The 465,766-nt window shown below is 43.1% G+C and overlaps 20 protein-coding genes, 7 long non-coding RNA genes and 1 other non-coding gene across 43 annotated transcripts; 15 read left to right on the top strand and 13 right to left on the bottom strand.

The window, feature by feature from the left end:
* Positions 1-3,670: 3,670 nt before the first annotated feature.
* LOC125978875 (uncharacterized) lies at positions 3,671-7,649 on the bottom strand. Its single transcript, XR_007485149.2, has 2 exons — positions 7,479-7,649; positions 3,671-7,322 (listed from the first exon to the last, which is right to left on the bottom strand). It is a non-coding gene; the product is annotated as an uncharacterized lncRNA (long non-coding RNA).
* Positions 7,650-7,923: 274 nt separating this feature from the next.
* lrmda (leucine rich melanocyte differentiation associated) lies at positions 7,924-167,643 on the bottom strand. Its single transcript, XM_068652640.1, has 7 exons — positions 167,138-167,643; positions 166,374-166,474; positions 66,378-66,504; positions 64,215-64,354; positions 61,315-61,441; positions 26,002-26,086; positions 7,924-8,930 (listed from the first exon to the last, which is right to left on the bottom strand). Exons 1-7 carry the CDS (start codon positions 167,177-167,179, stop codon positions 8,851-8,853), a joined length of 702 nt encoding a protein of 233 aa, XP_068508741.1. The 5' UTR covers positions 167,180-167,643; the 3' UTR covers positions 7,924-8,850.
* On the top strand, positions 30,718-37,826 carry LOC125978874 (uncharacterized). 2 transcript variants are annotated; one of them, XR_007485148.1, is made up of 4 exons: positions 30,718-30,947; positions 32,137-32,301; positions 32,391-32,556; positions 33,287-37,826. It is a non-coding gene; the product is annotated as an uncharacterized lncRNA (long non-coding RNA). The 2 variants fall into 2 exon arrangements; XR_007485147.1 differs by having other exon boundaries at positions 32,391-37,826.
* Positions 54,112-55,982, top strand: LOC125978876 (uncharacterized). The gene is made up of 2 exons (XR_007485150.2): positions 54,112-54,234; positions 55,785-55,982. It is a non-coding gene; the product is annotated as an uncharacterized lncRNA (long non-coding RNA).
* A 4,250-nt stretch (positions 167,644-171,893) lies between the features above and the next one.
* On the top strand, positions 171,894-174,650 carry LOC125978866 (zinc finger protein 503). Of its 6 annotated transcripts, none has more exons than XM_049736713.2 (3): positions 171,899-172,266; positions 172,365-172,553; positions 172,665-174,650. In XM_049736713.2, the coding sequence occupies exons 2-3, from the start codon at positions 172,473-172,475 to the stop codon at positions 174,117-174,119; spliced, it is 1,536 nt and encodes a 511-aa protein (XP_049592670.1). In that variant the 5' UTR covers positions 171,899-172,266; positions 172,365-172,472; the 3' UTR covers positions 174,120-174,650. The 6 variants fall into 6 exon arrangements, with proteins under 6 accessions (XP_049592664.1, XP_049592670.1, XP_049592669.1 ...); XM_049736712.2 differs by having other exon boundaries at positions 172,362-172,553; XM_049736708.2 differs by having other exon boundaries at positions 172,359-172,553.
* A 1,612-nt stretch (positions 174,651-176,262) lies between these two features.
* LOC125978872 (uncharacterized) lies at positions 176,263-225,451 on the bottom strand. The gene is made up of 7 exons (XR_007485145.2): positions 224,934-225,451; positions 223,703-223,854; positions 206,433-206,548; positions 205,719-205,843; positions 184,988-185,044; positions 178,684-178,730; positions 176,263-177,844 (listed from the first exon to the last, which is right to left on the bottom strand). It is a non-coding gene; the product is annotated as an uncharacterized lncRNA (long non-coding RNA).
* A 10-nt stretch (positions 225,452-225,461) lies between these two features.
* Positions 225,462-227,427, top strand: LOC125978868 (catechol O-methyltransferase domain-containing protein 1-like). 2 transcript variants are annotated; one of them, XM_049736716.2, is made up of 7 exons: positions 225,462-225,590; positions 225,661-225,779; positions 225,958-226,063; positions 226,159-226,277; positions 226,425-226,479; positions 226,546-226,679; positions 226,747-227,427. In XM_049736716.2, the coding sequence occupies exons 1-7, from the start codon at positions 225,536-225,538 to the stop codon at positions 226,897-226,899; spliced, it is 741 nt and encodes a 246-aa protein (XP_049592673.1). In that variant the 5' UTR covers positions 225,462-225,535; the 3' UTR covers positions 226,900-227,427. The 2 variants fall into 2 exon arrangements, with proteins under 2 accessions (XP_049592673.1, XP_049592674.1); XM_049736717.2 differs by having other exon boundaries at positions 225,468-225,590; positions 225,667-225,779.
* Positions 227,081-230,877, bottom strand: LOC125978867 (voltage-dependent anion-selective channel protein 2). Of its 2 annotated transcripts, none has more exons than XM_049736714.2 (9): positions 230,757-230,877; positions 229,461-229,532; positions 229,343-229,392; positions 229,035-229,187; positions 228,886-228,938; positions 228,466-228,693; positions 228,233-228,383; positions 228,092-228,149; positions 227,081-227,860 (listed from the first exon to the last, which is right to left on the bottom strand). In XM_049736714.2, the coding sequence occupies exons 1-9, from the start codon at positions 230,854-230,856 to the stop codon at positions 227,769-227,771; spliced, it is 957 nt and encodes a 318-aa protein (XP_049592671.1). In that variant the 5' UTR covers positions 230,857-230,877; the 3' UTR covers positions 227,081-227,768. The 2 variants fall into 2 exon arrangements, with proteins under 2 accessions (XP_049592671.1, XP_049592672.1); XM_049736715.1 differs by lacking the exon at positions 230,757-230,877 and adding an exon at positions 230,349-230,514.
* Positions 230,878-231,097: 220 nt separating this feature from the next.
* Positions 231,098-234,858, top strand: polh (polymerase (DNA directed), eta). Its single transcript, XM_049736704.2, has 10 exons — positions 231,098-231,415; positions 231,600-231,734; positions 231,802-232,037; positions 232,135-232,298; positions 232,432-232,535; positions 232,610-232,729; positions 232,801-232,924; positions 233,011-233,076; positions 233,139-233,311; positions 233,484-234,858. The coding sequence occupies exons 1-10, from the start codon at positions 231,279-231,281 to the stop codon at positions 234,109-234,111; spliced, it is 1,887 nt and encodes a 628-aa protein (XP_049592661.1). The 5' UTR covers positions 231,098-231,278; the 3' UTR covers positions 234,112-234,858.
* gtpbp2a (GTP binding protein 2a) lies at positions 234,835-241,358 on the bottom strand. Its single transcript, XM_049736706.2, has 12 exons — positions 240,915-241,358; positions 239,918-239,944; positions 239,114-239,298; positions 238,927-239,035; positions 238,641-238,838; positions 238,381-238,555; positions 237,303-237,522; positions 236,864-236,999; positions 236,698-236,756; positions 236,453-236,624; positions 236,216-236,380; positions 234,835-236,105 (listed from the first exon to the last, which is right to left on the bottom strand). Exons 1-12 carry the CDS (start codon positions 241,104-241,106, stop codon positions 235,914-235,916), a joined length of 1,830 nt encoding a protein of 609 aa, XP_049592663.1. The 5' UTR covers positions 241,107-241,358; the 3' UTR covers positions 234,835-235,913.
* trnal-cag (transfer RNA leucine (anticodon CAG)) lies at positions 237,622-237,704 on the top strand. Its single transcript has one exon. It is a non-coding gene; the product is annotated as a tRNA-Leu (tRNA).
* Positions 241,359-242,420: 1,062 nt separating the features above from the next.
* Positions 242,421-243,272, top strand: LOC125978870 (otoraplin). Its single transcript, XM_049736719.2, has 4 exons — positions 242,421-242,644; positions 242,741-242,880; positions 242,973-243,083; positions 243,171-243,272. The coding sequence occupies exons 1-4, from the start codon at positions 242,533-242,535 to the stop codon at positions 243,192-243,194; spliced, it is 387 nt and encodes a 128-aa protein (XP_049592676.1). The 5' UTR covers positions 242,421-242,532; the 3' UTR covers positions 243,195-243,272.
* A 6,912-nt stretch (positions 243,273-250,184) lies between these two features.
* pcsk2 (proprotein convertase subtilisin/kexin type 2) lies at positions 250,185-265,572 on the top strand. Of its 2 annotated transcripts, XM_049735991.2 has the most exons (12): positions 250,185-250,618; positions 252,229-252,333; positions 254,936-255,049; positions 255,378-255,486; positions 255,896-255,933; positions 258,592-258,668; positions 259,360-259,448; positions 259,568-259,743; positions 260,479-260,694; positions 261,317-261,417; positions 262,822-263,049; positions 264,635-265,572. In XM_049735991.2, exons 1-12 carry the CDS (start codon positions 250,406-250,408, stop codon positions 265,122-265,124), a joined length of 1,956 nt encoding a protein of 651 aa, XP_049591948.1. In that variant the 5' UTR covers positions 250,185-250,405; the 3' UTR covers positions 265,125-265,572. The 2 variants fall into 2 exon arrangements, with proteins under 2 accessions (XP_049591948.1, XP_049591949.1); XM_049735992.2 differs by lacking the exons at positions 250,185-250,618; positions 252,229-252,333 and adding an exon at positions 253,080-253,279.
* Positions 265,573-265,919: 347 nt separating this feature from the next.
* Positions 265,920-272,100, bottom strand: LOC125978556 (filensin). The gene is made up of 8 exons (XM_049735990.2): positions 271,581-272,100; positions 270,100-270,160; positions 269,735-269,830; positions 269,115-269,207; positions 268,488-268,601; positions 267,522-267,742; positions 267,290-267,381; positions 265,920-267,218 (listed from the first exon to the last, which is right to left on the bottom strand). Exons 1-8 carry the CDS (start codon positions 271,946-271,948, stop codon positions 266,251-266,253), a joined length of 2,013 nt encoding a protein of 670 aa, XP_049591947.1. The 5' UTR covers positions 271,949-272,100; the 3' UTR covers positions 265,920-266,250.
* Positions 272,101-275,098: 2,998 nt separating this feature from the next.
* Positions 275,099-278,831, top strand: prokr1b (prokineticin receptor 1b). The gene is made up of 3 exons (XM_049735747.1): positions 275,099-275,251; positions 276,330-276,904; positions 277,706-278,831. Exons 2-3 carry the CDS (start codon positions 276,468-276,470, stop codon positions 278,409-278,411), a joined length of 1,143 nt encoding a protein of 380 aa, XP_049591704.1. The 5' UTR covers positions 275,099-275,251; positions 276,330-276,467; the 3' UTR covers positions 278,412-278,831.
* Positions 278,832-282,496: 3,665 nt separating this feature from the next.
* On the top strand, positions 282,497-284,815 carry LOC125978379 (uncharacterized). Its single transcript, XR_007484994.1, has 2 exons — positions 282,497-282,676; positions 283,247-284,815. It is a non-coding gene; the product is annotated as an uncharacterized lncRNA (long non-coding RNA).
* A 3,301-nt stretch (positions 284,816-288,116) lies between these two features.
* LOC137840785 (uncharacterized) lies at positions 288,117-288,951 on the bottom strand. The gene is made up of 3 exons (XR_011087820.1): positions 288,634-288,951; positions 288,450-288,543; positions 288,117-288,335 (listed from the first exon to the last, which is right to left on the bottom strand). It is a non-coding gene; the product is annotated as an uncharacterized lncRNA (long non-coding RNA).
* Positions 288,952-290,671: 1,720 nt separating this feature from the next.
* Positions 290,672-300,323, bottom strand: socs5b (suppressor of cytokine signaling 5b). The gene is made up of 2 exons (XM_049735453.2): positions 299,998-300,323; positions 290,672-297,185 (listed from the first exon to the last, which is right to left on the bottom strand). Exon 2 carries the CDS (start codon positions 297,146-297,148, stop codon positions 295,481-295,483), a length of 1,668 nt encoding a protein of 555 aa, XP_049591410.1. The 5' UTR covers positions 297,149-297,185; positions 299,998-300,323; the 3' UTR covers positions 290,672-295,480.
* Positions 300,324-300,394: 71 nt separating this feature from the next.
* On the top strand, positions 300,395-305,086 carry LOC137840786 (uncharacterized). The gene is made up of 2 exons (XR_011087821.1): positions 300,395-300,535; positions 303,076-305,086. It is a non-coding gene; the product is annotated as an uncharacterized lncRNA (long non-coding RNA).
* On the bottom strand, positions 301,100-312,599 carry rhoq (ras homolog family member Q). 3 transcript variants are annotated; one of them, XR_007484976.2, is made up of 6 exons: positions 312,024-312,599; positions 311,685-311,743; positions 307,104-307,268; positions 306,891-306,986; positions 306,198-306,417; positions 301,123-301,358 (listed from the first exon to the last, which is right to left on the bottom strand). XR_007484976.2 is itself a non-coding variant. In XM_049735454.2 (5 exons), the coding sequence occupies exons 1-5, from the start codon at positions 312,163-312,165 to the stop codon at positions 306,256-306,258; spliced, it is 624 nt and encodes a 207-aa protein (XP_049591411.1). In that variant the 5' UTR covers positions 312,166-312,599; the 3' UTR covers positions 304,128-306,255. The 3 variants fall into 3 exon arrangements, 1 of the variants encoding a protein (XP_049591411.1); XM_049735454.2 differs by lacking the exon at positions 301,123-301,358 and having other exon boundaries at positions 304,128-306,417; XR_007484975.2 differs by lacking the exons at positions 306,198-306,417; positions 306,891-306,986; positions 307,104-307,268; positions 311,685-311,743; positions 312,024-312,599 and adding exons at positions 301,460-302,750; positions 303,321-303,516 and having other exon boundaries at positions 301,100-301,358.
* Positions 312,600-315,313: 2,714 nt separating this feature from the next.
* mxtx1 (mix-type homeobox gene 1) lies at positions 315,314-319,283 on the bottom strand. The gene is made up of 3 exons (XM_049736868.2): positions 319,017-319,283; positions 316,783-317,033; positions 315,314-316,242 (listed from the first exon to the last, which is right to left on the bottom strand). Exons 1-3 carry the CDS (start codon positions 319,108-319,110, stop codon positions 315,538-315,540), a joined length of 1,050 nt encoding a protein of 349 aa, XP_049592825.1. The 5' UTR covers positions 319,111-319,283; the 3' UTR covers positions 315,314-315,537.
* Positions 319,284-319,953: 670 nt separating this feature from the next.
* On the top strand, positions 319,954-322,526 carry tmem254 (transmembrane protein 254). The gene is made up of 4 exons (XM_049736870.1): positions 319,954-320,111; positions 321,482-321,585; positions 321,956-322,015; positions 322,092-322,526. Exons 1-4 carry the CDS (start codon positions 320,025-320,027, stop codon positions 322,207-322,209), a joined length of 369 nt encoding a protein of 122 aa, XP_049592827.1. The 5' UTR covers positions 319,954-320,024; the 3' UTR covers positions 322,210-322,526.
* Positions 322,527-322,973: 447 nt separating this feature from the next.
* On the bottom strand, positions 322,974-330,648 carry LOC125978938 (L-threonine ammonia-lyase). Its single transcript, XM_049736860.2, has 11 exons — positions 330,383-330,648; positions 327,863-328,202; positions 327,671-327,787; positions 327,322-327,563; positions 327,067-327,232; positions 326,385-326,484; positions 326,220-326,295; positions 325,429-325,554; positions 324,504-324,671; positions 324,301-324,358; positions 322,974-323,610 (listed from the first exon to the last, which is right to left on the bottom strand). The coding sequence occupies exons 1-11, from the start codon at positions 330,496-330,498 to the stop codon at positions 323,512-323,514; spliced, it is 1,608 nt and encodes a 535-aa protein (XP_049592817.1). The 5' UTR covers positions 330,499-330,648; the 3' UTR covers positions 322,974-323,511.
* A 1,413-nt stretch (positions 330,649-332,061) lies between these two features.
* LOC137840819 (placenta-specific protein 9-like) lies at positions 332,062-335,084 on the top strand. Its single transcript, XM_068652656.1, has 3 exons — positions 332,062-332,251; positions 333,882-333,973; positions 334,182-335,084. The coding sequence occupies exons 1-3, from the start codon at positions 332,188-332,190 to the stop codon at positions 334,323-334,325; spliced, it is 300 nt and encodes a 99-aa protein (XP_068508757.1). The 5' UTR covers positions 332,062-332,187; the 3' UTR covers positions 334,326-335,084.
* On the bottom strand, positions 334,434-383,317 carry LOC125978939 (serine/threonine-protein kinase 32C). Of its 4 annotated transcripts, none has more exons than XM_049736863.1 (13): positions 383,174-383,317; positions 363,227-363,340; positions 352,831-352,886; positions 348,427-348,578; positions 344,147-344,320; positions 342,149-342,186; positions 341,898-341,987; positions 341,296-341,399; positions 340,985-341,101; positions 339,585-339,710; positions 339,328-339,456; positions 338,713-338,780; positions 334,434-337,856 (listed from the first exon to the last, which is right to left on the bottom strand). In XM_049736863.1, exons 4-13 carry the CDS (start codon positions 348,543-348,545, stop codon positions 337,676-337,678), a joined length of 1,146 nt encoding a protein of 381 aa, XP_049592820.1. In that variant the 5' UTR covers positions 348,546-348,578; positions 352,831-352,886; positions 363,227-363,340; positions 383,174-383,317; the 3' UTR covers positions 334,434-337,675. The 4 variants fall into 4 exon arrangements, with proteins under 4 accessions (XP_049592820.1, XP_049592821.1, XP_049592818.1 ...); XM_049736864.2 differs by lacking the exon at positions 383,174-383,317 and adding an exon at positions 364,619-364,994; XM_049736861.1 differs by lacking the exons at positions 363,227-363,340; positions 383,174-383,317 and adding an exon at positions 359,943-361,117.
* Positions 363,839-372,854, top strand: pwwp2b (PWWP domain containing 2B). The gene is made up of 4 exons (XM_049736859.1): positions 363,839-364,378; positions 366,345-368,088; positions 368,876-372,086; positions 372,678-372,854. The coding sequence occupies exons 1-2, from the start codon at positions 364,239-364,241 to the stop codon at positions 368,086-368,088; spliced, it is 1,884 nt and encodes a 627-aa protein (XP_049592816.1). The 5' UTR covers positions 363,839-364,238; the 3' UTR covers positions 368,876-372,086; positions 372,678-372,854.
* On the top strand, positions 383,159-459,725 carry LOC125978941 (inositol polyphosphate-5-phosphatase A). 2 transcript variants are annotated; one of them, XM_049736865.1, is made up of 16 exons: positions 383,159-383,301; positions 391,707-391,748; positions 396,212-396,312; positions 396,512-396,599; positions 415,125-415,188; positions 416,642-416,745; positions 421,146-421,198; positions 422,209-422,328; positions 428,144-428,228; positions 439,818-439,913; positions 440,260-440,334; positions 445,430-445,503; positions 453,761-453,872; positions 455,773-455,841; positions 456,919-456,955; positions 458,035-459,725. In XM_049736865.1, the coding sequence occupies exons 1-16, from the start codon at positions 383,221-383,223 to the stop codon at positions 458,082-458,084; spliced, it is 1,251 nt and encodes a 416-aa protein (XP_049592822.1). In that variant the 5' UTR covers positions 383,159-383,220; the 3' UTR covers positions 458,085-459,725. The 2 variants fall into 2 exon arrangements, with proteins under 2 accessions (XP_049592822.1, XP_049592823.1); XM_049736866.1 differs by having other exon boundaries at positions 456,919-457,006.
* Positions 459,726-460,359: 634 nt separating this feature from the next.
* On the bottom strand, positions 460,360-463,675 carry nkx6.2 (NK6 homeobox 2). Its single transcript, XM_049736869.2, has 3 exons — positions 462,980-463,675; positions 461,649-461,821; positions 460,360-461,558 (listed from the first exon to the last, which is right to left on the bottom strand). The coding sequence occupies exons 1-3, from the start codon at positions 463,455-463,457 to the stop codon at positions 461,295-461,297; spliced, it is 915 nt and encodes a 304-aa protein (XP_049592826.1). The 5' UTR covers positions 463,458-463,675; the 3' UTR covers positions 460,360-461,294.
* Between the last annotated feature and the right edge of the window lie 2,091 nt (positions 463,676-465,766).

Genomic DNA, 465,766 nt, shown 5'->3' with positions numbered 1-465,766 from the left:
CCTAACCCTAACCCCAGTCTAAACTACCAACCAAAAATAACCCTAACCCTAGCTGTAGCTCTAACCCTATCCCTATCCGTAGCTCTAACCCTCACCCTAGCTCTATTCCTAACCTCAGTCTAACCCTAACTCTCACCCTAACCCCAAGCTTTGTATGGAGGTGTATGGTCATATGGGGCAGGACACGAGCAACTGCGTTGCAAATTTTCTATGATAAGATTTTGAGGCCCCACTGAGATTCGAACCCGGGTCGCTGGGGTGAGAGTCCAGAGCACTAACCACTACACTATGGAACACTCGCTTACCTTAGGTGGAATCTATATGGTTATATGGGACAGCACACGGGCAACTGTGTTGCAAATTTTCAATGATAAAAGTTTGAGGCCCCACTGAGATTCGAACCCGGGTTGCTGGGGTGAGAGTCCAGAGCACTAGCCACTACACCATGGAACACTCGCTTACCTTAAGTGGAATCTATATGGTTATATGGGACAGCACACGGGCAACTGTGTTGCAAATTTTCAATGATAAAAGTTTGAGGCCCCACTGAGATTCGAACCCAGGTCGCTGGGGTGAGAGTCCAGAGCACTAACCACTACACTATGGAACACTCGCTTACCTTAGGTGGAATCTATATGGTTATATGGGACAGCGCACGGGCAACTGTGTTGTAAATTTTCAATGATAAAAGTTTGAGGCCCCACTGAGATTCGAACCCGGGTCGCTGGGATGAGAGTCCAGAGCACTAGCCACTACACTACGGAACACTCACTTACCTTAGGTGGAATCTATATGGTTATATGGGACAGCACACGGGCAACTGTGTTGCAAATTTTCAATGATAAAAGTTTAAGGCCCCACTGAGATTCGAACCCGGGTCGCAGGGGTGAGAGTCCAGAGCACTAGCCACTACACTATGGAACACTCGCTTACCTTAGGTGGAATCTATATAGTTATATGGGACAGCACACGGGAAACTGTGTTGCAAATTTTCAATGATAAAAGTTTGAGGCCCCACTGAGATTTGAACCCGGGTCGCTGGGGTGAGAGTCCAGAGCACTAACCAATACACTACGGAACACTCGCTTACCTTAGGTGGAATCTATATGGTTATATAGGGCAGCACACGGGCAACTGTTGCAAATTTTCAATGATAAAAGTTTGAGACCCCACTGAGATTCGAACCCGGGTCGCTGGGGTGAGAGTCCAGAGGACTAACCACTACACTATGGAACACTCGCTTACCTTAGGTTGAATCTATATGGTTATATGGGGCAGCACACGGGCAACTGTTACAAATTTTCTTTGATAAAAATTTGAGGCCCCACTGAGAGTCGAACCTGGGTCACTGGGGTGAGAGTCCAGAGCACTAGCCACTACACTATGGAACACTCGCTTAGCTTCAGTGGAATCTATATGGTTATATGGGACAGCACACGGAAAACTGTGTTGCAAATTTTCAATGATAAAAGTTTGAGACCCCACTGAGATTCGAACCCGGGTCGCTGGGGTGAGAGTCCAGAGGACTAACCACTACACTATGGAACACTCGCTTACCTTAGGTTGAATCTATATGGTTATATAGGGCAGCACACGGGCAACTGTTGCAAATTTTCTTTGATAAAAATTTGAGGCCCCACTGAGAGTCGAACCTGGGTCACTGGGGTGAGAGTCCAGAGCACTAACCACTACACTATGGAACACTCACTTACCTTAGGTAGAATCTATATGGTTATATGGGACAGCACACGGGCAACTGTGTTGCAAATTTTCAATGATAAAAGTTTAAGGCCCCACTGAGATTCGAACCCGGGTCGCAGGGGTGAGAGTCCAGAGCACTAGCCACTACACTATGGAACACTCGCTTACCTTAGGTGGAATCTATATAGTTATATGGGACAGCACACGGGAAACTGTGTTGCAAATTTTCAATGATAAAAGTTTGAGACCCCACTGAGATTCGAACCCGGGTCGCTGGGGTGAGAGTCCAGAGGACTAACCACTACACTATGGAACACTCGCTTAGCTTGGGTGGAATCCATATGGTTATATGGGGCAGCACACGGGCAACTGCTGCAAATTTTCAATGATAAAACTTTGCGGCACCACTGAGATTCAAACCCGGGTCGCTGAGGTGACAGGCCAGAGCACTAACCACTACACTATGGAACACTCGCTTATCTTAGGTGGGATCTATATGGTTATATGGGGCAGCACACGGGCAACTGTTGCAAATTTTCTTTGATAAAAATTTGAGGCCCCACTGAGCGTCGAACCTGGGTCACTGGGGTGAGAGTCCAGAGCACTAACCACTACACTATGGAACACTCACTTACCTTAGGTAGAATCTATATGGTTATATGGGGCAGCACACGGGCAACTGTTGCAAATTTTCAATGATAAAAGTTTGAGACCCGACTGAGATTCGAACCCAGGTCGCTGGGGTGAGAGTCCAGAGCACTAACCACTACACTACTGAACACTCACTTACCTTAGGTGGAATCTATATGGTTTTATGGATCAGCTCACAAGCAAATCGGTATGGTTATATGGGGCAGCACACGGGCAACTGTGTTGCAATTTTTCTATGTCAAAACTTTGAGGCCCCACTGATTTTATACGTTAAAGTCCCAATGATTGTGAGCAGCAGGGGGGCCCCATTTCAACCCCTTACACTGAGTGCCAAGCAGGGAAGAAATGGGTACCATTGTTAGAGTCACTGGTATGACTCGGCTGGGGGTTGAACCCCCAACCTCCCAAACTCAGGGCGGACACTCTCCTCTTAGGCCACTGAGCTGGTAAACACTGGTGTATAGTAGTGTAACACTTATAGTAGTTTTTAAATAACGTGTATGCATACATACGCCTAAATATATTTATCCAATATATCTACTGCAATTTCACATTAAATTGCTGGTTTGAAATTCACTTTTAATATTATTATTTTTAATAAACATTTATGTTAAAACTTGTCTTGTGTTTGACGTCACAGATCAAACAGCCAATCAGGAGGTGGGGGTGAGGGCGGGTGTGGCACTTTTTACTTTCACTTAAGCTTTTTCCCTAATGAAGTGGCCTGTGATTAGGTACACCTCACGGACACTTCAATTGGTACACTACACGAGGTAAAAGAATAAAGGAATGAAAATTTAATAATTGAAATGTTTGCATGTGCGTCCACTTGTACAAAGCGAGGTTCCAATTCTAAAAGCACATTATGGTATGTGCTCGCACCTGTGATCGAACCAAGCTCTTACCGAGCGATAGCCCGTGTCACCGATCGACTATTGCGACACGTCAGACCTTGGCCGTTTGTACTCTTTTGTACTAGTCATGTGCATTCTTTAGAATCGGTTCACTCAAAAGATTTGTTCAAATCGTTCGCTACAACTGGTAGGTACAACTGAAAATGGCGGTGTACCTAATGGAGTGTCCGAGTGACGTCAGATCAAAGAGCCAATCAGAAAGTGGGGGTGAGAGACGTCAGTGCCTCTCCAGTCATGACCCTCACCGCATTTCACTGAATTCAAGTAATTAATTGGGTCATTGAACGGATGAATTTGAAACAATTTTGTGTGAATCAGGTCATAATTTGCAAGAATAAAATTTGAGAATTAACCAATTTGGGAAACGTTGTATTCATTTTCACAAGGTCACGACAGGAAAACAATTGTTTTTCAAATTTATTTCATTTTTTGTAAGGGTCATTAGTTACAAGTAATTTTTTTTTTAATCATAAAGATATACAATGTCTTTGTAGTTTGTAACGCACATGCATATGGATGCGGACACATCCATGTGCTGTGCAGGAAGAAGCTGTAAATGTCAATGTATCCCGGGATGTGCGTTCAAATGTTTGATTGATGAAGTCGAGCGTGTAAAATCAATGGCTGATGCTTTGTGTCGTGTTAAATAAAGCCTCCGAAGCCTCAGGGCGTAAACATTAACATGCATGCATTACATGCGTGCCTCGTCGTGCTCCTGCAATTCTCTATCATTAGCGCATTTCTCCTGCCAAACTGCATGTCATTGTTGTTTTAATGATGCCTGTGACACTGCAAAAGCGACAATGTCTCATTTCATATTCATATAACATGCAACCATTCTAGAATTTTACTTTTTGTGGCTTTGTCTCAATTGAAAACAAAACCTGATGGACTATAGGTGCCCTAACATTAGGAGAATAAAGTTTACTTTGAGGACAAAGTCTAAAGAGAAAAAAAAGTTGGAATTTGATGATGATAAAAAAAGAGTAAATACAGTTTTCCATGAAAATAAATAAATAAAAAATCATGATCTAGGTAAAGGTCAGTATTTTATGAGAATAAAAAAAAGCAGCCATGCAACTGACAGTGCCAATGATTAATATTCATCAGCCCCTCGGGATGCTCACATTAATTATGCTAACAGGTTCATTTAAGTGCTTGATTCAAAACAAGCAATGCATGTCCAATAAATGACACAACAATTAAGTACAAAAACGAGAAATGGCTTTTCTAAGAGACAATGAATGTAATATGAGTAGTATGGATCTTTATTTCGAACATGATTTAAAGAATAAAAAAAAAAACAAATATATATCACTGCTCAAAAAGGAGTAGGAAGAAGCCTAGGCTTATCATAAAACAAAAAAAAGTGAAAACGTTGAACATTTTATAAGCATTGAATCACATTCAAGTAATAAAAAAGGCATTTTAGTAAAATAGCTTTTACAAATAATAACTTTTTGAGAGAAAATATATATATATATTTTATGTGAACCAATTATTTAAAAAAATCATGGCTCTCCTCTCATCTTGAGTTTGGTCATGTGATTCACAATCTGAGCTGTGACTAGTAACTGTGATGTCATTTTCATTTTTCCCTCTAATAACATCCTTATGTAAATAATGTGGAAAATGCCGTGACGAGCACGTAACATGCACTTCTAATCAACTACAAAACCACAGGTAAACAACAACAACAATAACAAAGACAAGGTTCTCTGTTGCCTCCGTGCAGTCATTGTGATTGGTTAGAGCATGTCATTATTTCTCCTTGTTCACGGCGGTGTAATAGAAATGCCAAGCAGGCGGCTGATTTACTCACTTAGTCAAATAGTCTTCTCAAGGCCTTTGGCAGCGTAGTTGCGCACGTGAACACAACCTTGAAGCTGGCAGGCTGTATATTATTCGCATCAGGGCCACCTTCGCAGCCCCGAGATAGGCGAGACGTGACGCGTTCAACGTTGTTTTACAGTGCATTAGGAGGCCTTAACATGTGCTGAGCCTACTTTATCTGCTCATACATTTGGCAAGTGGCAAGTGGGGGGGTTCGTGTCAGCCTGATGGTGAGTGGTTGTCGTTCGCCTCTGCCACTTGGCGTGACAAACAAGCCACCGGGAAGTCACTGTAAAGCATTTATTGAGGGAATGCTGAGAATGCAACCGTTTTTTTTTTTTTCAGGATTGGCCATGGATTTATGTTTCTATTTAGAAAAATTTGCAAGAAAAAGCGTTGAGAACAACACATTCACATCTGAGAAGCATTTCAGCACAGACCTGCCACAATTGATCAGCCTCTCATTCCCAGGAACGGTTATCATTTTTTCCCAGCGAGTGATGCAGTGTCACGATCAATACTCCCGCTAATGGTTAAGCATTCGCAACCTTTTACGGATATCAGTGAGGATCGATCACTAGTTCCTAATTGTCTTTGTATTCTCCAATGAGGTTATCTTTTGTAGAGCAAACAAGCCAATGACATTTTAAGAGCCTGGAGGTTGTGTCACATGACTCCATTGAGGTAAAGGTCAGAGAAAGCAGATTCATTCTTATTCACAATGTTTTCCTTGCGGCACCATGTGAAGGGGCTATGTTCTATTTCCATATAAAAAGCCATTTAATTATAGAGGACTTGTTCTTCTTATCAGAGGAAATGATAAGGGAGTAGCAGCGTGAAAGTCCATTTTGACATAATTGGCAGTGGAATTATTTATGACATTAATTGCCACATTATCGACTGGCTGTCAGCTCGCGTGTCAGTGTGTCCATCTTTCTTAGCACAAGCAGCCCGCTCAGCCTGAGGCCCCCTGACAAGCTAATTAGAACAGCACAGACCCCCCCCCCCCCACACACACACACACAAACCTCCGTCCCTCAACCAATGACAAATGTTTCTTGTCGAAGAGCAAGCACGATGAAAATAAGTGCCACACTCGTCTAAATATCATTTTTTCCCCGTGAAATAAATTTATTGGTTTTCTTTTTATCGTCCTTAATATGTTACATTGCTGAATTCTAATTCACCCCCTACTCAGCTCTGCTTCAAATTGTTTCTCCACAATAAAAATATTTGTATCCAAAAAACAAAATGATTTTAGTATATCAAACAAAAACAAAATCAGATTTTTTAAAAATGAAACACTAAGACATGGCTTATTTATTTTTGGAAGTATTTCAAAAAATGTTTTTTTCTTTTTTAACGACCCTCATTTTTCTGTTGTCACTCAAAGACGAGTCCCCTTTCTTCCTGCGGCTCCTTGTATATTTGCATTAGCCGATGTCAATCAGCCATCACAGCTCTGGGCTTTGAACGCTGTGATGGGATGATTGGCCTTTAGTGATTTTGACAGGGGAGGGAGTCACACAGAACAAGAGCGTGCCTTTTGGGGAGGTCAATCACGCACAGCCACCATTTGTGTTAGGAGAAATGGAATAAAAAATGAGATTTAGGAGCTTTACAAATAAAAATGGTCAAATTCAACAGTTGGGGGTTCAACTCGTTTGTGTCAACCTATGCTGTGTTACTTACTCTTATGCTCAGATAGTCAATGGAAATGTCAGAGATCATGCACTATTGTGATCGCCTTCCGTCAATTTGAAATGCGAGTGTAGTCGGCGCCCACTTCCCACAGGACTGTGTGACCATATTCCAGCTGACATGTCATTCAGGAGCGTGGTCACTAGTGGCGGCGTTTCAAAATGACAAGATTTATTTGTCTGCGTTGTGATATGCTCACAGGAAACTGGGACTGACAGCCCGAGGAGGCAGGAAGAAGAGGGCCGCGCAACAACACGTGCAAAGGCAAGAACACAAACACACACACACACACACACGCTACAAATGTCATCCTTCCCCTGGCTGCAGCGAGCGCCCAGCCATCCTGCTGAAAAGAGCAGACATTTAAAAGTTTGTGACATGTGTCACAGGCGCTGCCATTGAGCCACTGCCGGTGACGGAGCTAGAATTGACAGGCGCTGAGCCACCGGAGCTGGCTGGAGGACATCCCGAGTTTGGTGAGTGTCACTTCCCATCCTCGTCAAGCGTGCGTTCCTTCTCGAGCTGCCACACCGGAGCGCAAAGCGCATCTTGAGAACGGACGCCGGTGCCACGGTGCCACGGTGCCACGGCGCCTTGACATTTGCTCGTCTCTGAGCTCGTGAGGTATGCCTTTTTAAGGCTGCTAGGTTAATTAAGGTATAAGAGATGCACATTCACCTGCAGGCTGCGGCCTTCTTGACCCTGAACTCGGCGGCATCACAGCTGCTGGCTGCTTGGGAACTTCCTGCTAAAGCAAAAATGACACGCTACTTCATCAGAACAGATCAGTGACATTCTGCATTAGAAGCCCCGCAGGCTCCTTTGCTAGCCTTTGTACTGGATGTGTGAGCGCTCCAGAAGTATTTGGACAATGCCGTTTTAGACTTTGTCATGCACTACTATTAAGGAATTGCAGCCAAGCTACTGTATGTCTGCTGTAGCCAAACTTTTGCCCAGAGTCAGCCGGGACAAATCATGTTTCAGGATACAGACGGTGATTTGGGCTTTCAATTTAAATGGACTGTTTTGCATCATATCAGTAATTAGCGACAAACACTAACATTGGCACCACGCCTGATGTTAACTGCCCTATGCCCAATGAGTATTAGATTCAAGGCAAGTGTCTGGTGCAATTTGTTTATACTTCAGTTGAAATTAATCATAGGAGCAGGTACACAATCATGTAATGTTAACTGATTGACAGTCACAAAAAAAGTACAAATGTTAAATGGCTAAACAATAGGTTTAAAACAATTAAAAAGTTTTGTGTTAGCATAAATGAGGAATTCGTCATAATGCCTGATTTGTAACATTAATCTTGGTCACTGGTCCCCAAATGAACAACAGCTCAACATGCTTATAAGTATTACGGGTGAAAAATTTTACAAAATATGGTCCAAAATTATATTGTAGATTACATTTCATTGACTAAAAACAGTGGAATTCATTGTACATTGTGGAATTCAAACATTCATTGTATTTTGCATATTCATTGCAATGTATTCATACAATCAAATTGAGATTTGAAGATTTTCTTTCGCCATCTAAAATAAGACTAGTAACCAGATCATTTTTTTGTTTTAAATCGAAAGAGTCCAATCGCCAACATTTTGCAACATTTTAGAGCTTTCTATTTTGTGCGAGTGTGTGTGCTTGTGTATGTATGTGTGTGTGTGGGGGGGATCGGATGTGTCCATGTCAGGTCTCAGGTGTGTGACCGTCACCCCTTTCACCCTTGATTAGTGGCAGCAGTAGATGGGTGATCCATCATGGCTGCCAGGCTGAGACACGCAATAGCTTGGAACTGTTTGTCACTGTGTGTGTATGTGTGTGTGTGTGTGTGTGTGTGCGCACACGCAAGCAGAAGGCAGCTCCACAAGTCAACAATACTGTCTTAAAAGATATTTTTGTTACCGATTCAAAGCAGTTGATTGATTTAAGTGCATTATCATCAGCGGAATGTAAATAAATAAATTGCATTCTTTTTCTTCCTGTGCGTCATCAGCCATGTTCTCCGATGTCCCTCTTGTTCCTGGACCAGACGGTGCCATCAAAGCTGGTCGTTTTGGATGAATCTGTTTCCTTCGGAATGCTTGCCGTAGTAGACGTAACGGCACTTGGCAAAGTGGCCTAAAAATTGTCAAAAGAAACCAAATCATACACTTCAGAAGCAATTTGCCCAATCATAACAAGATTTAAATGAAGCAAGCCCCATGGTTAGAATATGAAGTTTGTTTTGAGGAGAGAGTATATCTTTTCACCTTCAAGACGACACCTACGAGGACAAGCATAATCCCCTATCAAGGCAGGTGTGTGACATGTCAAGAGTGCATTTGTTCATTCATTTAACAGGCGTATAAAACACATGACATCATAATAATCAATGGTGGATTTGCTAATGAACGAGCTGCACTCATGTTTGATTTCAATTGCTCCCTCGTACCCTTGAGAAACAATGTCTTAAAACCTAGAACGTGTTTGTGAATGCTGAATGCAAAAATGTAAATAAAAGACACCCTGCATCATCAGACAACCAAAATGGCCGCTTTTTTGGAGGGCTATCGCGTCTCGAGTCACACGCCGCCACTTGATGAGGCGGGCGGTTGGGCGGGCGGGCCACAGCTTGGTATCACCTCTCGCCAATCGAGGCAAGGACAAGTGGCATTAGTGCTGTCAATGATCCTCTGACAGGAGAACAACTACGTCTTTCGCCAGGCTTTTTAACATCAAGTGCGAAGTGAGAGCAGAAGGCGGCGAGAGAGGAGGGGCCCTACTGGGGAAGGTAGTGTCGCTCGCGGGCGGGATGAGGGCTGCTCCCACTACAATCACCTAATCCAAAGAGACACTGTCAAGGGCGGGGAGAAGATGGCGACTAAGTGACAGAAAGCAGAAACGGGGACAGAGATACTGGTGCCGTATTAGTGCCAAGCATATTCTGATGCCACCCTCAATTTTAAAGCAACCTGACACGTCGCTCTTCTCAAAGTGGTCGCACGCATGCACACACATATATATATATGTGAAGTGTGCGGGCAGATGTGCACACAGCAGTCCCTTGCGGCAGCAGTGGGTGTTCTTGTCAGACTGCAGCAGTCGAAGCAGCCTACGGGCCCGAGGACAAGCTCAGTCAATCTAAATCTGGACTTTGTAGTGGAGCGGTGCTCATTTTCCCCCCTCGCAGCCCAGCTACTTGAGGTGATCCAAACACTCAAGTGTGAGAAGCTGTCACCTCCGATAACATCCGGGACCAGCTCCATGCCTGCCTGCTCCCCCGGTGCGTGAGTGGGATTTACTACATGCTCATCAGTCTGCGTGTGTGTGTGGATGACAGTAAGGAGGTTCCAAACTCCAGCTGCCACATTTTGCCTGAGGACAAAGGTAACATGGCTGGAGACTGGGTTGGAGACTGGGTTTGACACCGCAGGACTTGGGGGTGTCTGATCAGACAGGCACCGGACGGGGTGGGGGTGTGGGTGGCCATGTAACAGTCTGTTCCACCGATGTGATTTGCTGAGTTTCAGCAACAATCGTTCCCATGGGAACTGATGGAGGTACCAGTAAAAGCCATTCCTCGAATTCAAAAAGCCTTGACAGGTGATATTTTCGTTTGCATTTTTGCAAAGGAACTGTGAGCAACCTCATTTGAAAAAAGTCATTTTAATTCGAAATTGATTAAATGTAAATGAAGAACACAATGCAATAGGCCTCTAATAGCAGAAACCTCAAGGTCTGCCTCCAACTCTTATTATGGAGAAGCATGTTCATGTTGCTAAAAAGACATCAAGCCCCTGTTGAGAGGACAACCCATGATGGAAGCACACTGTTGCATTCACCAAGAGGACAATACAGAATATCCACTTAATCAAGAGGACAGAAGCTGAAAGAACAACCGCAGGTGCCAAGCAGTAGAAAGGCCAAACTCTTAGTCTGCAAATATTTTTGTAACAATCCGTCACTTGAACGGCTGTTCCCGCTGTGTCTTATGCTTGCGTGAAAGTGGACTGCCATCGTGGAGTGACTGGGAAGTTATCCACTGAGGAGTGCTTTGGCAATTTGGTATCAAGCAGAAGTTCATCAGGTGCGCTCCCAAAGGCGTCACAAGCACTTAAAGGGACGTGTAGCGTAGTTACTCTCGTTTTGTCTGCCATCTTTGTCCATCTTCTCCGGTAATAAGCACAGGCTCTCGCTGTGAAGGGAACTTGTCGGACTCTTTTTATGCACCTTTTAATGAAAACGGAGCTGGGATGTAACTAGAGTTAGAAAAGTCCAAGAGTCCCTATTGCTCTTCTTCCATTTAGTCTTTCTCTCTCCCAAAACTGGTGTTGCATCATCAGTGCTCACAAAGTTTCTCCTGATAAGTGCCCAAGAACTGGAGCCCCTCGGTCCTTCTCAGTCCCTCGCGGACAAGCGGTGAACTCAGCAGAGCGCGAAGGCTACAGGGCCCTTCAGCTTGACTTCATCTGTGAAGGTTAGCCATGAAAGTCTACAAATATGTACCCTCAAGCTTGTGTCTGCTGGAATCTTTGGTTTTTCAGTAGCTAGTCTCTTTTTAAGGGCTCCCATACCTCGTTGACGTACAACTTGGAATTTGATTTTCAGGGAAAAATGTGTCAAAAAATTTGAATGCAAATCCAGTGCACCTGCGCCACAACTTTGACCTGATTTTGACTAGTCTAATTAAATTGTCAGGCACGCCGGGGTGTGTAAAAAAAAAAAAGAAAATCACAAAGCAAAATTCTGAGTAAATTCCCAAACATAAAGTACTATGGTACAAAAAAATAAGATGTTCCAGTTTTTGTGCAGGTTCTTCTACAAGAGACAACAATTTGAATCCTTTTTCAAAGATTAGTATTCCTAACTGAAAAATGACCACAAGAACCCAATAAAAATGCTGCAATTCATGCACATTTAAAAAAAATATCTTTTTAGGCTTACATCTCACGTAATTCTCCGTAATACTTGATGCCTCCTAAGTGCCGACTAATTGAGTAATCCTGTTTGTAACACATTGAAAAAAAAAAGCCATTCATTAGAGGGCACGCACACAAACGCACACACATGCATACACACAGCCCAAATTATGCAGCGATAAGAGAAAGTCAAAGAAGAGGGAGCTGTAGAAGCTTTAATGATTGTTCCCTGCATACAATCAGCTTGACTCTTTTCAAGGGCCATCAATATGTCACAGACGAGACATATCCGACAGATGTAGCTTTTAACATCAAGGTTATCTATTCTTGGCATGAATCCATTGGCTGTCTCCTTTTCGCGTCCTATAACTTATTCCCCTCGGCCTGCCTCTTATATCCTCCTTTACTCTTCCCCCCTTTTCACCAATTCCTATGACTTTATTTGCCCTCACCCTTGCTTTTTGGCCACTTAGCCAACAATTCCATCAGTACCGCCATCCATCAAGGAGGCTAAAAATGCAACGAGGAAAGGAGGTGGGGGTGCAATTAACAAGGCAATTACACTTTTGGTATTATCTCTAAGGAGTGACAAAATGCTAGCATGCATGTGGGGGAGCTTAGAGAGGGGGGTCAGAGTTTTTCTGCAAGAGTGACTTATGAGCGTGAGGGGTGTACGCTGCTGTGAGCCCCAGCTATTATTGTGCTCACCATCCATCTCCAGTCACCCTTTTATCAGCTCAGCCCAACGTCACGAGATGCAGTCAGCATCTACCCGCTACTCTGGGCGGGTGGGGGCAGGTAGACAGATAACCCCTCCGTGTCCCATAATCCAACAGCCATTGGACTGTGATGTAGCTTGTTATGGCACGCAAAGCATGTTCCCCTCTAGAATATTAAATGCGTGTTTCATTTCATGGATGGAAGACAATGAGGTAAATCATATGACCAATGAAACCCATTATTCACTTAAAAAAAAAAAAAAAAAGCAACAGGAAAGCAAAGCAGGACAAATATATTCCAGATGTGTCCTTCTCTTATGCCGCACAGCTGCTTTTCAGTTGTTAAATATGCCACAAACATGAAAATAAAGGGAAAATAATGTTCTATTTGTCATTTAGTATGTTAAAAAGCCGCTAGTACGTCATGGAAGCAACTTGTTGCTAAGCAAAAGTTGGGCCAGAAGTCTGGAAAAAAAATCGTCAGGCATATAAGGTGGCACTTTTCAAAAACACAAGTACAAATATGGCTGCTTCACTCTATTGAGTAAAATTATTACGAGGTGCATGTTGTCATTTTAATGATGTGCATGCACACTCCGTCATTTTAACAGCTGAGGTGACATCCGTCTCCCTCGCGGCGGGCTGAAACAAAACTCCTGAGCGCAACTTTGTGAAGTAAACTGACATTTACCCTCCTGCAATAAAAAATATTTAGTCCATTAAACACAAATAGCCGGCGTCATGATGCACGTCCCGCGCTCGGGCTGGCTCCCTTCTCCGACTGTTTACTGCGGCCAAACAACTGCAGCCGCTGCATGTTCTCAACTTCAGCGTATTGATTAAACTTTTAAATAGCTGCCATATAACCCTGGGACATCAGGGAGATTCATTTGCGTCAATGTTCATCTGTAATTCATTAGCCATTTATACTCTCCACATCCACATGGGCTATCAGGGAAATGTGGGCCATTTTTCACCCAGCAGAAGCCAAGGAGGCGGCGGAGAGAAGAGGGAGGGGAGGGGAGAGAGGGGAGAGGAAGAAAGGGAAGGCTCGCTGACAGTAGAAGAACACATGCGTAGCAACACTGACGCTCACCTCATTCAAATATTTGGAAGTGATCATTATATGCACATTTATTTGAGTCCAGAGCAAGCTGCTGCAGGTCATCATGATTATATTTAGACTTGCTGAATCAGAAAGGCTATTTTGGAACACCCTGTTCCAAGTCACTGGAAGCAATTGTGAATTTCAGATGCTTCCATCCTGAGCATATATTTCAAGTTTGATGACATTTCATGTCAGGCAATTCAACTAAATATTTAGAATTATTTTGCTGTGGGGAAAATGGCCTTTCCCGCAGTTCATAACAAAGAACTGTTGGAAGAACTGGAACACTCTTCCTCATTTTGCATGCTGAATATATAGTATTATGATATTCATTCTCTTCCCAAAAAATATTAGATTAAAATAATATTGCTAAACAGCATTTTTTTTTTTTTATTGCCAAATTGTGCTTTAATGCAGATTTGGCTTTGGACCGGAAGACTATAAAAGAATGAAGGAACGACATACTGCACACAACTATCAAACTCCAGCTGTACAGATGCCACGTCTGCTGTGAAGTTTTTATTAAGACATGATATATGTCATGGGAAAGGTTGTTAAGGCGTCTATTTAAATGCATTTATTAACACGTACACTGCACAGTTATTTGGATTTGAGGCCCCGGTTTGAGAAAACATGATGGAGTTTTTGATACCATTGGTGTAGGAGTACCTAAAGATTAAAAATAAAGATGTTAATTCTAAATGACATCCATGCCATGTAACACGGAAACAGGTATATGTTTAACAATGTAACACCACACTCCATCATCGCCATTTGACTAAATGGCCATAATCAAACGCTTTAAATAGAGGACTGCATTATTCACTGATGGCTGAATTACAGTTATAGGCGGATAAACGCCTATCAGTCGCTGTACTTCCAACCCGCGAGGACGAGAGAGGAAATTGAATTCCGGGGCACATAAATTTTGACTGAAGTATGATATCACTGTTGTGTGTCTGCGGCTGTGTGAGTGAAGGTGGAAGGAGGTTCTAATGGGGGGGGGGGGGGGAAAGGATGAAATTAATTTTAGTGACATTTATTCCACACGGAGCCAGGAGAGAACAGTGGTTACAGTCGCTCTGGAGTGCGGAGATAAGACGAGGTAGCTTTCACCAGATTATGAAGTTTCCTCCGAGCGTCTTTCACGAGGCATCCGCCGTCATCGAGCAACTCTCACGGAAAACAATTACAAAAATCTCCCGTCAGCGCTACAATGACAAGACGATTACTTACCGCGCCAGTCACTTAACGACATTGTCAAGCCTTAAGGGCGCGCCGAGCCACTAATGATGCCACTAATCACCGGTGCTCATTTTCTCCGTCAACATATGAATCGCACGCCACCGCACGGACGCCATGACACTGATCGATTACGGTCTTCATTAGGCCCTGGATTTCTAATTAAAAGAAATGCTACAGATAAGTGTTCCAAAGCTCTGGCCAGGACGGTTGGAGCGGGGGGAGGGGGGGCTTGAAAACAGCAATTAGAGCATCGGTGGTGCTCGGTAATGTCGACGTTAATAGGAGCCGCTGGTGAGTCACTCCATGAAGGTTTAATCACTGGGACAGGATTCAATAACAAAAGAGCGCAATATTAATCACCAGAGAGTGATAACTTCACTGTTCATCTCTTTGACATTGGAGGAAGGGATGAATTAATGATGCTCTCCATCTGAACACATTAAATAATAATTATCAGGCAAAACAGCATGAAAGGGACTGCGTAATGAACCCCATTGTCAGGTCAATTACAACCGCATAAAAGTCTTCAAAGGAAGGTAGCTTGTAGGTCCGCGGCCACGGCGCAAGGACACAAGTGGCCTCCGAGAAGACCATTTGGCACACAAGTAACGCGTCGAGCGCATGGAAAACGCATCTCGGCAAACACGCCCACCGTCGGTCGGTAAGACGCCGGCAGCGGGGCGCTGGCTGTGCGACGCATGTCAAATCGGATGGCCCAAAAAGACAAATGACATGACAATGACAGTGTTTTGCTGGCTCCGGAACAATGTCAGTCGCTAAGTGCCACGTTAACTAAACCGCACAGACAATGATGGACTTCACGCATCGTTGCGCAAAACAGCACCTCGCCACCTGTCACCACCCATTTCCATCAAGTCACAAATAGTGGGCCAAATTTTGTGCACTTTTATATGCATCCACTCTTGCTCCCAATGCACTTTCTTCAACTGTTGCATAGCCCAAAAAAACCCCAAACATGAATCGTAACGGTCCTCGGTTTGAACGTAGCTTTGGAGCACAGACAAACAAACGAATCAATGTCTCGTTCAACATTAGCCAACCTGGCAGGCTACACCCGATCACCTCCAGTGCCCGGGCATCCTGGTCTTTGTAAGTGACTCGACCGTCTGCGGCCACACCGGCACCCCGTTATTAGAATCATTTCAAAGTCCATCCTGAAGCCTGTGAGGCAGCTCCTACCAAGGGCTCCCGCTCCCCGCCTGCTCGACCGAGTGCCAGGCCAGCCGGACAGTGATTGGACGTGACACAGTTGGGAGAAGGGCAACAGAAATCGGAGATGGCAGAGCGAGAGGAGGGCGGGTACGTTGGCCGGGGCCCTCGTGGCGTACGGCACGTGCCCATCAACACGGGTGAGCGTTAGCCGAGAGCCACTTGTCACAATGATGGAAGGATCACTCACGTCAAGGCTTCATCTAACTGGAAGATATCAATCTCCGAGGCCTAATCTGAGAGGACACGCTAAAATATCCTTTAACATTTGCTGTCCCACCTCGCCTATGCGTGTCTCCGGCTTCCATCTCGCCCTCACAGTTGAAAATGTGTCAGAGCGCCATTGTTTGCTCGCACTTGTTTTCACATGCCATTACCTCTGTCTCTGGCGCTGACAGTCAAATTATGATGGACCAAAAGATATTTATGGGGATTCTTGGAGACAGTCTGAAGCATGGAGCATAGGACAAGAAGTACCTATGACAAGGTTACAGGGTCTGTTTGATATTAACGGCTTTGTAAATACCTGTACGGCACCAGGTGAGAGTGAATACATGTTTTTTTTCGTCCCATTTTATGTTGCCGCCGTGTTCAAAAATTGACAAAATTATTAATAATTATTATTCCATATATATATGTCTATATATCAGAACGTGAAAATGAACAAAATCTTTTCACGCAGGTGTGTTTAACGAGGGTCACATATTCGGGAAAACATATTGGAACGCGGCCCCTCGAGGACTGGAGGTCGACACCCCTGGTTTAAGTGAAAAGTGCCTGAATATATTACATTAAAAAAATCTAAATAATTGAATTCTAAATAATAATTCTAAATAAATCGAAATCATTAATTATTCCCAACGCATAAATACATTTTGAAAAAATTCTACTAGCAGTATATATCCTTGCAGCAGTTATGCAAAGATCGTTAGTAGCATCGAACCAAGAATTGTCTCTTCGACTATTAATTGATAAGGCATATCCACTGTTCGCATGAAGAGATGAAGCTATGAGGCCATGATTAACTGCTGATCCGTCTCACTTCATGAGAAATGATTTTCCGCCCGCCCCACCCGTGACACTCTTCGGACTGTCCTCGGCCTCCCTTGCGCATCCCCCTGACAGGCGGAATAATAACGCTCGTACATCACTGCCCCTGAAAAGTCCAATAACCTAAATCTTCACTCGCCGCACACCCCGGGACTCAATTACTTTATTGACATGTAATCTTCATAAGGGGAGAAATATTGAGCATGTAAGGTCAGCTGGTTATGAAGACATATTATCATATTATCTGCATGAGGGTTGTAGGGGCTCAGACCTGACAAAGCTAATTATAATGGTACATGTTTCAGAGCTCAGGGCGTATTATCCGCTTGGCTGCTCGGTTGAGTCACAGCTGAGGTATGGCCAAGACGGGGATGAGATTTCAGGACTAATAGGGCCGGGATGTCTTCTCAGGGCACGCGAATTAATGAAGCCAAATATTATCGACTGCACATCACAGCATTAAGACCGGCGATTTGTCAGGGCTACCCTGTCAGAGGCTAGCGGCTTCATCGCCGCGGAGGCTTTGTCTTAAGAAGCTGATGATACTACCCTGAAGTCATATTTCAAACAATTTGGTGGGTTTCCAGAAAATGTATCCAGCAATTAGCATGGTAAATCTTTAGCCTTTATAATTTCACACAGCAAATGTAGCTGAAAGGTCAAAAGCTAAAGGCTATGGTTGAGTTGGTCACATTGTTTCTACCACTTCCTAACCTCTTTTTAGAATTGTATGATGTTGGGAATGTTAACTTTGTAACTTGAAGCATGACCCCAATAGTTAACCTTTATGATGCGTAGTGCAGTTGGACTCCTCGGATTATGATGGTGCCTGATTTTTGGAGGTCATGCTTAAAAATAGATTGTGGCCTTTAGCGTGTGCAAGCCAACCACGGGAGTAAAGGTAAGGAATTTTTCTCTCAGTTCATTATTTCATACTATTTATGACTTACTAATATTTCACCTTGACGAGGATTCACTAGCCACAGAGACTGAAATCAGGTTACGTGAAAATTTGTCATCATCGCAATCCACTTTACATTATTTCTTATGAGAAAAAAAAATACATCAACATTTTTGTGAATTACCTTCCACCCTGAAGGTTCGAGTGTAAAACGTTAAGGCTTGAAGGACAGATGGTTGTTATCACTTAGCTCCCAAGGTTATCTTAATATCATCCTTCCAAGCTGCGCTTTTTACAATCTACTGCCTGCTACATAAAGCAAAGCATGGGAGATAATGCAACATATATTTCCTCACTGAGACTAGAAGGCTCAGGACAAAAGGATATATATAGTTTAGCCAGAATCATACTGGGTCAGAGGGCGTGAAACAAACAGTCGGCTCGCCCAGAGACATTACATCTCAGGGTCACAGTGTGCAAATAAAGAAGAACACTGCCAGACATGTGAGCAGAACACTTTGTCCAATAGTATGCCCCGCTTTCCCTGTCTTTGTTTTCTAACCGCTTCAATCCTTAACTCGCGAAAAAACGCCCCAGACGGTGTTGCGTGGTCGTCGGGCGCTGCCAAAGGTTGTGTGTTAACACTTGCTAATGGTGTCAAACTGACATATTTTAGCTTTCTTGTGAGGAGCTACAGGCACACATGCCTCGGTACAATCGACAAAACAGTTTTTTTTTGTACTATAATTTGCTTGTTTGTGCAAAATACTTGGCCCATATGCACAACAAATACTACAAATGCCACGTTTCCATCAGCCATGATAGAATTTGATGGCCACCGAACGGAAGGGATGATGTCTACATGCATAAATGTCCTGCGGGAGGACAGGGAAGTTTTTTATATCACAACAATCTGGGATAGATTTGTATTTCTGACCAAAAATGACTCAGTCAATCCGTTCGCCTCGCATTGCAGTGACACAGCGTGCCAGAAAGCATTCACAAATCAAATGACGACGATGAAATAACTTGTCGGCCCGTATTATCGTGACAGCGAAACCTGCGCCGTCTGTTTCAAGTGGCTTAATCAGTGAAATCGAAGTGACAGACTAAAAGGTTGTTTTAGGCTCACTGGCATTTTTGGTGACCTCACTCTTCTCAGTCCCAAAGCCGCTCGAAACCTTAAAAGACCTACGAGATCCTCAAACTGAGGCTGCCTTTTCCATTTATTTATTTTTTTTGTACCGCAATGCTTGTTAGTTCGACATAAGCGGCCTTTAAGTCCGACCGGTACGGGTTGACCCGCAAAATAAGTCCCCCTGTTTATGTTTGATTCAGCTGAATTTGTCACGTGCTTGAATGGCAAGTAAATCCCGACATGTGCAATAATGTCCGTCTTCTCCACAAAGGGGCGAATCCAAACAAGGCTTTCACGCAGCTCGCTGCAATGAATAATCCAAATGGCACATAATGTGGGCTATGCTGATAGTCTGACAACAGTTTGTGCTCACACGTCACAGCTTAGTGTCTCCCAATTGCATATTGATGTCAAGGCAGCTGACAATAAATCAGTGGAGTCAGCAAGCGAGTGCGAAAACAGTTTAGACAATGGCCCGATGGAGCTTAGCGTAATTGACAGATGAGTCCGGCTCTTTCCGCCACAGTAGCTTTGGAGCACAGAGGACACCTGGGAATGATTGTTTACCCTTTGGAGTCTTTTTGGAGGACATTTGACGTACATTGCAGTGTAAACAATCACCGCCGCTTGCTACTTTGACCGCTTATCGGTGATTCCTCGGCATGGATTGCGCGACTCTGATCACGCGTGACTGAAAAGTTCAATGATGAAGTACTTCTGTTAAGCCATGCAGAATGTTCTGTCGGGCCACACTGGTAATTTGTTGGAGCCATTAAGGCATGAGTGTGTGTGTTTTGACTGATTACAGTGTGTGATTGGTTACTATGGCAGTATAATGAACAAACTTGAAAATATTACATCACACACAGATTAGGATGTATGATGCTATAACCGCTGAGAGACGTTTCCCAAGTATTACTGTTTATTATCATTATCCAATCTGAAACATGAGCCATTTGGAATGTGAGTAAACATCCTTAGTAATAGACAATAATTATTAGCGCGACTCACAGCAGTCGCTTCTTTTTAGCATGACGAGTAGTCCAGCGTCTGGCTGCATATTAGCGGCTATTCATCAGATTGAAGGGTCGAGAGCCACCGCACGCAGACAGGCTCCGCCTGCTCGCCGAGCCATTTGTTTTGGGCTAACGACACAGAAGAAACCTGCTGGACCCGACATCCATCCTGCTGGAAGCAAAAATATCCAAAAGCATCTGGCGGCTAAGCCCTGTTGTAAATTACCATGATGGACTCCCACCATTGGAAACCACGAAGCTCGGCTGGAAAGCGTAGAGCGTGTCTCAGTTTTCCCTGACAACAAATCATTGTGGAAAATGAAAAATAGCGTGGCCGCTTTGGAAATACTGGAATTTCAAAGCTGCTTCTAGAAATAAGACCTTCCCACTTGAGCTGATTTATGTTCTGCTTCTCTTCTGAGAATGACCAATGCAACTGGGAAGTAGACCAAAGTCCAAAGCTTTTTCCCAAGCGCTCATGAGAGCTCATGTCCTTGTCTATCACGCTGACACATTCGGAGCGGAGGCCAGCACGTTACTTCAAACGCACATCTGTTTGCGCTTGAGCGCCGGGTGAGTCAGCTCGACTTTGTATCGTCGTAAATAGCGAAGGTTTGTCTGCAACGGTCACGGACGATAAAGATTTACGAGGCGTATTTGCCTGCTGCTGAGAAAACGCTTCAAAGTTGGTCATCATCATATTTCACAGCTGGTGGAAGAGGGAGGAAAACATATGACTGTTGAGCTTCAAGCTCATTGTTCACCATGCTTTATACGGAGACGGCGGACGTCGCGAGTCCGCCAAGTCGGTTGTGTCAGACACTCCGGCAGCACAGACAGCCACTTTGCCACTTCTGACATCCTACAACGGCCTGCCGCTCGCTTCATCCTCTTTATGCTGGTTCGCGGGATGGCAGCGTGGAGTCGTCGCAAGTCAGCCACGTTGACTGCGTGTTGGTCGCTCAATCGCAAATAGCAATTCATGAGACAATTCCTCAAGATTGCAAGTCAGCCCTTTTCAGGTTGTGGCCTGTATCTAACATCCTATGACAGAGTGAATCAGGTCACACACTGCAAATGGGAGTCAGCTTGGTTGTGTTGGTCACTTTAAGACAAGCAGTCACTAAATTGTTGTCTCTGACTTTCATCAGCTGTGGGACGCCATTGAGCACAAACCACGTCATGGCCTGACATCCCACTCTTAGTGCTTGCCACACACTTATGTGGGATGGCTTTCCAGTCCTAGACCAATCACAAGTCTCTAATCTTTTTTTTTTTTATTGTTTGTTCTACGGTTGAGTATCATTATTCCGCTGTGACCCTGCAAGCTTCTCTCTGTGACATCAAACAGCAAGGTAGAAAGAAAAGAAAAAAAAAAGAGACAGGCATGTCCTAGAAGCGCACACAAACGGAATTATTCAAAAACTGCCACCCGGTAATGGAGCGCTAACGACAATTGATGGAAGGCGGCTTCTCTCCGAGAGCTGCCACATCAAGAGTTCAGCAGTTAAAGCTGTCACGGAAGTCGAGGCGGTTACACTTGCATTTTAATACATGCAAAGGCAGGAGATGCAGGAGCGTCTTCCATCCAGGGTGACAAAAAAGGACGAAGACAGCCTCCAGAAGTCAGAGCTCATTACTCTGCAAGCGGACAGTGCAATAACGGATTGCTGGCCCAGCTCGCCTTGCCCCTATCCCTTCCCCATCCCACCTCATCCAACTTTCCAGTCATCCATCTCCATAGGCTCGGCTTTAATGGCCAGTCATGTTGGCGGGCCAACGCGCTCATGGGAGAAAGAATATCATCTTACCGAGATAAAGGAAACAGAGCCTGCTTTCATCATCATTGTGATGAGCTGTGATTTGCAGCAGGAGATGCACTGCATCATCATTGAATGGATGCATTTGAGTGACGGAGCTGCAATGATGAACATATTGCCGTACATCTGCATATATGCTGTGTATTCAATCTGTTGAAATACAAACGCATATTGTGTGTCTGACAATATGTGACTTCACGGTCTTAACTGGTTTCAACCAGTTATGTGTGCAATAGATGCAGAAGATGCAAAGAACCAAGAAAAAGCTCACATCGGCACAATGGCCTAGCTTAAGTCACCAACTCGAACAAAATCACATCTATCCAACGCTGTATATTGTGAATGGATAATTGTTCCAAATGTTTTACTGATACGAAGATTTAAGATTGAGAGGAAAATAAGGAATTTAGCCAAACCACTGACTGAGTAATTAAGAGGCCTGTCTTTTTGTCCATGTTAAAAAAAAATGAAGATTAGCCAGGACACTAAAATAAAAGTGATTTGTAGTCAAGAGAATACTGTATCATAAAATAAAATCCAAGCTATGATGCAACCCATACTGATTATTCACACTCACAATAAATCACTGCTGGCGACCTACGTATCGGTTTCAATAAATTAACTTCAAGGCCGTCCGTCAAAGTTGCTCGGCGTTTGGCTGAGTGCATTTGCGCAGAGAATCATGAAGTCATCAGTCAAAGCAACAACCTTTGCCTTCATAACGACAAGTTTCAACACTGGCTGTTTAGTCATCCATTAGTCATGCATCCCATCCAGATGTCTGGCGACGGCGAAAGCAGCAGGTGTAGATCAGTGTGAGCCCAGCTGAGCTTTAAAAGGCAGCGCTTAGCACCCACAGCTCCGTCATCTGGCCTCTCCCCGGCCTCCACCAGCCTCTCGACAGCCCATTCCTCATCATTTACCCCTTTTTGGCAAGGCCCTGAGCCTTTCTAATGGGCTGCTCTGAATGCTTCCAGATGTTTGTTTATTTGTTGTGCTGCAACTATAAAACAGTTTACTTTCCAGTTTGGATCCGTTCCCATTGCTCCCATTTTTCAGGGTTGGTGTGGGAGTTGCGGCACACATCACCCCCTAACATGAAATGAATGCGGAAAACAAATGTGATGTGCCCCATGGGTGTCATGACAAAGTTGTTGTTTTTTTGGGTCTTTTTATTTTTTTTTATTATTAATTTTTTTTAAAGCTTTGAAGGCTGCTTTCCTCCTGGGATTTTAATAACAGTTGTGCACCATTTAAGATACATCCATACAAAGTAGCTGGAAGCTGGCCCAGAACAACAAGATTAAAGGGGCCCAGGGCTCATACTGTATAAGGCGCATTTGAGGCATTCTTCCTTGTCTGTTTACTCGCCTTGTACAAAGATATCCCTTTCATTTACTGTTGTCACCGTTGAGAAATGGCCTACTCAAATTTAATCTGATACCTGTATGAAAGCAGCTACTCCTACCGCCAGCCACATTTATTTACATATATACAGAGGAAATGAAAGGCGTTTTATTAAAATATCCCCGGCGCACATGGATATATCAATCAAGTCTGAAAGGTCTGTTTCACTTGTTCGACTATAATTAGATCTGTGAAATAAACTTGTGAGTCATCCATAGAAGGTGACAGGCTGACTAACAATAAGGGAGCTGCCATATTGTTTTGCACACAACACGTGGAAAAGCTACGGTTGAATTTACTCTACAGGAGGAGTGTCAAAGTCGTTTCTATCACGGGCCACTTTGCAGTTATGGTTTCCCTCAGAGGGCTGTTGTGACGGTGACACCGAATAAATGTTGAATTGTCGCCAATTGTTGCAACAAAGTGATGGATTGCAAATTTTCATTGCTCAAAATACTGTATTCTTGCAAAATCTCAATGTTATTATTCATTTCACATGCTAATTTCAAATTTTGGTAGCGATTTTAGTCATGAACATGGAACTTGATATGATTTGCTTTTGAGGGCCACATAAAATAGAATGCTGACCCCCAAGCCTTTAGTTTGACACCAGTGCAAAATTTTCAATGTGTTGCTCCTGTGAAGTCCCAAGATGGAATTTTTGGGAGACGATCAGGCAAAGATAAGCATAAATAGTACTCAAATGTGGATGGCAAACCTAAATCTTAATTGGTTATTGGATAACTTGACTGCAATAAACAGATTGACATATCAGTAGAAGCTAACACGTGAAACTTTGGCTACCCTGCTCGCTGCCTACCAATGCTACTGTGGGAATCACACTGATCTACTGTAATCGCTGTCATAGGCACGCACCTATCCCCTAAAAAAAAAACTGAATTGCGCAACGTAAATCCAAGTCGACGACATGTAGCATCAGGCAAAGTAGTTTATACGTATATGGAGACACGCAGGCTGGGACTCACTTATGGAGTGTTAGATTTAGAGCGGACTTGACAATGGCGAGCAGTCCTAGGAGTCAGAGTCAAGGTGACAGTTGTGGAGGATCCTCGGGCCCCTCTGCCAGAGCACATAGTCCACTTTGCTCTGCGTCACGCCTTCAAGCAGACACTACGGATCCCCCCCACCAACCTCCTCGGCGGCGTCTTTTGTCTACTTCCATCCGATTTTTAAGTCCTATCCCGACTGCTTCCCTCGTCTTTTCATCTCCCCTTAATCTTTTCCTCTTGTTCGGTGTCAGACTCACTCTGCCAAACACTTCCATATCTCCTTTTTAATCCTGCCTGTACGTCTCCTCGCTGCCTTGTCTCCTCCAGTTTGACTCCTCAAGCCAGCAAAGATAGGAGCTTATTCTGGACTTGTGTCCTTGCTTTTTTCCATCCCTTTTTGTCCCAGGGGCGGTGTGTCCTGCCAGTACTGCCATCCTCTGGGAGCTACAAGCAGCTGAAATTACCTCTGGCATACAGGTGACAGTGTGGAGTGGAGCGTGGGAAGGGGGGGGTGCATACATAGTGAAGCGCTACCAAGACAATGCAACCTCACTCCATACTAAAAAGCAAGTGGATCTGCTTCTTAGGTGTAAAAATGGACCGTATTTAAAACCCGCAGATGGCCCACATTGTTTATTTTACAACTGCACAAAGTGTGTCGCAGTGAAAATGACACAATCATCAGCATATGGTCTCATCCAAATTGTTTATATCCTAAATTGAACTCATGTAAACATCCCACTTGTTTGGGTTTGGCATCAGATAAAGGTTGAAGTCAAACAAATAACTTCGAAAGAAGAGCAATGGGCTCGGAAGCAGCCAGACAAAGCTGACTTGGGAGGGCGAAGATGAGGGCTGTGTTATCTAAGGCTGCAGTACCGCAAGAAAATATCTAAGGCTGCAGCGCCGCAAGGGAAAAAAAAGAAAAAAAAAAAAGACTAAACAAATGGAGACTGTCACCAGTGTTCACATCTGAGACAGAATGGAAAATATTGCATCTGTCAGATGTCTTCACCTTTAAATGGACTCCTTAGCCAGGTCGGACTTGGACAAAGCACAGGACTTACGTCTGATGAGAGCTGCTCTCTCTACCAGTCAGGATCGGATGACACTCATCTGTCCTTGGCACTATAAATGGTTTGTGTGCAGGGACACTGGGCTTCTTTGTGTAGCCCACCGCTTGTCCTTCCTTTAATGTTGTTCTAGTCAAGTGCTTGTAAAGGAAAAAAGATCTTTGAAAATAGTCTGAAGAAAAGTTATGCACAAATTGTTTCCAAACACAAGGATGGTCGAGTACTTTGGGTCAATATGAGAAGTAATCAATGTCTTGTACTAACAAATCAAGGATGCTCACACGCTCCCACACGAACGCTCGGACAGGATTTAATGAGGATTAATCCGATTTATTCCCACATCAGACTGATGAGATGAGACCCAAGATAGAATTCGTTGATTTCACTGAAGTTCAATAGATTCCCACTCTCTGCTTTTGTTGCGGTCACGACTTCCTTCTATTTACATAATCCACAGGCCTGGATTTTCACCAATGCATATTTCATTCTGTTGCTATTAATTACATACCTGTGTGTAAAACAGGCTGCCTTGAAAAGGTTATGACGTCCAAAAGGTCTTTTGTTTTGCCCTTACCTTTGTGGTTTGTAGCATCCCTGACTCCTCGGGGTAGAGGTGTGTAGGGCACAGAGCGGTTCTCAAACCCGGCTTCGTTTAACGGCTGCGAGAGAGGAAAAAAGCAATGCACTATTTTAATGAGAATGACTTTGACAGCTTTTGACATAATGTCAAATAGTTGGAGAGGCCAGTCCTAGTTCAACATCATAACAAAACTTCAAGTAGAATTTATTCTGTTCAGATGCTCAAAGGATTTTTATATCCTAATGTTGGACAGATACAAATTGTAACCATGCCTCAAAAATACAGTAGGTCGCAAAAGTCAAACAAAACATGGAGCTAATGCAGTCATCGTGTGGGAGTTCACGTTAGCCGTAAGCAAATCTCATTCTATAGGAGCAACTCCAAGTATGTTAAGCTTCTTTGTCATCTTTTTTTAATTACGGTTATACTAATAATAATAATGATAAGAGTAAATGATCACAATATCTGACAATCTAGGGAATATTTTCACTTTGCTTTTTTTTTTAAATGATGGAATTGTTCCTGAAAGCACTGAATCATTATAACTCTCAAAATGTTATTGTGAGGAAAAACAACATAAAACAGCATTTAGAATCCTTCGAGTACGTAATGTCCCCAAAGCGGGTCAAGAGTTTGTTGTGTTTTTGTTCTTTGGTGCACTTTCAAGGTCCAAAACATCCTCCTTCCTTCCCGTAGCCTTTTAACTAGCGGAGGAGGTACTTCATCATGACATGGCCATATCTGATGCCTTTGCAGAAATAGTTTCCTTTCCTGCAGAAAGGAATTCACCGGGCCTTTAATCATAGCAAGAGACTCAACTGACAAATACATATTAGCGATGGTTTTGGTGCTGCTTTTTTTAATTTATTTTTTATTGTTGTTCCTCTACATGGCCATGCATAACCTTGAGAAATGCAACGGCCCCGCTCTGCTAAATGGAACCATATTTATCATGGGCAAGAAGAACACGTTGAATTGAAACAGATCAAAAAATGTGCTTTCAGATAGGATCTCTGAAAGGCATTAAGGTCGGGCCAGCATGTGTATCATATTGCATCAACGTGGAGAAAAAGTGACTTTGCTCCACACACGACGGTGGATTGATTTGGAAAGAAAGCGCCTGAAAATGGAAGCTCTGTTTTGACAGAGAACCTGCAACTTGGCACCTCCGCAGTGGCTCAAAATCTTAAAAGCATCAGTGTGGAACTATGGAATGACTAATAAATTAAAAAAATAAATAAATACGCAAAGTCAGAACATACTGTACCCACTGAGAACTAATACTTTAAGATTTTTGGATCGAAAGTAAAAAGGAACTTCCAACAATGAACAAGGTTTGTGACACTGATCGTGTTAATCTTTTTTCATAATAATTGAGAAACCAAAAAAATAACTAATATTATTTCTAGAATTTCTTTTTACATTTTCAAATGATCACATCTACCACATTCCCAGAAAATCACAATGTCCCATCGCTGGCATGCTATTTTTAGAACAGTGGTCTACTCTTGAGGGCACGTTGGGGACCGCCTGCTTTAAACGCTGATTAAATCTTAACAAGATATGCTGGCTTGAAGCTCAAATGTTTTATTTGATTTCCGAGGCCTATTATTTTTCTTGACAACTTTGTCCCATCTCCACATTATACCACTATTGGGGCTCCACTTTGGGCTTTCCACTGGCATCATGATTATATTCTCAGCCCTTCTTTGCCTCATTTCCTGTCCCGCTTGAAAGATCACAAAGCTGCCTTTAATCCAGCTGCTTGTCATCTTCCTCGTTGCCACATTATTAGCAGTACCACACACACAAAACCTCCTGCAGGAGGTAAATTGAGCCTCATCTTCACCCCCCTCGACACTTTCACTCCCAAGGGACTCGAGTCACCTTGCTTTCAGGATGGCCAGCCGGTGCTCCTTGCACGACACCGCCCGTTCCACTCGCGCTCGCTGATCAAAAGACCCAACCCCATTCAACAGCTTTCCTCGTCACATCCCGTCCTATCTGCGATGATTCCACCCCACCCACAGTACATCAATCAGCACCCCCCCCATTCCCCTTGGACTGATCCTCCCCTCTCTGCTGGTTGCCTGCACTTAATATACTTCAGTCAATAACCCAGGACAGCAGCAATGCTCGGGCATGACAATGAGTTGCTTTCAAGTTGTTCAAGTAAAACTCTGATCCAATAAACACAATGTGTGTGTGTGGGTGTGTGCGCCTTTCTATACATTGAGCAGGAGTACCTAATTTTGAGAAGTCGTGCACCGCCGTGGTCTCATCACTTTCTTCTCCAGTCGTACCTACACTGAACAGAGGGAGGTGCTGCTGTGTTGTGTATTTGACACACTCCTTTGCTCCCTCTCCCTCAGCCACTCTCTTTCCCTCCCTCCCTCTCTCCGCTGTCCAGATTAGTCTGCTCATCAAGCTGAGCATTGTTTTAATTTGCCAGGCCCGGGGCATATGCTGAATGGTCGCGTCATTATTGTCTCCACGCGGTGTGAGTTATCACCACAGCACGTGACAAGGCGCTGCAAATTTACAGGCGAGGAGGACTGTGTGTGTGTGTTCATAAAAGGCTGGATGGACAGAGAGGAGGAGGAGAGAAAGAAGAAGGAATGGAAGCGCTGTTAGATGTCACCATGAAAGATGATGGCCCGCGCTGGATAATACATCATCACATCAGGGCTTGTCTTGTCGGCGCCTTTTCTGTGTTGTGATGGGAATAAATGCTGATAAAGCCCGAGGCAATAGTGATTATTACTTCCAATGTGTCACCATGAGGCAGGGCAGGGGAGGTTTTGGAGGCAAAGCAGATACATGGCAAACATACACAAACACCTTCGCTGATGGTGCAGTTGGTCGCTTAGTTAGACTCTTTTCTAAAGTTTCCCTTTTTTTTTGTTTTAAAGTTTTGCTTGGGTCATGATTAAAAGGCTAGGAAATGTTTAAATGCGTGATCAAGAATCAGGAACTCTGCAGAGGCCAAATAATCGCAATTGGATTTGCATCATATCGTACGTATAATGATGTATAATAATATTTCAGATGACTGCTCACAAAGTTTTGTGAATGTGATTATCACATGGTAAACTGCAGGTTATAATATGACAAGTTCAGTATCACATTAAACCATGATAAATTCAGGTTTTCATGGCATTTATTTTTTTAAACAACTGATTGGAGTGCTCTACTTGATTGAATGTTTGCTGTCCAAAGAAGTCAACACGATGTCAACTCTGGCATGATGAGCTACTAATAGCGACATCATAACTAGCCCAGGAAGCACGATTGTGCCTAATCCCATAGTGATGTGTAAACAGGAGCTTAGAAGATTCAGAGAGAGGTTATCCATTTGCTTTCAACTTATTTGAAGTTAAGGCAGCGGATGCGCACCTCGGCTCATCCCGACAAATCCCACGTCGACCCGGGCTCACCTCGCCGCTGAAGACAGAGCGGCCATACAATCTAATTACAGCGGCGCTACAGAGGGAGAGAGAGGGGTGTAAACAGCAGGCTGTTTTATCTCCTTATACATCTGGACAAGTAGACAAAGTGCTAAAAGGAAATAAATGTGGCCTGACAGCCACATGAAAGGGTTCAGCCAGAGGCTTACTGCTACTTGGGGCACAGGAATGTTGTTGCTAAGCATCAGCCTGCAACCTATCAGAGTGCACGGAGGGCCTTGTCCTGCCTGGCAGAGCCCAGAGAGGGGGTGCAGGGGGCTGACATTGAGAGGAGGCTTGGGACTGGAGGAGATTTTTGTAGCTTAAAGCAATTGTTGCAAAAAAAAAAAAAAAAAACAAGCCTTCTGCTTTGTTTTCTCCTGACACCACTTGGGCTTTTTGTACTTGCAAAAGACATGCAGAAAAATGTCTTTTGATATGTTTTCTCTTTGGGTCTATATCAAACTACTTGTTTGGTGTCTTTTGCGCGAAACTCTTGTTTGTCGTCTCGTCTCTGTAAAGTGCTGCCGCCTTGTGATCGCGCCATGGATCAGAGGGGATGCCACTCGTGAACTCATTGGAGTCAGCGTTTAATGTCGCCGCTTGGCTTTGATTTTTTTCTATCATTTAAAGTTTGAGAGATCAGAAATAATAGAAGAACTTTTTTTAAAAAGAATAAACAATGGAAAAAGAAAATACTATCTCACTCTGTAGTCACAGTAATTCAATGAAAAATACAAACCAGACCACAAGATACCTGCCGATTGAGCATACGGCTTTTCAAAGAGAAAATCTCGAGTATTAATGATATCAAGATTAAATGCGTGGTTAGATACTTAATATTAACTTAATTAGTGTTGCATTTGTAGGTTGTTGGATGCATGACGGTCGATGGGTATAGACAATAAATAGACAAAGAGACAAATAGTGGTGACGCTCCTATGAGAAAACAGCTAGCTAGCAGTTACGCGGAAACAAGCTACGTCCAATTTCATAGGCTACACATATGGACACAGCTTCTGCTCTAGCGAGCTTAATTGCTACATACGTAGCTGGATAGACAGACAGACATAAAATAGAATTAAATCATTGTAGTACAAGTAAAATAAAATTACGGCAACAATAAACGTGATGCTAGCTCTAGCAGGATAAACGCCTCTGCCTGTGTATTTATTAATGATTAAATGTTCTACTCCAATGATGCTTTAGTGGTTAACAGTATCATATGATCAGTGATCATAGGAGCAACTGTTTTGATGTTTCACCCGAGGCACAAGCTACCGTCAGTGACACCGGCCGGGAACAGCACGCATCCCCACAAGTCAAAGGTTGAGTGCTGCTGGGCGTTAATCATCCATGGCCATGACTCACTGATGCTAACAAGGCACTGTTTTTCATCAAAGCAGAATTTTAAAAGTCATTCGACCTTTCTTTGTGGAGTCTTGTGGAATAAGCTCAGGTGATTTAAAGCGGAAATGTAGGGCCGCGTTACAGGTAAATAGCACAATTAGCTTGGGGCTATTTCTTGTTTTGGTCCGATTTGACCTTTTCTGTCAGTTCCGAAGCGGCAGATTAAGTTAACCTTCATTCTGAACTTGCTTATTTTAAAATCAACTACAATTAAAGCGCAGGAAAAAAAAAAAGTTTCAGACATGCTGTTTTTTGCATCATCACAATGTACAATTGTACTTCAATCGGGTCGGAATCAAAACGCTTCTGATAATATTGTGCAATCAGAATTCTTATCTAAAGTAACACTAAGACCTAATCCATGTGACTCCATGATCATTTGCGTCTTTATCTGAACTGAAAACAAAACATGTTGACAAAACAGAGGTTGAAAAATACCATCATCACTATCAGATCGTCACATGATGACAAACAGACCCAAAGTCATCTGACACAAAATTGGACTAACTATAGATTTAAGTCACAACATTTTTAAACTTTTATTTACATCATTGTTTTATTATATCATAGATTCACCTAAAATATTGTATGCATTGTGTCTTGGGCTAAAACCAGAGATTTTTTTTTTTTCAATTGTGTATTTGCAGTACCGCTAACCAAAAGCAGGTCTGTCAGACCCAACTTTAAATAGTCATTTAGAAAAATATTTGTGTGTATCTTCACTCCACAAATGCAGCAACTCAGGCGTGTGACACATGATGAGGCTTTCTCTTCCGTTTAAGTTCTGCAGCTAACATCGGGCCTGTTTTCTGAAGTGTAGGCTGTTTAATAATTGAAGATTCCGGGAGCGGGCCTGTCACACAGGCTTGTCTCAGATATTTCCTTTGCAATTAGAACCTGGGGAGACATTTGAAGAAGGCCCGAAAAAAGTCTTGTAAAAAAAAAAGTGACACGTGAACTTAAAGGATATTAGCTCTTCACACGAGTCAAACGTGAAGGTTACTTAGCAATGCTTAACTCAAAACTCAAGACGCCTGTGTGAAGTGCATGTCTGATGCAACCCTGCTACGAAAAGACGCCGTTTTTCTTTACTTGAGAAGGCTTCGACAAGATGCGATCACAAAAGGAATACAAATATTTTGGCTCAAGGACAAATATACATATAAATATACATATACACACATTATATATATATAAAATGTGTGTATATGTATATGGATTATTATCTTGTGCAATTTCAGCAAGGATGAGCTTGCTATCTATTTATCTACAGCTGGCTCCCAATCCCTGACAACCTTTGGCGGGGAGATTCCGCCCCTTTGCCATGTCTGAGTCTCCGTGCGGCGGCGATAACGCTGTCATCTCGCACACCGATCATAAGTCACTGGCAAACGAGCACACAGATCCTCCGTGGCGAGACAGAACCCTCAGCGGGCCTGTAAGCTGTATCATTACACCATGTCATCTTTATGGCACGGAGCAAAGCCCGGCTCTCTAATTACATCCTGCCCTACTCCATTTACGCAGACAGGGAAGCGAGCAGCAGGCAAACAATGCGTTGGAAAATGGAGTGCCTCTGCCTGCTCGTCCATGCACGCCCTCCTCGCCTGCTCGTACGTCCAGACGCCGCCACAAGAGGCGAGATAACAGCAGGTCCTCCTCGCCTACTCCACTTCAACAAGGACTCGGCAAGGTGAGCGGCCGCAGACGGAGGAGACAAACCAGGTAAAATAAAATAAAAAGAAGTAGCTGCCTTTAAACGGTAATTGCGCCCCTTTTCCCCCCCGAGCGTGCTCGCAGGTATATAAAGGAGATTTACAGGCGGCGGCGGTGCAACAAATCAGACGGCCCTCTGAGAAACACTCGTGCTATGAAATTGTTTAATCTCATCAAGTTCTGCCTTCTTCACTGCAGCCCATAAATCACAAAGTCTTTGTTGTCATAGAGCACCCGAGGAAGGCAATGGCTGCTCTGTATATTCAGATATGCACATACACGAACGACTGTGCACAATTCACCAAGAAGTTTTCAAGTGCTTTTATGCATCAGTCGAAGGGATGCCTATGTGACTACAGGACAATTCCAAAGTAGTCCTTTTGAGCACAATTCCAGTACGTGATGCAGTCTGGGGCTGACATTATATTCTTATTCTTCAAAGGTCGTGCACTCTATTTTGCCTCAGTTGCTTCAAGACATCACTATCTCGACAAATCCACATAGGACACAATAGAACATTTGCGTTGTTCATCATTCATTCTCCACGAACCAGGAAGTAGCTTGCTAAATGCTAACAAACCAACAGCATGAACTTATGTAATGACACGAAATTGATCATGTGCTGACCTCGTGAAAATTGAGGAGTATTGCGAGTGCAACCGTAAAACGTCAGATGACTACAAACGCAATGTATGTCTTTTTTGCAGTACGTATGGAGCAGCCGCTACATCCCCAAACCCTCCATATTAGCCGCCGTGCAGCTGGCGGAACACGAGCGTCCTGATGGATATCTCATTTCCTGCGCTCGGCATCCGACGCCAGCAAATTATTACTGCATAAATTTCATGTCAACAGAAACGGTCAATTAATTAAGTTAAAAATGCACTCATGATGGCGTCTACACGCCGACAAGGAGAGCCGGGGGGCAATTTTCCACTCGGTGAATTTACTGCAGGGGTCAACGTAATGGAGGATTTTAAACTTTGTCATAAAGTGGCAGACAGGCCAATGTCTACACAGAAGCCGCCTAACCCGTGACATATTTGCATAAAGCATATTTATGTGAAAACGCTAGAGGACGGCGGCAAGGGGGCGAGGGGATAAAGTTTACAGCCGGGAACAAAACCTCTGGCTCTCGAGTATTTCACGCGTCCGGGTAGCGATGACGGTAGCACCTTTTGCCATTTAAGACGTGCGAAAATGTACACGTTTAACCGCGCTTGCGACGGCGATGAATTATTCATCGTGCACGAGAGGCTCGGTTGTTTGTGGGGGTGCTTGTTTATTCAGCTTAGGCCGTTTATCAGGCGGCCCGAGATCCCACGGCGGGGATGAGCCTCAAGATTTATCTGCGTTCCGACTCCAAAACAGATAAATCAAAGGGTGTAATCACGCCGCCGCTGGCCTACATGTGACCCCGCTGAACTAATGACATGGGGATATCTAAACCCCCTTTCCTGTTCCTGGGTACGGCCCTAAACTCGGTCGGGCCCACCCCCGCAACCTCTCGGCTGTCAGAGCTAAAGACAGACACTGAGAGAGGGAAGGGAAAAAAAAACAAAAACATGTCCCTTTGTCCTGTTTACACGCCGCACTAAAAATAACCACGTCAGAACAAAGCGGCAGAGGCTACTGTATAACAATGTTGGCTCAAACAATAGCGGCCGGTATTGATTCCAAGTACACACGGTTCATGAGCTACGGCTATTCCCAGTGTGAGAGTCCCTCCCGCCTCCATCCCCTATCGGAGCACCGGCTTCTGATTTATCATGTCTTCTGCTAGCGGGCTGTCCGCTGATTAAGCCAGCGGAACTTTGTTTCACTCTCCCCTCTCTTTAATCTGTCTCTTAGCCAGATAAATTAGCCAGCGCCATGCCAGCTCCCGCTCTCTTTACCTCCCTCCATCCCTTCTCCCTCTTTATCTCCTCTGTCTGTCACAGCGTGCCGAGAGAGCAGACACATCTGCAGGAGATACACTAACACACATTTAGCCCAACCTCTGTGTGTGTGTGTGTGTGTGTGTGTGTGTGTGTGTGTGTGCGTGTGTGTGTGCGTGTTTTTCCTCCCTTTTTCTCCCCTTGACAACGTCCTGTCAAACAATCTCCCTCTCCCCTTCCTGGACGGCCTCACACGCTTTGTTGCGAGCTTGTAAATCAGCGACTATTTACGAGCCGCAATCCCTATTCTTAGTCGTTTAATGGCGACACGTTTGCGGGTGAATTAAAGCGGGTTTTATTCACCAGGCCGTGGGCCAAGGGGAGGCCTGACTGCTACACACACACATACATACATACATACACACATACGCACACTCTTCTCCACTCTCGCCCCCGGTGGTAAATCACACTCATTGTCGCAGTGCTAAGCTAGTGTGCGTCACTGAGGGGGTGAGCAGGAAGCACTGGGCATAATTCTGCCCATCAGTTAAATTTATAGTTTCGGTAGCTTTGTAATCTCAGAGCCATAAATTCGAGCGGTTGACAGGCAGGAATTTGGAGTCATCCGGGTTCTCGGTGGCTGCGGACCTTATTTCCATCTCTACTTGGGCTCTCTCTGCCGTTAGGTAAAAAGGTAAAATGTTTTACAATCTTTTGGTTCATGTTCAAATTGTTTCGAATAAGGTTGACAACATGGCAAAAGTGTCAAATAAATAAACGTCCAGTTTATGAGGTCTTATTTTAAGTATAATTACAAAGCTTTCAACATCTGCTTTTGAGTTAGTGCACTTGGCTGTGGCAAACAGCTTAAACACAAGTTTAAGCCCTAACAAGATGTAAACATCATAAATATATTTACTTGCAGTGCTGTTTTGGTTAGCAACAGAGTTCAAGGATAACTCTAATGTCTGAAAGTGAACATTATCAATAATTACAGTTACTACAGCCAGATTGCAAGTCTTGTAGCTTCCAGTAAAATAAACGTGGATGCACACAACAGTTAGGCAATATCGCTTTTTTTTCCCCCAATGGGAAAAGGCACACGTCTATTTGAGGGAGGCATTCATTTATTCATTCATGCAAAATAAATGATGCACCTGAAGACTTAATTAGGGCATGACACCAATTAGAAGGACAGCCACCACTTCATGTTTTCCAACAAGCTAGCTTACAGTTGTCTTTTACTCGACATTAACATTTAAATGTCGTAATGTAAGCGGTGTGAGCAAAGCAAACCAAAGCACATCAATGGCTTCATAAAACATGCATGGTGGGAGACGCACGGGGCCTCCTTTGAGGCTTTAACCTAGCAGAGGTTTACAAGACGCTAGCTCGCCGGATCCAATTGTGTTTAGGTTAAACGGTGAAGAGGAGCCCACAATGAACCACATCTCCCTTCAACGCGTCACATTTACATATCACTAGCTGGCAAGCTTGATATGTAAACGCATTCCATCAGAGGAGCGACTATGAGAGTCCGCCCCGTGTATAGCTCACACACGTTAAACAAAGAGACGGGAAGCCGAAAGAGACATCGTATGTCATCACCCAAGAGAGATAATGGTATTGTTATACATGCTTGATCACAGACACTCTCACGGTATCTCGCACTCTGTTTCAATCACTCTTTGTCTCTCTATCGCCCTCTCTCTCTTTCTGAGTGAAGATACTAGCACACTTCAGTACGATAGCTCCTCTTCTCGTTCAAGGCCTAGCATCTCAATAGTTTTTTTTTTTTTTTTAATTGGAGCACTTCAATTTGCAAGCCTAGCTGGAAGGCAGCTCCTCCTGATATGTTAATTGCAGGGTACTTAAGCGCTAAAAGATTAACATAAAACCTTTTGGAAACAAGCTAATAGTTTATGATAATTTGCGCGTGGCCTTTTGTCTGTCCGTCATTACGTTGCCTCAGGCGGCAATTTTATCAAGCGGCTGTAAAATATCATTTAAACAAGTTCACGTAACGGCGGATAATCGCTATCATTCAATTGGGCAACAATGGCGCTATTAGCAATATGGAACCATAATTAAAGTATTTGATTTTTTTTTTTTAGGAAGCTATTCATAATGTTGTGCAAATGATGACACAGCGGCAACGTGCCCTAGTGAAAGCACCATCACCGGGGCAATTAAGAAGAAGTCGGGGTTATCTCCTCGGTTATCAAAGCTGATTGAAGCTTTTCGATGTACGCTCAGGTATTAGATTTCGACACAGCTGAAGAATTGGAATTTTGTCTGTTTAGCAGAGGACAAGGGCTTTTCATTTGGGCTGATTGTCAGGAAGATAGATGGGAAGATGGGAAGCTAGCCAGTGGCATCTACTCCTACACTATCTACTCCGAGACATGCTTTTCATTTTTTAGATACCTAAACCTGGACTCATATGAAAAATCATCTTGCTCTTGTGCAATAAATAGCAAAACAAAAGCGACTAAATCCATCATACACAATGACATTCAAGTCTTTAGGATTGTTCCTATGAAAGTAGCTTATGGTTCGTTTCACATTAAAGTTGACTATTATTCCAATATAACAAAGCCATTTCCATCTCATGTCAATAGAAATGTTAAAGTAAGAGTGTACATGAAGTTTGACAAGTGACACACATCACCCCCTTTACCCCCTTCTCATGAATAATAGAAAAAGTCCTTTCAGCAAACAGTCAAATAGCTGCTCATTCATCTGCATACCTGCAGCCTTGCAAAAATGATTGGCCTGCCATTACGGCGAGTAGCAGGATAAAAAAGAAATGTTCCCCAAACAATTTGCCTCAAAATGAGACAGGAATGATTCTGTTCTTTTCAACGGCGCAGACAGGCCAGTGTGCATAATGATGTTAGCGTAATGGGGTGACAGATAGACTGGGAGAGCATGACATTAGCATGAGAAACGCTCCAGTGAGCAGCCGCTCAACTGTGGTCTCAGAGGGCCCCCTGAGACGCGCTCGCTCGTTTGTCTCGCGCCCGCTACCAGCCTGACAAATGAAGACACGCCGCCGCGTCTTATGCAGAGCGATATAGCATTCCACTTTAGCCAGCCCGTGACTTTAATGACGGGGAGGAAAAACCTGCTTGTGCAATATAAAAGCTCGCTATCTCTTGTCTTATTAGGGATGAATCACCTCAAGAAAGCACACACTGTCTATGCCTTTGGGAGATGCCATGGGAGCATAAATCGAAAAATGCTCCTTAATCAATGAGACAATTTAAATTAAGGAGTTGATGGTATTTTTTGCTGCTCTAGGGCTCCCCATACAGGTATGGAGAGTAATTTCTCATTAAGCCAAATATAAATGAATCGTGTTAAAGAGCCCTGAACAGAAAGACTGACTGAACAGTGGAACTCTAGATAGAAAATTAGATTTAAAATAATATTCAGTGCATTTCTTAAAAATATTTGAATATTTTATTATTCTGTGGTTATAGAGTCAGCTACGAATATGATGTTTTTAGTTATACTCAATGTAATAATAGCCATAGTCCCACTTCAGGATATTTAAAAATAATCAAATTTGGAAATATTTACATTTATTAGTTCAATTTTGTATTTTCTGGCATTTATAATGAAAAGTGGTTTAAAAAAACACCGTAAATAATTTAATATTTAAAGTATATGGATAGCAATACAGCCATATTAAAATGCAAATATATTGAACATCAACATTTATTTTGAAAAGAATGAGACAGAGACGTGAAATTATTAGCAATCCTTTTCGCCGCTGAAGCTATTCTTATGAGGTCAAATGATTACGTTTTGTTGCCTGAAGCAAATGTCCGGACAATAAACCCTTGCTTTGTTCTGCAGTCTTCTTCTCAAAGGCCGTATAAAGCCTAATAAACCTCAGGTGGATGTAACGCCACATGACTTAATGTCTTTATCAGCAAATTCCAAATTTTGCCTGAAAGAATTGAAATTACGAGCATGCATTAGTTTTAGAGGTGGCGATTCACTTAAAGAACCGTCAGCCAATCAAGTTGTGTGCTTTTCTCAGAAACAGAGACAATGTATTCTAATATAACCCTGAAAGTCTTTTTCATAGCATGTCATTTGCACTGAGTGGCATAAAAAAACAAAAATTAAAACCATATCTCACCGTTACGCTGAATACCCTGGGTATGTTATCCTTTCGAGTGAGAAGACTTTTTTTGTGCCATAGCATAGTGTTGCAAGATGGGTAATAGTCATCAAAAATATGTTCTATTTGTATTGTATTGAGGATCAAGTTGAATATTTTGCAAGGGACCATGCTGTTGGCTTTACTTGGGCTCAAATGGCGTATGCCGTGCTGTGTAAAGATGTCATAAAGCGATAAACGTGTCATAATGTTGCCATGTGTTGTATCTCTATGATGAAGTTACAGAAATAAGCATTTTTCCCCCCCATGGTATGAATGGTTTTAAAAGCTATAGCTAGGCTAACCTCGAGACTCATCAAAAACCCTGTTTTTTTTCATTCTCTCTACTCTGTCCACTTGCTGGCTGCATGTTTTGCTGTTCCACAGGGCATTAGCGAGAGCAGCGAAAGACCGATTCCAAAGACCTCTATAAATTGTCCAATGAGATTACAAAAACACATAACTATCGACCTCCAGCTTTGAACGTCGACGCGGAATCGATAAGTCAACGAATGCATTAAATCAGAATTGCGGCACTTTCAGCCACAGAAGGCGGCCTCCAACCAGTGGACCCCTGACAGTCAAAGCATGTCACCGTGAGGGTCGAATGCCTCGTGTAATCATTTATCTTCTCCGTGAGAGTGCGTCTGCGTGTGGTATAGGGCCTGGCGACAGCAGCTTCTCTGAGGCTTTATCTCGCGCCACGACAAGACAACCTGGAATATACGAGCATCTGGAGCTCCTCTTCAAACACAGCCTTATCTCACGCCAAACTCCCCCCCCCCCCTCCCCGGCGAGGACAGAGCGAAGCGTAAGAGTGGCCCGGACGGGACGGGACCTCACACCATCATCGCAGCTGATGCTGGGAAGGGTCCCTGGGAGCGCATGTGCGTGTTTACGGGAACCTGACGGATTAGAGCAACAAGCTGACAGGGCTGTGCCGGAATCCATCTGCTTCTCTTCCGTCTTATGGGTCAAGCTCAAGACAAACAAACAGCATCCCTCTTCATCTATCATCCGCGACCTTAAACACGAGACTCAAAACGTAACGCAGACCCTGCCAGTTCGCTGGAGCTCAAACAGTGAGGAACTTGAACGGGGTGTTTGAGATCAGAAAATAATCAAAGTCAAAAGTATGTGTTTCATGGCCGTCAGCACTGGCGCTCGCTCGGAACAAACTCGCAATTGTGTGGGTGAAGAAGATAAAGGCCCATTCACGGTGCCCTCAGCCAGCCTATCGGGGTTGTGTGTGTGTGTGTGTGTATGTGTAACAACGTGCCCCTCTCTAGGGTCTCTACATACGGCTGTGCCTCACTTCAAAGAGAGGGCAGAAGGGCAGCATGCGCCCCCTCCTAGCGCTGATCCCTTCAGCTCACAGCTGATTCCTCAGTGTGTGTGTGTGTGTGTGTGTGTGTTAGCCCCTCTAGCTTTCATTGCAGACAAGCTTCCACACTCGTGTTGTCGTTCTTCTGGAGGATGCTTGAACCAGAACTTGTGATGTCCAAAGGCCAATGTCATAAGTTCAATTCAATGTAATCTTTTAAAAACGTCTTTAAATGTCAATTTAGACTTGACTGCCATACACAGTCGATGTCGGTATTTCAGGTTTTGCGCAAATCAAGAGGATGAAATGAATTTGGATGTCAACAGTGCTAACAACGACATTATCTTCACTTTGCCGATTGCACTATAACCCACTTGCTTTAAAGCTCGAATTTGAAATTCAAACCTTTCAGAATAAACCAGATTTAATTCTTATTAGAGGCCTCATCATGATACACATTTTAGCAACACATCACACACTAATATGTATTAGTTCCAAAACACACATGGGCTGTTTGGGTTCAAAATAAACCAACAATCGGAATGGCGAGGAAGAATGAGGGAGAGGAAGTGCAGCGAAGAGAGGAGAGGAGCTGATCCGCGGCACAGGGAGGTCTGGCCCGAACAAATCCCTTCTTTTTTGATCTCTTCATCCAGATGAAAGAACAGCGGCAGGCGGGATTATGTGGGACAATTGCGCTTTCTTCCCTCAAACCCCGACTGGATCGGCTTTTGCAAGGGCCCTAATCATTTTCAATTAAGCCTGTTTTCTGACATCCTGTAAAAGCTTACAGTGCTGGCTTGAACTCTCCCTGCATCACTTCTTTTGCTAAGCCGCTCATTGCCAGTAAGTGTGTGTGTGTGTGTGTGTGTGTGTGTGTGTGTGCGTGTGTGTAGCGTTTCCCCTGACACTTTGAATGGGCCTGGACAGTTACTGAGGTGCCAAATTGCACAGTGATGTGACAAATGTGTTTTGACAATAACAAAGGAGAAAATGGTACGAGGGATTTACTACTGTGATGTTGGAACGGGTCTATTTTATAGCAACAAGCCAAATACTGCCACTGGACACTAATCCTTACCTGAAACCCAACTTTGAAACACCACTTAGTGCTCTGTCTCGTCAAACAACACAAACAGGTCAAATAAATGCACAACAAAATCTCCAAATTTATGGCCACAGCAGCTAATCAAATCACCAAATTAGAAACCTGTCAAACTAAAAGCAGCAATTAAATCTGTTTTTCCATCATTCTCAATTATTTTGCATACAAATCTTTGAGAACTTTACCAAGCCCCTGCTTTTCAACTGGCTACTTAATTTTGGTTCAAGTTGAATGTTTCAAAGATGGAGGCAGAGACAGACAGCACCATTAGCAGGCTCTGGACCAGACCCAACCCTGACAAGCACTCACTGTTGCGCAATGGGCAGTCAGGAGGAATGGTTCTCTATTTGCCCCTTGGTTTATCCTGAGAGAAGAGAAACGAAACAAATGTCCATCAATCTCTCAGGCCCAGTAGGACGGCCAAGACAGCCAGTTTGAGGACAAACGAGTAAAAGCTTGGCTGGATCCGACAGCCGGAAAATTAAAAGAGCCCATTCGATTTGCTGAAACTCGAGAGATGGTTTACATACTGTAGATTTGGATGAAAGATGAAAATGTCTCAAAATGATATACTAGAGCGGCTAGAAGAAGACAAGGTGACAGAATTAGTATCCCGGCAAATTGTGTGCAGTTGGTGGCAAAACAAATATAATAATTGCGTTGCAGCCTGACAAAAACCTTCACACTTTATGATGATTTGAACTTTTATCACATTCTCTGTTAAAGGTATTTCGCCAAACAGCATGTTTAACAATGTTAGGTTTACGACAATTATATCTCCATATGTTCTTTACCCATTGTCTGTTATGTTACGGCCTTAAACTTAAACCACCAGATTGTAATCACTTCACTTGACTTTAAGTGGATGCTTGGGCCACATCATGTAAAGAAAAAAATTTAAAAAAATTACGCCCCCAGAGATTTTTACAAAGATATCACATTTACAAGAATGGGACAAACATGTGGGCTAGCGGAACACAAAATGCCTTTGGTTATGGCTGTCACGACACAGAGAGCAAGAAAAATCAACAAAGAATACAAAAATGGACAAAGGGGATATCGTATGAAGTTTGCACCAATAAATGTCAGTCATCCTCGGACCCCGAAGGCCTAAGCGTTTTTTTTTTTTCCAAAACGATTTTATTTCAGCCTAATCATTGTATTGTTTAACCCAATAACCATTTACATTGTAATTGCCTACAGCTGTTTGCTACTTTTTCAATATTTAATGAAAGGCTAACTTGCACCGTGTCAGAAGAGTCTTACAACAATACCTCAAAGTTGGTTAACTTTCAAAACAACCATTTTTCGTTGAGATCAATGATGTCAGTGTGTCAATTACGTTATGTGTCAAGATAGCAAACAAGGCAACAGCAAGTGGAAACCTACTAAAACAAAAATGGCGATCGTGCCAAACATAGCTTAACAAAAAACACACTTTCCGACAGCACTGCTGGAAAAGTTTCCCTTACGATCTCCACCGAATCCTGCACTTCTAATCACCTTTCATCACAGACCTGTGATCTCAAGCTTCCTTTTGTGCTCCACACTTCATCATCTTTATTTTCTCCCCTAATTGCCAGTGAAAGACAACCCTCTTTCATTCTGCCTACATGCCAAAGCTTTTTTATCACGGAGGCAAAAAGTGTCATGCATGTCTGTCCGCATGGAGGAAGACGAGGCCATGGCTGAGGACAAACCCCAAATTCTCTGGATCTGTCGCCAGCTCGGAGGATATCAGTGCCGTCTGCTGACACAAAGGTGAAGGGTACAAGGCTACCAGGGCTTGGGAGGAGAAATAGGAAACCCCGAAACACAGATGGACCAATCAGAGCACAGAACAGAGAGGTCTGTTGAAATCAGTCGTTTATTTGCAGCTTATTAAGTTTGGACTTTATCTTTGCTCTTTTAGAAGGTCATTAGAGTTAAACAAAGTGAAGGAAATGTTTGTTTTTGTTCCATTTCCAAAAGACTGCAGTAGTTGTGTCAAAAAGTCATATGTCTCATAACATAATGGTAGCCATGGTGTTCGCAAGCTGATACGAGCAAAGCTGCAACTGGTTGGAATGTTTGTTTAGGCTTATTTGCATTTTTGCTTTGTTGACTGATCTAGATGAAGTTTTGTTCCTCCAAAAAATGGATAAAATTCCACAAATGGTAAAATTGTAACAAATCTAATTTAGCTTGTTAGCAGACTCCCTTTGGCTCTTTTGCATAAAATTACAATAGGAAAAATGAGTCCTTTCTGACTACCTTATTCTTTTCCCCCGCAAATGCCATCGTTTGTTGCTGCTCACTAGAGGTTGTGTACCCAGCATGTTTGCCTTGTTCCATGTCAGTGTTTAACCTTTTCAATATGATGTTTCAAAGACCCCCGGTGACCACTGTACCCACAGCACAACGGCTTATTGTCTTGCGGGGTTTACGTCCGGGCTCTTCGGCGGAAACTCACTTGAATGCGTGACCTACTCAAAGAAAGAAATGGGAGATGAGCTATGCATGAACGGCAATTAGACAATTCGGGGGATCACGTTATATCTCGCTGACAAAAGGTGCAATGTTAGGGTGGTAAAGTTTGAAAACTTTCAGGAAGATATGGCGGAAGAAAACAACATACACCTTGAAGACCGTTTCACAAGGCACTTGAGAGAGAACTAGATTTGTCTATTTCCATGATCTTCTGTGAACTCTATTTTGAAATCTATCGTTGATTCAGTTCTTGGCATTGGAGTGTGCAGGCATCCCTAATGAAGTGGCAGTGTGTTCACGGTTAAACCGTCGTTCCAAGAACGGGGTAGACGGAAAGCGGGAGAGACACGAGGAGACGTCAGCCTGACAGGATCTAATCAAGAGTTGCTCCAACATATTACAAGTGACTTAAGCTCTATCTTTCCTCTCACTTAAGTCTCACTCAGTCTCAACGAGAAGAAGCGGAGCGACGGAGACCAAACGAGACAGAGAAGAGGATTAAAGTCTGAAACGAGAGCCGACTTCCGGTGCCAATTTCGGCATATGGCGGGGCCGAGCCGCGGAGAGATAAATGAGCTCTTCAGCGACGAGAGGAAGCCCATTGGTTATCTGCCGTGGCACTATTTACCGACAATGACGATGATAATATCAATCAGCGGCCTGTCGGCAAGCCAAGTGGGCTTGCGAGGAGAACAAAGGCGACGCTGTCTCTCGTTTGATACGTTTACAAGGAGATGTTGATGTCGCTGCCATTCAGGTGCAAATAATGTCATCGCCGCGCAACCGGATCAGTGACGACTAAAACTGCCCGGGGCCCTTTTCCCAAAACCTGGAAAAATAAAGCTGACGGGTTAATGAGCTAGCAATCAACACGAGGGGAGCGACGTCAGGAGCAGCAGCAGCAGAGCAGTGACATTTCTGCAGTCCTGGGTGAAATATAGCTGTGGGTAACACCCCCCCCCCCGGCCCCCCCTCCCTTTCTTTTCCTTTGCCTTTAGTGGTGACGAGTGGGAGAAAGCACATGGCGGCAGCGTCAGGGAAGCGCCTGTGTAATTACTTTTGGCCATCTTTCAAGCCTCGCTCTCACCGGAGAGAGATGTGTGACAACATATGACAAGAGAGCCAACAGGCTTTCCATACAGAATAATGGAATCCATCATCAGTGAGGCAGACACACCTGTCTGGCTTTGAGAACAATGCCACACTGCCTATTTATTAGGTGCCAGAAAAGTTTATGTTTGCTCGCTGACAGTGACAGCAACTCGATCCTTTTCTTTTTTTATTGGGGGGGCTCAAGCTTTTGGGGGAAAACAGGGGAAGGGAGGGTTGACTCAAATATTTTCTTCTCTCGGCGGTGCAAGCTGACTTCTCTTTCTTCTTGATAGCTGTCTGCTAGAGTCAGAAGACAAATAACAAAGGCTGTCACTCTCCCCGGAGGCTTCAACTAATTCTTTTCTTCCCCCTGTACCATTGAAAAATATACAGCACACATTGGACGCTTCAAGCCCATCACCATCTCAATCTTTATCGGAATCCTGTAGCAAAGCAGGAAGTGATTCAATTATTCATGCTGGTATGATATCTGTTTCCAGTATGATTGATAATGAGCCAGTGGATTACATGAGTGGGTTTTTTTTTTTTTTTTTTTGAGGGGAAAATATTAGAAAGCACTGTCAACAATTGTATGAGAAAATGTTTCAAAAATCCAATCACAGCATAATAGCATGCATACACAAGTCTGTGTGTTTACTGCCATAATTTGCCAGACAAATAGTTACTTTAAACACACTAGTTTATGCAAATTCAATGGTGTGCTTGTGGTGGCCCCTGAGGGGGAAAAAAAAACACAACATTTTGGGAGCGTTTCATAAAACACTTTTCACGCAAAATGACTATGTTTTAGGGGAAAAAAAAGAATGTCGCAATTGCCAACATTTCAGAGAATGTTTTGAAGAAAACATTGCACAGTACTCAACACGATTCCCAAAACGGCATGTTTACAAAAGCACAAGAATGAAGGAATAACATAACCATGTGACAAAATTGATGAAGTCATTTTTTCATTTTACTTGTAATACTGAAATGATGATAATGTAAGAGTCATTATATTAATTATATAATCAATTAATATAATATAATAGAATTAATAATGACCAATCCAGCCCTACCTAAAGACAAGTCTGAGTATTCAATAAACAAAAGAAACATGTTCTTTGCATCTTTTATGATTGCTGCGATTTTACCATCATTTGTCAGCTTTCTGACAATAAGTAAGAATGACTTTATTTTTAAAATAAAAAAATGCTTTTATTAAAGAAACGTTTCAAAAGAAACGTTTAATGTGAATAGATGAAAAAGTGCATTGTTTTGTGCAAGGGTGTCTGCAGGCCACCGATTGTCAGGCAGCCATGTTGTCGCAACAGCCCCGGCTGTCATCGTAACAGTTAATAATTAGGCGTCCTCTCACCACAAAGCGCGGTGCCACGGCGACAAAAGCCAACGGCAAGACGAGGTGCTGGCTTTGGCGGCTGCAGTCTAAATAGTCTGACTGATGATTAATGAGCAAGGGCCACCGAGCGAAAGCGGCAATCTTGCCTTTGAAACAAAGGCTGCCTGCACACGGAAAAAGTCAACAAAATGCAACAAGACAAGCCCCCGTACGGCCGTGAAGCTGGGTGGGAACATGCCAACTAAATGAATTATGGAATTTTGACCGACAGCTTGTGAAGACTTTATTTAACCTTGGAGTGATGTGTTGCAAGTCCTCATTAACATTTTGACACTCTCACTTGAATGGCAGGGTCAGCAGGGTCATCACACTGTTGTGTGGATACTTGGGGGATAGGTCTTACAAAAAGTAATAGACGACCACAATTTATACCACAATGCATGTTCCAGTCGTTTGAAAAAAGGATGGACGTACAATCAATCAATCAATGAAAAATAGTCAATCATAGTCAATATTTAGGCTTTGATGAATTAAAAAGTAGAAATTCGGTGGAAGCTGAAAGCTTTACTTTCAAGTTCTTTTACTTATTAAGGCAAAGCAAACCAATTATTTTTGATTCACCTATCATTGATTAATCAACAAGCACGCCATTAACCGAGTGAACCCAATCAATAAATCGATCGTCCCTCCCTTAATCAATCAATCAGTCAATTATTTGCCCATAAGTCACAATATGAAATGATCTCAGTAAATCAAAGTCAGACAGCACGCTCACGGGAAACATGTCATCTTTTTATGAGCATGCTTATTGCAGTCTGACTTTTGACAGAAACATATTCAGCCCCCTTTTTCATCACGTTAATGTTAGCTTTACTATTTTGAAATTATACGCTTGGAAGCAGACATTAAATAGCAAAAGCAAAAGCAGTGGAAAACAGCAGTGACAATAGTCGAGACATCTTTTTTTTTTTTTTTTCTCTCTCCACTCAAAGCAAACTTTGACAAACAAACAGGGCCACTCTATTCCGCCACCGGTCAACAATTACCTTGAATATTTGGACTCACGTTTTTTCCGGGCGTGTTTTTTTCCCTTTCTGTTTGATGGGTCTTATTCTTCGCCCCTGCACTTTGCCGTCCTCAGCAGGCAAGGCTCTTAGTTGTCACAACATCTCCTTTTAATGTCCCTGACAGGGGGTTATTTACTCCCATATATGTTTTCTCTCCAATTACACCATGGCAGGATGGAAGCTGCCAAGCCAAGCCACCCAACTGGGATGCTGATGGTCACATCTTTGAGGAGTTCTTCCTGCCTCCCGCACTATATTTTTCACATGTTGAGGTTCTATTAGAGAGAAGGAGTCTCTCATTTGTCTGTCCTTGGCCCAAAGTGTTGGTTAACACTTGACAAGCATCAATGCCAAACACTTTTCCGAGAGAAAGATAATATTCCATGTTATGTACATGTATGTGCTCATCTGAAAAACAACGACAACGTTTGTATATATATATATATATATATATATATATATATATATATATATATATATATTTTTTTTTTTGTTAACACAAAGCACAAATCCTTGTCTCCACCGTAACACACAAACAGCCTCATTCTTTGAGGCTGTTTACAGCAATCAGACTGATCAAAGGTTGTAAAATGATACCAAGGGACTGACATCTCCAGTATACAAGCAAGCAAACCCTCAAGAATCAATAGAGCAAAGCAGACAGCATGTGTGAGTATAGCTTTAAGCCAAGTGGGATGCCAAATGTAAAGGCGGCCATTGATAGCGCTATGAAAAATGCATGATTTCAAGAGGGAGCACTCTTTTATCTAGCAGGCAAGATCAATAGTGGGTAAGGGTTACCAAATCAAAGTTGTTTTGTTGCTACTGCCGCTAACTTGGCACGTTAGAACATTTGAGCACAATTTGAGAGAACAAAGCTTGCTAAAAGACAATTACATGGGAGTAAGGTGGAGTTCTGAGGGTTGCGAAACTTTATTTTTAAATTCAGAGAGGCAATATTAAATCTTGGAAGTCTACTTTATTTACTACATACAAGCACAATGGGGGATTGCTGGCATTGTTCTTTGTTCACTAACGTGAACTGAAACTGAACTTACAAACAAGATATTGATGTTTGGTAAGTTACACTGTTAATGAACTCTAAACTTTACTGTGGGTTGGAATAAAAACTTTCAGCATAAGGAAGTTTTTTAATAACCTTGGACGTAAATAACATTAGTATTGCAAATGGAATCAAAATGTGGCAAATGAAGTTCTTCTATCTAAGCCACCTAACAATCATAATTGCAATTGAGAAAAAATGTGCTTTTCCACACTCCTTGGAGTTAACTATTCTGAAATTCAAGGTCGACCTCCACCCTGACATCGCTCTGCACTTGCATCAAGTACGTGCTAGCAGATAAGGTGACATGAGAGGAAGAGGACATAAAGGGAATCACTACAATGGTGAAATGGAGACACAAAAAGGGAAACATGAGAGAGAGCATCTGACTGACAGACTGGACTTGCTTGCTTTGGACAGGGAAGGACCAGGTGAGGGAGCTGACGCATAGTGTCGCAGCTAGCATCTAGCAACTTCCTAAACAACCCTGGCGTTTTCATCTACCGCGGCACGCCGTCTTTTCTTGTGATTGAGATAAGATGTATAAATTATGAGCGGCTGACAAAGTCTACTCCAGCGCCGCCGGCATCTCATCAATCACGAGCCTGTGTGTCAGCAGGTAACTGACGTGGCCCCCGAAGGCACGGCCCTCTCTTTAGGAGAGTGAGGCTTTTCTGGGCAAAAAAAATAAAATGTGTTTGCCGCTATGCAAGGCGGCTCTCGTACACGTCGGAGTCGAGTGTGTCATTATTTGACTGTGTAAACAGCTGATTCAGTCGCAGCTCCCAGGCTGCTAAAAACAGAAGAAAGTCGCATACATTAGGAAAAAAGATAATGGGGGTGTGTACTGAACATTTTAGTCAGGCTACTTTAGTATGCAGATGCACACACACACAAAAAAAGGCTACATTTTAGATTTTGGGAATAGACTGACAGGCAGTCAGAAAAGGCCCACCCACTATGGAAATTGGTATTGACAATCCTCCATGAAGGATTCGTTCTGGAATCAAAACATGTTTGGCTTAAGGCTCGCATCATTTTTAAAAAATAATTTCAATGAATTAAGAACTAATTCCAAGCCCTTAGGTCAAAATACGTCTTTGGAAAAAAATAATCATCTTTCAATGTCTGTTTTATTTTTTGCCTAAAATTTCAACGTCTGAGCAAAACTGCACAATATCACAGAAAAATAGTAACCAGAAGATGGTTGTAAAAGAAATACTAGTTCATTCATTTGGAACCTGGTAACCCATGGAACTCCTAAAGATGTACGTTCATACAAACAATGGCAAAAATACATGAAACCCCCCCAAAAAAATTCCTTTTAGAACTGACGAGCCAATATTAACTGACTTCAAACAACAACACTCAAGCGCAAGGTAGTGTCCGCTCACGAACACAATATTGATCTTCTGTCTCCACCTGAAGTTCAAGAAGACGAGACAGAAGACGAAAACGTTGACTCCCCGTGGGCGCGTGAGAAAGATCTCCCGCACCAAAGAGAAGGAAGCCTGTCATGTTCTGTGTGATGAGCTGAAAGACAAGAGGTGGCCGGGGTATTCCTCCCTCCCCGCCAAAACAAACACTTCCACCCCACTGCGAAGAAGACGGGACGGTGAGCCACAAGAAATAGGCAGACGGGTGCCAGGAGAGAACAGCATGCATCACAGAGGACACTTGAAGAGAAGATGGTTGAGAGGAAGATGATGACAAGGCTAGATCTCACGAAAGGATTGTCACTCGAGTTGTCTTCTGCTTTCTGACCTGCTGGACCGCAAGCACGTCCTAGCTTGATCACTGATTATTTATCGGTCAGTGATGGTGTTGATTCACTTGATGGTCTTGAAAACCTCTCCAGAGATATTTGACCAAAACATGCTACCACAGGAAGGGGTTTACCTCCCAAGAACTGAGTGAGTTATTGTCACCACCAATCGGCCTTACGCATCAGGCGATCCCTTGGGATGCTTATTATTATAGCATCTTAAATGTCTAGGCCACGGGTGGTGGAATTAACCGAGATGAATCATTTGTACAGAATGAGACAATGGGTTGGTGTTGCAAGGTGCACGTTTTCCGTACCTTTGGGATTTGTTTGTTAAAAGCGCGCAAAAAGAGAATAGAAAAGCAATATTAAAGAAAATAAGAGATCAATTGTCTGTCAGGATGTCTTTGCTGTGCCACCCACCGCCACACAAGATGATTTTGTCGTCTTGAGTTTCCAATGAAATGACAAACCTTTGTTCCGCGTGGCCCGGAGAAGTTTTCCTTGAAACGGAATATGTCTTGCTAATCGTGACTCACATTGCAGGATGTCTTATTACAGACCTGCGCACCTCGTTGGCTCTCCGTCATTTTTACAAGCGTGCAAAGAAGTCAGACTTATTCTGGGAAGACAAATCTGTCAGCATGTTAAGTTAAAGCCAACTGCAAATAGCATCAAAATGAAATTGGCCGGGGTTAGAGTAACTCCTTTGATAGCCACTTTAAGTTGCAAACAATTTGACAGTAAAAGCGCTTTTTTTTTCTTTTCTTTTCTATAATAGACTGATCACTGCGACCGCTCACACGAAGGAATTCATTTGAATGTCTCTGCCCACTTCACTGCCCGCATGTGCCCTACAGGCCTCTGCCAACCTTTCACAGTCCTTTCCAACGGCCCAGTGAATGAAAGAAGAATGCTGTTTGAGTGTCACTTGAACCTTCTGCCCCGCCAATGACCTCGACTACACCCTTGGCAGCCCTGGCTCTTCTGAACGCGTCCGCCGCTCAACAAGAATGTCCCTCTGTCCTCCTCTGTTTCAGCTTAATTTCCTCTTTAGCCCAAGCGCCATTCTCCCATCGACCCCCGCTCATCCCGCGGCTTCCCTCATTCTCTGCTGTCTCTATTCAGAAGTTGAGAGGGAAAGAAAAATGCCTCTTTACCAGGAGAAAACAAGGATGAGTGGCTATTCAGCCAGGGATGGCTGGGAAAAGGGGCTCAAATTGTTTGTGAAACACCAACCGGGGGACAGTCCGCATATTATGTGAAGATACTATACAAGCGTGGGCTGGAGAGGGAGGAAAAGATGAATTGAAAAGAACAGCACAACACAGGAAGTGACCACACATTCAAGACGGCATACTGGACTTAATTCAACCTAATATTGAGAAAACATATTGCATTGCATCAATATGTGTTTGATTTATTTTGACAGAACTCTGAACAAGAAAATACCAGGAAGAAAGTTTGAAATTGGCTATTTACATAGAAGCCCTTATAGGCTACAGGAAGTTTATTTTGAAATTAGTGATCCAGGTTAGATCAAATAAAATCAGTTTAAAATGTGATGTTTTTATTGAAACCCCTCATGGCTGTTTTGAACGTATGGCAACAAAAATCAATGTTGTTGTATAGGAAAAAAGATATGAAATAAAAAATGAATAATAAGAGAAGTCATTTTGTTCAATACACAGGAGAACAAGATCTTCATTGGCCCTCACTTGCTACCAGAAATCCTGCCTTGATCCTTATCTCACTGTAACTATGCCTCTTTGTGTTCGACATCTCGGGAATCACATGTATTGCATTTTTGCAAGGTAAAGGTTCAACTAATAGCACAAAGTCAATTCCCGGGGCCTGTCATGCGGCCATCATTGAAGCTTTATCCTTCTGTCACTCACATGTGACACTTGTGACAGGTTAAACCCATAATGGAGTACATTTGACTGGTTAATCCAGCACGGTAACATCCTTCTTGTCTCTGCACTGGAAAGGTCGCTGACTTCCTTCAACTCAAAGTATTCTTCTCATCTTTGCCTCCAACCTCAGCATGCTCATCATTGTTTTCTCCTTAGCTATCACCCGCATGAGGAGGTGTCACGTCTACCTGTGTCAACACCACATACCCCCTTCGCCTGACCCACCGATCGCCCTCGGGGACATTAATTATAGAGAAGTCGGACTTGTTGAGAGGAAAGAGACAGTCAGACAGAAGCAAGGAGAAAGAATGACACATAGAGAGCGGGAAGAGATAAATGGAGAGATGTTGTTACAGCAGCTGTCACATCCCAATCACCTAATCCTGCCGCACTGGAGGTCACGCTGTGGCTTCAAGTGATCAGGTTTCACCGTCATCACATTTACGGTTGCTTGCAGGTGCTGTTTCAGGAGGACCATTTTCTTCTTGCCATCAGAAGCATCTTACTCTGGGAGGGTCTACAGTATCTTAAAGCTAATGGGGTTGATTTAGCTGGATCCTATCCCAGGTAACTTTGGGTGAGAAGAAGGGTGCACCCTGGACCAGTCGCCAGCAAGGCACATGTAGGCAACAATTGGCTCCTTTAAAATGCCAGTAGTATTGAGAAAAATGTAAACTTCACAGAGGAAGGTCAATGCTGAGTTAGGAACCAGACCAGGTCAGAAATTTCAGGCAGATGAGCTAACCACAATTTTGGTTGCTAAGATGGTCTTGAACCTCCAACTCCAACAACCTGTGTATGATATTTTGGTACCAGTTTGGGTTCCCAGTGAGTAATGCATCTTGTCAAGAGCACTTTTGTTTTGTAAGGCTGGAGCCAATTGCAATTTTCGGGTCAATATTCTGGAGATATTCTTAGATCAGACTTAGGCCTCTTTCAAATAGAATTCCAACATGAATCTGCAGCGCCATGTTTTCTCTCTCTATTGATTCATCCACACACACCCACCTTTCCATTTTCTATACTGCTTATCCTGTCAGGGTCATCACAGGGGCAATATTGCAGTTGACTACCCATCAGTCAATCAAGAAAACGACTAAATTACCAATGCCTGTCTGCCCTAGATGTCTTCTGACTACAGCTTGTGGATATGTAAGAAGCATCTCAAATCTTTCAACCTGATTCTCTTAGAGTTTGCTTGTTAGTACAGAATGAAGACAGAATGAAACAAACTCTAAGGACAAAGGCATAGATCTATGGTAATTTGACATTTCTCTCCAGCGCAGAGCAGTCAAAGCAATCTGTCCAAACAAATGGCTCCTCTTGCACATTACCGTGCCAGATTAGACGACTCTTGTCCATTTGATTCCCCGCTGTCTTGACAGCTTCTCTTGTTAATGGACCGTGGGGGGGAGTTCTCACAAAACGCAAAACAGGGAGAGGTCAACGCCTATGAAGGTTACCCCTGTCGGCGAATCTAAATAAATAACATTCAGGTGCGCTATTCTCTGTCAGCCGAGCGTCTTAATGATGCCAAGTTAACACGTACTAAATAACAGTGTCTTCCCACGCGCTGACAGCTTCAGAAATAATTGACCAGCGTGCTCCAAACCGAGACGCAGTAGGCAGAGAATTCAATCCTGCACCTGACAGAACCTATTGAGCGTGTCACCACATTTTGCATTATACACGCCGCAATGTCAGGTCGGGGATGCGGCCTCCCGCGAGCTATCTGCGACAGCGTCTTCGAGGCGGGCTAAATTACCCAGCTCTCCGTAATAGGCTCTCGTTCACTAATTTCTCGGCCTTATAACCGTAGTTTCGGATAGACTTGCTGTCAAAACACGACAAAGCGTTTTTGTTTTGGTTCATGTCCCGCATGCTCGGCAGCCTCTCATTCAAGCTCTCGCCTCCAAGATCATCTCTAATTCCAGACGAAGACATACATGCGTCTAAAAATGAACAAAGGGGAACGACAACCTTTTCACGCAGTGTGACATTTCATCCACGAGTTCCCATGCAAAGGGACGCGCAGCCGGAGGTGGGCCGTTGTTGTCGAGCCATGATGTATATCGACATGCCGCACATACAGTATATTGTGTTCTGTCATTTACTTGTTCTACATGTGTAAATCTTTCGCACTCTGTCACAAAAGTGGTCCGTGGAACAAAACGTCACCTCAGCGACAAGGTCACAGGGGAAACATGACGCCGTGACACACAAAGCCAAGTTTTACCTGCCAGTGATCGCTGGGAAAGATGACAATAGCGCGGTGTTGACGTGACAACCGGCTTCACCGCACACGAAACACAATGCAGACCAGCGGTGTCCTAACACCACCCCCCTGCTTTTGCCACTCTTGTCTCTTACAAAGCTTTTCTTTCTCTTTTTGTACTTGCCCCCATTCAGCCGGACGCCGCGGCCTATCATCGACTCCAAAATGACAGTAGGTGGAAACGCTAGCTTTCATTACACAAAGTATAAATAGTGTAATCTATCAGCTCTGTCAATCAGGATGATTGATTATGGTATGTCAGGGAGGAGAGTGACACATTAGAAAAGTTTGGTTAACAATGCTGTAGCCGGAGCCGGGCGCCTGCCACCCAGCCCAGTGATTAATGTGTTGTCAGCCTGTAATCCCACACCCACGCCTAATGAGGCAAGAATTTATCATTTCGGCGGAGTGGCAGATGTCAGGGAGAAAAGAATCCAAGTGGCTGGAAACAATATCCCTTTTTCTCACTTTCTAGCCAGTGTTTGACATGTGTGACAAGCTCCCAAAACCACAAAGACGGCCTGTGGAAGCACAAACTTTTAGCCCGGAGACTTTGTGATGGACGTCGTAAAAGTTGCTGAAAGACTCTGACATCATTAATGAGCAGCAGACAAAAACTGGCGTCAATTGAAGTGGAAAATCTTTGCTATTGTGGGGGCAACACAAATGAATCAACTTACCATTGACCAGTCTTTAGGATTTGTTTAATTTCATGCTGAATGGCAGTTTATCGGGATCATGAATCACTAAATACGGGAGACTAAGTGCTAACTAGTAAATAGCACAGCGGCATCTGGATTCTATAAACAACAACAAGAGCTTTACTTGAATTATCTGATAAGAATCTAAAGCAAAGCTGCCATGGGAGGGTGTTCATGACAGTCGAGTTCAAAGTAGAGCGAGCGCTGAGCTGATTAACGTCAACATCATCAGAGAAGATGGCAACTGATGGAAAGTTTTGGTTTAATGCTTAGCAACGTGGCGAAGGAGAGACACAAACATTAAAGCCAGCTGTCTCTCATTAGATGAGCAGCATCTTTCTGTCACCGAGGAGACCATCGGGGTGGATTAGCTCTGATCAGGCTGATAGGTGAACACGTTGGGACGCTGTGGAATTTAATAGCTGATAGAGAATAGAGGCGTCATGGAAGAGATGTCAAACTGCAGCCCAAAAGGTGGTGGAGTTGTGCTCCAGTGGAAATGAACCGCTGCAAAAACTACTTGAAAAATACTGCTCTCTTGTTGTTTGGTACATTATTTGAATTTCCACCCGGGCAGCAAACTAATGTTACCTGTTGCCTAATGTTCCAAGTAGTCAAACTAATTTTACCTCCGCTGCCTCAAAATGATATCTTACATAACATTCCACTGATCAAATTACATGCACAGTAAAATTCTCAATGATCATCAATCTTTGAATTTATTATTATTATTTTTTTAATCACAAGGTCTCTCAGCTTTTTTTTACTCGTGCGTTCATTTCCACGCAAATATTTTCTTGCACTTTTCTTTGACGTCAGCAGAGTTTCTCCCTGCAGAGAGAAAACAAAGCAAAGGCTTTGCCAATCCCAACTTTAAACAGATACAACACTTAACTAACCTTCCATTTTTCATATTAGAAAAATAAATCATGTCATCAGACGACTTTGGGATGGCTATTAAATTGTTGAAAACGAGGGGGAATGTTTCATAATTAGCGGACAACCTTGGCCTGTTTTCAGACAAGCTTCGGAGTGGACCACAACACATGAGAGACATCACAACAGCAGATACTTCACCACAGAGGCGTTTCCTCTTCAAAGTGGATGTCAGCAGAAGGAGAGGAAAATCACTTAATGCAATGCAGCCACTTCAACGTCTCCTCAAAGTCCTTCGGAAGGCTTGTTTGTTTTCCTGCTCTGAGCCGAGCCAAAAAGAAATAGTTCATCTATCATTTTCGCTGGCGGGGAGTTGCTCGTGACACGCCGGGTCATGCAACCCCGCGTCTGCAGCCTTTGAAGAGGAACCATAAATCAATCTGGCCGCTATTACTTCAAATTAATTGTGCTTTAAAAAGTTTTACTGAGTGTTTATTATACATGTGCGTCGATGATTTATGTGGACTGTGTGAGTCACTCCCTCTAATTGCTGTTGTTTTCCTTGCCTGTGACCCCGCTGTGACCTCCTGCCGAGCCGGTCCAAACATTGACTTTATGGGAGAAGTTATGAAACAATTCAAAAACACGCGCAGGCGCACACCCCAGAGAACGAACACTGCAACCATTGCTTGGATTTATCAAGTTCAACCACACAACAAACTAAATCTGTCCAAGTGATTGCCGGTGAACATTTCCATCAGGGAATTCAATCGATCGCAACTGGACTGTCCCGTTTGTCTTAGAAGAGGTTTCACCTCTGATCCCAGAAAGCTTCATCGGTTCATACCGACAGACAAGTTTGGACAGCGCAAGTTCGAGCGAGGGGAGAGTCAAAGCAATTATACGCAGATGTGCTGCTATGAAATTTGACGTCATTAAAAGACATTATGAAACACTGTAAAATGGGAAAAGATGAGCAAGTGGGGGGGGGCAATAAATGGGGGGGAAACAATTTATTTGAATTACTATGGGTTTTTTTTTCCATGTCAGTGAAATAAACTGAAAATAAAAGTTAGTCTTGCTACAATAGAATATTTTACATAATCTATAGGGACCTACTGCAATGCTAATTTTGTTAGTCTGGGGAACTTCCATGTTAGCATATAATGTGTGTAAATAGCTTCCAATAATTCCACAAAATAAAGATTCAAATCATTCTGACCAGTTAACTTCTTCATAATATTAAAATAAATCACCGTAAAGCAAAATAAAAGCAGTTAACCAAAAGATTAGGAGGAAAATTCCAACAAACTAATCTCACTCCATCCATCTCTGTAGCTGTGCAAAAATGTGTACGGTCAAGTCTAATATTACTTATCAGTTCCTTATCCAACTGTTTACTTTTGTAACTTCGAGCATAGCCTGTTTCTTTTACAACATTTTTTGCTGTCTTAGTGTTTGTTTTAAGTTCTTATTTCTACTGCAGCTCATTTCGACAGCAACCACATGTGTCCAGATTTAACATTGCTCTTTGATTATACTTTCCAAGAAGTAAGATTAATTTTGCCTTCATTTCCTGACCATGTTGAGACTATACAAGCTAACATTGTTGACAGAAACATTACGGACATAGCTGAGACTACAGCTCTGTCTTTTCTCAATCTACCGTGCACATCCTGGTTGGGAATATCATTAAATAAGGATGGTAACAAATCAGGCGTCTGTAAAGACTCGCCACGGTGCACCACTAAAATCGGAGAGCAAATAAGCTGGCCTCTACGAGCATCCTTTGGGTTACACTGTATTTCCTGAGAAGCACATTCTCTCCCTGAGGACACATTTGTTCAGTACAATGATTTAGTAAAGGCACCAGAGGCACATTCACAAAGCACCATATTACAGGCTGTTTGTTATGTTTGAGAACTTTGGAGAAGTCATAACTCTTGAGTAGCAGCGCTCGATGTGACAACTACGTTTTACAGCCATTTGAAAAAAGAAGCCACACTGCCAACTCAGACCAAAATGCGCCCCCGAGCTGCATTGCGAAATAACCCACAATCATGTATCCCATAATGCACAATTATGAGTCTGCAACCGAGCAGTCAATTGTAAATTTGGACGGACTTCCTTTCATTCAAACTTAATATGAGCTGCTGTCTGCTGTAAAACAAGTTAGTGTCTATAGTAAGGGGGAATGAAAAGATCTACTTTGAGGACTTTCCTGGCTCTGTCAATGTCGATTCCCGTGAAGAAGCGTTACCCTGTGCGCGCCATGCCTCGTGGGACCCGGGCGCTGGCTCAAACCACCCGCAAAGTCTGTTTTACATTAGACGCAGAAGACGGATGTCAGGAGGAAAAATGTGTGTTCATACTAGGAAATCAAGTCGGGGAAATTTGAAGGGACGTCCGAGGAGAGTTTGAAACGCGCTGACGTTATCCCCGAGTTGTCTCTGACCTTATTTTACTCAGCGAAACATTAAGTCAGGAGTCAATGTTCTGGTTTAGTATGCCGTACATTATCTTTTAACTGATGTTTTTTTTTTTGTGGGTTCTGAAAGGAGAATGCAAAGTCCGTGTTTGAGCAGACACTGCTGGTCGCAAGCAAGCGCGCCCCGGGCGAAGTGAGGTTGGAGGAATGGAGCCAAAAAGCAACACACGTATTTTCCGAAAGCAGAGTCCAAAGAGCTCCATGTGGTTTATCGCCATGACCTCTAAGCCCTCATCTGGAATTATCACATTATGGCATTCCAACACGCCCAATTTCCCAAAATATAGCTCAAGGCTTTTCCAGCCTGAGTCAGCTTAATGTTGTGGTTTTTGGAAAACACTTTTTTGTTTACATGAGCATTGTTTTGTTTTGCTTTTATAGAAACCTTACTTCTCATTTTCTTTCAGAAGGGCAATACAACACACCCCAACATCATTTAAAGCAATTATAATTAAAAAGGGTATTGTTCAGACTTTTTCTAAAAGATCAATATATACTGTTCTTGCTGATCTGAGAAATCAAATACTTACTGAGTATGCAAAAAAATTTAATTTACTGTGCGAACATTGCAATGAATAACACGCTAACCTGCTCATTGGCTTGTGAGCGGAAAAACTGAATTAAATTGAGAAGAATTACAATGTTTGCTTTACTCATCAGTTCCACTGCAAGCACAGTACACTGTGAAATTACACCGTGACAAGCAAACTTTTTCATTAGCATGCGGTTCCACTCAACGCCAAATGCCACAGTGTTACTTGTAAAAAGAAGAGGAGTTCAAATTCTGGCCACAATCCAAGCCAATATGATTTACTGGATCTCGAAAAAGTTCTGTGACTGGAAACCACTGAAAAGAAAAAGGCATCTGCATTGAGTCTTGAACCAGATGGGTTGTGCGTGTTGATGTTTTAATTTATACTGTACAAAACATTAGGTAGGCCTGCAAAATTAAATACATATAAAAATATTATAATTGTAGTTTGTAAGGATGCATTAGTGTGACGGATGCCTTTTTTATGTTACAAAACTAGTAGCTATCATATCATCCACAAAAAAACAGACTGACTGGCTGGTTGAATAACAACCGACCGACCGACCGACCAACCAACCAACCAACCAACCAACCAACCAACCAACCAACCAACAACAACATACCACCTAACCAGTACGCCTGTATGCAATCGTAGCTGCGTACAAGATCTTAGCGAAATACATTCACAGCAGTTTCCGTCACATCCCGTAAATCCGCCTTCATCTAAGTTGTGAAAAGTACGCACAGTCACATACAGACAAGTTTGTAGCTAAAAGAGGTCATTAGAAGGCCCTCAGACGAGGAGGAGAGGGCACTTGTTTACAAGTAAACAACCAAGTGCCATCAGCTCCTCCCTGCACGGACAAACCTTTTAAGTCACATCAGTGCTGCTGGTTGGTGTACAGTATTTCTCTCAACACTTAATGCAATCCAGACAGCTAATTACCATCCTCTGTAATGAGGCAAATTGCACACACGGTGCACGGCTATGAGAAGCATCCGGCTTGGAGAGGCGCAAAAGCAAACAAGTATCTAATTATGCCCTCGTCGCAGGCCGCTTCCCGGCTCGCTCCTTGTTAATTGGTCGTCAGCACCGTCGGCGAGCTGGCAAATCACGCCGATGATGTGGACAAAGAGAGCCGGGAGGTGCTCACGGAGTCTGCAAAAATTTGACACATCACATCTCATCTAGCTCAAGACGAACGGTGAGGCTGCGCCCACGTCCCTCGGCCCAGACGGGGAGCGCGTCCGCACGCTCGGCGTACGCTCGACTAATGAGGAACAGCGAGAACACAGTTTGGAAAATATATAAATATATTCCGGCCCGAAAAGGAAAAAGTGGGAGTGCGGTGGGAAGGCGATGCGTCTTCATCAAAGCCGTAACCTTTTACTTTGCATAAAGAATAAATAATCATATACAGCTTGTTCAAAGGCGCCAAGACACAAAGACACACACGTCATGTCATCTAGAATCAGTAATTATCTCTGCTTTCGTCTCCCAGCCAAACATTTCTCCCGCGCTGACAAGCTATGTAAATAAAATCTCATAAAGTGACTCCAGGCTGCCAAAATCACTGTCGAGGTCCCTGGTTTCTCTTTATATAAAGTGGATGAACACTGTTTTCATTCCACTTTCTTCCATCTCGCAAACGCGCCACACGGAGGTTAAATTATTTCTGTGTTTCATGAGATATCAAGAGGCAAGCGTAGTGACGGCAACAGACGACACCGTCCCCGCTGACTGCCTGAAAGAAAAATATTTCCCTTACCCCGGTGCACTTTTAAACCTCCTTGCTTCTGATTCGCCTTTTTTTTTATTTTTTTACTTCCCGGGCTCACCGGCAGAGAGCCCCTGAGACCTTAAGACGACAAAGCGCAGCTAAATATTTCATGACCTCACAATTACATGCGATCAAATCAAGGCGAGGCATGATCATTCGCAGTGCATTATCAAAGAGGCAGAAGAGGGCGAGGAAGAGTGAAAGAGGGGGTTTGAAGTCACTTTTATCCACGGCTCTAATTAGTCTGTGTGGCCCAAAACAAGAATGTGTGTGTGTGTGTGTGGAGGGAGGGAGGGGAGGGGGGATAATTAAGCCATGGTGAGCGGCGTGTACGTGAGCTGTCACTCCAATCGCCAGCCATGTCACGCTCGCCGACACAAGCACGACCGGACAGCCGCCCGTCGTCTTTGATCTGGGCTCATGCATACGGAATCAGGTCAGCCTCTGGTCACACGCAGTTACACACACACGCATACACACATTGCACACACAGATACACACTCTCTAAGTGAGGGCACGGTCAAGAAGACCTCTCTAATCGGACACTGACAGTCAAGTGTTTAGGGAAGGGGAAAGAAGATTGCAAAACAATGGCATGTAAAATGGACGTACTGTATTTGTTGGACTATGAGGCACGGTCTTGATGAACAGGTCTGCTTTGGGATTTATTTTTTATATATAGGGCGTACTGGGTGATAAGGCACATTACTTAGGAAAAACAAACCAGTTCAGCAAACGAGTCAAACTTCATTCAACTTCAATTTGACATCGTGATTATAAGGTACACTGATTATGTGTGAGAAAATTCAAGCATCTGAAGTGGGGCTTATTGTCTAAAAAACATATGGTATACAGGAAATAGTCCAAACTCACAGTGTCCGACTTGGGCTTGAGCACCTTCATGAATGCTCCTCTCGCTTGGGCCTCAGTCACTTCTTTAATGGTAACTTTCCTGGTGTCCAGAAACTTCAGCTGTGGGAGCTTGTGCAGAACAAAATACCTGTGTTGGTGGAATAAAAGGACATCCAGTTAGTCCTAAACTGTGTTGCCTCATGAGAAACTAGGAAGAATTAAGACCAAATTTAATTCATAAGTCGTTCATACAGTTCCAAAATATACACATTCTAAACATAGTGTATATTTCTATTGTATCGGCACCAACATTTCATTTTACAATAAAAATGAGATTAAAAATATTTTTGTCTTACAATAATTTAGTCATGCAATTATTTTTTACCATAACAAAAAAATAGTCAGGGCATATTGTATTTAATATTAATAATAATAATACTAAAAGAGCGCATTTTTATTTGACTACATGACTTCATATTAGAGGAATAGTAGAAAGAGTGGTACAAAACTGAAAACAAGTACTACTAAAATACACACATTCACAAACAACATGTTTACTCCGCTATAACGTCGCCGCCAAATTAACGCTAATGATGTTTCCTTGAAGGTAATAACCTTCAAAGGTGATGAGAAGAAGTCGGACGTATAAATAGCATGAAAGGAGACGCTTGCCCGTCTGCCAGAGCTGTCATTCCGGCAGCATCACAGCATCTCTCCCGGCTTTCAGACACACTTCGTCTTTCATTGGGGCGGGGGATGGGGGAGAAACGTCAAAAGATAATGGTGGGAATACATAGATGACAACATATCCTTTCACAGCCTGGCAGAGAGAGAGCGAGAGAGAGAGAGAGAGAGAGAGAAGGAAGTGGCGTATCGGGGCCAAAAAAGGACACAGCAACTAAGTGGAAGGTGGGGAAGGACGCAGAGGACGGCCACCGAGTGACATGATGGCGATCGGGATGAGGTGGGACAAAAAAGTTCATGTTTCAATCGTAAGGAAGCAATGCCGGCGGTGATTTAAGGGTTTCCTCTACTGAGACGGGAGCGTCAGTAATTTGGATGTTTCACTGATTCCAAATCAGCAATGATCATACTGAATCCCAAAGGTGACACCAGCAACTAGCAAACGTGCAACTGCAGTACCACAAATGGCTACTTGGAACGTGCATGGTCAGTCATAAAGGGGAGAAGGTTTAACCACCCCGCTGACCACCGCGGCTGCAGTGGCGATGAATTGTACTTTTCTATGTCATCGCACTAATTGGCGGACGAAAGCACCACACCAGGAACCTCCACTTGAGAGACCACGAGCTCCCGAGGCACAGGCCTGGCTATTTATTGCCCAAGGCCCGATGCTGTCATGACCTGCACACAGCCTAACCTTGTCAGACATGGAATCTGCATCACGCTCAAATTGATGTTTGACTATGTGACACATTATGAATATTACATTACACCAGCGTAGAAGCTGTCACTCAGACGCGAGCGGCTTTCCTCACCAGTAAGATAAGCATGCGGGGCGGAAAAGTGAGCAGGGTAGGGAAAGTGAAAGGGAGACAAAAAGGGAGGTGAAATATTATTCAAGAAAGGCACGAGTGCTAAATGATTAATAGGCAACAGAGAGTCAGAAACAAGCACTTAGGGCTAAAACAGACAAAAGAGAGTATGCTTTTCGCCTTTTATCACATTTCACGTAAAGGACCCTGACAAATGGTGGTCATATTGCATGGCTCGGGGCCCGGCTTGATGTTTAATGCATCGACTGCCGCGCTAAGGCAGGCTAGTAAACACTCATTTGTGGTGGGGAGTAGTCACACATGAAATCCATTTTGCAAAAGTGTAGAGAGGGGCCGCGTGACAAAGCTTTTAGAACGATGTGGTCGGATCTACAGTTTGCTTGTGGAATGTTTGGAGGGAACAGGACATCATCAAATACTCGACTTGAAAAAAAGCTGCATAACATGGCTGCAAGATAGTCTTGTGGCTTTATAAAAATAAAATAAAAAAACTTCATGACCAAGTTCTTCTGAGGTTATTTGGGGGTATTCAGGACGCAAGTTCAAAATGTTCCCCGCAATGTTTAAACATACTCTATGAAGAGGGCACAGTCTTTTATATAGCGAATCTACCTCATCACAAAGTGTATAGTATGTCGGAATACTTTTTTTTTGGGGGGGGGGGCTTGTACCAGCACCACACACAAATCTGAACAGTCACGCTAGCATAGGCGCTAAGTTGTCTGGGTTGAAATATTATTATCATTAAAACACACCCATATGTCCCACCTATGTTTGTTGATTTTCCAGTAACTTCAAACGGATATATCAAAACATGGTACAAGATGTGATTGTAGATTATGAGTTATTATACCCATGTATTTGAATTATGATTATTTTTGAGGCGGAAAAACCACCACACATAAATCTGAATGGTAAAATTACTAAAGAGTGAAGAAGTGTTTGGGCGGGTCAAGGGAGGGTACAATCCTTTTGATTGTGTGTACGAAACACAGCCGGATGCCAAAGTAGCAAATGAGTGTACAGTACATGCTAAAGGCAAGTACATTGCATGTCATAAAACATTCTTTATTGTCATTATGTCTGAATTGATTATACCTGCACCCAGGGGGGGTTACGCCTGTATTTAAACATCCACATTTTTCATGATGAAAGGCTTCAACACCGACACCTTGTATCAAATTTCATTTTTGTAGAACGCTGTTCCATATCGACATTTATATTTAATGAAACTTCAATTATATGAAAAACATTCAGACACATTATGCGCCCAATTATTTTAATGACTACACCATCATTTTCAGTTTAGCATTTTATCTGCATTCGCCAGTAAATGTACCGAATGGAGACATACAGTAACGCTGCAATATAAGAAAGGTGTTAAGGTGGATTTGCGGAACTGACCTGTATCTCTGATAGTCATCCTCATCTTTATCCAGGCTGACCAGCTGGTTGGGGCAGGCCTCATTGCCCAGCAAGCTGAGGTACTCCAGCGACGGGGTCACGTCAGCCAAGTGCTCCAGCAGGGCCTCAATATCAGTCAGGTGTCAAAGGGCGGATGTCAAGGACCTAGCGCTGTTAATTACATTAGCATTTACTACCCACAGCGCTGTTCCCAGCCCCGTCGGCCCATGAACACATCACTGTCACACGTACGAAGGCGCTCAAAGGAGCTAGTCACCAGCTTTGTGCGACGCAGGGCCAATTTAAGGTGCAGGCTTTGGCGTATAGCAGTGACACAATTTGGCTGCTTTTCTCGTCATCTCTTTCATTTCCTAGGTGGCCGGCTGCAGAATAGTGACAACATGATGGATGCCCTGCGGTTCAAACGCTCCGTGCTTCCCAGAGCTGCACCGTGGAGAACTTTTTGCCAATTGTGGAGAAAAAAAAAACAAACAGCCCCTAAAGCAGGCACATTCATCACTAATACATTCACTTGGAAAATTGAGCCCCGAAAGTGTCAAAATACAACGCCGCTAATGCCGCGCTCGAGCTATAAAATGGCAGCGTGCCACGACAGGATGTACATAATTGGCCTATTAGCATGTGCCCGCCACTTCACAAGCCAAGTCGGTGCACAGTCCCAGACGCCACATATTTTTATGTTGACTCTAGAAGTGTGTGCACGTGTGTTAATGTATGTGAGAGGGCGAGCCTCCGGTGGGGTCTGAGGAAAGCCAGTGAAAAGAGGACACGTTGGCCAACCCGTTCGTTAACATGTTCAAGTAAAAAAAAGAAAATTCTTTTTTTTTTTTCCCCCAAATGCAAGCAGTATATAAAATGGATGAATGGGTTCACATCCCAAAGAGCATAAACACTACACCGCTGTCGAGAGACTAAAAATATAAACGACTCGTGTCACAAAACTGACAAAATGAATCGTTATGTGTTACGTAGAATGTCAAAACTAAATAAGTTAGATGAATTATAAACAGCAACAACCAAAATGAATTTGCATACATGTAAGACCACACAGAATGGATTCAAGATGACTAAGAAGGCAGTAATGCATTTAAGTAGCAGCACCGGCGTACAATTTGGGGTGGCTTTTGACGTGTTGCCCCCACCCTCCCTCCCTCCCTCCCCCATCGCATTCCCTGCAGACATTACAGTATAATTATCTTGAAATACCGTGTTGTTTGCCACCCGATGTTTGAGCTGTGTACGTGTACAAGTGGATAAATGTAAACGCTGCGATAGCTAAAATACTTCACAAATGTATTAGTGATGTTTATGTTACAGTGGCTCTATATGAAAAGCATAAATCAGCTTTTATGTGTTGGTATTGGTTAAGAGGGATATTTTAATTCTAAATATAACACTTTCCAGATTTAAACTTTAAATGATACTAAAAACATAGAAAAGCATATTATTTCTGGATGAAATTATAGTTATTTACTTGCATTTGACAGAAGAAAACTAGTTTTATTGTTTGGATGTTAGACTTCATTCATTTTTTTCCCCTCCAAGTTAGTCAGCTAAAATTTGGGGATGAAGGGTAAAATTCATTTTGAAATTCCTGTTCAAACTGGTTACATGTCTAGCGCTCACTGAAAGAAAAAAAGAAAAAAGAGTCTGCTTTAGAGCACCTCATGGTGCCAATAGTTTCTGAGACACAGTGATCATCAACTAAATGTGTTAAACATTCTACATATTAAATGATTCACCCCAAAAAAATAAAAAAATAACAAAATAAATCACGGAAATTTGAAGCAGCAGGGCTAAAGTGTACTAAAACTAAAATCACAAATCATTCATTTGCAGTAGAATAAATTTCAAAGTGTTTCCGCTATTAAAAAAACAACAACATGCGTATCATGAACAAATGATCATTTCATGACTCGATTTGACCCTATTCTCTTGGATAGTTGTTGTTGACTTGAAATCTGACTCCACTAGAGGTCCCTGTGGCTCAGAAACACCACCTCCGTGGAGCTCCTCCACACTCAGGCGCCCCGCAAAGCCATTAAGCGTTTCCTCAAGACAACAAAACCGAGAGCCGATGATGACGCCTGTATTTTTTTTTACAGCGCTATTAAGGTAGCGAGTAATTACTCCAAAGGATATTTTGTTCTTATTAAGCGTCAAGGTGTGCAGGTTAGGTAACCTGGGCAAGCGGAGGTCATTCCCGAGCAGATTGTTGTCCACGACCAGCTCTTCCAGCTCAGTGAACGTTTTGAGGCCTGCCAGGGACCTGCAACGATAAGGCCAGAGGAAAAGACGGGTTATGGTCGGAGATAAATATTTCACATGCTGAAAGAGTTTATGTCCAGGCCTGTCAGTGCAGAGGGGGGTGAATGACAAGAATTAGTGGCGCTGAGCTCCCCCTGGCATGGCGAGGCATCCTTCAGAGGCTGGCAGGATGAGGGATGGGGGTCACTTGTGAGTAGCCAGGATTCAAAACAAAAGGCTTCAGAAATGCGGCGGGCAGGATGAATTTGTCAATGTCTTGTGCCTTGAGGCGCCCAGTTTCGCCTGACCCCAACCCTCCATTCCCAAGACAAATCACTCTGTCACAGTTCACCTTCACTCCCCAGACACAAATTTAACTTGTCATCCATCATTTTCACACAGGAAGCAGAACACGCTCTCCATCGCACGCCGAACGGAAGGCAAACTTTTCTCTTCAGAGGCTTAAAAACCTTAAAGAGACAGCGCAGCTTTTCCTCTGACCGGGGCAACCCCCCGCCCTCACCCGCTAACACATTCACACAAGCCTTATCATAAAAATGATGAAGGGTGGTGTCAGGAGTAATATTAGGACCGTGCAAAGTTCAAGCTGTAAAAAGAGCACAATGGCGGTGTGCGCTGTCCAATCCTTCAACGCTATGTGGATGTGTCCTAGGTGACTTTATTGGCATTTAAATCAAACGCAGGCATGCAACCTCTCAATAGATTTTGCCATCTAAAGAGCATTCCTAATGGCACTTTTATTCATCAAGTACATCAATAACTGCAGTCAACCAAGCTCCCGCTCGAGAAAAGCCTTCTCTGACAGCGTGGCGTAGCTTACCCAAAGGCACAGTGACGTCTAAACAGATGCAGCGCCAACAAAATCTGACTTGATTCAATAGGGGAACTTTATCGAGACAATCTGCAAATGGAAGGCAGGAAGCCGCGCGCCATGTGTTACATTCATCAGGGGAAAGAAAGCAACGCATTAGCAAAGTGACGATTCAAAAATATATGCTGCGGTGTTCATCTGGGATGGTGAAAAGGTTGACTTATTAAAATGATTTCACTCGTGTCAAATGTCAAAGATGATTGAAGAGATACCATCATTTGTCCATTTTCAGATTTCAAGTCGTAAAACACAAAATGAACGCTCACATTGTCGCTTTGAATGTTTTTATTCCGATAGAAATCCACTGGCCTCCTTTCTATTTTGGACAGACTTCACCTCACACACCCAGCACACAAATTGGCTGCAACGCTGAACTACAAAGCAAAAGAAAAATTCCAAACATCTCACACGGAAATGAACAAATCAGCAAGTCGCTGCTGACTGCGAGCGAGGCGGACTGATGCCTCGTTTCAAACGGCGTCTATACACAAACAGATACACACTTAAAAACACACAGCGGCGACTGACAGACAGCACCTATAGCTGCGATTGCTGTTGGCTGACAAGCTCTTATCGCTTCTGACTAACACACGAGTAAGATGGATGTGCTTTTTTTTTCATGCTAAATGGTGCTGCTCAGCAATACTGTGAACCAAAGACTGGTTACAATCTCAATCATGCAGCACCTTGCGATTAGTATGTGAAGAAAAAACTCATCACATATAAAAAGGCTAAATTGAGTTTTATGAGGGGGAAAAAAACACTATGATGTACTTTATAAAAAAAAAAATGCAGTAATGATATACATGATGATATTCACATCAATCATTTATGATTCAATTTGTGTACGCATTAGCATTAATGAAGCGGACTAAAGTCTAAGTGCTTGTTTTAAATACATGTCATTTTCTTATATTTATTTTAATAGTAACCTTCAACTGGCAGGGGCAATAAAAAGGTTGACCTTTTGGAAGAGTTGATCACTCTAATGTTGCAAGTCAAGGCAAAAAAAAAATCATTGGTCAAATCACTCTTATCTCAAGGTAAACAATAATTTCGGGAAATAAAGCAGTCGATATTGCACACTCACCCAAACTATATATATATATATATATATATATATATATATATATATATATATATATATATATATATATATATATATATATATATATATATATATTGTTTTAAACCACAGTAATTAAGCTAAAGAAATACCTTGCCAAAGTGCAAGCTAAAATGGAATCTTTCCAAATATAATTTAACACACTCAAATTGTATTACACATTTTTCTACCTTCCTTTAGTCAGTTGAGTGCAGTTTTTCACAGCAGAAGTGGAATATCACGGTTGAATTTCACAGCACAGTGCCGGTACTGTATACGACTTGACATACAGTTCTCAAAAACATGCAATTAATCTGCAAGTGTAATTGGTGTTAATGTGTAGTTTGGCACGGCATTGGATAAACATGATTTTGCTTGGCGCTCCCTAACTTTTGCCACCTGTAAATGAGTATGTGTGTATGTTTGTGTGAGGCTGCTGCAGTCCTGTGGGTTATGTTATTAGCTGCTTGGTTAAAGGGAGCCGCAGGACACAGGAGGGAGCCTTATTAATTGTTGTTTTCATGTCACCGCCGCTGCGTGCACTGGCTGATTTAATCAGTTAAATTCACAGCCAGGGGAGCGAGCAGCCACTGGGTCCCATCCAGCGTTAACTACAGCGCAGAGATTGAAGCAGGAGAACGCTTGCCAGCTTTCTCTGTGCATTTCCCATTGGTGCTTTCATTATATTTTGCCACCTTACTAGCTGTAATGCGCAGCTTGGTAACGGTGCAAAGTTCAAGCGATGCAGTCAAGAGTAGTTGAATTCGCTTTTCTTGCTGTTAACAAAATGAATGAGTGGAATTGTCTTGAGGCCCCCCACCCAAATCTTACAAGACTTAAATGCTCCAAGAAAATATGTCCAGGCTACTCAATACTACATATATGGGTGTAAATTTATGGTTCTTGTGGGTCGCAAGTGACACCAAAAAACTAACTAACTAATTAACTAGCTTATATTTTGATACAGCTTTTGTATTGGATCTCATTAGATTGGTGGCTAATTAATGAAGAGCCCGAGTAATAATAATGATAGCATTTATTAAATATGCTACGTAATTGGATTTATGATACATATAGTTCAGGGTGCTGTTCTTGCTTTTTGCCTTTACTGAGACGAGGTCATGAATCATTCTCTTGTTAAGGTAATTATCATCCGCCTGACTATCACAGCTAATCCGTTACGCTAACGACCACCACTTTGCACGTGTAACTCGGCCTCATACATCACATGTGCACCGTGTGCATAATCCTCCAGTGAAGTCGCGCCGACAACAACAATAGAAATATTCATCCGGAACCAAGTGTCAGCGCAGCGTCAGGAAGAAGATGATGATGATAAAGTAGACAAGGACAGTGCAGCCATCGAGCGGCCGATCGATCGGACGGATACTAACGCAGACATAGTGATTGATAAACCGTTGTTGACAAGCGAGCCAAGAAAACCCTCTACTGTTATTGGCTGAAATGTCAGTCACGGCTGCCAATGTTGCACTCCGTGAGGCGTCATGTCATATATCCTCAGGCGCGGCGGCGGCGGCGGAAAAAATGGCGGGAGGCAGCTTTGGCTCGTTTACATGCTTGAACCTGACTTTTTTCTCATGCCTGCTGCCAAAAGGAATCATATGTGACCTTTTTGGGGAGGGCTACAAAAAGCTGTAGAACATGTTTGCTTTCACAGTGGCCATTCAAGCTGTCATTTACCAAAATCTATGTGAAAAGTACCAAAAGAGACAGTGCCTTGACTCTGGGCCCCGACGGTTTTATACTCCAAAGTTTCTATTTTGCTGTATGCTAATGTTAGTTTAACCTGTATTAACTGTACCATATGAATGATGTAAACCTTCTTTGCAGCTTTTCAAAACCAAGCCATTCAAATCCAAGGGGAGATTTCACAATAGGTTTCCCACACAGCGCTAAAAATCAGAGCTGGTACAGAAATGCGTCGAAACTTTAGCTCCAACGGAAAGGCGGCCGCTGAAGACCGACAGTAAAAACCGAGGTCCCGTTCAGAGGGCAACAGATAAACATTTGATGAATTGACCAATAGCGGCACCACCATGGCCTTCATATGTGCATAATGGACTATTCAGAGCGTACTTCAGATTGCCTGCCAGGATGAGGGAGCGAAATGAATGTCAGACGGGAGTGGACTTGGGCAAGGCGGAATGCGGCGGCCTTCAATAAACTTAATAAAGAGTTGAATGTGGGAAGGCAGAGAGGAGAGCAATTCAGCCTCAACTCGTCAAGAAATATTTAGATGGGTTGGCACATTTGCTCTATTGCTCTATTTTTATTTTACTCTGCGCTTTATTTAATTACTTGGAGCCTCTCCAAAGTACATCATTTAAAAAGCTGAAATCCTACAGGCCCTACTTTTTCCTATTTACATTACATGTATGCCTCTAGATTTCATGTAAATACATTAATTTTCGGATTGAAATAATCAACATCGTTTTTCCATATTTATTTGATTGACTTAAATAAATCAATTCATTGGGCCCCAGTCATGAAATAAAGCAGATTTTTTTTGCATGGATAAACCAAGACTGATGGCGACATCCCCATTCTAAACGCCACAACAGAGATACAAATAGAAATCCGAATACAGCATCAAAAAGACTTTTTTCCCAGATTAACAAACCCAAATGACATCTGCAAAGCTAATGAATTCAAACCTTCCCAAAAAACATCCCTGCTCCCACCTCCACACGGAGGTCTCTCCCCGCCGGCCTTTTCCGCCTCTCCGTGCACGCACGCACGCACGCATCCCCGACAGCGAATTAGACACGGCATTATCAGACACCCATCTCCCTCCCGCCACACAGCTCGCACTTTCTCACCCGGAGACTTCTCAGTGTGGCACTCCTCCTCCATTGCAGTGCCAGGCCTCAGGTGGCAGTCATTTAAAGATCACACATCCAGGACATCACCCCTCCTCGTGAATGCGTGTCAATTTACACATGGCAAAGGGATTACACGTCTCTTTCTTACTGTAGGCAGCTGCAAATGACTATTAATGGCAATGCAAATCATTAAGAGTACATAAGTCGCCGGCAGCCATTCTCTTTATGTGGCTTCACTCTTAATCGGCTCTGACTATTGCACGCCGCTCCTGATGGCCAAAAATGCATAAAGACACAGCTGTCAATTGGAAGCGGCATGTCGGATTGAACTTTGCACAAGCTTGCATCATTTACAAAAACAAAATATGTCTCCTGCCGAGTGGATTCAAACGGGGAGAAATCTGTAAAACATAACTTGAAAAGTCCTTTGTTGACAAAGATGTTGGGGAATTTGGCCCTTCCTTGCCTCACGCCATCACATGATGGCTGAGTCATATAAACAAATGTATATTGTAAATGTAAAATGAATTTTTCAGATTTTTTTTCAACAGAATTTCAAATTCATCAAAAATAAAATGCAAAAAAAATGTTTGGTTACATCAAACATTCCCACTGGCTAACAAAGCTGGCCTCAAATGAAATACACTACGGCTCCCTCAGTCACTTTGGAGCAGAAATGAGTAACCGCACACATCCCATTTTGAAAATGTGTTTTCACTCGTGTAATCCAGTTTGAACACTGTATGAAGACAGCGTTGAATTGCTAACAACCAACGTGTGTGTTTGACTGATATGAACCCTGCACCGTTTGAATGATAGGCTACCCCGTGGACCTCCCTGCTGAGTGTGCGAGGTTAATATTCTCTCTCGATGTCATTAGCGTTGATGGAGGAGCCCTGAGTGCAGTGAATCAGATGGGATGCTGTCAATCCTCACACACACCGAGTGAGAGCCAGGGCCAGAACAAATCAGAGCCGCTGCACTGAGGTCAACATCACCTGGCCTCGGGTTTCTCCAATCCCCGTCTTAATAACGACCCCGGCCGGGATCAAGCCTGGCCCTGGGATAAGAACTTGACAGACATTCTTGTCAGGTTCAACCTCATAAGCCTTGCTTGACCCCGCGTCGACCCTGGAAGCTCCGACGATGACGCAGCGGAGAAGGAGGTGGGACCGACAGGACTAAACAGAAGCTTTGCTTGGCTTTTCCCGCCAACGGTGGAGAGCTCCATTTGCTACTTGCCGTGCACAATAGGCGGTGTGATACACGGCAGATACGGCGGGCCCTCCCTAACCTCCAGCATGCCCGTGTGCCTCGTCAACGATTGTATCAAAAGACGAGTTGTCTGTTCACATGACAAACGCCTTCCTCTCTCCGCGTTGCCTTTTCTCCCTCAGTGCGAGTCAGTTCACCGAAGGCTTCGATGCACAAATAAGCCAGCTCTCAGCCTTCCAACACCGACCGGCTAAATCAGCCAAGGCATACTGTATTACGTTCACTCAAAACGAGATGGGTGGAATTAAAGGGCAACACAACAGGAAATCAGCTCACGCTCTGGTCTAATAAGCTAGCAAAAGAAGCCAATAATAGAAAATGCTATCTGTGCGGAAGGATCGCTCAATGCGTCATTACAGTGTTCAGCCCCAGCGCCTGTCAACAATTTCCCTCAGACAGAGAGGGAGAGCAAGAGAGAAGGGGGGCGTCCTGCATTACATCTGAGCGAGTTCAACTGTCAACTGCCAGCCATTTGTATGCCTCAGCATCCACCTAATAGCAAATAATCACTAGCCGCGCGCTCCATTCACGGCAAATGATCGATGCTGTCTTGAAGTCTGATGGATGACCCTGCCACAGTGATGTCCAGGCACGCATTAAAAACCACCGCCATGAAATGCCTGTCAGTGTGATGTGAGGCGGAAGAAACGCACACATACACATGGAAAAAAAAAAAAAAAAAAAAAAGGAGGGATGTGTAGGAAGGAGAAGATGGACAAAAAAATGAGGGGGAAAAAATTGAACGAAGATTGAACTAATGCTTTAAAAGAGAAAATATTGCTTTCTGCTATTTTCTTTTTACAAGAGGAGAATTTTGGTCATACTGGAAACAATACTCAAAAACAATAAAGAAGGGATCAAAGGCCTACTGTAAAAACAATTTACAAATTCCCCAAAAAGTAATATTAGAAGAAAAAAAGGTTTGAATGAAGAGATCAAAGCAAACATGGTGAAGCAGCATTTAGCTGTTATGCTGCACGCAAATGTCATATTATAACAAGAATGATGTGATCTTACCGGTACGAAAGAAAAATACAATTTTTGTGTCAGTATGGCTTATAAGAAGATGACTTAGACATAAAAAGTGATGATGTGACAATGATGCCATGGCATTGCCAGTCACTTAATAAGCAATTAGATCACTCTAATATTACAGCTATACCTCTCCCGGGCACAATTTGCGTAGCGTCTATGATATGCTGTGATTCATTAACCAGCATTATACGTCATACGAGTTGATGTTGTCATAACCAAACAGGACACGGCGCGTGATTGGTCGAGGATGGCGACCACCCGGCATGCCTCCCTCCCTCCCAAACACAAACAGCTCCCTATTACCCCCCCCGGTGTTCCCATTAAAATGCGCAGCATCGCAATCTTTGATCTCCCACTCACTGACACAAATCCTTTCAAGCCTCGACGTTTTCCTGCAAAGGTAATTAGTGCTAATTAAAAAGTTTCTGCCGCACCCCCCACCCACCCTGTCAGAACAGCCGTCTACATGCCCGTCGAGTCTCGCGGAATGTTCGACCCCGCCCATTCCGATGATGCTGCGGCTCATCGTGTCGGCCCAGTGAGGGGGTCCAACCGGTAGTTCCTCCCTTGACAAACTCGCGCTCTGCTCTGCTGGATAACAAGGCGCTGACACTTGTGACAAATACAAATCCCGCAAACGGAACAGGTGGGGACGTAATTGGGACCTCCGAGCACGGGAGGGGGGCTTTTAAACACCAGGTAATTAACATGATAAGGCATTTAGCTTGCTGGAGACATCATTTTGGAGACACGCATCTTGTTTTGTGATTTGCATAATGATAAAAAATGCGTCAAACTCTTGCGGCGTGATGACTTCACACTATTTGTAATAAAAAAAATTAAAAAAAAAGGACAGTCAGGCTCGTTTTTGCTTTTCATCCTTACAGCAGCCACCTCTTCGAGAATATTAACTAGAGGCTTGCCGAGCGAGCATCAGGTGCAGGGAGAGAGAGAGACAGAGGTGCTATAATGACACTAAAAAAGCAATCTTGTTTCACAATGTTTCAAAAGGATAATTTCATAATCTCAACACGGAGGGCAAGCAGTGACACGATAATAAGACACGCATCGGCGCTAATTAATGCAACAAGCCTCAAAGCAGGGAGTGTTGTTCGAATCTTAACAATCCAGTCATTTTCAAATACTTCTCTCTAAAGGGCAAGTCAATTAAAAAAATTGCTCAATGCAAACCCCAATAGTCAAAATGGTTTTCTGATTAATACTGAGGCGGCTCGGTGGCGCACTGGGTAGCACGTCCGCCTCACAGTTAGGAGGGTGCGGGTTCGATTCCACCTCCGGCCCTCCCTGTGCGGAGTTTGCATGTTCTCCCCGAGCCCGCGTGGGTTTTCTCCGGGCACTCCGGTTTCCTCCCACATCCCCAAAACATGCTTGGTAGGCCGATTGATCACTCCAAATTGTCCCTAGGTGTGAGTGCAAGTGCGAATGGTTGTTTGTCTCTGTGTGCCCTGCGATTGGCTGGCAACCGGTTCAGGGTGTCCCCCGCCTACTGCCCGATGACGGCTGGGATAGGCTCCAGCACGCCCGCGACCCCCGTGGGGACTAAGCGGTTCAGAAAATGGATGGATGGATGATTAATACTGTATCGTGTTAGTGGACTATCAGCAGACGGCCATTTTGACACTGTGGACTGAGAAATGACATCACAGTCGCACATGAACAACCATCACAACAACATTCACATCTAAATTTAGAATTTTGTTTGGGACGTTTGGACCTTCAACTGTAATCGTAAACATCTTCACAAAATGAAATCTGATATTTGACCTACTGTAAGGGCATGTAAAAGCTTCAAAGGGACTAATAATAGACTCCATGATTGACATGTAGGTGCGGCAATGAGGAAAAGAAAGCCTCAAAGTTATTGATTTGACCTTTAAGATAGTTCCTTTTGTTTTTGTATCGTCTTACTTCCCTGGCAGTCGGCGAGAAAATAGAACATGTCAGCTCGCCAGGCGAGTTTGAAACGCAGCGCCATCGTTTTAATTTAAACGTTACATTTCCCGCGACATCTCTGTCGATGCATAATTGGCACGTGATACATGGGTTAAGAGCGTGCGTGTTTATCATTCAGCATGAGACGCAGATAGATATGTCGCTTTGATGGCCTGACAGTCAAATAAATGTGAAGGGAGGAGGGCGAGGCGGAGGGGGGGAAAAAAAAACACAGCCGCAAATCAACCGTCATGCTGTCATTTAAGCTTTTTGTCAAATAGTTGCACATAAACATGCATGATTAGAAATAGCAAATGAGCTGTAGGATGGAATCAATGTCCTCTTGTGTATACTATGTATAAGCTGCTTTGATCAAAGCAGACAACGTTCAAATACAGATGACAGAGATGGAAAGTTGTTTTTTATCGTGCAAACATCTTTTAAGCTGTTTGCATTTAGTGTATTAAACTAAAGTACAAACGGCAGACATTTGAAAAGAACACGAAGGGCAGTGTTAGGATAGGCAATATCGTCACTGTCCGATGGGGGGGGGGGGGGGGGGGGGGGATCTTGCATGCATTTTCTAGAAGTAGGGTACACCCTAGACTGGTCGCCAAATCACAAGGCCAAAAAAAGCATTCACACTCATCTACAAACTATTTAGAGTCTTCCATTAGCCTAGCATGGGTGTTTTTGAAATGTGAGAAGGAAGCTGGACTACCCGGAGAAAAAAATAACAAGATCCTGTTTTTGAACCAAGGGATACAATTGAAAACATCTTAGTGAAATCCGATTGATAGATGAATCGACAAAATAATGGACAGATGAATCGATCATTAGAATACAAATTAATCTCAGCCCTACTCTGTATTGTTAGCTTTGCAAAGACATCAATTCTGATACAGCACTTGCCCTGGACCTTATTAGATTGTACAAGTTATTAAGAATGACCTTTCTACTTCAATATTCCCCTGACATGACAGTTTAAAGGCAGGTATGTGCCAACCTGCAGAGTGAAACCACGGGAGCAATGCAGTCCCTTGAGGGAGGGGGGGGGTTCAAAAAGCCGCCTGCTCCACCCGCCTTTCTCCGTCTTACCGCTGGCCCATTACCTTTGCGGAGTGAGGCTCATTAAATAAGGCAAGTTGAGTCAAATCTCGCTGTAATTCAGCAGAGGTGATTTGCTGTCAACATCATTAACCGTCATTTCTCCAACTCACTTCGGTACTTATGAAGTGTTCTTTCTTGTGTAATGATCCAAATCTCTTCTCTAAATCGGCCCTCTTCAAAGAGCCCCGGAGGACATGCCACCCAGGCAGCCGGCTGGCTGACATGCCAGAGGGTTCCCGATTAAACATGGCTGCGCACTTGCATTTTCCGCCTTCTGCGCTTAAACAGGTCGAGAGTTTCATCCTGCGCTTGGGCTGGCGGAAAAGAAGCGGCGGGAGGATATCTGTTTTCCACGTCGAGCTGTCACGTTTGCCCGGAGCCGCGTATCTTCCACGGCATCGCCGCATCACTTTCAATTTGCCGGCTTTGCCAATTACGTTCTTTCCATTTCTTTCTTGCTTCCAACTGTTTACTGATAGTCGGCTGATCTCATGAGGCAATTGGTCAGGCTGGCTCCGTGGCTAATTACACTGAGAGCTGCCCTGCTTATCATGCTAGATGTCCTCCGAGTCCCGTCTTGAGAGGGGCCTCCTTTGTGCCTCGGCCATTGTGTGTCCCCCAGAGCTCAGTGTCACGCTATGAGATGTCCTCCAGGCCTTGTGTTGCAGGGAAGCCTTCTTTGTGCATGTGTCCCCAGCATGGAGCCCCCCGCTAGGTAGGAACACAGGCAAGGTGCAGCGGGGGGATGCTTCTCAGGGCCCTAACACCGCCGCTGAAGCTTCAAACAATTTAGATGGACAAAAAAAAAAAAAGATGCTGCGCCGCAGTGACCGTGGACAAGTAAAAAAAACAGATGAATAACCAACATCAATTACCGGGGGCTTTGACCTGCCCCCCCCAATGCCACGGCACACATTTCACAGCAAATCGCCGCAGATTGAAGTTGACACTGCTGGAGTGGGAACACTGACCCCTCACAAGGCTAGCGCCTCAAACTTGCGAGCAGAGAAAGGCAGTGACAAACTACGCAGAGCAAGGCCAACGTGGAAGCGGGACAAGAAGTGCGTGTGTGGAAGAAAACACACACATGTACACTTAATAGGTCCGAGTTTGTTTGAGAGTGAGACAAAATGGCTCAATTTGGGCACTTAGGCCTTCCAATTGGCCGAGCTGAAATACAGGAGGAACATGTGAGGGGACAAGCGCATCAGGATACCGATAAGTGGGGACAAAGCCTAATGTCCAGCAGGCTTCCTCGTGAGCGGGACCGGACCGTCTAAAATAGCTCGTTTGAACCAAAAGTGTCATTCCCCCCCCCAAGACGCCTCCGGGTGCTTTGTAAACTCGGACAAAAGCAAAATAAACACGCAGATAGGTCACCATTGTCCCAATCATAGTTCACCCGAATAAAAAAGAAGGCGGAAAGACCTCTTCCAATACGTCAATAAAAGTTTGAATTACGACTGACAAAGCACTCCAAAGTTATAAAATCGACTGAGCAAATTGAAGACATCGGAAGATGGCGGGAGAGCAAAAAACCAAACAGCAGCCAAATAGATACAGACTACATCTCCTGAAACATGCTGCTCTGAGCAGTTTTGACATCTCATTTTCAGATCAATACACTCTTTTCAAGTCTTCTCTGTCTTGCGTGACTCCAACCGAAGGGTCACTCAACAATATGTAGGATAAGGCAAAATTGTCACTGTTAACATTGCAGAATGGATGGCATATTATAACTTTGAGCCATCACATCCACTTGAAGAATGCAACCATGCAGTGTGAAGGTCAATTGCACATGTAATGAAAGACTAAAAGCAATTTTGTCAGCATGAAACTTTGACACATCGACAATGCGAGCAGGCAGTCTATGAGAGAATGAATAAAAAATGGATCGAATTCCAACAATCCCCCCCCCACCCCCGCTATTTAACCCGTCTAAAAGCTCTACATTCATACTCAGAACGGAGCACCTGTTTCAAACAATGGAAGCATTCATAGCCCCCACCCCTCCAGTCTGATCACCCACATTCAAACAGAATGATAATGATGCCTCTGCCAGTCAGCCAGACAGTCCGTCAGTCAGCCGTCTTTGCAAATGGAAATGCGGAGATGAGAAGCGATGAGGATCATTTTTTATCTCCTTGACACACGTTACAACAGAGAATTTCACCAGAGTGAGATGGAAGCTCTCAGGTCAATTATGATGCAGGGCCTGTCAGCCGCCAATGAAATATATACCTTTTGAAGAACGCTTTAACCGTCCGTGGCTTGGGCGAAAAAGAAGGGCGAGATGCACAGTTTAACCCGGCGTACACCATGGAAGGATATCACAGGAAATGGAATCAAACTCAGGAAGACTGGATACAAACAGCAAGAGTAGAAATAGGCTAGCGGGGGCACATAACCATGATATGGCCTTCTGTAGCTTTTGTTAACCAATTAAACAGTCAAATTGAAATTCCAGAGAAGCCACATTGGACCGTTTACAAACATGATCATAAACAAACACATTGGCCTTCTTCTTCTTTGGATTCTGAAACAGATTTGAACAGGATATCACAAGACAAGCTAAAGTCCCACCCTTGAATGAATGGCACGCTAAACCGCAAGAAATGAGCCGTTGACAAAAAACAAAGGCAGGCAGTTAATACTTGTTGATAGACGCTATGGTGAAAGAACTCTGACACGTTAGTGAAGGACGATTTCAGTTACGGCTCCAGGACGAGATCTTAAAACAATCATGATGGGGGGGGGGGTAAAAAACAAATAGCCATTTCAATAATATTGAAGGTTTTGTGACTGCTCTTTCCAACTGTTTCTGATTCTCAAATTCAAGGCCGCAATGATGAAAGAAAAGAAAGAGCGAGCCCCAAGTGGAAAGAAAGCGAAAGAGGGTGAACACTTGTTTCTTTTCTGCCGGCTCCATTCTGCGCCCCCCCCTATCCGCCCCTCCGCCTCGGTTCTGCAGTCGTGTGTCCTGACCTTGCAGCGCGGATGGCCCATCCATCTTGGGCTGCTTAGCCATTTCGCCGGCTTCATACTGCGCAGATTAACACAATTCATCACCACAATCATCCTCCATTCATCACCCTTTCCAATGAATGTTTTGACATCCAGTTAATTTTCTGCTGATGATTTATCAAATTATAATTACCATGCTCTGAAGGGCTCATTTATTATGTTGATACATGATAATGACGCCAAAGTGGATTGAATTTTAAGTAAGTTCTCCCTGTGATCATAACATTATTGTGAATAATGCAGATTCTTGGCGGGCCGAGACGCTCTGGAGACGCTTCTTGCTTGTTATGAAAATCAATGAGGTTGACTCCATTTTTTTTTTTTTTTGACAGAGCACATTATTAGCATCTTTGTATGCTTGGTAATTAAAGAGCACACTAATTCAATCAAGAGGGGCAGGTAGGCTTTTTCTCAACGGGTCAGAGGTTATTCCTTGGAGGAACTTCATTAGCCTCCTGCTTTACAATTCACTTAGCCTCATTATTATCTGACTTTATTAAAATCCAATGGCTGCCTTTCCGCTTCCATTACTGACCAAGTGAATGCAGAGGGTCACGACTAAGGGCAAATGGAAAAACGACCAATGGTATAATCCAAATGCTCTCGCACGGTAACCTTCTGCCATATGATAAGATAATTACATGAGTTTAGATCATTTGATGACTTTTCTAAGCGGTTTTAGGCAGGCGTTGTCATTTGATCCCGTGACACGTGCGGGCGAATGGAGTTCCTTCACTGGTCGGCCAAGCTGCAGTGCATTGTGGGCCAGCGCTCAGGGAGATGAGGGCTTAGGAGGTGTTAAAGGTTATTGAATGCTGGAGAATTCTCCTGGCGGCGCAAGCATTGTTTACAGCTATCTATTTTTTTCTGACTCTTTGCCCTTGGGCTGCGGCCCATAAACAGAACCCCCCCCCCCCCGCCCCCCCGCAACCACCACCTCCACACACAAACCCAGGCTAGTAGAGAGAGCATAATTGTAAGCCCCCTCGAACCCTCTCTCTCTCTCTCTCTCTCTCTCGCTCTCTTCCTTCCATCCCGAATGTCCCAAAAGTGAAAGATGTGTCTGGTAAGTGAGAGAGGTCAAACACGAGCATGGATATTTATTACATGCACTGCAACCAGATGGAGGCGGCCCATCCATCAAGCGGAGCTGTCACGCCGGTCACAAACGTTTCCCATAAAGGCTGCCCCCACCTCTTTCTCTCACCGCTATAGCCTCACGCTTGCTCGCTCTCTCTCTCTCCGGAAGCCAGAGTTGCACGACGGATGAGATTTGTTTCGCACGTGAACTTTAAGCAACTGAACATTCTCAGTTTGATTCAACACGTTACCTTCATTAGCGCCTTCCGAGCTCGAGCTGGACTGTCCCAAAGAAGGTGCAGCGTGGTAAGGCGTGGGGAAATATTAAAGGAGTCCAAGTGGAAGCAGTGCAAGGGCGTTTCTGACACTTGCTCCCTCATTCATCAGCCTCTCATAGGCCCGTCGGTGACAATGAAAAGATTTCACAATACAGCCGCGGCAGAAACTCATTCTGGCCCTCATCCATCATGCTCAGCCCGCTAGCCGTTCCACTGACCTAATCTGTGATGCTTCGCTGCTCGCACCCCCGCTCCTTAAAGGCAGGCTTCATTACTGTGAGGGAGAGCAGGAGATAGAGGCCAAGGGGGGCCAAGGGCCCGCAGGAAAAAAAAAAAAAGGGGGCCACGCTAGTCAAATACACACAGAGATTTAAGGTACATAAAACAGAGCAAGGGACAGTCCGCTGTCACAATCCTCCGCGACATTCGCATAGCGACATGCATCCATCGTGCATGTCGCCTTTGGGGGGAAACCAAAATAGGACTGTGGAGGTTCGACACCTCAAAAGGATATATATAATATGAAGTTCAACTACAGGCAATTTGTGGGGGGTGGAAAAAAATACAAAAAACTCAAACCTGAGACCTGTTAAACATCTTGGAGAATGCAGTCTAACTGTGCGTATAGCTGGATTTTTTTTTCTTTGGTAAATTCTACTTATCAATTAAAAATCATTGCAAATAAAATTGTCAAGCAGCATCCTGGAAATAATTGCGTTCAACCTGTGTAGATTCCACCACAGCAGAGAGAAAAATGCTCAAACGTTGCCAAGATGTCATTCCAACTGTCTTCCTCTTGTCCATCAATCATTCAAGTAGTTAGCTAGCTTATTAATGTCATAAACAATATCTAACATGACTGACTTGAGTTTGTAACAGATACAAAGTCACGCTGTGTTTATTGACGAGCTAATACGAGGATGGGGAAATGACAAGACGCTCCCTGCTAGTACGTAGGTGCGACAGAATGTAACTTAACCCAAAGGGGTTGGACGGAAAGAAACAGAGGGCTGTCTATCCGACCCCAGACCAGCTATCACGGAGCTTTATTCCCTAAACGCCGGGTCTGAGGGGGCCAGACGACACTGCCGACTCCCCTCCCGCCCCACCTCTTATCTCTGTAACCGGCCTAATGGAGCTTGTCTGTGCACCCAGGGACAAATTCAATCAAGCTCCATCGCTAAACATCTTCAAATAACATTGCTTCAGCTCAGCGGGGAAGGTGAACGTCGTTATTGAAATCAAGTCGACCATCTACAGGACGGTGCAGGAAGTGGAAAGGAAGCAAGAGCTAGCAGGCTTTGTTTTTGTTTTTTTTCTAAGCCAAAAACTGACTTGATGTTTTTGACTCTGCTACACTGTGGAAGGCAGCAATAACTGAGGCAACGTTCACGCTTCCCTTTCTGGTAAATTGCAAAAATATAAAGAGCAACAATTATAACTTTAACGATTTGTCACTTTTCAGATTTTTCCTAATGTTTTATTTTCTATCACAGATCATGAATGAGCGACGCAGCAAACAAGAAATGTGTCAGATGTTTCCACTTTTCCCCATCTGGGACATCACATGAAACCGTTCAATAGAATCAGAATAATGATGTTGAAAGTTTCGCTCTGAATATTTGGTCATTCCTTCAAATAACAATGCAAAATAATTTCCCTTGTATCTTTCATGTTTATCATATTTTGCCAGCTTTTATTTTTTTCTGCCACGGTAAAACAAATCTGTAGTCACTTCTCATTTCGTGTCCAATTTCTGGACATCAAGTCAATGAAAACACAGTAATTCAGCGAGGATGGGAGCACTTCCCATCTGAGGATGAGATGCTTTTATAGGAAGCCGTTAAGGAAAAGTCAAGTCCTCCACCGATTTTTTTCCCTTCCCAGACAATTTAACTGGTTCTCCTGACACGTTCAATGACGACGCTGACAAGTTAACTGCGCTGCCAATCAATATTTCCTATTACGCTCATTGACAAAGAGAAAATAAAAATATGGCGGCGAGGAGGAGGAGGAGGGTCGGCCCAGGAGTGACAGGGCATTAAGGCTCTATCAGCGCTACTCATTAATTCACACGATCCATCAAAAAGAGAAAGATGACGATGCGTGAAAAATACAAATTCATCAACTAAAAATAAACGTGTATATAGATTAGTTTGCTTCTTGAAGGCACCCTGTTAAACGCAACAATGCCAATACTGCCCAAACTGTTTAGCCCCGCCCCCAGCATTACGAGGCGGTAGACTGCGAGTCAATGCGAGAAGGTGAAAACAATTAAGCAGGGTTTTAACCTGTCAATCAAGCCCTGTCCAACTATCACACTTTGCACTCTGTGATCCGCCTCCTACTTAACTCCCCCCGTGATACGCCGCTGGCAGCTCGGATGGCTTGACTGACGGCGGTACCGAACCGGGCGCTGGGAGGCCCCCCTGCGGACGCCTTGGACATGAGAGAGGCAGATTGGGGCGGACGTGAGAGATAGGATGGAGGGAGCCGGGTGGGGTGGGGCGGGGCGGGGCGAGAGAGAGTCAGAGAGCGATGTGTTTAGGCGTCGTTAGATGTGCAAAGCAGGAGAGGGCAGCAAGCAAGAGAAAGGTCATCAAATAAGATACATTATTTATATGAGTTCTCTCGAGAGGCATTATACATTCATGGGATTGTGCGCACGAAATTGAAAGCTGTTTTTCACAGATTTTTTTAATAAATTGATCAAATATTGGAATTTGCTCTGTAGACATTTACGGACACGGAGCAAGGCCAACGTGGAACAAAGATTCATTAAAATCTGGGACCAATATTATTAAGAATGTCAAGTTGGACAAAACCCTCAACACTGTGGTATTGTTATTTGAAAATATCCCTACTATTTTTGTTACTTTTCCTTTCCACTTGAAACAATCAACTAAATCCATTGCTAACCAAAACAGCAGCACCTATCGAGCCACGAGGAAGTCAACCATTAAATCTTAGTGAATGTTTCAAACAAGTTCTCTCTTAAGTGTAAATGATTGTTTGTCTCAATATGGCCTGTCATTGACTGGTGACCAGTCCACGGTGTACCCCACCTCTTCTTCTAAACTAGCTAGAACAGGATCCAGTTAACCGGCACTCTAATAAGGGCAAGTGATAAAGAAAATGAACACCATCCCCCATCCAAGGTTGTGTTGAACAACATTTCGGGCGCTATGTAAGAAATTGCATAATCCTGGTTTTTATAACGAAGGTCACTTGAAGGCTGTAAAGATATGATTTTATGTATTACGAGTTATCAAAGCATTTGGAAGAGGTGTGGAGATGATCTTTCAGTGTAATTCAGCATGGAAGCGCAGATGAACCGTGCTAAGATTTGGTGCATGTACTAAGACAGAATTATGACCCAAACACATTGGCCATTACTTTGCACTCTCCTTCCTTAGCCTTTAGATTCCATACTGTTCTGTTAACCATCAGCAATTATCTCCCTGTCAGAGCTAAAGGTAACAAATTTCCCCCCATCCAGCCAGCCGCTATCATCCTCCGGACACCAGCATCAACTGACAGCCGCTAAATCACGGCAGCCAGCCGAGGCTCCTGACAGACAAATGCACTACCTTGGAAAAGCTGGGCCCATCACTCAAGGAGGAGGGGAGGAGGGCTGGAGGGAAGGTGGAAGAGGGAGTATCTCTCTGCTGACCTTACACTTCTTCTTCTTCTTCCTCCATCTTTGCTCTCCTAGAGATGAACTGCCCTGTATTCTCAGCACAGGGCTCCATTTTCCAAATCCCAGAATTATTAATGGCACGCGCCTCAGTGCTGCTTTGTCTTAGAATGTCACAACAGGTCCACGTTTGTATAGATGGGGACAGTCGACTTAGTCAACAACACAAACATTACTTTAGTGAGGAGGGAAACTTTCAAACCGCGACTTCCTGGAGGCGGGTGAAGAAAAAAAAATCCCCCGTCTCATGAGGATTACTGTATGCTAAATCACCTGAGACTAACAAGCAACAAATACATTCTGCACACTTACAAAAAAAAAAAACAACAACAACAGTTGGGTTTGTGAAATACTGCCGTTTCAGAACTACAAAAACTTGGAATTATACGTGCACCAAATTTCTCCTGTAAAATTGCAAAATAAAGCACTATTTTCCTGTATTTTCCTCCACCATTACTTATTTGAGTCTTTACGAGCTATAACTAACACTTTTCTTAAACCCGTCTAAAACACCTAACCCCAAAACATTCCACCAAAACCTTATCCCAAAACCTGTCGATTACAATAAATAGATTGCTACAGAATACCACGATGATGTCACAGCAACATTATTTTGCAGCCTGTTCGCATTGCACCTATTTAAGTGAACTTCAATTTCCACTATACATCAACATCGGAGCAGCATTGGTGTTAATTCAAGTTCACTTTTACATCCATTCAAGCATCAGCCCTTCAGAAAACATCAACCTCGTCCGGTCGATGTGTGTGCATGACATGCTGTATCAGTGCGGGCCAGAGAGGAGGCGAGCGCTACCTGACAGTGGCCTGTCAAGCCGGATAGGACGCGCTTTAACGATCGACTGTCGACCGGGATCACGCGTGCACATGCGGAATAGTCCGGCATCCGGCTGACAGCGGCCTGAGTGACATTTCCAAGCCTCAAAGGTTATTATAGATGTGAGAGGTGCGTGGAGCACATCTGTAATGTCCAATGGCCTTCCTACATATCACACGCAATCACTGCAGGTGAATTTTTTTTTTTTTATTACATTACTGTGTCTTCTTTTTTTTTTTTTTTTTATAAAGTGTGTGACACTGTAAAGTTAGGACTGCGTTAAAGCAACGTGACATGTTGCTGCTCTAATTTCATACAAAACAAAGTAGGTGAGCGTGGTTGCCATAGTAACGTTTGAGCCATTGTCGTCCTCGCTATCAGGCAATACACCATTGCAATTACCTTAAAGCTGTTATTGTAACCTAAATGTATTATAGCACTCGTTCAATCACAGTTCACTCAGTTACCCGCTGTCGCTAACTACCGACAATCGACTCACAGCTTGCGATGCAATCTCGCTACAAAACGGTCCATGCAGTTAAACAACAGGGGCCGCAACAACGCCAATTGTACTGTAGAACAAGCCTGCCAGGGTGCACTGGTTTGACTACCGTCATCGACATGCTCCTGCACATACATACACACACACACTTGAGGGAGGGGGATCAATATTTGTCAAGCTAGCACCTTGTTCCAACAATAGGAGATTTAGCGCCGGGGTGCGCCTGATTTACGCTTTGCGGCGAGTCATCAGCGGAAGCCAATTACTAAGTGCAGCATTAACATGGGCCCGCCCGGCCGCTTGCTTTATGGCCCCCTCAGCTCGTCTCAGGTGCTGCCACCATAACGGATACTACACTTAAAAACGTGCTCACAGGAGTGAATTGTCAGTCCTGTCTTGATTTACCTCATATCATTTCCTAGCTATAGACAAAGATAACACGTTGTAAATTGACCCTGTTGGGAGGGGAGGTTGAGCGAAAACAGAGGGGGGCTGCAGGGGGGGTGCTCAGAGATGTAGTTAAATCACAGAGAATTGTTTTAACCTTGTCTGCCTCTGAATGGAGTGTGTTATTTGGTGTGTACGCTGTACAGTATGGATTCGTGCATTTAGTTGACAGAACTCTTCAGGACGCCTCTGATGTTTTTATGTGAGTAATGGGGGAGATCATGCGAAGACCCTTAAAAGCGCAATAGCTGAGGATTTATTGCCCAATTTTTACGACTACTCAACTCAGTATTGATGTTTTTCCATTGACAAGCACTAACCAATCAGGATGATAGTACTTAGTCAGGGTTCCAAGCAGTCATACCATAATTAACATTTCAGAAAACGCAGCTTTGGAAAAAAATAGAAAGGACAAAAACTACATTCTAACTTTAGCATGCACCACCTCTAGACAAAGTTTTGCGGAAATTGGTTTTGTTGTTTTTGTGTTATGCTAGATGCATTGGCCGTACTTAACTGGTTTAGTTGTCAAAGTGCGAGTTTGCAGTTTCAAAATGGCTAGTAAGCTTCATAGTAGCATTTTATTATATTTGACAATATATATACTCGATTAAAAAAACTCAAGTATTCATTTGCCAATTCAACTAAATCGCAAGTTAGTATAAAACTAATATTCATTAACAAAAAATGATTTGGGGGTAAACAGGGAACTCTCTCAATGTCTTTTGCACAATACTCGTGTTCATCTGCATCAGTATCGTTTGTGTGTGCTAAGACTGAGAATTTGCTCCCCCCCATCCGCCTCTCTTGCAGTGCTTGATAAGTAAGAACATTAGTTTTATGCCACTTGCCAAGCTCAAATGAAAAGAGAGCTGACTTTAATGGCACCGCAATTAATCGGCCCAATAGACAGACAGCTAAAAGTCGAGATATTGACTTCATTAAGGATAATGTATGATGTCATTAAGTCAGCCGGGTCACCTTGTGTATCACACGCGGCGCTTAATATATTGGCATTTTCTATGAAGAAGATAAATTCCGATGTAGCGGGATGGAGCTGATTAGAAAATAATTTATCTGCCGAGGCAAAGGGCTGGGAGACCTCGAGAGGCAACCAAAACAGATAATGTGGTAGCAATCATACTTAATTAGAGCCCAGATGGATCTGCTGCAGCAATTTAATCATTATTGTTTGGCTCTAATCTACAAAGACGAACACTCGCGGCACCGACATCTTCCCGCCGATGAGTCGGCAGCCTCATTTATTTCCCGGCGTTTAAAAGATTCACAGGAGTATAAACTCATTGAGAGTGTAATGCATTTACAATTAAATTCACATATTAATCTAGCCATAACACAGATCAACTTCATAATATTTCAAACATCACTTTGGGTGATGGATGGGATACAATGATTGATTAATTGATCATTTGTAGAATTGATTCATCATATCTTGAGGTTAGCGAGACAAAATGACATTCAACTAAAAAGAGCGACCCTTTAAGCAACGGATATTAGAACGCAAATGGTGGATGAACACACGTAGATATAATCTTTATCCTCTGCAACAAACGACTCAAATCAATGCCGTATTGAGGAGTTAATAGCTGCATGTGTATTATACTGCCCCCAGGTGGTAATGGCGTGCAAAGCAAAAGGAGCGACACAAAGTCCATTGAATTGAAGCAAAAACGTAACAAAAAATGGTTGCCTTTGCATTTGATTTAATTGCTGCATGTTTTTATAAAGAACAATAACAAAGTGCAATTTTCATTCTTGTAAATATTTCTGTTGTTTATATATATATTTCTGTAGCGTTCTTATTCATTTAAATAAGGAAAGATAATTTGATTTGATGATTCCCCAAATTGAAAGAGCATTAAATGCCCATCCCTAATTTGGCTTCATGTGCGATAAAATGACATTTAAGCCCACCTCCTCCTTTGTGTCTTTGACTCAAGACTATTAAGAGGTACAGAACATCCACTACTTCGACAGCGACCTTGCCACCTTTCTTTTTTTTTCTTTTTGTGGCGTGTGTGAGTGTGTGTATGTGTGTGTGATTATCGGCAGTTTCTCATCTGGCCGCGGCGCCGCTCATTTGTCATGATTATTGCTTAGTTCTGGCCTGTCATTGGCTGCGAGAGATCAATGGCTTTGGACTCTCCCTCTTTTGTATGGGCAGCCCAAACAGCCTTTTCTCTGCTAAATGAGGCTTTCCCTCCATCCATCCATCCATGCAGCCTTTCCTCGCTCGCTGGCGCTCCCTCTCTCTTTCTCTCCACAGTCATTTCATCAATTTGCTAGTCTATACATCTTTCTTTTTCCAATCAGCGCTGACATAGTGTCTTCTCTCACAGGCATTGCAAATAGCAAACTGTGGAGTCGTGGCGAGCCATTTGTTATTCCTAAAGGATTTCCGTTTGTTTCCAAAGCAGAATTCAAGTGAAGACAGCTGCTATTCAAACTCTTCCGCTTTGACTTTAAGTTGAGTCGACGTCATTCTGTTGCGGGCAACTTTTAGGTGTGTGTAATTGTTCAAATGACTTACAATGTTGCTCCGTTGCATTCAGAATTCATCTTCCCATGCTGTCTGATTGCTACGATTCGACAATTCACAGAATTTTGCAGTGTGCTGAACAAATGTTCCTTCTGATACGATACCAGGTGATGGCATTGCCGATACCTGTTCGCAGATCTCATAAACACTTAAAAGTAAAACTATCTTGAGTGTTGGTGCAAGCTTATCGATTGCAGATTCCAAGCAAAAAGACTAGAATTGCAATTGGAGCTAGCGCTTCAACAAAAATATTTTGCATTACAATAACAGACCTGCAGAAGCATACCTGGAAAGCCACTCCTCATTTGCTTGAGTTTTTTTTATTTTAAATCTAATCCTTGCTCTCTTCACTTCACCCCAAGACTTCAAATGCAACTCGTACGCCCGGGGTAATAACTTCAAACCTGTTGGTAGCTAGTCAAACCAGTAAAAACAAGACGAAGCTAAAAGGTCCTCATTAAACCCTAGCACACTCCCTAAATCAATTTCTCCAGCTGAAAATCACACAAGTGAACAAATCATCCCACGATAATCTATAATGATAAGTTCTCGGAATAACTCGTGTGTGATTCCGTGGTCAGTGGTCTTTCAAATTTCACGATTTATATTTCTAGAAAATGAGCGTGTAATTTAATGTTCAAAGACGCGGCGAGAACTTTAATTACGGGGCTTTGAGTGAGGAATAAATTACATCAAGACTAATTGCTTATGAATGTGAAGACACAGTTGACGGTGCCGTCCGTCTACTGTAGCGGCGAGACTGCAACGGCTGCAAAACCAACAGATGCGTTTTAGCGCTTGCTAGCTTGCCGGCGAGGTGCATACTGTACTCCTTTACTATCTCGCCACGCAGAGTCGTAAAGCACTGCACTCGGCGGACGCAAGTGTAAAAAGCACATCATGAAAACGTCACGGAGATTTGTGTTCCGCCAAGACAATGTTGGAAAGCTGACATTGTCATTACTGAGTCTTGACACGCCGCATCACTCACGTGCTGTATCGGCGTGACACAAATGAAGCGACATCACACGGCGACAGCAAATTGCTTCGGTGTGAACGAGGCGACGCACTAAAAGCAGAGAATCAAAGGCGGCTTTGACTTCGACGTGCTTAGAGGTCGAGACATCGAAGATGAATTGAAGATGAGACTCGTTCAATACGTACGTGTACTTCTTTTTGAAATGCAAGAGGGTGATGGTGACCTGTAATTATCATCTTGTCTTTGTCTGAGATCTCTGAAGGAAAACCACAATATATAAGTCAAGTGGATTTCGGGGACAGCAAATTAGGATGAGTGTGTGAAGTGCAATAAAAATCATGGATTCCATCCATTTAATTCTTTCCTCTGCCTCCCAAGCCAACAAGAGAGAGGCGAGAATAAAAAGGCACGGAGGCAACGGGAGCACTATGTAGCTCCGCTCGTCCTGCTAACTATGCAAGGAGGAGTGAATCCGGTGAGTAGGAGCGCTGATGAGTTTTACCACTTTGCCATAGCCTTCCTCAGCAGCCTCTAATTGACAGCTCGGACTGTTCCTCTGTCTCACACGATTTCTCATCATGTCTCTGGTAGTGAGGCCCAGATCTCAGCACTCCAGCTTGGTTCGACACTTCCCTTTTCCTGAGCCCACCTTTGTATCAGCTCGCGATCCCGCTCTCCTCCGCCGTAGCCGGCCGGGCTTGGTTGAGCGGGCCTGACAGGTGGATTCCTTTGCTTTTTGGCTGGATTAAAAGCACTTTGGAGCTCATGACAGCCTGCTCTCTCCTGCCACCTCACAGCGCCGGCTTCACACTTCTCTGGGCAGCCACTGCCTCTTGACAGACCACTGTCACTTCCCATCATGCTCTTCGCTGATGGCGCCTCCCTCCACCGCCGCTCTGACACCCCAAATACGCAGCCAACCCCTCCTCGACGAGCCGGCGCGAACCCACTTCCATACCAGTGCAATTATTTTTTTGACAAGCCATCCATCAGCCTTAACTTTAAAAGCACTCTGCGCTGATATCCATTGTTAAGTCTCCATCGCAGCTCCCTGCACATAGAGCTTGCATGAGAGAGTATGATATCAGACATCGCCCGAGCTAGCAAACCATGTAAATTTACTTTGTTCTCTACGATGTTTGCAATTTCACATCCAATTTTTCGCTACATTATGCGTCGTTGTTGCGCCTAATGCAATGTTGTCAAAAGCCGTTAGAGTTCGGAGCCTCCGAAAACAGGTTAGGATTGCTATGCTCTATGTGTAAAGCAGGCGCATGGTTGGATCTTATTAAAATTATATGCTCCGTTCTCACGTTGTTCGGTCAGAGCAATTTGCAGGCATTAGCAAAGACACATATGAAAATGTCAGCGTGTCAGCAAATGCAAAGGGGGGGGGGGGGCGCGTGGCTGTGAGTCAATAATGCTGCCTTGCTGGTGACACAAATTTGATGGTAATCTAAGAAAATGAATAAGGAGGAAGAAGCGCAACGCTCCTTTGAATGGGAATCTTGTCCTCTGTTAAATCATTTGGCGCTCTTCCACTTGGCCTACATCTCAGCCCCGCCACGGTGGGAGAAGAGAAGAAAAAAAAAAAAGGGGGGACATGACAACAAAGTGCTCTGCCATCGCTGCTTGTCTGGTGCGCTCAAACAAAACACATTACATGTGCATGATGAACGGGCTGATTATGCAGCGACTAACTGACTGCTGAGAACAACGCAACCATTCCAACAAAGGGCTCCAATTTCTTTCTTCCTTTCTTTTCTTTTTCCAGTGACATGGTGCAAATTGCAATAACCTACTGCTTTAACCAGCACATAAGGACCTTTGCCTCATACTGTGTCATGTAAGAATTGCTCTAAAGGTTTCGCTAACATTTGAAGCGATATCATGACTCGATGGCCTTCATTTAGAGAAAAATATTTAAGTCTGCATTTCATTGTAAACTGAGAGTAGCAACGGGGCAGTGCGACCAATTGATGTCTTTTCAATATCCACCTTCCGTTTACTGGAGTACTTGTTCTCATTAGTTCTCTGTTTACTACTACAATCATTCAGAAGCAAAACAAAAGCAATAGGCCAAGCCTTGCAAAATTTGGACCGCAAATCATGACCAGCTTGACGTTAGCATTTTGTTTATCAAACTAAGAACAGCATGCCTTTATCCATACCAGTTGTGTTTGGGTAAATATACTCACAAACCAATCACAAAGCGCATGAAGACAGAATTATTCACACTCACAATTATTACAATACAATTTCAAGTTAGCATGATATGATTTTATACATAAGTGCAAAGCTCACACTGAAGCAGACAAATGACTATGGCGGGAAGAGCATCCATTTATCCATAGCCTGCATTTATCTGAGTTAGCTTTGACTTTTCGAAACCTAATAAAAAAAATGTCCTTGAATCTCTAGCAACAGTCGCCTGTAGTGTAATTGAGTGAAGTTAAGCGAGTTTGTAAACTTTACACCAATTGCATTCAAAAGCCACCCCTCAACACAGGCGCAACACAATTAACAAGCCGATCCCAGCGTGTGTCTGGCCGACTTAATGAATATCAAACGATACGCAAACACTTATAAATCATCATTATCCTCCAATTTTAATTGATCTCACAATTAAACGTGACAGATGCAACATACGGAAAGTCTTGACTTTATTCTCTCCGTATAAGAGACTATTTATCTTATTCCGGGTACGTCATTGCTAATTTCATATTGTGTGTGCTGCTAATTAACAGGGACGGAGAGACAATTTTAGTGCTGGGTAATTTCCTTTATTTACAGCGGGGAGCCTTCTGTTTCTAATCATTTCCGAGGTGCTTAAGAACCTTAGTTTGCTCCTGTTGGCATTTACTGCTATCCGTTTTCTGACTGACGTTGCCCTCTCTACCACACATACCAATCAAGTCAAATCATTTTTAAAAATATTGATGCTCACCGATGATTTTGAGCAACATCTCACAAAAGTGTCAATATCCGAGCCGACGCACTGCGATTCCCCTGAGGGGCTGATTACAAGCGACCATAGCCGCTTCTGTTTTGGTTAGCAACATTAGTTATATACAATAGCATTTATGAACTGAAGTCATTATAATATATTTAACGGTTACAGCAGATTTTAATCAATCAGGGGAATATTAAGTCATTCTTTATACGTACATGCCAAATTAATTAATTTGAGATATTAAACAACCAAATAATTTTGACTAACAATAAAACTAATAATAACCAACTTTAGCTCAACATGTAAAAAAAAAAAAGTACTATATTCTTAGTTTGTAAAAATCTGACAAGAAAATGAAAACTTGAAGGCAACAATGGTGTCTTCACCTTTTGCTCTGTTGGTTTCAAAGTGAATTTAGAGGTTGAAAACAAAGACTTTGTTTCAATCTGTATTCTATTAGACCTGTGTGACGCTTACACCCGGTGCAGTGTTGTGTAACGTCGCAGACACCTGCAAAAGCAAAGCAAAGCTAGGCTCCATCCAACATATGGTTATATCAAGCATCCAGATGGTTCCCGTTTGTCTCCAGGCTGACAACTTTGCTCCTCCATTATCAAACACCAGCAATTAACTACAGTCAAGTAGGTGTTAATTAGACATAATGAAGCAATTTCTGTTTGGTCAGAGCCTACTATTTGCCAATTACTTGCAATTATATGCACTCAGCTCTATGGCTGAATGGTGTAGCATCCAGTAGGCCGTCATGCAACGCAGCAGCACGTTAGCCTTTTTGATGAGTATAAGATTGGCTATGCGACTCACAAAAACTAACTGGCCTATCGAGTGAACTTTCAGGGTGACCTTAAAATGCACTCTAGCCATAAGAGCTGAACATAAGTTGACCTTCTGATAAGGTTTTAATTGTATTGAATATAAAGTCTGAACAATCCGGAGACAAACTGAGTGCAATCCATTTTGTAAATAACTTAAGGTGGAACTGTAAATTCAATTAGAAAGAGTATAACGAAACGAAAACAAAACATAAATACATTGAGTGCTCATGATCTGCAACCAAACTGAGAATTAACGATTGGAACTAACGTAATATAGCATTCATTCACAAATGCAAATGTGATATGGCGTTACTCCTATTTCTAATAGAGCTATGCTGCATACGTGACATCTAAAATTCCTCAGTGAAATGAGAAATAGAAGGTTTTTAGATTAAAACAGTCTAATTGCGATTTGGATATCACATAATGCCAAATCGCCTTATACGTTGTCAGTAATTACCTCACATTTACCTTAGAGCAGGGAGAGATGCTAATTGGACACTGAAAATATGTTCGTGTGCAGCGTGCAAAATGAAAATTTTAACTCATGACATTGTGGTTGAGTTTGAAGTTAGTGCAGAATTTTCACACTCTGGTGGATAACGACCACATACCGCAATCGGTGGTGAGGATGTCAAGCATATAGAAAAGCCTCCCTCAGATCTGTTGAAGGGTGTTCCACAGGGCTCAATATTAGGACCCCTGCTGTTTTCATTGTATGTGCTACCCTTGAATGTTTCCACTCTCTATATATTTATAAAGGAGCCTTATTTTTGTGGAAAAACGTGTAGATCTTTGACCTCAGGAAAAAGGGACCAAAATCAAAAAAGATTTTAGCTCAATATACGTGTACTGTTTATAAAATTAAGCAGTTTTCGCCATAGTTATTTTACTCCCCTTAGAAATCAACAGACACTGCTTGATCTACTTTGTCATGACTCACAACGCTAACACTTTGCTGCTGCTGTGATGCCGAGTAGCCCTGTGGCGCTTCGCCAGCTACGTAACCTCTCAGGTTTTAGAAAAGGTCACTCTGGTTCTTGTCGAAAGGAGCCAAAGATATGACAGTTGATGCACTGCACAGATGTCTCTCAACGACCATACTGCTTGCTTCCAAGGCAGTTTGTCATGCGTTCAGTCTGCCGATCCAAATTTGACTCGATCCCAGTGCTAATTTGAGAGTCACCAAATTGCACTGATTAAAGAGGACAGTCGCTGTGACACAGACGGTCAAAGTTGCACAGCAAAGTTGTTTCATGTTTTTTGTTTTGCCTCTCCAAAGACCCTTCAACAACACTGTAAATAAGTTATTCACACTCAGCCGCTAACCACAACCCAAGAACCATCCAGCATCATCATCAAATGTTGTGAATTCAACACTTGAATGTTTCCCTTGACTCTGAGCAGTTTTGAGATACATAGCTGATTGAAAATCCTTAGTGTAGTAATTAAAACAATAGAATATTTTTTTTGAAATGCGTCTTGAATCAAATTGTACGTAAAAAAAACCCAAAAAGGCACACCGCTCATCATTCAGAGCTGGCGAAATGAAGTCAGGCTGAATTCCCGCCCCGGTCTTCCCTGTGCTCCTGCCGTGTAATGACATCACATCACGAGGAGGCGAGGACGCGAGGTGCTGCTTGTCAGCGGCATGACTGATCACCGAGGCCGCGTCTAAAAGGATTGCTGGTGGAAATAAAGACACCGGCATGTCAGCTCAGACGCACCCATCAGACAAGAGGATGCGTATTGACAGGCCGGCGACAGCCACAGAGAGATGAAGGGCACGGCGGCGAGAGACGAAGCGTCCCGAAGTCGCTCACCTTGGCACGGGCTGCAATGTCAGCCAGCCCGGTGGCCATCACTCTCGGGGTCCTGTCCAGGGTATTATTTAAAGCCAAACAAATATCAGGCACTGAATGTCACCGCAAGGACACCCGCGCCTCATCTCCACCAATCAGTGTCCGGGGTTTCAAATCACCCTTTCCCCTTCCCCGGCCGACAAATCCATCTTCCTCATTCCTACGGCGCAGCTTCCTTCACACCCCCATTCGACCCCTGACGGCCATTCTGAGGGGCGGGCCCCGGCGCGGCAGATTTAACATCCCTCCCATCTCGGCCCGAGCACGATTTATTGACATGACTTGTCAGCTTTCTTTAGGAGGAATTGCACGTAGAATTAATTTTAACTGTGCCTTAATGTTAAATATCCTGGAAACACTAAATTTCACGCTGGGTGACGCTCGGCGCTGCATAAGCGTATATCAAGCGCTTCATATTTTTTTCCCCTTCTTTTTAAGGCTCTAATTTAATAAGAAGCAGCTCGTAAGCACTTCATCTCCGCTGTTAATTACTCGTTCTCCAGCTGAGGAACGATCTCGGGGCACGACTCAGCGCATCAAAAGTGGTTTGATTTCATTGTTTGAAATAAACGTGATAGACAGCGCGGCGTAGATTATGTTTTTCGAAACAAGTGGTGACGTTAAAAATGAACTTCAAACAAACCAAAATATGACTGGACACAGAAATCACTCTCTTATAATTCAAGATCAAATTCCTTTCTAAATAAGCATTTGGAAGATTATAATTCAAGCCTGCTTCAGCCTGCAGATGATTTATGTCGTCCAGAAAAGTCACAAGGAGATTGTCTCCTTTTCTTTGAAATGCTGCCTTGATGTGTGAACCTAAGCACTTCTCCTGCTTCCATTATTGCATAGACTGCACGAAAAGTGCTGAAGCCGAATGCAGAGAGCTCCATAAAACAATTCCTACCTGAGACGCAGCAAGCATAGCCCCCAAAACAAGAAAACACCATCTAATAAATCACATTGCTGGAAATAAACATGTAAATCATGATCGATAGCTGCTTGCCTTCCCCCCCCCCCCCTACTCCTTTTTTCCAATAACAGCTGCTGTAAAGGCCTGCTGAGCACAAGCAGCCATAAAAGTATGTAAAATAAATTAGGAGAGCATAATGAGAGGCTCCGGCAATTCCCCCATAAATATAACATAACGACCACAACTAAAATGTCAGGGAATCCAATAAATCAATTTCTCCGGGACAGGCCGGCCTTTATGTGCTCAACACACAGTCATATTTATATTTTTCACTCTATTTTTTTCACTTGATCTCTTTTTTTGTGAAGGGATACTCAACACAGGTCTCTCTCTCTCTCTCTCTCCCTCTCTTACACGAGGGAGGTTTTAATATGTGTTCTATGTGATTCATCAGTGTGACAAGGACACCTGAGGCCCGGCCGCGCTCCATTTCTAACGCCTAAATGGTTTCTCGGGGACTTGAGCGCACACATGCGCACAGTAGAGGGCATACAGGGAGGACAAGGAATATCAGCGTCATTCATGGAGGATGTTTTAATAGTTGCGTTGATTTAATATTGTATAGCAGATGTTTTGAGAACAAAATTGGAAGAAGACATTCAGTTTTGGTGCAGGTCTGGATAAAAGTGCACACTGTTTTGTTTGGTTTTCTTGGTGGAAGAGGTGGCCTTCAGTCAGATTAGAAATTTGGTGTAGTCGGTGTCAGCCTTCTGGCTCTCGATGATGTAAGTAGTTTTGGTTCTCTGATTAATTGGTCAGTTACAAGATTATTATTATTTTTATTACAGGTCTTACGGGAACTTTAATCAGAGGTGGCTTTACGTGGTCCTTTTTGTACTATTTTTATTTATTTAATTTTTTTTTTAAGTTTGACCTATAAAAGCTTTCACAATTAGATTTTTATCATGCATTGTAATTTATAACTATTAACATTTCTGAAAAAAATCCATCAATTTAAACCGTAATTCCTGTTACTTAATATAATGCTTATTGTATTATTGCAGTATTCTGAAAACGTAATCTAAAGATCATCTAGAAAATTTTAATTGCATCTCTGGTCAAAAAAAAATGGAGAGTACATTTCTACAATACCTACAATTTCGTGGAGACTGTGGCATATAATCTACAAAAACTAACACAGCTAAGGTAGAGCAACACGGTAAGCTAACTTTCGAAAGTGCCTTTAATGCTTTCATTTCTCGCCATTAATCCTCCAGTAACGCCACAATGATACATCTGCTTGACCAAAGAGCAATCAGCAATGTCACTCATAGGTCACGGGAATTAGTACCTCGAATGTCCACAAAAGTTATAAATACGGTTGACTGTACGCCTCACCTTGAGAAGGTGGAGGTGCTTTAAGAAATAATTAGCGTGACACACAAAGCTATTTGCAGGCAATGAGACTTGCTGGGCAGTCTCGTCAGATGGCAGCCCTCTCACAATTGATTTATAACACCGCGGTGCTGGCAAAGCAACATAATTAATAGGAGCATGGACTTCTAATTCAACTCACTTCCGCCAGCAAGTGTTTTTTTCTAGCTTGATTTATGATGGTCGGCAACTTTGCGTTTTATCAGTTCATTGGGTCATTATTTTGCCTGATGACCAATTTCACCGGGTCGCTATCATCAAACTTGTCGCTAATCGGATGGAATCTGCAGCTTTTAGAAGCGTGCGCCTCTACTCCATGGACTGAACCTCAGTCGCCTCAGTCCATTTTTTTTTCTTTGACGCAGCAATGGAGTCTCGAGTGAAGTGCATCATTTGAGAAATGTGGTTCTCACTTAATCTTCAAAAATGTTCAATGATTAACAAGGGCACCTTGATGAAATCAGCAACGTTGGTAAAACAGCAAGGTGGTCCGGGGAACGTTAATTAGGGTTGATTTGTTCGCGTGCAGGAAAATTAGATGCGAGCGGAGAAAAGACCTCCCTCGCATGCGCTCTAATTGCACCTCAAAAGGTGACATATTGCCGGTTATGATGAGTGATGAATGTGAAAGCAGCACACATTTTGGCCAAGAATGGCCTCAGCCCGGAGGCAAAGACGGACATATCAAAGCAAGACGTCAATAACTGGGCTCATCCTACCAACGCAAAGCCAATCTCGTTTAAGGTCTCTTGCTCTACGTGAGCTATATTACTCGACTCTCCTCCACATCAAAGTCAGTTTGGAGGATTTTTAGCAATAAAAAATGAAGCCGCTCAGGGTCAGACTGTAAAAAAGTAGTGATTTTGCATTTATGTCCTGACAACATTGAAAACATCACACGTCAACAGAATGCCAAAACGTGGACACTGATGTATTTGAAAAAGAACACTATTAGTTCAATATAAGTAAGTCCTATGCTGGACTGTATTTGTCCTCAGTGTTTTTCACACAATGTCACAGCGCCACCAAAAAAAATGACAGAAGCCACATTAGTTTAAAAAAAAAAGTATTTTGCCCGAACGTGTCTCATGTGTTGACAAATGTTCATAACAACAAGCATAGATTTTCACATCAAACGTAATGTGTCACGCCTCGACCTGTCTCCCGCTAACAAACTCACTGCCAATTTACTTGACACGGGAAGAAAAATGCACTCGTCAGATGTTCCAAAAAAGAGGTCTAACGCAAGTGTTCCGACTCCATTTGTTAGCCCGTTTCCGCCGCGCAATCTTCCGAATGATGAATTGCATATCGCACAAGGCTAAGCATTGTTGACATGTTTTTGATTCATTTGCACAAGCTTTACGCATGTAATCCTGTTTGCAAATTTAAGTCACTGGGATTTCATCACAGAATGCTGGAAACTCTGCATGGAGGGGAGGTTGGATGGATGGAGCAGGGGAGAAAACTGCAACAGCGCATTGGAATCCGGGAAGTTCTATTAAGATTTATTTGTGTTGGGGTTCTACAGACCTGAGGCATTATTCATGTTTGAGCCTCTCTCGCTGGGCCTGTTTAGAAGATGACACAAGGCTGACAAAGATGGAGGTCCAATGCGACAGGGCCAAGCTGCTCGAATGTTGGTCACCATGACAAGAACTCCCGACCACAACAAAAGTCGATCAAGCTAAGATACAAAGCAGACAAAAGACTTGTGCTCTTTGATTTCCTGAGATATTCTTTTTGCACGCCCTCCACACGGATCACCTTCAACTTGAAGGATTCTGCCGGAGATGTGAAACATCTGTTATCTGCATTCACGTTCCATGAGGTTCCTCCTATCCCTCATGCCTAATGATGCTGATCCACTCAGCAGGTTTTGGGGGACAAATGTGTGTTTGGCTACAATTTATCATCCTGAATGAGAGCAGCTGATGAGCAATCGCTCACAATTCTGATGATAGGTTAACAAATGATGTCTTTCGCCACATGTTTTCCATTAAGGAGACCAAATCATGAGGAAGAAGTCTTGACTTAAGCTTTGGGTTGGAAATAAAAGCAACTGCTTTAGTTATGCTAACTTCCAAAGTGGAATTACTTTGGGGGGAAGAATAAGCCTTGGATGCACAATTGTTTTTTATTTTGTTTTGTTCCTACTTCTTGTTTTGTGTTCATTTTCATTGGCTTGTAAGAGATAAATAAGCCAACCAAAAGTTTGGTCAAACTGAATTAGTGCTTTTGTTTTGAAGGCCTGTTGTTGTTGTTTTTTTAAATCAGCATTTTATCAACTGTTGCCAAGCCTTGATTTGTTAATAAATGCTCGCACTACATCTTGCCACAAGCAGATGGCTCATGACATCAACTAGCAATTTATTTATTTATTTAAAAAATAACACACTTTGGTTGTGTTTATGACACATACCTGTGTAATAGTTTATATTCATTTACAACTTTCTTTTACAAGTCGAACCATGTAGCACCAGTGCAGAACTACATGAAAGAAGGCAAAAGAAGCGTGCAAATAAATAAAAATGAAGCTTAGGGCCAAGAATGTTAACTTGAATAAACAAGTCATTGGTGCAGTCCTGATAAATCATATTCCTTTTGATGTGCAGCTGCTTACAAGTTCGGAAAGAAGCGGATGGCCGGAACAGACGTTGAGTCAGGCAACGGGACCCCGAGCCTACGCTTCACAAAGCCTGGGAATGGGAGTTCACTGACACTCTGGGGGCGCATGAGCGCAGTCAGTTTGTTATTTATAAGGTCGTGAGTGAAAACAGACAAGACAGATGTCCTTGGATCCAGACGATAAAAAACATTAAGAAGTGGGATTGAAAACATGACAACGTGGATTTACCAATTGCCAATAAGTTGGACTGTGGAACTTGCCACAAAGGTCCACCCTACTCCCAAAAAATTGGTTTTAAAAATACTTGGAACACATTTGTTGATGTAACGCTACTGTACATAATATACAATGTAAAAATAATAATAATAATAACTTTAGTCATTTGTTTGTTTAAATGGTAATAATTGATATTTATGGCAACAATGTTAATTAGGACAACAAAACAGGCTACAAAACAATAGTCTTTACTTTGACATGGGAACTAGCAGTTCAACGTCTAATATAAATTCCACTATTGAAATAAACTTGTAATTTGTCCAAAACTTTCTCAATTGCATTTTTGTGCTAATTCCTACTAAATGAGCACAGGCAGTGTTTTGTTTTCCTTTAAGTCGAGAGTTTTGCTAATGTTAAAAGTTATGTTTACCAGGTCTACATTTGCCTCCAATGACAAATTTGTCGGTTTACAAAATTAGAGGCAGCAAAGTGTGAGCCAACTGCGTCTTAAATATGCAGAAGCCATTCCTGGTTTTGAATGTCCTTGTTGAATATTTGACCCGACTTAAAGGACATTAAAAATGTGGTAACAAATGGCAGTGTGGCGTAAAACAAGAAGGTAGAGATGTTTATTGCTCGGCGTTATGAGCGCCGAATGATCAATCGGGGGGAGAGCAAATTACTCCAATTTTCCGCGGTCCTTGTAACAACAAAGTTCATAGACACCAAATCAGTTGCAAGGGAACCCGCAGGCTAGATTGCTATGTGAGACATTCATAATTCATGTGCATTTGATGTAGTGATATGTAACAAACTTCAGAGGAATTTTAATGGGCTTGAGACTGGGGAAGCGGAGAAGAAATCTTCGAGATGCTTATTTTGGCTTTTGGAATGAAAAAGAGAAAAAAAAGAGTTGGTTTTTCATTTTAATCAAACAACTTGAGTCATTGAGAGTGTAATCACTGAGAAAAGCAGAATTTCATCTTTTTTTTCTTCCAATGCTTTATTGATCTGGTGCTTCGGATCATTACTTGGCCAGCAACACTGTCCGGTCTATTCAACAAAGGAAAGCCATTTCCATTCATCAATGTCCTTGCGCACAGAATGGATAATACACTTCAGCAAAATCCTACACTCAATTAGGGCCTGATGAAAAAAAACAAGGACATGTGGCGTTAATAAGCGGCGGCAGAATAAATCAGCAAAACTGGAGAATGCGTCCGTACTCTTTGGATGAAACCATCATTTATTAATCTTTGCCGCAGATGGATTGTGTTTGCGTCGGCCATTGATCAACAGTAACCTTTTATTATGGTCTCCTTCATTAGATGCACAGATTAGAACAGATGAGAGTTGTTCAACTCGCTAATGCTGCGCATTAGGCTGCACCCGAATTGCTATTGCGAGTCCAAATGTTTTTACTGAAGAAATCATTACATTACAAAGACAGACTGTTGCACGTTCACTTGGCAGCCTACGAGGACAAACATAGATTATACCGCGTGCTAAGATCACATCTATGAATAAATATGTTGTTGTTTAAAATTGTTTGTCACGCTAAATAATAATACATTTTCAGTCATTCGCCTTGATTGTAACAAATTGCGGCGATGCATTGCTAAAAAAGTGGCTAAGCGCCTTCCCGATTTCTTATTTCGAGTATGCATTTATCTGATGTACAATATATTTTGCTAATGCTAAATGAAAGTGGTGGAAGGACACGGATAGGACGTTTGAGATTTGTTGATTTCAGCTCAAGACCACAACATTGCCCTAACTGTACGGTACATCCAAGTATATATTTCGGTGCGGGCTCACTCCGAAATTATGTCTGAAGGCGCGATGAATCATGAGCCGCAAATCAGAAAATGTTTTATGATGTTACACAGAGCCCTGACGCCACATTATAATGCTGCAGTGTTCACACACAGACAAACACACTAGTGTTTGTGTTGGGAGACGTGACCGTGACGAGCGTGACAGCTGTCATACGGGCGTCAACTGTCTCGGCTGTCGACAGTCGATGGAGTGACGGGATTTGAAAAGAAGTTCATCTGTCTCCCTAATAAATCCATTGTCTTGTCGTCCTTGAACGACACTCGCGCTGATGGACACATCCAACAATGCCAAAAAAGGCCCAGTGAAATATCGGTGGATGGGGAGAGGGGATGAGAGGAGGGGGGGTGCCGAAGCTCATTCAGCTTAAGTGAGAGTGAAAAGTGAGTTGATGTGCTTGAGTAAACAACTCCACATCACTCAAGCACAAAAAGTTGACAGACGGGACAGAGTGTACAGACGATTTAGAGGATATAAATTACCTCCAAACATCATAAACAAGCCTGGGAAGAAGAAGAAAAAGTTATTTTTGCTTGTGACAAGTCGGGTGACCACTTTCAGCTCCTCTGCGCCAAAAATGCTCCTGCGGCCTGGTGTCTTTCACGTAATCTGTCAAGGGACCGTGAGCTCAAGTTAGAAAGGCCTTCTTATGTAAACTCCATGCTCTGACCCAGCCAACAATGCCTCTTTATGGGCCTCCTAAAAAAAAAAAGCCTTCTCATCTTGTGTAGTGAGAAGTTGAGGGTCATGTAAACCCGCAGTGGACCGAGAGGCTCCGGGAAGAGAATAAAGACAAAGAATTTCCTTTTTGGTCCGCACCGTTATTTGTTTAGAGGGATCGTTGCCATCGCAAACACACGAGCCCCTACATCCTTGCAAAACCAGAGAACAAAAGGGGGAGGGGGGGGAGGCTCAAAAATCACAAAACCCTTCTAATGATGTAGAATGTCTTTATTCCAGCGGTAAGGCTTAGCAAACACGGACTTTGCTCAACTGTTTTGGAAGTCTGAGCTTTCAGAAATGGATCGTTTAAACAGTGCGGTAACCTAAGCAAGAGGTCATAAACAAAATGAGCGCAAAGATTATTCCACCCACATCTTGCAGCCATTTGATGGAGAAATGCTGGTGTCCGCAGAGAGTCGGGCATCTTGTTTGTGTGATCGCTAACTAGTTAGCTAACTGAAAGCCCCTCCGGCCATGAAGCAATTATCTGCTCTCCGTAGCATACATAGGTGGTGAATGCACCAGTGGTCCCTGCAGCCCTCTCTCTGAACGCAAAATGCCAAACACAGTCTTACACTTGTATGTAAAACAGAAGCCAAATAGGATTTGTTTTCCACTGAATCAGCAGAGATCACGTTACATGCCAAGTGCACCGCCAGAAATCGTTCAGTCTTGCAGGCATGGATTCTTGTCATTACATCAATTTATTTCAATGTCATTTTTGTGTTGTGTGGGAGAGGTTGTCTAATTGAATGAAAGACAACATTGCTCACATTGGACTTGACTTTACTACCCTTGAGAAGTCAGAACTGTGTTGGGTGGAAAAAGACTCAAATCTCAAACTGAATTGGCTCAAAGTTGGAGAAACTACTTGGACTTGTATACACAAGAAATGGGAGAACTTAATGGTTGTTTCGGTGAAAGTGTCACAAACTGACAACGGCGTTAAAAACACAGTCATTCAAAAAGGGAAGATGTGCGTTAAGTGCGCTACGCAACTGTGTCACGAGCAAACCGAAGAAAATCCCCAGCTTTTGAAGTCGTAGAGGATCTGTACTGCAACACCAAGCGCCTCATTTTCAATGTACAAAACAACAGCAGGTTCAAACCAGCCACAAGATTTGTTTTCTGCCGCTGTAAGGACAGAGGTGTTGTTGCAGCCTCGGTAACATCAAGTCCAGGGGCCCCTTGTCTGATCGCGGGGTCTGTGTGAAATCCAAACTGACTGATCCAGGACAGAGCCAGGATTACACCACTACACCCCCCTTTCTTGAATTCTGCGCCTCCCTACAATGAGCTTTCTGTACCCACAGTCAAGTAAGCCGTTAGCTATCCAGCAGAGCCGCTGAGTGCCGGTTGAGGGTTACGGTAGGCACGAGGCAGAAGACCCCAGCATCATTTTACGAGTAAGTCCATGAGCCCCCTCCCTGCCGTCACCCTCGGCAGCCATCGCATTGCTCCCGGTGCCTTCAGTAGGTGTCAGGTTCTGGCACCTGCCGCAGGCGCTTGGCAGGTTCAGATGTACAATTGCAGCAGAGAACCTGTCAAGTATCTTGGAAGTCCACAGGGGTGAACTGTAGGAGATGATTGCTAGCACAAGAGGCGCTATAGCAGTACAATACCAATAAGCTTCTATCTTCCACAAAGCAACAATTGGGTCAGAGAGTAGTAGAAGAAGAAATATTTCCTTGCAATCCATGAGAACAATGGACTATTGACTGGAAGAGAAAAATCCTACATTCCATCAATGTCGTGATCTTCTCTTCTCCGGCATCTTTAGCAGTCTCGGTGCAGCCCATAAAGCAGCATTAATTATGCTGCGCAAAAAAGAAACATTCTCCGTTATGTCTTAAATCACGGCGCAGTGACAAGCGGCTCAATAAGTCCTTCGACAACAATGCGCCCCGCATTCATCGACATCCTCTCAGAATACAAAGGTGTATCGTTTGGCCTGGGCATGTTAATTAGATGAGGAATTTACTGAAAGGCGGGTGCCGTCGATAGGAGGGCCTCTCTTAGCATCTGTCATCCGGCGAATCAATAACAATTTTCAGCTATAAAGTTGAGAAAATGATAGCTTTCAAATAAACTATTAATACTGCGACTTCTGCAGCCAAGCATGCTTTTTGTCTTTGGAAACTTACAGTCCGTATAAGTTTAGGCTTTGTCAATTAGATTCAACTCGGAGCAAAGTTACTTCTGCTACGTCAACAGCTTGATAGGAATAATTGTTTCGAGGACCTCAAATGACACCACCATGGTACCATGAGTAAACTGGTTTCTCGAGATTTAGGTCACACGCAAGAACTGATTGATCTACATCTGACATATTTTTCAAGGTGAACATTTCGTTTGATCAGTCGCCTCCCTTCTCAGCTAATACAGTTTTCCGAGACCTCGGACAGATGTCGACGGTTATTCCTCAAGCGCACACACTGCCGCAACCTGTCATTTGAGAAATAATGGTGGGAGAGTGACAGACGCTCCTCTGTTTTTGTTGGTGCTGACATTCAGGTTTTCATCTTGGAACAGATGTCACACTTGGCGACTCGTCTAGACATGAACAGCAGGTAGGGCCAATATGCAAAAGGGGTTATGTGTTACATTACTCTGCGGCTTACGGTGACCCCATGTACAACATGTTGTTCCTTCAACTGTGTCATCTCACCAAATCAAATCTCACACAGCCTTCTGATAGTTAGACCATTGCGCACATTCAGAAAGCGGCAATTTCATGTCTTGACAATCAAACTCGATTACTTTTTGAGCAGTTGAATCAGCTCAAGGTTGGGTGAGGGTTAAGGCGTGGTAGACCTGATGTTAGACAATATAGTCAAATGTAGTCAAAAGCGGAATACAGAATAGTCAGGATGCTGAAATGTGAATGTATAAATGTATCATCCACACTAATAATTTTGTTCTTCAGCTTTGATTGCATTTCAAAATCGCATCGCAGCAATTGGACGGACAAAGCTTCAAGAAGTGTCTGAGAGCAAAGTCCGTCACGTGGAATAGACTAAGAGATAAAAGGTACTTATAACCTTACATACTGTATATTTATTGAGGCCATTAAAAACAAAAGTGCTATAAAGAAAAAGAGCAAAAAAAGCCCGAAGGACCCAATTTCCTCTTGAAGCACCTGATCGACACACTGACAAGCAGATTGCTTTCCACTAGCAATTTTTGGAGCAGCTGAAAAATGAGCGGGCAGCCGGCATGTGGTCTGAGATGAGTCATAAATCTTCTTTTATCTCCTCCGTGGTGGTAGCAGAAAAGGATGAGTTGCTTTTTTTCCAACCCCCCCCTCCCCATCTCATTCACATGTCTATCTGTCTGTTATCTGTGCCCTTGAGCAAAGATTACTGATGCCCTGTCTTTGATATATGACACATCACAGCGAGCAGCTTTTCATCCTGTGAATTAACCCAGAGAGAGAGAGAGAAGAAGCCTGACTGCCATCAGTGGGAGCTCCCCGCCTACCTGCCCCTTAAAGCATCCCCTCCCTTGTGATATAGAGAGCAGAGTGCATCATGGGTAGCCAAGTTCGGTGGCAAATTGTTTATCCGACCTCTGCACGTCTCCGCATTTTATAATCTAGTGCATGTCGCCCCTGTCTCCCCCTCATAACAAATAGTCCCTGTCACTTCCTGCCTCCTTTATCTGAAGGTAAGGAGAGGGCCACTGTAAGTAAGCGAGCCAGCGGGGCAGGGCGGGGGAGATCACCTACGGAAAAACAAAAATGGGATTTTGGGTGACTGATGAGAGTAGGGATTCCCATAATGACGCTTCAAGAGCACGGAAAAAGGGATAAATGGCGGAGATTTAAAAAACAAATGGTGGCATATTATGTGTTAACAGCTTATGTATGTCACGGAGGAAGACTGTGCACCGCAACTGTCCCTGGTGAGGAATATTTTACTATTCAGCAAGCAAAAGGAAGGCGAGCCTAATGCATCATCGGCGAGCACATCTGAATAATGGGCTTTTAAATGAGTAAGACAAATAGCAGTGACCACTTTAAGCAATCTAAAAGTGAATGTAAAATAACACATTAGGAGCAGACTGCCACGGTGGAAATTAAAAGACTCTACATTACAGAGTAATAACCATTTCTCTCTCCACTCCAGACTTCATTAACCCAAAGCTAATCTCCTGCTCAAACTCCATGATCTTCACATGCCACGGGGACAAATGTGCAGAATAAATACTGATGGTTTCGTCTTTCGGCAACAGAACCAACCCAAATAATTTTTTTTCCCCACCTCTTTTGAAAACGCTCATAAATAATAGATTACACCTGGAGGAAAGTACTGTCGTGCATTATCATAATGGCGACGTTCATGATCTATTTCATTAACAAGCGGTCTTTAACCCAAACAAATGCGCTACTCGTAGCGCCACTGCAAAGCCATTTAGAAGAGATACAAAGGTGCACATCTGTCTTGTGCAAACGGACGCAATGGAGTGTTGGGCTGCTCAATACTGAAATATCAATACAGGGGCTTCTCGGTTTACTGCAGAATTCTGTTCCTACGGCGACAAGGTAACCAGACTCTGTTTGCATGCCAAGACCTGGAGTCTTCAACAGACACGAGTTTTCCAGAACATATTTTATATGAGACAAAATAGGTTCTTATTCTCACAGATGAGCTGGAGCCTTTGCCAAGCAGGTGATGGCCCCACACTGAATGACAGCCAAGGCACAAGGCAAATGTAGACAAACAACTGTCGTACTTTTCTGACCGTAAGGCACACCAAAAATTCTTTCAAATCCGCATGTACCAACATAACCTTTTTTGGTGGCGTAATCCTAATGTTACAATGTGGCACGTTTAACGACAGCTTCCAACAGCTGCCGAGTAAAAAGGCTGTTGACTTGTTTATTATAGCTGTTGAACTGTCAACCAAGATATCATTTAGCATTAACCAAAGTATTAACATGACCACCAGCAGAAAACGTGGCGCTAACTGCTGTTTGCAACTGGTCAGAACCTAGCATAATAGCGCTCAATCTATCAAATACACACGTTATAATTTAAATCAACTAACATACAATGCTCCAGAAACATAATGTACCTTTAAACCAGATACGACTTACTACGTATGATTGTTTTTAATGTTAAAACGTATCATGTGAATAACACTAACTCCAAATCAGGTCAAATCAACTTCCAAATGGCGGTGAATGCAAAGGTTTATTGCTTCCAATGACATTGGTGCATATGTGCCACATAAAGGCAGCAGGCAGAGTAGGCTCCAGTCGACGTGCTCTAAGTGTTACTATAACCTTTTCATCTGCTCACCCAATGGCCCTCCTGAATCAATTCCCCCTCAGTGTCCCTCAGCGTCTGTACAACTGGCACCTCCACAACTTGTTCCATTTGTTATATCGAGCTCCATCTGGCCGTGGTCATTGGGAGCTTTAATTTAGTTGTCTCCCGCTCTCTAATTTGTCTCGCATTTACAAATGGCAGCGGCCGCCCCCGCTCCTCGTCGGCGATGGGGAATACATTGGCGACAGCCGCTGGGCCGGCTGTAAATCTGCAGCGGCGGATTATTAATGGATTGTAACAGATGTTTACTGATTGTTGATTACCAGTCCTGTTGACCAGTGAAATCTGTTCATAAATGGGAAGGAATTTACAGCGGTGCGGACGGTGCCGTGGAAACACAGCCAACCTTTTACTAACGACATTTCTTTCTTTCGCATTCAAATTGAGAACTGAGGCCAATTACGCTCAAATAAAAAGAGATTACTTTCAGTGATACATGTTTCAACTGTATTACAGACACTGAAGGTGTTTACTGCTAAGCAAAATGGCCACTCAACCAAACGCCTGACAACAAACTCTTCCGCGTCATGACACATTTCAACTGTCAATCATCCACAGTGGCAGGTGACAGGCTGGCGATCAATCCCAAAGTCAGCAGGAGTGATTGCCTGAACCTCAACAATTTGTTCATCAGAAAAGTTTTAATGGATTTCGATGAAACTATGTTGATAATGTCACGGTAGGACAGATCGACACAGGAGGAAATATTTGTGACTCTTTCTCTGTGGGAGGTTTTGCACCAGGATTGCACAAAAACTGCTAAAGCAATAAAGTCATTCTGAGATTATTTTACTTTAGGACAGACCAATGTAGAATCAATGAATTAGAAAACAACAGTGGTATAATTATTATATAATAAATATTGCGTCGCCACAAAAGGGACGAGACAGGAACTCTGTTCTTGAGCTGGCAGTCTTTCTCGTTTTATACTTATCCCCTCTCACTGCCATTAAAAGATTCATCATTTGAACCTGTTTCCCCATTCGCGGCAGTGATGCCGGGACATCGGCAAGGCACAGACAACAACCTGTGCAAAGTGTGACAAGTTATAAAACTTTAAAGCAGGCAGTAAATAGCTCTGTCACTCTATCCCCAGTGTTATATTACCTGGACACATTTATCTGACGGGTGGTAAATCTCAATTCCAGCACCCCTCCCTCCCTCCCTCCCTCCCTTTCCTCTCACTACTCCACGCAAACACCAAAAAGGCAAAAGAGGAGACAAGTAAATAAATAGAGCAACATGACTAGTTCATCAAACAAGCGGCAATGTCGCTAACAATGTCAGCAGCTAGTGACAGCATTTTTTTTTTTTGTTTGCGGGTGAAGGGGAGTACAAAAGAATTGATCCTGTAATTCATTCTTCCTGCTATTAGTTTATTTAGCTGGCAACAGTTTGTGTAGCCTAATATTTTTTCCCCAGCTTGCTACACCTGCCTGATATCCTTCAGCCTTTTCCTTCAGCAGCTGTCAAAGCCGCCAAGTATAATATACGACCTCTCCAATGAGAACAGCTGTAGCCACTCTCTGTGCCGCCGCCGCCGCCGCCCTGCCCGGCGTGAAATAATACATCAAGATTAATTGATTTCCCGTCACACTCACGGAGAAAGGAAAATTAATTTTCGTGTATCAACCGCACCCTCCCTCGCTGTGCCAGCATATGAATTTTGTACATGGCAAGTAATTCTGTTTTTTTTTAATTATTCATGAGGACTAAAAACATGATAAAGTGTTTCATGGCAAGAGCCCCAAGGCCTGAACCAAAAGCTTGGCGTGTTGTCAGACAACAATAGCAGTCCTTCATGCAGATACGATATCCAGAAAATAAATATTTACATACCGTGCATTTTAACGAGTTTCAGCTTTTTAAGACGCCGGAGACATCTATCAGCATCAATGTCTACTCATGTTATCAATCACAGACGAATGGTAGCTTGGGACACAAGTCACCTAAGGGCGAGCTACCTTCAATTGGATCTGTACCAAATTGCACGCCTCCAAAGATACCAGGCACGGGCATGATAATTAATTATGTCAATTGGAACTGAGTGTGGATCAATCGTGTTTTGAAACAGTTGACGTAAAATATGAGTGTGCTATTTGAGTGCAATCAGCAGAGGCTGATCGAACCTGTTTGATGAGACTAAATGACATTAGCTGGGAAGTTGAGCTTGGAAAATTGAATTTAAAAAAAAAACAAAAGACAATACATAGGCTTGACCACAAAATTAAGTAAAAAAATAAAGACCCAAAAATATATTTCCTATGATTATTTCAATGATAAACAGCAATAACAGAAATCTTTTCCTGGAATTATACAGGAACCTCAAGTTAGCAACACAAATTAAAAAGGAGGAACCGACACCCCCCAAAAACAAGGGTGAACATATGCATACTCTGAAGTCATTGCCACAGCAGCAGACATGGCATCTGCAAAGCTGACACTTACAATGTAGTTTGGACTCAACGAGATGCCCGGTACTCTATTAAACATATCTATATCTTTTCTGGCGCTGTTTTAACGACCCAAAGCCTTATTCCTTCTCACAACAGTTGGTGGTTTGAGGCCGCAATCATAATAATCATGGCTGTCAATACGAGTGTAAATCAACCCCTAAGAAGAGTGTCATCATTGGCAAGAGTCGAGGTACTAAGAAGCCGCAGGGGCCTCGACTGCTTTGCTCTGTGTTTTAACATGACCCGGTGACGCGCCGGCCTGATGATTGAAAAGTGAGCGGTGCCCAAAGCCGCAAAGGTTTTATGTTACGGCCCAGGGAGGATGCCATGACAGTGACGCACACTGCTGATGTGCACAACCGTCAGTGGTGAGAAGTAACAAGGTACAGATATGTCACTGCAGTACATAAGCAGATTTTTCGATTGTCTATACTTCATTTTTGTTGACAACTGTTAATCCCTATGCTTTAAAGAAAAGACAGAATATGCCTCTGCTCCTTACTTGAGTCAATTCATGCCTAGTTGGATCTTCTTGACCTCATATACCTTCTCTAGATTGTAGATTAGCATATTAGACGCAGAGCCAATACTAAACCCTTAAGATGATAGTTTGCAAAAGTGCAATTATCAGGTGTGATGGTTGCGAAAGTGGGTGTGATATTGTGCACGTGCACTAATGCTAGCCATACGAGCAAAATGGCTCTGTCTCGAGGTTACGCTTGCGGAGCCTAATTAGCATTCATTAAAATACCGCAAGTGCGGTGGATTCACGCTAATTTCGATGTTTGCACTGGCGAGTTTTGCTCGCAATTATTACGGGCAGGCATGTTGTGGTGGGCTTTGTTGTTTAGGGTGTTAAATCATTTTTCACTCATTGCTGATTGTTCCAATCAACAGTTATTTCCAGGTGCCTACAAGTTTGTGTATTTGTGAATACCATTATACTCCAAAAATGTGTTGAAGGTCAGTAGGTGGATAGCTCCCTTGATTGGTAGATAGATAGCTTGATTGGCTAACAGCTTACGCTGGATAGCTAACTCAGACACTAAGTCAGACCGATATTTTTCCCCTTATTAGTTTAACATTGCTCAAGGACATTTCATAATCTATGCGGTACTTTAATCAATAACTATTTGATAATAATTATGCTAGGGTACAATACACCTAATGAGGGAATGCTTGATACTTTGCTAGAAATATGGATGGAACAAGATTACCCAGCGTGGTTCGCCTAAAGTTGTGAGCACTCATGTGAATAAAGAGACAGCAAGCCTCCTTTTTAAGTAACAATAAATGGCAGCCGGGTCTCAATAAGTGATTGTGTACGTTGTAGGGCAATACGTTAACACATTGACGCACAGGGGCCCATCTGTTCCCAAACGGTAAGACGCAGCGGAAAACTGATCAAATTTGACACGGCCGGTTGGTTAGCAGACGCAGACGTGTAGGAAGAGCGTAGATATTGATAGATGACGGTTCAAAAGAAATCTCCATTTTACTCATTGAAGCGGACTGATACATTATTTACTCGGCTTGACATCTGGAGTTAATGTTCCTTATCTGAGTAACAAAAACAATTTAGAAAGGCAACTTCCACAAGTCAAACTCTGCCATTTCCCAGACTCCTCTCTGCTATATCTGTCTCTGTTGAATTATTCTCTATTTATTTTGGAAAACTTAAACAACTGCTGCCGCGTCCGCCTCGAGCCAGCCCACGCCCGAGCAGCAGATTCATCATGATAATACTTAGCAGCCAGGGAGAAAAAATGCAGAGCTGTGCTTTATTGCCAGCGTGATTTAGGCCACAGGAATTCGAGCTGTCAAGAGGCTGAAGTCAATTCGGTGCCTGTGAATAATTGGAGTGTCCACTGCCTGCACATGCTATTTGGTTCTGGAAACCGAAGGGAGGATCGCAGACTGCACTTGAATGTTTGAAGATGAAAACAAACAGAGTAAGCAAATATCTATCGCTTGTTGTTTGGACTGTTTACCAGATCAGAACATAACACAGCGGTACCTTAAAGTTTATATGCCCCGAAAGTTCAACAATTTTCACTTGGGGGAAAAAAGATCTCTCTCAAAATGATGACTATTGCTGTTCTGTGCTTAAGGCTGCTTTAAACCACAAATCTCAGTTGATGTCATTTCAGCCAGCGCCGAAGAATGTTAAAAATGAACACATATTAATGTTAGCTTAGCTTGCTGCTGTGCAGTAGCTCTGAGAGGGAAAACATGTAAGGCGATTGTAACCTAAAACAAAAAGACAGGTAGCAGGTATCCAATTATTCCTTATCCTGGAACCGCAATGATTTACTCGCAAGCGCTCCCTTTATTAAAACACTTTGTCTTATTGTTTTATTGATTTACAATCTGTCGCACTTTTTTGGCATGCGAAAACAATCAAGGCGCAGGGCAGCAGAATGTTTGGACATTAATCGTTAAAAGACAGTGTTTTATTCCTGGCCCGCGGTTTGCTGCACCAGCTGCTATGCATTCTGCTAAGAGGCAGTGATTTATGACCTGGCGGCAATAACGATGAGGCGTGCTCATTAACATATCGACAGGCTCCAAGATGGATCATCAGCATTGATTATTTCATGGCCCGTTGATGCCCATTTGCTGAAAAAGGCGAGAGCAGAAGAGAAAAGCGGGTGGGGGGTGTGGGGGGAGTGGTAAAAGAAGGATTTTTTTTTGCAGCAGCAGCATAAGAGACAAAGACAAAAGCCAGACTCCTTCAATCACGGCAGCTATCACTCTGCTGTCAGAGTGCAAAATCAATGATTGACAGCATTTAACCAGTCCTCAGCGCTTGGCAGATCCATAAAGAAGAAAGGTGCTCGGCGGGGAGGGCCATCTACCACTGTCTTTAGGCATGCTGTAAAACATTACTTCGCTGCCAGAATTACAATATCAATCAGTCAATGCCATTCTCTATTATACAGGCAGAGCAGGCAGGTGTCATTTGTACTTGTCTCAACCTTACAGCATGTACAAAAGGGCGCTTGCGTCACAGCAATCGCTTGCTTTCTTTACGCTGTTCTCATCAGTAATGAAGATGAAAAAAAATACAAATATCTATATATATACAGTATATAAAGCAAAAATAAAGATGCTGATCTAAATGATTAAAACAATACACTCAACACTGTCAACATTGCTATACATTGATTTCTTCCAGACTGACAGGGGAAAGTGCAGCGTTATCATCAACGAGATAGCGTTGCCATGGGAACAGGTGCTAATTGATGGCTTCATCATTCATTATCGAGTGACAGCCACCCTACAGCTGACCCTGACTGGCATTCCTCTGGACAAGTGTCACCGAGAGACACACTGAGCAGCTGGAAAGTCCTCAAATCATCAAGCAGGTATTAGACACTTTCAAATTTCCCTCTTAGCAAAATAACAAAAAAAAGAAAGACATGATGAAGATAGACACAAGGCTGTCACTGATAGCAACTCTGCATTGGCAAACACACTTACGTGCACTCAAAGGGTCGCATGCGTAAACGTAGTTCGTGCTGTGGATCGATCCCAATGACAATTGATCGGCACATATTGAATGGTTTGAAATCTGGGGTCGTGACACATGCACTCTTCCAAGATTTCTACCAATGGAGGGATTTTTACACGATGCAAACGGCAGCAGTCTGCCTTAGTCTTTTGCTTAAATAAATTAAAAGCCATGAGGACGAGCCAGCCAGTCAATTAAGTCTCACAAGGCCCTGGCCTTCAAGTGTCCTTGCTGGACAAGTGCAGTTGTAGTGTGTGTGTGTGTGTGTGTGTGTGTGTGTGTGTGTGTGTGTATGTGGATGTGTGGTGTCTTCCCTCCTCTGACAGCGGGGGCTTGCCCTGCCTCATGTACTGTAAAGATGGGGACTTTAAATTGCTTCCGTCACCAGGCCCTGAGTAATGAGTGTGATTCTAATCGTAGTTCCCGGGGCCATCGGCATTAGTCTTAATCTGAGCAGGCCGCCCCGACACTGCTGACAAGTAATGCAGTACAGGTAGGGCCTATAATGAGAGAGCATGCGCCCAACCAGGATTTACTTGGATTTTGTACAAAAACAATGCACTGAATTTAAAACTCCCTTTTAAACCAATCACTGTGTTGTTTGAATCTTTTTTTTACTGCTAAACAGGAGCCACCTCGTGATCATAACTTCTAATTATATAGGCTACATTTATATTATGATGAAGGTGAAACAAGATGGTGGGACTGGGATGGGCGAATGCGACAAGTCAAGATTGCCGGGTTGGATTTAAATTGCAAAAAACTAAGCCAAGGTAGACCACGAGAAAATCTGAATCCGAAGCGGCCCCATTATACTTGCTTCTCATTCCGCACCCTCGACATGCGCCGTTTGAGTCTTGTACACGGTTACTTTATTCTCACAGGTAGCAGGGCCGCAGCTAGCTGGCTGAGCGGAGGGCTAAATTGCCGCACGGCCGACGCGGGTCGTTCCTCTCTGTCTCTTTTTGTTTGCCGTGTTAAACTCCCTCCTGCGCCCTCATCCATCCTCTCATCCACTCTGTGGCTCTGTCCATCCATCAATCCCTGCACTTTGTCACAGCCCGTGATCCATCCTGACTGCTGCGGTAACAAAGGTGGAAAGGTAGAGGAGCGTACGCGGCGGTAAAGGCGTCGCCGCCTCAGAGCCTCGCCACCGTGGAGCTTTTCACCTCCCATCTGCATCGCCGCTGACAGAAGCGCCGATGCATGTCGGCCTCTATTGCACCGGCAAGCAGAAAACACTAATGCTTCAACCCACCTCGCATGGACCGCTCACCGCATCTCGGCTCGACAGAAGGTGCACACCGAGCAAGGAGCGGCTCAAGTGGAAGGAATAAACGGACGGTTGAGAGTAGAATTGGACAGCGGAGAGCTTAAACACACGAGTTGTTGACTCCCAGGAGTCCGGCGCGATAGAGACTCACTTTGTTTTTTTCCTCCGCCGAGCATCGATAGAAATCACGGGGAGAAAATGTCTACTCAATTAAGGCTTGATCAGCTGCGTGTCAGTGGTGGTTTGCAGCCTCGCAAGCAGCAGCAGCAGCAGCGATGTGGACCTTATTGACCTGAACATCCAATCTAGCTGAGGAGAGGCTGACAAAAGACAAAAAACACTCAATAGATAAGAGCAGAAAAACAAGCATGGGGGGAAAAAAAGTATACGCTGCTGTGCTGTGCTGCTGGTTCACTGTCAGGCAGCTGATATAGAAGTGGCCTATGTATACAATGCTTGAACCCCCAGTTAACGACTTAGTATGAATGGTAACAGTAGAGAAAATACAAAACAGTGAATATGTAAGACTGGCCAGCAGAGGTTTTCATTCCTTCGACGAGATCACCAGTCCACAGTAGAAAAAGTGAGCTGTGGACTGAATGTAATGATTCGAGACAAAGCTAGCAAGCTAGCCTCATTCCAATCCGTTGACACTAATTAGACAGCAGTGAGCTGTCCGGCTGACATCCAATGATCTGGGAATAAATGGTGACCGTCTGCGCCTTATTCAGGGCCCAAATGAGCATTCTCAGCTCATTGCTTGTGTGAGGCATCACCAACTGTAGGACGTCCTCTAACTAAAAGTCACCATTCACCATGCTGATAACACACGCACACACGTGCAGTTTGTGTGTGTGGGTGAGTGGGGAGTGTCCACAGTCCTTCAGAGGACACTGGAAGCAGGTCAGTTTATTTACCAGCCCACCAAAATTAATAGCTCTTAATCATCCCGTGTCCTCTGACTAGCTGCAGTGGTTTTTCAGCGCTGGTTCAAAGATAAAGGTGCCTAATAAACGAGGACCCTGTTTACAAAGCAAGCGCGGCGTTAGCCAATGGGTGCCCGCGGAGAGCGCTTAAGGAACGAGGAAATGAAAATGCGTATCGACAGGGAACGACGAGGGCAAGCAAAGACAATCTATTAAGGTCGTGTTTTCTCTACGTCTTCACTTCCGCCCGTTTATCAGGTTTATAAATAACCTCGCGGGAGAGACGTTTAAAATGGGATGCCATTAGATTAAACAAACCACGTTTGTCTGAAAAGAATATTTGAATTGAATTGAATTGAATTGCTGTGATGTATTATGTGTGACGTGCAAACATGAGCTTAGGTATTCATGAATAGAATATTACAAATAGACCCAAAAAGGAATGAATCCATGTCAGAAAAGAAAATATTTTGGTTTAAAGGACCATTCATTTGGGCTAATTTTGGCAGACCTTCCCCAACAAACTTTGCTACCAAACTTGAATCACGTGTACAACACTACACAGATGGGCGACCCTGAATTGCAAGAAATTTCCGTTTTCATCACTGGGTGCAAGCTGAGCAAAGCAGTGAAGTTTGACGACACGCCATAAAACACAAAATTCGAGTAAGTCAGCTCCACAAGGTCAGAGTGTGACCAACGGTCTTGTGATGAGAGCTCCGATTGCACAGATTTGCGGGTGGCCTCCGCTTACTTAAATGTACCGGCGCGATAACTCAACTAACAAAGCTTTCCAAACTCAAATTTGCACCCTCCAAATTTTGCTACGCCTCAAAGGACATTGATGCTGCTTTGAGCTTGAATTTACATGGATAAATTAGCTAGCTTAAATAAAAAATATCTCTTCCAGCCAGCGTGGATTGTGTTATGCGGGCACATTTAAAACTTCATCAAAAAATGAAGGTGATTCAGGTTGAGAGCCCAAGTATTGTTTCAAACACCGCGACTATCTGCATGCTAAAAATCATTTTTCCATTACATGCGAGGCATAAAAAAAAAATAGTAAAACCTACCAGTAACCGCATGGTATTTTCTATCTGACTAAATCCACGGAAAAGTCTGAAGAACAAACAAAAGGAAACACAAGTGGAACACAGGGAGAGGGTGGATACAAAAAAGAAATCTATGAATAAATTCAAACTTTGTGTCCTGTGAAGAGCAAATATGAGAAAAAGCCTTCCGAGTAATGAAAGATTGTTTATGTATTCTGGCATGAAATGGGGCGGCGTTGCGAGGGCGGCGGGCGCGCGGAGACGGATGGACGGGAGTGACAGGTCGGTATTCATCCTGCACGCCCCAGCGGCCGGACTGCTACTGGCGCTCGACAGAGCAATAAATCACCGGCTCTCCAGTCTGTACCTACAGCTTATTACATCCAAGATGACAAATAAATAATAATCCCTGTCACACCGAGCCTTTGCTCAAGGATTGAGCCAGAAACCTTTTGCTCATCACTCCTGATCTTAAGTGAAAACAGTAGAACAAGGGAATTGAAGGCCATGCTTTAGTGAGCTTATGAAACTTGGAGTGAATGAGAGAGTGAGGAGGAGGAGAGGAAAGATGAAGGGAGGGTTAAAGTGAGGAGGAGAATGATGCTGCCACTACAAAGGCTGTCTGGGTGTGAAGGGAAATGATCCAGCTAAAAGGAAGTGGTAGTGGGAGAGGGAGGGGGCGAGGCCTGCCCTTGTGCTCTGTAGGATGAGTGTCGCTCATTCATTTCAATAGGGCTCTGGAGGACACCGTGGATATGGAGCCTTTATTACAAAAAAAAAAGACAGGGCTGGTAAAGTGAACACAAACACAATGGACCATTTGAGTCACACAATAGCAGTACAACCCTCACCACTTGTTGGAAACACACACACACACATCCAAAATGATGAATTTGTTCATGTGAATACGCAATCATTTGGAAACATCACCCATATATGTCTATATTACATATATATACGTATATATATGCATGATAAGATATTTAAATTATTTTACACCATGTTATACAAGCCATTTCAAGACAGTACCGTTAATATATTTTTAAAAATCCCCAGCGAGTCGCATTCAAATTTCTCAAGCTGAAAAGCACAGCTTGACACTTTCCATTTTCTTTCAAAAACGCTGAGCAAATCACCACATTATGGCATTATTGAACTGTAATCAAGTACGGTACCACTAAAAATGCGCTCGCGGCCATCGTCCTAACGTTTGATCAATAAGAACGGTTTTATTTGCTTCATTGCCATGTGCTATGTTCTTCGCTTCCACCAATAACACGCAACAAATAGCCACACCAACATAGTATATTCTGTTCTAACGATTTGATAATTGTCTGAATCCTCAACACCTCCCTAGCACCCTCTTGTAAAAAGCCCCGTCGTCGTCTTAAACAAGGCGCAATTTACTTAGTGCTGTCCCGCCGTAAAAATTAAAAGCCTTCAACAACAACAAATGAAGCCACGGCGGGGATTGTAAATCAGATAAGCCACTTTTTCCTCCAACTGGCCCAGGCCGGGTATTTCATGGGCCTCCACCCTCCACTTGATGTGTGTTACTGTGAGTGTCTAGCACTAGCAAGGAAATATGGGTCTCTGATTAAAGAGTGCACTGTCATAAAGGTTACTGAATTGCAAATAGTCCTCTCCATCTTCCCAGTAATGGCAAACGGTTAAGAGGGAAGAAAAGAATAAGTGTGTGAGCGGGTAGAGTGCAGCTTGGAGGAAGGGCTTGAGCGGCGCGGCCATGATGGGAATATAAACAGGCGGACTGAGCCAGTCCACTAGTCTCGCACTCGGTCCCCTCATGAGCGCCACAAGAAGCATTAATCACTGGATCAGCAAGCCATGCTTAATTGCGAGTTGTATATCACCGTGCACGCGGCGGCTAAAGGGGGACGGAAACTCATTATTTCGCTTTGCTGGATGCAGGGGTGGGTGCGCTTCATCTGGACTGCGCCACCTTCTCGCTCGCTGTCACCTGGGACCGCGCTCAATGTGACAAGGAAAAATGGAGTATGCAGTCACCTCCTAATTAATGTAGCCCTGCTACCGTTGTCGTAGCGCCTTGGCTATTCAGGACGGATCATAAACGCGATCGACCAATCGCGCCACGGATTGGCATCGGCCAGGCTTGAATAGTTCTACTGCGGTGCGGGGACCGGTGCACACTCCAGCGGGTGCGCCAGATTAAAAGAGTAATGGTGCTATGCTACGATAATTACTGGCAGGACTTTAACTCATTAATCTCACTTAATTAATTAATGGGGGGAAAAAATGGTCAAACAAAATAACACACTTGATGCCAATTTTGCTGCAAAGAACTTCAAGTCCATGCTATTATTGGAGTGAAAAGCATGCTGGTATGAGCAAGAATGAATTCATTAAACAATTAAATTGACATCAGTATAAACATCTCTTAGCATGTGGGAGCTAATGGCATGTAACTATGCAAACAGGGGGGGGGGGGGGGGGATTGCATTTTTTGAGAGGGTGTGCATATTTTGCATATCGTCTAAAAGTGGTGGAATAGACGCCAGGCCGCACTCGGCTCAAGGTCGCAAAGGCTGCCAAGCGACGTTTTGTTCAAATAAGACCCAAACGGCCACTTTTTTTTCTCTTCACATTTCTGCCTGTGCTTGCGTAGGCGCCATGCTAATGAGCGCCACTTGATAAATGACTGGTGATATTTCCCAGACATTTGGCTTTCCCTCAGAAGTTTGCCAATCTGATGGAGCTTGAAGATAACAAGGCGCACTCAGTCATTATATCAATTTGTTGCTACGAGAATATTTCATCCTCTGTTTGTGTGTGTGTGTGTGTGGGTCCGGGGGGAGAAGCAAACGCAGCATGGGCAGAGAGCCTGGCACTGTTGATCATATACTGCCAAAACTCTTTTTAAGCACTGGATACACAAACGTGAGCATGCTAATATATGCATGACTGCACCCGCCATGCACATACTACACACAGTTAAACACAACGGCGCAGAAACTAAATGTAATGGGGTGTGATTATTGGATATCATCTTCACAGGCAACATTGGCTTGAGTGTAGACATTTCAATATTTCCCAGATATAGATCACATCTTTATGGGCTTTCTTAGCAAGCAAAATTTACAGTATTTCATTGGAATGACTCCCAGAGACGTTAAGTGTGTTCGGATTTATTCCATTCCCAAGAATGACATTTCTATTTAAACTTCCACAGCTTTGGACTACTTAGTCTGCATATGGTCGCTGTCCAATAAAAAGACTCAAATAGCAGCTAAATCTCCCAAATCTTTGCTTGACATACACTTACAATACGATTCCCTATGCTTGGTCGTGTTTTGATGTTGTGATGGCTCACAGGTTAGCCTTGACTTGTGCGATATGATGCTACAGAAAAAGAAGGCGGTGAATATACCACGCTTTATGAGAACGCTACTATAACTATATTCATTATCCCAATTATAGCATTTCAAATGAATATTAGTCCGAAGGCGCGCAAGGCAACTGTCCTCCATTCCATTCTGGAGAGCCACAAGGCCACCGGGTGTCTGGTCGTTCCGCCAACACTTGGGCTCACATAAACTTAATATGCTTCACATGTCCTTAACATAGTACACCTAGCTTTAATAAGTCACGCACAGCCTTGACATAGCATGCATAGTGATGGAAAACTATAAATTGTCCACTGGGTACTAAATTTTAGCAGCTCTATTCTTACTTACTGCATTTGACTAATTCAAGCTTAAACAAAAAAAAAAAAATGCTGCGACATTATTTAGCGACTTGTTTCGTATTTTGGGAGTTTCTTATTATTTCCATTAAAGTTGAAAAGCAATGGGAAGAGGTAACATGACCATGGTACTTTAGACCCTCAAGCTATGGGTGGGACCGGCACTTTGACACATGCGCTTGAGGACTTTAACTCTGAGTCGTAAAAGTTGACAACCTTGGGGGAGGAAGACGACAGGTTGTGGGAGGCCGGATGAAAAGGTCACGCAAGTGTTTCATGCTTACGCAAGAGGTGAGGGATGGCGGCTCCTTGTAGATGCAAAAAAAAATGCAACAAAGAGAAAGACCATACTGCCTGAGAAGCCAGCCCCAAAGGGTCAAAGTGCACATGGAGTTCACCGTGCTGACAAAGGATGCGGCGGGGAGGAGCAAAACAAGCACAAAGAGACACAACAAAGCATGCAAAACATACAAGGAAGGATTCCCTCACCTCACTTCTCCTCGTATTAAGGATGTTGGGATGGGCGGAGCGAAGTCTTTAAGGAATGACGTGGAAGTTTTGAAGCTCCCCCTGACACACACGCGCACTTTGATGTGATAGCGTTTGTTGTGGAGAACCTGACCGGGCCGCTTGAAAACAAAAGTCGCAATAATCATAACTTATAGAGTAAAATAACATTAAAATGTCCATCTATTCTTTTTTGGTTTGTTTATTTTAAAATAGATTTTCTATTTTTGTCTTTTGAGTCACAAAAGCAACCTATGATTCTCCAATTTGAACCTTTGACCTCGGTTGCTGTAAAACCGATTCGCTAACCACTCCCCCGCCATGCTGCCTGAACCTAATATACGTGCACGCATTGCCGAAAAAATCATCTAGCGGGTGATGACATAAGAGGACAAGCGCTTTCGTGTGTTTTTTTTTTTTTTTTTTAATGAACGCTGTTCTTTTAATAAAAGAGGCCACCGGCATTGCCTAGAAGACAACAAAACGTATATCTTTACAACGCACATAAAAACTAATGCGGCAACATTAAGTAGGAGTACAACGGGCAATTAACAAAGCTCCGAGACGCCGTAAATCCTTAATGAACAAACACGGCTGTCGCGCAATGCGGCAGATGCAAGCAAGGCCCGAATTCCTCAGCGGGCTGCTAGGTCGCCTTCAGCCAACAGGAGTGTATATACGCTAGTGACACGGGACCAAATGCAAACACCCTTCGATGGCCTCCATGTTGGCACTGTCACTCATAAGAGATGACCACTACAGATTAGAAGCTGAGCCAATATTTGCGCGCCACAAGATAAATATGGTAGTGGAGTGGTGGAGCGGTACGTGCTGCTACCTTTCATGGACGTGGCTCGGGTTCCGTTCTTGGTCAGGGCCGCAATTTGTTACCAGAAAACAGGGTCGAGAAGGGAATCCAGTTCCCCAAAAACTATCAGGTCAATCCAAAAGTTATATATCGGTGAAAATGGTTTTCCAAGTGCAATTAAAGCTAGTTACTTTTTGAGAAGATGGGAAACAAAAGCCCCCTGATAGCACTGATGTGTTGATATGACAATATACAATCGGCAATTTTGTCAGGTCGTGAATTAGTCGACAGTAAATGCCATCTTTTATCAGATCGTAAAATCTGCTTGTGGGCATTTAACAAGGCAGCCTAAAGAAAGTGTGTCTTTTATAGAGGTTACAGATGGCGCAAAAGTGCACGTAAACAGAGCGAAGCTGAAACGCTTCATATGGATTCGTTTTTGCCTGCGAGCGACAACAGTACGGGGAAAGCGCCCGTCTCGTTAAAGCAGGTACGGGTGTTCTCCTGATTCCGCTTGACAGATGAATGAGGAGCGATTGCAAACGAATGTTTGTTTGCAGTCGGCGACGGCTGCCAACGCTCGCGGGCGATATCTATATTGCCATCGCGGCGTCTTTGCCGGGAAGAGTCAGACGGGGAATGAGGCCTGAAGCGTTCTCACGGGAAGATTAAATGCTGTCATTAAGATGCAACAAGATGCCAAAACACTTTTGTGATTGACCTTGTCTTGCTGATTATTTGATCTATGTTAGTGGTGAGACACTGTGAAGATTTATACGTATCCAATTTTGATTTGGTGCAAGTAGCGAAAGGCGCTTTCATGATTTCTCGGTCCTATGTGGGTAAGGCAGAAAATCTTTGAAAGGAATTATGAACATTTCCGGATGTCAGTATTAGCAAAAAGCTATTTGATCTGATTTCATAGTTTGATCTGCATTTACACAGGTCTAGTTCCAACCAAAGGACATCTGATTCCAAACATTTTTTTCCGCTACTTGAACCCAAACTTAGGCTCATCCAGTCTCTGCGGCATACATTTGGAAGAAGTTAAGCTCAGTCCCTGCCTTTGACTACACCCTCCGACTGGCCTCTCCTAAAAACACATTCATCCTTCTCCTTTTTTACACTAGTGGAGGTCAGAAGTTCATCCGTCAGGTTTTGAACAGTTCAAGCCAAGAGGTGAACTTGTGACCTTCTGTGAGTTGGGGGTGAGTAGGAGAAGGCGGGAGTAGGGTTGGAGTTGTCGCTCCTCAATGCAGAACGGTTAAATTTACAACTGCATGCGGACTGCATTGCAAGCACAGCAGAAAACACCTGATAGCATCTCCTCGGGGGGAGGAAAGCTCCCCCTCCGACCCCTTTGTTGTCTCACTAACAGTCACCCTAGTGCCATAAATCATGTTAATTACTTGACTGATGGAATAAATCTTTAAAAAGTCAGTCGGTGGCAGCGAGGCTCACAAGCGGGGAGCTTCTCGTGCCGCGCTTCTGCTGGCTCGGCGTTATCTGTCATCCTATGGTAGTAATGCGTCCATTTGTCGGGGTCGGGTATCGTTAGGTAATCCGTCTTCCTATGGGTGGTCTTTAAGGTAACGGAGATCAAATTAAATTTGGGGTTTAGCGGGGTATTGTGCTGCAATTCATACATCTGAATGGGTCCATCATCATCATTGACTATAACCACAAAGTCACTACAATCAAAACTATGATGAATTATCTTTGTTCCACATTACAAACTGTCATCATGATACAACTAGTCAAACATTTACAATCCATTTTCTAAAGGGCTTATCCACACGAAGGGGGTGGCTGGGCTGGAGCCAATACAATATCCCACATGACTTTGGCTGAGAGGGTCAGGGTACACCCTGGACTTGTCGCCGGCCAACTACAGTAACAATAAAAACTCTTCAAACAGTCTCTTCACTTTAACGAGGGCTTTTAATACACCACCTGTAACACATACGGTACGTATAATAACTTACGGGTATCATGTTATGTTAAGAAGCTAGGAGACTCTCGCCCAGCGGTCACGTGCAGTCGACCAAATTCCCAAACACGCTAAAGGAGGCTTGCACCTGCCCGAATATTAACACGCGCCAATTTCTATGCACGAGCTCTACGAAAAATGTGTCAGAGTTGATCCTGGAATGACAATGACCTCATATATGGAGTCACCAACTGAACGTTTCAGTCCATTTTGAAGCACTCCGACGTCAAGGTACATTCGGTTCCCCGAGCTTCCCGCTAGGAGATTCCAAGGAACTGCAAACGTGTGCTTCCCTCAGAGTTGTGGCCTAGCGACGTGGTAAAGACATGAAAGGTCATTCGCAGGCACACACGATAACAATCCCTCCAACTCGAGTACACTCACAGGCTTTGAAGGTAATTACAGTTCTCTCGGCGGAGTGTTTTGTGTTTCGCTTTGCTTGCTCCGTCTCAAAAGTTAACAACCGCTCATTATTCACAGTTTGGTTTGGGATTTTTTTCCCCATGTTTTCCCCGGGGTTTTTTTTTTTTTTTTTTTGCCCGCCCTCTCTTGTTCTTCTTTCAGCAGGACAAATTACACATAAGAGTGACAGCTCTCAGAGAAAAGAGAAGGAGCCTTTGGTAAGTGCAGTCTTAAATCATCGGGGCAGGGACTCCGACTTCAGGCCAGCAGACTGTTGACTTTGTGGCAAGGGCAGCTCGGCTTTGCAGACATGGATATACTGTAGTCCGACAGCGCCCGCAACAATAAAGCGTCTAGCATCGCAGCCATAAAGTCTCCATGATGAACTATTCTGAGATACGTGTCCACCAAGTCTGCATCCTCGCAAAAATAGTACAATCTCCCGACTGCAGGAGGCTCTGCTCCATAAAAAGATAGTTTATTGTAGTGTGTGAACTTGGATGCACACACCTGTATGGCAACTTTGAGTGAATGTGTCTCTGTTGGATGGATTTATGGCAGCCAGAAAGAGGTAATGAAGCCCTGAGAGATATTTACCGTCAAGTGTCAGGTCTTATTATCCACTGGGGGGGGGGGAATTGGGTCAACTGGAAATACTTTATGAAAACATGGTGTTGTCTTGAGACTGACATCGGGAGGGGAAGGATGTGGTGTCACAAAACAGACAGTAATGTCAGGAGTGGGAGCGTCAAACGCCGACGAAGCAAGCGGGGTAAAAAAAAAAAAAAAGGAGGAATCAATAGTTCCGATGACTTGACTGCAACATGTTTAATAAGCTTGCGATGAGACATAACTTTAAAGCTTATGTAGCGTCACATAGTAGCTTAAGAATATCAGCAAGTGAACATTACGGGTTTGTTTCCCGGAAGATTTTTCCCATTTTATGCTATTCCAATGGCCCGTGAAACCATGTGTTCTCACTGCTTGCTCCAAACCAATACTGTGACGTTAGTCTTGTTGCAATAAAGCCTTTCCTTACAACGGAAAATTCAAGATATCAATAGTTATGTACACAGGACATTCAGAAAAAGCCTGCATAAATAATTTGATTGACTATGACCAAGGCAGTTTCGACAAAAGACAATTTATATTTTACAGGAAATTGTGATCAATTCAAGGCCTCTGACGACATTTTCACTCTGACCAACTGCATGTTGTAAAAATGTATTTATTGAGAGGCCATACTAGAAAACACAGTCAACTTTTTTTGCCCCTGCGGTACCGTATTTGACATCCAAACCACATTTGCAGCGTCACAATAACTGGGTAGTAGCACTACATATTGGTCAGAACCAGAACCAGAGTGACGTGGATATTCATGTCTGGTTCATTGTTGTTTTTTTTCTACATGTTCCTCAAGCTGTCTTGAACACAGAAGCAGAAAGCATTGCCAACGGTGCTTTGCGTTTGTGACCATATGTGTTCCATTGCATAACATATGGCAGGAAAGTGCTTACTCGAACACACAGAGAGCTTCCCTTTAATTATATAATGACATATAATTAAGACCCAAATGATTCCTACCCTGGTCACATTTTGAATTTTTATTTGCTGGGTCTTTTTATAGCTGGAAATCACCCGGGGATGTAGAAAAACACAGTACTGATTTAATTAGCAAAATTGCTCTCATTATTTTAAGAAAATCAATTAGGAAAACATTTAAATCCTTTTGCAATATTCTCATTTAAGGATGATTCAAAGTCCTATATGACTTATTTATTATGGTGCAAAAGTGGCAACAGTGATTTTGTTTGTAAAAATCTCTAACATATTTTATTTTGCCACATGATTGTGTTGGGTTCTTATATTTTGAGGCAAAAATGTGGCTGTGATTGTACACAACTGATCTTCAGTATTTTGTAAATAAAATATATATACGCAAAGTACGGCGAAGATTGGATTATTTTTCCACCTGTGCCTTGGTATTGATCATGCTATTTAACTTAATTGTTGAGGAAAAACACATCAATACAGTCAAGGGGAAAAAAATTACGAGCTGTCTGAACACATTCAACAGATAACTCAAATGGGAATTCCTAAATTAAAAGACCATGACAAAGAACTATTTTGACCTTAAAATACTATTTTCGTTTTACAAAATGGGTTCTTAAGACTTGTATGCACGTCTATTCATGATGGACCTCTCTCGACTAATCAGACAACACTGTTGGCCTGGCAGCTAAATGTTACAATAGAAAAAGACAAAAACAAAGAGTGACCTAAGTCAGGAACTTTCTATGTACAGTACTTCAAACAGTCCCTTTAGAAACGTCTGGGGAGCAAACTAAAATAGATCACATTGTTTGAGATGGGCAATCCATCACAGCCTCCCCATTCATCTCCGATGCATAATTTCAATGGGTGATGCATCCACTTTATTTATGGCTTGACATTATAAAAGTAAGTGCATAATTTATAGCCCCAAATTAATGCTCTACCTTCAGTGTGCTGTCTGTTTTTCAGAGATCCAAAAGGCAGATTGCCGCATGCCAAAAGTATGGAGTAATCCCATTTACAGCGCAGAGCACATTTGATTTATGGCCGTAAATTAAAAAGGATAAAAAATTTATGACGGCAATTTGTGGCCAGTCATAAAACTATTATAGAACTTTGAAGTGGTGTTTTGTCCATTTTTGTGTGAAAGTGATGCAAGATGATCCAAAGTTACGGAAACGCATCTGCACACATTGACACTTTTCAAGAAAACTTTGACGACGAGTAGCATTGCTGTAATGAAGAAGTCTAAAAGAAAAAATCCAGTGTGAGCCTGCTAAATATTCCCCTCTGCATGAAATCAATGCCCTGAGTGGCATCTGAGTGGAAGGCATGCCATGGCTGAATGAAAGCCCATCCTTGACTGACAAATGATATATTAAGCTTTCAGTCAGCACATGGAGGAGCGGGGTGTGCATGCCAGTTACCTGCTACGACACAAACTCCACTTGTCAATCTGTATTGGCAGGCCCCAACAAGATGTGAAATGTTAAAAGCCCCGCAAAGCCATAGCGGCTCGCCTCCCCCGCATGTGCCGGCCACTTAGACATATCAGTCAAGTGACGACTATGAATCAGTGTCAGCCATCAATGTCACACCGTCTATAAGTGTATATGCTAGGCCTTGCGGGTCTCCGGTTTCATGCCGGATGTGAGGCAGCGACAATATGACATCGGTGGAAAAGTCACCTTCAAGCTTTTCTCATCTATCTACAAGGCTAGATAATACCAAAGAATATACTAAAACCCTTGGCTTGCACGCTTGCTGTAAAGTAATGGAAAAAAAACACAAGCACCTCCTGAGATTGAGGTAAATAGCAATTAAAAATAACAGTCCACTTTAGAGTCCCCCGTGAAGTGAAAAAATAAATCCTGTAAATTTGACACTATCGAGTAGAACGTTAACAACAAGAGTGCTTTTGCTTCTCCAACACTGTGAGCGTGTCCATTGAATGAAACCACGGCCCTTTGTAAATAGATGCTACTTCATCAAGCCACTTTCTTATGTCACCATAATGGCCCAAGTCATACAAACTTAGTAAAAAATATGCTCATGTTCGTATATGACGGGGCAGGGTGGACACATGACAATTGCTGAAGTATCTTACACTTGAAAAATCATTAGCACAGAATCGTTGAAATACATCTCTGAATACCGTTTTGACAAAAAATCGCAAAGATGAGCTGAATATCCTCTCCTGATCTTGCCTCGTGTGAGTTTAGAAGGAAATGTAATGCCAAATTCTGGATTTTAGTGGCGCGGTATTTTTTGGTGTTCATGTATGTGGGCTATTAATAAAGAGCCGTTTGTGGCAGCGGCCGTGGGCAGTGTTCGGAAGCACCGCGTGGCCCTTCTTCCCTCCACTTTGACGTCGTTGATTAGGGATGATTAATGGCGTCAAAGAGCAGGGAAGGAAAGGTCATCTGCCGGGTTCTGGAGGGAGCAGCTACATTGGGAGTAATTAAGACACTTGTGCAAGCATGATTAATACGCACTCTCTGATGGTGAGCACAGTAAACACGGCAAGCAGATGGCTGAGCTATGGAACTCTATGAGGCTATTTCGGTAGTGCTATAATAGTGACTGGATGACTGGGTGATATTCTTAAAGGTTACATTTCCACCAAGCACAGTTAAGTTTGCTTCAACGTGGTATATGGTTCAGGTGAGGTGGTACCGTTTGGATATTTTGTGGATAAATCCGCAAAGCTGAAATGCAGTTCAATCAGTTCACTTCATTTGCAAATATTCAATGACACCCACTGAAGACTTTAGAAGTTGTTGTAATTGCTATTTTATCAGAACAAAGCTAGAAAGTAGCTTACAATATTATTACTGCCAATAATCCCGTTTTGGGGGAGGAGGAAAAAGGAAAATACTCACAATCCAAAGCACTGCTTTCTTGTTCTTATAAAAGATGAACTACATGCAGGGCAACTTAATATAAAATATACCTTATAAGTAGTTGGTGTCGGCGAGAAAGAGCCCAGAAAAACATTAAATGAGTTGTCTGCTCAAACAAACTTAGAAATGTCGCAAATGAAAACTAGCCGTAACCTCATAACTAAATACGGACCAGGAACAGATGACTGGAGCCATAATTGCATTTTTATCAGAATATGACTTTTCTTTGAATTAAAATAAGTTCAAAGTCAGGGTGGCATCTTTTTTTTTTCTCTCTAAAGGAACCATGTTAGCTTTGGCCTTGAGGCAAAAAAACACTTTCTCTCATCTCGTTCCCACATCTGGTTTCGCAGGTTGTGAAATATGGCGAAGCGGTTCGCAGCGTTGTTTGAAGACGAGCAAGAGCTGACCCGGGTTGACCCGTCATCTTGGGGAAAAAATCAATCACCATCAACATGTTCCCACCGCAAGATAGACGGCCCTTGCGAATTCCCTAAGCGCCCATTAGTCATATTACACCGGCTTTCATGTATGATATCACTCATCGACGAGTAACTTGTCAGGCAACACGTAACATGGTCGTACGCGTTCAACTATTTTGGACTGAGATTATTTATTCATTTGTTACATAGATCCCTGCGTAGTTTTAACAAATAGTTTGTTTGACATTCATGAAAATATTCCTGGCTGCACTCCGTCCTCCCATTGGGGCCTCTCTCCCCCGGTGGCCTTTGCTGTCATGTGACGGGATTAAGTTGATGGCGTGCAGGAGTCAGCATACAGGTGTCACTCCGCTACACTGAGCAAAGTTAACTCTTTTGCCATCTGCGATGGCTCAATTAGCACTTTTGTTGATGCAAAAAGGTTTTGCTGACAGTGACGCTACATCAAATTCATGACGACTGATTTAGGTGACGGTCACCGAGGATTCATAGCGTTGTTAAAACAAAAGCTAGCAAAGGTCTTTTTAGGTTGTTTTAGCTCTCAGCTAATACCGACTTTGACTAGAGTTATTTTGAAAGCAAAAGGACTTTGGGAATTTTGAGAAGTTTGGAGGAAAGGGGGTAGTGTTGATGCACAGCCAACAAGGTAGCTCGCATTCGCCGCGGTATTCCAACATAGCCTCTTCTTGTCCTTCACCCCCTCAAAACGTCAAGTGCATGCATTCTTTCGCCGTTGGATCAACAAGCACGTAAAAACTGCTTTAAATAGCAAAGGAACGCAGCTGCCCCCCCTCCCCGATAACCTCCCCTGACCGTGTCAATGTCGTCTCAACTTAATTGTAAGTGAGCTCCAACATCGGGCCTACAGTACGCCGCCTGGCTTCACATGTCAACAAACAGGAAGCTAGCACGGGTTGACAGTCGCAGAGCAGACTCCGCACGCCAGAGCCGGGCCCCGGCGAGGGACGCCGTGACGCGATAGCTCGAGAAGAAGAAGAAAAAGAAGACAAAGGGATGGGCTCCATATGGCCTGGAATCGCAGCCTTCAAAAGGAAAAACGAATAGAAGCGTGAAGGGATGCGGTGTGACAGCGCCAAGATGCAAGCAGCTTGGAAATGGGGAGGCGGGCCAACGTAACACAACACACACTGGACACTGTTTGTGTTCAAACTAACTTGTCATTTCAAATCTGGGGATGTAAAATTAGCAGAGATGCCAAAACACTGTATTTAAGTCGAAGCAAAGATGCTTGTGGAGAAAAGAAGAAAAGTGGCAAGACAGATTCAACTCCTTTGTTTAAAGGAGGACTTAGCTAAACACTGCAAACTAACTCCCCCCAACTTCTGTTGACAATCTGAAGTTAATAGAAAACCAAAGCAAATACCCAAAACTACTTACAGTAACCTTTTATCTTTTTTTAATAATCATTCTCGGTCAAAGTTGGCTTTCCAGCATCACTCAGGAACGTTTGAAGGTATGTAGAAACAGTTGAAGCAGTTCATTCATCAAGTGCGCTGTCCCGTTTTGTGCATATTTGGACAATCTGGAAAAGTCGTACTCCCGGCGAGCAAGACAGAAAGCAGGACTTCTCGCTTCCTAACACCCAGAGCACACAAATGTTGGCGGCACATTTCCTGTCGGAGAGCCGCCTTCTCCTTTGTCTCTTCCAAATTTGCTAAACCGCTGTCGTTTCAATTGTCGGGCAAGAGAAAAATGATAATCCAGCTGTCAACGATGACAGCGTGTTGGAAAACTTGGATAATGGATGACGTGGGAGCCCCAAATTCCAATCAGGCTACTTAGCGCCAAATAAAACCATTAGCGAATGACAAGTCTTTTTCCCGTTATTCGACACCGCACCGCCGTGCCCGCGGCGTCGCTGGCCATCCACGCATAATCCATTTCCACAGCATGACTGACATGTTGACTAGTTTGGTCAAACAATTTTAGCTAGTGGACAGGCTCCCTCTAATCACAACACTGACTCATCATAGGATTGGAGCTGGCGGACATTTTGGGCCTTAATTATTTGATTCATGACTGCAGCGATGTGCTATTTCCATCTGTAATTAACCTTAAAAAGGAAGTGAGGTTGTCCAGCACTGAAATTAAAACTCTTTTTCAGCTATGTCATTGAGAGGATAAGGGACGATATACTACAGTGGCTTACGGTTGTAAATTGGCTACATTTGGACAAATAAAGTCTTCTGACGCCATCTTATTGGACAGATTCTAGAAAACCACAGAAAACCTTGTGGAGTACACAAAAAAAAAAAAAAAAAACAACACTGTGCAGTGGTGAGGCCAAAGCATTGCATTTTTTGTACATATCCAGATAAAGATGCAGCCAAACAAATTTGTTTTTGTCATCTTTAGAGTCACAATGGAAAAGTTACCCCGCCCTTTAATGGTTAGGGCCCCTCCGTGTATTCCCAATGCTTTTCGTGATTGGTTCTTAAATAGATACAAAAACATTTTAGCAATCCGGTAGCCTTGGTGATTTTCACTTTAAGACAACTAAACATTTTTACGATTTTGCTTTTGCATGTGGCAACGTCTTAACCGTAAATCTGATTCCTTGGCTGACCTCGGAACATGCTGGGAGTTGGCCGGTGATTGGTTTTGTTCACACTGGCGTTGCGTTTGTCGACAGCCCTCCCGGCAAAAAGCTGAGTGGGACGGCTTTGATCTCCATGCCTCACTAAATCAACACCAGACAAGAGTTCACACCAAGGTCGACAAAGTCATCTAATCGTCACATTCCCCGTAGCAGGTCTTTTCCTGACAAGCCGTGCGCACAGACAGGTTAAATGTCACCTAAAGTTCAAGCCGGGAATGGACGGACAAAAGGAACATACCCAAAGTTGGACAGAATTACATGATAAATGGCTCAAAGGTGTTTTGATTTTGTGAGCGCTTAAAGAAAGCCACAAGGAGTTTTTAGAAAGTTTTCAAACTGCAACTTTGAATTATTTTAAAAGCATGATCAGTTTTGTATAGCCGCCATTTTGTTTTCTTTTCATTTTTGCAAACTTGAGAGAGTCTTAGTGCACTTTTTGAGATCAGGAGAAGATACGTTGGAAAAGTACCAAATGTTTTGGATTAAAATGCACACTGGATTATAAGTAATAAAATCAAAGACTGGCATGACTCAAGTTTCACAAGGATACAATTAAACAAAAGCACAGTTTTGGTTCAGGCCTGTCCCTTGAACGACAGTAATAGATGACCCAATTAGGTCTGATAATGACCATTTAACGAGCTATTAATATCCAAAGGGGTTGTTACGCTCTATGGAAATAAAAGCTTGGCTGATGTTCGTCTTCACATCGTTTAAACAAGCCGTGTGGACTTTTGACACTGAGCAGTGACAAGTTCATCGTCCATGTTTGGACGACAAAAAAACAAGAGGAACATTTACAGGGTCACCCGTCTTCACAGGAGACCAAAGCTATCATAACACAGCTGCGGGTGCACGGACGCTCTCACACACACACACACGCACACACACACACTACCTTTGTGTTCTCAGAAAGCAGTAAAAGGATGATCCAATTGAAGTTGTACATCATATTCCGGTGGCTCCTCCCCCGACAGGCCGCCGTCGCTGCGTAATTACACCTCTTCTTCTGACAACCTGCATGATTGTTTTCCTAACATCGCATTACTTCTCTGCTACTTTCCAGTGAGCCTTATTTTTAAACTGTCAGTCTGGTCCCACTCATCCGGGCGACCCCCTCCTTCAGCGCTCGTCTGTTTATCATAACAATCATTAATAACTGTCACTTGCCGACATCCGCAGAACAAACTCATTGCCTCATTACCATGTTGCGGGCGTTTGTTCCGGCGCAGCGCCTTGTGTATCGCTCGCAACAGGGCCAAGCCAATTACTTTGCTGAAATGGAATCGCATTAATCAAAGCTTAACAAGGTGGCAAATTTGAAGATATCACATTGCAAAAGACAGCATGAATAATATGTCACTGTCAGCACACGGCCGGCCGGCCGGCGAGGTATGCGTCCAAGCACTCAGCGGATATACGGATGAATTTTCATGTCCCAAATTATCAGAGGTAAGTGTAAACAGTAAAATGAAGAAAACAAATAGTAGCATTAGGTGGAGAATATAGAGTGAGGAGTACCACTTGAAATATTACTACGCTTCCTGCGCTTTACCTAACATATTTTGTGTTGGAACGACCAAATATCCCATAGCCTTTAAAATCAGATTAAGATTCAGATTCAAATGAATTTCTACTATTACACTGCCAGAATTTTTAATACCAAAACGAACAAAGGGTATTTGGGCAAGTCGTATGTTGTGGTGGACAAAGCAACATCGTTGACATTTTTTATTTCATGACCTAAATACTCTTAACTAGACCTACCCTATATTTCGTTTGTGTTTCTTTTATATTGTGCACATATACGTAGGTGAATTTTTTCTTGGGACTGTTTCTCTCATGTTTTGTAGGTTCTCTCAAATCCTCTCATGGGCCTTACACGGCCCGCGGGCTGTATGTTGCGCACCACCGTAGTAGATGGACATAATAAGATACAGGCGAAGAGTAAACAGCAAGGGAGAATAAAGCAAAGAAGAATGGACGGGCGGGGGGGGGGGGGGGGGGTCACTGAAGTAGAAACAAGGGGAGGGAAGAAGCACCGAGCGTGTCTCGGCGAGCGCCAGCAGGCGGCACTTCATCATGTCTGCCTTCACAGAGACGTTTTCTTTTACACTTTAAATGATGATAGTCATCAATCACGGGGTGACAGCTGCATCAAGCCAGCTGCAAACATGCAAAGGCCAGCAGTGTGAAACCTGCTGACGCCACCCAACGTTGCGTATACGCTCTCAACACCAGCCGCCATTTATCTGCTCTCCTCACAGGCAAAGTCTCCGTAAACACAATTCATTTGGAAGCACCGGCTCTTTTAAGTGACCTGACACCTCACTTTAGACGTATGTATGTTGTTCATCAGTGGCTTCTCCGGAGAATTCCGTTGGTTTTTGTACAATTCTAAAAAGTCTGACTTTGCCAGTCCCAGTGGAGGGTATTTGAATCCCACTTGCTTCTGCTAACCCTCAGCCACTTGTTTATACTATATTAGTCTTCCGTCCAATGCAAGCTTTAGTCCACTGTTAGTGTAGGTTGCTCCGGACTAACCTTCCAAAAGCAAAGGAGATATGGTACCCATAATACTTTACGGCAGCAACATTTAAAGCAATAGGCCACTGACAACGTTTATTTCACATTCTTGTAAGAGATGTAGAGCATGTCTGCGTTTCTCCCCACCACGCAATATAGTCAACTATGAAAAGTGAAATTTATTTAAACACATATGTCTATATTTAAAGGACAACACATTTTCATCTTGCCTTGATCAGTGCATATATTTGTGTTTAATTTTTGCAGCTTTATGTAATGGAATGGGGTAAATAGCATGCAATGGTACTATGATGATGATGATTATTTTTATTATTATTATTATGTAGATATACAAAGGGGAATTTAATTTTAGGATTTGATTTGAGGAAATACTGTTGTAATTCATTTACTGGCCAGGCGGAACAGTCCCAAAGTCCCAGACATTGGAAACGGACTAAACGGAACGGTAAAAAACAAAAGCAAAATGTATAAAAGGCGTTTTTGTGAAATAGTGTTCCATTGAGAACATAAAGAATGAGATTGGGCCCGCTTGTAATGTAATTCAAAAGCTCATTAATGCATCATTGAGACAAAATGTCCTCAGTGGCAGAGGTTATCCATATTGGACACACTACTGGTCTTAGATTGCTCCCAGCAGCCATCCTTCACTTTCTCCTCCTCCCTTTTTTATTCAGCCTTCTTAGTGACTGCTCATTTCGAGAAGTCAGTCAGGGGGAGGGAGGCGGGCTGGGGGGGGGGGGGAGATGAGAGGGCTGAACATCGGCAAGCAGATGGATGCGAATTCAAAGTTTCCTGATCTTTAGCAGAAGTTATGGAGGGTTATCTTTGGCTGTATATCTGCGCCCTGGCAGCTCTCCCCTGGCGATGAAGGATTAAGCAGCACAGCTGTCTCTTCCCCGAATGATGCAGTGCAGTGCTCGCCGACACGACAGCATCACTTAATCTTAATGTCCGCTCCTCCAGCGCAGCCGCACAGGACAAAGCCAATCAGCATCACATGCCACGGGGATGGACCCCGCTGCCTGGCCCGGGAGTCTCTCACCCTCGCAGGCCGATTAATCAACTTCAGACAGCGACGTTCAATCCCCCCCGCCCGGCTTCCCCTCACGCCCTCCCCTTCCTGCTCTGATGGGCTCACTGGCTTTCTCATGCACGCACGCACGCACGCACACGCACACAAACATCACATGCAAGTGTTGTGATGGCGAGGCCTAATTTATCAGATTGCAGTGCACATTATGCACGGGAGGTGGGGAGGACTGAAGTCCGGGGTGGGATATTGAGCGCTTACACCTTATTTGTGTCACACACCTTCCATTTGCTGTGAGCTTCAATAAGGGCTTAAAGAATAACGACTAGTGCTCATTTGGACAAATGACTCTTTAGGAAGGTGGGAATCCAATAGAAAGCTTTTACAAGGCGACCTCACACTTCCCGCACAACCTTTAGTTTTAGGACCCTGTTGAAATTGCCTCATTTGTTTCTTGTTATTACACTTAGGCCACATAAAAAAAAAAAAAAACATTTTGCAGGCTCTCCCCATGTTTTGTTGGGGTCGCAATATTTAAATTTGGCCTCCAAAGACATTTTCACAAAGCAACATAAAATTTGGTAGTCATGTTTATCACAGGTGACACAAAAAAAAAAAAACACCATGACAGACACTCAGAATCCAATATTGAGGGACAACACCACCAGAGCTCATTTTTAGCCATTTCGCAAGGTCCTCCAAAAATTAACTTCTCCTTGAGATAGAGTCAGACTGCGACCAAATTGGAATTAGATAAACAAGACAAATGGATGACTCTAAATTATAAATAATTAAGAGTTTTTGTCATTGTGTGTGGGTGGAGCTTGTTCGCGAAGTTTAATGACTTGCCATAAACTACAAAACTAATTAAAGCCGCAAGCAGAGATGAATGTGCCCCATGCCCATTGGTGGCACATCTGAGGTGAGAGAACAGAGCTGAGTTAGCAGTCGTATAATATATTCTTGGAGGAATTTGCACCAGAATGAAGGAGCCTGCAAAATGTTGTAGATTCTCGAGTATGGGGAAGCCCTCAAAAAGATGTTGGGTTTTTTTTGACAGTTTCCTCCCCAACATGGGTTTAGCTTCCTATTCATAGCAAACCAAATATGGCAAAGTGAAAGCAAAGTGAGTCTTCCTGTACTTGTCACACACAGCGAGGTAAAGACGTTTGTGAAAACAAGTATGTTTATGACATCTGGCCGGGTGCAGATATAGAATATTAGCTCCATAAGTTATCCTCAATTGCAGTGAGTCTCATTACCCGCGGGCATTCCCCCTCCTGTTTCCGGAATGATGAAGAGCATTCCGACGTCAAGTGGAATTGTGGGCTGTACGCAACATTAATACATGCAGGACTCTCGGGCGTGTTATCGGGAAGGGCGCCATGATTTAGGAGAGCTAATTTAGAGCAATAAGCATTGAGCAGCAGCGCTACTCGTATACAGTACGACCTTGAATAAGCAGTAAATGAACATAATGGGCTTCTTTATCTGAAAAACAATCGTTCTCCCGCGCAGGATTCTGCTATCTAATATATGTGTGCTTATATAAAGCTTTAATAAAAGACATAAAAAGGGAGACGGTTACATTATTGAATGCGTTCCTTGGCCCTATTGCAATTTATAAGGGGGAAAGCCCTGCCGAGGTTTCGCGTTATTAGAGAGTTTGGAGTCGTAAACAAAAGGAAATGGTCACATTCGTCAGGGGCGGGCGGGCGGGCGGAGGAGGCAGCTCTGGACAGACGGATGGCGAATTTGGGGATCGGGGTGGGATTGCAGACCTTTTAACAAGAGAGAGAATAAGTCTGTCATTGGTTAGAACACTTAGAACTTATCCAGACACTATTTTAGTGTATTTTAGAACTAAATAGAAAGTACTAAAAATACAATAAATAAATACATAAATAAATACATAAATGTGTATTTGTTTCACTTTTTAAGAAATACAAATAACCAAACTTGAAAGTTATTTGCGTTTCATATTGTATTTTTTTAGAAAATGAAAAAAAATGCACCAGCTTCAACAGTTGACCTAAGCCACAACATATTCCTTGTACTAAAATTTCAGAAAAGAACGTTTCATTGTGGACTAAGCGAAAAGGAGAGACAAACAATATGAAGCAATTGCAGGTGAACACAATGGCAGTGACTAACACGGTGTGGAATTCCATTCTGATGAAACCGTGCAACAACCATGATGGATTATTGATGGATTTATTTGGCCACAAGAGCAAAAACACAGCGTGTTGTATTTAAACTCTACGCCAGACTGGGAGCGCAACCTGCAAGCCTTGATTGAGTGCAGATAATAGAAGCGGTTATAGATTTCCACCTGTAATGTGAAGCCATCAGCGGTGGTCTAATGATATGATGATTGAGCCGGGACATCGTCCCATTAATTCATCATTCTATATTCTCCTCCACAGCTCGGAGATACCCGACTAATTCAGACATCATCTCCTGTTCCGCACTCGTAATAAAGGCCTGTCACAAGCACAGTGTTATTAATTAGCACTTCTCTGAGGTGAAATTCAATCAATGGCGCGGCCCTCCGATTGCGTCTTCCGAAGGTTGTGCAAATGGAATGTGACCGAGCCCCGGTCGCTCATCCTGACGCCTTTCGCCCTACGCTGCTGTCATCGTGTCAACACGTTGGGTATTTCGACGTTGGAGAATCTCGGATGGCATCAAGAAGAAAGCAAAGGGGAAGGGGGCGGGGCTCTTAATGTTGCTTTAATTACAATTGGACATATGGCGCACAGAGCGGAGCGGGTGACGTGCCCCTGCCATGATTCACCTGAAGGGAATGGAGAGGCGGCACTATGACATCATAGCAGTGTAAAATGGATGGATGGAGGTATTTTATCAGAGTGGCTTGACAACACAGACGTAAACCAGAAAGCCATTGATGGGATTTCTGCTTTCATTTAATTCCGCACTGCCGTCATTATCATACACACGCAAGCAAGCTAGGATGGTGAATGCCAAAGAGAGGCCCTTAAAAAGTAGCACAAAGAAAACATATTGGGACCATTTGCCAGCCAAAGAGTTAGCTTCAAAAAGTAACTATAAAAGCTACATTACTGATTAAATGACTTTGAAATAAGCTGTTATGTTATAATTGGAAGTCCAGTGACGTTCAAGAATGTTTCTTTTTTTAAATTAAACATAAAATAGAGCCATTGTTTTTATTTGACTTAAGTACTATGTTTATTTAAAGAAAAATGGATTTCACTTAACCAGCGACTATATCTTTTTAATATAAACATTTCTAGATGAACTTATAGCTTTTAATGATTTAATTATACACAGATTAACTTGTGTATTTTGACTCAACATCATTTGTATATCAATACCGTTTTACACTATGCCAGGTAATAATGTTACAATTTTATTTAAAATGTTGTGCAGTCCATAACGATTTTATGATGACGACAGATACAGTTCGAACGAATTCCCATTTTTTTTCAAGGTCCGCCAGTCATAGCAAGACCGCATGATAGATTACATTATAAAACCAGCCAATAGCTCCAACATCTCTTTTAAACACATGCATTTTTCATGTCGGTGTCAGTGGTCGAGCTAACCGTGCTGGACGCTAATTGATCTGCACCTTTGAACACGAGGGAGAAACAATGGCGTGTGGAGCAGTGCGGCTACAAAAAAAAAATTGTCATCTCAGCCTTTTCTCTCGAAAGAGGCCATAAATCCTGCAGCGCGGCGGCTCGCTCACTCGCAGATGTTTTCATTACGACCACATCAGTCGCATTGAAATTACTGACATCTGCATGTTGCAATAATTGTCGCTCCCGTGAAAGCTGTTGTAGCTATTTTAAAGACGAGTGGGGGTGGAGGTGCTGGATGGATCCATCTCTGCATTCACGATCAATGTTGCGCTCTCGAGGGATGAGGGAGGCGACGTGGTATTGGCCCTTGGAGAGAGAGAGAGCGAGCGAGAGAGCCAGCGAGAGATGGTGTGGCGACTGCAACAAACAGCTTAAACTGGTGTAAATCGTTCAGATTGTTTTATACCGAGACGTAAATTGCATTGTCGAAATCAGTCACCTTGGAGGTATATGGGGGGAGCTTAACAGGAGCCAAATGTTTATCTCATGGGGAGGGCACCTGCAGCTAGCTGGGACAAACACTGTCAAATGGGAGCCAGCGCTGCTGAGTAAGCTGTTTCGAGCTTCATCAAAGCCTGGAACTGTGCGGCCGGCCGGCCGGCCGCATCTTAACATTTTCGCCGTAATGGGATCCCAGTGCAAACGGCTAACAATAGCACCATCTAATGTAATAGACGGCGTGAGAGGTTATGTCGGTAATGCATGTGTTCCTCACGTTTGAATTATCTATGGTCTTTCTATGCATAATGCATACTCGGTACCGGCTCCCCGTTATTACGACCACACAGTCGGCCGAATGAAATATCCCCAGAGTTTTCCGCGCGACGCACTCTCCTAAATCAATGCGGCGCTTTGATAAAGCTGCGTGTCCACGTAATAAGTCAGCAATAACTACTTGCAATCGTTTCATTAGGTACACTATGGATGGTACAGTTAGGGAAATGAGGTAAAACAGGGTCTCGAAAGTGGAAAGGACTGCCTTTGTGGGTGGGTATGTGTGGGCGACTGGGTTGGGGAGGATGCTTATAAAATCCATATCTGAAATTGCACAAATGGTCCTCCAGAGGCCATACTGAAAAAAATACAAGGTGCTCAGAATGAGAGGCCAATCACTGTTCATACAGAACAATGATGCAGCTTCTGGTCCTAATTGTAGATGCTAAATATTGATGGCTTGACTTCGTTAGGTGAAAGGGGCCACTGATGTGGGCGAGTGGTATCTTTGGTCAACGTAAAACAAGGCTGTGCAATGTTCAAAAGGAAATGACTTGCTCCGCACTTGATCTGACTCTGTTAGCGCTAGCAACAATCAGCTTTTGGTCGACGTCGGACTCGTTTGCTAGCTTCCGCTAGCCGTGAATGACTTCTACGTGAGCCTCCGGCAGAGAGAATGCCACATCTGCGGGGTGTTGCCAAACGATTACAGTTCCCTACAAATTATTTTTACTCCCTATCAAGCCAGCTTCCAATGATGTTGGTAACAAAATACAAACGAGAAGCAACTCATGTTATATTCCAGTATTAGGTGGCTTTTTTCCGGTGCTAGATATGAGCGAGAAAGAGAAAATGGGTGTAGCTTTTTGGAGGGCTACTAGAGCCCAGACAAGGCTGCAGAGAGAAAAGCTAATGGCTATGATTAATGACAAAGGGCCAGAGGAGAGCCGGGACACAGACGCTACATATATCATCCTCTCCCATCAGTCTGTGCACCTCCCAGGACCCTCTCAGCATGGAGAGAAAGAGAGGAAGGAGGAGAGAGAGTTATCTCCTCCCAGCTCCTTTACACACAGGAATTGCTTCCCTCTTTCTTCTGGGCTCGAAGGGGAGAAGAAAAAAAGAAACAGTGACAAAGAGGTGATAAGGTGAACAAGAAAATGGCGTGTAAAATAACTGTGGGAGACGAACGGGAAGGAAGAGGAAGCTGCAGAGGTGGCGTTCCCGCCCATTCCAGGGAAACTCGCGCGTGGCTTTTTCCGAGGTGTTATCAGCCATATGCTCAAGCCTGTTGGGATGATTTATTAGGTGAGGAAAAGCGCGCTGATAAATGTTTTATACTAGGTGGGCGCCCTGCCGTGTCAATAACACAACTCAGACGCCTTTAATGAAAACTTTTAGTACCTAAGAGGACCTATCACGCTTACAAGATGGCTGCTTCTCACGCACGCCATGAAAAGAAAGGATCGGATTTGGCTTCGAGGGGGAGGTTACCCCCCCCCCCCCCCCCCCCACACACACACCCCTCCAAAAGCCTGCACTGAACACGTATTTGTGCTTAATTGAAGCATTCAGCTGTTTACAGCGCTCACAAAAACAGCAAGGCTTTATTTATGAGCAATTATAGAGTGCAGTGTTTTGACTGAAGGAGGCCCGTTATGCATTGATTCTAATTAGTCACCGTGCTCAGGTTTGCTTTTTTGGCATGCCTGATTTACTGAGGGGCAGCCGGTAGGGGGTGGAGGGATTAATTTGCTATTAAACGACATATGCCTTCGACGACATCAAACAAAAAAGCTTGAGGGGAAACAATAACAGTGGAGCTGAGCACAAAAGCTCTCCTTTATGTCAACTAGTAAATTTTTATATATTTAAAAACAGGCAAAATCTCTACACCGGGACCTGATTTCATTTGAATGATTGTCTCAAGACATGGTTTTATAACATGTTCTCTTAAAGCTGTTAAATAAGGATTGAGTCACTAAGTGTTACTGTTACTGTTAAATTCAAACAAGTATTTATAGAGAGCATCCACAACATCAGAGGGGTCTCATAATTCAAAAGTATCAGTCAGGAGGGTACACAAGAATTTCCAGGGCATCAAATGTGCCATAAAACAGAGAAAGGAATGTCAACATTGAGTAGAAAGAAAATTGCCAAGAACTGGATGTCCGTCCAAAATGAATGACTTGTGCATCTTATCTGTCAGGTTAAAAGGTGACAAAAAAAGTCCTGTCTCATTTTTTACATCGCATGAACCAGCAATTGGAATTTAAATTTTATAACCGCTCTAAGTGGTTTGAGTTCAGTATTCTTAGGTAAAGCAGTTAACCCCCCTCATGAACTTTTTCTCGATACAAAGGACCTTTTGGAGCGTATAACTTAGCTCATGTGAATCCTCCACGTTGCCTTTCGGCACGCACGCCTTGTAAAGCCGATGACATCTGCGAGCTATTCATTACACAAACGCCAGTTTGCTTAACATGTGTCAACAACTTTACAACAATGAACGGTTAATTTGCAACCAAATCGGGCCACCGCCGGGCACTTTCAGGTTTCATTTGTAAACCAAAGCTGTTGCTTTGAAGTGCAAATCTATTACATTTCACCGAGTGGAATCACAAAAGGTCAAAGAAGACAGCCTCAAAAAGGGGGCTGATTCACAGAATGATTGTCAAATAATATGGAGGCTGTTCTCGTGAGAATTTCCTCAGCCTATGAAAAGCAATACAGGGTTAATGAGTAGAAACCAGATTGTTTTTAAGATACGGCAGAGCCTTTGAAGTCAAAGCCCCCAGAAATCGAACATATTGAAATTCATAGTAAAACTAGATAAACTACAATACCACTTTGTACAAAATAATCATTCAATATTAGCAGCAATAAATAATGGTGACCACTCTACTTTGTTCCCCTCAATGCCTTTTTTTAACTTATTTATGATTTGTGACAGCAATTAATATTGCAAGGGCCACATTTCCATTTTTCAAGCCGTTTCCTGGGGCAATGTCGTACACACGGTAATGGGCCCGCAAACGCTGTAGCTGTCATGTCGTGGACAGCTGCATTTTCACAAGACAAACTCCGACATGTCACACTCATCTCTCTGTGGACTCACTTGCTGCTGCTTGGCACACAACACACACACACACACAAACACACAGAGGAGAGGACAAGGCCGGCAGCTGTTAATAGCTGCGTGGAGAACTTTGATTAATATTTCACCCCCTTGTTGCAAGGCTGTTGAGCAAGTGTCACCTTCCAAACAGCGTCCCATGAAAGCCATTCTTTCCGGGACCCCACTTTGTCAGGTGGCACTGTGATAAATCGATTAGGAAGCCACCCCCCCCCCCCCCCCACACACACACACACACAGCCTACCCAACCCAAACACACAAAAAAAACCCTCATCAGGCTAATTACTGTGTAGCCATGCAGCTCTGATGAATGTCTACTGCGGCTGTGTTGGAGCAGGTCTTGGACTGTGGCCAGGTTAGCGAAGTTAGCGTGGCATAGCTTGGATAAATTGAGTCCTCAGCTTTCAAATTAGCAAGCAGAGTTTTTCCTGCCCTCCTTCTCATGACGCTTGTCAGTTTCCTATTGCTTCCCAAAAGTCATTTTAGCAAATAAGTGTGCCAGAGGCGGGAGTGATACATCACTTCATTTGGACCATTTTCTCCATCCATAAAAGTGGAACGGAGTCATGTTGAGAGCATGGATTCTCAACTGGCGGGCCCAAAAGTAGGTCGTGGACAGGTGCAGACATATAACTTAATGCTTTTCATTTAATTGTTTTTTCTTTTTTTTCAAATGGTCTATTTACTGTAGTTAGTTGAAGTTATTTTTACTTCAGTTACATTAGTATCAGTATTTAGCAAACATTAGCACCACCCTGGATGTTAACAATGTTCTGTTATTGTCATTAAATTGTCTGCAAGGCGATAACAACGGAATGTCAACATTGTCACCCGACTGTCAAAAAAAGCAAAATGTGACAACATCATTACACTCGTGCACAACAATAGTGCCTGTGTCAAGTAAATCGTTTATTCCTCAAATGTTGAATAATAAGCAACCCACGGAACATTATTCACTCATGTAATATGGGTCAAATGTGCAAATGATACGGCATTGCGTTTTTTGATAATAAGCACCCGCTTCTTGTCACCAAGAGCAGAGACAATGTGCTAATTAGCCAGCAACCTGTTTGCCCACTGAAGGTGACAACATCACCAATAATAGCGCAAAAAGAGAGAAATGCCAGCGTGTTTTTGTCATCCGGCGTGGAGGCGTGTGTTGTGCTGCCGTCGCATCTCTGTCAGCCGCTGTCGTTTGTTTCCGCACCTGTCTCCCCGCGTTTCCTGTGAAGCCGGCGCAGACGGATTGGAGGACAGAGACCAAGGTGTGCACGCGTCACCTTGCCCCCCACCCCACCCGCGTGGCTGTCATGGCCGTCGCCGCCCCCAGCAGGCCACCGTCAATCAAAAACAAAAAAAAACAAGCAAACGAGACAAGCTCTTGTGACAATGGCTGCCGTTCTCCAAGGAGAGAGGCTAGCTGCATTAGCGACAACAATACGCCTCCTTGGAGAGATTACACGTTTGCAGCCATTTAGCGGCGAGCGGCGTCAGGCATCGCCGCGTCTTTGCTCGACATCAAGAGCAAGTCGATGGCGTCTCCGCAGGGGCAGGGGAGGCCCGCCCGATAGAGGAGCTGTTCGGGGCCCCTTTGAAGCCATTTCCCTTTTCCTGGGCTGTTGCCCCCTCGCACAGCCCCCCTTAGGCGTCTCCTCGCAGCGGGCCCTGACAGCTTGACACATTGACAGCTGCCTGCTGAATGACAACTGATTTGTACAAATTTCAAGCCTTATAAATCTACCTGTCACAACAAGAGCATGAAAGAGCTCGGACCCAGCAGGTAATTCGGAGGTGGTGGGGGGGAGGAAGAAGAAGAAGAAGAAGCGCAAGAAGAAGAAGAACGCCTGAGTCCTCCCTGTCTTCCTCCCTCTGACAGCTTAGTCCTGAGTGCGACAACAAAAACGCCATCATAATCGTAATGAGACCCGCTGAAGCCATTTTCCTGCCACCAGGCAATCAATCGTCTCATTTTGAGATTATAAACCTGAAATAGAAAAGCTCCATTTACTTTGACGTCAATTTTTAAAGCACTGCCACCTGCTACTCTCATCAGTCCTCTGTTGCGAAGATCTCTTTGGGTGATTTTCATCCATCCCTTCATTCATTCATTCATTCATTTTCTATAGGGTGAGCCGGAGCCGATTGGAGCTAGCTCGGCAGTCTGGGCTGGTTGTACCAACCGCACTCACATTCAGCCCTACGGACAATTTCCGCAAGCAAATGATTTATCTGCAACCGAGACTCGAACCGCAAACCTCAGAATTGGGAGCCAGATGTGCTGACCACTCTGGTCACCATGCTTCCTGGTTGTTTTCCATTTTATTTTCATTTATTTTTGACTGTATTTAAACAATAACCGGGGCTGCATTGCTGTAGTGTCCCACCGCACACTTCCACCAGCAGGCCCACAGTGACACTAAATCCTGCTCAGGAACTCTATTTGATGGCTAGATATAAACTATGAGAGACTGAAGCGGTGCAAAATCAATAGAGGTGACAGACTGAGAAAAGGGTTTATAATTCAAAAAGAGTTGTCTGTACTTATTTTCAACAGAGATGATGTGTTGTCTGTCCATAATCCATCCATCCACTACTAAATCCTCAAGAATATAAAAAAAGAAAACCTACCGCAATGAATTGTGATCTGTCCGTTGACACAACAATGGTCTCGTATTTTACAAAAGTTGCTTGTATAGACAATAGTCTTATCAAAACACTAACACGAAAGAAAATACGTAAAGCGCTGCAATACACATACCGGGCCACTAGTTGGCGATGCCAGTATTGTTGCTAATAAATGTCTCAAAGACTCGACCGCTTTGCTATGCTGAGAAATATCAACATCGATTAATCGAATGACTCACAGCGACTACAAAACAAACTTTCAACAATCATCCGAGGACCTCTTTTGAGCAAATGTTGGTAGGTTTATAAGAAAACACCATCAGATTTAGCACAACTGCCAAGACGACTTCCATTGTGGTGCATGCCGATCTCAGGATCGCAAGTTCCCGATTCCTGTTCAGATCGCTCGGTTAAGCGCACTGACAAACTCTTTAGGACTCTTTAAGGACGACCTGCTGAAGCTCTCCTATTTGCAAGTCGGCAAAACACTCTAATCCTCCGATTGTGCCTATTCATCCCCATCCCAAATGTGCCCTTCCATGCGCTAACCCTCAAAGAGCCTTGCCTTGCCTTGCCTTGCCTTGCCTTCACTCGGCCACCGGCCCCGCTGTTTGATTAAGTCTTAGCCCCGCCGCTTTATCCCGAGACACGACCCCAGCTGGGCCAAAAAAGCACGAGTTAAGCTAAGGGATTATCAGTGCCACTCCCATCGAGGCAGTCAAACTGTCACGCTGATCAAAGCGGCTCCCAGCTGACCCTCAGTCATTTAGAGAAGGCAGGTGTGCTCGCATATTCCGATGCCGTGACAAGTGCACAGAGTTGGAAAGTGGAATGAAAGCATGCGAGATCCCCTTGTAGGAAGGTGTCAACTGCCTTTGTTCGGGAAGGGCCTTCTGCTACGGCACTGATGTGGCATTATGCAAAATGGGATGACAATTGCTGTGTTGGGTAAATGACATAAACGACGTAGCTGAGATACTGAAAGTGTCAAAGGTCAAACGAAATACTTTCGTAAATAAGAGCAGTTCCAAATAGTTTGCCTCAGAGCTCTAAAGCAACAGTAAAAAGAAGGGCTCCAAAGCAAAGAGAGGCACAGAACATGAATGTTTCATAATGGCCCAAGTGAGAGATAAACAGTGAGAGCTCGCCAACGTTGGCATCTGAACCCCAGCTGGCCTCGTGTCCAGAAGGTCAGCTGTAGTTCATCTGAGGGGTCTTGTGATTCCTGGTAGAAGGAAAATGCTGGGGGAGGGGGGCCTTGGGAGGGCAAGGGGATGACGGATGGGCTTGGCGGGGTGAATGGCAAAAGTATAAATCCAACCTCGCTGTGACCCCTAGTTCCTATAAAGTTTATTTACATTTTCACTTTGCATCCGCCACTAAGAAGAGTCTATGTTTGGACATCTCAAAGCAGCGTGACGTGCCCATCCATCTATCTTGTCCCTCCTTGACCTGCGTGAGTGTCTGCCCTCCTTCTTTTGCCGCCCCCCTACGGGTCCAAAGACTTTTCATTAAAAACGCTGCTTTTTGAAAGGGGTTTCTATTTATACTGTTTGGCAGCTCGCCCGCTGGGCCGCACGTTTGCTTTGAGGCATTTAGGGACTTTTTGACTTTCTTCATATTGTGTTTGATATCTTTTCCACATGTTCCTGTCAGACTCATTTATGCATGTTTATTTGCAGTGATTTAAGCTTTTATTTAAAAAAAATGAAATTAGACTGACAGGGCTGGCGGACTTTTGGAAGCGAATAGGACGAGCTGTGGTATCGCATTTCCTACGGTGGGGAGTCGGAGGGAGGGGGCGACTCGGCGTCTTTGCACACTTCAATGCATTTAATGATTTTCACTTGGAATTCAATGTTGGCTACCATTATGATCCTCAATCTTGGGCGTGTTTGTAAGCAGAAGTTGCATGCAATAAAAGCCAAACAAGTTTCCTTCTGTTTGTAAAAAAGAGGCGTTCAATCAATACCTAAAAGCAGCATCCTGCCGCTTCACTTTCCTATGATGCTCTTTTTGATGTGGAGGCCTGTTGAGAAACCTTGTTTGGACAGCCATGGGGCGGAGCTGCCAGGCTTATGAGTGCGCCGGAGAACACAGGCGCTCGCAGGGCAGCCCGCGGGGGTCCTCTCATCAGCAGAGGGAGGGGGATTCTACCACCTTAGCGGGTGTGAAAGACACGGTATTATTACACCCCATCAAGGAAACTCCAGCTGACAATAAATCCCCGAGTGCTTTACAGTGCAGACAGTGAGCATGCAGGAGTGCCACTGAGCCCACAAGGGGAGGATTCGGGCGAGGAGGTGAAGGAAGGGAAGGGAAGGGAAGGGAAGGGAAGGGAAGGGAAGGGAAGGGAAGGGAAGGGAAGGGAAGGGAAGGGAAGGGAAGGGAAGGGAAGGGAAGGGAAGGGAAGGGAAGGGAAGGGAAGGGAAGGGAAGGGAAGGGAAGGGAAGGGAAGGGAAGGGAAGGGAAGGGAAGGGAAGGGAAGGAAAGGGGAGGGGCAGGCGGGCGGGCGAGCGAGCAAGTGAGCGGACCATCCCTCAAAAGGCCATAAAGCCTTCAGGGCTGTCATTCAGGGCGAGAGCCATGGCAACGGAAAGTGTTTGGAAAATCCTCTTTTTTTTTTTTTTTCTGAGCCCCCTCTCTGCTCTCTAATCTTAAATATTTTCAGAGCACAGCTGGTCGGTCACACGTAGACCAAATCCTTTTAAGGCCAATACATCTCACAGGGCAATTAGAAACAAAAGTCTTCTTTTGCAAACACATTTGTCACTTTCGGGCTTGAAATGAACACCGCCTCCCACCCATGAAAAAAAATGATGTACGCTTAAGAGGCAAAGCCATTAGTGGAAGAGGGTCCTGTCAGAAAAATCGGAGCCGAAAGAAAAATACACATGGAGAATAATCTGTGATGATTTGGGGCCGGTTGTGCGGTGGAGGCAGCATTTGTACGGCCTTGTGTGAGAAAAGGGGAGAACATGCCTTAGTTATTACTGCAGGAAAGCAATCTGTCAAAGCCAGCCTCTTCTGGCATAGCCAATACCACTGGTGAGATCAGAGAGTCAGATTCTGCTTGCAATTACTGCTAAAGGACCTTGGATGCAGGCAGCCTGCTATCAATTATTTGGCTGGCCCTAGACACTTGGAGCTGTCAAAGCCCTACTGTCTTCGCTTTTGTAGCACACGGCCCTCAGAGGCTCGCAGGAATCCGACGGCGAGAGGAAGATAGCTGGTGTCATTAAAGCGGCGTTGTTATGGATTCAACTTCGTCTTCTTCCCGCTTTAGCACATCTCCCGCAACTCGGACAATTAAGTTGAGAAGGAGACGAAAACATAAGCGCTTGGTCACGCTCGGAACGACGGCAGTCTGATCAAGGGAAATTTGTTCGGAAAAAAAATGCGTCTGGAGATTCGCAAAAATCCAAATATGATGACAAGCGTAGAACTGGAAAGTTGAGCGCAGTCCGAACAAGAGTGCAGTGCAACCCCAAGAGTTGAACAATCATACCTAGTCATAATAAAAACTTACTTCCGACCTGGCACCTCAGCAAATCTCACGCAACTTCACCAGATCCCGTGAGACTTGGGCTTAAAGGGCATCTGATGTCACCAATGATGACAAATGCATAAAACAGGAAATGGACTTCTTGCTGTAGCTTCTCAGTTTTAGAGAAGACCACACGGCCCAGCCAAGGATGACTTGGCCTTGTGAGCACAACATTCATTCATTTATTTCCGTTGTTGCAAGGCATTAACAGCTCATTACGTACACTTATCTCCAAACATCCTGTTGTGCAACTTTTTTCTCTTGTGGCGCAGGCGGTGATAGATTAATCTTATTTTTCTCTCAGAACGACATTTTTTTGGCAGGCCGGAGCTGTCCCAAAGGGCAAGCCCTTGGATCGTCCAGAGCTGAAGTTTTGGCACAAAACAACAGATCCCCCCCCTCCCGCCCCCAGCACCACGACTACCCCCCGCCCCCCCACCTCTCTTCAGAGCCCTCGCCAAGCTCCAGGACCTCATCATTGACAATTACGTTCTCATGTGAAGAAAATGTGCTCCGAGGAAATACCGAACACGACACCTGCAGGAGACATCTTGGGAAGGCCGGACAGTCATTTATAGGCTACAAGCACTAACTGAGATACGGGGATGATTGTCATCTGAGCTCTTCAAGGTCAGCTGTCAGCATCAGAACATGTATTATGGCCTTCCCCACCCGCATCTGTGTCCTTGCTACCCAAGACATGATCAAGTCAAGTTTTATGAGGTCTGCTGACTTTAACACATGTAAGATAAAACCGATGGTTTTAAACGTCAGCAAACAAGCCTTAGATACTTGGAAAGTATATCTCCATCACTGAGACCCATATGAGACATATCAGGATGCAATTTCAAACGTATGACGTATGCACGCTGAGTACAATGTTACTCTATGATTAACGCTTTTACGATCAGATCTGGAGTGAGACGCTTCAGTCCAATTATGGTACGATTCATTCCAATTGTGATTCAAACCGAGAATGATACGACAATTCACTCCAATTGTAATATGATAACGATAATAAATTCATAATTTTACTCATTCCAATATGTATAATCATTATATAATACAATAACATAATATAATATGATAACATAATAATAAATGATATAATGATTATCGTGTGTTTAGTTTCTTCTACAAACAATGTACGACATCCCAAATTTTTGTGGTGTTTTGTATGAAACCAAAAATAACCATTTTCGAAAGTGGAATCAAATTGACCCAATCGGCCTCTTTTAAACCCAAATTGGCTTATTTCTGGGAAAAGGAAAAAAAAAAGGATATAGGGTACCATTCAAAAGTTTAGACGATTTATTCAAATTGGAAAAGTTTGTGTGTTTACAGCAGCGTGTCACATTTTGAAAAGACGACAACTCTCAAGGATTTCCCACTTATTGCCGCATACAATGCATCTGAAATTACGGGCCCACCTTTGATGCATCAATGGATATGTTTCTGTTCCACATCTCCATCAGAAACCGCATTGCAAGATTCTAAAAAGCTCCATAGCAGCGCTGATTGAAAACGAAAACGCGTGGCAAGCAAAATGCCACGGCCCACTTCACAACTTTTCCAGCTCGCCTTCTCTGAGATCAGCTTACTGTAGTAATTGAAGGCTTTGTTCGTTCTGTTTCTTTATCCAGTAATGCAATAAGACGGCACAAGTTGTGCAACAATCTGAGTCATAAACTAGAAGAAAGACCTGTCAGTCACATTTCGGAGCATATTTACATCTGCGAGGGAACATTTTGGCAAACGCGGCGGCGCAGGTAAGAGGATTCCATGCAACCTGAGGGAATCTGTTTTGGAGAGGAAATTAACTTTAACTCTTTGCTTATCTCTCTATTCTTCTTGAGTCGGTTAAGTCATGCACGGAGGAGGAGGCGCTCCCCAACTTTGCCAATACACTCAGAGACACGGGGAGGAAATGACAATGTCAGAAGCTTTTGTCAAGGGTTTACAGCTTAAACTCATTGGCCCTATACACCCGTGACCCCTCTTCCCCCTCTGGCTCTAAGGTTGCTCCCAACATCAAACTTGGGATTATCTTTTGATTTCCTTTCCTTAAAGGAGTTCTTAAGTCCACAGCTGTGGGCTTCCACAGACAAAAGGGAGGGGAGGAGGCCAGGCTGTGAAGTCACCATATTTATCACGACTGGGTTACCTCCTCTGTCGCAACCTTTCTTCTTCTTCCACATGCTAATTAGCGATATCTTCCACGCTCCTCCAAACCACCTCAATCACCAAGCTTTCTCACCCCAGTCTCTGCTTTCCCCTTTCTCAAATCACAGCCCGCCCTTCGTTTTTTTTTTTCTCCCCCTGTTTACTCCCTTAGACAAGCCCTGCGTTTGGCTCGAGGCTGTCGCTCTCCGGGGGGAAAGCGAGGTCTGTCAAATCAAAGCCTATTAGCATGCTAATCTACAATAAAAGCTCAATATCTCCTGGGCTATAATTGTCACCTCCCCAAGGTCCAATCAGACATGCAAGGAGGTGCTGATGAATTGCAGCCAAATTTAACTGCTTTGCTTTCATGTGAGATTCCGCTTGAGAACGCACCGAGGTCGCAAACAAGCAAATTTAAATTGAGAGGCTTTCCCCAATGTAAGCTAGCATTCCGGGAAAGCACGTGTACAGTATGTTCAAAAGTTGTGGCCCGTAATTAATTCGAATTATGGGTGGAACAGTACATGTATTTATATTCCGATTTATTCAGTCCAGAACATTTGATTCAACAGCTGAGAAGCATAGCAAATTTCTACACAGAACGTGTTAGCTAAGAAACGGGAAATGTAGCTTGCGCGTGCTCTAGCCACATGTCTACTCTGCAAATATTGAAGTGCAACTCGGGCTTTGGCTTGCCGACGTCATGGCTCGTCACATGATCTTGGCAGCATGTCAGTCTCATTTGAAACGGCGTCACGCAAACGTGAATACCGGCGCAGCACGGAAATCCATAACGACACATGCCGAAACATGATTTTTGGCGGACAGCTATACTTTTGGTTTTAATCGTAAAACCAAACAATAAAATGAGGAATGACAAACAATGGTGTCATGGAGGGTAACTGCTGCTGTTTTGGAGCCTCCCCCCCAAAAAAAGGCATTAGTCAAAAAAGCAATTTCACCAGAATAGGATTAAATACTCTCAAGCAACATCCCTGAAAACAAATATAGTTTAACTTTGAATACCTCCATAAACTTAGGTATAAACTGTCCAAAAGAGTGAGACAGATATGAGGGGAAATATATCACAATGTGCCTCGCAGTGGTGTTGAAAACGTTGAGGGGAAAAAAAAAACCATCTCCTGTTTCTCTGGGCGCGCCAGGCATGGCTAGCGCGTCGGGGGAGATCAGAAGAACATGGCCGCCGTGGTTCGCCTGCTACCATCAATCAGACGCCAAATGGCTTTTCTGACACGAGCGCCGCTCTTCTCTTTCCTGCCTTCCATACGCGGGCCGCCATCTTGGAAAATGACGAAGGTTGCTCTTTTTGGGAAGCGTTTGGGGGAAACTGGCAGCGGGTCATGTTGCGAAAGAGTGTGCGTCTCGACGTGTCAACATTAGCTGTCGAATTCTAGCCCTCAGTCGTTAATTCTGTCCTCCCTCTCCTCATATCTTCACTCCACGCACGCACGCACTCAGGCCTCGCCTCGCCTCGCCTCCCCTCCTCTCCCTTCCATGAGCGCAGGCCAGAGTCAAATTTACAACAACTGTCAAAGTCAGGGATGACAGATAAATTAATCTTCCCTTCATGAGTTTACATCGCAGGCATCTGGGCTGCTGATCTGGCCCCTAACAAGCGCAGGGGTCTGAGCGAGCTGTCTTTTAAAGCTGATGTTTTCATGGCCGCAGATGAATTACCCTGTCAAGACAATCTATTTATACAGCAGTTAGAGGGCGGGGCTCGGCGTGCAGGACAGCGGGATTTCATGAGTTAAGGTCCCCTTGAAGCATCTGTTAAATCTGCTTTTGTCAGACTCACGTCAGCGCCGCCTCTATTTCGGCTCAAGTGTTTGCCGCTTATTTTATTTTATGCTATCGTCGCTCACATGCAGATTTTCTAGATGACAAGTCTGCATATGGCCGGATCAGATCCAAAAGTACGTTTCGGTGGTTTATTTTTCCTACAATGGGCTCCACTGGTGAAGTGCTAGTGAGTGTCAAACTGCATAAAGCAACAGAAAACACCATTCCCAAAATTCTAGTGTTCAGGCCACATGTGCACAAATATTAAGAGCCTCACTTCGAAGTGAAGCTCCAAATACGTAACAGGTTCATGACTTTTTCTAGCTTCAGCTTCTCTCTCGCTGGCTTTCACTCTCCTTTTCTGTGAAAATGGATTGCGGTGTCACCTGCACTAACACTTTACTGAGCGCAGCCATCAATAGTTTTTGTCAAAAACTGCCGGCTGAGCCAGACGCGTCATCAATCACCATTTACATAAAACAAAGAGCTTTCTATGGCTGCCAGGAAGAGGCAGGGGAGGCTCCTGGGGATAAAAGGAGCCCTTTCATTGGCCCGCCGAGACACCCACGGCACTCAAGGGCGACACGTGTTGTCAATCTCACGACGAACGCTATCGATTTGCAAACGGAAAGCAATAACTCTGTGGAAAAATAGCCACGGAAAAAGAGAGAGAGAGAGAGCGAGCAAGTCAAAGGATAGTCTGAGGAGACAGCAAAACAAAGCTGTTGTGGTCGCTCTTTTTAATGTTATTTATGCTTATTAGGTATTTCCCGTATAATAGTCATTTGGGCATAAGGTGTCACTTAGCATAGACATTCAATGGCTAAACTGTAGTAATGGAGTAAAATGGAGTCCAACCTTCCACCACCTACCTTTTTAATAGACATATGCTAAATCAGTGATTTGTTTTTTTTTTTTTGCAGAATTTTGCAGAAATGAAGTAAATTGCCCCAAAACTTCAAAGTAGCCATTTCACCTTTACTCGGCAGAAAAAAGTTTTTGAATTACATTATGGGATTTTTGTAAGTAGTATTGCTATACACCAATAAAAAAACATCAAAACATACAACCACAAACAAAAATGGAAACTTGCGGTCATAATATTAGCAATCCTAAAGGAATGTCAAGATCATTGCCATCAACTCGCGAGATACCTCCATTGTCTGTGGGATGTCAATGTCCACCCATGTTTGGAAAGGTTTACATTATCCTCTCCCACACTTACACCTCCCATCCAGCTCTGTGACAGACACACACACACACACACACTGACACAAGCCAGCTTTGACACGAAGCAGCGTACACTCCTAGCTTGGGACGCTCGGCGCAAAGTAAGACTTTGTCTCATTGTATGTAGTGCAAGAAATATGGTAATCGCCCTCATAAGTGTTGCCAGCGCCCTCCATATTTCCACACGAGTACCAAGCAAGCCCAAAACATTGTTGTTATTTTGGCTAGAACATATTGCATAAACTCGCTTTTTCCTTTTCACCTACAGTTTTGGCACAAGGTGCGCACACGCATGCCTCGAGAGCGCGCACACACGCATAAAGAATTCAATTTGGAAGCCATCATTGGAGCGCAGAGGAGAACTGGAAAGTCATATTGCTATAATGCTCCGATTATCAATCATCCTGACACTTTATTGGCTTTATCACTGTACATACCATTAAAATGATGTCTGGCCCAGATTGTCGAGGGCGGGCGGGCGGGCGGGCGGGGTGTAGCGAGGGGGGCGGCGGGGTAAACATTAAACAGGCCAGGATTAAAATGCACATCCCAAACATCGTCGGCTGCTGCCTCTCCTCTACCGCGCAGCTGACTGCAGCTGTGCTGTCAGAGGACGACGTGGCATCAACGCTGATGAGCAGATAGTGTCACACTCAGGAAAGGCGCGGGGCCTTCCTCCTTCCCTTCTGTTTATCACGCGACGTAGTCAGTCAAAAAGCGGCCAGAGAGATAACAAACGAAGGGAAGAAACATCTATTAATCTCCCCTCGTGCTCCGTCTCGGGATGACACGTGGCTAGACCGACCGCTCGGCGACTAACGTGATAATAAGAACACTTGGAAGTTAGGATGACCGGAAACAAGACTGAGGTTTCATTAATGGTATCAGATTCCATGTTAGCAAGATTGGAAACCGGAATATTTATAGTATCTCTTGCCACAGAAGATTTATTCTATATTATTTTGATTTATTTTTTTTGCTGCTGTTGGTTTGTTTATTGGTTCGCCCAGCTGTAGCAGCATCGCTAAAAAATTCATGAATAGTTTTTGATTCAAACCTTGGACGAGGTTGAGCCCATATGGCCCAAGGAACATTCTGTTATATTCGGGCTGCGATGTGAGATTTTGGTCGTTTCAACCTTGATGAATAATGCCAACCGTTGACTTGCTGACATCTCCATAAGCTCAACTTCACATCAAACCTCGGACCGCACCGAAGATTTATGCTACGTTGACGTAAACAAGTGAATCTTGTGATAGCAAATTCCAGGAGGTGTCGTTTTATGGTCAATCAATTACAACATGGTTGTAAAACCTATCTGGCGCTATTACTTTTAGAATTTAAATGCATTATGCAGAAACTGACTTTGAGTGTGGTTCGCACTATGAATCAAATTTTCAGCTGTTTGCGTCAACAGCCAGATTTCTTCTCAATAAAGATAAAAGTAGAGTCTGTGGCAGAAAATCAATGTAATTTTGTTTAGCGAGGCAGTCTTGTGATTTGTATTTATTTATTGTGTAATGGTTGAGATTTACGGTCATGAGGTAGCTATTATTGCTGTGTGAAAGATTGCATTGGTATCAGTGAGTCATTCGCATGGACTTGTTTTCTGAATTTTGTTGCAATTCTAATACTCATGTCGTTTGGATCAATTTGTCCATCTTCACACTGTCAAAAATAGAGCCGCACAACGATATCCATTGTGATGAAATAATGTGATTATATAGAGAATATAAGTGGGTGTATTAGCAGGGATCAGAAGATTCAGCTTTCCTCATTGAAAGATAAAAGGATAGATTTCCTGATAAGAAGGGTCAAACACTTCCAGGTCTTATGACCAGATACAAGATTGCTATCAGCGTCACTTCCTCACTAGAAGAATGTACAAAAAGACAGACAGTGAAGTATTAGTTATTACGAAGCTAAGGCACAACAACAGCGTAAGATAACAACATTAGCACGGCGGAATATTTCGGTTGCTTCTTGTCTTCTATCCTTGCCTTGCCAAAAAAAAAGTGTCAAAGGTGAGTACTGTTGCTAGCTATAAACTAAAGGCCGGAAAAGCTCAATTAAAGCGTGTCAGAGCACAAGAAGATTATTTCAGTGTTGACAATGTACAAAAAAGTGACAAGACATTAAAGTGACTCAGACTGCGTCTATCAAGACGCAGACATACTATCGCGACGCTCCAATCTTTGGACATGAAAAGATGCATTTGCAAAAGCCACAGATTGACACTTTGGAAATGACAGAAGCAATCCTCGCCGTCGAGATGAATCTCGCAAAAACTGCAAGGAACATAATTAAACTAGCCAGTCTGACTGATGAGTTGATCTACAGCCAAAGAGAAGCAACAAAATCCCTTACAAACGCTTGACATAATTACAATAAAACTCATCAATCATCCAGTTTTTCTCTGCTAGCCTTGCTCATGAATTGTAGTTATCATTTAATGAGAATGAAATGTGAACAACAGATATTTGGGCAAACGTATAACGTGAAAGCAACAAAATAAAGAATCAAATATATTGTTTGTGAGGAGGGATGACATTCAGTATTTAATGTTCAAATTGTGCAATCAGTGCACGTATCTGCCAATCACTTGTGAGTTAGGGTGCATTCATTTTTTTAAATAATTCACTGTGAGCATAGCGAATGATAAAAATGCCATTTCTCAGAGCAGCTGTTAGCTCCCAAAATACACACTCATACAAACAGGCAGACATATATAATAATAAATAAATATTGGGGTCAGAGGGGCTATTCTTGCTTCTGGATATTCTTTTCAATTCTGTGTACCTGGAGCATCCTCCAGCGGCTCCAGCACATCAAACAGCAGCCTCATAAAAAAATCAGCAGGCCTGTCTGACATGTGTCCCCATGCCCTGATGGCATGCCAACACCAAAGAGGTGCATTGATTTTCTGTAACGTGGGGTCGGATTAGCCCTCTGCTGGGATTAGCTGCCTGTGCAAGGCCTCGGGCTTTGCTATAAAACTTATAATTAATTTAAACAGCCGGGCCCGTGGAAGGATACGCTCCCTGCACCCCTCGCGGTGTGAGAGGGCGAGTGTGACTGACGTTTGTGTGCATTTACAGTATCTGGGGCCTCCGCCGGCCGGGTTCAAGCTAAGGATTAGCGTCAGAGTCGGTCGGTCGGTCGGCCGGAGCTGAGAATGTATGCTAAGGTGATATGGGACTGGAATTGCTCAAAATAAACAGGTGCTAACATTAACTTTAGGCTGTTGCTGGGCCTTAGCTTGCAACGCTGGAGGAAATGAGACTCTCCACTTCAACGTGATGGTTACTTTTTTAGATTGCTTTGGTCTCTGGAGACTCTGTCTCGTTTTCCACTTCTGTTTGTTTTCTTTGTTGTGATATTGTATTTTGGGCTTGATGGAGGTCTACAATTTTGTTATTTAAAGAGTTTTATTTTTTATTTTTTGCATGAACTATTCCAGTCTACAACAATCACAAATGAATAAACGGCCAATAAAGATTAAAATAAAGGAAGCTCTTTTTTTTTTTTTTTTTGCAATTTCTTTTCTGCAGGTGGGCAACCTACCGTAAACAATAACTAACGTTGATGTAAGCAGAAAGAAAAAGACTACTTCTGCTTTTTTTTCCAGGAAGAAAGCAGTTGACTTCCCTTTTACGTAAATAACGTAATATCCCTTTTGGTAATAGTGCAACACGGCATTTTTTGTGCAATCTCGCATAGAGGGCAGAGCTTTGGATATTCACATTTTTAAATGAAGATGTGTGTCGACGTGAATATCAATGTATGTGTAAGATTCTAAGAGGTGGTACGCAACGGTTTATCTCAGCCCAGCTTCCGCCAACATCCCCCCTCCAAAAAAAAGGCTTGCTGTAGTAGGTGAAAGGGATTCCTCCTCCTTTGCACAGAGACTTTGATCCTTCTGACACACAAACGGCCTTTAGATCACAAGTCTTCACACCCTCTTGGGCCTCTTCGCCGCCCGCTCTGCTCAAACACAAACACTCTGCCCCAATGCGGATTGCGCACCTTCCTCCCGTTTCACGTCTTCTACTTCTTCCTCCACTGTTTGGTGTTTTTCCAAACATCTGAGTGCAGACGCATTTGGTGCTTTGGAGGACCTAAGGGCCTAAGATCCAGACAGAGGGAGAAAATAAAGGAAGTCTTCAGCGCCCTGCGGTACGAAAGCTTCGGGGAGAAAGTCTAGAACATCAGCGAGCGTCTGGGGCAGGCTCACAAGAACGGAGAGATGAGGTTTTATGAGGTAAACCAGAGAAAAGAAGACGATTGCAAATGAAAGCCTTGTTCCAGAAGACGTGTCATCGGCGTGGACATGAAACATGCAGTCACTGCTTCTTATCTCAATGTGTCCCAGGGTGGGAAAGTGAGGCAACCGCTTATGATGTGTTGCAGCCTCGCCTGACCATTAAAACATATTTCCATGCTGATGGATGTCAGATGGAGCCTCGAAAAAAGACACCACTTGCCCTTGATTTTTGAAGCTCATCCCGCCTTACATGCGCATTCTTTGCACGGACATTAAACAAGTTGAAGTCCTCGTCGTTATCACCTGCCAATCATGTCGTCTGGACGTACGCTTTGCTCTCTTTCGCTGGGAAAGTCAAAACTGTGCAAGATCGTAGTACGTGTAAGTGAAATGGCAACGGGAAATGAGTTACAGGTGTGAGGCGAATGCGCCACAGCTGTCCAACGTCACGGATGCTTTCGACAAGTGTGTCGGGAAAGCAACAAAAAAATGGACAGAACCTGCCCACCAACGCCGTTTGTGAATCTCGGACTGAATATTCCATGCCAGCCCAAGATGAGGCCCAGAGGAGTTTCCGTAGCTCCGCTTCCCGTCGCTAACGTCCGCCAGGTCTTCTTTAGACAGCAAACGTCTGCGAATGGTCTGTGCAGGTTGGAGCCAACTCCGGCACTCCATTTCGTTTCAGTCAATTCCACACGATCCAAGTTATAATGACCGCTGATGTGAGGGTAAAAATGTTGTTTTCAATAATCACCTCCAAATATCTACATGCTCTCCACTCTTAAAAAATATGACATTCAAACTATGGCAGAAAAACATTGTAATCGTCCCTTGACAATTTCACAGTTTTCCACCACATGAACTCACAGAGGTCATTGTGAGGGTGGTCCACATCACACGTGCGCATGTTCTGTCTGCAGGATCTGCCCGTGCTGGTGCACTTACAAGGCTGTTGAAGAGGGAAACATCGAAAACAGCCGGGGATAGGGCCTCTCGAGGACCAGACTTGGGCACCCCCCTTTGCTCTCCAGCATCTATCACATCTATCACACAGTTCATGTTTCAGTCGGGGGAACAAAAGGAAGTTTGATACCTACCTGCTACATCAAGATAACAGCGGCATGTATTCCTACACCCCACGACATTTTGAGAACTTTGGAAGACTATTTTATGTCTTTGTTGTGAGGAGTATATTGAAGTCCAACCGATTGCCATCACCATCTGCAGTGACTTGTCAAGATGCATGACAGACGGTTTTAGCAATATTTCCTAAATGCTCCTCTGCTATGACTGATGTGCAATTTTAGCAAGGTGGATTCGCATCAAGATTGGATTCATGTTTTATTGTTTTCTTGCTGATCTCAGGATTCACGTTGTTCCTCACACACTATGAGGTTAAAGGTGTCTGGCTTTGGGTTAGCGTTGGGGGGGGGGGCTTCTTGTGAACATCCCCACCACCTGGCGCACATCCCCCAAGTTGAGTTGAAATGCGCCCCAAGTATCTGTCTTCACTTTTCACCTCCAGGAAGATGTAGCGGAGACAGATTGAAGGCCGTGAAGTGACTCCAAGAGACTAGACTGTAACCAAAGGAAGCGCTTTTGTTCCTCTTCCAAACCTTTTGGGGGATTTCTCCCCCCCGCCCTCCTTGCTTGAGGCTCAGCCAAGAGATGTAGAATCATGGCTGTGTTGTAATATGTTCCATGCCTCGCAGTTGCTTACATCTTTTATCTGAGGGTAATGGCCTGAACATAAACTAAGCCCTATAGGAGACTGGATAGAAAGCGCGAGTGATTTTTATAGCAAAAGGCTCATTACTGTATGGCATGTATCCTAAATGACTTGACATGTGTTACGGGCTTTAAAGGCAAAGTCAGGGAAGGAAAGAAAGGAAGCAGATTTACGACACGCGGCGAATCCCCCCCCCCCCACACACACACATCATCAACTTTCAAGCAGCAGGCCTGTTATTGACAGCCCAGTAACCCGGTCCAATCATCTCCGCTTTTAACGTGCCCTTTAAAAATGCACAAAGCGCCTGTCAAAACCTGAGTACACATTAGCGCTCCCCAAAATCGTCGACTTACTAAACATGTCACTAATGAATTATACATCTGACTCATATTTACAACGCGCCTCGCTTGCGGAATGCGTGTAGAACTTGTAAAGTATTTAATAAGGCTTTAAATATGTAGGCGAGTCATGATCTTTACCCGGGCCCAGCAGATGTTTACGCAATATCGCAAATAAGGAATATGGCAACGATCAAGACACGTGGATACTTTCTTTTCCACCGGCCGAGTAAGAAACAGGCGAGAGTGTCCACTCGGGCCCCGTCGGGTCAACTCGTAAAAGATCCATCACTCTGGAAGGGGGGAAAAAAAACAAACCCGGCGAGGAAACATTGCCGATTTTAAGAGCCATTTTATTCAGCCAGAGTGTACTAAAACTAATTGGAATTCTGTCAATGGAAAAATATATCCCCGAGACGACTTTGAAGCCAACAAGCCAGCCGGGGCGGTCAACATAAAATATTAAAATAGCATGGCAGGGCATACTTGACAAATGGCTCATTGTGGCAATGAACTATATTTAGTGGGTGATAATTGAAATCATAGTTGTCCTTATTACCGCTGACAAGTTCGGAAATAATACCCAATCAATCTTATTTTTCTGGCAAAAAAATAAATAAAATGCAGCGGAATGTCTTTTATTTTCCTTCCCCCTCCTCTACGACGACTCCTCTCTCTCTCTCTCTCTCTCTATTTTAGAGCCAATAAAATGTCAGCTTTTATTCTCCTCCTCCAAAGTGCTGGCTGGATGTCAGCGGGCTCTTCTAAAGCTCCGCCACTGCAAGCTGGAGGCCTGTAAATCTTCGTGTCAGTGGCACGCCATCCGTCTCAGGGTGTACAATAAAGGAAAAAAAAAAAGAAAAACCCAAAGGGGAGGGGAGGGAAAAAATGTGACGCAGTCATAAAAGGAATGGCATCACCGGCCAGTATATATTATGTGAACAAAAGGAACATAAATATGTTCCTTTCCATTCCAAATGGGCAAGATGAAGCAAAGAGGAGCTTGTGGAAAGCTCCAGCGGGCTGATGGCCGCTGACAGTGATTAATAGACGCTTCCACCGCTGTCAGCAGCCTTCTCCTCTGTTTGCACTCAGACAGTCAAGCGCTCTGCAGGCTTAAATGAGAAGCAACTATATTGTCTTTCGACTCCTTCTTTTTTTCCGACAATGGCTGACAAACCAAATGCGCTCGTTTGGACCTACAATTCTAAACATGGGCTTACGTAAGCACCATTTAGCCTTCCGAGTATGCTACACGCTGCCTACCATTGTGATCATCCACTTCCAATTAATTCCGAATTGCTGACAATTTTGGCTACGGGAACTAATGGATGCTGTTTTAGCCATTTCCAAGTATGTACCGGCAATGTTTAAAGTAACATTTGACTTTTTTATCTCTTATGCAAGTACAGCCATTCATCCATTTTTTTTTATTTTGCTTATCCTTACGAGTGGGTCATTTGGAGCCTATCCAAGATGAGACCTGGAATGCTAACCAGCTAATCACAAAGGACATAGACAAACATTGACACTCAAATTTGCACCTATGAACAATTGCTAATGCATATTTTGGGATGTGGATGGTGCAAAAATAAATTAAAGCTGATAAAAAGTACAAATCTTTAGAGTGCAACGAGCAGTAGTTAGCAGCAAACGCTAGCTAATGTTGTCACTCCACAAACCTCTTTACCACTCAGCTCTAAGACAAGTAATTCTTTACGACTCAAACTCTCTTCTGACAACCATCATTTCAAGCGATCTGAGCAGCGAGAAAGAAATTGAGAAACAAGCTCAAATTGGAGAGACGGCGGAACACGACAAGCCATCCATTAGTTCAAACATCGTCAACACATCTTCCCGCTTTCCCCGGAGGAGTCCGTAATTTGGAAAAGCCGGCGTGGTGAAATTAAAATGGTTGTTTTTGACACTAAACATCAATGTCCCTGACGTAAATGCGTTATTTGCTCGCTTAATTTATGAGCTCAGGTTATTCCAAACGGGCCTGCCCTAGATCAGATATGGAATATTTTTGCTATACATCACCACTCAACGCAAACGCACGTTGTTCCCGCTGGTGGTTAAGTGATGGGCCGACTTTGTAGCGCCAATGTTTCATATCCTCTCCGCCTAACTGACACTTTATCTGCATGGCGCCGTGCCTGCAGATTGAACACTTAGGCGAGACAATGACAGGCTCTCTTCCCGTTGTCACTTCTCATTCGAGGACCGGGAGCGACCCCCCCCCCTCTCCTCTTTCCACCCACCTATAACATGCAAGCCCACCTTGGCTGGGATGGGATGGGATGTCTGTGTTTGTCAATTAGCAGGCCGCCTGCCCGCGTTGAAAGACAGCGCAGCGCGCCCCCGTGACGAATTAGGCGAGACAGATGAGTGAGGCGCGAGCGTGGCGCTAATACTCCCGCCTTCTTTGGATATGAATCTAAAACGACACAGCTGACAGGCCATACACGGTTTTATTTCATTTCTCAGTGTAGCAGGCCTCCCTACTTTGTCTTCTTTGTTCTCTTTTCATCACACTGCTTACATCTCACTTTGACAGCCGGCCGACACCGAGAGCACTTTTGCTTTTCAAATGCGAGTTAGCATACTTGATTTGTCATTAAAATGCAAAACGCCTGCCATCGCCAACATGGCCCTGGGTGAGCGCGTGCAGCCGACTGTACGTACGACGCCGGGGCTCATCTGAAATGCAAAAGTCAAACTCTTGTTTTGTGCAGACAGATGGAATTTTCACACACCAGGAGGTCGTCTTCGATACAAACGCTGCCTTTTTCTAAAGACCGACATCAAGGCTCGTGTTTGCGTTGACTGGAAGGATCCTATTATTGGCTTATTGGAAATAAAAGCCGCTTACATTTGTTGAAGTCTACTTGAATGACCATTTACAGTGAACCTTCAATACTCGCGGGAGCTACATCACGTGACGGTGCCTTGAGATGAGAGTTGAATTGGCTCTGTGACCACAGTTGTATCTCAATGTCACCGTCGAAATGAATAAATATGCTAAACTTCCCCCAAACAACAACAATGTAAGTAGAAATGCTGACACTGCACAATTCTGTTTATCAAATCTGTGAGGAATTTTGCTCGCATCTCGTGAATGTCCAGTGTGACAGCATGCATGTAGGCCATTGTGACCGCCACAGCAAACAAACAACAAGAGGGAATCACGTCAACACAACACACTGTGTAAACACCTGACCTGGAACAAAGGCGGTGACACAACAGTACACAGTGACGAGACGGCCTGACGGCAACGGCGGCGGCGGCGGCGGAGGAGCGTGGGTGTGACGGATCGCTACCGAGCGTTCATCCCCGCCAATACCTGCCCGGGATCTTGCCGCGTTGATACATACACAAACAACACACACAAATGGTGTGGGGGCGCACACAGCGCTCACTTAAAAGTGATGCAAGTGACGGTGGGCTTCTCAGTGTCAGATTGGTGGTGGAGCGTTGTCCACGGCGTTGACAGAAGTCAGCGTATTAGCCGCAACAAACTCTGGCAACGTCTCCCGTTGGATTTGACTTGAGCGCGGTGATGCGGCGCGCGCGCTCAATGGTTCGGGTTGGCGTTCACACCTGGTGACGCTTGACGCCAAGGCAGGGCCCTGTTGTCAAATCTGAAATCCGTGTAACTATCTCACAAGTCGTATTTGTTAAGCCTCTTCAGATAGATCAAACCGAGTTTACTCCTTAACACAATACAAACACAATATTAAATTAAGATGCTGTGTTCAGACTCCGGACGAAATGAATCCGGCAGCTTCTCTGTTCAAAGTTAGTATGATAGCCAATGTGGCCGTTTGATAGACTTGATAGTGTTCATTTTCTGCATTCAGAGATAAGCACCTCATTCTGGGTTCTTTGTAAAATGCAAAGGCAGGCAATATAGTACATCTGTGTAAAAGACATTTCCTAACTTCTAAGACTGCCTCAAGTAGCAAGTTGACTTCCCCTTGTTGTGTACCAACCTCACACATGTATTTCTAACACGCTGCAATTAAGTGGTGGATTAGTTACATTCTAATAGGGATCACGCCTATTAAAAGAGAGGGCGTCGTGTTGCATTAGGAAGCTAAAAACATCATCACATGCTGCTTATTACCTCCACCCACCCATGAACTCCCAGTGTGGTCATGTGAGCGGAGAGGGAAAACCCAAAGGGGGGAGGAGTCAGACTATGTAAAGAAAATACCTCAAAGTACAATTGTCTGATTTTTTGGGGTTCAAATAATGAAAGAGGCACAACCAAGTGCTTAAATACCCCAAAATCAACAAACATGCTGGTGGTTATTATTATTATTATGTTCTGAGCAAGACCTGCTGTGTTCTGAGTTCTGAGTCATCTGACCCACAGTTACCTCTGATGCTGCGTGCATTATCATTGCCTGCTTTTCTTGAATGGAATCAAGCGAAGAGCAAATCATGCAGCAAATTCAAATAGGAATGAAGCGTGTATGTGGTCTGCAATAGGAGGATGGATCAAGAGCATGTTCAAACTCACACTTACCTTACAGAGACAAGTACAAGGCAGTTATCAAGACACTGTGTGCAGTCCAAGTAAGTGAAAACACATGACAAACATGTCTGACCTTAGCTGATTGAAGCTCAAGTCAAGCCTTCGGGCAAAATCTCCAAACGAGTCACCGAGGAAGTCTGGGATGTCCTTACAATCATGTCCAATGTAGGAAATCTGAAAATAAACAAAAAGTGGAACGTTCAAGAGAGTTATAATATGAATAGCTTAGATTTTAAATATATCCATTTGAGACATTTTTTACATTATTATTATTATTATACATATTATTTTGTATATTGTTATTATAGCTCCATTATCTGATGACATTTATTTGCATGGCTCCCCTCCTGGTTGAGTTGAGTAAGTGTTTGAAAGAGCATTTTGGGGGTGTCACTTTTCAGCACCTCTAAGTAGATTTTCTATTGATTGACTCTTTGAATACTTTGGGCAGTTGTCAGTGAATTTATTGTATTTAACACATTTTTACTCCACAACACTTTAAATAACAATAATGTCAAATACTAGAGATTTTTTTTTTCTTGGTAAAAAGTTACATTTGCTTTTTTTTAACTATGTTTAGTTATGCTCGCCCACCCCCCAATCAGTTAAAAAAAAAGTTCAATTGTTTGAAAAGAAATTTGGGGGGGGATCCCTGAAATCACTCAGCGCCACCTCAACGTGGAGCCCCCGTGTGCCCTGTCACGCTGGGTGGGAGGAACCTCCACACGTGGTCACATGACAGCTTGCAGCAGAACAGACGCTGCACGCTTGCTTGCTTGCTTGCTTGCCACCACATTTGCAAAAACTAACTATTATAAAAGAACAATACACACTTACATGAGTTCCATTCAAAGCCACCGGTGACTCCCTGTGCGCCATCACTACCAGTCGGAATGACAGTCCAGCAGACGAATGTTTTGCTGGCTTTCTCTCGCTCTCTCTCGCTCTCTCTCTCTCTTCCTCTCTCTCAACGTGTCATGCGAAATGCGGAGTTCACGCAGGACTAGGCGTGTAAACGTGTGTCGTGGATCCGTGGTGCGGCTAAAAGTTACTAACAGTGTAGTCAGCGTGCGGGGGACTTTTTTTTTTGTGTGTGGAGTTCTGTTAGTAAGTGCTTTCCGCGTGTCGAGATCAGCTGACCGCGTGTGCGGAAATGTCCCGCGCTGGCAGGCAGGCAGGCAGGCAGGCAGTGGGCGGCTTGCTCACGAATTTACAGAGTGCATCGCGCCGCACACTGAGCCGCCTTGTTATATCACACGGCGCTCCACGGAGCCATTGGGATCACAAAGAGGCCGTTGTCTCGCCTTCATGTCCATGCAAGTCAATGTGCATGGAGGGCAAAGACTTAAACGCGCATCCGCTTGGTGCTAGAAAAGCAACGTGCCACATGTCATGCAGCCAATCCACAGTTCACGTGAGCTCATGGCGAACTGGTTAGCAAGAGGATCACTGCACACAATGGATAGTATAGCTCACAGGTGTCAAACTCAAGGCCCGGGGGCCAGGTACGGCCCGCCACATCATTTGATGTGGCCCGCGAAGACAAATCGTGCATCAATATCTTTTTTTTTCTTTTTTTTAAATATTTGACCAGTCTGATTTGAAAACGAGTTATTTGTCCGTTTGCTTTGTAGCTTTTACTGTATATAATATGAGGTGCTCATACATTTATTTGGGTTGACAGTCATAATGGCCCTCCGAAAGAAGCTATAACTACAATGCGGCCGGTAAAAAAAAATGAGTTTGACACCCCTGTCAAAGCTATACTATAGCTGAAAGCAATAATGCTTGGCTTGAATACGACAAGTACAGATTGGCAGCAACAAGCAAGCCACTTTGCTTGCACTGAAAACATGCCTGTCATTCAGAGTACGTCATTTTGCTTGATTATAGTTGCATACAGCGATCAACACTTTTGCATTATAGTTTTCCATGGGGTCATGTTTGAAATCGAACTTGGAAATCCATAGAATTGTATTCAAACTGGGTTATAGTAACTTATTTGTTTTTCTTTTAAAATTCTCAATAACCAATAGATGTCAGTTCTATACCATTAGACATTTAAATGTCTAATGGTATAGAACTGACAAACGTGTACCAAACCAATTCAATAAACATGATTGACAAGAGTGGAGAAGCCCCCTGCTCCTTCCTTACCCCCCCCCCCCCCCTCCCTCCCAGTGTTTACGTCAGGTGTGACGTCACGCGGTGCACGCCCACTCAGGAACAACTGCTCGCTGGATCCATTCCGCAGCGAGAGGAAGGGTGCATACGCGCACAGTACACACGTTACTTTTTGTCTAAAAAGAGTACATTTTTAAATCCATATGTATATTTTTATTCATCGTTGTGCTGTATTTTATTCATCTTTTTTACTTTTTTGACACTTTTTACAGCGGAGTTTAGTAAACGCGAGACAGGTAATGTCGAGGGACGTCTGCGTGCGTGCGTGCGTGCGTGCGTGCATGCATGCATTTAAATTCAATAACCTTTGTGCTTTATTTGCCTTCGAGACTACGATGCTTGTCGATGGGAGCTTGTCTCAATACAATTTAAAGTGTGCCATTTTATTTCCGATTTTTAAATGATTTAAATAGAAGTGTCGACGTTTCCAGCCTTTGCACAGTTCAAATACAAACAGTTGAATTTGCATGTAAGTCTGACGTGCATTAGAAGCAAATATGTCGAAGAACTTTTGTTCAATAAATGATACTTCCATATGCTTTATGAAAGGAATACAAAATAATTTTCTGTGAGTGTGTGTGTGGCTGTGTGCGTGCGCGCCCGCGCGCACATGCAAGGCCATTCGTCTTGCAGGACAATAAAAGGAGTTTTTTTGGGAGCCTGACACTGAATTTATGGCTGCCCTTCCTCGCCCTAATAACTCACATATTGTGTCACGGACTGTCAACCCCACGCAGAACACAGCCACGCGGTTATCAATCACACATTTTTGCATATTGTGTCACACACGCACGCACACTGCAGAACACCCCACCCTCACACAAAAAAAAACAAAAAACGCTGGGAACATAGTTAAAGTGTGTGCACTTAACATTTCAAATGACAATGTCACGTTTGCCTCTTTGAAGCCTTTTCCTATTAGTACAGTTCCGTTTTAAGTTAGTCACATTACATCCATGGGGAAAATATGAAGTCACAGTTGAACAAATATTTACTATTATTTGTTATGAGCATCTGTGGCTTTTATGTTCAGGAGTTTTGTAGAAAAATGATAATTGCTCGTGAGTTGTTTTTTTTTTTAATTAACATGCAAGTACATAGTTTACCCGCCCTTAATTTACGAACTAACAACTGAAAAAAATGATACTGTAAAAAACTATGGAGTAAAATATTATACTATAATATCCCTATATTGTGACTGCTGCTGATTTGTACTACACCATTAAAATAAAATGATATATGAGAACATGTTTTCAACCGTCTTTGCCTACTTCATCTTGGAGGACTTATGTCAAATTTTGGGATAACACACGCAAACACACACAAGCACATACACTCGCAGACATATACACACACACACACACAGACGGAAAAAGTGCAAATTAATTAATACAAATTCCAAATTTACAAAAAATAAATAATAAAAAACGTACTGGGAAAAGTCAGTTGTTTTTACTCTACTATTGAAATTAGAAGAACGTTGGTTGGTGTGTATATAGTATATATATTTTTTTTTATATATATATTATACATACATATTAATAGGTAAATATGGTTAAATTGTAAACTATTTTTATTAGACCTACAAAAGTATACTTTTTTTTTCCCCCATTTTACAAATCCAAACTTGTTTTTTCTTTTGCACTGAGTGAGCGTCCAGGCCAGGTTTTCTGGTGGTTGTGCCTTTCCAAAAAGTTGACCTGTCAAGGCGATTACCGCAGAGGGAGATTAATAGCAGAGGCGGGTTGCAATAATCATCGTTTTGTTTGATGTGACAAGCCTGATAGGCGTTGATTTACTTACAAACTGATAGGCTTTTAATTGAGCGCCGATGGAGATGAAAGCATTGAAAAGACCCCCCCTTCTCGGTACCCCCACCCTTTACTCCCCTTAAGTCTCAATACTGATTAGCCCTCTCAGCAGTGAATAGTTGGAAGCCATTTTGTACTTTTTCTTTTCTTCGCACCACCTGACAGTCCATCGCTCTTCCTCTTTTTACACACACAAAAAGAAGGCCCAGCATTTTTTTTCTGCATTGTGTGCAAATAAAGGCTAGCCGCCATCAGTGTGTAAAATGTCTGCCTTTGTTATCTCTTTGTTGGGGTTGGCAGGTGGAAGCCATCTGCAAGCCTAGACACATCCAATAGCTGCGTCCAATATGCATGGCTATGAATTATTTTTCATACATTTGGATTATGCTGCAACTCCTCCATGTGTCAAAATACATCCCCTAAAAAGTTGCGCAACTTTTTTTCCCCCTCAACAAGCATTCATTGACATAAATTGAATGGAGCATTGAGTGACAGCTCTCTTGACAAATAACTGATTGATTGCATCGACCGGGGGTGAAGATAGAGATAGAAACAGGGGGCGGGTTGTATATTATAGTGAAAACATGTGACATTTGCGTCCCCTCCATCACTTACTTTTTGGTCTATTCCTGTCAACGCTTGTCTGTTTAAGCGGAGAGCGGGCTGCTTGCTTGGTTGGTTGGTTGGTTTGATGGTTGCTAGGTGGGAAAGCAAAGTAGCTCGGTGGTGCCTGAAAACAGCCATTTGGGGCCTTTTGCATAAACGTGTTGAAGACATTATTACACAATACTGTACAGTAATTGCAGCATATATATATTCTGTATTTATCAAGCAAATCTCCTGGAATTATTTTTTTGGGGGGCGGCTGTTTCTAGTTTTACACTATTCTGTAGGTAATGTTCTTGCATGTATGTAAGGAGACAGAGCGGGTACGCTTTTCAGTCGTTTATTGAACACTGGCAAAACAGTAAAACACACAATGTGCACACTCACTCAAACTTGCCACGCACTAGGGCCATACATAGAGTATTTTCTATACAGTTCGTGTCACAATTCATCTTTCCCCATTGAAATAAGTAAGAACGCCATTAATCCGTTCCGCCTACCCAAACAACAACAAATTGTGATACAACGATACCATAACAGTTTGTGCGTTATGATTTCATTCTTATTTTCAATTCAACGTGCTGCTTCTGCTGGTTCTTGCAACTCTTCCACCAGGAGGCAGTAATGCAAACATATGAACTGTAGAATAGATTGTGTGAACTAAGCAGTCTGCTGCAATAATAAGAATCATTATTTTGCAGAACATTAAGACTATATGCCTGGGAGTATTCTTCAATTGTCTGTCTGCCTGTGTTGCTGCACCTGTGCATTCTGACAATGGGAGGGAATGAATAGCAGTCCCCATTTCTGTGTCTGCAATGTGGTTCAAACCGTCAACAACACTAAAAAGGGGATCTGTGGGGGAACCCAAAAAAACGAGCGAGCGTTACCAGCAAGCAAACATTTAAAAGTCTGCCGCGGGGCTACTCCCCTCTCGTGGAGCTGTCAAGGAGGATGACGTCACATCCCTTGACCCTCCAATCACCTCGGGCTGCCATTTGATTGGAAGGCGGCAAAGGCTTTCATCTCGGGACTAATTCAGCTTCTTTTTTTTCCTCCTCTCTCCTTCCCCGAGTGAAAACGTCTCCCAGTCAGTCTCCAGTGCGGGACTACACGCAGGGAGGACGCGGACACGGACGCACACGGCGGAAGCATCTTTCCACACTCGCAGCTTCTACTTCTTCCGCATCACCCAAAAAAATAATAAAAAAAGATCAGGATTATTATTCTCACTCGCCTTGTTTTGGTCGGTTTCGCCCCTTTTTGGTATTTTCCTTAATGCATCTGAGCGAAGCATCGCCGTCCACTTGGCTGACCATTGGGACATGAGCACGTCGCCCTCGGCGTATGTCCTGACGAATCTCGGTGAGTTGAGCGCAGCCTGGGAGCGAGCCAGTCGTCGGGGAAGCAGCGATAGCGACGAGCCGGCCTCTTCTCTCTTCCTCCACAAGCAGCAGCAGCAGCAGCAGCCGCAGCCGAGGCAGAAGCAGCAGCAGCAGCAGCAGCAGCACTCGGCGCCGCCGTCAGACCCGCTACGGCAAGCCAAGCGACTTCCAGTGAAGGTTTTGAAAATGCTCACCGCACGCTCGGGACACATCTTGCACCCGGAGTATCTGCAACCTTTGCCATCCACCCCCGTAAGCCCAATCGAGGTAAGGAAAATACGATCGCTTAAAGTGTACATAGGGGAAAATTGTGTTTTGCATACACTTGATGTGCAGAAACCTCCTAAAGTAGTATTGAAATGACTATTTCGTGTGCAGCTGGATGCCAAGAAGAGTCCCCTGGCTCTCCTAGCGCAGACGTGCTCCCAGATCGGCAAGCCGGACCCGCCGCCCTCCTCTAAGCTCTCCTCCGTCGCCTCCAATGGATCTAGCGACAAGGATTCTAAATGCGGCCCGCTGAAGATGAGCGACATCGGCGCGGACGACAAGTCCAGTTTCAAGCCCTACTCCAAGCCGTCCGACAAGAAAGATTCGTCGGGCGGCGGAGGCGGCAGCGGCGGCGGATCGGACAAATCTGGTTTCCGAGTGCCGAGCGCCACCTGTCAGCCGTTCACGCCGCGCACAGGCAGTCCCAACTCGAGCTCCTCCGCCTCCCCCATGCCGGCGGAGGGCAAGTGCGGGGAGCGGGACGACAAGAAGGACTCGGACTGCGGAAAAAGCGGCGCGGACGGCGGCTCGGCCACGTCCAGCCACAGCCGGATAAGCGTGAGTTGCGGTGGGATTAACGTGGAGGTAAACCAGCACCAGGAAACCACGCACGGCCCCAAGACCTCCACTTCTTCCTCCGCGTCGGAGTCCTCCCCGGTTACGTCAGTGTCCTCGGCGTCGGTGCTCGGCTCCGGGCTGGTTGCGCCCGTGTCCCCTTACAAGCCGGGTCAAACCGTGTTCCCGCTGCCCCCAGCGGGCATGACGTACCCGGGCGGCTTGGCCGGGGCCTACGCGGGCTATCCTCAACACTTCATGCCGCACGGAGGCAGCCTGGTGAACGCGCAGCTGGCCAGCTCTTTGGGCTGCAGCAAGGCCGGCTCCAGCCCTCTGGCCGGAGCCTCCCCACCCTCCATCATGTCGGCAAGCCTGTGCAGAGACCCTTACTGCCTCAGCTATCACTGCGCCAGCCACTTAGCGGGCGCGGCTGGGGCGTCGTGTACGCACGAGTCGGCGGCGGCCGCGGCTGCCGCAGCCAACGCGCTCAAGTCCAGCTACCCCCTCATGTACCCCACGCATCCCATCCACGGAGTGCACTCGTCAGCGCCCTCGTTCAGCGGACACCCTTTGTACCCGTACGGCTTTATGCTGCCCAACGATCCCCTGCCTCACGTGTGCAACTGGGTGTCGGCCAACGGACCGTGCGACAAGCGTTTCTCCTCCTCGGAGGAGCTCCTGAACCACCTGAGGACACACACCGCGTTCACCGGGGCCGAGAAGCTCATCTCCGGCTACCCGGGCTCCTCCTCGTTGGCCAGCGCGGCTGCTGCGGCCATGGCCTGTCACATGCACATGCCGCCGTCGGCCCCCGGCAGCCCCGGGACGTTGGCTCTGAGAAGCCCTCACCACGCACTGGGACTCAGCAGTCGCTACCATCCGTACTCTAAAAGCCCGCTGCCAACCCCCGGCGCTCCAGTCCCGGTCCCCGCGGCCACCGGCCCCTACTACTCCCCTTACGCACTGTACGGTCAGAGACTCACGACAGCATCTGCGCTTGGATATCAGTGAAGTGGAGGGGAAGGGAAGGGAAGGGAAGGGAAGGGAAGGGGGAGAAAGGAAAAAAAAAAAAAAAAAACTTTGCAAAGTTTATAATACAAAGAATGCAAATATAAAGACTTTTATATGGACATATGGGCGGGATCCGTGGACTTCTAACTGTATTTATTTATGTCTGCTTAAAAAAAAAATAAGCAGGCTGCAAAATGGAACAAGTCAAAAAGTGCATTATGTGGAAACATGAGTCGAGAGCTAAAGTGGATGAGGGGAGCACACGCAGTTAGAGAACTAATTCAAAATAGGCTTCGTCATTTTGATGTTCATTTTAAAATTGCTATGATTGTATTTGTTCTTATTTAAAAGGAGAAAAACAATGTCTCACTGAGAAAAGAAAAATAATTTACATGCATGTTTTTTTTTTTTTTTAAAATTCAGAAATTGTCCACATTTGAAATTATTTTTCAGGTGTATACCATGGGAAGAGAATTGGTATTTTTTTGTATGTATCTTGGGGGGAAAAAAATAAGACAATTCTGTTCCATATCTTCTTGTGCCTCATTGATTTGATTCACCACCGGCCACAAATGTGTTTTATTCTCCTACCATTAATTCCGCTGTTATTTCCGTTGAATTAAAAACAACCAAAAGTGACATTTTTCAGCAAGATGTTAATTTTTAAAGCTGGAAGCTGTCAGCATTTGAAAAAAATAATAATTTAATAGAAAGTAGGATTTATTTGGAATATAAAAATGGTCGTTGAGTGTGTGTGCGTGTGTGTGTGTGTGTGTGTGTGTGTGTGTGTGTGTGTGTGTGCGTGTGTGTGCGTGTGTGTGCGTATAAGCGTAAAATTGTGAGTTTAATTTAATTGATACATTTTGTGGTTAAAAAAGGAGGGGATAATATTTTAGAAGTCATTATCAGAAAAGGGTTGGATAATATCGACTAATTCTTGCATTTCTTAGGTGTGTAAAAATACATAGTATGTCTAATTTTTAAGTAGATGAAATATTAAATTAAACGTGGAAGAATTTAAGACACAAAAAAAAAAAATAAAGGAACTCCCTGTTTCCGAAAAGCAATTTTTTTTAGTATGATACTTTTGTGTTTTTGCAGATATGGCGAAATAGTGGTGTTTTAATCCACATATGGCCACTCAATAGCAAATGTGATAATAAATATCTAAATATACAGATTTAATTTGCTTTTTGCAAAGAATATTGGATTTGAGGTCATTTTAATGCTCTGTTTGGGAAAAGCGCACCAAATTCAAGCAAGGCGTGAAAGTTGCATGCATGTTTTAGATTTAACTGTAATTAAACATCTAGCCGTTGTATTTTTTGAAATGATTCCCCGTAGACTATTTCACCGAGGGTCCTGTATATACACCGTGATGTCATGACGACCAAAGCGAACCATTTCCATGTTTTTAGCCACATGACGGTCGGTGCCTATGCTCGGAGGTCCCCGGTGGAAGGCCATTCATCACGCACCGCCGCTGTCACCTGAGGGGGGCTAAGAAAGGGGCGGGGGGGGTGCACGAAATGCAGGCATATGTGCGCATGAATTAGCGAGACTCCCACCTTGACTTGCCTGCCTGCATGGCCTCCAACCCACACCGTATTTATACACACACATATCATGGGGATGGAAGACGCGGATTAAAGTGGATATTCACTTTTGTCCAGCAGGGCCTTAAAAAGGCTTAGAAGCGATGAGGACTTTTATACTGGGGGGGGGGTTGGTAGGGATTTTGAGTGAGAGTAACATGCAAGCTTAACAGTACTGGACTCAATGGACACCTTATTAGGGACAGCTACACTTCCTAAAAAGACTCATTAGAATGGCTGCGTTAAAATCTATTAATGCAGTGGTAGTTTACAATAGTGTAGAAGGACAAAAGGAAAATAATGGAACCACCAAAAAAAAAGAATGATGCAATGCAATTTTGCACCAGTTTAAATATAAACTGCAGAACAACGCGGTACTTACTTTAGGATTTTAAAATTGTGTGTTTAATGATCGCTAATAGATTGTTTACGTTGTTGGACTCCTTGACAGACACTCAGCAGTTTGGGAATCCCTTGTGTACCTAATGATGTGGCCTTTGAGTAAGTCCTGCACCATTTAAAAATAATTCATCCCCTTAACGACACGCAAAGTTTAAGATATTTTAATGATGACTATTAAAAAAAGTCACACTGATTGTTTATTGTTATGCCTAAGAATGAAAATAATAATTTGAAATACTCAATGAGAAGTTGAAAAAAAAGCAACACTGTCATGTGCACACCGTATACACTCCTGTAAAAAAAGGAGGGGGGGGGGGCATCCCTTTGCAATAATCTACATTCAAGAATATTACAAGGGTGCACACACGCACGCACACACACATGGACTGGGTGAAGAAGTATTTTTTTTCCCAGCCAGATAGAAAATTCAATACTAGCTCGGTGTGCTTGCCACTACGACAGCAAGCGAACGTTTGCACAACTTGGACAAGCAGGGAAAGCTGTCCTCGTTCGGGGACCACCACAGCAGTGGGTTCTGCATAAAGGGAATTTGCAGTGTTTGCAAATAATCAAGGACTTCTTCATGTGTGGTGGAATAAATCCCCACTCTCTTTCCACTCTGATTAAAAAAATAAATAAATAAAAAAAGTTGAAAGTTTTGCTGGAGCCCGTTTCCACTTGCCTGGTTTTCCCTTGCTTACCAAAGTTGCACATTCAGAAATAAGTCAATTAAAATTAATTTTAATAGACTTTTTTAGGAGACTTTCATTGTTCATGCTTGAAGAACTTCCTGATCAGCACCAATTCTGAAGCAGGTCTATGACCTTGTTTCTAGGAATGCATGGGGGGGCATAGGGGGAATCATCACTATCTATCGCTCCGAGTGCATACTACAAAAACCTCAGTCACCACGTTTTCAACAATTATCTTCAAACGTGCATAATGTATTTTGAAACAAAACCCTGAATTCACTTAACAGTGTCTGAAGTCGGTCCAGCATAACACTTGAGTGGATGAAGTTGAACATGAATGGGAGCTGCTTCCAAGAAATTCAAAATAAAGTCATCTGCAGGAAAGCTGCAAAGACATCTGGCGAGAGGTGAGTGGGTGGGATGCATGGGTCATGACACGATTCACACACACACGCACACGCGCATGCACGCACACACACACACACACACCCACACACATACACACACCTAACCTCATATTCAACTCTAGCACCGCTAAATCTGTCATTAGAGGGTGCATGACACATCTTTTGGTCTGCTCGAACAATTTTGAGGAATGTCAAGAAGGCATGACATGCAAAAGGCGAAGCAAACACACCAGCGCAGGAGCAATTATTATCTTTTACGACGTTGTTTTAACAGACAATAAAAGGTCAAAGCGACGGAGGAAGCGGACTCTTTGTGATCACTTGACATTTTCCCAGCCGCAATTATGTCTTACAATTACATCTTTCCTCTCTTTAATAACATTTGCGCCTCTCAGGAGGTGATCTGGGTGTAGCGCCACTATTCTTTTGCATGCGCGGCCCCAGTAAATATGTCACTCAAGGTAAGATGAGTCATGATCTGCTCAGGTGATTTATGCCAGCGTCGCGTCGTCCTCTTTGTTGTTGATTGTGATAATGGAGTCATAAAGTGCAGCTTGTAATAAACACATGACTGTGCTTGTAAATGCTCCCACATCTTTGGGGGATTCCTCCCGCCCTTCAAAAGCTGCCTGTTATTAGTAAGACATTAAAAAAAAAAATACAATCATCAATCTGTGCATTTGCGCAATTTGGAAAACTTCACAACTGAAACCACGTCATGTTACATGTCAGTATATTTTAGGAAACCTCAGTGCAAAGGATAAAAGAACAAGCTAGTTTGCTTTTTCGCAACAATATTTCAAAACATGTCAGCATTATCGTCCAAGACATCAGCATACCACATTTACACTCACTGGATTGATTTCAAACTTCGAGTCAGGGCCAGGGCCTCAAATGAATGTTCCAAGACAGGGGCAGGTTTTAATTAAGGACTACGGTGGCAAATTAGGGACAGGCACTGAAAACACTATTAGGGTTTCAAACAAGCTGTTGTACTGTAAACTGGCTTTCCAAGATACTATGTACGGTAGTTGTTTGACGCCATTAGGGTTTCAAATCGGGGTTTTAAAACGGGGATTGAGTTTCAAAATGCAATTTAGGTCTAGCGGAATGACTTCAGAGTGCTAGCAGCAACAAAACAACAGCTTGCTAGCTATCTGCTAGATTATCATCCTGAACGTCAACAAAAATAAGTGCAGTGCAAAAAGGCCTTAAGACACCAACTCATCAAGTCAACCACTAGCAGATTGACCAAACTTTACATTTTCACCTGGACGAGATCATAAGGTGTGCTCCATATTCGTCAACGTGTGCGTCATAACGCGAGACGGCCATTTTGTTCTCATATGCTCATGTGCCAAACTGATTATGAACTAACAGCAAGCCAGCATTGGAAGATAATTATGTGGTAGCCGATGAATTCAACTATGATGTACCCATACAAGACGTGTATTATGAATGCACTGACCTGCAAAGAACGTCAATCATCTTGTGATTTGGAGTCCTGGGATCCTCCTGAACACAAAAGCAAAACAGCACGTACAGTAGTTATTCGGCTGCTTTTTACATATAGAGTACTCGTGACAAGCAACAAGCTCATCGGCCACTCCAGCACACTCCATTAAGGTGCCAGGAATAAGGGTGCATTTTCATAAAATATCCTTTGTCAGAATGTGGAAAATGGGCAAATTATCTGCGCGCTAAAACACCCCGGTGCGAAGCGGATCCCCAAAGCCGCCAGAAATGACCTCAATTAGGCTGTCGAGGCACAAGAAAGTGTCCCGTCGGCCCTCGCGACTGAGTGGCGGCGACAGATCAACATTGCCACTTCTCGCCACATCACCTGGATGAGCGCTTCACATTTGTAAATCAATGAGAAGGGGAGGGATTTTCCTGTCTGGCTTGGCACTGATGTTTGAGAACCAAATTACCCCCATTACACACCCTCGCTTGACGACTATATTTGAGGAGCAGAAAAGGTGTACAGTCACGGGGGTTTTGGAATAACCCCAGGTAAAAATGACAATACCCCCAAAAAAAGTATACAGTTGCCTAGATACTTTACATATAGTAGACCATTTTGAATACAATTTAACAAAAATTAAAAATGAATAAAGTCATTGATGCTTGCCCAAACAGGTTAGAGGCCACAAGATGGTGCCAAAGCATTGTCGTTTTATTAAACACGGCTATGGCCTGACTAACGTTTCTCAGTTCGACATTGTTGCTTGCCAAGCTGCCACCAGAGAGAACCTAAAGCAATATTTGGGTTCTCGAAATAGCTTTGGCCTGAGCCCAAAAAAACATACAATAAGAGTTTAGCAACAAAAAAAGAAGATTGGGTACCCAAAAAATAGTCATGATCATGAATGTGCATATCTATGAACGTCGAACCGTTGTGTGTTAACAATAGTAAATAAATAAATTAATACATTATCTCATCGTGCAGTGCTTTGAGTTTTGCTCGTTGGGAACGTGTTTCACTTTTTTTTTTTTTTTTTGAGGTGCGGTGTGGAATTATTGCCCCCCTTAAAATATTCTTCTGGGAATGAATGCAAGCCAAGACTAATGAATGCCAAATAATTATTTATTTTTTGAATTAACAACGGTACCAATTACTCACTCGAGTTCAGACAAGTGGAATATTTTCAGTGTGCCGCACCCCGAGAATACTGTTTAATTTCTGAACAATTTAAACGATAGTAAACAATGTCACAGATTTGTTTTTGGTTTTTTTTGCACATACAGTACTATCATAGGCGACTATAACATGCCATTATGACGTTAAAAACTAGAATCACACTAAGGAGAGCACAGGGCTCCACTAAAAAAAACGTAATAAAAAAAAAATCAGGGAGCTTTACATTTGGGCTTGGTTTATTATTTAGCAGGCTACTTCCTGGTTACCTAATATAAACACTGACTCACACGGTATCAAAAGATAAAGCACCCTTAGCCAATCACTTGAGGGGTGCAATGAAATAATTGGTTGTTGAAACATAAATAGATTGGTCCTTCATGTTTTGTGAACTCATTTGTGTCGTATTTATTCATATTGACCGCCGTGAGAAATAAAAAAAAAAAGGCTCATAAAAACAAATTTAGTGGTGATTTTTGCACACTAGTACATCTTTGTATTTGTTATTGCACAAGTAAAAAAATAAGACCTCTGAAGAAATATGGGGACATTAATAGTGCTATGTACAATGACGGAGTAAAGGAAGCAATGAACCATTACTACACAGACAAGTCGAAAGTGTGACACACTCCAGAGATTCCTGGTCGGAGCCCCACGCTAAAAACAGCAATATATAACACTTATGTGATTTATGAGAGCTATATTTATCATGCTGATATAAACTATTCACCTATTACCAGCCCGCGCATTACTCCGGCAATTCATTCATGTCAGCAGAGCAAACAATTACCTCTGCTAGGACACTGCCGAAGCAAACTGCCCCCCTTGAGCCCCGCGACTTCCAATAGAGACCTCTCGGAGGAAATAAGAGGAGAGCGGGACATTTCTCAACTCATCCAAATGTGGTAAGTTATGATGCGGTGATGTATCAAACATTGATCTGAGACGTTTGGGCCAGCCGAGCGTATTAAGAAAGGAACTCGGCAGACTAATGGGCCTGACTGCCAGACAAATTGGGCCAGGCGTCCCGGCAACACAGCCCCGGGAAATATGGGGCTCCGTCATCATTTTTATTGCTCTAATGCATTTCGTTGTTAACTGAAGAATCGAGTCTGGAATTACCTACATTTTGCTTGTTTTCTTTTGCCGTGAAGAATGTCGCTTGGCATTATTACAAAACACACGCATTCTCAATGCTCTCTATCCCGATTGGTTCTGCTCAAGTTGCTGAGAAAAAATAAATAAATATTTTCAGCATCTCGCTCTGCCTGTAAACCAGGTGTTTTCCACCAACAAATGGTAATGGCCATGGTCATTTTGCTGCTAACTTTCTCCCATGTGAAAAATGGCAGCAGGCATTATCAGGCCTTTAAGCGTTGGAAAAACTCAAGGCGCGACGCAACCTCGACGACGCGCTCGCAGAGCAGCGCAGTCAAAGAGTCAATCAAAGCCGAATGAATCAAAAGAAAAAAAAGAAAGGGATGAAATCAAGGCAAAGTTTGAAGCCAGAAGAGCTGTCACGGGGACCATTCCCTCAACGACGAGGCAGGTGGGAGACAAGTGAAAGGATGTTTTTAAACCGTAGGTAAATAAGAAAAATCAGGCATTGAACACGCAGGTAATAACTGATGTTATGACTTGGCATTTGCTCTGACATGCATTTGAGACAGGAACATTAAAAGATATCCACTGCTTGACAGGTATCACAGCTCCCCGAGGCGAGAAGGATTCTCATTTTGATGAGCGTGTCAGTCACGCTGAAGCCTGTCGACGAGCCCCATCTCGACGCTCAGGAATATCTCCAAATTTACAAATGGAATATTTCAACAGCTGCGTAAAGACGACTGGTTACGCCCCAACTGCAAAATATTTGGAGTGTCGAGGCTTTACTGTGTCGGGAAACGCATTTTATTTGAGCGAGGCCTCGCATGAAACGCGATACCGCAAAACGTTCCGTGTCACCGTTGTATTCATCATAATTGCTCAGCCTTGTTTTGTGTTTGCACTGGAACCAACACCTTGAGGATCTTTGAGGCAACGATTGGGAAAATACCTATTGCCACAGCCTCGGGAGGTGTGTGTGGCTCTCTCGCGGAAGTGAGCGGCTTATTTTGACACAGAATCACCATTGATTTGGACTCAAAGGTGAACAATTGTAGTGCAAAGTCCAACTGTGTGAACTTTTCTATACAAAAATATATCAACAGTGTGAAGTTCTTACAAAGGTTAAACGTCAAGGGCTCAGTCAAATTGAAAAAGTAGGCAGTAAACCATTTTACAGCATGAATTGCTTTTAGTGGTGGTTGAATTATTTTTGTACAGTTGCATTGAAAAATTCTCCAACTCGAGAGTGAATCAAAAATGCTCAATAGCGAGTCACAAAAAGAAAAAGCCCACTTCAAGTGTCACTGTGTTGGCTTTGAAATGACTTTACACAATACTGGATATATTCTGGAAAGTCAAATATAACACTTGTGTAAATCTGCGGTCCTGACGTTTAGCCGAAGTTTAGCTGAAAACTGTCCAAAATTGCAAGCGCTGCAGCAAAGGATTTTGTTTCGGACCTTCAACGTGGCCCGACCTGCTTTTGACAGGCTTGAAGACTTGCTTGTGTGCGTTTGCGCGGCTGTAGAACATTCCTTGCTTCTTGTTTAGAGAAAACAAAGTGACAGCTGTGAACAAATACGACGGCGGCGGTGGCAGGGGAGTGTGGCAAGGCAAGCGAGACACAAAATGTCTTTACTTTTAAACTTCAAAGCCATAATCACTAATTTGACTATTAACAGAGTCGTCTGATGGTATAGTCTTACCATTTTGTTTGCTGCTAGCACCAGCTTCTTAGGGAAGCCCAAAATAGCTTTTCATTTACAACAATTGCCATTACACCAGTCAGTAAATAATTACAAATTCTTCAGTTGCGTTAGAAAGAAAAAAATAAATAAACTGTCACTCGAGTCACATTGAGCGACAAGACACAATAAAGGGCATGCCAACAACATCTCGTAATTGAACCTTCAAAGCAAAAAAATGATAGCTACGTTTTTTTTTTTTGCTAACAACAGATGGAGCAATGACATTTAGCCTCAGGAGTAGATCAGAAGAAAAAAATATTATCATTCCTGGGTTCGAGTCACCCTAAAAACTGGTTTTTGTCTGTATCCACTGTACACAGGTCAAAGTTCTCATATTTCAGCGCCAGTTCCAAAACTATTACAGCCACAAAGTGTATTATATAACCAACACTTGATAAATAGACTATGAAACAAACGCAGGTTTGTGGAGGCTTTAAATGAACTTGGCAACATTCTATTTCCCAATTGTCAAAGTCTGCTTCGTTTCTCCGCAAACATTTGCCGGGAATGGTCTCAAATGCACGCGAGGAAACCTCCCCAACAAAGCTGCAGTCTTTCGACACGTTTTCTCCAACATCCAGCTTTCTTTTTATTGGTTCATTCATCTCATCTGCTAAATGTACCTGTTGAAAAGCATTTGGAGCAAGCTTGGGATTTAATTTCCACAGAGTGTTACGAGCTTGTAGGTGCTTCTGTTAGCTGGAGCGCAAAGTGGCTCGGGAAAGTCTATCTGTTGAGTATCACATGGCTAGCGGTGCTTCCTCGGGGCTATATTTATGTACTCCGACTGCCTTCCACTGAAAGTCCAACTGGTGGGTGATTTGTCTCCATAAGAGAGTGCCATTTACAAGCAGCCATGCTGGGGTGGGACCCCGACTAGAGGACTCGTTAATAGCACACATCCACTTCACACCAGATGCTGTCCAGAGCAAACCAACATAATACTGAGACACACGTCAAAAGCAATTTTCTTTGAATGCTTGGCCACACGCTTACATTTTATTGGCTTTTTTTTTTTTTTTATTGCACATTTTTGCGCCTTGCATCTGTCTCACTCTAGCAAATGGTGTATTTCGACTAATTAAACGCTTTTGAAAAGGCCGTGGAAATGACAGATCAGGAAAATACAGATGCCATTATAAGAATGTAGAAGAAAATGGCATGGAAATTGTAGTCTAAGATATTTTGATCTCATCGTTTTTGCTGTCTTGAGCCACAGTGGAATCAATTAAAACAATTAATTGAAAAAATATGCGAAGTCATGGAAAATGTTTTCATGTTATATGCTCACACTGCTACTATCAAAAACAAGATTCCCAACTGTCAAAAAATAAATAAAAATAAAGTAAACCTGCTTAAGCGGACACAATGGAAAGGTCTGCTGAGTAGCAACTTATGGATGTCATTTTACAATTATACAAAATCTTGCTATTAGTATTATTCCATTTTTTCCTTGTCAATTAAAAAGCCAAAGTCTCAAAAAAACTGCTCACATCACACATGATGATGGTTAGAAGTTTTCTCATAAGGCATATTTTTCCATACTATTCTACAAACTGACTCACGAACCTTCAAAGTATCAAATAACTCAACACAATGCCTTGACCCAATTATTTACTCATTATTTTGATTCTGTGTCAGTTACACAAGTATCAACAGAGAGCTTTCTAGATTCATCAAAAGCTTTGGGAGGAAATCTCATTCATGACATTTCTTGCGACGAGGATCCATTTAGGAAATCTCGATTGACATTATTGCTCCCGCATTTCATCAAAAGATTTATTGAAAAATATGAGCTGTCGAGATAAATTCAAGGGACTGTAAAGGGAAAATATGGAATTTACGGTTTGCTTTTATGGCCGGATTTCTGGGATAGTTGTTACGGGACATGACGTTAGGCTAGCAGTTATAAACCTGTCCGCCATATAAATGACCTCATTAGACCATCCCAGTGGTTATACAAATCGAGTCACTTGATCTTCAACGAGCTACATGTGCATATAAAACGATGGCCATCATATTGTTACCGTCCAATGACGAGCTCGAATCGCCACCTTATGAGTTTCCTTTTGTAATAATATGATGTGTTTTCTCTTGCGCATGCTGGAACGATATGCGGCATTTAAACCATTACAATAAGTTTATAACGGCAGAACTGTCAACACCAAAACATTTTAGCTCGTTACATATTGTTATAGGACACTCATCGTCGTAGGGATCCATTATTCAGTTGAAGTTGTGACAATGTCGGCTATTAAAAAAAGAAATCAATGAAATTTCACCTGGTCATGCTTTTTGCGATCTTTCTGTAATGCCCTACGATACCACAGGACGGCGCCCTGGAAAACAGAAAAGTAGTAATGGTTCGTTGTAAATTGCAGTCATTTGTGCGGTGTTTTAAATAAAGCTAAAAAGTTATCATCAGACACGGTAACAATACACTTCAGTCAAGAGAAGCTCGCCGCTGTTGCTGTTGACAGGGTTAGCGTGGAATGAATGCATGCTCAATCAGCCGTGAAACGTCCATTTAATCATCCGGAGAAAGCCTCCGTAGTTTATTTACGCTGCTCCAGTTTACATTTCCAAACATCCACCGTATTAATCATTACTTCATCAAGCCGTCCGACTGACAAGAAGTATAAGGCCCCTCACAGTCGCTCGGCTAATGTGTGTATGTTTCTGTCTGGCCGTGTGTTTGTATGCCAAGTGCTATTTGAGAAGCTTTGCCCCTTTGATTCACTCAACACTCACTGTGTCCAGTAGAAATATTCGACTTTTAATGCCAGTGTCCTCACGGGCTAGTCAAATGCAACTTTTGCAGGCCAAATGGGAATCACTCGCATTTTTGGTTTGTTTGTTTTTTTTCTTCTTCCAGAAGGGAAAAGAATGATTGATGTTATTTTGCAGGAAACAGCATCAAATGAAAACACATGAAGTAAAAAAAAAAAAAAAAAAAGGCGGAACTGGCTTTGAGTGCAACTTTTTGGACAAAACACAGGCAGCTTTGACCAAACGGCACGGGGAAAACGTTGGGGTCAGACGTGTGCTTGACAGCTTGAGTGATGTGCGCCTTGGCACAGCCTCTCTACCTGCCAGCGTAATGGAATTCAGGAGGACTCCATCGCCATCGACAATGAATCCTTCATAAAAGAGTGAGGTACGAGTTTATCACCCGGGATGAGAAGCATGTTACATTTGCCACTTTAAAGAAGATGAATGGGTCACTCGTCCATTTACATTCTCATACATTTTCATGAATCTTCCTCCGAGTGAATTTGATCTATCGGTAACAAGATAAATGATGAGCATAAAGCTTTGGCAGCTCTGACATAAAACAATCTTTCATTTGACGCCAAGTCTTTTACTTTTACAAGACGCGCCGCGCCGTCTGTCTCAGCAACCTTGTGCTCAACAGTCAGGGGAGAAATTGCGGCTTCTTTACATCCAAGACTTCCACCTAAAACCCACAGACTGTATTTTATCGTACGGGTCTTTGTGACCGCCAAGGTGAACAAAGACTCGTTTTGTTGGACTTGCTCAATGGAGACACTCAGCCGACCGTGAGTGTTTGAGATGCATGAAAATAGTTTGAAAGGCTCACTTGACAGTTGCCAGCACCGGGAAGCGACGACACAAGAGTTAAGATATATATATATATATATATATATATATATATATATATATATATTTTTTTTTGCGCTGAATTGCGAGCACAAACTTGAGATGTGATCTCTGTACGGTAGGAGTGACTCAACTCACTTCGCAACAATTGGCAGCTAAAATTTGCAAACATACTTCAAGCTATTTATTGCCACTCCTAAGTGAGATTTACTGTCAAACAAAGCAAGGAAAACTACACGTTGTGTATTTCAAACTACCACATAGTTTGCATTTATGCTAATGCTAAGACTATGGGAAACACCATTTACGGGTTAACGAATAGAATTAAGCGGCGGTGTTGCAACATTTTAGGCAAGAGATATTTGAACACACAAGGTGGAGCAACACAGATAATATAACAATAAAACATGTTTGTTTGTTTTTTTTAAATGAATGCTGATGGCAAATGGGCATAGTCCGAGGGTTGAGTCCACGCCCTTCAGTCACCGCCACTCAAGAACTGTTATTAAACAACTGGTTGGATGGAACCATGACAAACATTTCACCAGGATCATCCATCTCTGACCATCACACACATGAACCTTTTCAAGCGGCAGACGGGCAAAATAATCCCACTGATGTATCCTTTGTGGAGACCGATCTGTTGTCATTTGAAAAGCCACACGTCGTCACCGCCGGACGAAAGCGGCGTGCCGTCGACAGAATGATGTATCACCCGGTGGCTCCAAATGATCATTTTATTCCTCACCCCTAATTTCACTTTACGTTACTAACGGAAAGTCTCGAGCGAGCCCAACATCCGACAAGCTAACTGGTGATTAAGTTAACCGGTGGCGCATACCCGCTGACATCATCCCGTGCCGCCTGGGCCTGGGGGGACGGCTTTGACTGACCAAACATGCTAACGAGCCGTCGAGCGAGTTTTGTTTTAAAGTGCGCTTTTGTGTGACACAACACATGGCCTCCTTCGGCGGGGGCATCACCCCCGGATGGGCTCCGTGCAACGGCAGCGTGGAGAAGGGAGCTCCTGTCTGCCGCGCTGCTCCGTGACAACGCTGAGAGCTCCCAGACGCCCTGTATGATTAATGACTTACGGCCACGCGGTGTGGAAGCCTGGTAATTAGCTACAGGCTGATTAAAGACAAGTAAACTTCTGCTGATAACCCGATTCTGTTTCTCCCCAGCGCCGAGGCTGGCATGTGGAAGCTCTTACTGCCAGGCTTGCAAGAAACAGACCAATGTTGAGGATGATGAATGTAGTCTCCAACAGGCGTATACAGCCTCTAATTTAAAACTATTTAGCGTGTGACATATTGGCGTTGCGCGCTCTCTGTCTCCCTTCAGTCATGTTTGTGGTCCGTGACGTCGTCCGAGTTCCAGAGGGCCGACCGGCCGGCCGGCCAGCCGGCTGTTGTTTTCGCTCCGGCGCGCTCATGAATAACGTTTTGTGCTGGCTCCGTTCCTCCTGCGCACCTCTGTTTCTTTTGCCGCCCTGTCCAAACATTTGCCTTTGCTTTATTAGCGAACAAGGAGAGTGGCGGGCGGCCTGCCACGCAAAATCGTCAACCAGCAGATTTGAAAGTTCTGGCTGTCGGGAGAACACAAGATGGGCCAGAAATTGGACAGCCAGCGGTGTGCGAGATTGTGATAGAATGAAAAAGTCATTCCAAGTTCTTAGGGGCTTGCCAAAATGAGTCACTCCAGGTCTTTCCTTTAGGTAGATCCACAGATGGAGCAAATGAACAATGGATGGAGCCGAAAGAGATGTGCCAGTTGCTTGGGATTTCAACTAAAACATTCATAGATCTGACTTTCACAAACTTGCCAAAATATGCCCTGGGTCAAATTTTATCAGGTCAAGTCAAATGCTGTGACTGATTTATTGTCAAGCAGACCCACATTTTACTTGGTAAAAGGCTTTTTGATTCATGTTTATCATCCTAGAAGGTTTTGTTGTTAAACATTTCAGTGGACTTAAAATTATTTATGGTTTTATTTTTTCATTTTAACTATCACTGCTTGAACAATCTCTTTGTTTTGTTTTGGTTTGGTTTGTCTGAGAGAATTTGTCTTCTGCCGCTGTCACGAGATCCCTTCGACCATTCAACATAACCAGAAGAGATGTCTGACTGTCACATTTAATCTGTTTATCGTTATGTGCTGTCATCCGTGCTTTGCTGAAATTGTCAACATTCGGCCGACAACAAACTTGTATTGTTTCAGAAGTACAAATGCAGACAAATATTTTGAAGCAATTTCCTGTGGAAGAAATTGCCTAACATGGTATATAATTGATTATTGGGTTAATTAAAATGCTACGGTTGGGCAAAATTAGAAAGTGCTCACTCCTATATTTTTGTAATTTTTGTTTGGCACTCATGCATTGATTTAAAAAGTAATACATTAGAAGTTATTCATTACTCACTACTTGAGTTTTTTTCACTTTAGACTTTTTCACTTTGGTGTTAATTTATTTGAATCATATAACAGTACTAACAGTTTACCAAAATGTATCCCAAAAGTCATAATAAAACGCTTTCAGTCAATCAACGTCAGGGAATAAATTGTATTCCACAATTACCAAGTAGATGGTAATAAAATGACAATCATTGATATCCCGCAAAACTTTTGGAATGTGCCACAGATGTTGCGAAAACAAAGCATAACTGCAAATAATAAACATGGCTGACACTCGACTACTCAAACAAGACGTGCGCCAGATGTAAAAATCGCTCTTCTGAAATTGCCACGTTGGAGACAAACGCCAGCGCATTTGTTATCTGGCTGTGGCAAGTGTGAAAAACGAGCCCTTCTCCAAATAAAACAGATGACTGTACGAGCGAGCGAGCGAGCGTCTCCACAATGGAAAGGACGGTGCCAAAGGGCAGTCGGCCACCCACTCTCCTTTTATCACCCCGCTCATAATTAGGTTGGTTAACATACTGCTGTGTATGCAGCCATATTGACCGGGCGCCTAATCACATTACTATTGAGTTCCCGTCCCTCCTTGCCCCAGGTGACACTCGCCAGTCCAGAGTTATGGCCCTAACCTATGGAAGGAAATTAGCTGTGGACACAAGTTTGTTCTTGTTCGCCACGCTCCGTGTGGAAAAGGAAAGGAAGGAGAAAAAAAAAAAGGAGGGTGTCGGCACAGAGTGAGAAGTGGAAGAGGAAGCGCCGTGTTCTGCATAGAGCGGAAGGCATGAAAAATGCAGAAAGTGTCGACAGAGATGCAGCAGGGTGTCTTGCTCGGTCGGTCGGTCGGTCGGTCGGGCTGGCAGGCACTCCATTAGACCTGATAGACATTTCACTCAGCAAAGTCAAAGCTAACAGTCAAGCGTTCATTCATGTGAGGAAGGGTCCGCCGAATCAAACCCACCATCTGGCTAAGACGGCAGTATAATCTACAAGTCGTGATTAGTTCGAAGGGGAGGAATTTCACTTTAATCTTTTTCGGGGCTCGAAATTTCCATCTGCGTGGCTCGGCGGGCGCGCCATTTTTCTACAAGACAAATGTGCTGTTTTTCATGTTCCAAAATTAGATCAGAAGAAAACGATTACTCATGTCATGGCCTGGGAAAGGAAACAAAGACCTGATCTCCCCCCACCCAAGCCACTGCACACTGGCTCCATCCCTTCCCTTCCCTCACCTTTTCCTTCTCTCTCACCTCCTTAGCCCGGCTTCCTCGCTCTATCTCATCCTTGTCTTGGCTCGGGCATTCCTCAGCCCTATCATCCTTTCCTGTCCTCGTGCGAGCTATTTTTCCTCTCGGCCGCTCGGCTCTGACAACTGAAGAAAGGACACGCGGGCGAGACGATTAATGCGAAATGACGAGGCGCCTTCAATTAGCATAGCTTTCCTCTGTCTCCTCTCTCTGCGTGCCCGCCCTGCAGCGGCAAACAACAGATGGCGTCCCGTTTGTGTGCGACACCACCGCAGCCGAATCCGCCCCCCCCACCAAAAAAAAAGTGCAAGTCGCCGGCCGGGACTGCAAATTAGCGAGGCCGCGCGACTGTCAGGTGCTGGCCTCCGCTGACAGTTGTAGCCCATTATGGGAACATTGATGTTTTCATAGTGTGACAAAAAGGATTCCTTTTTCCTTCGCCTTACAGAGGGCCTGTCTGTCAGCCAGCTCTCAAGTCATAACAAATCACTGGCACTCAGCTGAGGCTGAGCATTGGGAACGTCGGTCGGTCGGTCGGTCGGGGGGGGGGGGAAGATAAATGACCTGCAGGCCTTTGAAGTGCTTTGGCAGTTCAGATGGCTCGGTGGCGCTGACAGAGAAATATACACAACAGCGTAACCAATAATGAGAACATTAAACATTCCTGCCTCCTGACAGGCTGACAGGAAAGCCCGGCCTGACATCAATCATCTTCTGAGGCATAACCTTGACAATTAGTCTCCTCTTTGCCTCCAGCTCTCAACCCTGCGCGCTCTCGCCTGACTCCAAAAGCCACACCGCGACCGGCTGCCAGTCTGAAGGCGGAGAGGGAGGACGGCGGCTACGAGAAGACAGCAAGGAGGCAGAAAGGAATGAGGGCCGCCCGCCATCAGCGGACCAAGACGGATGTCCTATCTGGGTATGGAGGTGACAGGCGGATGCGGGCCAAAACATCCCGACGTGTCAGGGCATCAGTGTGGACTGCCGTCATCGCTAGAATGGCATCTGACTCCACTCCCTTTCCTTTCACCTTTTATTTTAAAGCTAAATCTGTCATTTGTTTCGACAAGAATAGCTTTGCCGCTAAGGGGGGAAAAAAGACACGTCACGATTATAACGTAAATATACTAGTTTCGGCAATACAAACCCAAATACACTTATGTTAGTGCTAGCATGACTGCTAGCATTGGTTAAGTAAATGTTAGTCCACTGGAATTACTATAATTGGATGCTGGTCGTTCAATGATTTATTCTAATACAATAAAAATACAAAACAAAATTCAAAGAGAATTTTAAGAGGATGATAGAAATGAATCCATTTCATGGTCAAACTGCTGCTTTTATAATACGGTAGAGGAATGTTTTCAGTAATATTAACATTTTGTAAAATTATGCTAACTGCTGCGAATAACAAAAGACTATAAACGCAGATTACGCAAAATTACTGCTTGTGCCTGGGAGGTGAGTCGCTCCACATTAAGAGCTTTATTTTCATGACCGGCATCAAATCCTTCCTGTACAGCGCACGATGGCTTTACAGAGCCCAGGCTGACGGATCTGCGAGAAGGAGATTTGCGCCGCAGTGGGAGTGGTCACAGCTGACTTCAATCATGGCCAACCAATGATGTTCCTCTCATTCCCCTGACTATCTCGACTTGGCAGAGTGCAAACAACCTTGCGTGGTTTTCCAAAATATACGTGGCTCGGAAACAGCCGTCAACGCCCAATCATTTGTGTGCACACCCCACCCAGATGCTCTTCCACTAGATGGCAGAAGATACAACTACAATAATTTCTACCGAGGAAGTAAAAATGCTAGGGATTGAATTTATTGAAGCTACGTTTGTGCACAGCGTATATGTAAATATGTGCATAGTGCTGCATAGCTCACACATGCATGCCTCTGACTCGTTTCTATAAGTACTGAAAACAGCAGGGCCGCCCACGAGCCATTTTCGACTACAGTATCTCTCTTGTGCTTCCTCCATTAGCCAAAAGCACGTAAATCATCACAGACAAGCTGACCCCCAAAATGTTTGTGCTCTCTAGTTTCCAACACTTGTGCACCATAGCTCTGGCGGAACATTTTGTTACCGCAATGAGAAAAGGTGATTTATGCGGATTGCGGATGTTTCCCCTTTGCGTAGCACATTTGCAAAAAAAAAAAAAAAAAAAAAACAAGGTATGTCAAGGATGTGAGGCAGTTGGTACAGGCAACCTTTCCAGTTTCTTTTACCGTCTTGTTGCAATAAATATGTGGGTGACAGGACCTTCCTGCAACCGAGCTGGGATAATTAGCAGAGCTTGAAGATGATGTATGACTTTGATTACCCTTTGAGATGGGGCAAACTAAATGAGGACACAGCTAATTGCCATGTAAAGCAGTTTGGCATGAAGAGAAGGGAAAGGTTCTCATTCTCTTTCTTTTTTGGCTTGAGGTTGCGCGGCTATAATCTCCCTCTCAGCCCCCACCTTGTTGGCCGCAGGAGTTCACTGGCCGTCCATAAATCAACAGCTGCTTACGGCTGAAACTACCCTGAGTCATCTACATGTAATAAGCACACTGACGGTTTCCATCCCGACTGCATGCAGCCGCGGTTCAAACGGTGGACGTCTGCTTTCCTACAGCGGGCACCTTAAGTCTGTCGTCACTCGCTCTCAAACACATCTTGAACTTCTTAGCGCCGAGCAATCCCGTCGGAGCTCTTATTGTACAAAAGCTGATGGAATCACGTGAGTGTCTTCTCTGGCTCCAAGCGGGCCGGGTAAGGAAAAGTGTTTCCAGCACGACGCAGCCCTCTCAGGGGCTTGGAGCGGTGGAGGCTAATGTCTCACATGATGCCTTTAAATATGTTGGCATCCATTACAATGACAGAACCACGCTCTCCCACTGACATGCCGATTCAATTCAAGCAAGCTTCTCATCCATCATGGGGCGGGGGTGGTGACGGCTGGGTGGTACAATGGTGACACGCAACTCTTGTCAAGTTGGGGCAGGTTGTGAGAGCTAGGTAAAAGGTTTCGTGTTTCTCTTACTATTTTTTGTTTTTTTCTCGCGGGGGGGTCAAATGATTTTGACTTTGAGTCAAAGTGTATCAGGCAGTTGACACCCGCAGAGGCTTTGCGGCGTGGCTCATTTACCCATTTGACAAAGTGTGTCGCAACCTTTCGATAAGATTTATTTCATATTAGACGAGCCTCCACGGCACCAAACAAAAATATCACAAAAGGTACCTGAGCTCTTCTCGAACACAAAGATATTCTCTGTTGGATGAATAACAACAGGTGATCCAAAGGCTAGTTGTAGCTTCTACCATCTAGTGGAAGAGCATTGAAATGTTCGGCTTTTCACTCTATGATTTGTTGCTAGCATAGATAGCATAGATTAACGCCCACGTAGTACATCCAATTTACACCAATTTAAACATACTCCACACATTGACACAGCTTGAGGCATTATTTTTTTCAATCCACTTAGTTTTTGCAGAACTTAACGTTTCACACAAAAAAAGAATTCCCATTAAATTTCAATGGGACAGTGCATATATATATATTATTTTTTACAATAACGCTCTGCATATGTCACTCATGGATAATGCAAAACGACATCACGATAGCCTTTGTGTTTACAACCATTTGCCTGACGTGGATCATGTCTAAAATATCGATCATGAACTATCTATAGAGCCAAAACGATTGATCAGCGCAGTCTTAAATGTCAGTCCGGGCTGACGGAGCGTGGCTTTTGATGACCGGCGGCGACGACAAATGTGTTTCCGTCATTGATCGCATGACATGTGAATTGATCAGCAGGAATCAGAAAGCTGCATAAGCCGCACGGGGTGGGGAGGGGAGGGGAGGGAACTGTGTTTACAGTGCACTCAAACATGATACGAGCTGACAGCATTCATCACATTAGCGTGTTAAAAATGACGAGCGAGGGGACCTCGACGATGCGGTGTGACATGATGAAGCTAAACGGAGGGAACTGATTTTCTGCTCGACATGATGTACGCGAGTGCATCAGTGTCTGTCGGCCTTGTACGGCGTCTCCTTGAAAGGTGACCGTGGTTGTCACACGTGGTGCTATAATGACTAGTGTCACGAGTAGTCCAATCATCAAAGTATCCAGAAAGTCTATTAGGACAGACTTCTGTGAGGCTTTGTAATTTATCTGACCTGATTCCACTTGATTTGTCTTTTGAACCTATGTGCTCTGCTCTGTACAGTTTTATCGACTTTATATAGTAATGAGTGCGTTTCGCAAGCAAAGGATGACCTCGTCAATGTCACTTTTCCGCGAATAACCGAGTGTTACACTTCATATCTACTCAAACGTATCTCAAAGAATCCACAGGCAGCCACATTTCGTAACATCAAATCACTCCAATGAATCAAGAAAATCTGGAAAAAGTGTAACTATGAAAGGGATCCCATCAATTTAAGAAAATGTGTAGTTAGGTATAGAGATATCAAATTTATTTGCAAGATATTTAGCTTTGCTCTTTTTTTTTTTTAAAGACTGGCATCACTGAGCACAACTGTAAATCCAGTTACAACGAGGAAAACAGTAAAGACGTGATTTTGTCATCTGTGATCTGAATTTGCAAACTGGAGCATATTAATTTCCCTCTCAGCACAACAAAATAGTCTCTTTGAAACGAGTTCACCTTTCACTAATGAAGCAATCGTTTCTTCCACCACATGTCAAGCTCGCCGAATGTCGAAGCTCACACGCAGACACCCAAAGACTTTTGTGCTGTCAAGGAGGGGTTTTGTTTGTTTTCCGTCAGTTGTGCTGATCCGACACTTGAAAGGTACCACTTGGGTTTAGATCATGATGAAACGACACACACGCACACGCACACACACACAGTCCAGTGATGCTTGACTGCTCCACATATAATCACACAAGTCAAACCACCAGGTTAGACGCGGGTTGATGTAAATTGATTTTGTTGTTATCAAAGTGAAATGCTAATTGTTCCCTCGCCTTACTCTCCGGTCACATTAAGCTTTAATATTTTTTAAATGTAGAGGATTTAAGGGTTATAATGGCGCATTAGTTCTTCTATTCATTGTTGTGTTGTGTTGTGTTGTGTTGTGTCGTGTTGTGATAGAAGACATCCTACGCTAAGTGTCACTGGATGGAGTTTGTTCCATTTGATTGGAAAAACGGCAAAGCGCGGCAGGAAGGCGGCAAGGCTTACACTGTTTACTTCAAGGTGAGAATTGGTTTTGTTCCCACTATTCCCACAACACCCACCCTTCCGGGCTTGTGTGTCTAATACGAGCATCCTTATTTGTAACACATATTATTGGGTTAGGTTGGAGCACTACTTGATGAAATATTTTGTATTTGTGAAAAATGAAAACATTGACCCTTTGAGGACATTAACAGATTTCAGCTATTGTCATGTACAGCGTTGACCAAAGCCACTGTATAGAATTCATTTAAGACACACGGAATGTAAAACAATAGAATTGAACAATAAAACAAAGTGAAACCAACAGTGAAAACAAATGGTGAGAAGGAAGTCAAACAAAAAGCCGGCAAGTCATTATACACGGTCAGCTCGTTTCAAATTCCGTGAGCTGCCGCAACAAAGGCTTTGTCTCTGTCTGAGATTTATCTCCAAAGCTCAGTGATAAGGATGGAACACGTTTACAAAAATACAAATGTTTATCTACACTAGTAAAAGTTAGTGACGTTCGGAATGAAACTTCAGGACAAACAGGTACAACTTTTAAATCTCGACCTATTGTATAATGATTCAATTTTACCTTTTTGAGTTTATCATGGAAGGCATTTGTTTAAGAGCCTCCCCCAAAAAGATTTATGAGCCCTGCCACCGACGTTTGCTTTATCTGTGAGCAAAGCGAGCCATTTGTTGGGAATTAAAGGTTAACTTCACAACTGCGCGTCGACATGGCGAACATCTTGTGCTTAGCCTCTTATATTGGGAGAGCGGCTGTTAATCTTGAGATACTTCTTGCAAATGCTAACCATATGTTGGGTTAATATCCACACTAACCTTTATGCTTCTAAACACCCAAAGCCAGCTGAATTTAACGGCGCTTACTCGAAGGAACCAAACAAGCTTCCTAAAGCGACCTCGCCCCGCCCCGCTCCGCCCCGCCTAACGAAATAACTGCGCTCCATCGGTTACTATGTTCTCAAAGTGTCTCATCTCGGAGAGATTTTCCTCTCAACTCATTCAATACGCTGACACACCTAATGACCAGGATCATATTCGGCGAGCTTATATTGTTCTTGGCACTGCGGAAATAACAGGAACAAATGAATTACAGTGAGGTGCCACTAAAAGTGGCGCAATTAGGCTCAAATGACGCCGTACCTGTACGCCATCCAACTTGGTTTATATTTCGAAGAAATCTCGTTGAAGTTCCGAATAAAAGCTGACAGGCGGCGATAAATCATAGTAAATTGTGAATCGATAAACAAATGCATTCTAAATTATGACTAATGGCCCGGCGGCCATAAACTAACACAAGCACAACTCAGCAGGCCGTTGGGTTTCATGGCCGTGCAAAATAAACAGACACGTTTCTTTCACGGCGCTAATAAATTTCCCTGAAAAAAAACTCAAAGAGCGGCCCATCTGCTTCAAATAATTTTTAATTTCCTTTTCTGTCCTGTCCCCATTAGGTATTCCGCAGGGATATTCTCGCAATTCTTTCATTTACCTCTTCCCATATGCAACCAATTACGTCTCCCCTGCATCGGGTCGGTGCCTGGTCTCTCTCTCTCTCGAGTACAGTGCAAAATACCCCCACCTGCACCTTAAGCAAACTTTATGCTTGTTTTATTATCTGCAAGAGGCTGTGAGTCATTTGTGCTCGGGCGGGTTTGGGGCCGGACCTTCGGTTTGATGTGTTCTGGCAAAGGCTGCACCTGCACCCCCTCTTTGCTTTCCCTCCTTATTGGCCGATCTGCCGGCTGAATGGTACAGCAGATGTTCTCGAATCAGTGGCGGAATCCATGAAGGGAACCGCCAAACGTGCAAAAAGAAGGCGAAGGCAAACACTGCACAGCACAGGGTGGTCTTTAAAACAAACCCAGCCTCGTGTTAATGTATGAGAAGTAGCCATCAATAAAAAGCTTCTGGCTCTTGTAATATGTTCTGCATGAATGGCAGTGAAATGGAAAGAAAAGGAAAATAATACTAAGCATTTTTTTTCCAATAAAAAGTAATAAACCTGATTTAAAAGCTAATTTCAACTGAATTTAAAATTCGAAAAGAAATAAAAATGAATGAACCATGAAATAAACTATCCCAAATTAACATTATGGTGGTCCAAACTAAAGGTACAGTCTAAAAAAAAAAAAAACAAAAGCATCTTACCAGAAAGAAAAAAAACCTCTCCTTAATGCAAGATTGGTCAATATTACACAGCAACATAAAAAAACAGTAATCATAGCAAAATAAACCACACCGACAATGACCTTCCCTAATTTTACAGTACAATCATTTTCAGTAAAGCCCTTGCATGTGGTAGAGGGAGAGTCGCTGATGCAATTTTCAGCTATTTAGTGAACACATGGAGAACAGTAAAACCAAAACAATGATCAGATATGCAATTGCAGCTGTTGGCCACCGCTCACGCCCACGCACACATATCCAGCCGTCAAACACTACCCCACCAAGCCCCGCCTCTTAAACGCACACAGACTGTACAATATATTGTATACATTGAATTTTTCATATGTTGAAAAACATCAACACTAGGTTTAAAAAGTGCGCTGTAGTATTTGAGCCATAACAAAGACGGAACTTGCATGTGAGGGAAATCCCGCCGGGTTGTCAGCGGCTTTTGAGCAAACCGGCCCGGAGGAACGAGGTACTGAACAGACGGCCGGAGCTGCAGCATGTCCACACATGGGCAGCGTGCACGCCGCAATATAATCGTCAGCACCTAGCTTTACGAGCTGGGGAATTCTAGTGGAGCTTGCAATTTAATTAAGCGTGAGGAACAAATGTCAATAAGTTTTGAAGAGAAACCGGGCTCGGGAGATGAACTCGCACTGAAGGATTGCGGTAGTCGAATTAAAAAGGGATGCGGTTTGAACGCAACGACCCCGAAGACAACTCTTCACCTATAAATACAAAGTTTAAAGATAATTAATTGCTCTCTTAAAGATTTATACAAGCATATATTCGGCGACATGTTGAAAGGAAAAAAAAGATGGCCGTGAATAAGTGCTATGGAGATCATTTACTAGCACAGCAGAGGATGAGAAGACACTAAAAGGGTCGGCGTGCGTTCCCGCACCTGACACTTTGACGACCGTGTGAAACTCAAGAAAGGCCAACCCGGTTTGTTTTCAAAAAACTAAGCCCGTGTGCGACATTTCGGCTAAATTTCCAAGAAGACCACAAAGTTAAATGTCAAATAAGGTTAATCCGGGTGTAACGGGAACTGTAGTTTTGGCAAAAGCGCTTGGTTCTGGGAACACCGTGGCTAATTGTGGTGACGGTGACAACAAAACACTAAATGCTTCCTGTGGATCGCACGGCGGGGACAGTTGTAGATGCTCAACCTCGCGGCCAACAAGACATTTCATCCGGGGCCACAGTGCTAATCTGGGGACTTGAACAATCCTCTCTATTTCATAAGACACTTTACAGCTTGTCCCCAGGCAACGGATGCTTCACCGTCTTCTCGTCGGCCTTCGCAACGATGGATGGAAGACTAGCAAACTGAGAGCTCCTTACGGTGCAAAATGCTTGATGTTTCACATCCTTGATGGTTTAGTAGAAGCAATACTGACAAAAATGAGGAATTTAGCTACCTAAATGTTGTACAGAGAATGAGATGTACCCGAGTCAAATTCCTTGTTTGGCATGCTCAAACTTGGCAAATCAAATTTGATTTGATTAGATTTGATTGTGCCTTTAACGGGAAGTGTATTCTTGACAATATTACTCTTACGGACGGGAATTGAAACTCGGGAGAACAAGTTCCCAGTAATCCGAATCCGAGGAATAGTTTGTTTCCATGCCCAATGATTCCGCTTATTTATTACTTGTGTCGTAAAAGAGTGATGCGACATACAAGAAGTGTATTTTGGTTCTTAACTTTTACCACATGGCATCAAGGCAGAAGCACTAAACTTTGCTTTTGTCCCATTGAACTTCGTTCGATATAATTTTCAAAAGAGTTTGCGTGCAAGCGCTCATTTCCTCAATTGTGACTAGACGTTAACGGTGTCCCCCTCCTTCGGAAAATCTAGAATTTCCTTTTTAATGTCACTTGTCGTGACCACGGAGGTAAAATATCCACTTCCAAGGGATTGCAAATAAATCCATCTAATCTCCTTGTCGTAAAACATGTCTTCGTTTCAATGAGTCTGTTTATTGGTATTTTACCACCGCGCTCGCTCGCTCGCTCGGGCAAGTTCGTCACTCGTGAATGCCATCTGAGGTATCAGTCAAAATAGCGCCGGGTAAGCACCAGTTGACAGACACGCCAGGATGAGAGGCATCAGGAGCACGGTTGTCCCCGAAGGGGGGGGTGGAGGTCCGGTTTCAGGGTTGCACCATTGAGGCTGCCAACCAGACGGGCCCACCTGCCCAGTGGCTGCGGCCAGCTGGCCAACAATGTGATTAACGGCCTGCATAAACGCACTCAGCGGGGCCTCGCACACATTTGTGCATTCACTCACACGGCCGAGTGTTACTTGACGCTCGAGCCTGTTACGGAGTAGAGGCTCACACCCAGGCAGGAATGACATCCATAACTATTTAGTGCGACAACCCTCCGCTGCGCTGGCTGTTATCACTTTTCAAGACCGAGAGACTGGCTCTTGTCAATAGACACGTTATTCTGGAAGATCAATGGAGCAGATTTATGCACTGTGGTGTGAGTGGGCTTGGCTGGGCTGGGAGATTACACCCAAACCTGGATTCCATATCTGCCTTGAGCTCTTCACCGTCTGATTCTTCCATAAAAAAGAAAATGACATCATAAAGAGTAAACTGGGCTTGATATCAGACTCCCCGGCTCTAATCCCTTGGAGCTTTTTCACTACCTTTGATTTTCATTTTTCAAGGGCGGCGTTTATTCATCTCACGGCGGAGCGTAAAAACATGCACTGTGAAAACCCTCCATCATTCCTTCCCAGAAGAGCAAGGTCGCTGGATGAATGAAACAAACCTGATGCCTCAACTTGCTCTCTGCGGACCTCTAAGTAGTCTCGTTTCAAAACCCTAAATTATTTTTATACACTCATATTACTTTATATTTGTTTGCAGGAAACAAGTTCAATGCAACAATGACCAAATCAGGCCTCTAATGTTGATAATAAATACGTGAAGCTACTGCTTACAGCATGACCCAACGATATGCGGAAATTATGATGATTACATTTTTTTTTTTTCTTACAAATTGCAAGAAAGTGAATATCCACAATTCCTTGCTCCTAGCTACAACACCATTATAGTTCTATAAATATTCATATTCACATGCTTCATTTAAGTTTGCAGTCAAGAACATGCTGGCCGATGTCAGATTCATTGACGGACTTCAGCAAGCACGCCTGTAAAAAAGAAGTTGCTAAAATAAAACTCGGGAAAATATTCCAAAGCGCTTTCAGAATGACATTCAAAATGCGGTAATTGTGTCAGTAGCAAGAAGGAAATTGAGTAGATTAGTATTCTGTGGAGGGTATTGGGTGGAGAGAAAAAAAAAAAAGGTACTTGTTTTTTATCCCTCCCGTGAAACACCGCAGGCCGTACCATTGCTCCAAGTCCAGTTAATAACTACACCTCATACATATTACACTACAACACTTTCTAATTGCATTCATCACCAAAACCCTCACTTAAGTTCCCAGAGTATATTTATTATCATGCTAACTGGGTCTAAATTATTAAACCTTAATGATGTGGGCTCTGAAAATATGTTGTCCTTTATTTTCCCCGCAGAGGATCAATGCTATACATTAGCCGTATAAATTAAGTCATACTTTACCTAGGCATGTTGCCGCTTTCAATATTGGCCTCTCGGTAAAATGTATTCTCACAGTTCGCTAGCTTGCAGGCGCCTCTGGGGAGGAGATGATATAGTTTATCCTAATGAAAAAGCTAGCCGCTGCTAATGGTTTAAATGATACATTTGTGCAAGAACAGCAAAAGGGGGGCGGGGGGCACATGGGGGGAAATACACGCGCGATATCGGGGAGAAAACAAGATCATTCACACTCCCACGAGGCTATGATGTCATCTGACACCGAGTAGGCCGGAGCTCCTGGGAGGCCTCGGAAGCAAGGAACACTCGGTCGGCGATGATCGATGTGGGTCAGTAATAGGAATGGGCGATATACAATAAAGTCCATCACACTTAAAGGTTAATTACAACAGCCACAGTAGTCTTGGCTATTTATGACCAAAGTGCTTGTTATTAATCAACTTTAGAGTGCCTTGTAACATTATAAGGTGTAAAAGGCATAATGGTGTGACACTATGTAATCTCCGTCTTATTTAGGATACTTAAATAAGGCCTTTATTGGAATATTATCGCTGGAAAAGTGCCAATTAGCACGGTTAATCCAAATTCCCAATGAGCTTCGATGAATGACGCGCTTTGTCCGAACGGGCCATACGTTAAGACCGCACCGCCGGCGTAATTTCAAGTAACGGATGTCTTTAATTCGGAGTCGCGCGCGTTATTATCTTTCCGACAGATCTAAATGGAACACAATGGGAGCGAGCCCTCCCTTTTTCTAGGGTAGCCTGGAGATAAACGGAGATTAGGCCACATTGTCTCATCTCAAGCGCTCATCCATAACGCCTCTCCTCGGAGTGACTTCAATTACATTAACAAGCTAAATGCTGGTGCGAGGGGGGGGGGGGGGGGGGGCTTTAGAGGTAAAAACACAGAGGGAGGCTACAAAGGTAAAGCCCGTGACTGATGACACGCCGGTCGAGGAAACGCACAAGACCGAGTGCGTACGGACTGGGTAGCCTTGATATTTGCCAGAAAAAGCTTTGTATCTCCCGTTACGAGGATAAATTCTCGACGATCGCTAATTGTGCGATTCTTCTTGTCTACATCAACTTCAGCCCGACAGGTTATTTCAGCTTGTTATCGGGAAAACATTTATCCACTTGGAATTATTACTGTGCTCGAGCCTCTGGTGAAAGGCAAACACTAGTGAATCTTGTAGAGTTATGTTCGGGCCTCTCCTCATTAGATGGCCAATCGACTGGCGGAGCGGAGGGGCCCAATCGCCGTCCTTTATTGAGTGTTAAGGCAACAGCGACTGACATTAACATCTCTTTGCTTCGTCGTGAGCGGCTCTAGAGAAAATGGCCGCCATAGATCGTGGCGCTGAGGAGCGGCACGCAAGGTCAGATGCCTAGGAAAATACTTCACCGGAGGGACTTTTTCAAGAAATGGACAAAAAAAAAAAAAAAAAGGATGAAGGCAGAAAATAGAATGCAACGTGTCAATTTGATGAGTGCTCGCCACACCGTTCTCCCCCGGGCCGCAGAATTCACCGGAAACCGACCGGAACAAGACAAGCCACCTAATCGCATTTTGTGCGGATGAACCTATCGAACACCGTCGAGAATAAAACCTTGCCGCAACAAAACCGCCGTGGCTTCCGAGGGGCGCTTTTCATTCGGTGGCAATTACAGTCCGCGCACCTGGCAGCACGCGAGACATCCCAATCCCTAACAACGTCGCAGAGGAACTCTTAGAAGTACCGCCCTAAATTGGCTCTGTAGCGCCAACCCAATTAGGGCTGAAATATGGTAACTGCAGCGACCATTACGGAGGCGGCGAGATTGCGCCGCGAGAAGTGCACAAAGAGTAGGAGGGGGGTCCGCTTTGGAAGTGATGGGTTGCGCCAACTTCTGCTGACACAGCAGAAAAGGGCACCGTGATGAGGGGATAGCAGATAGGCAAAAGAGGAATGACAAACACTCCTAGATAAATATCCCGTGGCCATATATTAAAAGGAGGACAAGAATTATTACGTTTCCAGGCGAGGGCTACAATTTCATATCCTTGACGTCAACTCTGGATCTTGCAAAGTTGTTTCATGCTAAACCACTGCTGGTGCGGAATTTAAACTATGCATTGTTCACATTTCATTACTTTGCAAAGCAGTTGTAGCCACTGCTAAAGTACAAGTGCTCCGTAAATCACGACAATATCGCAAGATTTTCCCAACGATAGCCGTGATACAGTCTTTACTATGATAAATGATACACCAGAGAAAAAGAAAAAAATAGTGTTATTGGATACATCTTGTCTTCTTGCAAATTAATCATACTAAATATAATGATTAGAACAAAAATCTTTAATTAACCCACAAAGAGGAATGTCATATTTGCTTGAAGCCACAAAGTACATGCCAGCAGCACACGAGAAGAATAACAAAAATGCGACTATCTAATTACATTCGGCAGCATTAGCGGTTAGCCTGGCATTGTTTGCTTCGGCTTTCGCCGCCAATCTTAAAAACATGCACACTGGTGGGATGGTGGATGTCATCGACTAACAGAAGTGACAAATCCAGGTTTTGGCCTTATTTCTGTTTTCGTGCAGGTTAGCCATAGACCAGGTTGCATTCTGACTTATGTAGAAATTTAGGTTCTCACATTTGTCATAAAATCCAAGACACCCTATATGTAAACTTAAAAGAGAGAAAGCCTCTTGAAGATGCTTGAACTGATGGTTCAGATATGCAGTGCTGACAGTACACCGACCGATACTATCCATATATTTAAGAGCTAGCAAAGGGTATTTGAGCAAACGCGCAAAACAAATTGCCACTCCTACCTTGCTCTCTTTCTGTCTGGCTCTCTCTTCCTGGAGAGCCAGCGGTGGCTTACATGTGTTTCTGACAGCAGGGTAACTAATGTCCCCCGTGCCAGCAAAGGATTCTGATTTGATATAAGCATTCAAAGCTGTCTGCCTTGAGATATGGCATCTGTCAGCCTCCGCTACGATTGATTCCCCCTCGGCCTTAAATGCAGTGCTTGCAATGCAAGCCAAGGACGTTCGCCTGCCTGGTCAAGTAATGACAATCGTCTTTAAGAAATAATGGCTCCAACGTCGCGTTTGAAAAGTTGCCGGGCCGCATCCAATAATGAATTCCTGCTGGATGACACATTGATGTATTCCTATTCTTCGGATGGGACACTGTAGCTGCAGTTTAATTGACAAGAAATGAATTCAGGAGGTTGGGGGGGGGGGGGATGAGATGGCAGCAGGCGGGAGGGAGGAGGTAGGAAAGGGGACTAAATTCTGTGTGATCAGCAAGGTTTCAAACAATCATTGGCCAAGTGAAGTCTCCGCCGCCATATCTATAAGTCACCGTGTTTTATAGGCCATTAGGATCTCCAGAGAAGGGCCGCGTGGAGACTGCGGCTTTTTGTCGAAATTAAAATGTCAGAGTGGAAGAAATAGAACAAAACAGGGAATCTGCAATTAATTACCCGGCCATAAAAATTCAATAATCAGTAGGCGATGCTGTTTTGCTGCGCAGCGGTAGTCCAAATCACCGCCAACCGGAATAGAATACATTCATCTCGCCAAATTACATTTCTAATGTAAAAGAGGACCGAGCCGAGAGAGAAGGACCTCAGGTTGCGCAAGCGGTAATTTACTACGCAGCGTTAAAACACAAAAGCAATGCAAACATCCAAACGCAAGAAACAACGCATGGATCATTCGGGGCACAACTGACACGCTTAATGTGCTTTCCCTTGAATTTGAGTCAACTATCAAATGTGCCGGTAGGCTTAAGGTAATTGCCCTTAATGATTTTCAGATTCAACGCCGATGGGTATTCAAAAGTTTAAGTGTTGCTAATGTTCGGGAAGAGACTGTGCTACGTTCACTAAAGCCTTTGACAAATGAAGCCGAGGGGAAACCGCAAAGGGGGAGGAAGGCGCTCGGACTGGACGCAAATATATGGAGAGAAATTGCTCCCTAGATAATGAGGATGTCCAAATGGTAAATGTAGTCCATTAAAATATGATCTCATTGTTATATTTCAAATTGATAGAGAACATCGACTTCCGCTTACCACGATGTACTGCATGATAGCCGACCGTACACAAAGCCTTGATCCCTGTCCCGACTGTCTTCTAATTTATTGCGAGTAGTGGGAATGACTTTGTTGTTAAACAAGGACCCCCATTTGGATTAGCCATGCATTAAATAACTTTGTGGCCGGATTTACAAGGTATCTTTCATGAATAACTTTGACAGATTGGAATTTCACAACCCAGGGCAAGAATGTGAGCTTCAGCACTTGGCACCAAATGTTGCCAGGCATGGAATCATCAGGCATTGACGGATATACTCTAGATGATCTCTTATGATTTGGGCATCTTGTAAAAAAAGTCAACGACTGGATAACTCAAATGAAACAAATTGAGAAGTCGAGAATAGATTGCAACTTAGTCAAGTTAATGAGAATAGGACCCGGAGTCTAAGATTTTGCCAATCCAAACAATCCTAATTAGGAGAGACAGCAAGCCCCTTCATATAGTGCAGATTTGAATATTCCAGCACGGTTTGCCGAGTGACAGAAATGTTATGTGTCGGAAAAATGATTCAATGAAATGTACGCTTTCTCCACGGCCCACCCTTCCGTATGGAAATCACTTCACGGTTTGTTTGTGTCCTGCGCAAGCTAAGAGGTATAAAACAAACTGCTTGGCAGAAATAATTAAATACAAACCTGATCTTTGCTTCTTTGTTCAGGCATCTTTACGACGTTCATATGCGTCAAGGTGACAGAAGGGCATGGACGGTGCTGTTTAGGACGCCGCGTGGATGCCGGCCTCCCCCGGCACGCAGGGTGATCTGAAGGGGAAGGGGGAGTGGTTTTTAATTTAAGCAATGCGGCGGCGCCATATTTCACTCTCTCTTGTTGTCTCACATTATCTTGGTAAACATCCCGGGAACTAATATGATATATTTCCAAGGCGGCAGTGTTTCATCCTGCTCCCGGTGTGATTGATGAACGACGGCGGGATGAAACCGGGACAGAGATTTATAGCGCTCGGGTGCGCCGAATATGTATGATTATCAGCTGTGTGGCGAAGGCGGCTCACTTTGAGTGATAGGCGCACGGACAGAATTCTACTAAATGACTCCATTCCCCCTGAGAAGTCACAGGAGAAGTTTTATTTCATGCCGTCCCTCATTCGGGTCCTCTCCAAGAGCGTGTGCCGTGAGACGAGCCTGTGACTGAAACCCTAAAATCTAAATCACGTCACCTGAATGGGTTATGCGTGTCATGCACATCCTGCCTTGGCGCAATCTTTCTTCTGACACACGGCGGCCATTTTGGAGAAAAAAAATGAAATGATGCAACTCGCTATCGCCGGTGAGTTTCGATTCAATAAAATATCAGACGTCAAATTTCGCATCTGATGACAAGACGACTCACCTGACTGTCAGACCTGTGCTGGAATCTTGTGTCGGTTAGCTATCAGCTCGTGGTCAATGCTAGCTACACCTCTGTTAGCATTTGTCCTCAGAAGGAGCAAGGCATCTTTGGGCACTCTAGACAAAGAAGGAAAAACACAAATGGGTGTAAATAACAGGCTTCTTTTTCCAGGTGATGGTTTTAGTCAGATTCCAGATAATCGAGTTTTGCTCGTGATGTTAAGCACAAAATCAAACGACACCGAATTGACGCAAAATGCTTTTCATCTCCTGCAATCTTCTGGGAGTAAATTCATGGGAGCGTTGTTCGAGCTATCGCATTATTTTATTATTTGTTCACTTTCTAGGGTGTGTTGGAGGTGAAAAAATTGGGAACGGCTGATGTCGTTCCCAGTGTGAAATGTGACGTACGGTAATTCCGTCTAACCTCTGATTTACTTATAATACCTATTGGCATCTTTGAGTGCCTCGAACATCCATCCATCCATTAGCCGTGCCGCCTTGAACAGTCAGCTCCTAATTGATCGATAGGATGTCACCATAAATCCAAACTCCCATGCGCTTTATTGATTCTCCCAGGGTGCCGGCTGCTTCTCTGCATACAAGATTGTCTTGTTCCATCAGGCGTGTTTTTAGCCACGCAACGGCATTATCATGCAAACTGTACACTTTTCGCCATCAATGAATTACTGACTGGCATGACACGAAAGACACCCCAGAGAGGACTTTGTTTCCTATTCACTTTAATTTACGTTTACACAAGGATCATAAATATCGCTAATGCACAGGGGTAGCGTTGTCAGAGTAATTGTTTCCTACGGTGTGCTCCTTTGCTAATACTGCTGACCAATACTCAATTGTCAAAATTGGAACGGCGTAAGATGTCACAAATGCAAAGTGAAATTATTTAAATGATCAATTATTATATATTATTATTAATTCCTTTCAAAAGAAGAGCAAATTATTTGGAACATGAAGCAATAGCTTCGTGTTGTGATCATTTTCATGTTGGACATTAGGGACAGGAATAATTTGTTTGTTTCAAATGAGGAGGAAATGGGTTTGAATAGTAAGGAAATTTGGATTTGATAAATGACTACTCCACAAATACTGTATAAGTATTTATCGTATTTTTTATTTGTAAACTGTGCTATCGTGTGCCTCCTTTGCGCAACTTTGCATGGCTGTATTTAGTTAAGTCACACTGATTCTACTGGATGTCTTACATTTAATAGATTGCACAACAAGTCAGGCCCAATTTCTGAAGAGCTGAAATGTTGGCTTTTTGGCAGGAAAAACACAGATGTAACAAATGTGATTTATACCAGATTAGTTCACTTATGAGTTACAGTCGGCCATTGTAGCCAGCAAGCGTGTGCAATTACCTCACCTAAATAGAATGCGGCCATCACTGAAGGCATGAATTTGAGTATTACATAGAAAAATAAATCATGTTCCAGACAGTGGCCAAAAGTTAGCTGGAAAAAAAAAACAGTGCGGTTTTGTTCAAGGGAATTCATCTCTGACAAAGCGCAACAAAGCACACATTCACTTCCATACCGTAGGCCTCCAAGCACACGAGAAATGACCCCACCCGTGTCCATGTGACTGTGAAGCGTGGCCGAGCAACAAGGTCCACAAGGCGGAACTATGAGAGGGCCTGTTGTCACATCATTCGGATTCAATAAAGAGCTCACATGGTAACAACAAGGCCTTGTGGCACTTGTTTCAACCAATTGTTTGGCTGGAGATGATGAAGCTGCAGCAAATCATGTTGAAACTTGGGTGACCAGGTTATGAGGAGCTTATGATCAGGGGATGCTTTGAGAATAATTGTCAATTTTGGCTATGTGAAGCCCTTTGAGACTGTTTGTGATTCAGGGCTATACAAATAAACTTGACTTGACTTGACATGAGAGCTCACACACGCTAAAAGCTAAAAGGCTTTATTTAGGAGAAGATTTATTTCTTAAGGACCTGTTTATTGTCCAAGGCCAGGAATCGGAATTTGAATGGACGCAGATGAGCGCACAGTGGAAGGTCGATGAACGCAATCTGTTTCGTGACACCACCGGTTTATTTCAAAATTGCTCATGTTGAGACTAATCAATGCTTACACTACCATCATACTCTTCAATTGAATTCTATTACTCATTTTAAACTGAACATTAAAATTCTCATATCTTACAGTATGTGTAATTCTCTAAAAAGCTCATATAAATAATAAGCTCTATGGTTATCATCACACTTTTCCTCTTCTTCAGTGGCATCCCAAAAAAGCCAAAGAAAAACTCAGATGTTCATTGAGCTGACGTCTTACGGGGTGTCCGACTGCGGGTGAGCCACTGAAGTCAATTATCAAATCCCATCCATTGTTGCTCCCTGCAAAGTGTTGACAGTTTGAGGTTAACCCTTTCCAAAACGGAGGCCCCTAAGAAAGAAGCAATGCCCTCTGCGGACACCGACGCCACTCCCCTGGCTGCTCTCGTTTCATCTCGCTCTTCCGATGATGTATGTGTGACAGGGGGGAGCGCCAGTAAAACCCTGCATATATGCCAAAATACATTTTACAAGCACTGCTCTAATCAGCCTGCAGCCAGAGGCTCATAAATTGCTTCAGTGTGTCTGGAAGTGGTGAACAAATGCAGCTTATGGTCTCCGCTGAGGCTCCGATATACAGTACAGCAGGCCACGCTCCCTGCGAATGATGCTTGTGAGTAACAGAGGGAGGAACAATGCGGTGCCTTTATATCAAAAACCTGACAAGGACAATAATATATGGGCCCGTTTAATCAGCTGAGTGCACGGAGGCAAATGTTTGCATACCGTCGCGAGCCGTGGCCGCACGACAGAATCGGGATGCCTCGCAAATGTCCAAAGATGTCGTCACGTCGCCATTTAGCTATCACTGCAGAAATCGTCAAAAGGTTGTGTGGGGTTGTGATAAATGCCTGCTCATTATGAATTATCCCAATGATTTGTGTCGCTTCAGCAGGTAGAAGAGTCACCAGTAGTTGTTGTGCACTTTTTCATAGGCGGCAATAACCTTCAGTGTCCTCCGCTGACGGGAAATGCAGTTTATCAAGTGTGGGACGACACCGGCGGGCGGTGATATATATGCAGGACTCTACTTCCCGAGATAACTCTTAATAGCACCGAGCCCTGTTCCTTCTCTGGATTTTTTTTTTCTTTTCTCAACCAAGAGGGAAATTCTTGAGGTTGAAGAAGCTGATCAAATAAAATAATGCTTTTAAGTTTGCGCCGGGGTCCCAAAATGACTTCAGCTAGTCCTCAAGTGGCTTCTAAGAATGAAATAAAGGCACCTTGTCATCTCATTAAAGCAGGGTAAGTGTAATCTCGGTCTTTGTGATTTGATTTTCAGCCAAGCTGCGGACCAGACAAATGCATCGCCCGTTCCTAGGCCTACGTTGTGGAGTGGAATAATGAAACCGTACTGAACTCTACAAGAAATATTCCAAATGGGGAAAAAAAACAGGGTGATAAAAGTGAACTGGAACAGAAGATATAAACGTATACTTCATGGACCATCTTGCAGCTTGTTTTCAATGTATGCTTTAGGACACTAATGTGATAATATCAGTCACTATCTTTGACTGTTTTTGAATTTGAGTGTAGCTGATTAACCAAGCCAGAAAGGCCTGCAAGCACACCCCGAGTGGTCTTTGCGCAAACACGCATATATGGGTTTTCCTGGTTTTTATATGCTACCAAATGAACTTCTGCATAGGAAAGCTCGTAACCACAAGACTGGTGTCTATGAAACCCAAGAATTGCTGCTTGTGATTCAAAATGTACACTAGGGTTGGGGTTTATACACACAGAGCCTCCCCCCCCCCCGCACACACACACCTTCTGCGTGGCCAGTCAATAAGCAGACTGCGGCTTTGGCAGTGCTCTGTCTTATTTACAGGACGTTTGTAGCACTTGACATTTATCGTGGCTGCAGGGCCGTGAACTTCATGCAAACGCCACCGAAGCATTCAACGCCAAGGGCCCCGCCGCGCCGCCCCGCCCCGCCTCCCCCCGCTCGGCGTCATCACAAGTCTTTTCACGCTAAGATAAATCACTTCCACTGGGCCCCCGAGGAGAGGGCTAGGGGCGTGGGGGATGAGAGGACGGGGCGAGAGTTCAACCGGGAAAGACGGAAGAAGGGCGGGGAGACGGCCAGTCAGGGTTCAGAGAAAGGGGGCAGTAGCGTTGAAGGAATACCCGCAGGTTAAAGCCAGCCTGTTTCTCCCTCATTAATTGTTGGACGCAGTCACACAAATATCACTAACCATTAAGACAACAACATATGGTGGGGCTAAATGATCTTTAGATGGAGCACGGGCCTTTCTTGGGTGGACCGCGAGACATAAAAGCCCTCCTGAACCAATTGTGGATGTAATACACCTTGCAGCTATTTTGGCTCACTTGGGAGTGGACACTACATTAACGCAATCTAAAACAGCATCTTGTGTGGTGTTTACCAATTAAGTGACACATATAGCATCTATCCATCATGTTGGCCAGCACTCTGCAGGCTCACAGGAGGGCTTGGCTTGTGAGCTTGCTTTCTGGCATTTGGCTGAGCCGTGAGGCTTCTATCAATGACATATGAGTGAAAAAACCATTTCATACTCTTTCCCATTGCAGTGAGAACATCACACATCATGTGTGATGTCATACAAAATGTCATACAAAAGGGGGGGGGGGGGAACTTGAGATTTTTTTTATTTTATATAGGTTTTACTGTATGATAATAAAACAACAAAATAAAGGAATGAGTAGACAAGATTTCCAACAAATTATTTGTCTTTTCGCCAAGAATTTCCTAAGGATTCAAGAAGGAATTATAAATGGTTGCCATAAATTAAACACTTTGGGGAAAAAAAAGCACAATACAAGGAAAAGTCCAGAAGAGAAAAGGGTAACCTTCCATGATCAAGTCAGATGGGTTGGGCCGCTCATGGGCAGAAAAGTACAAGCGCTAATGGTGGCAAGGCATTCAAAATGGCTCGACTATAGAATGACGAATGTGGTTATGGCACCCACCGAATCCTCTCAGCATATTCCGTCAGGCCATATATCCTGCCGCGCTTCGACAAATAATAAATCCGACTTCATGCAGGTCTCGTTGATTCATTACAATGCATTGGTCATAAATTAACAAAGTGGTTTTCAGATGCTTTCAACTTTGTCATGGCAGTAACTTACAAATCATGGGAAAACAGAACACGAGACCATTAACCCAAGTTAAGCAATGTGGCGAGGAGGGAGGGGGGGTATTAGAACGTTAATGCTTACCAATCCAAATGCTTAAGGGTTTTTTTTTTTTTTTTACATCATGGTTTCCTGTAGAACAGCTATGCTGAGAATGTCATCATTTCCCCAGATGTATTTTATTTTATTTTTTTTAATTTGCTGTATTTCTCGACTAAAAATGTGTTCACCAATGTAAATGCATTTCAATGCAACTCCACCGAATGGCAACGTTGAGGAAGAACAGAAAAACCTGGATGATGAGTTGCTTTGGCTTTCTGTCAGATCAACAGTCCATGCTGAGGATGCAGTTTTCATAGATAGCATGGAGATAAATAGATATTATTATTATCCATGCGTGTGTTTTTTTTTTTTTTTTTTTTTTTGGATCGCTGTTTTTCCACAACAGAAGTCTGCTTATAGCGCTGGTAAACGAGGCATAATTGAGTGTTTTGTCTTTCCTTTTAACTATTCAATCAAACCGAGAGCACCTCGCCTAGTCTGTAAACCAGCATCAAAAAGCTCAGCTCAATAATTATAATGTCCGGGATCCTTTTGAGGGATGAAAAGAAAAAAGAAAAAAAAAAAAAAAAATCAATAGACTAAGGACAAAGAACCTATAGCCCATCACTTAATTCTCTTATCACTGTGATTTAGGGGAAGAGGAAGATGTTAAATAAGTGTAAATCTTTTAGCTATGACTTTGAAGGTGCTTTATGGCATTTCTTACAGCATCTCCCAGACAGAATGTCCATACCTTCCACCGAGCACACAATTTATGGCTTTATTACCCTTTGTCTTAAAGAGCAGGGAGACATAGCAGGGAGGGAGGAGATAACAGCCAAGCGAGGTAGCGCATCACAGGGGTGCTTGGTTTAAAAAAAAAAAAAAAAAAACTTGATGCCATCATCAATAGAGAGCCATCTCTATGACAGCTTTACGGCTTGGGAGCACAGCTTCTCTTCAGGGCTGGCAGATGAAAATGGCGTACCCCCCACCTGTGCCAAACTACTCTTCCACAAAAAGCAGGTCGGCACAAAAGCTGCTCAAATTTGGAATGAAATGATCACGATTTTTTGGGGGGGGTTTGAAAAAAAAAAAATCATACAAGTTTGGGAACTGTCAAAGCATTTTTACCCAAGCCACACTAGGCTTTGTTGTGTATTTTATTTATTTTTATGACACTTTTAGAAAGACAGAAAGTACCAGTACACAGAGTCCTTCAGTGTTATGCCTCTTGAAGATGATCGCCAGTAGTCATCTAGAGAACTGATAAAAACACTCTGTGATACTCTACGTCTATTTTTTAGACGATCCCAATGCGCACGAACATTCACATCATGTTAACGATGTTAAAATGTTTACAAATTGGAAAATTTATTTTTATACAAATTAGCAGTATAATTCAATCAAACTGGGGCACGTGGGGGGAAAAAATACAGCAGCAAAAAAACGCGCACCCACCGAGAAAGCAAAATTCAATATCTAAATAAATGTATTCCCAGGTGATCTGATTTACTTTGCCTTCACAGCAAGGCCGCCACCACTGTGCTAGAGGTCACAGGGAGGACTAACATAAAGGGGTCCGGTGGGGGGGAGGACATCGCACGGGACCATCTTCACCATAGTCATGGGTTCCTCTGAATGAGGCAGATGCTTCCTCATATTTTCTTACTGTGCCGACAAGTGGCTTATTGTTTCCCTTGATAAGGATACAGTGTTCCCAGTAATGGGAATTAGAGGGAGGCGTAAGTCACCGAGACACAGCGTGAGACTGAATCAATAGATAATAGCACATTTCTCATGGATTTAAAAAAAAAAGAAAAAGAAAGGACCCAGTTAGTGTCAGTGCTGTTTAGATGGAGCGTGTGGCCTCTTATTTGTCTGGGAGCCATGCTCAAGGAGTGTGTACGTGTGTGTATGAAGAGTCGGAATAAAAGCTCCACTCTGCTTGAACTCTGTGGACGTGGCTTCACACATTTTCCAGACATATTCCGCATAACATGCATTTAATTGTGCAAACTCATGACAGCTGTACAACAAGGAATGACCAGATGGCAAGATACAGTAAAGTCAAGTCAAGCCTTTGAAGACACGGCGACCGAGTCATGAAGAAAAACAAGACAGAACGACTCATTTATGATTTGAAACGTATTACTGCTATCTGAAAGATTGTGACCAAAAGAGGTCGATGCGACGTGACAAGAAATTATATGCGCATCTGTCACCAATGGATTTGACTCCAAATAGGATCTGTGCGACAGAAAATGGATTTTGATGTTCATTGGCTTTCATGCATTTTTTTTAGAAAAAAACAAAAAATGGGAATAAGGGCCAAGTTTCATTTGGGGATCATTCATAATTAGTCTAGAGCAGACTAATGTATTTAAGATCCTCAGACATCCTGCCTGCCGATTAATCGGTCATCTAATTGTGTCAGTAGCGGAAATTTACTGAAATGCTCATCACTAAAGGAGAACCTACTGTTTTTTTGTGTGGGAAAAACACATCTAGCGTTATAAACTCAAAGTGACTGTGCAATATGCGTGTTAAATCTTTGCATGATTTTGGATCTCCAGGAAGCCACGAGCATTGTCTCCAAGCATCTAACATGGTCAGCGAGGGTGTCCTCCTCCTTGACAGGCGGCCCTACGGCCATGGAATTCATTAAGCCCGGAGAATAATTACTCTCCGCCGCCATGTGACACCCTCAATAAATTAAACGCGGCGCTTAAGTTTTAAAGGCAATCGCATATTGTGGCCATCACTTTGAGGCTGGCCTTTCCGTGCTTTCGCATTATTTGTTGGAACAATGTGTGACCACAACTTAGTAACTCAGCCCAGCAGCTGACTACAGATGAATGGGCAATGCGCCGACGAGGTCGGTCGGTCGGTCGGTCGGAGAAGAGAGAGAGGGGAGGGGAGGGGAGGGGAGGGGGACTGTATTAAGAACCATGTGTATGTATCTTCATAATTAATGAATTCTAGTCCATCAGGCTAATCTAATTATGAAGAATGCTTTCATCTGCCATGAATCATCTCCACACTTTGTAAGACTCACTGGGGGAAATAACCCAGACATTTACATTTTTCTTTGTGAAAAGCACAGAGGAAACTTATTGGCTTGACGCAAAATGATTCTTAAAACCCTGCGGCTAATGGCTTTAAAGAAAATGTAATTATGTTTTAATAATTGACAAATTAAGCCCGAGGAGCTTAGATTTTTTTTTTTTTCGCCAACAGTCTTGATCCGTAAAAGTCACTTTTCTAAGCAGCTGCATGTCTAAAAGAGGTAATTAGATTCTAAGTAAACAGCCGTAAAACCTCGGCAAACACACTCGGCGGACAGCTCGGGATTTGCGGTGAGATGGAGATGTCATCAACTCCTCAAAATGGCGTGATGGAAGATAACGCTACTGCTAACGGGGCCCCTCCAATTTTTAAGTAAAATACCTTTGCGGTTCTCCTCCACTCTATACAACGTGTAACCATCCAAACAAAGCAATCTTGAATTTGACGTCTGATTCATTTTTAGATTTCACTATTCACAACATGTTTTTGTGTGAACGTTAGCCAAAAAGAGAGCTAGCATTTGTGCCATGAAAAGACTGCACTTCCATTATTTCCTATTGGAATGTTTCAAAATGCTAAATCATGTGTCCAGAACAGATTGCTCTGTCAGTTTTCTGCTTAATAACTCCAATGAGTCACTTGTCATGCGCCAGCCACACACATACATATGCCGTGCAGATCCTTGCTATATTTCCAAAAGAGGAAGACATATGTCATCTTTCTTCCTTCAACTCCCTCTAGCCAAAAAAAGAAGTTGACAAAAGCCTTCTAGTTAGGCTGTTTGGAGCTGATGTTCTGTCATTACATGAGGACCACTGGCTGAAAACCAAGAGAAACTTTATATCTCCTCCGTCTCTGCTCTTTTCAACATGTACTAGTGATCTCAATGAGCCACGTAATGCAGATTGGACCTGAATGTGACATATAAGTTGAGTAACGTGACACGACCTTGGTGCCATTTGAAAGATCATAAGCCGCATAGAGAGACGTTCTGTCGGGATGCGGAGGAACCAACGAGTTCTCAGCTGCCGCCATTCATCTCTGTAATGACAGCGAAAGCAGTCGAAAGCCGACGGGCTCTCGACAAGGCACCGAGCTCGCCTCTTTCAACTTTGATTAGGTGACTTGCCAGGAGATGAAGAGAAATCATTTAGTGGAGGATAAGTGTGTCAGAAGATAATGGCAACGCAGTTAGAACGTGGAGAAGGAACCACCGCCATCTCCTTGGAATGATAAAAACCCGTAAGAAAAGCGCAGATGTTCAAGTTTCTTGATGTGTTCGAAATAGTTCTGTTTTCTCATACTCAAATAAACCTGAAATGGGTGCATTCGAATTCAGCAAAAATAAAAATCTTGGAATTTGGCGTTCAAAAAAATGTTGATTGGTGTCATGATGAAAACATGATTCATAAATCATCACATACAAGTACTAGAACAGTGCAATATTAATTACGAAACGGAGAGAATATATTTGAGAGCCTATAATTTGGGGGTTGTTCGGCAAAAATGATTATCTTTAATTTTGTTTCGAGGCATGCGAGTAACCTACCTCACGGCTGTCATGACACGGCACCGATACCGGTTGGGGTGGGGGGGACAATTAATTTAGCCCCAACTAGGGTTGTCAAGTGATTCACATAGCTGACTGACTAAGGTCCAGCTGGCGCGGCATCAATTCTCATTCAACGAGCTCTCTGACAGCCACCATGGGTTTGAGTGACAACCGGTCCAGGGTGTCGTCCAAATTCCCAGGAAGGATGGATGAGGCTAAAGTCAAGATAGACCTGCGTAGAACGCCTTAGCATAGAATGTTGACACTACACAAGGGTTTCAAGTCGACAGACTGGTGGAAAGCCATTAAAAAGTTGTAGTGCTGCTTTTATTTATTCTAACAAGGCAATTAATGGTTTGTTGTTAAGGGGACTGTTGAAATAGAACCTACTACTTTCTGCCATCGCGCAACAGTACAAGGAAAAAACCCCAAAAGAATTTATGATGCATTTTCCTGCTGATCGATTGAGGCCATTTCATCAAATGCCCGTCCGTCCCTATACTAAACCCTTCTGAATGTCTTTCAAAACTTTACAAAGGTGCCCTGACCAAAACAAAACACAATGACAGCAACTGCTTTATGACATCCTTCTCTTTATCTCACAGTCTTCTCGAATGACAGAGCCAAAGAGAGAGGGAGAACGAGAGCAAGCGCAGGGACCCGCGGTGTGTTTAGAAGGAAGATGGCTGTCAGTTGCCGTCAATCATCGGCGTTTTGATGCCATCGTCTTGGCACATGCCTGTCTGTCTACCAGCGAAACATCTATCAAAGAGTCGTTCCAAACAGAGACAGGCGCTGCCGCGGAAACGCCGGGAAATCCACACGCTCGCTCATTTCCTTTGCAGCTGCCGCGTGAACTTTGCGAAATCCAGATCCGTGGATTGTGACGGATGCCGTCGTTCTTGATGGTCCTCCGAGCCAAACATTTGTGAAAATAAGAAAGTGGATGCTGACATGCTGCTTGCGTTCTAGCTAAGGCTGTGGGGGTGAGGTTTGGAAAGAAGCTTGTGGAATTTACTAAAATCACTCTACAGGGGTCAATAACACTTTAAATGGAAAAAAAAATGACCAGGAGTTTACGCTGTTTAAGAATGAGAAGCACAAATCAATTGCTCAATATGCACTTCTTCAAATGTGTTTAGACCATGCGGATAACGATTCAACGATTAAAAAAATCATGCAAATTGTCGACACTAAAGAGGAGCTAATGCTTCAACTTTAAATTCAAAGTAATTATCATAACAACAGCAATAGTGATTTGGCAACGATGAAAAAAGAAAGGCCTGCGATGATGAGTGTAATAAATGAATATTGCTGGTCAAACTATCCACTGGGCGAGTTCTCGAGTGATTTATCCAGCGCTAAAACGATGAAGCGTGTTATAATTCCGTTTTACGGCCACATCGGCCAAAAGGGGATTTTGCAAACGTTATTTTAATACTGAAGCACAATACAGTAGGAGGAATTACCGCTGAAGCCGGAGCGGAGGTCAAACATGCATTGGCAGTACATAAAGCGTTCTCATGGCCTACTTTGATTGCTTCCCTTTGGATCTGCGAGAGATCATTTTGGACATTGTGTCACTTCACTGCTTGATTCCATCAATCTTTTTCACCGTCCTTGGCGGAGCCCCTACTTTTCATCTTGTCCGAGAAAGATCACTCGACACCTTTTTATACGTGTCCGAGACGGCATTACCGAGGATCCGTCTTACTCGTTCGTCCGCTCTATGAAGTCCTTTTAGGGCTGTTAAGAGCTTAACTGTGTCTGAATTAGAAATCCTCTTCTCTGTCCGCCGCTCAAGTCAAAATCACCGCGTGGGCTTGAACCTGCACTAAACGGCCGAGTTCATCGCGCATAAAGCATTAAAGATGCGAATCTACAAGATGGTCGCCGGCTGTTTATTGGCACTCACGGCTCCATAAACCATTCTCATCCGTCGGAAGGATGAGACAGACATGCCGTATAGTCCGACTGATGGCGTTTAACACCGAATATAAACTATAAAACACAATAATAAACATGAGTGGAGCAAATAAATCTGATTCATATTAGCCCCGAGGTGGGATTTATATAAGCTAAGATGGAGTCTTTGGGCAAATTGATGGTACAAGCTCTACAAAGCACTAGTGAGACACTAATATGGTCTTTATGAACACGTGGGCAATACTTTGAAGTAGTCTCATCTCCCCTCTTTGGCTGGCCTAAGTGCTTAAGTAATGTATGGCTTTCATAAGCATGCAACGTGCTAACACTCTCTCTGCTAGCTAGAAATATGTCCGCGTCCTCTGGGCGGTGTGATTAAGAGGAAAATACACAGCGCACTGCTATGGAATAAATTCAAAGGGAGACGTAGGGCGCATGCACATTTGAGTAACATCGGCGCCGTGTGACATCAGCGGGGCGCTCCGGCGGAATCCATCACGGGCGCACATTGTCCCCTCGGCACCGGCGCTAATGTATCACCTCTGGATCGCGGTAATATCTGCCTGATGGATGCTTTCTGAGCAGGACGGGCCCCCCCGACAGGAGCCTCGATCGCCGGGCGTAGCTCCGAGGAAATGAGAGCTACGCTTCTGGAAGTCCATTACACTTGGAGTCACCTATTCTCCTGAGCTCCTCTCCGTCCATTTATTCGTGCATCTTTTTCCCCATTCTTCTGTTATTTGCGTGCGTGTTTGCGGCTGTTGGCATGCGTTAGTCACAGGTCTCGGCTGAGAGGCCGGCTGCCATCCCGGGGCGACGCCTGGGTTCCTCCAGTCGACTTTACTGCCTTCATGTGGTCTGATGAATGGCCCGTTGGCTTATCAGTCCCTGTGCCTGCAATCTCAAGTGGTTCCCTGGAGCCTTGCACTGCCCGCAGCCTCGCTTGCTCAATTCCGCACATGTGTTTTTGCCTCCTTCACAATCGTAGTCTGCTGCTTGGGTCTGGGCCAAAGTACAGATTGGATCAAAAGTTGGATGGTAAGAACAGCATCAAGTCGACCACGTATAATAATAATAAATTCTGTGCGCCCACATTGGTCTAAACTAGTCTAATGGTGATTAATATTGTATTTGCAGAATCTAAAAATCAAACTGTTTTTTTCAGGCTAAGGGGGGCGGCCATTTTGCCTTGTACAGCGTTTGTTGTCAAGGCATCACGTGCCAGTGTCAGCTAATGCTAATGTTCTGCACTCGGCAAATGGAGTAGGCGCGAGTGCAAGAAGTTCTACCGAGTCCTGGCAAGCGCACAGCAGCGCAGGTGTCACCAAGCAAATCCATCATCTTTATTTCTTCCCCAATGAGCTCATATTTTTCATGCGGCTACACCACGCTCACAAAAAATATTCGCTCCCATTCTTCAAGGGACATAAAAGAAATCACAAGGCTCTTTCTCCCTGAAAATAATCAATGCTTTCCAGAGGGGGGACTTGTGGCACGACAAGCGTGGAAAGATGGCAGCGGGGTGCAGACGTAGCTCAGGGGGAAGGCGGCTTCCGCTTGGAGATAGTCCGGGAGAAGCACGTGCTTGGCTATGTTATACAGGCATCAAGCCTCATCATATTTGACATGCATTTTGGTGTTTACACAGGCTCCAGCGGAAAATCCTCTCCAGCTACAGAAGGGAGCGGGCGGGATGTACACAAAGCAGCGGCGGGATGCACACAAAGCAGCGCAAGAAGTCGTCGGAAAAGTGGAGACGGCGTTTGCGTTCTCCCTCTCTCTCTCTCTCTCTCTCGCTACGTTCTCCACGCCCCATCTCTTACCCACGCCACAATTGGCGCCGTTAGCACCTGTCAGCTGACTGACTTCTTGTTCCCTGTGGTTTATGAAAAAGATAAATAAAAACATGGCTGCCAGGCTTGCGAGGCCGCATTTCCCATCAATATGAATTCACCACGGTCTTCATCCAAGATTAGAGCAGGCCCAGTTTTCCTACGCTCCTCCCGTCTCTTGTACACAAGGGGAAATGAAGAGAGTAAATAGTCCTTTTTAGAATGTTGCTTTCAATCACCACGGCCTTATGAAAAGCCAACGGTGTCCTCGGCTCTCAAAAGCACATTTGCTTTCAATCCCTAGACGTTAGCCAACTGCGCTCCGAGTTCTTTATTAGCGTGTCGTCCTCTTTTACTGTAAATGAAACTGAAACACTCCCAAGAAGCTTTGCCACGGTTGTTCCTCCCCTCCATGTTGGAATACAAATAAGCAGTGAAGCCCTGTGGTTTGCCTACTTTAGGTTTTTGGACAGCAGTACATGCCCGGAGTACCGTTTGTAAATATGCGCTTGCAAAATATGGTTTTAAGAAATGATTGTTCTGTCAGAGGTATTCATTTTATTTATTTATGATTTTCCAACAGGTTTTAGGACTACACAAACACATCCCAGACACCAAAAAACACAAAAAGGCTATGTTACTACTTCTCTGCCTGCCATTGCCTGATTTTCAAAATTCGGTTGAAATGGCCATTGTTTATACCGCTTGTCCCTATGGGGGCTGCGGGCGTGCTGGAGCCTATCCCAGCAGCCGTCGCCATTCTACCTAAAATTCATTTGAATCGTGAATGATCTGATATTAGCATCATACATTGTGTTGTAGTAAGCTGGCCTCCATTTAGTGCAAATGAATGCTAATACTGTGCAAGCCTCGTGTCAATGTCAGCCTGCTGCTGAGTCACTTAGTCTTCATTTGTCATCTGGCAGAGTGGACCTGCTGCTTTCCTTCATATCTCCATCTTTGTGCGTGTGCGTGTGTGTGTGCGCCTTTTAAGCGTGCTGAAAGTCAATTATCCACACCACTTGTCCCTGACATCATTGCGCTAATACAAGCTGCTCTTGACCTTATGTTTGTGTGTCTTGCGCGGATGGGAGTGTCGCGCTTTCCCCGCTGATTGGATTAACTTCAGATGTTGTGTGTGTCCGGGTCAATTACACAGGCCGGGTTGTGATTCCGAACCTCAAGCCTGAGACGGACACACGCCCCCCCCCCCTTCCGCACTCACACACAGAGCACCCCCACCCCGTTTCTCTTGCCACCGTTCCACCCCTCGACTCTTTTACACGTCCCTGAAGGGCTGCTCTCTTCCCTTACACGCCATCTTCCAACACACACACACACCACACACCCCGACAGTCACATCCCATGTGTCTGTGGCGCAATGACACACAACGCCCGAAGAAACACTCCATTGCCGCGTCCACGCCCTCCGTCTCTTTGTGTTCCCTTTCTCTTGAGTCCAGAGGGGTCATCACAGAGGGAGAGCTCATAATCAACTCAATTAAGTGAGTCTGATTGCCATGGTAATTGGTCTGGGTTATAACATTATCATTAGCGCCTCAAGTGCGGTCACAGTGGGACACAGTAGCCAGATGAGCGGGAGACTAAATGGGTGGGGGGGGGCTTTTGTGACCCTGGACAGGAAGTGAGGCAAATATTGAGTTTGACTTTATCAAAATGCCGGCTTGTCAGTGAGACCACATGAAATGTATTTCATCATATTGTGGCAGGCAGGGGTGTTCATTGCATAGCATGGTGGGCTTTTATTTCAAAAGAGGCCCATTTGCATTAATTGGTCAGTTGCGACTTCCAATGGGAGGCAGTACTAATTGTTTCCACACCGCCACATGTGATACTACACACAGAACTGACAGTGATTTACGTCATTCTTAATTTTTTATATTATGTATTGTTTGAGTAGAGTACGAATTAATCAGCTAAACATTTATTCAATATTATTAAAAGCTAACCTAGCTATTGCAATCGTTAGAAACACGATAGACTGACAATAAAACGTTTCCCCATGACACAAAATAAAGAGCAGAGGTTCTCCGGGTAATTGTTTCCAAGGATGTGATGTTTTTTTTTTTTTTTTCTTGGCTTTCACACACGCAAGCGTTTTTTTTCTGAGCTTCACACGGCCTATTTGATCTCTTGAGGACTGTCAACTTACCGCGCGTATCTATGGAAATTCAATTCTGCGTTTATTTACACTCTAGGTTAATAGAATAGATGCTCTGGGTGATTTGTAAGTCAAACAACCACACCTGCCATTCATTTCTGTTTGTTTGCGAACATTTTTTTTTGAATGCGAGGAAAGATCTCTGGTTTTGTTCTGTGGGGCCCAAACACACAAAAGAAAGGATCGTCAGGGGTTGAATGGCTTATCCTCAACATTCATATCTAATGCAGCTTCAACAAAGCTCGGTTTACATGAGTGAAAAGCAGCAGGTGTTGGGAATATTTCCTTACAAGCTCATTGTGATGCGGGTCTCCACGTGGCCTACATATACCGCCGCGCTTTGTGTACGCACGTTCGCCCAGGAAAGCTGCAGGGCAGCACCGTGGCGCACTTTGAGTGAAGCCGGCGTCAATACAATCGTTATCGCGCGGACGAGCCACTTCCGGAAGCGTCGAAGCAGACTTGTCACGCTGTCAAAACAGAAGACGCGTATGCCCGACGTGTCGATTGAGCGCCGCCAGACGTCTGTCAGTCTCTCTCTTGTGCTTAGCATCACTAAATATTCATGCCTGCTTATCTGTCTGCTCACAGCCAAAGTGACTACCGCTATTAGGAACGCATCATAGGACCTTTTTTTTTTTTGCTAAACACGCTGAAGATGCAACAACAGCTTGGTGTGACCAGCTAGTCAATAAGGGCCTCGCTGTGTGCTCTGTGATGGTGTCACAGGTCAATTCAACAAGAGGAAAGTGAAATTGCCTCCCACAGAGGGAGGCTCCAGCCTTTCTCCAAATGTGTCGATTAGCTAAACAACAGCGTCGCTTGCTGGCCAAATGAAAGCACTACAAAAACAAAGTCAAACTAGGGTTTGAAAGTTACCTGGGACATGTAGAACACTCGAGTCTTGCGCTTAAGGCTTGCACAACAACAACAAAAACTTTGCAATATGCAGGTTGTGATCTACATTAGGGGTTTGAATTTTAAAAGAACTCACAATTATTGGATCATGTGAATAACAGGATAGTATAGTACAGTACAGTATGGTTGAGTTGCTGCGTAGCATTAAATGCTTTTTCTACCATTTCAATACCCAGATTATTTGGGTATGGCTAAAACTCAGCCCAAGTATCTGGGCTAGCTCACTAGTCTGCTTACCGTCAAACCGTCCGTCCACATGATACGTAGACCCACACAAAAAATAAAATAAAAAAATGAGAGCGGCAGTGACATTTTAGACAGCAAATGAAATCTGTTCACTGTCATAGGGATGGGGGAATTATTCTCAGAATACATTAAAGAGCGACATTCTTCTTTGCTAGGTCGGCTTTTTAAAATATAAAGTGTGCTCCCACTCTGCTTCGTCAAAACAGAGACCTCTTGAATTATTTTGTTTCATATTAGCAGCAGAAGTTGTCACTTTTGTTTTCTGGTGTTGATTTTGTTGCCTCTGAGAGCAGGCGAGGATGTGTGCCGCCGTGGCGTTCTTGACAGTCACGGCCGCGAGGAGGAACGCTGGCGTGCAGATGGCGGCGGCGCATTCCTTCGCTTTTTCATGGCTTAAACCGACACAAAAAGCAGCCCAGGGACCGGGGGTTGTCTGCAAGAACGTGGCAAGGATGAGTTGGTACTTGGCACAAGTAGCAGAAACAATTAGCGTCATGGAAACTGAGGCCCGAAGCAGTAGGGGGGTTACAGACAAAGATGGCGGCAAAACACAGCATCCCATTTTCACCGAGAGGACTTTTAGCAAAGCAATGAGAAATTCCCTTCCTTTCCTACTCGTCAAAGTCCAATATATATATATATATATTTTTTTTTAGCTCAGACAATTCATGCCATGGCTCATTTCACTGATGTGTTCTTGTTTGTGCATTCCTAATGAAAGTGCAGATAGAGGAAGCGTCGTGTCCTTGGAGAAACCTCACATTCCACCCACATCCCAGAATTCACCACTTTCCCCTGAGCCTGTCTGCAGGTTTGAAGCTGCAGCACAAACACAGCTCATCCAAACAATCTTCACGTTCAAGAACCGCTCATTATATTTTACCGACTTTGAAGATCTGTTCAAAGAAAACCAAATAAATTTGGTACAGATAATGCAAGGGAACTGCTCAGGGGGGACAATTTTAAGAAACAAAACAAAAAAAAAAAGACATGCAAGTGTGGTACTTTCATTATTGCAGCATTACGAGACTGTACATTTCAAGAAGGAATACTGGAAATGACCTTAAATGGGCTAAACAGACCCTGGGCCTGCAAGTGTATCAGTATTGTTCTGCCCTCTGTATGTTTTGTATTCAAACGCCATCAATTTCGATTTACGAGTTAAGAGCGCCCTCTTGTGGACGCTTAGTACAAGTGTTTTGCTCACTCAGCTGGAGACCCAGTAACAACCGGCCGGCCGGCATAAGTTATACTGTGAATGTACGAAGCTGATGTTATTCTTGAAAACAGAACTTTTGTTAACGATTGTATGTTAAGTTTATTTACATATCGAAGTTAGGTTAGTCAACATGCTACAAGCCAAGCGGCTTAATGAATACACGGGCTAGTTTGTTTGAAAAGAAATGTAGAAATTATTAAAACCCGAAGGCGGAAGACGTCGTGTTACTCGTCAAGTTATCTCCGCATTTTCAACGTCAAACATTAATTATGACAGAGCAAAACTTTGCCTACCTGAAAGCTGTTCGATGTATTGTTTTTTTCTTCCCCTATTTAGAATGAGAAATCCTTTGAATCCTCTTGTTTGTGGGGCTCTCCAACATTTGTCAAGACACACGGTGTTGGGAAGACGCCGGCCAGTCACTTGCAGAGAGCACCAGATGTAACTGATGATCCCGATTGGCTTACTCCCTCAAATCATTCAATCAAATCATCAAGTTTTTATTTTAAATTATTAAAGTTATTACTAGTTTATTCCTTGATTATATTTTGTTTTGTTAATTTTGGATTTATCCAATGATGCGTATTTATTTAGTATAACGCTGGCTTCGGGCAACATCTGATCTCCTACAACCTTTTTTCAGGAAGAAAAATAAAATGGACGTCTCAAAGGTCCCGAATCAAAATGTATATTTTATTTTCTCAAATAAATGAGAATATGATCACTTATGGTTCCGCAATTTAAAGTTTGGCGCGCTATAAAAGACTGAATATGTCTGATAGATATAGCTTGAAATATTAACATTAACTGCAAACAGTAAAACTGAATGTCAAAACAAACATGAACATTGGGGTCAAACAAAAAAACGGATCAATGCTTTATTTGGCGAGAGAACATGGCTGCAGGCAGGCACTTTCTAGTCTGTCTCGGACTCTCTGTGCTCCTCACAGGTAAATGTTTTTTATTATTATTCTGTGCATAAATTGGATGGTGACTCAAAGTGACAGTGACGTCTTGAAGGCTTAGGAAAGTCCGCGTTTGTTGGGAAGAGTCACAGCGGAGGAAAGGACGACCCGGTGCTGCAGTATGTGGTCAACAACTCGCTAAGGGAACACCCAGTCCTCACAAAACTCAAATTGGTAAGCAATAGAATTAAAGGACACACCTAAAATATCCCCTTCGTGGTTTTAAGCAGTTAACCTATTAGCCACTAGGTAGCAGTATGTTTCAATTTTTACATTGTTGTCATATTAGCCTTTCAATTAATTTCTTGACATTTGTAACTTTTGAGGTCTATGATTTGTACTTTGATATCAGAGAACTCTGGATGACCAATGGTACGTCATGATGGTTTCCATCGAACAAGCCCAGTTGATGGCCAATCTCATGAAATTGATCAACGCGACCAAAGCTATTGAAATTGGTGAGATTACACCCAGCGCAGCAATCCTCAAGGAATTTGACTACAGAATCCCTCTTAATGGTTGTATTTTATGATCTTTTTTTCTACTCAATCAGGAATGTACACAGGGTACAACGCACTCAGTATGGCTTTGGCCATGCCAGAGAATGGACATGTTGTAGCATGTGAAATAAACAACACCTATGTGGAGATAGCCAAGCCCTTTTTTAAAGAGGTAACATCATCTACCAAGTTTCAGAATCATTTGAAGCGGAGACTTCTGGGCGATGATTAAAGTGAAAGGCCGCCAGTTTGATCATCACTACTGAAATAATGCATTTCTGAACAGTACTTTATGGTAGTCAATATTTTCTTGCTGCAGGCCGGAGTGGAGAATAAAATTGACATCAGACTACAGAGGGCAATGCAAACACTTGGTAAGAGATGTGTGATCAAAGTTGACTTTCACTTGAATTGTTGACATTTGTATGTTTTTCCTGCAGATGAACTGATAGCAGCTGGTGAAACAGGAACCTTTGACTTTGTGTTCATCGACGCTGACAAAACCGGCTACGACGGATACTATGAAAAGTCCCTGGAGCTCATTCGGAAAGGGGGCATCATTGCCATCGACAATGTAGGTCTGCAGTTTGTACGCGATGTACTGGACGTGAAGCAGTTGTTCAATGTATGTGTGTGTGAAGGTGCTGTGGAGCGGAAAGGTTGTGGATCCTGCCCCCGATGACGTCACTTCCAGGACTTTGGATGCTCTCAACAAGAAACTCCACAAAGACCAGAGGATCGATCTGAGCATGCTCACTATAGGGGACGGGCTGAGCATTGCCATTAAACGCTAAATAGCTTTCAATGTCTTTACATCTTCATAAATAGCATTTTTTGTGAAATATGTAGGCAATGTTAATTGATACATAACTCATGCAATCCTTGTGTAAATGAAATAAACAGTAAAACTGTCCTCACAGATAACAAATGGAAATCAGTTGTGTTTTGCAGCAGCAACACCCCATGAGACAGTAGTAGGTTGGAGACTTTATTGAAAAGGTAACAGACAAAAGGAGCTCCAAGTTCTCCCTGTATGTGAGAGGAGACTTACAGTTAACTCCTCTAGAACATTTCATTTGCTAAGTTTGGCATCGCTTTCTAGCAGTCTCGAGCCTCCCAAAGTGTTTTTTTTTTGTGGTGGTCGGCCGAGTGGACTGGTTTGTGATGACCGACGTGACGCCGTTGTGTGCGCGTGAAGGAGGCTTGCAACTGTATTTAAATAGTAACGGGAAAAAGCCTAGTGTACTTGAAAACTGAGGAATATCAGACGGTGGTGTTTGAAACAGAAATCACAGCGGGGAGGACAGCACTCACCACACAAAGACGGAGTGGAGTGTCTGCTAAGATGACAAAGTCACACAGGCACAGTGATGCACAACTGGGACTGTATTGGATTGATGGCAGTGCTGGACAAGAACCATGACATTCCGATTATATAAATAATATGCCACCAGACTCTCAAAAGTAGAAAGCAACAGAAAAGCACCGGCATGACGGCGGCGCTCACTCAAGAGTTTGTCGTTGCAGCCTTTGTGAACCCGATCTCTCTCTCTCTTTCTCTCTTGCTCTCCCTCCCAAGATGTCCCTACTTTTGCTGGTTAGGTAATGTGTAAGGCCAAATTCCTTCTGATATTCCGGAGTTCCTGAGTGTAGGAGGAGAAGCTTAAGCCTCGAGTTCCAAGCCCAAACCCAGCTTGTGGCCTCCGGCGTTGAAGTTCTTGCCGTCCACCAGGCCGGCCAGGGTGAGCTTCACACCTGGGCAGAAATGGCAAACAGTATTAGTGCTACTGAGTACACGGTCGTATTGTATACACAGATGTCAATCTGCTTGTTACAGCTCGGTTGCAGTAACAAAAAAAATCCCTGTTGATTTCTTCCCCACCTTTCATTTTAGAATATGCTAACTAAAAATTTCTTCCCACCGAGTCTATGGGAGGTTTATAAACGTTTTGCTCAAAGTTATAGCGGCGAATGGAGGCAGCTCACCAGGTCTAAGGGTCTGGGTGTAACCAACGCCAACAAGGCTGTTGTTGTTTACTTTAGCCTGCAAAAAAAACAGAAAGGGACATATTTAAGTATTTGTACAACTTTGGTTTTGTTTCAGCACCCTCTCGCTGGTGTACTTACACTGACGAAGGCATCCTTGTCCAGTTGGTATTTGGCGGCGATGCCAAAGCGCGTGCTATTGCTGCCTGCGGTCCAGGCCAGGTTGACGGCAGTCTCGAGCTTGTCGCTCACCTTCTGGTAGATGGAGCCTCCAAACTCTGCTCCGTCGTTGCTTTAAACAAACACATGAATGGATTAGACTTGTCAATTGAAATGGAATTAAGAACGTTATCGTAACGGCACGAGTTACTTACACATTTGTGTGCAACTGGAAGTCTCCCGTCTTGTAGCCGATGGCAAAGTTGTTTTGAGTCATCTTGGACTTGGCGGTGTCGAAGGTCATCTGGTAGCCGGCGAGCCAGCCCTCGTAGCCGACGACCGCCGCCCCGTGGATGGTGGGGCCGGCAAAGTCGAAGTCCACGTCGCAGCCCAAGTTCACGTACTCGCGCTTGTAGGCGGTCTTGACTTTGCCGCTCTTCTTGCTGTCGAGGGATAAGCAATGACATTCACAAATACATACAAGTATCGTTAACCGTGGCAGACACATTTGGACCGCAGGGGGTCAGCTAAGTGACATCAAGTCATGACAGAGCTGACAAGTAGATTATATAGTGAGGCAGCAGGCAAATACAGCTTGACGCTTTCAATGAACGTCTCAAGTCAAATAATCATACCCAGTGTTTGGCGAGAAGGTGGTGTCAAAAGTCAGCTTCAGTCCCTTGGCGATCTGTGACAAAATAATTTATTGGATACATTGATATTCATTGTGCTTTGCTGTCATTATAAATTGTGTTTTTGATTTCACTTGATTCGTTGCCCTTACCTGATCTTCAATAGTGATTTCTGTTCCCAGGGTGTTGTCGGTGTTCCACTTCTCCGTGAAGGTCAAGCCATACTCTGCCCTCTTGTATTTGGTTTCAAGGCTGCCTACGACTTTGCTGGTGTCGGTATTGGAGGATCCCGATGTTTTGAATTCCTTTGTTTAAGAAATATATATAAAATAACTTGCAGCATGGTTATTAAATACATAAAATGAGATAAGAATGCCAACCAGATTTAAAATGTATTTTGTACAGATTAAACATGCCTTCAATGAGTTTCAAAGCACGAGTACATAAATACTATAATTACCACGCCACTGGCTGACTTTGTCTTGACGTCAAGCTTCACCAGGCCAAATCCTGAAGAGAGTCGTTTTGATTAAATTCTGGGGTGAAATAATTTAAGATTTCAACACGTGAATTCCTACCATAGCCCTTGTTGAAGATGTCCTTGGCAGACTTGCCCAGATCAGCATACGAGGGAGGAACAGCCATTGTTTCTACCGAAAAGGGAAAAAGTATAGATTTTGTTAGCACGCATCATTGTGTATTTTTTTAATATAAGGGGAGTGAATGACGCATGCTAGGTCAATTGTTCCTGAAAATTGTGCAATGCCACACTATATGTTGAACGTTCTCCAAAGTGTCATCGCTGACCTTCCGAGTTGCAAAGGAGCTACTATTCTCAAATGTAAAGCATAAGTATACGTTCGCCAACCGAACACGCATGTTTTACAAAACCATATTGCAAATATTCACTCAGCGCGCTATTAGATTTAATTGGTGGTGGCTACTTAGCACGCAACTGCGACGTACCAATCTACTCCTTGTGGCCTAACAGCCCATGAGCAAGGTTACTGTGGCTCGGATTGCCATTTTAACGCCCTGCTCCAGCCCGGCGCCTGTTTCTTATCGTGTTAAGTTTAAAAGTAAGGCGGGGTGAGTGCACATGTTGGCGCTAATTAGCAGCACGTCAAAGGGATGTGCGTTGACGAGGGCTGTCACTCGGCAAAGGCCAAAATAGGGGAAATGCATATTTAGCCGAACCCAGAGATATTAGTAAAGTACAAATCACCCGGGCTGCGACTGCAACAGTGTAAGATACACACAAAAAAAATAAATTAACTCATTAAAAGAGTTGAATAGGTTTAATCTTACACAAGTCAGACACGACGTGCCCCAGCTAGCGAAGCTAATTGCTAAAGCTAGCAGAGTTGCCGGCGAGTGGCAAAAACAAGTTAGACAGCTCCTTTTTGGAAACTAAAAAAAAAAGATGGAGACATTTCTAGAGACCTCAATTCAAATGTAATCCTTACCGTTCGGAGGGGTGTCTAAAGGTGGCCTTAAGTGACTTTTAGAAAGATGTTACCCGAACCGCACGGGCGAGTCAGACTTGACCAGTTGGAGGACGAGCTGAAGGAGACTGCGCTCATATGAAACCTGACCTATCACATCCTCCCGTAGGACCCGGGCTGGCTCGCAACTGCCTGAGTAAAAATAAAATACCCCAAAGACTCATCTAGAGATTTTGGGGTACCAAACCCTGACGAGCCTAGATATAAGTAAAAGTTTTTCCATTTAATGCACGGAATTTATGTTCTCTATGCATGAAAGACGCATGTTTTTTTTAATATAAAATCTGATAAAGGTTATATCAATCTTGCACCTCAAAGGAAAAGAGCAATGTATTGAATTTATATTGTAACCCTACAAAGACTACTCACTGTGGCAGGCCGAAACTACATCCTTTGCTCGTTTATCTTCCTCTTCTTTCATTTTCTTTCGAAATTTCGCACCAGGTGGTTTTGACCGTTTTGTCTCCATTTGAACAAGAAATAACTACACATTTCCCTTCATTCCAAGTGTGACCCCCTCATCGCACACACATCAAACGTACGACATAGAAACGTGATTTGTATGTCATAATGCATTGAAATAGAAAATCTTAACACAAAACATTGCGCGCGTGCATTTTTTTTATTTTATGCATTTTCAATACATTTTTAAAATGTTATAAAATTCTCTTGTACAGTGTACCAAATATCTGCGTTTAATATTTTTGTGGGGTACTCGTGCTGATTGGTCGATAAAATTACGTCAGCCAAAGACAAAAACAGTTGTCTGTCCACTTTTGATGACGCAGTTATGTAAGGCACATAATTGCGGGAAACCAAAAGTTATCGACCGTGTTGTTCACGGACATACTGTTAAAACGTTCAAAACACGTCAAGTTGATAGAAACTGTCATGGAGTACGGAAAGGAAAGAGTGGTGGCATTAGTGGACATGGACTGTTTCTACGTGCAAGTGGAGCAGAGGCTGAATCCTGCCCTGAAGAAAACGCCCTGTGTGGTAGCCCAGTACAAGACCTGGAAAGGAGGCGGGTGAGGTTCAAGCCAGCTGACAAATGTCATCTGGACCATTTCACTGTCCCGTGGTGCCCAGTGTTGCTTGAAATCCTTAACCGTACTGTAGTTTGCTTAGAGTTACAACTACTTCCCTAAATAGCTATATTTAACTGATCCATTGCATTTTTAAATGTCACCTTTACTCACCCTGTCCTGTTAGGATCATTGCAGTGAGCTACGAGGCCAGGCATCACGGCGTGACGAAGAACATGTGGGTGGACGATGCCAAGAAGCTGTGCCCGGATCTCCAGCTGGCACGCGTGCGGGAGTCTCACGGCAAGGCGGACCTGAGTCCGTGAGTGAGCTCGCGTCGTCATAGTAACGATGTCACTGAAGCACAATTTAAACCTGCCGTTATGTAGTTACAGGGAGGCCAGCGTGGAAGTGATCGAAGTCATGTCTCGCTTTGCGGTGGTCGAGCGGGCCAGCATTGACGAGGCATACATGGACTTGACTGCGGCCGTCCAGCAGCGGCTGAAGGACATGGCAGACAAACAAATACAGCCTCACCTGCTCAGGACTACCTGCATCCAAGGTTACCCTCACAATTCATCTGACGGAGAGGAAGAAGCTGCTGAGGATGCCATTTTGGATAAAGGTAGGCAGAGCTGTAATATTGAAAGCATACGCACATCCACGACATGCACTTTTAAATATATTGTTACATTAATATCTCTGTGCTGTATGTCCAACAGAGAAGCAGAGGTCGGCGGGTGTCCAGCAATGGCTGGCGTCCATGCCGACGCACAACTGTGCTGAACTTCAGCTCACGGTGGGCGCCCTCATTGTCGAGGAAATGAGGGCAGCTGTCGAGCAACACACGAGCTTCCAATGTTCAGCCGGCATCTCGCACAACAAAGTAAGTTGAATTCCAACTATTTTGTAAAATTACGTTTTCTTAAATCCAACATCAAGGACACATTGTCTTTGTTGCTTGACGGGCCATTATTTGATTTGTATATGTGCTATTCAATTCTTGTGTGTTCTTGCAGGTGCTGGCCAAACTGGCATGCGGTCTGAACAAACCAAACCGGCAAACTGTTCTGCCGCTGGACTCGGTGACGGAACTTTTCAGCACGCTGCCCATTAGCAAGATGTGAGCGTTTCAGTGAAGACGTCGCCAAGTGAGACCCTCCCACTTATGAATGCACCACCTTTCTATTTGTGCAGACGCAACCTGGGAGGTAAACTGGGGGTCTCGATCACAGAGGTTCTGCAAGTGGAGCACATGGGGGACCTGACTCGCTTCTCTCAGGCACAACTGGGGAAGCACTTTGGAGAGAAGACTGGGTAAGTCTGATGAAGAGCATCTTCTGATCCCGTCTTGATTGCATCGGATTAAATACGTATGCATTTTGCAGCCAGTGGCTGTACGATTTGTGTCGGGGCATCGATTTTGAAGCGGTGAAACCCAGACAGCTGCCAAAATCTATTGGCTGCAGTAAGAACTTCCCTGGGAAAACATCTCTAGCTACAAAAGAGCAGGTATTCTGCACTGAGGTGTCTTTTTCTAACACAAACGGATCTTATTTTAAAGGCCACTTGCTTATTTCTGTTTATGTTCGGTGAAGGTACAGCACTGGCTTCATCAGCTGGCTTTGGAGCTGGAGGAGAGGCTGACCAAAGACAGAGAAGATGTAAGAAGATGGCTTACAGTACCAGTGTAGAGTCACTTTCTCACCCCTGTTTTTTCTTGCAGAACGGCCGCGTGGCAAAACAGTTAACGGTCGGCGTCCGTCAGCTGGGCGACAAGCGTCCGAGCAGTTTCTCCCGCTGTTGCGCTTTAGTGCGCTACGACGCCACCAAATTGTCCAGCGACAGCTTTGCCATCATCAAAAGCCTCAACACGGCAGGAAACCAGCAGGCGGCGTGGTAGGTTCAGTGTAACCACAAATGCGCATGTAAATTAATATTACTCATTTGAGACTTAAGAAATGATTTTGAACAAAATGCTAGTGTACCTGTGATGAACCTTGAATCAAGTTCAGATGTTCTCGTAGGCTTGGCTGTAAATCTTGACCACGGGCTTTTGCTTGCCACACAGGACTCCGCCTCTCACGCTACTGCACCTCTCCGCCAGCAAATTCTCAGATGCCCCGTCAGCATCGGCGGGGGGCATCGCAGGCTTCCTGAGTGCAGACGCGCCTTCCACTCAACTCCTGCTCTCCTCCAGCCCTGCCGAGCGCAAAACGCCCACCACCATTCGGTCTTTCTTTGACAAGCAGCAAACCAAGTCCCCCCCGTCTTGTTCGGCTTTTTCTCTGACTCCTTGTAAAGCTGCTCCGGTAGACCCTCGCGCCGGCATTTTCTCCTTCCTCCATAAGAGAAACACAGAAACCGTTTTAAAGCCAACACATGACGATGAAAAACAAGAGAACGGGGTGGACAACGCGGAAGACGTGCTCAAGTGTAAACGCTGCGGCCAGAACGTGCCGGCGTGGGAGATGCCCGAACACAATGACTATCACTTTGCCTTGGAACTGCAGAAATCGTTCTCCTCTTCTGCTTCTTCCTCCTTCGTCAGGAGAGGGCCTCCTGCAGGGCCAGCGCTGTCCTCCCTGGGCAAAACCAAAAGCAGAGCGTCAGGAGGACCTCATCCCAAAAGACCTCGCTCGCAAGATGGAGGGGGAGGAGGGGCGGGCACTTTGGATTCTTTTTTCCAAAGATACTGATGGGGAATCAGTCACAATCAAAAATACTGTGGTATCTGTCCTCATATGTGCACAAAGTTTCAAGCCGTCTGTTGGTTTATTTCTGTACTTTTGCTTGTGTCAAGAAACAATTACTAAAAAACTCTGGGGTTTTTTTGTGGGTGTTGGAGCCGATTAATGCAATTTTAACTCATTTCAATGGGGTAGTGATACAAGTAATTTTAGTTACAAGTATGGTAACAAAATTATATTAACTCTTAAAGTTAAGAAGTTTTGATTGAGCTCTGAAAGTGTTAATGAGTGTAAGTGGTGGTTTGCCTTAGTGGCCTCTGATTAGCTGGTGAATGTCCAGAAACTGGGCTGTTTACAAAAACTTAAATCAGCAATATGGCACCCAAAATGATTTGGTTGCACGTTATTTTACACGATTTGCTCAAGACTTTCAATTACCAGACGTGCTCATATAATATGAATTACATTGCGTAATTGCTATCATCATTCAGTCAGGCCAGTTATACCACAACACGCCAGCAGGGTGTACTAATGAGCTACATATGGAGCAAAAGAGGCCTTTACCTTACCTTCTGTATTGTGACTCCAAAGGTGTGGCTCCTGTTGTTTTTTGCTGCAGTCTTGCATCATGCGGCCTGTGTAAAAATACAAGGAGGGAAAAATGTTAATTTGATCGATTTTTAATCACATCATTCCTTGGCAAAGGGTATGAAATGAATCCAAAGTTATAAATAAAAGTCAGAAGTCAACATTTAATTGGATAAACGGCTTTCTTATCAACACCACACATAATATTGGATCTGTACATAAATGGATCAGACGTGATTATACACGGTTCCATTAATAAAAGGCAATTAAAAATATATAACTGTAAAATGTACAAACTACAAGAAATATACCTGAGGTGTACAAAAACAAAATGTAAAAGCAGATCTATAATACAATGGTTGAAATATGCACAACACAAGTGGAGTGAATATGGAAAGCTGATGTGACAGTGCGGCAGTAGTAAGACTGTTAATATAAGGCCCACAGTCTTGCTTTGGAGCAGTACTTAACAGTCAAAAGTTTTGGTACAAATATTTGTGTGTTTTGAACTAGTAGCACCAGTTGTTTTTTTTTAGTTCTCGTGTCGGAAGGCACTTCCATTAGGCACTGTTCACGCTTGTGTCTGAGTGCGAGTGAGACATCAGTAACAAGAGTTGGCAGCAAATATCTTTGAAACATACTGGCTTTTGAATCCAACAATTCTGTTGTCCACATGAGCCCCTTCTGGTCATTATGCCGTTCGGACAAGGATCAGTCACAAAATATTTTACCAAAACGAACTAGAATTTTAGAATCGTGTGCTATTTTGGTAGCTGAGTATTTTGTACCAGAGGAGTTGCCGTATTTTTTCTGCTGTCATCAGTCTCCATGTGGCACTCTGATGATTTTTTTTTCCTGCTCAAGCCCACATTCTTAGAAACAAAACCAATTGCTGACTTTCCTTTCGTAACAGTGTGTGAGGCTACATTCCTGGCTTTGGAAGTATCGTGAAGGTATAAAAGGCAAGGTGCTCTTAAAAATGCCAACTTGTTTACCAATTGCTAACTTTCCTTTCGTGGCAGACAGTGTGTGAGGCTACATTCCTGGCTTTGGAAGTATCTTGAAGGTATAAAAGGCAAGGTGCTCTTAAAAATGCCAACTTGTTTACCTTCTACGGACGAGAGCGGCAAAGTGTGCGGACATTTGTTGGAAGCTTGTCCGTTATAAAAAGCAAACCAAACAGCACTTGTGTGTTTTTCTCAGGATGGACGCGCGTTCACGCTCTAGTCGTCATCTTCATCTTCGTCGCTCTCCGGGACGTGGCGATACTGCGCAATGGGATGCAGCTTGGTGATGTGGCCGATGCCTTTGGTGACGCCCTCCCTGAAGAGCACCTTGGCCCCCATCTTCAGGTACTCGGGATGCTTGAGGAATTTAAACTGGACGCCCGCCTTCTCCCCCGTCCTCAGCTCCTCCTGACAGATGCAGAAAAGTGGTTGATTTAAACATGGTTCCAAAAAAAAATTATTATGACAACTGTGAAAAGTACTTTTGAAAGTCACACATTTTCTCCCATCACTCTCACCTTGCCATAGACGGCCTCCACGGTGGCGGTCTGCCTCACGTTGCCAATGTGCACGGTCACCTGGAAGCCCTTGTGGAAGGTCTTGGAGTGGAAGAGCAGTACAATCTCAGCCTCAAATATCCAGCAGATGGTTGGGTCCATCTCTGGACTCACCATCACCATTCCCTGTGGGAGGAAAACATCAGATGCCTAACGCCTGAATGGAAACACTCGTGTAGAAATGTTGCAGGGGCTGACCTTTCGCAGCAAGGTGCGGTTGAAGTTTCCGAGCGCCAGCGTGGCAGCCTGTCCGGCGCGAAGCACCCGGCAAGCCGAGCGGTTCCTCTGGATGCTCCCGACGGTCAATTTGTGGAACCGCCCCGAGTCTGCGGGCCCGACCACCAGATCATCTCCCTCGCGGCAAATACCACTACAATCAAAACTCAGTTGAAACACATATTGAGTTTGAATCGCTTTTGAGTGCTTGTTGCAGACAAACTAACCTGCACAAAGTCCCGCCCACCACAGTGCCCACTTCTGGCACCGTGTAGATTTCATCCACCTAAAGAACAACAGTCGTCAGTCAGTCACGTCTTCTTACTCTGTGCTATTGCAAACTAGTTGAATCTGGTGGGTAACGGATAGAAGCTAGTTCCAGAGGAGCTTTACCTGAAACTCAGTGAGCTGCTGCATCAGCTCCTCCTGCTCCTTGCTGTTGCTCAGCGGAGGGATGATGTTGAAAAAGACCTTGAGCAGGTCCAGATTCTCTCCGGACACGCTGGACACGGTGAAGACAGGTGTAATGCTGGCAAGGGGGAGAAGTCACAAGATCAAAAATACCGGAGTACTTTGAAGCAAGTGTTTCAGTGTCATGCTAGTGCTCAGTTGTCATGTGGTTGAAATAAGTGTGGCTTCTGTTTAGCCATGTTTAGCGCACCTCCTGGTTTATTTTGGCCGGTTGCCACTTTCCGCCTTTTTTCATATCTTTTATATTCATATCTTTTTGCATTTCATATGCAGTTTTAAACAAAATCCCAATCCTCCTTAATGATTGTGAATATTACATTTCATTTTATACTTGTGTTCAACTTCAGAGCTCGGTACACACTTGGGCGACTGGGCAAACTGCTGAGCGGCGGCGACGGCATCGTCCGTGCTGGCCACAACCATGGGCACCTTGTTGCAGCCCGGCTGCTTGAGTACTCGCTCCAGCTGCCGTACTGTCCGCTCCACGGCGGCCCGCGTGCACAGGTCCACTTTGCTGATGACGATGAAGATGGGCACCTTCAGGGCCATGGCCAAGCCCAGGTGTTCCCGTGTCGTGCCAGCTAAAAAAGGAGAGGTTGAATAAAATGTGATTTACTGCTTTCAATTCCAGTTTAACGACTCGGGGGAAAGTGCCACAAATACAGGATGGCACAAAACGTGTCAGGATGGCCGAGCGGTCTAAGGCGCTGCGTTCAGGTCGCAGTCTCCCCTGGAGGCGTGGGTTCGAATCCCACTTCTGACATGACTTTTTTTGTGGTATTTCTTTCCCTGACTGTATTGCTAGCTAACAGATAAAGCCAGGCTGAAAATGTAATTAAATACTGGTTGCTTCATAAAAGTAGGCTGACATGAAAGTAATACAATATATCCAAAATTCCATTGAGGTATGGATTGCGTGTGCATTTGTGACCCCTTTTTTGACACCAACAACAAAAAATCCCCTGCAACGAAAGCCAACAACAATCAGTTTTATGTTCTGATCAATTGTTAGGTAAGTTTGGCAGTGCAAGGCTGACTGCTAAGTGGCCCCCATATTATCAGCTGACCCATCTGCGGATGCCAATAATACCAACATGAAATGCCGCTCACCCAAAGATGATATTTTTAGAGCGGGCAATAGTGTCTGGTTTGTTACATAAGGTCAGATTTCATGTTTGTAGCGCTCTTTGGCCGCAGCTGGTTGACTGAGCAAGTTGGGGCAAGGACAAAAAAAGGTATTTGGCTGTACGCCAAGAGCTGCTGATCAAGAATGGTGCAGTTCTATTTAGTTGGGACCACTGCTTGCTGTTAATAGTCATTCATGTAAAAATATATGACCTATTTTCTGCACGGAAATCCCCCCAAAAAGGACATACTGTATATATAAGTCGACAAGATGGATGAAAGTGCCTGCATTACGCCAACAAACGGTCACTCACCAATGCCGGTATTTGCACTGACAACAAGCATGGCGAAATCGGGGTAGTAGCTGGTGAGGCCAAAGATGGTTGTCTTCAAGTATTTATGGTGACCCGCCAGATCGATGAACGTGATCATTTTAGAGGCACTCTCACAAATCTCCTCTGCCGTTCGAGACTCGCTGTAGTTCACAACCTAGAAGACATAAAAAAAAAGGTGCATGGCTTAAACGGAGCCAGTGCTTTCGTTTTTGTCTAATGTAGTAGATTGTTTTGCTCACTTCTCCTTTACTGTTAAAACCCAGGATCTCAAAGCTGATGCTAGATGTTCGCCCAGACTGGATTTCATGGAGGTGCCTGAAGAGGTTGAGTCTGGCTCTTCCCCGTCCGTTATCCAGCTCGCCTTGCGTTAAAACCCCCAGCAGAGTCGATTTGCCCGAGTCCACGTTACCGATTACGGCAACTCGCAGGTCCAGGAACTGCAAGAAAAAAACGCAAAGAAATGCAACATTTTTTAAAAAAGACAATAGACGTGAGTTCTTGTGTCTTAACGGTTGCCGTGCTAACCTGCTGGTCATCTGGCACCTTTCGTATTAGCGCTTCGGCGATGGTGAGAGGCCGATCGGTGTCGTAGTCAACCTCTGCGTGTCGAAGGATGGTGATGTCAGCCCCAACTCTGTCAGCCAAAAATCATTTTGGGTAACAAGTGCCGCATATGCTTTGTACGTGTGGCTGGGTTGACTGTGAAGCTCACTTCTCAGCCATCTTATGAAGGGTGGTGAGGGACGCCTTCATTTCGTCCTCCGACAGGCCCACCAACATGCCGTTATCCTCCACCCCGATCTGGTAGACAGCTTCTCCGCGACCCTCCTGGAGCCGCCATTTCATTTGCGTCACCAGGTGCTCAAATCTACTTGGCGTAGGGTCCACGAGCTTTAGCTAAGCAGCGGGTGAAAAGATCACAGAAATCAACAAATGATATCCTGATGCTAACATTGCCAGTGATAATCCATGTCGGTGTCAGATTTCTACATACGAGACGGATGGAAAAGACTTGTCAAATGGTTGACCTACAAATGTTCTTTTGGCTGATGTTCTCTTTTATGGTTGAACTAAAATGGGATTCCAACAAATATTCAAACGCACATGTCTTGACTGTGAGCCACATATGGTAATCGTTAGCCTAGCCATTAAATCTAATTTAGGAACAAATAGTGGAGTCTCAAACTGCAGTCATCTTTAGGGGCAGGGTGAAAAATGAACACATTTCAATACATATTCATTTCATTTAATGTGGCTGTAAAGCTCAACAAACCTTAGGCAATAAAATAAGACCACACCTAACACACCATGCAATGCTATAAAAGCTAATTACCTAAGAATATTGATTAAATAAACCACTCTGACAGTGTCACTGTGTGCTTTTTGAGGAACGGCGTGTCAATGTGTGTCTAGCCAAGTGTCTGCTTAGTTGATGTGTCTCATATAACCCAGTCAACCCACTCTGACGGCATCTACTGTATCCTATTACGGTATTGCTTTGTGTGAAAGTTCTTACCTTGTACTCGATATTCCCTTCTTCTACCTAGGAGATAAGGTACAAAGTGTTAGACGCGGACAATCACAACTTTATATTTCAGGGCATTGAATCATTAGCAATTGGGCTGCTCTTTCTTAGCTGCTCTGTTTGACCTCTCATAAGAGAAGGCATCATCAGGTTTTTCCACACCAACTTGGGCTGGTGTGTCCTAACCAAGCCTTGTTGCATGAACTCAACTCACTGACAAAGCCTTTTCGGACGAGATGCAAAGAGAAACAAGAAAAGCAGAGCAGTCCAATTATGAACGAATCAATGCCATGAGAAAGAAAATACCTGAATAAATGAAAAATAATCACAAGCATGTAATTGATTTGTAAAATAATAAAAAGCCAAATTCCTGATGTAGCATTGAGGGTGACCTATTTAAAACTGTGCTCAATACTGAACAGCTCAATGTAAGCAAATGTGTGTCAAATTCCATTCAAGTTTACCTTGGAAATCACTTACTACGATGACTTTTCCACATTTGCATACTACTGATAAGGAATAAGCTTAACTTCTGCTGAATGCGAGGATGATGTAACTTTACTACACACAACCAAAAGCCAATGGACAGAATGCCGGCCAACAAGGACATACTATTATCTTTTGGAAGTAATATTAGCACGACTGAGAACACGTCGACGACCCCCCCCCCCCCCCAACCTCAACCCCCCCCCCCCCCCCCCCCCCACCCACAAACACAGACCCCCCACGGTTAACTATTTACAAACACAGCTTATGCTACAATAGCATGCTAACTACACTTTCGCTCATTTAAATTTGGTGATTTTAAACACATTACATGGTTATAAACTATCAGCTAAGTAGCGAATAATGGGACGTAAAAGATGGGCTAACACGGAATGTAGCTTTAAGCGTAAAGTGAAAGTAAACTGCGTTGTTGTTGTTTTTTCGTAATTAACACAATAGAGACGCTGTTAGCCAGCGTTACTTATCTATGAAACAAGCGTACCTCTGGTGGTAGATAAGGGGTGTTGTTGCTCGGTTTGAAGCTGCGAAAGTGTCGCGCATTCGCTCTCTTCTTCTTGGCAGAAGCCCTTTTGGTGGCGGAGCTACGTCCGCAACCATTGCCCAGGTTCACTTCAGTCCGAGAGCCGTCGTGTCCATTTTCGGAGGCAAACAACTCGGAAACCCGCTCATCCATAAGCTGCTTGGCAAAGACGGCGGACCGGGAGGGCTCTCTCAAAACACCGAGGGGAGCACAATAGAAGTTGTCTTGCTCGAATGGGACGCTTCCTACCAGAAAGGGGGGTTTGTTTTCGGTCAAGTGGTAGCTTTGGCCCCCCCACCCCAAATAAGAGGACCGTTCGAAGTCCTTCTAAACATTAATAACAACCGAGAAGAGGTGGTGGTTTTGAGTTTTCCGAGGGGACACGTCATACCTTGAAACGTCAAGCAAAGCGAATGGTGTTGTCTACAGGCTCAGCGCGAGCAGGCGGAAAGCTCCCAAATCATACGTAGAACATGTTAAGCACCGCTCGTGTGAGCTACCCAGATGAAAAAGCATGCGTACACGTTACAGTGCACGGTGCTTTGCAGAGCTTTGCGTCAGACGACGAGGAAGTCCTGTTTGACACCAAGACTGACGAAAGTTTGCATTTAAGTATGAAATCACAATCAGAATTTTAAAAGTTATAGAAAACACTTGTGCACTTGGATTTTAAACTTTATTGAAATGGAAATATTGTGTTCATTTCGGAAGGGAGGGGGGGAAATTGGCTGATAATGCACGAAAATGGTGACAACTCTTTTAAAAACCATATAATACATATGTATATTATTTTTTTAATCTTATTCAGTATGACACTCACCATAAATGTCATATTATTATTCCTATTTAAAAATGAGAACCTTGAGAACCAGGTGAATGGATTATCCAAACAATAGGTTGGTATGGTTCTTAACTTTAACGTTATAATTCTAAAATGCTGTACTAGTAGCAATATTACTTTGTGGATTCATTTGCGTGTCTTAAAAACATCAACAATGGCGCCATCTTGTGTTTCGGAAAAGAACTAGTCTTAGGACAATATTTGTATTTAAGTAATTAAGTAGGATTTTTAATACTTATAAACTCGAACTTTCTGAGCTAATATTTATTTATTTATTTATTTATTTATTTATTTATTTATTTATTTATTTATTTATTTATTTATTTATTTATTTGTTTGTTTATTTAAATAAATCCCAGCTGAATTTAGGCAAGAAGCATGATATACCCTGGACTTGTCACAAGCCAATCACAGGGCAAAAATTGCCAACTTGTGATTTGTGATTTGATTTGTGATTTCCTTGCAATACTGTAGAATCTGAAAAGGTTGCAAAAAACAGAAGTGTGCATCAAAGTGTCATTTTCCCACTATTATGAACAGTGAGTGTAAATAGTCAACTCCCACTCGATATGTAACTGGTTCCACAGTGTGACATTTCCAAGAGTCCACCCTGATTGGTCGGGCAGCGTGTGATGTCGGGCCACAGCCCATTTTCCCCCCTGACTTTCCAGACGTTTCCTCTCGGTTTCCTTCAAATATCCATCTGTACATTCATACAGCCAAGATTATTGTTTTAAAATGCGACATCTGCTTCTTGTTCTTTGTGTGGGAGTGCTGCACCAAACCTCAGATGCCGTACTCATGGACAAGCTAGCCGACAACAAGATTTGTGGTGATGCAGAGTGTTCATGTAAGTAAAGGTGTTTCATGGAACTCCCTATCCCACTTTGAACTCACTCCTATTTCTCTTTGTCATTTTTTCTTCTTGTGATTTTTCTTTTTCTAGATGTTCTCTCCATGGCCTCGGCCTTGGATGACTTCATAGCTCCGGACTGCAGATTCATCAACCTCAAGAAGGGTCAGAAGGTTTACGTGTATTCTAAACTGGTGCCAGAGGAGGGCAGTGGAGTCTTCTGGTCTGGAAGTGTATGTACAAACCAAACACCACTGTGGATGAAAAAGCACAGATCCAAAGGTGGAAGTTATTGGTGAGGCTCTGCTGATGTGTTAACCGTCAGGTGTACAGTGACCGCTACGTGGACCAGATGGGCATCATCGGATACTTTCCGGCCCCTGCGGTGAAGGAGACGCACACATTTAGAGAGGACACGGTCCAGATGCCTACAACAGTGTGTAGAATTAACATAGACATACTGTATGTATTTTTGTATGTTATTCAAGTTAGTCTACATTCACTTTGTCTTTTCTCATTGCAGAACACGGATTTCATCTGCACATAAACGTAGTGTGTGTACCCGATGTTGCTTCTCATTTATCACTTTGCTCAATAAACCATTTCCCCATGTCAATCTCAAAAACCACTCGGCTTCTTTCAACAGACTCTCGAGACTGATAATTGTAGCCTGTCATTTCCAACTGTCCATGATCTTCAACTGTCATGGTAGTATCAAAAATCTTATCATTGACTTGAATTGATCTGCATGCAACACATAGAATTATGTTTGCTTCCAGAGTAGTAGCACATATGCACACCACCATTTGATGAGATTGTTGAATATTCCATATCTCCCTCACACACAGTGTCTGGTACTGTGTAATGATCGTTGAGACATATTGGAGCTATTAAGGCTGGATGGATGATCTGCTTTGATCGCTGTCATTAAGATCATTGCACATACTTTCCACGTGGGAACTAAACAGATGTCTGCCAGTGCATAATGGAAAGCTATAGAAAGACTCATTGATTTAACTTCAGATCCGCTATTTGACAGATTGATTTGAAGCGACAACATAAACTTTTAATTCGGTTATTTCATTTATCACTTGTGGGAATTAGCACGCATTAGTTCCAGTCAATACAAATTTGCTAAACATGCTGACATTTACCACACAAACACACACAAAAAAAAGGGCCTTCAGAAAAGCAGCCAAGTGATTAAAAACAAACAGCAGTGCGCACAGTCATACGATTGTTACTTTAAAGAGTTTCCATGGTGACGGGATAAAATGTGTCTTTTTTGGTGGGGGGGGGGTGATGCTTCAAGGAGCAGCTGCCAAAAGCAGACATACGCACAGAGCGGAGTACACAAGCTATTTTTTTCTCATCTACTTTTTCCATTGCCTTGTCACACCCACACTTTTGCAGACAGGAAGCCCCTTGGCACCCTGCAGTGTTGGAAATCAGCAAACACCTCGGAGCATCCGAGGTTGACAATTTAGAAGAGGGGAATTATCCTTCAGCGACTGATTTATTGGTTGGTTGCAAGCACAATCAAATGAATTTAAAGAACTATTTCATATGTTTGTGTTTTTGTTCACTACCATTCAAAGTCATAAAAAGACATTCAGAGACTTTTTGTAATTGTCTGGATAATTGAACAGCTATAAAGGCTGCCTACAGCATAATCATTGGTACTTATTTTTTAGCAGCATTAAACAGGTAGGAAATTGAATCACTTCCTTTATTATTTTTTTAATTTTTTAATTATTTAATCATTCTATGAGTCATATAATGACAACAATCTTGTAAGGAACCAGAATTAAAATTCTAATGCTGCACCTGGTTACTCAAGATGTGACACGTTGTTTGACGATGACCTCTTCAAAATCCAATCAAAGTTCTGCTGATTACAATAAGTTGCGCATTAAAAAGGATTAAAAAAACATATTTCAGTAACCGTAGTAACAAGCAAACAAAGTAAAAGGTACACCCTTCAAAACAACCCAATTTAGGTTTAAAATTGGACTGACCTAATCGACCCAACTTTCTGGGTCAGTCCAATTTTTAAGCCAGCAGATTTAAGGGTGGAGAGATAAAAAGTGAGTCTCCGATTCAATTTTTTTTCCCTATCCCAGAACATAACGTGAAGATTTCAATACAGATATTAGTGGAGGAAGTTGAGCAGAAATAAATCAATGCTTCTTTGTGTCACACAAAAAATAGATGGACTGGAAATACACTAGCCTGCACAATTACATGACTCACGCACGCACACATGCACACGTACACACAAATACGCTTCAGAGAAGAAAAGAGCGCCAGATAGGTCAAATTAAAGCCGCAGCTGCACTTTATACAAAATAATGAAAGCTTTTGTGACTTTGAAGCCGCCGAAAGGTGAAATTGACAAATGCAATGTGCAAGGTAACAATAAAGCTGCATTCAGTATGAATGCTAACATGCTAATAGTTAAGACATGTAAGAATTGATTCAATTCTGACATGCTGATAGTTGGCAACAAGTTATCGCTTCCTTTCTTTAAGACAAGCGTCCATCACGAGCCCTCCTACATCTTGTCTTGTTTTATTTTTAAGGAGAGGGGTTTAGTGACAGCCTCTGAATAGACCCGCAATTGTTTGTCATGACAACCAAGTAGTCATTGCAAAAGCAGTCAAGCTAAGTACAGCCATTAAGTGCTGAAACAAACTGCCGTTACCGTCACTGTATTTTTCTCTTTGCATCCAAGCGTGTTGCAAAGTGTTCTTGAAAAGATGGTTATTTCTTTTAATATGACATCTATATAGCTCTTTCATATATTTACATAGGGGCTGTTTACTGGATTAGATAAGAAATTAAAGAAATAATATAGACCTGAGATTTATTCAAAGGAATAATTCTGCAACTTTTGACCAGGTTACAAATGCTTAATACTACAAAGCCTACAATGTGTATGAATTTCAAACCAGTTCATTTGTTTCTCTTTTTATTTTCATAGTTTACAAGCCAGTGCTATTTCATTTGAATGCCCTTTTTGTTGGGGTTGGTGAAGCAGCATGCAGCTTGCCCTTCTCCCTGTTTTGCGTAGATGAAATTTAAAAGACAACTTTTGGTGGATATTGCCAGTGTTTCTGTCGGTGAAAGAACGTCATCCACATTCATATATCAGAGGCTTTGTTGTTGATATCATTTTGTGTGAGCGTGACCACACGTACGTACGTATATCTGTAGCAGGTTGCGTGAAAGCAGCTCAGATGTCCCTGAGTGCTTCATTTCATCGTTGGCCTGTTTTATAGACAAAGCAGCTTTGTTAAGCTTAATGGTGCTTGTATTGATTGGCCGGGATATCCACACAAACCGCCAGGGCCAAATGAGGAATGAGATCCTCCAATGAGGACCTCTAAATGCTTTCCAGCTCCTTTTTATTGACCCTTCTGGAATAGATCGTGCAGGGTTTTATTTACTCGCTTTGCCCGCAGCTTGTTTTTACAATGCAGGGATCGCTTTGTAATGGTGCCATGCATGCGACTATTGTCTGTTTTTTCAATTCTTGCTTGAATGGTTCTAAGAAGCTTGTGTGCAAATGAACTTTCCTACGTTATAGTCATGAGCTTTAAATGAATAGAATGGCAGGCTTAGCACTCATCTGCTGTCCAGTCAAGGTACTGTAGCTCTTGAGCCCTGAAGAGACTGTGACCTTTCCCGAATACCACCAGGTTGGATCAGGTGACGTTCTCACAACTATGCTAAGACTCTGATGGAAATGCATCACACTACATAAAGGCAGACTTCCTTTTAAATAAATGAATAAATAGATTAAAAAATAATAATAATTCAGAATTTCATAAATAAATAAATAAACACATTCTCTGAATTTCAAGATCACTGAAGAGTAAAGTCTTACAAAAATGAAGTTTGAATTTTAAAGCATCTTCTGATCTAAACGCACAGAGCGTCTGACTAAAAACCCGTCGCCCCCTCTTGTTACCTTGTGTATTTCAACCCTGCCTGTGTGTTCCTTCTGTTCGGTGTCTACTGTTGTTTTGGGTTCCTGTCCGCGCCCGGTGTTCCTGTCGTCTGGACGTCACCCTGTGTGGCCCATCAAAAATGGCTATTGTTGGCCTTCTTAATGGACAACGCTCTTCAGTACGGGGGAGCACTGGAGAGCAGCTTGGTAACATCCGAGGTTACATTACCATTAGCGGTAATGTCCTCATGGAAAGAACATGGGAGGAGACGCGGAAGGCTGCCGCTTGTGCTCTTTTGTGCCCTCAGCGGACCGAGCGTCATCACATCTTGTCAAGATCTTCCGCGCCAGCCGGACCGCAGATGCCCATTTTCATGCTGATGACTGGCCGTCGTGCGTCAAAGGTCGCGTTGTCGTCAGACTCCTCGGAGGAAAGGCATTCTCCAAGGTGACGTCAAACTTTCAGCCGGGTAATTACCCCCACCTCCAGTTGAGGTGAAGGATGAGTGTGGCGCGTAGGAGGCTTGATTCGGAAAACTAACACACCCCTTGAACTAAACAAACCTAATTATAAGCGTGTTTTGGATGTGTTGGTTTTATGGCCTACTCTGAGAATCAAGTTTTTTTCATTTTATCGTGTGAATGAAGTCATATTCTTATAAGGTTTGGTAACACTGAGTACAATTTCATGGACTCTTGAACGCAAACTGGGGTAGATTAGCTCTGCTGGACCACTTTAACAGATTTTGCAGGTGTGCGAACGTGGCCTGCGACAATTAGACCACCGCAGTCATCACGTCAAGACGTCAACTTGTGCCTGCTGGTGCGGCTGATTACCGTTCTGACAAAGCCAGCGGCTCCCACTCGCTGTGATATGTTCATTCGTTACAAACAAGGTCAAAACAAATTTAGCAAAGTAGCAATTTGCAGGTAATACACAGAGAGAAATCAAATGATGACAGCATGGTGCTTGAACGTAGCTTATTTCTCCTGCTGCAAACAGTATTTTCAGCGGTGTCAAATTTGCATGTCTTTTAATCGCCCTCTATGTAACGCATCCATTAGGCAGCACTGAATGCTCACCTTGAAAATAAGCAACACGCAAAGGGAATTAATCATCTTGATTATGCATAATCGGAATCGTGCGCGCTTGTTTTTCTCTTCCAATTAAAGTGGATTTGCTTGTGGAGTAGGCTTTGAATAACAAAGCAGGTGGCAGCAGCCCGTCACGCTTGGGCGGGCGGCTCTCAGCGCAGGTGAGTGGCTTGCTCTGACACACATGCTTCAAAGGAATCGTGTTTTTGTTTCACCTGCTCAGCTTCAGCATAGACGATTAGTTGGATTAGTCATACTAGCCCTGTTCGGTTTTGTTGATACAAATACATTAGTGGCAGTTACGATGTTGGAACATGTTTGAAACTGTATCACAGATTTCATAACAATTTCAAAATAACAAAATTATTTTGCGTGTTTCTGTGTGTGTGTGCTATAAACACCAGCAGTGGACTTATGAAAATGAAAGCCATGGGCTGTGCAAACCGGAATGACCAGTTTTGTTGATCACAGGAGAGTTTCTGGCCCGTGCGGGCTCACAGAATGTAAACAGCACCTACACTGCCATACATAGTAATTCACTTCAATAGAATGGGTTTATTGATGTTCGCCACCATTTTAGATCCCCATGTGATGTAATCTAAAGGAAGAAGCTTCCCTTCAATACTGAACCATTTGAAATGACCACGCTCTATAAATTTGAAAGATTGAATGCTCGATACGCGGTGACAGGGAAATGACACCACCCCCGAAATGAAGTCTGTTCTGTGCTTATTATTATTTTTTCATATCTGCCATCTTATCTCACAGTGGCAGACACCTGAAGAAGCTCAGTACACACGCAGAGAGAGAATCAAGCTCCCTGATCCATCGTGTCAAGTCAGTGTGCAAAGTACCCATAATGCCTCTCTCGCTCCGAGCTTGCGACTTAATGGAAGTGTATCGAATTGAGCGTCCTCTAAATGGACGTGCAGCGTTAAGCCCTTTTTCCCCTCATCACTTATCATAGTTATCAGGTGTCTCATTTTGGGACACCATGCGGTCAAAATACCCCAAAATCACAGTCTCTAAGCATCCGGTCCTGTCGAACGATGGGGTGCACCCTGAAGCGATGGCCGAGATTGATTCTTAATCGAATATCAGTGTCTATGTAGCTGCTGTGTCATCTTTTTTTCTGTGTTCTCACTGAAGCCGATAGCTGAAGCAATTAAAAGCACTCTCTTGCAGCATGTATGAAAAATGAAAGAATTATTTTCTTTCCAGTGGCCGGTACTGCTGTTTATTCGGATTGCTGTTTGGTTTATCTTTGGGTTATGCTTGTTGCTGGGCATCTCATCAGAGTAGCTTGGGGAAAAAATTGAGAAGGATTTATGTTCTCATTTTATATAAATGAGATGGTGTTGTTATAGCTCACCTTTCCTGTGAAATCACTTTTTTTTCCCCCATCAGTGATAATCATTATTCCTTCCCACTGTGTCATGCTGACTTCACAACCTTCATCGCATGGAGCGGACACATAACCATCTTTGGTGCGATGAGACGATCCCATGCAGACTGGCTACTCTCACAACATGAATTATTTGTGATGCATCTCTTCCATACGAGCCTGTGCAGCATCTCCTTATAGAATGCGTGAAGCATAACGGAGACGCTAGCTCGTTTGTCCGAGCTAAGCAAATAATCTCTCGGCTGCAGAGTGGCAGTCGTGTGGGAGGAAACCTCCGGGGAGGCGGCAAACGCTGATTAGTAGACAGCCTACACTTATAAAGTGAGCTGTTTCAAACAACTTTGGGGATGTTATTTAACATGACATCAGTCATTAAAGTGTTCTCTTAACTGCATGTGAATGAATATATGTACCTCACCGAAACGGGCTATTCCTCCATTTCTAAAAGAATGTACTACCATGTCGAGTTCTTATGTGTGTCTAGTAGCAGCAGCAGCAGGAGGATTTTAATGAGAAGGCTTCTTTCTTTTCTTCTTGTTTCTTTTCAACAACCTGCTGCTCACATCCAATTATAAGCCATTCCAGCTGTTTTCTCCATTCCAACCGAGAAGGTCAAACTGCTTAGAATGGATGTCTGCGACCTGTGAAACCTTAAAAGACGAGTCGTGAGCTCATAGCGAAGACGTGATCCCCATACGTTACAAAAGCGGTGGTATTTTAATTGGGCTAAAGCTAAGGTATAGAACTGGTTTGGTTTTTTTTGTTTTTTTTTTGTCCCCATGGGTACAGTGGCACCTTGATTTATGAACGTCTTATCAAAATAATCCATTACAGGACCAGCACACTACATTTTGCACGTGTACCTAATACTGCCCATGTGGGATCAAGATATGGATAATGAGAAAGCGAATCGAGCAGAATCCGATTTATTAAGGCTCAAAATCCTCTTGGTTTTTAATGAGAGCGTAGGATCTCTCCAGGGTGCTGAAAAGTGAAAGCCCAACAGTACGCCACCAGGCTGAGGGAGGAGGCGGAGGGACACAAAGCTGAGGATGCACGTTTGCCCCACGCAGCACACACGAGCGCCCCACTCCCCCCGCAGCAAGAGAGGAAACACCAATTTGCGGAGGAGATGCGCGCGCAAAACCTCTGATTCCACCTCCTCCTACTCCTCTCCCCTCCCCTCTCCTCACCAGGAGCATCCTTCCCCCTTAACATCCAAACACAAGCCGACGGGCAGCCCAGGCAAGAAGGCGCGTGCACACAACCACGCACGCACAGACGGTATTGACACAGGCCGGTCACGATGCACGGATCTCCCCACCGTGCAGGGACACGCGTGGGATTTATGGTGCTGCTGAACGCGCTGCTGTTGCTGCTGCTGCTGCTGCTGGCGACGGCGACGCAGGCTGCGGAGAGACACTCCACGGACCATGTTGTGGTCCAGTTGCACGAGGAGGCGCCGGAGGAAGAGGCGCACCAACTTGCAGCACAACACGGGTACCAGAGTGCTCGCAAGGTAGGATACTCGTACAAAGAAAGCCTCACATATAAGAATTGATTTTTGAAAATATGATTTTCTTCTAAGCATTTGTTTTGTTTTCCAATGCACTTCTGTGAAATGTGGTGACGTCACATCCCACTATAAGGCAGACTGGGTTATAGGCAGCATGCCTACTGGATGCACATAAATGTGACTCAAAGCAATTCTATTGCATTTTTCAACAAAGAAACAACGAACAAATCATAAATGGTTATGAAATAAAAAAATAAAAACCCAATTGATTTGATCAAGGAAAATAAATCCACTGAAGAGCTAATCATTGTGCTTAATATAGAATACATAAAAATCTGATTTTGTGCGAAAATAAATCTAGATAAAAAGATCATGAAACAGAGCCTATATTTAAAAAAAGTTAGAGTAATACAAACATGAAAATAAAGGTAAATGGATGTCAAATGATTTTAAATAACTTATAAAACGAAATATTTTGTTATGGAAACAGTTTAGTGATTTGACTATTTTCTCTCCATAAAAAAATGCAAAACATAATCAAATATAATATAAAAGTACCTGTCTCATGTTAATAATAACAATAATAATAATAATATAAAATCTGTATTTTACCAACACAGATACAGCCTTATACATACCCCACCTCCGCTTTCCACACATTTTGAAGCGTCATGAGACACACTTACACACATAGACACACGTCAATCCCTATATGTGACATTTTACTCACCCTGAAGACATGACATGGAATGTCTGGATAACATGCCCCGTATATGAACAAAACACTAACAAGGCCTCCATGATGGAGCAGAAGAAATGACACTTCTGCCTTGAACAGTGTGTGGGCCTGTCAAAATGGATGTGTGTGAAATTGCTCATGGGGGGATGTTGCAGCCAGCGATGCGTACAGCACAAAATTTCCTCCTCTGACTCTGAATAAGAATCTTGCTTATTAAAAATGTGTCAATGTGTACATCATCATTGTAACATTTGCTGAGCGGTATTTGTGTGATTGCTAGCTCATTTTCTTGGACAATGGAGCAACCCCCTCCCCATCTTTCCTCCCTCCTCCCTTCACAGGTTATGTAATCGGCAGCTATATTTGTCTTGATGGGATATGCGCCATTAAACAATAACTGCTTTGTTTGAACTATCTTTAAGCGTTACTTAATTAACAAGATAAGGGCAAATGGACTTGTGTGCGGGCCTTTCATTTTTATTTCGGAGAGCATATGTGCAAAATCTTCAACGTCATAGTCACAGGCAATGCAGCAGGCTCATCCGAGAGCGTTTAAATCAAAGGTTGACCTGCCCCAACTTAGACGACGACGGTCTTCAAGCATAAGGGGGTCTTTAATCTGGGCACTGTGCTTGAGGGGGGGGGGAAAAGAGTCATGCATCTCATTCCCTTGCTCTCACCATGCATTAGGTTTGATTCTAACAGCCGTGCCTCAAAATAGACTCCCGTCCCTCTTTCATGAAAGCCTGGAAATCAGTGGCCTTTCTTCAACCTTTCTCCATTCTGCCCTATTGTCGTGTGGTAATTACGTGTCGATTGGGCCATGCTTTCAACCCGTTCTCATTCATCGCCTTTGTGCACCATTTTTACTCAGGTGGCCTTTGGAAAGGGGCTCTACCACTTCTACCCTCAGGATTCTTCCAAGAGGCGGAGCAAACGCAGCCTTCGAGGCAGACAGCGGCTCCAGGAAGACAGCAGGGTAACGACGTGACATTCAATAATTGCACAAAAATGAATGAAGAGAAACAATGAATTGGAAACGCTGATAATCCAAACACATTGCTTTCCTTCCATTGCCTCTTTCTCCCCAATACGAGAAACAATGAAAATATTAAAAATGAGGGGCGGGTGGAACTTCTCAGAAAAATACTTAATAGTCAATTCGCACCTGGGGCGTCCAAGCATATCGCAGCGGAAGCCAGCGCCACCGCTCTAGCTCCGCCGGAACGACCTCATTTTGCCAAATGAAAGCCACCTAATAGCAAATTCAACAAATAAGAAACAACAAAAACCACAATGATGCAAGAAGTGGCTTTCATTACTAACGTATTCTAAGACTAATTGAAATCAATGACATTGGCCTGGATTAATCACTGTCCTTACTATAGGAATAAAAATAGGAATCAAATATTCATGAATTTAATTCGTTTCCATGAATTCAGATACAATTTCTGTTTGCCGCTCGTTATCCATGAGATTGATTTATTGAAGTTATGATCATTTTAGCGTCCAAGCCTGTGAGCTGCTGCTGCGTGACTCATCTAAAACTGTTTTTCCTCGGTTGAATGCCACTTAGTCACTCACTCACAAACTATCATCCACTATCTTTTTATGAGGTAGGTGCCTTTTAAGAAGAGATTTGTGCAGAGGTTGTGTTTATGTGTTTTGTTCCCTTTGAGATTCTTGCTTTCAAACGCCTTCCCGTGAAGCTTTATGTGATAAGTGCTACTTAGTTAACCGTAGGTGCAGCGATGACGCTGCGTATGCCAAGTCAATGACAGTTACTTGTCTAATATGCGTTTGTTGTAAAAAAGAAATAATAATTCCCAGTATGTTTGGATGATACGCAGAAAATAAAATGTGTACTGTGAAGCTTCAAGGAAGATATTTTCCTCCAACCTTTTCTCCAGTTAAAATGATTCAAGGTATTTGATTAATTGCTTCAGCTCTAATTGACATTATTTGGGGGGAGATCTTTCAAAGTATAAACAGTCACCATATTGTTATTTTTAGGCACGAGGTATACCTGCCATTTTGTTGGGGTTGTACGGCCACAGTTACTGGCTCTCATGCACGACTGATTTTATGTGGCCTGTATATCACAGTGTCGAGTGTTTCCCTGCCGTCCTCCTCGACTCAATAAAATATGCATTCTACAAGAACACTGTAATACTCAAGTCCTGTAGCGCAACGCAACGCTAATGTTTAACCGCCTTCTAAGTGCATTAAAAAAAACAGTAACCAAACCATTAGCCGAGGAGATTTTAATTATCTTTAAAATGTCACAATGGCTTATGCGGTTGTGTTTTGTGCCTTCCTAGAAGCACCGAATGTACTGCAGGGGACGGTTATATTGATTTTTCTACTTTCCCCGTGAGGTTTGGTAGGAATGAAATAGTAGGGAACAATGACCCACTTCTTTCATGACCTTTACCTTCAATCTGTTTGAGTCCTAAAATGCCCAAAGCTCGCATTCCTGGAACAGTTACGCAAGCAGTCAGCAGGCTATTTTAGCTCAGGTTTATAATTATAGTCATTGTGTGAAAATTGAAGACCAAATTCTTTTGTATTTATTTGTATCCTCCCTATTTTTGTCCATAGTTCTGAATTCAAACAATTAGCCTCTACATGTTTAACTCCACTTTTTTACTGACTAATATTAACATTTGACCTATGACCCATTTGGCGAATTCTAATTAGAAAAAAAGCATTATCAGCATACCAACTATTAGCCTTTCATCATTTTTTATTATTGAGAAAGAAATGCAGTGTTTGCTTTTATGTTTTTTAGTCTTATTTCAAGGGCCTATTGAGTTTAGTCAACATGTAAGCTGGTTGGTAAACAATGTGGAATAAGTGACTAAAATTGCCTTCACGATGTGTACTTTCAAATACGTATATGGTATTTGGCGCTGTCATTGGAAGGATCGTCTGATTGCGCTGATTGACGGCGTGTGCTGTGCGCTTCCCGATTGCTCAGCGTACGCTGTAAAAAGATGAATAGGATTTAAAAGGCCATGTAGAGTGCTGCTCTATACTGCCTTATCTATCAGTGGCAGTAAAAAAACACCCACAATGCCTGTTTTTATTCCCCGTTCACACCAGAGGGGATTTAGTCAGCCCAATGTATGTGCCGGAGGACATTTTAAAGCCCTGACAAGAATGATATGTCTTTGTGTTTTGTGGACTTGAGGAACAGGCGGCAACAAAAACAGCATCTTTTGTCTTTTCCAAATGTAAACAATCCCTGTCTGGATCAAGTCATGGTCAACAATCCCATGTTTTCACGTCACACTTTTTTTTATGCTCGGGTGAGCAAAGCGTGGTCTAATTGTGAGTGGCGTTGCTCACTTGGAGTTACTGCAGCAAGAAAAGGGCTTATGCGCCGTTGTGGGCATGAACACAGCTTAGGCTAGCTTTTTGGCCAACGGAAGCGGCAAATCTCATTCCTTTTAAAACCACTGCACAAGAGAACATTTGTAAGGAACTGCAAGTGGATTTCCATGGCTGAATAATGTCAAATTGGCCAGTGGCTGGACGCTGTTTCGAAACAAATCTCTGGTCATGTCAATTTTTCCCAGGTTAAGAACATTCTGGACCAAGATGGCTTTGACCGTCAGAAGCGCGGCTACCGAAGTATAGATGACATGGACGTGAACATAAGTGACCCGCTGTTCACCAAACAATGGTACCTGGTGAGTCAGCATCCGGACCCAACCATTCTGAGCATCCATTTTGCCCACAACTTCCACAATCAGTCAGACTTGAATTAGCCATGCCAATACACGGCTGCATGTGCAGCGCCCCTCTCGTTTAAGCCTGAGTGGCACGTGTGACATTTACGGCTGCTCGCTGCTCTTCATCTGTGGAACGCAGCCCAGGCCATCTTTTGCGAGATGCGCTGTTATCTCTGACGTTACCTTCACCAAAGCATCCCACCCACATTTGTCCTCCTTGATATTGTTTTTTCTCTCTCTCCACCTTGAATGCTATGAGTCATGGCTTCTTATTTTGCGTGATTAGATTAACACTGGCCAAGCAGACGGGACCCCCGGGCTGGATCTTAATGTGGCGGAGGCCTGGCAACTGGGCTACACGGGCCAAGGAGTCACCATCGCAATCATGGATGATGGCAAGTTACTTTTCACACTATACATTAGATACAGCTTAACATGTCTTGACATAGCGAATAAAATAGCTTGTTTGAATACAATTTTACACCATTGGCAATATGATAAACACAGACAGAAATTGGTAGCATATTATAATAAGGATACGATTGTCAGGGTTCCCTTGGTAGATTAATATGTCAGTGATTGCCAGTAATGTCAATCAAAACAAAGCATTATTAGCTTTGTCATGGCAGGATTTTCATTGCCTTTGTTTTGATTCTTATGACACTGTGTGGGGAAAATGAGGATTGTTTTATTTCTTATGCTTTATGATGAATTATGATGCAAAACACAGCGGACGTTACTCTCTTAAATCACTGTGTCACATGATTAGCAGGCCCTAATATCCATGTCAATATTATATTTCAGGCATTGACTATCTCCATCCAGACCTGGCATCTAATTATGTGAGTACCTCGTTATTAAATTTGCAAAAGTTCCCAAGCTCCTGTTAGTGAGCAGAGCGAGGGGGGAGCGGGGGGCGATCCAGTTGGCCGACGGCAGGTGCTTTCCGAGGCGCCGTCATGCCTGCCGGGTCTCCTTGTCATGCTTGGTGGAGGACGCAGGAGTGAGCTCGGAGGACGGCCGAGCTGTATAATGTTAATGTCCGCCATGGCAGGCACGTTGGAAGGCCGATCTGTCACCAGCGCAGATAACGCCGGGGTAGTGCATAATGTGATGTTCTACCTCCTGCATACTGATAAAAGCTTAAAGGACAAGTGGGACGATGACATAACAAGGAAATGAGATATTATTTGGCCATAACGTTTGCAGCCAAAACTGCACTTTTGTGTTTGGGGCATGCGCCTAGCTGAACCAACAGATGGCGCTGTGGCGACAGAAGCTCGATACTATTTTTAGAATAAGTAACACCCACACTAATATAACCATACATACATAAAAACAACCATAATAATGCTGTGAGAAGAATCTTAAATTTCATGAAAAGTTGCCATGTTTCCAAAATAAAGTTAAAATGGGATGAGAAAAAAAAGAGCGGAACTCGTAATTGAACACCACAGCAGAGGGTAAGAAGTAACATTGAAGTACTCCGACTGGCTTTCCACCATTTTGCATGGAAAAATGCGACAGCGTAAATGTGCCATCTGTTACCTGAAATCCTGCAAACGCACCGATGCCAGCCTGCTCGCAGTAATAAAAAGCCAAGCAACGAGTCCCTCTTGGCCCATAAAAGTCAAGCCGCTTCATCCAGCCCCTATTACATCCTCCCGTGAGCCTTACTCCAGTGTTTGCCTCCTCAATTCTTGCCTGTGAACAGCGACCGGCCTTGACCCAAAAATAACAGTGGGCCTTAGCGGGGGTGATCGGAGAGCATGCGGCGCTCACTACCTTGATGCTACACAACACAACAACACACTTGTATTAGCCGAGGACTAAATGACACTGTGCCTTTCGGAACAATGGAGTCATTTTGATCATTTATGATGACTCAGTGTATTTCCACACTTATCTATTCACCATTTGGAAAATAGGTCGACACCACACACTGATGATAAATAGATCCCCCCCCCCCCCCCTTTTGTTTTCAGAGATAGTGCAAAGGACACAGAGGTGTGATATTTCAAAGTCTTCTAATAGGGTTACATTGTTGTCGGGGGGATGCTGATGTTGCCATGACGACAAGTTATCACGCCTGTGATGTTCCTGATTGTTGTGCTGTTTGAAAAGATTGAAGAAGCGTGAAAGAAGCGAGTTCATTTTTATTCACGGTGTCTTGACTCACAAACTGTACACCAAGGACAGTCAAGCTCAATATCAACTTTATGACTTCATGACAAAATGCGTCTTTTTACATAACGATACATTTCTTGTACCATTCTAACTTTATTCCACGCCAACATTGCAACTTCCTTCTATCCATTTTCTGTAAGTCAGAATTTAAACGCAAACAGTTATTAACCAGTTTAATAAGCATTTGCTTCTTATCTCATTATGTAAATAAAATAATATGATTAAATGTTATCAGTTGCGATAACGGTACCTTTTTGTATGTCCTCTCTGTTTGTCCCGTATTAGACGGTGATTTATGAGCAATGTCGCCCGCATTCAATCAATTTGAGTTTACTTTAATGCAGTAGAAGGATGTGAGTACTACAACTACAGTCGAGATGTCTCCTGTTGCTTGTCATTTCCCTCTCAAATGAAAACATTTTTATTTCATTTGTCATCTTCTTTGGAAGCAATAATGTCCTACTGGGGCTAAATGTTACGACTTGCTGAAAAATAGGTCATGACAAAATTGTTTGTAACAACAACAATTTATGTTTGCATATACATTGTTGGAAATAAAACAAACAAACAAACAGTATAAAAATAACTGTAGAGTTTAAAATCAGTGACATGTTCCCAAGTTAACCCTCCCTCAGCATGTGATATGTTCCAGACCCCCGTTCACCTTTGTCAGTTATCAGGTGTGTTTCTCGAAAATGGCAGATCTGAAACGAACATTTCATAGACCGTAACTCGTTCTGAGAAAACAAAGGTTGCATGGGCAAAGATAATAACAGCCTGTGCTGAGATAATGATAGAGGTACAATCCAGTCAACATGGCCGCTAATTGATCTGATGCCTTTCCCCACGATGGGGATAATGAACATTTGGCTGTACTCATATATGAGGAATAAAACGGGAGTTCATAGCAGGCAGCACAGCCCTTAATCACACTATGTTCCAAGAAAGACATTTGTCCTCTTTTTTTATTCTCATCACATTTTGGTCTCATGCAATTCGGCCCCGCCCGGGATTGATCAGAATTTGTGCAACCCCCGTACTTCCTGTTGATTTGTAATGATTAGAGGATTGGCATCACTGTTATATCTGCATGATAAATGTTGTGCCACAGTCAAGAGCTTATTATCTTCCCTTGAAGACTTATCGATTCGACACATGGAGGTTAATCATAAAGTGCCCCCCCCCCCCCCCGCCATAAAAACACAGAATACCAAAACTTAAACACACATTTGGCCAAATAGATGAAGAGCTGAATAAAATGCGTTCTGCTTTGGTATTCTCTTTGTGAACACACATCAATTTGGTCTTTTCAGAATGCAGATGCCAGTTATGACTTCAGCAGCAATGACCCCTACCCATTTCCACGCTACACAGATGACTGGTTCAACAGGTAGCTCACTCAGCCGCCCTCTGTTTATCCAAGCATACACACGCACACACGCACACACACTATGTTTTTGTGTGCTTTCCCTCGAGTTCAGCAGCTCTCGAGTGATTATGTTCCATTAGGACATAACGGTGTCGTATAAACAGAGCCATTGTTGTCTGAACACGAGAACACTAGAAAGCACAATGCTTGTTTTTGCTGCCAAGATACGGTGGATAAAGAAGGCACGTTCACGCTGAGGCGACCTTGTCCCTGATAGCGCTTTATCCCGCTTGCCTTGTCCCTCTGCGACTTGTGAAGACGGAAGAAATAGATTCAGGGGTGCAGAAATGCGCGTGCGGGGTTTGCCAGCGCGGCAGCTCTGAGTCTGGCGAGCGCGCAACTTGGCTAATCAGCCGGCTGTTATAAATAGCTTCCTGTCAGTGGCAAAGGATGCTGGGAGAAATGGGGTCGACTCTCTGCAAGGTCCCTGTGGGAAGCTGAGGGATGGAGGCGAGAGAGACGCAACACAAGCACACACTGATTTGGACCCAGACAAAAGTAGAAATATTTCTTTAATCCTAACAACCTGTCTTCCAGGGCTTCGTCAAAATACCACAAGTTTGAAGAATTCAGTACACCGTCCCTTTTTTGTAGCCTTGCTGGAATTTAGAAATTCTTCCTAATCCCTTGTGTTGCTCCTTCCTGTCACCAGTCATGGTACTCGATGTGCCGGGGAAGTATCAGCGGCAGCCAACAACAACATCTGCGGCGTGGGAGTTGCCTACAACTCCAAGGTGGCGGGTATGTGTCACGATGCCGAGGTTGAGTGCCATAATGAGTGCAAGCGGCACTCGTGATAACGCTCTGATGGCTCCACACATCTCCCGCAGCTTTCATTTCCTTTCTTGTTCACACGCCAGGTATTAGGATGTTGGACCAGCCATTCATGACGGACATCATCGAGGCCTCGTCCATCAGCCATATGCCTCAAGTCATTGACATCTACAGCGCCAGCTGGGGGCCCACTGATGATGGCAAGACCGTGGATGGACCCAGAGAGTTAACCCTTCAGGCGATGGCTGACGGCGTCAACAAAGTAAGGCGTCAACTTGGATTTTGCGCTCATTGCTTTCCAAGACCTTTTTTAGTTTTTCCCCAACATCCAATTGTCCGATTGACGTATTTCTGTGTCGACCGTGTGAAAGCATACCTTCATTGTCCTTACCAACATTTTTTTCTGGTGAATGAGAAGCAGATCCCATCCACGTGACAGTAGCCAGGCAAAGATTCCCCCCCCCCCTTCTGCGGAAGACGTACACACACGCGCACAGACTGTTGCCATGCTAACAGTGCCACTGCCTATTACTAGACTGATTAATCATCTTGGTGGACTGCGCTCAGGCAGGTGTAGGCCTCTCTAAAATGACGGAGCTGAGGAGCAACAAAGCTGGATGGATGCGTACTCTGTTTGTGTATAAGCAACTAAGCGAGCGGTCAAGAATCGCTTTGCCAACACATAACAATAATAATAATAATAATGATTTTACAATTTTGTGAGGAAGGTGGAAATAGTGCAAAATGTGGCCCCAAAAAATAAGGATATCCTGAAATGCGCTTTGCCTAATTATTTTATTTTTATTTGACATGAAGAGTTTTACGTAGTTGTTGCCCATGAGACAAACCGACTCATAGATTTTTATCATATACATAAATCAGCCTGAGCTTCACGCATCCTCCAATTAGTAGCACTATATAATTCCAATTCTACATTCCATCCACGACATCCCCCTAATCAAAATCAGAACTCTTCTATTCACCCGTCTCCATCCAGGGTCGAGGAGGCAAAGGCAGCATCTACGTGTGGGCATCGGGAGACGGCGGTAGCTATGACGACTGCAATTGCGATGGTTACGCCTCGAGTATGTGGACCATCTCCATCAACTCGGCCATCAACGACGGACGCACGGCGCTGTACGACGAGAGCTGCTCATCCACGCTGGCGTCCACCTTCAGCAACGGACGCAAGAGGAACCCCGAGGCTGGCGTCGTGAGTCTATATGTTGAAGTAGTGCAAAAATGAGCTCATATGCACCCAGGAGTACAAATAATGACATCCATTTTCATCGAGATTGTAATATTTAAAAAAAAATCGAAGAATTTGACACTATAATTGAAAAGGTTACGCTTATTCAAAGCGGCTTGCAGTCAGTGTTTTTATGCAAATTTGCTAATGTTAACATGCAAACTGGCTGAATTCAGATCAATATAGGAAGAACTACTGGAAATGAATAAAAACGGACAATTTTACGAAAACATTCTATTAGAAATACACGTGTGAGAATTGGTTAGTAATAGACAAAACGAGGCTTTTCCCCGTGTACAAAGGCAGCCCTGTTTGTATTTGCGATTATGCAAATGACCACGGGCTGTTGACAGAGTCAGGGTCCTCCCCGGGGTTCTCTTTCTAATTGCAGTCAGGCTGTTATTCCAACTAATTAAGCACCGAATGCCACAAATGAAGGTTGAGTCAATAAATATTAACATAACTTGTGTACTGGCAGGTTAATGGAACAGAGAAGGACTTCCACATCCATCTTTTCTTTTAATCTCTTAAGAGTCAATTCTTCAGCTCTTCTCCACAGACAGTAACACTTTTGCTTTACATGTAGGCCACCACCGACCTGTATGGAAACTGCACTCTGCGCCATTCCGGAACATCAGCAGCAGCTCCAGAAGCAGCTGGAGTTTTTGCTCTGGCTCTTGAGGCAAAGTATGTGCTGTCTCTGTTCTTTTGTCATTTCACCTTCTTGTTAGTAGAAGGGCATACGGATGTTGTGGATTATTTCGTCTTGTTGCTCTTAGTTGTTTTCTTTATTTCCATCATCCATTTTGACTATCAAGATTTTTATTTTCATTGTTCAAGCACTGGCGGAGCGAGGAGTTTTATATGTTCCTTTTGGGGAACAGGTGGAAATGTTGAAAACAATTCTCGGGAAAATTAGAAAATGCTCAAAAAGAAATGATTGGCTCTGTCGCAGGCAGATACAGCGAACCCAAGTATCCTCCTGTCCGCGTCTCTTCAAGTCAAGTCAAGTCAAGTCAAGTCAAGTCAAGTCAAGTCAAGTTTATTTGTATAGCCCTAAATCACAAACAGTCTCAAAGGGCTTCACATAGCCAAAATTGACAATTATTCTCAAAGCATCCCCTGATCATAAGCTCCCAAAAGGGCAAGGAAAAACTCAAAAAACCCCTACCAGGGGAAAATGAGAAACCTTGAGAAGGGACCACAGATGGAAGGATCCCCCTTTCAACGGTTTCATCTAATATTAGGTAGTCTTGTCCTTGTCCTTGGGTTCAGATGAGAAGTATTTAGTGTTTTTCATGTCCGTGAATAAAAGGTAGGTCGGGGGTCAATGTGTCACAGCCAGACAGTGTTTGTGTATGTGCCTGCGACAATGTCAGGAAACAATGTTTTGGACTCATAGTTATAGAAAATACACAGAAATACTGTTCAAAGTGCCTTTGCTTGTGTATTTTACGGCAAGTATTTGACAGATGACAGTACATGACACGTATGCGGTAACATGGTGCAATTAAGTGAAATGTGAAAACGGAAAAAGGGATTCTGCGAGAAAACCCCAGCGAAGAGCCTTTCCTTCCTTGATCGCGTGAAAGCGCTGACAAGAATCTGCCCACCATTAACAGACACCCGCTTAGCGTAGTTGTGCAAAGAAACCATTGTTTGCTCTGCACACATGATGATGATGTCGCTGTCGGCAGTGAGTGGATGCGCTGGCCCCGTCAAAGCGTTTTTACTCTTCAATCATGTGACGGCAGGAAAGCAAAGCAATTACGGTAGTTGCTGGACCCATGTACTTAAACTAAACAAAAGCAAAACAGATGACAACTCATGATCTCAGTTCATTATGGCGACTGTTTATATGAAACTGCTGAGCTCATTTGAACGACATGAACGCTAACCAAAACAGCAGCACCTATAACGTCTGCACAATATTGAAAAGGAACAACAAAAATCGATGTTTAAAATTCATTTTCAGTTCTGAATGTAAATGTCATAACCTCAAAAATCTTCCATGATTTTTTTTTCTGAAAGCGACGATCTCCATACAAGTTTCGCTGTAATGATTAATTTCTTCTCCCTTTCTGCCCCCAGCCCCGACTTGACATGGAGAGACATGCAGCACCTCTCAGTGCTGACCTCTAAGAGGAACCAGCTCCACGACGAGGTCCACCAGTGGAGGAGGAACGGCGTGGGCCTGGAGTTCAACCACCTGTTTGGCTACGGCGTGCTAGACGCCGGCGGCATGGTGAAAATGGCCAAAGAGTGGAAGACGGTGCCCGAGCGCTTCCACTGCGTCGCTGGATCCATCCAGGAGAACCAGTAAGTCCCCTTTCTTCAAAAAAAGAAATCTACAGACTGAGGCCTCCTCGTTTCAAATGAATGCTACCGAATAAATTAAGAAATAGGAATATGTCCCTTTTATTATATAATATTGATATCCACTCTTTAAACATACTGTGATTGGCAACATTTTGACAGCAACGCACCCCTGAAGTAAATCATGCGTCTGTTTCTTTCTTTCTACCTGTTGCTAGCGCAGCTTTGTTCTATCTCATTTACCTGCTGCCCTCCCTCTATTCCTCTGTTTTGTTCTGTTTTGCGTTAACCTTTTGCCCCCCCTCTGCTCTCATGGGCTCCCCTCTTCACAGCTTTATTAGACAGTGTGACTCAGAGGACCCTCATGTGGGCTGGCGAATGCTTTCCTCTGGCCTATTGCCTCTTAATTGGCTTCATTAGAGACCCTTAAATGGTTTGGGCTGGAAGAACTGTCAATCATGCAGACCTTGATGAAGGTTGCTTTGTCACAGCATTGTGGGCTTCTGCCAACACTCTGCTCATTAAGGAACCCTCCACTAATGAAATTGTTCCAAAACCAAAATAGAAGACAAGTGGCTGTAGAGATGAAAACAAAAAAAGGAAATAAAGTAAGCCATAAAAGCCATGAAACGGTCTTTATAAGGAACAGACGTTAATGGTAATGTCCCGTCTTTTGCATCGTAATTTTAGGCCGCGCAAATGGAGGCTATGTCATGCATCAGGTTTTTCCTCATCTCGCTGTTGTACACAGCAGCACCACCACGGGGGCCGCTCGGCCGCCCCCATTGTGCTGGAGAAATAATTACAACAAGGCCACCTCCGATGAGAGCGTCTCGCTGGGGGAAAGCTATAAACATCAACAAAGCTTACTACGCCGCCGCTCTGAACGAACGCTGATCAGATAGCGGCGCTGGCTGACTTACTTGGCTGGAAAAGAACTTCTTATTATCAGAGGAGCGGACATGCTGTGACTACTTTGTTTTTAATCAGCAGTGCCAAAGTGGTCTTCTTTAAAGAGGAGAACTTGCGACACAAACAAGTAGAGGATAGAAAGGTCATTTGTACTATTGAGCCGTCTCGCAATCATAAGCCCGCTTTGGGAAATTTGGACTACAATTGAGAACGCATCTATGCGCAATGGTACCTAATGAAGCGTCCAAGAAGCGTATATTCGGTCGGTCGGTCGCTTGGGTGAGCTCAGACGTCTTTGGACCGCTCCTGTTTGAAGCTGCCTGCATTGTGGGCCTAAGCTTCTAATGTTAATAAGTCTCCACTGCAAGCTGCTTCCCCGCTGTGTCCTTGATAGGAACAGTGGCTTCTTCTTGTTCTTGGAAAAAAACAACAACCTGTTCTCCACAAATTTCAAAACAAGCCCATTCTAGGAATTGGAGGGGGCGGGGACTAATCTCCTTGTGCACCGCCAAGGCAGGATTCACCTTAACCTGTTCGGCTTGCATCACGTTACCTGACAAATGATTATTTGCATTTCATTTTTAATTTTACCGACAGACAAAGTCAGCAAAATATATGATTCACGATATTATCCGCTTAAGATAGATGAAACCACCCATTTGTCATTTTTCTCCAGTAAAATCCAGTCTGGCAACAAGCTGGTGCTGGCCATCTCCACCGAAGCCTGCCAGGGCAAGGACAACTTTGTCCGCTATCTGGAGCACGTCCAGGCGGTGATCACGGTCAACGCCAGTCGCCGCGGTGACCTCAACATCAACATGACCTCGCCCATGGGCACCAAGTCCATCCTGCTAAGCCGACGGCCCCGCGACAACGACTCCAAGGTGGGCTTTGATAAGTGGCCCTTCATGACCACGCACACCTGGGGCGAGGACCCGCGCGGGACCTGGGTCCTGGAGGTGGGCTTCCAGGGCGACGAGCTCCAGCGCGGCGTCCTCAAGGAATGGACGCTTATGCTGCACGGAACACAAAGTGCCCCTTACATAGACCAGAAAGTGCGCGACTACCAGTCCAAGCTGGCCATGTCCAAGAAGGAGGAGCTGGAGGAGGAGCTTGACGAGGCCGTGGAGAGAAGTTTGAAGAGCTTGCTGAGGAAAAGCAACTGAAACCCCCCCACCCCCTTCCACCGCCTGCATGTGTTTCTCTCATGGCATCCCGTCCGTCTTGTGTATTTTGTTCTTGCTCCCTTTTCACTCTGCTTTTCGTACTTTCAGTTCCGACCTTCAATGAATGTTTAACAATAAAAGTACCGTGCATCCTTCAGTAATGTACTCCAAGAAACGACATCATTATTTTTACACGTTGTAGATAAACCAAAAGGCTCCACTCTTCCGCTTTAATTCTCTCGTCTCTCCTGCCAACTGTTGTACAGGTTGTGACTGTAAACTGATTCCGTGTCATCCTCCTTCCAGTTTCCGTTGACATTTTTGTGACATGCTCCGTTTGTACAAACGAGGAGAGGAATGTGTGATTTATTTGCAGCCTGTGCTCCTCCGTTTGTCTTTCATAACCTTTGATGTACACTATAATAAATCTATCCAGCTGTTTATTAAAGCCCTCGAGTGATTTGAAACAGAGCAAAACAAAACAAAAACTTGAGCTGCCGCCAAATTCTTGAAGTCCTTTCTTTTTTTATTCTTCCTGCAGCATCAGATGCTCCTGCTTAGATGCATCTCAAAAAGCACAAGAGGAGACAAACGTTGCTCTCAGCAAGAATGAGCCAGGCGAGCTGAAGCACTCTCTGCTCAGAGGAGGCGTCATTACATTAACGGTTTATTTTTAGCATCATGTCACTCGCGCTCTTGGTTATCTGACACTGGAACAACTCATTCCATTGCTTATGTCATTAAGTCTGTCATCCATCCATCCATCCTATCCCCAAGAAAACATAATTGTCATAATTGATGGTTGAGTGGTCTTTATTGAAGGTATCAACGCAAATTCTGACACCGCAAAATGGTGCTGAGGGCAGGCAGTGGCGTCCAATTGTACAAATGAGCTCAAGAAGGCAAAATTGGAGATGGAAGACTGATGGGTAGCACAACTTTTGGAATACTTCTTCTCATTTATTTGTTTATTTTCTTGAAGGTGGCACGGAGCTTTTTTTTGTCCTAAGTTTTCAGACAGTAAAGAACTAAAGCATGAGCAAGGCTCTCTGAACGCGGAACCTGAGACTGCAAGTTGAAGGAGGAGCCTGGAAGATGAGAGCAGGACTGTTTGGTGAGCTTTCTTCTAATGTTTCTTCTTGCTGGATTTCTCAATGGTGGTTTCCACCACCATGGAAGTCTCCTCGTAACCTTTAAGCTTGCGGCCGTTGGAGAACTTCTCAACAGACTCCAGCACCACCTTCTCGTAGCTCATGGCTTCTGGAGTGAAGCTACTGGAGCTGGAGCTGGTACTGGTGCTGCTGCTAGAACTGGAACTGGTGCTGGCGGCGCGGGGCATGGATTTGGGAGATTTGGGAGTCGTCCCGCTTGGTCCGTCCTCATCCTTGTTCTTCTTTGGCTGGGCAGGATCCACGGCCGGAGTTGGGTCTTTGGGGCCAGAGAAAGGCTGGACTGGGACCGGATCTTTGGGTCGCGGTTCAGGCTCTTCTTTCTTAACCTTGTCTTTACTGCCGTCGTCCTTCCCTTTTCCACCCTTCTCTTCCTTTCCTCCTGTGATATTGGAAGGAGATGTGGGATTTCCAGGTCTGGAACCAGGTATGGGCTGAGTTGGTTGAGGAGGTGGTCCAAGAGGCTTATCTTTGATCATGACTACAACTTGCCCGGCCGTCGGTGTGGTGGTGCGGAAGCAAGGATCCGGGTAACTTCCTTCGCCGGTGACGAGGACGTAACGACCCTTCGTGTAGAAGTCGGCGATGGGCTCCGGTCTCTTGTACTTCCTCATCCGATCTCGGACAATGTTGCAAAGTGTGTCGAAGGCCTTGCTGATCTGAGCTCCGTCAGGAACGTCTTGCGGAGACGCTGCGGAGAACACGGGCCTCTCCTCCGTCTTCCTCACATTGTCATCGGGAACTTCTACCGCCACCTCAGCTTCGCCGTCTGGAGCCACTCCTCCGGCAGCGCCTGCGTTTCGATCCTCCTGACCATTGTCAAATACATCTTTAGGTGTGAGCTCCTTCTTCTTCTGAACTTTCTTGGCCATGATCTTCTGGCGAGGTTTTATGTTGGTGATATCTTGGATGGCAAGAGTGATATCTGCGACAGGCATTTTTTTGTCATAGAGTTGTCTCGGGAGCATCCAGGTTGCTAGGTTACAATTGACTTACCTCTGCCTCGATTTGAGGCAGGTGGTGTGTGGGTGTGCTGGTAACTGGTCGTAAACAGGGTGACCGGTGTGCCGATTATTGCCGAGTTTAACCTGTGATTGGATGCAGCGGGCGGTACGAATTGATGAGTCAGCCAGCATTCAGACAGACATCAAGCAGACTTGCGGACTCGAGCCTTGTTGGACCCCCCTAGCTACGCCCCCAGTCGTTACGGTAACAGCGCGGGTCTCACCTGTTGTCCTCATTCTCGATGATCCTCTTGTACCTCTCCAGCTCGTTCTCCAGAGAAATTTGGTACATGGCCAGGTGACGACACTCGCCGGTGAGCCTCTCCAGGGCCCGTTCGGCCTCCTCGATGTCCTTGCGCAGCGATTCGATTTTCTCGTTGTACAGCTGGATCTCGTCGTCGAAACCCTCCTGGGTGCTCCTGATGGCTTGCTCCAACATTGCCGCCTGTGAGACACAGACGCCTTTTTAATCAAGACGCTCTGATGAAATGATTCGCCAGATTTACAAATGCCCTTGAGGAGATGTAACAGTGCTTTGTGTACGTCTTTGATATTGTGTTGCTCATGAATGACTATTAGGAATTTGAGCACATCATGAAGTTGAAATATGACCGTGGTGGAAGCTGGAAACTAAGTATAGCTACATAATGACAGATGATCAAATATTTAGACATATTCTGTAGCATCTATTTTTTTTTCTTGCTGGCTTCTACAGTAGCCTATTCTAACAAATGCTATGTGTTAAAAAAAATAAAACTTAGTTTGGAGTTGCTTAATATTAGGGCTCCACAATTTCGATTTAAACCCCTGGAGAGGTTCATACGCCAATATTTTTATTTCAATGCACTACCGCTGGCATCTAGTGGTGTCTTAGTGTCAATGACAAACCACAGCACTTGTACTTATTTATTCTGTAATTTTGTTTTACCATTCAACTTTGAATGATGGAATTTAAAAAATACATTGAACACATTTTCTGTGTCATACATATATTGTGATTATTCACTTGAATAATGTTATTAATAAAAATGTCAATATCTTGAGAAAATATTCCAAGTAAACACTTTGCATGAATCATTCAGTCTCTTTTCAGCTGAAATATTTATGGGCTCGTAAATAACCTCAAACGATTTTTTTTTTCTTTAAGAATATTTCAAAGGCAGTTGCCACGGTGACCATGTGTCACTCACCTCGGCCTGAAGACGTTGTTTTTGGGCGTGCAGCTGGCAGAGGGCGCTCTTGTACTCCTCCAGCTGATTCTGCAGGGCTGGCAACCTGCTCTGCACCAGCATCTTCTCTTGCTCCTTCACCACGACAGAAACAATCACTTTATGTATGTTTTGCATTGTTTTCATGAGGCATTAAATTGACAAATACTACTGTTGAAGTTGTTGAGACCTTTGACTTGTGCTGTCAATTTACCTGCAAATGTGAATGCCCTGAATGTTGTGCAATTTGAAATTGGAGTCAAACTGCCAAAAGCAATCGTTTTTCAAAGTTACACAAATTACAAGCTAACGTTAACTTCAGGCTAGCCAACCTTCTGGTCAATTGCTATATTATTGTATTCGTCTTAACTTACAGTGGCTTATCTGGCAGCTTATGGTTTGAGATGAGTTGGACTCGATAGATATGAATTTTAAATATTTTCAGGTAGACAAGTACTGAACTCTTTGTGCTTTACACCTCCCCTTGCTCACATGTAAGATTATGGACACATGGGCAACACAAGGACTGAAAGGCCACTAACCTCATCAGCATTTGGTGTAAAGTCCCCTGTGGGGGCCACACACACACACACACACACAGGACCTCACCTCGGAGATGCCCACTGACACAGTGGAAGCAAGCGGAAGCGTCTGGTTGATTTGCTGCAAAATGTTTAGAAAGGTCTGGATCTCCGCAAGGTTCTGTTGAGAGCAAACCACACAAAGACAAATGGGTTGAACAAAACACGGTTTCATTTGTTTCTATAAATGCATGACTCTTGCCAATTGCCCATTTCTGCTTAAAAGGATACACAAATGCATTCCAAGTCTACAATAATAAAACTGCAAATATGTTCCAATCATTCAAAGCCAAATAGTGATTTAAGTTGACTTTCGATGCTTTACTCAAGTGCGCTTCGGAAATGGTAATATTTAATCTTACACCCGCATCAAACATTCCATCAGGCGAATGAAAATGGGCCGTTCAAATGTGTCCAACAATTTGATGTATGAAAATGCTATTTGGATGCACGTATATTCTGTTTTTATAACTTATCACCACTTCTACCCTTTAACATTGTATTTTATGACACGATAACGCGGATGTGTTATGGCTTGTGATTACCATAAAGGACGCTTTATCAGCCAATTTGGAGCCTATCTGAATAACTTTGGGCTTTACTGTATATTTATATTCTTTCATCCTATTATTTGCTTGCATCACCGACCTTCCTATGTCTCTCTCTGGTAGAGTTGATGTCATCCTGCAGAAACTGCGACTGGATCTGATACTCCAAATTTTTCAGCAGAGCACTGTCGGCCTCCTGCAGGGGAGTAACGGGCGAGCACAGTTGAGATAAAAACTCAAGGGTAAGTAGCATCATTCGAACAGTAAGTTCTTTTCAAGGGGAAATTGACTGAAAATCATTTTCTTGACGAGCATGGTATTCTGATTAATAGTGAGTTTGAGCAAAATGTGCCTGTATATTATTATTATAGACACTAATATTTAAATCATTCTAAATTGCACAGGCCATTTGTCACATGTGTATATCAGCATTTGTATAGTATTTGTTGACAATTAGCACAATACCTTGTTTAGCTGTTCCAGTGTGCACCGTAGTTGCTCTTGATAATCACATTCATTTCTGTATCTGTGAAAAAAAAGAAAAGGGAAATATAACTAAGTACATTTGTCAGGATCGGAATGGAGCTGGCTGACCAAATGCAGCTTGGACCAGGGAAAAGGGAATTGGAATGGAACATGAAGAGAAACAGACAAATTAACAACATGACCAACAGGTATTGCAAACAGAATACAACCGAGGGAAAAACAGACAGGCATTAACAACGACATACAAGAAACAACCCGACAGAAGGGACATGCAGACAGGACTTAAATACACCACAGCTAACGAGAGGTAGGTGAGGGTGATCACACTGATTGGGAGGTGACACAGGAGGGGAAGGGAGGGGAGGGGAGGGGAGGGGAGGGGAGGGGAGGGGAGGGGAGGGGAGGGGAGGGGAGGGGAGGGGAGGGGAGGGGCAAGCACACAGACACAAATGATGACAATATGGACACGAGTCATGACAATATTGAGTGATGATTCACCAACTTTTGGAGCTGATTTTGTTTTTCTGGACACAAGGGTTGATATATCATTTCCATGCTTGCATTTTGTTGTTTGACATGCCTCCCTATCGAATTTTCAGCAAATCGCCTTGTGTTATATATATATTTTGCTGTCAAAGTACAAAATGAATTCCTGGTGAATGAAAAGAATCTCAAAATGTTAATTTGGGGTTCCATCAATGATTTGTGGCTTGAAGCAAAAAGGAATACTCCTTCTTTACAACTGTGTGTTAAGAACAACATTGATGAGGAGGTGTGCATGCAATGAAATCCATCCGTCTTTACCAACGTATTTTTCTCGACTCATCGATAATGTTCCGAGTGGAACGTCGCATTGTTGCTCGATGAATTGCGGCCGTATTGGAACACGGCAAATGTCACCGTTGTCTAAATTCCTGTAAGTTCCACGTTTGTTGATCTCATCACGTGACATCATGTTTGCTGTTTTTACCTCCACAAAAGAAACGGCCTTACTTGTTTTGTTTGTTTTACAAAAGATGATACTGTATGGCAAATTTTGAAAATGACCTTTTTTTTCTTTTTTATCTTTCTTTCATTTAGTCAACAGCCCATTTTCTGCACTCTTTTTGCACTGCCAGTGATTTTGATGCTACACATAAAAAGATAATTTGTCAGTCAATAATGCCGATGCCAATGATGATACCGTTGAAGGATATGCTGGCGTCAGGTAGCTGTTTATTTAGTGCAGATCCAAATGTGGATTGGATGGCCTTGGGAAAAGTCCGTGTTCTTTCAATTGCCCTGATATCACTGGTGGAAATGGAAACTCAATTGGCTGCTGTTAGATTATTGGATACAAACACCTTTCCCTTGAGGCTTAGCATTTTTTATCACTTCTTTTCAATTCTAAGCACATTTCAGTCGACTTTATCTGTAAAGGGGATATTAGCAGAGACCCCAGCCGCGGGCCGTTCTCTTACTTGCTGGTGAACTCATCCAACATGCGGCAGGCATCCCGCAGCTCTCGCTCCAGCTTGCCGCGGTCAGAAGTGAGCTCTCGGATTCGCTGTTGGTTGATTTGGATCTGCTCCTTGAAGGTCTCCTCCAGGCCGGTGGCCTCCTCCATGCGCTGAAGAGTCTCCAGCTGCTTGCGGAACACGGCGTTGCGCTGCTCCAGGACCCGAGCTCGGTTGATGTAGCGGGCAAAGCGGCCGTTGAGCTCCTGGAGGTTCTCCCAGCCCTGGATGGCCGAGATGCCCGCCGAGTCATCGAGTTCCTCCTGGGAGACATCCGATTGCTCGTACTTTTCCTTGCGCACCTCCTTGCGCAGGTAGCTGGTCTTGAACATGCTGGAAACGTTCTCTCACTCGCTCAGGTGGGATCCCTCAGAGTACTTGTGCTCTTCAGCTCTTTACTGTGTGAAAACTGGGGTGCTCACCCTTGGCTGTCTCATGCTAGACTAAAAAGCGTGCATCACCGCTTGGAGACGAAATAGCTCCGGGCACCTCCCCTCTGATGGCGACCACAACTTGTTGTGAGCCTGGGGCCTTCCAGAGTTGATTGTTGTCTTTGTTGCGGGGATTGGAAAAGCCACGCTGGTGATGACAAAGCAGAAGCAAAAAAAAGAACACACACGTGCGAAAGCACTGGGTTGTTGCACACAATTATCGGGCTTCTTAGTCAGCTGCTTTGATGCAGGAGTTTGGATTGCAGCCCAAATGCAGGACAGAAGGGACGTTTCGGGCATGACAGCTTGTTTGGATGCTATTTTGTGCGCCACGATCACATTTACAGTCAACGACACTCATTTTTTACGATTGAATGTTTCTTTTCATAATATTTCCATCAAGAGTGGAATAAATGACCTTGAATTCCTTCAAAGGTTTAGTTAACGCTATGGTGTTAGCTTTTTGAGTTGACATTCCCAAAGTGTTCCAGGTGTTTGCCATTCACCTGGAGGCAACACCTCAAACATTGGCCAGCCATCATGTTCCATGCAGTCAGTGAACAATTTCGGATCAAATCTTTACGTCAATCCACTGTGAAATGACATTGGCGCAACTGCAGTGTGCAGTGACATTATAGGCTAATGCCAATATCCATTCAAAGGTCAAAGACTTTATCCTGGAATTGAGAATGGCAGACAATCTGACTCAGTTTTCTACCAATCAAATCAGTAGCCATTTATTTTTTTGTCAAGAGAGTGAACGTTACAAAAAAAAAAAAAAAAACGATCAATCAAATTGCAATGAATGATAGAAGACATCTCGCAACTTCCAGTCTGTTTTGGATTACTACTTTTTATATATGTATTACTTTTCACTTGTCCTTAACCCCACACCCAAAAAATAAGAACAACAAAAACGGAATTTCCCCGTGCGGGCCAAATAAAAGAGTATCTGATCTCTCGATAGCAAACAACTTTGCTTCTCTTTAAACCCAGATATATATTTCCCAAATCCCCTTTTGATGCTGTTTATTTCACTGATCCCCTTTTGGTGCGGTTTCCTCGCCTGTAATGCGACTCCCACCCTCCCATTCAATATTCACTCAGTACATATTTTCCATAATATCCGACTGCGCCTTTGAGTCGATCTATATTGTTCATTTACGAGGCGCTGTATATCTGGAGTAAAAGTTGGATTAGTGAAGTGCTCCTGTGGAGGAAAACGAGAGCCTGTTGTTTAGGCCATTGCTCAGGCCCTCCGGGCGGTCGTGGCAGAGGCTCGAGAGCCAGACTGAGCAAGTAGCCCCTGATGTTTAGCGCTTAATAAAATCTAATTGCAACATGTGGAGGCTGTTGTCGCATCTCGGTTGTTTTGATACTCGAATGTGTTGTACTCTTTCTCTTCTAGTTCCATACTTATTTTTTCGGTACTTTCACTCTATTTTGCCTTCAGAACAAATTATGAGTTTGACAATGTTTATTTGTCGTGAGAATGCAACTGTAGCGTTTCGCAATTGAATTTTCGTCAATAATATAAAAGATTAAAAAAAGATCAATATTGAAGAAAGAAATGATGTGATAGCAATGTACATAAGTACAATTTGTTTTTTAGTGTCGTCGCTCTCCCTCCGCTCCTGAAGTATCTGGTTTGAAGTTTGAAAAGTGAGCGGTGCGAATGGGCGCTATACTCGTGTCACTTACATTCGTTGTCTCGATAACGTCTACCACAGCCTGACAGGTGCTGTAAATAGGGATCTCAAGGCAATTGAGACAAGATCGTCAAACGGCAAAAAAGAATGGTTCTGGCTTTCCATCAAAAAATAATCAATTGGGTGAAGTCATCAGAGCTGTTGTCTGTCCCTGTTTGTCTGCTGTTGGGGATGGATGACCACAAAGATCTCTGCTGTCCAATCTCAACACTCTCCCTTTCACAGTCAGCTTGATGAGATTTTTTGAGCATTCTGAACGAAACAGCCACTCTCACAGGAGTGACACGTAATTTAATAGTGATTAAGTGTAAATAGCTGGATACTCCACAATCTGATTATGCCTCTAGCGCTAGCGGTGTCGGCATCGGCCCATGCCAATATGTATAAGCGACGGCGTTTGAGTGATTACTAGCTGTGTGGAGAACTCTTAAGATGCATCCCGAGAGACACCGATTGGCTGTTGACTTGGGCCTCGCATATAATGGTGCACTTTTGAATATTTGAATATGATTCAGCTGCTCACCTCTTTAAGTTGCCGATGCTCGAACGTGACAACAGTTAGCAGGTAAAACCAGCTTAGCACAGATAGCTGCTAAAAACGGTGGAATATTTTGCTATTGTAAAGAATCCTTCATGGGTCAGTGGAGTGGAAAACGCAATATGTGGAGTGACTTTCTATGATTCACTCCAAATATATGTCGAGTCTCTCCGGACTCACTATGAACATCATTTGTAGAATGACATTAATTGCAATAATGAACATTATTATGAAAATTAGCATTTATTATCATAAAAGAATTCTGACATAGCTTCTTGTATTCGATCTTACCTCATCAATATTCAGCATACACATCCCTCCGATTTGTAATTTTATGACAAAACCATAACAAAGATGCTGTCCGGAGAAGATTATGCACAACTCAGTGCCAAAACAACACCACCAACAATCTTGGAAGACAGCTGGAACTTTTTTTATGGGTTTGTAATTATGCACAAAGAGGCTTGTAAAGCAATCATGAGGCTTCCCTGGCATTTGCACTGTTGTACAATAATAACGACAAGTAAATTAAAACAACTAATGCATATTGATTAAATGTACTATCCTGTGAAGGTGATTTGAAGGCGTTGCTAGCTTTTAATGTGCATACATCACCACCCTGGCTGACACTGAGGGCTTTGCTGCTCCAGCCTTTTGGCACGCTCACACCCACGCATCCTCCATACGCCCCCAGCCCCCTCCCTCCCTCCCTCCCTCCCTCCCTTCCTCCTCCACCCTCCCACCTACTTCTCCACACAGCGTCATCATCGGGGTGCTCATTTAAGGCGGCGGAGGAACAACTTTTTGTTGTCTCCTACAAGGAGGCGAATGAGGAGGAGCGTAACGTGATGATGGATGCTCGTGGACTTTTCTTCAGTGCTGGCCAATCAGAGAGGGCGCTTTAATTGCTTTATGAATTAAATTGAACATTCACTTGAACTTCGACGTCATTTTTAGGTAAGATGTTTTACATTTCTAAATAATACAGTGCTATTATTATTGTTATTATATTTTTTTCATTCCTGATTTGTGCTGCTGTCAGGAATAATTGTGAGCTCATGAAGTTGTTCAGCAGGTTGCGTCCTAATTGGCTATTGTTTCGTTTTCTCTCACAATCAAGGCTCGACCTTGGTGTTAACCACACATGAGAATTTGCCACTATGAATATTTAAAAGGTTTACATGCCCCTCTCATTAATCCAAGTCATTTCCATAAAGGGCATTGAAGTGATTGCAACTGGACAGTTGTGGTTCTCGACAAAACAAGGCATTGCATCATAGTCTCCCCAACTGAGCCGCACCATATTGAATCGATTCATAACCCCGCTGGGTCCAACCGAATTGAACCGTTCAAATTTCAAATCAAATCGTCCATGGATTGTTTCACACCTGACGTATCAATAAACGTATCTCATCATCTTCTGTGGTGAGTTGCAGACCCTGAATCACAATACTCCATATATTAATATAAAATGATTAAAAACTAACACAGACTGCTCTAAAAAAGAATCAAATCTGGGGGGAAAAATCAAAAACAAAATAGGAAGTAGCCATAATGACGAGTCCAAAACTATGACCACCCTGACAGAAAAAAGAGAAAATCAAATGCTTAAATTCTGACCAATTGTGTACCCCTCTTAAGTGAACTAAACCAAACTGTATCAGTGATGTCCCAAATTTGATGAGCTTTATTTTTCTCCTCCCTCGCTCAGACACTTCTATTCCATGGCTCCTGGTGTTCTCTCTTGCTGTGCCGTAGCATCACTTAAAATGCCTCGTGAGCACGCTACGCATAGTTTAGTGACACAGCCTCACCATAAAGTCCACAAGGTTACAATAAATTGCACAAAGGCCATTTCTCGCTGGAGTGGCCTCAGCTAAAGTTTCCAGATATATTCAAAGGGCCGGACGGACGGACGGACGGCATCACCTGCCATCCTTGATAACCTGCTGAAGGACTCTGGCGGTGTAATTTGTTTTTCCGATGATACGAATCGTGACCGGCTGATGAATTATGCATGGACTTTCTCTTTCAGGTCAAGGGGGTTCTTCAAAGATGGTTCACCCTCTTCAAAATAGTGTTTATATTCAAAAAGTGTTCAAGTGAGGCCTTTGTAAGAAGTCGCTGCTATGCTTCACCCCTAATTTCTCAGTTCTAGTTGGTTCTAAACAAAATGGCAGCGTTAAACATCAGCCACCTGTTGACGGCTGGCAATTTGGATCACTACGTGGACAACTACGAGGTGGACTACGGCATTCCGCCTGACGAAATCCCCGACATCACACAGAGTCTGGCCTTCTACGTAGCCACCATCATCATTGGCGTGGTCCTGGCCTGCATCATGCTGGTCTGCGGCTTGGGGAACTTCATTTTCATCGCTTCGTTGACGCGTTACAAGAAGCTACGCAACCTCACCAACTTGCTCATCGCCAATTTGGCCATTTCAGACTTTTTGGTGGCGGTGGTGTGTTGTCCCTTTCTGGTCGACTACTATGTGGTCAAACAACTGTCGTGGGATCACGGCTTGGTGTTGTGCGCTTCGGTCAATTATCTGCGCACGGTCTCGCTCTACGTCTCCACAAACGCCTTGCTCGCCATTGCGGTGGACAGGTAAGGATTTTGGCTCATTTCCACACGTCTCAGCTTTTCATGATAATGGATCCGTCGTCTATTTTGTTTGCATACAAAACACAGATTGTAAATGTATAAGTATCGGTATTTTTGTGACCCCCTTCCTGCATAATTGTCCAACACTTCAAGGATTTATGTCTTGAATTGTAGTTAAAACGCTGTATTGCCATTTGGCACGCAGCCACAATTGTCTTTTAATGACGAACACGCTACGCCGTGCCGACATTAAAACATAATTGGGACATACAGCGTCGCGCTCTTGGCGCTTTGTAAGGGAAGATGATGGATGATTGGTTTTAAAAGTCATTTACACTTGACATGCCATTTTGTGGTTTCAGTAAAGGTAATGTTGCTGCGGAATAATCAATAGTGTTGGCCTTCCCTGAACTGTAACTTTTATTTATTCACTTACGAGGCTCTTTGGAACTCTGTCGTCAAGAAGAGTGTTTTTCTTTCCGACCGAGGCAATGATGATCGTATAGGATTTGGGGCTACTGATTTATCTCAAATGAGCAGAGGCACATTTTCTGTGCTCCGTCGCACAGGAGATTATGTTGATGTCAATTTTGAACAGACGCTCGTAAATAATACATACTTTGAGGATGAAGCTGTGTTGAGTCAATGGCCCGTGCGAGACTGTGAAGCAAATGTTTGTGCCTTTTTCAACGGATGCATTATGTGAATTGTTTGTCATTTTAGTCATAGTCATGCAAACATACAGCCCAGCCCGACTGACTGATGTCTACACTCTCATCAATTGGATATTGTCTCTGTTCTCAGGTACATGGCCATCGTTCATCCTCTGAAGCCTCGAATGAAGTACGAAACGGCCTACTGCCTGATCACCGGAGTCTGGATTATTCCAATCGTCATCTCATTTCCGTCAGCTTATTTTGCTTCCGCAACTAAGTACCCTCAGGGCGGTGCCGCGTTGACCGCTCCCAAAGTCTTCTGCGCTCAGATCTGGCCCGTGGACCAACAGGCCTACTACCGCTCCTACTTTTTGTTGGTATTTGCCGTGGAGTTTGTCGGACCCGTGATAATCATGGCCATGTGTTATACCCAAATTTCCCGCGAGCTCTGGTTCAAGAATGTGCCCGGTTTCCAGACGGAGCAGATCCGAAAGCGACTGCGCTGCCGCCGCAAAACCGTGATGGTCCTCATCGCTATCTTGATGGCCTACATCCTGTGCTGGGCTCCGTACTACGGCTTCGCCATTCTGCGGGACTTCCACCCGACGCTAATCTCCCGCCAGAAGAATTCGCTGGTGGTCTTCTATATCATCGAATGCCTCGCAATGAGCAACAGCATGATCAATACTTTCTGCTTTGTCAGTGTCAAAAACAACACGGTCACCTATCTGAAGAAGATTGTGCTGGTGAGATGGAGGTCAACGTACGCCCCGGCTAGGACTGTGGATGAACTGGACTTGAGGACCTCCTCCTTGCCTGTCACAGAAGAAATTGAATGCATTCATCTGAGGTAAAGATGAACATTTGCGCCCATCGGACTGTAAACCAAAAGCACAAGAGAGGAAATCATTCAATCATTTGGTCAGGTGAAAGATAAACAAGTGGCATGTTTCAGTGTTTTGATTTTAGAAGTAATTGAAGGCTGAAAATATAGTCGTGATGTCATTGTGTCATCTACGGTCGGTCTTAAGTGTACACTGCATTGTGAAATGAAGCCGTATTACACGGATGACTCGGATGTACCAACTGCTGATCCGTCCTGTATTGCTTTATGGTCCAGCCACCCCATGTATGCGATATTGTTCTCTGTGCTCTTACTGTATGATCATTTTGTGGTGCCATTTAGTAGAGTGTTTGCTGTTAAATAGCTTTCCCATCAATTGTGAGCCAATAAAGACATTCTGTCTTTTTCTTATTGCTTACCCTTTAGTTGACATTAAACGCAACAGTGTTCGAATGACTCAAATAAACAATAGGAAAGAGCAGCGTGTCCCTACTTGGACTATAATTCTATTTTGATTCCAAACGTACTGATGTTCCCTGCTTGGATCCGGAACAAAGATGTGTCTGTCTCTCTCCTCTGGCAAACACATGACACCCAGTAAGCCATTTTGATTGCACCTTAACCCAAGTTTGCGTGGTTTTTTTTTATTTTTGTGATTGTATTTGACCTTAATGAACATTTTGAAACTCCGCAACTTTCCTTCTTCGATTGGATGTAAAGCTACTGTTATGAGAGACAACTCTCCAAAATGGTAAGTCCTGCCACAACACACAGTGCGATGTCACAACGTCGGTGCAGATATTTTGGTATACTTCACTGCACTTGATTTGTGAACTTATTTCACACAGAGTACAAACAGGATTCCGTAACTCAGTAGACTGTGAAATTGCCCATTTGTCTGCTCCTTTCTTCCACAAATCCAAATGTTTGCATCAAATCATATTTGTGTCTGTTTGTGGACAAATGCTGCAATCCTTCATCAGCATATTAATGAATTTCAAAATGTTATGTTGTGATTACTACTCGAAAGGCACCAGCTATAACTTGAAATTATGCAAATGAATATCTCAGTGAAGGCTGTGTGTGTGCGCTGTCAAAGCTAAAAAATGATCCCATTTAAAGCAAAGCTCTTTTGACTCCAAATTATTTCAACTTTGCATTTCTTCATTCTACTTGTAGACTTGATGTGCATAAACCGCAGAGTGATTTTACCCAGGGAAAGTGCTTTTGACATTAACAAGGAATCATGTTCACCCCCCCCCCCCCCCTCCTGCTAGTATTTCCCGTCTTACCATACTTTTCCCTAAAATGGTGAAAACATTTGTCAGCAAAAGTTTGAAATGATGACAATGGCTAATGCTAGCCAAAGTTGCATTCTCATTTCCCTTTACATTTATTCCAAGTGCTTCTGCTGCTCACATAATCAGATGCGCTCTTGTAAAGTCCAACCAGCAAGTGATTCGACGATTGGAGGGCTGCCCTCTGCTTGAATGAGTGTTTGTATCCTCACACTCGCATTGCCCATCACCTGCTTGACAGCAAATCATTGGGCGTTCATGAATAATGATGCCCACTGCAGCCTGGCCTTGTGCTCATTTTAGACTAAATGAATCAATGTGCCTTTTAACAGGTTGAATGAGCAACTGAGCATTTGTCAACTGTCCCTGTGTGCATGACCTCATGTATGAGGGGCATCATTTCTTCTCCAATGAGATATTTTTATTTTGTGGATATAACATCCAATGTGTATATTTGGATAAGTACACATAACCATAAAAATATAGGGAGGAGTCTTTCAGTTTTAAATCGATACAAATCTGCAGTTAGAAGGGGTGTGCACACTTGTGCAACCACAAAATGTATATTTGTGTTACTATCACACCCGAAAATATAAAAGAAAGAAAAGTTAATAGTGAAAAAAGTATTTACTTTTTTTTAAATTCGCAAAAACCTGATATTTAAATAGGGGTGTGTACACTTTTTATATCGACTGTAGATTTTAAATCCTACTATTTTGTTGTTGTTGGTGTCTGTTTTTCGTTCATTTCCTGTCACACCACTAAACAAGAAACCTATTGAAGCTTATCTGTTCCGAGATGATTGAAGTCGCCATTTGTGAGGTTCTAGTCTAATGTAATTCAAGATGGCACTGCATTGTGGGTAATGCACTCCTTTTGCCAGTGACTTGCCACTTTATTTGATTAGTTAAGACAACGTGGGTAGGAAAAGGAACATTTGACAAAAAAATCTATGATAGGAGTTAGGAGGGGACTGAGGTAAGATGAAGTTCATTTCTTCTAAATCTCATATTAGAGGTTCTTGCTTGGTTTTTTTCTCCCTCTGGGGAAATGTTAGTCTTCATTCATCTTTCCTTCTGTTTGCATTGACCGGCTTCTCGTGGAGGACATTCCGTGGAGTTAAATCAATTTTCATCCTGTGGCAAGCCGCAGGCCAACGTTTGTATGAATACATCCAGACGGACGGACTTCCCTATTGCTCCCAGTGTGCCCTTTTTTCAAATGACAGTAGGGGAATTATTTTAACATGCCTCCAAATTGAAAGACACGAATGGATTAATTTAGTTTCCTTTGATGCCAGCAACCTTCCAGACTCCCGAACAATGGTCACTCAAATTGAATTTTTTTTTAAGAGCATGAGTGTATGAATTTTCCTACTTGCTCTTATTTTCAAAGAGCATAATGGGACACTGAGTGCATATTTGTCATGTGAATCTCAAAGATAATAGAGCTCCTTCTCTATTAAATGATACCTTTATTGCCTGACATTTTGTATTACCGTGCTATCTTTCATTCAATCCAATACTCAGGGCTGGATCGATACAAAGGTCCCCCTCAGTGGCCTTTAGCAATGACTGGATGAAAAATGACCCTCGCTAAAAGCAACACGTATGTATTTTTGTGTGGCCCTCGACTCCGCTCCTCAATTATTCACCAGCACGCCGTCCGCAAGACAAACACCCCTTTTAATTGACCCAGATTGTAAATGTATGCATTTTGAGCGGTCTAACATCAAATAATATTTCAGTCTATTTGGACGCCATGCTGGGTTGAAGAAAAATATTGCTCTCATCGCCATGGCAACCCCTGGACTGCCTGCTTTTGTGGTGTGTATTATTGATGGCTCCTGACAGCTTTGTGTTGTACTTAGGGATCTAATGGGGGTTCGCAAGGCTTGGAGTAGACTTGAAGAACTATAGAACCGAGGCTGGAATCTATACTCATGATGCCATTTGTGAGCTCTTATCAGAATCAATCAATTTGCCAAGTTGCTGTGCAGTACTTTGTAGTCTTTGTACAACACGGGCCCAGATGTATCACTAAGTAGGTGCATTTTTATATATATATATATATATATATACGTATTTGTTAATGTACGTGTTTGTCTGTTTTAAATATGTTCCGTGGGAGCACATAAGATAAGTTTGATGTGGAACAGTATAATTCCACTGCCTGATTTGACAATATTGTTTGGTGAACCAGTGGCGCCCACCTGTGTTGAGAAGAGGAAACGCACAAGGCTTGAAGGGCAAAAATAAGTGCATGATCTTTCTGCACATTTCTAAAAGTGAGCACGGTTGTCCCTTGTCTGCAAAATTCTCAATTATGTAGGGGAAAAAAAAGCAATTATTTATGCTTTTAATTCAACACAAAGTGAACATAAGTTGACCACACTAAATTATATCATGTTGAAAAAACAATATTAGGGTCAGGGCTTCCAGGTGGACAACTGCTACTACCACCTGGCCAATAGTTTGAGTCCTTATCATCAGAAATTTGTATTAAAATTGGTATTATACTTACATGTACATACATGCTGACATGCATTTCAGAGTTATAGCCCAACATCAAAAGCCTGTGTAGTTAAACACAAATTAAAAACATATTTTCTGTATCAGGCTACACAAAAAAAAAAAAGAAAAGTCAGAATCTCTCCTCTTTGTTGCTGTCTGATGTCAACATCTTGAATACAGCAGGGAAGCCTGCACGAGAGGAAAACCACTGGCGCCACAAAGTACACCATAGGAACAGCAATTTGTCTTAGTTTAATCAGTGTCCTCAAGTGCATTTGAGCTTACTGTCATAAAGTGATTGGGGCTGGGCGACCAAATGCAGCTTGGACCAGCTTGGAGAACTCAAAAGACAGACTATAAGAAGCTCGACTAGGGACGAGAAGAACTGAACAAAAAGACAAGAACGACGACGAGAACAATCTTACAGGGGTGTGACACGCAGACAGGACTTCTATACGCGACAGGTAAGGAGAAGCAGGTGACTGTGATTAGTACATAGATTGAGAGTAGACACAGGAAGGGAAGGGAAGGGTAGGGTAGGGTAGGGAGGGGAGGGGAGGGGCGAGCACACAGACACTGACAGAACGAATGACAACCTACACATAATGGACTGACTGGGGGCGAGTCGTGACAGTTTGGACCAAGTCAGTGGAGTAATGATGCAGAAAATGTCTTCCCCCCCCCCCCCCCCCATAGCAAAGGGGAATCATTTGGAATGTGCCCTTACATTTATTTAACATTGTGCAATATTTTATCCACTAAATCTGCACGTGTTGTTCTCCAAGCAATTTCTTTCTTTCTTTCTTTCTTTCTTTCTTTCTTTCTTTCTTTCTTTCTTTCTTTCTTTCTTTCTTTCTTTCTTTCTTTCTTTTCTCCAAAGTTGCACTTGTGATCAAATAACCTGCAGGATATACAATACCTGGTGCTGGGTTCCACTCATCATCCCCCCGCCCCCCCACACACACACATCTCAAAAACTGCATGCTGTGTAAAATGTCCATTATAGACACATTTAGGACATTTTTTCTTTACAGTTTCCTGGGACTGAACTGAGAGTGACCTGGTTGGCAGAAGCACAGATCCGATGGAAGGAATGTACCCCCCTCCCACACCCCCCCGCCCCTTCAGCCTCCATCCCTCCTCATCCATCCGGCAGTCTTGTCGCCCAGCTGTGCGAGGACAGAAATGGTGGCGTGCAAAGGATGCCTTTTATCTCTCGGCGGCCGTGAAAGCAATTTCGACTTTCAGCTAGAACTCACGACAACAAATAGCAAGAAAAAGAGCAGCAAGAGCGTAAAATGATTCTGTCTGGCGCAAATCACGTTGAAAGCTCACATATCCATAATTCATCGTTGTCTCGCCGCCATCCATTTGAAAGAAAGTGAGTGGCCTGCTATTTGAGTGTAATCCTGCTAATTGCAGCAGTGATTGCATAACTTCCTGGGCAAAGGTTCAAATAACTGAGTGCAGTCCCAAAGTGGGAGGTCTCAAGCTGGATTTACTCGACAGGTCCAATGGCAATAGCCTTTGACTGTCTATTTCCACGTAGATTTCCAAGGACATCCATCCGATATGTCTGTATTCAATTCACATTTGGAATCATCACAACCGTTTTCGACCAATGGATTCTCTTCCAATGAGCTTTTCGTTGATACTGTGCAATTTGGGGACTTATCACCACGACTCTACTCTGAGACTCTCATTTTTCAAGGATAAAAGAGAAACAACTTTGGACTGTTTTGACACACATGAAGCAACTCCGCTTTAATTTGACAGACAGTTTAACCGGAAATAGTTGAAGTAGCACAATGACTGGCAATATCATTAAAGAAACGTAAGCACGATGGTCTCGATTCCACTTCCACGAAAATGTCAGCTTGATTGCAGAATGACATACTGTAGCTCATGCTAGCATGTGGCAACATGCCCTGCAAGAGGTTTTCGAGGTTCAGCTGTTTGGCAGAGAAGGCCCGTGGATTTGCAGAGCTGTCGTCTGGATGCCTCCTGCCCCAGACTCCCTCGGCGGTGTCCCCTTTCTTTCCCGGCAGCCTTTTATTGGCTTCCTGTGATCATCCTCAAAGGCGCTCCATGAGCTCATCCCTGCCACCCTGACTTAGAACGTACGTACGTATGTGCTACCATAGGAAAGAAAAAGCCTGAAGCTGCCAAAGTATAGGCATCGTTCATCTCATTTCTTCTTTCGGCTTCCATGTTTGCCTGACCGATTACAATTGCCCCTTACGTTCAATTATCAAATGAAATCATTCTCGACATTCGTTATAATTAGACACGTTCCGTCTTTGCTTGAAGCTTGGCGTGCAAAGTGTCTCAAGACTCCAGAGTGTGCCAAAATCCACCACGTTGCTCTCGGGGAAAAACCCGACATGCTTTATGTACTCCGACGTGTTTTTAACAAGATGCGGCATGTTCATTTGAGAGTCTCTTGTGTGTTGATAGGCAGATGAGTAGCAGCATTTCCATGTGACTGCATCGCACATAAAGTCGTTATACAAATACTGAATATGGCTTTTCAGAGTCATATTGAAACCAAAAATGACAATTTCCTTCCAATGCTTTGTTAGCAAATAAATGTTCAAAATGGCCGTCATTCTACTAGTTTACATTTTTTAGCCTTGTGTATTTCCATTGTGCATTGTTGTTGGTGCGTATGAGCGTGTCAGTATGTTGATGGGCGCCCCATGTCTACTGTATGTTACATCATCGCTCAGTGGTGCTAAACCCTGCTCTGATCCCCAGCATGCCAACCCTGACCTTACACCCAGCAGATGCCTGGACATCATCAGGCACTCGTCTGACATGCGTCCGCAACTTAACACATATGTTGCACGGCTGTACTTGAAGCTTCAAATTGATTTGCTTTCTATAAAATTAGCACACTATGGCTTTGGAGTTGTAAAAAGTATCACGGTATCGCCATATCCCGTTTTTGCACACAACTCCTCCCCAGTGGAGCCAAAGCTCAAGTTCCTGATGGTGCCAGCAGCAGCCACACCCAGAACAGCTGGAACGGGGACAGAAGCGCACAGATGGGAGGGAGGGAGGGAGGGAGGGAGGGAGGGGGGGGAAGAGCATCAACACAGCTTGCACAGAAAGAGAGAGAGAGAGAGCTTTGAGAACATGCAGAGCATACATTGTTAATGTTGTGCGGTTGTGGGCTCGAAAAGAAATTGGAGGCCGCATTCCAAATGATTCATATTTGTTGTGTAAAAAAAAGTTACAATGTGATGTGAATTGGAACAATGCAGCCATTTATGGAGCAGATAGGGAAGCCTTTAATGAGGGCATACTGCGTGGGACTGACTCACTTCAAATCAGCCAATGCACTGTGACAACTCAACTAAGCTTTCCTGTGATCCGCCCTTAGTAAATAAAATTCTCCTTTGTACCAATCAAAACACGCATGTTTCATTAACTTTCTGCGGCAATATTTGGCTTACTCACATCCGCGATTTGTGAGCAATCCCGGCTGACAACAAGGCGTTCTTTATAGGTCACGCCAAAATCACATAATGGCTATTAAGGTTGGACTTATGATTTATTTTTATAACATTTGTCCAGCTTCCTCGCGCTTTCATCGTTCTGTCTGACGTACGTATGTGCACTCGTTGCCAGCAATGAGGCACTCGAAATTAGTACTGTCAGAGGACGTTTAGCTGAGTGCGGGAGCGCTGCCTCGCTTAGCCCTGTTTTAGCCGAGCCCCAAAATGCAGAGAACTGAAAGGGCAAAGTTCAGAAATGTCTTAATAAAAGAAAATAATAAATTTGTAAATAATAAAATAAACAATTATTTAAAAATAAATAATCAGAAATAATTAACTGGATGCCATTCACTGCCACATGGTCTAAATATCCCTTTCAAACGTTTTTAACAACACTATCTTCAAGTGAATGTTCCACACACAGGTCTTTCATGTAGTATGTGTGAAAATTGGGAGCAGTCGTGACCTCTGACCTATTGCAAACGTTCTGTATCAGGCTGCCCAATTGAGGCTGTGATGTCACTCTAAGTACACAACGGGCAGTGCTGGAAGAAAAAAGGCTGAAAAAAGAACTGCCTAGAAGAATAATTATATGAGGGAGGGAGGGAGGGAATCAGGAAATAGCTTTTGGGTTGGGAAAGTCAAGAGTTCGAAGGAGCACTGAAAACAGAATTTGGAGAAAGGGAATGCAAATACCAACCCCCCACACACACACCTTTAAAAAAAAGGCTGGCATTTCAGCCAGTGGTCAGCAAAGAAAGCATGCTTGTGCTTTTCTTTCTTTAACTTTCCTCCACTAAACTCATTTCCATCCACTCCCCCGCCTTCTTTCCTTTTCTTTTCTTTATTATTCCGCATGTGTGTGTGTGCAGTTGGTTGGCAAGCGCTGGTGTCTTTCCTCTTCCCTCACACATTTTAATGGGTATCTTCCCAATAACCTTTTCAGAGCAGGAAATTTCAGCACACCACATTGCGTGAGCAGAGCTGGAGGAGTGCTCCATTCTTAGCTCGCCGCTGCTGAGTGCCAGGGTGTGTGTGCGTGTGTGTGTGCGCGACTTCGAAAAGGGGGAGGTGAAGTGGAGTGGCAGCGGTGTCAGTTTGTGTTCCACAGTTACAGCCCTCAGCAAGCCCTTCTTTCGGCTTTTGTTCAGGGTGGTAACGCCCAAGCGCTGCGCCATAACTTGAGGAATCTTCCCCCCACCCCGCATTTCACTCCATTGGCAAGAATTGAAAGTCCACTTTTCCCTTCCTTCTGGTCTTTGAAATAACAAACCTCGGTTTTAGGCCTGCGGTTTAATTGCAATAATATTTGCTGTTCTCCACTGGCACTATTCTCTCTTAACAAGGCCCATTATTTTTAGCCACTGTGCCGAGTTGTGTCATTTCCTGTTGTACTGGTAGTGCTGGCCGCAAGTCGAGACTCAAACACTCGGTGCCTCCATGCTTTGCTTCTTAAAATGTTCTCGTTTCGCAAAGTCAAGTTAAATAAGAGGTTTTTAACAGGCGCTATCATTTGACCTGGCAACTCGATCCAATTCCTCCTCTTTGGCTGGATTGGAGCCATTTAAAGAAAGACCCCACACGCACGCTGGCAGGCAGGCAGGCAGACAATGTTTGTAGAGTAGACTATACAGCTCCTTCTCCAAATATACGTTGAACAGGGAGCAGAACACGTGTATGCATTCGAGCAGCGTGGCGGACATCATGGCAGCAGCTGCGTGTGAGATCTTCAATGAAATACAAATGGTGGGCTGTGATCAATCACATGCTCCAAAGTTGGACCCATGGGGAATTTGGTTTATATTTCTCTTTTTGGATCTTCTTACGTCGTAATGATTTCTAACTTAGCGCCGAAACACAAAGCCTATTTCGCAACTTCTATCTGTTGTTATTGTTGCCAAAACACATCCAAACACCCAACGTTAGTTTTGTTGATTTAATCATTTCTTCCACATTTTAAAAGTGCTACAAACATAACAGAATTCGACGCATTACAATTTTCCACTGAATGAATTAGGAAAATGCATGAAATGATTCATGACTCGTGGAGTCAACGGAAGGGTCGGTTGACCAGATTGAAAACTTCATTTGCGTCACGAGCCAAGGTTTGCCTGGTCTGAACCAGTGACCCAGGCAAAGTCAGAAGAAAGCTCAATCATCGGTCCACCGCATGACAAACGTGAATAGCGCAGCCTGGTTGCATCCGCCACAGAAGGCACAGGTCCAGCTCCGAGACCCGTAGCGGCTCCACCGCACGCACGGTCTCGACGTGCACTGGGAACCAGGGATTAAATATAATGCTCGCATGTCAAGTCTGCAACTCAAGAAAGGGAGCGAGGAGGAAGGAATTTGTCAGAGCTCCATAAACACATGCATGGATTCAGATGGTGGTGCCAGCCAGCCAGCCAGCCAGCCAGCCAGCTCTGCTCTGAGTGAAGTGAGGAGAACTTTCCAGGGGGTGAGAGTAGAAGCAGGGCTGCTGGGCAGACTGAGGGTTTATCCAAAGGCCAGCCAAGCGCCAATGATACACTCGGCTGAAGGAGAAGGACACAAGGCTGTGTATTTGTGTCAAAGTGAGAGATGAAACGTTGCTGGAGAGGGAGGACGCAGCTTGCAATCCAACCTGAAGATTTTCACAAAAAAAAAAAAAGAAGAGATTTGGATTAGTTTAGGTTATAGGGGAGGCAAAATATGAGTGTATGACATTTCATTTGAAACAGAGCCTAAACTATTTTGCCTGGAAGATGTTGAACAGCTGGGAGCTCCAAGAATTTGGAGGAGGTAAAGCTGGAACTCAACCACTGCTAAGCAAATAAGAGCCCCTTTCGTTTCTACGGTTCTAAATCAGATGATTATACTGTTAGTCACTATCTCAAGCAGAATATAAAATGAGTTCCAAGAACAGCAGGAGAACAGCATACAATAGCATCATTTCATTGAAGTGGCAAAGAATTGCATGACGTCATACGTGTATCTCAAGGGGTCGGCAAAGCCCAAAAAGTGCTGCTTTAGCCGCGCCCTGCAAAAAAACAAGAAAAGGCAAATGTGAAAAACACTTGACAGTGACAGTCATGTTGATCAACTCATTTTTACATGATTAGGAAAGTGAATCAACCATTTCAAGTATCAAAGAAGGGATTAGCTTCAACCATAAATGTATCAAGCAAATCTAATTCTGCGATGCACTTTGCGAGCGGGCTGATCCTGTGCATTCATAAGCAGGTCAAGCAAAGGTCAAACGCTCGCTCGCTCGCTCACATGGCTGTGAGCCACAGACTTGGAGGCTCTCCAACACTAGGATAAGTAATGGCACTGTCTCACTGCTCTTCCTCCCTCTTGTCTCCTTTTCAACAGAGGACTGCAGTTTGCAGATAAAATGCAAGCAAGGAGCCACGTGCTAGCGTGGATGTCAACTCAGAGCCCACTTTACTGCTGTGAAAAGAGGAATACAAAAAAATGGTTGATTAGCAAAGAGGATGCATATTGGAAATAGCATTTGAATACTTGAAGCAAAGGTATATGTCAAGGTTAAAAGGCAAATTGACACGACTTAACAACAGTACGACAACAAACAACAGGGGCCAAAAAGACATCAAGACAACAATGACCCGACTGGAGGGAGGGGCACACAGGACTTATATACTCGACAGGTAACAAGAGGCAGGTTCCAATAATCAAACTAATCATGGGCACACAGGAGGGGAGGGGCGAGCACACAGACAGAAACCATGACAACGGACACGGTGGAACGGCTGGGGACGAGACGTGACAACTAGCTTGGAATGGAACTTCTCAAAGATGATTTTGTTTGTTTAATAAAGTGAACTGATGAAATAAATGAACTTGACGATTTTATCTTTGTTGTAAAAACTTCTTGGATCTCGTTCAACAGGTCTTGTCAGACTCTTGAGTTTACCAAATGACTGAACTTCAACTTGACAAAAAAAAATGTCTCTCAACATCTCACTTTTTAGGCCTCCCAGACTTTGCACCCCTCACAATAAAAAAAACAAACAGTGTTGACACTGAGCTGAGGACAAATCTACGCGTGCATCCTCATGACACAAAGACCTTCTCTATTTGTTGCAGTTGCTGAGAAACAAGACATCTGACATCTTTTTCGAAGAAAACGACCAAGAAAGAAAATGGAAGCTGTTTGGTGGCATTGTGTGTGGGCTGTACAACACAAAGCACCAAAGGCAACGTCAATCTCGAACCCAAATCCTCAGAAAAAGAAAACTTGCATGATAGATATCACAAAAATGAGTTACAGCAGATATGCATCAATATTCGCTTGCTTTTCTGAAGATCGGACCAACATCATGTTCATTCATTTGAGTCAGCGCAGGTGAGTGAACACTTCTGGTCAAGCTACAAAAAAAAAGAAAGCTAATCTGAATAACAGCATCACAGTTCTCACTCTTGACCTGCTTTTTGATGCTGCTGCCAAAAAGAACTCGCCACAGGCCAATGTGGCGAGCAGAGATAGAGCAACGTGTTTACTGTTTGGAGCCGCAAGAAAACCAGACAAGGCCGATTGGGCTGCGTGGAGATGAAATCGGACGGGCTTGGTCTGCTGATCCAACGCAAGCCTCATCTTCTTCTCGCATCCAACTCAATGTTCGACATCTTATTACGTCTGACACGGACGGTGGTGAAGGTTATGACTTTGCGACTCTTGTTTTCTTTTGACCTCACAGAAGTCTCCCACCCTCCTGTGCGCGCATCAATTATTCATAATCCTCGGGTAGCTCACTTGAAACCGATAACCCGACTTCTATTTATACTTTCAAGCGTTGGCGGTGACTGCACAGCTGCTTCTGGGCGCAGTCTGGGGCAACTTTTTGACGATGCTCAGAAGGCTGGCTTATCTTATTTAGCTATGAGAAGGTCTGTTAAGGCAGAAAGGGGACTTTGTGCAGGTGGTGGGGGGGGAAAAAGACAAAATCACTCATTGCATCACAGGTCAGTGTGGTTTACACTTAACAGTTTTATTGGAATATTAAGACAATGAAGCAGAAGCCAAGCACCAAGAGTGACAGCTACATGTACTGTATGTAGAGCATTATGACTCTTCCAAATGAACAGGTTACATTGGAAAACTTTCTCACCCGCACACACACACACACACACACTCTCAGACTGGTGACGCAAACACAGAACAAACTGTGAAACATGATTATGCCATTTACACACACCAAATCCTACCTTAGTGAAAAAGAAAACAGGTGGGGCTGTGGGATTGAGGTAAATGAAACGGCCATATTCGTTTGACACCAGTGTGTGGGTGGCAGCGGCTGCTGCTGTCCCGCCCGCCCCGCATAAATTCATTCACTGCTAGCCCAGGTAAAATGGATCTTTGACGTGTAAAGTGGTCAATGGCAGTGAATGACTTATAAGGGCAGCACTGGTCAGAACGAACAAGGCAGTCTGGGGGAATGCACGGCCGAATGAATATCATTAGTTGGCATCGTTGCCAAGTCCCGTTGCCTCAGCGCTCGCATCCATCCATCCATCCATCCATCCATCCATCCATCCATCCATCCATGCGCCCATCCATCCATCCGTCCGTCCGTCCGTCCACACCCAAACTAATGTGCACATACAGCATTAAAGTGACAGGATTGCAACCATTGTTACATTAGACTCTGTTGCATATCACCCACCGAGATGTCAAAGGAACAATTCTCAATCAATCAATCAATCATTCATACATAGATTTCTGTTTGTATACAGCATTTAAATCAACGTTCTAAAATATATCATTTGGTGGTAACTTGTTTTAAATATTCTTTTCTTCTCACGTTTATCCAGACCTGGTGGTGTCTCGCCACAAACAAGGCTCCTTATAGTGCATCTTCATAACAAAAGCATTTTTCTTTTGTAAATCATATAAATGTAGACACCCATCTTGTTGTCAAGTTTCTTTTTTTTTTTTTTTGAAATCACACAAACATGGTGCTGGCTAAATGCGGTCCATGTTTTTTTGTACATGTGTGCTCTTGAGCCAACAAAATGTCTTATGAGGTGTCATCACCTTCATATTGACAATGGTTTATCTCTCGTCACGTCACTTGAGTTATGTGATAATATTGGACTTCCTTCCCATGGGGAAAACACTACGTTCAGAAGGTCCTGGGACCATCCTTGAAATGGACCGGCTTCAATTTTAATGGAGTGGAATAAGGACAGAGGTGTTGTTCACAGGAGTCATCACCCCTCACAGGCATCTCTGCATCTTTTCCATAGGGGCTCCACACACTCACACTCACACACACACACACACACACACACACACACACACACACACACACACACACAAACACACACACACACACACACACAAACGGGCTTGGCTGCATGGTGGTACTCCTGCAGCTCATGTTGCCTGAAGGTAAATGAATAAGTTCTGGAATTTCAGGCAATGTTTTGTATGAACACATACATTAGTTGAGTGCAGTTGGTGGATATTATGACAATGCTTCTCAATTTTTTTTTGTTTTGTTCAATAGACATTTAAAAAAAAGAAACTGCCATTGGCTTTAAAGTTAGTGTAGGTTGAAATCACTGTAGCGTGAACAAGGATGGAGCTCTTGCTGAGTTCATATTGAAATATGCAATACCTACGTACATTAAATAGTCATTATTTGCCAACCTCAATGTTAACCATCTATCGGGCGGGCACGACCTGAAATAGGAACGTTGTACACACCCAATACTAATATAATCAATGTCCTATTTTCTTTTTTCAATCATATTTGAACGTTCACCACCTATCTGCGACGATTGTCCCGGAACTTGGTTTCTTGTATGGATGGGCATTTAAAAACGGATTTGATCGTGAACAATTGAGATGATTTGACAGAATTCATTATCGTGTATTACTGTGGCAACATACAGTGCGCTACCTGCTGCAACCAGCAGGAGCACTGTTTATTTAGTCTCAACGACAGGTAGTTTGCAGTACAAAAGAAATTGAGCTACATTCAGAGGTTCCTACTTCATTCATTTTCTTGAGGAAATGTTAGTCCAATTCAAATTTCTAGTTACTTGCCATATAATTGGTAAAGTTTGAATAATCCAGAAACTGATTTAGATGTCTTTGCCTAGTACTTAAAAAAAAAAAAGACAGTTGCACTGTATAACACAAAATCCACAATTAAGGTGCTATTAATTAAAAAAAAACAAAAAAACATTGTAGTCTGAATGGGCAAGGGCACTCGAGGGACAGTAGCCATCTTTGACTAGTGACAGGCCTTCAGCTGATTTGTTACCCTGAGAGACTAGATCGAGAGTGAAGAATGACAGGAAAGGGAAGGGGGGTACTAATCCAAACGGCATCCATCTTTTAAAATTTGCCCGTGCTACTCAGTAAAAAGGACAATATTATTTCCAAGCAGTAGCATACAAGATAGTAATGATAGCAAGGATTGTACATATGATTTCATTTCTGACACCGCGGTAGCCATTTTCAAGCCAACTTTGCCCCGTTTCAAAATTTTATTTTCATAGAAATATTCTGATCAATTCACAGTGTGATGGAGACAATGTCAGGCAGACTGCCATTGCTAAACAAATCCAAATGAAATGTGAGAATTTAGAGTGCAAGTTTGAACAAAAGGAGTTCAGTTGTTTTCCTTATTGACAAAAGGGTTAAATTTGGTCTACCAAAAAAAAAAAAATGTCAATGTGAATTAGCACATAGAACAGTAACAATGATTACATGGCCACAGGCTTTTTTTTTTCCTCAATGGCAACAGAAGAGTGTTTCAAAATAATAAATAAGCACTGTTTGTTCAGACTTTCTGTTCATTGATAATGACAAGAAGTAAAAAGATGTGTTACGACTTAAGATAATTATCACGACTAGTTATTGGGTTTAAGTTTGAATTGAACGCAAGTTCAATTTAAAAGATAACGTTTCTCTTATCAGGGCAGACTTTTTAAAAAATTGTAGAATAAAATCAGTTGCTTCGGGCTTGACTGGTACACTGACTACTATAAACTACAGAAGAGATTGCATTGGACCCATATTTTTTTTTAATCTACCCAACAAATGTATATGGAGCAAGAAATACATGAGACATTTTTTTTCTTTCACTACTCTCCTGGAAGTTCAGCAAGAAATGTCCAATTAGCTCGAGCACATGCAGAAGAAATCCTAATCCAGGCATAATTACAATGATGTAATTGATTTTCCAATTTAGCACCAGAAAACTTGACAAAGATTTTATGTGCGCCGCGTGGAGCACATGCACCCATTTGTTACTTTTTCTTTTCACTGTGATTCCATGACATCAATGGACTGAAGAAGCACAACTTGCTGCCAATTTGGAGGAAAGAAATTCAATAGAAAAGGCACATAGGTTACACTAACGCTGTGGATGGATTGGGGGGGGGGGCCTTCAGACTTGAATTATCATCAGCACCGCCATGTTCTGAAGGCCGCCGCCGTATGGGTCGCTTTGCAACAAAATGTTAGCTCGGTGGCAACATCTCAACACACGACATTCATTTTAGAGTAGTCTTTAAAAATGATGGGAAAATAACCTTTCATTCGGTTTTCCATTGTTTTGTTTTGCAACTATTCTTTTTGATAACTGGCACCCCATTTCCTACACAATCCTGTGACCCACACAGCCAAATGAATAACTGTGCACCAAATTTGACTGATTGTCTTTTCATAAACCTTTTGAAATAAAATTTTTAAAAAATGCAAGCATGTTACAACTGGCCGGTAAAGAAAAGCTAAGCATAATTAACTCCCGAGTCAAGATTACTGCAAGGCAAGCATTGTCATGAAGATGTTAAAAGCCTCTGTTCATGAAATAACAGCACAATCTGACTGAATTGCAAACTCCAAGTCTGTATCTGAATTTGGAAGCGTGCCTTTCCGCAGTAGCCGGAGCCCAAAGCCCATCCATATAGCGAGAGAATCAAGTTGACAAGTTTATCTTATACCAAGTAAGAAACAATAGGCTGGTTTATTATCAATCACAATCAGTGTTTAGGGAGAGACACGTGTCGTTAATAATCTACCATTCTTTCAAAAGCACTTAAATTCCCTGAACTACTTTCCTGAAACGTCACGGGCCCTGTCAGAATTCCCCTCCGGTCTCTTCTTAAGCTAACGCTAGCTCATGTGCAAAGAAATGTGGCTTATGTCGCTTGATCAATGAGACAAGCCCAGAATGCAAGATGCGAGCACACACCTCTCGGAAAGGTGTCCGTCCGACCGTCCGACCGACCGTCCGACCGACCGACCGAGCGCGTGCGTGTTATGACAAGAAAGACAATTGAGTGCGTAAAAAGTGACCTGTACAAATGCAGCTACAGAATGTGGCTTTATAGCTATTTGAATTTTGGGGGATGGACAAGGATGCATGCGTGAAGGTCTACAGGCAGGGTGATGTTTTGGGATCAGGCAGATGCAGGAGGTTTTTGCACCATCTGTGCTACTCCTCCCTGCCCTCATCCAAAATATATCTATCTATATATATATATATGCATCTATATACCGGTACTGTGTATACTGTATTTATACATATCATTGAACTCAATTCTTTGTGCTCTCCAGACAGCACTACAGAGATATAATCATATGCTTTTCCATAAGTAATTACTAAAATAAAGATTAGAATGAATCTTGTATAGGTCGTTACATTTGAACGGCAACCTCCGTTGGAAAGAGGTGAAGCAGCCAGTCAGTCAGTCAGTAATGAGGCATTTCTCAACTTCTGTAATCTTCCTCCACGCTTTGACGGAGCGCTATTTGACTTTTAGCGGCGGCTCCCTTTCCAACCAGCGAACTCGCACTTTCTGTTTATAGTGATACTCCTTGAGGAAGTCCTGCAAGGCAGGGGGCAGCGGCAGAGAGCCTATCCCGTCGTAAGTGGTCCAGCGGCAGATGGCGGCGCGCGCAAGGTGCTGCAGGCTAAAGGGAAATGTCCGATGGAGGGGCGCCGTGAGCAGCGGTTCGAAAAACATACAGGCGCTCGGGTCCTTGTAGTGCTCCAGTAGCCCCGTGACGGTGGAAGAGTGGAAAACGCAAGGATCGTGCGCGTCAAAACTGAAGTTGTGGTTCCACTGTTCGATGCGGGCGTGCAGCGAGCGGTTGTAACGCCGGAAGCTGACCGAGAAAAGATAGTCCTCCTGGGCCGAATCGCGCAGCAGGAAGGTGCCCTCCGGACGGCCGTCCAGCAGCGACTCCGCCTCGTAGCGGTCCATTACGCCCCAGTAGCAGGGCAAAGAGGTGATCTGCAATAAATCGGGCACAAGGCAGTGGATGTAGTCGATTTGGGTGTGAACCTTCCAGGGCCCGGCTTGCTGTCTGCTCAGGTGACCTTCCCCGGAGGCGTGCCTTTGTTTTGGTCTCCTGGCCTGTAGACACAGGGTCATCGAGTCCTCCTCGGAGTCGGTGTCCTGGGCTGAAGCCGCGGGCGCTAGCGCCTGTCCGCAAGCCCCCGACGTCGACGCTCCAAAGGAACTAGCCGTTCCCGAGGCTCGGCCGTCGCCGGGGGCGTCCCCCATGCCGGGAGCCATCTTTGGTCCCAGTTTGTAGACAGATGAGCCCGGCACGGCCGCCTCCAGGGTGTGGATCTGGGCGTTCGGAGGTGGGTCCACGCCTTCCTCGATGCTCAGCCTGCGGCGTTCGCGCAGACGTTCCTCCTCGTCCTCGGGAGAAGGGTGCGCCGGGTCAAAGGCGTCCAACAGGGCAGTGGAGGAATGTGGGCTCACTGGTGCCGTGTGTTGTTTGATCAGATGCCACTTGTGGGCAAGGTCTGAGCCCGGTGGAAAGGGGCAGGTCTCCAGCATGAGCTCTGTCAGGTGAATCTTCCGTTTGGAAAGAACAGGGTTCTTTGCGGAGCGTCTGCTGGCCGCTAGCGGTAAGCAAAGGCCCACGGTGTCGCTCAGCCGCTGACGCAGAGAGCGACCGTTCAAACTGCGACCTCCGGACAAAGTGTCGCTCATCTCCTGGATGGAGCAGACTCCGTAGCGTCGGTCTCGACGGTTTCCGCTCCCTCGCAGGCGGCCGGACCGTCGCTCTACCTCTAAGGAACTTTGAGTTTTTGTGGAGCATGAGTGTTTTTTCTTACCCCCCCACGGAGCGTGGCGGGAATAAGAGTCTCTGCGCGCCAGAGGGACCGATCCCCCGCCCGCATCCTCGGCGTCCTTGTCGATAGTGATCTCGACGATCTGAGGGGCGGCGTCGGAGACGCAGTTGTGATGACGACGCCCTACGGTTACCGTTGGCACTGGAAGGAGGCTACTGGACGAGGTGGAGACTTCAGATGCCTGAAGCGAACCCGAGGAGGCACCTCCGTGGCTGAGATCCACCACGCAGTGGACGGCATCTGCCTCATTCCTGCCTTCGTTGGGTCCTGAACTGTTGCTATGAAACAGAGTTTGGCATTTGCTTTTCAGGTTACTCCACATATTGCTGGATTCCTTGTCAACAAGAGCCCCCGGGGACCTGCAAAACCAAAGAAGAAGAAGAGAAACCTTGTATTAGAATGTCGATAGCTCTGATTTGAGCGGTTGGAACAGTGGAGTTAAGGGTTGCCAGGCAGACATGCAGTGACACAAGGCCAAAGCTATAAATGACCCAGGATCTGCTCACAACTGATCTGGTGCTATGCGTTGTATTGCAGAGCTCGTCTAGACCTGAACAAAATGTTCCTTGAAACCATGCAGACGGGGAACATACAGAGTTTTTGCACTCGGCCATTTGAAAATTCTACCAGGGTACAATTTGCAGGTAGCGGAAGACTGTTACATGCGCCATACATACCGCTATTGATTCATTGTCCGGCCCTATGCGCAAACTATGATGATAAAAAGCAGATAAGCCACTCTGGCTTGAAGGTGGGCAACATTTTGACCTTCATAGAAAAAGGGAGCTGACCTCACAATGCCCATAAGTGGAATTGACCGGCCAACTATCACGCTAAACAAAAGTTAGTTGTTTGGAAGCCGATATAACCGATCATGTTTTGCCAATCACGTGAATCATTTCCGATGTGTGCAGTCACACTCTTATATTTAAAAATGGCTTGAAATTGTTAGGGCAGTTGAATTGGTAATTACATTTGAAGAAAAATAGAGGAAATCCAAAACTGTAGGGTAAATTTGTTTGGAATTAGTCTCCAAATTGTCATAAAATGATACTTATTTTTTGGAGACACATCTAGAAACTGTTTTTGGTGTTATTCAAAGCTTTTAAGGCAGATGTCAGGAGATGTTCACCCCTTCCGTGTCCAGACTGCGAGTGAATGAATCATGCTGGCTGGTGTGACTGCCGTCTCGTCCTAAGTGAAACTATGGGGAAAACCACAAGCAGAATCTACGACTGCTCGTTCCTGCCATCTCGGGAAAACTGCAAATGATCCCTTAAGTCCTGGTGTCAGTGTTTAGAGCCCTTAAGTGACAGACTAAGTTGGCCTGGACTAGGGGTGCACACTTTAAACACTACATTTAATATGAAGGTATGAATTTGCACAATTTGGACCTTAGCAACGCGTGAAATCAACTTGCTAAATGTTATGGATGCTTTGTCATTTGTTAGGGAAATGACTGAACATTACATCAATATGTCAGCATCACCTGGCTCTTTTCCACTGTGTGTATTAGGGAATGCTTAGTGCACACTCTTTTGCCTGCTCTGTCATGATGGCAAGTGGAGACGGTGAAAGTTGGCTGTGCATCTAGTGTGCTAGTATATAGCATAAGCCAGGAATCAAGGCCTCTAATGCAACTTTATTCACACAACGCATTTCACAATTCAAATTCAGCATTGCCACTCAATAGCCAAATGCTGCCAAAAGCAAAGCGTCCATTTTCTGCAATATCACATCTTCATGTTTATTCAGCAAGTATAAATCCAACAACTGCTACTTGAGTTTTGTGGCAGGCCAACACACCCATTCTCCTGGGATCAAAAGTGATCTCTGCGATGCCTCTTGGCAAGGCATGATGAAGGATGAAGCAGAGTGGAGAAGCTATTTGGGCATTTGTTCTCATCCCAGCAATTCAATTAGAGGGCGGGGCGACAATCTTTCAACGCAGGTTTGCAAATGTAATTTGGAGGCAATATGCACTGCGCAAAAAAATCATGACTCATTACCATGGCTGCGTTTTTGACAGGGCAGTGTTTTGTGTGAAGATGAATTATAGGTACGTGTTTGATTGTGCATCTTGAGTGACATCGGAACCGCTCTTTCCATATAAACCGCTCGACAATGATGCAAAACGGAAATTTGACAACCCGCCCTCAGAAACATTTATAGGGACGTTCTTCAAATTCAAATGCCAATACTTATTACAGTATATATGCAACTGCCAAATTTAAAGTAATAGTAGTAAATTGGCGGATTTACAGACTTGTTTTGGGGCTTACACTTTGCCAGGTCCTAATGGTGAAATTACTTTGACCCGCCATGATGGCTCATTTTCTGCATACTTTCAAACACTCATTTCATGAACTACAATTACAAAAACTAATTGTGATATGCGATCCTTATGCTATAGATTCACAGATTGTAGCGCATTTGTTCAATCTAAACTTTTTTGTATGCCTGGCACCAATTTTATAAATGATGTGTGGCAATAATAGTCATTAGAATTGTGCACAGTGGAAACCAGCAGCTGGGACACAATTAAAACAGGTTTCATAAAAAAATGTTGAGCAAGTCAAGTCATTACAAAACCTGATTGTAGTTTTTAATACTTTTGGCGTATTTTACAGTGTGTGCCAGTGTTACTGTCTAGATGACATTAAGGTTCCACATCATACAAGTAGCCTCGATCGTGACAATAACATTAACGATCACGCGATTGATACATTGTTATATCAATCTAATAACAGTTGCTAGATCCTTTAATATCTGCAGGACGTCTTCCTTTTTTCCCTAATCCCAGCCAAGGTAGCTTCCTTGCTAACATTCACCCATTTACAACGTAAAACGCACCTACAAAAATGGTAACAATCACATGGATCTGACAACCAGACACGAAGATGTCGCTCACACAAAGTCTATGCTCAACATATAGTAAATATTTGCAATTAGAGGGGGGAAAGAAATGCTAACCGTTAGCATTCTATTGACAGGGACGCTACAGCTAGCGTTCTAGCTAGCCACGCAGCTAATGAGGCTAGCATGGTTTGCGATCCCCCCCAAAAAATAATCCAGACTAAATGGGGCAAATTAAAGCGTGTAGCTGTAACCGTACGGACAGATGGAATATGTTACGTGTGTAACGGGGTGTGTTGTCAAAATAGATCTTACCCTTGTGCCTTTTTGAGAGCCCTATTCAACAGCCCCCTTTGTCTGCAAAAAATGGCTATTGAGCGAGAGCAGGCATAGATCCGCGGTGTCGGACGTAGGCGCAAAAGGTCCGACGATCCTTGATGGTGTCATCCCTAGCTTTCAAAACATTTGGCAGCTACCGTGCAGAACATTTCAAAAGCGAAATCAAATTACGGCCATGGACTCCCGTTCTCCGTGGGAGTCTTGTTGAACGAGCTAGTAGCTGCAGCCTCCAGCAGCCAATATGACGGCGCTTTCGGAGAACCGACGGCCGGGGCACGCTCGTTCGACTCGCAGCTCGACTGACGTCGTGGGGGCCCAATGGAGAGCCGGAGAATCAATTGCACTTCCGACTGGGAACGCGGATAGGGAAAGCCCTGGAGCTGCATCCCAGTGACGGGCGTACCGTGCCACCAATGAGCGCACAGCCCTGGATGGAGCGAGTCGCTGGCACCGACTTGGAAACGTGGAACGTCGCGAGACCGAAGCAGGCCGCACTCACGATGACGTCACCCAGGTAAGAACAAAAAAAAAGGCCATTTCTGAAGTGCGTGAGGAAAGTAAAATGTTAGAATGATAGGAATGATTTCAATCTGCTGAGAAAAGTGGACTGATGAGGTCATTAAAGAATGTCTAATTTGGGAATTGCATTGTGCTTAATTGAACAAGGTGATTGACTTGTTTTCAGGAAGAGTGGTTTCAATTGGTCAAGAAATATGGACAGAGAGGTAAATGTAAATGTAAATACTCCTAAATTTGAGAATTTGAGTGTGATTTTGTAATAGCTGCCAATTAATTTGTGCAAGCTACAAGTTCCACTTCCCAGGTTTTGGGGTCTTGGATTTATGAAGCTCTAGTTACTAAGTATATATGATCAACTTGTTTGCTTTGTGGGGCTATTCACCCACGCTCACTCATTTGAAGTCTAAGCGCTCTTTTGCCCTCTTGTGGCAGCAAAACAGAAAGAAACCTCCTGCATCACCAGTCTAACTTTGGTAATGCAAAAGTATTTTATTGATTGTAACACCATGGCAAACTAGTGCTGCGATTGGTGCAACCAAAAAGAAGCTTTCAGTGGTTGCTGCTCGAGCACAAAAACAATTTTTATTTACAGGTATGACTCAGGGCAGGAAAATGATGTTCACATTGCACTGCCAATAGTCTGATTCAAATACAAGACAATAGTCTGAGTCCAATAAACAAAATATTGGTTCCAGGGCGTGTTGAGAGTTTTGGTATTTTATGGTGGAGAGAAGATGGAACAGTAACATCCTTCTCATGGCATCAGGTGGTTTCCGCTCACTCCGAGTCCGACCCTCTCAATTACACCCTTGGAGTTCCTGTGGACACAAGAACATCTGTGATAATCTGTAACGCAGACACACACGGAGCTGTTAGGAAACCAAATCCTGCTGCCAGTGTTACCCCAGTGGGATCTCACATGGCTAGGCAGAGATGTTCATCCATGGGCTGAGGTGGGAACTTGCCAGGAAGTCACTAAGACACCATTCCAACTCAAAAGCATGCAAAAAGACAACAAACGGCTCAAAATATATATACACTATGAAGTCAAAGACAATAGTATCAAAACAAGATGGTAGAAGGAATATTCCAATGTTTTCTGTTATGCACAGGCTTTACTCTTTCCCTGTCCATCCAAAGAACCCGTGATGGTCCTTCCCTTGTCGGAGGATCACTGAGAGTATCTTTCCACGGCTGTTTGGGTTTTATTTTGGTTTCCGCTCCAGCCGTCTTGGGCCTTTCTGCTCCGTACAAGCGGTGAAGACTCAACCTTGTTCTCCTCACCTCAGGTAAAGATGACATTGGTCCTAATTTTGAGCGCTTCGGTCCACATAGCCGAGAGGCTACCCGAGAGACCGCACCGGCGTTCTCGAGAATGGTGAGACTGCTTTGCGATCTATCCGATTTCCTCGGTCCAGATGCCTGACTGAAACCCAGCCTGGGTAATTTGGACTCTTTGGATGATCTGGTCGGCGGTTCCGATTTGGTGGATCTTGGTCGTTGAGGTGACGTGAAAGACGGCGCCCTGGTTTTCTTGGGCTCGTTTTGTTTGGGCTTGGTATCTGGCCCTGACTTTCTGGGTCCAAAGGACTCTCCCTTGGACTTATCAGAAGTTGCCCTGCTCACACTCCTAGTTTTCTCAGGTTCTGGTGTTTTATTCTTTGAGATCCTTCTGTGGGCCCCATCCGGTGTTTTTCTCCGACCTTCGTCGATGGAGACTTTCCTTGATGGACTAGGTGTGAGAACACGTTCTTTCCTTGATGGACTAGGTGTGAGAACACATTCTTTCCTTGGTGGACTAGGTGTGAGAACAGGTTCTTTCCTTGGTGGACTAGGTGTGAGAACAGGTTCTTTCCTTGGTGGACTAGGTGTGAGAACAGGTGCTTTCCTTGGTGAAGTGGGTGAAAGAAGACTATTTTGTCTAGGTGAGCTAGGCACACATGGTTCTGCACTAGGCAGCATTTCCTCATCTTGTTTGGACACTAGATCCATTTGGAAATTCACTACACATTTATTATCTTCCGACTCCCTTCTGGTCTTCTGGTTTTGTTCATCTCTATGTACGACCTCATCTGGTAATACATTTGCCATTGCCAAATCCATGTAGAGCTTCTGCAAAAGGTCTTCAATTTCTGTCTCAGATATATTTTGTAAGGATGGGACAGAGTCCAAGCGTTTTATTGCGTCTTTACTAGCGAGAAACTTCATCTCTGTTGAGAGCCGTTTACAAAACCACACATATGAGTTTATACTTCAAATATAGGTGCAACATTTTCAAATCCCTTCACTTTATGCTACCACCAAATACAGTGCTTGTGTGTCATTATTTTTTAGGGGATACTAAAGAATTTGGCAAAAATGAAAGCTGTGAAGGAATGTTATGGGCTATGATGAATAAGCTCCAAAACAATGGGGTGTTGTGTTTTCTATTGCGAGCTTCTACACTATCTGCGTGCAATGGCGTTACGTTCTTTTTCGTGCTAGCCAACCAAATGTTACTAAAGTAACCTGATTTTATGGATTTCTTTTTTTCAGGACCTGGCCCTGAATCATACCTATACCAGCTGTGTGAAACATTCATCCGGACACATGACCATTTTGCGGCGATGGTACAGGTCAAACTTGAGGAAATTCACCTTCTACGTACGTGTACTATTTGCATAACACAAATGCTGTGCTCTAAGTAAAACAAATAATGACCTACTGTCGTTGCAGCCTGAATCAAGTACATTCGGATATACAAATTGACATTATTCGATGATGACAGACGTGTATCTTACCCCATTGTTCTTGGAAGACCACAAAAAGAAGCTTGAGACTCTTTTCTTGGTGCAATCCTATGTAGTTCATCAGATCCGTTATGTACTGGTGGATGAAATCACCCATGTCATTCGGTTGGGAAAAATAGATTGCTCGGAAAATACACTCCACTAAACTCTTCAGTCCAAATGGATCAGATGAGGGATCCATTTCCATCTTTGCGTTTCTGTCTGGACTCGGGCCGTGAATTCTCACTTAAGTGACTTCTTGAACGTCACAAATCAGGAATCGGTCGTCATTTTTTTAACGTCAGCTCATGTGCGGTATATGAGCTGACCGACCACCAGGAGAGCACACGATATTTTTCTGCAGGTACGTGCCCAAAGCCGGAGAAAAATGTGGCCGAATTAAAGCTCTCAGGTCCCGTATGAAATTGTTGAGCCAACAGCACGCCATATAGAGTAAAGCTTACGCTGCTCAAAACCATAGAGGCCAAGTTCCAATCATGAGAGAGGTCACCCTATATTAAAGCTTTGAGATGATGTCACATGGCCTTATCAACCTAACATTTGGGGGGGGGGGGGGGGCCTACGAAATCTATGTGGCGCAAAGTTAGAGCTATAAAATATAATACAGTTTGTTTATAGAAATTTTATAGAGCAAATGTGTGAGAGAGTGAAAACAGTTACTAGGTATCTGTGACTACTCAAGAAGTAACCGTACTGGTATCGGTCTAGAAAAAAAAGTGGTATCGGGCATCTCTTTTTAGCGACGTCCTCGATTCGAGGCTATTCACCTATCAACTCCAAAGTTAACAGGTAAAAAGACAATGGTAAGCACTTTTATTAAGTTGCAGGCGCATCAATGCACGAGTGGTTGCAATTCTTCAGAGTCAGAGTTCAGGGTGGACTGAACAGTAAACTGTTTGACCGCCGATACACCCTGCGACTCAAAGCGACAATACAGTCAGTCGTGCAAGCAGGAGCACCATTTACGTACATCAAAGCAATCAGTCAGGCATCGTATTGGAGTCCAAACAGAACAACAGTACTTAAGCAACATTTTTCAAAACATACATAAAGCCAACAACAAATAAACAAAACATAATAGAGGGCATTTGGCTTGCAGAAAAATAAGACACGAGTGCAGGGCCCAGTGGCCTTGGAAACCTGACATTATACAATAGCTAATTTTAAATATGCTTTATATGACTTGATGAAAATGACTACAAATACAAATTCATAAACCGTATCAAATCTTGGATTTCTTTGACAAATACCTTTGTCATATTTGATTTAAGGCCGAGATTTTTACCACTTGCAGTCTAAAACTAGCAAGGTCAACTGTCCAAATATATTCCAGCACTTATTGGGCATTTAAAAAAGGAGAAAGAAAACGGCGTACATATTCACTTCACTCACATAGCATGTTTTATTTGGTGTTGTCTTAGTAAAAAGAGGTTTTATTGTCAATAATTGTACACCATACTCAGTTATTTTGACGTCATTTTCCTGCATTTACTGAAGAAAGGGGCGAGTCCATCAGAAATGGGGTCAATAAGTCATTTTGCTGTATAAAAATGAATTCATAGCCTCCAAACTTTATCCAAATGAGGTGAGTCACTGAATAACTAAGTAGCAAAGGCTTATGTAAGTTCATCATCTACTGTTTCCTCGTGTCATTTTGATGTCTTAACCTCCTCACCCAGCAGCAATAGAGAAAATGGCACAGTAAATAAGCCTTTATAAGTTCATATTGTAGCAGAATAAAGAAGCGACATTTCGACTGCAGTGGTGTCATTCTTTCATGGAGTATTTCCCTGGCTTTTTTAATCAGACACCCAAATATAGAAATGTGCTACCTTTCTGAGTCTTAGTATAAAATATGAAGGTACTGTTTGGTTTAAAATCCATCTAAAAATGTACTTCATCTGTTGCCATTGAGTCATTGGAAGGATATTAAAACGCTGACTTTGCCTTCATAAGCCTTAATGATTGAATGATTTCATATTGTCACAATTATACTGAACAAAAATGGTGCTTTTTTTTTCTGCTCATTTTTTCCCGAGCTGAACTCAAAATGCTAAACACAAAGTTTGACCATACTGAATATACGACGATTATAAATATACCATACTTTGCTCTCTCTAGTACACTCTAATTTTTAATCTGATGCTTAATATAGGTATGGATGTCACTCATCTAATTACACATATTGTAATTCCATCTCCTTTTCCTCATCTATTTCATTGATTGACCCTGTATAGTCTGAAAACATCATTTACATCTAAAACATAATGACGGCATTCCGGACTTTGATTTCGTATTACAAATTTGCATGAAGATAAACTGTTGAAGCTTGTGCCTGCAAGTTTGTGCATCCTCAGTGCTGGAAGATGGGCGGGCAATGCTTTAAAGCAAAGAGGAATGTGCTTCATTTCTTGCGCCTTTAATATAAAGTGTAAGTTTGTGTCATTTGTGCCACCCACTTTTGATGACAGGCCATGTGCATTTGTTTGACTTGTACTCCCACTTCTAAAAGATCAACTGTCGAGCATGACAAAGAATATGAAAAAATACGTATCTCTAGGATGAAAATATTTTTGATTTAGTAATCCCCTATACACACATTGTCAAATAATGAGGAGACAAATTTGGTGGCAGGACAAAAAGAAAAGAAAAAAAGCAATATGTCCAAAAAACGGCACGTTGCGCTGTTTGCTTTGAGAGACTCACAATATCATCAAAAGTCAATATATAGTCTTAAAACATTTTACAAATCAAGCTCCCTTTTGTAAAGCAAGCATTTCTTTGATTCATGTAAAACACCTGAATATTGACAAGAGCTTTCTTGGTGTTTGTGCTCCTTTGGAGTTCGTTGCAGCATTAAAAACTCACTCAGTTGTTGTCTTTGTATCTGCATCAATCTTTGTGGAAGTTCTGAGCATGTCGCCCATCATGTGATCAGACAGCAGTTCATGCAACGGGGTCCCATTCTTCTTTTTAAAGCTCCCTTCTTTCGCTTGGGAGTCAAAATGGCTATGATGGCCTCATCGAACACCGTCTTCAGACCTTTCTGGGTTAGTGCTGAGCACTCCACGTAGCAACATGCTCCAATCTGACCAGGAGAAAAGAGGAGGAGAATTTACCTGCCGTTAGTGATCGTCACAAAACAATGTAAAAGAAATATTAAGTTGGGGTAGCTTGTTAAGGCTGTTCACTCGTGGAAAAAAAATCACAATTATTCAAATGATCAAGAAAATGTGTCCACGTAAAAGAATATGAAGTCAACTTAAATAGTTATTTCATTTTATAATAATATTGTTTTTTTTCCCCCAATGCTGCCAATTTTGTAATTGTGGAGTGCAACGATCGTAATCAAATTGGAATTTAGGAATGGAATCTGAGCTTTAGTGTTTGAATCTGACTATCAACGTTTGGAAGATGAAATAGTTTTTCTTTTATTTCTGGATCCAAGGACTGAACAATCTTCAGGCGTATAATTTCAGCTATAAAAAGTAAATTTAGCTTGGCAGGTTCTCTGCAGGGAACGTAAAAGCTTTCGGGTTGGCTTCAAAACTCACAACTGACCTCCTTTGCCAGTTTCAAGCCTTGCTCAGTCACGATAGGTTTCTCCTTCATATCATTCAGTTTGGCAATGGTCTTTGGGTCATCGCGTAGATCAATCTGAGGATGAACATGGCAGCTATTATTACTCTTCTAAATCCAGAGTTTGACATTTCGGGGCCATCGTATTGGATCTTATTCAATACCGAAATCATGAAGGCTGATCAACATCCTCACCTGAGTACCAATGAGCAAGTAGGGAACATTAGGTGCGTACTCCCGCAACTCGGGCACCCATTCTTCACGCACATTCTGGAAACTGGCAGGGTTCACCACCGAGAAGCAGATGAGGAAAACGTCCGTCATCGGGTAGGACAATGGCCTGAGTCGGTCATAATCCTCCTGGGGAAAGATTCGAGACTCATGGGCATATTTTATGCATGTTTTTTTTTTTTTTATTCTTTACTGAAATTAATCATGAAATATTTAGGTGCATACGATTTGAACTTTTTCTCTTCACTGAAGCCAGGTTGTGGAAGAAGAACTTATTCTTAGCCTATCAAGTGGTTTGTTCCATACACAGTGCCAAGCTCCTTCTGCTTTTCACATATGATGTGTCATTTTATGACAGGCTCGGTGCTCGTAAAACTGTCAAGTGGATTTGAGTTACGAAGAGGAAGGAATGTGAAGACCTTCACGTGGGATTGACTTTCTCCTTCGTCTTCTCAATGACTGAGGCAATTAGGATTTTTTTTTTCCTACCTGCTGTCCTTCAATGCAACCTGAGGCATTAAATGCCATGCCATGCCCTCAAGCAAACGTAATCACCAATCTATCAATTACCGACTCAACCGAACCAAGTGACAAAATGTTTTGACAGCAATGCAAACCAGGTGAACACTTTTTATAGTATATTCCATTTAGAAAAAAATACTTTGGTGGTGTGCTAAAGTATTTCCCTGCCTGTGACTTTTACTAGCAAAATCCAATCTTCCACAGAACTATCGAAACATTCAGCAATTTTCTTCTTCTCACATTTCCTTGGACACTATAAGCAATATGTCCTCTGGCCCCAAGTGAGGCGCTTTAGACGTTAGCTCGGCTCTTAAACTCAATCGCGGTTCAGCGCTCGTTGGCCCGGTTACGTCCGCTGTCCTGCTGCTCCGAGGCCACTTTGTTAGCTTCAGTGTTTCGATGCCACCGTTTTATGAGGTCACTTCAACAATTTGTGACATTGCAGCATCGATGGCAAGCTTTCTGCCACCAAATAATATCAGCAGTAGTTGATCATTCGATGAAGTATTCCAATTTATCCGACATCAAAGTGTTCCTTCCCTCTAACATGATCAAAACATGCTTGTCTCTGCAAAGCATGCTGATCTTCACCGTGTGACTCAGTGACATATGAGCACAATTCCAGTGAGTCATCACCATATCGCCATTTTCATTGTCTTTTGTTTGAGATTCTATAACCGCCTCCGGGCTTCTATAAAGTGGATGGCTTCACAGAATGGAAGCTATTTGTACTAACAGCCGTCGGGGAAGAATGCAACACAAAGTCGACACTGTCTGTAAATCCCAGAGTTCTGCTAACCTCGATTTAACCTAAAAAATAAAATCACCTTTACTTGCCCTGCCCTGTCATGGCGATTAATAAGTAATGTCCATTTACTATGAATATTTTTACATCAACATCATGCCATCCACTTAAAGCTAATGTGTTTATTTATAGGCAGCGGAAATGAAGAAACTGCTACCGCTTCAAAAACACTCAAATATACGTATCAGTGCAGATGATCAATGTTGTGTCAATAAATTGTTGCAGTAATATCCTTCTGATAACTGCTCCGCAAAGCAACTAAGCACACTTCACTGGTTGACACTTCTCAATCCCATGAACGCAAGCGTGTCTATTTTTACTCATCCTAATTTGTTTGAACCGATTTGCTGACGTCAAGTCATTTATCACACGACTCAGCCGCCCACTGAAGATTCGAGTACAAAAAGAAATTCTTGCTGCACACCTTCAGTCAAATAAGATCTGACAAAGGTGCTGCAAACTGCAACAATGCTTTTGTCAGTGCCAACCACAACTATAATCATATCTGCACAATATTTCAAAACAGAATTAATTGGCTAGCATAACGAGATTCCTGCCATCAAAGCCTTCAGATATTTTCTTCAAAGATTTCTTCAAGTACCTTCACTTCCCGTTTTCTCCAGCTCCTTGAGTGGACTGGCTGTCTTGAATGCAGGCGCAGCGGGGTGCGAGCAAATGAATAAATAAACGCTTTGCCCTGTGCTTCCCTGACACATTTCGCAATAAAGGTCCCTATGGAATCATTAAATTGGTAGCGGTCGGGATGGGCGAGAAGTGATGATTTATTTTTTAGACAATAGGAGGCAGCAAGATACTGTAATGAGCTGTGATTACGTGGCCCAGACACGTTGTGTGCCGACTTGGTGACTCATTCATGACACCGGTGCACATTTCATAAAGAGGCATCCGAGAATAGCTGTCTGGATCTTCTCAAGTCCTTTTTACCATGATGCCATCTTGCGCACTAGTTGAGGACTTGTTTCGCAACAGTCCCTCTAAAGCCCTTTCTTTCACTTTGACTTTCATTTTGATGGATTATTTTGCTTGATTTCAACATACTACCGGTTTCACAGTGGAAATTCTTAACCACCGTTTAATCTTTTCTTTTTTTCATACTTTCATTTCCATCCCAGCTTAAAACAAATGGGCATTATGAAAGCTTGCTAAGAACTACATCCATTTATCCTCATTTAAGGGCCAATCCCCCTATATAGAAGAAAATATTTTACTATTGACTTTTTTGGATTATTATTTTCAAAAACAAGGTTATAATCATTTCAACATACTATGAAAGCGAGGGACTACTTGTTCCTCATGAGCAGTTTCCCTGTCTAAAAATCCATCCTGTCTCATTGTTTGTCTTTGCCACATCTGTCTATCTTCCTCTTTCCAGCTCCGCAGTGGTTGTGCACCTCTATTTGGGCCAACACGCTTTGATCGCACTTTGAAGCTATAAACATTACCAGCTGGCCTCTCGCTCCCTAAAAGAGGTCAACGGAGTCAGGGGCGGCGGGCTGGGGGTGGATTTTCAATTGTGGAAACTCGACTCTCCCTGGCTGACATCTGGGGGAACTTTGCCATGTCACAATCTGATCAAAACAAACACAAGTGTAACACTTTTGCTAAATGTATTCTGCAGAGCCTCGGATGGACTGTTGGGTTCAAAGATTGATTTAATATTCCAAAATGAAGAGACCAGAGACTTGGCTAAATCTCTTGACCTTTACGTGCCTCGTTTATCTGTTTCCCGGTTAACGGATTTGGTTTCAGATCGTGACTCATTCACACTGTTAAATCCAGCCTGAGCAATGTTGACTAACATGTGGCGTGCACATTTTTAGGTTGCAGGAGAGACAACAGGTGATGGATGAATGGATCAAGCAATGACCACTTACAGGAAACCACAATGGAATCACTATTGTTACTTTTACAAGTAGCAGTGATAGTACAGGTAAATTTGGTCATATTTTATATTTAGCAGATTGCCAACAGACATTTAGTCTTTTTTTTTTTCCTCAAAAGGAGTTTTTCCCTTCTGCACTGTTGCCACAGTCCTAGTGTGAACTGCCCAGGCAGGACCTGTTGAGTGTCACTAGGAGTGTGGTCACAATTATGCACCGAGTCCCCGAAAAGCTCATAAATACTGTACATCCATGTTTGCCCTACTATAAGTCACACATTTTTCATAGTTTGGCTGGTCCTGTGACTTGTACTCAAGTGCGAATTATAGAAATCAGGGTTCGTCATCTTCACTACCATTATAAAAACATTAAGTTGAAAAACAAACAAATTAGAATTGTGTGTCAAAAAATGACATCTGAATGGTGAACAATGGCTGCCACATCGAAGACTGTATTCGTTAGCTTCAAGTGGGATGTTTCCAGTTTTACCAAACGCAGCATATGGGCCTCATCACATACGTACGCCGAAGGATATATAGAATAAATTTTGCAGCGGGTTTTATTGTGTACGTTGCCAATACAAATCAAGCAGGAGCTAAACTGTGGAAACATTCCTTTGTAGGCCCCACTGTGTGCCTCAAAGTCGGAGGCGCCTTTCCTTAATCTTGACAATCGCTCACAGTGACTCATAGCGGCTATTTAATTGCTTTACAATATGGCAAATCAAAAGGACAAGAAATGGAAAATATTTACACTTTAAAGCAAGTCATTTTAGAAATAAATACTGTCTATAAGATACAGTTTTGATAGTCGTTAATTTGTCAGATCAGGAAGTTTAGATGCCCGCAACCAGACATTTCTCATCATTTAGTCATTTTCTGTTTGTATGGTTGCTTCATCCAGCGTATGCATGTGCGTGTGCGTGTGCCTACACACACAGGCCCTTATGTTGAGCGAAAATATTGTGCGTGTCTGCATGTGTAGGCTGCTCAGTTTTAATGATTGTGCACTGAATGGCACATTGAGGAGAAAAATCTCAGTCCTATGAACAAATCTGTGACATCATTACTGGACATAGGAAGCCTGTTGTTGACAGAATGGAACTATTGAACGCCCATCACTACCACTACTGTGTATGCTACACGGGACTAGCAATAAATAAGTGTGAAAACCATCACCTGTTGCAGCTTACTCTGGTTTGAATATGAGGCCTGCAACCATGTCAGCCTGCGTGAGGATGATTTTTGTACACTGGTGTGTTTGTTAATCTTTCACATGCTTGGCACCACACCAAAGTAACATCAAGAAAAAGCGTACCTGGCCGGCAGTGTCGTAGAGTCCCAGCAAGTACTGCTTTCCTCCGACATTGACGCTCACTGTGAGGAAATAACAAAAAGCGGTTAGAAAGAGGAAGGCTTGTGGCTGATGAGAAGGGCTGCATGAAGTGGAGGGGGGTGGGGCTGTGGGTCCCCAACCTCTGTCTGCAATGAAGGCGGGCAGGCAAACAAGTGGTTTGGATTAGAGCAACAGATGCAGGCCAATGCAGTTGGAGTGCAGCGGGAAAACTGAGTGCACTCTTGCCAATTCAACTATGTTGGACGTCAACTCAAGCAAAACATGACATTGTTGGAAACAATATGACATTGGTGCACCTACCTGCATAATGATCAAAGACTGTTGGGACATATTCCTCAGGAAAGGCGTCATTGGCATAGCTCATAAGAAGACACGTTTTGCCCACTGCACCATCTCCGACCACGACACATTTTAACATAATAGTACCGGTTCCGTTTGCCATGATCTTAAACTCATCATCATCACCAGCATCCTCATCATCATCCTCGCCCGCCGCGCTTCTGCTCTTCCTCTTTCCGCTCAAGCGTCCGCTGGTGATCACCGCACAGCGGCGGGCATCACCAGCCTTGGTGCCTGGCTGCAGGGCGCACCGAGAGGCGACGCAACTGCATCTTTTTCCTTGAACTCACCACCAGCACCAGCACCACCGCCAGCACCAGCACCACCCGGCACACTGCTCCCAAGTGTGACGAAAAGCACTTTTCTGTCACAATCTTCGGTGTCGCCACTCGCGCAAAGGTTTCAATTAAGGCTTTCTAATCCAAACGGGAGCTTTTGCAGCTTTTGTGCACATATCGGGCCGAGCAGGAGTGCGCTTTCCCTGGTGTGGCTCACGCTGCTGGACGCTCTGTGGAGCAGCTGGCTCCAGAACAAGGTGTGTGCACTTGGTGGAGAGGCGGAGTTTACATTTGGAACCAAGGCACCGTCAATAAAATCCAGTTCATACCCACTTGTGGTGGCGGAGAAGGGGGGAGAGATACTGTGCAATTGCCCATTTTATTAACTTAAATGCAGTTTTGTATTGCACATTATTTTAATTTTATATATAGGCCTACATTGAAATACTGCTCCATAGAATCTCTCCACATTCAAAACCAAAACAATAATGCAGTAGACTCACCAATTTGCATTTAAAACATTTTGTTTCCTTTGAGTGTGGGGTGCCAACCATAGTTTTTTTCTGTGGAAAACGCACATTGGAGGTTTATCAGATTTATGCGTGTTTTTGTTATTATTTTTATTTTGGGGGATCGTTCCAACTCTAAACTTGTCTGTGTGCGCGTATGGAATGAAATCCTGGTTGACAGTCCCTAGACTGCTGCGAGGTGTCCTATCAGCTGAAGGAGGCGCGGCCGAGGATTGTCTCGCTAACATTACATTTGACAGCTGCTGCAGCAGGTCATGTGACCAAACATGAACAATGACCTCATACATGTAGTACTCCAGCTGAAGGTGTTTCAATGGAGACACTGCGCTCTCCTCTCCGTGTTAGGGTGTGACGCATCAAGCCAGCCTCTGGGATTTCTGTGAGGAGGATGTATCACAAACATCACTTGCTGCTTCATTTATGCAATCCCTTAGGTTGATGTCAATAAAACACATTTGAATTATTAGCAAGGATTGGAGTAAGTAGGTTGTGCAACTAACACAAATACAGTTTACATGATAGAAAAGCAACAGATTACAACCATGGATGCTGCAAGGCATATTGTGCCTGTTTTGTGAAACAAATATAAACAAATGAATACTGACCATACAAATGAATTTAGTTTTAACTAGTGCTTGTTTCTCATCAACAAACTGGGCCCATCTTGGGGTATGATATGTCCAGTCTGCTGCATAATTCTTAAATATCTATTTTTGTACATGTCCGTGGGTTTATTGGAATTATTATATTTTAAACATGAACTCATTACATGATGCAAAACACGCACATAGGCATAAGCATCATTTTATAGTTACATTGACATGATTTGAGTGTCTATTCTATCCACAGCTGTTTGACTGTGATGAATGACATCAGTTTATATGAGCTCTCTGCTCTGCAAGGGATTTAGCGCTCTATTTTAAGAAAGGTAAACGAGCGTATTTCCGCCTACCCACTTTCAGGTGTCGTCGTACGGTCTATGCTATAGCCTATAAATAACATATATGGGCACATGCACGTTGACACAAGCTTCCTTCCGGTCTGTGAGCAACATTAATCACAGTCTGGCACAGGCAGGAGATAAGCGAGAGTGGAGCAGTGCAATCACAAAGAGCCCAGATGAGCTCCTAAATTAGCGTGTGCGGCCAGTGTCAACTCCCTGGGAGGGTTTGCTTGAATTACAGGCTTTATTTTTAGTGATCTTAACCTTCATTGCCTGGAACTGCAAACAGCTGAGGACCATCACTCACATATCCATCAGTCCAACCCAAGTTTGTCTTTTATAAAATGTGTACACATGCAAGATGTGATGATGACATAATTTGACAATTTTTCATGGCTTGAAACTAGAAAAGTACGCTAGTTAACTATCATGTTTCATTTTCATACAAATGTACTGTTCACAAACAATTACAAATAGTCAACTTAAACTACTCTGCTAGTTGTTGACCACTGGAGAAGGAGAACACCTGTCCAGTATACATCAAACAGTCTGCACTAGTTCCTGTGCTGAGCTATCTTTAGTGAGAAGCACACTGAGGAGTCACGTTCCTATTGTGCGTGATTTTTCTTACTGAAGGAACCAACACCGGAGGCAAACAAAAGGACAACTTCCTTCCACTCATCTTGTGGATGAAGGCAGGAGGCCAACATTGAGGGGACGCTTTGAAAGAAATATTTACTGTGTCAACAAAACAAGCCTGCAAAGACTGACCTGCAGGCAGAGGAAAATTGAGTTTTTTCATCGCTTTCCGTTCAATTTCAAAGTGACCTCCACCTTGAAAGCTAAGCTTTGCAGCTGAAACACACTCCCAAAAAGCTCATTTACGCTAATCAAATTAGCTTATGCCAGGAATATATTTTCATCTACTAACATGATGCTATTTTCAGATGGAAGCTCATAAATAGCCAGGTCGTTATGCAAAAGGCATAACATTTTCCCCTATAGAAAAAAGCAACCATACAAATTTGGGTCCTACTAACAGGCAGGCACCATCTAGTGGTTCTTTGTCAACTTTTATTTTATACATTCATTCATACACAGATTTCATCTAGTTTTTTTTTCTCCAATGCTCAAACACTTTATTTCTTTTGTCTATTTTGATTTTAATATTCACTAGTTTGACAATTCAAGTTTCATTCCTTACATTAGTCACTGGCAATGCCAAGGGCATTTGAATTAGATCCAGAAATAGATATGAAAATGTAAATGGTAAAAGAATGTACGTAAGTTGTAATATAAACATGAGAGACATTTTGCACTTGACTTGTCATATTGAAGGTGAATTAATTTTCACAAATTTTTGGCGCCCCCTAGATTCAAACGCTCCTCTGAGCGTTTGGCCTTAGCGTCTCGCCTAATGGCCAAGCTGGCCTTGCTATCAGCATGTTGCATGTATTATACTGTATTTCCATAAATACATCAATTGAAAAAAACGTGCTGTTACTTTAAATGATTTATTCATATAAAAGTGCAGAAAAACATAAATATAGATAATAAATAGAGGCGGAATCAATAAATAAAATAGTGTTAACATGCAGCGTGACCATGTGTAACACTAAGTATCTGATTTTCTTCTATATACATGCCTCGGAAGCAACACACAACAAAAAAAAGGAAAGATTCCATATGATTTGAGACTCTTGTGAAATATTCACTTAGTGTGATCAACACAGAGTCATTTTCTCATGAGTACCGTGGCTGTCCAATCGTTCTCCCCCCAGCCAGTCCTCATCCAGCTCCCCGAGGATCTCCTGCAGGGACAACTCCGGCAAGGGAGCATGCTGGTTCCCTGTCGGAACTCCAGACCCTATGCAACCCTCTCCAACACTCCACGAGTTTTCCAGCTGTGAGTAGTGGCTCTCCGCCGAGGGGCTTTTGTCAAGGTTGGCATCCCAGTAACCCGAGTCAGGGGTATCGGGGCTGACAGATTGAGAGCCGGCACGGGCCGAGTAATTGTTTTGCTCTGGGCACATAAAGGCGACGGCGCTTAAATTGTAGCTGCGCCCCTCCGCTGGAGACCATACTGGGGTCATGGGGTCCATTAGGGTGCTGGCCTGGGACCAGTAGCTTCTCAGGTGCGGGCTGGAGCTGTTGCCTAGCGGTGTGCTCTGATGAAGACCATGCATAGAGTCATGGTGATATTCCTCAACAACGGGGTACATTGGAGGACACTGTCCATAAAAGCACGATTGGTCCATCTCTTCCTTCACCCGAGTAGGGTAGGATGGCGGGGGGGCCTGTCGCCCCATAGAGACTTGGCCACTCTGAGATGGAGCTGGACTATTTTGGCTTGGACTATCAGACTGCCACAGTGCTTTCTTGGCCCCTTTGCACTTTAGCGTTCGGGCTCTCCTGTTCTGAAACCACACCTGGGACAGAAAAACAGGAGGTTACATCGGAAAAAAACAACCCCCCAACAGATAATCAAAGGTTAATCATTTTCTAGAAGCGGGGAGTGTTCCGATCAAGGGGCTGTCAGCTGTTCGGGGCGCTGCGCCGTCTCGAACCTCAAACAAAATCCTGATAAGAAGTGCCTGAGTCATATTTTCTTGAAGGAAATGAAGTGATAGCAATTTGAAAACAGGCCTTCCGGTGATAAGAATATACATATATGACAATGTGTGTAGGTGCTTCATGCCATCTGTACACATTTTCATTCAGCATTCACAAACTTTGGGTCGTGAAACTTTTACGGTTTTTATTGGATTTTTGATTGTCACAGTAAAAAAACAGAATCTACTTCATTTATTATGAGGCAGTGTGTAATGGCAGCAGTTTCAAGGGAAGAATCACATTTCTAACTCAAAATCCTTATTTCAAGCTAACTTCAGTGCTTCAGACATTTTTGAAAAACAGAATTGATCAGTAAGTTCTTAATCCAAATCTTTGTTGCAGAATGAAAGCCTTACTTGGATGCGGGACTCCGGAAGGCCTGTGGTCTGAGACAAGCTCTCTCTGAGGCTGATGCCGGGATATGGGTCAGTCTCAAAAGTGACCCGCAGGAGCTCCACGTGCTCTTTGGAGAAGCTGGTCCTCTTCCTGCGGCTGGCGCTGCGAGACGAGGAGCCGCCGCCGGTGGAGGCCCCGGTGGAGGCGCCGGTGGAGGCGCCGCTGGAGGCACCGATGGAGGCGCCGCCGGAGGCCGTGGCTCCGGCGTCATCTGAGGTGAAAACGAAAAAACGGACAAGATTCAAAACACACCTGATATTTACACATCGTTGTTCTAAACTGTGGCAATCCTAAAAAAATTGTAAAAGGTGTATTTAGCAGAAAGAAGTGAATGATGTGAACGACGGCAGCAAACAATTCAACATATTGTCTACCTGTCCCTCATCCTTATTGATCAGCTGTTGTAATTCAAAACTCTTTAATTTGACGCCTATAAAGTCATCTCTGCTTTCGGAATCATTTCAAAACAAATGGCCCAAAACGAACCCAATGTACTGTCTTTGCGCTTACCGTTATTTGAGTCCTTCCACATGGCAGGGCTTGAATGGATTTCTAACGGCCGTCTGATGTGACAGAGGTCAGTGTGGTTGTGTGTTCCTTGGCTGTGTGTCCACAGCTTATGTCAGGATACCTTATATATTGATCAGCTGAGGACTTGGTAAAGCAGCGACACACTGTTGGGGTGGGGTTTATTCTTTGTGGTCAGCAGAAGAAGTGTGAGCGCCACCCCCCCAACCATCGTTATCGCTCCATCTTTATCCAAGTGTTTTCAAGGCCAATAGCAAATGTGACATAAAAGAAGTTTGAAAGATAGCCTCGTCGATACCACTTAACAAGTGTAGTACTCCTTGCAGCTGTTGCCTTTCTTTTTTGCTGTGACTCTTTTGGATGCTCTGAACAGATCGGAAAATAGAAGCGGCAACGCGCTTTTGTGTTTTGATGAAAATGTCACCTCGTTTTGAAAATTCATTCTTTTCATTTGTTTTATGTCAATTTGTTTGCTTTCTTTTGTAATATTTAGCAAAGCATTTAGGCACAGGTTAAAGTAAAGAGAAGGTAAATTGCAGGTTGTCACTTCAAATTGTGCAAATGATACCAAAGTTGATATTGTTTTCATAATTCATTTGCTAATTTCATTATTTTTCATGAACATTTTGCCAATTACTGTGACACCACGTGTGTCGAGGGCTCAACCAATTTACGGAATATCGTATGACCAAACCCAGAACACAATGACATTATCAGAATAATTATGGACATTTTTTTTTTTCCTGCTGATGATGGCTACATAAAATTTAAAAAAGCAGAATTCATGTCTAAAAACAATCTGTGAAATTTTATTAGTAGTCATCAAAGCTAGTATTTTTAATATTAGCATGATTAGGATTATTTTCAGTCGTAAGAGTAGCAGTGGTAAACATTTGAACACTCATTATTTGAGTTTATCCTGTCATTTGGGAACAGGCTTCAAGCCTTGTCATCTACTATGCTCAGCATATCACTTGACATGGGGTTACATCATTGCACATTTGCATACATTTGCACGTGTACATCAAAGCAGTCCCCTAATTCCCGACCGATATAGCTCCTGACAGTCATGTGCTAATTGTTATTGCTGCATGTCAATCACCAATAATTATTTTTTTTTATAAATATAGCAAAAAGCACAATGTGATCTAAAGCCCATCAGTGGTTACTACTGTTTTCCTTTCATATGCAAAAGAGCTTGCTGCTATCACAAGAGGAAAGACAAAGGTGGCTCATTATTCAATGATTAACTGGTTGCTTCGCTGGCCCTTGGTCCGTGCAGCCTTTTTAAACTCAAGAAGCGCATCCAATTGAGTGGCAAGCTTGTCAAGAGGCTAAACGTGTCCAGGCCTTGGCCAGGTTGTGTGCAAATGCTTTGACCTTTAGCCCCCATTTCACAAACCTACCTACCTGAATGTGCTGAGCTAGCAGAAAATGATTCTTGTCATTCTTCAAACTTGATGCATGTTGTCAACATATTGTTGAGTAGGAAGCATGAAGAGAGCATTAGAACATAAAAGACATGCATTCAAACATGCAGAAAAGCCACACAGTGCTAAAGGTCAAAGTTGTATTTGCACAAGTATTAGAAAACAGTGCAGTGTGAAGGTGACCCACAGTGCCTAAACAAACCAAGGCAATCTTTAATCTTTATCTGAGTAACTACCAGAATCAATGGCTCCAAGTGGAGATGGCTCCTCAAAGTCCCACCAACTCGCTGCAGAGTCCATCCAAATCCTATCAGAGATCAGAAGACACATTTTGCCCAGTTTAGTGGCCCCACAAAATACTTCAAAAATCACTGCTAGATATGATGTATTCCCTTCACCTTCCTGAAATAAAGGCCTGAGTCTTTTTTTTTTTTTTAAATATATGTTTTTAATGCCAACATGTACCTGTAGTGACACATTAAGCCATCTCTGATTAAAATTAGCTGTTGACTATGTTACTAATAGATAGAAAATATTAAGTGGGACTATTTGGTTCTGTTATTTTTCTCCCCAAAATAAACAAATATATTATTGATGATGAAAAAAATGCCATTGCCATGATTTTCTGATTGTCTTTAAATAAGCATGGGAAAGAGCCTTATGCTTAAGTACTTGCTAAGTTTACACACAGTGATCAAGTGATTCAATATGGTAATGTGACACTGGTTACACCCTGAGCATTTAACAAATGCTAAATCCTTCAAACATTTATTGGGTGTCATACAAAACATTTCAACAGTCCCACACTATTTGCAAACTTCTATTTTCCATTCAATTTGATTTATCATATTTGCACCAATCTAACAAGAAATTAGATAAATAATTTTAAAAAAAAAGCTATTTGAATTGAATGTTTGTTAACTACTTATTGTAATGGGTTGTAAAATTTGTAATGATGTATTTTGACGTCAACCTGAATCACTGCAGGGGATATTTTTGCAACCACAAGGTGACGCTATTATATTGGATGCCTAATATGATGCAATCAGAAAACAAAATAACTCTAAATTAACATTTGAATGAATCAATGTTCCAGTTCTAATCGTATACTGTGTTCCTCCGAAATATGTGTACGTGCAGTAAATTGCGTGTCCATATTTAAATGCAATGCATAAAAGCCGACGGTGTTACACGGACGTATTTGACAGTTGCACCACAAATCAACAACAACAGCAGCGGTAGCAATGGCTAAAAGTGATGGAAATAACTATTTTAAAAGAACCAGTCTTTATTGGATCGTCTCCATCACATTCGGGTTGGCGTATTTTAGTGTAAGTAAAACTACCTGAGCATGCAAAATCAGTATTAAAACGTTATTTGCCGTTTTTGCGAACTCCAGGTCGACTGGCTTGTGTTGCGTTAAAGGTCCCTAGGATACCATACAACGACATGCCAAGCGATCACATATATATATTATAAATATATATATATATATATATATATATATTTTGGAAGGTCTATTTTCTTTTTTTTTTTCTTTTATTTATGACAGTTTTTGGTGCAAAATGCTTCCGAGGCCTTTGTCATTGTTCATTTGTTAACATGTTTTATCTTATCAAATTCACTATGCGTCCAAAAGAAAACAGATGTTAAATTTTGCATAAAGTCCAAACTTCGACGTCAGACGGGAGCCTTTCATTTAAGTCTGGCCAAATCTCGTTCTAAACATGACTTATTTCAAGTATTGACCGGTCGGCTATTGTGCGTACTCGTTTAAAATTCATGACACGAGTGTTTATTTGGAATGCTGTGCTGTTCTTTAGTACCGCGGGCGCAGTGCACATTTTGCCCCCTTCTTGTTGCCACGTTGCACGTTGTCGTGTTGAAAAAAAAATGTGGTTGCACTGGATCAATCAACTATTCGGAAAAGTAGTAGTAGTTATCAACACACTCTTTAACAACTTACCCAATCCAAAATTAGACATGTTTAACTTGATTATGTTTAGCCAGAGGTAGCAAAAGTACTCACACCCTTGACTTGAGTACAAGTGCAAATCCATTAAAAGATTGGCGGGCTAAATGTCCAAGTATAATACATTTGCAAATATCTACTTTTACTTTGAAAAGCACTGATCCACATTTTTTGCTTATTTTGTGAGAGATATCTTATTTTTTGAGGGATATTGCAGACCCTGTTTTATAATAAAGGGATTGAAAATAAAACGGCCAGAACTATGCTGGAGATCATTTATTTAATATAATAAATAATATGTTTTCTATGTATAAAATGGTAACGCATTTTTACCATATATCCATGACTAATAATTCAGACTTTTCACAAGCTGATTTCCCTCCTGAGGTGCATCAAATGCAATTTTCAGTGGCCTGTCTTAAACAGGGTTTGAACTTTGTTCTCCATTCAGTCGATGCAGTCATGCTCAACACCCACACGGGAAGCTGTTTATCGCGCGGTAAAATGGGACAAACCGGACGAGTGTCGCTTTGACGGGTCAGAACAGAAAGCCTAAGAGAGCGAAGAACATCACATGTTCTGAGGCTTTTCCACTTTGTTGGAAAATAACACGGGTTCTCAAGCTTCTCCGCATATTTGACAGTTCGGGAGTCACATAGTTGATAATTTGCTGAGTTTTTTTTAAATGACTACCACGTGAGCCTCAACGTGCACTTCTTTCTGTTGCAGTGCATTGTGTTTGCGCCTGAAGTAATACCATACCATCTCCTGGGCCCGTTTGGTACCTTCTGCAGATATCTTGTGGACAACCATGCGGGCGTCTTGTACAAAGGGTACGGCTTGATCTCATTTTGCACTATTTCTATATGAGCAGCTCTTTCTCATCTGATAATGCCATTAGCTGCTATTGTCAATGTATTAAGCTTCGGTTTTAAAAGATAATCTGGCATATTGTGTTTGATCATTGATGGCTCAAGGGTCATTATGACCACGCCCACTGGCACAATACCTTGTCACGTGATGGCTTAATGTGGCAATACACGCAACAATAGATTTGCCCAGGATTCTGCTTTCATGTTGGCTGACGGCCAAGACGGCAGGCTGGGCAGGCACTTTTTGTAGGGGGCAAATTGGCCTCATGTGATGGGCAGCTTTTCACGCCACACTTCTGATCATCATTTTTTTCCTTATATGATTTTGAAGGTGGTGGGCGACCTTGGCCATTCATGTTGTTGAGGCCCTGGTCTCCTTGAAAGTCTGCCGGTAAGAGGAGATAATGCTGCTGCCGTGGCAAGCGTCATGAAATTCTAAATGTTGCATGCGTGATCTCACGTTTCAGCAACAAAGGCATCACCTCGCCCACAAGGTTCTTGTGGTTCCTCCAGACCTTCGTGTTCGGCTTCGCCTCTCTCGGCCTGCTCATCAAATACAACCCGCAGCGGCGCAAACAGCACTGACGTGGCCTCAAAAAGCCAGACGAGAACAACCAAGGAACATGACATTTTTAAATTGTCAAATATTGAAGTATTCTGTGAAGTAGATCGCTATTTTTTTTTTAAACTTGAATCCTGCATTGCTGTGATTACTCTTACTGTATTTTTTTCTGAATAGTCTTTTATATAGAAAAGGTATTTTGGGAGGGAAATACAATTTTATCAGGTGTTTTCATACATTCATGGTGCTTACATTCCAAGAATAACAATAAATCTTCCAGTTGCTGTGTTCTTGATGTTCTCAATGCTAACAATTGAAATTAAAACTTCTTACAAATAGATTTGGTGTGTGTTTCTGCCTCAATATTCTTGCTTTTATCAGCTAATATCCAAGTAGGTCAGAAAATGGACATAGGAACTTCAGTGTCCATTTTGTGGCTTTACTGTATTGTAGTAGGGCTGCATTTCTGAATTACCCTAAACGGCCACAAGAGAGCGCAAAAACCATGAAAATAGAAAAATACTGCTTAAGCGCTATCTTAGTGCCTCATGCATGTACAAGGCACAAGTTTTAAGTTTGAAATGTTATCACCACCATAACCAGAAGACACTATGTATATTATTATATCTGTACAATGGTAAAAGCTAAGTATATCCTTGTCTTTTTTTCTGCATGACTTTCTATGATAGATGAATAAACATTTCGATTGTATTCTCTGAAGTTTAATATCAGTCCATCTAGAGTTTTCTATACAGTGCAACCCTGAAAATGGGACGTCTACCACCAGCAGGTTAAGCATACCTTTATTCTGTATTTTTGAATTTCTGCTTGGAGTGACTATACTACCTAACACCACAGTATAAATGATACTGAAACATATTTACAGCAGTTCAAAATTAACAATTGCAAATAGAGGCATTTTAATATTTGTATACATTCAACTCATGTTAATATATTGTACTTTATAGTATGTACATACGCAGATAAACACAATGGAATCCAAGCGCTGCTCATATTGAGTGGAATTCCAGTGGATTGTGTGAGTGTCACTAAAATGGAATCTATTGGGGAGCATCTTTTGTGGCCCTCATTAGAGAGGAAACTACGTGAGCTTTCCAGAACCTACTACTAACTACTCCCATGTATCAACAAAGAGTAGACGTGATATGAATAATATTTGATCTATAATTGTGTTGCTTTTCAGCGCTCGCACACATATTATGAGCATCCATTGTTTGAATGTCATTTGAGTCCACGTTATAGATGTTATTTTATCGTCAGATTTCTCATTAGTATGAATCTTTTTTTTTTTTTTTAATCTTTTCTCATCGTTCCAGCCAGCATATAGACGGATAGCGCTCACCCAGCGTCTTCCGCAGCTGAGCGCTTTGGGTCTTGTCCCTGGTTTCCACCACACACTCCACCTGGCAACGCAAAAGCATACAACTGTAATGTCACACAGCATACACTTATTGATCCCACTGCCGTCACCTTGTGGCACCACTACGCTCTGAGGAAATGATATATTGACAAGACATCACAAAGCAATAGTGTATTGCGTGGCGTTTTGCGTCTTCTTCCCATGCGACAGCCCCCAACATATTCCAAAATCACACATGTTGGATTCATTCAAAACTACAAATCAATACTATAATAATAGATAACATGACAAAATCATCAAATATTTAAATACAATATATCATAGTCAGCAGAGAGGCTGATAGTAATTCAATGGATGAATGTGTGCCGATTGCTACGTACATTTTTTTGCAAGTTGAGGCTGATGGACAGGTTTTACTAATGGGAGGATCTAACAATGCTGCTGGCTTGTGAGGGCTTATTTCAAATCTAGTTGGATAAAGGAACAAAGCCCATGCTAATATGCGTACAGTTGAAATGACATGGGCTATTACGACTGTTTCTCAAGACCCCGGGGAGAATAGCTCGACACAGAGAAGCTGAAATCTAATTGGACGGCAAAGTCGAACAAACACAAACTGAGAGCAATGCAACAAGAAAACTGCTGCGATTTTTTTTTTTTAACAAACGCTGTTTTCTTCCACGACGATGGAGAAAACTAAGGTGACCAAGACAAAGAATATTTGACAGCTGACCTTTGCCCTGAAGAGGTTGGACCTGTCACTATGCCTCCGATGGCTGACGTCCAACAACCTGAAGAAGTCATCGGCACAATATTAAAATTGGATGATGATTATTTCAAGGATTCAGCATAAAAAAATAGTGTGGGGTCAGTTCAATGACTTTTTTTTTGGGTGGGGCGACTCTCCAATAATGAAGAAAGTGCGAGTCGACTCACCTGACGTCTTCTCTGGACAGGACATCCAACAGCTTGGCCATGTCTCCCGGCCATTCCCCTAGCTGTACTGAGAACTTGCTGACACGATCTTCCAGCACCAGAGCTCGGTCCACACACTGCCTCACCAGATCCAGCTCCATGTTAGCGCTGCTCACCACCACTGCCACCCTACATAGACACATTGCCTCATCAAGCACGTTGGTTGTGTGGTAAGGAGAAAAGGCACAACTCTGCAGAACCTTTGAGGAGTGTACAAAGAGATCATGAAAAAACTCTAGAGAAGTCAAGGGTAGAGTTTTTTCCACACTCAGGTTCACACAAAGGTCGGCCGATTAAAACTCCCTAATCACCATGCATCATTTGGGAATATCATGAATCATTATTATTGTTTGGGTCATCAAAATACATTATTAGACACTGCTTGTAACTTGAAGAGAAAAGTTTGTGGGATGCTCTTGTCATAAAGCAGTGTCCATAAATACATGCTTGCAACAACACATTTCTTTCTCATTTCTGTTGATATCTTGTCATGCACTACAATATTGCCAGAGTCATCAAATCAATCGGAAGATTCAGCACTATAAAAATTAGCATCAAGAAGGACCGTTTTCACAAACTAAATAACCAAATAACTCACATTATGTTCACAAAGCAATGACAGGTCAGCACAATTCAATCCGTGTGAGCTGTGAGTCACAAGAGTTTGTTTACAATTCATCACAGAAATGTCTCATCATTTGAAGCCATCCCATCGTTTCAGAGGCCGCTCGGGGGGAATGTTCGGCTGCTCTGCACAAAATCGCTCAAATATGATCATCTTTGCATGCAAATAAGCTCGATACCTCTTCTAGCGCCTGACAGAAGCGCTCCAGCGGTTCCATCTGATTGATTTGAAAGTCTTAATATATCAATCAATCAAACGCACCTTTTGCCTCTCAATTCGCTGAGTTGTCCAGCCAAGATGGCCGCCAATCCCATGGCTCCCTCTGTGTCCACAGTGGAACGCTCAAACTCTTGAAACCTCAACATTGCCACCAAAGAATCCTCCTCACTGCCAAGGATAAACACAACTCATTCATGGCACTTCAGGTTCAAGATCACAGAAATTCAGCAGATAATAAGTTTTAGCATCTTAGACATGCAAACATTTCTTGACAACACCATCATTTTTGATTTTCTTTCTTTTACAAATCACCAGATATACGAATTATTTGTCTCGGAAAGAGAATGCAATCAGAAAATTGACCAAATCAATCCGAAATGGAATAGAAACCTATCTGTTGGTTGAATATGAATCATTTATTTTTTTGTGGTCTACACAAGATTTCGTTTTTGGTCGCACTCAGAGACACTGGAAATTAAATTCAGATGATTTATTCCATGTCATTGAAGGTGGGATGACAAAAATCAACCCCTAAAGTTCATCATGACATTTTACAGACTGCCATCTGAATCTGAAAAAAATAAATAAATAAAAATCCTTAGCAGTTAATGAGTGCCTGAAGTTTGGAGCCTACAGGCATGCTGAAATCCCCAATTTCCTGCCAAGCTTCCTCCCTGGAGATATTTTGTCAGGGCTTCACTGCAGCCGCATTACATCAGTATTTCATTTCACTCCATTGTGGAAAGGCAAAAATCATTCAACAAACAAAACTTTTAATGTCATGACTCTATTGTAGTCATTAAGCATCAACTTGAAGGTTTGCTGTGGACTACCTGACAGAGATGACTTTATCTACCAGTTTCTTTGCCAGATGGAAGGTGTTGATACCGAGCGAGCACCCCGCGAGATCTGACAACAGACAGGAGATGAACATTTGCAAACAGGAACCACAAAGGATTAGTCAAGCTAGCTGGGATCGGCATTTCATTCATGACTACCTCCATACAGCTTGCTATTCGGGTTGCAATGAACGTCGTTGACGGGGCCATCTGTCTTCAGAGATTGCAGCAGCAAAGGGAACGCTTCGGGTTCTATTCCCTGTTGAAGATAGTCCACACGCAGAATTATTATGTGCACTGCAGCATTTTTTTTCCACGCTCAACCACACAAACGCATCAAATAAATATTCCAAAGTATAAAAAGGTTTTTTCAGGCCGCCCTCGCATGCACAGCACACACAGACACTGAGCAGGGTTCTCTGGAAGGTGCGACACAAAGATTTATTCGCACATCTTTAATTCTTTGATCACGGGAAATTAGTGAAAGCATTCATGCGTGTTCAACTCAAGCAGCCCCCGCCGTCTGTGCGTTAGAACGGAAAGCACTCGCTAAAGCCACAACACTGTATTATACGTATATTTAAGAGGAAAATTAAGAGGCTCATCCTCTCCCTCCAGTGTAAACAGACCTAAAGCTGTCAGACCTTTAGCAGGAGGCTGATAAGGGAAGCAGGAAGAAACATCAAATACATGTATCTTGTCAAGGAAAGCCCAAAACATCCTTGGATGCACACCAGAGAAATGGAGGAGGCGAGTGGCAACATGTGACCTCATGCACGGTGGAAAATGGAAATGAACCAATTGATTAGAAAAGTTGATACATTTTCTCTCGTCAACTCACTATGACACGGATGTGCGAGTTGAGATGCTTGATGGCTGCCGCCGTGCCCGCCAGTAGACCGTACTGTCCAGCTGCGGGCACCAGCACCGCATCAAGCTTGGGCACTTGCTCGTAGATCTCCAGGCCTACTGTGCCCAGTCCCGCCAGGTAGCTCGAGTTTTCGTCTCTGAACAGCACAAAGATCTTGCCTCAATTAAGCTTTTCAGCTTTCTTTTTCTTCATGTGTCTGTTCCAAGAATAAATCAAATGACTCACTCTTCCACGTAGAGATAACCGTTGTCTTCGGCCAAGTGGCGGGCGTGGTTCTGAGAGTCGTGACCGGTGCTGCCGTAGGAGATGACCATGGCGCCATAATCTCTGTAGATCCTGAGACGAGGCGACGAACAACATGCTGGCATGATAGCGAAGACGGGGATCTTCAGCTCCACCGCGTGGTGGGCCACAGCCATGGAGAAGTTACAGTCGGTGGCAACGATCACTCCCTTCTTCTGCTGCTCCTGAAAATATCGACATGGAGGGATCCAGTGGTCAATATGGACCGACTGACTGACTGACTGACGAGGCAGATTCTTATGACCTCCCAGACAGGAAGGGATGGTCTTACCTGTGTGAGGGAGGAGAGCAGGTACAACACTCCTCTCTCCTTCACTGAGCCCGTGTAGTTCAGGTGCTCCTTTTTCAGATAAATCTCCATCCCGTACTGTTTGGACAGCCGGGAGTACTGAGAAACACAGGACAGTGAGAGGATTTGATGAAGCCAAAGGAAAAGACAATGTTCCAAATTGTGTTTGTTTACCGTGCAGGGCGTCTTCTGTATTCCTGTCTGGATCGTGAAGGCAGCGGCACTGATGTCCTCAAAGCGCAGGTAGTGAATGGGCGGTCTGGGGACGATCCTGAACTCGCTGACTCGTCTGGTTTTCGGCGGCTCCTTTAGCGCGATTGCAGGTGCTTCCGCCACCGCCAGCACTCTTGTGTCACGGACCTTCACGTCACCATTGAGGAGTTCCTCCTCACCAAAGTCCTTCAGCCTCTCTGGTTCAATGAGGGTGGGTCTGCGGCCGACGGCGGTGCCATTGCTGAGGAGCGCTCCTTTGTAAAGGTCTTCTGGCTCTGCGGGGCCCAGACGCAGCTCCTCTCTAGAAGGTACAAGTCCTTACATCTTTAGCGAGCGTTTTTGCATCTGGACTATGATATGAAGATAAATGACGACAGAATAAAAGATTTGCCAAAACCCAAGACGGGAACAATCAAATGACGATATATGTATCTAATTTTTTTGGCGATGCATAGCATACATGAGTCTGGGATTCCATTTCAAGTCCTTTGCAAATTGCGCCAAACCTCCCCCACAAAACATTGGGGCCTCGGTAAGTCCACTGTCAACAATTTGGTCCATCAGATGGCTACAACGTGACTAAGCGGGATGCATTACGGATTGGATATTGAAAACATGATGCAATCTGGACACCATATACTGTATATAATAAAAATACTTCCAGAAGATATAAGTTTCAAAGAGATGTACTGTTTGAGGTCTTTTTTGCTCAATATCCTGTGATAATACTAAAGTACATTTTCACAAGCCTGATAATAAAACTCTGACATTGAGACATAAAACCGCAGCCAATTAAATGTTTGAAAGTGAACGTCAGAACATTCCCAAAGTGGCAGTTTGAAACAATTATCACCTAATGCCTGAAAACTACGTATATGAACGAGAACACCCACTTCTGTCCAAGATAAATGGATTCACCTTTCATGCCAACATTTTCGACTCACTATGACAGATTGCATCTAGGAACTAATTTATGATTCATTAGTTGTCCACTTTTACTTTTCATGGTTCACACTAAGGATTAAAGTGGCAATTAGGTGGCGAAAGACAGGCCACTTTGATTCATAGCAGCTTGGGGAAATTGCTTTCCAATATAACGGAACAGTCATTTCAACAGTTTCATTTGATATTATCTGACGACAGTGCAAAATAAAAAAACTTTCCTAAAAAAATAAAGTGGTGGAGCTGCTTTTGCCACCGCCTGCCTGGTTAGTTAGGAGGCCTTTCACACAGTACAAACAAAATAATAGGCTTATCGCCATTGGAGATTAACCCCGTCACCTAGACGCAAGAGAAGATCACATTTGGTTAATGGCAAGGTTTGTGTTTTTGGAGAGCCTGTCCACTGACAATTACTTTAACACATCCACAGAGGTTGTGCTTGTCAGAAAGGGTGCTATGATTTCATTTCCACTTGATCTTTGGGCTGCTTTGGTTGTATTTCATGACTGCTTACCATGTGGTAGATGGAGTCATCTTGAGTGCATTTCCTTCAGAGCTGCTTCTATTTAAACCACAACTCTTTGACCTTTTAGCGTCATCAACTCTATGATTGCCCTCTGGCCCACTTATCAGAGTCCATTATTCAGCCACACGCTCTACTTGTAAACAAAACAGTGAATGGAAAAGCCCAAGGCTGGATGGAGCTCTGTTTACACAGGGTGCACAGCTAACATTAGCATGTGTGGTTATTTTTTTTATTGTTTTATTTCTACCTTGACAGACCAGACTTAGGCAAAACTTGTCTGTCATAATGAACAGCAAATGAAATGATTGTTCAGTGATATAGTGTTACCTTGTTTAGCTGTTCAGAGAAGGCAGTTCACATAACATTGGGTTCATGTCAGAACCAAAACCAAATATATGTATCAGGCATGAAGGCTTTCTTACAAAATGTTGGCAAGACCTGGCAACAAAGAGGAGAAGAACACAAAGGGCTAACCGAAGGAGAATGTCTACTGGGGCATCCAGGGAAGGAAGCAATTTCTCTTGATATGAAACAGGGACTGAAGGCTTAGAAGGTAGGCAGACACAAGAGGTTGGTGCTCTTCGGGGCAAGATTCGGGGAGATCCTGTGGAACTTTGGAGACAGAAGCAGTCAAATCGTTGGAAGACAAGCTGATTGTTTTGTCTCTAGGAGGGAGATCTTTTAGCGAGAGGTTTAAAAGTGAAGAACAAACAGGACCAGTGACTGAGGCTGGAACTGAGCTTACACTTGAAGTCTAGTCTTTGTTTTGGACTGGAGGTGGACTTTTGGCAATACTACAGGTTTAATGAAGGTCGAGGGGAGCTTGGAAGGGTATGAGGGGGTTTTGCTAGAGGAACAAACAGGAAGAGGGACTGAGGTAGGAACTGGACTAACGCCTGAAGTCTTTGTTTTGAGGTCGAGGTTGTTTTTTGTCACAAAGACAGCGCATCACTACTGGATTGATGCGGCTAGAGGAGAGCTGTGTTGGGTCTGGCTCACTACATGTTTCCCACCTTTGCCAAAAAGGGTCCTTTTCTTCCATGCCTTTAAGTGCAGGCTTTGGGGAAAACAATCGTTCCAGTCGCTCACTCAAGTAGCTTGAATAGAATAACTGGGCAGCAAAGTTCATCCTGGTTGAAGAAGAGAATCCAAAGAGTTCTGTATGTGTATGTGTACGTGAATCCTCCTCAGCTGTCGGACACCGCCCAGTACAGCTCCCACGGTCTAAGCCTGAGTTCCCAAACTCGTACCCAGCTGAGAAGCTGTTTAAGAAGGGATTATCAAGGGACACATGTACAGTGACTTGAGAGCGTCTCTGCGGTGAGTTGGCCCCTCCCAACTTTCTATTCTCGGCCCAGACCGGGATTACGTCCCCTTTCTGTGACGTAGACCAAATCAGACGGTCTAAGGGGATAGATGCAGACTTAGGGTTTATCTAAGGAGCAGTGATCCAGAGGCTAAACCAGACAGGGGTGACCAGTATGAATGGGGCTGGATCAGAAATTAATAACTTACACCAACAATGAATGTACGTATCTGCCTGTGCAAATTCGTTTTAACATTTGTGGAGCCAACTTCAGAATGTTGGCGCTTGGTTAAAATATCATCGAGTGCAGTTTCGAACAAAAACTGCACACAGTGAATCCTACCCTGCTTCAGCCTGGATGGATTTCAGTTTTGAATGATCGAGCCAAACCAAATGTGGAAATGATTCGAAACAGATCTCGGACATACATACTTCAATCTATCCGAGCCTACAGTTGAAACCCTTGTTGTCACCAGAGCATGCAAGCTACCCATTGCATTGCATTGGGCTCCGTGTACGGAAACCAGACGGACACTTTCACCGTCCTCACAGATTACGTTCTCCTCCCGTTAAACCCCAAGTTAACTTGAAGCAACCTCTAGTATGACCCACACTTCCAGGTAATCCTTTTCTTAATCTTCCCCCCAAACACAAGACCGAGCATTGAACTGTAACACTATGTCCTTCCCAGTGGGTGCGATGTTTTGTCATGATGACACAAGTGGAAAAATGCACAGAAATAGACGGAGAAGGTGACCCCGCCTCCAGCAATGTGTCACATGACACATGAGCGCAACCAAGTGCCGTCACCTTCTTTCTTTTCGTGCATATTTCCTTGAACTTTCATTGCACGGCTATATCACAGCTTGACTGGTGTCACACTCCTCTCACTTTTCCTCCACTTTCAGTTTCTGCTACTTAACCTGTAGATCTGCTTAAGGGGGCAGACAAGTGAGCAGAACATGAGGATGAAGACAGTCTGGCTTAAAGAAGATAACCGTGCTGACTGCAAGCAGGTTGTGTGCGCTTGCACATGTGCATGTGTGGGAGGCACAACCAAGAAAGCTGGCGAAAAGGAAGCAATCAATACGGAGGACATTTTTGGCTGCCGAATTGATTTGATTTCACTGCGCTCCAGCTGGAAACAGAGAATTTCGGAGAAAAAGACGAGCGGCCTAAAGATTTGATTCTCTTGATTTGATCGATTCTAAGAAGGAAACAAACCGGTAAAGTCCAATCAAAAAGCACCACTCAACCAACAGCGTGGGTTGATCAACTATGAATTCATTGTAAGTGTATTGGTGTTTAGTTTGACTGAGATGTCCGTCCCCCCCCCCCCTCCCTCCCCAGTCCAAACATCCCACCCCTTCCCAGAAACGGAGCTTTCGGCTCTGCATTCCATGTTTTCATTAAGAATCTGGGCGCAACCACTCCAGAGGAAACAGCAAAGTGGGATCGAGGAAGCATTGCACTCCAAACTAATTGCTCACCTTGCTCTTTTGAAAAGACACCATGGTCCACCCCTTCACCTTCACAATTGGACTCATCATCCTCTTGATTGGCTACACCGTGGGAGGTAAGAAAAAGGAGCAGAGGTTGAGATTTATTTTTATGGAGCGATACGTTGGTGTGACATTTGTGACTTTTACAGAGATATACATATGTGAAGTATGAAGCTGAACTGCACTATGTAGTAGGTCGAGGAACATATGGTTGTAATTCATTGCAGCTGTAGTTTCCTCCAATCAAATTGAGTGTGAGCACAAAGACAACTCTTTTGTTCATTCTGATCAGATGTCGTTGCTTTGTTTGAGTAAGGCACAATTAAACGGGGAAAGTACTTGATGCCTTCCGATGACTTTATACGGCAAGAATGGTCGGTCGGCCGGCCGGCCGTACAGAACGTGAGATAAAGACAACCTGGTCCCTTCTTTTGCACCAAAGTCTCAATTTCGCAGTTAAGCGAATTCCTCTGCGCTTGCAGGCAGGAACGTGACATACACACTCAAGCTTATTGACCTTTATCTTCTGGCGGAGTCACTGCGTTACACCACCACATCCGTTTGCTTTTCTTGTAGCTCGTCTCCTCTGACAGTATTTGTGTGCATCTTATGTGATTTTTCTGGCAGTAAAAAAAAAAAACAGCAGCTCTTCATCTAGCATCGGCCAAGGCAAACAGGAATGAATGCATCTTTGGAAACAGCTAGCTATGGCTACATAACTAGTCAGCTACTTTGCAGCAAAGTGCAAATTTTCACTCAGTGGGTGAGGAGTTCATCTTGAATATCAGCATGTTGCTCTCAGTGGCTTTTTTCCCCTCACTTCCAAATTGCATGTGTGCATGCTGATCCCACAAACACGCTGATGTAAAAACACAGCTGTGGTTTAGGAAAGGGGAGCTGTTGTTTTTCAGTTGGAGGCCCAGCAGCATGTTTTGTTACAAAAAGCCTCTACTTTGCCAAGCTCACATCTAATTGTACCGCCGGACCCGAACGAGAAGATCTCATTTGCGCCACTGCAACTTATGTTATAGAAATGATTAGACGAATTTGCCACAGAAGATGCGATTAAAAGGTGAAAATAATGACAATGAGCATAAGAAACGTTCCGCCTCTATTTCAGGAAAAGCATGTTTTGGACTTGTTTTTTGGAAAGCAATCTCAATATGTTGGCCTCCTCCATCTCGGTCCACTGCCAGTTGGACGTGAATAGGAAATCAGTTTTCCACAAGTGAGCAATAAGTGAGTGTCTCCGTTTTTCAGCCTCTCTTGTCTGGTGGGCCACAGCAGGCAAGCTGCCGAGTACGAATGTAATGATGAGGACGAGAGTAATTCTCAGTGCCTCGACGTTCAATATCAGAAAAGGCAGTTTGGCGTCAGCGGGGCGCTGAGGTTTCATCCAACCCGCAATGAAGCATCCACCCAGACAAAAAGAAACTACCATTGTCATCTCTAAGAGAGCATATTTGTATTTTGTTGACTCTATCGAGAAGCAGCAAATTGAAAATTGCCTGATTTGCAAGACTTTTTGGAGAATATTCTGTGGACGGACGGATAAGACAAAACTTCAATCGATGTGATGGCCTGGGGCTGCTTTGCTGATTCAGGACTTGACGGATTTCTTCGACTTCTCCGAAAATGTTGAACGTTTTGTTATCAGCTTGTGTCTGCTTTACAGTGTGACTTTACTCACGTATGCACTTTCAGAGGTGGATGGCGAGCGGTCGCCTCGAGCCGCGTCTTCGAGCGCGTGTCAAGAACACGCAAGTCGTCATAATCGCTTGGATGAAGTGGAGAAGGTGATTTATTACTGCCAGTCTCAAAAACTCATCAAGAAGTTGTATACTTCCTCTGACCTTCCCTTAGTAACTGCTTTGGGCAAGTGTATTATTCATACAAATCAAAGTATTGTATAATTCATGACTGATGATTCCATTATTCATACTACAGCTTATTAATGTATTATTTAGTCTCTAAGGACACAAACATACCGTCTGTATTTTGCAGAAAGTGGAGGACACTGTTGGCAAGTTGGAGGTTGAGCTGGCAGCTCTCTTGGAGGTCATAGAAGATCCAAAGTGGCGCCCCCGACTGGACAATACAGGAACACCTGTGGACATTCTGGAAGACCCGGTGAACGTTAACTCCTAAATGAGAGGGATTTTGCAGTCATGCATAGGATATCATGAGTTGACTGACTCACCAGCGCTCAACCTGTCAACAAATTCCTTCACGAGACAAAAACAACCCAATGACACCTTCTGGGAAGGAGTTTTATTTCTTTATGAAAGCAGTTGAAGTGGCATGTTTTGAACACAAAAGCAGTTTACAGAACAAGGCTTTTTCATCAAATCCCCTCATAAAAACCCCACTGCGCAAAATGATGCATTGTAGGATCATATGGAAGAAAGGAGAAACATAAATTGCATCGTCGGAATTGAATGGTAACAGGGCAGCAGCTTTCAAAGTGTAACGGACGGTTGAAACATCGACACTTTTGCATTCCTTGAGGGCATCCACTGGACCATTGCTGATTAGGAGACATGCTTTGCTGCTCAAAAACAAGCACAGAGCGCTTTAAAAACACCAAAGAGCATCCAAACTACCACTTGAGGAACACGCCAGTAAAGTGAGCAAGCAATGTCCATCTGGGAATGATCACTGCTATCCCCCCAAAAAAATAAAAAACCCGACTGGCATTAAAAGCTACAATCATCAAAACAGTTCTTCATTGACCAATAATTGGCATACAGCATAATGCATACAGACTGTATTTGAAATGATGTGTACACTGTTTCAATCAATTTCCCCAAATATGGAATATTTTCTTTCTTTTTTTTGGAACCCCTTCTTCCACTCACCCAGCGAGTGTATGAGCCTTGAACATTAGAACATGGAATATGGAGTCATTGAACGCTAGAATAACAACTTGAAACCATTCCAATGGCACAGTTTGATAAGTGTAGTGTCAGGTTTTAAAGTTTTTTTTCTAAATATAAATACTGTACTGTGTTGAAAAGAAATACATTGCAATTCAAGAAATTTGTACTGCGTATCAAGCAATAGCACTGGATTTTCGGCTCTGATTGGCTGCTGGTAACGTCGCTCGAAGTTCGGATTTGACACTCAACGTACCTGGCTATGGAACTACAAACATGACTGCCCTATCGAGGTATTGACAGCATGCAGCACTTTTCAATACTGTACAGTATTTTCCCCCCAAAAATTCAAATTGTATTCAAATGCATTCACAATGTGTTTGAATTTGTTAAAAGCACATGGTAGACATAAAATTATACAAAATCATTTTTTTTTAGATGATCTCACAAGAATGGCAGATTTCAGATAATTGGGGTTCACTGTAATACAAGTGGATTTGCGTTTAGCGCTTTGGTTTCTTTCATTTCGTACAACTTGGAAACAAATGTTTACTGTCCAATTGTATTCACCGTAATGACAAGTCATCAGCTGCAGGGGAAAAAAAAAAAACACCAGAACATTCTCACGGCCATACGAACATTACAACTATCAAGACAACTAACAGGATCCCAGATGACATTAATATCATGCCGTCCATGTAACACCCAATTCAATACAGTTTAAAAGAGGCAGGCCAGTTGCACTCCGAGTCAACAACGGTGTGAAAATTGAGGTATGCTATTATCAAGAGCTTGTGCATGCACAAATCAGCCGTGAAAGCTCAAGCTCCAGGCTATACTGTACTCCACGTGCAAAATAAAAAAGAATAAAGAGGAAAAAAAAAAATAGACAGTATATGACAGACTTGGGTGATGCTACATTTTATGTCTCATTCATTAATTTTGATAACCCAATCACGCTAATTAAACAGCATGGGGACTACAGTCAGTATTTCAAAGAGACAATATTTGAGTCCAACCTCAAAATTCAAAGATCCCAAAGACAGACTTTTTTTTTTTTTTTGAAATTACAAGACATGGGTGCACGAGCTCAGTTTAGAACGCATCAAAGGATGACATAACTTGAATGTTTTGCTTTTTTGGTGGCAAGGTAAGACAGAAGTGGGCTGGAAAAGTCTTTTGTTCCTCAGATAGTGTAACGTATTACAGTAAACATTTGTTTGAATACATTCAGTAATGCACAAATCAAAAACCAAAGCACAAATGACTTCATTGTGCGCATTAATGACTGTTGTGAAATATCATAACTCTAATTTGGTGCGATGGATTGTGTTGGACTGAAAGAGATCGAAAAGTACTGTTTTATGTCATTTAGCCAGATAACGCCACGCAGGCCAGAAGATTCTTTCAGCTCTTTTGCATGTCATGAAGTTCCCTTCTGACCCGAATACTGACCGTGTCTTCACATTGGCAATATGATTGGACACCCACCGGACTGTTTTGTTTTACACAAAGAAGAAAAACACATTCATTCACATACTTGCTTAGAAATGGTTATGCAAATGGTAGAAAAGCTTTGGCCTATGTTGCCTACAAGATGTGCCTGCACACTTGGAGCCAAGAGCAGAACGAAGCAATGCGAAGGATTGACTCCACAAGCTTCCTTCTTTAGTTGACTTGAAATATGTTGACTTTGCAGCGCCACATAAAACTGTGGTGATTTTTCATTTTTTTTTATTTTGCCTACAATTTACGCTATTTACATGCTTTTCAGTTTGGAACGGGCTTTAAAGTGGATCATTGCTACGTTTTCCCGCGCGTTTCAACTGAACAACTATCATTATGGCAATACTGGAGTTGATTTGGAGTGAAAATCATTTGAAGAACTGACAGCTAGTTCCTTTTCCAAATCTTAAATATACCTTACGTCTTAAATTTACAAGGTCTGAATTACGGCATCTTTTGGAGCCGCGCTTTCCATGTCAACAATGTAAATTGGATTTCGTTTGACGCTGTTGCATAAACGCCAATGATTTTAGGAAGGTGTGGCAATACAAGTACACCAGGCAGGACATAAAAAATACAATTGCTCTGAATTAGGGCATTCATGACATAAGAGAGAGAGGCTGAGGGGAGGAGTGAAGCAGAGACAAGCTAAAACTGTAAAACCGCCTGTGTGTGTTGAATAATTCAGACATCCTAGGCTCATTTTGAATAGGAGGCAGGAAAATGCATCTGGACTCAAACCAGCAAAGCCACCAAAATATCACCATGAGCAATTGCTCAGGCAGGATGTCATCATCCCTAGCGCGTCGTGATACTCTTTGCAATGCTGTGGATGAAGTGCAACGTTGCATAGAAGTTGGAGTATAGTGAAGGGCGGACAAAGAGGTGGACAATCTGCTTCGTTCTCGCCTTACCGGCCGGGGAGGGAAGGGAAGGGAAGGTTTGGGAGCTACCAAATGAAACTAATTGGGTCCAACAGTGAGTCAGTCCCGCTGTGTGCTTCCTCCTCCCCTCCTGGCAACTGCAAAGGAGAGAGGAGAGAATATATCTATGGGCATGGCACTGAGAGAGAGAGAGACCTTCATCCCGGATCGTGCGTAGAGAGCTGATGTGGCACTAGCAGCTGCCAGGGGACGAGCACACCGAGCCACACATGCTCAGTTTGGAAGAGGGTTCGGGCTCGGGTTCCGGGTCGGGATTGGCCGCGTCGTCGTCGGTGCCGCCGGCCTCGCCGTCTCCGCCGGCCTCGGCGTCTCCCCCGGCCTCGCTATGCGCCTCTTCTTGACGCTTTTTCAATCTACAAAACGTAGTCCGCACAGTTCAAAGTTGGATTCATATTTGACACGACTATTTTTAGTTCCCAGAAACGAATATAGATTTTCGAGAATGTAAGAGACAACGTTGAAAGTTTAATGAGAGCGCTTGGGTGATATGATGTGCCACGTTAGAAATAGAATTCATCAATAATCACCCAATTAGGTCAAAATGTGTCATTTCTCATAAAGAAGGATTTTGGTCATGCTGCAGTGTCACAAGTGGACCAAAAAAATCCTACAATTTGCATGACATCAAATATTACGGAGGCAACCAACAGCCTAAACTGTTTTCCTATCCATCTAAATATGTAAGCAGACTGTCACTTGGTAGAACAAAGACCTTGTCGGCACGGAAAAAAACGCCAAACACTGGTTGATGAACAGACAGGTGGTGCCATTATGATTCTGGAGCGGATGCTTCTCCTTGCTTCAGTGAGTCAACCGTGAAAATAAATTGCTTTTTTTGTCCCTTCACGCGCCTTTATCGAGCTACTCATCCATTTAATGGCTTCTTACTTACCCTTAACATGCATGTGGAGCGATGCAATACCTTCAACTGCTGCTAAGCAGAACAGCTAATTGACTTTGTCAAAAAGTGTCAAGATGGTCAAGTAACAACAATATTCATTAACCGTTACATGCACTTAAATGCAAGGAACCTGGACATTATTACAATGGCTGTAGTTGGCAATCATCGTATTTTTGTGTCTCTGCTTCTTGCTGTAGTTTTATTTGACATTTTTATCTCCATTTTGAAGAGGCCTAATTGCAATCTGATTGGATTGTGCCACTTGCATCATGTAAAGTCAAGGCAGTCTCAATTGGTTGTGCGCTTACTTCTCTCGGTTGAAAATCATGAACTCCTGCTGCACTGCTTCAAGGCACTCCTGTAGGTAGTCATTCTCCTGCACACACACACACACACACACACACACAATAATAATAAGAGTCCAACACGTGGAGCGCGAGAGCATTAGTGGCATAAATAAACGTCAATGTCAATTTGCATTACGTGATGATGTAACCTGTGAGATCAGGTTAATGATCAGTTCTCCCTCCACAATAAGTCATCAATTGTCTCCTTCAAAATTGGGATGTTTTGCGCAAGACAAAAATAGAAGCTGAAAGCTCTTGAGGCCATGACAACAGCTCTGAAGACTACATTATTTACGCAATTTCCTTACAAATAAGGTTTGACAATTGGGGGAATGTGATACATAATTCTACAGACTTGCTAAATGACTTCATTATTTTGAAGTTGGAATTGTTTTAATCAGGCAGGAAATGACAAAGGAGGAGATAAATGTTGCTCTTAAACTTACTTGAGGATTTAATCATCAAAATTGGTGTCATTTATTGAAGTTTGCAAAGTTGAACGAAGAATACTGGTGGAATAATAATCTTTTTTTTTTTTTTTTACAATGAGGAATAAATTGACATAATTGGACTTACAGATTGTGAATCTTTGCTGTTGTCCCGAGACCGGTTCTTTGCCAGTCTTTTCTTCTTCTTATGAAGGGGACGAGATTCCAAAATCATCTCCTCCAGCTCAAAAGTGGGATCGCAGTGGAGACGACCTTTCTGTATGACCATAGGAGGTATCCAAAGAAGAGATTGAATCAGTTTTGATTTTTTTCATTCAAGTATAGTGTGTGAGTGTGTGAGCGTGTGTGTGTGTGCATGCGCGTGTCGTGTTGCTTGAGACTAACATTTGGAACAAATCCAGCGTCTGTTTTCTTTTCGTAAATGGCGTCCCAGTTGATGTCAGCGAGGTAGGGAGAGGTCTGCATGTCAGACAGGCTGGAGAAACGATGCTCAGGGTTCACTGTAAGTAGCTGGTGGACACACAAATCATTTTTGCTACAGACAGCAGTTTCGGAGGGCAAGAAAAAAATTCAACATTATTATTTATCACACATGCAAATTTAAAATTTTGGTACAGAGTTTCGAAAGCTCATGGGAGTTGTCATTATTTGCGGGCCACATAAAATGAAATGGCCAGCTGGATCTGGCCCCCGGACCTTACGTTTGACACAAATAGGGGGTGGTGTTATTCCAAGCAGTTTTCATTAGCTGATACTGTTCACGTTGTTTCACTTCACGGAAAATATCGGGGGGTAGTTAATGGTGTGTGTGCCATTCATTGGCTTGGACAATAACACGCATGTGATTTTTTGGCCCCTTGTATAGTTCAATATTGTGCAGTTTCCTCCTGCAGGGCAAGATAGATATATGTATCTCACTGGAGACCAGACAGAGTCATCGATTAGCAGCCGAGTGGAAAAGTCCAACACTTCATCCAGAATGTGCACACCAGGAGTGCCAAATCATATCAATCCCTAATCTTAAAATGGCAGAAACAGCTCAAGTAAAAGAATTAAAAATAACAAGTACTCCTGATTCAGTAAGTATTGAACAGATTGAAGCTGACTTGGAAGCATTTTTTTATGCCTCTGATTAGAAAACAAATAAAATAGTGCACAATCAGTCCCTGTGCCTCCACGTGAGATTTCTAGCCTCGTGTCTCTTCTCCCGAGTCGTGAGGGTCTCCGCTCATCCTCCCTCCCTCCCTTGCTCCCTTCCTCCAGCGTTAGCCAAGCCATTTCCCATCGACCTCCCACCCGACCACGACGTGACCTCTGATGTAACCCTTTTATCTGTCTGTTTTGCTCTGCTCTTCCTTTCAGCTTGCCCTTGAATTGATTTTGATTTCATTATGTTTCGATTTAGCAAAGCTTAATGTCTTCCATTTACCCTGTTTATGATAGGGAGGCCTGTACAAAATTAAAATCATAAAAAATATACTCAATCAAAAGGAAACCAAGTTAGATGGTTATAAATAAGAAATATTGTTTGTAGCTGTAATACGATTGTGTTAGCAGAGGATTTTCAACAAGGTGACATAATCCATGACATCTTAACAAAAATAGAGCCTTATGTTTAGAATGTTTCTATTTCGTTGAAGTCAGGCAAGTGCACCACAATACTGTCACTGACAAATCAAATACATGAGCTACCTCCTCCTATAAACTTTAATGAGGTAAAATGACATCATGTAAGGCAAATCCATCTGTAACATAACTAATAGCATCTGATGTCCCCCACTCACCTTCCTCAAGAGAGAAACCAGGTTTTTGGGCCAGGCCGGGCTGTACTGGACACTGACTGTGCTGAAGAGCTGGATTAAAGACTCCAGTGAGTTACTGGCATGAATGTCATAGGGCCTCTGGAAAGAAAGAAAGAAATATGAAAGAAGCATTCAGGAGAAAAAGACTTTCTATCGAAATGCCTAATGATCAAGTGTGAAATTAAACAAGTAGGGATATGAAGCATGGCATAGTAATGTGATTAAAACAGATTTCGGTTGTGGAAAAAAAAAAAAAAAAAATACAAGTTGAGAGTTTGAGTGTAACGCCTTACCCATCCCCGTAGAACTTCGAAAATGGTCACACCTAATGACCACCAGTCTACTTCAAATGCATAGCCCATCCCTCCATTCATGAAAGACTGAAAGATCTCGGGAGCTGAGAGGGGAACACAGTGTACAGATAGTTCACATTTCAAATCGACACACAAGTGCGATGATGAAATCAGCAGACATCTGACTGAGGCACCTTTTACCGCAGCTTCTCGTCGCACAGAGCGACTACATAATCTTTGTGACACATTATTATGATTTGAGTGTTTTATGTCGTCAATCCAACAGTTTGTATCTGCCAATTGTCAGATCTCTATATTTGTAAGGTCCAAGATCGGGGCTCTGAAGTGCTTCCAAAACAAAATCAAGCCATGTATTTAAGGACCTTTTTGTGCAATCATGCTAGAAAAGAAAAGGAAAGGAGCCACCTCTTAACTGGCACATGAAGTTGAAAGCACAAAAGTGTCCAACATGTTTTTGAAAACTGAAGAATAAAGAGGTAGCAAATTCAAAGGCACGAATTCTGATCGAGGTTAATGTTCGCTAGACAGTATGCAAAAAAAAAAGTATGCAAATTGTAAAATAAAGGTGAAGAGTTACTTACCCATATACGGCTTGGTTCCAGCTAAGGCCGTTGCTCGCTCTCCATCCTTTATTATTGTCGCTATGTTGAAGTCTGTCAGATGAGCATGGCCTGAAAGGAAATAATCAGACAATAGTCACTCATTTAGAATCATTCATGAATTATCTAGATGAGCAAAATGACAAAAGGAGAACATCATTAGACATCCTCCCATGGCGCGCTATCCACTCAACATGAAACATCTATACGTATCAGATATTAAAAATCCTTACCTTGCTCATCCAAAAGAATGTTGTCTGGTTTGACGTCTCTAAAGGAACACAAACACAACATCCGTAATAATGACTTCATTCAGAACATAAAGGGGAGGGATGCCATGTCAGTCACGTCATTTTTCATAGCGCAAGTTAAATAGGGAGCACTGGAATGAAATGTGACTGTGAATTAATATGTTGTGTATATGAAAACCTGTGGGAGTTGATTCAAGATCTATGGACAATAAGTGTGAAATACATTTTGCAAGTATGAGCATGACCGTCAGATGACGTTTTCATCCTTCATTAAAAAGAATGCACCAGAAGACCCCACGGACGCTGGTGCTGATTTGTTAGCACATGGCTCAATATTAGTCAAGCATGCATCATATTTTAGCAGTTCTCAGGCAAACCGAATGATGAATGTGGTGTGGGATGCCAAACTAATTATACTATACACACTACTTTGCATAACACAAACATTTGTGGAGCCATTACTCCCAATGTTCTAAGACCCAAATGTTAAAATTGCCCCCCCCCCCAAAAAAAAAAAAAAAAAAATGGAATGGATGCTGTTATGATCTTGCAGACTGGAGGGCCATACATGCATATTCATAGGAGAACTTCTCAAGTTCAGCTACACTAATAACCCTTGTAGCACGATAAAAAAAAAAAAAAAACTCAGGATTTCTTCATCGTTAACCAGAAATTCCTTTAGTGAGAAGAAATCAAGTGAGATAAGATGTTTCTGCATTAAAATCCTGATGGAGACTACACAAGAGGGACTCATCCCTTTGCCTTCTTCACCAAAAGAAGAAATTTTGCCTCCTTGGGCATAGCAGCAGAGGCAGCAGCAGCAGCAGCAGCTGACTGTTGCTAGGAGACCAGAGACCTTCTTCCTTCAGCTAGTGCAGTAAAATAATTGTACGGTATTCTCCTGTCAAAAACTTGCAGGGTGGAACAAAACGGAGAAGCTCGGGGTGGCTATGGTTTGGATTAGGGCTGCGAGAGCAGACTGTGACAAAAAATGCAAAAGGACTTTTCAGGTACTGTCACTATTGGCTCAGTGTGCCACCTATCAACAGTAAATATATATGTATATCCCGATTTTTCTTCAAATGTATATATCGGGCTTAAAAGCTTCTCTTGCAGATGGATCCACACAAGTGTACTGTTGTGTAGCTGCACACTCAGATGGTACACCGCAGCTCCAATGAGTGTTCTGAACAAGGTTCAAACTCTTTTTCTACCTCCCGTGGTTCTAAATCTGGGTCTGCAGGGAACTAGCTCTTTCACCAGCTAACAATTAACGGTGTGCTCAGCATATTTGAAAACAAAGGCTGCAGACTGAATGCCCACCGTGGCTGCATGCGACGAAATGATCTGGTTATCTAACATATAGGGGACCTTTCAATCAAAATGATAAAGGATGGGAATGACATACTGCCTATGAATTATGAGCGAACAATATGACTTTCAGGTTATCTGTTCAGACAGATTCACGAAAACACAGACGTCATTCACACCAACTGTCGATATCATCTCCAACCAAAATAGACATAACAGGAGAAAATAGATTCTGGATTGATACAGTCAGTTGAGGAAAAACAGTTTTGTCCCTGAGCCAAAGTTTCCCTGAAACTGCCTCATCCAGACAACATCATATGATATGAAACATAGCCACAAAATAATAATGGTGCGGCCGTCATTGCATTCTAACTTGACAGTGAAAAATCCCAGGCAGGCTACCGAGATAGCGAGAGCACGTGTTCTCCACCTCTATTGGTCGCTTAAAGCTGGGATTAGTTTCACTCTATGCCTGCCCAACTCAGTTTGCCAGCAGTTGTTTTGAACGTTATCGCCCTTTTCATTCCACTGACGTTCCTGTCAACACATTCTTCCTGGCTGCCATCTGCGACGCTGCACAACGCGAGCGTCGAAAGCTGCTTCTTGCCGATGGAATTCACAAGAACGTATGGAAAATGCAGGGATGAAAACAAGAGGCCAACTTTGTACCTGTGGATGATGTGCTGGCTTTGCAGGTAGTCGAGCGCAAGTGTCATCTCGCAGAGGTAAAGTTTAACGGCATCTTCACTGAACGGGACGCTCTGCTGCAAATGGTAACGAAGGTCTCCTCCGAGCAGGAGATCCACTACCATAAACATGTCCTCCTCATCCTGGAATGAGTACCTGGGGTCGGGTTTACAGATGGAAAGGGAGAAGGACACAGGATGAAGTCACCGCTGTTTTTTTGTTTTTAAGCTGTGCACAAAAAGCAAAGACGCACTCCATGCAATTACAGAAAACATGCATCATTCGCTTAAATTGATTTGTTATATTTTTTTAAAACCCAAAATGAGTTTGTTGGGATGTGTGGATAAAATGCACCTTACATCAATTGACAATACGGCCCCATCTTTGCTTAATGTGACTTCATTGGAAACTGCTTTTGCTCCAAAGTTGACACTTTGGTTTATCAGGCTTACTTAACCATGCACATCAAATTAAAACACAGGCTTTCAGAGAGAGGCTGGGGATTTGAAATGCTTCACGTCATGATTTCTGCTCCATAAACTGACCAATCCATTAAGCACATGGGCGAACAACCTGGATACGACCGAATTCAAGATATCATTTTTCAAACCCTGCAACGGTGAGAAATGGATGCTATTTTATTTGAAATTTAGAGTGAAAATTAATCCAGAGACAAACTGCACATGCCCTTGCTCCAAAGAGAGAGGGGAAAAAACCCCAAACATTTCAAGCAGTGTTTGGTGCCACTTCTGAAAGCCTTTGACTCGTTCTTGACTTTCATGTGATAGGACCGATAATGGCTTGTTCTGCTTTGTGTTGCTACTAAATAATTCAAAATGACATTTCCTACTGCATATAAATGGCTGACCAGTGATACAGAAGCAAAGATGCAAAGATCATCTTCAGTGTTGTCACAGATGGCTGGCCCCAGGATGCACAATGGCTCACTGTCACCTATTTATCACTTCATGGGCACCATCTAACTCACAGGAGCCACTTGACAAGATAACTTCCTCATTATTTAAACACCCCACATTCAACTAGCACATAACATTTGTTTGGAAAATTGCATTGAAAGCAAGTTATTAAAAGTTCCTCAGTCAAGAGCCAATGCATTGAGGGGGAAAAAAAATCCTGTCACCTAATCGCAACTGTAATGATGTTTTTTTTGTGTTTCCTACACAATCAAAGGCTGTTGTGCATGATTGTCAGCAATCCGAGGTGGGAGATGTGTTCAAAAGCAGTAAGAGGGCACTCGGAAACAAGACTGGCCTGCTTTCGTCACACTGACGAAAAGTGGAAGGTTCTGGCAAGAAGGCGACCGGGGAAAGGGCTGAAATAATCAGGCCACAGTGACAAATGAGCACGGGGAGGCAGGGAATGAGGAAGAGAAGAGTTTGGCGCCAAAGAAAAATGACAATTTGCTATCCCGTTGCCTGTGTTTGGTCTGCAAAGTTAAGGCGGCCTACATAACATTGCCGATAGTCTAATTGGAAGTGACTGAATCGTCTTGCAGGTAACTCAGAGGATTTCCCCCACAGTGTGGCTGAGCGCTCTTCCTGCTTTCAAAGCCTGAAAACAAAACAACTAGTGTACACCTGCAGGTGCCCTACTTTTTCCCATTTGTATCACATACGTCCGACAAATACAGCAGTTGTGGAAAAGTAGCAGCGACGTGTCGCCTAAAAGCAGCCATGTAAGTTTCAACCAATTTTCAGGCAGGCAGGCAGGCATTCATGTGGAAATGTCAGCTTGTTATGAAATCTGACTGAGGCTATAAAGGGTTACTTTGTTCCCCAATTGCAAAAAGGACTTGTTTCACCCAAGCCTGAAATCAATATTCCTAATGGAGTCTGAGCAGGACGCAGCACATTTATCCACTACACTCCTCTTGTGCAATTGGATCGTGATGAAGGGGTGAATAAACAAGGGGAAAAACACCATCCTTCTGCACATCACTCACACACACACACACATTCTAAACGCTCTATCAATGGTTCAACGAAGCAAAGGCAACATACTTTGGACGATGATTCTGTCGGGAAAAAAGAACAATGCTGTTTGAGCTACTTGCTGTCGTGCTCAAGGCAACATGCCGTTTTCCAGTAACAAACAATTCTTCAAGGGCCACAGAAGGGCCAAAGGTGACTCTAAACTCTAGGTTTGAAACACGTGAGAGAAAAAAAAAAAAAGAGTCAGTTATGTTCTAATTCTTGGAAAGATCCGACACATGTAGTACATACTATTCAATAGTCACTCCTCCAAGGTAATCCAGTTAACTCGGTCGGTCGGCTGTGTGAGGGACTGACAGAGCAATTATTACAGTGTGTTGTAAAGTCAACATCAGCTCTGCTTAAGGCGGCTGATGGGATTCACAAGGTATCCTTTCAATGATTTGGCTCTGCGGCTACAGATGCCGGTACAAAACACAACTGGATGTCTCCAAGCCAGAATTAACTGCGTGTGGGTCAACGATGGAGGAAAGAGACCCTTGGAGATCCTATGGAGTCGCTATATCCTAAAAATACTAGCCCAGCACTCGTTTCAACAACTCTTCTGTTTGCTCTCTCCATTACTGGAGGAATCATTATTTCCTGTGACAGCTGGCTGGTGTGTTCCTGCAGATGTGTATTTGGCTCTCTCCTGGCACGGTCTCAAGAAAAGCACATCTAAAACCATATCAAGGCTGGAGCTTCTTACATGTTTGCTTTTGAGACGAGCGAGATCCCCAATTCCCCGGCGGCGCTATAGCACATGCATTGAAAATCGCTAAGCAACAGAAATTGCAACACCAAAGGGGTAAGCCTGTGAACATGGGATGTGGCGGATCATTACAAAAAAAAAAAAGGAGCAGATTCAATGCAATGCAAGCAATTGAGCATCTTAATAAATGATCTCTCATCAAACTAGGGCAGAAGTAAGATAACCTTGGAATAAAACACCTCGTTGTTACCTGCCAACATTCAGCGCTTGTGAATGTCAACAAAATACAGCGCACTTCGCAACAGCTGTGCTTGGACTCCATCACGCAGCAGAGGTGCGCTGGCCTCCTGCATCGGAACATTTGACAAGTCCCATTTCATTTTGGTGAGAGCCAGCCAAATACCGCTGAGCTCCAAGCAACAGGAGTCAAGACAGCACTTCAGCTCCATGGCGCTACCTTGAAGGGTGACACCATTTTGCCACTCTCCAAACATCATTTCAATCCTCTCGTTTCGGCAGTAGTCCAATTTTCACGAGTGGGCTGGATTTGCCCAATCGCTCGGCGGCCAGATTTTTGCTTTTACATGCCGAAACTGGGCGCAGAGTGTGAAAAACAAGCAAGAGTCCAAGAAAATGAAAAGCAATTTTTAGCGCATTGACACCCTCAGCAATCACGTAAACATTGTTCACAAGGAGATAACGCCATTGTCGACTTTAGGAGTAATGGGGGGGCTTTGTACATGCTTGTCACCATTATGGATTCAAAACGAGAAAGAAAGTGTCAGATTGTCAGCCGCTCCAAATTCTGTAGGTATGATTGAGTACGAGTAGCAGCAGTAAGCAAAATACCACGGCCGGCACATGGCAAACTAGAACACGGAGGGCTTTGGCAGCCCAACTCTCGTGGTGGGAATTGAAGTATAAAAAAAGCTCATACTGTACACTGATTAAAATGGCTTCATCTCCTCAAGGTGGCTACAAGCATTCACAATTAAACTAAAATGCTCTGTCACTAACTGCATATTATGAGGCCGTCGTGCATGATGTGTGAGAGACAAAATATCCTTGCTGAGTGTCTGCAAAAGATGGATGCACGCAATATCATGCTAGCAATTACAAGAGAGTTAAGTGCTTTGTGCAATATGCCATGAATGCCGTGCCAGGTCCCCAATTACATTTAGAAACGTGTCCCGCTCGGAGATGAGCGTTGAATAATGAAAGCGGCCGCCATTCATTGACTTAGCCAACTCCATCGAGGGAGAAGTCAGGTCATTTCAAAGCACACTTATTACCGAATGTATTTGCATGAGTCCAAAATATCTTTTGTAAATGATCAAAGTTAACCATTGTGATCTTTGTAAATCATTTGCACAAGTTTTTTTTCCCCCCTCCTGGTGCCAAATAAAGTTTTTGCAGGTGCATTCTATCCACAAAGAATGTATTTCAGGTTTTAAGCAAACATGCATCCCACGAGTATCTTTTGGCTAGACAAGCATGCAGACAAGAGACAAAGCATTGCATTGCATTCCACATGAAAAGGGTAAAAACAAGATAGTCACCAGAGATTCACTAAAAAAATATGTTCAATTTCCTGTAGAATCTCAAGCTCTCTAAAGACGTTTCGGACCTCGTCTCTTTCGATACATTGTTGTTTGTTCATGTACTTCATGGCGTACATCTTCTCTGTGTCCCTCTTTTGCACGATGCATACCTGGAATTGAAGTGACACAATGGAGAGAAAAATGGAAAGGTAAGTCATCAATTTCAAGCACAATCACGTAACACAGTATTTGACCAATATAGGGTTGACTTCCTCTTTAAAGACTACGTAGCGAGTGACATCATGGCTTCTTCAGCGCGTACGGGTCACTTTGGGGATGCATATGTTTGTGGACACGCCAGATGGATTGAGGCTGCATTACACATGTCATGTGAACAATCACACACAGAAAAATCCCAAATGTGCATTAAGACCTGCATTCTGAACATCGCCGATCAGTTTATTAGCTTTTTCTTTTGGACAACGATCACCATTACAATACATAGCTCCAGGTCAGCCCTGATCATCTCGCTCATCACGGACCCAGTTTCTCTTTGCCCAAAGCAAGGCCATCTGCACTTCATCGTGCTACGGGGGAGTCTAAATACACCCTTTAAACTCTTGCAAACCAAATGTTGAAGAGCCTTCCTCTTTGACGGTAACTAAAACAAATCTTGAGACATAAGCAATCAACTATTTCTGTTTAAACCATATTCCATGTTAGCGTCATGTACTTTGGATGGAAAGATGTTTCACTGGCTCAAAACAAAACGGTATGCCATTTGGGAGGAAAATCAAGGATTTGGAAATTCAATTTGATCGGCTGTCCATATTCTTATTAACGGGATTAAGGTCAAGGATCGTTATTAGGTCTGAACCTATCGAGCGTGTACCGATATAGCTCTTTCCTGCCCGGAATCATTAAGATTTGGTCAGCGCGGTCAAATGATAAAAGTTCAAAAGGATTTATTCATATATTCATGGAGACTATAAGAAATCCTGTGCATTAAACTGGCTTATTGTGGAGAAGGCAAAATCAATAGTCCAAAAATATACCTACCACTCCAATGTCTTCAAAGCTATTTGCATATAAATGGAGACATTTTCACCTGAACTGGAAACTGTACGAAAAACACATTGAAGCAATTCTCTGTCAAGTCTCGCTTTGGGGACAAAAGAGACCACCGCAGTCATTCAGCAAGAGTTGACTCAAAAGTTCCAATTTGAAACTAACAGCGGTTAAGTTGCTGTTTACTAGTTTTCCCACCTTCATTAACGCAAGGGACATGGGAGAGGGGGAATACTGAAAATCTGTTTTGAGCAGCTGTGTTTACAAACAGGAAGTTGCAGTCCAGGTGGTTGAGCGCTGCTGCTGCTGCTGCCGCTGCTGCTGCTGAAAGGAAAATTGCTTGATTGTTTTTATTCAATCAATAGTGAGCGTAATGTATGGCGCCGAGTGAGATGCTGTCACATTGTTGCCTGTAATCTTTGACCAGCAGCTGCACACAGCACCTGTTTAACTTTCCCAAATAGCTTTTTGGAGGTGGCCAGATAGACAGCCATGTGCACGCACGCACACAAAAACAAATTGATTTCACTCGGGACTGTCTCATCGCTATCCTCAAAGACAGGCGGCCCAAATAGATTCAATTTGACATCATAAAAGCTTCATTAGTCACATTTAATAGTTTTGATCGCTGGAGCATGACAGTAACTTTTCCTTTGTCTTAGGGCATTTATTCCTAATTAGCATGAAGAAAGGAGAATCACACTCATCACAGCAGGTTCCTTCCTAAAATCACAAGTCAGCCATGATGAGCAATTAAACAAATGCTGTGCATTTAAAAATTCATAAAGAAAAAAAAATGGCTATAAAGGAGACAGGAAATAGCTTTAACTTTAAAAAATATATATATTATTTCAAAATAAATCATTTTATTCCATATTTGTTTCCAAATACAACTTTCCTAAGCTGGAAATACCCGTAAACTCCTCAGTTCGGGTTGGTAGCAAATTTACATAATATTCATCGCAATCATTTCTGGCAGATTTATCTGCAATAACAATCAATTGAATAGTGAGAAGCAATATAGGAAGGATTGTGACATAGCAAAGCCATTTTAAATTACCCGTCATCAGATCTGTATATCTACCGAGTATCAGAAAATTACTTTTTTTACACACAAGTCGTATATCGACGCTTTGAAAGCTTCGTGTGGGAGCAGAACATTCATTCAGTAAAGAAGCCCAGCATTATTACAATAGGTTGGAGTTACAAAGTACTACTTTTGTGTCTTGTCTATATCATAATAATGGAGAAATTATTTAATGAGTTCCCTCAAAGGCATTGCCGGCTGGCCGGCCGGCCGGCATTACCATTTGATCTGCTTAGCCAATTCTCGGCGCTGCGCTATAACACAGTGTGAAATATACTGCACGGCGAGAGATGACATCCATCATTCTCCAATTACGTTTGTGGATTGATGTTGGGACAAATATTGCCAGTGAGCAGTACAGTGATCCCTCGCTTCAAAATTTGAAAGATTTGATTGCTTTTTTCCCCACATTTCTGATTCTAATTATAAAATGTTCATCGTGTCCTTTTTTTAAAGGCATCAAGTGACCTGCCTGAAGGCTTGGAAAGCAAATAGAAGAAAAAAAAAAAAAATCTAACAATGGCTTAATCATCTTCTGACCTTTCCAAAGGAACTGGTGTCTTCCGACATGACGAGGTGTTGCTGCTTCTCCCTGTCTCACTTTGTCTCTCCACTCCCACTTATTAAACCTCGACTTCACACCAGGTCCTAATGAGCACTTACTACTACTGGTGAGTGAGTGAGTGGATAGGCGGGATTTGGAAGTATCCACCAGCTGAGCTTTTGCACCACTACTGACCGTCCTTGTCTTAATGCATCAACCTCCCTCTGCTGCCCTTTCTGTGTTTGTTTTCTTTTTCCGTCTGACTCTTGGTATCAAGGAGCTGTCACTAAACTCCTGTCAGTGTCAATGACTGTCACGTCTCCATGTTTTTACTCCCCCTGAGTGCTTCATCTGAAGGCCTTAATGAGCCCTGCGGATGTGAAAGCTGTCTCCAAGTACTGAGGGGGCTGACACACATGGGGGGAAAGGTAGAAGATGGTCGGGCAGGCAATTATCTTTTCAGTGGCGCTGCAAGGCCACTATAGAAGGCGGGCAGGCAGGCGGGCGGGCAAGCGTGTCTTCCAAATGCGCTGGCGTCCAACTTCAACTCCTGTGGCTAGAATCGCCGCAACCTACCAATCATATCTTGTCCAAATGGAGATAAAAAAGGATGAGAGAGGAGGATAGGAAGCCGGAGATTGGAAACAATGAATGTGGACGGACATTTTTTTTTCACCATTTGAAATTGTGAGAGTTACAAAAAAGGAAAAATAACATGAATGTAGGAATGACTGGACTTGGAAAGGAAATACAAGCCCATACTGGACATGCTGTTTTATGGGTTAGGGTTATTTCTTGTCATATTTTATGGAGTCTTTACTCAATAAAACGTATTGATTTTTCGACTGTAGGAGGAACATGTCCTCCTCTGCTGTGATGCTGCTTTTAACTCAACCACCGGACTACACAAATCATATCTTATGATTTATACATGTTTGGAAGACCCCACTTGGGTCTCTCCCTTCGGTGTCAGAAGGAAAGTGACAGCAGCTTGGTGGAACAAAGGAATACATCACATTAACATAATTTTGCATGGTAATGTATTCAGCATTGGGAATGACTTTCCACAAAAGAGAGAGACATATTTTGTTTAGAGACGAGCAAAACGGAATGAATTTGCAAAAACATGCAGAGACCGAGAAGCTTAACAAATATTTGCCACCATATTTACGATTCAAAATGAAGATAAACTACGATAATCTCTCGAGCCCAATTGTGTTGTCGCACACGCAGCATCACGTCTCACCCGGCCGGGTTCTACTTCTTAACACTCGCGCGTTTTTTTTTTTTTTTTTTTTCAACAAAGGTTTATCCTAACATTGTGACGCGCGACCACCAAAATGGACAAAAAGAACTGTTCCAATTTGTTTTTACAACGCAGCTCACACACACACGGGAGTCAAGATGCTTTATTGAGCACAAGCAGACAGTATCGTACTGCTCTGTAATTAAACGTACGTAGATATGGGTCAAAACTCCCAGCAGGTTTGCTGGCATGGGCTGAAAAGCAAATGGACTCTCCTCTAAGTGACTTTTATTAATTAGTCTTTCAAAGTCAGAAAATAATACATCTTGTAAGCTTAATGTAATGGGAAGTCCAATGCAATCAGAAGTTGTCTCGCTTCTTGGCAGAGAAAAGGACTGCGCTGGCCAGCGGGTACACAACCCACGACTATTGGAAATCAACCGTGCACAAAATACCCGGAGTACTTAAAAAGCTTACCTTCCCAAAGCTGCCCTTCCCGATTGCCCGCAATATCTGAAAGTGGTCAAAATTCACTGCAAAAAACAAAGAAAAGGCAATTAATCACGATTAAATTTGGCACAATACAGAGCAATAAACACATTAGCAAGAATGTCAAAGTCCCTGTTATAGCTGGACGGATAAAACGTTAATAATAATAATGTTGGATAATATATAGAGAGACATTTGTGCAATGGAGCTAACAGTAAGACATCATTTAATATTGAAAGTTCAACAGACTGCCTTGAGGATAGCTGAGAGTGATGAAAGAACAAACAGAGAGCATCCATTCATAAAAGACAATCAACAAAGAACACGCTGGCACACATGAGCGTCAGTCACCTTCACTGATATATCCTTCAAGTGTTTATGGAAATTACTTCCAATCATGCATATACTACAAATTGCCTTTATAATTGATGTCTCTCACCAGAGAATGCTAATCAACTCAAGTAAACAGACTAACAAAAAAAAAACAATTGATAGTGTGTACTCTCCTTAAAGGCTAAAATTAGGATAGTACTTGGTTGGGAAAAAACTTACAGATAATAAAAAATAAAATATAAAGTATAATAAAAAAAATACATTATATATATGAAATATATACTATATCATCCGCAAGAAAAATAATATTTTCCTTGGAGGAGCGCTAATAAAACCATGGGAAAGATGATTGGTTTTCCCAGGTTTGGCTTTACACGCTTTACAAAAGACTGACCAGTCCCTGCAGCATGCAGCGTAACAGGATTTCATCTATCAAAGAGAATGTGAAAGAACAACATCTTCCCCTGTTGCCTTAGGAAGCTGCTGACACACCAGGGTGATGTGCTGAGTGGGCACCCGTTGGCGTCTGCAATGGGAGATTGGCTCCTGCTACTGGCAACAAGCCATGTCATGGTGGACATTGGAGAAAAATGAAATCGGAATTAACAAATGTGCATGTAAAATTCCACAAGCTTTGCGTTAAGGAAATATCTTTCAGAAAGCAAAAGTGCTAGTGTGTAATCTATCAATTAAATTTCTACCCACAACATCACATTGTCCATTATGCGGCCTCCAGTTTCACCCTAAGGAAGCTACTTAGTGCAAAAAAAAAAAAAAAAAGAGAATCCTTACATGATCAATAAAGTGGACGAGGTATACAGTTCCTCTGTCAGCTGCTACCCAAGTATTGAGCCGAGCTCGGACGCAACCGAGGACCGCGAAAGGGGCAAAGCGTCGTCTAATGGGGGCAACCTGATATCTTTGATGTGTCGGCGATCCCATTAGGATTAAGAGTAGCGCTGTCATACCGCTTCTGTATATCCGAGGTCCATTTTAACTACAGTACAATGAGTCTTTCTGCATTTTACATTTTCAATGAGGCAATTGTAAAAATAAAAATGGTACATTTTCAATCAGGCAATTACAAAAAGTTTGAACTGAGCATTTCTTCTAAACCCTTAGACATGGATGAAAGAAAAAATAGATACGTTTAACATACATATTTGATAGTGGCCGAGGCATCCCTTGGTGCGGCGCTCTGACGCATTTAATTATCTAAATTGTGTCTCGGCTGCGTCCAAGCATGCACCTTCTTGCCAATAAGCCGCTTGCGAGGGTTCTGTCTGAAAGAAACGGGCGGGCGCATGAATCTTAGCTTGCCTGTTACGTCTCTGATGTGCCAATCTTTGAGGAATGCCGCATAAAGACGCTTACGGAAGGAAGCTCATGTGAAGCCTTTGACTGAAATGCAAACTAACTGTATAGATACTAAGTCGAGTGGAATGTGATCTGACCTCCCCCTGGAATCGATACCTTCCTGTTCTGCCTTTTGAAAATCCACATTTGACTCAAGGGCTACCTTAGCCTCAGCCCACTTAGTATGAGACGTGCATACAATGCAATAAAAGTGAAGCGGAAACACACCGCCTTGTAAGAATGAGGCCGCATTACAGAGGGAAGTTTCTGAGGGATTTCAAGATTCAGCAGACACCCACATTGAGTGTCACGAGTACCAACGAGGATCAACGCAAACACAAAACTAACTGCCTCTGTGTGATAACTTCAGATTTTCTGTGCAGCAGCTAGCCATGTTTAGCAGAGCTGAGATGCGTATCACAAACATGTCAACTTTGAAATTTCATTCGCTGCAGGGATGTTACTGCCCCTTTAAAGATGCTGAAAAAATTCGTACTGCGACCTTCCGCTGATGTTTGATCTTGAATGCATCTTGAATCCTTGGAATACTCGGCTGAATGGTGATGAAGGATATTGTGGCTTCATTGATAGGCAAGCTCCGTTTCTGAGATGCTTCTTATGCAAGACTAAATTTGAATGGAAAAAAAGTGAGAATATTCAAAAATAAAAAATTCAGTGCAACTGTGGCTTAAAAATGACGGTGTTGTGTTTCGTGATGAACCAAAGACATCTCAAATATACTCTAGTGGCCGAAAGCCACTTGTGATGAGTCAGTTTACTTAAATCACTATTACCACGGAGCTGCCAACATCATTTTTTTTTTCTTTGATCACCACTGTAGCATAGTCACTGGGCTCTCTAAACGGCGCTCATAAATATTCATCAGCGTAGCTCGTATCAATGAGGTGCAACAGTTTCAGTAATGGCTCTCAAATGATAATTGGACAAAAATGAGGAGATTCACACGAGGGCTGCGTCAGGGGAAAAACTAACAAAATTTTCAGCACCACGTGAAGAGAAGCAGGCCAGCGCGAAAAGGACTGGAACTTTTCATAGGCAACATGATCAAATAAAAGATTATTAGTTGTGCTTCTGCATTACTGCGTCTCCAATAATCGAATTGGAGGCCCGAGGTTAGCAAGATATGCTTTGGGTAGGAGGCAAATGTGATTACCGACTTACAGCATGTAAACATTGCTCTTACAGCCACCCTGTTATTGCATTTTGGGTAGGAGTACACGCTGATTTACATGATATAATGAAATCATCTCCCACAAATGTAAAGTCCAAAACAAAGCCCTAGGCAAGTGCAACACAAGTGAACTCAAACAAAAGGCCAAGGATGGAGGGAGGGAGGGAGGGAGGGAGGGAGGGAGGGAGGGAGGGAGGGAGGGAGGGAGGGAGGGAGGGAGGGAGGCGGAGCCTGAGACTGGCCGCTCTGCCTTGTCCCTCCGGCAGTGATGTGAAGAGCACAGTCACCTTCTTGCAACCTCGTTTTATATGGAGAGCCACTTTCCAAGAGAAATGCTCCTATTTTGCTGCCAGTGATTCATTAAAATATAGTGGTCCTTTCCAAAAATAATAAAACGAAATTGAAGTCTTGTAATGTTTCAAACAACTTGCCCCAATGTACTGGGAGCAGATTATGTTGGCATTCCTCGTCTATTGCGCCGGAAAAAAAATGTTGAGTGAAAGCATTCTTATTCAGTTCTTGACTCTGGAGTGGGTGGCAGAAGCAGATGTATGCGTTTATCCTCCATCATTGTCAGACGAAAAAAAAAAAAAAACTTAGGCCCATTGGGGACAAATCAGACTGGCTTATTATGTCATCTTCTAAATTCTGCAACAAAGCCTGAACAAGTCAAATGAAGACACAGTGTGGCCAACAAAGCACATAGTCTTGCAAATGTGTAAAAGAAAAAAAAGAAAATACTGTTGACCTAACTGTATATGGCAGTATTTTGAGTTGAGACATACAAATACGCAAGAAAATGATTATTCTAAGCAAGCTGCATTAACCGTGACATGAAAATGATGCAGAAGGAGAAAAAAAAAAAAAGTATAATTGGTCTCTGAGGGCGATCCTGTTTTATGTTGGACTAGCTCCAAACATAAAAGAGTGTACCTAACGAATAGGACGACAATCTCCAGCATTTAGATGTGTCACTCCTGCTGATTTAGTCATTGTTCTCTATTTGCAGCCCAAAATATCCCAACGGTTCAATTCAGGTTCCTCGACAGGAATTCTCATCATTGCTACATTGCTTTTTTTTTTTATCATGAATTTACAGTAGTATTGAAATTGCAGCAGTGGGAATAGATTGGGGATAGCCCAAAAGAAACAATATATTTCCCTGGGAAATAAAAGTGAGCCCAGCAGATGGTTCACCGATGGTTTCCCAAGAGAATTGTAAAATGGCCATTTCGGCAAGAAAAGGCTCGCTTTGGAATATGATTTCTGCCATTTGGTCATTTTGGGTCGTACATACTGTATATCGAACAATTAGTTTGAAAGTGTGCTCAAACACTTTTAATCCCTGGAGTAATTTGACCCCCCCCCAAAAAAGTGACAGACATGTTAAGACCCTTGGGAAGTGTTAGAATTAGTGGGAAAAAATGACCAAATATTTCTAATTGAAATGGTGCGTCAAGCAGGGCGGCTTTTCATTTATTGGATTGTGATTCAACCTTTAAATTGTAAGTTTACATTAAGAACACAGAGTGGAAATTAATTATGAAAAAGCCCTCACTCCCCTGCTTTCTTGTTCACATGCCATTGTTGCTCCAACTAATGCACTTAATGCATTTTCTCAGGAGTGCTATTTCCCATGACAATAAAAGCTTTCTCGTCATATGCTCAAAGGACTTTTCTGATTTTCAGTCATGTTTAGGTTTTTACAAGTTAACCTTTTCCACAGAGAAAAGGTTATGGCCTTTCAACAATGGACTTCTACTTTGCAGTCTCTGAGTAACATTTCAGCATAAAGTGTCAAATTCTTCAACCCAAATTGTCCAACTACATTTTTCCAACTTCAAGTCTTCAATTTTCTTTGACATTGTTCACTTTTGCAAGCACTCTACAACAGTTTGTCTGTTTGTTGTTGCTGTTTACAAAATCATAATTCTGATTGTATTCCTTACATATTGCGCTCCGTCCAATGCTGCTGTTTTTTTGTTCGAGGCCAGTAGCTGGAGGCAGTCCAATAAAAGCAGTGAAAACTGGGAGTTTGTAACACAGATGAAAGCAAGTGGGTGTCTGGGCATTCAGTGCAAGTAATCAGCTATCTCTCTGCAGCTATCTTTATCCTCAACAAAATCTGCTTTCATTGCCTCATACACTTATCCTTGACGGGAAGAGCAGTCACGCACACTTAGACATTCAGGCAGACGCACACGCGCACAAGTGCACAAAACAAGAATGGAGGGAGGCTTATTGTCCACATAAGTGGAAATTTGCCTTTGAGCGAGGAGTCTCAAAAGCACACAACTCAATACTGATACGCACAAGAACAATCACGTGTACATTTCAACAATGGTATCGTCGAAGGTATCAATCCAAAAGCTGCGAGTTGTCATCGTAAAATATTATCTGCACAGGCGATGTTTTAAGTGACATTTTCATGTGCTCTGCTAAGTGACATGATTCATGGCATCAGTATTGGTGGAGCCCTGTCGGTTTGACATTGTCTTGCAAAAAGAAAATCCAAAGAAAAAGAAAGACATCTCCTGTTACAGCTTTGACAGATGTAATTCTTAGAACAGAATAAAAAATATAGAAAATAATGTAAAATAAACTTTAATTTCACTCTAGAATTCTCGGAATGACTTGACCTTGTCTACTTAATTATGTTTGCTCTTTGTGTAACTATTTATGATAATAATGATAAAACCCTTAAGGGGAAATGAAATTGCACAACACATTGTACCAGAGCGCACACAAAGCTCAGAAGAAATACTGCCAGCCCAGTTTTCATTTTTGTAGACCACATGCTCTTCATGAGCTTCATTTCCAAGAAACAGAGCTAAAACGCTGGCAGCCACAGAAGACACCATCAACAACCCTTGACAATGTTCCTTATCAGTGCACTGGATGAAAGACAATCTGCTGCTTCACAAACTGCAAAATCTTCTTCCCTTGTAAAGTTTTCAAGGAGAGCAGACTGGCATTAAGGGTAAATAACTTTCAATGCTTTGTAATTAAAGCAAATGAATTAGAAAGAGCACTCAAGAGACACGACTCTGCCAAAGACTGATTGTTGGCCACGAACCTGCACACACACACACACACGCACAGATAACCTGAGGCTACGGAAAATAATCTGTTCAAAAACAGCGATTTGCGGTGTCATCTCAGGGTGATGATAAATAACAAACATCAGCCTCATGGACAAAATCTCTTCAATCTGATCTGATTTATACAACAGTTGATGCTATGACCCATACTATGTGAATTGGAAAGTAATGGAAGAAGAAGAAAAATAGTGAGTTCTATTATGATTAACTTTGAATGTACACAAGTTAACTTCTTTTTACACTTGAATGGCTGAAATTCAACAATGATCTCTTGGAATTTTTTCAATATGTCGCAGTACTGTCCCACTTTATCACAAGCTTCTTAGAAAATGAGATGATACCAAATTTACAAAGACATTATTGTAGGGATTGCAGTTGTTTGCCAATGACTCAACTTCAGAAAAAGATAATTAGATGCATGGGGCTGTCTGCAGTTTTTTTTTTTTTTTTTTCACATTTCAGGACACTTTTTTTTTAAACTTTCACAACTGTCAGGGGTGTAAAAATATTTCTTCTGAATATTGCCTTACATGATGTGCAAAAAAAAAAAAGATGCTTAAATTGGTTATTCCTTGCAGCCATGGAAGCTGTAGACTACTGGAGGCAACATAACCATATCCCTGCGGTGAAATGACCTCATTTACTCAAGTTGTCCCTTGAACTGCCTTGACCACCGAAGCTCTGTACTTTATCATCAAGATTCAGCAGGGGACTTCAGAGAGAGATTTTCCACACTGACAAGCCATCATGAATTAATATGAATTCCATGCATGACATTAATCTTGCCTTATTAATGCAATTAACTAGTTTCCGTCTCAATGGGTTCATGCCAAGCATGGACATTTTTCAGGTACTGACTTAGTGGGTGCTATGCAATACTTGTCATTGCAGGTACTGAAAGGAAAATGGAAAAAAATATATATTAAGACAAAACAATGGGTGCGCAGTTTGTCTTCCTTCGAAAGAAACTTGGTCAACTCTGCAGGCTGCAGCAACCTCTCAAGCTAATGCTAATTACCTGAAAATCAATGACAGACGATGTAAACCAAATATTGACAAGCATGCACAATGAGTAAAAACTCCAAAAGGAGTGTTATTTGCACTTTGTCATCACTTACCATCTTCCTTTTCGTCAAAAACGGGTCTCTTTGAAGAACTATTGGCTCCCATCCTCTTCTTCCACTTTCCCCAGTGAAACATTGATGCTCAGATAGCATTCCTCGCCTCTTGAAGAGAAACTACACCTCAGTGAGAGACTAAACGCTAAACAGGAAGAAATGGACACATTTCACGCAAACCGAACCCGTTGTTTATTTGATTTTTTTTTTTTTGCATACCGCCCCGGTTACTAATATTATTTGGTCAGAGTGATGCATGTGCAGAGCGAGTTAAAGTCTGTTTGTTTGTTTTCTTAAGAGAAGCAAGCAACGGCGTTGTCGTGAAAATGTGTTCCACGGGCACGATAGGCTTGTCAATCGGTCTCGATGGTGTCCGGTTGTCTTCCGTAGTCCGTGAGAGGAAACCACACGGACTTTAACTCGAGCCTCTCGGGCTCCGAGTGAGAGGTGAGTGAAGCTACTTGTAGTTACCAAATCGGAAGTTGTTCAATTCAGTTTTAAGAATAATATCGTATTTCACGTATTTAAAAACAGATGTTGGATTAGTGTACCCAACATGGGGATTTGTCATCACATTAACATGGTCATGTGAGTTAATATTGATTACATTTGATTAAAAGTTAAAAAGCAAATCTCCTGATACCACAAAAAACTAATACGGGTGTAATTTTGGATTAATATATAATGAAAATGCATGTTTCTAGTCTGAACGTTGCGGTTTTACAGGACTGATAATTGGTCGTAATTACTGCAGAACGTTCCTAAAGATATTTTATGTTGAAACTTCAAACCGGAAGTTGTAGTTGTTCAAGTCTCTTGATGGCTGGACATTGAATGAAAACGACGTAGAACGACTGTCACGTATGACAACCACATGGAAGAGCCCAGTGCTTCTCTTTTTTCTAATAGCACCTCTAAAATGACATTGCTTTCTCCAAGTACTGTGTCACACCTAACTGCTTCCCGGCAAGGTATTCTGTATTTAGCTTTCAGTGATCTTTTCATCCCTTGAAGGAAATCAGATCCATATACTCTCCCAAATGTCATAATTGAATTTGCTGCGAGCGTACATCAGAAATAATAGTTGCATCTGAAATTGGCTTGCACAAGGACGGTAGCTCTGCTTTTACTCTTCTGTGCTGACTGACTACTGACATTTGCCTTTTCTATTAATATCCTACCTTTTAAGTATATACCAAAATAACTATAGCAAGAGAGTAAATACCTATAATTTGATATCTTCATCAAGAAATCATAATGTGCTTTGCCAATTATCCCATTTTCTATTTTAAAAGTTTATGAACAACACATTTTAGCATCAAAAAATGTAATTTGGTTGAAGGGCTTTTAAAAAGGGGTCACATCTGCCTCACAGCTCTGAAGTAGGGGATTTGAATTGCGTCAGGACTTCCTGTGCTTAAATGTTTAATGTTTAAGATAAAATACAATTGCTGAAGATCAAAAACGACATTCATTGCAAACAAAGTGTGGTAAGCCTCAAAACACTGAACGAGAGAAAGTGCCCCGCCATTTTCCCTTCAATTGACATTGTGCATGAGGGTCTCCAGTTCCAGCTCCATTAGCCGAGGAGCCCTATAATAAAGCGACAAGGGACTGACCGACCCTTCCAGGTGAAACAAAGGCACCTTAACTTTCAGCAAACATTGTTTCACCATGCACATGCATCTTTGCCATCTGCTCCCTCTTCAACGAGACACTGTCTGTCCACTAAAATAGCTCCCCGGCCTGCTTCTCCAGTGTCACCTCTGTTCCCTTGGAGACATCATTTGCCACACAGTTGAAGCCTTCCAGTTCCAACTCTGTAATATTTTTAGCCAGATGGGAAAAAAAAAAAAAAAAAAATCGATGACCTGCGGGTTCCAAACGGAAGCACTCTGGCCGGCCAAGCGCTGTCTGTGGCTAATCACTGCGAGAAGACCAAGACAGCCCTCCACAGGAGCGCTTGCTCCTGCACAATGAGCACAGTCACCCCTGCTCATCTCACTTCCGCCAAGGTTATTAGAAAAGACAAGCCTGCAGTCTCCTGGGAAAAATCTGCTGTCTTGTGATAATTGTCTTGGGCACAGTACCGTTTTCACTCATAAATACTCATTCTGTAACATATCTTTTCATTTAAACCTGAATAAAAAATGGATCGTTTAAGATAGCAATTTAAACCATTCAATTTTCCATGTATCCATCAGACAAAAAATGACTGACAAGGCCATCTTAAATAGTGAGCTCTCGTTCTGTTGTCTGAGAGTCAGCAATGGAAAGAAACATCCTGCATTGAGATGACTGGACAACAAGCAAGCTTTTCTAAAGACGAGAAGCATTGATGTATCCTTAAAGATCTTTTAATCCTGTCGCGACAATATTATGGTATGGTGACGCACTATTATTGTGTCCTACCAGAACGCTAAGCACTCACGAGGTCACATTCACATTCATGAAGGTCAAAACATTTTTTCTTTCATCACAATACACTACAATGTACTTTGTTTGGCTCACCCACAGAAGCCAAGAATCTTTTAAAGTCAAAGTCAAAGTCAGCTTAAAGAGTTTTCAAAACGAAAAAGTTTTGAAGAAAGGGTAGTTTGAGTAATTTTACTGAAAGAAAAAAACTATGTACCAGCCATTCTCTGAATAGCTTATCCTCTTTATATATATATATATTTTTTTAATAAAAACAAAACTGTATTTTAACTACTAGACACCACAAGAGGGCAGACAAGCCCTACATCTGCCAGATTACAGTCACTAAAGTGAAACTAGAGACACCTAGTGGATTTTTTAAGGCCCGCAAAAGAAAATCCTCACTTCTTTTGTTCCACTTTGCATGACGTTAAGGAGGAAACAAATTATGTGTGCAAATGTGAAACCATCCGAGTTCCACTGACAGACAATATTTTACATGTGGCCTAATCTTCCCAATCCACAATAGAATAGACTATGATACTCGAAAGCAGCAAAGCAATGTTTAGACTGCCATGGCATTCGTTTTACATAAGAAAATAATCACTGCAAACAAAACTCGCCAAATGAATATGAGCTTGTGTTTGTTAACTCACAAATTGATGTTCATGTGGTTTAATACAAAGCTGATACTCCAAGCAAGCCATGACGTTTTCTATTGCATGAATGGCAACAGGTGGATACAAAGGTTAGTTTTACCTTTGGCCTTTAACCTTTTTCGGCCCTCCATATCTGCTAAGTAAGATCTCAAATGGCAGCTCATTTTAGGGGGCATGCAAAGGAACAAAAAAAATGCAAATAAGACAGACCTGAGAGGCACAGCTGCTGTACACATTGCAGCAGTTGCACATGAAGATGTGGAGGCAGTCTGACCTACTTCATTACCACAAGCAGCCATGTTGATGTCATTTCGTTGACTTTTTCTGAATGGAAGATGAGAGAATTCAGATTGGATGTGATCAAACAATATTTTGCAATGATTACAGGAGACAATTATACTGATCATTTATCATGATGCATTGCATCTATTTTTAAAATAAATGCAACACAAATCCCTTTGGGTATACTGTAATTTTCATGTCCTTACTTTGTCATCTTTTCAACAACCTACTAGTTTGTATATTAAATATATACAGTAAATTGCTAAGTACAAAAAAATATGACATTAAGTGATCATCTGTGACCAAATTCATATAACCAAGTGTTTTTTGTAATACAAACCAACTCTAAAATGAACTGAGTCAGTCTGAGATGACTTCACCCGACATTTTTTTAATTAAATCAAATTAAAAAAACAGAATCGATGGTTAATTATAGAGCCCATCTCCGACGGGGATTGCAAAAGACATCTTATATCGTTGTTGTTTTTCTTGTACGGTGTATTTTATGTTAGCTGTAACACATGATGTAACACATGCTATTCAAATGAATGCGAATACATTTTGCGTGTCAAAAATCTCGTGGTGTTCGTCAAGCTGCGGACAAAACGGAAGACATTTCCGAGGCAAAGCGTTGCCAATAATGACTGCGAAGTCAAAGTGAGGCAGGGAAAGGGAAGGCAAGGCAAGGCAAGGAAGGGAAAGCAGGGAAGGGAAGGCCTGGCCTTGAGAGCTTTTCGCTTCTCTTGCTTGCACAGGCAGCGTGATGTCAGCGGTGGCAGTATTGGTGTAATTGACTTGGTAGGGGTGATGGCGTCATTTTATGCCCTGCCGTAGCCTCCTGCTTCAATAGCGAAGGGGAGACGGAGCTTTAGCCGACGCGACCGTGGCTCCCTTGGCCCGGATCGAGCACCGCCGAGCCGGATACCTCACCACGGGAAACATGGAGGCTGCGGCCGAGGAGCTGCTGGCCGGCTCGCGGCTACCTGTCACTATCGATCAAATAGTTAACGATACGCTATTGGTGACGCTGACCTATCGTGAGAGAAGCTATACGGGGATATTACTCGACTGCAACAAAAAGTGAGTCTAATTTGTCTCATGTTCACTTTGATCTTTTAGAGCTCAAATTAATCGGATCTAGCTTGCGGCTAGTGGACCGTGGATGCTAACTGCTAGCACAGGCTAGTTAGCCACCTGGGCCTCAATAAGAAAAGCATATGGGTTATTGTAGCTGACAGTGTAGCTATCGTGCTAGCTTTCAAGCTAATATCCTTATTTTCATAATAGCTGACGATAATACAATCAAGAGCGTCATTTCACCTCCGCTGTGTTCCGAATGTCAAGAAAGATGCCACATTTACTGAGATTAGAAATGGCTTGATGTGAACAACAGCAAATGTCAGTAGATTCATCTATAGCTTATTGTTAGCACTAATCATACAAATCAGCTCCTACGTATTGAGTATAAACAGGGAATGTTTTTTTAAGGCATTCACTGTGTATGTAATGTCTCAAAACATCGTTGCATGTGACAACTTTTCCTTAGTGATGCCCCTTTTCAAATAAATCAGGTATTGTAGCAAGGCTGATTAAAAAGACATCTTTTTGTTCTATCACAGATTGAATAGTATTATGATTAAATGTGATCACGCAGTGCTGACAATGAATCAAACTTGAGCTTTCAAGTAACATTGAGTTCTGTTTGATAAATTGGATCTTTTGACAGTTGTAAGTCAGCTCTTTTGAAAAGTGAGGGCCATGAAGGCATACATTGTTGGCAAGTGCCAAGGTGTAATGTCTTCTCTGCTCCTCTCTGTGTGCGTGTCAAATGTAAGCGTTGTTGCACCTTTTAAAAGCTATTAATAGACGAGCAGAATCAGATTGGGACAGAGTTGCCCACAAACTGTGTGTAGGTTGCTCTTCATATTACCCTTCCTTCATTTCAAGTAGGCCGTGATTGAGGGTCACAAAATGTTGATTTTGTCCTCGTAACATTGTACATTTCACAATTGATATGGCAGATCTTACTTAACACTGAACACAATATCAAGTGTCAGCATATTGAGCTATATGCCGTGTCCTTGTGGTATGCTTGACCTGCCTTGCCCGTTCCCTGTCACAGCCAACAGCACTGTGTACGTGTGTACGTGTATACGTGCGTGTGCGTGCGCTGTAAAGGTGAGTATTGTGCTTCCCGAGTGCAACATCAATAGAGGGGAAACATGTCAAGAGACTTTCATTCAGTGCTGACTGCTTCTTCTCCAGGGGATGACCAGCACACTAATTGTACACTCATTAAAAATCTCACCGCACATAACCCCAAATTAGCCAGGAATGTATAAATAGATTTATATATAATAAAAACGAGGAGAAAGGCAGTCACTTAGTGGCTTTGTCTTCTAATGAAAACAACACGATTGTAGCACAACCATCATAATGTGTCTGTCTGAATGTTTTGAGAGTGACATTAAATCTTGTATTCAGTGCAAAACCCTTTGTCCCCAGCCCCCACAAATGAAGAATTTTCAACATACAGGTGAAAAGAATTGTTTCACGGTTTGTGAGTGTGGCTTCCTGACAACTTATTATCACAACGCTGTGCAAAATAGTTCATTGTCTGCTGTCTATAACTTTGAAATGCCATCATGGTAAATATTTCAATGAAAAGCACAAGTGTGGCAGGTATTGCCTTGTTGTACTCTCACAGTTTTGCAAAAAAGTAGTTCATTTTGGGCACCTTTCGCAACCTTGAAATTGTTCAACTTTAACCTCGTAAATGTATTTATAACACTGTAGATGTACCGGAAACAGTGACTATTTTTTTTTTTGTTTTTGTGAAACTGTCAGACAGATATTACTTTATGACAGTAATTTTGCAACTTCCTTATTGTAAAATCACAAGTTCCTTCAGCTTTTACTTTCTTTTCAGTTTTCTACCGTTTCTATTTTAGATGTAATTGTTGTGTAAAACTGAAAAGTAACAATGTGATTGGAATGTTTGAATGAACTTTACTCATGTCTTTTTTTTTCGTCATCATCATTTCAGGACCGGGCTCTTCTGTTTGCCAGATTTAGCGGCGAAACCGGTCGACTTCCCGGCGGTATCGCAAACAACTTGTGAAATAGCAGAAGTTCTGGGTGAGGAGCAAGCTTCCAAATCTCCCAGCCAGGCGGCACAAAGACCAAAGGATGAAAATAGTCTCCCTGAAAGCAGTCTAGCTCCTGCTCCTCCACCACCACCACCACCACCACCACTTTGCCCAGTTCCCACACCAGTGCCAGCTGGGCAGACGCCATACCCTCCTTATTTTGAAGGAGCCCCCTTCCCCCAGCCTTTATGGGTACGCCACAGCTACAACCAATGGGTACCGCAGCCCCCTCCCCGACCCATAAAGAGGAAGAAGAGGCGGACGCGAGAGCCCGGCCGCATGACCATGAGTACCATCCGGCTGCGGCCGCGCCAGGTACTTTGCGAGAAATGCAAAAACACCTTGAACAGCGACGAGGACAGCAAAGACGGCGTGAACAACACCAAGAATTCCCGAAAGGAAAACACACTACACAGCGACGATGACGCCGATGACAAAGATACACCGAATAAGCTCTCCAAGAAAAACGATGCCGCCAAGGACAATAAGAGACGGGAAAACGGCACCGGCGTGGACACCAAACGTCTCAGGAAGGACAAAAAGAGTGACGCTGAAGGGGACAAGTTCCCCACAGGCGACATCATTCCCCACAGTCCTGTCATCAAGATTTCATACAGCACTCCACAGGGCAAAGGAGAGGTCATGAAGATCCCTTCCAGAGTCCACGGTTCAGTCAAACCCTTCTGTCCCAAGCAGCTAGCGCATAATGGCTTGGGAGAGAACGGCAAGATTCCTTCCAATGCCACCAAGGAGCAAAGACACATTTTAGACGCTCGGCGCTCCGGTCTCACTGTATCCATTCCCAAACTCAAACTGACCAGGCCCTTCACTACCGTGTGTCAGGATTTACCACCCTCGCCCAGTATCCGCCTGAGACAGAGGGAACACGACGAGAGCGTGGTCGAGTACGAGGCGCAACTCGTCGGCGACGCCAGAAGACGAAGTCCGAGGGCACCGGGACCTTGCCTGGCCCATTCCGAGGACTCGCGAGAAGGCAAAAACTCTCTGGAGTTGTGGTCGGGGAGTTCAGGAGAGGAAGCCGAGCGCGGCCACAACGACCTAACGCTCCTCATCAATTTCCGTAAACGCAAAGCCGATTCGTCCAGCCTGTCGGTTTGCAGCAGCGATAGCCTGGACGAATCCAAGTCCTGCAGCTCGGACGGCACGTCGCCGGAGCTCTGCGATTTGGCGCCTGGCGAAGACCTTTCCGTAACCTCATCTTCATTACCTTCACGGGACGATTGCAAGACGGTGCCCCCCCTCACTGTGCGCCTACACACTCGCAGCATGACAAAATGCGTGACGGAAGAAGGTCACGCCGTGGCCGTGGGAGACATTGTATGGGGCAAAATTCACGGCTTCCCCTGGTGGCCCGCACGGGTCCTCAGCATCAGCGGCACCCGCAAAGAGGAAACGGCCACGTGCGAAGCCCAGTGGCCCCAGGCCAAGGTGGCGTGGTTCGGTTCCCCCACCACATCCCAGCTCTCCGTTGCCAAACTCTCACCCTTCAGAGAGCTCTTCAGGTCTCGTTTCAACCGCAAAAAGAAAGGAATGTACCGGAGAGCCATCTTGGAGGCGGCCAAGGCCGTCGGACACATGAGCCCGGAGATTACGTCGCTGCTTTCTCACTGCGACCCATAGGTTAGTTGACTCGCTGACAACAGGTTGATGTAAAGTCGTTGGACGATTTCATTTCACTCGACTGGTTGTAGTACTGTAGATGATACGGGTCGTTGGAAATGTACTTTTTCCAGAATCTGTTATTGGCATGTGATGTGTTGTGACTCCATTTTATTTGAGTAATCGGCAGTAAAATAGGACTTGCTTATAGTACAGACATGCATATTTCATCCAATACAGTGACTGTCGTTTATAATTATTGCTTCAACGAGTCTTCAAGCGTCCTTGAGTATTTGACTACCTCAGTTTAAAAAAAAAAAAAAGCTTGAGGGGTTTATTCCTGCCTCGGGTACCTGTTTAAACGTATTCAGTCTAGTGAAAAAGTTTAGTGTCAAGAATAAGTGTTTAAGTTCCATGTGACAGTAACACATCTCTAGTCAACCTTACCAGGAATCACAAATGCCTTGGGACACTTTTTTTTTAATGGCAGCGTGTTGCAGCTAGACTGCTGACGCCGTCTTGACGTGTATTCCCGACTGTAATTAGGGAAACTCTTTTGCTGTTTCAAACAGTTGGCACCGACGACACGACGATGTCGTTCTGAAATCAAGTTCAATCGCAAGTAAAGGACACGTCATCATGCTGATACGGTATTATATTGCCAGCGATTAACGGTCGCTCCAGCGTTAGCAGATAAAAGCACTTTCAGATTGAGGTTCACATCTGTGATGAAACTTACTCCTAAAAGAAAGAATAATTTAAAAAAAAACTTTGTTTGCTGATTGTCTTTGTGCTTTCTCTTGTACAGGAAGCTGGGTGCTGAAGGGAGGTCTCCCAGGGTTTTTTTGTGACCCTGTCATCAAGACCCAGGAGGGGAGTATGTGCGGTTGCCTCGGCGACTATTTATATGCTGCCCTCCGCCCCACTACCACCTCCCTTCTTCTTTCCTTTCTTTTTCACAAGGCTGTTGTAAAATGGCTGCCAAGGTGGAGGATTGTTTAGGGCATGGGAGCAAAACAAAACAACAACAAAAAAAGGACCATGCAGCACATGGTCTGCTGGGACGATTCCTGTTTTTTTTCCCCCCGCCGCAATCGTGTTTCGATAGAACCGAACAACGAGCAACATAACAAGAACCAGAATGTATTTATTGCTATATTTTCAGAATCCACCTTTCTATCTGGAAAAAGTGTGCTGCTGTCATGAATCCCTGCGCGCGCCACCGTTTGTACAAGGACATTTAACGGAAGGGTTCAAAAAGTCTTACCCCCCCCCCTTTTTTTTGTTTTTTCCTCCCCCCAAACAACCTAACATCTCCAAAATGTGAACAGCTCCATCCAGTGATAATAGTAACTGTTCCTAATCGAGTGACCAGTGTTCCATCCAACATGACTTGGATTAGTGCATGTTTACACTGATGGTCATCCTTTGTACGTCACCCTTACATTTCATTTTGAACTTTAGATATGTCAACCCCTCTTTCTTTCTTTCTTTTTTCTTCCATCATTTGTAATTATTTAAAGCATTACGAAAAAAAGCACTTTATCGGTACCTTGGTGGCCTGCTGTAAGCTCACTGTCTGAAACACTATTGTGAGTGAGATGCAGCCCAGATAGGCAGCAGGGGCGTTAGAAAATCCTTGTGGTTGACTATCCATGGCCTTGGAGAAACTTTTTCCTTTTAGTCTTGTCCGCGGTTTTTTTTTTTTTTTTTGGATGTTTGTGTACACTGTATTGTCCATTCACTACACACTACAAAAAGCCCACGTGAACATTTCCACTGGACAGACATGGGTCAAATTGGTGTCAACACTCCCTATGCAGTATCAGTTAAAGCTTTATGATTGACTTTGGGAAGAATGAAATAACATGCTGTAAGAGTACTGTGAATTCAACTGCTCGTCGTGTTGAAAGCAGCTCTGTTTGAATAAGGAAGGGAGGGAAGGGGGGAGGCAGAGTCAAGCAAAAACGGCTGCGTTAAGCACAGTCCAAAAAAAAAAAAACTGCACACGATCCTTCTGATTTCCGCCTGCCTCCAAAAGCTTAGCTGTGATCAAGGCAGATAAACGGCTCATTGATTGCCAACGAAGGAAGTATTTTTATTTTTTTTCCCTCCCTTCTCGGGGAGCAGACAACCACCATTGTGATGCTCTATGCGTTGACTGCCATCAAGCCCGGCTACTTTTCCAGGCAGCCTTACACAAGATTCTAAATGTACAGTATGTATGCCTGAGAGAGGGGAAACGTGTCCTACTATGTATGTGCAACATGGCTATCAACTGTTGCCCATATTGGTCAATGTTCTTGGCTATTTTTTTTTTTTTTTACATGTACAGTGCATAAAATAAAATATACAAGCAATATAAGTGCTGGTGTGGATTGGCGTGGTCATTATTTGTAGGGCTGCCAAAGTTAAGATGTATATATTGTGTGAAAAAAATAGATATAATAATGGATGATATGCACATATAATACGTGAAGACACTGCTCATGATTTCTCACCCTAACTATTTGCATTTCACATTCAAATTAAATACATGTAGTGAAAAGAACCATGATGAAAGTTCCCATCTGGTTGCGCTTGTGTGTTTATTAGTGCTGCACTGTTTATTTAGTTTCAACGTTGGCGCCGAGCCTCCTTCAGGCAGCGCCTCGCCATCTGAGTGGGCCGTTTGGCTCCAAAAGCGCTGCACAGGTGAAATGGAGCACCAGAGAGGCAAAGCTGCATTTCCAAGACTCGTTGAACTTTCCTGGGAGACATTTTGTTCATGCAACAAGCAACATTTTTAGTCACTTAACTTGGCATGTGCCTAAGAACAAAATGGCTGCTGTTGTTTGTTCCCCAAGGGACTTGTGGCACACATTCCAGCTTTATCTGACACACTTAGATGGCTAGATTAGATTTTATTCATAGGTGCGAATTAACCACCCGCAAAGGAATTGCCGCAGTAGGCAAGGCTTTTCTATTCTTCACGAGTGGATTTAAAAAAAAAAAAAAAAAAACATAAACCGAGGTTCGTATCCTGATTTCTTTTTAAATCAAAGCAAGAAACACACCAGGAATGTTTTTAACTTTTCAGTTTTTGCTCTACGGCTCTTTTTTTTCCCTACAAATTTAAACAACTGAAGGGAAAACATCGTCTGAAACTGTTGATTCCATTATTTTGCCGGGGGATGCGCAAGATAAGCTTGAAAGTAAACAAGCAACTGTCTTCTAACAGCTGATAGCTGAATTTGGTGCAAAGCATTCCTATTTGCTTAAGCAGAGTGCACCTAATATTGTGACCAATGAATGGACTTCAGGTCAGTTCTTGGCACAGCCCCATTCATTCCCATACGGGTGTCGTATGTTCATATACTTCCACAGTGTTTATGGTTTGCAATCTCCACATCGTGATTGTGCATGTATGAACCGGTTTTTAGGGACCAGCTGCTCTAATGTTTGTCTAAAAACATACGTTTGCTTCTACATATACTTACACAACAAGCACACAGTAATCCCTTTGTTTCCACAAACAGCATGGAGAAAATACATCCCACTCGTAGACAACCACCCCGATCCCCCCCCCCCTCAGACATGCGGGCACATGCTTGTACATGGCAACCTCGACTTTGGCTGATTTCTCCCCATCCCCTCCCTCCCTCCTCCATGGATGAGTGCAGCGTAACTCGGGGAAAAAAAAAAGGAGAGGCAAATGGCGGAGGGATGCTGTGTGCAATTACTGCTAATGATATGCCTCCATGCAAGCTGTGGCCATAATTAACTTGAGTGGAAGCGCGGCTGGCCTGCTTGAGAAGAATGTCGCTCACAGAAAAGGTCTACAGCCAGGAAAGCAAACCTTAGATGACATTCAAAAGACATAGCTGCCTTCCTAAATTAGGCGCCATGGGTGGCCCAGTGTGTAGCTGTACTTTCGACTTCTTACTTTGTCAAAAGGGGCTTTTTTTTTTTGGGGATAATGAGATGAAGAGCCCTTCTGTTGTTCAAAGATACTCTGTCTGATGTGAAAAACCATGCAGGTAAGGTGGACCGTTGGTTCCGGCTGCTATCATTAGTTAATCAAGCACAAAGATATGGGAACATATTTTCAAGCTAGCGATTTAGTACGAGCACGATAAAAGAAGCAAAGTATGTCGTGTGTATTTTTCCACAATGCCAAGTTATCAAAATTAGACATGTATTTTGTGGACAGAAGTCGTTTTGCCACATCTGCATCCGTAAGTCCTTGTTCCACTGTTTAGCAATCTTATTGATCTATTTTGTAAATATGGGTGAGAGGTCAGACCAGAAACTAAAGGGCAATCATTTGATCTCATGCTTTAGCAATAAACTGCATTTATTAGGCCCTGAGCGGTCCCATTTGAAAACTGTCTATTGCATGTCATACTTTCATCGAAATGGCCGAAGGATCAAGAAAGATGACTTAGCACCTTTGATTAGACCTCGGCCTGTCTTGAGGTCATCCTGTCTCATGCTAATGAGTCACTGGGGTGTGCTCAATTCAATTTCTATTGACATGATGGTGAAAGATGATTACATCTGGTGCACCCCCGTTCAATCTTGCAATTATATTCAAGTTTGTTTTCTATTTGGGTTTGAATGATGTACAGGGGATCTACAGCAAAACCAAACAAGCAGACGTCCATGTTCGTGACAAAGTGAGCTTATCAAGATCAGTGGCGAGAAAACAAAATAGAGCTTACATTGTAAAATGGCTTCCAGACACACAACAAACTGAAACTCAACTCAGTTTACTTTGCCAATAAATCAATGGTTGTCTTTCCTCATCTCTGGGGCTTCTTCCATTCGGTTCAAATCTACATCAAGTAGGATAAAAAAAGTCTGCATTTTATTAGGATTTTGACTGGGCATGATGCAGATCAAGCTTGGAGGGGGAAGCTGGTTAAAAAAGAATGTTAATTCATTTTAGAGTCTTTTTTTTTTTTTTTAAGCGACAATTGTGCGCCTGAAGTAAATCCGAAGGAGACTTGATACATTTTTCAAGGATTTGGGTGCGGTGCACTATTTACATGACAAACCATAGGTCAAGCCATGTGGCCTATGAGTGGGGCGGGGGGGCTTCAAGATCCAGCCGCCGCTCACGATGCTCCAAAAACCTCGAATCGGTGTGTCATGTTGATCTTCTCCTCCCTTTAGCGACTCCTCAAATATTTCCATAAGCGGACAGATTGAGTCAACATGGCTGATGCCTTCATTTCAACTGCGTGGCCGTGAGCATGCATGAGTCCTCCCCCAGGATGCGGTTTTGCCTCTGCCCAGCAAGCAACAGCCTCGGGCCTCCTTGAGCAGCTGTCGCTGGCTCGCTCGGGCTCTGGAGACCCAAAGAAAAGCCATTGGCCGCCCTGCCCCCCAACTTTACCAGCCTGCTTGCGTTCAATGCGAGGCCCGAAGGGGGATGGGCATTCACACGGAGGGATATAACATAATAACATCATCTCCTCGTGAAATTTGTTTAAGCGATTGCGCAAGCAGTAAGCCGATTCATTTGTTTATGTTTTCCCAAAGGACGAGGCGAGTGGCTTTGTTTCGGTGTTCTCTTGGGTGTGTTTGTCTTTCCTCAACTTCCTTTTGCTTATCTCATAGCTCCTGCGTTGTCATCATGCTGTAGTCATGTTCTTTTCTGAAGCCGCAGTCGTTCCAAACGACAACCACCATGAGTCTGACACAGTGAAACCGCAGAAAGAAAGCATACTCAAAGAATAGTGTTCCTTTGACTCACTTGGCACAAAAAAAGGGGGATAGTTCAAAGGTCAAGTGGGCAGAGCAAAAGCAGCAGTATTATGAATTGAATTGAAATGAAAAAAAAGTGTCTGAGACTATAAAATGATGCTTGAATCCTACATTAAAATAACAGCGCTGCAGTAAAATTATTTTTTGGGTGTTTTTAGTTCTGTGATGCCAACACGAGTGATTTTCACTTTTGCACCACAGTGCAGAGTTCTGGGTTAGAACCTCGGCTGTGTGGAGTTTGCATAGGTTATCCCCATCTGTGAACCTTGCCTCCTCCAAAAGCGTTGCCATTGTCTCACTAATCCAAGACTATTAACATTGCCGCAGCACACATCGGCGCTCAGAACGGCTTCCAAAAGTCTCACAGCCCAACAGACTGCAATCTAAATGGGGGGGGGGCGCATGTGTGTGAGGTTAACAGGATCGAGTGGATTAGCGCCTGCTGAAACAGCAGCGGGATCTGAGCTGACACTGGGGCTAGAAGAAAAACGCCTTCATTCAAGTCATACTTCAATTTCTATAGACCGTACATCCACATAAATGCTTAACAACCTCATGTGAATTTTTCATTCTGACAAAAGGAAATAGCAATCTGGATGCAGTTGACTAATTTAGTAGCTCATTGAAAAAGTCAAGACACTAAAATAGTCTATCTGCCTCGTCAGAGTCGATCCAAGGACATCATTTCGTGTAGAAATGACGTTTGAGATCTCTCATTTTCTTAAAGATAATTTCCAATTTATGAGTCAGAGCAGGTGTAAAGGAATGAAAATGTCTAAATGTGCTTCAAATATGTTTTTACCAAGTCTTTTAACCTATTGCAGGTGAGTCTGGATTTTTTTTTTTTTACTGCTGCTGTTGGATTTGAAATCAAAACCAAAAACAAAGCCTTCTCCTCATCTCTCTGGGAGGAAAGAAAACAGCTCTGCGATGGGGTTGTTGTTGTTGTTTCACTTGCTTGCGGTAAGTCAGTAGCAGCTGAGCTAGCACAGCTTCCATTTCCCGAGGCCTGGGAATTGTTGCTTTGTCAATATTTCACAACGTGTGTCCTTTTGTGTGTAGGCACATGTGGCTTTCTCTTTTCATCCGCGAATCCTCACAGCTATGCACGGGGAATGTGTTCATCCAGTGAAAGGGAAAGAAGGAGAAGCTCACTTCATGCATTCCCTGCCCTCCTTCATATTTGACATTCTTTAGCCTTGTATGGTAGATGGCCATCAGATGTTGCACCGCAGGAGAATAATAACGAGACTGCTGGGGTGGGGCCAGGGACGACGGTACACTTGATCTACGCTATATCATACTATATAGCTTTATTGTTTAACAAAACAACAAAAAATGGCTCCTGCCTGGTCACTTGTGCAACCTGTCAGGAAATGAAGTCAGAATGACACGCAGGAAAAACGGAGGACAAATGTCCGAATGACTCATTGTTAGAAGCCTGGATTGCGGACTGTCTGTCATCCCAGAGGAAATGCCAAAGTGCCGATTCATATCCATAGTCGGTGCCTCCATTATCTGCACTTTAAACAATCATTGTGAAACATCAATGCACTCGAGATGAGAAGCACCATTTGGTGACAAGAAATGATATCTTTTGTCAGGCTTTCAAAGAATATTTGCTGTTGACTAATTGATACTTCTTTCAAATTTTCCATCCAAGCAATATCAGGCCTAGACGACTCCAAATGGCTCCCACAATTCCCAGCAGCGATGGCTAACTGCCGCCTCGTTTTTTTTTTTTATTCCCCACACAGCTCATTGCCTGCTCAAATATGAGTGACTCACATGTGCATGTATGCGTAAGCACACATTGAATCATCTGGATAGAAATAATTGAATAGATGGAATCATGACTCTGGCTCTTTGTCACAGCCATAGGGGTTTTAATTAGTATACTTTAGCTTTAATGGATATGTGCTAATCATCTTATTATAAAGCAACAAATAATGACTCTCTCATTGGATGTGGCATGTTGTGTAAATGAATTGGGATCAGGTCTAAAATGATTGCTGTGTCAAATTGATTATCATAATGATCACAATGGTGTAGCCCAACCAACAGAATCACATTTCGTCCAAATCGCGCGAGTCACGTGGACTGGAATTTATGACACTGAGGCATGAGGAACAAAGGTGAAATAAGTGAATCAACAAGATACAGTCAAGCCAGGAAAAATATAGCTATGTTGATCTCATTTTTAATATTTAACGAAGAAGACTTGACAATTCTTATTACCAGTTGGATTTCATAAATGAAAGATAGAGAAATATGAAAATAAGGTGTCTCTGTTTGCTTTCTCACCTTTGATATTTTGGTGTTTTCTAGTTTTACTTTTTTTTTTTAAATTGGAAAATATATGTAATTCTCATTGAATTGTGTTGTGGGTTCTGATGGATTTGCTTTACAGGTTCAAGATGGTATACGACCATGAATGAACTCAACGGGATTGTGGGATGTACCTTGAGAAACCTCAGCTCAGTAAGTCATCCAAAGTTTTCCATTCACTTTAATACTTTGTTCCCCGTGACAGGAGTTGTGAAAGGTTCATTCTGTGCATACATATGCAGGGCATACGTATTCTATGTTTGCAATTAGACAGAAAGCCTGTCCATTTATGGCAAAGACTCCCACAGAGCAGTCACAACGTCTGGTGGGAAGCGTCGTAAAACAGCCTCATTGCTGACTCTCATAAACTAGAAACAAAAAAGATAGTGGCTGCTAAAATAAGCTGTAAATATGCAAGCTGAATGCCAACGTAAGAATACAAGAGCCAAGACGGCACTGATTTGCAATATAATTTTGCTAGGAATATACGTAATTCTGCGAGGTTTGGCTCCAGCTGTTGGAGTGAAGTTTACCCAGAATGACAATATTAGGGCATAGCGGTGCAATCGGCGTGCAACAGAGATAATGACTCACTGGCGTTGGCCAAGTATGACTCATTCATGACTCAAGAGCAGCACCTGCTTAAGTTATATTTCAGAAATCGCAACCCGTGTGCATAGTCACACTGAAGACATTACCAATGATCTCGTTCTGAAGAGTAGCTCGTATAAGAAAAGGAAAAAGTCTAGAGGAGCAGCGCAGTGACCTAATAAAAAGTCAGAAAACATTTACAAACTCATCTCATGTTGTGAAATCAGATGAATTTCATTTTGGTATATTTTTGATTGTCAACCCGAAAAGATTTGGGAGCAAAAAGGAATCCTTATAGTAAATCATTTACAGTACCTATTGGCAACACTCTCCATTCATAATCATTTATTAAATGACATCTACAGTATAACCTGTAAATCAAACCACTTGCCAACATCATGGTGGATTTCTGGCCAAAAGGTTTAGAGCTTCACATTGCTTCATTGAGGGTGTGCAGCGTTTTCATGTCTTTTAAGTTGAAAGCGAGAGAGAGCAGGTTCTGTTTTGACCAAGTGATGTAGAAAGCTGTGAAGGAGGAAGCGCTGAAGACAAGAGGGGCCCAGACAGCTGTCGCCTCCCTCTGTGAAGAGACATTGATGGACCGGGGATGGATTGTTCAGGAAGGGAGCACACAGCTGCCATGGAGTTGTCACTCATGTCTTATCATGCCCTCTCATCTGGACTGCCTAATGGACCACAGGACACTGTGGTCATTTGCCAAAACCAGTACTGGTCCAAACCTTTAAGGGGCCCTCAGCAGAATTCCATTTGGGGCCCTCTACTGTGGTGTCGCCCGTGCTTGACTACCACTGAAACACGTCAGTATTGATGACAGAATTATGATGCTTCATGTCTCTTTCACTCTTTTCATATGAACATTTTTGGGTGGGGGGCAAGCAGGCAATTAGGTCGCTTAAGTCTACACATTGGGCACAATTTATGCAGTTGACAATTTTTACAGTGCAACCTAAGCTCCACATTTAATTTTAAAACCTTTATTTAGAAGTCGCAGGGATCAGAAGCCAATAACACTGACCCTTGGGCAATAATAGTCAGCTTGTGCACGGCTCGGAGCCATCAATAAGCGTGTACAAATTTCAAGCAAATGCCTTTCAACAACAGTAAAGTCTATCCAACACTGACATCTAGCGGTCAAATTGAGTTATACAACACATACACCAACAACAGTCAAAATTAATGAGAAACTTTTCAAATATATATAAATGCTTTACATACATAGCATAAAAAAAATCCTGTGGCATTTACTTTGGCAGTTTGCCAGACTTGATGTAGGAAGAGTATTTGACACTTCCTAGTTCCAAAGGAGGGCATGTATGCAGCTGAATAAACAGTGCGAATCAAACAATACTACAATGGAGATACCATTCTCCAGGAAAAGTAAAATAAATAGAAAACAGGTTTTGAATCCTCATTCATAGTGTTTTCCTTTCAATGGCCTTCAATTCATTATAACATCAAAGAATCATGTGAACAATGCTCTATTATTAAAACAACAGACTAGATTGTGTCTAGCACCGCATTCATATTTTGAGCGCATTTACAGTGGAAATGCAATAAATAAACTGACTTAGATAACATAATACAGCTTAGCTAAGACGTATTTATTCTTAATAGTACATAACCCGACACACTCACTACAAGTACAAGTCTTTACTATGCGCCTAATTTAGTGTCTGTGCAAACTTTCATTGTAATCTTACCCTAAAATCCTGCTTTAGTATAACTTGTACAGTACTTGTGTAACGATTTGGCCCCTGGATATAAAGTAAGACATTAAATTGAGCCTTGAGGAAAGAAATGTTATCTTCCTGTGCACATGTATTTCTAACAACATACTATAAATTCTGCATTTCCAAAGGTTATTCATACAATATATTTGGTAATAGTAAACAGAGATCATGTTTGGCAATTTAAATGTATGTTAATAGGTGAGTTTTTAGCATGACTAGTTTCCCCCCTCATATTTTGCCCCCTTGATTTATATGCTCAAGTCAAAAAGGTATTAAAAGCTAAGAAGGAATCAAATAAATGTACTGCAAAATAAATTGGCCCCAGAAAGAATTTCTCTACTGCCCTCTATTGGAATAAAAGCAACACTGCAAGTGAGCTGGCCTCTTCCTGGGACCCACAGAATTCAATCATCATCAAGTTGACCCATTTCAAGAGAAATCAACTCACACTCTCACTTTTTCATGGCTACTTGCAGGACCAGAGCAGGAACCAAGTGAGGTACGGGTGCTTAGGAACATTCCTCCAGACTTTCCACATTTGGTGACTTGGTGATGGCACGCTGCCTTCGTATGAGCCAAATTAAAAATGATGCTCTTACTTTCTTTGCGGTAATTCCTACTCGCACGCTCTATCCATTACAAAATAAAAAAGGCTTTTCCGATATAGTGAAGTGATGGCATGGAAAGCACTTCTGAGTCCAGCAGAGAATCACTGGTGTGATCTACTCAATGGCATCGAGTGGAATCGTTTTCTTCCATATTACTTGAAGTGTTTTCAACTCACAAGCTTCCCACTTGACATTTTTCGTTCACTGTTTACAAGTATAATTACAAGAGCCTTGTTTGTCTTGACTTCAGTCAAGCTTGTATTATACTTTGAGTGTTTGCTGTGCTAAATCGTTGGTTACTAGGAGACAGTTTCCACACTGGCGCTAACCCCAAAATATATAAACACATTGGAAGGGAAGATTCCGTTATGATTCTTTAAGTAAACATGTGCTGAGCCCAAGGTGGAACAATTTTGTCATTTTTCAGGCGGGCTGCGGCACCACTTAATGCCAATTAAAGCCCTTTTCTGTTGGGACATTTATATAAGACCTGTGGAGAGAAGCACAGAGCACGGCTTGTTTTCCATTCTGGCACCAGACGTTTCCTAGATACACTCAGGCCTGTTTTCAGCACCTTTGGGAGATTTCAGATTGACATGGAGCAAAAAAAATCCTCTCGGTTTATATTTAGGACAGACCTCTCATTACAGCTTGACTCAGAGGGTCGCTCTCTTGACTTTTTGCCACTTACAATTCAAACGGATTGAGGGCTATAGGATATAATATGCCTTCTGGTGGGGCCAGGGTCACGCACGCAATTTTACATAGATATGTTTTTATGTTAACTCATTCAGTGCCATTGAAGGTTATAAGATATGAACTGGGTTGGCAGTGAATGAGTTACTTACTCTATACTTGACACCCACCTGCCAGTTTTTCAAGTACCACTGGTTAACCTGAAATAAAGTTGAGGTGTTTTAGCAGGTATTTCCTGACTGCTATTTGAAAGCGTTCCTAATTCCCTTGCTCCAGTTGCAGGTGAAGAAAAACGTGCCTAAAACAAGATGATGAACTGAGAGTTGAAGCGAGCAAATCCTCGCAGTCAGACTCCCCTGAAGTAAAATGGGTCATCACCACCAAGCTCGTTCGGAAAATAACTGACCTTTGTACCGCAGGAACAATATGCTCCAATTTAATTGGTAAGGAGGATAAATGAGTTGGGGCGACATTATAAAGCACGCAGTGGGAGCTCCAAAATAGGCCTCATCGCAGTGGGATTCACTCTGGTAGGCAGCAAGAGTGCTAGAGAAATATGTCAGCAATTTAAGGGTACCATCAAAACAGAAAGAGACTATCTCGGTGTCGTGACCCAACAGAAAGAGCAGCATGGGCGCAAAATGATTTATTCAAATAGTATGGTCTGTATGAATGGTCCAGCAGACAAAAAAAAAAATCTCTTCCACATCTGAAACAGTACTGCTTTGCAGAATGCCAGATTATTTCCAGGTTTTCCTATTTTTAGACATGTCATTTTGAGTAGTTGTGACACCGGGGTCAAAGTGCACAGTTGCTTGCTGTCTGGAATTCCAACCATTTGTTTTCCATTTCCCAGAGTGCAAAGGGTGGGGTTTTACGTGAGCGTGTGTGCGTAGGCATGTGTGTGGAACCTCTTTATCAGCACACATGACGCACGCACACACACATAGGCACACACACATAGGCACAGCAAGCCATCCACATCCACGGTGGTTGCATTTCCCTCTGGGATATCCTGCCTGCAACTAATGCTCTTGTATTTACCGACTGTTAAGCAACATGCACATTGGCGCTACTGTTATCTGTGTGCACAGACTTCCATACATATTTGCCTTGGTATTTTTAGGACTATTTCCACTTGGTCTGCCTTCAAGCTGTTTAATTAGGAAGCATGCCTCCGTTGTCAACCAGTTGGCTGAGATCATTGGTGGAGTCAAGCTACCTGATATGATGATGATGCTTAAATGTATACTTGAAGTTGTGTAGTTGTGTCATTATGCGGATCAAAGTGAAAATATCTTATGGTCCATACTAAAGCGACTGAAAAGAACAACTGAGACTATAAAGGCTAAAAATGCTTTCAGGTTTGTTATGAAATGGAAAAAAAACCCATATAATCAATAAACATCAAATACTACATTTGATTTTGATTGAATTTCTATTTGTAGGTCCAGCAAATAAAGTTGGCGAGCTCTGCTCTAGGAAGTTAAGTGCTTGTTTCCTCGCTCTCTGTTCATTTGAAGCCACATTTTATTTCAATTTGAAACAATTATCTAACATAAAAGATTTGTTCAAACAAGCTTTTCCTCACTTTTGCCCTTCAAAGACAAATGAAATCCATTCCATGAACAGGCTTAAGGTATATTTTAAAGATACTTTGAGCCATCGTGAGTAAAATTGTCACAGTTGTCAAAGTACCTTGTAATAATTCTGCTTTTCTAATTCCTGACACAGCGGTGAGCACATACTCTGGCAGTAATTGCTCAGCTCCTCCACTTCCTAGGTACACACAATAAGAAATTCATGAGCCATGGTCCAATTCACACACGTCATCAAAGTAGAAATATAGTACCCCAAATGTTTGTCCATCCATCACATTCCACTGCACGAATGGGCCCAAAATACATATGTTGACTTTTGGTGACTTCATCAATCCAGAAAGTTGAATGTTTGCCTCATCTGTCCTCATCAGGAGCTCATTGTGCGCTTATCCGGTGTGTCATATCCCTGCCCCGAGCTGCTGACCCCCAGCTACCTTAAACTGAAGGCGGCTATTTTTACTCTCAGGCTTCCTTAGAATCGCCAGGGGAGCTCCCATAATTCCGGCATGATGATCTTTAAATGACGCCACATGTTGGCTTTCACACGCAAAACCTGATGGGAACAATCATGTATTTCATGCTGCAAAATCTCAATGACTCAACTGTTGGATTTTGGAATATGATGAGCATGAATACCACACACAATTTAGAGGTCACATTTTAAAATCCGATTGTGTACTGTTCGTTTTATGGACGTGGACCTGCGTCTCCTTCTTAAGGTTTCTCAGTTTTCCCCCAATGTTTTTTTTTCCCCCCCTTGCCCTCCTGGGGCTTAAGATCAGGGGATGTCGTTAATATTTGTCAACTGTGGGTAAGCGAAGACCTTTAAGCCATTTCTGTGATTTACAGCTATATAAATACATTTGGCTTGACTTGACTCTGAGCCACGGTTTGTTTTTGTGTAAGAAAAATCGCATGGTAAACCACCAAAACAAAAATAACAACAAGTATGCATAGTGAAATAATAGTAGAATAATAGTGCTGTGAATATAGGTATTCACTTTTAAGTGCAAGACAATAGATTTTCCTAAGAGTATATCAAAGTAAAAACTGCAAGCGCAAGTGAAGCAAACTCAACCAAACTGTGTATTTTGCAAAGCATTATGCATTGCATTATGGGTGGCCATAATGCCCCCAATCTTCAGATACTAGACTCGCCCCTGCAATCAAGCATGCGGCGGCGGCGGCGGCGGCGGCGCCGGATCATGTCAGCAGCAAGGGAGGGAGGCGCACTCGAAGAGCACCAGCTGTTGGTTCTAGTAGGCGCACTGGCCCTTTAAACGAGCAAGCCCCGTGTTTCCGATAGGCACAGTGACGTCACAGCAGTGCGGGACTCCAGCCTATCGTTGGTTTGTCAAGCCTGAACGCAATGGTCCTGCTCGCCTGTCTGCCTGCCTGCCAGCCTGCCTGCCTGCTTTACGAGGGACACTTTTGCACTCTTCCGAGCGAGGAAAAGGCTCTCCCCTGAAATGCACCACAAGCCACAGGCGCTCGCTGTGGATTAAAAGGGAAACTTTTACGATGGACGGGGGAAAGTAGCGAGAGAAGCAGCAGCAGCAGCTCCAGCAGCTCCAGCAGCAGCAGCAGCTCCAGCAGCAGCAGCACGGTAACGACCAGCGAGCGGACCTTGCACTGCAAAGCGTAGATGCACTGCTGAAAAATATGCTCCAGCCGAGCCACCTCACCCCCGGCTTCAGTCGCGAATTGCCCGTGTTTTAAGCAGCTGTCAAAGACGATCGCCTCTGCTCCGCTCCGCTCCGCTCGCTGGTATATTTCTTACCTGTGAAGTTCGCCATCCAGTCCTCGACCCACCTGCGAGAGAGAACCATGGCTGGAAAGCTGTCAACAGCGCAAGGCGGCACAGGAATACTGCTGGTGACAGCCAACGTTGGATCCCTGTTCGAGGATGTGAGTTCCTCCGTTCGTTCGTGCCTTGCTTCCCCCTTAGCACTCCCAGCTTTGTGCGCGGCACTTGTCTTTTGCTTGACGTTTTCAAAGACGCGGAACATATCGGCGGCTTGTCACGACTCGCGCATTTCAAGTCGCCCGCCCGCGGTAGCCTAAACAGCAACGCTCTCGCGCATAAACACGCGAGGCTGTCATAGTTTTCAAACACGCTCGCTCGCTCGCTCGCTCGCCCACCGGGTCTTTAGGCTGTACGTTTCCTGTTGTATGCCGTGGCCCACTTTCACTCATCTGCATGTGTGCGCATATCTAAATGATTAAGATGCCAGACTGTCAGGAGATCCACGTTGTTTGGGTTTGACCGAATAGTGAGGCAACGCTCAAAAAAATCTCATCCATTTTTTGTCTATGACACCAAATCTCATATACGCCTTTGATTTTTATGCTAATCTTGCGGTCATTCAAGATCTAAAAGCATTTCATTTGTTTTTGGAGCAAACAGCAATGTGGGTTGTCAAATTCAACCAAAATGTCCCATTGAAGTCGTGCAAAACATCAAGCTTGATGCAAAGGGTTTACTTCAGACCATGACTTTTGCTTTTTTTGCCTTTCGGACATAAACAACTTGGAAAACGGAATTTGCACACGTTTTGCATGCACTGATTTGTTCACAAATGGGATGTTTCGCTTCCGCTGTCTTACGTTGTTATTATTTTGAGACTTGACAGCTTTTTTTATGCCTTTGTCACATTGACATTGTTGTATTTGAGTTTCCCAAACCTTAGTGTCACTTTCAGTTGTGTTAGCAGTGTGTCTCCCATTTTGTTATACTACAGATGGAAGAGTTCCCCCTCCTTGTGGCCTATAAATATCCCTCCTCTCAACTCAGCTTTGAATGTCTGGTGGATTTTTCTCCCCCAGACGTTGAAAAGACTCAAGCCAAAATAGTCATGAGAGTTTGTTTGTTTGTGTTGGTTGGTTGAGTGAGTGTGCTCTTTTGTGTTCTATTTATAGCTCCTGGTGTGTTGGTACCCCCTTAAGTCACAGTTGAATGAAGTCTTTGTAGAGTTGGATTCCAAATTTAGGTCTGCTCACGAGAAGTGTCATGTGAGACCGACCCTAAGACACAAAGAGGCCATCTGAATTTGGTCAGAACTTCCTCGGATTTTATTCAATGAGACGTTGTCGACACGGATGCAATCATTTGTGGACAAAAAGTTATTTTTGTGCCGGATGTACAGAACTCCAACAATTCACTACTGACTTATTCCAGATTCATAGTCAACCCTTGTGAAAATGTCACCAATGTGAGATGTTTAGAAATGCATGTTGAAAGGAGAGCTACTCAAACTTTCAACTGAACCTCATTCCATGACTTCATAGTTATTTTTTTGCGTCGTTTGTTGAACTAAATTAGAAAGTTTTATGATTTAAAGCACGTTAAAGCCCGGGTCTAACTTTGTGTTCTCTGAAATGAATTTAATTTACTGCCTATGTTTGTTTATTTTTTTTAATTGTTATTTGCCTAGTTATGACTTATGACTTTTGATGACTAATATTCAAAATACTACATCACTCAGTGCTTCCATTTGTTTATATACTTTTTCCTACTTTTCTTTTCTCTGTATGAAAGTCACAGGAACATTATGGGGGGGGTGACCAAGGTGACCCTGGAGTTTTGTGCCTTCAGAGGTAGTAGCAGCGCTGATGCCCATGCGAGCGGGATGCCAACTCTGTGTAGGAGCACGGCAATGTGTAAACTTTTAACACTCCGAGTTGCTTCTCCCACCCTGAAAACAATTGTAGCTTTCCTCTGTTTGACCAGATGCTGGCATTGTCAAACATCTCCCGTAATTATGCCATTGCGTCGTTGTGGGAAAGCTCACAAGGTTGTGGCAAAAATACCGCTTTGCTGAAAGCACGAGTCGGTGATACGATGCAGACATTTGGCAGGATCTTGGTGTTAAGAGTCCTTTTCCTTGATTATGCCTTCTAAGATTATTTTGTGCTTTTCATCTTGCGTGTTATAAGGGACAAACGTCACAGATGATGGGTAGAATGCTTTGTTTAAAAAAATAAAACAAACAGCAGGCCACACGAATGCATCTGAAATGATATTTATAATGATGATGTTGTAGTACGACAGTTAAGACTGTGACTAAATGACTGCTAGGATTCCGTTTTGATTCTGAAGCGTATTACCAAATGGAAAGATTTGTGAAACACAGGTGAGATGTGCTATTTTGGTCTTCTCTGTGGCGCACCAGCTTTCAGCCAGGCGTTGCAGGCATTTACCACAGTTGTGTCCAAGTTGAAAGGGTTAGATGAAAAATTCCTTCCATAATATTTGAATAAATATGGAACTGTATATTTGAATGTTCTGCTTGTAATTTTGCAGCTCAGTGACAAAATAGTCCATTTGCAGAGTTTGTGTAGATGTGCTGTGATGAGCCTGTTTTCACATTTCATATTTGTTGAGTGAGCAAGGTATAGAGAAAATAATCTACACATTTCATTTATTTGTGATATATGTACAGAAGTGCCTTGAGATAGGAGTGACGCGACATGTGGTTTTCGAGCAGCCGTTTGGGGGATTTCCTTTTTTGCTTTGACGTGACTATGAGTGCTGTGTGATGACTCAATTGAACTCGCAATGAGAAGCTTTTTGGCAATTAGGGAGCAATTCATAAAAAAGACTTGTCATGCTTTAATGCCGCACCCAGTTGAAGTCTCCTGTCAAACTAAACATAAAACAGACAATTACATCTCGTATGTTTGAGTCAACCACAGCTTTGACTTAGGAAAGTTTACTTTGCTTCATTCTAAAAAAACAACAACAATGCAATTGTCACTTGTAGTAGTACTAGTCTTATTAGTTTGTGTCTGCACGACGGTATTAGACTGCCCCCTGGTGGCCAAAACAGGCGCACCAGTAGGAGCAGCACAATGTACTGAATTTCAGCAATAAATCATCTTTATTTCTTTATAATCTATTTTATTGTGAATACTTTATGTTTCCAAAGTATATTATTTAAGAACACTATTTTTTTTGTCATTAAAAACCAAAACACATTTTATTTTCCTTCGTGGCTAGTGTAAATGTTTCATTTCTCAGAAGAAAATGCAAACAAAAGCAAGATTTAACATGCAGTACAATTGACGTCAATTCTGCCTTTATCCAATAACACTGTGAAAACATTCACGTACGCATGATTGAGATGAATCAACATTTCAATGCATCTATCCTCACCTTTCAACAGACTTCTCCAGTTCTTCAACAGGCCTGTAGTGTGTGCGCACCAAAGTGCACGTGTGTGTTTCCTTTCACTTGTCTTATCACACTGCTCTTTGCACTTGGTTTTCCCCCAGCAACAATTAAGTCTCCACTGTGAATAGCTCCAAACAATGCAAAGTCTCTCAATCTCTGTTTTTATGTTTCACCTCTGAGTCTACAATAGCTTTGTCTTAGGCGTTCTGCTAAAAAAAAAAAAAGCTAAAAATAGTTTTGTTCTGAAAATGCTTTTATAGTCGCCGGTAGTGTGTGTAACTCACAGTTTGAATCAAAGCCTCCATGGAGAGGCATTATGGAGCGACGCGCTATGTGAAAATGATGATTGTTATGTTTTGCATGTGTCAATGTGTTGAGAGGCTTTTGAAATGATTCACACTTGGCCCAGCTACACACATAAGCGTGGCCATTTGCCAGATTTGCCATTTGGCTGTCAGTTCATCTTGTGGCCTCCCTGGCCAGGCCACACATCAGCCAAAAAAGAAAATTGGACAAAGAAAAGACAACAATTGTCCTCTCAGAAAGGAACTAATTTGCCAATTAGGGTCTGACATTAATTTGCCTTTTTTTTTCTGCCAAATATCCGAATCGTCCTTTAAAAAACAATCTATATCGGTCTGTTTGGCCCGTATTATACGTTTGTTATTTGTGAAGTACGGTTGCAAACCTAGTCAAACTGCTTTTGTAAACGTCCTGCCCAAGCTCGTTTTAATGAGGTTGTACCATAGAAGCACTCGTCTTTCCCGTACCACGGAATCAGTGTGGCAGCCCAAGATGTCATTTGAAGCTGTCCAATTCACATAAAACAGGACAAGTTTTTTTGGTATTTTTTTTTTTATAAGCTCTGGCATCTCTTTGTGCATCTGGCTTGTAAAGTAAGTGGAAAATTATGGGTTTGTTGTGTCACAGCGTCATTACAAAACACCTCAGAAATGAACCGCTTCAAGTTTAGGCCAATTAGATAGCAAGGTTTCTTTGTGTGTGGTGCTTTTCTTGAGTCACATTTGAGTAGATTTCAATTTCCCAACTTTTTGTCATAATTGCTATACGGATTGGTCGGCGACCAGTTCAGGGTGTACGCTGAAATAAGTTAGTACAGGTTCCAGCGCATCTGAGACCTGGATAAAGGTTAGGTGATGTAGAAAAGGAATTGATACATCATTGAGTATATAATCAGAATGGGGTAGTTCTCTGTTTTTTTATTTTGTGCCATTTCATGGAACAAGAAACTCCCCATTCTCATTTTGTATGTTCTTATTCCTCTTTGTAATTGTAACGCATGCAGAAAATGTGATGTCTGTGAAAGAGGGTCACACAGAGGCAAAGTTCCTGTCCCAGAGCAAACAGGATGCTGTGTGCATGAGAGTGATGTGAGATAAGAATAGTTGACAGCAAAAAGAACAAAAATTGCATTAAACTGAGTGTGATAGAATAGCCAAGATGGAAAGTCACAGTAACGTTCACTTCAAATTTCCTCTGCTCTGCTGTGCACATATGAAGAAAACCAATTGGTTACACAAACACTACTTGTCTGTTTGTATTTTGTTTTCGGGCCCTGAGAAATCAGCGAAACTTTGGTCCGGGATGGGGTCACTTCAACCGCTGACCCCAATAACGTTTTTCTCAGTTGATGAATTATCTTAGTATCCTACCACGAGTACAAACTCAAGCTTAAAAGAAACGGAATATCTAACGCTGAATTGGAATTCAGACTCTCATTATTATTAATAATGATGTATACATTTGGAGAATACCAAGGTTCCTTATGAACCCAAATGAAAGTCAAGAACCACACAAACAATTTGTATGTGAAATCAACTGTTTGTACAGTTTGAAACTTGCTGCACGGTTGTGTCATTGTTGTCATAAAGTATATTAGTATTTGCTACTCGAATATCCCTCAAGCAAAGTTTGCTTCTTCAGTGTGTTGTCAATGCTTTTTGGAAGACAGCCAGAAGATAAGAACTCATGGAATAACGTCCATTCCTCCTCAGCCATACCTTTTGAATTTTGATGTTCTGGATTGAATTCTGACTGCAGAGGCATTGCTGAAGACGGCAATGGAATAGCTAAAAAAAAAAAAAAACAAATGTATGTTGTTGAGTAACACATGGCAGAGGTGTGAGTGGGAGAGCTCAAACGAGTCAGATACTACAAATCACTCGCATAGCTCTTTCCAATCCTGCTGCAGATTGCACAACACCGACCGACTGATTTATACGCAAGAGATGCGATCGCATCGTAAACATTTTGGACGTACACATTTCAAATCCTGCACTTTGAAGTGCATCCTTTGAATTGTAGTACAGTCTCGCACCTCAGAGTAGAACAAGACATTGAAGCCACGCAGCTTTGTTGTGGCTGTTGTAATTTCCTGTATTCTGATGACACATCATTTACACAAATTGCAAGTGACTGCACATGAAAATGGGTGTGTGAAGCTGATTTGCTGACACACACATCACTCCACTGCCATTCTCATTTTGCACAATGTTTCCTTTACACAATGGTCGGAACTGCCATAAGATTGTTGTTTTTGATGGAGCAACAGTCCAATTTCCCCAAATCTCAAATATATATTTTTTAAATCAGACCCAACACCACTGTTGGCTGCCTGCACACTCTGATTTAAATCATCACAATCATTACTGAAGTGATTTCCAATTAGTTTCAATATGTTCTGTATAGTATGTATGGATTAGATAATCTGACCATAATTTGAATTTATTGGACTTCCTCTCTTTATGAAGATGATAAAACGGTGACTTGATATAAGATCACGTTACACTTGATTCACCCTTGACAAAGTGACTTGCTCATGGAGACTTGAAGGTTAAGACTTGATACATTCGCATATTTGACATGATCCCACCTTTGGTGCTATGAGGGTGCTAATTGGCATCTTGCGGGAATATGAGACATTTCTCAAAGCAGCAGTAAGGAATGAACATTTTTTTACATTTTGAATCCAGTTCATGACAGGATAGCAGGCGTGGGACAATTCTTGTTTCAAGCACTTTCAAGGTCCTCCTCCTCAAGGAGGACATTTCCCAGGAGTTTATCTCATCTCTGGTGATCCCTGCAGATTTGTTCGAATGAATTTTAATGAGCCTCTTTGGATTCCCGAACACTGTGACGCTTCTGAATCCGACATCGCACAAAAATTGCCTACAAGTATAGCCACCTCTCATTTTGCCAATTGCCTCTGAGTGAAACGTTCAAAAAGTTGTCACAGCATCCAATCAGTTTATTCCTGTAATATTTCTTCTGCTGTCCTCCTTCTTCTAATTTGTTCCAGTGTCCTCCAATCTAGGCAAGGTATTTTTAGGCAGCTGCCTATGCCTCTGAGAGCCAATGACCTTGTTTCAAAAATGTCATTTACATTCTCCACATGTTTGCCTCATTCCTAATTCCTTTTGTAAATCAAATCCATCACTTCTGTTTGATGAAGAAAGAGACATCTGAGCATTAGGAAATATTTTTTTGTTGGAGCTAATCAACTCTGTTTGACAAAGATGATTAAGATCTTCCACCCTGAATCCACAAAAATACATACAGCATCTGTGTCCAGACTTTGATTTAATTAGGCCATTAAGTTAGAAACATGAGCGGAGAGATGGAGGAGGTCGAGAAAAACTAGGTGGCTGAGGGTGCCAGAGGAGGAAGTGGAGGTGTACAGTCTTGGGATGCGATGGGTTTATTTTTACCTCTTGGAGTGTAGCCTCGCTCTCTAATTAACTGCAAATTACATCCTGATAAGCGGCGGGTGGTGCAAAGCACCATGGGTAGGCATCCGAGTCTCCAAAGACAAGTGGCACTCAATGGCTTTTCTATTAGACGGACTTGCTCTCCAGGGCCGGCCGGCCGGGGCCTCAAGCTGCCTACTGGGCTTCATCTGAGCCTCCGCGGCAAGGTCAACATCTGTTCCACCGAAGCTGGGTCAGCCTACATCTATCTGAGCATGCTGCAAAGTACTGGGAATCATGCTGCAATAGGTTTTTTGAAGCCCACTTTTCCCTCCTGACTTCATGCTATATAGATGCTCTGGGACAATTTTAGGCTCGTCATTTTATAGTCTGGCACCCTCTGAGTTTGATACTTGCTAGGTTCATTATGAATTTGCAGAAATATTTATTTCAATGCGGAAGTAAACATGTCATCATTTGACTTGAAATACGATGCTCCTAACCACAAGTTCTCCGCATGCACCGTACCGTTCATGAGCACCGACTTGATATACTCTGGCACGTCACAATTTAGTGAAAGCAAAAACTGGTCGGTCAACCAGGTGATCACTTTCTTGTTTAACATTTGTATTACTCGGTGTTTCTGTTCTAGCTTTTCCCCTCTATTTCTTTTCCTCTGTTCATGTGACTAATGACAAGGTCCAGCGCTCATGTCCTTATATAGAGCTACAATATGTGCTGTCGGATCTGGCTGAAGCTCGGATGATGGTGCGTGCGCTCGCTCACAAATACACATTTTCAACCTCATCACAAAATGCCGAGATGAGACTGATTCTTTCGGAATGGATCTTTTGCGAGGTTTCGTGGGGTCTCCTGACATTTTGCATCTCTAGCAAAGGTCCTGCTTTCTTGAATTGAGGTCTTGCTTCACGCTCCTACTTGTGTCACTTTTATATTTGTGCAACTTACAAGCATCATTTGATCATTCAAAGACATCTGGAGCATTTGACATAAGAGCTCACACTCGCACACACACTCACACACAGCAACTCATGCATTCATGTATACACAACTGCGGCTCGTCAGAGCGAGTTATCGACAGAGGAAGACGTCTCCTTAAATGGTACAGTAGACAGCCCAGGGCCTTGACTCTTTCCCCGTAGCACAGTGGAAATCTAGTCCGGTTCTCAGAATAGCCTTTTAAAGTGGAAAGAGAGAGGCCGCTATGATGATACAGGCATAGCAAAATAAGGTAAAATAAGTGGCAGGGGGGAAGCTTGATGGCTTAACTTGACTAGTCTGCAGGAACATATCTCATGTTGCTTTTTTTTCCACTTTGCACCTTGCCTGTCAAAAGAAATCCTACACAATTACAATTGGAAAAATCATCATGAATTATTATTTTATTGACCGTTTGTTTCTTCTCCTTGCAGCCTGACAATCTACAGAAAACGTGGCTGAAGGAGTTTTACCAGGTACGTATGACTCACCTTGACACACATTAAAACACCTGAAAACTGTTAAAAAGACGTAGTTCTATATTAGGAGACAAATTCCCTCCTTGATAATTCCCTGATGAAAACGATTTCCAATGTTGTATTTTTGTGCTCCCATGCATGGTCCAAATGCTGATGTGTTCACTTTTCACATTTCTGTTATCTCAAATGAATTCAATAAGTTTGGACTGCAAACCAAATGTAAACTAAGGCCCTGGTCCCAATTGATTGTGGTCTGACTCACCTTGTACACACAATGCTTGATTGACGTCACTCTATTTTGCCTTAAGTGTATACACGAATACCATTTCTCAACTATCCAAATATTGCCACAGGAAAATAATATGGAGACTGCTCAGACTTTATTTTTACTTCTTTTTTAAAATTTTTTATTAGTTCTGTTTTAGTCCCAGTCTTTCACATATTGCTGCAGGGTAGAAACATTTGCCTCACATGCATTAGAATAATTGTATATTGCTAACTGTACACAAGATAATTATGTCATTAGTTACCTGTCAAGCTAGCGTTGTTGTTTACTTTTCCGTGGCGGTACATGCCTATTACTTATGTCACGTTTTCACCACGCAAACTGCATCGTCGAATGAATCCGAACTGGAACGCCGAATGTAAAATAATTCACAAACATCAAGGATAGTTTTTGAAACACAATTGAGCATGCCCGGTCGGGGTCCAGCCTTTCTCCATGTGTCCGTTGGGCAAATACGACCATATATAATATGAACATTGCAATATGTTATATAAATAATTCTCGTCAGGTATGGTAACTGTGTCAAGCGGGGGCGTTCTGCTTACCAAGTTGGTGTTTTGCAACGTGCACTGGTGTTGCATTATGGGAGAGCAAGCTTACACATCTTAGAGAAAAGCCTAATATCACTTCATGTTTGCATAGTGGGGGGAGAAGGAGCAGGAGGGAGAGAGGGAGGGAGATAATGCACGAGAAGAGCACGAAGAGGGAGCGTGAGGTGTGGCCTGGGTGATTCAGGCCGGCCTGCATGCCAGCCAGCCAGCCAGCCAGCCAGCCAGCCAGCCGGCTCTGCGCTGCTCCCGGCTGACGTCATGGAAAAACGCATGACTCTCTACTTGTGCGTGGTGGCCGGGGAAAAAAACCCCTCAACGGCAACTCAACTAAAATCAGCCACGTGAAATAAATCATCGTGGTCCATGCATGCACAATACGCTTATTGTATCCTCTGGCTTAACGTGAATCTCTCACAGCTGTATCTGTTCTATTTTGGAAAAGAAATTGAGTGTACTGTGAGAGAGAACATTTCCCATGCAAGTAATTCAAGCAAAAAAAAATAGGCTTGATTATAATGTGCGCTGCCGTCTAAAATGAGCATGTTGATATAATTTGGGTCGTTACCTTGCTGTATAAACCAAGATTGTTTAGCCAGTATCAGGCTGGTGAGTGAGTTTTGGGCCTGGGCTTCCAGTGACTGTCGTTTCTCAAGAATAGCACCAATTGAATATTATAGGTAATAATGTCAAAATTTCTTATTGTTTTTCCAAAATGTATACTTTTGCCCACTCCAAAGAAAAAGAAAAAAATTGGAAAGGGTGCAAATAAACAAGTATTTTACAAACAATACAATTCTACAAATTGATGATCAAAATTGTCGGCAATTCATTTGAATAGTTGACGCGGCGCACGTGCGCTTCTTTATGTGGCGCCGTATTTTCTCTCGAAATTGACCCCGCTTCTCCCGCCAAATAAAGGTAAAACAATGAGTTAGGGCTCACTTTGAAACACAAGTGCTTAAAAGCTGCTAGATGCAGTTGACATTCAATCCACGGTGACTGACCAGGAGGCCAATAAGGAAAGGCTTGCTTATTTTCGATGTGCCCTCCGAGGTTCCTATGCAACGTCCTGGAAAATAAACAAGACGAGCTGTTAAAGTCGCTTTTATCGACTTGCAACTGTAGCAAAGGTCACAGTGTGCCGCACCCTGTTTAAACCTCAGCGCCTCCTCCCCATATTGATATACTTGGAGTCTGGCTGTATATGCCAACTCCGATAAACGGAGGGAATTCCTCAGAAGAATGGAAGTCCTTCACTTTATGACACAGATTGCTGACGCATCTGCGTGGGCTGCTTTATTGCCTTTAACAATGCAGTAGTATCTATGTATCCCTTTTATGATGGAACGTTTTTTTATTTTGCATTTTTATTGTTATTTATTATCATTTATATTTATAGTTTATTATTTTTATGTGCTTTTATTTTTAATTTATATCTTTTTTTTGTTTTTATTGCAGAACTTCAGCCCTAAGTAAAGTTAGGGGTGATGCCAATTGTAGCCTGTTTGTGGTCGTTTTCCTTTTTTGCCTCTCCTCCTTGATTTTGATGAATTCATTCATTCATTAATCAATCTTCCGAAGCGCTTATCCTCCTCATCCGCTTAGCGTGCTGGAGCCAACCCAGCAGTCTTTGGAGGATGCTAGGCGGGGTACGCTCTGGAACTGGCCACCAGCCAATGGCAAATTTTGATTAATTGTCAGACCTATTTTTAAAACTGGAGGGGTGCCGGCCGGGTGTTGTGTATATAAACAGGATAGGATACTATCTCATGCGACCTCAAAATGGTGTCTATTTGGAATCGTGCTTTGAACATTTTACAAATGCAACATAAGCCAAGTCACACTAAACATTCCTATTGTAAATGTTAAAAAAATAAAAATAATGGCTTGGTCCTTGTGTGCAAAGGCCTTGGGTAAATGGAGATCCGGCACTGGTCCGGTAGGGTAAATATTGATTTGCATTGTGCCGCACTCTTGAATAGTCACACGGCCCAAATTTGCATTGTCTGCATCATCACAGGCCAGTGATTGTGCCGGGTCTCCACATTCACTTCTGAAATGTCTGTCCCAATTGCTGGGATGTGTGTTGAAGGTCACCATGTCGTGCTTTGTGGTGTTTTGAATATTCATTGAATATGTTTAGATTTGACAGCACATTTGCATTTCGCACTTTTCAAATTCACCGATTCACATTTGTTTCCTGTGGAAACAGTCCCTAGCTATTTACAAAAAAAAAAAAAAAACTAACGGCAATTTTTGGCAGACATCCAATGTCTTCTCTGTTTGTAAATGAAATGATCTGTATTCCCTTTATTTCTAAGGGTAATTTAAGATTGGTTTAATATATTTGCTGGTGTCAACCACTCTCATTTTTGTTTTACTGTGTTCTCTTCAGCATAGAAAATCAATGTGAGCTGCACCGTCTGTCAAGGATGTACATGTTTAATGGACACTTAAAAGTCAACATTGTAATGAAATGGCTTTCAAGCGTTGTCGTACGGGAGGAAAATAGCATTAATTAACCGTGTAGGCTTTAGAATAATAAAATACATTAGTGTTGACTTTAGACAAGGCCTGTTTGCCAAAGCTCGGCTAAATTTACATCCAGGAAAGACAAATGGAGTGCGGCCGAATGACCCAAGAAGTCCCCGTCAAGTCACATTCTCCCCTGCTAATAGTTGCAAGCTTCTTGAGAATGTGCCCTTTCCCATTCAGAGCCCATAGGTCCACTAATCTTTCCAACTTTGAGCTGCTTTCGGCCTTCTCGCTCTTGCCTCATTGAGATAAGTGACAAGGCAAGAGGTTGATGGAAAATCCATAGTGTTATTGCCATACATTATTTTTATTTGATTGGGGCTGCAGTGAGCATAATGCATTGCTGAGGTGAGCTGCCTGTGAAGTATCAAGAACGGCTTAGGGTCCACACACCATTTATAGCTTCCTTGGCTCCCCTTAGCCAGCCAGCCAGCCAGCCAGCCACAACACAACACTGGAGTGACATTGATGTAAAGCCTTGCCTGCCATCCATCGGCCGACCTTGTGAGTGCCCGAGTGCTGTAAATCACTCTGCGCTATTGATTTTCCATTAGAGCTCGGCCTCTCTGCACACCTCAGACGGCATATTCACAAACACCTCCAAACACTCAAGTGTGTCATAGCGAGCAGACCCTAGACGGACTCATTTTTTTTTTTCTGAAATGCATTGGTAGGTGTTCCCACAGGTTTCGATTTTCGGTCAGCATTCCCGCCGTGTTGTTGCAGCAGGAGCTAACCCGGTTTTGGTTCAGAGCGGAATACGTTTGGACAAATATTGACATAGGAGCATGGGTCGCACCCTCATGTACATACATACGTTCAGCACCAGAGGCGAGGCGAGGCGAGGCACATCCCTAAGTAATGATAAGTGAAAGCTCCGCGTTGTGCTTGTCACTACGGGATTTCTGCTGTCGTTATCGAGACACGCGTGTACATTGCTGTGCTTGGATAACAAATAGGCAACCATTCAAGCCGCCTAACATATAATACATATATAATAAAATCCAATATAATGGCGGAGGTTTGTTTTTTTTGCTGAGTGAGATCCAGCTTTGACTCCTTCTTTGTTTCTCTCTCCTTCCTTACAGACAGTTCAGTCTCATAAGCCTCATTTCTTAGCTGTGCACTGTCAAGAAGTGGGTGGGAAGAATTATGAGGCTTCCATGTCACACGTGGACACTTTTGTCAAGTAAGTAGAGTCGGTCACAGTGATTTCCAGTATTTTCTCTTGATGGAGAATATGGCCATTTGGATGACACTTTTATTTCAAAATCAAATCCAAGTTTTCACAATGTTGTTTTCCGCTTTTACCGTTTACATAAAGTCAGTGCTTGATTGCAGTAATAAATGGAAGTGGTTGAATGACACTTTTGTCATCTTTTGACCAGAGAGCTGTTGTCCAGTGATGCCATGAAGGAGTACAGCCGAGCTCGTGTCTACCTCGATGAAAACTACAAGTCCCGGGAACATTTCACAGTAAGTCTACAAGTACAACTCACAAATTTGGCATTCATTATTATTGGTTGTAGTGCTACTTACAGATCCTTAACATGTTCTGATACACAGATTGTAACAATATTCTATAACCACAAGGTGGCAGTAGTGCTTTGAGAATATATTTTTGCCTGGCCTAGTTCACCAAGATGTTTTTCTCATGACACAAATCAAGGTGTATTTTCGAATTTATTAATTTTCCAAACAGTAAGATATTTGCCTGCTCTACTTTGTTTCATTTTCTTCAGGAATATGCAATTTGTCTTCATAACTTTTACCGAGTCAATTGCACAATAATGGCTTATTGAAACTATCTGTGAGTGAATATATAGTATATTTAGATGTCCGAGAAGTTAATCCAACTGATGGGAACTTTACAGTTAATAGTTATCATATACTAACAGTATGTTTGTTCCAATTCTGGATATCGCGCGGCCAGAAAACACAATTTCAATACTGTTCAAATCAGGTCGCCCCACTAGCACACAAAAATAACAAAACTGTAGGACTATATCTATAAAACTTAAAAATAAAATATAGAAAAGTGTCTTTCAAACTACAAATGTACTGTACATTTGTGCTTTTCAGAGGCACTCTTTGTCCTCTTGATGGAGCCAAAGACTCAAACTAGCTGAACTGAGTGAGGATTTTCCCTGTGTTTTTTTTTTTTTTTTTTTCTTTCTACTATCCAACAGCCACTATTGTTAAGACATCATGGCATCAAATATGGTTTATGTTACATTGAAGGCAGCCTCGACTCGACACAAGTAGATTATGTCCAAAAAATAGCCAGATGTAGTCAGTTTGGTGGAAAACGTGGTGCAATCACATTGTGTGCATGCGTGCGTGCGTGTTTGTTGAGCTGTGTGTGCCGTGGCGTGGCGGCCGATGTTCTCCAACACGTTTTCAGCATTTCCAGCGCGCTTGGCTGCATCTCCACAAACGCTCATAAATCACAGCACCCGCTGAGTCACATATGCTCTTTAAAAGAATATTACAAACGCTGGCCTTTTGGAAATGTAATTATGTGCCATTTCATATATCCTGGCATTATGAGCTGTTTATTTAATAGTGTTTGTGTATAGATTAACCTTTTTTGTTGTCTTTTTATTCTCATCAAATAGAGATCACGCTTTGCTCTCGTCTCAGAGAAGCGCTCTACGGAAAGCGAAACACGGCATGTCCTTTCCGTGATGTTTGGATTGAAATTCAGGCAACAGTAAATATGAATAGACTCCTCAGTCTTCCTCACACAGGGCTTGCCATTTAGCCTCAAACACATCAGTCATATTTGTTTTCTCAATCTTCGATTTCTCTCCTTGGTGCTGCGGGGATAATTGTTTGTTGTCTGTGCCACCTGTCAATTTTCAGATCATGGAAGTGGCAAGTTTTCCTGCCTTGTTGTATTCCATATGCACTTGCCTGGTGTTTTAGGAAGTGAATTGTTTGATTGAGTGCGACTATGGAAATGTAGCGAGCGGGCGAGCGAGTGTGTGTTAAGATAAAGGTCAGCTTGTTTATTTGCTCTGTGTCGTGTGTGTGTGTGTGTGTGTGTGTGTGTATGTGCAAGGGAACGCCTTTTTGACTTGGATTGACACATTTTCAAACGTGAGCTCCATTATAGCCAGAACACCTGATTTCCTTTTAATGAGAAAAATGAATCTATTTTTTTCCAGTTTGAGAAAATATATATTTTTATTTTTATATGTTATCAAATTAGTAGTGCAGAGAACAAACATTAATTTTGATTCAGTTAATGATCTGGTCCGTATCATGTTGGAAAATGTGTCAAAAGAATATTTACGGTTGACAAATGAAATTATGAGACGATTTCAAATTAAAAAGATATCGAAACAAATAATCCCTTATCAAAATCATCATCCACCGATATTAATCAATTAGTTGTCAATTAATGCACCTCTAATCACATTGTAAATGTATTTCCTCCCGATCCTAGACAACTCAAAACTAACGTCATGTAAATGCAATATTAATTCCTAAGAGAGAAAGCACACACCATTGTGGCCAAGATCTTTTGAGTGACATGACTCCCTACGGCTGGGAGTTTTACAACCGGCGTTAAGGTATACAGCAGGTAAAATGTCAATTAGAAAGGCCTGCCCTGATAACTCAACTCCCAATCCACTTGTTCTCGGCCATTAATATTTATGGTGGGCTCGGCCCTGGACTTACATTTCATGTCATCTCAAATGATGTGCTCTGATGTCTCCCAATGTTTTGGACATCTTAATAGTTGCACGGCCATGCCAGCACAGCACAGCACAGCACAGGACAGGACACTCATTGGTGTCTTCAACCTCAGTTGTTCCAAAGCATTATAATGGGAAATTAAAAGCAAGTGTGGTCTACAGGACAGGAACGAGAGCAATGACAGAGAATAAATCAGCCTATGTGGCTTGACAGGATACAGACGATATATATCCTCCCGTGCTCCGTGTGCGTGTGTGTGTGTGTTTGTTTTTGTGTGTCTGTGATTGTGTGTGCCATTATCAGAGTAATAAACAGAGACTAAACTGACTAACGGACACCTCTTAATCAACTATTTAATCAATCAGTGGTTGGGCAAGACTTCTTCCATTCAGTCTGCGTAGATGGACGCATTACAAGAATGATGTTTAAAAAAAATAAATAATGAAATGTGCAAAATCAGAACTTCAAATCTAAAATTGAATGCACTATAGATGTGTTAATATTGGAATCTATCATATTATTTGTATTCTTGGTGGCTGTTAAAAAGTCACAGAGGTTTATATTCGCAACCTCATGCGCATTGTTTCCTTTTAGCATTATTTAAGCTGACGTGAATCTTTATTTTTGGAATACTGTAATCAAATATGAAAATGAATGTGTAATCCCTGTAATCAAAATCCTAATTTCAGAGCTAGGCATTTGAGCAAATGTTATTTTTCTACATGGGCTCCTTGCTGTAAAAAAAATAAAATAAAATACCAAACACATTGTATTGACATCATCTTATTGTGTATAGGAGACTTTAAAGAAATAATTAAAAGTAGTCGATATTTTATTTGATCGCTACATCGTCCTCAGCACATAATAATCCGCGCTTCAACAACAGATCTGTCAGCAGATGCCCGTAGCTCAGATTCACTCGACTCTCGAGGTGAGTCCTTAATTTTGTTCCAGGCAGCATGCTGTAATGCAATCATCGGTACCGCCTTGCTCAGCTAAGAATTTATGAACACTTAGTGTCCCTCCCTCCCTCCCTCCGTGCCGACAAGGCCTCCTCCGTACAGTATGCCTCAGAAATGTGTGTCGCTTGCATTTATCACCTTTTTAAACAGCATCCTATATCACCCCGCTGTTCTATTTTTATGGTAAAACAAAACTAGGCTGCGTGTAGAGATTATATACAGCCCCGCCGCGTAAGAGAAAGTGGGGTCAAAGGGGGGAGTCCCTGTGTACACTCTGTTGGTTTTACACACGGAGGTTAACTAGCAGAAGCTGCTCTTACCCCCTCCCAGGCTTATGAGCAGGTTCAAATATTGCAAACTAAATGTAAGTGAGCTCTTATTTCAATATGGTTAGAAGTACGCCACCGGCTGAGGCCACTTGAATGGAGTAGCTCTGTAATATCGCGAAGCAATAACTCTCTTGGACCATCACTCATAGGCTCAGAGCAGACGTAAGTGCATATGCCCGATGTCAAAGTGGAATAAACACTCATGCAAAGAGGCGCACTATCACGCAGCCACTCATGACACCTTTTGAGCAACAATCAATGAATCTGCCATCAGCTGAGTTATGCCCTTAGGGGAGAAGGCATTGACTCTAAAAATATTTCCAGAAATGGATATATAATGAATGGCTACGGAATAGGAGTGGGCCAGCGGCGGCACGGTGGAGTAGCACGGATTTGAATCTCTGCTCCAGCCTTCCTTTGTAGAGGTCTTCCGAATGAAGAACTCTAAATGAAGCTTCAAATTTGCTTCATGAACCAATTGTTGTATTTTTCGACCCCCTCAAGGTGGCACCGTTGGTTTCATCTCGTTGTTAAATAGAGCGTGCCATCTAGAGGAGTCAAAAAATACCACTGGTTCATAAACCCAATTTGAAGCTTCATTTTCCCATCACTAGCTGTCCCTTACTGGATTACCTTACACAAAATGCGTGCCGCAAACTCCACCGATAATGTCGTTATTGCAGAAAGAGGCGGAGCAGCTTGCTCCTAGCACGCGTCCCATTATGATGTGTTGCCCCCCCCCCCCCCCCTCCCATCCCATCCACGGAGGGTGCAGAGTGAAGGTGAGCCTGTCATATCGATCTTTTTAGTGCTAAAATATGAGCCACTTTACGCCGCACCCGGATGCAGTGATGTGAAAAATAATAACTCGGACCCAAATTAAAAATATTGATTGGTTTGGAGCTGTTGAGAGCAAATAAACACTATGTGAAGGATTTTTATTCCTTCCCCCTTTTACGTCGTTTCTCGTCCGCTGCTTTTTCCCACCGGCCCAGTGAAAGGGCCGGGTCGCTGATGTCGACCTCGGCATTAAATTACGTCCAACCGTCTTGTTTTTGCCTTGGATTATAATCCTAACCTATAAAGCGCTCGATTCTCTTTACCGATCCCGGGCACAAATCAAAAGGCAACCATCTCCTCCTTGATGGGACTCAATAATCGAGCATTAGTCTGGCTTCATTCAGTTGTCGCTCTCCTTCACAAGTCATAATTCTTTGTACATCCAAGTATGACTTTTTTTATGCTTCTCAGTTTTAACAGATGAGCTGACACGGAGCCATCAAACGGTTGGGAAAACAATTGCCACAAGGTTAATTTTATTGCTTGCTCCATGCATTCGTGAGCAGGCGGCAAGTGTCCTCTGCCCCGGCCCTGATGAATGACTGTGCCGAGCGGGCGGGAATGAAAATGAAAGGCGGGGGGGGGGAGAGGCCAAGCCCGCCATGCTGGTCCCCGCCACCACCCCGCACCTGGAATTGAAATTTTTCTGACATGCTCAAAATTGCCATTCTGATATATAAGAGAGGTGATATTCCAATTATTCCGATGATAAAAGCTTTCACGTCTGTTGCATTTTATGATATGGCTTTACCTCATCCATCCGGAGAAGGTTAATACCTACCTGCGCACTCTCAATGAAGAATGTCACATTGTCCGCACTCTATAGGAAAATAAACTCTTTAGTGTATCTAAATTCTGTCGTAATACTTGGCAGTCGGGAGCGCGCTGCTATTGATTGTCCGCAAGGACGTTTGTTGTGTTTGGAGGCCAAGTGGGGATGAAAAGATGCTCGCTGGAGTGTGGAGAATGAGGCTGAAGCCGTATCTGCATCTCGGTGCCGATGAGAGCACGTGCTGACAACGGCCAGACGGAACTGGCGAGATCTTGAAAGCTCACGTCTGTCTTTTGGCATCAGGCCTGTACACTCCATACCGTGTGTGTGTGTGTGTGTGTGTGTGTGTGTGGCAGCCGTGTCCATTTGTCGCACATCTGATATAGGGCTATCATTAGCCACCGTCCATATCGATCGTGCCTTCGCCAGTGGCTATCGCTGCTTCATTTGCATGGCCCGCCTGACCCGGGCAGTAGCTGGCCATTATATTCCCATTAGCTAATCTCTTTGATTTCCATAATCCCCCATCTATTGAGAGCCCTCCGTTTTCACAGTCCTCTCTTCCTCCAAGGAGAAAAAAAACATCACCCTCCCAACTCCCCCCGTCAACCCCCACCCACCCACCCACTTCACTCTAAAATAATCAATCAGTATGCATTATATTTTCAAGCAAGCACGCCTGCATAGGCAAACACTAGAGGGATGTTGTCATACGATTTATTATTGACATTTATTGGTGGACATATCACTGTCCAAGGGTGAGCACATTAGCATATCCATAACAAATATTATTGTTATTTTAATGAAACAATATATATACAGATTCATTTTTGTCACGTGTGGAGACGGATATGGACCCAGAAGCACAAGTTGTTGAGTCACCGACAGGTCGCAACCATTTTTGTAGATTTGATCAACGCTGTCATAGCGACTGACAAGATTATATATGTCTTACAATATACTTTTCTCATATTTCAGAAATTCTGTATTTTGTCAGACAAAATGACATTGGAGCGTAATAAAATCTCCCAAGTAGCCAAGGTTGAATTTCTCGGCCATATTTACAAAAGTTACACAAGACTGTTGAGCGCCGACAGACTACCGTGACGGTGGCAACGTACGAAAATGGAATCCTGATTCGATATTTTGTTGATTGAATATTGGAATGGGTTAACGTGCGAATGTGGGAATGCGAACGTGCTGTCCCTGATGTTTGCCTTAGCTCACTGAGCAGCCCACAACCTTTGAGCAACCTTACCTCTCCTGGAACAAACAACCAATCTGACCTCAATCACCCTCAGTAGAGTTCTGGTGGAGGGAGCAATGGCTTCAATTGATCACTCGCTCCTGTCAGCCATTTCTAACACTCCACTCTTGTCACCCCCTCCTCCAAATGAGCTGATAATTAATATGGGTTGGCTCTTCAAACTGGAGCCAACACGCAAGCGTGATGGATCGGACAGCTTGGACGTAAACCAATATAACGGCACGTTTCTTCGGCCCTCTGGGTATCTTTTAGGCCGCTTGATGGGGCATGCATCACCACTGCTAATTTCATACCCGCACGTTGGCGATTGTTACCGTGTCGATAATCTTAGTTGTTTAAAGGTAATCTGAACATTTGTAATGGAACTGACATGAAACATCCGTTTCCCAAAAAATCCAATAGTGACAACAGCTTTGTCTCTTCTGTGGTGTGTGTATTTTGCTTAAGGAGTGGAGCATCGACAAAATGTACACATCCATGATTGATCTTTGCGTCTTTGCTATTGGCTTTTCTTCATCCCCCTTGCCTCGGCGGCCCTGTTGGGAGATATGGATATGATTTTCTTTGCCCTGCTATATATATTTTTTGGAGCAATTTGCAAAGCACATGTATAACTATTTCACGGATAATGGATGGATATTTGCTAATCGTGATGTTTTTTCATAAAGACACCCGTGCCAGTGGCCCAGTATGGCCCCTCACTGGTGTGACTGGACATAATTGGTGAATGTGGTCTATGAGGAGTAGCGGGTCGCCGGCTATTGGCTGTGAGCCTGTCATAATAACAAGCAACAATGTGATCATTTAATTTCCTTTTCACTTACACATCACCTCAGCTCACATGAGGGAGGACACACACAGACACAAGGTTAACGTTGGGCCCCATTTGTTTCACTCGAACCATCACAATGACTCTAAATAGCATTTCAAAAACAAAGTGAGGGGGTAGACACAAATAATCCAATCACGCAATTACTGCTGAGCTTCATTCTATACTTAAGTGCATTTTTATTGTGTAACATTCCCTTTTTCCCCCCCCGCCCCTATTATTTTTTTCCCTGATTCCCTCCGCAAGCATTCTCTCCCTGCCACTTCTCATCTAATATGGCCATAATTGGGTTTGCTCGTACAAATGAGATTCCAGCAATTGGGTTACCCTCCTCTGAAATTGGAGAGGTCTCCGGGCCGGCATGGGTGGAGAGTTAATCTGCTTTTGTTAAACCCTTCTTTTTGTGACTACAGCGGCAAAAATGTGCTGTTCTAGTTAAAGCGTTTTACCTGTCACTGTGGACACGGCCCCCCCCCCCCCCACTGCAAATCCCCCGGACAGTTCGTACGCACGTACACACACACACACACACACACACACACACACACACACACACACACACACACACACACACACACACACACGCGGACTAACTCTCACACAGCAAGATTTCTCCTCTGCTTCTCCTTGTGCAAATAATGACATTTGAATCGAGCATTAACAGGCTTAATTACTTTAAAATTGTCATTTTAATTTACACTGATATAGTATTGATCACACAAGCAGAGATTAAGGCCCTCGCTGGAGCGCTTGATGTGGAATTAAACAGAGCTGGGTCCTCTCGGGGCCTGCCTGGCCTGGCCTGTCCCGTCCTGCAGCAGCCAGAAGAGGAATGACATCTTCCCCCTAATGAACTGGCAGCATGCGCAGACATGAATTTCAGGCCCTGTTGGAGAAGGAGGGAAATAATGGGGTTTGGGGAGCCATGGCGGGTTATTCATTCACTGCCATGCACCAATTCTCCTGTGATTCATCCGCGGGCTACCAGACCCCCCGCTGCCTGTTTGCCAGCCACATTCAGCCGGCCTGACCTTTTTCCTGCTTTAGACGTGTATTCCTATGGACGGACGGACGGACGGAGGGAGGGACGATGGAGGGAGGGACGGGTCGACAGTCGCTCAGCGGCTCCGAGGGGAGCGCCTTTCCCACTGCTCGCTATCATCTAGCGGACAAGAAGGTTACGAGAGGGTGGCGCTGAATGTGCCGTGCGTCCGTGATTGTTGCGCTCATCCTGGCTCATTGGCCTGTCGGAAGAAGACAAGCCTTCCTGGGGAATTGATCTCCTCACTCTAGCCGAGTGTCACGCACAAGCTGTTATAATCAGTAGAGGGCTGCTGGGAAAATCATTACATTAAATCCAAGCAATTTCTTCTCGTTTGGTGAAGAGCTGTCTGTGGCTTGTCTGCTGCTAAGCGTGCTGTTGTGGGCTAATTATTATCGTTGAAACAACCTCTTGACACCTGTCTCAGATGAACACACTCAGCAATCACACATTAAACAAGTGCCTTTTTTCTTGTTTTTTTTTAAATTCCATGTGCCTGTAATTGGCTAAGGAATAAAGTTGATGCTTTGCACACAAAAGGTTCTGTTAAAGAAAGGAAAGCGCAAAGTGGTCACTGATGACGACAAGGCTAAACAAAATGTACTAAGAAGGAAGTACGGAGAATCTGACATTTCTTTATTTGTTATTTGTCTTTTCATGTCTGCACGTGTGTGATCTGGTTGTCTGTGACGTGCGTAACACAAGTATATGGGAGCGTGTGTGTTGAATTTCCTCTGGAGGGATTATCATGACTATAATAAATTAAAATGAAATTGAATTTAACAATTGAATTAAATTAATGAGGGCTGTAGCTAATATTTTGGGAAACTCAATTTTTCTACGTAAGTGTAGTGCTGAGCCATGTGGGAAAACAATTTCACACGATAGAGATGATGAAAGGGATTGTAGTTAAGATAAGCCATTTTAAAGTCAAATTAAACATTTTTCTGTTATTCAAAGTTTCGTCCAACTGGAATTCATTTTGTTGGAGTGAAGCAGTGTGCGCAAAGCCTACTTCCCATTATTCAAGACAAAATATGAAAGATAGCGATTAAAAAATAAAGCTAAAAAACAACTATCAGACTTCTCGACCTAGAGAAAAGTAAAACATCATGAAACCTTAACTCCACTGCAAGTCTATATGCACGCCCTTGAGCGAGTTGACTAAAAGGGTTTTCTAAACAAACCGAATGTCCCGGTGCAGATTGGAAAGCGGGACGGCTCGTTCACGAGGTCTTCATTTGATTGCATTATCCGTACCTTGATATCGCCAAAGGTGGGAGCCATCTCCGCAACGAAGGCTAAAGAAAATAGCAACAGCCCCTTTTTTTCTCTGGGCTGGCAGCTCACCATGACGGATGTCAAGTTGTCTCCAATACACATAATGGACTTGGCAAGGTCCAAGCAGGCTAGGCATGGGCCGTCTACTCTACTCTGCTCTGCTCTGCCATCCAATCACCTTATTCTAATGCTATTGCATTGTTTAGTCAACCAGCCTTCCATTTACATCAACCCAAAACCACACTGCTAGACCACAGAGGCACTTAATAGAATTAGTAGGTATTGTGCAGCACATTTCAAGCACATAGGCCATTTGAAACACTCACTCACTCACTTTTCTCTCACCTGATGGTACCTCGCTTGCCGCCCGTCAAAGTAATGGCACCGCATCGTGCAGCCATTTTCTATCGTATACAATTAACTGGTAAAACTCTGCATACCATTGACACATTGTTTATAAAGTCACCTCCAAAAGTATTCTGTTTTCATTGTAGTTGTTTTTGTTTGATTGTTTGGTTTAAGTTTTAATTTTTAAAATTCGTTACTTTTAATAAGTTTTCAGTGTTTTATTAGTTTGAGTTTTTCAAAATTTCTTTATTAATTTTAGTGTTACTTTATTATTAAAATTTTTAAATATTTTTTGTGTTTAAGAAAAACAGTGTAAAAATGTAGTTATTGGGTATATATTTTGAAATAGGTTTCCAGTATTAAATTTGCTCTGCGCATATTTATAGCTCCCAAAGCACATTTCAACTCAATTACATGCCACTTTTCTTTGCACCAAACATTTGTTCTTAATGGGAACCGGTTGTCATTTATAAGATCATAATTTCCTAATGTAATTTTCGGTAATGTTGCAAAGCAGCAGCTAAACAGAGCAATAACAATTTGAAGGGCACATGGCCTGCAAATTGCCCCAATTTGCTCCTTGACTTGCTGCATTCTTCAAATCCCAACAATGTCATATTGAACAAATAAGTATCATATGCTTGAAATAACAATTTCAGTAGCCTGAAATTTGTCTTAATGGCCAGCTGTTAGAATAATGATAAACACAGCGTGTGGCTTTATTTGGAATGTCTTTCATCCGTCGGGTCATAGGAAATGAGCAATTCCTTTGTCCCCTAGCTGCCTGCGGCTGTTAAACTATTACCGATAAAAAACAACCATAAACTCTCAGGCTGAGGGTGCGCCCCGCTTGGTGTATTAACAACGAGCTTCTTCTTTGTCCTATTTCTTGGCCAATTGATTTTTGTTTGTAAAATTAATGTAGTCGCCGTGAGGTTCCCGAGGTCACGTTAGACGGCTTTGAGCAGATGAGGGGCGGTGCTGGGCAAACAAGCAAGTAGGGGACCTCCAGAGTCTGCCTGATGAAACTTACTCTGGACGTGTTTAAGGGCGGAGCATGCAATAGCTCATGGTGAATTGTCACAATGTTGTTTAATACACAAAATACATCTCCATAGGTTTGACCACGGGAGTGCATTGGCCCATTTATTGAATGTATTCAATCACACCCATGTTGCTTGATATTTTTGCCCTTGTTTTATGCTGTATATTTATCTCATTTTTTTTGGCACCTCGTTGAGCCGCACACATATTTACAGCCAAAGTAAACAAATAAGAAACAAACAGTAATATTTATTCAATTAGCTCCTCATTTTGAAGCGCTAATTATAGAATACAGTTCAGCCACACAAATATTTACAGTCTAAATAAAAAGAGAATAATATTTATTCAGTTAGCTCCTCATTTTGATGAATTAATTATAAAATATATTAGCTCATTTGCTGTCGGATTTCTCTAACTTGCCAGCAATTGACTCAAGAGCCACATAATGTTATGTTTTGCGACAATATAGCACCAAACCTATCGAAAGAAACAAAACTCTCTTCTTTCTTTAATTACATATATCCATTTTTAGTGATCAGCAATAGAACCTGGGAAACAAACATTGATTGATTGATTGATATCTTTATTTCGAACATCCAAAACAAAAAACATTTTACAGTTACAGAAACTAAACCAACCACCCCAATAATTTGGGGCCAACCAGGAATGTAAAAATGAAAAAGCGCTGTCCATAAGTGCGTACTGTAACATTCCGAAGCCATCCCTAATATGAAGTCATCCATTTGAAAAGTTTAGGCTGAAAAGGTGATGCTTTCTTTTAACGATGTCAAGTATCAAACTACTGTGGTCCTCTTAAGTTAGTAGTAATCCTTCCCAAATGGCAAGTCATCTAACACAAAGAGTGCCTCAGTCTACAGGATCTCTGCTAAAGTTCATATCGCAGTTGCACCCTGAATGCGCCATTCTGCAGCTAATTACCAATTCATTAAAAAGCCCTCTAATTAGATTGGGTGTTGTCCTCTTTCAAATTAATTCAAGTATCTTAGTTTTAACTGCCTGATTACATTTGTGGTCTTTGCAACAAAAATCCAATTCTTTAGCCAACACAGAAAATGCGGCTTATCTATGGATTTGTCATGATTTTTATGATACCGTAAAATGATTTGGTAATACAGGTATGCCAGAGACATTTGACTCTGAATGATATATTTTCTTTCGGATGCATTCCCTCAAAGTCTTAAACATTTGGCCTTCTTTTCTCATATCCGAGTAAACATGCGTGACCGAACGATATTCTGTAGTGTACAGTAAGTAGCACCTGCTCAGCTGAGACTTGCATGTTTTCCTTTCAAATCCTCTTTTCTCTAACATTTGGAGGATGGAGACGGACGGGTTTGTTGCCACTCTTGGCCGTGGTACAGGTCTCCAGCTCCCAGGCATATCAAAGCCCTTCAGTCTTAAGAGGGATCACGTAAAAGGCTGGTTACTGCCATTGTACGGCTGAAAAGAAACATCTGCGTCTTCTGTTGTTGCCTTTTTGAAATTGATTATTATAATGACACAATAAGAGGAAAAGACCTATGACATAATTTCTCGATATCCAAGAAGCATTTCCATTTGCTTTTCACGCAGCGTCCATGCGCTCTTAGTGGCAATGCACTCGAGTATAACTAAGCTAGCATGGAGGATATCCAAGCGTTTAGATCAAGCCTCTGGGAATTTTACATAACACATCATTGTCGCACATTGCTTTTTACATAAAGACAAAGAAGGTCACAAAGAACCACTGGACGGGCGTCTTAGCCTCAGACGAGCTGCTGCCTCCCGCCTGTGTTTTGCAGAGTCCTCTAAAGCTTCACGCTCCTGTGCTCACTGTTGTGCTCCGAGAACGCCTCTGCTCATACCCAGACAGAAAGCTGCTTATTTTTTTTCCATGCAGGAATAATAATATTTTGCTGCCTTTTTTTTTTTCTTTTCGGTAGCTTAAATCTTCAGCGCAAACCAATGTCTCGACCCGAGGAGATCAACTTGCATCGATTGTCCGTGTGTTGATGAAGCTGTCGTATTTTATAGACGCTTCAAGCTCACGAGCCAAACAAAATGACATGGAAGGGAGGTCGAAATGCTGACAAGTAAAAATCTTTTTGATCAAATAAATTGATAGGTGGCAATGTATCCCGATTAAAATACCACAAACTAAGGCTCACTTTGTATTTGGATGTAGGTGTGTAAGAGGCCACTTTGTCATGGGAGAGGCCGATGACAGAGCCATCTCCAGACACTAGCTGACTGATTACTTTTTCCAGCTGACACCACATGACATTCGCCCCGGTTGACTTTGCTCAATACAAATTATTTGACATTTAATGCTCTGTTGTCGCCTTTCGTCTGTGTGCACCCATCGCAGCCACACGAGGCAAGCGAGCAAGTTTTAACGCTAAACGTCCCTGCTCTGTTGTCGCCTTTCGTCTGTGTGCACCCATCGCAGCCACACGAGGCAAGCGAGCAAGTTTTAACGCTAAACGTCCCCACGTCCAACTTTTAGGCTTCTTTATTTCAACCACAGCAACCTCTTTTGCTTCCATTGATCCTAATTCAATCAATGATTTCACAAACCCGGCCACGTGAATAGGCGCAATATCAAATCAGTTAAAAATATAGATTGATGAACAGTCCGTGACAGCATTAGCAGCCTCTTTAGATTGCAGACAGAAAAAAAGAAATCAATGAATTTGAGGACCTGTCATTTGCACAGGCCTATTTCCCTAATGGGAACGTGTTTCAGATGGGGATTACAAGTTGAAATATTCTTTTTGATTATTGGACATCCATAGCCAAATATGATTTACATTAATGAGGATAAGTGTATTAAGGGCATTTTTATCTTCCAGCAAACGAAACAATTGAATAATGGCCTGGCAAGCCAGCAGTGGTCTATAGAGGATGTAATGTCACTTTAATTATCTCAATTGTTAGGACTTTGATCTGATAGGGAGTGCTAATGTTTTATATAAGAATTGAACTGCTATAGCATTTGATCGATATGAGATGAATCATAATGCTTTTGCTGTGCTTTCTCTGAAGGCAAAATCCAGTCTGAAAGTCTGAAAATAGAAACAAGGTGCTATAGTGCATTTCAAACATTTTAACAAAGTTATCAAACTCTTCTTTCTTGATTAGGCTGGACCATCATGTGGTCTTGGGGGAGAAAAGTCCATTTTAAAGTCCAATGTATTTGTATTGTGTGCGTGCGTGCGTGCGTGCGTGCGTGTGTTTGATTTAGTCGGACGTCAGTGCCGTGATGGTTTTATTGCTTTAGACCTCTGCTGGCCGGCCGGCCGGGCAGGTTAGAGGAGGGAGCCCACGACTGATGAGCATGGCAGGAAATTGGCAGATGGAAGCATCCATTTCACCGCTAATTAGGGTGTCCAGAAGCCGGCCGACTGACAGGGTTCAACTGGGCAATGTAGTGCCTGCCAGCTCCCATCCAGTGCGCTTTATAAAATGCTCTTTAATTCCCCGCCACAATATCATTAACTTTGTAAGTGGATGAACACAATGGACAAGCAATTTAATTAACTTCTACCATTGAATGTTGGAGGGGAGACTAAATGAAATTAATGCACAATATTTCCCAGCGAGGCAGCCAACCTTGGGAGTGGGCCTGGATTGTTGGCAGGTCAGGCGCTCGCTGCCATGGCTTTGGCCTATTATGCCTTGTTTAGCCCCATCCATAATCTTTTCTTCAAACCAAAATACAATCAGTGCTTTTGAGATCAATGGTGAGCGTGTGTCGCTCGGCATTCTGGGAGATTTCAGAAGGATGAAACGCGCTGCAGGCTTTCACGGTTTACGAATGTGAAATGGGACCTTTATGGCAATGCTTGAAATTTAATCCATTTTGGTCAATTTCGCCAACGCAACAATCGAACCTTTTCTCGCCAGGTACGCGGTATTACACCGTTGCAAAAAATCCCGATTTGCAGTTAAATTTATGTGGAAAATGTTGTGCGCGTTCGGATGTTTAAAATTAGATCCGGTATATACTATATATAGTTGTTATTTTAATTTAAAGTGATTTGGTGTGCTGCGTAATCATCTGTATCTAAGTACAGAAAGTATCATCAGATTCGAATCCTCTTTTTATTGGAACAATTTTTGCTTTTTATTTGATATGCAACAGTGTTTTGGAAGCTAAAAATATGTTTTAATTGCATGTGACATGATTGCATCGTTCCCATTTGAACACTGATAACATTTTTGTTTGTTCCCCAATCAACTGAGACACATACTACCTTCCATACTATACCTAAATTTTAACTCTCCCCCCCAAAAAAATAAATAAATGAAGTGAATATTCAAATTTCTTTCTGACCTGTTTAACACATTTGACTCCACGTCCCATATGCGTGCCGTGTCGTAAAGAGTCCCAGTTGAGGAAAGGGCTTATTCAGGCCATGACAGATGGTTCCAATACTTGGGCCTCCTTCAAATCACAGGAAGTGATAGAAGTAGTTTTAATGAGAGTTTTTTTTGTGTATCCAGTCAGCCTTTCCAGGCAGCCAATGAATAATAGAGATTGTGGCTCAATACTGTGAATACTCAATCAATGGCTCAGCCAGAGGGCCTTGGCAAACACATATGGCAGGTTGGGGGTGGCCAGTGTACTCAGCAGCAGCAGCAGCAGCAGCAGCAGTAGGAAATACTAAGACCTCTCCATCTCTATCAGTGGGCTGAATCCGCACAGCATTTCTATTGACGCAGCCTACTTTTGCGGCATTGATGGCAAACAAGCTGTTTGCGCAGTATCGGACAAAAGTGCTCATTGAGCCCAACACTTGCATATGAATTGGCCTTTTGCTTGGGGGATTTTCCATAATTCCTCCAAATGATTGCTTTGACTATAGATATCAAAATGCGATTTTCCCGGCACGTACGTCTTTGCCGATAGATTTGCTATGCCGCTCTTGGATTGGGTCGGGGTGGCTGTACATAACAAGCCCAAAAAGAGATTCATCAAATTTGCACAAAAGTCAACAAACAAGCCCTACTTCTTGGTTTATGTGCTGGACGGAGCCTTGAGCTCACTGGACAGCCAGCACAGCAAGCCATTCTGCTCCATGTTGTTCACGGCTGTGGGACGGCAGAATATTACTCGGAGAAGCTTTACAGCGACACTGGGATGACACCGGAGTGTGTACGTGGCGGCTCTCTCGGGACCGCCGGCTTTCCCTTAGCACATATTGGAGGTGAGACCTTGAAGAAAAATGATTACTTTTATGTTTGCTTTATGGGCCATTTTTCACATTAAATGCAGAAAATCTATTCAGAGGTCAGAGGAACGGCGCTTCTCTCCATTGGCCAGAACTAATTCCCGCAGTCCGGGCTATCGATAAAGCATTCATGGGAGCAAAGTATGCAGGCTATGTACTGCGGCACTCAAGTCTCTATTTTCTACTAGCCTAGTCTATTGGGACTTGTTCAGCTCTTATCTGCAGCAGTATTAGAAATGTCAACTGCACACTTGCATGAACACACACACATGGACGGACGGACGGCGGCCACAAAGGGAGGGAGAGGGGAGCCAATGTTCTCTTATCTTTGAGAGGCATTGGCAATACAAGTCGCGATAAGAGATAGCATTGGCAGAAGCGGCCATAAAATCCCAGCTTTTATGGTGCACTTATTGTCTTTCTGTCTACAATTACGGTGATTACTCATTTCCCCCTTAGCCCCCCGCCCGCCCGCCCGCCCGCCCGCATCATGCACCTAATAGAGTGCATTTTACTAATGGGGAATTAAGTAGCCGCCGTGGCAGCGGGGGTTTATAAATATGTAAAATATACTTTTAATTATTTCATGGAAATCTGGCAGCTAATCAATAAAGTGAGCCGTGACAAACGTACGTTTGACACAGGCCATTGTCAAGCTCCTGGTAAATGATAAGCATGGCCTGTCAGCGCAGCCCAGCCCTAATGAATATTTGCTGCCTGTCATGTTAGGAGACAAATGGATTAATTGTAGCCTGCTAATATAATAGCTTCTTCATGAAGAGCCGGCCGGCCGGCCGGCCGGGCAGATGAGAGCCAGCGCTAGCAGCCACCTTCGTGTAAATGGAATATTTGCCAGGGTTAAGTAGTGTACAGAAAGCATTCATCTCTTTCCGTCCATTTATCATCTAGTAGAAGGAGAGACGTGAATATTTTGATCATTTCATCTTATTTTTATTCCCACTTTATCTTGATTTTTAGGGCTGTGTTCATAGAGTATTTTTTTACTTTAAAATTTGTTAAGATTGAGCATTGACTTTTGAAAGATACTCAACTCATCTGTCTTTTTTAAACTACCGTGTGCATAGAGTAAAAATACATCATACAACAACAAACACAGTTAAATACACACACCAAAAATAAATAACAGCATGTAAAAATGTACAAATCACAAAACATAAAAACAAACCAGGTCTAGTCCCAGTCCCAAAAATAAAAATGTGTTTGTTATATACAACACAAATTTTCAGTATTTCACTTTTGTTGCCACTTGTTCAACATTTTATCAATGTAAATGAGATTTACTGCTTGTCAAAAGATGAAAGCGAAGCCAAAGACAAGTCTGCACCGAATTTCTTGGAAGCCGGGGAAAAACGGGAAGCTGTGACCTTGAGTATTGCCTTTGCTCTTATTCTCTCGCCACCCCCCCTCCTCTATGTGTCCCCCTTTTTTCTCTGTCCTCCATCAGAGCGAGGAAGTAGGGGAGCGCACAGGAGGCACAGGTCACCAGCCGCTCCCCTCATCAATTAAATGTGCGACAGTGGTTTTTTTTTTTTCTTCCTATGGCTGAACTTATATGTCAAGGAGATGAGCAGGACCTCATGTTTGTGCTTTTGACAAATCAGCAAATGTTTAATCTCAAGATGTGCCAGCACTCATAAATAATGCAGGCTGGGCCCAGACTGTCGAAGAGAGGCGTTTTCTCCAGACCTCCACGGAAAAAATAGCAAGACTAAAGCCACGTCCTTTATCTGATCCGCTCCTCAAATCGTCACTTCATCACTTCTCATTCTTTTCCTCCTCCTATCTTGACTTGACTTCCTGCCTGTCCTTTCTGCTTGTAGCCATTAACTTCTCGCAATAGCGCAAGTATTTCAATTTGGACTCTTCTTTATGGAAAAAGTTAGCGGCCTTTTCCGAAGAATTGAAAAGAGACTCGGAACGAGGTCTGCCATGTGAAAGACGTTGCGGATTGAGCCTGAGCTTTTCCTTCACTTGCCCTAAATGTAAATAGGGCCGAGAGAAAGCAGTGTAGTGGACTGTGAACCGCATCAAATCCCCATCTGGGAGACTCACTTTTTCCTGGGAAAGTTTTCCGATTGTTCACAGAGAAAATTTCGATTTTAAGCCTATTGAAGTGGATCTTTACCCATTGAAGTGTTCAGCTCAATGCGTCCTTTAGTTGATGAGACTGTACTGTGCGTAAACCTGATGTCATCAAATACATTTTGAACAAATTCAGTTGTGAGTTTTAGTGTTTGAATGACTATTTAAAAAAAGAATACACAAAGATGTGCGTGTTCATTGACGATTATTCCAAATATATCATCTTCTCTCTTTTGTTCTTCCAGGCTCTGGGAAGTTTCTACTTCATTCATGAGTCTTTGAAAAACATCCAGCAGTTTGATTTCAAAGGTGAGTCGCACAGCAACACAGTTGAAATGAAATCCCCCTACGGTGGCCCCTCATCCCTCCCCACAACCATTTGTAGGCTATTCCCATTTCCATCAAAAGCAACGAGCGAAGATTGTCGCTGTGGATAATGTAAAAGGAGCGATCATGCTTATTAATATTAGAATTTAATTCCAAAGATTTCGGGCCTGCGCTAATGGCCTTCGGCGGGTTATTGGACAGTTACGGCAGTCTCATCATCCCGTGGTGTCAGAGGGCCCTGGAGTCCCGTGGCCGCGCTAATTAAAGACAAGATATAGATGTGGAGGCGAGGCGCCGCCCCGTGCTTCTCATTAGACCCGAGTCAGCATTAGCACCAGTTACCCCAGTGAAGGACAGGACAGGACAGGACAGGACAGGACAGGACAGGACAGGACAGGACAAGGCGATGGCGCAGGCTCTATGCATTTTCCGAATTTTGATTTACTAATATATTTCCTATTCAATGATGTATACCTATGAGGGCCCGACATCCACAAGTGTTTGCAGCCCCGTCCCGTGCGGCATTTGAAGCGACATGACCATTCCCCAGACCTAAATCCAGTCGAGCATTTCTGGGACATCATGTTTCATTCCATATACATCAATGCCATGTTGCGCCAAAGACTGTCCACCAGCTGACTGATGCGTAATCCAGTTCTGGGAGGGGGATCCCTCAGGAGGCAATTGGCTGTCTCATCAGGAGCATGCCCACACATTGTTGGGAGGTCATGCTGACATGAGGAGGCCACACACGCACGCACGCACACACACACACACGCACACACTACTAAGCCTCATTTTTCAGAGGAAATTCCGCTCAAATTGGATCAGCCTGTATTTTCAATCCCCACTTTTATGTACGTATTTTGTGTTGGATTCCGTTAATCAGTTATTTTTACTTTGAACCTTATTGTTATTTTGTTCTCAATAGTTCCACCGTATAGTTAATACATCTTTTCAAGTGATATCCTGCATGTATTACTTTTTTTACGTTGTTGTTGTTTGCGTCAAACATAAAATATTTAAAGTATGAATTTAATAGATGTGAGGATTTCAATGAGGATAGTAAACTTTAAAAACTCAAATTGAAATTAAATTCATAAAATAACTTAGTCCTCTGCTTTCTAACTTGCAGCTGTTTATACCTGACGGCATAAATTCTCCCTCACACAGTTTATCAAGTGCAAATATGGTTTTCTTCTTCTACACAATATGCATTGCAACGATACAAAGCTGCTCGAGAAGAATCACCGATGTTCATAGTGTCCGACTTTGTAATATTGGGCTGGACTGGCTGTTTGTGTCTGTTTGCTTCATTATGTTCTGTTTTCAAGCCAGCAGATGGTGCAGTTGTCTGTACAAGGTTGTTGCTCATAGTGCCCACTAATGCTTTTTAAAGAATATTTTTCCTTTTTTTCCCCATTTCAATCTTCAGCAAAGAAATACAGGAAGCTGGTCGGGAAGGAAACCTGCTCCGAAACCCTGGAAAGCACACCCTCGCTGGAGAAGGAGAAGTTTCCACAGGACTACTTTCCCGAGGTGGGTGATGGTTTGTCTTCCTGCGTGTCAGGACATTTGAATTTCTCTCAAAGAAAGAAATGACTTTTTTTTTCTCACTCTGAAACAACAATAGTCTCTAAATGAAAACTGCTGGTCGGTTCCCGTGGAACAATTCCACGCTGGCTCTGATGCGTTCAGTTTTCATGTATGCTACATGATGGTGCTGAGCGTTGAACAGAGCTGTGCTGATGTAGTCATGAAGAGCACCAGCGCCCGCGTGTCATCCTGGCGCTCCCCACTCATCTGTCAAGCACGCTCCAACGCCCGCCTCTGCACATATATGCAAAACAGATGGAATCAGCCGGCCCCTATTTCCATGTCTTTGGCAAACTCTCGCTTCCATCCCACTTCTGCAGACCAACACCAATCCGCACATCGAGATCTCCAATCTGGATATGATATCAAATTAATTGTTAGACGCAAATCCAAACCATTTTTTCAAAGCATAAAAGAGGACGGAACGGTCCATTTCGAGTGGGAGAAGGAAGGGGAAGGATGTCGGAAGAACAGAGGTAGAAGGAGGTAGTGGTAGCTAAGAAAAGTTTTTTCCCTGTGATTTATGGCCCTTTCCTGACTGGGATATGAATCTGGGATGATGCTCCGGAGAGCGGCACTCCAGATAATGTTAGCCCATTTAAAAAGAGCAGATTTGTGTAGTCTATCAGGGTCGCTGAGTATTTTTTTTTTTTTTTTTCCCGTCTCCCTCCTCCTCCTCCAGCCCTCCATAGTGAGAAATTGGTTGTTATCATAGATCACAGATACTGCTCAAACCTCTTATGAAAGATGAATTAATTTCACTAATGCTTTAATGCAAAGCTCTCATGAGGGAGCCAGACTGGTGATAACCCCTGCCTCATCCCTGCTTCCTCCCCATGTGATTTATGCCCTCTTTTAGTAGATGAAACTGCCTACATTTGCCATCCATCTGAGGCTTTGAGGAATCCTATTACATGCGGATCTCGGACTGAGCAGCGGTCCCAAACCAGTTGCTCCAGTCTCAGCTTGTTCACGTTACACAGTCTTAGCAAGCCTTATCGTGGTATTGGAGTGACACATTTGGAAAGAGACATTTATCAGATAAACCGGCAACCGTATGTTAACCCATTCACTGCTGTTGACGCATACAGACGTCAAAGATAACATACAACTTTGACATCAACGGCAGTGAACGAGTTAACATGCTCATAACTGAAGTTGGCTTCAAATGAAATATTTTATTAGGTTAGATTAGATATTTGATCATTTATAAACTACTTTTTTATTTGTCACAAGAACTCGACTGTCGGAGGTTATAGAGTGAGAGCAGACGGATGAGTTGGCCGCTGGAAGACGGATGTTTGCTTCACGGCATCTGTCTTACCTTTTATAGGTTCTCATCAATAAAATGTCATTGGGCTGGATGATGATGATGATGATGATGACATCATGCTGTGACGGTATTCACTGTGTGTGTACGTGTACGTCTGAAAAAACGGAAACAACCACAACTCCTGACCTGAAAAATGTACAAACCCCAGTTCCAATGAATTTTGGACCAAGGTTATTATAGTTAACAAAAAGCAAAATAGCTCAAATTAAAATGATAGCCAACATTTCCTTTATTTCTATCTTTAGCAATTATTATCATACACGCCAGCCAGGCATTCAACAACTTCACTAGGTGTGAACTGAACCCAAACTGCCCAAAGTAAGGCGAGTGTAAACCCCACAATTTGATGTCAATGGTCATTTGATCATTTGAGCATATTCTCCGTCTAATAAGTACACGTGATGAACATGATGGGGGGAGAAAAAAAAATCACAAGCTAAATTTGGTCCGTTGCCTTCTGTCGACATGTAATTGTAATTTAAAAGTCGGCAGATGAATTACATTTGCAATTCATACTCATGATCATTTATTATCATTTGTCGATGTGTAATGTGAGATTAATTAACATACTCATTAAGAAGGAAGTTTGCAAATATCTTTTGAAAGGTTGCCATAATGAATTTGCTGTCTTGTTGTCTTGCGTTGTTTCTATAATATTTTCACCCCCCGCTGAGCATGAATCTATTTACACGCTCGCTGCAGTGATACACGCCTCCGCAAAGCATTGCATCATACGCATTTGTCATTGCCCAATATAAATAAAGAATACGAGCAAAACCTTAACGTGCCCTTGCTATTGATTGTTTTACACGGGAGTAGGAAAAAAAAAAAAAAAAAAAGAAGCGGGAAGAAAATAGCAGCCAGGCAGTAGATCACCTCCCATAGGAGTTTGGATTTGTTGTTCACGCCGTAAGCATGTCCATAAAAGCATTGAATTCATTCCAGGCCCCTAAATAATATTAGTCTTTCTTTTTTCTTGTTGTTCTCATTCTGAATTTGTGTTGCACGCGTGTGTCTGGATGTGTGCACATGTTGCAGTCAGCCCGAGCGTCCACACGTACGTATACATGTATTGCTTGACAGCCCTGGACGTGACCTGCCGTGTAGCCGCCGTTCATCACTGTCACGGGCAGAGACGCTATCACTGACCTGCGCTGGGTCAGCCAATGTCACCTGGAGCCTTGCGACCTTCTACCATTGCCCTCTGACACTCACCCTCATCCCCGCCCAGTGACTCTTCACTGCCACTAAATCTGATTTATGATATGATTACATGTCACTTATCCTTTTAATCCAAATATGTCTCCTGTTTTGAAGAAGTGACACTATATTGCCAGCATGAATCTTGTTGTAAGATGCGTGTGTGTGTGTGTGTGTGCGGAGTTTCGTTGAAGCCGGACATTATCCGTGTCACCGTCTCTGCTTCAATGTCAGCCACCAAATGATGATGTCATTTTGTCAGGCAGTATAGCGAGACACGTTACTTCCTCTGCCTTTGATTGATTTCACGAGATTATCGTATGAACTGAATTTTTGCTAAAACAGGAATTGCCTCTGTTGTTTAGAAAAACGAAATGTGGCTGTTGCTGTATGTGAGTGTTGCATGTGTGTGTGTGTGTGCGCGCCCGTGTGTGTGTGTGTGTGTGCGCCCGTGTGTGTCGTGTTTATAAGCAAGCGATGAAGCAGAGGGCCGATCAGTCATACGTAGAGCAAATGGGGCAATCTGGGGCCAGGTGTCAGGGAAGTGATTGATTTTAATGTTGTGATTGCAGTTAATGGCTCTTTAAATTAAATCGAGATTAAACGTCTCTGGCTGCAGTCAGTGCTTGTATGGACGCTGAGCACCAGCACCCCCAGCATCACTTTTCATCTTGTCCCTCATCATCCTAGGCACTCACTTTCTTTCCTCAACTTCACCTGAACAGGTCGCAGGGGGAAAGCACATTTTACTGCGTGCTGCAAATGGATATTTATAGTCATTTTTAATATATTGTTAATAATAATCCCCCCCCCCACCCCCAAAAAATAATTGATTCATGTATTTCTTTATTTCCAAGTTCAATAGTTGACACGCATCCAATTCCATTTGCTGCTTTTAACGTCACAATATTTGGGCAGCAAGTCATAATTGAGTCCATACATCCTTTTAAGGCCGTATGGATTAATTCAAGTATGCTAATGTAATTCAATTTGATACAGTTAATCTTATTCTAATGCAGATTGAAGGATGTGAGGCGCAATCAAATAGCTCTTAGCCCTTTAATGTGAAGCTGAGGTTTTTTTTGTTTTTTGTTTTTAAATGAAATGAGTCAATTTGTAATTATGTGACCTGGCCCATAATTAGTTTATTCATCACTACAATTAACTCCCCATTAGGAGTATCAGAGAGACTTGCACAGCAAACGAGACGCTGCGGGAAAGAGACTTATTTATCCATTTAAGAAGTAGAACACTCACAGCATCAATTTGTCCCTCATTTAATAACCAGCTTCATGTTGAATCATGTGGTGTTTGAGAAAGATCTTTAGACTTGTGATTGGATAATTAACTTAAGACGGGTGGGACCTGATCAAACAGCTGTTGTATACCAGATGTCCACACTCCGCATCAAACTTTTTTTTATTTGTGCTTATTATTTTCCAGGAGGAATTACAAGCACATTCCGTTTTATGAGTAAATTCGGAATATACGTTTCTCTAAAAAAAAGAACATGGATCAGAACAGGTGGCACTGAACAGACAACATAAAGTTGACCTGAAGCTGGCAGAAATTAAGATATTGAGATGTAGAAGATAGGCTCGGGTGGAAAAGAGAGTGATTGTTTTATTATTATTTATTATTACTTGCTGATTGTTTATTATTTTATTTTTTAGATCGTACTTGGTGCTCAAATTCGAGTACGCCTATGCAATGATGACACAGTGACAATAAAGTTTCTATTTTATTATATTTTATTCTATTCTACTTTATTTTTGTTTTATTTTATTCTAAAATATGTTGTTCTTTGCAGTGCAAGTGGTCCAGAAAGGGATTCATCAGAACTCGATGGGCTCTACCTGAGTGGTGAGTTTTTTTTTTTTATTCCCATCACATCATTGTTTAAGACGGCCGTAGGGATTGTGAATCAAGATGACCATTCAAATGTGAGCGTTATGTCTTCCACTTAACAAAGAAAAGCTGTGTTTGACACTTACTCACATAGCTGCATCCTCTCCGGGCAAGCCAGCCAGCCAGCCAGCCAGCGGGGATTTGATTAGACTTAATCGTGTTAGTCAAGGAGTTGCATATGACAGATGACACAAAACATTACATGCAATTGAAGCTGTGTGGGAGGAATGCAAATGGCAGCTTCAAGTTTGCAAGAGCAGAAGATGCTTGGTGGGTGGAAGGGTAGGGAAGGGAAGGAAAGGGCGGGTCGGGGTGACTGCTAATCTAATGGAGGTATGACATGAGAACTAAAGAGTTGAAACGCGAGGCATTTAATAGAGGCATGATGTTTGACAAGCGCAGCAGGGAGAAAGAGAGACTGACTGCTTAAGTGATAGCAGCGATAAAGGAGGACACGCATGCATCATTTTATTCCTTCGCAGAGGAAAGCCCGGGAGATCTTTCATGCAAACAAACACAGTAGATTGATATGATCAGCAAGGGATATCAATGTATTGAGCTATCGCCTCCATCTTGACATGACAAAGTGAATATAAGCTGATTAGCCCCGTTGACTGCTGAGGATTCTTACCAGGAAGCGTGTTAGTCCAGTCCACAGGAAAGGTTATATTTATTTATTTTATTATGATTATTATATTAATACTTTTATGATTATTAGCACAATGGCTATCTAATTTCCAATGAAATATGAGTTGACCTAGTTCACTAAACGCTGCCATGTTGGTCAGTAGAACGTCTCAAAACTACAAATAATAAAAAAAAAAAAATCATTCAATGCCCCAAACAGCACTGCCACAAAAGGCCAAAGGAAAAGCATACACACGTCTACCATAAATTGTCAGGCTTTGCGATAAATGCTGATTTGTCATGTTTGTTATATGCACTTTCTGTTTTTTGAACCCCAGTTGTTTGGACCTGGTCAACATCCACCTTTTCCACGATGCTTCCAATCTGGTGGCTTGGGAGAAAAGCCCTTCCATCTACTCTGGGACCAGGCAGAAGGCGCTGGGCTACGTTTTAGACAGGTACTACCTTATCCGCATTTGTTTTCTCGTGACATCCCGACACATTGATCATTTGATATATTGACAGAATTGAGAATAAAGTCGTCAGCAAGGGCTGTCCTCTACCTGCTGGGTCACTTCCCGGATAAATGTCATCAAAATGCACAACGTGTCCGCCTGTCGTCTCCACTTTGAATAACTATACGTATAAGGGTGACACGCTTGAATTACGGGACACATTTTATTTACACCATTCTCTGTTTGATGAAAGAATGGCCCACCTTTTAATGGACAAGGATGTTTTCCTGCATTTTTATGATGCCCTTACTTAACTGGATTTACTGGCATGATGAAGATTCTATTTTGATTGAATCCTCCACTTTTATTATGGGTTTTACAGCTGTTTTCCCCCCTTCTACTGTCAGCTTGTAAATAGATGTAAATAGTTGAGTGTCAGACTTGCACTTGGGTGGCAGAAAGGGCTGAATGAAAATTCACTCGTCTGAGTGGCGTTTTCCACGCTCCCTGCTTTTAAAATCCTCACGTTTAACCTTGCCGTTACTTCTGGGTCATATCGTTTCGTTTAAAACTTCTTTTTATCGGCTCGGGCGTCGGGGCTAAGCGGCGCGAAGGAAAAGATGGGGCGCGTTCCGGACAGGCTAGGATGTCCAGGGGACGAGCGCGCCTCACTCGTTCACTTTGGGGGAACCTGCCGTGCGCAGATCCGGAGCACCCGAGTGGGAGAGAGGGAAAAAAAAAAAAAAAAAAGCTGGCAGTGCAGAAGGAAAGGAGGTGGAGCACAAAAAGGGTCCTCGGGCTCTGTAAAGGGCAATAAATAATGGGTCGGTCCTTTCACAGAGGCTGCTAACCTTTTGGCAGCCACCAGCAAACTCCATTATCCTCTGCTGATCTGGGAGGACAATGTGCCCGAGCTGGGCTTTGAATGAAGTCCTACCACCAACAGTGTTCCCATTCACTGGCTGGTTGGGAACCATCTTTTGGACTATTGTCCTGAATGTGACTCCCCTACCCCCAGAAAGCAGAGCAGGAAAAGGGACAGGGGGAATATCTAAAGCCAATCCCCCCCCTTCCCTTCCCTTCCTCTCCTCTTGCTTGCCTCTCTGAGCTCACATTGCTGGATAAGGGGAGAAGCAAAAAGGGCAGCACACCACCAGCTGAGCTCCACAAGGAGTCATTACACAAGTCGAACAGAGAGCGAGAGAGAGAGAGAGAGAGAGAGGACAGATCTGGGCTAGTGGGCATCAAACCTCAGCTAACACCTTATCTGGGGCCCAGGCTGTATAATGCAGCAGCTTACAGCCCATTGAGAAGTGATCTGATCTGATAAGCCTTTTCCTCAGTGCCTCTTTTAACTGCTAAACGGTGTTTATCTCCAAAGTGCTTCAAGGCCTCAGGGGAACAATGCTGAGAAGGAACAGCCAGCCAGACCTCAGTATTAAAAAACGGACAGCTCTGTCACTCGGGCTCGTTTTACTTTGCCGAGTGTTTTTATGCACTGATGCAAAAGCAAAAACATTTTGCACCATTATGAAGTTTGTTGTACTCGCCAGCAGCAGCAGCAGCAGCCGTCGTCATGTTTGTGCACTTGAAGCAAGTCTCTCGACGCTATTTCAAGTGAGACAGTGTGAGATAAGAAGATGCCTATTGTGTTTTGGAGTTTGTTTCTTTTTTCCCCACTTCTATTCAGAGTGCTCAGCCTCATTCACCGAGAACAGTTTTACATTACAACTGTGAAATCCTGCCATAAAGGCTCCTTTGGTGGCACGCCATTATTTTCACACCAATATAGTCCATTGTCACAGTGCTGAAGTTAATTTGATCAACATTGAGGACATTTAGCGTTTTTGTTGGCTGAAAAGGCTCGTTTCATGCTCATTTCGGGACCATTGAAAGGCGGTGATTGGCAGAAAAATAATGTTGCCCTTAACAATTCAAAGCAATTAGTTTCCCATGGGGAGGCAGTGGGCCACACTGGCTACCACACAGCCCTGCTTTGTCATTTTATGGACGCTCATCAGTCAAGTGTCAGAGCGGCTCAAAGAGCCCTACAACCTAAATGTTTCCCTTTCGGCTTTTCCCAGAACAACGGGCTGAAAGAGCCAGCGCGCATAGGCCGGCTAGTCTTCGGCCAATAGACATTTGAAGCGCAACCAGGATGAATTGATTCGAATGACACCGGTCATAGTGTGTGGGTGTGTTCACGTACTACATATTAGACGCAATGTTTTGGCACGAGTTACGCTCCAAATATCTGGCATTCAAAAAGCAGCACTATTGGCACTATTCTTTGAGTGTCCAAGTATATACATAAATCGCTTGCATTATTATTACCAGATTTGCAAACTTTTGAAATTCTCAACTTGCGATAGTAATGTGCATGTTTAAAATCTCATTTTTATATTTATTTATAAAATTGTTTGTCCAATGAGTCATTTGAATACTTGTACGTATATATAATTCAGTTAAAATGACATTTTCAAAGCCATAGATTAAATATAGATTTTGGTCGGCCTTCAAGAATGAAGATCAGTTGGTGCATTTTTTCATCCATCTATCCATCTTCAGTCTTGGGGTCCCAAGTCGTTCAAGAGAGACACCTGAGCGGGTCCACTGTCGATTTCATGTCTACATTCGCAATAATAATGACGCTTTGTTTTTCGATGCAGACTTTCCATTCCATTCAACACGATAGCTGTCAATCTGCCGTAGCGGCCACTCGTTCTCAAGGATTTCTCACAGTTGTTCTTCCTTTAATTGACTTATTTCCTCACCTCTGTGTGACCGTCCAAACATCCCACACAGCACGCTCTCTCCTGTGTGCTGTTATTGGCGGAGTGGGCGTTGCAGAAGAGCTGCGCGGTGCAAACACGGGACGTGGGGATGGCCCGCTCGGCAGTGTCAAAGGCCCTGTCAGGGCCACCCCTGACCCATTCAGGAAGATGTCACCAAGCACATTCTTCACAATGTTTAACATTGGACCAAATTCTCCACATTCACTGACAATGGACGGCCCAGCCATTGTGTGCAAAGTTGAATTTGCCGCTCCAAATTATGCAAAGTCATCTTGTCAATATCATCATGACATGAGCCCCACTTTCACCCTCTTAATCCCATATCGGCTGTCTATTACGTCCCGGTTTAGCTGCCAATCACGGTAAATAATCCCGCTCCAAGTCAGCCAGGAATACTGACTGACTGACTGACTGACTGACTGGAGAAAGAGCGAGGGAATGTACGCTTGCTTTAAATCTTCTATCTGCTGGTTACATACGTATCTGCCATTTGCCGATGTCCTTGGTGTCTTCATCCCATGCTACTTTCAAGTGTTGCTTTGAGAGCAATTTAGATGCAGAGTAAGAGAATAGTGGTGCTTTAAGGAGCCTGGGAGCAGAGTTGGGGGGCCATATTATAAATTAGCGTCTGACCCCTGTCTTTGTGTGCCCCCACCCTCCAGCCCAAGGAAGGCCCTATGAAGGCCCAAGCCCAAACCTCAGTGAGAACGGGCCTTGTGAAGAGGCTCTTTCAGGAGTGTCACTGCACGATGAATTGGCCAGGAGAAAGCATGTTTATAGACTGTGTAAAGGAGTGTGTCTTTGTGCTGCAATGTCACTGACACTGTTACAGTTTGCCTGAATGAACTGTGATGACGAGGCTAATGGGGGCCCCGGCTAAGGGTGAGGGTCAGCCCGCCAGCCAGCCAGCCAGCCAGCCAGCCAGCCAGCCAGCGGGGGTGGGTTGGAGGCTTTCTCTGGACCCCCCACTCTCACAGCCTTTTCACACCCACTAGCTGTAGCTAATGTTGCAATTCTTCGTTCCACACACAAAGGCAGGAGGGGAGGAAAAAAAAAAGTCAACTTTCACACCAGCGGGTCAGCATGAGTGCTTTAGGAAACGATCGTGTAAACAGAATGTTACCTTCTGACCTGTGGCTGATACCTTGGAGCAGAGGACAAAACAGCCAAGCTTTGGGTATTAGACATGGCTGTTAGTGGGATCAAGCCACAGAATGGCTAGCCTTGAAAGACGCCTCAAGGCAACTGGAAAACATACATGTCACACAGCGCTTTGGCCGACTCTATTTTTATGCTTCAGAAGGAGCAGGCATGGGCTACATTATGATGTATTAACCGTCTCAGCAGTTTATGGTGCAAGGATTCATCCTTTTTACAGCCCTCAATGTAACCTAACAGGATAAAGTGAGACACACTGAGTTTCAATAGAGTTGAGTCTCTTTGCACCTGGATGTAAGGTCATTAAGAAAGAACAACAGTGCACTTTTAAGTGTTGGAGGGAGGATACAATGGGTGCATACTTTTGGACAAGAGCAATCTGGTGACAATTTCTTTTTTTCTCATTCAACTGTTGCCACGTGAATTAGGTGAAGAGTAATGACAGATCATCAAGAAAATAAATAAATGAATAAATAAATAAAACTCACACAAGAATAAAGTAGTATGTTGAAGTTACTAACATAGGTACATTTTAAAATAGCAGAATTATTGTTATACCTGCATATTAAAATGCTCTGTTTCCAAAACTACTGTAAAAAAACAGTCAAGCACATTATTATTTATTGACTATTAAACATAAAAAGTAGTTGTAGTGTTTCATGTTATACTTATTTAACTGGACATCTTACAGTAGCTCAAGTTTGGATCTACAGTAAAAATTCCATTCCCGGTTCTTGTGCAAAACAGTAAACCGGTAACTATTCCGTGCTCATTCATAATAATAATAAAAAAATAAGTGCTGTTATGAAAAAGTCCGATATGCATTAAATATTGGCAAATTGCCTCTATCCTTTCAGTGGTATGGTCGGCATTTGGAAGAAGCCGCTGTATTCACTCCACACTCATTTGCTCATTTATCCCACTTGCTCCTTTGGGCTCATGTCACTTTAATATAATATAATGTTGAAGTTATAGCTGCATTCCTTGTCTTATTTCTTCACCTTCCTGCCCTTCACTCTCACTGACTCACAGAGAGGAAGTGACCGTGCATTAAGACAGGCAGCCACAACAGCAAGAAGTGGCCTCTCGCTTTACGGCCCCATAAATATATTGTTAGCGCGGCCTAGGAAGTTCACGGCCAGATTTATCCACACGATTAGTAGTGATAGTGAGCCAAGCATCCTGAATCGTTAATTATACAAAGGCTCCTACATTCGCCTCCATTTCCAACATTAACACAACAAATAGTTATTCTAATTTGATCAATGTCAGTTAAATCTTATTTCCCAAAAGCATTTTGTCAATATTTACCCTTATTTCTTATTTTTGTTTCAGAATCGATATGTTCTCATTAGGGCTGCACGGGATTTGAATTTGAGCGTGATCATGATTTTGTCTGCCAAGATTCAACTAATCTGTGATCATTCAAAATGCCCGATCTGCTGCAAATCTAAACCGAGTGGTCAGCCAAAACATTTCGAGGATTCATTAATCAGCTTTAATAACAAGCCAATGCATCCCGGCAACAGGAGCCTAAACTCTTACACCTGAACTCATGCATAAAAATATGTCTTTCAAAATACAGTAGATCTCATGCAAACCAGCTTTTCAGAGGAATCACGCCACAAGGTGGTGCTGTGACCTTCATCATCTGATGACTTAAAGCTGTGCAACGTTGAACTGTAACAGACCAAAAAAAAAAAAAAAAGATATATTGCATAGTTACTGAAAATAAATATAGACATTTTTCAGAACGGAATATTTTCTGTTCAATTATGTAGTGTCAGGAATCTTTTTCTGCGTGCATTCTTGTTTGCCCATCCCAGATCATCCCGCTCAATACATTTGCTGGTAATGTTTTGCAGGATCACGGACCAGCGCTTTGAAAGGGTGCCATATTTCGTCTTCGGGGATTTTAACTTCAGGTTGGACTCAAAACAGGTTATTGAGGTGAGTGCTCTTCTATTGTATTTGATGAGCCAGCAATCAACGTGCTAAACAGCTTCACGGTGTCTTTGTAATGTGTGAAATATGGACATAGCTGTCTAATAATGCACTCAATGCAAGCAATGTAATGTCCTATCAAACTAATTGTGACGTATGTGAGAGAGCGAGCGAGAGCGAGCGAGCGAGCGGGACTGCAATATAAAGTAGTAAAAGTGTTTTAGTAGCACTGTCTTTTTAGAGTTATGACTCATTAAAGGTTTCACTGTGGATGGTCCAGCTGTGTTTGCTAACTGTGCCTCCAAGTGCATTGTTATGTTTTGCTGCCATTCACTGCCCTTCCTCTCCTGCACCCTCCCTCCCTCTCTTCTTTCTCCTTCTCTTGGTGCAAATGAGGCCAGCAAGAGGCAAGGTAGTGCGGTCGGTCATTCAGCATTCCCCAGATGCGGACGGGCGGGTGGTGGGGGTATCACAAGTCATAAAGGCACACTGGAGACTCGGGGTGTTGCTTGATAACAGAGTGGGAGAACCCCTTGTTGCACAATCCTCTCCCTCCGCTTGACTACAATGCTCTTGGAATCAGTGGCCCTGTTCAAGGTGTGGGCATTGTGCGCTTCAACCAAAAAGCCATTCATGAGAGAAAGGAGGAGGGGAAGTTTTCTCAATGGAGGGGTTTTGCTCAAATGGCTTAGGAAGGACTTCTCTCTGTGTGGTACACATGGCCTCAAAAGTTTGTGCGGTACATTTGATTTGGGTTTTCTAATTAGGTTACATTAACTCACAGATCATGTGAATGTGTCTCTTTGGAGATAATAACTCCAAGGCAAGGACTCTCAACAGATGCTTGTGCAAACAGTGGGGCCATTGAAAAGTCAATCATTACAGTTAACTGTCACGTGGTGCAGATTTAGCTTGCCGCACTAATTGGGTGGGTGGATGGATGGATGGATGGATGGATGGATGGATGGATGGATGGATGGATGGATGGATGGATGGATGGATGGATGGATGGATGGATGGATGATGGACGGACGGACGGACGAACGGACGGACGGACGGACGGACGGACGGACGGACGGACGGAGCTGCCATGCCTATAGTCCATAAAATACACAATATTGTACCCCACTCCATCCCTTCCTGAACACGATGGTATCATCTGATCTTCTCGGTGCTACACCTGTGTACCTAATCTAGATAACTCTCCTCATGTTTCCTTTCTTATCCATTCTGCTCTGTGGTAGGTAAGCACGAACCTACTCCTTGTCTCTACCACACTGACATGCTGTTTGAGTGTGGTCGGGGTCATGACCCCTTTTCCAGGGATGTGTAAGGCTTGCATCAGTATGTGTCCATCTCTACCCCCTCCCCTCTACGCTGCTCCTTTCATATGCACCTTACCCCCCATTCACATCCACATTCACATCCAGGGTGAATACACACACACACACACACTCATCTAAACTAATTTGTTAAGGCCAAAAGACTGTGAGATACACCCACTTGAAGGGGGTGTGCCATCAATGTTGGGGGGCTTTTGGTTTAGGAAGTCGACTTGTGGACAAATACACTCCCAAACACAGAAGTAAGTCTTCAAGAGTGTTTCTCAAACATATAGAGAAGAGAAAGTGATGATGTCATCGAGCTACCAATAAAGAAGCTGCTCCACTTCAAATAAAGCCGTCCGACGGACCGACGCAGTGGTCAACTTGTCTGATTTAACAGCGACCTACGTATTAGCAAGAGCGAGAGCTGTGATGTCACCAATAAACAAATGGCTTGCAAGCATGCCACAGGATGTAACTCACAGCCAGTAGGCCCTTTTAAAGCCTCTAATGACAATTAATGTCAAGTGGACAATTAGTGCACATCCACCAAAGTGTTTAACTGGATCGATGGGATGGCCCATCTGATCTGAAGACACACGCAGGCCGGGCCAGGCCAGGCCAGGCCAGGCCAGACCAGGCCGGCTCTCATTTTCACTGGCTCCTTTTCGATGTCAGCTCTCCTGTTGCGCTGAGGGTTTTGTGTTTGAGGCTTTTAGATACATCAAATTGATTTTTTTTTTAAAGCAGGAGGGTTTGGAAAGAGGTGGCTTTATTATTGTCCCAGGGAAAATTCCAGGTGGCAAATTCCTGGCATGCTTGCGGCAGGATCAGTAACCAAAGGCCCACAGTGTCCCCTCCACCCCCCTTCTTTCTCTCCAGCCTGGGCAACCCTATTTATTGTGTCCGACAGAGGGAATTGGTTTCAATTGACCTCTATTTGGCGGCCCTTTGACTGGCAGACAAAGGACACAGCCACGTGGAGACTAATGTTAGGGCTGAGCAGCCTGGGGCCCATCCAGTCCCTTTCCTCATGCTTTGGCTTGATCATGCTTTGCATCAGTGCTAATGTAACATGAAACGGCAAAGGGGAGCGTTTAGAACCTTTTGTTCTCTGCGGTTTCTTTTTTGACCTTCGTCTTCACACTCTGTCTGGTGGTGATTATGTCAAAAGTAACTGTACATGTCCAAACTAGATGTGATGTTCCAATAATTGCAATCAATAATTGAGATTTCAATTATTACCTCAATATATTTTTTTTGATAATCACAATTGCTATTTTTTTCAGCAAAACATTTAATTTGCCTATGATTATAAAAATAGTACATTAATGCAATTTTGCATATGATTGAAATTGACTCATGATAGCGTTGCCTGGTAGCATCTGCTCCCCATAAAAAACACAATATTTCTGCCTAGGGCAAATTATCCCCATTTTTTTATACTTGAACATTGCAGACAGTTTTTGAAACAAAATCAGAAGCATAAGATGTATTCTGAGAATGTGCGAGTGAATGCAAGCGTGCATGTTTGTCACTGCGCATCTTTGACGTGGCCCGTAGCCGTGAATCAACTGCAATGGTGACAAGCTCAGGGCGCCATGCCTAGACTCCTAGTATATTTAAAATCCCTCCTAATTAAACTTAATAGAATGTAAATGTAATATCTGTAGAGAATGTACGCCGGTAGCGAGCTTTCTCCAAGTCATGGATTGATCGAGGCCGGCAGGAAGGTTAATTGCCGACTTGATCTACTGTCCCCGCGACACGGCGTGCGTGGGGCTGTGTAAATCGGCCCGATCTGTCGCTACATGGATAGCTTTCATGAGACTTTGCTTGCTTCTCACAAGAGAGCGTTTTGAATCAGCACCACCTGTCTGTTTTTGCTTGAAATGCAGAGGGAGCGAGCAAGCATCAATCTCTTGTCCTTTGTCCAGCGTCTTTTCTCTTGCTTGAGCAGCATGAAATTAAAGGTGGGGCCCTTGACTAGCCCCTTTCCTAATGAATGCCTGTAAAATGCCCTTTAATGGTGGCTTAACATGATAGATCATTCATTTTGTACAGATTGAAATTACCCAACATGCACTCACACACACACACACGCACACATAATAATACACACAGATAACATAATCAGCAAGTACTGTGAACACATCCATAAAGATTATTCTGTCATTTGTTTACTGCCAAAATATATTTTATTGTACAAATAGTTACTTGATGACAATCAATTGTTTTTTCAGAGAATTGATCAAGTCTTTACGAGTGAGTGTACAGCACATCCAACAGACCTCCCTCCACAGTTGTTTGTGATATTGCAAACATGTTCATTAACTAGTTTATGGTCATTGTCGTGGTTGTTGAACCTAGTCTGAGTAAATAATTTGTATCAGTAACGGGTAAGCAATTTTCCCTTTTAGCCCGTCTTTGACAAGCATGTGTGTTACTCGCGAGCTATAAATCAAAAGCCGGCGAGTGTAATTAAGTGTACACTACATTAGTCAGGCTAATTAATTTTGGGGGCCATCCATCCATTAACCAGCGGGCCAGCACTGATTGGGCCTCTGTTCTATGGAACCCCAGCCCACTGCACCCCCCCAGCGCAACACCAGGGATTTAACTTCACTCAATTCTCCAAATACAGTCATGTATTTAAAGACCCATGGTGTTACACATACTAATGTGTACATGCATGTAAATGCACACTTGCTATTGTATTTCTATCTATTATTATATATATTTTATTTGTGCTTTTCAAGGTCTGTGGTTGTAATCAATTAATTGATTGGATCGATTGTCTAAAATTGGTTGTTGACCAATCAATCCCCTTCGATTGCAATGTCATTCTGGGTGGAGACATATTTGTAGTTTCTCAAGACGTTATGCTTTAGCCTACCAAATTAGCTGTCTTTTTTTTTTTTTTTTATGTAAGACAATCATGGTGATGCTATCTCAATGGCCTGACTGCAGGTAACTCCACCCATTGACAGGAGGATGCAAGTTAAACAGGGCTTTTACTGCCAGCTATGCTTGTTTATTGCCATATAGTTGATGCCAGTGCTTTCTTAACAATACAATGAAGGCATATTATCTGGCTGGAACAGTCCAATCTAGCACAATGAGGAACCATTATATCACCGATAACCCATCTGGATATAGAAGGAGACTATTCCCTCTAGACAACAGTGTGTGTTGTCTCTCTCTCTCTGTTTGTGTTTGATGCTAATGAATATAGCGCCAAAGACACTAGGAAAAAAAAAACTGTTGAGCTATGAGGGCTTAACTTGTGCGACGCGGCTTTGCTGGAAGTGATGTCCATATCATTAAAATGCTGGCAAAGAAAGAACAAGCAATGGCTTCTGTTGCTCCCACTCATTAACAACAGGCCGTTTGAGCCCGGCACCAGCTATGCTTTTGCCATTGTGTCCTGTTTCTGTGACTGGCAACACCATGCCAACAGTAAGATGGTGTGATTGGCCAGGCCAAGGATGAGCGCAGAGCCTGGCACCAACAGGGCCTGGGAGGGAACATGGCCTTATAAGCCCTCGGCTTGAGTCCGCTCAGGTGCCCTTTCATTCAGTACTGCACTGCTGTTTCCCACATGTAATCATAGTCAAAAACAAAGACAACTTGTTTGAGAATGAAGCAATACGACGCATGGTGCACATGTATGTAAATAAGGGCCCTTATGTAGGTCTGACTTCAGCGATTTTGTGCTTGTACTGTTCACATTGATATAAAAAAAAATCTGAATCATTACATTTTGGGCAAAACATTTGGAATTGCCCTGCAATAATAAGATGGCCTTAAACAAATACAACATAAGTGCTCGGCCGGCCACACCCCTTTCGTTACCGTCATGTCTGTCACCTGCTCCCTCTCGTTACCTCGTCTATTTAAACCCTGCCCGTGTGTTCCTCCTGTTCGGTGAGTACTGTTGTTTTGTGTTCCTGTCCGTGCCTTGTGTTCCTGTCGTCTGGTTTCCCCCAGGTCTTGTTTGGAGGCTCATGGTCCGAATTGTATCCTTGTCCAAGTGAACTTGCGTCTGTCTGTCGGTCGGTCGGTCGGTGTGTCTGTCTGTTTGCTGGCCGTGAGTGTCTATTCCGTCTGTGTCTTAGGTTCCCCACCTTCCTTCCTCCCTTCCAACTCCCTTTCCCTTCAATAAACCCCGGTTCAAGCTGCATTTGGTCTCAACTCATTCCTAACACCTTAGCTTCCTCTTTTTAAGCTTTAGGTTAAAGGTTGCCGTGCCGCCTCTTGTATTTGTTTGCAAATATTTCAATGTTTTTTCCAATCGTGAAATTTGGAGATGCTGGCCAAATAATGTATTGACTGCGGGGGGTTGTGCACATAGCATCCATCCCCTTTGCATTGTAATGATTTGACTTTGCTCCATGCATATGCAAAGAAGCAGTCTGTAAAAGAGGCTGGCTACACATGGCTGCTCACTCAACAAGTCCGTCCCAATTCCTATTCACTTGAGCAAAACCTTTAGCTCATGCTCTTTTAATGGCTTGAATTCAAGCCTTTGCAAAGTGCGAGAGGAGCGTGATGAGTAATGAATAAATTGTCTTTTATTGCCAAGCTAGAATTGATCGTCCTATCAACTTGGTGTGTACTCAATGTCATCTTCATCAGTGGCGCTTCGCATTGTTTTGCTGCTGTAAACTCCGTGTTGGCACGGTGAGCTTTTAAACAGCTCTGCCCACTGACATTAAGTTACTAAGCTCCACTCGCACCTGCTCACAACTATCCCATCATATTTAAGAGTGCCCATTAAGGGCCACATTAGAATTCATGGGCTCTTAGTCCTCCCCGTGTGATTTATCAGTGATGGACGTATTGACCGGCCTTTTTCGGAATCGGCTCCCATTTTTGTCTTAGTGGGTGCCCAAAACAATGCATTTCAGGCCCATTTATCCTAAAGGGCCTCCTTTTTGGGGGGGCTGGGGGGGGGCCTGAGAGAGTCGGGGCTGGCCTAACATCTGTTTGTGGCCAGAGCCAGGCGGGACCGGAGCACAGTGGGCCTCAGCGGCCCCCTTCTCCTCTCCCTGGGGGTCTTTGTTCCCGATTTCATGCTATCAGAGCGGCAGCATGTTTTCCTGCGCAGAGCTGTCAGCGGCATAAAAGGCCCTGAGTGGGGTCACATCAAGAGGGATGGGCATGAAAAATTGGTAAAATGTATCACAAAGCCCACCCACTAGATGGTTGCCTAGCGCTGGCTCTGCGGCGGGCGGGCGGGCGGGGTGTCAACAGCCCACCCTTCTCCCACTACCTTCCTCTCCCCCTTTCCCTGGACTGAATTACACCTCTTTCTCAGCCCATCATTAAGATGAAATGATGCAAACAAATTAAAGGGTGGTGCTCCAATGAATCAATGTTCTTTGCGTGTGAACGGGGGGGGGGGGCTTTTTATGTCTCATTGGGGTCTTCGCCTCGCCAAAAAAAAGCTGCTCGGTCACCTGCCTGTATGAAATCGGCTGGGAATTGTGGGAAGCAACAGACAAATCTTGTAAAATCACTGCTGAATAGACAGAAAAAAGGAATCATTTGTCTGGCTCGCTGCTCCGTATGAAACTTTTTCGCTTCCCTTTCTTTCAGTATTTGTTCCATCTCATTCTTTGTGGAACGCCCGAGTAATGAACCCACAGGACTCTGCATTCTTATTGGATAATCACTAATCACTGAGTGCCTCTTCGATATCCAGTAATTGACTCAGCAGCAACAGATTACCTCACTATCTGTTTCCTTTAATTGATTCCTAACTAGAGCTATGGTGGGATAGGTAAATTAAATGAGTGCAATGTTTTTTAAGTGCTTAGTAAGTGTTTATACTCCATCAATAGTGATTCTGTTGGCTATATTTAAATGAGATTCAATGGCCATGGCACAGTTGGACCTGAATTTGTTTTCTCATTAACTGGACAAATGTTCTTTTAAAAAAAACAACAACCATAAATGGCATTTCTGAAAGCTTGCTTTCAGAACCGCAGCTAAGCGCATTGCTCCGTGATGGCGCCAATTGAGTAATCTGTGCATGTACGGCATTATAGAGAGGTCAAAAGAATCGGGCACGTTAAACAGTCTTGGCGACATCTGCCGCGGTTGGTTTCAAAATGCTGACAAGAAGGGGCAGGGGAGGTATCTCCAATGAAAATCCCTCATTAGCTTTTCTTTGTACAGGTGGCCGTAATGTGTCAAGAGCCCCGGCCAGCTTTGAGACAATGACCTCCTCTTACTGGGGCTAATGCGCCACAGAAGAAGAACCCACCCTCCTTTTACTGCTACTACTTTACACAGAGACAGAGTCACAATGAAGCATCTGGTGGTCTTTTCCTGCGTGGAAAAGCTTTTCCATGCCTATTGTGTTTGCCGCTATGAATGTCTGAAGGAGAAGCTTTCCACATTTGGGAATTTCACTTATCTTATTGGACGGGGTTAACCCAAGAGCGTTTAGAGTATGTTCCCCAATAGTGGTTTGTAACGTTGAGTATAAGTTTGGTTGGCTCGTGCGTTTGTACGTGAGAGTGTGTGTGTGTGCGTGAACACCCCCTCCTCGGTTGCACGAGGTCGTCGGGGTCAAAGTGATGAATTTTTATGGGCCTGTTCCCTGTGTTTCAGCCCTGTCTCTTTCTCTGCGCGCTGCACTGCCTCTCAAAGACATCCATGCTGGGCAATTTGTCCTGCGGGGCCCTGCAGAATGGGCCAGCAGAGAAGTTAAATACCAGGGGGGAACACACACACACACACACACACACACACCAAACATAGACATACATTGGTTTGCTCTCTCTCTCTCTCACACACGCACTCACAAACCCCGAGCTCGGTCCTGTTGTCTTGAATGATTTGTGGCCTGTCTATTATCTATTCCAAGAGGACAAATGCTTTTGGCTGGTTTCTGGAGGTAAAACCCAAATGGCAGCCCTCAATGCTCGCCATTGTTTTTAGAGAAGTTTCCCAGATGTTATAATGCACAAGATAAATAGGTCACATTATCGTCATCTCGCACGGCCTTTTACATCTCCAGAGTGTTTTTGGACGAGGGCGTGGCAGCTTAGAAGACCTCCTAGGACGCACGCATCGCTAACAAAACTCACAATGACACAGTCCGGCGGATTGACAGGAAGAGTCGAGAGTTTCTGCTTCACTTGCCGTTAAGGATGTCGGCTCAACAGTTGATGGCGGCCGGGTCACGCACAGGCTATCTTTGCTCTTGATAATGTGTCCACTCTCACCTCACCTCCATTTTGAATCCCAATCCTGTTCTGTTTGTCAGTGATTAATCTTTGTTTGGAAGCATTAAATTGGCCAGCCAGGGGAGGCAAGAGTGGATGACTCTGGCTTGTGTCCAGTCACATTGGGTGGGGAGAGTCACCCACTGATTTACTGGCTTTTGGGTGTAATAGCTGGCTGTAAAGTAGAAGGCCAAATTTGTTGAGACGCACCACTTGGGCAGACATAGCAATCACGCATGCACAATTGCTATGATGAACGACGGCCAACGGAGGAAAAGTGATCGGGTGCTAAGCTATTTTGGTTGAACGTGCCAGCGTGGCTGGCACGCGTTTACTTAGCTGGCAACGGAAATAGTGCCGGATTCTGACAATGCCACTGCGCTTGTTGACAAAAAGGAACCTTGTCCGCTCATCTCGTCTCCCCTTCTGCAATTGCAAAATTCCGTCAGATCATTTGTAAGTAAATTGAATAATACTCCTTTCTTAATCATTTCGACTTGAAAAAGATAAATCAAGAAGATGAATCCATTATTAGATTTATTTCATTCTACTTGTATTAAACATTTCAGAAGTATTTATACCATCAATCCTTTCATGCTTGACCGCAGATTACTTTGAATTTCAAATTAGTAAATGAAAAGTACGACATTTGAATGAATCTAGCCCGGGGCAAAGCTTTTCCCCATTATAAAATGGGTTTTAACTCTTCGTGCATTTTGTTAAGAAACATTTGAATAACACTTTGAAAAACAAACTTGACTTTGATGACAAACAAGCAGTGCTACTGCTGCTTTTATTTGGTAGCAGACAATGAAGACAATTCTATCAAACACTTATCAATCATGATTTTTTTGGGGGTTGGAAATCATGAATTATCATTAATGCAGAGGAAAAACATTGCTGCTAAAGGGGGACCACAAAGTCTTCTAAGAAAGTCATAGTCTGAGAACTAATGCGAGTTGCGCAACACATTGACCATCGACACGTCATACATACTAACGCACTCGTGAGTGTAGGCCAGTTTGATTTTTTTTTAACCTATTGGAAAGAATTACAATGAGTTTCGAGCGTGTGTGTGTGTGTGTGTGTGTGTGAGAGATTAACCACAGTATATTAATAGTATTCAATTAAATTAAGTTAAAATGATATGTCCCCAGGGGGTAGTTTAATGTAACAGCTGTTCACAAAAGAATCACCGAGCACGCTACAATATGCGTGGCCCTCCCTCAAAGGGCATGAATGAATAAGGAACACAAATTAGAATACTAATTCAACTTGCAACAGGCAGTGTGACTCTTTTGTACAAAAAATAAATCAATTTCACGTGGCTGCACATTGGCCAAATATATGTTTTTAAACCCCCCTACGATTGACATGTTCAAATGTGGGTTGGGTTTCTCACTGTTTAAGTTTGGCATAGTGGTTCACCTCCATCTGCTGGAAGGACCCGAGACAGAAGGCTTGGGTGTGTGTGTGTGGGGGTCTTTGGTCTTTGAAGTGGGGCAGATTGCTTTAACCTCTCCACTAAAAGGAGCAGCTGGAATAGAGAGCTCCTTTAAACAGCCGCTTCCTCCTCCGACAGTCATGAGATTATACTCTATTGATGCATAAAGCCAGCGCCTTTCTCGGCAAGCTCCCATCCCATCCCGTCCCGTCCCTCCCCCGGCTTCTGGCCCTCTACAAACACTCATTGTTGACCTGTGACACATAATGCAGCAATGCAATGCCAAGTCACTTTGCAGGATCTGATCAAATGGCCAAATGACTGAAGATATCCTCCCTCCCTTTGCTAATATCACTTCTCAGGATCGATCAAAGCGCGTCTACGTTGCGTGTGCTTTTGAATGCGATGATCAGTTTAAAATGAATGAATGAATGAAATAACAGTGCCAGACCCTGGAAAAGGGAGCACCGGGCAAAGATTGTCTTACAGAATGGGGAGCTGTGGCAGGTGCGTTCCTATTTGCTGCCACCATCCACTATATCGCTACTATCGTTTCATCTTCATAGTTTTGCACTCTAGCAACCAACAAACTGAATTATTGAAATAGAATAAAAGTATCAAGCCTGTGTTACAGGTCTTGTTTTTTTTTTTTGATTTTCATTTTACACACCAAAAAAGCCCCATAGTTATTATATTAATTAGAATGTCAATTCAGTTCTTGCATAATTAGGAGATAATAATTTTTAATATGTTCAAAAAGAAAAAAAGTGAATGCTGTATTTTCTAGTGCTCAGTGACACATTCTTCTGAATTGTGGGGGGTGGAAAAAGATGATTTTCCATGAATGTAAGGAACAATGACTTTTGGACTGAGAAAGTATCTCTTTGCCCTCTCACTAGTGCCTTCTTTGGCCTATTCATTGCACAAAGCTGCTTAAGCGCACTTAAGAGCATTAGCATTTCACTGCCAGGTGACCATATTGACCCTGCATTTGGATTGCCTAAATAAGTGGAAGATGGAGCTATTTGTTAGGGATTTACAAATGTGCAGTTGCGGTTTAGTCCGAGACGGACGCGGCGGTGGCGAAATCGAGTCGACGCTTATTCCTCTTCTCGTCATTTGGGCTAATTGAGTGTGCCGTTTCTTCCTGGCCAAAAGCAGCCTAATTTGGGCCATTTCAGTTCAAAGGGCTTTTTCTGTTGGCTTTATTAGTTTGACCCGATTATCTAATCTGTGCTTTGAATTGCAATCAGCTCATCCAGTGTGTGTTGCGTGCGATGGGAACCACTGGCTCGGGGATTACCTCATTCAACTGTCTTCAAACACAGATGGTCCAATGTTGAACTAATTGTTAAAAGAGTCCACAAAGGGGAATTGAAGCATATACACAGTGCATGGTGTCACTACATTGGTCCCGAAAGGACAGTGAGGTGATCATATGGTTCTTTCAAATCATTCCAATGCTTTGTCTTGCCGTCATTGTTTGGCAGCACGCAACAAAGGTTACACAGGGAATGACAGTGAGGGTATTTAGTTGTCCAGAATAAGAATAAGCAGATTGTCTTATCTCTTCCTTTTTCCCCTTCAGACTCTGTGTTCCACCGCCACCATGCAGACAGTAAGGACCACGGACACCAATGAAGTGGACAAGCTAATATTTAGGGAAAGTGATAATGACAGAAAGGTAAGACAGAATCGAGATGTGTCATCATGTCACTATTCGGTTCAATTCAAATGAATGTAAGCCTTGACTTCAGCAAGGTAAACCTGTAGAAAGTTGCATGGAGAAATACTTGACTCAGCAGAAATGTGGTTCAAATAAACTGTCCGTGGTCCAACTTATTTGGCAACACAAGCATGTTTTCATTGCCACGTTGAGTGTGATTTGATATTATAGACGCGTGTAGAATGAAGTGCGCAACACTGCAGCCAGCGCCCAGCGCTCTTCATTAGAGCTCTAATTACTAAGTGCCGGTCCCATTAGTAATGGTATTAATCAGAGGTCCATCTCTCTCTTGCCACCCATTCAGGTCGTCCTTCAGCTTGAAAAGAAGCTTTTTAGTTATGTCAACCAAGACGTTTTCCGGGAAAACAATGGGACCTCGGTAAGTCACGCGAATGCCTCCTAACCTTTTGTATATTCATCCACTCTCCATCATTTCTTCATTCCAAGTCACTTATTACAGCTTTAATTTCTTTTATTGACCATGTAGACTTTCCCTCCCCAAAGTACAATGGCTATGGCTGCCGTTGATCACGATTCACATTGATTTTCAGTACAATTTAAGAGCATCTGTTTTTGTTGAAATTGGTTGTTGTTGTTTTTCTTATTGTAGGTGTGATGCGTTAAATTATATTTGAAGGGACACAATATGTCATTGGGTTTGTCCATGTCCAAGTGTTTATATTAAACATGTACTGTGGATCAAATAGGATATTTTTTTTTAACATATGTATCTTATAGCACGGAGAAACAATTCAATTTCTAAGTAGACGAATCCGAGCTGCTCTTCCGTCCTCCTCCTCCTCCTTGGCCAAGTCAGACAAGATAGACGACATAATAGGGGCTTCAGAGATAATCTGATGGTCTGGTTAAACACACCATGTTATGATCCTTATAAAACAAACTACCTTTCCAAATGGATAAATATCCCTCCTCCGGTTGGAAAGGGGAAGAAAAAAAAAAAAAATCATTGCACCCTTCATCAACTGTAAGACTTGTACCAGCTTGACAGAAATTTAATTCGAGGCAGCGCTTAAAAATAATTATTGTATTTTGAGAGGAGTAATCATTGGCTGGGACATGATTGAATGTGTCCATGCCTATTGACTTTTGCTATGATTAATAGGTTTGTTTAGTCGATATCCCCATCGAAATTGTATAATTAATTATCCCCGGCGCTGTCATGGCGGGACGATGGAGAGCCCTGATGAGTATTTGGGAAGATTAAATTTTCCGGGCTCTTGTGGCGTCAAGGGGCACGGCGGGGCTCTGCACCAGTGGAGAGATGGAACTGTGTGCATGTGCGTGTGTACGTACGTGCGTGCGTGCGTGTGTGTTTTTTTTCATGTTTGTGTCGTGTACAGTCCCCACATAGTTTCTACACACACATCCGTGCCCATTGATTGTGTTTCAGAATCTCTTTATTGTAACTTTATCAGTGTAGCGTCGGCAGATGGGGGGGCGGTGGTAGTAAGTGATGAACCTTGCTGTCGTCTGACCTGGCCTCTTTTTTTTTTTTTTTTTTTTTTTATACGCCAGCAGCATATTACTCTAAAGTGCAGAGAGAGAGAAAGGTTCCAAGCAAAAAGAAAAATATATAAAGATGTTAAAAAAAGATATAAATATGATACAAATATTTCTAAACATAACTCCCAAATAGCAATGGAGAAGCTACGCTAAATGAAAGCTGACTATCCGAGTGAAATCAATCATTTGCTGCCAGTACATGTGGAAAAGACCTCATGTACTTTAATCTGATCTTCAAGATTTGAAAAGTTACTCAAAGGCATTTCCTTCCGTGCGTTAAGCCAAATTGCGGACTTGGTGTCCTTTTCCTGACATGCGTCTAACTTCTTTAGCACCTAATTCACTTATGGTGGAAATGAAAGTTCAGCAGTGCAGCTTTGTTTGGTGTGCTCTCCTCCCTCCCTGCCTCCCTGCCTCCCTGCCTCCCTGCCTCCCTGCCTCCCGCTCGGTACCAATCGGCCACCTCTCTGTCACTCCCTTTATGGCTTTTCCACACCAAATAATGAAGGTCCCATAAAAAGAAGGAAAAATATTGCCCTTGCAATGAAAGCCAAGTATGAGGTGTAAAAATCAAATTAAATGACCTTTCACCTCAACATTTATTGATGGCTTTTAACGGCAGCAGGTGTTGTCACAGAGGATATTTGACAAGATTTAAATCAAAGCACAATTACAGGTGGCCGACAAGTATGCCGACAGAGGGACAGTTGGGGGCCCAACGCCTCATATCCCCCCCCCCCCTTTTTTTTCCCCCTAGCCCTCAACTTCCGGCCTCAACCATCAGCCGCCTCTCTGATTTAGGATCAGATTTTTCATCCAAGCAAAGTCAGAAATTCCAGCTCTTGACAGGCTAGTTTTTACCCAGACACTTCTTCATCTCCCCCCTGTGTGATATTGTACTGCATCATCTGGCATCACCTCCTCCTTCACAACTCCCAAGGTCATTTCTGCTTGACAAACTACTGTTGGCTTTATAATGTCAAGAGGCCTTGAACCAATATAAGCTGATTTTTAAAGCAGTCACCCGCCGCCCCGGCCGCAGCAGCGGCAGAGCATTATGCTTAATTGACCTGGGATTAAATGTAGTGTGAAATTCTGGCGTGCGGTCTTGTCCGTTCACCTGAATGAATTACTCAACATTCACTTAGAAGAGATGGCGAGCACACACGGCCATATGCCACTCATCTGCTGTATCAACTCTTCCACCCACTTAAAGTATTTGTATTATACCCCATTTACCTCAATCAGTGTCCAAGCGCCAATCTCACATTAATATTAATGATACGTCTAATGTGACCACCGAACGGAATGTATATGTAAAATGGTACGTATTAAGATTAGAAAGTCCATTAGATTCAATTAGATTAGATCCTTAATTGAGCCCCAGAAATATCATTTTTGTTGTCATTCACAAGCTTGCAGTTGGTATGAAGATCAAATCGACAGTAACAGTTACAAAGACTATTTTTTCTATTCTTTATTTTAACAGCATTGGTTGTTTTGATTAAAGCACATCAAACTGAAGTTGACTTAAGTTTTAATTCATTTGCCGGACTGCTTTGTTTGCCTTAATGTGCCTTGAACCCCTCCCCCAAAAAAAGACCTTTTCATTACACTGCTGTGAATGCGTGCCTTATTATTTGAATTTTAATTTATTAGCTCATGTAATGATAACAGTGTGCGCGGCAACAACATTTTGATTGTTTTGACACACGCGCCGCGTGCTGTGGATGGATGGATGGTGGCACAGGGTGGACAGTGGAGCGTGGGCTTGCATCCCATCCCGTCCCATCCCATCGTCTCCTCTGCCATCCCTCATCCACAGTGTGTGAGTCTCTCCTATGACCCCGGCAGCGTGAGTTTGATGAATGCGTCGCATCTGCCCTCTTGAACCGCAGAGACTCCGACCGGGAGGGCCCCGCTGGCTGCAAGTAATGGCCACTGTTCTACATGGCTGACACATAATCACAAATACTAACACATCCGACTCGCGCTCACGTGTCAACTCGGCGACCATTTGAGTCGACGGCAGAAATCTGTCAGGCCAGGCAATTGTTACTCTCATATGACAAGCCTTGTTCCCACTTTCCTCTCCAATAGAACCCATGTCATCTCTGTTGCTATTTCATCTTGTACGCGTCAACGTAGCGCCGTGTGTAATACACCAATGTAATGTCATTAACGTCCACTCGCCTGTCCGCTTTGCGTCAAATGCTTCCCATCGCGGGATCGACAGACTGTAATTGTTCCCCGCTGTGGAAAATGTAGCACGGCCCGTTTTACAGTCAGTCAAACCGAGCGTCCCAGATCCAAGAGGATGTGTTGAAAGGAAAAAGGCCCGGCCTGAGCCGAGCCGAGCCGAGCCGGGCCCTCCAAGGGTTGCTAAGAGAACATCGCTGTCAGTCCCTCAGGGAAGCAGTCATGCAGGTGCCATAGCTACCTGTTCATCTCCCAGATAATTAATGTATACAAGAAGCCACTAATTGCACTTTTCACTAATGATTTATGGCTTTTGTGAAAGGGGGTAAATTGGGGGACGTGTGTGTGTACACTCTAGCCAGTGAGTACAGCTGGGTGAGGAGACATGATTAATGAAGAGTGTGGAGATGGACTGGCACTGTGGCCAAAGAAGCCCCTTGTCAGACACACACACACAGACTGACAGATATTGCCCGTGCTGAGAAAGTGTTATTCAATTTTTATTGCTGTTGTTTTTAACGGTTATTGCAATTTTGTGTTGTTGTTATTGTTGTTGTGAATGTTCATTAGTGTTATTATTATTTACAACTATATTGACTACTACTAGGCAAGGCATGTTTATTTGTGTTGCACCATTCATGGATCAACAATTTAAAGTGTCTTACAGAATTAAAAAACAGATGCTGTTGTTGACATGAATCTGTTTACAATTGATTTAAAGTATGCATTTAAAAGAAACAGGCTTTGAGAATACATTTGAATCTTTTAAAACAAAGATGGCAGTGGAAAAACGTTTTTTGCATCAATTGGTGTGGGTCAGGGTAATAATAGTTTGGGATTTTTCATTATGTTAGTTTTTATTTTGTTTTGACTTTGGTAGTATTTGGAGTAGGTCTGTTATTTTTATTTATTTATTCTCAAAAACGCTTCATTTCAATTTAGTTTTTAGTAGTTAAAGTTTTTTGTTTGCTTGGTGTTGTGTTACAAAGTAAGGTAAACTACCATTGTCAAAAGGCTGTTTGACTTTCCTTCTTCCGTCCAACAGTACCAAAATAAATATAAATGACGAACCCTGAACGCGACAAAAACAATGAGTATTTTCCCCTATAATTGCAGCTATAGTTCCAGTTATTTATTTACTTTTTTTTATAGTTTTTATTTTATAATATCAAATGTTTTTGTGAGTTTGAGAAGTATTTTCCACACCCTAAGCTGCAGTAAAGGCTGCTCTTGGTTTAATGAATTGGACAGAAGTTACCTCACAACGAAAAAAAGCCTTCTCAGGTTCAAAGCTCAGCTTTGGCTTTTCCGTGGAGAGTTTGCTCCACAGTAAATACGGTCCAGACGTATGATTGAGAGTGCGCCGCTATCTGTCAGCTGGGCAATTGTGCCCCGCCTCACGCCATAGGCCCCGTGTCTCAGCGACCCTGCGCGGGATAAGCCATAGCGATAATGGATGGATAGTAATCAATCAAAGTAGTCACTATTGGATTTTGCTGTTATTGAGTAGTTTGTGTCAGTGCAGCTCTTCTATCAGAAAAGCTGTCAAAGATAAAATGTAAGTTGTCATTGCCTGTCTGTTTGTGAACACCTAGCAGCTTTCCAAAGCCCGATTTTTAATGTTGACACATAGAGTAGATTAGGGTTGTGTTGTTCATTTGAAGGTTTGGAGCAGCTGCAAAATAGAATTGAACTGCTTGTGTCTCCCTGCACCTTTTCAATTGTTTTTTGTTTGTTTTTTACCTCCACAGCTTTTAGAGTACGACAAAGAACTGTCAGTGTTCAAGGATCGACTGCATGAATTGGAAATATCCTTCCCACCCAGGTACGCGCAAACACACACATAATGGATATTCATTCAACACTGTACCATACTTTTTCTTTTCTTCTTTTCTTGTACAAACTTATTATCAGCTTACTTACGTATATTTGCATATTTGAGCTGCAACCTTTTTTATTCAATTAAAATTCACACCAAACATTAAACAAAATTAAAAATGTGTCATGATAAATCTACTGCATTATATAAGCCAAAACAGAGGTCTTGTTTTTTTTACTTTCACAATCGGCAGCGTAATCATTTTTATTAAGATCAGGCAACAAAATGTGATGAAAAATGCAATTTCCCACTGCATGCATCTTGTAATGTCAAACATGTATTTTACAAATAAGGTGTGCAACGTACACAGTAAAATCATATTGAGCAAAACTGAACACAAATTGAGTCTGTGCTATACTTTGAAACTTTGTATACAATGAGTTACTGCAGCTGCAGTAGTAGTACAGATTTGTTTATGTCCTGTCGTAAAATGTTGGCTATAATGACAAAAAGTAAAGCCTGAAAATGTTATTTTATCTGCCCGAAATAACAATTCATCAAAAATGTTGACCACTGTGCCAGCTAACTTGTTATCTAACAATGAGTCATTTTTCCAAAACGGTTTTATGGCAGTTAATGGATTAATCATCAATTGGCCAAAACATCTTTCAATGTGGGCGCGCACGTCTGAATTTGTGTCAGTTCCTTTTTTACGGGATTAATATTGCTGCGTCTCAGTGGGACTGGGAGCATGCGGTTGGTCTCCTCTCTTCTTTCCTCAAACAAATGCATTTGCAATTAGCCCTTTCAGAGGGAGAGGGAGGGAGGGAGGGAGGGAGGGCAAATACGCTGTCGGCGTGGAAATATGTTTCGGGAGCGGCGCGTTAATGGCGCTTGACCTTTGCCGTTGCTTGTGACTCAATCAGCGCAGATAATGAAACGCTGTAATCAAACAATAATTACTTGATAAACTGCTCTGGTGGCAGGCACATGGCTACGGGGATTTTATTCTCTCTGTGCGCGTGAGAGACAGAGAGGAGAGAGATTTTGAAGTCGTTATCAAAAGGCTTGTGTTGTATGAAGTAGTCAATGTTGAATTTCAAATTGAGTTACCTACCGTCTGTGTGTGTGAGAGCCCGCCCGAGACGCAGTAGGTGTGGGTGTGTGTCAAGGTTCTGCCGGTCCCTGTTTTTTAAATGACTGTGTGTCTTAATCAGGGGCCCCATTTACATCACTTTGCATAAGTGACATGCCGATTTATTGTCCTTTTATACAGGATGACATTTGCACCTATCCATATAATACTTAATCATCTTTCCACGGGGAGGCATGACTGTGCCGCCGCCGCCGCCGCCGCCGTGTTGGAATACAAATGATTTCCTCAAGCTTGAGGTGATGATGAATCAAATAGATGAAACCCAGGAGCAGCACATGAAATTTCATTTGATCTACTCTGTGTGTGTAACAAACCACATCATTGTCAAGGCCCGTAATGGGTCGCAGTGGCCTAGTTAAACTTAAACAGTCCCCCCCCTCCTCCCATTTCTCTTCCACGCACGCACACACACACACACACACATACACACTGATCATGGCACATTGCGGAACCCCTCCTCCTGTCAGCTCTGCCTTGTGCTTCTTGAGCAATCAAGCCTCAATGATTGTTCTCCATCACATAGTCTGCTCCAGACCAGCCCCTCACCATCTGTGGAGTAATTACTCTTTTTAGTGGCGGCCATCAGAAGACAGCCTCACACACACACACACACACACACACACGGCTCACTTTTGTTCAAATCTATAAATCAATTCTATTCACAAACATTTCATCTGCAAGTGAATTTTCTCTGTTGTGTTGTGCTGGCGTAGAAATCACAAAGTGAGATGGAAAGATTACACAGATGCACTTACTATTATTGCTACGGTTAAAAATGATCTCTGGCCTTTTCGCTAAATGAAGCTTCTATTCTTAAATGGACATTCAAATTGACTTTTGAGATTTTGCGCCAAACTTAAAAGGCATTGTGAGGAATTTCTGAGAGCGGAGCTTTAGTCCCATGCCAAGCAAAAAGAACGGATCAGACAAACGATGGTCCGTTGACAAGGCGGGTCTGAGATGTGTTGAATGTCAGACACAAACTCAATTCTGTTTGTTTGTCTTGCCGGAGGGATTAGAGAGGATGTTGTCGTCAGAAAAACACAGCAACCAAAAGGATGCAACATGCGTCATTAGTTTCATTGATCTAACCGGCGTGAATATGACAAGTGAATCATCTTCCCATGCTTTTTATCCAGATTGTAACTTTTATCCCACCAGAAATATTTGTATGTAGCAATTTTTCCTGTGCATCCCCGCCCCCCGCATTTGCAAAACTTTTGTTGCTTTTTTTACTCTCAAAAATTGTCTGTCAAAGTTGTTGCTGACAAGTATAAGTACTCAAGCACAGAGGTGAGGAATTTACCCTCAACTTGTCATAGCTGGCCCCGGAGCCAATGGGCTGCCATGCGCTGATCAGCCACCGGGCCGGGCCGGGCCGGGCCGGGCCGCCCGCACACACCGACCAACACTTGAGTTGTGAGGAGAAGTACACTGGCCATATTCTGCAGTATGGCAACCGTACAAGTATCACTTTGTAAATACAGCGCCCTCCATCATCATAGGCCACTATCCAGTAGATGTATATTCCAATAACATCCTTGATCAGTCCGACATTGGGTAAATTTGATCTATATATCCCGTAAAACATACCACAGCATCACTTATATTTAAACTTATTCATGCATTTTGATTGATTTAGTGGAAAGCTTTTAGTATTCCTCTGATCCAATTTATTTGCTCCTTTTTTGCACAAAATCAATGGAAAAATTAAATCGGCAGCCCGCCGTCAGTTGGGAATGCAGTGGACAGTGAGAGCGCAACAGAAGAATGTATTCACCCCCTAACATGGTTAGCGGAAATGGGCTTTGAGAAAGATTTTGACTGACGTCCACCAACAGTACGAGTCTACCCATGCGGCTGGCAAACCATGAGTGATTTCAGGGAATGAAAATAAAAGTGAAGCAAAGTCAATTGAAAGGAAACATGGAGAAAGACACATGACAGCAATGGGACTTTTTCCTCCAAGAAAGAGAAAAGCCGCTGAAGATGATTTTCCAATACATAGAAATAATTCCCTTTCATGCTCAAACTGTACTGACATAAATCAGTACTGTCAATGTTTTAATGAAGCTGCATCACTCTTAAGGCGCTTTAGATGTGATGTGGAATCCAAAAAATTAAGTGACTTTGAATACATAGTATTTATTACCTCTGATGACACGCATCAAATGATGGGAAGCCAAGGGAGCCAGTAGAATAGTCAAAGTTGCGTGTGGTTTTTTTTGTTGCAAGCCTAGACATGGATAGAGAGAAGCGCAGACCTCTTGCTCTGGGGTCAAAAGGTGACTTGCTAGATGCTTACTGAAAGCTCCCCTAGAAACAACCTGGCCATGTTAGCTTCTTTTTTTTCCCTCTCTAACGCTAGAGACGAGGCACAAGGGTGGAAGTAAGACACTATTTCAGGCAGAATCACCTTGGCCATTTCCAAGAAAGATATGAATAATTGCACACGTGGCCTTCCGCCAATTTCACAACTGCTAATAAGTGCACTAATAAAGAGTCAATTTCCAGAGCAATGAAGATTTCTTTAAAGTGGCAATTTACGCAAGCCTGTTTTCAGCTGAAATACATGAAAGCTGCTCTCACGTTTTCTAAAACGGTAGATGCCATGTTTGAATCTCACAGCCGAAATTCAATTTCATCCATAAAGACAATGCATTAGTGCACAATAATAGTGTTTCTTCACAATATGCCAACCTGGCATGCCTATAAGCCTTTTCAGCCATTTTTGCAGGTCCATCATTGAGCCAATAAAGCTGACTTTGACTTTGACTTTGAAACCTTTCCAAAAACAACAAAAAAAAGGTCTGCTGTCATAGCATAGTATGAGAATATTTTTGAGACCCAAGCAGTTTCTTGTCAAGCTAGCCCCTCGGCTTCTGACGGCTGCACGGGTGATGTCATCTACCCCGTATTTATTTGTGCATTTGCTTGTGGCCGTGTTTGTCCGATTGCACCGCGGCTTCTGTTACTTCCAGCGTCAAAGAGGCTTTTTGTTCTCTGCCAACAAGTCATTGTGTCCTGATTTAGATGCACGCTCTCCATTTATGGAGAACAAACTAAATGTTTCATTAAAGCGGTGCTGTGTGTGCAGCTCGTGAAGGAAAACAGCTGATCTCCTGAACACCAACATTGTCTCTAATCATCTGCGCATCCATCATTCTAACTACGAGAGAGCCTGTGAAATTGGTGAGGGACCATTGTCTCCATAATAGCTGAATAATGTCCACTGTCATGTGTCATTGCCCGGGATGATGCCACTGAAGGGAGGGCTTTGTTGAAAACAATCTTTGTTCGAGACGATTGAATCGAGGCCATCTGTGACTTCTTCCCTGGCCGCGGAGAAACGAAACGAAACGAAACGCTCCGCATGTCATAGTTGAAGCCGAGCAAGCTGTGAGCAATGAGCTACCGATGGCATTTGACTGTGTTTGTACTGCGCTGTGCCAATGTTGTGCCTGCGAGGCTCCCAGCTCGACAAACCCAAGCAAACACCCTGCTTTATTGATAGCATTTGGCTGATCTTTTTGCGCGCCCGCTACGACGTGTATGTCGGCTCGTGTTTTTCCAGGCCTCCCCTGACAACGCAAACAAACTTTGCGACCGAGCTTTTTCTTCGAATATCGACAAGTTCCCGCCGTGCCTTTGTGTGCCCTTCCGCTCTCAAGGATTCGTAAAGACTCGTACCCGGCTCGCCAGTTCGGTCATTACAAATATGGAAACTAAATTCTTCCCAGTCATTTCCTCTCTGGTTTCGTCTCAGTAACAGATCAAAGTCGATCCAGGCTGGTGTAGGATTCAAATGAAAACAACTTGTGCAACTAGCTGTTGATGTTTTCAAATTAGCAAATTCAATATGTGCGTCGCCCCCTTGGTCAATAGGTAGGGCCAAATCCAATAGGTAGGGCCTCGCCTCGCCTCGCCTCACCTCACCCCGCCTGGTTTTACTGTGTGAAAACAAGCAGGCCGAAGTAAATGTGAGTAATGCGTCTGCAGTCAAATCAAACATTAAGCCCTAAACCAAGCGTGAATGAGTGAGCTCTTGATGGGCTCTACACACTCTGGATATGAGACCATACTCTCATGCATCATCGGAGATGATAGGTCAGCGCCACAAAAAATGGCCAAACAAACCAATCAGAAAATCGAAATGTCTACTTAAATAAGATGTGTTTTGCAAATGAGTTTATTATTCTCGGCCAGACCTGGCACTTATTACAAATGACTACAAGATAATTGCCTTGCCTGGTGTCAGCCGGGCTGGACTTTAATTGAGCCGCCCTCGCCTAGAATTTACTGTAACTGGGATCAGAAGATCATATTCATCTTTTTGCGAAGTTCAACTTTGAGCAGTCCTACGTGTTTGCCGATGGAAATTTCATTGTTCTAACAATGCGTCATTTATACGGTTGGATGGTAAGAGTTGACCACAACTGACCTTAAAGATACTGACTCAAAAAATTGTGAGTCAATCTGTGCTGTATTTCATCTTTTCTTTGCGCCAGAGAAAAATGTTAAAAGGTTTTTTAACATATATTTCTGACTTTCAGAGAATCTCAGGTGAATTCAATTGAAAATGAATCACTGCTTTTCAGAAATGAAAAAATGTTGGAAAACTCAAAGAAATGTATACGTTTTGGAGGGTCTCTTTTTTTTAACAGGTGGTATAATAATTCATATTGTGTTGCAACATGAGACAGCTCAGTATGATGTGGTGCGATTGTACACCACTGCAAAATACAATTTAGAACATAGCCAAATATCAGACTTTTTTTTTTCCTGCTCTTCTATTGGATCGTGCAGTGTACCTAGCAAATTTTCTTTTCGCTTCTCTTGTGTGCGTCCAAGTTGCGTCACGGCTTCGCTGCAGGTGCACAACGTTATCAGCGTGGACAATTAATTACTGTAATTAGTCTTGCTATGGGCAATAAGGGTCTGATAGGACTGATGGCCTCCAGCCCACACGCCCTCTCAGACCGTTTACCCACTGTGATAAATTTGTAAAGTCACTAATCGTTCATCACTTTGGCTAGAGTGCCACGTTCAGCTGTTTGCTGTTGCATTAAGGCTTGTTATCGCGCTCGGAACCAACAGAAAAAGGGGAACGGCCTTTAAGTCCGCACGCACGCTATTGTGAGACTTTCATAATCATCTTTTACAACTGCCAGTTGTCATAAAAAAATGTTGTGGCTAATTGCCATCCGGTGGAAGTTTATGGTTTGAATGAAGGAAGTGAGGAGGAAAACTTCTCTCATCTTCTCTCAATCTCTTTCTTGTTGGTCAATAAAGCCGTAATGGAGTCGGGCACTGATAGGAGGATTTTTCACTGTGAAGAGCGCGATCCCTCCCAGCCTCCCTTCCTCCCTCCCTCCCTCCCTCCCTCAGGAAGCAGGAGGCCACCCGGAATTCAACCGTCCTTTGAAGATTTTGCTCTTTTCCACCTTCCCGTAGCCTCTTTCTGTCTGATCCGTCTTCATCCCCTCTCTCTTGGATGTGTTTCACTCATCCTATTCTTGATGCTGTCTTTTATCTGGATCACTCCTTTAGCCTTTTGATTAGCATCGAAAAAAAAAAAAGAAATCATGCATCTCCCCTGTGGTTTAAGTGCTATTGATGCTAATTGGAGGCAGGGAAACTCTTTAAGTTGTGCTCCGCAGGTCTGTTTGCTCACCTGGTGGGGGGGCGGCCGGCCCCGTGCGTGTGCACGTGTGTGTGTGTGTGTGTGTGTTGACCCTGTTTGTGCCCTGGTTTTAACCCCATCGAGGCCATTCTCAACCAGTGTATTGTGAGAGCTCTTAAGGTGTGCCGCGGGAAATGAACACATTTCACTTCATTTGTTAAAATACAAAATATTTATTTATAAGTGTCTTATTTTATTGGTCGATAACTGTAGAAAATCTATTATCACTGTTTTAACGTTTGCGCGATGACATTTTTCAAACTTCAAATTTCTGCCTTTGCTCAATAAAGGTTGGCAATTTTGATTTGATTGGAAAATGAATCGTCCACATGGTGGTCACAGCATGCAACATTTATATGAAATGAAAAACTGAAAATTACAATTGCCTGATTGTTGAAATTGTACACTAACACAGGCACATTTTTATCTTCAGTTTTGATGACATCGGGACATCTTTTTTTGTCCATCACTGCTCAATGGTGTCGTAAGGCGCTTTTGAATATTTTCAATCAATCAGCTCTTAAGAAAATGACATTTTTTATTTTATTTTAATATACATAAGAGAACGGTCACTTTGTGTTCCGTTACAGTTAGCAGACACGCTATTGAAGGAGCAAATTGGATTGGCATTACAGTACGTAAGCCTTCCCTTCCACCCTGATGAGCGCCGGCAAACAAATTGGATTGGCGCTGTGTAAATCTAAAGCCGTTTGATGAGCCGAACGGGCAAATTGAATTCTCCACAATGTAAATCTTTATCAGCTCGCCGGCCCTGTGCCGTGCCGCGCCGTGCCGTGCCGTGCTGCACCTCCTTCTGCTTAAATCAAGTGATCATTCCATGCTGTTTGGAGACACGTGCAATCTCGATTGGCCATTTGCCGCCACCGCCGCACCTAATCTGTTTTTGATGACTGTGTAGGGATGTAGTCATACATATCGGCAACTGAGTCTTCCCTGGCCGGCCAGCCAGCCAGCTCCGCCTAGATTGCTCTCATTCTCGCCACTCTTCTGCCCCTCCCTCCCTCCCTCCCTCTGTCTTTCTCTCATTTCTCTCCGCCAAACACACACTCACAACCTGCGCAGTTGGCAGAGAAATATTACTTTGATTAAGCCGTTCGTATGTGTTGATTCAAGAGATTACTCGGATGACTAGTCATGCTAATGGACCTCCTGTTGTTTTCTTGAAATGACTTGGATCACTTTGTGCTATAAAGCAGAAGATGTCATTGTTTTCAACACTTTCATATCTCACATTTATGTATATTACAGGTGGCAGTTAAGATGTATTTGCATTCATGTTGATATGGATTGTTCATATCTGTCTGGTTCTTTATTATTATTTGTTTAAATCAATGAAAGTTTTGATTGCAAAATTCAATTGAAACAAAACCTGAGTGATGAATGTTACTGGTTGTGTGTGCCAGCTACCCATACAGTGAAGACAGCAGTCAGGGGAAGCAGTACATGAACACCAGATGCCCTGCCTGGTGTGACCGAATCCTCATGTCTTCATCTGCCAGAGACCTCGTCTTAAAGGTCAGCTTCATCCTCCTGATTATCATCAAATGACATTTAAGATGTTTTTGTCCATTTAATGGCCGTCACAACCTGTTCGAGTGAGTGAACGCGCAGTTTAACGCCCGCAAATTGGGATCTTTAGTAAATCAGGCCTATCGAGTTTCTGGGGGCCTCATGTTGTTCATAACACCACAGTTTGTGTCTTCAGGCAGGCACTGTGTTCTCTCCTGCTTCACTCATTTGTTTACTGTATGCTTTGCAAACCAGCCCTGCACGTGCGTTCCTTATATGATCATGTCAATGAAAAAGAGGCCAAGATAAAAAGCTTGCGTGACCTACGAGAACTAGCAAGCAAGCATTTTTGATCCTAGCGCTTGGATTCTGAGCACATATTTGGGCGCGGAGAGCCAAACATTGCCGTGTTCAGCTGTGTAACGAGATGTAGCCTCAACGGGGGTCCGCTCAGGAAGTTTGACTTTCTTTTGTTCAGCACAAATGAGGAATTCCTTCCTGACCTTTCTTCTTTGCTGACCGACAATAAGCGCACAACGCTAAGTTGAAGAAAAGCGTTGCCGCTGAAAGACATTGGCGCACCTGGGCTGTTTGCCGTGTTTCCGTGGAGCGAAAGCTAATGACGACAGTTAGTGTGTCCGCAGATTGGCTGATGATTCACTGAGCACACGTTGCCCGGCTCTGAGCATTACAGATTGTTGAGACCTGGGCCTGTAAACAGGCCAGCGCGTGGCATCATCTATCATGGCACGGTCGGTTAACTCGCCATCATGTTATTTTCTGCTTGCCGAGCCCTAACACGCCAAAGGTTGCCTGCTGGCTGCGCGGCGCGGCGGCACCGGCTCCACCAGCGGCGGTAATGAATGTTTAGCCGAGCGAGCGAGCGAGCGAGCGCTCCTCCTCCGCCGGAGGGGCCCCGGGTAATTTGTTTATCTGTCTAAAGATTACGCAGCCTGAAAATGCACAATTTTATGCCGCCTTTGTAAATGATCAAGTGCGCCTTTGATGAATGTATGCGCGGGCTTTGGGACATATAGAGAGGTGCCTGCCGGTGCAGAGAAAAAGGTAGCGTGGGGTGGCGCCGCTGTGCGTGCTGACCCCGCTCCGCCGTCGGATTGGCCTGAAGTTAATTTGGATTTGGCTTTATGGTTCATTCTCGAGCTCCCTGTCTCTTTTCTTCTGAACCGCTTGTGCACTTTACCATGTCACAATGAGTGTGTGCATGCATACGCACGAGTGTGTGTGTGTGTGTGTGGTGGGGGCGGGATGATGGCTATTTAAAAACTCTTTAGTTCAACCAGACAAGTGTGATTTATTCTCCAGTCTGCAGATCCACGTCCGCATGGGTAACAGCTTCTTTGTGTGCGCAAAGTGAAATTGAAACACGATTCCCTCAGATGGGCTGGAGATTCCGGCGACAGTGCATGGCGTTTTTAGAAGCAAAACACACACTTTATAAATGACTTCTATGTTTCATTTCTCTTCACTGGTCAGGGCACAAGTTGGTAAGAGGATCTCAAAAGGTGTTTTCGCCTCAGTGGCGGCAACTGTGAGAGAGGTTGTTTTGCAACTTATTGCAAAAAGTAGATTGCGTTGCGCTAACTTTGACTTTTTTTAATCAGCAACTTTGTATTGCCATTTGACATCCTCCCTAGAGGTTCAAGGAAATATTTTTAAAAAATCTACAAATGAGACATTTGCTGTGTTTTAGAACATCTGAAGCTAATATGAAATGCAGGTGTAATCATTTTTTTTTAAACGTCTTTATTCATGATATTCCTTTTAATTTAATATTTAATTTTGATTTGATTACGAACCAGGCGTACCTTGTGCATTTGCAGACTATTCACGTAAGCACGTTGTTGTCTTCTTTGCTGTACTCATCGTTTTCTTTGTTTGTTTGCAGCCAGAAAATGAGGAGAAGTCTGTCGTCTATGATACCATCGGGGCCAATGTCTGCATGGGGGACCACAAGGTACCAAACACTGTGTGGCTGTATGTGTATGACTTTAATGCTGCCAAGTTGAGGGAGAAATTCCACATTGTCAAAACTGATAGGTTACTACAGGTATTTGTAATCCTTCCCATGTTTTATAGTCTCATGTTAATCTGATTCAGATATTTTAAATCTGTTGAGTGTTTGTACTCACTGACCACATTAGGTACACCTGCAAAGCATCAACATTATCATTAATACCTGTACACTTAAATTATATTATCCTACTTTATTTGCAAAAAAGAGCATTCTTTTCTCATACTCATGGATTGGATGCTGTGAGGGAAACTGAGTTGTCACACTAGCACAAAAATACGGTACATTTACTTTAAGCCGGATATGCTGTATGTACAAACAAATGTAATGGAAAGGACTCACATTGATTAAAAAAAAAAAAAAAAAAGAAACGCTAATTCTGCGATCTGAAGTGACACACCTGAATGAGATCACACGTATGATGGTCGAGCTGCCATGTTTGCATGAAGCCGCACATGATGCCGCTTGTGTTTTCCGTAATAGCGCAAGGCTTGGGATGGCATAGACAGCTTCTATGCCGTGACTCCTTTCAAGGATCTGCAGTAGTCATTTTCAGATCTATGACCCAAATGTATTGCAGAGGACCAGGGGGGCCCCTGATGTTAAACAGTGTGGCTTCAGTGTGCTCCGCGTCAGACAGCGGAGCGGCTCTGGCTCTGAATGAGAGGCGCCTTAAGTCAGGTCTTTCATGCTTACTCACTGTGACATAGGCGCTGACGTGTGTGTGCGAGGTGACCCGAGCCGGCCGGCGGGCGGGCGAGCGCATACTGCGACGGGCCCTCAGCTCTCAGCCGCACACTGGTGCTAAAATCACAGCTGGTTATGTTTAAAAAATGTCCCACATTGTTAGCGGGAAGGCTCCAAAACACACCGGCCTGGTATGTGAGTTTAACCTCTGTGACACACGAAAGCTTCCACTTGTCAAGCGGGGCGATAATAATCAAGTGTTCAGGAACTGCTTTCTTCTGAATGTGACTTTTCGCCATCTTCTCACCGCCATTTGTCTTTCCCTCCTTGCAGCCTGTCTTCCTGTCCTTCCGAATAACACCGGGGGCAGGTAAACGTAATGCAAATAAGCACAAGTGTTGTGTGGTGCAGTGATGTCGTGGTAAATATGCTTTCTTTTTATTTCTTACACTTACTCATCATTTTTTGATTTGTGAATCCCACATGGTCACTTGAAGAGTCTTGGTTCAATCCGTACTATGGACAAAAGTTTTAGGACACGTGCTATCGGAATTGTGAGTGATGAAGACTTTGGGGGTCTGGATATTCAATTGAATTTCCATTTGTACTGAGTCACTGACTGTCAGAGTATTTTAGCAATCATCAAGCTAAAATATTTATCATAAGATGTGCAGTGTGAAAAGTTCCATTCATTTTCTGTGTCTAAATTATGTCAATGTAATTTCATATCTTTCTTGAATTCATGTCAGGCATACCAACGAACCACATTATCAAAAAATGATCAACAATATTAGTACACACACACACCTAATAATACACCTCCCAACTATATAGTGTTCTTTGTTATTGCATTACATTGCACATTTTGGTTTCTTATGAGCAGAAACTTTTTTTTTCTACCACCCGCAAGTGCCTGGTGACCATTCCAGGGTGTCTCTTGCCCAATGGATGGCTCCAGCTCCAGCTCCCGTGCGGGCCTCTAATGAGGTCAAGCGCTATACAAGTGGATGGATGGACTTGCATGGTTCCTATTTTGCCACTTTAAGAGCATGTGTGAGGTCGGAGGACACTCATAGGGGACTAAGAGTCAACGTCTGTTGTATTTCATCCCCAGGTCTTTGAGGGTGTTGAGGTCAGGGTTCTCCCATTCTTTCATCCCAAACTATGCATTGCCACTCTGGATCCAAATAGGGCCCTTCAATTTCAACGCATACACTTCATTATTCACAATGTCCATGGTAAAAACTTGATGATGACTTCATCACAAAATGTGTTCTAAAACCTTTGTCCAAATAGTATGAGCTCACACATCACGTTTGCTAATTGCTTAAAATGCTGCAGTCATTTTAAGACGTTTACTCACAAACTTGAGCTTCGGTGTGCATTTAAAAATGTCGCCGTTACATTTCTACTTGTACTTAAAAACATATCCCGTCTTCCGCCCCACAGGAAATTGTTGCCAAAGGGGGGAGAATATATTCTGTGAAGCGCCTCTGTGAGAACACAAGGAGAGGAACACACACACACACACACATTTGACCACACACACACACACGTGCAAACACATCCATGCACGCACGCACGCACGCACGCATGCACATACACTTTGCACAAGCATACACTGAAGAAGAAGCTATCCAAACTTTTCCAGCAGTGCTGAGCAGCCGTCCCCACAGCTCATTCAGTTGAAAGCACGTCGTTTTTCCTCTCCATAAAACACTTGTTGAAAATGTGGACCAGCACCCGAGGGTGTGAGGGCCCCGGCCGGCTCCAGACAAGTCACACATCGCTGACCTCACCGTTGCCATGCAACCCCCCCCCCCCCCCCCCCACCTCACCCCAGCGCCCCTCACAGAAAGAAATAGAAGAGGATGGACGAATGGGACGGCAGGCCTAATTGTTGCCAAAACTCTAATGGAAAAATCAGTCGTGCTACACATAATTGCCATTTTATTTTCTGCCTTTATGTTTATATGTAAGAAGTTTTAAGAAAAAAAAAGTGCAATGCAAACGACTTCTATCTATTTCAGTAGATTAATTTGTACGTTGGACAGAATAACATTAGACTCGTTGCTGGTTTTAGTGCTTTTCTCTTATTCCTTTGAAAGAACTTTTCAGTTCATTTCAGCCGTCTATATATAAATATAAGGTGTGTGTGTGTTTTTTTTTTTTCTCTCCTCGCTGCCATACATGACCACATCATTTGATTCTTGTTTTATATATTGTACTTTTTAAAGAGAGATAATTTATAATTCTTGCGTTTGGGAGATCCTTGCAGCCACGATGACCTTTGAGTAATGAGGAGAAAGTGTCCAACCACGGTGATTTAGTCCTCTCCAAGAATGTTTTTAAGCAGTGCCATAGACCATGCCAAGTGTATAAAATTTCATATATAGCACACTCACGTTATTGCATTATTATCATTCTTACTCTAATTTATTTCTACTTAATAATAATAATATGGTTCTGAATGTAATATTTTAGGTAGGAGTGGGTGTCCTTTTGTCAATTTTGTTACTGCTGTTATGGTGCCAAGTACACAGAAATGAAGTGTGGAAATAAGGATATGGTTCAAGAAAATTGTTATTTTTAAAAAAGAGTAACTCTAAATGCAAGAAAAGACCAAGTAAAAGAATTTGCTTTTATTTGCGTTCCATGTAGCCTGCAACAGTAAAAAAAGAGAAGAGCATTTATACGTGACTGGGAATGCCTGTTTTGTTTTTATGGTTTGAATTTATTACACTACACGTGTTAAGTCATTAGATTGATCCTCTGTGATTTTTGTTTTCATTTAAAACACTGCAAGTGGAAAATAATTTCATGCCTGCTGCAGAATGTGTTTTTGTGTGTGTGTGTGTGTGTGTGTGTGTGTGTGTGTGTGTGTGCGTGTGTGTGTGTGTGAGTGAGTGTGTGTGCGTGTGATTTGGGTTGTTAGGCAAACAAGTAGGGAAATGATAAAACAAAGTGATGCTTGTTTTTGTTCCCGCTGCTCGTTGTGAGTTTACTGTGGGACTATGAGCCGCAGTTTCCTTCACTCCATTTTACAGTATCAAAGCAAATAGAGATTTTATTCCAGCCCCTGTGGAGCGCCTCATGGCCTACAGGTGATGCACTTGCCAAGCAATAAACATTAGAGCTCACCCAATGCCTCCTTGTCCTTTTTTAACTAGTCAATAATGTCTATTTGCACTTAATTTGATCATAAATTCAATCAATTGTTTTTTTTATTTTATTTTGTTAATATGTGTTGCTGAAGTCATTCCAACTCAGAATAAAGCTGCAGTAGCACAGGAGCCACATTAGCCGTAGGCCTTTATCTGTTCAAACGTTTCATCAGCCTCTTTTTTTTTTTTTTTTTTGACAGAAATAAATGGAAAACAAATGTACAGCCGTTATCCCATCAGTGTTATTTAGACTGTGTAGCATCTAAAATTGCATAATGTAAAAAATATCATACTTGAGAATTCCGTTATAATTTAAGACATTTTGAATTTTCCATAAAATTGTGTCCAATGTATAACTTGTTGCCTTTAGCCGATTTTCTTTTGTTATAAAATAGAAGCTGGGTTATTAATACATTTTTTTTAAATTGTCATGAATAAATATACAATATAGTCCCCAAAATTATAATTCAATCATAAAGTTTAACTTTACGGTTTCTACATTCAATCTGAAATTATTTTATTTTTTCAACATTCTATGAACATCAACTTTCAGTAATTTCACATATTTAATTCATATTGAGCCCATACATTAAGACAAAAAACAAAACAGATGCTTGTTAAATAATTTATTCATAATACAAAGTGTTTTTTTCTTTCTTCCTCTCTATAACCTCCCCACAAGCTGCAATAATAATACTCTTTAAAAGCAACAGTGAAAAAAAAATATGGTCCAGTTTTCTATCGTGATGTGTGATGATGAGGTCAAAACAGAAATGTGCCAATTACATTTTTTTTTTTTTTTTTTTGCACCGTCTATTTACAACATTTTAAAGTGTGCGACTTAAAAAAAGTCAAAACGAAGCAGTGTCTCTGTTATGGAGGAAATAAGCGCGTATCAGGGCTGCGAGGAGGACAGTCCCCCTCCCCACTGCTTTAAACAACATAAGTTATTCATTCTGTAAAAAATATATACATACAATCTCATGTATACTTTGTGGTCTTTGGGCTGCGACGTGCAGCCCCTTAACAATCCGTTTTCGTTCTCTTTGAGCCTTTTAGGACAGTGGATACCCTGCTTAAACTGAGCTTTGAAAGCTTCAGAGCCCCTTCACACCCGACATGTTGAGTCCGGATCAGCAAAAAAAGTGAGTCCAAATCATATCCATCCATCCATCCATTTTGTCCTTATAGCGCATGTCCTCGGTCGGGGTCAGGGGTGAACCGAGCCTGCACCCTAGACTGGTCTCCCGCCAATCGCATAAAGACAAGCATTCACACTCAATCGTAAAATTATGACTCTTCATTTAATTTGCCTAAATTATATGTGGAATCAAAATATGACCTATGGGGATCCAAACAAGCACATGGGTTGGTTCACTTGTGGATTAGAGTTGCCATCCAGATTGTGTTTACGTTTTTTTTTTTTTTTTTGAACTCCGGTTGTCCCATACGTGTCCTCTCCACGGTGATGCTGTCAGGTGCAAATGGGCCCCGAAAGTCTCGTCTGGACCATCCCCACGCTTTGCCGTGCTGCGGGCGGGGTCATCACAAGGTGTCCGAGCTGTTACTACAGGGGCTGATGAGGGCCAAATTGCTGCCGCCTCCACCGGCGCTTTTGTGCTTTTTCAACAGTCTCGTAATCTTCTCGTCATCCGAGTTGGGGTCCAGCGGCTTGTTGTACTCGTCGTCCTCGTCGTTGTCCGAGCTCTCCTTCATCTTCTCCGTTTCCGAGTCGTGCTTCTTCTTAGCCGAGGCCATCTCGGCCGCGTGCCTCTTCCTCCACTTGGTCCTCCTGTTCTGGAACCACACCTGATTGTGGACACAAGACCGCAAGAATGCTCAACAGGTCCTCCCCCAAAAGACAGAGTGAAAGCTATATTTAAAGCTAAAATTCCTTACTTTAACTTGGCTTTCTGTCATGCCCAACGAGTAGGCCAAGCGAGCTCTCTCAGGACCTGCCAGGTACTTGGTCTGCTCGAAGGTTTTTTCCAGTGCAAAAATCTGCTGGCCAGAAAAAGTGGGCCTGGAGTGCTTCTTCTTGCCATCCTTGTCCATCATCAGGCTTGACTGAGCTGCAGAAACAAAGACATGTGCATGGTTACATATATTTATTGATGCAAAGAAAATGATCGTCAGTTATACATGATTTTGTTAGATATCTCTATTATGACCCAAAAACAAGTTATGATTAAATCTAATATGGCCTTTTAGTCAAGCCATTATAAAGTTGGCATAATAATTTTACAAAAAGCAGTAAAACACAATTGTGACTATCATTGTTTTTTTTTTATTTGGATTTGAATTGAACTTTAAACTGCGCTTCTGTATTTATTCAGCTCTCAGTAATTTTTTTTTTTTTAAATGTGTAACAAACAAAAGAAAAGCACTTGTTGAGCCAACGTTGCTTGCTCAGCTTGTTTCACAACCATAGAAACCTTTCAATAATAATAATAATAATAATAATAATAATAATAATAATAATAATAAACATAATCATAATAATCATAAAATCACGGCATAAACAAATTATTTTGTAGCAGTCTCTCATTGTATTATTGAACTATGTGAAGAGCTTACTGGGTTTTCTGAGGAAAGTTCTACTATGTAAATCAAATTAACTAACAGACCAAAATTTCCAAGTGTGTGTATAAGTCTATAGCATGTGTCAAAGTCAAGGCCTGGGGGGGTTGGGGGCAGTTGCCAGATCCGGCCTGCCAACTGATTTAATGTGGCCCTCTAGAGCAAATGAAGTATTTACTTCATATTTATTGCAAAATGGAATTGCTCTTTTCACTAGCAAAATGAAATCCCCAGAATTGACCATTTGTCTTCCCTTAAACCAGATTTACAAGCGTTTATTTTTGCGGAAGCGCTAATAAATTGCCAATGAACCAACAGATTTATTTGCTGCTTTTGACTTCTGATTTCATATTAAAATATACCAATGCCAATTTAAGTCAGGGACAATTGTGTGAACGTATGTCATAATAAGATGAGGTGACACGTTCCAACGGCCCTCGCAAGTAAACATTCACTCCAATGAATGTGACACCTCGAGAAAATGACAATCATTCTTCAGTTTCTTAGCAGCAATAAATATTTGTTCGCTTGATATATTTTGCAGGTTTTCTTTGCAATATTTGCTCGAGATGACGACTTGAAGCGCTTTGCAGTGCAGCGCAAAGAAGCATTTCCTACTTGAGATCTCCAAAGTATTTGCAGGTACTTACAGGGACAGGGCACGCGCGGGTCCCTCCACGGGGATCCCTGCATGACGCCCGGCCAGAAGATGGGCGCCCTCCCTGGGAGCTCGGCCAGCGGCTTGGGGTAACGGGACACGGCGGGGCCGAAGTACATCCCGGCGGCGGCGGCCGCGGCGGCGGTGCTGGCCAGCCCGTTGATGCCGTTGATCCTCGGGAAGCCGGCGGAAAGCAGCTGACCAGCGGTGGTGATGGGTCTCCCCAGGATGTCGCTTATTCCGTGCGGGGTGGCCCCGCTGGCCAGATGCGAGTTGAGGCTGGACAGCGACGGCGCTTTGAAACCGGCCGCCGCAGCAGCCGCCGCCGCTGCAGCCGTCGGGCTCTGCTGCAGCGCGTAAGGAAACAGGGACGTCTTCATCTCGGTCATGTTGTGCAACGCCGCCAGCGGGGTGCTGCCCAGGACGAAAGCACTCTGCCGGTTAGCCTCCATCTGCCCCACGGCTAACATTTGTCAACATGAAGTCGCCGATGAAAGTTAATGGACTCTTCAGTCGGGCGCGTTCCCCGACTATCCCGGTGCGGGAACACACCAATTTTTTCCCAGACGTCCTCTTTGGCGGGCGGGATGGCTTGCGTGGGCTCCGGGCCAAGTGACAGGAAGTCGGACGTTCTTGTGATGTTCTGGCCGCTTTTGACGGACTCTTTGCGGTGTGTTGCCAGCGAGGAGAGAGCCTCTGATAACAGCGCAGCCGTCTGCACGCGCGGGCATCCCATTGGCCGAGGCGGAGGACCGCCGTGCGTTGATTGGACAGGACATCCGGGCTTCTCTATTCCGATTGGATGACGCAGAAAAGTCCGCTTCTCCAGCGAGCCGGAGCTGCGGCTGCAGCTGCAGCGCAGCGCGGCTTGGACGCGCTGCCGAAAAAAGGCAACTTCAACGTTGACACCGAAGAGAGGACTCCTTGCAAAGAAAACTCGCTGGATTTATTATTTCACTGCGGGCCATCACTTTTAAAAAGTAGGCTAGTATATGTAAATGTCATTCTACATAATACACGTGGTCTTTCTAATTGTTTGTTTACGACTTGCTTGTCACTCATGCAAATCCGTCCTGTATTTTAAGAACGATTGCACCAATCGTCTCAGTTGCAAACTTTTTCCTCCGTGAGAAGTTGCGAAATATGGAATAGGTTTAAGTGCTCGAATTGGTGCTGTCCATTTTTTAAAATTATTATTATTATACAGAAAATGGATGGGTGCATGTATATAAAACGTTTCAATATTATGTATCCACATCTGCGTCAACTTAAATGCAGGAGATATTGCAGTTCATCATCATGACGCATCTAATAGAAAAGATATAACAAATGCACGCAATCAAAATATTAAAAGCTGTTACTGGAGGTAGCGAAGAATAAAAAAGACAATCGGAACGATTTTTTATATTATTGAATTTCGTCGTAATTCAATAATTTGAGACTTTTCATCAAAATAAGATTTCAAATGATTCATTTTTCATGTGATTTATTTGAAATATTGCTTTACTATTTCACTGCTGTATAAAAAAATAATAATCTGAAATTAGACCAGAGAAAACTTTGCATTGAATATTCGATTTGAATTATTTTAAACATTTACCTGACTTTTTTTTTTTAAACTATCCCTATGTTGACTGTTTTTAAAACAATAAGAAGAAGATTAACAATGACCAGTTATCTGAACATTACAGTGTAAAGGACAAAGTTTTACACGAGTTAACGAATGCTTGCATTGGAGACAAACAATGTTATCACACAAGGAAGGGGGGAATGTGTGTGTGTGTTTGTGTGTGTGTGTGTGTGGGAGGGGGGGCTTCAGTCATCACTGTGAGTGCTGTAATATTTTATGGAGATGCAAGGTTGTAAGAGTGAAATATGACCATGTTGTCATTTGAAAGGCACCAAATGCACCTTGCTTCTCATTTTCTCACCAAGGAAAAGATTGTGATTTTTTAAAAGGTTTTCAACGCGAGCTGATTCACAATTGTGATAGTATGTCTTCAAAGTTGAAAGGGTACACATTGGGAAGGTTTTTATTTAAATATCACACCTGGCCGCTTCTCACATATTTATGTGCATTCTTTTATAAAATACATTTAGATAATCACTACTGGAACAGCTTGGGAAAGAAACACAATAAATCCCAGGCTCCATCTCAATGGTACATCAAGCAGTCAGTGAGAGATCAATGACAAAAAAATGGGCACTTTTTCATTTTTCATGCAGTTCATCTGCAGCCAAACGCTACTCTGCCAGCCCATACAGGCCGTCACAATAAAACGAAATGGCACTTTCAATTTAATAATAATTGACTTGCATTTACATCACTTTATTTGAAACATTCCAAAAATAGCCGTGGTGCTCACAAAACTAAGATTTAAAAAACAGATTTCATACCATTAATAGCATACTTTAATAGAATAATAAATTTAAAATTATATATATATATATAGAGGTGTGTGTCCTACATAAATCCTACATACTGTATATAAGCACACGCGTGTAATTTGGCTTGCTAACTATAAAACAATAGTACTATCAGCATTAAACGCAACATTGAACAGTTTTTGATCACAATTAAATAACAATCTGAACCTGTTGCTCGGCCGCGATGCGGGCAAATAAGAGGGTCTGATTTATGCCATTAAAAGTCTATTGTTATTTGTAATAATGGCTCCCTCCACCAGAGGCCTTTGTCTATCCATCGAATGGATAGAAAGGGTTAATAAAGATGGAAACGATAAGATTATCGGCCTGTAATCTGGGCACAGATGGCAAG

Source organism: Syngnathus scovelli, chromosome 12 (assembly GCF_024217435.2).
Source record: "Syngnathus scovelli strain Florida chromosome 12, RoL_Ssco_1.2, whole genome shotgun sequence".
NCBI lineage: Eukaryota > Metazoa > Chordata > Actinopteri > Syngnathiformes > Syngnathidae > Syngnathus > Syngnathus scovelli.
The sequence above is the reverse complement of the archived record's forward strand: the minus strand, read 5'-3'. Positions and strand labels throughout refer to the sequence as shown.

Excerpts from the sequence above, each read along its gene's own strand:
- LOC125978938 (XM_049736860.2), bottom strand. The coding sequence starts at position 330,498 with ATGAACTTTGCTGCCCAGTTATTCTATTCAAGCTACTTGAGTGAGCGA. Across the intron at positions 326,485-327,066 it reads ACTCGCACATCCGTGTCATA|GGAATAGAACCCGAAGCGTT; the intron begins GTGAGTTGACGA and ends TATCTTCAACAG. Across the intron at positions 323,611-324,300 it reads CCAACCTCTTCAGGGCAAAG|GTGGAGTGTGTGGTGGAAAC; the intron begins GTCAGCTGTCAA and ends TTGCGTTGCCAG.
- tmem254 (XM_049736870.1), top strand. The coding sequence starts at position 320,025 with ATGGCTAAAAGTGATGGAAATAACTATTTTAAAAGAACCAGTCTTTAT. Across the intron at positions 321,586-321,955 it reads GCGGGCGTCTTGTACAAAGG|GTGGTGGGCGACCTTGGCCA; the intron begins GTACGGCTTGAT and ends ATGATTTTGAAG. Across the intron at positions 322,016-322,091 it reads GTCTCCTTGAAAGTCTGCCG|CAACAAAGGCATCACCTCGC; the intron begins GTAAGAGGAGAT and ends CTCACGTTTCAG.
- pcsk2 (XM_049735991.2), top strand. The coding sequence starts at position 250,406 with ATGCACGGATCTCCCCACCGTGCAGGGACACGCGTGGGATTTATGGTG. Across the intron at positions 258,669-259,359 it reads ACAGATGACTGGTTCAACAG|TCATGGTACTCGATGTGCCG; the intron begins GTAGCTCACTCA and ends TCCTGTCACCAG. Across the intron at positions 259,449-259,567 it reads CTACAACTCCAAGGTGGCGG|GTATTAGGATGTTGGACCAG; the intron begins GTATGTGTCACG and ends TTCACACGCCAG.
- mxtx1 (XM_049736868.2), bottom strand. The coding sequence starts at position 319,110 with ATGTGTCTTCTGATCTCTGATAGGATTTGGATGGACTCTGCAGCGAGT. Across the intron at positions 317,034-319,016 it reads ACTTGGAGCCATTGATTCTG|ATGACGCCGGAGCCACGGCC; the intron begins GTAGTTACTCAG and ends TTTTCACCTCAG. Across the intron at positions 316,243-316,782 it reads TTCCGGAGTCCCGCATCCAA|GTGTGGTTTCAGAACAGGAG; the intron begins GTAAGGCTTTCA and ends TTTCTGTCCCAG.
- rhoq (XM_049735454.2), bottom strand. The coding sequence starts at position 312,165 with ATGGCAAACGGAACCGGTACTATTATGTTAAAATGTGTCGTGGTCGGA. Across the intron at positions 307,269-311,684 it reads TCTACGACACTGCCGGCCAG|GAGGATTATGACCGACTCAG; the intron begins GTACGCTTTTTC and ends ATCTTTCCCCAG. Across the intron at positions 306,418-306,890 it reads GCTTGAAACTGGCAAAGGAG|ATTGGAGCATGTTGCTACGT; the intron begins GTCAGTTGTGAG and ends TCTCCTGGTCAG.
- LOC137840819 (XM_068652656.1), top strand. The coding sequence starts at position 332,188 with ATGGTCCACCCCTTCACCTTCACAATTGGACTCATCATCCTCTTGATT. Across the intron at positions 332,252-333,881 it reads GATTGGCTACACCGTGGGAG|AGGTGGATGGCGAGCGGTCG; the intron begins GTAAGAAAAAGG and ends ATGCACTTTCAG. Across the intron at positions 333,974-334,181 it reads GCTTGGATGAAGTGGAGAAG|AAAGTGGAGGACACTGTTGG; the intron begins GTGATTTATTAC and ends TGTATTTTGCAG.
- LOC125978941 (XM_049736865.1), top strand. The coding sequence starts at position 383,221 with ATGGCTGGAAAGCTGTCAACAGCGCAAGGCGGCACAGGAATACTGCTG. Across the intron at positions 391,749-396,211 it reads GGCTGAAGGAGTTTTACCAG|ACAGTTCAGTCTCATAAGCC; the intron begins GTACGTATGACT and ends CCTTCCTTACAG. Across the intron at positions 422,329-428,143 it reads CTGGGCTACGTTTTAGACAG|GATCACGGACCAGCGCTTTG; the intron begins GTACTACCTTAT and ends AATGTTTTGCAG.
- nkx6.2 (XM_049736869.2), bottom strand. The coding sequence starts at position 463,457 with ATGTTAGCCGTGGGGCAGATGGAGGCTAACCGGCAGAGTGCTTTCGTC. Across the intron at positions 461,822-462,979 it reads CCCGCGCGTGCCCTGTCCCT|CTCAGTCAAGCCTGATGATG; the intron begins GTAAGTACCTGC and ends TTGTTTCTGCAG. Across the intron at positions 461,559-461,648 it reads TGACAGAAAGCCAAGTTAAA|GTGTGGTTCCAGAACAGGAG; the intron begins GTAAGGAATTTT and ends GTCCACAATCAG.
- LOC125978867 (XM_049736714.2), bottom strand. The coding sequence starts at position 230,856 with ATGGAGACAAAACGGTCAAAACCACCTGGTGCGAAATTTCGAAAGAAA. Across the intron at positions 229,188-229,342 it reads CAAAGTCAGCCAGTGGCGTG|GAATTCAAAACATCGGGATC; the intron begins GTAATTATAGTA and ends TCTTAAACAAAG. Across the intron at positions 228,384-228,465 it reads TTCCAGTTGCACACAAATGT|CAACGACGGAGCAGAGTTTG; the intron begins GTAAGTAACTCG and ends GTTTGTTTAAAG.
- polh (XM_049736704.2), top strand. The coding sequence starts at position 231,279 with ATGGAGTACGGAAAGGAAAGAGTGGTGGCATTAGTGGACATGGACTGT. Across the intron at positions 232,925-233,010 it reads CTCTAGCTACAAAAGAGCAG|GTACAGCACTGGCTTCATCA; the intron begins GTATTCTGCACT and ends TGTTCGGTGAAG. Across the intron at positions 233,312-233,483 it reads GGAAACCAGCAGGCGGCGTG|GACTCCGCCTCTCACGCTAC; the intron begins GTAGGTTCAGTG and ends CTTGCCACACAG.
- LOC125978866 (XM_049736707.2), top strand. The coding sequence starts at position 172,227 with ATGAGCACGTCGCCCTCGGCGTATGTCCTGACGAATCTCGGTGAGTTG. Across the intron at positions 172,554-172,664 it reads CCCCCGTAAGCCCAATCGAG|CTGGATGCCAAGAAGAGTCC; the intron begins GTAAGGAAAATA and ends TTTCGTGTGCAG.
- pwwp2b (XM_049736859.1), top strand. The coding sequence starts at position 364,239 with ATGGAGGCTGCGGCCGAGGAGCTGCTGGCCGGCTCGCGGCTACCTGTC. Across the intron at positions 364,379-366,344 it reads TTACTCGACTGCAACAAAAA|GACCGGGCTCTTCTGTTTGC; the intron begins GTGAGTCTAATT and ends TCATCATTTCAG.
- LOC125978939 (XM_049736861.1), bottom strand. The coding sequence starts at position 360,024 with ATGTTTCACTGGGGAAAGTGGAAGAAGAGGATGGGAGCCAATAGTTCT. Across the intron at positions 344,321-348,426 it reads ATTTTTTTAGTGAATCTCTG|GTACTCATTCCAGGATGAGG; the intron begins GTGACTATCTTG and ends ACCCGACCCCAG. Across the intron at positions 338,781-339,327 it reads ACAGCAAAGATTCACAATCT|GAGAATGACTACCTACAGGA; the intron begins GTAAGTCCAATT and ends GTGTGTGTGCAG.
- lrmda (XM_068652640.1), bottom strand. The coding sequence starts at position 167,179 with ATGGCGCACAGGGAGTCACCGGTGGCTTTGAATGGAACTCAT. Across the intron at positions 166,475-167,137 it reads TGGCTTTGAATGGAACTCAT|ATTTCCTACATTGGACATGA; the intron begins GTAAGTGTGTAT and ends GTTTATTTTCAG. Across the intron at positions 26,087-61,314 it reads TCAAGCCCAAGTCGGACACT|CCGTTAAACGAAGCCGGGTT; the intron begins GTGAGTTTGGAC and ends CCTCTCTCGCAG.
- prokr1b (XM_049735747.1), top strand. The coding sequence starts at position 276,468 with ATGGCAGCGTTAAACATCAGCCACCTGTTGACGGCTGGCAATTTGGAT. Across the intron at positions 276,905-277,705 it reads CTCGCCATTGCGGTGGACAG|GTACATGGCCATCGTTCATC; the intron begins GTAAGGATTTTG and ends CTCTGTTCTCAG.
- LOC125978556 (XM_049735990.2), bottom strand. The coding sequence starts at position 271,948 with ATGTTCAAGACCAGCTACCTGCGCAAGGAGGTGCGCAAGGAAAAGTAC. Across the intron at positions 269,831-270,099 it reads CACTGGAACAGCTAAACAAG|GAGGCCGACAGTGCTCTGCT; the intron begins GTATTGTGCTAA and ends ACTCCCCTGCAG. Across the intron at positions 269,208-269,734 it reads CCAGAGAGAGACATAGGAAG|AACCTTGCGGAGATCCAGAC; the intron begins GTCGGTGATGCA and ends TGCTCTCAACAG.
- socs5b (XM_049735453.2), bottom strand. The coding sequence starts at position 297,148 with ATGTGGAGTAACCTGAAAAGCAAATGCCAAACTCTGTTTCATAGCAAC.
- LOC125978870 (XM_049736719.2), top strand. The coding sequence starts at position 242,533 with ATGCGACATCTGCTTCTTGTTCTTTGTGTGGGAGTGCTGCACCAAACC. Across the intron at positions 242,645-242,740 it reads TGGTGATGCAGAGTGTTCAT|ATGTTCTCTCCATGGCCTCG; the intron begins GTAAGTAAAGGT and ends TTCTTTTTCTAG. Across the intron at positions 242,881-242,972 it reads GAGTCTTCTGGTCTGGAAGT|GTGTACAGTGACCGCTACGT; the intron begins GTATGTACAAAC and ends GTTAACCGTCAG.
- LOC125978868 (XM_049736716.2), top strand. The coding sequence starts at position 225,536 with ATGGCTGCAGGCAGGCACTTTCTAGTCTGTCTCGGACTCTCTGTGCTC. Across the intron at positions 225,780-225,957 it reads TCCTCACAAAACTCAAATTG|AGAACTCTGGATGACCAATG; the intron begins GTAAGCAATAGA and ends CTTTGATATCAG. Across the intron at positions 226,278-226,424 it reads CCAAGCCCTTTTTTAAAGAG|GCCGGAGTGGAGAATAAAAT; the intron begins GTAACATCATCT and ends TTCTTGCTGCAG.
- gtpbp2a (XM_049736706.2), bottom strand. The coding sequence starts at position 241,106 with ATGGATGAGCGGGTTTCCGAGTTGTTTGCCTCCGAAAATGGACACGAC. Across the intron at positions 239,299-239,917 it reads AAGGGAATATCGAGTACAAG|CTAAAGCTCGTGGACCCTAC; the intron begins GTAAGAACTTTC and ends CCCGCTGCTTAG. Across the intron at positions 236,381-236,452 it reads ACCGCACCTTGCTGCGAAAG|GGAATGGTGATGGTGAGTCC; the intron begins GTCAGCCCCTGC and ends TTCCTCCCACAG.